General features: G+C 37.5%; 1 long non-coding RNA gene across 1 annotated transcript; it reads left to right on the top strand.

Annotated features, from left to right (window-relative positions):
- Positions 1–58,264: 58,264 nt before the first annotated feature.
- On the top strand, positions 58,265–383,839 carry LOC106998921 (uncharacterized). The gene is made up of 6 exons (XR_001445501.3): positions 58,265–58,298; positions 63,281–63,372; positions 174,487–174,656; positions 185,466–185,554; positions 342,463–342,558; positions 383,707–383,839. It is a non-coding gene; the product is annotated as an uncharacterized LOC106998921 (long non-coding RNA).
- Positions 383,840–576,716: the final 192,877 nt, after the last annotated feature.

Here is a 576,716-nt window from a genome sequence, read left to right on the forward strand (position 1 = left end):
AGGAGAGAAGAGAAGAGACAGCTGGACGTTGGCGACTATAGTCAGAGAGGAGTTTGGCTGTCTCCAGCTGAACTCCAGGGTAAGACTATCTTCCCACTCCATTCCCTTTCCAGCTCCCCATCCTGCTAAGAGCCACTTCCACTGTTCAATAAAATCTCCACATTCATTATCCTTCAAGTCTGTGTGACCTGGTTCTTCCTGGATACTGGACAAGAACCCAGGTACCAAGAGGGTGGGGTGTAAAAGCCTATCACCCTGACCCTCCACTGACCTGTTTTAACACTTAGCCATCTGTGGATGGCAAATGCTAAAATATCATTGTAAGACATGCCTTCTGGGGCTCTAGAGGTCACTAGCAACCCCTAGATGCTGCCATGGGCCAGTACCAGTTTTGTTCCTTGCTCCTGCACCTGCCAACCTGCATGCTCCCCCTCCCATAAGGGGTTTGAGCCCAGCAGCCGAGCAGAGGAGACACCCCTGTTGCAAGTCCCGTGAGGGGGTCAAGGGAACTCTCCCATCTCAATATTCCTCACTGATAATGAGAGCAAAGAACCCCATAGAATGAGACTTCATGAATCGCCATCAAGTTTTGCACACAGTTACTTTCATCCCAAATTAAAGTCTCTATTTTTAGCTTTTCCAACAGTTGTCATGTCAGACCACTCAGCTGCTGCTCTCGCTTCTCTCTTCTCCTTCCCCTGCAGAGCTGGCCATACTCCGTGCTTTTTCTTTTTCTTTTTTTGTCACTCTTTTTTTTGTTAACATTTTTGCTTTCTTGTCATCTCCTTTAAAATTCATCAACAAAATTAGTTTATTAAACTTTGATATCCATCCCAGTACTCATATATAATTTGATAGTGACAATCCTTCCACTTGCTGTGAGTTTAGAATAACTTTGTTCTATAATATCGATTAGGTTCAGGGCACACTAACCCAAAATATGGCACTTTGGCATATTGAATATTTTAAGCTGAAAGAATGTGAGAAATGCTGTATGCTGGAAGGACATTCTGACTTTCCCTGAAGCAGGTCATGTGAGAGGTGCCCTCCTTATACCTGGAGGAAAGGAGCATCCATATCTCCAAATACACAGGGATGCTGAGAGGAATCTGAATGGACAGGCCTTGTCGTTTCCCCTAGTTTATTATAATTAGCACATGCCCATTTTATGCTGTCATATTTCACCCTGACTGTGTACTCTTCATCAAACCTAGCATAAAACAACCCACTTTTAACCACTTCTTTGGGTCTTCATTTCCTATTGAAGGCTCCAGTGTCACGCAAAACATACACATTTCTATGGTTCTCTCTTTCTGTCTTTTGTTCCAGGGGCCCCAGCCAATGAACCTAAAATGGGTAAAAGACAAAGATGTTTTTCTCCTCCCCTACAATTTTTATTAATGCTTTTTCAGGTTTCAGACTTTTAGTTAACATTCTGTGTTGTGAGATTACTTTTAAAAATTGAGATTCAATCTGATTTCTTAAAGAATTTTGTAGGCCGGGCGCGGTGGCTCAAGCCTGTAATCCCAGCACTTTGGGAGGCCGAGACGGGCAGATCACAAGGTCAGGAGATCGAGACCATCCTGGCTAACCCGGTGAAACCCCGTCTCTACTAAAAAATACAAAAAACTAGCCGGGCGAGGTGGCGGGCGCCTGTAGTCCCAGCTACTCGGGAGGCTGAGGCAGGAGAATGGTGTGAACCCGGGAGGTGGAGCTTGCAGTGAGCTGAGATCCGGCCACTGCACTCCAGCCTGGGCGGCAGAGCGAGACTCTGTCTCAAAAAAAAAAAAAAAAAAAAAAAAAAAAAACAAAAGAATTTTGTGTATACCTGTTTAATTGTTCATTTTGGTTTTTTATTCCATTAAGAACAATAATAGACTTTTGACATTCACTGGATGCCCATTCTATGGGCCTTCATACATCTCAATAATTTTTTTTCATTTTAAAAAATCATGATAAAACACATACGACACAAATTTTACCATTGTAAGTATACAATTCAGTGGCATTAAGAACATTCACAATGTTGTATGATGTGGTTCAGAACACACTGCCCCACAATATGGCACTTTGGCATATTGAGTATTTTAAACTGAAGGAATTTGAGAAATAGCAGGTGCTGGAAGGACTCTCTGACCTCCCACTTCTCCCTTGAAGCAGATCCCAAGACCCTCATGTAAGAGGTGCCCTTGTATACTCAGGGGAAAAGAGCCTCCCTACCTCTGTAGATGGAGGGATGTGGAGAGGAATCTGAATGAACAGGGCTTGTTGTTTTCCCCGGATTACTACCCTTAGCTCATAGCCTTTGTCCTATTATATTTTTCCATGACTTTTTACTCTTCATCAAATCTGGTAGAAAAATGCACAGGCTTAACTGTTGCTTTGTCTTCATTTCCTTATGAAGGTTCCTTGGTCACATAAAACTTACATTAAATAAATTTTTATATATTTTTTCTTGTTAATCTGTCTTTCGTTAATCTAATTTACAGGATCCCAGTCAGAGAACCTAAAAGGATAGAGACAAAGGATATTTTTTTTTCTCTCCTACATGTGCAACTATCACTGTTATTTCCAGAGCTTTTTTAAAATCTCAAATCATAACACTACCCATTAAACAATACCTCCCCGTTCTTTCCTCCCAGCCTCTGGTAATCACGATTCCACTTTTTGTCTCTGTTATCTGGACTATTCTAGATATATAAGTGGAATCGTACAATGTTGATTCTTTGTGACTGGCTTATTTACTTAGCATAACAATAATGTTTTCAGGCTGTGTCAGAATTTCATTCCTTTTTAAGGCTGAATAATATTCCATTATATGTATATACTGCATTTTGTTTATCCATTCATCTGTTGATGGACATTTGGTTTGCTCCCATCATTTGGCTATTATAATAGTGCTGCTAGGAACATGGGTGTACAAGTATCTGTTTGGGTTCTTGTTTTCAGTTCTTTTGGATACTGAGTCTCAAGATTTGATGACACAAATGCAGCATGTGATTTTTCCCATGAAACTTATATTTTCCTTATTCTACCCTTCCTTATCTTCTTTCCAGTCATAACCCTTACAGTTCATTTCCTCTGTGTGGCCATTTTCTGCCAAGAAATCCAGCTTTATATCCATTTGCGGGCAAAGGTAAGTCAAAACCAGCAAGGTGATAATTATTGTTCCCTTCCCACCACTGTGTACCTGTGCAACTAGTCTGCAAAGAGGAACATTGCCAAATCCTAGGTCTGCGATCAATTGCCCAATTTAAACCAAACTGTATCCTGCAGGACATAAATTTCATACCTCAGACTCATACTCAAAAGTGTTTTTCTGCTTCTTATATTGCTAGGGAAGGGAGGGAAAGTGACACAGGAAGCCAGATGTGAGAGGACTAGATTGACACCTGGGTCATTAAAAGGCTTTTTTCCCTAAACCCCGGTTAAATAGTGTTGAACTATCACTCAGTACTAGCAGAAACAGTTTCCTTTTGCTTTTTTCTAAAACCAACTACTAAATAATGTTAGGGTATCTTTGAAGCAATAATGTGTAATCACTTACAGTTGTTTTGAAGGGAATGTATTTAAGATTAAAAAAAAAAAAGAAAGCCCAAAGGCAGAGAGCTTTAAATAGTAGCCATTTGGTAATAAATACCATTACTTCCCTTCTCCAGCCTGCCCTACTCCCTCCCCCATAACCCTTAACACAAAGCTTCAGATTTAGTTTTGGAGAGAGTGAGTCTACATTCACTTGAAGAAAAGTCTTCTTGTTTTTCATTTGTTCTGTTGACTTCACTATATTTTAAAATATAAGTGTGTTGTGGAGAACATACTGAATTCTGAATTACTAAGTTGCATATCCATTTGCTGTAGAAGAGGATTTCAGTCCAACAGTAAAAGATTTCAGCTTGTCTCTATAGCAGGGGTTCTTGAACCCTAAGACAGGTAAAGATGAGATGAGAGGTAGAGAAGAAACACACACAGAGAGGCTTGTGATTCCTTGAGGGGCAATACTACTCACATCTCCTTTGTTTTTCTTGCAGACATAGAGAAGGGATGGTGATGGTGATGGAGGGTCTCCAGGGGATTCACACGAGTTGTAGTGGCATCTCACTAGGCATTGGCAAGGGAAAACATCCCACACACATGCTTGGCAGGCCTGGGCGAAGCCAGCAAGGACAGTCTCTAAAGTACCCTCAGATGGAAGTGTCCATGGAGCAGTTGTGATATGGTTTGGATGTGTCCCCACCCAAATCTCATCTTGAATTGTAGTTCCCATAATCCCTGTGTGTCATGGGAGGGACTTGGTGGGAGGTGATTGGATCATGGGGGTGGTTACCCCCATGCTGTTCTCATGATAGTGAGTGAATTCTCACGAGATCTGATGGTCTTATGAGGAGCTTTTCCCCTTTTGCTCGCACTTCTGTCTCACCTGCCACTATGTCAAGAAGCATGTGCCTACTTTCCCTTCCACTATGATTGTAAGTTTCCTGAGGTCTCTCCAGTTATGTGAAACTGTGAGTCAATTAAATCTCTTTCCCTTATAAATTACCCAGTCTCAGGCTGCTCTTTATAGCAGCATGAGAACAGACTAATACAAGTTGTCATCTAGACTAGTCTGCTCAAAGTTTTTCTTCAGTCAACTAGGTATAGCCCTGATTCCAGGTAGAAATAGCCAGGAGGTTGACTTAAGGGGCAAGGTATAGGGGCTATCTTTTCTGCCCAGGTGGGAGTTCTACCTCTCTCTGGTACCTCATGGGGCAGCTCTCCCAGCTCCTCTGAACCCCAAGGCCCCCAAATTGGCAGATTGTTTTTTCTTAGTTCTCAGCATCACATTTCTTTATTTCATTTCCCAAGATATACTCCAAATATAGACATTTAGAAAAGCGAATGCTTCTCTGTGCATCTTAAGGGATTTTCAGAGGTGTGCTCATACCCTTACGTCACTCACGCGCGTACACACACACACACTCACGCACACACAGAGAGTTCTATCTATCTCTATCTATCTATCTATCTATCTATCTATCTATCTATCTACCTACCTACCTACCTACCTGCCTGCCTATTGATCTACCTACCATCTATCATCTCTCTATTGTCTACTTTTATATAGGGAGAACCCTGGCAGTGGTTAGTCAAAAATACTGCCAAGGTAGTAAAACGTGAAAAATGATATATATACATTACACATCCATCCATCAGTCTTTTTATGAAGGGATAAGAGCTATTCTACCTATTGAGAAATACAGCATAGTTTTTCTTGCACATACTTATAAATTAATGGTCTATAGTTTGCAGTTTTTGTTTCTTTCAAGTGAGGTGAGAGCGTATAGACAATGTGCAAGTAGAATCTTTCCAGATAAGTGATTCTCAAATGTTGGCATCTGGATTTCTTAGCTTTATTCCCGGAGTTTTAGGTTCAATAGATCTGGAATGGACCTGAGAATTTGCATTTCTTGCAAGTTTTCAGGTGATGCTGATACTGCTGGCTCAGGGATCACTCTTTGAAAACCACCATGGTAGATTTTCATTATACTTTACACAAAGCAAATATGTAGCATTTTATAGGGAGAAGAGAGAATGTTGATTAATAAGAGAGTTAGGAGAAAGTAGGTTGAGAATGAATATAACTCTATCCCTATTTTATACACTTAATATACAGCAATCTTTGTTCACATACATTTTTTCCAGAACACTCTTAAATCTCACATAGGATATTGGTAATGTGTTATAAATAGTTGAGTTTGCAGGGGGTAAAATGATCTTCCGGGAAATGAGAATATTCTTTAAAATTTTTTCTCTCCACAATGATGGAAGTTAACTTCTCAGTGCTTCTTTACTTACCTGTAAATTGGCCTGAACACAGTTACATCACAGAGCTCTCCAGAAGACAAAAGGAGATAATATATAGTAGTTTTTCTCAGATATTTTCACCATGATCTTTCATGATAGGTAGGCGAAGAATTGGGAGAAACCCAAAGAACACATTAGAGAACAATTTTATTGAGGTCTTCTCTTTTGTGTCTTAAAAATGAATCTATAGCAGCCAAAAAAAGGAGAATACATATTTTGCCTTTTTTATCCATCAAAGATCCATTTGTTTTCATATAAAAATATTTCACACAACTTGACACTTAACCATGTTTATGTTTTGATTTCTGCTATGAAGAACAAGTACCTTAGTTTGAGAAACTTAGGAAAATGCTTTTTAAACAGTAATGCATTACATGAAGTTTTTCTATTATTAGATTTTGTTTTATTTTGGCAAACATGTGAGATACTCACAAGCAGATATACAGGCTTTGACATCTCATGAACAGATTCCTTATGCTGATGTTTGGATTTTAAATGATCAGACATATGATAAAGTCTTCTTCCCCCCAGATGTTGTCTACAGTCTTAAAAATTTGCTTCTAAATTTTATTTCAGAGCTACAACAAAATCAAAGCCATTTAAAGGGTGCAATTGGCCCATGGATTTATTTGTCTCTTAATAAAGTAATAGATGGTGGGGGCATGGGACTGTAAATTTGTGAAACAGGTAGCTAATGATTTCTGTGTTACATCATTATTATAATCACTAGCATATTCAAAAATTTTAAATGTATATCTTATATTTACACATATGTACTGTTTTAATGCCATTTCTAACTAAAGCAAGCTGAAAAAATATATTCCCATTTATGGATGACCCATTTAACCATTATTTCTTGAACACTTACAGTATTAACATTTAGCAAGTTTCCATAAGGGATGCAGAGATATCTAAGACCCAGTCCTCAATTTCTGTCCAATAATGGTGGCTCACGCCTGTAATCCCAGCCTTTTGGGAGGTCAAAGAGGGAGGATTGCTTGAGCCTAGGAGTTCCAGACCAGCTAGGGCAATAGAGCAAGACCTCCATCTCAAAAACAAAACAAAACAAATCCTCAATTTTGGGGAATTTCAGGAATTTTCCATTTTGTCAATTGACCAGAGAGGTGCTGCAGTTTTCCCACTTACAGGTAGTAGTCTACTTACAGTTAATAATCTTTGGCAGCATGGACAAAATAATTAGCTGGGCAGCTGTGGAGTCAGACAGTGAATCCCTGCTCAGCCACTCCTTAGGTAGATGATATTGGGAAGATTATCTAATTCCTTCTGCTTGTCAGTGTTTCAATCATAAAACAGCATGGGGTCTTGTGAGAAGTGAAAATAATATATTTAAAGTATGAAACTCAGTGATCAACACTTAGGTCTTCCATCTCTGCTTCTTCCTACTTTCTTATCTACTAGCTTGAGTGCGTGTGCTGGTCTGATCCCAAGACTGCTGGGCATGTGAAGATGTCTGCCTTGGTTCAGGCCCGGATCACCATTCAGGGGGCTGTGACCATGAGGGCAGGGGTTGCATAAATTGTCAAGGAAGAATTGACCGTGGTGGTTCTTGTGAGAAGAGAGCAATGGACTTATCTCCCATTTATGGTGCCACACCCTGCCCTGCTCACGGGTGAAAACTGAAAAGGGAAGATGGTCCACTTGTAGTAGAACTGTAGGTTAACTTTATGATTTACCTAGGGACATACAATAGTTTTACACTAGAGTTGGAAATCCACAGTAAGACTTTTTCCCTTATGAAATTTCTACTTTGGATATTAGAAATGTTTCTCTATAAGAGAAAGCAAAGCATTAAACTAAATTTCTTTTAATTTTTGAAAGACTCCAAAAGGCAGATGGGTAATTGACATATGCTTAGGAAGAGTTTATATATACAATTGTTTTGGGAAAAAAATGTCAATCTGAAGTGCTAATACTACACTTAAAGACATATAAATTATGCATTAATCCATAAAGATTATATTCTCAATGGCAGCTCCTCAGAATTGCATGGCCAAACCAAAGGCTCATACATATTTCAACCTATATAAATTAGATAATGTTTACAAAAAGATTAGCACATACCATATACTTTGATTGTAGTCATATTTCTTTCGTACTCTTCAGAGACAAATGAGAAACATTAGGTTTGCCTGTGTATGTTTTTGTGTGATATGTACATATAGATATACATACATAGATGCACACCAAATAGATATATGTATGGATCTAACAATATACATACTAATTCAATAATTTCTCTTTTGTATTATTGGTGCCCAAAATGCCAGGAAACATTTATAAATTTACTAACATCTAAAAGTAGAATGAGTGTTTTGAAATACATTTTTTATGTATCATTTTTAGTTTATTTTCTTTACATTTGAAAACCAATATGAATAATAGCAATAGATTTTGACTTGCAGCTATTCACACCCAAAGCTCTTTGCCTAGAGCATCCCATTGCTAGGATTTGGATGTGATTCATCTCTGCCAAAACTCATGTTGAAATGTAATTGTCAGTGTAATGCTATTTAGGGGTGGTGGGGCCTTTAAGAGGTGTTTGGGTCATGGCGGATCTGCCCACATGAAGGGATTAATGCATTTCTTGCAGTATTGGGTTAATTCTTATGGGAATGTATTGGTTCCCACCAGAGTGGTTGTTATGAAGTGAGTTTGCCTTTTGTGCTTTGCCCTCTCTTTGCACACACCTTCCCCTCTTTTGCTTTTCTGCTATGTTGTGATGCAGCATGAGGCCCTCACCAGAAGCTATGCAGATGCCAGTGCTGTGCTTTCTGGTCTTAGCCTTCAGAAGGCTATTAACCTATTTTCTTTATAAATTACCCAGTTTCAGATATTCTGTTGTAGCAACACAAAATGGACTAAGACACCCGTGTAATTATGGAACTGAAAGCAGGAAGGTCACAAATTACATTTCTCAGTTGGTTTCCCTCTTGTGTGGGGCATTATAATACTCTTCCTCCCTCTTCTCCCTTTTCTCTAGCTTCCTGGCCTAAATCTTGCTGGAATTTTGACTGATAGATTCAGATATAATTCCTGTTCTAATATCTCTTTTAAATAAAATATTAAGATTGGCTAGTCTATGAACCTGATTATATGGTACAGAATATAAACAAATTGTTTATCATTATTTAAACATAAAACTTTTGATCCTTTGTTTTTCTAAACAATTTGTCATTGATATCTTTTTAAAACATTTATTTTTTAAATTGACAAGTAAAAATTGTGTATATTTATGATGTACAACATGATTTGATACCCATTGTGGAAGCTATTTAACCTACGCATTACCTCACACACTTTTCATTTTATCATTTTTTTTGTGTGTGTGGTGAGAACACTTAAAATCTACTGTCTTAGCAATTTTCAAGTATATAATATATTGCTACTAACTATATTCACCATGAGGTACAGTAGATCTCTTGAACTTACTCTTTTGGTCTAACTGAAATTTTGTGTTCTTTGACTGACAGCTCCCCATTGCCCCCACCCCCTAGCCTCTGGCGATCCATTTTACTCTGTTTCTACAAGTTCAATTTTTTTCTTAGATTCAATATGTAAGTGAGATCATATGGTATTTGGCTTTCTGAGGCTGGCTTATTTCCCTTAACATAATGTTTTCTCCAGGTTCATCCGTGTGTTGTTGCGAAAGACAGGATTATCCTCTTTTTTTTTTTTTTTTTTTTGAGACGGAGTCTTGCTCTGTTGCCCAGGCTGGAGTGCAGTGGCGCTATCTCGGCTCACTGCAAGCTCCGCCTCCCGGGTTCACGCCATTCTCCTGCGTCAGTGTCGCGAGTAGCTGGGACTACAGGCGCCCGCCACCTCGCCCAGCTAATTTTTTGTATATTTAGTAGAGACGGGGTTTCACCATGTTAACCAGGATGGTCTCGATCTCCTGACCTCGTGATGCGCCCGCCGCGGCCTCCCAAAGTGCTGGGATTACAGGCGTGAGCCACCGCGCCCGGCCTATCTTCTTTTTCTTTTAAGGCTGAATAGTATTCCATTATGTTTGTATAACACATTTGCTTTACTCATTCATCCATTGTTGGACGCTTAGGTTGATTCCCTATATTGGCTATTGTAACTAGTGCTGAGATAAACATGAGAGTGTAGATACTTCTTCAAAACACTGATTTCATACTTTCTGGATATATACCCAGCAGTGGGATTGCTGGATCATGTGGTAGTTTTGTTTTTAATATTTTGAGCAACCTTCATATTCTTTTTCATAATAGCTGTGCTAATTTACATTCTCAGCAAGTGTATAAGGGTTCCCTTTTCTCCACATCCTCACCAACACTTGCTATATTTTTTCCTTTTTGGTGATAGTCATTTTAACAGGTATGAGGTCAAATTTATTGTTGTTTTAGTTTGCATTTGCTGAATGATTAGTGATGTCGAGCATTTTTTTCATATCCCTGTTGGTCATTTCTTTGTCCTCTTTTGAGAAGTGTCTATTCAGGTTCTTTGCCCATTTAAAAAAAATATATTTTTTAAAGAATAGAGGTCTCCCTGTGTTGCACAGTTTGAAGTGCAGTGGCTGTTCACAGGTAAGATGCCACTACTGATTAGTATGGAAGTTTTAATCTGCTCTGTTTCCAACTTGAGCCTATTCATCCCTCCTTAGGCAACCTGGTGGTCCCTTCCTCCCACAAGGTCAACATATTAATGCAGAACTTCATGTGAACACCCCACTGACATATTGCACTAAAGTCCAGAACTTCTGTACTCAAGTGATTCTTCTGTCTCAACCTCCCAAGTAGCTAGGACTATAGATGTGTGCCATGGCACCTGACCCTTTGCCCTTTTTTTTTTTTTTTTTTTTTTTTGAGACAGAGTCTTACACTGTTGCCCAGGCTGGAGTGCAGTGGCATAATCTCGGCTCACTGCAACCTCCACCCCTCCCAGGTTCAAGCAATCCTCCCTCCTCAGCCTCCCAAGTAGCTGGGAGTATAGGCATACGCCACCATGCCTGGCTAATTTTTGTATTTTTAGTAGAAAGGGAGTTTTGCCATCATGGCCAGGCTGGTCTCGAACTCCTGACTCAGGTGATCTGCCTGCCTTGGCCTCCCAAAGTGCTGGGATTACAGGCTTGACACACTGTGCCTGGCCTTGCCCCCCCCCCCGCCCTGCTTTTTTTTTTCCTGAGATGGAGTCTTGCTCTGTCACCCAGACTAGAGTGCAATGGCGCAATCTTGGCTCGCTAGAACCTCTGCCTCCCAGGTTCAAGTGATTCTCCCGCCCAAGTCTCCTGAGTAGCTGAGATTACAGGCGGGCACTACCATGCCTGGCTAATTTTTGTATTTTTAGTAGAGACAGCGTTTCACTATGTTGGCCAGGCTGGTCTTGAAGTGCTGACCTCAGGTGATCCACCTGCCTCAGCCTCCCAAAGTGCTGGGATTACAGGCGTGAGTCACTGCACCCAGCTTTGCCCATTTTTTAATTGGCTTGTTTTCTTGCTATTGAGTCCTCATATATTGGACAGTAACCCCTTATCATTTGTATGACTTGCAAATATTTTCTCCTATCCCATAGGTTGCCTTTAATCTGTTTTGAGTTGATTTTTGTATATGATGTGAGATAATTGTCTAATTTTATTTTATTTTTTGCAGTGGATATCCACTTTTCCCAGCACCATTTATTGAAGGAGCTGTCTTTTCTCCATTGTGTGTGCCTGACATCTTTATTGAAAAGCAATTGACCATAAACATGTGAATTTGTTTTTGGGCTCTGTACTCTGTTTCATTGATCTGTATGTTTGCTTTTATGCCAGAACCATGCTGTTTCGATTATTATGATTTTATAGTAGATTTTTAAATTAGATGCCTTTAGTTTGTTCTCTTTGTTCAAGATTGCTTTACCTATTTGGCATCTTTCATGGTTCCGTATGAATTTAGAGGGTTTTATTTTTTATTTTTGTGAAAAATGTCATTGGAATTTTCAGACATTGCACTGAATGTGTAGATTGCTTTGGGTGGTATGGACATTTTAACATTATTAATTCTTCCAATCCATGAATATGGGGTATCTTTCCACTTACTTGTGTCTTCAATTTCTTTCATTCATGTTATATTTTCAGATAACCTGTCTTTGAGTTTACAGATTCTTTATCAGTTCTACTGCTGATGCTTTCTATGGCATTTTCCATTTCATTTAGCATATTTTTCAGCTCCAGAATTTCTGTCATATTCTTTGTAATTGTAATCTCTCTGTTAAATTTTTCATTTTGGTCATTCATTGTTTCCCTAATTTCATTGACTGGATCTCTAAAGTTTCTAAAATTTCATTGATTGTTTCTCTAAAGTTTCTTAAAGTTCACTGAGCTTCCTTAAAACAATTATTTTGAATCTTTATCAGGTAGTTTCCATACCTGCATTTTGAGGGGTCAGCTATTGGGCAAAGATTATGTTCTTTTAAGTGGTTTTATGAATCCTCGGTTTTTCATGTTTCTTGTGCCTTACGTTGATGTGTGTGTATTTGTGGATTACTTATCTCTTCCAGATTTTATGGGCTAGTTTTGCTGTGGAAAAACTTTCCCTATAAGTGGGCAGCTACAAAGGGGCTTTCTGGGTAGGGTGCAGTGGTTCTGGCACCAGTGAGGGTACAGCTGTGTAGAGTCCCTGCAGCTTTGTCAGCTGAGTTGGTGTTAACAAAGATTGCAGCGATCCCCAGAGGCTAATGCTGTGGATGTCCACAGTGGTGACAAGAGTTGTTGCGTCTTTGGCAGCAAGCTCTTTCCTTCCACTAGAGAAGGTTTTTTCAAGCTCTTTCCCTTCCACTAGAGAAGTTGTGGCTGAGGGAATCCCTCTTGGCATTGTGGGCCTACTTGCAGTCATGATGGCACCAATATTTGATGAGTGGTGCCTGTGAAGCTGCCACAGAGCTGAGGCCTGAAGCTTGGGCACACATGGAGGTACTGTGGCTCTAGAGCCTAGGGTGGTAATAGCATTGGTGACCAGGCCATAGGCACCCCCACTGGTACATTGCTTGCTACAATATGCAGGACATATTTGCTGGTGAAGCAAAGAACAGGGTCACAGTGTAAGCAGAGTTAAAGTGGCTCTGGAATTGGAATGGAGCCTAGCTCTTTATGGTGTCTGAGCTGCTGCTGGAGTTGAGGCATGTGCAGTTAAGAGTGTGGCTCTGGGGCATGTACAAAGAACTTAAACAATTTTACAAGAAAAAATCAAACAACCCCATCAAAAACTGGGCAATGGACATGAACAGACACTTCTGAAAAGAAGACATTTATGCAGCCAACAGACACATTAAAAAATGCTCATCATCACTGGCCATCAGAGAAATGCAAATCAAAACCACAATGAGATACCATCTCACACCAGTTAGAATGGTGATCATTAAAAAGTCAGGAAACAACAGGTGCTGGAGAAGATGTGTAGACATAGGAACACTTTTACACTGTTGGTGGGACTGTAAACTAGTTCAACCATTGTGGAAGACAGTGTGGTGATTCCTCAAGGATCTAGAACTAGAAATACCATTTGACCCAGCCATCCCATTACTGGGTATATGCCCAAAGGATTATAAATCATGCTGCTATAAAGACACATGCACATGTATGTTCATTGTGGCACTATTCACAATAGCAAAGACCTGGAACCAACTCCAATGTCCGTCAATGATAGACTGGATTAAGAAAATGTTGCACATATACACCGTGGAGTACTATGCAGCCATAAAAAAGAATGAGTTTGTGTCCTTTTTAGGAACATGGATGAAGCTGGAAACCATCATTCTGAGCAAACTATCACAAGGACAGAAAACCAAACACTGCATGTTCTCATAGGTGGGAATTGAACAATGAGAACACTTAGACACAGGGTAGGGAACATCACACACCCAGGCCTGTTGTGTGGTGGAGGGAGGGGGGAGGGATAGCATTAAGAGCTATACCTAATGTAAATGATGAGTTAATGGGTGCAGCACACCAACATGGCACATGTATACATATGTAACAAACCTGCACGTTGTGCACATGCATCTTAGAACTTTAGTAATAAAAAAAAGTGTGGCTCTGGGGCCTTCAGTGTGAACCAGCTTGCTATGGCAATGGCTTTGGTGCTTGAGACATGGGTGGGCACAGTACAGGCACAGAGCCTGGGTGTAGAGCATGGACACTTGAAGGATGGCTGTGGCTTCAGGGTCAGGGCATTTGTGGGGTTGAGAGAGGCGACAGCTCTGTTCCTGAAGTGGCTCAACAGTGGCTGCTTCTTGGGAGAGAGAAGAATATGCATCCGGTTCTCCCTCCCTGAGGTTCCCCAGCAGGAATGGTTGGTTGATACCTCAGTGGCAAAAGATGCTGGTGTCCTCTCTGGAGCGGGCTGCTGGGGACCAGAGCAGTTCCTGTTCCATACTGGAATCGATAGCCTCCACCTCTTTGTTCCTAGCTGACTCCTGGTGTCTCAAGTATGGTAATATCACCAGCAATCATTTCTTTTTTTTTTTTCTTTTTTTGAGACGGATTCTCGCACTGTCACCCAGGCTGGAGTGCAGTGGCGTGATCTCCGCTCACTGCAAGCTCCGCCTCCTGGGTTCAGGCCATTTTCCCGCCTCAGACTCCCAAGTAGCTGGGACTACAGGCGCCTGCCACCATGCCTGGCTAATTTTTTGTATTTTTAGTAGAGACGGGGTTTCACCGTGTTAACCAAGATGGTCTTGATCTCCTGACCTTGTGGTGCGCCCGCCTCGGCCTCCCAAAGTGCTGGGATAACAGGCGTGAGCAACCGCGCCTGGCCTACTGGCAATCATTTCTATGTGAATATTCTCTTTTTTTTTCACTCTACTGTGTTGCTGCAGATTCTTTAGTAGGCCTTTGAGCCCTCTCAGTGCTATTTAGGCTTGTGGATGGCTATCTGCATTTGTGTTTTTGTGGGAGGATGAAGGCTGGTATCTCCTCCTTTACCATCCTGGTGGCATCTCCTGTCATCAAGGTCTTGATGGGAATATAACATTACATTATCTCTATGGGAAAATCAGATTTGATTTTAGATTTTTTTCCTTTATGGACATAATATACCAATCTGCCTTTAGTTAAGAATTGTTTTGTTGGCTGATAATCAAGGGATTTGTGTTATCCACCAACAATTAGTCTTCAGATGTAGACCTAAAAACATCTAAATATTCTTTTCACGATAATCTGAAATCTGGTAGGCAATGTACTAAAGCTAATTATTTACAAATAAGGTGAAGTTACTTGCCAAATTTACTATGTATGAAATTTATATATATGCCAAAACGGTTTTCCGTATTGATTCTGGCATAAAAGTTGCTGGCACAGCATTGGAATGCATGCATGAATATAGGAAAAAATTGATCATTAAAATCTAAGTTAAAAACAAAAATCTTGTGCACTCATTCTATTAAAGAACTTTCTTCTTCTTTTTTTTTTTTTTGGCAAGAAAAGTGTTTCTGAGAAGCTTTCTAAAAGCAGTAAGTTACTCTCATTAGATAAAACAAGGTGCTGTGGTCTGGGGTAGTAATTTTGAATTTTTATCAAATGCAAGACTTATTTAATCTTTCCACAAAATGAACCACCAGGATAGTTGGTTTAAAAGGTGATTCTTTTGCCTTTCTTATGCAGACAAAAAAAATAGAATGAACACTCAAAACAAAAATAAATACTTGGCTGGGTGTGGTGGCTCACACCCAATATTTTGAAGGCCGAGGTGGGAGGATCACTTGAGTCCTGGAGTTTGAGACCAGACTGGGCAACAAAACAAGACCCTGTCTCTACCAAAAAACAATTAGCTGTGCTCAGTGGCATGTTCCTGTAGTCCCAGCTACTGGGGAGGCTGAGGCAGGAGGATCCCTTAAGCCTAAAAGTTCCAGATTGCTGTGAGTTACAACTGGGACAATGCATTTCAGCCTGGGTGACAGAGCGAGACCCTGTCTCAAAACAAAAACAAAACCAAAAAAATGCTTGCCATGGATTTTATGAGAAGGAAAGACTGAATCCCAGAAGCTATTTGTAAGGTTTTGAGTATGTAGAACCCCCGCAAATAATAGTGGTCAAATTTGTCAAGTAGAATATGTATTCTTAATTATTGTGTCGGCTTAGATTCAGTTTAAATTGTTACCACATCATTAGAAAATGCCATGTTTACACAACAATGGAAGTTTAATTTATTTTTTTCCACATTGAACTGAAATTATTCACAGGTCACAGTTAGGAGAAAGAAAGAAGCATCCAGACGGACTATCCTTTATTTTCTCAGCTGGACATTGTGTATGTCTATGGAATGTATCTGTGCAAATAGCATACTTCTACATTCAGGAAGTGATATTTCAGAATAAGCTTTTGTAAAACAGTACTTTAGTTTTTGTAGTTTGGGGTGAAGCCTAGGCAAAATTTAAATTTCTTCTATTTCACAGATGAACTCTATAATAAACAAAATGAAGTCTATAAAGTCGATTTACAATATGGTTATTGTATGAGATTTGACATCACTGTAAAATATTACATTGGACAAAAATAATGCTGCTGAAAATAGTTGCTGCCAGCAGCTCTTACAATTATAAGAAAAGGCAATTGGTAATGAATTCTTTCAACTTGGAATTCAAATCTCGGTACTGAATGTTGCCCATTATTTGAGTTCAAAGGCAACTATCTCTAGAATTGTTCTTTTAATGCTTGTTGGATGGTTTTAGTTGTTCTTTTCTTGTAGGCACACAATTGTTGTCTTGATCTTTGTGATAAAAAGCGTTCTCTGGGTCTTTGTAGTGAACCCAGTTGGCTTGGTAACATGCCTGTAGTCAGAATTCCAAAGTGGGGAAACAAAGGCTTAGAAATTATTGGCTGAGAACTGTTTGTTCAGAACTGTGGGAATCTTACCCTGGCCTGTGGAACCAATGGTCTCTCTTCATTAGATCCACATTCATCCAGAAACTCCCCAGTTCCTTGCCCTTTTGTCTTTTCCCAAACTAGAGCTTTAACCACAATAAAAACAAATGTGGCAACTTCTTTTGTAAATCAGTTCCTACCAAAATTCCCAGTGTGCTGTAATTCTTCCCCTTCGTGTCGTAATTCCAAAAGCATGGCATTAGCTTATTCAATGTTACATTTATTTCCATAATAAGGATGTGTCAAGGGGCAAGACATTTAAAGGCAAAGCAAAAAAAAAAAAAAGCTTGCCTTTAGGCCTAATTGAATGGTGATAAGTTTGCTTCCCCTTGTCCATTGGCATTCATTTTTCCAGGGTTAATTAAACAAACAAATATAGTCCAGCATGACTATTTTAGACTACGTAGTTTAAAACATTACAAGTTGAAGTATAAACCAGTAAAGTAAATTTCACCAACAAACGCCATATAATTGAAAGAGAAAACATACCAATTTTACATGTTTTTTTTTTTTCTTGAATGTAAAGGTATTAAACCAGCTGACACTATGTCATCTGATTACACAATTGTGACTTGGAAATGCCAAGAATTTTCCTTTGTGTGTCTACATAATGCAAGTTGAATTCCGCAGTGTTCATATAAATACTTTAATTACGCTGAAGCTTTATCAGCAGGGAGCCATGGGAAGTATGTAGAGCCCTGGATAAACATTTTTAAAAGCAAGAACTATTCAAGTTACACAAAAGACAGGACAGTCATAACAACAGCAGCAACGACAACCACAACAAACTGGGGAAGCTGTACTTTTTAGGAGAGGAGGATTGAATGGTTTTTCTTTTCTTTTTATTTCCCACTGTTGTTTTGGGGAAAATACCTAAAAAAATGGGAAAGATGAAGCCTGAGCAACCGAAGGTACTGAAGAATTCTAAGTAGTGTCTTAGGAGAAAGTTGAAAAGAAACCTGATTAATAGTGGTTCAGAGACATTGAAACTCAGTATATTCAGGCTTGGCTATTAGATCTAAAAACTAGAACAAGGGTAAGCATAATTCCCTTTAGGACAACTGTAATCATCTTTGTTCAACTGTAATGGAATGCCTTACCAATGTGATAGTACATACTCACAGCCATAGGTCATTTTGTTTTCTCCATAATCCTAGTTACCGTCTACATTTCCTGCTGAAATTTGCAGGTCCTGAGTAATATGGAATAAAAGTTTAATGTGGTTTGGCTCCAGGATTACAGGTCATAGCTATTAATTATTGACTGAGTAGTACATGGCTTACTACAAGAAGGAAAATAATGAGAAAGAAATCATGCCACATACTTTCACTGAAGCTTATAGTCTGGTTGTCTCTTTTTGCTCTGTCAAGGGCTTAACACCATTTTCAACTTCATCGCTGCAAAGTTGATGAATTCTCATTGCCATATTTACCTTCCCTTTTCTTTGGCCTTTCTTTCTTTCTTTCTTTCTTTCTTTCTTTCTTTCTTTCTTTCTTTCTTTCTTTCTTTCTTTCTTTCCTTCTTCCTTCCTTCCTTCCTCCCTCCCTCCCTCCCTCCCTCCCTCTCTCTCTCTCTCTCTCTCTCTCTCTCTGTCTTTCTTTCTTTCTTTCTTTCTTTCTTTCTTTCTTTCTTTCTTTCTTTCTTTCTTTCTTTCTTTCTTTCTTTCTTTCTTTCTCTCTTTCTTTCCCTTTCTTTCTTTCTCTTTCTTTTTTCTCTTTCTTTCATGTGTATTTGCTGTATATGTATATGTATTTGTTGTATATGTATCTGTAGATGCTGTTTTGATTACATTTTGAAAATAGGTAGAAATTGGATAAACAGAAATACACATCAACATAGTAAGGAAAACACATTACATGTGGAAAATATTTAAACACATTCTTCAAGTAATGTCCAGATGGAATACAGGCAGTATGGTGAGGAAAGTGTAGGAGAATTGGGCTTTCTGGGGATAATGGGCACTTTCTGGGCCTTGGTTGTTTCATCTGTTTATTTTCTTTTTGACCAGATAATATTTGAGCACTAACATTCTATCATTCAATAAAATGAGTAGCACTGTGTATTCCAAATAAGCAAACAAAACTTCATTTTCAGATTCTGTCTTTGAGTAGGTGAATTCTGAAAATTTTTCAGGTGCAGATTGTGGCTTAACTTACAGGTCCCCGTAGTGGATGATCATCAAAATCCTTACAAAATTGTAAAGTACAGATGTCCAGATATCAACCCAAATGTGTTGAATGAAAACATCTTGCAGTGGGGTCTGGAAATTTATGTTTTCAACAAAAATTTTAGCAAAAATCCTCCAGAGAATTATGATGAATTTCCAAAACTATGCTCCATCCAGCTAGATTCCTTTGGTTTGGGGTTTTATTGTCATTGCAACAAGGAAATGTTCTTTTGGCAAACACTAAACTCTAAGTTGGTGACACAGAGCTTCCATTTTCTTTTCTTTTCTTTCTTTCTTTTTTCTTTTTTTTTTTTTTTTTGTAGTTTTAAGGAGCAGGGAGTTTAATAGGCAAGAAAGAAGGGGGAAGAAAGATAGAAGAAGCTCTTGTGTACAGAGACAGAGGGAGATGGCACCAAAGCCAAGAGACAGAACCCCCAGAGCTTCCATTTTATATAACTGCATACTGAATACTGATCTCAGTTCCTTGATAAAATTGTGTGACTTCTGTGATAAGCGTAATTCTTACTTGGTACACAACTGCTTAAGCAAACTTTTTTTTTTTTTTTTTTTGAAATTGGATCTTGCTCTGTCACCACCCAGGCTGGATGGCAGTGGCACAGTCATATCTTACTGCAGCCTCGACTTCCTGGGCTCAAGTGATCTTCCCACCTCAGCTTCCCAAGTAGCTGGGACTACAGGTGCATGCCACTACACCCGGCTAATTTTGTTTTTATTTTTATTTTTTGAGATGGAGTGTTGCTCTTGTCACCCAGGCTGGAGTGCAATGGTCTGATCTTGGCTCACTGCAACCAGTGCCTCTCTGGTTCAAGCAATTCTCCTGCCTCAGCCTCCCGAGTAGCTGGGATTACACGTGCCTGCCACCAAGCCTGGCTAATTTTTGTGTTTTTAGTAGAGGTGGGATTTCACCTTGTTGGTCAGGCTGTTCTCAAACTCCTGACCTCAGGTGATCCACCCGCCTTGCCCTCCCAAAGTGCTGGGGTTACAAGCATGAGCCACTGCACCTAGCCTGTTTTTGTTTTTCATAGAAATGAGTTCTCCTGGCTATGTTGCTCAGGCTGGTCTTGAACTCCTGGGCTCAAGTCATGCTCCCACCTTGGCCTCCTAAAGTGCTAGGATTGGAGGCCTGAGCCACCGCACCCAGCTCACAAGCATACATTTTATTTTTGTATCTTATATTCATTCATTTAATTAATTAAATTGATTTTCATTTTAAGATTTTTATTCTTTTATATAAAACACTTATTTTCTTATTTTTTTTTTTTTTTTGAGACGGAGTCTCGCTCTGTCGCCCAGGCTGGAGTGCAGTGGCACGATCTCGGCTCACTGCAAGCTCCGCCTCCGGGTTCACGCCGTTCTCCTGCCTCAGCCTCCCGAGTAGCTGGGACTACAGGCGCCCACAACCGCGCCCGGCTAATTTTTTGTATTTTTAGTAGAGACGGGGTTTCACCGTGGTCTCGATCTCCTGACCTTGTGATCCACCCGCCTCGGCCTCCCAAAGTGCTGGGATTACAGACGTGAGCCACCGCGCCCGGCAAAAACACTTATTTTCATATTCATCTCTGAAAGTTATCAGGGTTTGCCACCCCAAAATATGCTACATTGGTATAAGAATTGTTTTTGAGCCAAAGGCATTTGAGTTTCTGAAATAAATATCTCATCTATCTAAATGCAGAGCGTCCCAAAAGGAACTCAAAAGAATGAAATTGTCAGAAATCCCCTTAGTGGGAGCATCTCTAATCTTTTCTTCCTGGAGAGGAGAAGTCAGCACTACACCCAAACGGGACATTGTCACAAGACCATGATGATATCTCCCATCTAGTCACCTGTGGCTTCTTTGGCTTTTCAAAATGTCATTTGCTTTTCTGTAAGTGCTCTTTCTCTCTTCCCTTTTAAGTAAGTTAGGTGTATAGACCTCAAATTCTAACTAACTCTTTGACACATATGAGAGGTGAACTTGTCAATACAATTCTGTTTTCGATTATTAGTTTGTCATTTGTCAGTACAATTTGTAGGGCTCCAGGGAGAGACCCAAGAAGGGCAGAGGAAAAAATATTTTCTTCTTCTACCTCTCCCATGGAAAAATCTAGGAAACGTATTTTCCTACCAATTTAAAAAGCTTGATCCCATTTTCCCTAGATTCCATAACTGAATGATATTCTTTCAATCACCCTGCTTTTTTATGTGTAACACAAAATAAGGCTCTCTGGTTTGCAAATGAGCACCTGTGTTACGGACTTAGTAAAAACAAAACAAAACAAAACAAAAAAGGCACAGACAGGTTAATTTTCTACACGCTTCATGAGAGATGATAAAAATAATCTTCTGGGGCTGGGTGCAGTGGCTCATGCCTATAATCCTAGCACTTTGGCAGGCTGAGGTGGGCGGATCACCTGGGGTCAGCAGTTCTAGACCAGCCTGGCTAACATGGCATACCCCATCTCTACTAAAAATACAAAAATTAGCCTGGCATGGTGGTGGGCGCCTGTAATCCCAGCTACTTGGGAGGCTGAGGCAGGAGAATCTCTTGAACCCAGGAGGCAGAGGTTGCAGTGAGCCACGATCGAGCCATTGCACTCCAGCCTGGGCAACAAGAGCGAGGCTCCGTCTCAAGAAAAAAAAAAAAAATCGTCTGGGAATATTTTGCCATTTCAAAAATTTTGTTTCTTTCAAGTAGGAAATAATTTTGAAGAGTGAAAAATGGGCTCTGTGTGTGTGTGTGTGTGTGTATGTGTGTGTGTGTGTTGCAAAGTTATTTCCTATTCTTGCTGGTTGGAGCAGAAATTTCTCTGCTGGCCTCACCTTTAAAATATTCAGCTAAACGTCTGGGCCCAGTGACTCATGCCTGTAATCCCAGCACTTGGGGAGGCTGAAGCAGACAGATCACCTGAGCCCAAGACTTGGGACCAGTCTGGCCAACATGGTGAAACCCTGTCTCTACAAAAAGAGAAGACAAAAAACAACAACAAACAAAACAAAACAAAAAAATTAGCCAGGCATGCACCTGTAGTCCCAGCTATGGGGAGGCTGAGGTAGGAGGCTCACTTGAACCCAGAAGGTTGAGGCTGCAGTGAGCTGTGATCACACCACTGCACTCCAGCCTGGGCAACAGAGCAGTACTTTACCTCAAACAAACAAACCTAAACACACACAAACACACACACACACAAAATAGCTAAAAAGAGAGCACTTCTCATATTTCCACAGCTACATTCTACTCCAAGCCACTGTAATCTCTCAGAAGATTGTGAGAGCCTTCCTAACTGATCTTCAATAAATCTTGGCCCCATTTCCCACAGCAGCCAGTAAAAAGCATCATCCCTTCTCCTCCCCTCTCCTGCCCTCCCCTCCTCTCCGCTATCCCCACTCTCAGGACCCAAACCTTCCATTTGCCTCCCATAACACTTAGAAACACTGAGTCTTTATCATGGCCTGCAAGGACTTCCATCATTCTATCTCTGCCTGCTACTCTTGCCCTGTCCCTTCTGACCACAGTCTCACTCTGCGCCATCATGCCGGCCTCCTTGCTGGCCCTACATACTGGAGTCTGCTACTGTCTCAGGCTTGGCACTTGCTCTTCTCTCTGCCTAGAAAGCTCGTATTCCAGCAGTTTGTACAACTCTGACCCTCACTTCCTTCATGTCTCTGCTCAAATAGCTCCACACCAGTGTAATTTTCCTAAACATCTTCTTTAAAACAGTACCTTTCCCTATCTTATTCACTTGTTTTGCTTTATCTACCTAGTTTTGCTTTATTTTCCTCCATAGCAATAAGACCATTTAATATATATTTATAAGTTATTTATTTACTCATGTTCTATTTTTCCCCATTAGAATATAAAACAAAAATATTTCTGTTTTATTAACTGTACTATCTCCCCTACCCAGAACATGGACTGGTATAGTAGGTAAGAAACAATATGTGTTGAATGAATGAATAATTAATCCTAAATACAATAATCAAGGGTGTTTATTCATTCATTTGTTGAATCAAAGAGAATCAAACAAATCTTGTTTCTGTCTCCAACAAATGCTGGAACCTTCAGGATTACTTGGTCCTGTATAGGAAATGTGTCATTTTACAGCTGTGTAAAGTAGAAAGTAATTTGTAGAAAACTGGTAGTAATGCAAATGATGTTTTTCTTCAACATGCAAATCAATTCTATCTTGTGAAGCTTCAACTTGTCTTCCCCATTGTCGAAGAAACCAGTTTTTTTATACATTTGTGAATTTATTTCACTATTCTTCATCTATATATGTGTCTGTTCTGTGGATTTTCCTTTGAACTAGCATTCGCTTATCAGTTCTCTCAATTAATGAGCTAAATACAATCTTTGACATGTTTTTATTTTATATTTGTATGAGAGTCATGATTTTATCTTTTTGGAAATTTACTCTTTAACAAATTTGTAAATATACCTTATGCTTGAATGTGACCTATTTTATCAAAGTGTATCTTTGGTGAAGTCATTTTAAAGCTAGGTACTTGATGTTTTTGAGTTGGTTTGCTCATCTGTGATGACTGAGTGAACTAATACCTGGCAAATATAAAGGCATGTTGGTAAAGGAGACGTAGAAGAAATAGATTAGAAGGCCAGGATGAGTAAAAATGTGGGAGGATACTAGATGTTAAACTCAAAAAAACTGGGAGGAGATGTTGCCTTTGAAGAGGTATGTATTTGTTGATTAGAAATCAGTTACTTCTTTAAGATCCTTTCAGGTTTCACAAGCAGAGGCCAGTTAGGTCTGATGCTGAATCAAGACTCTCAGAGCATGAAAATCTTTAGATTTAGGGCACTTTTTATGATTGTAAGAGCTGATTTAAACATTGGAATTAAAGAAAGATAAAAATCATATCTAAAAGAAAATGAAATATAAAGTGGGCAAGAAAAATAAAATATAAAAAGTGGACAAGAAAAAATATTTAGAAGGGCAAACAATTTTCGAAGATCCAGAGAGTGATGAGAAGCAGATACATAATGTTTATGCTGTATGCATTAAAGCTAATGGGAGGGAGTGTGGGTATGCCTATTCATAAGAATAATGTAGAAATAGTCCAATGAAACTTCTGCTTTCTCTGATACCACAGATCTGAGATCTGAGATCTGATACCACAAATGCCTTAATGTGGCTGGCATTCATGAGAAGGTATGCAACTATTGAGGAAATACGAAGAACTCAGAATGTCAAGAGAGAAGAGGGTAAGTAGAAAATCTGAGTCATCAACCAAATTTCTTGACACTGACTGCCGCAGCCATTGGTGCTAAATAGATTTGAACCACTACCACCAGCCATAAAGGACAGATACAACAAGTAGTTCCTAGCAAAGAACACAACCTTAAGGACCAGTGGCCACAGCAGGGAATTATACTCACAATAGATCCATAATAGCGCTTTGCTCTCTTATTCATTGCCTCTGTAGATATTTTTTGTTCCTCTCTGGTAAGAAGGAATTGGCTAATATGAGACTCTGGGGTGGGAATAGATTCTTTCCGTGTTGCTTTGAAAAAGTGCTGCTCATGCAGCTGTTATTTCTATGAAGACATCCAGTTGATAAAAGAATCAAGGGGCCAAACATAATAATTTAACTATAATTGGCAACCAGATTGTCATAGCCTAAAAAAAGGAAAAATGTTTTGTTAATGAGGGTATAGATCAAAGTCTTTTGTAGGAACATATGCTACATTTCCTTAGTATGTTTCTTGACAGAGCCCATTAGTCTGTCAATTTCTGAAGCCCAAATTGCAAATTTGAAATTGATATAGACCCAAGCTTGGCATCAAAAATATTCTAGTTGAGTAACAAATCAGTTTTCACATTACTGTTATGTTTTATTTGCTTGATAGAGGCCATATAAGCAATAGGACTGGGATATGTGTGCATTTGAAGTGCCTGGAGTGGAGAAGATGGGGAAGAGAAGGGATACAGATGGAGTTCGAATGGATCTGGGTATATTAGTTTATAGCATATAATTGCTGTATATCTGGAAATCTAGAAATACATATTCAGGAACAAACCCTATATATAATTGTGTACATTCACATCAGTTTGTATTTGGCATTTACTTACATTACACACACACATGCACATGCACACACACACAAACACACACTGCATAGTTTATTTATTACATAATTCATTGGACAGACTTTATTAAATCACACCAGGGCTTAGCCTTGTATGGTCTATTGATTTCTAGTTTAGTCCTAGATTATAACTTGACCTACTCTTCTGCTAGATGGTTTACAAAAACTGGGAACAAAATTTCACAATGCTAAAGACATAAAAAGCAAATAAAAATCCACCATGCTAAATGCTCTCAAGAAGGTCACCTTTCTAATCCAGCTACTGTTACCAGAGAATACCTACATCAAAGACAAGTTTGTTTATGACTATGGTCTGCTGCTTCTTATCTGTACAATTTATTGGGCACATAAAATATTTTGTAATTTCGTACTACAGTGGGTTTGATAGAAATGTCCACATATCTTACATAATACTTTGCCTGGTTCTGTCTATTTAAATTTAAATCTAAATATATTATTTGTAAAGTTTCTAGGTTGAGTGTACACATTGCACTGTATGCATAAATGGTTAAACCTAACCTAAATGTAACCATCACTTTCTAAGAAATGTATTTTCTTTCTATATTTTCTTTGAGTGAGCAGAAAAAAAACCCATCAGTACTTATATTTAGGCGCATATCAAGCTCCATTGTTTACTTTAAGAATTAGAGTATAAATGAACTTCTTTCTTTTATATAAATGCACATATTTTTACACTGAAATCTCTCAGCTAACTCATGACACTTGACATTAATCACATACATAGATCAACAAAGGCTTTGCTTTCATATAGAAAGTAATTTCAAACATATTTCTAAATTATGACTTGTTATTGCAGTCAATTTAATTATCTAACTAATGACAATATCTGTTCATAATCAAAGTAGTCAAAAATACCAAGTTTAGTAATTAGACCATATAATTCCTTAACAACTCAATTTATAATGGAAAAGTACAATGCTTTTAGTCAATGTTCTTCAAATACTCCTCTATATTCAGAATTAGGAATTCCACAGTGTATTCTTTTGACATTTAAAGCTTGAGATGGAGTGTTTAGGTTAGAAGCGTAGCTCCCTCCTGTATTCTACCTGAAATTGCTTGTAAGTCACATTACATTCTAAATCCATTTCCCCTCAAACCATGCTGAGGGTATAACATTTACTCTCTGTCATTAATGTTCTTTTCTGTAAGACATACCAATATGAATTGTAACACAGTGAAACAATTAATCTTTGTTGGGCAATTTTAATGATTCTATAATTATAGAAAACTATAGAAAATCATGTTTTCCCTTTTATCAACTCAGATACTCAGCGACATTTCAATGCCAAAGACAAAAAAAAAAAAAAAAAAAAAAAAAGGGAAGGGGAGAATCTCCTGTATTTTCATTTTAAGAATATCATACTAACGGAAATCTATAAACCAAACATAGATAGTGTCACAAATGCAAACTGACACATGGCATAACCGGTGGCTGTGCAAAAATCCGCCAGAAAAGTACTAAAATAGGCTAATTTCATTTCTCCCAGCTGCCTGCCTTTCCATTCTTTATCTCAGCTATTAGGTTTGAATAAATTTCATCTCCCACACTACAAGTAATGAGCAGGCAATGACTTATGAAGCACCGAGACCAAGTTAAGACAGAATTAGAATACAATTTTAATGAGACGGAGCTGAGAAAGTGGAAGTGTTACTCCTTTGACAGACTTGGCAAAATACCCAATATTATTTCAAATGCTCTTTCCTTTTTACAAAGAAACTGTCAAATATTAAAATAAAAATTACAAAAAATAAAACTCTGAAGAATTCTTTAGGGGCAGATTGTTAATGTAATTATAAGCTAAAAAATAGTTATTAGGAAGTCATTTAAGGAATAGAGCAAATGTGACTTACAATGTAAACATGTTAAACATAAATACTCCTATGAAAACAAACAACATGCTTTGGTTTCTCTAGAAAAAAAAAAGCAATTAACATTCAGGTAACATCCATCTCTTTGAAATGAGGTCCAGAAATTGTTGAGGGAATGGAGAGTAGACAAATATTTTCTTTGTTAGCACTTAGTTGGAAGTCTATAAAATAATGTTATTATATGGCTTTGAAATACACTGAAAATAAACTGGTGTAAAAACAAGAGAAACTCAAACATGATTTTTTTTTTAACATCCAACGTTCAGTACACCAGGTGGTGGGGGCAGTCCCCTGGAAGTGTAAAGGGAAGTGGTCTTTGGCTAATAAGAAAGGTTTGCACCACAATAAAAGCATTTATTTTCACACTTTAAAAAAAAAAATCATGGGGAAGGTGTTCAGTGGAAAAACCCAAATGCCACAAAATAACAAGAACAACTAAAATTGTTAAGGACTTCAAACTACCAAAAATAATGAAAGGGATTCTCCAGCCCGATGCCCTCACTCATATTAGGTAACGACGTCCCATCCTCCTTAGATGCCCTGTGCCTTCTCAGCTAAGCTGAGCTGAGGTCTGGGCCAAACTAAGCAGCACAGCAAGGCTACTTATACTCTATACTTTAAATTCATTCCTCCAAACATCCCCGAAACAGTTACTGGAGACTTTTTTTTCTCCCCCACGCCCCACATACCCCTTACTGTTTCTTTCTTTCGTTTAGTGATTACTTCCTGTCGGTTTTTCTAGTGCCTAAAACATCTGTGATTTGCTGCAGGCAGTCAGTATTTATAAGGAGAGCCTCACAGCAGGTGCCACTTACAAAAAAGGCCCCTGTGAGCATGAGTGCACAAGTGCTATCCCATGACCCAAGGCTCACGCTGCTGTTTCTGCACAATGTTTAGCAAAGGAAGGTTCCTTCCATCAACAACTGATGGACAGTGTTCATCTGATCGGCCAGATTTTTTATGAAATGATAAAGCGAATGAATATATCTATGTGTCTTTAAAAAGATACATGCATGCTTTCGAAATTATATGTAGCTCTTCTGACTCTGCAGTGAACAAATGACCAGAAAAAAAAATCTAGTAATTGTTTAATGTTGATGGGTAATTTCGCTTGGTGCCCCCAGGCTTCCATGCCCCAAATTCACTTCCTTCACTTTGAAGTCTGGGTCCCTTAAAGCTGTGAAATATCCTGGATAACAAACAATGCTAAGAAAACTTGGTTTTCAGAAAATAAATTTGATAGCCATGGCACCTGTAAATGTAGTTTGCTTTTAATATCCAATAACAGTGACCAAAAAGGGGTGTGCTACATTTTCCCATAAATGTTTCCATTCTTTAAACAACATGTTAGAAATTCAGCTAAAGGGATTTAATGGTGCTAATTATAGTTGGTGAACCTGTCCAGCCTTCTCCTTCTTTTTCCCCCTGAGAGTTGTTCGGCATCACACACTGCAATGCGAGCTTTCCTTAGCCTGGATCTGTCCAGGGATGCTCCCTGTTCCACGGGCCCCCATTAGCTTATCTATTGTAACTTATTGTGAAAATCAGACCCAAGAAATCCAAAGAAAGCCCAAGGCAGTATGGGGAGTTTTAAAACTGTTTTCCCAAGTATGATCAACAAATCACATTTTGGTGTGTTTAAGGTAATCCTTTTGGGAGGCCTAATTAAGTTGGTAGGAAAATTATGTGATATATATTTTATATTATAATCTATAAAATATAGGTTATATATTATAAGGTTATATATTATGTAGGTTATCTATTACAACATTCATCATGTTTTATATATGAAACAAGATATAAAATTGCAAGATTATTTCCAATTCATGAAAGAATAATGAAAGAAGACAAAAGAATGAAACTTCAGTTGTCTATCATGTTATACATTTACAGTATGCATAGGGGAAAGGTCACACTGTCAGTTTATATCCAATAAAGGTTACTTAAGAAATTTGGATTTTCACATATAATAGAGTCTTATGCTCCCATCTCCCTCTTACCAGCCACCACCTCCCCACCCCGATTTCTAAGTAAGAACCCTATTTAGTCCTCAGTAATAGAATAAGAAATATTCTTGGTCTGTCATTTGGTCAGTTTCAGATACTAATAAGGCAAAAATTAAAATGCTAAGTACTGCTTAATTTCCCTAAAATTTTAGGAATCTTGCTCACGAAAGTGAGAGGTGGACCTCGGATAAGGCCTTGGACTCAGAAGATGGAGAACACACTTGTAATTCTCACGGCCCCTGGTTGTAGCTACTATGTCCCATCTATTCCTTCTCCTTTAACTCCTTCCTCCATTTTGGTGTTTTAATTTTTCCCACATGGAACCTTGGGTATACTCCCATTGTGACAGGTACCTTTGTATACAGGCAGCTTTCTCACTAGACTGTTAGATTCTTTTCTGTGCCTAAGAATTAGGATATTGATGATCGGTTGCTGAAAGGATGGACTATAAGATAATGACTAATGCAGTTCAGTGATGGGTCACTCAAGAAGGCTGGCTTGGAGTCCTGGGGACCGGGGTTCATAGAGAGTCATCATAGAGTATGAGAACCATCACAGAGTATGAGAGCTGGCAGGAGAAACTAGTTATACTTCTCTCCTTCAATTTCACTTTTGACTTTCCAGAATGGTGTAACAAATTAAGATTAGACTGAAAATTAAGATTGAACTGAATCAGACTCTTTAAATTGGTGTTCCATTTCTAATGATGTCAATTTTCTCTTGGTGAAATAGGACAAGTTTCTTAACCTCCCAGATCCAATTTCCCCTTTTGGAAATATGGGAATTAATAGTACCTACCTCACAAGAGTAAATTAAATATCACGTGTAAAGCACTCAGTGCAAGCTCAACAAGTCATCTTTCCCTTTCTTCTGCTTTCATCCGAGCAGTCCTTGTTGCATATCTGACATTTAGAAACTTGGCCTTGTCAATGTTTAAGCAATGATGGTGTTGAGAATCAATAAGCCTTGTTAGAGAGCAGTGTTTTTCATAGATTCTCCAGCCATATTTTTCATAAAAGGTTTTTCTGAGAGGTGATTTCTGACATTCTGCACAAATCAAAATTATTCAAGGAGACAAAGGCATTGATCATCTTCTTGTTGCTTCTTGTGTTCCTTGACCCCTCTGGCAATGTTACCAGCATTTTCTATAAGTGCCCCATGTAACTTAAAACTGGCTTTTGCAAGTAGATAATTCACCCCACCTAGCCCATTTTCCTAGTTCCAGAGGAGTTTGCCCCTTGATAGTATTTTTTAAATATTGAAAAAATTTTAATTGTGGTAAAAAACGTATAACATGAAACTTAACATCTTAACCATTTAAAAAATACAGTTCAGTAGTTCTGTTATACAACAGATCTCCAGAACTTTTTTATCTTGCAAAGCTGAAATGCTATCCCCATTATACAACTACTTCCCATTTTTCCCTCCCCCAGCACCTCTGGTGATATTTTTAATTATTGATTTTGGTCAAGTTTCAGATGTGGTGATGTAAGAACATATATCTGGTAATTATTAGAGTAACTTCACAAAATAGCTATTTTTTTCATTGAAAAACACCTGTGTTCACAAATGCGGTATTTAAAATGCTCATTTTCTGCTACACATAACGTTAATAATAAGAGTAATTACCCAAGAAGTATGGGACTTTAAAACTCATTCTCACCCTGAAGACACCGAGAGATTATGTTTTCAACCTTGGACTCTGATTTGGTTGTGAATGGAAGGTGGTATAATGTGTAAAGATGGTTTTCCTAGAAGATGGTGATTATGTTGAAGACAACTAGATTACATGCTCTTTAGCCATGCAAAGTGATTCTTGAAATACTACCTGGATAATTGAGGTCAAAGCAATTTTTTGGCGTCTAATCTACTACTTCTCTGCCTCATTTGGCGTATTTAGAGTCAGCCCGTACCAGTATTTGAGGGAGGCTTAATTTCTTTGAATATGTTACAACTTAGAACATTAATTGCTAAACAGATACTATAGTAAAGCCACAAAATGTGAAAAAAAACCGTTAACAGCAAAGGAAGGATATTTTTACTTCAAATCCTTAATTCTTATTATATGTGATTGTATTTCAATTCAGTTTTCTGACTTGCCTACTAACTTTCAACGCTGATTTCAGATAATAATATAAATCCTGAAATCACACGTTTTTGGCATTGCTAGGCTTTTCTTCCTACCTGGTCACTAAATATTTTTCTTTCATCCTCATCCCCCATGTATAAATAAAACACTTTTTAAGCATTGAGAATATTATCTTAAACAGATTCCCTGAAAATGATTTAAAACAAATTCCACATTGTACATTGGGGAAGGATATCAATTCCATTATATGAGCATATTTCTTTTATAAAACCTCCACTCATTCATATCGGCACATTTAGTCATGATAACCATAATTAAAATGTCCTTAAATGTATTACTATGCCAGATTTTAAAATCACAATAGAAAACAGGATTCACTGTTGCGTTTCTTAAAGTCAAATCATCTTGACAAGCTAAGGTCACTTCAGTTCAAACCCCAAAATGTTCCTGTCCCTTAGGAGGCTGGGACATTATTAATATTTTTGTCAAGAAGGACTTGTGAAGGATGCAGTCTTTCTCAGGGATGAAATGAAAGGCGTATTCCACTGTGTGCCGTGAAAGAGATTATATATCTTCCGCAGAGTTGGTTGGGGATCAACTGCCAGCTTCTTCACGGTGTGAACTCCTGATTGAAGCACCAGCTGTGATCTAGGGTTTGAAAGAGACCTTGAAAATGGCAAAGCAAGACCCTGTGTTCAGAACTGACAAAACCAAGCTGACGAGAGAAGCAAGCGCTATTCTTTTGGAATGCTCATCTCAGGGAATGTCATTGACAAAAAGAAAAGAGTGGGAGAGAGAGGGGGAAAGGAGGCTTTTGTGTGATATGACCCGACAGACCTGAAATCAAATGATAATGCTGCAAAAATGGCAATGTTCTTGTTTATCCATTACATTGTAGATAAATAATGTCATTATAGGCAAAATACGTAGTCAGAAGAATACTTCTTTCTAAAGTTGCTTTATCAATGTAATTGGATTTTACTTGGCTTATAATATTAATTAGAAATATCTGTGCAGCATTTCTTGGCCTGATAGGAGTAAGGAGATTCCAGAGAGTTCTAAATTATACACAACTGGCATCTCATGTAGCTCCAGAGAGTCCTAAATTATACACAGACTGTCACCTCATGTAACTCCAAGTTAGAATTAAAATGCCTTTGTTAACTACCCAGGAGTGGAAGGCAGTCATTTCTTCCCTGGGAGAGTGGCTTCTCTGTTATTTTTAGCTTCTGAACACTTAAACATATCTCGCTTTTACTAACCCCAGCCATTAAGAAAAAATGTGTATAAGATAGTTTTTTGTTTTGTTTTGTTTTGCAGCACAACTGTTGGTATGCCCATTATGTCCAGTGGAAACTTTCACTCTCAGATGTGGAGGCCATCTTCATGACCACACGGTTCTGAGTTGACCTCCTTGATGGTGCCTGAGTTGATCCTTGGAAATCAGCTACATCCTAATAGCTGACCACAAGGCAGCAGTCTGCCTAGGAAGCACTAGACCAGCGTTATAAGTATTGTGCCACACAGTGTCCAGCCATGAACAGAATAGCAATGCTCCATCTTTGCTAGAGGACCACTTGGAGAGAAGCATACTATCCTTAGCCATTAAGTACAGACACAAAGAGGCGGGCCCCAGTGGACTCCAGGACAAGTTGGAAAAGCCTTTGCTGCAGACAGAACCAGCTGCATTTGAAAACCTGTCTTGCTAAATTGAGAGCACTTTGGACCTTCCTTTTAACTTCAGAGTTACCTCTCTAGATGCTGGTCAGTCCGACAAGGTTTATTTAGTGACACGAGGCTGAGAAGATGAATATCCTCACGCTCAGTTATTTACATAAAGCTAAGTAGCAAAGCCTGTGATGTTATAATCAGGTACCTATCTACAGGACAGTTTTGAATGACACAGGGTATGAAAAATGTTTACTCTAGTTTACACTATTTTTGAATATTGATTAGTCTCTACAGTGAAAATATTAATACTTTTTAATGACCTATATGATAAAACATGTATTTGATTGGCTTCTTCTGGCATTACTCTTACAAAAAGCTGGGATGTCATCATGTGCATTCTCTGCCTTTGAGCCTCTGATGATTCCAGTCATTTCAGAAAGATAGGGCTCTGCCCTCTTGCTTCTGATTTGCTGGCAATAGACCTTCAGCTAATAGTATATCTGCTCAGCTGAAGATGGAGTGCTAATCTAGGGGGACTCGAAATGGCTCTGTCATTTTCTAGATGACAGCTCCTATTTTCCACTGGCTTCTGGCACATGCGCTATCATCCATCTATGTCAAGAAGACACTTGCTTATCTGGTTGCTAGAAATGCTTTTGTTAAAAACACGTAACTGCAGTTCATCAGTCTTGTGAGGAAGTTGTTGATTTTGCTAAACTAAGTTTAAACTCCTCTGTGGTTTTCTGATATGACATCTATTTTTATTAGATATTGTCATGATTATTTATAGCGTCTTAGAAGCATACTAGAATTTTTTTTTTTTTTTAATAGCAAGTTAATCAGCTGATTGGTGCAAAACAAAAGTTTCAGGACCAGGTATGCCCATATCAAATTTCATTCTTCATTTTTAGGCAACCCTTAATTAAGAAATTACTGGCTATAAGAAGAGATAGAAGTTGAATTAGGACCATAAAAAATCAAAATTCAATGCAAATAATGTATGCCTCACAACAAACGATGGCAAGTATTTAAAAAAATAAAACCAGTCATCTGGTTATAACTTATGAAATACTATGAAAGACCAAAGAATATCATCTGTGAATATTCTTGATCAATTTGTAGAAGTAAAATTTCTATTTACACTGGAAAAGATTTCTTTTTCTGGTATTCTTTTTGTTTTGACCAGTCTGCTCTCATTCTTTCTGGTTTGATTAAGACTTGATCAGTCCAAACTTGTGCAAACCCTGACTGATCCCAACTAGCCGTAAGTATTCAGGAAGCGGCTGAAGAGTTCCCATTCAGGACAACCAGCTAATATTGGCTCAAATCCTTTTGTCAAATATTAACTCACAGCCTATAAGGTCATTAACAGTGCCCAAGGCAAGGATGCGCCTCCTAATCTTTGAAGAGTAGTACCCAAATGTCAAAACCAAGTGCTGTTTCCAGCTGTCCTTTCTCATCCTTGCCCGTCTGAAATACACCTTCGTGTTCTTTTCTCTTTCCTTCTTTTCTTCATCCAAATACAAACTCACAACTCTTTCTATAGCTGCTGGGTCTACCATGTGGCCTTTTCATGACATGGATTGGGGAGTACCAGATAGGGCACATTTTGTGGCAGCCATCTACTTTCTTTCAGCCTTTTAAAAACAGTGGCCATGACTATTACCAGAGAGATGGTTGGAAAGAGCTGTTTTGAGATTTGCTGCACCTCAGAAGCCTGTGTCTGATGGAGGAGAAATGAAGCCAGGAGCTGAAGCTAGTACCATAAAGCTTTCCTGAGAGATTTGAATTGTGGATGGGAAGTTATGGCTTCTGGGCGTGGAAACAGCCCCAGAGCTCTGTTCTTGGGTCCGTTTTCTGTACCTTTCACTTAAGCTGATGAAATGGACGTGATGAAGGATAAGTGCCTGAACGTTTTTAACATCTAAAATATGTGCATAACATTGGATGTGTAAATGAAATTTAAAAAGTGAGCATAGCAATTAAATTGAAGAAACAATGAGGCATCTCTCATAAACAGAAGCTCTGTATTTCTTGAAAGAAAAAACACATCGAAAAATAAAGACAGAGAAAACAGAAAACTGGAATTTATTTACTTTTTAGCACAAGATCAAGTTGGAAGAGATTTGTCTAAAATGGGTAATGACATCAATTTTATGATAAAGAATTATATTTCTAATAACAAAAAGTGCTTCTAATTAGTTATATTGATATTCAAGTAGTTGTAAATTGAGGGAAAATATTTGATATTAAGTTATTTACTTTTTAAAAATACTTGCAGTTAAGATGCTCATTTTTAAAAAACCAAATTTCATGTTGATTATTTTGCAACTTTATGAGTACATACACACCTAAATATTTTTAAAAACATAGCAGGTGCTTCGTTTTCTCCTCGCATCTCTGTCTGACTCTTTTAAAAATGGATGAATCCATTGCTATAAAGCAGAACAAAACCAAATAAAATGCATATGAACTTCAGCCCCACAAATTTGAGCAAAACTTTCAAACAATGGATACTTTGAATATTTTGTACTAATCCTATTTAACTATTTTTTATGTCACTTCTTCAACTATATGTATCAGTAAGAAATTAACTGCCTATAAAAATTTGACAGTTATATCCTAGATTTTCAGAGTGGTATAGGTCAATATTTTCAATATAAAAATTTATCTTACAATATATGCTTTTATAAGGGAGTGATAACAATGGTTTACTTACGCAGCTGTGACATACTGGACGAAGAAAGAGCTTTGCTATCAGGAGATGAGGGCTAATACCTAGCATATGTCAAACGTGCTAGCAGTGGTGTTCCTATTGTATTCTGACAACAGAATCAGAAGAAATAGTGTTAAGCTGAGGAAAAAAGATTTGGGGCAAGGAACAGTTTTCCAGATGAGGGGTTAAGAAACATTGCTTACTTAATAAGACATTTTAAAATTCTTTTTTAAGCACCAGCATGGGGTGACCTCCAGAGACCAGCTTTTACAGAGAGGCTTGACACTCAGTTGCATTTTTCCCTGTAAGTAAAGAAGTGAATTAGGCTACCTGTCCATCCAGGGTGCATGGAGAAAAAGACAGAGCTAGAAGAGAGAGTGCTGAGCTAGTGCTTCAGTCTATAGAGAAGGAATCCACGCCTCTCTAGCATTTATCATTAGCCAGTTGACAAGTTCAATGCAATGCTGCACTGATCCTAGGTTTCTTAGCTCTTAGTAGACCTACTGTTATTTAGAAAAACTCTTTTTTTAAAAAAAAATAAAAGAACTTATAAAGTAAAATAGTAGACTCTACAACATCTAATAGTTCATACTTAGAGTATGCAGGATTATTTGAAAAACTGAGAAATACCAAATAACAAAAAAAAGAGGAAAATATTTTGATAATGCCCTTTATCTTGTAAGCTACAAGTTAGAGCATCCTACCTAGAAATGTAAAGACCCAGGGAAATTGAATAAACAAAACCCACATAAATATGGGATGAGAGGGGGGAATAAATCCTATGCATTTTTATTATTTTAAGTTCTGTGCCAAATAAAATTCAGTACATACAGTAAACTAACAAAGTACCATCAAATGCCAGTGGTCGAAGTACAATCGAATATCAATGGTCACTTCCTAGCAATGTGTCTTTGGGCAAGTAACAAGTGCTCTAAACTCCAGCTTTCCTCTCTGTACAACTTGAGTCATGTTTACCTCCTTGGGCTATTGTGATGATGCCACACCAGGTGACCTAGTGCACCTGCAGCCAGCACCCCCACACCTCCCCAGTGCTTTGTGGCCATACCCCCATGTACTCCAGAAGGGCCATGCAGCCAGCATCCAGGAAAATAAATTACAAGGCATTTCTCACTTTAGGAAAATCCCTTGTTTATTTTATTATATTGTTGCAGAAATCAGCAAGACTGGGAATAAGTTTAATTTTAAAAAGCTGCATCAAAGGCTGGGCACAGTGGCTCATGGCTATAATCCCAGCACTTTGGAAGGCTAAGGTGGGAGGATGACTTGACGCCAGAAGTTTGAGAACAGCCTGGGCAATATGGCAAAAATACAAAAAATTAGCAGGGTGTGGTGGTGCATGCTTGTAATCTCAACTACTTGGGAGGCTGAGGCATGAGAATCCCTTGAACCTTGGATGCGGAGGTTGCAGTGAGCTGAGATCACACTACTGCACTCTAGCCTGGGGGACAGAGTGAGACTCTGTTTCCAGTGGGGGAAAAACTGCATCAAAATATACACTTTGAGCTCACTTGCTGTGAGTTTTTGTTTGCTTGAGCTCCTATTCCTTTCTCCTCAGACAGGAGGTGTGTTAGTTGGAATGTGTTGTCATTCATTTCATGTTGTATTGCCTATTTTTTCCATATTTGGTAGGCAGCAAATGCCTATCAGGGAGTTAAAAATTTACTGCCATCCTCCCAAGTAATATAAGTAGGGGACTGTTGAAAGTCACAGGAGAGGAACATGTACTCACCTGGGATTGTCTTGTGAGGCTAAGCACCACAGATTTTAAAGTTTCGAGGTTTTAAGAATATATTGTTTAGGGTAAGCCTAAGTTGATATTTTTCCTAGCCTACACTAGATACTTAGGAGCCTTTTGGTGAAAAGTAGCTAGTATTTTAATTATTACTTTTTTTCTAGCCAGGCTTTTTTTTTTTTTTTTTTTTTTTTTTTTTGAGACGGAGTCTCACGCTGTTGCCCAGGCTGGAGTGCAGTGGCGCGATCTCGGCTCACTGCAAGCTCCGCCTCCCGGGTTCCCGCCATTCTCCTGCCTCAGCCTCCTGAGTAGCTGGGACTACAGGCGCCCGCCACCGCGCCCGGCTAATTTTTTGTATTTTTAGTAGAGACGGGGTTTCACTGTGGTCTCGATCTCCTGACCTTGTGATCCGCCCGCCTCGGCCTCCCAAAGTGCTGGGATTACAGCCTTGAGCCACCGCGCCCAGCCTTTTTTTTTTTTTTTTCTCCTACTTGATTTAAGCTTGCCTAGGGAAGCTGGCCCTGACATGTCTTCCAAGGAAAATTTGGATCTGGCTAACTTAGCAAGATACTGCCAGTGTTCTGTTCCCTCCACACACACACATACAAGATTCTGCCCCTACTGGACCTGTGCCTGCCACAGTGGACCACCCATTCTTCCCTGTGTAATTCTCTGCATATAACCTCCTTTGTATAGATTTTTGTCATTTGCATATGCTGAAAATGTGTGTTCCTGGGTATGGAAAGGTTTCTCAGGCACATATTGAGCTCATATTCTCATGCGGGCTGAGCATAAAGCATCCCTCCCAAGCAGTTTGGTTATAATTCAGTCCTCTGAATCAACATCAGGCCTGATGTGAGTTGTGTACTTCATTGTTATACTCAGTTAAATGTCATCAAACGCCCAATTTGGCAAATTTGCCAAACTCACTAATTTACTAAAAGTTACTTTTATATATATTTACAAAAGTTTAGGCAATTATTATGGGAAAAAATGGTTTTAACAATTTTTGAAGATTTCTGTGAAATTATATTTGGTTATTAAGAAGTTTTAGTGTAGTTTAATTTGATTTTGGTGGCAAACATTTTACTGCGGTCAGGCAAAGTTTATTAATGTCTGGATTTTTCTGTACTTTCTGTCTCAGGCTCTTGGAAATGCCTATTTGTAGTGTGTTTTGAATTATAAGTATCATGCATATCTTAATGTCAAGGATTTTATACACAATTGAGTGGATTTTGTTAAAACGTATACAATATTCTGTTGCCTTTTTACCACTTAGAATTCACAGATTTTTTTTTTGGTCTGGCTCAGTTCAAGGGATGGTTTTCATGTATTTCAAAAATTTGAGAAGTGCTTAATGTCTGAAATGTGAACCATGCACAAAGTTGACATCTGACTTTGAGAGACTAACAAATTTATTGTTTAATTAACTGGATAAAATGGCTACAAGTGAAAGAAAAAACTTATATTAAATCTAAAACTAAGGACAAGCTAAAATAAACTGAAAATTCAAAACAAAGCCTTAAAGACTGTTGAAATTTGCCAAACAACTTTGCTATAAGCTTTAAGTAGATAACAAGTATTTGAGAAATCTGTAATTTGGCTAGTTTTTTCTTTTAGTTAATAGACTTTCAGCAAAAAGGCCTTGGATGAATTGATTTTTGGTGAACTGGTTTCTGAAAAATAAGCTTTTGGTGAATGAGTGAATTTGAAAAATTTGACAAGGTGGTCATTTAGTCAGTTGGCTTTTAGAAAATTGATTTTCAAGGAATTAGTTTCTTCCACAATTCCCCGGAAAAGATAAATGGAACAAAAATAAGATGGTATATGGGAATATCAATGAGGGGTACAATAAGACATCAAGTATATATTTTTTCTGGGGTATAAGTGTTGTATATTGACTAAAGTTGAGGACAAAAGCCTTAATTTCCACAACTTACAAAGAACTACAAGCTATTGAGCTTATTAGAGAGCATAACAAAATCAAAACTAGTCCTACCAAAAACTCCTTTCTTACCCTCCCATATGCCAAGAGTAATAGGACGCAGTCTGGGTGCTGTTTGGAGTTCAGGGTTCTTGGAGAAAGGCTGCTCCCTTCCCAAAGCCAAGGGGAGGGGACTACAAGATAATCACTCTTAAATATTGACGCTATACACTAGAAAGGAAGACTGGCATTTGCTTCCCCTTTGAAAGTCTTTTAGGTCTTTTTGGCCTTTGACCTTGCTGACTCAATCCTGTGCCATTTGGCTGAAGGAAAAAGAATTAAAGAGAGACAGTGTGAAGGACAGACATTGGAATGGGCTTAGCAGGTTCCCTGTTCCCAAAGTAAGAATGATAGCACTTGCACATGCCAGCAGGTCCTAGAGTTGGCTGTGTTGTGAAGATGAGATCAGAGGCTATCATGCTGATGGGCTCACTGGCATGCAGGGAGCAAAGATGTAGACACATTGGAGAAATGTAGTAAGTACAGCACCTGCTTGGAGTCCAGTGGAGAGGCTGGCTGAATCTCACAAAAGATCATTACTGTTTAGTGTTGGGCTCTCCATCCATTCTTATTGAACCCATAGATACCAGCACTTGCCACCAACTAAGGAGAGGACTGTACTCTTGCCCAGCTTAATAAAGAGATGTTTGTGTTTTCCCTTGTTCTCCTCCTGACCCTAGCACACTTAAAAAGCTCGTCGTTAAAGGGAAGAATGAGAGTGAGAAGTAGATGCCTCCGTATCTCCCACCCCTTCTCCAACCTTCTGGAACTACCTATTCCATGCGTCAATGATGGTGAACAGGTGATGAGCCCTGCCTGGAGTTGGAGATTTTAAAAATGAACAAAAGTGAACCTTACATAGAAAATAACATTATTTTTGTAATGAATAATGAAGAAAGTCATGGAAGTCTTATATAAAAATGGGTTTTCAATGCGGGGACGGTTATTAAAAGAAACCAAAACCTTTTAGGTTTAAACTCCAGTAAATTGAACTCTCCAATCAGATTATGGAAGTCCATGGAATCAGTCAACTCAGAATCGATAGGACCAGAATTAAAGTGTCTCAAAGGGGATGGAGAAAAGGGACTGGGCTCAAAAGAAACTTAGGGGTTAAGATTTGCAAGATTTGGCAACAGAGTGGATATGGAAAGTGAGAGAGTAGGATGACTTGTAGGTTTCTCATTTGGGTGCCTAGTGTTGAAGTTAACTGAGAGATGGGGAATACAGGTGGAGTAGAAGAGGATAAGAGACATTTAGGATTGGAGTTTGAAGTGCTTGTGGAGAATCCTGGAGGAGATGGTCAGAAGGGAGAGTGAATGGATGTTTTTTCTCCCCAGTCACAAAGGTATAGTTAGGAAAATCACACATATATGCAGGCATATAAATGTATAGTATTATATACATATATACATACACATTATGCATGTATACATATATACACATGCATGTATACATGTGTATACATATACAAAAATAAATGTATAATGCACATTTGTTATATTTATATATAATACATATACATCATTTATATGTGTGTATATGTATTATATATGTATATACAAATATGTATATAAAACAACATGAAGATATAAGAAGTATATAAGTGCTTGTAAGTCATAAGGTACAAATGGATGTGTAGGTGTTTAAAGAAGTAGTAGAGGCCAGGCGTGGTGGCTCCGCCTGTAATCACAGCACTTTGGGAGGCCAAGGTGTGTGGATCACTTGAGATCAGGAGTTTGAGACCAGCTTGGCCAACATGGTGAAACCCTGTCTCTACCAAAAATACAAAAATTAGCCAGGCGTGTTGGCGGGCGCCCATAATCCCAGCTACTCAGGAGGCTGAGGCACAAGAATCTCTTGAACCCAGGAGGTGGAAGTTGCAGTGAGCCGAGATAGCACCACTGCACTCCAGCCTGGATGACAGAGCAAGGCTCAGTCTCAAAAAAAACAAAACAAAAAAGAAAGAATTAGTAGAAAGTACTGTTAAGAGTGGGATGTTCCTAATCAGGGAAGATATTGTAAAAGATATATCCGTTTTGAATATCGTTTTCTACTTTGTTGAAAGTCCCTCTTTTACTATCACTTTCCACTTCAATTTAAAGATAAAGAATTTGTATTGTTTTATCTTTAAAAATGTTAAATTTTTCCATTTAGAAGACTAATACCTACTCATAGTAGAAAATTTGGAAAAATATAGGCAAGAATGATGATGTTACTTTGCATTAGAGAGACATTTTATTGTGTCTGCTTGAGTAAAAATGTCACTTTTTATTCAGATTATAAGATTCAAAACTGGTTGTAATGAGCTAGGGAAGTTGCTGATTTTTGCACAACATTCCAAGTATAGAGTAATATCAATTTGTGAGTATGCAGTGTGCATGTCCGTGTGCTGAAGGTGGTGTTGGCAGCAGTTACATCAAGTTAATAATGACAATTTTTGTGTTGCTAACATGAAAATAGAAAGTGTGAGTATGTCCCAGATACATGACAGCATATTATTTTTATTCAATGGAAACAGATGTTATGAAGAAATTGAATCAGAAGTAATTTTGATGGAAATATTTTTATGTTATATACTGCGTAAAGATGCAAATTCTTTTTCTTTTTAGCTGTAACCTCAACTCCTCTGGGAAATACAAATGAAATATATATATTTTAAAACAATAAATAATCTAAAAACAGGAAAATAAAATTTTGAGATGAAAATCTGGCATCCATCTACATAACTGTAGTCAACTGATCTTTGACAGAGAAAAAAAGGCAATACAATGAGGCAAAGAAAGTCTTTTCATAAAAATGATATTGGAACAATTGGATATTTGAATGCAAAAAAGAATGTAGAAATAGACCTTATACCATTCACAAAAATTAACTCAAAATGGATTATAGACCTGAATGTAAAATGCAAAATTATAAAAATCCTGGAGTAGAAAACAGGAAAAAACCTAAATAGCTTTGGGTACGGCAATGACTTTTTAGATATAACACCATTAGTGTGATATATTAAATAAAGGATTGATAAGCTGGACTTCATTAAAATGGAAACTTCTGTTCTATAAAAGAAAAAATGTCAAGAGAATGAAAAGCCAAGCTACAGAGAGAAAATATTTGCCAAAGACATATCTGATAAAGGGCTGTTATCCAAAATACACAAAGATCTCTTAAAACTAAACAACAATTTAGCAATAACCCAATTGAAAATGAGCTAATGACCTTAACAGACACCTTCTGAAGAAAGATATGCAGATAGCAAATAAAAATATGAAAGATGCTCTACATCATATGTCATCAGGGAAATGCAAATTAAAACAACAATAAAATGCTACCACATGACTGTTAGAATGGCCAAAATGCAGAACACTGGCAAAGCCAAATGACGGCAAGGATGAGGAACATCAGGAGCTCTCATTCACTGAGGGTGGAAATGCAAAATAGTAGAGCCACTTTGGAAAATAGTTTGGTAGTTTCTTACAAAAATAAATATGTGTATGTAAAACCATATGATTTGACAATCTCACTCCTTGGTATTTACCCAGAGGAGTTGGAAACTTTATGCTTATACAAAAACCTGCACATAGATGGATACAGCTGCTTTATTTGTAAAACCATTGAGGTAATTAAGATGTCCTGCAGTAGGTGAAGGGATAAACTGTGTTACTTCCAGACTATTGAATATTATTTGGCACTCAGAAGAAATGAGCTATCAAGCTATGAAAATACATGGAAGGTAATACTAAGTGAAAGAAGCCAATCTGAAAAGGATAGGTGTTGTATGATTCCAACTATATAACATTCTGGAAAAGGCAAAACTATGGAGACAGTAAAAGGATTAGTGGTTGCTAGAGGTTAGGGGCGGGAGGGAATGAATAGGTGGGGCACAAAGGATTTTTAGGGCAGTGAAAAATACTCTGAATGATAACACAATGATAGATACATGTCATTCTATATTTGTCCAAACGCATAGACTGTAGGGCAAACTATAAATTTTGGGTGCTAGTGATGTGTCAATATAGATTCATAAATTAACAAATGTACCCTCTGGTGGAGGATATTGATAATGGGGGAGGCTATGCATGTGTAGAGGGAGGGGCATATGGGAAATCTCTCTACCTTCTCAATTTTGCTGTGAATGTAAAACTTCTAGAAAAAACTAAGTCTTAAAAAAAATCTAGCATTCTGGGTACTTTCCACATAAGCCATTTTATTCCATTTAAGTTGTTTCCTTCCTCACTCAATGTCTGGAGCACAAAAATGAAGGTAGAACCAGCCAAGAGTGAACTAAAGCGACAGTAGAATCTTAGGTGATTGCGAAACTTGCTGTGCTTTTTTCTTCCTTCTAATATCTTCTGTAAAATTTCCAGGAAGACTTGCTGTTTCCACTTTTCTCATTTTGGGATATTTAGACAAATACAGACTCTACCTATAATATTTCCTTACTCATTATTTAATCATTACTTTTTCAAAGTTTTCAAGTCTTAAGCCCTCATGCTTGGCAATTCAATGTAGTTGAAATCAATTCAATAATATATCATTCATGGCTCAGTCAGAAAAGCAGAATCACTTTGATGAATGTTGTATACTATATATGAATCTCTATCTATTATCTATCGATCATCAATCTATTGATCTATTTATCTATCTGATGTTTTAGTTTTTTTGGTTTAAATCTTAAACTCATTCACAGTTCATTTTGGTCTTGGGAGTGGAGAAGGTAGGAATCCAGCTTTAAAATACTAAGTTTTTAAACATTAAGATTTCAATTCCCTCTTCCACTTATTATAAGATTCAATAGTTTACAGGGTATTCTGAAAATTATGTTCTAAATGAGAACTTTGTGGCTTTACATTAATCTGTGATAATCTCTCTCAGTTGCACCTTCAACTTCTATTTCTTTTTATACAAAAAGGTACATGTTATTCATCTTTTAATGTCTTTTCACTTTTACCTGTCTTAGATAAGCTTCCTGGAAGTAGACTCTGAGTGGAGAATTGCCTGCAGAAAGTTTATTGGGTTCTTTTATGAAATACACCTATAATGAAGTGAGTAAGCAAACATAGAGAAAGTAGTTGCAATTGAGGTCTCAGACGTTTCTTTGGGGACCCCTGGAATTGAGATATCCTTTCAGTATCATCCAGATTGAGGCAAGAAGCTTGGCCCTTTATTGGGCACATCAGCCAGTCAATGTTCCTTGAGGGGAGGTGTAATCTTGAGTAAAGCAGCACAATATCCAGTAAGGGTCTCAGCTGTGGTCCATCAGCAAACGATATTCCCAGCAGCTGAGGGATTTATGGTTGTCTCTGAAAGGTGCTCTAGGTGGGACACCACAGTATCCACTACACTGCCAGATAGAAAGCAGTCGTTCATTAATTTTATTGTCATTCTTACTCTTTGTCCTGATGTAGTCCCACTTTAGAACTCCCATTCTTGTTGGATTTTAATATTGCAATAGGAATTTATGCAACCAATGGTTATTTTTGGCTATGTTAAGGTTAGCTGTCAGTTTCAATGTTTTTTCTTCGTCTCTCTTTGTCCATGTATGAAGAAAGCAAAAATAAATTTGAATATTTTCTTTTCTCTCTATATAGATAAGTGTATCTCAAATAAATTATTCTGGAATGAAGAATAAGAGGCCAAATGAAGGTCAGTTTCTGGAAATTTGTCAGATTTCCCTGTAAGATAATTTATGCATATATTGAGTATCTTCCTTGGAGCAGTCAGGTGCTTGATGAGGTGGTATAAGGCAAGGACACTCTCCCCAAGGAGCCTGAAATTGTATTAGAATGTAAAGCAGAACTTGCTCAGCTGTATGTGACAGAAAACTAAGTGAAATTGGCTAGGCAAAATATCTATTAACTAATTTAACCAAAAAGTCTATGGCTGGCTGGATTTGGGGATTCAAATAATATCACCTGGATCTAGTATCGCTTCATCTCCCTACTTGGCTTTTATCTATGTCAGCTCTAAACCTCAGACAAGCCCTCCCATGATGACCGAGGTTTCTTCCAGGTTTGCTTCCTCAGCCGTGAAAAATTCAAGATTCAGGGCTCCTTTTCATGAACAATTTCAAAACAACATCTGGATCTGACTCTTATTGACTAAAGAATAGAACACGATGATTAATTGCCTTAAGACTCATGCTCAACCGTGAAGCATGTGACGCATGTGCATTGCCTGAGAGTCAGAAAAGAGTGATTTTATTAATGGAAACTGGGACATGATTGCCAAAAGAGAAGAAATGGATGCCAGGTAACAAAAAGAACAAATCGCTTTTAAAAAGATCCAGGCTATCTATTTACATTTTCTTTTGATTGGTATTTATTGAATATCTGTTATATCCCGGGAAGTGTGTTAGATACTGCAACACTGAGGTGAACAAGGTAAAGCGCCTGTTCTCATAGAGCTTGTATTCTGGTGTGCTAGAAACAGAAAACAGATAAAAAAAAGTGTTGCTCCAGCTATCAATTTATTGTTTCTTTGAATCCTTATTTCTTTGTCCTGCTTTAAATACCGGAGCTGGATCCTGTGAACATTTATCCTTTGTCCACTGGCAGAATGTTAAGTTTCAAAAGGAGTCATAAGGCCAAGCAATAGTGACAGGAAGATACCTCCTTTCAAAGATCTGATCTGCTGCGCTTCCTCACTAAATATTAAAGGGAGGACCAGATCCTTGAAAGGAAGTGTCCACAGGTTACATTTATTTTTTTCTATTTCTCCTTAATCCAGCTTGAGTAGGACTTTCACTTATAGTATAATAAAATTTAATAAATGCTTGTGAGTAAAGTAGAAACTCTGCTAGGCATGAGAGATGTAGAAGAGAAGACCTACGGTCTCAGTTTATATAATCTTCTAATGGGGAAGGCAGATAATAAATGCATGATTAATGTAATTTCAGATAGTAATAAATGCTTTGAAAAAATTTAGAAAGGTTATTGGAGAAAAAATATGTATGTGTGCATGTGTAAGTGTGTAGAGACAACTTTATTTAGAATGTCAAAGAAAGTCTCTAAGGAATTGACATTGAGATGAGATCTGGGTTGTCAGGGAGCCAGCCATGTGAAAATCTGGGGCATGAGTTTCCCAGTAGGAGAAAATACATTTACAAATTCTCTGAAATCCAAATGAGCTTGTGTTCAAGTCTGTGAAGAAGGTCACAGTGAACAAGATTGGTGGGCTTAGCATGGTCCATTCATGTAGGATCTCTTAGAACTTGCTAAGGAGTTTCAATTTTATTATAATGGTATTAGGAAACCATTGGTGGCTTTATAGCACAAATATAAAAGTTATTTGAGTTATATTCCAAAGCAATACTTTTATATTGACTGTTATAGCAAGAATGGACTGCTGTGGGATAAGAGGAGAAGCGGTAGGGAAACCAGGTAAAAGTGTATTAATCCACGTGAGATGCTCCTGCTTGGACTAAAGTGGTTATGATGAAGATAGGGGAAGTGGTTGGAAGCAGGATATAGTCTCAGACAGAGCAAGCAGGACCCCCTGATGGATTGGAAATTTGAGTGGAGGGTGGGAGAGATGAAGAGTGAGTATAAACAACTGGATGAATAGTAGTGCCACTAAAAGAGATGGAGAAGATCTGTCAAAGAAAAGGTTGGCAGTATGGAGGAAGGGATGAGTGGACAGATGTCTCAATTTTCATATTGGATATGCTAAGTTTGAACTGTCTCTTATTTATAAAAGAGCAGATTTTGAGTAGACATTGGGCTTGCTAATACAGAGCTTGGAAAAGTGATCTGGACTGGAGATGTGAATGTATATTCTATTTGAAGCCATGAAATATGATGGAATCTCCCAAGGGGCAGGGATAGATATAGAATGGGGATAAGGACAGAGCCCTTCAATATGCCAACATTTAGAATCAGGCATGAAAAGAGGAATCACAGGAAGGATAGAAGTCATCATTATTCAGGTGATATAAAATCTAGGCAATTGTGATATTAAGGGAGTTAAGAAAATAAAGTATTTCACAAGGAAATAATGTGCTCAGCCATGTCCACGGAGGACTAGCTACTGAGAGTCTAGCAAGATGAGGACTGAATTAAATACTGGTTTTCTAAGCTGACTTTAAAAGAGCAGTTACAATGGAGTGGTGGTAGAAACAGGAGCTTACTAGTGGTGGGCTGAAGAGAGGTGGAGAAATCAGAACTTAGAGATAGGGTGTGGACAATTCTTTCAAAGGAGCAGAGAAAACAGGGCAGTCATTAGAAGGGAATACGGAGTCAAGGAAAGGTCACTTGCCATCAAGAGTCCTGAGCAATACTGCATCGTTACCTTCATTATACAGATAAGGGACTTGGGTATCAGAGAATATAACCTGCTCAATGATAGACTGGTAACATGTGGCAGTAAGTTTTGCAATTCAAAGTCAAGGCTTTGTGTTGCTGAATTCCACACTCTTTCCTACTATATAGTAGGCTCTGCATACAGTATCTAGCACAAATGGTCGATATTATCATAAATAATATTTGTAGACACAATGGGCCATTATATTATTATTGTTGTTACCATTCTGATTTCCAGAAGTCGTGCACAATTTTGCTACAGTGACCATTATAATTGCTGTCCATATAAAGTAGAAAAATGGCAGCAAATGACATGTCTCTTCTTAGACTAGAATCTGGAGCACAATGAAGTTAATGATTTAGCTGATGATAGAAATTTTTAAAACTTAGAATTCTCTATTTTTATTATCTTTTCAAGGCACAAAGTTCAAAAGTAATCTCTGGGTTCCAGATGTATAAAGCAAGTTAATTTTTTTTCTAAGAGTCATAAAAGCTGTGTTTTTATCTACTTTCTAGAATTTTATAGTTTTTAATTGTCAACATTATTTGCTATAACTGGTATAGATATACACCAAAATAAGAATTCATGGGATAGTCCTCTTATAATTCATTGCATAGTCACTTGTCATTTGCATTTATATTTTGAATTTGCTCATTAATGACTAACCTTTAAATTCAATGCCCTCTGCGCCTGTTTTCTGAGATACATTTTCTTCCTTGATACCATTAATTTGAATATTTATGACTCTTTCTTTATACCTTTCCTTCACATTATTTGGTTGCATGTAGGTGACCTTGAATTTGTCAGGGATCCTTAACTCTTGTGCAGAATGTTGACTGAATTACTGTGGTCGAACTGCTTTTTGGTCTAAGCATAGCAGTAAGCATGAATAAAGTAGAATCTGAATGCTGTCTTGCCACTGATTTCTTTTGTGACACTAGAGAAATTGCTGGCTTGCTCAACTCCCTTCCCCTCTCATGACTGAGCTGGTAATCAACAATTTTCTCTTCCCAGACTATTAGGTTCTGGGCTTTTTGTGATGTGTCAAATGTTGCAATGGTTTATGCTATTTTTATTTCAGGGGAGGAGTAGCACTTACTAATCTTACAAAAGTGTTGTGAAAATTAATTAGTTAATGTTCACAAATACTTTGAAGATTAAACACCCAGTATAAATGCTTATTATTGTTTTATGCACACCAAGAGCCTAGCTAGGCAGGCGAATATGTTTCCCAGAGATGAAAGGATTATGCAACATAGAAAATTGTGGTTTAGTGCTTTAAGGTTGGCAGACTGGTTACTCACGATTGCATATGTGGGAATTGCTCTTACCAGAGCACAAAGGTCCCAACAAGGCCTGGAATAAAGCCATCTGTTATAACTAGTGTTGACTTCCAAAGTATTCAAGCCAAGATGAATTTATTGTATGATATTGAGTGTGATGATAAGGTTGATGAGTTTCTCAGGTACAGATGAAAGCAAAAGGAAGGGTAGTTCCAGGACTCTGAGAAGCTAATGCTATTGAAAAACCCTCACAACCCTATTCAGTGATAAGATGGAGTGCTAATTGACTGGAACCAGGCGTGGTCAATCTCAACATGTTCAGCATGACCTCAGCTGAGGTCAGAGCCATTAAGTAGAGTCTGCAAATCTGGAAATGCTATCTTAATCTTGAGTACGGCTAGCGAAGTTTAAATAGGTACAGCTTTTTTGGAGAAGTTGATAACAATGTACCTACAGCATTAAAAGGGTACAAACATTTAAGTCAGCAACTTCTCTCTTAGGAATTCATTATCATTAGGGATATTTACTTGTTTACTTTTAAACAAGTGAAAAACAGGAGCTTACTAGTGGTGGGTTGAAGAGAGGTGGAGAAATCAGGACTTAGAGACAGAGTGTGGACAATTGTTAAAAATTGTAAAAATTTTTAACAATATAAATGTCCAATAATGAAGGATTGATGAAATAAATTATGGTTCCAGCATAAAGTGAAATACTGTAAAGCCAGTAGAGATGAGATTCTAGACAGTTATTAACAAGAAGAGATACCCAAAGTACATTGTTTAAAAAACATCCAGATAAGAAAAAAATATATCATGATGAAGAGATTTTGAAGAATTTGAAGTGTATTTTAAATTTTAATTTTAATTTTTATTTGTGAGAGAGGGTCTCACTCTGTCTCCCAGGCCGGATTGCAGTGGGTCGATTTTGGCTCACTGCAACATCTGCCTCCCAGGTTCAAGCAATTCTCATGCCTCAGCCTCTCAAATAGCTGGGATTACAGGTGTGTGCCAACACGCCCTGCTAATTTTTGTATTTTTAGTAGAGACAGGGTTTCGCCATATTGGCCAGGCTTGTCTTGAACTCTTGGCCTCAAGTGATCCACCCACCGTAGCCTCCCAAAGTGCTAGGATGATAGGCATAAGCCCCGCCTGAAGTATCTTTTTCTTTTTTTTAAAGGAATACCCAGAATTGCCCAGGCTGGACTTGAATTCCTGGATGCAGGCAGCCCTCCCACCTCAGTCTCCTGAGTATCTGGGACTACAGGTGTGTGCCACCATACCCAGCTCTGAAGTATTTTTGTTGTCTTATCTGTTTATCCCTATTTTCTAATTTCTCTACACTGAATGTTTATTGCTATTATAATAAAAACAAAGTTATTTATGAAAAAAAAGATGTACATTCTCATCAGCATTCATGGAGAATGGAATATACAAAATAATAAGACCGTAAGATTTCTACAAAACCTTTGGAAAAAAACCCAGAACAAATATATGGGAGAGAAATGAATGATAAAGTAGTTCAGTTGTCTGATAATTCATCTGGCTTCTTGGCCTTAATGTTTCGTGAAAACTTGGCCCCTGGTTTTGCCCCTGCTGGCCTTCATGACCAACTCTTCCTGGGCTCAGGGTCACAACCCAGTAGGGCCTCTTCTTAGGCCAGTATCTACTCTTGTCTCCCATGCAAGTTGAGACTTCAGATACTGGGGATCTACTCTGCACCCACCAGAAGCACAAATTAGCAGTACAGGGGAGTTAGTGCCCTGTGGGAAGAACCTTTGAAGACAGGGTCAATGGATGTAGTCTCCTTCTTTCCTCTCCTGGCCTCACTGTCCTGAAATGCAGTAGCTCGTATGTCTCTCTGAAGACTCTACTGCAAGAATGAGCAGTTGGTACCATTCCACACAAGGAGGCAGCCAGCTCTCCTAAGGCACTTGGGCTCTTCCCTCCTCTGCGCCCTTTCCCTTTTATTTCACTTCTTCTTCCCTGCATTGCACTCTCCAGTAAAGTGGTAGGGCCCAAGATTTACCTCAAGCTCTGCTTTCTGGGGAGCACCAAGCTTAGGCACATTTTGTGAGACACAGGCAAAAAAGCACTGGATTTCATAGGTACCATTCATTCAATCGAATATCAAATAAAAACTAGCATTTACTGAATGGTTTCTATGTGCCAGATGGTAGATATTATATCATTAAATCTTCATAACAATATTTACATTTATAATTGAAGAAACTTTGGACTAGAGAGATTAACAAACCTACCCAAGGTCCCAGAGCGTGGGGTTTGAACTTAGGTGTGTCTAATACCAAATTTGATGTCCCTCATAGCACAGGGTGTACATGGTTTAAAAACATGATCTAAAGAAGAATCTTAAGAGAGATTTCCAGCTTCAAAAATTATATTGTTAGGGTAAGCAGCTACAACTAGGACACATAAAACTCAAGAAAGAATGAAAGAAGGTATTTAACTAAATGTTAAATTGCATGACACAGACTACAGTTGCTATCAAATTTAGAAATACGAGAGAAAGTCACAAGGCTGAAGGAATGCTTATTGTTAACGCATATAAGCATATGTATAAGAGACCACCTGAGGAGGCTTAGTGTGAGCAACAGGCTGTTTATTCACTTGGGTGCAGGTGGGCTGAGTCCGAGAAAGTAGTCGGCAAAGAGTGGTGGGATTATCATTGGTTCTTATAGGTTTGGGATAGGGGGTGGAGTCAGGAGCATTTTTTGCAGGCAGGGCATGGATGTTACAAAGTACAAAGCACATTCTCAAGGGCGGAAAGAATGTAACAAAGTACATTCACAAAGGCGGGAAGGGGTGTATTGTCACAAGGGCGGGGAGGAATGTTACAAAGTACATTCACAAGGATGGGGAATATCACAAAGTACATTATCTCAAGGGCAGGGGAATGTCACGATGGTTCGACCACCGTGCGGCCAGCTCAGAGGACCTTACACTTATCAGGAAGGATGCTGTACTAAAGCTGAATCTTAAAAGATAGAGGAGATAATCTTTTTTTAAAAGATTGAGAAGACAGAGGGAAAAGTGAGTAAAGCCAGAGGTTCATAATTGAGACTACAGAGGAGAAGGTTAGCATGACATGTTTGTGAACTAGAGAAGTCAGAATAAAAGAAACATTACCTGTGTGAGACTTAGTAGGCTCAGTTCCTGGGGAGTTGGATTATCATGGTTCTTGAACACAAGCAGAAGCATTTATGTGTGTTTTGTGGGAAGAAGGAGACATTCAAACCTTCTGAGCAGGAGAAAGATATGATAAATCAGTGGATAGAATGATTATTTAGGGAGGAAGGATGTGAAGACAGGGAGATTTTGTGTTGAAGTCATGAAATACTATAATATTTTGCCTGGTAGATGTTGTAAGGCTATTGTGTTTATAAAGTAAACACATACACAATTCTGATGCAGCAATTATAGAATGGTGTATGACGATTCTTCATTTTATGAAATTATGAGTTAGAAGTCTCTAGAGTCATCTATTCCAAAGATGTAAACTCCTGTAACAGTAACATCATATTTAATATTTCTTATGTGCTGGTCACTGTGCTAAGTTCTTAACATGTCATTGTTCTTTCAAATCCCTTTATTATCTCCTATTTACACTTGAGGAAACTCATGTTGAAAGAAGTTCAGTAAGTCATTCAAGTTTTGTGGATAATGAACAGTAAGAGTGTGAATTCCAATCTTGATCTGTCTGACTCTGGCTAGAGTTCTCTGTCTCCTGACTCTTTTGGAAGGCATCCTCCCAAAGCCCTTCCCCTAGGAAGGTGCAAGAGTGCCACTTGTTCTTTACACGCATCTACACCAATTACTTAAAATTTAAGAACTTCTCAGGTTATGAGGATCTTAAAACCCTTTGCATCACTGTAGCCGGCTGACAAATTCTCCAGTTAAGTTGATTTGGCATTGAGGGAATTTAATTCAGAGCAGTTTCCTATCACTCATAGACTACAGCAAAATTAAATACATACATTTGCCAGCATAGTTATGCTGACATACCTGTTCATGATTAAAAAAATAAAAAGCCAAAAATCCCCATGGGAAAAAAATTCTAGCAATTTGAGATAGGAAGTAGTGACATCTTTTAAGAAAACCAATATGAGTTTTTTCCACAGGGAGAGCTCGTTGGACTGACAAAAATAAGTACAAGCAAAACAAGTAAAAATTGGAAATTTTTGAAAAATAGTAAGAACTATTAAGTCCTCCAGTGAGTGCATTTCAGTAGGGTAGGTTTTGTGTTCAAGTAAGCTGGGTGGCAGCCTCCGTGCTGCAATCTGAGGGGTTCTGGAAGATATTTCTCAATCTAATAGACTTGCACATTTATAATTACAGGTGCTTGCAATTCAGCAATTAGGTATTCCTTTCTGTCTTCAAATAAAGGCTTTGGGGCTGTTCTGAGTTACTTATTAAAATGCAAATACTCCTGGGAAGCATAACACCTTGGATTCTTTTCTGGTAATGTGTGGAAGAAGATTTAATTTAATTCAGTTCATTTCAGTTCACTTGACGTCGATTTAATTCATTTGAGCTCCTACTAAGTGCAAAGCTCTTTGCTGGATCTTCACTGTGGGAGGAAAGGAGAAATTTCAATCTTTCATCAACTTCTTAAAGGGACAGATAGTAAATATGTTTGGCTTTGTGGGCTATATGATCTCTTTTGTAATACTCAACTCTATCATTGTAACCAGAAAGCAACACGTACATCAATGATCGTGGCTATGTTCCAGTAGAAACTTATTTACCAGACAGGCTGTGAGCTGGATGCTGACCCCTGCTCTAGAAGCTTATAATCAGGAAGGGATTTACTTAAGCTTATTCTCTGATGAAATAAAACCCCAAGAGGAATTTGTAGGACATTTGACTTAACTGGAAAATCACTGGAATCACTTGGAAAACCTTCTAAAATAGGCACATATGGGTCACCCGCTGAGGCCCAGAGATTCTCATGGAATTGGTCTGCCGGTATGACCTGGGCACGGGGATTTTCAAAGCTCTCCAGTATTAGGGTTGCTAATACTCAATAAGGTTTGAAAAGCATGGTTGAGGGCAATATCTGGAAATATTGTCAGATGCAATGAGGCTCCAGCAGGCAGTATAGGGCTGGGGAATGGGGATTACAAAGGCTTGCCGTGTGTTTCACTCTTTTGGGAAAAGAACAATTAGGATAGAAATTTTCCCATCACACTGAGGAACTCAAAAGAAGTTTAAGAAAGTTTATTTGCAGAGTTCAGCAACTTGTGATATGTGGTTTTAAAAAATCAGAACAGAGGCCAGGCACAGTGGCTCACGCCTGTAATCCCAGCACTTTGGGAGGCCGAGGCAGGCAGATCACGAGGTCAGGAGATCGAGACCATCCTGGCTAACACGGTGAAACCCCATCTCTACTAAAAATACAAAAAAATTAGCTGGGCGTGGTGGTGGGCGCCTGTAGTCCCAGGTACTCGGGAGGCTGAGGCAGGAGAAAGGCGTGAGCCTGGGAGGCGGAGCTTGCAGTGAGCCGAGATCGCGTCACTGCACTCTAGCCCGGGCGACAGAGCAACGGACTGTCCCACACCAAAAAAAAAAAAAAAAAAAAAAAAAAAAATCAGAACAGACTGAACATGGGAAATACAGCAGCCCCAATCCCTTCCGTTGGCCCAGCTCTGGAACACCTGTTTTCAGATGCTCCCTGTGTTAGTTTCCAAGTGCTGCTGTAACAAAGTCCCACGAACTGTAGGACTTAAAACAATATAACTTTGCTATCTTATGGTTCTGGGGGACAGCAGCCTAAAGTCAGGGTGTCAGCAGGGCCATGATCTCTCAGGTATGGAGGGGAGGATCTCTTCCATCCCTTTCTCCTAGCTTTGGTGGTTACTGGCAGTCAATCCTTAGTGTTCCTTGCCATCTAGATGCAGCGCTCTAATCTCTGCCTCCATCGTCACGTGCTGTTCTCCTCTATGTGTGTCTGTCTCTGTGTCTTCTCTCTTCTTATAAAGACACCAGTCACCTTGGGTTAAGGGCTCACCCTACTCCACAATGACCTCATTTTAACTTACGTTGAATTAGATCTGCAAAGACTCTACTTCCAAATCAGGTCACATTCACTAGTACTAGGTGTTAGGACTTCAACATACCTTCCTGGAGGACAAAATTCAACCCCAAACACTACTTCATGAGAATTTTCTTTATCCTTGTTTTTGAAGAACAGAAATAACATGTAAAAGGGAAGGAGCTTGAATCCGGAGGCAGAATTTGTGGCTTCATCTGTAAAATGGGACTAAGAATCAGGAAAATGATATTCAGGAGACATGTGAAGATGCTTTTCAAAAGAAAAAGCTCTATAAAACTTAAAGTATGAAATATAAGGGGTACCTAAGTAGATCAATTAAAAATGTGTATGTTATGTTATTAGGCAGCCTGGGTTGAATTAAGAAGGAAGCTCAAGGCCACATTCATGGTCTCTGCAGTGGTAGTGAAGTCTTGGTGTACACGGCTAGTTTTAGCCACAAACCACTAGAGCTCAGGGTGTACCCTAATCACTCCTGGAGAAGAATTGTGCTTTGGAAAGATGTTGTCCCTTTAACTTCCAGGAAGCAATAAACGTAGCTTGTTTGTTCTCATTTTGCCAGTTTGTCACAAAGAGGGGTGGCTCCTCTGGATAAATCACCTACCTCCTTATTTTCTCAATGGAAAGAACACCTCCAACCTGCCACTTCAAGCACTGAGTAGACTGAGCGCCAAGTGTGGCATCGTAGAAAATTCAGAGAACTCGTGCCTTAAGTTGGGTGAGACATTGTGCTTCAGTGTCGTCTGCTGTAAAATGAAAAAAAGAGACCAATACCAGATATGTGCTGTAAGAGTTCATTGAAACAAGAGGTAAGCTTCATGGCAAGTGGTTGGTGGTCAATGCGTTAATAAGGCATAGGGACAGAAGATTGGCATTTTAATTCTTTGCAATTCAAAGCCAGCATTAGGATAAGACTGTATTAGCAGAGTGGAAGGAACAAACGATGCCCTGTAGAATGCTAAAATGGCTACTCAAGAAGATCAGTAGTGCTCGGGATGGACAAAAAAAAGTTTTGCCAAGACAGATGAAGTGTCTCTTCGAAGCCCGTGTCCTCACGTGTGCAGGGTTGAGGGACGGGGCCACGGCCCCAGCAGGCAGCCTGAGCTGGATGGCCACAGTCCAGATGGCACTGTGTCTGCCCAGGTGAATACTCACCCAGAGGACTGCCAATAAACAGCAGCAGGCGCCAGCCACAGCCAAAGGCCAGCTTCTAGGGAAACAGGGCAGGTGGATAGAAAGCACTGCTCCATTCTCCCGCTCCTCCCATGACCTGGAGCTTAATTTTCATTTGCAGGGAGTTTCCATTTGGCATACTGACCTTCCTTTAGTGGGAAATACCAATAAAGCTGGGGCAAGCTGGGGCCTTGAGTCTTCCTCTATGGAGAATTTAAAATTACTCCAGGGATTGAGGTGGGCATCCATAGGGCAAAGAAAAGTCTGTTTATTTGTTTTTCCCCCCTTTCCTCCTTCTCCCAACTTCTTCAGAACTTTTGCCCTCTTTGTCACTTTGTCAGATTGCCAATTGACCTTCCTTTCTCCTCCCACTTGGAGATGGGCTTCCTATCTCACTTCCTATCAGGCAGTGAGGTTGAGGGAGAATGGGTCAGAGGCACAGATTTTGAATGGAAGTGAGAAATGATGATTCTGTTCAAGGCGATGATGTCTCATTTATTAGCATTTGTGTGTGCGTGTGTGTGTTTGTGTTGGGGATGGTGGTGACAGTGTTTTCAGGCCTCTTATTAGAATGAATCAAGATTAGAGACTTCCACCCAGGGACAAAAAAAGAGGGCTATCTGGACTATAAATTACCATTAAGCCAGTCTCTCTCCTCAGCCTCCTCCCATCCCACTCTTCCATGTGGGTTAAACCAGGAGTATATTAATTGTGGGGTAATTAAAATGCTGTGGGTGAAAGGGTGAGATTAAAGGTTGGAAAGCTGAATTAGCAGGTGCCTGTTTTAAAATGCAGGTGAGCTGTCAGCCCTGAAGCAATCAAGAAAAGAAAACCAAACTACTACCAACTAATGATGCATGTCAATTCTCATCTCCTTGTTTTTTCCTCACATTTGGATGCAAACCCAGCCTAGTTTATAGCAGGACACAGCATGGCAAAAGGGGGCTATTTTGGTTTTCTTTTGTTTTGGAATCCTGAATATGCAACTTTGGATTTGGTAGCCTAAGCCTGAAAAGCGAGTAGTTGTCAGTGAGAAGTAAAGTAAAGGTGCCCAGAGTTGATTCAGATCTAAAAATGATTAGGGGTGTTTGCTCTCGGCACAATTCATGACTTGGGAAGATCAGAATATATCTACCTGACTTGCTGGGTGAATCTCTTGTTAAAAGCATTACACAACCATTGTAACAATTAAAAATCACGTTTTGATTTTTCAAATTTTCATTTAACATCCTAACACAAAATTTTATTCTAAATCAAACCATGAGAAAGGTACTTGGAAAGGCACCGAGGAAAGAAGGGCCGCAGCAATACAAGAATACCAGAATAACGTGAGAAACACGACAGATGAGCAGCATCAGAAGGGGAGGGGCATGAGCAAGATGGTCCTACATTTCAGAGGTGGTGAGAATGCTGTTCACTGGAGATCGGGGAAGTCTTCTCAAGAAAGAGGCATTGGGGGTTGGGTGTCAAAGAGGAGAAGTGGAGACTGAGGGGAGCACAGTGGCTTTAAATGAGGAACAGAGATATGAAAAGAACATGGACGGACTCTGTTGTAATAGTCCCATAGTCCGTTTTGGACACAACACAGGCAAAGACAGATTTTCTGTGTCAGTGTTTCTCAGCCCTGGTTGTGCATTATAGAAACACTAGGGAGCTTCTAAAAACTCTAATGCCCAGGCCACATCCTAGATCGACTGAATCAGAAAACCAAGGAGCGGGATCTAGGCACTGGCATTTTGTAATGGTCCCCAGGTGATTCCAGTGTGCTGGCAAGGTGAGAGACAGCCTGGCTCCAGCTGATCATTACAAATGAGTTCTTGATCTTATTCTTAATTAATGTAGCCTGGAGAGAAAAGGTACATTAAAAAACAACAACAACAACAAAAAAAACCAGAAAAAAAAAACCAGCCCATTGATCTATTTTCACTAAATTATCTAGAGAACCATTATTAAATAGCTTCCTTATTCACCTAGAAATGAATATGGGAATAGCAGTAGAGGAAGATGGGACTAGAAAAAGAGAGTGTGGCTAAGTCATGGACGATCTTAATACCAGGCCGAGAGTTTTATTCGTTAGGTAATTCAGTTCATTAGGAAATAGGCAACAGGCAACACTTACAGTTTTAAGTTGTGGAGTCGTCAAAAGTCACAGCTGTGGTTAGGGATATTTCTATGTTGGGTATTAGTAGGATGGAAGTGATGAAGGGAGAGAGGCCAATGAGGCCATGATTGCTTTGAGAATTGAAAGTACGTGAATGTGAAATCCCGGGGCAATAGAACGGACAGAACGTAGTGTGGCAAAGCTTCTCTCCATAACGTTCCTCTAGCCAAGTGACAAACATGAAGATTAGAAGTGCGGTACAGCCTTCTAAAGAAGCCAGGGTGAGTTGGGGCAAATGCCACTTTAGCCTGGGTTGGAGATATGCTACAAGGGGCAGGAACAGAGATGTGGGGATGAGAGGATACAGATTCCAAATAGAGACCAGAAGGATTGGTCTTCTGAAGGGTTTCCATTTTGGGGATGTGTGGTTGTATTTGATTTCAGATTCACTGAGGGAAAGGGGAAAGAGTTACAGTTTGGGGTCACCCACCTCCCTCAGTCCCTAACCATGGGACTGCTCTCATAATCCCCTTTTCTGACACAAAAGGGAAGAAATAGTTTCATGGTATAGCATGGTATAAAAATCATGAAAGGTATAAAATTCAGAAAGGATGTGGTCACAGCATTAAAGGCTACAAAGAGGTCACAGTGGGTGAAGACCCTGAATAGTCCTGAATGACAGCAGATTTTCACGAGTGTGCAGAGATATGTTAACATGGCAGGCCTGAGACAGCTCTCTTAGAAAGGCCTGCTTGTAAGATTGGCACCAGGCTGGCATCTGAAATCTTAAATTTCAGGAAGGTTTCCACAGTCGCCTAAGTGAGGAGTGGCTCACTGTGCCTGAACTGTGCGACTGGCTTATGCCAAACACCTGCTTTTCTTCTTGGAGTACGGCATTTTGGCAAGTGCTAGGCAGAGAGTGCCTAAGTGACCAGCCTCCAGCAAAAGCCTTGGACACTGAGTCTCTAATAAGCTTCCCTCGTAGACAACATTTCACATGTGTTGTTGCAACTCATTGCTGAAGGAATTTAGTGTGTTCTGTGAGAATCCATTGAGAGCGGACCCTTAGAAGCTTGTGCCTGGTTTCCTCTGGGCCTCACCCAATGCTCCTTTTTCCCTTGTTAATTTTGCCTTGCCTCGTTTTGCTGTAATAAATTGTAGCTGTGACTATATGCTGAGTCCCGTGAACCCTAGTGAATCACTGAACACGAGAGTGGTGTTGGGAACCCTTGACAATCAGAATAAGGAAAATTTAAGAGCATCAATTTGGTCAGAAAAACTGGGAGATCTTGAATGCATAAATTTTTAATAGCTGAATTAAGTGAGCCTATGTGCTTTGGAAAGTAATAAGGGAGAAAAATTTGGCTTTCTTTTTTTTTTTTTTTTTGACGGAGTCTCGCTCCGTCACCCAGGCTGGAGTGCAATGGCGCCATCTCAGCTCACTACAATCTCTGCCTCCCAGGTTCAAGCAATTCTCCTGCCTCAGCCGGGATTACAGGCTCCTGCCACCATGCCTGGCTAATTTTTGTATTTTTAGTAGAGATGGGGTTTCACAAGTTAGCCAGGCTGATGTCGATCTCCTGACCTCACGTGATCCACCTGCCTCGGCCTCCCAAAGTGCTGGGATTATGGGCATGAACCACCATGCCCAACCTGGATTTACATGGTTTATCTAAGCTTTCTGCTTATGATTAAAGCTGAAAGCTGGTGTTTTCTCCTTCAAAGATGTAAAACGTGAACACAGTGAAAAGAGCATGTTATGAAAACAAACTTTAAGAGGAACAATTCCTGAATCTTTATAGCTGTATTGTGAAATTAAAAAATTTTTAAACTTCCTATTTGGTTTCCTGCTGCCTCTTGTTTAGCTGTGAGCACCTTCTCCAGGTGTCCAGGCACACTGATGTGATAAGGCTGGTCCCTCTCACAAGTTTCCCGTCACTGCCCTCCCTCAACCATGACTTAGTAACATTCAAATGCACCAGTGAAATCCCTTTTCTTGTGTACTCCACCCTGACCGCCAGTGAAGGCACCTGACCACAGGTCCTCACTCTCTCTCGGCTCTCCCCAGTGCTTGGCTGAGCCCACTTCTTTGGCACTCCTCCCATATAGCCCCCTCTCAGCATGCAGTAACTGGCTCTCCAGGACCTGCAAGTATCACACATCTTGTTTCCTGGAGCTTCTCCTGTGTCTTCTCTTGTGGCTGCACCTGACCGACCTTGGCCTAAAGGAACACACAACAACAATACCACTCAGTGACATGTATTTTCCCATGTCGAATTTCAACATAATAAAAAAAGTACCTGATAAATGCTTAGCAAAGTAGCGAGAAAGGCTAATGAGGTAAATGTGCATGTTTTACCTGCATTAGTCAACTTGGGCTGCCATAGCAAAATACCATAGACTGGGTAGCTTTTTTTTTTTCACAGTTCTGGAGGCTGAGGCTGGAAGTCCAAGATCAAAGTGTCAGGATGGTCCCATTCTAGTGGGAACCCTCTTCCTGGCTTGTAGATGGCCACCTTCTTGCTATGTCCTCACATGGCCTTTCCTCTGTGTACGTGACAGAGAGAAATCTCTAGTTTCTCTTTTCTTATAAGGCCACAGGTCTGTTGGATTAGGGCTCCATTCTTATACCTCATTTCACTTTAATCACCTCCTTAAAGTCGCTTTCTCCAATGCAATCACATGGAGGAGGTTTAGGGCTTCAACACATTAATTTAGAGGGAACGCAATGCAGTCCATAGCATTACACATCTTGCCAAACCTTCACTTGACCTCCAACCACCATCTTTTTTCATAACCGTCTTCCTCAAATGAGAGGGTATAGCTATGTACATTTCTTCACCAGACATCATGCTTTGAACGCTTCATAATCTGTTTTACTCTTAAAACTCCACTGAAATTTCTTTTCTTTTCTTGGTTTTCACACTCCTTAACTTCTCTGTTGTATCCATGGTGTTTTCTGTCCCTGTGTCATGTCTCACAATTCCTTGCTCTTGTGGCTTTTCAAACAGTGTATTCATCTGGTTTGTAATTTATTTGCCCTCTTTTTTTCTTCCAACTGCTTTTGGAAAACTTTTAATTTGAAAAAATACAAAATTGGAGAGAATAGTGTACTAAGCTCTCAGTGTATCCACCTCATCATACTATGACAAGTCTATTTTTATTGATATCCCCCTCCCCAGGATTATTTTGAAACAAATCCTAGATAACATATTATTCATACGAAAATATTTCAGAAAGTATTTCTTATGTATTTTACAAAATTACAACCAGAATACTATCACATCTAAAAAAATTAACAGTAATTCTTTAATATCATCAAATATCCTGAAAGTGTTCAAAGATTCCTGATTGTCTCATAAATATTTTTTCATAGTTAATTTGCTCAAATTAGAATCCAAACAAAACTCAAACACTGGCCAGGTGCGGTGGCTCACGCCTCTAATCCCAGCACTTTGGGAGGCCAAGGCAGGTGGATCACCTGAGGTCAGGAATTTGAGACCAGGCTGGCCAACATGGTGAAACCTTGTCTCTACTAAAAATACAAAAAAAAAAAATAAAAATAAAAATTAGCAGGGAATGGTGGCATGCACCTGTAATCCCAGCTATTTGGGATACTGAGGCAGGAGAACCACTTGAGCCTGGGAGGCGGTGGTTACGGTGAGCCGAGATTGCGCCACTGCACTCCAGCTTGGGTGACAGAGTGAGACTGTCTCAAAAACAAACAAAAAACAACAAAAAAAAACAAAAAACAAAAAAACCTCAAACACCACCAGGTTGATGTGCCTCTTCAGTATCTTAATCTACAGATAACACCTCCCTTTATGCTTTGTTTTGTTTTTTTTAATTCATTTTTTGAAGGCAGCAGGTTATGCATTCTCTAGAGTTTCTCAAGTTGAGATTTTGTTGATTGCATTCCACGGTGTCACCCCTGTAAATGGTGGTAAGATCTAGCAAGGCTTGATCAGATTCAAATTCAGTTTTTTCCCCAAGAATATTTTAATTTTAGGCTGTGATACCAAGGGCTGTTTCTCATCCTTGGTCTTCAGGATGGGCTCTTGCTGAGCTTCAGTCTTCAGATCTCAGTTCTTCTCGTGTTCTTTAGGAGCAATAATATGTTCCCAAGTTTTAGCTATGACTTCTAAAAAGTGATAGAATGTTGGCCCAACATGATATAGAATTTAGCTCTGAAAGAAAAGTTAGACAGCAGTCAACACAAGTCTCCCAGAATGGTGTTTTCTAATCTACTTTGTGAATAATGAGCTCATAGGCAAATAATTTTGGGAAAACCCCGAGTGGGTAAACTAACACAATTTTCTTTACAATATAAAGGTACATTGCAAATCTAAAGAGGGAAATATGGTAATTAGTGTTTCCTAAGCTTATTTCACCATACAACTACCCTTCATATGATATTTATTGAAGTTCTCTTATAAACGGTGTTTTACACTGAGAATGCTGAATAATTTGGTCACAGTGAAGGTCTAGGACCCTCAACCCTGTTTACAATCTAGTAAGCAGATGTTTTATCTGAACTGCTTTGTAAAGAATAAGACTTAATTTACATTAAAAAAAATGAATCTCCTGCCTTCACCTAAGTTTGAGCGCTTTTTCCCCTCCCCCCTGGCCAGCAAGCGTGCCTTTCCCCTTGGGAATATGCTGTCACCAAAACACAGCAATGAAATCAACATCATCACTCTTAATACCTCTTCTTCCTTTCTTCTGCAGTGAGATAATACCTGCTTTTTAACAATGGACTTCCAGACTAAAGGTTATATTTTCTAGCATAGTAGCTCTTGTTTCTCAGTGTATAGTATGATTGAGGGCAGAACAATTCAAATTGATTCTTAGGAATATGAAGGGATGCCTTATTAGCAGAATAAAAAGTATTAACACTTGATAATTCCCAGAAACATAATGGGCTCATGTTTGACTGCATTTTGAATCCCCACGGCTCTCACATCTCTTTAATTTTTTCTACTATTGTTTCCTACATTCACTGAGTTAGCATTTATCGAATATGCTTTGGGGTCTGTGTTTACTATGACAGATATGCCATGCTTCTTGTTGGGGGCTGGACATGGTGGATGACATCAGTCACACAAACTGTTCATTATAGCGAGTAGTACGTGCAGTGATGCTTTATGCAGGGTACTACGGGAGCACCGTGGCACTTTCGTTCTCATTAACCTTGTCACTAGGAAGTCATTTTAAATTCTCAAGACTTAGGACAGTGTTTCCTACTTTTGTTTCCTCCACACAGCTTGGAACAGAACAGTTCTGGGAACACAGTCAGCACTGATAAAACTCTTACTGATGAATTTACCTATACCTGTGTTTAAGCCTTGTGATCTGGTGAGTATTCAGCGAATTCTCTCGTCTTCTTTTCCTCCCTTTGTTAGGCAAAAATTATACAAATGTAAACCAGGTGAGTTTTACAGTGTGGTTTGATGGCAGCAAGTTTGAGAGGAACAAAATACCACTGTGACCACCTGCCAAAGTTTCCATTTGCTACCTTGAAAACCAGACCCTGGCATGCAAGGCCTCTTGGACATCTGGAATGAATTCCTTTTTGTTATGTGTATGTGGGTGTTTTCCAAGCAAGGGGCGTTCCAGATTTAAGAAAGGAGTGAGAAACTTTTATCAGGAAACTTTATTCACAATTAAGAGGTACTTTGCTCTAGCTGTGGGTCACAGGAAAAGTTTACAAATGGCCAGTGAATCTGCTTCTTGACTTCTCTGAGTTCTGCAGTCATAATGAATTGTGTTCTTCCTTAGCTCTTGACAGAAGTCACCCTCTAAAGTTGGATCTGAGCAAAAAGTCTTAACTGGCTGATAGATCCCAGGTGATTTTTGGTTCACATATGGACAGCAGTTTTGTTATGTCAAATCCCAGCAGTTTAGCTTTGGGTCTAACTCTGGGTAAAAATGTTGATGTTAAACTGGTAGCAAGTAAAAGCAATTCTAATTTTATGTTACATAAACTAAAGCTCCTTCTTTTGACAAAAACTAAAGGATTTAAAATTTCTTCTTGTTAATGTCGCTATAAAACTATAAACCTTCTAGAGGCTCCAATATATAGAATTATATATACATGTACATTCACACCTACAGAAGTCACCTATCTCCCCAAATGAATTTATGTTTGTGTAACTACTTACATACTTGTGCCCAAAGGCTTGTATTCATGACTGGAAATGGACCCTAGCTGATGGTATTGAGCAGGAAAATTTTATGTGAGAGTTTGGGTCTTTGCTGCTGAGATAGGAATCTTGCTGAATTTTAAAGGTGACTTAGTTAAAAGAAAGAAAACATAGTTCACCCTTTGAGTTGGAAGAGAACAGAGTGTTTAACAATAGGTTTCCTCTTTGAACTGGTGTTCCATGGGAAGAATGGCTGATAGTAAATGGAAATGGTGGCTCGAAGAATGTTGTAAGTTTACTTCCTGACACAAGTCATTTAAAATCTATCATTTCTGAGGCAGACATAATTTCACTGACCCTTTTGTCTCATTCTTTATATCCTGCAGATTTGGCACTAGTTACTATTTCCTTGTATTGAGCCTGGTCAGATGAGCTTGAGCTACCTTATTGTTTCTTGTTCTTCTCTTCTTTTTCCGATGACTCACATTTTCACTAGATTAACAATAATACTAACCTTTTTTGGTGTAAAGCATAACACTGTGACATGTAATATCTCCTTGTAACTGAGCTTCACAATACACTTGCAAGGAAAGTAGAGGTGGTAGCAATATCTCTGTTTGGCCTATGAGGAAACTGAGACTTAGACAGCCTAAGAGAATTTTCTAAGCGTTCGCTGCCAGGGCCAAAAAGAGCTCCGGCTTGATTCTCAGTCTCAGATTTCAGATGCTTTTTCCAACATACTTCATTGATTTTACTGGGCAACTGGCATTCAGACATGTGGTGTGCACAGTTGGTATGTGTGGGACATTCAAGTGAACTTACCTAAAGGCAACAGAATAATCACTCGGAAGGACTGACCCAAATAGACACAGCTCTCTAACCCGTGTGAGCAGCAGGTTAGAATGTGGGCAGGCAGCCCAGAATGTGTCTCCTCCCGGGCAGACAGACAGGAATCTCTCTGGAGACTGGCCAGGAGGCCAGAAGGTCTCCCAGAGACTCAAGAGGGCTGCCAGGAGGAATCTATAATGATTCCATTTTAGGTTTAAAGGACATTATAGTCACAGCAGGCATATCTGGTACTATACATGATGCTGACACAAATGCACATATATTGGCTTCTGATGTAGATAGATGATATCTTGCTGTGAAGGGTGAATGAACAGGCAGTTTTCTAGTTTTAACTTTCAGTCAAACCAATCAACATAAACCAGCCAGCAGCGTATGTGGGATGACAGATACTTCCAGATCTTTGCTGATTGCACTAGCCGGATAATTAATTTGGGCATAAGTCATGGTTGGACTCCTCTGCCACTGCATGTTCAGATTTTTCCCACGACTGATTGTGGCAGAGGCTGCTAATTCCCTACCCAACATCCACTTTGTTCTCCTTTTTCAGTAATAGGACTCTGTTTTTGTAGAGGACAGCCAGAGTATAATTAAAAGATCATTTTCTATGTTTCCACTTTGTAGCCATGAGTGACTGTGTGGGTATGTTTTAGTCAGTAAAAGGTTAGCAGAAATATACAGGACTTTTAGGAGATTTCCTTAAGGAGAAGGGGACTGACCTCCCTTCTTGCTGCCTGGAATATGGGTGTGGTAGCTCGTGCTCTAGAAGCTATCTTGTAAGTGTGGTGACCAGGTTGCCATTCTTAGGAATCTAAGAGTGGAGGACAGGTAGGAGCTTGAGTCATCCAAAACTCCATGAAGCTGCTGTGACAGTCCTGGCCTGCTGACCTCCAGACTTATTCTGTGTGTTGGGAAAAATGCTTCTCACTTGCTTAATGCACTATGGTTGTTTGTTATATTGCAGTGGGGAACTTACACCAAGTGATGCATAGATGGGCACGTGGTGCTAGAAGAGATCTAAAATGCGATAAAAATAGAGGTGAAAAAGATTTTAAAATATAAAGGAAGAAATAATTTGAGGTCTAATAACAAAAGAAAAGAAGCAAGTGATGTCGCTGGATGATATTTAACGCTGCTGTTTTCCATTTCTTTCTGCTCCTGCCCTTTGCCCCACTGTTTAAGCACCACTGCCGTGATGGCAGGAATGATACAGAGAGCAAGGTGTCAAATTACTGACTTCCAAAGGTTTGTGTATAGGCTCTTAATAGTCTATAGAAAAGATTATAATGTTTTTGACTTATGTGACTTTATTATGGAGAATTTACAACTCACTTGAGAGTAGGTGGAGTTGTATAGAAATCCTGTATAGTGGCCATCCAGTTTCAACAACCATTGGTCCTTGGTTAATCCTGTTCCATCTATACCTGCATCCACTTCTCCTTTCTCATTGCTTTTAAAATAAATTTTATGTTTTGGAATAGTTTTAGATTTATGGAAAAGTTGCAAAGATAGGACAATTTTCACATACTCTTTACCTGTGTCTCCCTGTCTTACAATACCGTGGTCGTTTGTCAGAATGAATACATTGGTATTGATATGAAACTATTAATTAAATCTAGACTTTATTCCTATTGCACCAGTTTTACCCCTAAAATTCTTTCTCTTTTCTAGAATTCAATCCAAGATATTACATTGCATTTAGACCCTTATTATTTTGAAGCATATCCCAGATATCAAGTAGTTTTACCTTTTAAATATGGTCGGCCCTCCATATCCATCAGTTCCACATCTGTGGATTCAACCAAACACAGATTCATGTTTTTTGTTAAAGATGGTTGCATTTATACTGAACGTGTGCAGATTTTTTTGTCATTCCCTAAACAATAAAACTATTTACAGAGCATTTACATTGTATTAGATATAAATAATCGAGAGATGACTCAATGTATGCAGGAGGATGTGAGTAAGTTATATGCAAATACTACACTATTTTATATCAGGAATTTGAGCATTTGTAGATTTTGGTATCTGTGGGTGTCTTGGAACGAATTCTCCAGGGACAACTGTATTTTAGTATACATCTCTAAAAGACAAGGACTCTTTCTCTTTAATGCAAATACAAAGTAATCATCATCACACCCCCAGTATAGCAACAACAAAAACATCAACATCAGATCAAATATTTTCTTGTAAATGTCATGTCCTTTTTACACCTTTTTTTTTTTTTTCCCAAATCCTGGATCCAAACATGACCTGAACAATAAGATTAGCAGGTATATCTTTTAAATATCTTTTATTCTATAGATGTCCCCTCCATTTCTCTTTTTTCTTTGCAATTTATTTGTTGAAGAAACAAGTTCGTTTGTCCTGTAGTTTTCCCATCCAGGTTTTTCTGATCATATCCTTGAAGAGTAGGTACATGTATTACGCTATGCTTTGCATTTTCATAAATTGACTGTAGAGATTGATCGGATTCATTCATTTACTCTTTCAGTTAGTTCTGACAATAATATAGGAAGTGGTGGGTTTTTCCAACAATAGGCACATACCATACTGTCTGGTTTTCTCTCTTTTTGGTGTTTGTGGCTGTTCATGTCCTTTGTTATGGAGGTTGCAAACCACTATAGAAATTGTAATTCTAACGTTTCTTCTTCATGTATAAGCTGGAATGTTTTTTATAACAATCATGTTTTCTCCATCCACTTATCATTTGGTTATTGTGGTTCACACCATAGAGGAAGGCAAGATCAATGCTGATTCTTTATATACCTTATTTGTCACTTCTAAAAATAATGAGTTGGTTCACTATTAGCACCCTCCAATGTTGATCAGATAATTTAGAGCTCATAGTCAGGAAAATAAAGTGTTTCGTATGTGAAAGAGCAGGTGCTTGAGACAGAGTGTTTAGGATTCCCAAACTTTGTAGCTTGAGAGAGCAGACACCAAATCCCGGAGAGCTGTGAGCATGGAGAGAGAGAAGTAAAGACAGAGACAGAGAGAGAGAAGGAAACACCTAGATACATTTGGTAGAACTTGAGAGCTGCAGACTTGGTGCCTCAGCTCTGAGCTATCCTCAAGGCCAATCTGGTACTGGAACAGCCGGTATTATGACAGTAGCAATGACTAAGGCAGGCACTTAGGGAGTCCCAAGGACAGTCTCACTGTGAACCCAGAGCAGTGCAGAGAAGGTGGGTGCAAGCTGCTGAGTCCCAGTGGAGGCTTAAAAGTGCTGAGAGGACCAACAGGCTGGAGGAGGCCTGTGGTTGTATGTGAACAACAGAGTTTAATGAATACCAGGTTGAGAGAATTTCACATCTATGTCCAAGTGGGCAACCTACACCTGCACAGAAGCTGATGGGACACAGAATGGCATGCAAACTAGACAATGGAAATTAGAGGCCCAGAGGAGAAAGGAAGATGGGCCTGGGGATAGGTCAGCCCTGAATTTGATCCGCTATTGCCCAGAAGAGATTATTTTCATTTTTTCAGAATTGAAGAAACTTAGCTCAAGGTTTCCATTTCCACACATTAAGAGAAAACTGTCTTTCCAATTCAAAGTTACATTCTAGTAAACTGATTTCACTTACATAGACATAAAGGGAGTAACATGACTGCCCATCTAGGGCTATAAATTTAGAACTCTGGATAAATATATAAGTTCTTCAATGTTTGAAAGAAAGGGAGTCAGCCAGGGTGCTTGAACTAGTCACTCTGCCCTCAGGGAAGTAGGCAGAGAATGGGCGGGTTCCCGGGTTTTGAAGTGGGGTGAGGATGGAGGGTGGAATAGTAGGGGCATCCATTTAGGGTTCTGGCTGCTTTTCTCTTCAATGGTTTGCTTCAAACACACTGAAATGTCACGAGGACTTAACTTTGTAAAGTAGTGCTCACCTAAGAAACCTCTGGAGAAAGTTCTTCACTGGCATTGTTAGACCTCACCTCAAGTCATACCTCCCTAAATCCTGTATGTATGTGTTGGGAGGAGCGTCAGTTCACCCTACAATGTGTGTAGGGGGCAATTGGATTTATTACTGTTATTTGCAAGATTCAGGTGTGTAGATTACCTTATATTTCTCTCGGCTCTATCTCCCTATCTGTAGAATGAAGGGAATTTGGCTTAAGAACTGGACAGGGTGCACCATGAGTCCATAAGTCTCAGGTAGCTGCCCCATCTACAGCTGCCATATTAAGTAACATAGCCCAGGGGTGCTCTTTCTTGCACAGATACTACAGCTACTGCCTCATTGTATTTAATGAAATTAAACTTTCCCCCCAGGGCAGTAGAGAACTATTGCCTTACCTGCTTAGCATTTACTCCTTGTTTGAAGGAATTCTTTTTGCCCCTCTCTCCAGCCATGGAAGTCTCACTGGACTGGATACTCTCAGTTCTTGGTAACATGATCCTGCCAAATGAATAAGAATTTTTTCTTGAGGCTTTTTTGTTTATTTTGTTGTCTTATTTACAACAGTGGGGAGAGAATACTTTCTCTGTTGACAGAACTGGGAAAATGTAAGATATTGGTAGGAGAGGGTACGGCCTTGAGGAAGAATTTCTCATACAGAGAACCATAGTAAAGAGAAACCTAGAAAAAGCTGTTTCATCGGAGCCCGGTTCCTGTTAACTCCAGGCCTTTACCACCACCTTTACTAAGATTGGGAGATGCCAGACAATGAAGACCTCTTTTGGTATGAACTAGATATAACTTACTTTCATTTGTAATCAAAACAGCATTAAACAAACTAGTTAATGGGATCCAAACCAAAGCCAGTCACACATGGAGTAGAAGTGGGAGGCCTGTGGAGTGGCTTAGTGTGAATTCCTGGCTCATCGCAGTGCTGCTTACTGAATGGCAGAATACGGCCCTACATTCACTTGGGAAAAAAGAATTCCAGATAAACAAAAGAAGTGGGCCAATTGAGTTCAGATTCCTTCCACAAACATTTTGAGCTATGTTCTGTTTTTTCACCAAGTACACTGTGTATCCTCGTCCTCAAAGCTCTACGACTAAGATTGCAATAGATAGAATTCCTTTTATATTATTTTATTATACACACACACACACACACACACACACACACACACACACACACACACACACACACACACACACACACACACACAAGATCTCTCTCTGTTGCCCAGGCTGGGATTCAGTGGCTCGATCAGGGCTCACTGCTGGCTCAACCTGCCAGGCTCAGATGATCCTCCCAGCCTCCTGAGTAGCTGGGACTATAGGCTCATACCACTATGCCCAGCTATTTTTTTTTGTAGAGATGGGATTTTGCCATGTTGCTCAGGCTGGTCTCAAACTCCTGGGCTCAAGAGATCCACCTGCCTTGGCCTCCCAAATTGCTGGAATTACAGGCATAAGCCGCCACGCCAATTCTGTATATTCTTTTAATAATCCTCAAAGGAGGTAATTTTTCGCATATGTCCTCTGGGCAACTACAAACCAACCAACAAATATAACCACGATCAACGATTCTCAGTGGGTACCATGGAGTCATTGTAAACCTTTGAAAAGAGAGAATTTTGATGTAAGTGGGTTTGAAAACTCCACAGGTGATGTACAAAATACATCCCGATTAAGAGTCCCCTTCCTCGATTTTCTTTCAAATTCCATGATTGTGGAAAAGTTGCTTAGATGGACATTAGGTATTGGTGGGTGGACAGTGAGCTGTATTAAGATATAACTGTTAAAATCCCAGAAAAATGATCAGGCTATAAACAGCTATCTACATCTCCAGCTTCACCAGGTGAAAAGAGCTACTGTCAACTTGGCTTCCTTCTAGAAATACAGTCATACTTTGAATTTAATGTAGTTTTAGTAATTATGAGACTTAAACATGACATTTCTTTCTATTTTCCTCTCCGCCTGCTTCTCTCACACTCTGTCATATTCTTCTGGTTGTAATTTCAGCAGCGCTACATTCCCAGCATCAAATGGAGGTTAAGTACTGTGTTATTTAAACAAGATGAATGTATTTGATAATGACTGAGTAAGGCAAGTGGAGGAGGAATAATGTGGGGAGGAACGACAACTCCCAGCAGCAGGGCGTGAGGAGAAATGTGTCAGCAACACCACATTCGTGGGTCTGCTCAGTAAAATACTGCTGACATAACATTGTAATTCATCTCCCTAAATTTTTATGTTTCCCACTTTGGAAAACAACTATGTCTGGTGTATAATTTCACCCTTTTATTATGACATTTGAGAAAGTAGCCAGGACTGGTTAAGTTTAATTACCCCCATGTAGTTATTTTAGATGTCAGTTTCTACAAGTCATTCACAAATGGACAGATTAGCAGAAACGTGTTATTCCAGAATGGTCGGGATTGGGGAGAGCCAGAGAAAAACACTGACTTTATTCTTTGATGTTTGTGGTGGTGTGAATATATGTCTATATTTGCTTTGGTGATCTCACTGTATGATTTTAGAAGAACTATCAGCCGATCTGTTTTCTATTTCTTTGAATAATCTTAAAAATGTGACCCAACTGAGTGTTTTCAGTCAGAGAGAATACAATAATGGATGTTACTGTTTTGAAATAATCATTTACTGTTCTTACTTTCTTTATGGTGTTCTTGAACTTAGGTTTGAAATAATTTATTCTGATTCCATGATCTCATCTGAATGTGGCAGACGGAGAAATGGAATTTGTACTCTGAAAATCTGTGTTCTGCAGTGTTCTTAGCTTAGGTAAGGATATGTCCTTGGACTATGGATATGTTCAAAATGTGCCACATTTCGACATCTCTGGTCACTAGCATCAACCTTTAGTTATTGCTTAAATATAGATAAGTGTTTTTATTTTTTGAAAAGACATATTGTGTGTAAATAATAAAATCAGTATATATATTGAATGGCCTGAGAGCAAAACAAAACACTGGAAAACTTATAAAAGTAGAAAAATGAGTATTCTTATGACTATATTAAATTATATTTCATAAGATGAAATACTTTGACTACATATTGGGAATAGTATACACTGCTTGGGTGATGGGTGCACCTAAATCTCAGAAATCACCACTAAAGAACTTATCCATGTAACCAAAAACCACTTCTTGCCCCAAAACCATTGAAATAAAATAAAATGGGATATATAAATAAATACTTTGGCTTATTTAGTTTATGGGTAATATACTAAATAAGGTGTGAAAGTTCTGAGAATTTTACCCTCTTTGCAAGCTAACAAGTTATCCTGCCACAGTGTCATGGATATTGGCAGAAAATATGAGACTCTTGGGTCAGAGACAAAGAACCGTTTATTAGTCACAGCAATAGCAGTAGCCAGAGTATCAGTGATTGTCCCAGCTGCCTAAGCCCTGATTCCTACAGGGCTATACAACTGATGCCTGAACTCACAGTGGGTTGTGTTACAGGAGAGAAACCTTGAGTTCAGGGAACCTGAACCTATTATAATAGGTAGCCTGCCTGGGTTTGCCCTGAAGAGAGATGTTACCTTCATTTTACTGGACAAAACCAAACATGCCCTGTTTTCTTTGGAGGGAAACACTATCTCTATCTATCTTCCAGGGCCTTTTACTGTATAGACATCCTTGAAAATATAGTCTGGACAAAAGGCAGGCAGTGGCTCTACTCCCAAGATGTGTATAAACAGGGGGAAGCCAAGAAGAATTGTCTCCCAATTGATGCATTATATAGAAATGTAAGGTTGTTTCTCTGTAATTAAACTGAACTTAGCTTTGAAATCTGTCTTTTATTTTTTAATGGTGAAAAAGTTATGCTCGTCAAGGCAAATTCAGTAACCTTAAGCTTGAAATGTATTTTCATTTGTTGTAAATTTAAATTAATTTGGGATTCTCATATTGTTTTTTTTTTTTTTTTTTGCATTCCTCTTAGGAGTAACAATATAGTAGAAAACACTTAAAATAGTACTTGTAACTACCATGTAATATTCTAAACCCTTTGTATCAGTTATTCAATCTTATATGTAGACTATATTTTTATCTCTACTTTGTATATAAAGAAATTGAGGCATAGAGAGGTCACTTTGCCCCAAATTACCAAAGCAGCAGAACTGAGATTCTAACCGAGGAGCCTCTAGAGTAGGTGCTCCTTGCCTAACTGCAACTTCTCTGCTTTCTAAGCGCTCTGGGGTCTGGGGTCTCTGTGATCTTGGGGACTTCTAGATAATCTTTTTTGTTTGTTTGTTTGGGTTTTCTTTTTTTCTTTTTTTTTTTTTTGAGACGGAGTCTCGCTCTGTCACCCAGGCTGGAGTACAGTAGCATGATCTCTGCTCACTGCAACCTCCGCCTCCTGGGTTCAAGCGATTCTCCTGCCTCAGCCTCCTGAGTGGCTAGGACTACAGGCGCCTGCCACCACGCCTGGGTAATTTTTTTGTATTTTTAGTAGAGACAGGGTTTCGCCCTGTTAGCCGGGATGGTCTCGATCTCCTGACCTCGTGTTCCACCTGCTTTGGCCTCCCAAAGTGCTGGGATTATAGGTGTGAGCCACGGCGCCCAGCCTCTATATGCATCAAATCCAGATTTAGTCTAGTTCTCTCTTGCTTCCACTGTGGTATCTTGTCCCATAGCATAGCCTCTGTCAGTTCAACTGCTTGGCTCTTGTGAGACTGCCTACTCCCATCTACTTAAAAGCTTCTCTCCAGCGATTCAGAACTCCACACTGGCATGGGGGAGACAGCTCTGTGAGGTCTCCCTTGAGCCCTTCCACCAACCCCACCCCTCAGTGATAGCTTTTCCATTACTTAGGGGCCCTGCCAAAAACATGGTTTGAATCTCAGCTCTGCCGCTTGCTAACCTGACATCTCTCTAGCAATTTCTACACCTCTGGAGTAGAGACAATAATACTGTATTGCTCAGAGGATTGATGTAAAGGTTAAATGAGTTAATTTATACTTGTGAAGTAAAAGTGCTATGTTAAGTGTCTGTTAATACATTATTACAACTGAGGGAAATGGGAGGAAAAGAGTTTGAGTGCAGAATTGACAGAAATGTATAACAACTAAAACATGTTTTAGGTTAGATGTGGCTGAGTTTACCTTGACAAGTTTAACTTTTCCACCATAAAAATGGAGGCTCCAAAGTTTGAATCAATTTAGTTACAGAGAAATAAAGGAAGTTTCATTTCTGCACACAGAGGTCTGTGAGCTGTTGTTACTGTGAAGTTTGTTTGGTGGTGTAAAATCTCTCAATTCAGGAAAAGGGTATATTATAAAACAATCTCTTTGCTTCTGGTGTTCTAGTGCAACCTTAGTATATCTACTCTTGTGCAAGGCTTTGATCCATTAAGGGGTCAGGCACAAGACCCTTTCTCATGTACTTGTTGATGTCTGCACTTTAATCACATTTCCTAAAATTCTTCTTTTTACCCTCTACTAGTTAAATTCTTATTTAATTTCAGGTGGGAAAATGTTAAGTCCTTATGGCATCCTACATTCTCCCCATTGTGTCGGTTAAGGTATAAACACTATGAAGTGTTTAAGGTTTTGGTTCTTAATCTTATTTTAAAAACTTTGAGGAAATCTCTTCCCCTCTCATCACTTGGCTCTTGGAATTGAATGCTATAGCTTTTCAGACTTTCTCTGCTACATATTTACACAATATATCCAGCTACTTAATTCACTTCTTTCTTCTGGGCATATACCCTCTCCGTGAGGCAATGAATATCACAGACTAAACAGGTGGAGTGCTACCAGCAACAAGTAAGAGGTAGGAAAGAGAAATCTCTAGATATCATCTCAAAATACAGTCACACGTCACTTGCTTGATGGCGGATACATTCTGAGAAATGCATCATTAGGTAATTTCATGGTGTGTACCCAGAGCGTACTTACACAAACCTAGATGGTACACCGTACTACACACTTAGGCTATACGGTATAGTCTCTTGCTCCTAGCCTACAAACCTATACAGCATGTTTCTGTGCTGAACACTCTAGGCAGTTGTAATGGAATGACATTTGTGTATCTAAACACATGTAAACATAAACAAGGTAAAGTAAAAATATGGTCTAAAAGATAAAAAATTGTTCAGCTGTATAGAGTACTTATGAACAGATATTGCAAGAAGTTGATCTGGATGAGTCAGTGAGTGAGTAATGAGTGAGTGTGAAGGCCTAGTACAGGGGTCCACAGTCCCTGGGTCCATGGCTTGTTAGGAACCAGGCTGTACAGCAGGAAATGATGGGCCAGTGAGTGAGTGAAGCTTCATCTGTATTTCTAGCCGCTCCCCATTGCTTACATTACTGCCTGAGCCCCGCCTTCCGTCAGGTCAGTGGCAGTGTTAGATTCTCCTAGAAGCGCAAACCCTATTGTGAACTGCGCATGCAAGAGATCCAGGCTGTGCGCTCCTTATGAGAATCGAATGCCTGATGATCTGTCAGTGTCTCCCATCACCGCCAGGTGGGACCCTCTAGTTGTAGGAAAACAAGCTCAGGGCTCCCACTGATTCTACGTTATAATGAGTTATATAATTATTTCATTATAAATTGCAATGTAATAATAATAGCAATAAAGTACACAGTATATGTAATGCGCTTGAATCATCCTGAAACCACCCCTCCACCACAACCTCTACCCCATTCTGTGGAAAAATTGGAAATTGGTCCCTGGTGCCAAAAATGTTGGGAACTGCTGGCCTAGGACATGACTGTACACTAGTGTGGATTTTATAAACACAGTACAATTAGGCTACACTAAATTTATAAAAAATTTTTTTCAAGAATACATTCACCTTAGCTTACTGTGATTTTTTAACTTTATGGACGCTTAAATTTTTAAAAACTTGTTGAGCTTTTTGTAATAATGCTTAGCTCAAAACACACATTGTACAGCTGTACAAAAGTATTTTCTTTATATTCTTCTGTAAGCTTTTTCTACTTTTGAATTTTTTTGTTTTTTACTTTTTATTTTTTAAACTCTTTTGTTAAAAATGGGGACACCAATGCACGTATCAGCCTAGGCCTACACAGAGTCGGGATCATCAATATGACTGTGCTCCACGTCCACATCTTGTCCCACAGGTCTCCACGTGCAGTAACACTCATGGAGTTATTTGTGTTATCACGAATAACTATGCTAACAAGGCCTTCTTTTGGAATACCTCCTGAAGAACTAGCCTGAGGCTGTTTTCTGGTTGACTTTATTTTTTATAAATAGTATGAAAAAAACAATACAAAGTATAGTGTAGTAAATACATAAAGCAGTGACAGTAAACCATGCACTGTGCATAATTGTATGTGCTATACTTTTATACAACTGGCAGCACAATGGGTTTGTTTATACCAGCATCATCACAAACATGTGAGTAATGTATTGCACTACAGTGTTAAAATGGCTACCACATCACTAGGCCATAGGAATTTTTCAGCTTTGTTATAATCCTAAGGGGCACCATCATCTTATATGCAGTCCTCCTTGTTGACTGAAACATTATGTGCCCATGACTGTAAGTCACCTAATTGACATAAGATATTCCAGTTTTTAAGAACTTTGGCATGTGTTTTAGAAAATAAGTGTTGGTGATTCCAACAATTAAAAACTAGTCTTCAGTTTTTATATCCATTTGAACTTGCTAAGTTTAAGAAAATCATGTGATGTTAGTGCTTCCATTTTCTGTTTTATTTTTCCTTGACAGCAGGGCAGAGCCTAGGTTGAAGGAAGAGAAGCTGGTTAGGCATTTGCCTTGGGTGCAAAATTTAGAGGGTGTCGAAAATTCAGTGATCAAGGTAAATCATATTTTAATGCAAGATTTAAGAAAACCCAAAAGCAATGCAAAAAACCCATAATGAACAGAATGTCAAAATTTTAAATAAAATCACATCAGTATTCCTGATTTTTCCTTTTGCCTCAGGCTCCAATGTGGCTGGTCTTAGTGTTATTACTGACCTTGGGACTCTTTTTTTTTTTTTTTTTTTCTCCTTTTGTCAGGCCACTGAGAGAGTTCTTAATGCATGTGGTGGCAGCAAGAGCAGTGAGAAGCCTCCTAATGTTGATACTTGAGTGAATCTAATCCTTTTCCTTCTAGGTATTTCTATGGCTTGATTAGTTAATATTCTTTGTAACTACTTGAGAAACAAATGTTTTCATGGTGTTTTTTCTTTTGCTAAAATTGTGTATCTGCTTTGTTCATTCTCTTTGTCTTATGAACATTAAGCAGTTAAAGATGTTTTCTTATAAGCATTTCTCTCTTTCTTCTCACTATTACATAATATGTGTTGGTTTTTGTTTTCTCCTTCTCTCTGGTAACAGAAAAAAAAAAAAGGCCTACCTTTGAAGAGAGAGTAACATTTTCATGATTTTCTTGCCATGCTAGAAAAAACAAAACGAACAATTCATTACATTTTAATATTGAGAGCCAGTGGTGTAGATAACATATTGGGGACAATCATGTTGACATTACACTATTACTTCAAAACTGAAACTAACCTCAGTGTAAGCTGTAAAAATGGTTTTAAAACTTGAAAATGGTTTACCATTTCTTTCCTGAGCTTAGATTACCCAAGAGTATTGAGGATGATGTTTGGGGTTGGGTCAGATTAAGACCAATGATGCCAGAAATCTTGAGACCAGAAGAAAGACAAGACTGTCATGATCAACAGGAAATGACATTTCCCCTTCTGTGGCTTTGACTCCAAGGGCCAAGCCTGAGAGCATCTGAAGTTGGATTGGGGGAAGGGTAGAGAAAGAGAACCTCTTCACTGGGAGTCACGTTCTTGGTGCGACCCTATTAATCGAAAGGGTCTCTAACGCCCAGTCTGACAGACAGCTGGGAGCAAAGAGGCTCCTCCCACCTCACAGTTGTCATTACAGCCTTTTTCTTCCAGCATCATCAGAGACTGCTTTTAACAGCATTTTGATAGATGGCATTTTCTGCAGTGTTAGTAGTGGGAGGAGGGGGAGGAGAATCTATTTGCTTCACAGGCAGTTTTTGTGATTTTTAACAAGACTCCTCCACCCCCTTCAAACCTGTACAACACAGTACACACACTGGCTTGTTACCACTCGCCTTCCCTGGCCTCTGGGATTCCTTTCTCTTTGGCTGCATTTCTCTATCCCTTGCATCTCTCCAAGGCAGAAGTAGCAAAATCAGTGGGCAAATGGCAAAGGAATACAAGCCTGTGCTGTTTCTGGAACACACTAAGCTGGTGTCTGCTCTTTGGAAGTAGAAATTCCGCCTTAAGAAAAATATTTCACTACAGGGCTCTTTGTCTGTTTTCCAAAGCATACAGAAATGGATTAACTTACAATGTAGGCACCCAAATGCCTGACATGTAGATGACCCTGACAAAAATGACTACCCACAGAGTCAGAATATAGAGATGGTCCTCATGATGCCAAGAACAGTGGTTTTTCCACCGCCTCCACTAAGACATACAAAACACATGATTATATTCCCTATGTTTATATAAAAATTTCTTCATCTTCTAGGTATAACTCCTCCCTCTTTTCTCCCACTCATCAAAGCATTTCAGAGTGTAAATAATAGAGATTGGTACTTTTTATGAGTATATACTTGATCTGGTCAAATTTGTTTTAAAAAAGTAAATCAGTTGCAAAGTTCAGTATTTTCACTATTTGCACACACAAATCTCTTTAGCACATGTCACAGCTAATTAACTTTATTATGTTGAGATATCTTGTCTTAGATCTTCCAGAAATAGGAATACCTATCTAATAAAGACGGAGGGATGGGTGGTGCATAATAGTTGCTGAGAATGAATGAAGCTTTCTATTGGGCTACTTGGAATTCTTTTGATTTGCAGATGGAACCAAGTGAGTTTTAGTCAAGCTACTAGTGGATTTTCTCTAAGATGCAAAGCACAACGAACGATTACAAATTATCCAAATGAAAATTTGTATGGCCCTTAGCAAATGTATTACAAAGGATTTCCAAGAAAATTACAGGAAATTCACTGAGAATGACTAGCCTAATCATGTGATCATCATCTGCTCAGTATTTTTTTTTTTTTTTCCAGGAAGAGATTGATATTCGTAGTATGATGCTTGCTAGAGCAATAGGTTGGAAAGGAAATCGTTTCCCTTCCTATATTTTAAGAATGTTATCTTTTGGCAGTACATATCTTAAAAATGATCTTGCTTTCAGATAGCTACAAATATATCATTTAGTGCTTTTTGTATGAATGTGGGGCTGATAGATTTAGATACCGGGGATGGATTGCAGGTTTTTCATTACCATAAATCCCATGTCACATCAGCAGCATGATGGAAGCATTTTGATAGATAATATAAACTCATTAATCACCACTCTCTTAAACTAAGTACCATACCATAGAATTTTAAATGTTCCACATTCCAACATTTGTGAATACCTTCCCTTTTAAAAATGTCATCCTTTATTAGTTCATGCTGTTTAAGAGAGCTTGAGTTAACTCCATGAAAAGAGACTGTGTATTAAGGAAAGAAAGGACTGGAAAGGGGGAGGAGGGGAAGGAAAGGAGGCAAGAAGATTAAATTCTGTCTTAAATCCAAACACGGCTAGATTGCATGCTAGCATTAATGTCCTCGTCCTCTTCCCAGATAATGTTGGCAGACTTCCAGTTTATTAAAACAACAATCCAACGCTGATCTTGTCTCTGCATACACGATCCAAGGATGGATCATTTACTCAAACAGAGCTGTTCACTGGGGTAGAAAAGCAAAAATGCATTTTAGGAGAGGTTGTTTATGACTATCATGTAAAGCACTGTAGTATGTGTTTTATACAAGTAGTCCTGATCATTATTAAGTGAAAAGAGAAAGCCAGATTGTTATCCTAAAAGCAGTGAGCACAAGTTTTGTCTAGGTATTTAATAATGCTGCTTAGACTTGTAAAACTATGCTTGTGTGTTCTTCTTAAAAAATATTCTTACCTCCCAAACAATGCATTCTGGAATAAATATTGTCTTACAAAATGTTTTTTCCTCTGAAACAAAATAATGCTTCACAGGATTTATTTCACTGATGTATTTTCCTTCTGCATTTAACACTTAGAGTATCTATGAATATTCAACTTTCTTGGCACATATTTAATGATTAAAATGAAGTTTATCTGTTCACACATTAATTGCCAATATATGGATGTTTGTAGAAGAAAAGTCTAGACTTACATCTTAGAGTAAGAATGCTGTTACATTTCTTAAGGCACATAAAATTAAATAATTCAACCAGCAATTTTCAGGGTTAAAAGTTCTGCTGAGTATCCAAAGGTCAGTGACAAATGTCAGACAAACAGACTTCACACTAGAAGACTCGTCTCAGGCGGCAGAGCCAGCCTTGGGGAGAACAGCCTGTTAAATGTGCTTTGTTTCCAGGTAGCATTTTGTAAATCCAAATCTTTGATAATGACACAGTATATTGAATGGTGACTGTGACTGAATGGTTGTTGAACTTTGAAGATATGATTCAGCACACCACTGTGAGAACAGAGCACAATAACATTAAACACCAGATGGTATTTCAAAGCCTATCAGATACACAGATTCCTTTTTCTTCTTAACAAAGGATTGGCAAGGCTTCATGTTAAAAAAGAGAAAGAAAGAAAGAAAAGAGAAAAGAAAAAGAAAGAAAGAGAAAAAAAAAGCCCATTAAGATAAATGGGGTGATTTGGTTTTGTCTTGCTTGACTATAATAGGGAAGCCATCTGAATGGGTCAAATTACAAACTAGACTCCAGATCAAAGGATAATGACTGCAGTGGTGGGTCAAACTGATCTGAACTGTGTCGACCAGATCAGCATGAAATCCTAAACTGTGAGCCAAGAAAACATGTCTCTCTCAAACTGAGACTTGACCACACCAATTAACCAAAGCATTTGCCTCTTTGCTTCAGAGGAGATCTGAGAGTTTCATTGGTCAGGCCAATGTGGACACAAGAGAGAATGGGATTCCTGTAGCATAGACAGTTGAGTTCACAAGTAAAATTTAACTGTCCACCAAAAAAATCACCCAAAAGCTGCTGCTCCACTAGTAGCTTCTGGGTAAATAAAGAGGTGAATGAAACATAGTTTGTGCACATGTGATGCTAAAGAATACCAATTTCACATAAGGGAAATCAGAGTTCCAGTGACTCTGAATGTGGATATGTGGATGATGGTATAGAAAGGCAGTGTGATAGTTAATTTTATATGTCAAACCGGCTGCACCGTGGTGCTCAGATATTTGGTCAAATATTATTCTAGATGTTTCTGTGAAGGCATTTTTTTGGATGAGATTAAAATTTTAGTCTATGTACTTTGAATGAAAAAGATACCCTAAATAATGTGGGTGGATCTCATCCAATCAACTGAAGGCTTTAAATGAAGACTGACCTGAGCAAGAAGGAATTCTGCCAGCAGATTGTTTATGGACTTGAACTGCAATTTTTCCCTGAGTCTCCAGCCTGCTTGCCACTTACTCTATTTTGGACCCACCAAGCCTCTGTAATTATGTGAGCCAATTCCTTAAATCTCTCTCTCTCTCTGTCTCCCCATATATATATGTGTGTGTGTGTGTGTATATATGTGTGTGTGTGTATATATATATACATACATACATATATGCACATATTGTTGGTTCTATTTCTCTAGAGAACCCTAATACTGAGAGGTACCTAAAAAACATAAGTGTTCACAACACTTTTGCATTTGAGAAATGAACCAGTTGGGCCTCGTGGTCTCAGTGGTCTGCTCTAGCGTTAGGGTTCTGGAATAGTTGATTGATTGGAGTAGTGTGGTGTAGTGATTAAGGGTTCAAGCTCTGAAAGGACACAGATCTGGGTTGGAATTTTGGCTCTGCTACTTACTAGCTAAAGCACTTTGCACAAGTTCCTTAAGACTTTTAGGTCTCAGTTTCTTTAGTTGTAACATGGAGCTGTAATACCCTCTGGAGTTTCTAAAAGGAGGTAGATGAAAAAAAGAACAAAGTTTTAAAAATTATAAAAATTGTCAAAAATGTGCAATCATAAATGTTACCCCAAAATTTATTTGTGAGAGGAGGGTTTTTATAAATCTTAGGTCATCCAAACCCAATAGAGGTTATCCTAAATTGATAATCATCTGAGAGATACAAAGTCCTTTCAATGCAATGGCCCCTCTGGACCTGTCTTACTGTAAACTCCCACCACCAAAACTAGGGATGTTGTGAGAATCTCTACAAAGTAACTGGGGATTTCTTAGAGGACCCAGGCTTAGAAGGGAAGAAAGTGTCGTGGCTTAAGGACACTGATCCAAGAAACACAGAGAAAACTAGTCTACTCATGAAGAGTCCTTTTGTTCTGAAGAATACATTACTGACATTCCATAAATTGGCCATTAATTTGGGTTGCCAAATCTGGCATTTTTGCAATGGTGATATCTCTTTTAAGCTTAAGGACTTTGGAATTCACTTATCTGAGGGCTCTGAGGAATTGGAACTTTTGACTGGGAGATATGGTATCTTCAGAGGATAGAGCACTTTGCAGGACTGGAGAGTTGGCTTTGAGTGGAGAATGGAAAAGGAGGGTGGGTTCTGAGGGGAGAACAGAAAAGGAGGGAGCCTGTGATAGCTCCAGGGTGTGGTAGGCATAAAGGTGCAAGGAGAAAAGGGCCCTGGATGTCAGGAAAGGTGTATGGAAAAGGATATGGGGAATGCCAAAGATGTGCTTTATTTGAAAATTCTGCCCAGGGCCAGCCTTATACTCTCTTCTTCCTCCTGGCTTCAGATGCTCCCTGTTCCTGAGATCCAGGATGAGGATGATGCCTATAGTTCTATATCTCAGTCTATCACAGGTTATGGAGGCTTTGTGGGCCCATGTGGGACTCTAACTGCTACATTTAGATAATGTCAATGGAAACATATTCTGAGTTAAAAACACAACTTGGAAAAAACATAGCCTGATGTAAACTCTACATGAAAATTAAGATTTACTTAACAGAAAACCCGGAAGGTTAATTACAAAAGGGTACTTCTATGCAGGATTGGATTAATCATAAAATCCTTTTAAAAAGCAAATTTCTTATAGATTTAAAAAGTAAATGATTTTCATGGAAGTTTCCATGGGGCCATCTTTATTGTGTAGAAAAGAGCAAAAATTGTTTTGTAGAGTGGCTCCTAGGGGGTCTCAAGTTTTATGTTAATTTGATCCTCACAACAATTATGATATTGGCATTGTTAGTTCCATTTAACAGACAAGAAAGTTGAGGTTGAGAGGGTAAGTCACTTATTTAATGTCACATTACCAGAAAGTAAGGAGCACCCTGCTCTGTCTCCAAAGCCTACACTTTCCTCATTTTGCCATCAAATTTATATCAGAGCTGTCTTCTATTACAGGAAACTTGATATTCCTCATCACCACAGGTTCTGATTACTTTTTGGTTTTATTCCTCAGGGCAGGTAGATGTGGTTATCCATAGCCACTCAGCCACCTAAAATCTGATGACATACCACTCAACAACAAAAGACAAACAACCTAATTTAAAATGGGGACAAATAACTTTAGTACATATATATATATCTCTCCAGATGACATATGCAAATGGTCAACAAACATATGAGAAGATGCTCAGCATCATTACTCATTAGGGAAATGCAAATCAAATCCATAATGAGGTACCACTTCATACCCACTAAGATCACTATAAAAAAAAAAGGAATGAGAAATAACAAGTATTGGTGAGGATGTGGAGAAATCAAAACTCTTGTACATTGCTAATGGGAATATAAAATGGTTCAACTGCTATGGAAAACATTGCTATATGACCCAGCAATTTCTCTCCTAGGTATATACCCCAAATAATTGAAAACAGGTACTCAAACAAGTGCATGCATATGCATATTCATAGTGATACGGCCTTGTTGTCTGGTGACACCTGAGGTTCGTTATTTCATGGCCACGAAAATCAAGGATGTGGACACGAAGAGTGAGGTTAAGAGTGGAGCTTTAATAGGTGAAAGAAAGAGAATAGCTCTCTACTACAGAGAGGGGTCCTGGAAAAATGGGTTGCCAATCCACTGGTGAGATGCAGGGGATTTTATCGATGAGCTTATGGGGGAGGTGGTGTCTGATTTACATAGGGCACAAAAAATTGATTAGGACCAGGTGAACCATCTGCATAGGGTGCAAGTCTCTGGCAGCCCTCATCCCAATCTTTTATTATGCAGCTGGATCCTCTGCCAAGCTTTTCCATGTTGCCCAGTTCTTTCTTACTGTACATGTGCTAACAAAAAAGGAAGGCTTCCATGGTGGACATGCCTGCTCCCCAGGTAGCCCTTTTCTATTGGTGCAGCTCCTGGCATTCCCCTGTGCAAGCTTCCGGCTTTTTAAATCTATATTTGTAGTTTGATCTTTCAGGCTTTCAGTCATTTCTTAGAAAAAAAAAAAGCGGTTTCTAGGGCTGTTTTTTTGTTAGAAGAGAAATTCTGCTGAGGACTCTCTTGCTCTTGCTATCTGCCTAAATAATTTCTTTCTAGCTCCTGTATCAATAGCAGCACTATTCACAATAGCCAAAAGGTGGAAACAACCCAAATACCAATTAATGGATGAATTGATAGACAACTTGTATCTATCCATATAATGGGATATTATTCAGCTGTAAAAAGGAATGATGTAGTGATACATGCTACAACATGGATGAAACTTGAAAACATGCTAAGTGAAAGAAGCCAGACATATGATTCCATTTATATGAAATACTCAGAATAGGTAAATCCATAGAGACAGAATGCAGACTGGTGGTTACCAGAGCTTGGAGGGAGGGGGAATGAAGAGTAACTGCTTAACGGGTATGGAAGTTTTTGAGGTGATGAAAATATTTTCGTGCTAGGTAGTAGTGGCAGTTACACAACATTTCTGAATATAGTAAATGCCATTGAATTGTTCACTTTAAAATCATTCATTTTATGTTACATGAATTTGACTTCAATTAAAAAAAACTATTGAATGTCCTGGTTATACCAGGCACCGAATTTGGAAAAGATATACTCAATCATGTGTCCAGACAGATGACCATGGATGTGAGCCACAGCAAATCTGATAAATTCCCCAGTCATGTGAACAAAAGAGTGTCTCCATCTACCCCACCAGAAACCCTGTTCCCACATGATTCATTGTGGATACTCCTAAGTAACACCCTGGGATAAAGCAGCTATGAATCATGAAGTCCCCACCTAACAACGGCCGCTGCATGTTTCTCCCCAGCACAGCTTATCATGCGAAAACTGGACCAGCCTTCTTTGCTGACCACTCCCTTCATTCATTAACATTCTCTCATCACTAAGCTGCTTAATTTGGTTACACTGAGAGCCTGGGTAGAATGCAAGACATGCCTGCTTTTATGTTTGATTTCAGCAGGGCTTGCAGGCACTGAAGGTTTTCTGTGGGAGCCAATGGCCTAGTTTGAGGTGAATAATCAGCTTTTTACTTAATGCTGTATCTCTTTTCAGCTGCAAACACTCTCTGTCCTTTTTGCTTCCCAGGGATTGGCACAGTGAAATGCTACTTTCAGAAAGATGAGTATGTCAAAACCCCTGGTGATTTCTAACGCTTATGGAACACATCACACAGGAGCAATTTAGATGACAAAAAAGAGCACTCTTCAGTCTGGATTTACACTGTGTTCCTATTCACCGACACATCAGCAAACATTATAAATGCCTTGCCTGAGTAATGAATGGTTTCTGAGTGAGTTCCTGGGCTGGCAGCAGGTTTGAAATTCTATAGAGTCAGGCAAGGGAGAAGGTGACTAGGGTAGAATTACGGGAAAGGATTAATGAAGGGGTGCTGACTGCACATACTGCTCCACTGTTTTCTCAGTCACTAGACTGAGAAGTCACTGATTTTTACCTCTAGGACTGGACTTTTATAACTTAAAACAAGCCTCTTTAAACAAATCTGCATCAGGCAATGTGTCAACACTTCATTGGTTTCAATAGAATTAGTTTTCTAAATGCTCTTTTCTGAAGCAATTTTTGTACTTGAAAATGCATTACAAGGAACATTTACTATAACTACAGTACAACGATATAGAATATGACAAGTAGGGTTTTAATCAGTGCAAGCTGCAACACTGAACACAGTCTACATTGATTCTTCCCCTTCTCCTTCAGCATCAATGTTAATAAACCAAGGAACTTAAGGTTAATTTTATTAGTATTTGCTGTAAATAATAGCCAAGACTTTAATTGTATTTGCCCAGAATGAACCAGGCTAACAGTCTTTCAAAGATGCCTAGACAAGTTTTGATTTAATAGCCTTACATAACTCAGGCCCTTTATGTACCATGCCAAATAAACCATAAGATCATTCTGCCAGCTGAGAGATAACACCAAAGCATGAACAAAGTGGAAGAAACCACATGTCAGCACTCTGTATTAGACTTGCCTGGGTCAAACTCAAAGCACAGCTAGAAGCAGCCAAGAGTGGCTGAAAATTCATCGTCTCTAATTCTGACATGTTCTGCAGGACATCCTCTCTGGTAAGATGTATCATAAATACAAGCAGTGTGAGGGTTTGCTAAATGGAAAAATATTTCCTTTATACATTCTTCTTATTAACTTCAGTGTGTGCTTTGCTTGCTGTTTTGGGAGGCTTTAAAAAAGTTTTTCTAAAAGGGAAATAAAGAATAGAGTCATTCAAGTGCTCTAAAATGAAGAGAACGTGTGTCCTTTTATAAGAAGCCATTTAACCCCATTCTACTTCAATTTCACCTCTTTCTAAATGTGTCTGGAATAGGGGTGAAAGGGTAATGGCCCCTGTGCTTGTGATGCGTTAAAGTTTGGAAAGGGAGAGAGAACTGCGGTGGTAGATGAATCCTATATTAACGTGTGTTAGAATGTCCCAAGTATGTTCTCTTAGTCTTTCTGAAAGCAGCAGGTAGAAGCAAATGGCCTACCTCCTCCTTTTGGCACTTCTCACATATTTTTCTTTAAGAGATTCAGAGTGTGTAATGCAAAGTAGCAGCATGGTTTTGGGTCGCACATGCCCTGGGTGGGATTCTAGCCCTTCAGTTTGTTGGTTATATGCAGTTAGCCAAATGACACAATTCCTCTCAACTTCAGTTTTCTTATTGGTAAAATGTACAAAGGACCTAACTTTTCCAGTTGCTACAAGGATTACAGGAAGTGATGCCAGTTGCCTAGAATAGTAGGTGCTGAACAAATACTAACTGATGTTATTGTTCTTGTGATGAGTTCAAATGGGAAACATACTATGAAATCAATATTTATTAAGGAACAAGTAGTTGGGAGGGGGGGTGTTGTGCAAAGGCCAAGATCTGATTCCTGTCTAAAAGGATCTTACAGGCTGGGCATGGTGGATCATGCCTGTAATCCCAGCATTTTGGGATGCCAAGGCGGGTGGATCTCCTGAGGTCAGGAGTTCAAGACCAGCCTGGCCAACATGGTGAAACCCGTCTCTACTAAAAATACAAAAATTAGCCAGGTGTGGTGGTGATCACCTGTAGTCCCAGCTACTCCGGAGGCTGAGGCAGGAGAATCGCTTGAACCCGGGAGGCAGAGGTTGCAGGGAGCCGAGATCATGCCACTGCACTCCAGCCTGGGGGACAGAGCAAGACTCCATCTGCAAAATAAATAAAATAAAATAAAATAGAAGGATCTCACAGCCTTGTTGGGAAAGTAGGCAAGTGTGCATGTGATTTCTGTCCAAAATGATGAGTGCCATAATCAAGATATATACACACCATATCCTAGTGGAGTCAGGGAATCTGCCCATGTTCAACATCAAAGACGCCTACAATGGAAAACAGGTGTTTCAACTTGAGGTAGGTAAACTTGCAGGGCTTCTTCAAATCAATAGTCTTAAAAAGGACCTTTCTCCCAAATTAGATTTCAGCAAACTCAGGGCATTGAGTGGATCTTTTCTCCTACCGTTTTATTTTTATAGTAGCTTTCTGGTCAAATAATTTATTGTACAAGTATATAACATGATATGCTTTGTCACATTTCTGGTAATATACGAGAGAAAAACCCTGTCTCAACCACATAATACAACATCTGACATGCCTGGATCAATTTTTGATTATTTTATCAAATGTTTCAGATCACTGCATGTTTGATCCACTAGATTTCTATAAAATTATTTTTGCAAAAATAAAAATGTCAGTCAATTTTGGTGGGGAGGTATTATGATCAAAGACTGAACAGAGAAGTCACAAGCCTTTAATATCTTCTTCCCTTTGTCATTCCATGACACCATGGACAGAATGTGGTCAGTGAAGCCAGACTTCATTTTATGTTGCTTGTTGTTTTCTATGTTTGAAGCCTGATCCCAGCTGTGTTTGAAACAGAGCGATCTCAAAGTGTTTCTAATCACATATTTTGGGAGATCATTTGCATATTTGGGAGATCATTTCCTTTAAGAGGAAAACAAAAATACATAAATGCTCCTGTGCCAAGAACAAACAAGCTCAGCATGAGCAAGCAATTTCTCCTTTTTCTCTAACATTCACTATTCAAACCAGATTTAAAAGAAAAGTTTTAGATCACTATTTCCTTCCTAATTATAGAAGTAATAGATATTTGTTGCAAAATATATAAAAATTGTAAAATAAAAATCACTGTATTTAAAAATCACTAACCAGACATAACTACTGTTGGCATTTTCATTTTAGTGGAATAAAAATGTACTTTCCAGAAGTATCGGCCTAAATTGTGGGTACTCTTCATGACTAAAGTGTGAAAAGGTACACTAAAAAGAAACCTGGAGGGTATGCATATGTGGGGGCAGCGGGTATATGGGAAATTTCTGTTACTTCTCTTCAATTTTGCTGTGAACCTAAAACTGTTCTAAAAAATAGTCTATTAGAAAGAATCCAATGACTTTGGCTTTTTTTTTTTTTAATATCCACATACATAGCTTTTTTTCCATGACATTGTGTGAAAGAAAGTATATGTGCATGTGTGTCTCTGTGTATGTGTAAAAAATGTATTTTTATGTTTACTTATCTGAAAATTGAGCTGTTAGTGTGCCTGGTAAGAAGGCAAAGAGGCTAGTTGCTATGGAGAAAGCACTAGTAATGAAAGACAGAAGATCTTCACGGAAGTACATGTGGTTACCAAAACACTGAAGCTTCCACTCTCTCATACAAAAATCTCACTTGATTTGATACCCCAAGTACCAAAGGGCCTGAGAGGGGTCAGCTGTCTCTTGGACAGTTTTGTCTCCTGTACAGTTTTGTGATCTGATTTTGATTACCCACTTAAGAACCCTTGCTCATTAAACATCCCTGACCCTTGTTGAAAAGACATCTTTAAATTGGATCCAAATAATTAAGGTAGATATTTAGAAGCCAGAAATGTGAAGTTGAATGATCTAATTGGATACCCTATCCTCCTTCACTCTGTGGTCTCTTTCTCACTGAAGCCTTCCTTGACCCCTCTAATAAAAATTGCAGTCCCCTTCCACTGTCTTTCCTGCTATATTTTTTTTCTGTAGCATCTTACATATTTATCTTACATACTCTCTTTTTTCACAATTTCAACTTTTATTTTAGATTCAGGGGGGGTGTGTGTAGATTTGTTATATGGGTATCTTTTATGATGCTGAGGTTTGAGGTATAGTTGATCCCATCACCCAGACAGTGAGCATAGTACCAAAAAGTTAGTTTTTCAATCCTTGCCCTTCCTTCTCTCTTCCTCCTTTGTTACTCCCTAGTGTCTAATGTCATTTCTATGTCCATGAGTATGCAATGTTTATCTCCCACTTACAAGTGGGACCATGCGGTATTTGGTTTGCTGTTCCTGCGTTAATTTGCTTAGGATAAAGGCCTCTAGCTGCATCCCTGTTGCTGCAAAGAACAGGATTTTATTCTTTTTAATGGCTGCATAGTATTCCAATATTTTACATATCTTCTATTTCTCTCACTGGAATGCAAGCGCTATGAGGGTAAACACTTTTGTCTGTTCTTTTCTGCTGAATCTCTAGCTCCTGGAACAGGAGCACTTGGGCACATTGAACACTTGAGTGTCAAGGTTTGTTGGGTGTCTGAGTAAATTAGAGATTTATGTTATGTTTATAAAAGACAAGTCTCAAAGAATGGTCCTGAATGGGGAGGTTGAAGTAAATTGCTCTGCACATTTAAGCAATGGAGATTTTTTAGTTTTCCTTTGGCAGTTCAAGAGGGTAAGAGAAGAATGAAGAGATTGGATTCATGGAAGAGCAATATGGGAAAAACAGTCTGTAAGGTCTGTCTTTACCTCCAGTCTCTTGCTAACCTGAGAAAATGTGGGGGTTCCCTATCCTTAGTGTTCCTGTCCTATAGCATGTGACCCCATCATGCAGTCTCTGTCCTTTCTTATTAGACCCACCTGACCTGGGACAGTAAGAGATTTCCTGGGGTGGCAAATAGCCAGCGAAGACTATTTTCAGTTTGAAGTTGGTTTTCAATTTGAAGTTGTATCTTGTGCTGTGATGTAATTAGCTTGTTATCTTTATACCTCATTAAATCTAGTGACACAGTATAGCACATTAAAGTTTGAGAAAATTAAAAACTGTACACTTAGAGATAATAGAATATAAATTTGAAGGAAAAGAATAAACGGCAAAATTAAAATAAACAGAAAATATGAAAGAAAAGTTGAGACCTAGAAAATAAACTCAGAAGCTTCAATAGTTGGTTATTAGATAATATGAAAAAGGGCAAGAGAGAATTGTCATATAATGATGAAAGAAAATTTGTTATTGTTGAGAAAATACAAGTTTTTATTTTAGATAAAGTGTGACCAAACAGTCTAGACATTGACTTACAAAATATCAATAAAGCAAAGGTAGTAAGACTCTGATAGCTCTCAGAGAGAAAAAAAAGTTAGGTAAAGTTGAATAGCAAACAGATTGATATAAGATTTCTCTATGGCAACAATGGGTATATAACACAATACCTTCAAAATTCTGAGGGAAATTTTTTTTGAAGCTAGAATTATATATCTAACAACCATTTTAGTCCAGTATGAAGGTATAAATGAAGAGATTTTAGGGAAGGTCACATAATGTTTCCCTTTTACACAGCCAATCTGAAGAAAATATTTGACAACATGGCTTACAGAAATGTAATGTAAAGCAAAAAACAAGTAATAGGAAGGCAAGAAATAAAAGAAATGATGGAATTAACCCAAAGATATGAAGACTGGAATACCAGAATGCTAGCTTGGTAGTATGGAAAACAAGTCAAAACTAGCAGAAAATGTAAAGTACTCCAAGAATGACATCAGAAAGAGTGGAATGGATTAACTCAATTGCTACGAAAAGCCAGAGGATGTTATTGGCAAAATGAAGAAGACATGCAAATACTGACAAAGGGAAAAAATGTCTGTAAGGAAAGATTTGGCCAAGTATGAAGGAAACTGGGATATGGCATAATTTTGAGATATTAATGGACTCTAAGAAAACGTATGTTCCTTCAGTTCCCCGAGGATTCATCATATTGGATTGATAGGTGTGGAAATATAGTCTTACCATACAATGTGGCTTTTCCTAAGGAAATAGTTTTCTGACCTTGTCACAATGTTTTTTACGCTTTCAAATATCAGAATCGGCCTATAAATAAAGCACCAATGAATTATGTACAATTATGAAACAGAGCATAAGTGTAATCAGATAATATTGTCTTAAAAGGGCAGGGGAAAATACCTGTAGCTGACAGAAGAAAGCAGGTTGTCATGAGGTAAGAATGTGGAGAGTAGGATGGAGTAAACATAACTTTCATATTACATATTGAGATTAAGACATGCAATAAAAGTTTATGGAAAGAGATATCGAGGTTTTGGTATGTAATTTAAACTCTTTAGTAAGTAGGTAGAATCTCTCTCAAATGAAGGAATAATCACAAGTTGTGAAAATGAGAAGGGGCAGATTGCAAATGGGGTATGTGAAAGTGAGTGAATTCTCATTTTTCATAGCAAAGCATATATAATGTTCAAGATTAATAAGACATATAAATATTTATTTACAACTTAACAAATCACTCCAAAGCTTTGTATTTTATTGTATCGTATTTATTATTTTTGAGATGGAGTTTCACTCTTGTTGCCCAGGCTGGAGTGCAATGGCACGATCTCGGCTCACTGCAACCTCTGCCTCCCGGGTTGAGGCAATCCTTCTGCTTCAGTCTCTCGAGTAGCTGGGATTACAGGCATGAGCCACCACGCCTGGCTAATTTTGTATTTTTGGTGGAGACAGGGTTTCTCCATGTTGGTCAGCCTGGTCTTGAACTCCTGACCTCAGGTGATCCGCCCACCTCGACCTCCCAAAGTAAGCTTTGTATTTTAAAACAACAATAAGCAAGGAGTTTGCTGTGGCTTGGTTGGGGAGTTCTGGCTCAGTTTCTCAAGAAATTGCAGTCTTCTAAAGGCTTGACTAGGATTATAAAATTTACTACCAAGATTGCTCACCATCCAACTTGATAACAGAAGACCTCAGCTGCTTTCTCCCAAGTGAGTAATCTAAGAATCCTGTTATTACCTAGCCCCAGAAGCCATACACTGTCACTTCTTTAATATTCTATTGCTCACATAGGTCAACTCTCTTCATTCTAGAAAGCAGACTTCACAAGGGTGTGAATAACAGGAAGTGGGAATCATAGGGGGTCATCTTAGGATCTTGGTGCCATAAGAGGTATGCCTCTATTGTTTAGAGTTATGGAGTAATATTAGAGGTCTGAAAAACAAAAATATAAATGCCAAGAAGAAGATTTTTTGGTACAATTTGATTTTTTTCTGTAGGCACCTATTAGTTTGATTAAACGTAATCATTTTAAAGAAGCTCAGTGAGCTATAGGAGAACACAGACAACAAAATGCAATCAGGGAAATAATACACAAATCAAAGGAGATGTTTAGCACAGAAATAGAAACCATATAAAAGAACCAAAAAGGAAATTCTAAAGCTAAAATGCACAATAACTGAACTAAAAAGGTAAATCCAGAGCTACCACAGAAGACTTTATCAAGCAGAAGAAAGAATTAATGAGCTCAAAGACAGGGCATTTGAGTTAATTCAAGTTAGAGGAGTAACAACAAAAAAGAATGAAAAAAGTGAAAAAAGTCTCTAAAACTTATAGGACACTATCATTAAGCCAATATATACATTATAGAAATCTCAGAAAAAACATATAAAGAGAAAGAGGCCAAAAGCTTATTTAAGGAAATAATGATAGAAAGTTTTCCAACTCTGGAGAGGGAAATGAACACCCAGATACATGAAGTCCAAAGAACCCCAAATAGATTAAATGTAAAAAGATCTTTGCCAAGACACATTATACTCAGTTTCTCAAAACTCAAGACAGAATTGTAAAAGCAAGAGAAAAGAAACTCATCACATACAAGAGATTCCTTATAAGACTGTCAGTAGGTTTTTCAGCAGAAACCTTCTAGGCTGAAAGACAGATAATTATATACAAAGTGCTAGAACGAACCCCTGTCAACCAAGAATATCTGACAAGACTGTGCTCCAGAAATAAAAGAGGGATAAGGACTTTCAAAGACAAACAAAAGCAATGGAAGCTCATCACCACTAGGCTTGTCTTATAGGAAATGCTAAAGGAAGTTCTCCAAGTTGAAATAAAGGAACACTAACAGAGTGAAAACAGAATAAAACTACAAAACTCACTGTAAGAATAAGAATATATTCAAATTCACAGTATTCTAATACAGTAATGGTAGATTTTAAGTCACTTCTAACTTTATAAAAGTTAAATGACTAAACTATTAAAAATAACCAGCTACAATAATTTGTTAATGAATATATGATCCATAAAAGATGAAAATTGTGACATCAATAACATAAAATGTGGGAAGAGAAGTGAAAATGTAGAGTTTTTGTATGCAGCTAAAGTTAAGTTATCAGCCTAAAATAGACTGTTATATGACCTTTTATGTAAGCCTCATGGTAACCACAAAGAAAAATCCCGGGTTAAAACCACAAGAAATAAAGAGAAAGGAATCAAAGCATCCAGTGACAAAAATCATCAAATCGTGAAGAAAGACAACACGAGAAGAATGAAAGAAAGAGACTACAGGCAGTCAGAAAATGATCAGCAAAAAACACAGTAATTACTTTCCTATCAATAATTTATATATAAGTGGATTAAATTCTCTAATCAAAAGACATAGACTGGGTGAGTGTATTAAAAGAAATCTAATAATGTGCTACCTACAAGAGACTCATTTTAGCTTTAAGGACAAACCTAGGCTGAAAGTAAAGAGATGGAAGAGTCCATGTAAAAGAGAGTGGGGTGGTTATACTTAACATCAGACAAAATGATTTTAAGTCAAAAACTTCCATAAGAGACAAAGAAGGTCATTATATAATGATAAAAGGGTTGTCAATTGTTACAAATTGATACGGTTACAAATATTGTTATGTCATACGTTATAAACGTTGTAACAAAAATTATTATAAATCAATTATCTTTTAGGTCACAAAAAGTCTTGACAAATTCAAGAAAATTGAAATCATACCAAGTTTTTTTTTTTTTTTTTTTTTCTGAAAACAACAGTATGAAACTAGAAATCAATAACAAGAGGAAATGTTTGAAAAATTCAAAAACATATGGAAGTTAAATAACATATTCCTGAATAACCAGCGGGTCAAAGAGGAAATCAAAAGAAAACTTATAAAACATTTTGAAGCAAGTTACAATGGAAACAAAACACACCAAAACTTCTGGGATATAGCAAAAGCTGTCCTAAGAGAACTTTATAGGAATAAATGCCTACATTAAGAAAGAAGAGATGCCTGTAATGGCTGCTTCCTGGAAGGTAGTGTCATGTGGAACCTCTTAATCTCAGCATCTGGAGCTCCAGGAATGGAAAATTTCAAGTCAGATAGAATTCTATATATGCCATTTCTTTGGAACCTTCAGCCCTCAAGATTCCAACATCATTACCTCAGTTTCAACACGGTTGTCCTTAGTCCTCATATCACTGCTTTTGGTGCTGCCTGTTGTCAAAGCAGAAGCAGTGATGCAATTGTCCTCTTGTTAGGTGTGGTTCTCAGCATTACAGGCATTTGTAGCCTGCTTGGGGGTATAGGCACGAAGAAGGAAATGGACAGATGTGACTTTGAAAGGCCAACTGAATCAAACCTCACCCTGAAATCCTTTGTGCTATAGAGGCTAAACCTGAGCTTTGGTGTCTGAAAGTTTCCAAGAATCAGTAAATAAGGGAGTTTTACATTTTTCATTGTTTCCATGAAATGGTAACAAACATGTATAAATAAATTGAAAAAAAAGTTTTCTTTACAACAAATAATGCACAGAAAAATACAACCTGTAATTTGTATTTGCTAGTTAGAAAGCAGGTCAAAGAAGTAAGATGGCTGAAATTTACCTAAGTAATATTTCATAGTTTTAGAATTCTCAAAGCATGTGAAATAAGAAGGAAGTACTTGCCCAGAATCTTAGGAAATCTCCAATGTTCAGTTATAATCACTGCCTCCTGAATCGTTGAGGAGTCTTTTCTCCATCTTTTTATTAGGTTTCTATTTTGTTGTCTCCCAAGTTAATATTGTATTTAGATATCAGAGAATCAGCCAAAAAGGGAAACTTTTATCTCTGGGGAAAAAACGTTTAGAAAAATGTATTCAATGTATCTGATACTGAAATGCAGAAAATAATGTTAAAAAGAAACTATAGACATTGTCATGGAAAAGAGATTTAATGTTAAGAAACTTTATATTAACTGAGTAACATCTTCCTAATGAGAAGTACCATATTAAATATAAACCCATTATGTTGTTAAAAAAAAAAAAAAAAAAAAAAAAAAAACTCAAGTAGAAACCTGACTTTATACCCCAAGGAACTAGAAAATAAAGAACAAATTAAGGGCAATGTCAGCAGAAGGAAGGAGATAATAAAATCAGAGCGGAAATAAATGAAATAGACTAGAAAAACAATAGAAAAGAATAATGAAACTAAATTGGTTTTTCAAAAAGAACAAATTTATCAATATTTGGCTAGATTAATTAAGGAAAAAAGAGAGAAGACAAATAAGAGACATTACAACTGATGCTCCAGAAATCCAAAGGATCATAAAAGACTATGAACAATTATACACTGACAATCTAGAAGTAATGAATGAATTCCTAGAAACATACAACCACCGTGATGGAATCATGAATAAAGAGAAAATGTGAACAGACTAATAACAAGTAAGGATATTAAAAGAGTGTTCACAAACTCCTGTCAAAGAAGACCCCAAGACCTCATGGCTTCACTGGTAACATCTAATAAACATTTAAAGAAAAATTAATGCTAATCCTTTTCAAACTCTACCTAAAAATTGAAGAAGAGGAAGCACTATCAGGTTCATTTTATAAGGCAAATGTTACTCTGATACCAAAGCCAAACAAGGGCACTGTAAAAAAGAAAATTACAGTCCAGTATCCTTGATGATTATAGATGCAAAAGTCCTCAGCAAAATACTAGCAAGCCAAATTAAATAGCACATACAAGGATCACACACTCTGAGAAATAGGCTTTATCCTTGGGTGCAAGAGTGGTGTGACAGATGCAAATCAATAAATATGATACATCATGTTAACAGAATGAAGAAAAAAGCCACATGATCATCTCAATAGATGCAGAAAAAGCAACTGACAAAATTCAACATATTTTCATGATAAATAATCTCAACAAATTAAGGGTAGAAGAAATTTATCACAACATAATAAATACCATATATGACAAGTCCACAGCAAACATTATACTCAGTGTTGAACAGCAGAAAGCTTTTCCTTTAAAACCAGGAACAAGGCAAAAATGCCCACTCTACTTCTATTCAGTATAGTACTGGAGTCCTAGCCAGGTCAAGTAAGCAAGAAAAAGAAATGAAAGATATTCACATCAGAAAGGAAGAAGTAAAATTGCCTTTGTTTACAAATGACATGAGTTTATACATACCAGCAAGGAGCTATTCAAGAAACGAAGAAAACAATCCCATTTACAGCAGCATTAAAAAAAACTTAGAAATAAATTTAACCAAAAAGTGAAATATATATACTCTGAAAATGATAAAATATTGATGAAAGAAATGAAAGACAAATAAATGAGAAGATATTCTGTGTTCACGGATGGAAACAATTAATATTATTAAAATGCCCATACTATCCAAAATAATCCACAGACTGAATGCAATCCCTATCAAAATTCCAGTGACATTTTTCACAAACATAGAAATCCTGAAATACATATAGAACCAAAGAAAATCCCGAGTAGCCAAACCAATTTTGAGAAAAAGGGACAAAGTTGGAGGCATCACACTATCCGATTTCAAAATATACTACAAACCTATACAAATCAAAACAACATGGTACTGGCGTGAAAACAGACACATAGACCATTGGAACAGGATAGAGAGCCCCAAAATAAATCCATACATTTACAGTTCATTGACCTTCAACAAAGATGGCAAGGACACAAAATGGAGAAAGAACAGAGCCTTCAGTTAAGTGTATGGGAAAAACTGAATATCCATGTTGAAATGAATGAAATTGAACTCTTATCTCGCACCTTATAAAAAAATAAACTCAAAATGGATTAAAGAGTTAAACATAAGACCTAACCCTCTGAAACTGAGTCTGTAAGACTACCAGAAGAAAACAGGAAAAAAAGCTACTTGGTATTGATCTGAGCAATGATTTTTTGGCCTCTAAAAGCACAGAAAATAAAAGCAAAAATAGAGAAATGGGATTGCCTTAAAATAGAAAACCTTAATGCAGCAAAGGAAACAGTTAACAGAGTGAAGGGACAACCTACTGAATGGGAGGAAATATTTTCAAACTACGCATCTCATAACAGATTAGTATCCAAAATAGGCACACAATAAAAGAAATAAGATATTAAAAACGGGCAAAGGGTCTGAGTAGACATTTTTTTAAAAAACATACAAATGGCCAACAGGCATATAGAAAAAATGCTCAACATCACTAGTCAGCAAGAAATGTATCTGGGACTGTGGGCACGGACCACCACACCTGGTTAATTTTTGTAATTTTTTTTCTTTCTTTCTTTTTTTTTTTTTGTAGAGATGGGGTTTTATTATGTTGCTCAGCCTGGTCTCAACCTTCTGGGCTCAAGTGATCTGCCTGCCTTGGCCTCCCAAAGTGCTATGTTTATAGTCCTGAGCCACTGTGACTGGCCTCATAGTCTTAGTCCATATATACATACACACACATATATACACACACATATACATATATACACACATATATATATACACACATACATATATGCATACATATATATACATACATATATATAGTCATGTACTTCATAATGGCATTTCAGTGAACAAGGGATAGTGATCCCATAAAATTATAGTACCATATTTTTACTGTAACTTTTCTATGTTTATATGTATTTAAACATACAAATACCATTTTGTTATAATTGCATAGCAAGTATAGCTTTATTGCATAGCAATTATAACAAAATAATTGGTATCTTGATTGTCAAAATAATTGACAATCTTGACATAAGGGACAAGAATATGTTTTAAGAATTGTTCCATACAGCAATTGGCTATACCATATATTTTACGTGTGTAGTGGGGTATACCATCTAGGTGTATGATTATACAAAAACAAAATTGCTAATGATGCTTTTCTCAGAACATATCCCCATGATGCATGACTAACTTGTTTAAAAGATGGGGGCATCCTGGAAAACCTGATTGTAATTGTTGCATTTTATTCCATTATAAAGGCATATTATCATTTACCTGTCCTTCTGTTATGGGACATTGTTTTCAATTGTTATCACAACAAGTCCTTAGAGAAATCATTAGCACATCCCTTGTTTTTTTGTAGGTAAATTCTTAAAGGTGGAAACACCGGGGCAAAATTTATGAGTCTTTTCAAGACCCTTGAAAAAACAGAGGAAACTTTCCTCCTGTCAGTTTCCAGCTAGAACTGACATCTGTATGGCAGCATATGAGAATACTTGTCTTTCTGAGCTTTTGCTGTCCTGCATGCTGCTATCAGTGTGTATTGATTGGGAAAATTGATAATTCTCTAGGGAGGACTTGGACCAAAAGAAAGGAATTAGTTTCCAGCTCTGAGGTTTAGTTTAAAGAGGAAAAAACCAAGCAAACTAATAAAGAACAAAACTCTTATTCTCTTAGGTCAACCAAAGGAATTGACCAGAAGTGCATACATCTGGGCATTATTTGAAGTTTTCTGTGTCATTATTTCAGAAATCCTGTTTTGCACAGTGGATGTTTTTCTTTTTCCCTAGTCCCATGCTCACAGACTCTTAAATTTTGTTTTCCTTTACTGGGTTATAAAGGTCATATTTAATTTACCTAATAGAACCAGTTGATGGAAAGCTATACAGTAGAAGAGGTATTAGGCTTGAGAAGCTAAGAACGTTTTGTTCCTGCTTCTGTGCTGCTCGCAGCATGTTTTCAATACAACCCAACATTTGTTAACAGATACCACATGTCACCATCTTTAAATGACCTTATCCATCTTATCACCACAATTCCAAACTAAGAAAGAAAGAAAGAAAAAAATAAAACCCACCACCAATTGATTCTGAATGAAGCTGCCTGTTATGTCCATATGATCTTGAAGTTGCCTGTTAACTGTCAGCAACCTTGACAGTCAGTAATTCTCAGCAATATTTTATCATTTACCAGACTATATGGAAAATTAAAATTCTTGAAAAACATCTCTTTAAAATTTTGTCTTTTTGGCTGTCTAATGATAGTGAAAGGAAAAAAACTATTTGGTTAATTTGATCCTTCTAGATAAGCAAACCCAGTAATTCAAGTCTAGGAATGAATCAAGAGGGCTGCATTCGCCCCCCCAGCCCTACCATTCATGCCTTTGCCACTCCAGAGGGACTCACAGCTCCTCCTTCCTGCTCTCAATTCAGTCCTTTATCAAACGGGGCAGATAACATCTTTCTTAGGTAGTTTTTGGAGTTTCTTTAAGGATAAAATATATTTTAAAAATCTCAATAAGTGCTGTGTCAGTGTTCGGAGTCAGAACCACAATTTAGGCTTTATAGTGTTTTTAAATTTTCTATATATTTTTTAAAAAGCTTGGATTAGCTCAATTGCCTTTAATTATGAGTAACAGGTCAATAGGATTAGTCAACTGGTTTATAATAATTGACCTTTGTAGTTTGATATGTTTTCTTTTTCTATTTTAATAATTTTTATACCAATTTGACTAAGTGCTAAAATGCTTAAATTTATAGTATTTTATGAATGCTAATTTTTTTTTTTTCGGTTTCATAAATGGTTGTCTCACAGCCTTTCTCCATAGTGTATTTTATCTACATTTGAACAACTAAGAACTTTTTAATCAGTGTGACAAGGTGACATTAACAATTTTTTGTCTCTAATAATTGGTGTTTATTATATCTCAGCACTACATCCAGAAGAGGTAATTTTTCCAGCTAACTTACAGAGCAATACTAATGAAACCCCAGATTATATACCAATATTAGCATTGTTCGTAAACAATACTATAATGTGACCTCCTAGAATTTTGTCACTCCCTTTCTTTCAAGGATAAATTCCACCAATCTAAGCATATGGTTGTCAGAAGAAAATATCACTGATTTCATTGTGTGACAACACTGATACTGTCTTCAGCACCTCTTTGAATGTCATTAAGAAAGCCAAAAGGCTCCAAAAAACATTGGTTACCTGCGTGTAATCTATTGGAGATTCTGTAGGGTAGATCCCATGAAGTAAAATCATGTGCCCTGCAGGTAACAAAACCAGCCTCCTTAATGGATAATTTTGGCTATCTTCTGTTTCTAGAGGTGACCTTTGTTGGTCTTACCTGCCTTTTCAGGGGCCTTATATTCTTCCTTCCAAAATCATACGGTGCTTTCTCTGAAAAGGGTCCTTCTTTTAGGTTTATTTAGCACCTGAGTAGTGGGGAAAGTGAGGTCATGCTAGTTCTTGTGTGCCAAGGACATTCCAGAGCTTCTAATTTTAAGGCCTTCCCCCTCTGTGTCTTTCTGACCCAGCTTTGACATCAAAACTGAGCAGTGACTCTTTCTCTTTACAGTTCTGCCATAGTTATCTGAATCCTCTCCCTGGTTATAAATGCTTCTTTTCAATAAGTAATTACACTAGATAGAAAAAAGAAGAGACAAGAATATATTTTAAGAACTATTACCAAGTCGGATATAGTGGCTCATGCCTGTAATCCTAGCACTTTGGGAGGCCGAGGCATGTGGATTGCTTGAGCCCAGGAGTTTGATACCAGCCTGGGCAACATAGCAAAACCGTCCCTACTAAAAATTAAAAAAATTAGCTGGGTATTGCGGCATACTCCTGTAGTTCCAGCTACTCTGAGTAGTAGTTCCAGCTAGGCTGAGGTGAGAGGATCACCCGAGATTGGGAAGTCAAGGCTGCAGTGAGCTGAGATCACACCAGTGCACTCCAGCCTGGCAACAAGAAAGAATATGAGAGTGAGACCTTGAATTAAAAAAAAAAAAAAAAAAAGAGCCATTATCATCATGCCAAGATTTGAATATGAGTACTTTCATTTTGGAAGTGGTTAAGGTGCTTATCCAGACATATGAGAAATAAGGATCAGGCCACATTTCAAGATTTGTCTTTCAGCTTTAGGCATTGGTGCTCAGTTCCATCTGTCATCTGAATTTCATGGCGGACAGACATTGAGTCTTCTTGAGCACAGTTTACGAAGATTAGTTTTGCCAACCAGGAGGATTTATTGGCAAAGCGGTATGAATTGGAACGTGGAGAGCAGATAGAGTGGTTAGGAAAAGCTTGCGGCGGTCTGGGATACAGGCAGCGTGCAGTCAGCATGCAGTCAGCAAGGAGAGAGGTAATACTCTGTGAAAAGGGAGCCAGAAACAATATAGGGATAGAAATTAACAGGCTTCAACAAATGACTAGATGTAGGAAAGGGGCTTAAAAAGGAAGAAAGAGTCAATACTGTGAAAAGGGAGCCAGAAACAATATAGGGATAGAAATTAACAGGCTTCAACAAATGACTAGATGTAGGAAAGGGGCTTAAAAAGGAAGAAAGTGTCAAAAATGATTCCTAAGTTTTGAACCTGGCTACTGGTGAGAGCAGCAATGAAGACTGGCAAATCACATGGAACAGGATTGTGGGAAAGATAATGTTTTGAGTTCAGGCAAATTGAGTTTGATGTGTCAGTAGGTCATCAAATATCTGTAGACTATAGATCAAAACCACATAATTAGTATTTAGATCTAACTTTTTGCATTAAGATATTCCACCATTGCATGCTAGAGATATTCTGATTTTTTATTTCCTCTTGTGTTTTTTCCTGTGCTTATTAGGTTTTCTTGCCAAAATGAGGCATCTGTAGCTTAAGGATACAAGTTACTCATCCAAAATAATGTCAGACTTAGGAATGTATGATTTCCAGAACTGGAGTACTAACATTGCCCAGATGTTTTTAAGCTGTGGTGGTAAATCCACCCAGATGTCTCTGATTGCATCTAGTTTGTCTTGAGTTCTTTGCTCATCTTGTGTGGTTCTCTTCATTTAATCTGCTATAAATCAGTATAGCTTTGAATTTTTTTATAGGCAGTTTGTGGAGCTCCAATGATATGAACATGGAGAAAGCAGGCTTTATAAAGCTATTCTTAGATCTCATAATAAATCAGTGAATATTAGAGAATACAGAACTTTGGGACTGAGCGGATACTTAAGGATAATTTAGTTCAGTTCTTTCATTTTATATTTTTGAGGATTTGGGAGACTTTATGAAGACACAGAACAAGATAGTGGCAGAGCTAGGATTAGACACCAGCAATATTTGGTTTAATATTACATAAGAGGATTTTGAAAGGCATGCTGCTTTTTTGGCATTTTAATGAAAACGAAATGTATGGCAAATAGAGTAATTCTTTATCTCTCTTCATTTTTCTGCATTATCCATTTTTTCCCCTTGTATGGGGACATTTCCATCAACTTACAAGCACTCTTATTTCCTCCATTAAAAAGTAAAATAAAACCCCCTCACTTGACCCCACATCCCTCTAGCTTACTTTTTGTTTTCCCTTACACTAAATCTCTTATAAGGAGCCTGTCTGTACTCACTCTTTCCTGCTTCTCTCCATTCATTCTCTTTCTTATTTTTATTGAAGTGAAATTCACTTAATATAAATTAACTATTTTAAAGTGAACAATTTTGTAGCATTTACTGCATTCAGAATATTATGCAACCACCACCTCGATCTAGTTCCAAAAACATTTTTATCAGCCCCAAAGAAAATTCTAAGTCCTTAATGAAGTGGCTCCCCATTTCCCTCTTTTTCCTAGACCCTGGAAACCACCAATCTGTATTCTCTCTTTATTTATTTACCAATTCTGTATATTTCATATAAATGGAGCCGTATAGTATGTGACCTTTTTGTGTCTGATATCTTTCACTTAGCATAATATTTTCAATTTTCAGCTGTGTTATAGCATGCATTAATATTTCATTTCTTTTTTAATGGCTAAATAATAATGAATTGTTTAATCATTCTCTTAAACCTATTCCAAATTTTTTTTTTTTTAGACAGAGTCTCACTCTGTTGCCCAGGCTGGAGTGCAGTGGCATGATCTTGGCTTACTGCAACCTCCGCCTCTTGGGTTCAAGCAATTCTCCTGCCTCAGCCTCCCAAGTAGCTGGGACTACAGGTGTGTGCCACCATGCCAGGCTAATTTTGTGGTATTTTTTAGTAGAGATGTGGTTTCACCACATTGGCCAGGCTGGTCTCGAACTCCTGACTTCAAGTGATCTGCCTGCCTCGGCTTCCCAAAGTGCTGGGATTACAGGTGTGAGCCACTGCACCCAGCCCAAATGTTCCTTACCTCCACATTTTCAAAAGTGTTCTTGTCATGATCACCAGTGACCATTAAGTTGCCAAATCCAGTGAGGATGTTTCACTCTTCATTTAACTAGATTTATCAGCAGCATTCAACATAGCTGATCATTCATTTCTATGAACTACATTCTTTGCTTGGGTTCCAGCTATGCACATTCTCTTGGTTTTCTTCCTAGGTCATTAGGCATTCCTATGACTTCTTTGCTGATTGCTTCTTATCTCTTAAATCTTAATTTGGGGTGCTGAAGGGTCATTCCTTGGACCATCTCTCTTCTTGATTTACTCTGTTGGTTATCTCATTTAATACTACTGTTAATGTTTAATTTTCAAAAAGTCATGAGTTTATGCAAATGTATAATGAATACATCTTCAATATTTATCACTTTTATTAATGAGGGAACCAGTAAGATGTTAAAGCTAGTTCAATAAACATTTGAAGAGCTATATATTTTAGCAATTTCGTACAGGAATGTGTTGCATAATAAAGAATTCATCTGAAATTTTCCCCGGTTCCCGAGAGAGCTTATAATCCCTGGAATCTCCTGAATAACAAGAGAGTCTTTGTTATTCACAGTGAGCCTCTAGGACCACACCTGAATTTATGCAAATGAAGTGACTCATGGTGGACCCCTAGACATTTTTGGGACAAGGACTGGTCATTCTGTACAGACACACCACAAAATTAGAAGGTTGGGGCTTTGAGCCAGATGAATCAACCTGACCTCTGAAGAGTGGAAGGAAGCTAGAGACTGAGTTCATGGTTAATGATTCAATCAACCATGCCTGTGTAATGAAATCCCAATAAAAACTCTGAACAGCAAAACTTGGGTGGGCTTCCCGGATTGATGATACATGGTTATGTGCCAGGAGGGTGATGTATCCTGAGGACAAAGAAGTTTTGTGTTGGTGTTTGCCTATGTGTCTCTTTATTTAGATGGTCCTGACCTGTATCCATTATAGTGAACTGTAATTGTAAATCTAGTGCTTTTCTGAGTTTTGTGAGTCATTGTGGCAATGATAAAATCTGATGAGATAGTGGGAACCTCCACACTTGTAGCCAGCTGGTCATAAGTGAGGGTGGCCTGGCAACCTTGGAGAATGCAGCAAGTGTCTGAAGTAAAAAGAGTCTAATGGAGGACTGTGCCCTCAACCTGTGACGTCTACACTAGCTCCAGATTTAGCATCAGATTTGCATTGCAGAATAAGTTTCAGGGTTAGAAACAAAACAGGTTAATATTTTGCAGGCTAATAGACCATGGTTTTCTATTGAACAGAAATTGTTTATATCACTATTAGACTAAATTCTGTAAGTTAGTTGATAACTTCATTAAGTCTGAGACATAAAATCAAAATCTTAATATTTTATAGAACCATGGCTCCCAAAATTTTTAGCTTGTAGCTCAGTCCTGATTTTTAGACTAGTACTACTTGATTGTCTACGAAGCATGAAAACTTAATGTATCCAGAATTTAAAGCCCAATCTTCTTGCCCCAGATATGCTTGACGTGGACTCTTTCTCATCTGTAAATGGATTATTGATCCTTTCCAGCCACTTGGCCTTCTTGCTGCCCAAAATGTAACACATGTCCACTCTTACTGATCTCTTTCTAAAACACTCTTCATGGTTTTTATTCCTCATCTCTTTTATCTCTTTGTTCAGATGTCACTGTGATGAGACATCCTCTATTTAGACCTTCGTCACCTGTCTGCACTCCTCCAACCTTGCTCCTTGCTCTGAATCGTTTTTCTCCATAACACTTGTCAACATGCAACATGATACATGATTTGATTATTTTGTTTTTTGTTGTTGTCATTCATGAAAATGTAAGCTCCATGAGGGCAAGCATTTTTTGTTTGTTTGTTTGCTTGTTTTATTCATCAAAGTCTCCCTAGTGCCTGGAATAGTTTCTGGCACATAGGAATTCAACAAACATTTGTTGAATAATGAATAAAATGTGACCTTATGCAACTATTGAAAAGAAAAGGAACACAAGCATATCACCTGCAATTTTATATGCAAATAAAAGCTATTGATTGTAGTAGTTTTAGGTAGCTATATAATTAATTCCATGGTTCGAAATTGATTTAAGAGGCAGCTTGCAAGCCATTATTAATGTCAATTTAATTACTTTAGAGTTACAGCTCATTTTGGACCGCAAACAGAATTACCCATCTTGAACACCACTTTACTCATCAGACTTGACTCTGTTAATGACGCGGTGAAAACTGCCATTAGTTATTTTCAATAATCTTTTCCCTTAGTCAATAATTTTTCATTTGCAAGTAACAGATATATACTTAAACTATCAAAGTTATATAGTTTGTTGATAGTAATTCACATTGCTTTCGTTCTGTTTTTCCCTTGCCAATCCTGAAAATAGTTGCATTTTGCCTTCCCTGCCTTAGTGCGGTTGAGTTGCAGGGTCAAAGCAGAAACAGCCTGAGGTCAATTCTCTTCCTTGTTTTTTTTTTTTTTTTTTTTTTTTTTTTTCAGTTTAGAAAGCTTAAGCACTTGAGAGTTTCATGGTAGGGTGACCTAGCATGGGAAGAGAGAAGTTGGTATTATTGAGGAGACAGTGATGACAGAAGAAATGAGAAAGGGAAAAAATATTTTTTTCTGGAGACTAAGAAATGACCACACTTGAAATTCCCTGAGCACATAATTATGGCTGCTGTGTTGTCTTCCAAGAACGTGACAGAGCTTGGAAGAAAATGGCTGTATGTTGCTTCTAGGGCTGGTCTTTACAGAAGAAGGGTACTACAAGGTGTCTCATTGAATCCAGTGGAAGTAAACAAAGTTGAGCCTCATAGGGGACTAAGATTGGAAAGCATAAAATCTGTCAGGAGCCAAGGAAAATGGCAATACCATCTCTCTTAGTTCATTTTATGCTGCTACAACAGAATCCGGTAGCACCTCCTTATTCATGGTTTCAGTTATCCATGATAAACCACAGTCTGGAAATATTAAATTGACAATTCCAGAAATAAACAATTCATAAACTTTAAGTTGCATGCCATTCTGAGTAGTGTGATGAAATCTCACGCCATTTTGTTTCATCCCACTCTGAAAGTGAAGCATCCCTTTCTGCAGCACATCCACGCTGTCTATGCTGCCTGCCTGTTAGTTACTTAGTAGCCATCTTCTTATCAGATCACCTGTCACAGTATCCCAGTGCTTGTGTTTAAGTAATACTTATTTTACTTAATAATGGCCCCAAAGTGCAAAAGTAGTAATGCTGGAAATTTGTCTAAAGAGAAGCCATTTAAAGCTTCCTTTAAGTGAAAAGATGAAAGTTCTTAATATGCTGAGCTTGCTAAGGTCTACGGTAAGACTGAATCTTCTACTGGTGAAATTATATTCCTATAATTTTTCTACTTTTTTATTGTTGTTAATCTCTTACTGTGCCTAATTTATGAATTAAACTTTAACATACGTATGTAATGAGAGGAAAAAACATAGTATATAAAGTTCAGTACTATTTGTTGTTTCAAGCATCCACTGGGGGTCTTGGAATGTATCTCCAGTGGATAAGGAAGGAACTACTGTACTATTGAGTGGGTAATTTATAAAGAGCAGACATTTATTTCTCACAGTTTTGGGGCCTGAAAATCCAAGACCAAGGCACTACCGTTTGGTGTCTGGTGAAAGCTGCATCCTCTGGAGGAGAGGAATGCTGTATCCTCACATGGCAGAAATGGGGAAGAGCAAAGTAGGTGAACACTGTGCTGCATGAAGCCTCTTTTAAAAGAAACTTAATTCCATTAATGAAGGAGCAGCCCTCATGGCCAGATTACTTCTTAAAGGCCAGATTTCTTGATACTACCACATTGGCAACACCAGAATTTTGGAGGGATTAAGTTTCAACTGAATTTTTGAGTGAACAAACCATTTAATCCATAGCACCATCTCTCTCTGAGCTGAGTCTTCTTTCCCCCTTTGAAGGCTAGCTTTGCCTGCTTCAAAAATGGCTTCCCCCCGACTGGATTTATCTCACTTTTGATTCCAAGAAGGACGCTGGAAGAGTCAGTCAGGTTTTGTCTAGCATCAGGGCATTGGAAGTTGCTGTTACCAATTCTCCAGGAGCATTGTGAGTGGGAGCTGAGAAGAAAGATGGGAAAGTTAGTGAATTTATTAGTCACTATACTTTGAAAGTCTAGTACCCAGAACGTTGTTATGGCTATTTCTGGTTTCTGGGACAGAAACAGTTTGGTATTCAAGATAAAACTCCTGTCCAAGAAAGCCTGTTTGGATGGGAGAGCAAAAAAAGCTTCTGGACTGAATTGAAAGATGGGGTTGGTTCTTCTTCACCAAAAGAAAAATATAATCATCTACTGATGAGATACTTAAAAAAAAAAAAAAAGAGTCAATTCACTTGTAGATCATGAATGGATAGATGTGGGGCCAATTTACTGTTATGTGTGAAAGGCTAAATGGAGCAGTCGGGGCAATAGCAACCTCAGCATTAGATCTTTATGTAGTTAAAACCAAGCTACTGTTCCAGGACCCTAAATACTCTTATAGGTTGGTAAGAAAAGAAAGGGAAGAATAGACTGCTTCTTTTCTCCTTATTTCTAAAAACCTGGTTCTCAGTTATATTAAAATGTTAATCTGTCTCCATGGCCATAGTAAATACTTTGATTCCATAAAAATGAATTGCAAATGAGCAAAGAGCATATGCTAGAACTATGAGAAATGAGTAGTACATATTTTCAAATAATGTAGTAGGTTGGAATTTTATAGATGACTGGTAAATTGTTAAATACAATGAATAAAACAATGTGTACAGTTTTCTGATTGCAGGAAATATTTTAGTAAACGTACAGAAATGTACTCTGAAAGTTCATACTTGAGTATGAACTCTAGAACACCTTATGTAACAGAAGATAAAATACTTACCTTAGGAATCTAAAGCCAAAAACACTTAAGAATAGAATGTAAGAAAGTTTATCACAGATCGTTAAGAAAATAAAGAGCTGCAGTGAACATATGCATGCATATATCTGTATAATAGAATGATTTATAATCCTTTGGGTATGTACCCGGTAATGGAATTGCTAGGTCAAATGGTATTTCTGCCTCTAGGTCTTTGGGGAATACCACACTGTCTTCCACAAGGGTTAAACTAATTTACACTCCCACCAACAGTATAAAGCATTCCTTTTTCTCCTTATCCTCACCAGAATCTGTTGTTTTCTGACTTTTTAATGATTACCGTTCTGCCTGGAGTGAGATGGTACCTAATTATGGTTTTTATTTGCATTTCTCTAATGATCAGTGATGTTGAACCTTTTTTCATGTGTTTTTTGGCCACATGAATATCTTCTTTTGAGAAATGTCTGTTCATATCCTTTGCCTACTTTTTAATGGGGTTGTTTTTATGTGTGTGTAAATTTGTTTAAGTTTCTCGTAGACTCTGAATATTAGATCTTTGTCAGATGGATAGATTGCAGAAATTTTCTCCCGTTCTGTAGGATGTCTGTTCACTCTGATGATAGTTTCTTTTGCTGAGCAGAAGCTCTTTAGTTTAATAACAAACACTTGGAATCAACTAACCCAATTGTTCATCAAGATAGACTGAATAAAGAAATGTGGTACATATATACCATGGAATATTATGCTGCCACAAAAAGGAATGAGATCATGTCCTTTGCAGGGATGTGGATGGAGCTGGAAGCTGTTTTCCTTAGCAAACTAACCCAGGAACAGAAAACCAAACCCAATATGTCCCCACTTCTAAGTGGGAGCTGAATGATGAGAACACCTAGACACACCGGAGGAAACAAAACACACTGGGGCCTGTCAGTGGGGGGTGGGGGAGGGAGAGCGAATGGATGCTGGGCTTAATTCGTGGGTGATGGGTTGATCTGTGTAGCAAACTACCATGACACACATTTACCTATGTAACCAACCTGCATATCATGTACATGTACCCTGTAATTTAAAGTAAAAGTTGAGGAAAAAAAAAAAAGAGCTCAAGGGAGGCAAACATACCAATTGTTCAGGCAATACTTAATAGGGAAACATAGTAATGTTTTCTAAAATCTTCAGACTCTTAAAATTAATGTCTATTTTATTAATAGCCTGGCATCTTTTATGTGTATGTGAATGAAAAAAATAATAAATTGAACGATACTCTCTAGTTTGCAGATCAGGCTTTTGTTCTATTGTTGTTTAGACCTGTTATTCATTTATAAAACTCTCATTTTGGAAGTATGGAGTTATGTTCATATGGAAGTAAGTTGTTTTTAAATGATATGATTTTTTTTTTTTTTCTTCCATTAGCATTTCGATGTCCGGAAGCGGGAAACCTGATTTAGCTATCTGTTGCCATCTTGGTCTTTATTTTATCTAAGAAGACTAAAGGGCTGCATGTTAACCTCTCCTTGAACTCAGGGATTAATCTAGTTGCTTATTTTAAGTTTAATAAGTAGTATCCATGAGCACAATGATTCCTTTAAGTGACTTTATTAATTAAACAGCTTAAGACAATTGCTTGAGACATGGCTATGGCGAGAAGCCTTGGGAGTACTGAGGTACTTCTGAGAAAAGGAGTAGGGCACTCTGTCAAAGGCTCTGGAAGGTTCAATTGTGTCTTTTGTTTTATACTTGAAATGCTGGACCCGCTCAATGAATTAGCAGGAAGTGACACATATTGAGTCGTGGACACGCATTTACATGCCAGAAGACATTATTAATGCCTCAGGAATGGTGGAACATTGTTTCTTCTACTTATTTTTATAAATTATTATTTCTCCCTCCATTGTACCTAGAGCTAGAGGGAATTGTCATAATAATGTTAGAAGAGGATGATTTCGTATGACATTTGTGAATCCACATTATGCCTATTTGAGATTAAGTGCCCTCAGTGTTCATGGTACTCAATGCACTGTGGAAGTGAAATAATACCTGCTTGCTCTTCCAGAGTTTGCAGTTTAGCACAGAAAAGAGGGAGACAACGATTGAAAACCAGAAGTAGCTGAAAAATGAGAAAAAAGATCTCTAAACACTAGGCCGGGAGGTTTACCATAGCAAAAAGCTCATGTACACCTGAGAAAATGTTCACCTAAGCTTGGCAATGATTTTGAAGAAGCACAAGTTATGGTACATTTTAAAGGAAGAGTAGTACCAATCTTAATGTCTTAACTAGACTAAGATCTGTGACCCTTAATTGACAAAAACCATCTACAACTGAATTACAAAATATTTCTGAAAGTCAATGAATGAATCTGTATTAGTCAAAAAATATGTTAACCTGTGGATAACGTGATTACAGTAGTATCCATTCGAAAGGAAACAACGTTTATCAGTTGACTTACTTATTTTGCAGTTTCATCTATTTCCCAAAATTATATTAGTGATTTAGAACAAAGCAAGCATCCTAAGAATGTAGTACATGGGCTTTGCATAAATACAGCCACATGTACTATAAAATAGATTTTAAACATCAAACTCACTCTCCCTCCAATCATATGGCTTAAATAGCCAAAGATGTACTATATACTTGTGTAATATTTTCTCTCTTTCTTTCTTTTATCCTTAAAAATGCATTAATTATCATGCTGTATAAATGAAAAAAGATGTGTGATTCCATTTAAAAAATAAATACCAGATTAGGAGGAGCCAGATTGTAAAAGTTTGGATCTATGACTGCTATTTGCTTTGCCACCTGAATGACACAAAGAACATTGTTTGTGCAGTGTTGTTTGTGCCTCTTTATAGAAATTGCATATTTTCTAATTTGTATACATACATACTTTGTTTCATTGTGCTTTATTGCACTTCTCAGATTTTTACAAATTGAAGGTTTGTAGCAACCCTGCATTCCAACATTCCAACAACATTTTTTCATTTTATGTTACATATTGATAATTGTTGCAGTATTTCAAACTTTTTCATCATTATTGTATCTATTATGATGATTCATAATCAATAATCTTTGATATTACTATTGTAATTGTTATGGGGGCCACAAACCACACCCATATGAGATGGCAAACTTAATAAATGTGGATGTTCTGACTGCTCCACTCACCAGCTGGTCCTCATCTCTCTCCTACTTTGGCCTCCCTATTCCCTGAGACACAATAATATTGAAATGAGGTCAGTGAATAACCTGAAAATGACCTCTAAGTGTCCAAGTGAAAGGAAGAGTTGCATGTCTCCCACTTTAAATCAAAAGTTAAAAATAATAAAGCTTAGTGACCAAGGCATGTCAAAAGCTGAGATAGGCTAAGATCATTGATGAAGGTGGATACACTAGTCAGATTTTCAATGTAGATGAAACAGCCTACTATTGGAAGAAGATGCTGTCTGGGACTTTCACAGCTAGAGAAAAGACATATGCCTGCCTTCAAAGCCTCAAAGGACAGGTGACTCTCTTGTCAGGGGTTACACAGCTGCTGACTTTAAGTTGAAGCCGATACTCATTTACCATTCTGAAAATCCTAAGGCCCTTAAGAATTATGCTAAATCTACTCTGCCTGTGCTCTATAAATGAAGCCAGAGAGCCTAGATGACATCATATCTGTTTATACATGGTTTACTGAATATTTCAAGCTCACTGTTGAGACCTACTACTTAGACAAAAATATTTCTTTCAAAATATTGCTGCTCGTTGACAACATACCTCATTTCCCAAGAGTCCTGATGGAGTTGTATAAGGAGATTAACAATTAATGTTGTTTTCATGCCTACTAACACAACAAGGAGTGCTTGGATCAAGGAGTGCTTTCAACTTTCAAGACTTATTTAAGAAATACATTTTTTAAAGGCTATAGCTGCTGTAGACAGTGATTCCTCTGATGGATCTGGGCAAAGTAAATGCGAAACTTCTGGAAAGTATTCACTATTCTAAATGTCATTAAGAACATTTGTGATTCATGAGGGGAGGTGAAAATATCAGCATTAATGGGGGTTTGGAAGATGTTGATTCCAATTCACATGTATGACTTTGAGGGATTCAAGGCTTCAGTAGAGGAAGTAACTGCAGATGTGGTGGAAATAGCAAGAGGTCAGAAAGAAGTGGAACCTGAAGATGTGACTGAATTACTGAAATCTCATAATCAAACCTGAAAGATGAAAAATTTGCTCCTAATGAATGGGTAAAGAAAGTGGTGTTCTGAGTTGGAGTCTACTCCGGGTGAAGATGCTATGAACATCATTAATATGACAACAAAGGATTTAGAATATCGTATAAACTTAATTGATAAAACAGCTGCAGGATTTGAAACTTATGACTACCATCTTGAAAGAAGTTCTATGGGTAAAATGCTAGAAACATTGCATGCTACAGAGAAATCTTTTGGGAAAGAGTCAATTGATGTGGCCAACTTCATTGCCATCTTATTTTAAGAAATTGCCACAGCTAATCCACCTTTCAGCAACCACCACCTTGATCAGGTAGCAGCCATCAACATGGAGGCAAGACCCTCTACCAGCAAAAAGTTTGTCTTGCAGAAGACTCAGATGATCATTGTTTTTTTTTTTTTAGCAATATATTATTTTTAAATTAAGGTATGCATATATATTTTAAGACATAATGCACAGTGCACTTGTATAAACATAACTTTCATATACATTGGGAACCCAAAACAATTTGGGTGACTCACTTTATTGCTATATTCATTTTATTGTCATTGTCTGGAACCAAACCTGCAGTATCTCTGAGGTATACTTGTATATGCCAAGGTTTTTTTTTTTTTTTCTCCCCAGACTTTAAATTTCCTAATAATAGTCTCTGTCTTTTGTTCACTTTTGAATTTCTTGAAAACACAGCCAAACAAATGTGGTCATAAAGGGAATTAAATTAAGAGCAAATATCCATGGTACATGATAAAAGGAACAAGACCCTTCTTGTTCAGAAAGTTTTTTTTCTTAATCTGAAGATATTGAAATAAAGGTATAGCAGGCTTTTGAAGTAAAGTTCCTAGTTTTTGCTTTGAACTTAGACAAGCTTTCCACTAAAAGCTGTCAAAGAGTGCTTCAGGCTCTCAAGTAATGCATGTAAGGAGGTGGGCAGTATTAGAGCCCTCGGAATGGACAAATGTGGAAGGTGGGGAGGAGATGAGAGTGCTACCCTGCACAGTGAAATATTAAAGTCAGGCTTAATATCCTTCCATCCTTGCTCAAAACTGGATCTGTTTTAGTGAAACAATGAGATATTTAATTTATTGGATAGTTTCACATTTTGTGGCTGATTCTATTTTCTACTCTCTTACTCACCTTCCCTCTGAGTAATCCCACCTATTGCCATAAATTTCTTTAAAAGTTTTTTAGTCACTTAACTTCAGTTTTTGTCAGCTCATTTCTAGTATTTTTAGGGTCAAACCTAAGGTTTACAGCTAACGAAGCCATTTTCTTTAACAGTATCAAAATAGATCTTTTCAAATGTGTAAGAAATGTCACCTGAAAGGCACTTGAAAAAATTTTAACTGTCCAAAAGAAATATTAGACGTTAATAATATTTTATGTCCTAATTAAGATGTACATGTGACTTTGTAGTGAAAAATTCTGGCCAAAGGTTAATTAGAAATGATAAAGATAGCTGTCATATTCTCTTTTTAAAAATTCATCATTCTTAACCATTCCTTGTCCAGCAATTCTGAGTCCTAAAGAATAAAACATATAGTTATTCCACTAAGAATGATCCAAGCAACTCCTAATGCCACATGTCACCATTCTATGTGCTTGAAATAAATAAATAAAATATGGTCTTTACTTTGAGAAATGAAAGCAAAAAGCTTTGGGAAGCTTAACTGCTTATCCCCTTCAATTCAGCTGAGTTACATGTCTTCTGAAAAAATCTTGTTTGAAATAGAAAAAGGCATTTGACTGGGTTAAATGATGTTATTTGGGAATTTTGTAAGTGCTGCAGGGTGAGAACACATATTGTTGATTTTAAATATAAAGAGCCTTTTCCAAACCACAACCTAGTTCTGGCCCCTACCCCCGCCCCTTTCTGCGTCAATCAATTGCCCCCAGGCTTCTTATAGTAAAAATCATGTGTTAACAGTAGGTGAATTTCAATGGCTCTCATAATTACGTTTATGTTTCTTCAAAATATCTGATGGACTGAAACTTTACCCTCCCTCTGCAAAGAGATTATGTATTTGCATGCTCCATCTTAACACCATTTGAGTGCACGGTCATCATCAATACATAGCTTAGCTTATTTGAGGGAAACAATGCCATCCCTCAGGCTTTTGTTCTCCTGTGTGCTTGGATCTATAAGAAATAAAATGGTGCAGCAGTCAGGAGGAGGAACCCCTTATTAGACGGCTGTTGCTCTGCTCAGGAGAACCCATTGGAAACTCGACTGGGTGATCTCACAGGAAGCTCTCTGTGTGCCAGGGCTTCTCAGCTACATTTTCTCTAACAGCTTTGTGGAATATTAGAATTCTTTTCATTTTTGGTAAGAGAAAACTGGCTCAGAATATACACTATTGGGCCACATGTGGGCTTGTATTATACAACCTGATCTAAAGTCTTAAAACCAATACTAAAAGATGAGGGTAGAATAAAACATTTTGCACTTATTTTAGGTAAATGAGACTCAAGACATTTTTCTCCCCAGGCATATATTTGCTGTATATCCAGGTATAAAAATCTAAGGTTATTTTTAATATTTAAACTTTGCTTCAGAAGATATAAGAAAATATACCTATATTTAAAAACAAACCAATCACTACATCTATGCATTTTAACCGTTTTTATTGAGAAAGTTTTCTGTGCATAATAGCTTATCATGATGTTGGTGCTTTGCTGAGGCTTCAGAAATTGTTAGTGCCAGTTCCAATTTGCTTAGTTCATTTACTTTGCACCTAAGTTGTAAATTAATCATTGCTGGTAACATCAATTTAGTTGTAATTAATCATAGAGGGAGGAGTAAAGCAGTCGGATTGGTGCCAGCCATATTAACTGCTTTATCTGATTGCTCTTGTGTAATTTTCCAGCACTTTGATGAATATACAGGCAAGAAATACTTTGGGAGCTTGCAAGAATATTCATATTATGTTTGGAAATATACTTGAAAGCACTATAAATAGTTGATTGCTGCTTTACCTGAAGATTTTTTTTGTGGCTATGAGATAAATAACTTTTACACATCGTGTGCGCGCGTGCACACACACACACACACACACACACACACTCTCTATACCCTTGCTTTGGATAAATGATATGTTGATGCTTTCAGAGCTGGTGAAGCTAAAAATGGAGATTTATTTGAAGTCTTGGCTGGACGTTCAAGGTTAGAGAAGAGAGGATACCAACAAATACAAGTATTGATGTATCCTATGCAGTTTCCTCTTGTCAAATAAATATTTAGGGGGAAATACCATTCTCATTTGCAAATATGTAATACTTTCTATTCATTGACCAAATACATTGATTTTTACACTATTATAATAAGAGTATACACGTAACTTTATTGATAACTAATAGAATTTTAGGTGATTTACAACAGACAAATGACACACTGATATAAAAGGAATAATATACTAAAAATAACATATTTTACAGTTTCCGTGAATTATGTCTTATAACTGCCCATCCATTGTATGAAGCCATTCATTGCTTTAAATTGAGGACAAATTCCACCTACAACATAGATGTCATTGCTTAGCATGGAGTTTCAAGCTGTATTTTTCAGGCCACAGCAAAACGATAGTTCTGAAAGCTGGCCTTTGCATGCATTCTTGTGAAAGCAGGGGAAAGTCTATGAAATTCTGCCTTCTGGCTCCTCATTGGTCTCCATGGCAGGGTGGCTGAAATGGTCTCATGCTGGGTGTTCTGGTCTCGTGCTCCCTGCAGGTGACTAGTCCTGCTGGGTCCCTTTGGGCATAGCACTGGCATATACTTCTGAAGTTCAAGGTTCCCGTCTTGACTCTGGTCATAAGATCCCTGTACTTTATAGCCTCCTTAGCACTACCTCAGTCTTTTCCAGGTCCACAAGTTTTCTCTGTACTTTTCTGTCCTCCTATTGGAACATGTAGGAATATCTGGATCCCCAGCATACAATAAACAGGCTGGAAGATATGGTGCTATCTTAAGTCCACTGCTGAGACAGATTCCTATTGTTGTGGCACTATGATGAACGTGGGAATTCTCTTAGAGATGTAAATGTTCTCAGGCTACGCCCAAAGAAACGAACCAAGCGAGAACATCTGCCCTGGAATTTCCTTTGAGTTCTGACCTCCCAGAGCCAGAGGGGAAACTCACCTCTAAAATCTCACTCTTCTCTTTATTTTCTTTCTTCCCTTGGCTCTTCCCAGTCCCAGGCTCTTCCCAGATAGTGTCCTTCTCCTTTGACTTCCTGTTTTATAGGAATTTCCCCTTGGTCACATTCTCCCATTGTCTCTAGGCTATGGATGGTAGTAAAACTTTATGGGCCGAGTTTCCCCAGTTTGGCATTTACTATGTAGACCAATATTTTAGTATTTAGAAAAGCTTTCTGTCTCTTACTTCTCTGCATCCAGTCAATAACTGGAGGAGTAGGAGTGGGAGGGAGTACCCTTGAATAGGAGCAAAATCCCTTCTAGGAATACTTCCCTAGGGAAAGGATACACTTCAAAATATGACAGAGGTATGTAGTAAAAGACAAGCCTTTATCTACCCGTGTCTCTCAGGCAGTCAGCTACTCTTGACAGAAATAATTCCTTCTTGTGTCTTATATCTTCACTTCCCAGAGGTGCTCTATGCCTTTACATGTTCATATATGTACTTTTTATTTTTAAGACAGTTTGTAACATACTGTGCACACTCTTCTGTATCTTCCATTTTTTTACTTAATATTTATTTATCAATATGTATCACTATCCATAGAGCAGTCTCATCCTTTGTAATGGCTGCATAGTATTCAAATATAATGAAGTAAGATGATTTACCTAACCAGACCCCAACTGGTTTTTTCTAGTTTTTTTTTTTTTTTCTTACAAACAATGCTGTAATGAATATCCTTCAATATATATTATTTTGAATATGTTCAGGTTAATCTGTAGAATAAATTTTTAGAAGTAAAATTGCTGGGTCAAATTTATTTTTTATTTTGATAGATATGGCCAAATTCTTTGCAACAGAATTGTTCTGACTTACAGTCTTATCAACATAAACAGGAATGTCTGTTTCCCTTTGCCTTTACTAAGAGATTGTAACTTTATTTTTGAGAGTGAGAGGTAAAAAATGGTGTCTCACAGCTTTCATTTGCATCTATCTTGTTATGAGTGAAGTTGAATGTTGTATAAGTTTTTAAGAGCCTTTTGAATTTTCATTTGTTCTTATTCTCTTTTTATCTGTTGATTTAGTAATATTTTCTTTTTTTCTCGAGACAGTGTCTTGCTCTATCGCTCAGGTTAGAATGCAGTAGCAAGATCTCGGCTCACTGCAACCTCCACCTCCCAGGTTCAAGCGATTCTCATGCCTCAGCCTCCAGAGTAACTGGAACTACAGGCACCCACCACCATGCCCTGCTAATTTTTGTATTTTTGATAGAGTCAAGGTTGGGCAGGATGATCTCGAACTCCTGACCTCAAGTGATCTGCCCACCTCGGCCTCCCAAAGTGCTGGGATTACAGGCCTGAGCCACTGTGTCCGGATGATTTAGTAATTTTTTAGGAACTCTTTATGAATTAATAATATTGGCTCTTAATTTTGGGTATGCCATTTTACTTTTAAAAATTAGTTTGTCATTTGTCTTTTAGCTTGTTTATAATGTATTTTTATATGCAGAAAATTTTTGTTATGTAGTCTGATTAATCAGTTATCTATTCTTTCTTAGTTTTGTGGCATATTAGAAAAGACTGTACAACTCTGAGACTATAAAAATAATTCTCCCAAGCTATTCACACTTCTATAGTATCATTTTTTATGTTTAAATATTTAATTCATCTGGGATTTACTTTGGTGGAAGGGGCAAGATAGGGATTGAATTTTTTTCTAGATGGTTACCGAGTTGTATCACACCATTCATTGAATAATCCATCCAATCCATTTACCTTATTTGAAATATAAATTTTATTATAGTATATATACTATGATATAACATAGTAACATGTCATGTATTATATGGTATAATAATATATAGTGTTTATTTTTGATTTTCTAGTCATTTTTCGATCAGTCTCTATAGTCGTTTACCAGTATGACATAACTTTAAATATTCGTGTAATTTGTTGAAGAAAGTATAAAATTGTTTTTTTTTTTTTTTTTTTTTTTTGGTTTATGATATTGCGTTCTGAACTTAAGTGATTAAAACAAGTAACTAGAGGAAGTCATACTTCACCTGGAAAGAAATTACAAATGACAATAATATTCTCAAAGAAGAAAATTATAACACAGAACCAACTTAGAAATTAGTCTCATACGTACATATCATTGCTACACAGTGAGCACATAGCTCATGTCAGAAGTTGTCAGAGAGGTCTGACAAATATCAGTGTCTACTGTGGCATTTAAGAGAACAGCAACTTGGCAACTGAAATGCTGTTTTAACAGGTACAATCTTTCCTCTTGGAAGTGTACTCCTGATGTTGATTTTCTTACCTGAGTAATGTGACTTACACTAGTGACTCTTAATTAGATCGAGTCAGAGACTAAGTAGCCAGAAGAATTTAGCACAGACATTAATCCTCTCTGGAGAATATTAGCCTGAGGCTGACAGATTTAGAAACAAGGTCAAATTCAGTGAAACATATTAGTAATACCAAGGTGAAACAGAGAGATTTCGCTTTCTGGAGAAAACAGTATTACCACTGTATACCATACTATAATCAGCTCTTTTTTGCAATCAATCAAAGTTTTTATATCACATTTAGGTACAAAATAGTATACACCTACAAATGTGCACAGTACAACTCTGTGTTTGAAGTGAAATGTGAAGTCCTCCCTTCCAGAGAGGGCACCCAGAAAGAGCACCGTGAGCACATTTTCTTGACCACTGTTTCAGAATTCATCTATGAGAGATTTTTTATTTTTTGTTTCATTCGTTTTGTTTCGCATCTTGATTATATTACTTAGTTTGTGGTGGATTTCTTCCCATGTCAACACATGGCTTTTTCATTTGTGTTAAATTTTGCATTAACAATTTTCTCTTTATAAAATTCATTATCAGTATTATAATTCTAAATTATAGAAATAAATTCTTATCACTAATTCAGCAAAACAAAGCTACAGTTAATGAAATAGAAAATAACTCTGAAAATTTTATTTTCATTCATCAAATGTGCAAAAATATGGAGAAATGGACATACGAATACATTTCTGCATTTCTTTTTGGGTAGTAATATAGTTATACCTTTTATAAAATAGAGAGCTCCCTGTTATTTGGCTGAGCCATCCCATTTTTGAGCATTAGTACTACATAGATTAAAGCCCCAGAATTCAAGGGCATATGTTGCAAGGCTTTGTATAGCAAAACTCTTCAGTGTAGAAAAAAACTGGAAATGATCTGAGGGTCCATCCATTATGTAATGATTGAATATATCACAGTCAACAACGATACAAAATAGTAAACTGAGATTTGAAAAGATAGGTTTGTGCTATAACTATTGAACTAGGTAGATTTTTAGGGTGGACTTTTGAGAATAGTAACAAAAAATGTAGTATGGTATGAAATTATTTTTCATTTCCTGTGAAAAAAATCAAGAAACATACACACACACACACACATGCACAAATGATGTATTAGCCTAGTAAAATTGCCTATATCAATAGTGATATGACTATTATTAGTGATATGATTTGGTGATGTGATTACATTTTCCTTTACAATAATTTGCATACCATGATAAACAATTATGTATTACTGTTGTTATTTTTAAAAGTGAACAAAGTCTGTAATGCCAGCACTTTGGGAGGCTGAGGTGGGTGGATCACAAGATCAGCAGTTCAAGACCAGCCTGGCCAAGATGGTGAAACCCTGTCTGTACTAAAAATACAAAAATTAGCTGGGCGTGGTGGTGGCTGCCTGTAATCCTAGCTACTCGGGAGGCTGAGGCAGAGAATTGCTTGAACCTGGGAGGCAGAGGTTGCAGTGAGCTGAGATCACGCCACTGCACTCCAGCCTGGGCAACAGAGCGAGACTCCATCTCAAAAAAAAAAAAAAAAAGTGAACAAAGAACACTTAGTATGGAAAAATATGTGATTGGGATAACCAAGTTTTATAGAAAATACCTTTCTCTCTATTGTCATTTAAAGTTTAATAATTTTTGGCTGGGCACTGAGATCCGGCCACTGCACTCCAGCCTGGGCGACAGAGCAAGACTCTGTCTCACAAAAACTAAAAATAAAAAAAAAAAGTTTAATAATTTTTAAAAGGAGAAATTTTGAATGTTGGTAATCATATTCTGAGTATCAGAAATAATAATGGGGTACTATATAATGCTCACTAATATATTGCTTTTTGTTTGTTTAGGGATCTGGAATCTTACATTGGTTTCTTTTTTTAAATTATTTTTTATTTCTATTTTGTTTATTTTTTTATTATTATACTTTAAGTTCTAGGTTACATGTGCACAACGTGTAGGTTTGTTACATATGTATACATATGTGCCATGTTGGTGTGCTGCAACCATTAGGAGATATACCTAATGTAAATGATGAGTTAATCGGTGCAGCACATTGGTTTATCACTTCTTTCCATAAAATCCCTGAAAGAGAGAGGACTTCAAAGAAGGCTAAGGAAAATAGCACCTGAGTTCACCTTACCACCCAGAGCCTTCCTTTTGCCTGATCCGATGGAAGTCTAGAGAGCAGAGCCAAAGCAGCCTTAACACAGGCCATTATAACTTTTCTTTTTTTTCTTTTTAATTTCTTTTTGAGAGATAGGATCTCATTTTGTCACCCAGGCTGCAGTACAATGGCAATCATAGCTCATTGTAACCTTGAATTCCTGGGCTTAAGGGATTCTCCTGCCTTAGCCTCCTGAGGAGCTGGGATTACAGGCTTACACCACCATGCTCAGCTAATTAATACTTTTTTTGTAAGAGATGGGGTCTCACTATGTTGCGCAGGCTGACCTTGAATGCCTGGGCTGAAGCAGTGCTCCCATCTCGACCTTCCAAAGTGTTGGGATTACAGGCATGAGCCACCTATTATGACATTTCTAAGTCTATAGGAGAGCATCAAGACTTAGCACTGTAATAGTACAAAAATGTGTCTTTGCCAGAATAAAGGAAACAGGACTAGAGGAGGGCACCATATAGGTTTATTTATACTTCTAGTGTTTCATCCACTGGAAAGCATGGCTGAACAGTGTCTCGATATTTATTTTATCAGATCAGTACTCTCACCTTTTGGAAGATGAGTTTCTTGCCCTTGATGCCCACCCATGCTCGAGCAAGAAAGAGGAAAAGAAAGATAGGACTTCTATTGCTTAGATGATTCAGGTTAAAAACTAAACATAAAAGGATATCATCTATTAAAAATTGAAAGCAATAATTGATAAGAGATGGAAATTAATCTTCAACTACTTTTTGAAACTTTGGGAGTTCATGAAAATAAGAGCCATATTTTTTTCCAGGCACTTTTTGGTTTCTCAAACCATCTGTGCTTCAAGGAGAATTTAGTTCATATGTCTTTAATTAATTTACACTTAACTCATCAAAATGTTGACTTGTTATTCCAGCTATTTGATGTCTCAGAAATCATACACACATTTTAATATATGTTCAAAAGTCTTTCCCTCTTTTGGATAAGGCAGTCATCATTAGCTAGCAGTAAACAGAACCTGGAAGAGCTTAAGTCTGATTCCAAATGAAAAACTAAGGAAATTCCAAGGGGTTTGAAACTTGGCAAACTACTTTTTACACACATGGTTACAAAATCATTAAAGTGATAAACACGAGAAATGACCAAAAGACATCAAAATCACCACAAGCATAAACAGAGTCTCTAGAAAGCAAAGACATTACTCAGGAGATTGAAATACATATCATATTAAGTCTATGTGCCTTAAAGGAAAGAACGCCAAGGTCAGCACAAACAGCCCCACAACAGCCAACCTGTATTAAATATTGTGCAGAAACCAGTAGGCTAATGTTTCCATGAAAAAGGGCAAATGATATTCTGCAGAAGTTTTGATGACCTCATGACCTTCTTTCCTTTTAGGTAAAACATACTAAACACACATATCCCTTAAAAAGCTCCTACATGTTTATATACATAGGCTGGAGGTAACGTTTCTTTTCCCCTGGATTGGATATGTTTTTAGACCAGAATATTTGAATAAAATCTATCATGGATTAATGTTTGATTGTCTAGTTTTACACCTAGCTTAGAGCTTAAAGCATGAATTAAATCTGAACCAATTCTCATGATACATAAGCACAGACTTTTATAGCCGTTTGATCCAGGAACCAGGTGTTTCCTTATTGAAGACAGGAAGGAGTTCAGAAACTGCAAACTACATAAGGTGTTCTGGGGTCAAATCCCATGCTAGGACCAAAGGAACCAATTCATGTCCAAGAATGGAGTGTAGAGCAAAGCAGAGGATTCAAGATTCAGATAAATGGATCAATAAAAACACTGAATAGAAATGAGTCAACAGGCACAGTGGATCAGTGGGAACATGAAGCTGGAGGAATTGGAGCAAGCAAGAGTTAGGAAAATGGTCTGTGGTCCTGTGGGGAGTGGAGAGGGCCAGAGACCTAACTAGAGGTAGAAGAAAGGCCACTTTGGGGTAATTCTCACGATTGCAAAACTCCTTGAATAGTTTGATTTGCTTTAAGTCCAGGGATAAACCCAGAAAGTAACAGAATTATCAGGGACAGAAGGAAACATAGTAGTCATCTCAAATCTCAACCATGTTTGTAAATTCTGATCCTTCTCATTTTTATGAATATGAATGTTTGTGTACCCACCTGGATGGGTAAATTTTTTTTTTTCTTTTTTTTTTCTTTTTTTTTCTGAGACGGAGTCTTGCTCTGCCGCCTAGGCTGGAGTGCAGTGGCGTGATCTAGGCTCACTGCAAGCTCCGCCTCCCGGGTTCACGCCATTCTCCTGCCTCAGCCTCCCGAGTAGCTGGGACTACAGGCGTCCGCCACCTCGCCCGGCTATTTTTTTGTATTTTTTAGTAGAGACGAGGTTTCACCGTGTTAGCCAGAATGGTCTCGATCTCCTGATCTCGTGATCCGCCCGTCTCGGCCTCCCAAAGTGCTGGGATTACAGGCTTGAGCCACCGCGCCCGGCGATGGGTAACATTTTTACCTAGCTATACCCTAGCTAGTGTCTGAGCTAGGATGAGCAGCCAGAGGGTCTCTCCTTATTTCTGGTCCACCATTCTTTTTACTTTACCACATCCCAAGCTAGCTAATCATTTCCTTTTGCTTTTCTTTCTGTTCCTACCCCTCCTCCTTCTATTTTCTTTTCTCTTCCTTTTTTTTTTTTTTTTTTTTTTTTGGCTTTCATTGCCTCATTCACTCCCACTCTAACTCAAGATTGAAGAGTAGAAGTGACAAAATATCATGCTCAAAGATCAACTGGAATTATTTTCAGAGGGGTCACAGCGAAGCATGTTTTTTTTGTGAAGTTCAAGCTTATTTTCAGCATATGGGTTCAAAGCTGTAAACCAACCTTGAACCTTGGGAGCTGTGAGTTGACAAGATGGGACAGTATGTCAAAGAAAATAGGTTCAGAAGACTTGCAGAATGTCAGTTCTCTTTTAAAAAGAACATTTTGGTGAATTAAGTGTAAATGAGTCAGGAAACACACGGATTTTATTTCCCTTGCCATATGCGTGGGTTTAAAAATTAATGGAAAAATGTTCTTGGCACAACATGTTTTGAATTTTATTTGCCTTTTTTCTCTTATAATCACTGGAAGATGGAAGCTGAGGAATGACGAAGACAACGGAATCAACGGCAATTGTGAGTTTTACATGTTTATATAACACATGACACTTAGACTGAGCGGTAAGAACATCCAGTCTGAGAGCTTCCATTCTGAAAGCATTATATTTTTAGTGTTTGACCTCATTACATTACTGAAAGAAATATCCTAACAGGTATTTATCTGAATTAATTGTGTGGAAATCAGGGGCTGGGCTGTGAGGAATCTTCTACTGTAGGGAGTGTGAGGCTTGACTAAAGGTATGTAATTGGGCAATTAGAATAAAAGAGATAGTGAACTGCTTTAAATTTTTAAAGCTTTCAAAAAAATAAAATAAAACAACCCACCGGGTGATCTTTCATATATAACATTTTATCTGTCTCAGACATATTACCTTGCAAAGTGTAACTAGGATCTTTGTAGCATATTGATTATTTCTATCAAGAAAAACAAACAAACACAAAAGTCAGGATTCTCTAAGTCTTTTTAATTTTTTTCTTTTTGGCCAACTCGATGGGCGGGGGACATTTGACAGTTATTCCATTGGCATTTTGGAGTACTTAGTCAAATTATCCTGTTTGTTGTAGAAATACTTGTAATTAGCTAAATAAATCTCAAATGTTTTCTATAGGCAGTTTCTAAAACATCCTTCTTCAAACTTGTATTTGTTCCCTGATTTGCCCAGGAACTTCCAAAAGAATATACAAGTTTAAGTAAACTGTCTCTGCTTAGTTTGTGGTTTGGCTTTTAAAAACCCTAAAATGATTTAAATCAAACCATTTCAGACACTAGAATTGGAAGAAATCACAACAAAGCTATGCTTGTAATTTTATTAAAATGGTAGGTTGGTCAGGACAAAAATACTCAACTCTATTGAGTGCCAAGTTGGAGTGTACTTAGAATAGCCTGCCTATTGATGGGGCCAGGCCATGTCACACAGCAAGAGCGCTTTACATGGCATCAGCATAGCTGTCCTTCAATATGTGACTTTTTTTGCATGTTGTTCCATGTATTCTAAGTAGAAGGAAAACTGGGCTACATTTCAAAATTTAAATATGGTACATGAAAGGCTTTGTTCACATTTAATTAAATTACTGTTTATGTGCCATATGTTTAATCAGACACTGCTTCTATCCTAGATGGAGGTAATGGGTAGGAATGAGGCATAAAGGTTTTTTTCCCCCTCTCCTTAAAGTAAAAGGTACAAATTGAGATGATTTTCTAAGAAATGCCATCACAATGACAAACTCATATGGCCACTGCTGTGACACAAGCCCTTAAATGATCACTTCATGGCTCATTAACTCTCAGAACTGTAAAGATAGGTAGGACCCTCAGCTCCAGAAGACAATACTTCAATTATTTTCAAGTGCAATTTTCCTCGGGTATACTGCCACACTGCCTTGCCAACACTGTTTTGTTTAGAATTTCAGATCAGGTTTATCTTTAAAGTTATTAATAAAAAAATAAAGAGACACTCACTCTTAATTTAAACATGCAAACTTAAATCATGAAAATGTAGATTTGATAATGTTTAATGCAACTTGAACTACAGACAAGTAGACACCTTTTAGGATCTCTCTGTTCAGGGGAAATAAAATTCACTTTGCACATATGCCAAGTGTATGTGCGTTTGGAAGAGGAAGGAAGAACCATTTTTACCATATGAAGTGAGCATGTGTTTTTCTTCCTTTTGCTGCTCTGCTGTTTTTGCCATATTTTCTGAGTTCAAGTCTCTAATCAGTTGGTGGAAGTGTAGATTTAAAGACATTTATTTTGGAAAACATGTTCTGCTAAAAGTTTGTAGTAATGTAAGCCATTTAATTCGAAAATTGGCAGCTGAAACTAACACTACGCTCACATAAGCAACTACTCAAGTGTTTTAGTCTTAAGCATTTTGGAACACCAAAGGCCAGGACATTATTTTTGGGTCTGCACACGTCTGAAAGTGAAAGCATCACAGTCAGGGGCTTATCTCCAGTGCCACAAAATTGGAGCCTGAGGAAAACTCTTATGTGCCTCTCCTATTTGCAGTATATCCCACGTATACGAAAAGAGAGCTCCTCTCCTTTCACTTTGAAGGAAAATAAGAGGAAATATAAGAGTGCAATTCTTGGCCTCAGCAGTTGTCTTGGTGTGGCACTTGTGTGTGGGGAGGTGGGGTCAGGGGCTGATGTATTTTGTAGTGGGGACAGGCCAAGCAGTAGGGGAGGGAGGTAGAGAGGCCTCCTTTGAATGGGATACACATAGTGGGCTCAGATTAGGATGGGATCCCCCTTCAATTCTCCCCAAAGGGTGGGGCAAAGGAGTCACATGTAGTATCCTGGTTTGCTCAGTGAAAAGATGTCAGGATAGTGGTTAAAAAAAGCCTCTGAAACTATAGGGAATTAGCCATTTTTTAAAAAACATCTACCATAAACTAGGTACTGTTCCAGGCCTGTTACATAGATTTCTCATTTCACAAAATTCCTCAAGTAGATATTTTGTTGGGTGAATAATATAATGGATGAAAAAGCATGACGAGAATTTGGCCAACTTGTCAGTCATGCAACAAGGTGGTAGCACCTGGATTTGTGCAGCAGAGTCTGACCCCATTCACCATCTCTCTCTCTCTCATGATCCAGATAAAATGATGACATAAATTGTGGAGAAGCAAATCTGAGAGAGGAGAGAGGTAGGCCACGGGAAGGGAGAATAGATGAACAAAGTTATACTCTAGTTGAGTGGTGAATATTGCCATACTACTAATTAGATTATATTTCTCCTAAATCCTTGACATATGGTAGAGTAATGAATGCACACCATTTTAAAAACAATATTGTCATATTTCACAATGGCTGAAAATCTACCCTCCCCCAACAGGCATAGGCACATATTCATAGAGTCTTTTCTGCCAGCTAAGTACGACAGTTGTCCAGATCAGACAATTTTGAGTCATGCTCAGTGTCACCCTTTCCTTGACTTGTTGTGGCTCATTTTGCCACGATCCTTTCCTGTTTCCCCCCATTTCAGTGTAGGGTTCCGCAACCATTCTGTGCACAAGCCAGGAACCTAGAATTTATCAGATTCTTCCTTTCCTTTTATGCTCAATCCTTTACCCATTTCTGTCCATTTTCTCTCCAGAATATCTCTTGAATCTGTCTGCTTTTTGCCATCTTTACCATACCACCATTATCTGGATTTCTATGATAACTCTGTACCTCTGACTTCTAATCCATTTTCCTCAAAGCGGGCATAAAATTCTGTTAGTAATGCAAATCTTATCTCATCAGTTTCTGCTTGAAATCCTTCAGAGACAGTTAGGATCAAGACAAAAATCCTTATTCACACTGTCTGGGAGGCTCTGCATAGGCTGGCCTCATTTCTCTTTCCATTCTAATTTCATAGGACTTTCTCTTCCTCTCTTTGGTTCAGCCATCTTGACCTTGGAGTCACTCAGACAAGCCGTGCTCTTTTCTTGCCTCATGGCCTTTGGAAATGCTTTCCAGGCTGGTTTAAATGGTCTCTTCCAAATCCATCTCTTCTCCCATGTCACTTTGAGCTTACCCTTTAGCTAGCTCAGCTGCCTCTTCCCAATCAATGAGCTATCTTTCCATATATCCTCCTATAGAACCTGTTCTTCCCCTTTAACACATCTAACAATGTGATGAAATTCTTGCTTTATCCCTTAAGGTAAGTAAACTCTATGAGAGCAAAGGCCAAATCTGCCTTGTTTAGTACTCTATATACAGCACATAGCAAAAGTGCCTTTAATTTATTAGGTAGCTAATATATTCTGTTGAATGACAGAATGAATGAATACCTCCTCTATTACCTTCAATTAAAGCAGAGCATGGGTCATCTTAGAACTCTGACAGTGGGTTCATTGAAGGCAGCCACTATGTCCTTTTTCTTATTATCCTTAGTGGCTAGCATGATTTCTGGTAGATTCTCAACAGTAAGCTTACTGAATACACAAACTACATATATGCTGGGGAGGCAGAATGTTGTTTCACCATGTGAGACCTAACTGTTTTATCTTCTAGGCAAATTAGGAAGCTCCATGACATAGCTTTAGATTAAGCAGATTCCTCTTGTATGAGTCAGGGTTCTTAAGAGAAACAGAATCAATAGAAGATGTGTGTGTGTGTGTGTGTGTGTATCCTAAGGAATTGGCTCACGTGGTTATAGAGGCTAAGTCCCATGATATGCCATCTGCAAGCTGAAGATTCAGGGAAGCTTGTGGTGTACTTCAAAGGCCTGAGAGCTAAAGAGTCAATGATATAGATTTCACTCTGAATCTGAAGGCCTGAGAACCAAGAGTGTCAAGAGCAGAATAACGATATCTCAGTTCAAGCAGTCAGGCAGAGAGTAAATTCAACCTTCCTCTGCCTTTAGGTCCTTCACAGATTGAAGGATGTCCAGCCACACTGGGGAGAGTGACCTCGTTTACTCAGTTTAACAATTCAAATGCTAACCTCTTCTGGAAACATCCTCAGAGACACATCCAAAAGTAATGTTTAACCAGATATCTGGGCATCCTGTGGCTCAGTCAAGTTGGCACATAAAATTATTCATTGTATCTCTGTAGCCAAATATGCGTCTCATAGTATTGAATCTGAATATTTGACTTTCACTGTATCTCAGAAACCTTTCAGGATTCTAGCAATTGAGATTCTTGTCTGCTCCAAATCTTATAGATCATTTGTGATCTTAGAGTTGTGGGAAAGCTCATGGAGACAGTTCAGTGACTCCAATAAATATTACCCATAAATTCTCCATGACATAGTTCACATTGTCCAACTTAAAATTACTCCAGAGATGCTTAGAGGCATATAAAACCCAAAGATGCATAGATAGAAAGATATGGCAGGCTTTGTAAAATGTAATGACATAACCCAAAGACTTTAAAAAAAACACTTATGGTTAAATTTAATAAGCTTGATATATTTCTTTTTACCTAGCTATGAACTATTTATATATTTATGTAATTATTTTTTGCCTTGAACTTTTAAAGTGAAAGCTGTGCTCAATTAGTTTAGTTATGTGTACATTCTAATTCTTCAATATCACATCCAAAGCCAGTGTGTATTTCAGAGATAGCAAATACACTTAGCAATTAGCTTGATCAATGGAAGTACTCCAGTTAAAAATGTTCCATAATAAAAGACAAATTACACACAAAGATAAATGATTGGTATGAAGTGAGAGTTACGTCTTAAAGTCATGTGCCTGTTCTGTAAATTACTTGCCAAGTTGTTGGTGTTTAGAAAGTTAAAGCATGGTACTAGATTCTGGTGGTTTGCTATGTCATCCCAAAGTTTTAGCATGTTCCTAAATAAGATACACTGAGTCACTTTGTTAAGTGTCCTTAAGTTTCTGTACCTCAGTTTGCTCTTTTATGTGGTACTGATTAAAAAACTCTTTGTACATATTTCATTGACCAGGTATGCACAGCATTCTATCACATACTGTAGTCTAGCACAATGACTATTCAAGAGAAATAGTGCAATACAAAAAATATGAGTATCTCCTCATGTAGCATTATGCATACAATCTTATTACTATTATTTAAAGTGGGAGTAAGAAAAAAGAAAATAGACACTTCAACTTTATCAAATCTATTAGTTAATTACAGTGGAAAAAAAGGAAGGAATCAGTGCAAGAAAGAAAGACATTATTTCAGTGGAGTCAATGTAATGAATTGAAGGTACTAGCTACATTTAAAATGCCATAGAGCCAGTCCTGAAATAAAAGCCAAAAGATTTGCTTAACAGAATTAAAACTGTTGAATAACAGTGCTTCCATTTTTGTTCTTGAATGACAGAGTATTGTTTGAGACCTACATAAGTTGTCATTGACACTCATCATTTGTACAGTTTAAAAATCTGAGGGCTCTAGCAGCAGATACCATGGTAAACAATAAAATTTTCTTTTTTTCATGATATATTTTTATATTCAAAACAATTTCTATGTTATCTGTTTTATCAAGAATTATATTTCTTTATTCAGCCTTCAAATTTAATTATTAACTACTTACTGGATTATAAAGATTCTAAGGTTAAAAAGCTAGCAAACTTTACAGATTCTATATATTGTATTTCTTGTTTGTAAAACTCAGGACACTGGTTGACCTGACTTACTGCAATTTGGCATCAATTCATCTTTGTGCCATTACTTGAGTTGTGGTTTTGAATGATTGCTTAACTGTTGTTGTTGTTGTTTTTTTTTTTTTTTTTTGGAGATTGTGGGAGTCTCACTCTGTCACCAGGGCTGGAATGGTGTAATCTCGGCTCACTGCAACCCCCACCTCCTGGGTTCAAGTGATTCTCCTGCCTCAGCCTCCTGAGTAGCTTGGATTACAGGCACCTGCTACCACACCCGGCTAATTTTTGTATTTTTAGTAGAGACGGGGGTTTCACCATGTTGACCAGGCTGATCTTGAACTCCTGACCTCAGGTGATTCGTCTGCCTGGTCTCCCAAAGTGCTGGGATTACAGGCATGAGCCACCATGCCCGACCATTAATGGTTAACTTTCTATGTATATCTTGTATCCCCAGAAAAATCAAGCTCTAAAGTTTCCAGCATGTGAAAAACACAGAAAAATTTGAAGGAATTTATTTAGTGAGTTCTATTACTGCCATTATATCCTTTGAGATTTTTGATTCTGATCTTTTTTATCTGAAAAATAAGTATATAAAAAATCATTATCATTGCTTTAGACAGGTCTTGCATATTTGCTGCTAATATAAACTCTCTGTGCACATTTTATGGGCTGGTGATGCCCAGTGCTCTACCATTTATTCTAGTACCATGACAATTCAAGAGACATGACCCAATATGAATAAATATTTGTAAGTTCTACGTGAGTTCAAAGATTGAGAAGTATTTTCTCCTGAGTCAAGTTCAAGGGCAATCACTTTGTTTGCATTCTTAAGATCAGGACCAGGTTTTGCAGCTGACTCTTCAGTCAGAGTATCATTAAACAAAAGATTCCTCATGGTGGAACTTTGCAGTTCAAATATATGACTGGTTTCATGCGTTCGTGTTCCAGAGGTGAACCTTGTTCATGGCAGATGCAGACTGGCTTCCATGTGCCTGTTTCCCTCAGCCGCTGTTTTCTGATCTGTGGCTGTGCTTCTCTTCTGTCATCATTTTCCTGGCTCTGACAAAATGACAACCACTCTTTTGGATTCCTCCACATGCTCAACCACCGTGTCCAAATTCTGCTGCTTCAACACCGCTGCCTGATACGCCGTGTCCGGAACTGCGTGCAGGCTAATGTCATTTTGCATTTGGAGTCTTTGGGAAATTTCAAAGTCACTGATCTCTTCTGCAAACATGTCTCTAATTATTTCTTTGTGGCTTGCTCTAAAATTACATTTCACAGCCAGTGGATGATCATGATTCGGAAAAGTTTCCATTGTCTCTTCCCAGCCTGGCTTCGTTGAAGAAATCTGGCCTTTTTGAATGCCTTTGGCAATGAAATGTTTTTTAGATTTCCCATAGTCATCAGGTTCCTTTTCTCTTCTGAAGGTGAAAGAATTTATGCTGGCCCTAGGCTTGTTAACATAAAGTAGATACAGCATGATCTTTCAGAGGTCTTTGTGATTGTTCTGCATGAAATTCTTGCACCACTGGACACCAGTGGAAACTGGGAGAAGTGCAGATGGGCAAGGGGATAGGAGGGAATTATTAGCCCATGAAGAAATGTTCAGGAGACATGGGCTCTTTCCCTGTCTTCTCACAACAAGGTACTCTCTGTCCTTTATCTGTCTTTTCTCCCCCTTTTCTTCCCTCCTTTCCTCAAAGTTTATTTTTCTTTTGATTTTTTTTTTCTTTTCACAAATCTGGGTATGGACATCTTCCTCTGATGAAAGAGGGCTCCTCTCACGAGACTGAGTTGCGGTCACCCAGGTTGAGGTCTCCACAGGAATTAGAAATGGCATCCTCACAAGAAGATATAATTTTCCTTGAATTAGGACAGGTGGATTGATCCTGAGTTTCAAAGTTAAAATGGTATGTGACAACAAACTTTTTTTAGACACACAATGTGGTTTTCATAGGACAAATAGGGGCTTTTTTAGTTAGCAAACTGTTTTATTAAAAAGAACTAAACCCCCAAACTCTGGTAATTCACCAAACATGGGTTAAAGACGTTGTATCCAAACTTTTTCTTTTTCCTGGGAAAAATATCTTGTTTTGTGTAATTAAAATCCAAGTCATATACCTTGTTTCCATTTTTAGATGAATGCCCACTTATGCTACATGTCCATGTGTGTAGAGTCACCACATTTTAAAAGATTACAAATAGAACTCAGGTCTAAAAGTAATTACAGCAATAAACATAGCAGGAATTCAAGACTCCCTGTTCACCAAAATAATTCTTATAATCTCAAATTTGTGTTTCTGTATGTGTACCAGTTCCTGCTGGCAATCTCTTATATAGTTGTTTGCTTCTGGCTTTTGTACCTGAAGATCTCAAATCATATTCACAACTAAACCTTATTTGACTTCCTATTATATTCTGAAAAAATAATTATATATCAACTTCTATACATTTTTGTAAAATATTTCTATGCTATTAAAAAAATAAAAATATATTTACCTGCATTTGCTTAATGAAGTAATTATATCCAGAAAAAATTAGCGGTGAAGATATTCATATATTTCATAAGACATGTTCGTAACTCTTTTACAGAATTAAATGGTCATATTTATGGAGTAAACATATTGTGATTGACAGATACATATATAGTCTAATATGTGTATAGCTCAGTAAATGCTATATATATAAGTGCTATAATACATGTATAGTTCAGTTGCTACAAATGTAGTTTATTACATTTTCTCCAATACTTTTCCACATTTAAATATTAGGCAATCTGTCAAGAGAGATCAGTAATACTGTCTGGTATATAAAATTTGCCATCAGTATCTTATTTCAACCAGAAAAATTCATCCACTATTACTGACTCATCACAATTACTTAGAGGGTGGTCTTTTATCAAAAGATTAAATGCATATTTCCTTAAGTACTTAGCATAGCGCCTTGTACTTAGTACATTCTCTAATTGTGTCAGTTTTTACTATTTTTATTTAAGTCAGTTGGTCTCTATTGACAGTAAATGACAAATGAAATCAAACTCGCTTAAGGATTACAAGGCTTTTATTGGGTTATGAAAAGTTGTGGGCACTGGCTTCAGGCACAGCCAAATTCAGGTAGTCAATAATGGCAGTCTGTCTTTTTCCATGTCTCTACCCTTCTTTCCTCTGGGCTGACATGTTTCTGAGGCAGGCTTTCTCTGCTAAGATGTCTGCCAGTGCTTCCAGGTAAATATCCAATGATCTTCAAGAACAGTAGGTAGAGAGTTTATTTTTTCTTATAGTTCTGGTAAGGGCTTCAAATGTGAGTCTCATTAGTACTACTTGGACCGGTTTATACCACTTAATCATCCATGAGTGCTGAGTGATCATGGATGACCAGGGCAGCCAGAATTCCAGTTAGCCAGGCCTGGGCCACATTTCCCAGCAGCACCAGAACCATAAGGAGAGAGAGCATGGGAATCAGAAGGCGGATGCATGCCAGCCTGGCAAAAAGAAAACAACAGATGTCCCCAGTCTTACTTCACGCATCCCCCAAACATTTCCTGAGTCTCTGCTGCATTCCCTGTGCTGACTGTGAATGAGCAAGAGAGGTTGTGTGTGACTGGGAGGGGGGAACAGGCACAGCAGGATGGGAGAGATCCAAAAGTAAAAGACCTCATTTCTCTCCTCAATGGAGAGACATCTATAGACTCTAAAAACAATCAGCAAAAAGGACTCTGTGATGAACTTATTGATATAGGTGGTCAAAATCCAGAGCAGGAGGAAACACTATGATTGGAGAACTAAGAGAAAGTGCTTCAAGCAGGGGTCTTGGTTGATGACCAAATGTAAATGGATGGAGGAGAGGGCAGGGTCCTCCAAAAAGTTGGTGGAATGTTTGCAAAGACTCATGGCTTTGATGGATGGAGTGTGTTGGTGAAGCAGAAGAGAGCTAGTCTAGTAGCCTGGATATGTTGTGCTGGGGAGGAAAGGCAGGTCATGGTGGATGAGAGAAGGAAGCAGTTCATGAGGTGCCTGAGTGGCAGATGGAGCAGTGCAGGCAGGAACCAGTAAAGAGAGGCAAAATTGTGACAGTAGATTTCACATATATTAGGAAGCTGAATCTGGTAACAAGTTGCAGGATGTCTTAGAAGGAAGGAAGACAGCAGCTCACTAGAGTGGTGTGGAGGATACTGCAGAAAGTGTGCAATAAAGTGACAAACTGAGAGGGGCATGAGGCTGTGGGGAAAGAGAAGAAATGATACTGTTGAGAGAAATTTCAAAGGGAGCATCAGGAGGCATTTAAAGAGCTAGGGGGAAATAGAGGAGACAAGAGAAAATGACTCTAAATTGTCAAGCCCAGGCTCCAGGAAGTGGAGGAGTCATAACAATGTAGTGATAAGAGCAATCATTTCATAGTATTTATGGTGCTTTTCTCAGTGGCATTCCCCATCACTGTACTATAGCTGTTTACATGCATGACTTTCTTTAAGAATGATGTCTAATTCATCTTTGTCTCTTTAACCACATGAAGTTTAGTGTTTTACACATGAGTGAGTCAATGCATATCTAAAAAAGGAGAAACTGATTCCTTAGGAGGTAAAAACTTGTTCATCAGGTAACTTAGTGGTAGCACAGCAACGAGGGTCATCTTGTCAATAACGGTCCGGTATTCCGTTCTCTGTAATCATATACTGCTGTGGTTCCTCTTCTTTGGGGAGAAGCGTATTTCTCCAATATGAACAGCCTGGCAAAAAGTTGAAGCGGGCATCCATGTTCTGTCAAACATAAGCTTACTGTGTATTTCCAGATTACACAGTTTTGCCCAGGATCTCTTTCAAAGTTAGAGCATCAGAAGCAAGTCTCCTTTCTTACCCCTTGACATTTTTTATGTTTTCTGCTGAGTTCGGTAATTTTTTAAAATTTCTGAGACCGTGAAATTTTTCAAACCCAACAAAACCTAACAGGTGACCTAGGGTAGTGCTACGACAGATGGCAAGGAAGTAAATGGTGAAACTTGCCTGCAGTGTTTCTCAAGGTGTGGTGCTGAGACCAGCAGCAGCAGTATCACTTGGGAGCTTAGTGATGCAAATTCTTGGGTCATATCCCAGATCTCCTGACTTAGAAATGGGAAGATGGGGCCCAGCAATCGGCATCTTAATAAGTCCTCCAGGTGATTCTGATGCATTGAAGTTTGAGAATCGTTGGTCTATGGCAGCATCCCCTCAATGATGTCTTCGAACCTTTGATTTTTATACTCGACCTCGTATCAGAATCACTGGGAGGGTTTGTTAAAGCACTGATTGCTGGGCTTACTTTTCAACCTTCTGATTCAGGAGGTCTGAGAATTTGCATTTTTAACAAGTTCCCAAGTGATGTTTATGCCGCTCACCTGGGAATCATGCTTTGGGAACCACTGTATTGGTGTCAGACCACAATAGGAAACCTCTTGTGAAGCTCATGTTTTTTAAACAAAGACGCCTCCTAAATGCCCTTGAAATTGGCTTTTAAAAGAGTTGTAAATTTCTGGTTGAATATATGTATATGTAGAACACAATGACTCCACCTGATCAAATGCGTAGTGCTGTGAAATATCAAAGCCGTTTGCTGGGTAGTGCCAGTGAAATTAACGGAGAAGGCACAACGTTGAAGATTCATACTTCTTCCCTATAAGCACTGATGTGTGGTAAGTTGCAAAATTAAGGTTGAAGCATTACTGAAAAAACCCAGGGCTGAAAACTCCCTTCTGATTTCAGATTCAGTTTAATAAAATGCTGCCTCTGCACAAAGAGATAATCTGTTTCCGAACACCCATTTGTGTATAGCAGGAGATCACATCAGTGAAGAAGCACCGTGACTCCTTATCAGGAGAGACTAATTGAAAGCTCCAATTAGCTAGGTAGTAAATGCCAGAAATTCTGAATCACAATCACAAGTTAGTTGCATTTGGCACCCTAATGTATGGGGGCAGTGATGGTCACTGAGGGAAAGAGATGAGATTCTCTGCCTGCAGGAATTGAGGCTCTTGAAAGTAAATGGGTAAGTGCTGCAGATTTTCTTTTCCTGTACTCACACACCCCCATACTCAAATTTAAATCCAAGATTGCTGAGATGGAAGATGGGGAAGGAAAATTGGCAATATAGGAATGACCAGGATGTTTGATGAGTGTGAAACTCTGGATTCGGTTTTGCTTCTTTCATCATTGGGATGCAGGCTCAGTGTATGATTAGTACATCTCCAGAGTAATTTGAATTTCCTGGAATGATTTTGTTAACCAGTGTCCTCTCCTGACCTCTAATCCTAAACTGCCTTTGAAAGCTTTATTTCTTTGGGGAAAGGCATTAGCTCTTCAGGAATTTTATGAATATTCTCATACATGACTTTTTTACATCATTAGAATGCTATTCACTTGTGTATTCGTTTGTTTATTCATTTGCCCACTCATTTATTCAGTAAATATTTATGAAGCATTCATTACATTTCTGGCATCATTCTGGGAATATAAGGAATGGTTTCCACCTCTGGGCCTCACTATCTCATCACCATATATGGCTTTAAAAAAAAACTACTTTCTTCATTGTGTATTCCTGGTCAACAATCTATAATATTAAACATATTAATATAATATACCTGAAGAGATGAAATTTTACCTTTAAAAGTTGGAGAGAAATCGTTTGAAAATTGCTATTAGTTTTCTGTTTCTAAAGATGAAAACATGTACTTCCTTTTATAATAGGTTGTCTTTTATTTTTTAGCAAAAGTATTCCAGAATCTGGTTTTTTTTCATTCATTGATTAAAAAAAAAATATTTATTGAGCAACTACTCTCTTGAGCATTGTTTTAGATCCTTGGGATTTATTAGTGAACGAAACAGACAAGATCTCTGCCCTTGTGGAGGTCACATTTAGATGGGGGAGAGAGACAATGCTGTAATAAATAAGTTATGTGATGTCTTAGACAGTGATATGTGCCCAGGGAAGGATGTTCAGGTAAGGGAGGGGCCAGGGTGTACGGTAGATGTGAATACGTAGCATATATGCCCACACTGTTCTTGAACAAAATATGTATTTATTCTTATTTTAGGTTTGGGGGTACATGAGAAGGTTTGTTATAGGTAAACTTGTTTCTTGGGGATTTGTTGTACAGATTATTTCATCACCCAGGTATTAAGCCCAGTACCCAATAGTTATATTTTCTGCTTCTCTCCCTCCTCCCAACCTCTACCCTCAAGTAGACCCCAGTGTCTGTTGTCCCCTCTTTCTGTTGAACAAAATCTTTAAAGTCATCACCACCCGAAAGCAGCTAGTTACCTCGAAATGTTATTTGTAGTATTGCAAAGTGGATGTTTCTTTAAATTTAGAGACCATTTTCTTTTAAAATATGTATTTAGACTGGACTCACCTTAAACTTATTTGTTTTGGGGAGATGTGTGTGAGGCCTCAGCACTCCAGCAGGAAATGTAACCTGTATTATTTCATTTATAGACAAGATTGTGAGAAGGATCCAAGGTGGACTTGATAGAGAGTCCTGTCTGGATGGGGCACCAGGCCTGGTGAAATTCAGCATGGATGATTCTAGAGCTTGGGAATGTGGTACTGTGGAGACCTATCTCATCCTTTTGATATAAGTAGGGATGAGTTTTCCCTCTGAAAACTGAAAATTCTTACCTTGGTCAGGAAATGGGAGGGCCTTTTCTGGAGAGGTAGGAAGAACCACTTTTCTTCCGGGGCAGCACGTATCAGGGGCCTGCATTGTGAGGTTCAAGGATACCTTGTTTTACATGGTGGTGATGTCCAAGCACAAATGTAGGTGATAGAATGGTAGAATTTTTCTTTTACATGAGAATCTATTTCTAACCAATAGTCATTATGATATCTAAATATTAAACACTTGAGGCATTTCCTCAAACTGGAGTAAAATAAGGCTGTTCATTTTTGTCAGTATTCCTTGTTACAATTCTAGAAGTTTTGACCTACACAATAAGACATGAAACAAAGATAAAAAGTATAACTAATACAAAAGAGGATTATTACCTAGAAATGTCAAAAATAATTAGCTGAAACACCTTTGTGATTTGTAAGGCTCAGCTAAGTGCCTAAATACAAGGTAAATATCTAAATACCTAGAGAATTCTATTACACAAATATTATGCAGTTAGAAAATATAGTGAGAAAAAAGAAATTTCATTGATAATAAAATGAAAACCACAAATCTGGGAATTGCATTTCTAAGAAATATGTGAAACTTCTATCCAGAAAGTCATTAAAAAAAGAAACGATTCTAAGTAATACAAAATAACTGAATAGATAGAAAGCCAAACAGTAGTTCAGGATTAGGGGAAGCAGAGTTGCTAAATGATTCAGATTCGTTAGTTTATCTCACATTAATGTATAGGTTTAATGCATTATATTCAAGAGATTGCAGTAGAAACCTTTTGTTATTTCTATAGCACCCAGAACAGTGCAGGATGCAGTATAATAACTTAATTCAACACAAATTAATTATATTTTCATGAGGCAGGAAATAGACAATGAAGTTAATGCATAGTCTATATTTCTACACTTGTGCCTCTGCTCCCATTTTTCCTCCATTTGGAATGTCATCCACCATCCACCTTGGCCATCTCAAACTCGCTTCCACTAAAGGCCCAGCACAACACATATTCCTTGAACTACTAAGCCTATAACACTTTGGAGCTTCTTAGTACAATGGTACTGAACTAAGTGGTACTGTGAGTACCATACTTTTGATACCTCTAAAAATTGGGTGCCCTGTCTTGTATTACTTATTATCATGGTATTTGTAAAAGCATCATGTAGTATATAAGAAATATTAAAGCTATTAAAGCATGCATGATGATGGTATAACCAGCTTCAGGATAGTGTTTACAAATGGGGAGGGAGAAAAGCGATTTGAATTAACTATGGCAAGACACCAATCTGGATGTGGGCACATGGATGAGTGTAAATATTAAATACATAGCTGCTGATTATTAAACTATCATTGGAAAGAGCAGTGTTATACATCATTTGTAGGTGGACAATCATTAGCTTTAAATATGAAAAACTCTCTTCAAATATAACCAAAGCAAAAACAGAATTGATCATCAAATGGTTTTAAAAATCTATTGAAAATAAAGGCTGGCATAAAATACATGTTAAGAAGCACTCATAGCCAATAGATTAATCTCTTTCAAATGTCGGCTAATATTGAGAGGACTGAAAAAAACATTCAAAATTTTCTGGATAAATCAGACTTTGATGTGGCAAGTATATTATATGGGTTAAATAATTTTTTCTTCAGGAGTGTATTATTTTCTCTCCATCTGACAGTACATATGGAAAGTAAGATTCTTTACTTTTGTTGCAGAAGATGAAAAACTTGTAGGCAATTTAACATTCAAATTTGATCTTCTGAGTACTACAAGGCATGAGCTTCCAGCAGGGAAGACATTAGAAAACTTCCATTTATTCAGGAGACAATGATAATAATCTAGGAAGGAGTAAAGCCATTAAACAGAAAAGAGACCACTTGTTACAGTGAAATGGAATCCTAAAGTTAATGTGTCATCCATTCAAAACAGCAGTGACTGACATTTACTGGGCACTTTCTGTATACTGGGTCCTGGTTAGGCCCTTTCTTCATATTAGCACATATGCCTTTAATAAGAACTCTGTGAGATATTAGAATCCCCATTTGGCAGAAAAGGAGACTGTGGTCTAGAGAAGTTGAGTACAGCCGGTTGGGTATGTGTGGCTCACACCTGTAATTCCAGCACTTTGGGAGGCCAAGGCGGGCATATCACTTGAGGTCAGGAGTTTGAGACCAGCCTGGCCAACATGGTGATACTCCATCTCTACTAAAAATACAAAAATTAGCCGGCCTTGGTGGTGCATGCCTGTAATTCCAGCTACTCAGGAGGCTGAGGCACAATAACCGCTTGAACCCAGGAGGCGGAGGTTGCAGTTGTTATTGTACCACTGCACTCCAGCCTGGGCAACAGAGGCAGACCCTGTTTCAAAAACAAAAGAAAAAAAGAAGTTGAGTACACTTTTAAACTCAGACCCACCAGATTTCAGAAGTGTTTATAAGGGTTCTTTTTCTTTTTTTCTCACAGTAGGGGCAAGTATATCTTTAATCGTGTAGATTTATTACCTATTTCAGAGTGAACGCAACAGTTTTCTGAATGAGAGCTTTCCTTGATCCTGGAAGAATTCCATGCCAATCGAACACTGGTTGCATTCCATAAAATGATAGGAGCAAGTCAGGAGGAAAGACAGCTGTAATATTCAATTGTCTGTAACCAATGTGTTAGGAGTCACCGTCTTTCATCTAGACGGTACAGTTGCATTTTTAAAATGACATCTATTACCACATTAGAGGGAACCCATAACAATCCCTTATAGAATGTTTGTCTCGATTTTGGTTATTTAATGTCATTATACCCAATTTCAAAGAGCTTTTATGATAAACAGGCATAGTGAAATACCAGATGAATAAGAGCTCATTTTCCGATTCTCAGAAGTCACTACTTCATTTTCTATTTTTAAAATTTATTTTTTAAAGTCTCCAATTTCCTGGTCTTATGAGTTAGTTTCCTCTTTAAAGGAAAGGCTTTCTTAAATTATATTATTAATGTAGTTTTAAATGTCAAACAACTTCACAGCAGATTCTCCAAAATTTTTTGACATTGCTCTGAAACAATGAAGTTGTCATGCACATATATATTGTTGGTGAACTTATTGTAAAGAGGAAAAAATATATAAGTATGACGGTCACAGACATGTAAAGTCATGCTGTGTTTCTTAGGTTAAAACTCTGTGTCAGATTCTCGCTCAGGGCAAATTTAAGCAGCTGAGTTATAAACCCATGAATAAAGAGGTCAGACTGGGGATGCTGACAGGCTCTCAATTCCAGCAGTACCAGCAGGCACAACTCTCAAAGTGGAGCAAACCACAGGAGGCGGCAACATGGGTCCTGGACCAGGTCCTAAGGAGTTAGGAAGAGCTGGGGATTATTTTATTCCAAACTGTGGTTACATTTGTGGCTTCTAACTATTAGCTCCTTTTCTGTAGGCACAAGGCACAGTTACATACAAACAAAATACAAAATAATTGGCAATATCTTTTATTGCCCTAATTTAACATTATTAAAACAACACAATACTGCTTTGGAAGAAAGTGGTAGAAGGCAAATGCTCTTAAACAGAAATTAAGTCCCAATATGCTGGCATATTATCTACACAACATGGCTAGATTACTTTGTTTTCCTTGCCACGAGTAAGCCATGTACAAGGAGATAAAGGAATCCAGAAAGATGTTTGACATTCCCAGAACGAGTTTGACACTTTTAAGAACCGAAGGCAGAAGAATTTCAAGCACATCGAGCTTTTCACAAAGGAGGCATTCAACGTTTGTTGCAAGTGGTTCAAAGTAGGTGAACAAATAAAAAACACTAAAGTGCTTTCTTAAAAGACACATTCAGAAAAACAACTAATTCTAAATATTGACACATATTGACTCTACTTTTAGTCTCAAAAACATGTCACCAACTTCTACAAAAAGAAAAAAGGATAGATACAATAAGTGCAGCAAAATCTTGAATAATTGTTGGATCTGGGTGCTGGGACCATGGAGGTTTATTGTATTATTATTTCTATATGTGTATTTTTGAAATTTTTAATAGATGTTTATTTTAAAAAGTCACCTAAAGAATGCATTATTTGATGATCTGTTCACTTCCTGTTTGTTTGGTGGTATGTATTATACCCAGTTCAAATAGAGTTACAAATACTTTCAACAAAATGTCCAAAATTTTTCATTGCACTTGAGTTTTACTGCATGAAATATTGTTTGAAGTGAGTGCTTTTGGGATTCTTTTTATAACTGTAGTATTTGTGTAGTACTGGGATTTGCCAAGTTTTGATTATGGCTTATGCAAGGAAAACTACTTTCTAGAATTGCCATCCATAAATGACCAATTGGGTCCTTTCTGAGAGTGGCAAACCCTTAAAGCTGTCAACACACTTTGAGAGCAGTCTTGGAGTACTGCAAACATTGAGTTACCTCAGATGTGACCTAAGCGGAATAGTTAACACAATGGACAGATATAAAGAAACTGGGGGAGAGATGAAGTTTTGAAGATGTCTTTGTAAAAGCTGTTGAGCCCGCAATTCTACCTGGCATGACCTCGTTTCTAATCTTCTTAACTCAAGAAATCGTCTTCAAAGTCTGTAGTCATCTTTTTTTTTTTTTTTTTTTTTTTTTCCTGTGCTTGGCAGACCCTATCTGATCCAAGTCTAGCTCATAGAAATCAAATTTAAGGGCTTAGCGAGTCTCTTTGCTCCACACCTAGACCAGGGAGAAGGCAGTTGACCCTATACCCAGAGCGCTTTTTCTTCAGTTGTTCTTCTGCCCCTCTGCACTTGACAGAGGCTGCCTCCTGCCTCTTCTAGATGCCGGTTTCTCTCATTTCTATTCCTTCCATGCTCTGTCTCACTGGATCTCTCCAGTAGCCACCTGATTTCCTGGCACTAGCAGCCCACTTTGTTCTGGTCAAACCCTGCCCTGGATGTTCTTTTTCTATTGGAATAGATTACCTGGAATAACCATGCACCTCCCCATCTCCACTCTGTGTATCTGAAACCACAATCTAGTTTTGCTCCTCTAGATTGGAACCCCCCTTTTATCCTCCCAAACAGGCCTGGTCCTCGGCGGGTTTTGCCACACTTATGACACCACTTTCTCCTCCCTGGGTTTGGTCCTTTTTCATTCCCAGCCTGCCCTTAGGGGTAATTTAACATTCTGCCAGTGAGTGAGCTCAAATAGAAGCCATCTAGCTATAGTGTGTCCTAAATGGAAAAAGCCAGTTTAAAAAATGGGAGTTATGATGTCTATAAATCACTAAAGAGTTGTAAGTGCTTTCACTCTTCTCAGAACCAATGTACACCAGGAACTTAGCTAATTAGCATAATGAAAGTTAGAAATTGGTTATCAATGATAAAAATTAGTGGATTGTTACTAGGTTGCGGCAAAAGTAATTAAAGATTTGCCGTTACTTTTAATGGCAAAAACTGCAATTATTTTTGCACCAACCTAATAATTAGCAAACTAGGTATCTGAAATGATTTCTCATTGGTGAATTTAGCAGTATTCAAGATAATGTAGAAACACTTATCCTCATTACGCCCACCCTTGCCCCAGGCATAATTTTGTCATGCAAATCAATTGGTCACCTTGATTTTCAAATAATCCTGTGTCCCACCAGTGATTTGGAGGGTTTTTGGTCTCCTAACTCTAATAGATGATCATTTGTATCCTGCAGCTGTAAAATTATCACATTTCCTTCAGGTGAAGTCTTCAGAATATTTCTCTTTTTATTGAGTGCCAAAATGACATAGACGTTGGATTTTATCAAGGTTGCATGTGCCTACTAGCTAATAAATCTAACTGTGCCAGAATTTAGTAAGAGATTTGCTTTTGTTATAGTCTTAATTGAGAGCAGTGGGGTAAACGTCACCGCATGCCCCCCACCCCATAACCATATGCAGCTACTCACATCCATCAGGGTGGCTCAGGTCACAAGGTGTAATAAATACATCTTGTATATTTACATAATTATATGTCTACCTACCTATCTGTTGAACCAAGGTTTTTGGTTTCTAAAGTCTTCTTGCTCAGGAGTTGGCAAACCATGACCCATAGGCCAAATCTGGAACACTAATTTTGTAAATGAAATTTTATTGGAACAAAGTCATGTCTCTTTACTGACATATTGTCTGTGGCTGCTTTCATGCTACAGACAGAACTGTATGGCCTGCAAAGATAAAAATATACTTATTGTCTGGCCCTTTGCAGAAAAAGTTTTTTGATCCCTATTGTAGCCTATCAGGGTTTCTCACCCTTCTGGATGAATATTTAAATGCAATTAAGAAAAAATTCTTGCCAATTTTATCCAGAACAAAAGTTCTCAACACATTAGGAAGTGATTAACGGAGATGGCATGATCATGTGTTAAAGACTTGCCCAATGGGAATGGAAGGTAGAGGCAGGGTCCTTAAGTAGATGTCTGTTTACCCAGACATACAGATGAGAATGAAGAAAATAAAGGTCTCACGCCTTTGAAACTGAGAACTGTCATGGGTCTCTCTCATTCTTTTGACTCTATTTTGATTTAGTTTTCAAGTCAGGCCTCTAAAGACACTCTTGGCTTTGCTTTGTGAAGGTTCAGAAAAAGTTAAGACAGTTTTTGCTGGTCAGTGACAAAGCGGGGACAGAAAGGATCCAAACTCTTGAAGTTGGAGTTGAAACTGAAGGCAGAACTGCTTTGATCCCCTTCAGGAGGCCACCAGTTGTTGGTCAAAGAGTATACCTATGGAAGGTTCCTTCCTCTGAGCTTGTGATATATAGACCATCCTCCCCCTGCACATTACTCTGATATATTAAGTAACATTTTTAATATATTTGCTGCATTTTCACCAATAAACTTATCAGAAGAAATAAGCAACCCTATGTTCATATTAAAGTTTCAGAATATAAAGTATTTGGTGGATTTGATAGCTTTTAAATATTGAATTAAAAGTGATTATGGCTAGGCTTTTCTTTCACTGTTAATAATATTTTGATTTATTTTTATATGTATTTGCTACATTAACTGAACATTCACAAATTTCGGAAACTTTTCACGAACTCACTTGCCATATTCTAGAAATCATTATACAATCTTCCATATCTAATAACTGGTGTTGGCATAAAAACAAATTGGTAGTAATGTGTCTTACTTCATTGGTGCTTCTGTAACAAAATATGCTAAGCTGGGCAATTTATAAACAACAGAAATTAATATTCTCATGGATTTGAAGGCAGGGAAGCCTAGGATCAAGGTGCTAGCAGTTTCAGTGTCTGGTGAGGGCCCTGTCTCTCTGCTTCATCCAACAAGTTGGCGCTTCATTGCTGCATTTTCTAGAGGAGAGAAAGGCTGTGTCCTCACATGGTGGAACATGGAAGGGCAAGAGAGGCCCTAAACTAGCCCTTTTAAGGCAGTAATCCATTCATGAGGGTGGAACCCTTATGACTCAATCCCTTCCTCAAAGGGCCCACCTCTTTCTACTACCACAATGGGGATTAAATTTCAACATGAATTCTGGAAGGGACACATTCAGACTCTAGCACAATATTAACTTTTATTCATTCAGTCCTAAAATAGTGTTAAATGGTTCCTGTGTGCCAAGCTCTGTGATGGGACAGATCTGGAGAATTTAGCATGTGAAGCATATAATAAACCAACAATGACTGGAATGAGTCTTATCAGGGAGAAACCAAGGAGAACAAGGAAATTCCATTCATAGTAATGGGGATGGCTGATAGAATCTGAGATTGAATTCCTGACACAGGGAGTAATCAATATACAATGATGTGAAGTGGAATGTGCATCAAGTAAGAAAGAATGGGTGAAGTGTCTCAAATAAAAAATTCAATGTGTGACTTGTTTGAATTCTGTAGGTAATAGGTGGAAGATATTCTAATTGATTTCAACCAACCATGATAGACCATGAAATAGGAAAAAATATTTAAGCCAACAAGGTTAAACAGATCCCCTGTGCCCTACCTTCAGGCAGGTACTTTATTTTTAGAATTAAGAAAAATCTTGGTACATTTTGTAGCATTGCTTAGGCAATTTGCTACTGAAGGAAACTGTACAATTCTGTGAAAAGAGGATTTTCAGAAAAAGAAAATCATGACTGTCATACAGATACAAAAATAAACATGTCAATTAATTGAGGCAAATATTATAATTAACTCAACAGAGAAACTTTATATATATATATACTTATATATACTTATTTATGTATACTTATATATTTAGAAATACTTATATATTTATATATTTTTATGTATATTTATATATACACTTATATATATAAATATATATAATTATATGTATAAATATATATAAATATATAAGTAATATATATTTATATATAGAGAGAGAGAGATGGAGAGGGAAGTCATTTATCTCCAGTACGACAGAATTTGCATGTCTATCGATTAGATTTTTTTTTTTTTTTTTGCTCTAGGTTTCTTACAATTTATAGAGTTGTAAAATCATGTCCATGGAATCTCAATCAGATAGCCCTATCGCGTATCCTTTAGGGTCTAGACAATGTAGTTTTTCACTGAATCACAAATTCCTTTCTACAATTCTAAATATGGAAGCAGAACATTATTTTTTTCTTTACCACATTTAAGGATCATTAAAAACAAAGTGAATGGTTCATTCTTGTAGTGAAAAAATATTACAGAGATTTAAGATAATATTGTGTACTAGATATTTAGAGTGAATGAGTAATATCCATTTAGAGTATGTAGTACAGAATGAGGAATGTAATAGGTACCTGAAAAATGTTTGTTGAATATGTATTTCCATAGAAATACTGTCATTAGATAAACCATCAGTTAAAAATAGTAGGTACAACAATGGAATTCTATACCATAATAGAAAGAAATCAACTGCAACCTCACACAGCAACTAGATAAACTCACAAACAAAATATCGAGCAAAAAAAAAAAGTGAGGTATGTAAGAATACACAGTGCATGATTCCAAGTGCACAAAAGTCTGAAACACACAACGGAAATTCATGATGTTACATATTTGGTTGAGGACTACTCTTGGGGGAGGGTAGTAATGGAGAGTAGGCCTGCCAGGGCTTCATGGATACTGGCAGTGTTCTGTTTCTTGAAATATACGTGGGTATGTTTACTTCGAAAATTGTACACTTTTTTTGTATGTATGTCAATATTCAATAAAAAGTTCACAAAAAAGGCATTGATAAACCTCTAAAACCAGCATCTATGTAAGATTCTGTTTCCATTAAAGATGTATATGTATCGGTGTTAATATAAAAACAACATGTTAATAAATGTCACCTCCAGACACTGGGATTGTGGGTTTTTATTTTCTGCTTTTTGTGCTAAGAAAAAAAAGTACTTTTTTTGTATTAGGAAAAATGAATGCATTAATTAAAATGAAAATCAACTACTTATTAGTTAACTATGAAGTTAAAAGTTAGAACAATAAGACAGTAAGTAGCCCTTATTATAAGAAACTGGCTCACATAACTATGGAGACTGAAAAGTCCCAAAATCTGCTGTCTGCAAGATGTGGACCCAGGAAAACCTGGGAACCAGGAGTGCTGATGGTGTAAACCCTCTGCAAATCCAAAGGTCTGAGAACCAGGAGTGCTGATGGTATAAGCTCTGTCCAAATCTGAAGGCCTGGGAACCAGGAGTGCCGAGGGTATAAACGCTGTCCAAATCTGAAGGCCTGGGAACCAGGAGTGCTGATGGTGTAAACCGTGTCCAAATCCGAAGGCCTGGGAACCAGGAGTGCTGATGGTGTAAACTGTGTCCAAATCCGAAGGCCCAGGAACCAGGAGTGCTGATGGTGTAAACCGTGTCCAAATCCGAAGGCCCGGGAACCAGGAGTGCTGATGGTGTAAACCGTGTCCAAATGTGAAGGCCCGGGAACCAGGAGTGCTGATGGTGTAAACCGTGTCCAAATGTGAAGGCCTGGGAACAAGGAGTGCTGATGGTGTAAACCGTGTCCAAATCCGAAGACCTGGGAACCAGGAGTGCTGATGGTATAAACCCAGTCCAAGGGCAGGAAAAGACTGATGTCCCAGCTCAAACAGTCAGGTAGTGAAAACAAATTGTGTCTTTCTCGGTCTTTTTGTTCTATTCATTCCCACCAGCATTAGGGAGAGCAGTCTGCTGTACTCACCGACTCAAATGCTAATCTCATCTAGAAACACACTCACAAACAGACCCAGAAATAATGTTTAACCAAATATCTGTGTGCCCCATGGCTGGTCAAGTTGACCCAGAAATTAACCATCACACCAATCTTGTTGAATTTATTTGATTCATTCTGATGAGTTCCAGTGAATGTCTAGAGAAGTTTTTAAAGAACTGAAGCTTAAATATCACAGTTAATTTCATGGCATTCTTTATTTTAAGTAAAGGTGGTTAATGTTCATCATTGTCCTGTGATATACTTCACAAAATCATTTCAGCCTAAAACGAATCCTTGGCACATTGGTTGAGAACCCACAGTTACCACGGTTAAGTATTTATAATACCCCTCATGTAATCCTGAGAAAATAAAACAACCTGGTTTTGTTTTTAAAATGTCCTGCCCTTAAATGCACAGTGTAAAACTCCCGAGTGATTGAAAAAGTACAAACTCTTGGAGCCAGCATTTTGGCTGTGACCACGGAGCTTTTCAAACCCTCCCACCTCATTCATTGCCAAGGTGACATTTTAGACTAAATGAGTTTGCCAATCTCAGGGGAGAGAAGTAATTAGGGATGTAAAGTAGAACCTACAGTCTCAGCCTAATTCTAAACAACCAGCTGTCTAGGTCTAGGCACACAAGGCATATCTAGAGGTAGCCAGTATGCTGGTTAAAAATGCACTTGTCAATGCCATCTTTGGAGTGTTTTCCATTTCAGGTCTTCATAAAATAAAACATGTTGCAAAATGCTACAATTTTAAAAAGCAGGCTGGGCATGGTGGCTCACGCCTGTAATCCCAGCATTTTCGGAGGCTGAGGCGGGCAGATCACGAGGTCAGGAGATCAAGACCATCCTGGCCAACATGGTGAAACCCCATCTCTACTAAAATAAAAAAAAAATTAGCTGGGCGTGGTGGTGCACAACTGTAGTCCCAGCTACTTGGGAGGCTGAGGCAGGGGAATCACTTGAACCTGGGAGGCAGAGGTTGCAGTGAGCCAAGATCATGCTACTGCACTCCAGCCTGGCGACAGAGCGAGATTCTATCTCAAAAAAAAAAAAAAAAAAAAACAATATACCTTGCTTAGAAAACATTTGGCAAGCTGGGCATGGTGGCGCGTGCCTGTAATCCCAGCGCTTCGGGAGACTGAGGCAGGCAGATCATCTGAGGTCAAGAGTCTGGCCAACATGGTGAAAACCCATGTCTACTTAAAATAGAATATTAGCTGGGTGTGGTGGCCCATGCCTGTAATCCCAGCTACTCGAGAGGCGGAGGCAGGAGAATCTCTTGAGCCTGGGAGGCGGAGGTTGCAGAGATCTGAGATCATGCAATTGCACTCCAGCCTGGGCGACAAGAGTGAAACTCTGTCTCAGAAAAAAAAAAAGGGAAACATTTGGCAAAAAAGTATCTAGATCTACAACTATAAAGAAAATCTGTGATTCTACATTTAAGACATAAAGGAGTATTCTAGTACAGTTCCTCAAAAGCAAGTAATTTCAGATAAGTTAATTGTTCATTTTTTAACATTATATACTCATTCCTGAGTATATGGTAATTAATATACAACTTTTGCTCTGACACTTAACATTTTTGTTAAAAGTCAAAGACTTTTCTAAAAATTTTATAAAAGTGACAAAACTTCTCAGAGAATATTTGTCCAAAAACTTTTTAAAATGCATGCCAACTGTATATTTTTCAAATTATTTTTACCATGACAATGAGCAATGAGAAAATAACAAAAACCATAATACATACACATCGGTTACTGTCTATGAGTCAGTTACTGGGTTAAGTGGGGGCTTAGAGGCATTTTGTAGTTTACTCAGTCACGTGTGAATGTGGAGCTACCATGTCCAGAGTGTTGCTAATCTCACTGAATAGACATCAGTTTGGTTTTGAGATAAGTAGATCATGTGCAATTAAATAAAACCTAAATGATTACTTATGTATACACCTAAACTCTCAATTTGCTGTTGTTCTATGTAATATTAAGTATCAAAAATAGAGTGTTCACTTCTCATAATTTCAGTGTGAAAATGGAAAGGATGAAAAAGAGAAGAGTGCAACTTTAGCCAAAATAATTATATAGCTCACAGAGGAGACATCTGCAAAGTATAAAGAAAATAGACTGCAGGGTCCTGATTACATGAAATGGGACCCAAACTCTGTCCTTTCTTAGTTTATGATGTCATGCAATCCCTTGACTCATTTCTCCGGAATTCAGTTACCCATCATTTGTAGAGTAGTCACATAATTTCCCTCAAGCTATCCAGAGGAGCTACAGAAAATAAAACAATGACTTTATGTCGTTGCTTTCCTAATGCCCTGGGAGCTATTCAGCCCACCCACATTCTATCAAGATGCCATTATGGGAAGAATAAGCTCTTTGTAACACAAGGCAATATAATTTCAAGAATGTGGTGTTGTGTGTGCCTGTAATCATTATAAAAATATCTGTTCAAGTAACCCACAGCTGTCTCATGATTGATTACTTTCATCTAATTCTGCATCAGATCATTTGAATATAAAATTATCAAAAGAAGTTCTTCCTTAAATTGAAGGGTCTAGTTTGCTTAAGAATTCTACCCTCCACACTTCTCAACTGGACATTCTAAAGTAAGGCCAGAGCAATCAGGTCATAGGGTGGCCAAGGTGGTTACTACTGTTTACCCCTTTCTTAATAATTAACATGGATCATGTTTATGATGGCAACAGAAAGGATCAATAATGAAATATGGATACAGAATATGGTACTGTTCTACTTTAGTCTGATTTTCTACCCAGTCCATTATTTTTCTTTTTTATGATGGAGAGAAATATAATACATTCTCTCATAATTTGTTGTGTTTAGGCATCTCTGTGTTTACTGGGAGGCAGTTTAGCAAACTGATTAAATGAACAGGCTGTGGAAATGAGACAACCTGTATTCAAATCCAATTGCTATTTGTTTGGGGCAGTGGTTCTTCAACTTGTTAGTGTATTAGAATCACCTGGAAGGCTTGCTGAAGCATGGATAACAAGTCCTCATTCTCAAAGATTGTGATTAAGTGGGTCTGAGATAGAGCCCCAAATTTGCATTTTTAATGTTTCCAGATGGTGTTAATACTGTTGATCCAGAGACCATACTTTGAGAATCACAAATGTCAATTTATCTGAGCCTAAATTTTCTCATCTGTGAAGCAGAGTGTTAATAGTTTCTAATTAATAAGGTTGTTAATTACCAAGGGATAATTTAGGGGAAAAATTCCCAAAGTTTGTTATTTAGACATAGATTGTAACCAACTGAATAAATTGTGCTTTTTCAGTTGTGCTATTTAAATAAATCTTAAATATGATGATCTGGGTTTTCATGAAGGACACATGATTAATGAAATAGTTCTTTGCTTTATCAAGGATTTTCAGTTTGATCATAGGAATACTCATCTTCTCTGTACTGTTGAGAGCCAAGTTTGATTTACACCCAGGAACATGTTCCAGTTGTGACAGACACTACTGGTTGCTTTCCAATTATTTCTTTTTCTTTCCCTTTCATCCTTGACTCAATTCCTGCAGGTATCCACATTTCTAAGAGTGGCCACATACTTTAGGGGAAGCTGGATATATTTCTCTCTCTAATGTCCTGATTAATCTAAGCCCCTTATGGGTGTCCTGTTCCATGAGCACTGGATGTAGCTCTGGTCAACAAGAAACTCAGGTGAGTCTTTTGGATGTCCTTCCAGGAAATGGCCTTTGTTCTCATAAAGCAACACTTAGACTTGCCTTATTTTTGTGCTAGCTCTTGAGGTTCCTGTACGTACTGCTGCAGTTGTCTCATGACCATAAGGGGAGTCAGCCTAAGGACAGCCTGAGGATGAGAGAACAGAAAGATGGAAAGAAATCCAGGCCTTTGATGATGTGATTGAACCATAGAGTTAACTAACCCTGGAATTATTATACCTTCATGTTCCCTGTTATTCAAGATAATACATTTTCCTTATCGTTTAACCATTTTCAATTGTATTTTTAGTTATTTGCTGCTTAAAGTGTCTTAACTGATATACGAATTTATGAAGCATATTAACCTTGAAGTTAATTAAAGTTATCAGAGTAGTGCTATTCCAGGGGTCTCATTTTAGCTGCAGCATTAATGGAGATAACGTGACTATGTAGATTATTTAACTTTTCTTGGCTTCAGCTCAATCATTTGTATAAGGATATTGTTGAGCTGGATCTTTTCTAGAGTTGTTCCAACTTTTAAATGCTGGGACTATTTGATTCCATGCATCTGAAACATATTGATGCTATATATATTACACAATGGTATTACACATGTATAACCTAGTAACTACATAATGCAAGGACAGATCTGTAATAAGATAACCACATATATACTTTTATAATAATTTAGTATCACACTGATCATATGCTCTGATTTACCCAGCATGAGTATCCAGTCACTACTATGGTAGAGTTGGAAATTATAACTTTTTAAATGGTACTGTAGCAAGAAATAATATTCTTCATAATATTTCTAATTTGGAGGAGGAATAAAAAGAATACTTTTCAAATGTTTTCACATGGCATGTCTGAATATGTAAATATGGACATGGGTGATCATTTTAAGTTAAAAGTTTTCTGTTAAAATGGTTAGAAATGAGAGCACCATTTTTTTCTCTTGAAATATACACACTCGGTATATCCTTTATCTTTATGTATCTGCAAGAGTGTAACCACATGGGGTGGAAACACATAAATTCCACCTGTGTCCAACCAAAGTATTGCTATTATGGTAGGGACATATTTCATAAATTGTGTGACTCAGTCATGTAAAAATATGGTAGAAAAGTTTCTCTATAGATGCACTGAAGTTGGCTTTTGGCCCCATACCCTCTCATGGCCAAAAAAAAAAAAAAAAGTTAGATGAAGCATGTCACTTTCTGTTTTTTGTTAGTTCCTTTTGGGAAAATATTTATTCAAGATACCCTCATGGATGCCTTCTGCCTCCCTTCACTTTGGTTCCAGGATGGTTATATGACACTAGGGAAGGGACGTGTGGTTCTGGTCATTGGCATCCAATCCCAATGGTTTCTACTGATACACAAACATTTCTTTGCTCTTAGATCATGTATCCCTGTTATATCTACAGCTGATCTGTCCATGGTTACCATTCTTCCTTAGTCACTGGACCATGACATTCCTTTCATGTACTACTTGTCTTGACTATGAATGTGTTTATGTCAGGTCCACCAACTGCTCAGCTAATTCCTTGTTCTTCCTGGAGACAGAGGAAAACAATAGACGCTCTCTTACTGCCCACTAGGTGGGTGAGCAATTCAGGGTGAGTAGCTGCTTTAGGCCCTCTCTTTTTTTTTCCTTTCGATTCAAATATCTCTATATCTTTGTATGTGTATATGTGTCTAAATAAGCTGTCTGCTCTATAACTGTCATATCTTTGTGTTGTTGGAAGTATTTATGAGCTATGCCTAATTAGGTTGCCACTTTGTCTCCTCTCTGAAGACCAGCACGATGTTGAAATGGGGGCTTTTGAGTGGGTGTCACCACCATCTTAAATCTCACCCAAGAAGCAAGATACAAGTTTCTTCTCTGGTAGCCACCCCCAAGCCTGTTTTGGTTCTTTATGGAACCATCTGTTCTGGGGCTCAACTTTGTGGGGGAAGCAGCAGAGATCTAGGCTCCCCAGCTTCTGATCCCCAGGCGTGCGCTCTGAGTATTCTCTTCACAGTTGGCTGAATGTTTACATCTCTTCAGGTTAGAACACCGTACTCGTGTCATCTTACATTCTCTCATTTATGGCCTGAATCTTGCTCTGTGAATCCCTTAGGTGCCTGATCTTGATGTGCAAAGGCACATGTTTGGACAAAATGATATCTTAATAAGCTTGATCTTTGATACTCAAGGCACTGCCTCTGCTGTGAGTTCAGAAAGCAAAAAACCAGAAAGGAAACAAATGCCTGAAGGAAACGCTGTTGAAATTACTTCAGAATTTCATCTTGCCACACTCCAAAAACCAAGCAACAAGATTTTCCCTTTTTCTTGAAATTATGTATGTGTGCATGCCTATTATTATTATTATTAATATTATTTGAGATGGAGTCTAGCCGCTCTGTCGCCCAGGCTGGAGTGCAGTGGCGCGATCTTGGCTCACTACAAGCTCACTGTAACAGCGTTACACCATCCATGAGGACAGAAGCCTCATGGCCTAATCACTGCTAAAGCCTCCCAGGTTCACGCCATTCTCCTGCCTCAGCGACCCAAGTAGCTGGGACTACAGGTGCCCGCCACCACTCCCAGCTAAATTTTTTTTTTTTTTTTTTTGTATTTTTAGTAGCGACAGGGTTTCACCTTGTTAGCCAGGATGGTCTCAATCTCCTGACCTCGTGATCCACCTGCCTTGGCCTCGCCTATTTGCTTTTAAAATATATCTGCAATGAACCATCTTCTCTGGCTCTCCTTTTCTCTCTCTCCAGTCTCTGTAACTTCCAGCCTTCATCATGTCTGCCATGACCACAGCTTGCTTCTCTTCTCACTGCCATCCCATCATTTATTGCAGGCTTTTATTGCTTTTCTCTTTCATTACTGCAAAAATCTACTGATTAGTTTCTATGTTTCCCTTATTATAACCCCACCCCACATGGAGATTGTCCATTCAATCATTCATTCATTCAAAAAATATTTACTCAGTGTCAAAAGGTACCTGGTCCTGGGCTAGATGCTTTCAATTTAACATTGAGAGAGGGAACAGACAATCTCTCCTTGAAAGTCTTGGAATCTTTTAAGAGTGAGACTGAAAACTAAAGGATTAAAGAAGTATGGCAAGAGTTACGATGGCAGAAGTACAGGGAGCAATGGATGAACATAGCAGGGTCACCTCATCTTATCGGGGAGGACAGGGAACACTTGCTCCAGGTGGTGATTTTTAAATATAAGCACTAAAGGATGAAGAGGATTTAGGCAGAAAGAATATTCTTGGCAGGAAAATTTTTTTGTGAAAAGGATCAGAAATGAGAGAGCATGTGTAAGAGAAATTCCAGTTGGCCAGAGCCTAGAGCTTGAGTGTCTGGGAGTGGGACAGGGCAGAATAGGTCTGGAGAGAGATCAAAGAAGAGATTATCAAGGGCCATGCTAAAGAAATCTGGTTGTCATCCTGAGGGCAATGGAAAGTGATTGGTGGGCTTTCAATAGGAAAATAATTGAATCATTTTGGGGGTGTAGACATATTTAGGTAGGTAGTAGATTAGAAAAAGCCGAATGCAAGAAAAAGCTGAGGTCATCAAAATGAGAAATAATAACTAACTGGATTAGAGTATGGCAGTGGAAGGGAGAGATGTGGAAAGATTTGAGGCACTACTAGGTGAATAGGCAAGGGGAGTTGCCTTATAATCTCACCATAATAGATTATAAACTTTTTGAGGACTGTTGATTTGTTTGACTTGTATTTATTTATTCATCCAGCAATTATTATTCATGACACTGTTAGATGGGGAGCTTATAAGGCATTGATCTCCTAGTAGTGGGGACAGAAAAGGATCTAGGAAAGTGTGAAGCAGAGTAAGAGTTCTTATAGGGAGGTAAAGCAGAATCTGATGAGCTCCAGAGACAGCCTGAGTCCAGTGGTGATGAGAACTTTACAGAACAAAACCAGTGTTTTTCAGAAATTATGGTACATATTTACTAAATTGTTCTACTTTTACAGTTCGGAACTCTCGTTCTTTTCTCAGATATTAGAAAACTTCATAAAAGAAAAAAAATGTTTTTTCTTTTATTCTTAAAACCCATATTCTTGGTTTTTCCCCTTATTTTTTCTCACTGCTGGCAGATTAAGAGTTTGTATATATTGGGCAAGATGATGTGCTGAAGAAAGTATGTGGTTTAACTACGAAGGACTGAGTGATTTCTGTAAATTACATAACAAAAATGGCAGCTTGCTGCAGTGTCCTCACATGACTGAAGGGCAAGGGAAAGTGAAGGGCATCAAACCTTCTCTTTCATAATAAACACGTTCCCATGATAACAGCATTACACCATCCATGAGGACAGAGGCCTCATGGCCTAATCACCACTGAAAGATCTCACCTCTTAATTCTGTTACAATCGCAATTAAATTTCAACATGAATTTTGGAATGCACAAGCATTTAGACCATAGCACCAGCATAACCCTGGATTAAATTCATTCAGTCCACATGTCTAGGAAAAGTAGATTATTGCTGCAAAAACCGGAGAGAAAAAACGTTGCTGGGGAAAGTATCTGCCAGTGTTCACCATGTTCTGGAAGAATGTTGCACTTTTAAAGTGTTTTATTCAATTATCTTATATAGTGCTCTGAAAATCAATTTAGAGATTTATAGTCAAAACCAAAGTAAGATTTTAGAGAATTGGCTTTCTCCATTGTGCACCCTTCCTTTTGAACCTCTCCTAAGCTTGAGCGAATTGAGTGAACTTTGAAACCGATTTGTATTGACACAATAATCCCCCGTGAGGTAATTGGCTTTCCAGACCCTGCAAGTTGGAGTCAGAGATGCTGCTTAGGAACTTCTGGGCACTGACTCTGTGTTTTTTCCACAGGAAATGATGCTATCGTATGACCATGTCACTGTTGAATGGGCTTAATATTTGTAAACATCTCCTTAAGTGGAAGCATTCATTGCAGAAGATGCATAAAAGCCTTCTGAATAGTAATGCTGGCTCCATTTAGAAAAGTTTCTCAAATCTCTTATGACCCTACCTAGTTTAGCCAACATTACTGGCAGATGCACACACTCCATAAAGATTTTAAGGAACCAAGGAGCACTGCATGGACATACGTTGCATTTACTTCTTTTTGTAGTGGTTGCTTTTCCCCAAGTTTCTGTATTCATAACTCTGTCTCTGATGGAGTCTAGATTCAGCTATACAGAAGGCCCTGTTGTGTGGAATCCCTTGATAGATTTGGATATGCAGCTCTGTGGATACAAGCTGGGGCACTGAATTGCTTTGCATAATGGAGGAAAAAGTATGTGGACCAGGGGATCCAACAGGAAGGGAGTGGAGCCTGGGTAATGGTAAACCATGTTCTCCATAATGTTTTTCTCTTAGTGGCCCACCAATATTCAGCAACATTGATTAAAACTCATGAAATTACTGGTGAGAGTGGATTGCTTTTGGAACCCAGAAGATAGGTTGCATTTCCCCTCTAGTTTTGCCCAGTACAGTAGAGAAAAAAGCATCCAATGAATAAAATGCTTAGAAAGCAGAGCTGTGGAATTTGCAGCAAATCTCGGGAATGAACTTGTTGAACTTGGACAGACCTAGGAGTCCCGAGGACTGTACAAATGGTGCCAGGCTATCTAGGGGGCAGTGGTCTCACCCAGGCTGTATATGTATATAAATGAAGTTCAAGTATTTCCATTTATTTTTGTAAGAAGGTGAAGCATTTTCTCCACAATATTGTAGAGACTATGAATTTATTTAACAAACCATTTATACAAAGGTGAACTCCACTAATTCTGGAGTTAAACCTGATCAAAACACTGGAAACACTGTGATAAGTTTAACCTCAGAGAAGTTTTTTGGGGACTTCAGTAGATGTTAGCTAATCACTCTGAGAGTTTAAGTTTCAAAGCTGCCCTAATACAACCACTACAGAAAATTGGTTGCAAAGCAAAATATATACATATTCTACAATTTAACAATTTCACTCTTGGGTGCATACTCAACAGAAATGTTTGTATACATTTACCAAAAGACATGTTAAAATATTATTCTATAATTATTCTAGAAGATCATTCTATAGATCATAATTATTCTAGAATGATCTTCTTGAATATTCTAGAATGATCTTTTAGAATAATATAATTATTCTAGAAATATTATTTATAGAAGCATTGTTCTTAATTGCCAAAACTAGAAACAATACTAATGTGCATTTTCAGTAGATGGACAAATGAATTGTGGTATTGTTATACAATGAAGTGCCACATAGCAATGACAAAGAATGATCTATATCTACATGAATCACAATGATGAATGTCTCACAATGTGATCTCACAATGACTTCATTTATATAAATTTCTGAAACTGGCAAAACTAATAGTTATCCTGGAAGTGGTAACTGTAATAAGAAGAGGCATATGGGGACTTCAGGGCTGCTGCTAATTTCTTGATTTAGGGGATGGCTATTTCACTTTAGGAAAATGCACTGAACTGTATACTTACGATACATACAATATAGTGAATTGAATGTTGGCCCCTATAAATATATATGTCCATGTCATATCTTGGAATCTGTGAACATTACCCGATTTGGAAAAAGAATCTTTGCAGATGTAATCATATATACATATTCTACAATTCAACAATTTGTAGAAGCGATCATTTTGTATTATTTGGGTGGGCCCTAAATTCAATGATAATTGTCCTTATAAAAGACACAAAGAGGAGAGACACACAGATAGAATAGGAGGCAGAGTGGAGGGTCCACAGGCTAAATACCCAGAGAAGTCAGCAATGTGAAGATGGAGGCAGAGATTGGAGTGATGTGCCCATAAAGGAAGGAATGCTTGGAACCAACAGAAGCCAGGAGAGAGGCGTGACATGAATTCTCACTGGGAAAGCATCTTGAGGGAGTGTGGATGCCAGGTCCTTGATTTAGAACTTCTGGCCTCCAGCAGTGTGAGGGAATACATTTCTGCTGCTTTAAGTCACCAAGTTTGTGGTAACTTGTTTCGGCAGCCCTAGGAAACTAAGACATACATATTTCTTTATATGTTCTATATTTCAGTAGAGTTTACGTGAGAGGGCTTCCCTGCCTTTAGCAAGTGGTTGACAATGATGTAAAGATCATTTTAACTTGATCTATTCTAGATATTTTACTTACTTACAATAAAGAAGCATATGAGCTTAAACTTGTGTACATGCATAGGCATTTTCTGTCCTTTTGGGAAGAAGAATCCAGTCTTAGAGCCTACCGAAGGCCTGTTGGCAAGTGCCACACTGGAATCTGCCTTCCATGGGGAACCGGCTTGCCCTAGCCTCTCTTGGTCTCCACTTATTATGTGTAATATTCTTAACAAAACTACATATAACTTTTTGTATGCCACCTACAGTCTCTTTCATTATTCATTCCTGTATTAAGGGCAAGTTTAATTTTTAGGAACTTCTGAAAAAAGCTTAGGACACTAGGAGACCCAGCTTTTGCATGGTATTGCACATAAAGATGCAGAGATCAGCATCCCCAAATGACTAAACATACCTGCAATCTTGACTTAAATTTGTTGGAGAACATTTAAAGATATCAAATTTGTAACTCATTGCAATCGCTTTTTAAAAATCTTTCCTCTTTTTCTCTCTAACTTATCTTTCACACTTCTTAGGCACCCAGAAGCCTCTCTCTAGGCAACATTCCCCGTCAAATCTCACCCCAACACTCTTTCCGAAATTTAGCTCAAAAGAGTTACTTTCCTTCCTCTTTGCTTTTGCCTATGATTTCTCTATTCTCCCCTGAACTAACCTTGATTTTTTCCTTTGTAAATTTCCTTCTTTGCTTCTCCAGGTCTTGTTTTCTCTCTTGTCTTCACCATCAAGCTTCAAGACTTGAATTCACAAATTCAGCTTCTGTCTTGGGAGGCAAAAATGAGGGCAAGTGGAAAAAGGAAGCTTTTATTTAGGTGGTGAGGGTGGGGAGACAGTTGGGGAGAAGTAAGGAAAGAGATTGCAAAGACTTAAAATCTTCTAACAATTCACATCATATTAATATCACTTAAGATGACAAAGACTTGTGGTGGCTAAGGCTTAAAATGGCCCAGGACAATTCTTTCACTGATTTTTAGCATCTTTTTTTTTTCCTCTAGAGTACATGCAAAATGAACCTCAGCTTCTATCTTGATAGAAGTGAACAGGCACATAAATACTATTTTTCAAGAACGAGGCACTGCCGTGGATATTTTACCTATTTAATATTCACAGCAACCTGGTGGTTATGAAATTCTTAATTTCAGTTTTACAAATAAGGATCCAAAGTAACAGAAAATTCAAGGTCACATGGCTAAAATTTATCAGGCCAAGACTCACACACAAGATTGTCTGCCGTCGAAGCCCAAGGCTGCTCAGGGGTTTAATCATGATTCAGTAATATCTTTGAGCACCCACTGGGTCATCAGGCACAGTGTTGGATGTAGAAACATAGAGATAGAAGATATAGTTTCTGGCTTGAAGGAACTGCAGTGCTCATATTTCCACTACAGCTCCCAGATTCTGTTACATGTTTCTACTTCTGTTTCAAAGGATCACATTTGGAATTGTAGCTTAAGGTTTTGCATGTTTCCTTTCATGACTTGTAATAAACCACAGGAATAGAAATTTCTTCTATAGGTGCTCTGTTTAACACACAGCATTTAAAAATCAATTGGATATTTCATAGACAATAATTTTGAAGAACTTGTTATTGGCTCATTACTGAGCTAGATGTTGTGCCATGGTTAATCCAGGGGAGAATGAGACACACTCTGACCCTCAAGCCGTTTGCTGTCTAGGGAGGAAGATAGCTGTGACCGCGTTCTGATAGCTAAAAGTAGTTGGAAGCTTAGAGCAGATGTAAACATCTTGCTCCAAGGAACCGGGTGTGATGAACAGGGAAACTATTGAATAATTTCATATTTGTTCTGTTGGTAGCATTTATAGACAGTATGTAGCTTATATTGTAGTTATATAGACTAATTTGGAGAGAAAACAGAGTATTCATTGAGATTTGGGTGCTAAGTATCTGTTTCTCATGTTGGAAAAAACCATGAATTTTGATCTATTTTTATTTGCAATTTTCACCTGGAAAAGTGAGTTTGCCTTAAATGTGGAAACTGGCCTTTCATGAAGCCATCCTTTCATATCCAATTTTCCAGTTGAACTGATGGTTTATGTTTCAGACCTTTTACATGAGTTTGGGGGGAAGCAATGATCGTAAAAAGGATACCAAGACAGAAACCATAAGAAGGTCATGCTAAAAACTAAAAGCAGACAGCAGAGATAGATGGGTTTATTTCTCCTCATTTTTTCAAACACCTGGTCCACTATTGCTTAGAGTTTCAGGCAAACAAGGCTTGATTTTCTGAGAATGTGATTGCAACAAGGGTGATATTGTGTGTTCTTATGAAATGGTTTTGTGCACTAGGTACTTGATCGAGAATAGTTCAATGAATAGAAAACATTCTCATTTTTTTACACAAGTAATACATGAATAAGTTCTTGATGAAAAAGTTTGTAATTTTCTTTTTAACAACGTCTTCTCTACCTGTATATTCTCTTCCCTGTATTCATATAAATATAAAGATAGTCATTCTTCTGAACTTTTTAATATAGATCTATTTATTTATAGATACATACCTACATAGTGTATAGTTTTAAATTATTTTTGTATACATAGGATTAAGCTGTTTTCTACTTGCTTTTTTTTCTGTTAACAGTATGACCTGGAAAAGTTTTCATGACTCTGTTTATATAGATTTTCCATGCTCCTTTAAAATACTGGGCAATATTCTCCACTATGCATATAACGTAATTATTTTTAACCATGCCTTTATGGATGAACAACTGAGTTTCTAATTTTTTGATATTATACACTGTTTGATAATGGGTTTTCTCATATGTGCCTCTTTAGGAACAAGTGGAAGTATGTCTGTAACATAACACTTCATTGCAGAATTGTAATAAATACCAGCAAATTTCCTTCTTGAATGCTGAACTAATTTCACACCTCTTAATAGTGTATTAGTGTCTCTATTACCTAGATCTTTTCCAACACTGTGTATTATTATTTAAAATTTTGCCAAGGTGATAAGTGAAAAATAATCTCTTATGTTTTAATTTGAATTTCTCTGCTTACTAGAAAGTTTGAGGGAAATTCTCATGTGTATATTAGCCATTTTGCCTTTTATTCAGGAATTACCAGTGTCTGGCTTGGGGGAAAGCCCTGCTCAGATTTCTATATAAAATTCTTGAGAAGACTATATCCAAATTGTGAGAAGACTGAATGCTAATGTGATTAAATTTCAGCTTTACTTGGTAATTTCTAAATTTTGAAATAAGTTATTTGTTAATAGCTAAAGCTGTTTATCAGAATCACCACTTTTTCTTTGACTTTGCTTCTTTGGGGACCATTCTCACATATTCACATTCAAATTTGAACCTTTTTTTTTGTGTGTGCCTAGCATCTGATTCATTTGCAGTAGAAGACACTCATCGATAACTACCAGCTGTCCTAGTTTGTAACCCGTGTCTGTCACAGGCTGTCCTTGATACAAATTTAAGATTGATCCTCTCCTTTATTCCCTAGACATCTAGGGTGACAAGGAGCTAGGCCAAACTGCTTCCCTGCTTCTCCCTGCTTCTTCCTGCCACCTGGCTCCTCATCTCACCTCTGAGAGGCTCCACCTGGGATCTCTACTGTTTCCTGGGTGTCCAGCAGTCAGAACTCCAGGCCCAGCAGGGCATGGTGGTGTGTGCCCGTAGCCCCAGCTACTCGGCTGGCTAAGCTGGAAGATTGCTTGAGCCTAGGAGTTGAAGGCTGCAGTGAGCTCAGGCACTGCACTCTAGCCTGGGAGACAGAGTGAGATTCTGTTTCTAAAACATAAAAAAAAAAATTTTAAAGGAAAAAAAAAGAACTCCAGGCCTAAGTTCTCCCAATGGGATGATGTTGCCAACACAAAAGTGGTTTCCTGGAGGCATATTAACGGGAATTATCAACCTAAAACTGGACCTTGAATAAGACTTTGAAGGTTCTAAGGGGAAAAAGAAAGAAAATTTAAACTTTTCATCCAAAGATACCTAAGTTCCCAGTATTTCCTCTCTCGTGCTCCTCCCGTCCTCCCTGGCCACAGGGAAAAGGCATCTCTCCAGCCATGAAGTGGCGTCGTGGAGTGGTGAAGAGCAGGAACTGTGGAGTCAGATGTCTGGGGTGGCATAGAGCCTCTGTCACTTTTTAGCTGTGGGCGTAGCAGCTCCAACATAGCACCCACTGATCCTCAAGCCCCAGTTAAGTGTTCCAGTGGGTACAGCTCTAGGTGATATCTGACATCTTATGAAAGATTCTGACTCAGGATCCCCTAGCCACGCTGCGCTTGAATACCTAACCCACAGAAACCATGAAATATATAAATAAATTATTATTATTGATTTAAGCCACTATGTTTTGAGGGATTTGTTATGTAACATTCAGTAATCACTACCAGCTGTGTGACCTTGGGCAGTATTCACATGGGCAAGATGATGATAATAGCACTTTCTTTATAGGATTGTTGAGAGGATTAAATAAGTCATATATGTCATGTGCATATGTTAGTATTGACACATAGAAAGGCTATGTATTTGCTAACTATTAACTCTTTTTTGGCATGTCAGTCTGCACCATATCTGACCTTTTTAAGGAAATCTAATTCCCAGGTCGGGCCCAGGAACCCAATCCTTCCATCTCCCTTGACCAGGACACTATAGACCACAGCAGCTCATTCTCTGGAGTTTGAGTCAAGTGGACTAGAAAAGGACCATGCTTATTTGTCTGAAAAAAATATATATAATGTATCCCTAAAGATATTATAGTATAAATCCCCATTTTCCAAAAGACAGTTTATCTACAGTGAATTCTAATACTTCACAGCACTCGATAGGTCCTCATTTCTCATCTGTTTACTTTGTTCAAGTGCTTTCCCAAACAGAAGAGCTTCCTATTCCTAATCCTCACCTGCGAAATGTGCATCCTGAGCTTTCAAGGTTTAGATGTGGAAAAAAGAAGATGACAAGCTCTAAATTGGCAGGAGAATGTTACGGAGAGGTGGTTGGTTCTTTTTTGTTCTCAATATCCATTTATCTCACTTTTAGAGATATCGGGCCCCTACCTGTTTGACAGTGGATGAGATTGTAAAGGTCATTTAGCCCAACTTCTTATTTTGGAGATGCAGCTCTCAAGTTGTCTGTCCTCTGTAGTAGTTACTGAATATCAAGTCTGAAAAAGTCCCTTGGGCCTGAGTTCCTTTCAGCACACACTAAACCTTTCCTTTTGTACTGTGCAGTGAGTGGACAAGAAGAGTTTCCATTGATAATTGTACCTTGGATATCTTCTCCATCCGTTGCACAACAGCTTTCTTGTCCATTCCACCATAGACTGAGGAAAGAGTTAGTAAAAAGGCTGGCGTCTCCATCTCTCCTATTTCCTAGAAGTATTGTTGACTCATAGGATGCTTTCCAATTTTATGTCCAGTGTATTTTGAAATACTTCAAAGAGGCCTTTGTTGCTAACTTATTTCTGGAATAGCCTTTCGTGGTTATGGAATGTTCCTTGGACTTGAAATATTGCCTTCCCCAGAGACTTTTTTTCTTCCATCTGTAAACACTGGTGGGAAAGGTGATTTGTCACATAACCCTACAATTTCCAGGTGTTTTGTTTTCCAATTTATGGGTAGGCTCTCAAAGTGGCTAATTAGTGGATCCTCCATCCTGTGGCTCTGCTTGCTGTGTAAACACATAAGGCATAGTTACTAGGCTCCAAATGGGATTTCCACAATTATTAGGGGGACTGTAAGGAAACATCTCTCTGAGAAAACTAGCAGAAACTAGTCTTTCCTGGAAACAATAGTCTTCATCTGGCCCCAAAGTTTTCAGCCAAAGAAAAAAGATGGGAGTTTGATATGCTGGGGTGGAAGGGGAGAAGCATTTAGACAGTCCATTAACAATCATGAGCCACAGTACAAACACGGGAGGTTTGCCTGAGTGTAGGAAAGCAGCAAATGTAAGAAGTAACGAAACAAATTAGCAACAGAAGCACCAGCTCTGCCTCTCCTTTGTGGCATTATTATTTAAAGTTCAAATGTCTTTGATACGATTAAATTAATCTTTTTTAAGGATCCTGCCACATTTGAAGAACCACAAAAGGAGGCTGAGTGAGCCGAAAGAAATACACAAGTGGATCAGCAACATGACAGCTGCTGCAGTGAAATCTGGATTGTAATATGTCAGTTTCCAACCCATCACATATAATCCAGACAGAGACATAGCTTTTCGTCTGCCTCGTTATGATTTCCCTGTCTGGTGCGGTTTGGGTCACATCTGTTGGCTGCATTCTCATCTTCATGAGATCTGCATTGACTGATAGCTTAAACCCTGTGTTTATCTATGTCTGTGGCTCTTATTTCTCTCCCAGGGAAGTCTCCAGAAAAGCCCAGTATCCCCTGATGTGAGAGTCTTGCTTGGTTTTGTTAATCAACAGCCAGTGCCCACATTCAGGCATTCTGTATGTTTCATGCTAGGACATTGGGTGTGTTTATTACATATATCTTTTAACATTTATTATATAAGAAAAAAATTGATAAAACAAAAACATAAACCTACTTCCTGAATATATCAAACTGATTTAAAACAGAACTTCACACAATGAACAACCCAAGCTCACAGTTTCTTTGACTTTTGCATATTTTCTACTCATGCATTATTCTGTCATTTCGTGATAAAATGATTGAAAAACACTGCTTTAAGGCTCCAAACTTGGCTAAGGGCTATATAAGGATTTAAACTTTAGCACGCCTGTCTATGCTCAAGCCTTGGAAATCCTTTTGTATTTCATCCATTGCTAATGTTTCATATCTGCACGTTGAATCTAACCCTTGATTTCTTTTGTAGACATGTAATCTGAAGGCATGCAACATTCTGCAAATGTTGGCCCATAGTTTTATTTCATAAGGTCTTATTTGGTCTGTCGACCAAGTTTTGATTACTTCCATATTGCTCTTAATTGCCTTAATATCCCCAAAGACTTTCTTATTCTGTGCATCCCTTTATCTTTGCTTCTTTTATCTCTTGCTGTGAGAGTACAAAATTGCTGACATATTCAATGTATTTAAATCCTGAGTGTTTTTGCAGAAGAGTTTTCAAATCTGTTTTAATTTTCTGATACTCAGCTGAGGACCATTACACATTCTGTTCAGTTAATCTGTTTTTAATCATATCTGTAAATGCTAAAGTTGTACATGAGAGAAATGATGCATAAAGTAAAACCAGACCAAGTGTACTTTCGCATATGTAAAATTAAATTCTTACTTTGTTCCACTTACAAGTTTTATTTTCCTATAGTTGTGTAGTCCTGACTTACACCAGAAGTAATCCGCAAAGAGTTTATGGTACTCTAGTGAAAAAACTCCAACTTTTTCATGTTTAAAATATTTATCGATTATTACTTATCCCCTTGCTATCATAATAAAAATTGATGAATGTAAATGTACTTTTAATTCTATTTCATAATGTATCAGCTAAGATATATTCAGTCGTAAATAACTAATAATTGCATTAATAGTGGTATTGGCCATAAAGACAGTTGCTAACTTAACATAAATTCCAGAAGATCCAGGCTCCTTCCATTCATTTGCTCTTCCATCCTTGGGTAGTAGTCTATGACATCTTTTTTACAGTCATACCTATAGGCTTCCCTACTCGGTATGAATCTCACCTTTTTTGGGGAGAATCTTGGAAAACCTCACAGTCTTCTGTCTTATCTAGGCTGGAGTTGGACCACAGGATCACCCTTAGACTAATTATTGGCAAAAAGGCAAGAACTCATCATGACTGGCTTATGTGAACCACAATTATCCTGGCTTTCTGCTTAATAGTGTGTGTACAAAGAGTTTTGTTAGGAATAATGAGGCTGGATGGGGGATGGGAGTGTCGGAGAAAGGGATAGCTGTTTGCCACACTTAATAACTGTTCAAAGCTTAAGTCATGTTTACAGAGGTCATTACTGCTGTGTTTAGACCTATGAAGTCAGCTGAAATGTTCTCAAGTGTTTATACATTATTCCTTGTATTTTAAAATAGCACATTTTGTTGCAATATTTTCTTCCTGAGTACAGTGAGCACTATGAAATATACTGTTCTACACATGCAAAAGGGAAAACAGCAAAAGCTTAGCAGCAAGGAGAAGAAATTAAAAAGAGGGAAGGAAAAGGACAAAGACCAAATTGTAATGCATTTCACTTGCAAAATCTCTTTTCTTGTATAACAAATGCACTGCTTTGTGTTTTGACCTACTGATGGTGAATTATTTCCTCAGAATAAAACTCCGGAGCTCAGTGGGTGAAGGGTTACAGTCAGCAGAGTATAATTCTGAAGAATCTAGCCAGTTATCTAAATGAGTAAATATAGGAATGTGGAAAGCCAGTGTCTTTAGCCATTAATCTTCTCACTCCTCTTACTCTTTGTGTGAGTTTGATCCTCTATTTGTTCTGAGGTAGAACAAAAGTAAGCAGAAAAAGGTAATATAGAGAAGTAACACTTTTATTCCTAGGGCAGCCTCTGAGTTGACAATTAACTCTTAGCTCCCAGTTGAAGACTGGAGAAAATAATTACCCAAGACACTTCCTAGTTTACTTTGAAATGTAAAGGAAACATAACTACCTGTTTTATGGTTCTCTTGGGTACGAGTGACAGAAATTCATTTCAAACTGATTTAAGCAAAACAGGATTTGTGGGAGGGGAAGAATATTGGAGCAACACAGAGACTCACAGGGAGAACTCAGTAACCCAGACTTGACCTGAGCCAGGGACTGTGAGTGGCCTTGTAAATCTAAAATCTACTCATGTTTCTGCCTCTTTATGAGTTTTCACTTCTTCTTCTTCTTTTTTTTTTTTTTTTTTTTGAGACAGAGTCTCCCTGTGTTGCCCAGGCTGGAGTGCAGTGGTGCAATCTCAGCTCACTGCGACCTCTGCCTCCCGGGTACAAGCCATTCTCCTGCATCAGCTTCCCGAGTAGCTGAGACTACAGGCATACGCCACCATGCCTGGCTAATTTTTGTATTTTTAATAGAGATGGGATTTCACCATATTGGCCCGTTTGGTCTCAACCTCCCGACCGCAAGGTACCTGCCTGCCTCGGCCTCCCAAAGTGCTGGGATTACAGGCGTGAGCCGCTGCGCCTGGCCTCTTAACTCAGTGTTCTTTACATGGTGGGAGCCAGGGCCATGGGCAGCCTCTGAATCACATCCTTATTGCAATGTGATCAGAGAGGAAAGCACTATTTTCTCCAGGAAACACTTGAAACATTCTGAGAAAGGACTCTGATTTTTCTGGCTTGGGTCATATTAGCATGTGTAGAGCAGCTACCATCACCCTCTGGAAGGATTTAGAGGGGTGACAAGACAGTAGGGTGAGGCGTCCTGGGGTTAGTCCATCTCGGATTATGTTCTGCCATCATGGTTAGGAGTACCAGGATGGCACACACACTCCCCTACCAACCCCCGCCAGGACTGTGGCTGTGAAGAAATATTTCCGGGAGAAGGGAGTTGTGAGTGGTAAATGTCCACAGTGACACAGGCGTCCCTCTCAGCATTCCTGAGGTAATTGTGTGGTTCTGACACGGAAAATGAGTGAACAATGCTCTCCTATTTTGTAATGAGCTGATGTGGACTCCACACGGTAAGAAAAAAAAACTCCATGGTGTGCATGATGCAAGCCAGCTTTGAGAACCAGTTTAGGATCTCTCTTAGGCCCTGTACTGAAAGTGTTCTCCTAGAAGTTACTAGGTCCTCCTAAATGCCACTGCTCCTCTGTAGCCACACTCCCCCAGCTCATTCTGTTTAGACTCGCTGCAGCACTCTTATTTTCATTTATTCTGTCATTCAACAATATTATTTGATGCATCCTCGTGATTTGTTCAAAAGACAAGGCCCCTCTTCTCAGCAATACTTTCTAAGAGAAACAGGAAATGAAGTAAAGCAGAGATGGATCACTTAATTGCCACTTACAATAAGTACTATGAAGGAAATAAACAGGATACCATGACAGAGAGTCAGTGTTTATGAAAGTTCTGCCTACGTAGGATTTATTTGTTCATAATTCTTCTTAAGGAAAAGAAAGAAAAAAAACAACAATAACAAAAAACAAACTCTCCTCAAGAATGGCTTTGGTAGCAGTCTCTCTCCTGGTCTGCCTTCAAGTTCTTTGATCTGTCTTTCTCTGGACTGACTTTCTCCTGTCTCTTTCTTTGTGACATAGGCAAACCCTGAGACCAAATAACGAATGAAGTGACTTCAATTCTCTCAGTCCCTCTTTCTTACTCTGGGGGCCTTTCCTCATTTATCTTCTACTTCCTGTTATTTCTCTTACTATGCGTGAAAAGTAAATTACTAATCTTCTTTAAACCTCCTCTTCTAAGAGAAATGCCTAAGAGAAAGCAAAGATTCTTGTTGGAATAAACTGGTTAGGGAGAGGGAGGATCGTTTGGGGAGAGGTCTTTCCTACACTTTTCATGTTGCCAAAGCAACACCTTAGTCCAACTTTTCTGAGTAGACATGCAACATATCAGGGTGAGACAGTCTTTATTTTTCCAGTTGTATCCACTTTTACATTTTTCCATCTGTAATAGTTTTTCTTGGTTCTGAACATACTGATATAAACGAATATTGTCATTACATTTCATCAATATATAACAGCAGGTAAGTAATGGTGTTAAAGAAATCTCAGTGCTGTTTGGACTTGAGACGCTTTTCTCCATCATTGGACGTTATAAATATCCTTTCTAACTTTCCTCAGCTTTCCGTGCAGCTGAATGCCAGGTTACATATGCTCACCAGGCAACCAAAGTCCAGGATAAGGGCCAAGCTCGTCATGTCTCAGCTGTCATGTTTTCTCTCGGGATGAGTTGGTCTTCACCTCATTTTCAGGCTGGCCCCATTGTTTTGTAGTGATGGAAATCTGTCACCAAAATCTTGGTGGGGCTTCCCAGAATCCAGGCTGTGCTGATGTAAGTTATGGGGCCAAAAGGAGTTGTGGCTTGGCAAAGTGACATTTTATTTAAAATATTCTGGTAATGTTTATAAGGCACATTAAGCACTTTTATAATATTTTAAAAATCAAGGAAAGTTACTTCGTATTATCATCACATGTCTTCCAAGGAAACTGTTTTGAAAGTTGTGGTCCAACATTCCTAAAAACAAATAATTAGATTCCTAGCCTTATAGCGACGGTGTGATCAGTCTCTCAGAGAGTGAACCTTTATTGGTCCCTCCCTCCCCTTTCTTACTCAGGCTACTCTCTAATCATACTTTGTTTTCTTTTCTAGTCTTCTCTCTGTTGCCACAATATATATATATATTTTTTTTCTTTGCTAGCAGGCTCAGTTTTTCCAGCTGTTAGCTACTGGAGCTTTTTTATTATGATACATTTTTCTGAAATCCCTAGACTCCTTTATTTCTTAGGTCTGTCTTATAAGATAGTCAGCTCATGAAACAGACAATGGAGAGAATTTATTGAATGCTCACTGTGTGAACAGGAAAGGCTAAGGTAAGATGCAGAAATACTTATGGTCCAGTTGGGAGACACAATATAAATGCATGAAAATGACAGAAAAGCTGAGATGAAGCAAACAGTGCCGGTAAGTAGGTCCAGATGGATAATTGAGGCATATCCAGTTGGATCAGGTTCATTAGGAGAGACATTCTGGAAGAGAAAAATTGAGAGTGGAGGACAAAAGGAAGGACTGGAGCAAGACTACTGGGAAGAGGAGAGAGTGCTCTTGTTATTGCTCCACAGAGAGTTATATGGCAATTCACCTGTGGAGGTTTGCTTCTAACAGTCACCTTAACAATAGCCTGTATAGCACTTGGACTCCTGAGAGCTGGACTGGTTTCCTAGCTCTGTGGGTGTATTAGTCTGTTCTTACACTGCTAATGAAGACATACCCGAGACTGGGTAATTATAAAGGAAAGAGGTTTAATTGACTTACAGTTCCACGTGGCTGGGGAGGCCTCACAATCATGGTGGAAGGCAAGGAGGAGCAAGTCACATCTTACATGGCAGCAGGCAGGAGAAGAATGAGAGTGAAGCGAAAAGGGAAACCCCTTATAGAACCATCAGACCTCGTGAGACTTATTCACTACCATGAGAACAGTATGGGTGAAACTGTCCCCATGATTCAATTATCTCTCACCAGACCCCCCCCATAAACGTGGGAATTATGGGAGCTGCAATTCAAGATATTTGGGTGGGGACACAGGCAAAGCCTACCAATGGGTGAGTGAGAACCAGTGTTGTTAACTGGTTATTCCCACAACTGTTAAGTCCTTTCAACTGGACATTTCTAAGGAAACTACGAGGTTAAGAGGTGGGTGTATATATTCATTTGCCTAGGGAGTTTGGTGAAATGGTAACTTTGAAAATGTTTTCTTTGCTAAAAAGATTTTGTTCCTGAAACCTGTTCTTTGTGAAAAATATATCTCCCCATTTGGAAAATCATGTTGAATACAGAAAGCGGCAGCTTGTGAAAACACACACTCAATGTGTTTCTTACTTTCTCAAGGCGATAAACTGTAGCTGATGAACTGCAAACCTCTCTGAATTATAGAACCTCTCTGTTAACCCAGGGGGGATTTTAACAGATTTTTAAACTTCTGTCTCTTAATTTTGTTTTTCTTCCCTCTGGTAAGTGAATAAGTAGAGTTAACCTTACAGTCAGGTCAAACACTTCATTCTGATCCCACGAAGCTTGGGCCCTTACCACCTGGATTTTTAGCAGTTTATAGAATGTGCCAGGGGTTTACGTGCATTCTTGCTTTTGCCTATGCTGCAAACTTGGCCTTGAATTTTGTTATCCTCTCTGCATTATCTCATGGGCAAACATCTCCTGCTTATACTCCAAAAGTCACCTAATCTCTCACAGCAGTCTCTTTCTTCTTTTAGGATTAAGCACTCTTTCCATTGTATTCTGGAAAACACATTGATCAGATCTCCTCTGTGGCCTTGGGGAACCATATTATCATGTGATGAGGGCATGCCTTTACATCTCACCCAATTTGAAATCCTCAGAGATAGGAGTGTGTTTTATTATTTTAATATTTCCTATCGTTTGCATCAGAAAAGGCAGATAGTGTTATGTCACGCTTACTAAACGTGAACCAATAACCTGCTTTTTGTGAATCCTATGTTTCTTTAAGACGCCATTTCACCTTTTGTAGATTCTTGACAATAAGGGAGATTTCACCTAAATGTGTGTAGCAATGCATAGAATTTCAAAATTTCCAATGAACTTGAGGTTATTGTTGCTGTCAGATTCTCTGGACACTTCTTTACCAAATTTGCCTTGGCTTTTAAAGGCAATGTTAACAGACAAAAGTCTGTGTTAACATTGCCTCAATGCTCAAATCAGACTTTATTATTTCTTTTGCGTGTTCATCAAAATCTCTAAAAATATGGGGGTTTTGGTAGATATTTAAAATACAAAAATAGTGAATGAGTTTGATATTGCAAAGTAATATATGGGAAAGTTATTTTGTGTAGTGCTTTCTAGTAAAAATCTATTTTACTGTTTTACTTTCTCAAGGATACATACAATCAGTATTATGCATTCTTTATTTTCACTTCTCTTGGGTATTTTATTTGCATTTTATATTTATTTCCTAAAAGTCATAAGTATCAGCATTCTTGCAGATTGTTGATGAACCAATGGGAAGGATTGAAATGTAGATAATGTTTGTGCACATGTGTATATTTATGTACCTATTTAGCATTTATATAGAATCAAATTCATTGTAATTAAAAGGTTTTAGAGCTAAATACTTTGAGCTCTGCTTTCAAAGGTTTAGTAATCTAGTGGTGAAAATAAGAATTGTTCAGAGAAAAAAATGATGTGGGAGTTCAGAGGGTGATATTTCTCTCTCTGGGAAACAGTGGGACATTGAGAGACTTGACTTCCTTCCTTGTACTTGAAGAAGAAAGGGACAGGATATTTTAAGTGCAGGAGAGTGTGCAAAGGCAAGGAGATGACTAATCTTGGGAACTGTCAGTCATTCAGCTTAGCTGGGGCTCAGAGTACACTGGATTTTTCTCTAGCCAGGATGTTACCTGCTCAGCCATTTTAATTCATAAAACTGAATCTAAATTAAATTGAGAAAAGTAGTCAGCTATTCTCCATTTTAAAGTGTTGACTTTGGTTGTTCACTGCTTGCTTTTGAAAAACAAACACCACATATGAATCAATACATAGAGCATATACCAAATGCAAACCTGGCTTTAGTACAACTATAGAGGCACATCCCCTCCTTATTAATAACACATTCCTAAGGTAGCCAGTTTATAGGGATGCAATCCACAGCAAAGAAACATAGGCTGTAGAAGGGCTGATTTCAGTGTTTATCCTAAAACAGTCAGGTATACACTCAGAACATTGAAATAGGGCAAGTTCTCCCTGGTTCTGCACCTTTGAATAATCAGAGTTGGCAGGGATGGGGGTAAGGAAGTCATTATACAGCAATGAATGTTGAGTAGCAATGGGAATTGAGGCGCTGCCCTCATGTGCTTATAGCAGTATAGGTCTGAGGATTGGGTTGTGGTAGGAAGCACAAAAAACTAGATCAGAGAAAGAAGGGACACAAAAAATGGTAGCAGCAGGGTTAGCTCCAGGACAGACCACAGAGTTGGCAAAGTCAAGCTTTGATAACCTTACCTTTCTTCCCCTATCCCATATCACAATGGGTCAATGCTAAAGTCTCTTTCTGCAGGTTCTTATTTAAAGTTGGCTATTTAATAAGACCCAGGAGACAGCTGGGAACCCAAGAATGAGCACTAGAATGAAAGACCTGTTTATTCCTCACTTTGCCACCAGCTGGTCTTATGATCAGAACTTTATTGTTAATTTTACCTTCATCCTAAATGGCCCTCCTCTGTGCTCCCACAGCAGGCTCACGAGCATACTTCTTTCATTATATCCCAAAGACTATACTGACTATGCCATAGAGTCCTTCCAGAAGCACTTTTACTGTAAGATAAGTTTTTCTTTTTAAGGGTGAAAAAGCCCTTGAGGTCACACGGGATTCGTTGATAAAGGTGTATTGATAGATGGTGTGAATGATGTTTTAGCATCTTACCTTGTGACACAACAAACTAATATTTGTGGGTAATTGCCTTCTTCACTCATGTACCCTCGACCAGTCCGTCCGTCCGTCCGTCCTTCCTTCCTTCCTTCCTTCCTTCCTTCCTTCCTTCCTTCCTTCCTTCCTTCCTTTTCTTTAATTCTTGTCAGAAAAATAGTTGCAATGTGAATCTAAGAAAATAAAGATGTGGAGTACACACAGCTTTGCCTCAGATTCTCTGGACTAAAGACTAACACTCATCTAGATGCCCAAGATCCCATCAATCACCACATTTTTTAGACTTCTAACTGCTAAGAAATATTTTGGATCTTCAGAATAGGTGTCCTTTGGGGGAAAGAAAGGGATAGATACTTTTTTGTTGACCTGTGCTACTTAAGTCTAGAAAGTATGAAAGGGAAAAATTTGAAAACTGTTACTATAGTAGGACAGTATGTCTATTCCTTTCGTCTTCTGTACATCTTCCCTCTGTTAAAATAAGATTTGGCATAACAAATAATCAAAGTCATGCTCTTAGAGACAGTTAGTAATGTTAAGAAAAATATTTCTGGCCGGGCGTGGTGGCTCACACCTGTAATTCCAGCACTTTGGGAGGCAGAGGCAGGCAGATCACCTGAGGTCGGGAGTTCAAGACCAGCTTGGCCAACATGGTGAAACCCCGTCTCTGCTAAAAATACAGCCAAGTATGGTGATGGGCACCTATAATACCAGCTACTAGGGAGGCTGAAGCAGGAGAATTGCTTGACTCTGGGATGTGGAGGTTGCAGTGAGACAAGATCATGCCATTGCACTCTAGTCTGGGCAATAAAAGTGAAGTTCCATCTCAAAAAGAGAAAAAACAAAACAAAACAAAACAAAAAACAAGAAAAATGTTTCTGTCTTTTAGAAGCTGCACTCTCAATACCAAGTACACTTGCAGAAAAGAGGCCTGGAGAAATCTGAGTTCATCATCCCAGGACCCTGGAAATAGTGTAGGGTTAGGGTAAGTGCAGAGTTGTAGGAGAAATCTTAACAAAGATATGGAACAAGAAGAGGAAAGAGAGTAAGAGAGCAAAGAAAACCATCATTGTTTCTCACAGGATGGCTGTGTTTGGATTACAGACTGCTGGGCTGGACAAAGCCAGTAAACGTACTACAGTGTTTTCTAGTCTACATGTATGTTTGTGAATGGCTAATAGCAAGATGACTATTATTAGACTGTTCCTATATACTCTTGCAAACTTTGTGGTGCACAATGGACAATGTATAATAAGAAATAATCCATTAAGTGAGAAGAATGGAAAATGTATTTGTAGCCGTTTAACCTAATGAAAGGATAGCATATTAAAATCCATTAATTATCATTGGAAAAAAGCATAGCATGGGCTAAAATCAATGAATTTAAAAACAGAAAGTCGATAGAGAAAATCAACAAAACCAAAAGCTGGTTTTTTGAAAAGACCAATGAAATCAATAAATCTCTAGTCTGGCCAAGAAAAAAGAGGGAAGACCCAAATTACTAATATCAGAAATAAAAGAGGGGACACCACTCCAGATCCTGTGGACATTAGAGGAATTATAAAGGAATACCATAAATAACCATGTCTATAAACTTCATCACCTAAGTGAAATGTACAAATTCCTTGAAAGACACAATCTGCCAAAACTCACACAAGAAAGAATAGGCAGTCTGAGTAGGCCTGTGCCTATTAAAGAAATTGAATCAATAATTAATAACCTTTCAAAGAAAGCACCAGGTCCAGATGGATTTAGTGGTATATTCTATGAAACCTTTAAGGAAGAAATTATCCTAATTATCTATAATGTCTTCCAGAAGATACAAGAAGAGGGACTATATCCTAACTCTTTCTAAGATCCAGATTAATACCAAAACCAGACAAAGACACTGTAAGAAAATAACCCAGGGGAAGGGCCAAGATGGTTGAATAGAAACAGCTCTGGTCTGCAGCTCCCAGCAAGACCAATGCAGAAGGTGGATGATTTCTGCATTTCCAACTGAGGTACCCAGTTCATCTCAATGCAACTGGTTAGGCAGTGTGTGCAACCCACAGAGAGTGAACAGAAGCAGGGTGGGGCATTGTTTCACCTGGGAAGTGCACAGAGCTGGGGGACTTCCCCTTCCCCAAGCCTAGGGAAGCAGTGAGGGACTGTGCTACCTGCCCTGGGGTACTACGCTTTTTCCATGGATTTTTGCAATCCGTGGCTCAGGAAATTCCCTCATGAGCCTATACCACCAGGCCCCTGGGTTTCAAGTGTAAAACTGAGTGGCTGTTAGGCAGGCACTGAGCTGTAGGGTTTTTTTTTCCATACTCGAGTTCAGCACCCAGAACTCCAGTGAGACAGGAGAATCATCCACTCCCTTGGAAAGGGGGCTGAAGCCAGGGAGCCAAGAGGTCTTACTCAACATGTCTCACTCCCATGGAGTCTAACAAGCTAAGAACCACTGGTTTGAAATTCTCATTGCCAGCATAGCAGTCTGGAGTTGGCCTGAGTTTGGTGTGGGAAGGGGGGTGACCACCATTACTGTGGCTTTAGTAGGTGGTTTTCCCCTGACAGTGCTAAGGAGACTGGGAGGTTGGGACTGGGTGGAGCTCAGCACAGTGCAGCAAAGTAGCTGTGCCAGACTGCCTCTCTAGATTCCTCCTCACTGGGCAGGGCATCTCTGAAGGAAACCCAGCAGCTCCAGTCAGGGGCTTACAGACAACACTCTCATCTCCCTGGGACAGAGCACCTAGCGGCAGGGGCATCTGTGGTCACAGCTTCAGTCAGACTTAATCTTTCCTGCCTGCTGGCTCTGAAGAGAGTGGCTTATCCTGACAAGGGAGATTCTCTCTGCACTGCACACCAGCTCTACTAAGGGACAGACTGCTTCCTCAAGCGGGTTCCTGACACCCCCATGCCTCCTGACTGGGAGAGACGCCCCAACAGGTATTGACAGACACCTCACACAGGAGAACTCTGGCTGGCATCAGGCCAGTGCCCCTCTGGGATGAAGCCTTAAAGATAAAAAAGTAGATAAATCCATGAAGATGAGGAAAAAAACAGCACAAAAAAGCTGAAAATTCCAAAAGCCAGAATGCCTTTTCTCCTCCAAATGATCACAACTCCTCTCCAGCAAGGGCATGAAACTGGAGGGAGAGTAAGATTGATGAATTGATAGAAGTAGGTTTCAGGAGGTGGGTAATAACTCCTCTGAGCTAAAGGAGCATGTTCTAACCCAATGCAAAGAAGGTAAAAACGTTGATAAAAGGCTACAGGAGTTGTTAACCAGAATAACCAGTTTAGAAAGGAACATAAATGACCCGATAGAGCTGGAAAACACGGTACAAAAACTTCGTGAAGCATACACAAATATCGATAGCCAAATCGATCAAGCAGTAGAAAGGACATCAGAGTTTGAAGACCATCCTGCTGAAATAAGGCATGCAGACAAGATTAGAGGAAAAAAGAATGAAAAGGAAGAAACAAAGCCTCCAAGAAATATGGTACTATGTGAAAAGACTGAACCTACGATTGATTGGAGTACCTGAAAAAGATGAGAATGGAACCAAACTGGAAAACACACTTCAGGATATTATCCAGGAGAACTTCCCAACCTAGCAAGACAGGCCAAATTCAAATTCAGGAAATACAGAGAACACCACTAAGATACTCCACGAGAAGATCAACCCCAAGACACGTAATCAGATTCTCCATGGTCAAAATGAAGGAAAAAATGCTAAGGGCAGCCAGAGAGTAAGGCCAGGTCATCTACAAAGGGAAGCCCATCAGACTAACAGTGGATCTCTCAGCAGAAAACCTACAAGCCAGAAGAGAGAGGGGGCCAATATTCGACATTGTTAAAGCAGAGAATTTTCAACCCAGAATTTCATATCCAGCCAAATTAGGCTTCATGAGCAAAGCAGAAATACAATCATTTATATATAAGCAAATGCTGAGGGATTTCATCACCACCAGGGCTGCCTTGCAAGAGCTCCTGAGGGAAATACTAAATATGGAAAGGAAAAATAGGTACCAGACACTGTAAAAACACACCAAAATATAAAGACCAGTGACACTATGAAGGAACTGCATCAACTAGTGTGCAAAATAACCAGATAGCATCATTATGACAGGATCAAATTCACACATAACAATATTAACCTTAAATGTAAATGGGCTAAATGCCCAAATTAAGAGACTGGGAAATTGGATAAAGAGCCAAGACCCATTGGTATGCTGTATTCAGGAGTCCTATCTCACATGCAAAGCCATACATAGGCTCAAAATAAAAGGATGGAGAAAATTTACCAAGCAAATGGAAGCAAAAAAAGTAGGGTTTGCAATCCTAGTCTCTGATAAAACAGACTTTAAGCCAACACAGATTTAAAAAGGGACAAAGAAGGACATTACATAACAGTAAAGGAATCAATGAAACAAGAAGAGCTAACTCTGCTAAATATATATGCACCCAATAGAGGAGCACCCAGATTCATAAAACAAGTTCTTAGAGACCCATTAAGAGACTTAGACTCCCACACAATAATAGTGGGAGACTCTAGCACCACTGTAAATATTAGACAGATCAACAAGACAGAAAATTAACAAGGATATTCAGGACTTAAACTCAACTCTTGATCAAGTGTACCTAATAGACATCTACAGAACTCTCCAACCCAAATCAACAGAATATACATTCTTCTCAGTGTTACATGGCACTTAGTCTAAAATCAACCACACAATTGGAAGTAAAACACTCCTCAGCAAATGCAAAAGAACAGAATCATAATAAACAGTCTCTCAGACCACAGTGCAATCAAATTAGAACTCAGGGTTAAGAAACTCACTTAAAACCACACAACTACATGGAAATTGAACAACCTGCTCATGAATGAATCCTGGGTAAATAAAGAAATTAAGGCAGAAATCAAGATACTCTTTGAAACTAATGAGAATAAAGAAAAAATGTACCAGAATCTCTAGGACACAGCTAAAGCAGTGTTAAGAGGGAAATTTGTAGCACTGAATGCCCACATCAGAAAGCTGGAAAGATTTCAAATTGACACCATCACATCACAATTAAAAGAACCAGAGAAGCAAGAGCATACTAACCTAAAAGCTACCAGAAGACAAGAAGTAACTAAACTCAGAGCAGAACTGAAGGAGATAGAGACACCAAAAACCCTTCAAAAAAATCAGTGAATCCAGGAGCTGGTTTTTCGAAGAAATTAACAAAATAGATAGACTGCTAGCTAGACTAATAAAGAAGAAAGGAGAGAAGAATCAAATAGATAATAAAAATGATAAAGGAGATATCACCACTGACCCCACAGAAATACAAACTACCAAAGCAGAATACTATAAACACCCTTACAAAAATAAACTAGAAAATCTAGAAGAAATGGGTAAATTCCTGGACACATACATCCTCCCAAGACTAAACCAGGAAAACGTTGAATCCCTGAATTGACAAATAACAAGTTCTAAAATTAAGGCAGTAATTAATAGCCTACCAACCAAAAGAAACCTCAGAACCAGATGGATTCATAGCTGAATTCTACCAGAGATACAAAGAGGAGCTGGTACCTTCCTTCTGAAACTATTACCAATAATTGAAAAGGAGGGACTCCTCCCTAACTCATTTTATGAGGCCTGCATAATTCTGATACCAAAACCTGTTAGAGACACAACAAAAAAAAGAAAACTTCAGGCCAATATCCTCGATGAACACTGATGCAAAAATCCTCAATAAAATACTGCCAAACCAAATCCAGCAGCACATCAAAAAGGTTATCCAACACGATCAAGTTGGCTTCATCCCTGGGATGCAAGGCTGGTTCAGCATACACAAATCAATAAACATAACCCAACACATAACATCAGTCATAACAGTACTGATGATAAAAACCATATGATTATCTCCACAGATGCAGAAAAAGCCTTTGATAAAATTCAACATCTCTTTATGTTAAATACTCTCAGTAAATTAGGTATTGATGGAACATATCTCAACATAGTAGGAGCTATTTATGACGAACCCATAGCCAATATCATACTGAATGAGCAAAAACTGGAAGCATTCCCTTTGAAAACCAGCTCAAGACATGCCCTCCCTCACCACTCGTATTCAACATAGTATTGAAAGTTCTCACCAGGGCAATCAGGCAAGAGAAAGAAAGAAAGTAAGTGTATTCAAATAGGAATAGAAGAAGTCAAATTGTCTCTGTTTGCAGATGACATGATTGTATATATAGATATCCCCATCATGTCACTGCCAAAACTCCTTAAGCTGATAAGCAACTTCAGCATAGTCTCAGGATACAAAATCAATGTGCAAAAATCACAAGCATTCCTGTACACCAGTAAGACAAGCAGACAGCCAAATCATGAATGAACTCCCATTCACAATTGTTACAAAGAGGATAAAATACCCAGGCATACAGCTGACAAGAGATGTGAAGGACCACTTCAAGGAGAACTACAAACCACTGCTCAAGGAAATAAGAGAGGACACAAACAAATGGGAAAACATTCCATCCTCTTGGACAGGAAGAATCAATATCGTGAAAATGGCCATACTGCCCGAAGTAATTTACAGATACAATGCTATTTCCATCAAGCTACCACTGACATTCTTCACAGAATTAGAAAAAACTACTTTAAATTTCATATGGAACCAAAAAAAGAGCCCATATAGCCAAGACAATGCTAAGCAAAATGAACAAAGCTGGAAGCATCACGCTACCTAACTTCAAACTATATTACAAGGCTACAGTAACCAAAACTGCATGGTACTGGTACCAAAACTGACATAATAGACCAATGGAACAGAACAGGCACCTCCAAAATACCACCACACATCTACAACCATCTGATATTCAACAAACCCGACAAAAACAAGCAATGGGGAAAGGATTCCCTATTTAATAATTGGTGCTGGGAAAAGTGGCTAGCCATATGCAGAAATCTGAAACTGGACCCCTTCCTTACGCTTTATACCAAAATGCCTCAAGATGGATTAAAGACTTAAATGTAAAACCCAAAACCATAAAAACCCTGGGAGAAAACCTAGGCAATACCATTCAGGACATAGGCATGGGCAAAGACTTCATGACTAAAACACCAAAAGCAATTGCAACAAAAGCCAAAATTGACAAATGGGTTCTAATTAAACTAAAGAGCTTCTGCACAGTAAAAGAAACTATCATCAGAGTGAACAGGCAACCTACAGAATGGGAGAAAAGTTTTGCAATCTACTCATCTGACAAAGGTCTAATATCCAGAATTTACAGGGAGCTTAAACAAATTTACAAGAAAACAACCATCAAAAAGTGGGCAAAGGATATGAACAAAAGAAGACATTTATGTGGCCAACAAACATATGAAAAAAAGCTCATCATCACTGGTCATTAGAGAAATGCAAATCAAAACCACTATGAGACACCATCTCATGCCAGTCAGAATGACGATTATTAAAAAGTTAAGAAACAATAGATGCTGGTGAGGCTGTGGAGAAATAGGAATGCTTTTACACTGTTGGTGAGAATGTAAATTAGTTCAACCATTGTGGAAGACAGCGTGGTGACTCCTCAAGGATCTCGAACCAGAAATACCTTGACCAAGCAATCCCATTACTGAGTGTATACCCAAAGAAATATAGATCATTCTAAGGACACATGCACATGTATGTTTATTGCAGCACTATTTACAATAGCAAAGATATGGAACCAAACCAAATGCCCATCAATGATAGAGGGATAAAGAAAATGTGGTACATATATATCTTATGATACTATACAGCCATAAAAAAGGATGAGTTCATGTCCTTTGCAGGGACATGGATGAAGCTGGAAGCCATCATGCTCAGCATACTAACGCAGGAACAGAAAACCAAACACTGCATGTTCTCACTCATAATTGGGAGTTGAACGATAAGAACACATGGACTCAGGGAGGGGAACAACACATACTAGGTCCTGTCGGGGAGTTGGAGGGAAGTCTGGGAGAGCATTAGAACAAATACCCAATGCATGCAGGGCTTAAAACCTAGATGATGGTTTGGTAGGTGCAGCAAACCACCATGGCACATGTATACCTATGTAACAAACCTGCATGTTCTGCACATATATCCCAGAATGTAAAGTAAAATAAAAATAAAAATAAAAACAAACTTTTAATTAAAAAAAAGAAAATAACCCTACAGACCAATATCTTTCGTGTACATAGATGCAAAATTCTCAACAAAATATTAGCAAATTGAACCCACCAAGGTGAAAAAATAATAATAATTATACATCCCAATCAAGTGCAATTTATTCCAAGTATGCAAGGCTGATTCAACATTCAAAAATCAATTAACATAGATTAATCACATCAAGAGGTCAAAGAAGAAACATATGAACATATCAACAGATGCAGAAAAATTATTTGACAAAGTTCAATAACCTTCATGATATAATCTCTTACCAAATTAGGAATAGAGAGAATTTCCTCAACTGAATAACACCTACAAAAAACCACCTACAGCTAACATGCTTAATGGTGAGAAACTCAATGCTTTCCCTCTAATATCACGAACAAGTTGAGAAGGCCCCCTCTCACCACTGCTTTTCAACATTGTACTGAGAATTCCTAGCTAATGCAATAAGACAAGAAAGTAAAATAAAGACATATAGATTGGAATGGAATAAGTAAATCTGTCTTTGTTTACAGATAACATTTGTCTATGGAGATAATCCAAAAGATACGACAACGACAACCCCCAAATTCAAAACAAAAACAAAAATCTCTTCTAGAATGAATAAGTAATTCTAACAAGATTGCAGGATATAGGGTTAATATACAAGAGACAATTGCTTTTCTATATACCAGCAATACACTAAAGGAAATTCATAATTAAAAATACATTACCATTTACAACACCCCCCCAAAATAACATACTTTGGTATAACCCAATATGTACAAATTCTATTTGAAGGAAACAATAAAACTCTCTGAAAGTTATCAAGGAACTAACTAAATGGAGAGCTATTTCATGTTCATGGAGAGAAAGATTTAATATTGTCAGGATGCCAGTCTTCCCAACTTGATCTACAGATTCAGTGTAATCACAATAAAAATCACAACGAATTATTTTTTAGAAATAATCAAACTCGGCCGGGCGCGGTGGCTCAAGCCTGTAATCCCAGCACTTTGGGAGGCCGAGACGGGTGGATCACGAGGTCAGGAGATCGAGACCATCCTGGCTAACACGGTGAAACCCCGTCTCTACTAAAAAATACAAAAAACTAGCCGGGCGAGGTGGCGGGCGCCTGTAGTCCCAGCTATTCCGGAGGCTGAGGCAGGAGAATGGCGTGAACCCGGGAGGCGGAGCTTGCAGTGAGCTGAGATCCGGCCACTGTACTCCAGCCTGGGCGACAGAGCGAGACTCCGTCTCAAAAAAAAAAAAAAAAAAAAAAAAAAAAAAAATAATCAAACTCATTCTAAACTTCATATGGAGAGGCAAAAGACCCAAAATAACCAAATCGATAATGAAGGAGAGGAACAAAGTCAGAGGACTAACACTAATTGACTTCTAGTCTTACTAGAAAGCTACAATAATCAAGTTGGTGTTGTATTGCCAAAAGAATAGATACTGGGGGAATTGAGATACCAGTGGAAATAAAGAAATTGAGATATCACTGGAATTTTTTTTTGAAAAAACATTTTTATATGGGTTTGACTTTTGAATCACATAAGTGTGAAGTATTCAAATATTAAATTTATGAAAAATGGTGAAAAACGTAAACTCTTCGATTACAATTACTAAGAAATGGACCTAATTGTATATCAAGTTTTTCTGTAAACATACAGGGAAAATGATGCATTTAAGTTACTTTTCCTATAATATTACATAAATCCTTAGTGAAGTATGACCATAGGACAAGAACCACACAATCAAATCTTGCATCTTACTTTGTAGTTTAGCCATTATTAATGGTGTTTATATTGCACTGGTGCAATGTGTAAATACATTAATGTTGCTGGAAACCAGAGTGTCTACTGTGGAAGCAGAGAGAAACAAATATAAAACAGGGAACGTGAAGCAGAATCTGTGGTGGTAGACTTGAATTAGAGGCATCTATATAAGTACTTATAAACTTCTGATTTAAACATTTTATAGTAATTTTAAAGTTTTATGCCATTTGCTTCTTTGCTTGAAATTTAGGAACATATTCCCCTACCTCCTAGCTTCCCACCCTGATGCAGTTCTGTCTACTAAAATACCTGGAGTCAGTTACACCCAGGTAGCCATGAGCACACTTAGAACCCAGATCTTGGGCCAGGAGCAGTGGCTCATGCCTGTAATCCCAGCACTTTGAGAGGCCAAGGTGGGCGGATGGCCTGAACTCAGGAGTTTGCGACCAGCCTGGGCAACTCGGTGAAACCCCGTCTTTACTAAAATACAAAAAATTAGCCGGGTGTGGCAGTGCGTGCCTGTAGTCCCAGCTGCTTGGGAGGCTGAGGTAGGAGAATTGCTTGAACCCGGGAGGCGGAGGTTGCAGTGAGCCAAGATCGTGCCACTGCATTCCAGCCTGGGCAACAGAGCAAGACTCCATCTCAAAACAAAACAAAACAACAAAACCCCCAGATCTTCATTACTGAATAGCACTGTCTACTAAAGGAACCAGGATTTTTGGGGAAAGGCGGATTCTTCCAGGGGCAGGGAATGTACATGGTAAGCTTCAGACACCATGTGCAAGAAATCAAGGAAGTGATCAAATCCAAATGGGGCTGAGTCAAAAGAATAAAAAGGCTAGCTTGAAGGCTTCCACTAGGAAAATGATATACAATTTGGCATTTAAATAATAATATTAACAACAATGGATTAAAATCCCAAGAAATCATAGTGAAAGAGAGAGAGAGAGAGAGAGAGAAGGGAAAAGATGTTTCTATACAGATGCATGCCAGAAAATAAATCTAAAATAAATGATAGAATTAGAAAGTCACCATTTTACATGACCCCAGGGTAATAAGTAATTCAGGCAAAGACTATCAATAGATAATAATACTATTGGATGAATATTACTAAGGAATGAGATAGTCATGCAATCTCAAGTATCATTTGTCAATTACTTATTAACTACAAAGAGAAAATTTTACCTTGTTATAGAGACATCTGGCAGTCACCAGCTGAACAAAATGGTCAAACTTTGCACTACCATCATGGGACAGCCTGACATATGTGCCTCTTGAGATAATGTAATAGAAAGAACACAATCTAATTCTGTAATGATCCAGGCAAAAATTTTTAACCTGAGTCTCATCATGAGGAATACATGAAACTAATCCAAAGTGTGTGATATATTCTTTATGATAACTACCTGGAATCTTCAAAAACTGTTCTAAAATCACAGAAGGTAAAGGCAATGTTATAGATCAAAAGTCAGTAAACCTTTTCTGTAAAGGGCAGATAGCAAATGTTTCATGCTTTGTGGGTCACATAGAAGTCTCTCTTGTATATTCTCCTTTCTTCCTTTCTTTTCTTTCTTTTCTTTCTTCTTTGTTTTTGTCCTTGTAGTTTGGCTTTACAACTCTTAAGAAATGTAAAGATCCTTCTTAGCTTGAGATATAAGAACAGGCCATGCAGGATTGGTCTGTGGGCCACAGTTTACTTACTAACTGTTGTCCTAAAGTAAAAGAAAATGACAAGACATAACAACCAAATGTAATTTGTGAACCTTGATTGGGTCCTAGATTAAAAAACAAAACACCTATGAAAGTCATTTTTGAACTAGCAGGAGAAATTCAAATGTGTTCTGTATATTAGAAGGTATTTTTGAATTATTGCTTCTTTTTTCTATGATCATAGTATTGTGATTATACTGGAAGATGTCCTTCTTAAGCAATGCCTGCCAAAATATTCTGAAGGGAAGCATCATAATGGCCACAATTTACTTTGAAATGTTTCAGGGAAGAAAATAGAAATAAAAGATACTAGGAGTCAGTAAGTGTTCTTAAATGATTGAATGGATGTACATCCAATTTACCCATTCTTTTGCAAATATACTTGGAGAGCTAAAAGATCATAAAAAATCAATTGCCAGATTCTATGTAGAAATGGATGAAATCAAACCTTTGGAATTGAGTTTAGATTTGATTTATTAGTATGTGAAGATTTGGGTCATACTTGAATGGTCAGAGAGGAAGAAAAAATTGATTAGCTTTAGAGTAAAAAGGAGGTATTAAGAGAAATCATAATGACAAATTATTTTTTGAGTTTCAAATCAGAATGCTGGATCTATAAATTCCACAGAGACTATTACTCAAACGTGTTCATTCTGCAGATAAGGAAATCACTGCCTAGACAGCGTTTGTTGTGTGTCAAAATTTATCAAACAGTTAGTGTAAGAACAGGGACTATAATGTACAGTATATCTGTCTTTTCCCTATACTATAGCTACTTAATATAGCTCAAAGTTATATATGTGATAAAGCCCTCATTCACTTTAATTTATAAGATTAGCTTTCCTAGCAGTCCCTTCAAATACAGCAAAATGTTCAATTGGTTATTGTTGTTGTTTTTTCTATTTGTGACTATCACTAGATAAAGACAGAATAAATAAGTTGAATAATTTACTAATTTGCTGGAACTTATCCAGTAAATTCAGGCTATGTGTGCAAACGTTAGGGCAAAAGTGTTATTAAATATACAGCCTTCTGCCTCTTAAGTAAACAAAACAAAGCAAACTCAGAGGGCACTCAACATTGTGAGGTTAGAGAAAAGAACTCTGGTATTGTTTGTGATTTACATTGTAAAGCACAGAAGTACTTAGAGAGGAGATCTATTTGCAAAAATCTGGTTATCTTATAGAGGCTCCTCCCTAGGTCAGAACAGCTTTTCCTTGCTGTCACAATGAAAGTGGAACTTGATGGCATCTGATGAACGATTTAAAGATATCACATTCAAAGCTAAGGGGAATAAGAGGTAGGATCCTGGGAGAGGGAGGAATTAGAGGGATGTGAGGTACAGAAAATCCATAGTAGAAAGAAACTCAGCAGAGAAGATGTGAAGTGGAGGAGTTTTCCTCCCTTCCAGAGACAAGAGGGATGATTTTATGATTTGCTTTGAGAGATAGAGTGAAGAATCCAGGTGCTTTGAAGATTCACTTCATTTGATGGATGTGAATTCCCTCCAGTTTTATATTCAAAATTACGTCTTAATTTTTTTAAAAAAGTAATTGTGGGGATTTGTGTGTTGATAGTACCCTTAAATCTCTAGTAGTTAGAATTAGTAAAGTTCTAATTATCTTATATTGGAGTTTTACATCCAAGGACATCTCTATTAAAAGGAGGTTTCTGTGTGGTCTGTTGTGGAGATGGCTTTGATGTCTTTACCAAAAGGTGTCTTTTTACTGTAAAAAGAATGGAGCAGTGGCTGCCCGTGGCTGCCTTCAGTGTGAGAATGTGCTGGAATATTTTATTGTTGGGTTGGCATTGAAGTTCTGCTGTGAAATGATTTTTATGAATGCTATTCCCTGGGAGGCTCACAGAACTGAGAATTTCATGTCATGAGGCCATGATCCCAGGGAGCAGAAATCAAATAAATAAAGGTCTTGGGGAATTATGGTCTATGGGATATATTTTCTTCTCAAAATGAGTCCATAGTTCACTTTGATGGTAAGTTTAAATGGATCATACGAGAGCAGAAAAATACATCTATCTTTAAGTGGTAACAAACTTCCATTTAAGAATTTCCCCCATAAAAATAATGTCTGAGGTCTAAAATTCAAGAAAAAACATAAGACAAGAAAAGAGAATAGTTATTATCATAGAGGAAGAGGGTTTAGTATACAGCTTTAAAGCTTTTGATTTAATGATATTTATATTTACAAAATGGAAAGTGGCAATTTGGAGCATCGTGTTCTATAAGGTTATATACTTGAGGGTTCTTTTCTAACAGCCATATTAAAAGCGTTTCTCCTTAAGGAGAAGTAGGTTAATTTCAAGAAAGAAGAGCCAAAAATAGGTTGCCTACAGCTGAAGACCAAAGAACCAACTTTAACTTGAAGCAGAATGGAGAGAACTGCTGGTTATGTTCTGGATCAATGCAATCATCTGTATAGCAGAATAATTTGAAAAGATTTTTTAAAATATGAATTATTACATCCTGACCCCACAAAAAAATCTGAGCAAATGTTTAGTAGGTCCAGCTCAAGGAAACCGTATCATTATCTTCTAGGAAGTGTTAGGGAGGATGTTTTAGAACACCATGGGAGAACAATAATTAACAAAAGCTTCATATTCAAATATGAGACACAGACCTCCTTCAAACATTCCTATTCTGAAAGACTATTAGGCTGACTTATCCATTGATAATAAAAATGATTTGGACACCTTTTGTAATATGGATTAAAACTCTAAGAAATTGAGACCATTTATAGTCATTAGCAGAACCCAAGTCACTGAAATATAAGAGTAATACATACCAGATTTTTCAATCTGTAGTAAAAGGAAAAGAAAGTTTTGGAGTAAGTTTTTCCTGCCAGAGTGTTATGAGAGTCAAATGATGTATTTGGTAGGAGAACACTGAAAAACTCTATTCTATATACATATTAGAAAAAAATAATGCCAAGCACTAGTGAATGCCCAATGTATGTGTTTTTAATGGATTTTAAGCATTTAAAATTGTCTGCTTGTATTTTTTCCATCCTATTGTATAGATAGTCTACAAATCCACCATTAAAATGAGGTAAATAATAGCAAACACAAACACTGCGGGTCATGATGTTGAATGCCATTATTCAAGTGAATCAGGAATATTATGATAGAGCTAATAAACTAGGATAATGATAAAATATATGCATTGATACAATTCTATATGTCTCTTTTAAGAAATGACTCTTTATAATACATTTTAAATTAGATTGCAGGTTCCTATCTAGCATGTAAGGGCATAATTTTGGAGCCTTCAGTATCAAAAATAGGAAGACCAGAACAATGACTACCCTAAGAATAATAATGACTATATGAAGTCAATACAAAATGGTTTACCTGCTTTAGCTCCTTTCTTTCCCACAGTTTTGTGGGTAAATTTTTTTTTTTTCGTTAAAAGCAAGGCTAAGTAACTTGCCCAAGGTCATGCAGATAATAGCTAACAGAGTTAATGCTAATTCCACTCAGTAATCTTAATCAGCACTCTAGCATTGTAGCTCAAATTAGAGAAAACACTCTCCTCTTTTCTATGTCGCCATGGGGTGGTCACTAAATTTGACATGTCAACTACCTCTGGTTCAGTGCTGCTTTGAGGGGACAGTGAGTCTTTGGGGTCCCTTTGCATTCTGTTGACTGTGAGAGCAGGGACTAGGATTTCAGGGGACTTTGGTTTTACCACCCTCTTCCAGTAGGTAAATATTGGAGGTGGATAGGGAAAAGGAAAAGTTCAGATCCTTGCACAAGACAGATACGTAGGTATGTCAGTCAGTTTGGCAACATGAGCTTCCAGAAAGACCTTCAAAGTGGCTGCAGTGATTGGCTCCCTGTTCTATGTCCAACTTGCTGAATTGTGTGAATCCAGAGAATACATATGTGGACAAAAGAAATTGATTTCCTGATTCAAAGGAAGATGAACAAGACAGATGCTAAGGAATGTTCTCCCCATTTTTTCTGTAATTGAGTATTTTAGTAAACTATCCAGAAGTATTTTTAAAAGTCTTCAGAATCAAAGACCCCACAAAAATATTTAAAGGAGTTCCAAGTAATTATATCAGTAATCTTCCTGTCCCTCACTGCTTACATATCTTGAATTTATGTCTTAAATTGTTGCCCCAGTTATTTTTCCAAAATCACATATCTAATCATTATAGTTTCCTAGTTACAACACTTTAATGTACTCCCATGATCTAGAGGATAGTCTTAACTTTTAAGCAAGGTATTTAGGCTTCTTTACACTCTGTCAGTCTATAGACCTCATCTTCTGTGGCCCTCTTCAACTACTTGTCCCCAAAAGCCTACTCCTTAGATAGCAGCTGTGTTGGGCTGTGCATCTTTCTTGAAATTGGTGACTCTCAAAGTTAAGGGTGCATCAGAATGATGAAGAGAGCTGCTAAAACACATCCCCAGAACATCTGATTCAAGTGGCCTGAATTGGCCTGAGTCTGCATCTCTAACAAGTTTCCGTGCAGTACTGAAGATGTTGGCCGGGGTACCACATTTTATGAATCACTTCTCTAAAGCAAGCCAGATTTTCTCTCAGGTGACACCATTTGATTCAGCTCAAAAATCAGAGCTGAGTGTGGTGGCACAGCCTATAAAATCCCAGTACTTTGGGAGGCCGAGGCTGGTGAATCTTTTAAGCTCAAGAGTTTGAGACCAGCCTGGACAGTGTGGGGAAACTCCTCCTTTTGTACTTTTGGCACAAAAGTACAAAAAAATTAGCCAGGTGTGGTGGCACGTACCTGTGGTCCCAGCTACTCAGGAGGCTGAGGTAGGAGGATCACTTGAGCTTGGGAGGTGGAGGTTGCAGTGAGCTGAGATCTCTCCACTGTACGCCACCTCGGGTGACAGAGTGAGACCCCGTCTCACACACACACACACAATGGTGGTTTTTTTTTTTTTTTTTTTTTTTTTTGGTGGATCCTGTCTTGACCACTCCCTAAGTGAACATAGACCTTATTCTTAAATCTTCAAGTATTATTTATAATACACAAAGTTATGGTTTGTTAATCTGGCTGTCTTCTTCCTCTGAACTCCTTAAGGATAGAGAGTGTATTATATTCATTTTAATATCCCCAGACTTAGCACAGTAGAGAGGAAGTAAATTTCCTTTGCTGAATGAATGAATATTGGCAGTATTATATCTGCATTCCTGACTGGGCCATTTTCCAGATGTAGAATTGGCCATGCTGTCTGTTAATTTTGAAAGCTACTGGTACATGTACTTCAGTGACCTTTTGATAACATTTCACATCGCATAACAATTCACCAAAGGGAATTTCAAAGTAATTCTAATCTTACATTCTAATGAACAAAGGAAACATACATGACAGGTAGTCAGAAATCAGTCTGATTCAATACAACATGAAACAAAAGACTTTAAAATTATGCTGGAAGTTTTATGGGCCCCTGTCTAACATCATTTATTTGCTAAAGGTGTGGCTACCCGATGAAAACATAACTGGGATATTGTGTCAGTTAAGTGAAAAGCATCAGGTGAATGAAAAAGCAGTCAGAACAGTGGCTTGGCAATGTGTTGACTGTAGCTGATTTATTGTTTCACCTTCCACTGGTTTTTCTTTCATTGTGTCAACACAGTTTACAGGGCACATATGGATTTATATGATCCACAGAGATAAGGAAAGAATTCTTAGGGAAGGCTGAACTCTTTTCTTGCTTTTAACTCACAAAAGTCACTGATTAGGCAACTGAGTGCCAAGTAAGGAGTCGGGGCCAAAAATCTTCTATTTGATTGTGTATGTAATAACTGGAACTCTTGCTCACATTTTCAGAATAACATTTCACAACACACACAGCACAACCCCGAGGTATGAAAGAGTGGGACAGTTCCTGGAATGCTGACTGGAATGGACTAGGGGTGGGAGATGGAACTGGGTAGGAAAGCTGGTTCCAAATTGTGAGTGGCCTTGCGTGTCATGCCAAGGAGTCTGAATTTGATTCTGCAGGCATTTGGGATCCACTGACTTAATTCCAGTTTGAGAATTAGAGAAGCTAGGAGCAGAAAGACTAATTATAAGGCTACTGCAAAAGATTGGGACTTGAGCCAATGCAGGGAATTGAGGATGGTCAGAGAAAGAATTTGTAAAACTTAATGAACAAATAGAATGTGTGTGTGTGTGTGCGCGCGCGCATGTGGTTGTGCGTGTGCGCATGCATGTGAATTGGTTTACTTGATTATGGAGGATGGCAAGTCCAAAATTAGCAGGGTAGGCTAACAAACTGGACACCCAGGGAAGAGTTGCTGTTGCAATTCAAACCTGAACTCAGTCAGCTGGCAGAATTTCTACTTTCCCCTCGGGAGTTCAGTCTGTTGTTCTATTAAGTCTTTTAACTGATTAAATGAGGCCCACCCATATTAGAAAAAGTAATCTGCTTTACTAAAAGCCCACCAATTTAAATGTCAGTCTCATCCAAAAAACACCCTCATAGAAACATCCAGAATAGTATTTGACCAAATATCTAGGGACTGTGACCCATCCCAACTGACACATAAAATTAAGCATCACAGTGACCAACTGGATGAAGGGGCTTAAGAGTGAGGAAAATAAATAATAGATGACTCTGCAGTTTTTAGCCTGGATAAATCGAGTGAATGGTGATGCTTTTAACTAAGACAGGATTCCTGGGAAGAGGGCCAAATTTTGGTTAGAGAAGACTTTTTCTTATTCAAGAAGCATTTATTGATCATCAACCTTGCACCAAGCACTAAGTTAAATATTTCTTCTTTTGGCGTATGAGAAGAAATAAATACATAGAAAATACTGTATGAAGAGAAGCCATTGCATAATGATTCAGCTGTGCTTTAGAGGCAGAGACACTAAAGCTCTGTAACTTGGACCAGCTGCTTAACCTGTCCTAGTTTCATCTACATATATAGTACCTGGCACATAGCAGTTTATCAAGAAATATCTCCAGAATGCTTAACTGTGTTTTTACTGTATTGGTTGTTGAAATTAATGTAGAATGCTAAACAAATATGAGACAGATTTTTCCCTGGTGCCATGACAGTCTCAGGGGACATGGTTGCTGGGAGGGTACTAAGTGACTCTGTCTTCTGTTATAGTATGCTTTAGCTCCAGAGTGGCTTGAAGCAGATAGCTCCCAAAGGAACTCTGTTAGTCCCAGAGAATAACTCAGGCACTGGTCTTATTAGGGTTTATTATTCACTTGTGTAAACAACATTTAAAATACCTAGTAGTGGATATATAATATTTTATTAAAGTTCATAAAAGTAATAAATGAATTTAAAATCTAGAAAACAAATTCAGCCTTCTTTAAAATTATTTAATTATAACTGCTAAAATTACATACTGATATCCACATTTATATATATATATATGAACTCAGTTAATTAGTATGAAAGTAGATTTTACCAGTTGGTGTAATAATTTAGTAGACTCTGACTACTCCTTATATGAATAGACACTATAGACTGGATAGATGATGGATGTTTCAAAATCAGAGGTAATGCTCTAAAATAAGGGTCAGAAAACTGTGGCCATGAGCCAAATATGTTTTACTGCCTGTTTTTATCAATAAAGTTTTATTGGAAAACTGCCACACTCATTTGTTTAGTCTTGTTATCTGTGGTTGTATTTGCTCTACAATGGTAGAATTGAGTAGTAAACACCACATGGACTGCAAGGCTTTACAGAAAATGTTGCTGACCCCTGCTCTGAAAGATTTTGGAAACTTGGCTTTACACTAGAGTTCAAAAAGTACAGGTGCTATAAAGGCCAAGCATAAGGAGCAACTGTACACGTTTTATGCTGGTAAGATGGAAAGGAGGATTGGAGGAGTGGTGAGACCAGGCAATATAGTTTGGATGTTTGTCCCTTTGAAATCTCATGTTGAAATATGATTTCCAGTGTTGGAGGTGGGGCCTGGTGGGAGATAATTAGATCGTGGAGGTTGATCTCTCAGGAATGATTTTGCACCATCCCCTTGGTGATAAGTGAGTTCAGTTCATGCAAGATCCAGTTATTTAAAAGGGTCTTGGACCTCCTACTTCATTCTCTTTGCTTCCTGTCTCATCATGTGATGTGCTGCCTTCCCCTTTGCCTTCCACCATGATTGTAAGCTTCCTGAGGCCTCACCAGAAGCACATGCCAGCACCCTACTTCCTGTACAGCTTGCAGAAGTGTGAGTCAATTAAACCTCTTTTCTTTATAAATTACCCAGCCCCAGGTATTTCTTTATAGCAATGCAAGAATAGCCTAATACACTGAGGAAAACTAGAATGTATGAATGGCATCAAAGGACTGTAACTGATAATCCATTCTTGCTTGTTTATGCCAAAGAGAAACACAAAGGGAAATACAAGCCCCAGTGTACCACTTCTTCCAAATTGAGAAAGGAAGCCAGGTTTCCATTGCTTTAATAAAACTTTCAGGTTCTGAGTCATTTTCGGAATAAACCAAAGGGTCTGGCCGTCACCATTTTGCCACCTTTGGCTGTGGATCACCTGAGGTCAGGAGTTCGAGACCAACCTGGCCAACATGGTGAAACCCCGTCTCTACTAAAAGTACAAAAAATAGCCAGGCATGGTGACAGGCACCTGTAATCCCAGCTACTCTGGAGGCTGAGGCCGGAGAATCACTTGAACCCAGGAGGCGGAGGTTGCACTGATCAGAGATCGCACCATTGCACTCCAACCTGGGCTATGAGAATGAAACTCCATCTCCAAAAAGAAAAAAAAAAAAAAAAAGAAACTTGGGGAAATAGTATTGTGAAACAATAGATAGTAGGTGGAATGGGGAAAAAAAAAGATACAGCTGATTCTGATCTTACAGATTTTTTCTTCTTTATGCACAGGCCTCAGTGGCCAGATTGAAACTAGGCAATGTAAAGAATGACAGACAGCGTGGAAGGAAAAAAGCACCAGGCACATCCATCAGTTTAAACATAAACCCTATCACTTCCAAGGAGATGATGTCTGAAAAGAGGGAAGACAGACATGGCAATGCCTGCAGGAGGCTGAGCAACTGAAAGAAGTAGAAAAAGTACATTTACCTGAGCTGCCAAATCACAGCAGATGGTGAGATCTGAAGGGAGATAAACATTAAGGCCTGGAAAGCAAGCAATTCATCCTGTCAGCTTTCAAGGGCTGGTACAGCTGAAAGATCAGCCCAAGAACTAGATGGAAACTGTACAACAGTGATGTTTGACAACAGTGAAACCTGTCTATCAGATGGATGATGGAGAGGTAACCTGCTGAGGGGAGTGGAATCCCTTAAGCAATGGGAAGCACCCCTAAAACTGCTTGGGGTTAAAGAGCAGAAATTAACCAGGTGTGAGAAATTGAAAGAAAATAGGGCATGCTGTATAGCAAAAAGAAATTGGCAGACAAATGAAGTGATAACTCTCTTCAGGTAGAGTACAGAGGAGTGAGATAGCCTTGGGCTAAGAGAGAACCTGTAGGTTCTGGTTTGGTTTTTCTGGTTTCTAGCTCCCAAGGTGACATGGAAGATCTTTAGTTGCTGCCTGAAGCGGCAGGATGATGGAGCTGGGATGGCTGCTTCTGCAGTATAATTTTTGAGAGGCTGCCTCAGTTCTGTCCTATATGCATTTCCCAGTCATTCATTTATTTATTGGTGTGATGCTTCTTGCATTTGTTTCATAAATATCTACTTAGATGAGTGCCTTATTGTGTGTCAGACACTGTCCTTGGTGCTGGAGATAGCACACTGAACAAGAAGTTCCTTCCTCCTGGAGCATATATTCTATTAGGGAAGACACCACTTAATAGCTACGTGTTCATTTCTTCATTTTTCTCTTTTATAAAAAGGACATCATATTTATATTTACTTATAGGGGACTGTGAGAATTATTGAGAAATTTCTATAAGGCATAGCAGAGAGTCTGTCTGAATTACTATAATTAACATTTTTATATCTGTTTCCCAGGCTCTGTTGATATTATCTTACTAATAAACACATTTGATGATGCCACTCCCTTCTTTGAAGTCTTTTTATTATCTAGAGCAGGAGTCAGCAAACATTTTCTGTAAAGGTTTAGATAGTAAATATGTCAGGTTTTGTGGGCCAGGCAGTCTCTGTCACAAGTCTTTAACTCTGCCACTGTAGTGCAAAAGCAGCTATAGTCATATGTAAATGAATGTCAGTGACTGCGTTCTAATAAAGCTTAATTACAAAAACAGGTGGTGGGCCAGGATCAGCCCACTGCTGTAGTCGGTCATCCTGATCTAGCCCAGAGCATGAGATTCCAAGTCTTTAGGACTGTATAGCATAAAATCTGATTCCCAATTATAATTCCATCTCATGATCCTCTATCCCTGTGATTAAAATAAATAGCTTGATATTTTCTGATTTCATAACATACTTTCTTATCTTTTAATAGTTAATAATGTGCTTATCATGCATTACTTAAATAATGCAGAGGTACTTAAAACTGAATGAGAGCCTCCTATGCATACTATTGTGTCACTCTAATTTTTCATTCATAAAGATGTCATCTAATACATCATTTCTATCTCATTCTTTTAAACGGTTGCTTATTAACCCCTGTACAGATGAATCAGAATTTATTTCACCAGTCACTCTGCCCTTCACGCTTCCTCACCCTGCACATGTTGCATCTTCTGCCTTAAGAAACTTAATTTGCTTATTTGGCAATCTTCTTGGGCTCAAGAACGAGGTTAAATGTAAGTTTCTCTGTGAAATCTGCCCTTCACTCTCTGGGTAAAATTTACTCTGCTCTCATTTACTTTATAACTCCACTGTGGCCCTTTAAGAGTTTGGGGTGGAGGGCCATGTGCTAGCTAATTGTAACACATAAAATGTAAATAGTGTTTACTAGATGCCAGATGCTTTTTTTTCAGTTGGGGGTCTCACTGTGTCACCCAGGCTGGAGTGCAGTAGTGCCATCAAAGCTCACTGCAGCCTCAAACTTCTCGGCTCAAGAGATCCTCCTTCCTCAGCCTCTTAAGGAGCTGGGACTATAGTCATGTGGTATCACATCTGGCTAAGTTTTAAATCTTTTTGTAGAGATGAGATCTCACTCTCTTGCCCAGGCTGGTCTTGAACTGCTGGGCTCATGGAATCCTCTTACCTCAGCCTCCCAGAGTATGGGGATTACTGGTGTGAATCATCATGCTTAGCTGCCGGGTACTGTTAAAAGCACTTTATTTGCCTTAACTACTCCTAAGGAATCTGGTTGCTTGATGCCATGATTGAAGTACCGGTTATGATGTGTTTTACTTCAGTATTCTAAATTTTAAAGAAAGTAAGCTTTTTTTTTTTTTTTTTTTTTTTTTTTTTTCCTGTTACTTGAAAGCAAAGGAATCCTACCTTACACAGTATTCAGGATCACCCAGCACTGTGCATTGACCCTGGCAGGTGCAATGTAAAAGCTGCCTTGTCGCTCCTTCAGAGAACGAAGCTTCCTGACTGTGGTTATCAGGCCTTAATACTTTTGTATCACCAGGGGCCAGGATAATAATTTGCTCAGGGTGGAATCTCAGTAACTATCTTCCTTGTGAATTAATGACTTAGCTATATAGATGAGATAATTTACCAAATGGAAAGGGAGTTGGACAACTCAATACCTTTTCTGAGTTCAGTTTCTTCATCTTTTAAGGGTTTGTTGTTTTAACTGCTTTGGTGATGTAAAAGATTAGGGGTAAAGGACATGATGACGTTATAGACTTGAGCACTAATAATTCAAGTTCTAGTCTAAGTTGCAATTTTTCAGAACGCAAGTGCTTAGGAGAGCCTTAATTTAGAATGCAATTATATTCTACATTATATGAAATTTTAAAAATCTACGGTAATTTTTAAAGATTTTTTTTTAAAAAGACACCTGGATTAGGATCTATCCAAGATATTCATAGCTGATAAAGCTCTGTAGAGACCTGGTTTCTTGGCAGCTCATCAGTGCCTATTGGCATCCTCCTTTGAACTCCATTATTCAGATGAACAAAGGTGGTGTCCACCACCAAAGAAGTGAAGTCAAATTGAGTATCCCACAACACCACACATTTCCATGTTGGCGAGCGTGCAGAGTAGTCATTGACTTCTGATTTATTGATAGCTATAACAGTGGATCTCAGGACAGGCAGTAAGTTAAGGGCAATCCTGCACTCACAACATTGTATTTTATGGCCTCCTTGGTATGACAGGATACGCTGATAATAACAACTATTATTCATAGAGCCAGGTACTATGCAAAATGCATTACAAATTTTATCATTTAATCCTGATAACAACACTAGGATATAGGTATTTTTATCCCCATGTTACAGATGAGTAAACTGAGACCTAGGTTAAGTCTCTTAATTTACTAACAGTCATACTAATAGTGATAGAGTTGCATTTGAGTTTCTCTGACTCCAGGCCCATGTTGTTTCACTGAAGCCATCATGACATGGGAATTCAAATAGAAAAGTTGGTTATGACTCTTTCTGTTTTCTTAAGAGAATATGGATTCAGTTTCAACTTATATGTCATTTAGGAAGGGAATCAAAAAGTCCAAGTTGTTATTCTTCAACCCTGTAACCCAAAGCATTCGATTAGTAGAACTAGTGAACATTTTGAGCTATTTATAATAGCTCTCTCTTCAAGAGCCTGAGGATATGGGAGATTATTGACTCATTAAGAAATTCCAGGAATGGGAGCAAATAGAGGAAAAGGCAGAAAAAGGAGAACTGCTGAGATTTATATGCATTGTCCTCAATACGAAGGCAATTCACATAATGACTCAGTTATATAATTGATTCTGCTTTTGTATGACTTGAGATCAAATGAATGGTATCCCTAACAATTACCTGTGTCCCTAGAGCCAAGAGGATGCTCCCAGATGCCCGGATCTACATGTCTCAAGAGCATAGTGGAACTTGTATGGACACATTATGTTTACTGGCTGCCACCCTGGAGTTGCCCCAGTGGGTGGAAGAGAGCACGACTTATACTGTCAGTAGCCTGTTAGTATAAGGCTTTCAGGAGACAATTCTCCATAGGTGTCTCATGCTTCGGCATACCTTGCCAGCAGAGGCACTATCTTTTCAGGGACACTTGCATAACAAACAGCCTTGGAAGACAGAGATGGCATCTCCCTTGAGCTGATGACTGGTTTGCTTATTGTCCAGTATAATATAATGTTTCCCTTGGGGGCAAGGTGCACACAGGTTTGCTTGTAGCACATCATAAATAATATATGAGTTCCCTACACTTACTGTCCCTCAGCTGGGATGCAAACCACCTGTATTCTTATCATCCCCCCTGAAGCAATGTGTCACCTCATGGGTCTTGGAGGGCAAGGGAAATGGCTATGAACAAGAAACTCATGTGGTTTGCTGTGCTGTGAGTAATGAAATCCTTTGTTTCTGCCCCAGGAGTCTCATGTCTTCTGCCAGGTTAACTTGTTAGCTTTCAAGAAGGGTAAACTCTCAGGTCCTTCACAGTTCTCAACAAAAGCCAACCAATCTAAAACTCCATAGAGTTCAAGACTGCCTTAGTATTATATTTAGATAAACATAGCCCAATAAAGCGACTTCTTATTTATTATATATCTTGAACAAACTTTAAAAAAATGGTGGTAGTAGGGGTACATAGCTCATAGCAACTTTTACTAAAACTCTCCTACCTTTTGAAGTTCCTGAAGCTTCTCATTTTCCTGGCCTCAAACAAAATCTTTCTTATTCATGTGCCATGTGAGAAGGTAGAGCAAGATGGCAGAATAGGAAGCCCATGGATGTCTGCCCTCTACCGCCGACCTGCAAGGACACCAAGTTAACAACTAGCTACACAGAAGAAACACATGTATAAGAATGAAAAATCAGTACTCCTAGTACCTAGCTTTAACTTCATATCATTGAAAGGGGCACTGACGAGATAAAAAAAACAGTCCTGAATCACTGATGCCATCCCTCTCCCATCCTGGCACCCCCTGCGTGGTGCAGAGAGCACCCTGTGTGTCTAAGTAAACTTGAAAGGCAGGCTAGGCCATAAGGACTGCAACCCTTAGGTGAGTCTTAGGGCTGAATTAGGCCCAATGACAGTGGACTAGGGTGGCACACAGCATACTGAGACACCAACTGAAGCAGCCAAGGCTGGCATCGCCCCTCTCCTAACCCCGGGCTGTACAGCTCAAGGCTCCAAAAGAGACTCCTTCCTTCTACTTGAGGGAAAGAGCAGGAAAAGTGGGGAGGACTTTGTCTTGCATGTTGAATACTAGCTCAGCCACAGCAGGATAGGGCACTGGTCAGAGCTGGGAGTCCCATGTTCCAGGCCCTAACTCCCAGACGAGATTTCTAGACACATCCTGAGCCAGAAGGAAATCTGCTGCCTTGAAGGAGAGGACCCAGTCCTGGCAGCATTCATCAACTGCTAACTGAAGAGCCCTGGGTCTGGAATAACCAGCAGCGATATGTCAGGGTACTATGTCAAGGGCCTTGGGTGAGCCTCTGAGAGATGCTGGTTTCAGGTGAGACTTAGCATATTACCAGCTGTGGTGTCTATGGGGCAAAACCTCTTCCGCTTGAGAAAAGCAGAGTGAAAAGTAAAGGAGACTTTGTGTTGTACCTTACATGCCTGCACAGCCACAGGGGAGTAGGGCACCAAGCAAGTGGGCTCTTGGGTCCATAATTCCAGGACTTGACTCTTGGATGGCATTTCTAGACCTGCCCTGGACAGAGGGGAACCCACTCCCTGGTGGACTCACCCTAGGGTGAGTCCTAGGCCAGGCAGCATTCATGACAAGCTGACTTAAGAGCCCTCGGACTTTGAGGGAACATTGGCAGTCTGGCAGTACTCCTCGTGGCCTGGGGTGGTGGTGGCTATGGGGTGAGGCTCTTCTAGCTTTGGAAAGGAGAGGGAAGAATGGCATGGACTGAATCGTGTAGTTTGAGTGCCAGCTCAGCTGCAGTACAATAAAACACCAGATAAACTTCTAAGGTTTTTGACTCTAGTCCCTGACTCCTGGATGGCACTCTGAACCCATTAGGGGCCTGTGGGACCTTGCTGCCCTGAAGGGAAGGACACAGGCCTGAGTGGCTTTGCTACCTGCTGATTGCAGAGCCCCAGGACCTTGAGTGAATATAGGCAGTAGTCAGGGATTGGTTACAGCAGGCCTTGGGTGAGACAGAGCACTGTGCTGGCTTCTGGCCTGACCCAGTGCACTCATAATGGTGGTGGCCACAAGAATGCTTGTATCACTCCACCCCTGATGTTAGGTGGCTCAGAACAGAGAGAGAGAGGGAGACTCTGTATGTTTAGGAGAATGTAAGGGAAGGGAACAAGAGTCTTTATCCAATAATCCAGAGAATTCTCCTAGATGTTATCCAAGGCCATCAAAGTGGTACCCCTGCAACTCTGCAAGAACCACAGTGTAACTGGGCTTGGGGTGCCCCTTAAGGCACATACAGCCTAGATCACAGCAAATACCTTCCAAATACCTGAAAAGCCTTCCCAAGAAGGATGGCTACAAATAAGCCCAGTGAAGACAACAATAAATACCTAACGCTTCAGTCCCCAGGCAATGAAGAACATCTACTAGCATCAACACCATCCAGGAAAACGTGACTTCATCAAGCAAACTAAATAAGGTACCAGGAACCAACCCTGGAGAAAGAGATATGTGACCTTTCAGATAGAGAATTCAAAATAGCTGCTTTGAGGAACTCAAAAAAATTCAAGATAACACAGAAAAGGAATTCAAAATTCTATCAGATGAATTTAACAAAGAGAATAAAATAATGAGAAAGAATAATGTGTCATGTTACATACATCCTTTCAGGCATTTGACCCTAATTGTCTATCCTGCATGACACCTACCATTTCATCATATTCCCAGAACAACCCTCCCCACTCTTGCCCCATCCCATACACATCTCAAGTAGTCCCTTAGAGATTGTAGTCTTTCTTGTGTTGCACTGGTTTTTCCCTAGAGAATGTGCCTTTGGATTTTGAGTACTTTCTCTCTTGGATTGTGAGAACTTTCTCTCTTCTGAGATGCTAAGTTAGCTATTACCAAAAGCTTTGTTGTAAACGGAAGAAATGGCCTTGAACCCTTTACATGTGATTAATTTTTCTTCTGTCATACCAGCCTGGTATGCAACTCTGCTAACTCTCTAACATCTTGTAACTGATGATGTTATCACCTGATGGTTAAGGGCAACTGTTCTGTGTTTTGATTCTATATTTGGGTTTGTTCCCTAGTTCCACTGGATAGAATTTCTTTCTAATAGCTCATATTCCCATGGAGTTTCTACAAGCTTTCTCAGCTGGTTCGGCAGGACAGTTAATTAGCACAGCCACCTCAGCTGTGCTGACATTGGTCGATGATACCAGTGTAAAACCAGAAATGTTTTGGAATGATAGGCTGTACGAATGGATGCCAAAAAAGCCCTGCTGCCTTTTTCTCTTCTGTTCAAAATATGTTTAATTGTAGCTCTTCTTCCAAAGTACAGATAACACTAGTGATTAAAAAGAAAAAAAACAAAACTGGTATTATAGCAAGGCAGATAGGAGATAATCACTGGTCATTAAACAAAATTTATTTCCAAAGAGACAATATAAAGTTGTATGGGTTTGAAAGCACAAAATAATGTTATTTTTATCTTGCATCCAGTTCCGCATATGGCAATCCTGCTGAGCACTGTGACCAGGCAAAGTTGAGGGACTTGTTACAGTGAGTTTATTAGCTGCAATGGGAACTTGTTTTATTTAATCTGTGCCAGGAGGCTATTATATGCAAATCACTAACATGGTGCAGAGTTGGTTACAAAGAAAATATCAGGACAGAATGGGGAGATGTCCCCATATTCTACTAGAAGTATCTCAGTGGTATCATTTCACCCTATTAATTTTTGAAGACATGTTAAAAATTAGCTTTCATAATCTCTCGCTAAAATTTTTTTTGATGGTTTAGATGAAATTGAAGTCATAATGTTTAACTTCCTGGGGAATGTATGCAAGATGTCATTCTGAGGGGTCTCAACATGGGGCTTTATCCTTAACTAAGCAGTGGGTGGTCCCTTGCCCTCAGTCTGGTTTGTTTTGCATTCCTTGGCTTCAGTATATTGGACAAGAGATTGGCACCTTTCCTAAGGGCACCTGACATATGGGCTTGGGCATAGCACAAGGACAGTAATCAATAGGGGTACTTTTTGGTGAAAGATGACTGGCCAAATCAGGCACATGTTCTCTTTGGACTTTTGAATGTAATACATCTTGAAAGAATCAGCAGATAGCAGAGTAATCTAGAAGATGAGTGACACACAGAAAAAAAAGATAAAGCAGTAAAAGCTTTAAATGAAAGAAAAAGTCATGTGTGAGAGAAGAAAGTAGAGGGAACTTGACTGATGGTATTAGCAACAGTGGGTGCCTAATTGTAGACACCTGTCTTCCCATGATGATGAAGCTCTGGACTAGTAAGCTGTGCACTGACTGGACTGAGAGATTATCAGGAGACCCGGTCACTGTCAGTGTACTTTACTCAGGGGTTTACTTTTGTGACTTTTAGTCCCTACCTATTTCATGAGGCTTCCTGAGATGTTTTGCCCTGTTCCTTTCTTTCTCTCAGTGTTCACAGACTAAACTCCTATGAACTCTGGGTGGCTGAGAATGTCTTTTCTTAGTAACTCAAGAATGCCTGATGAACACAGACCCAGGTCTTTGAAACCACTAATTTGAATCTTAGATCTACCTTAACTAACAATTATTTTTTGGGTAATTTAGGTAATCACAGAAGCAAGGCAGTCAGCTAAAAATGGATTAGTTTCTACATCTGAGACTGAAGATCAGGCAGAGCGCTATGTGCAATTAAATAGTTAAAATAGGACCTATATTTCTCTTGACTTCCAGTGTCAGTTTGGAATTCATGATCATATTTACATGTTTCTAGACAGACGTGTCATGGAATAATTGAAATATTCCTAAGAGACATTACTAAACTTTAGTTAGGAAGACCATGCCTTCAACCTGACATGTGCAAGTACAAATAGTCCATTCAAAGTTGTCATTACAGGGTCTTGCTCTGCTGGTCACATTCAGGTACCACCCATGTCTTGGAGGAAACATGGCTCATTTGTTCTGGGGGAAAATGTTATTGCCATTCTCATCAAATTCTCTGTATTCCAAAAAGAAATGAAAGCAGTGTTCTGAGTTGAGAAAGCTTTAATGATTTATGATTTAAAGAGATCAACTAAGAAGACACGTGTGTGTGGAGGTGGGGGAAGTAAAGGAGGTGGGATGAGGCCTGGTAAAGATGTGTGTATATAAGGTCAAGTCACATTTTCCAGGCCAAGTAGAAATTTTGCAAAACCAGTGAGCTTTGAAAACTGTGAAGATATTTTTTAACAGTTCCCCACGTTCTGCAAACTTTTAAATATCTCAATTACTCAGTCAACTCCAACTGAGTACATAGAATCCAAATTTTTAATAATTTATCTCCCAAAGTGTGACATTCATTTTCACCTCATTGATTAATGCCCAATAAATTACCTAAAATTAGAAACCAAACAATATGTAGACATGGCCTGAAAATTGTACTCCTGCCTTGCTTTTACAAAATTGTCCAGAAAGTACCCATTAAATGCCTACTGTATACCAGGTACTGTGCTCCATGCCTTGTCAAGCAAAGCTATAGGAGAAAATCAGGTACCTGCACAGATACAGCAAAGTTTTATTTTATCTGCATATTCGTTGTTAATTGTTTGATGAAGAAAGAATCTTTCCAAGTCACTGTGACACACTACTTTCTGTAACAGCATGGTAGGAGGTCCAGTGGAAAATGACTCAGACACAATCTCTGACCTCATGGATCTTTTATTCTATTTTCCCTATAACAATAATAACATAACACTGGTGATATTGATGATTCAGAGCTTGCCAAAAAATGGCCTTATTGACTGAGCAGATGAGGAAAATAATGCAACACAGAATGTAGAAGAGTTCTTTGATATGTCTCCCTTTGTTTGGCAAAGGGAGCTATGGAAACTCTGCTTCTGTTCCTGGCATCTACATGTCATTGTGAGTGAGGGTTTTAAAGACCTCTTGCTTCAAAACAACATGCTGACGGCTCAAAGATGCCATGCATATTACCATGTCAAAGACCATTTCATGTTTTCAGTGTCTGCTTAAAGACAAACTTTGGCTGCCTTCTTATTGAAGTTTACTTTTGATCAAAACTTAGATGGATACAATTTTGCATATTTTGGACTGATTTAAATTAACTTTAGAAAGTTGCCATAAATATTTACATGCAAAAAGCCCAGCAACATACACATTTTTAGAAATATTGTTTTCCTATTTTGACATGGTGAAGGAAAAGTCAGTACTAATGTACAATTAGTCTTATGTTCATTTATCATGGAAGAGGATACATATTTTTAAAAAATCACTTTCCCAGAGGAATCCATGTCTCAATGAAAGGTTAAGCTCTACTGTATGAAACTGGCGACTTTGGAAGACTATTTTGTTTAAAGAAACATGTATTCTCCTATAGTTTTCTATGAGAACTGGCTGTTCCACAAATGTTGACTGAGTGAAAACCCTCTCAGAGTAATTACCTAAGGCTTTGCACTTAGAGAATGCATTTCCTGTCATGGACCCAAACTGTTCTACAATGTGACAGGTAATTTGGCTTCGAAACAAAGTGGCAGACCTGTATAAGGCTAGAATGAGGAGAGAGGACTAACTAGTTTATTACAAAACCAGTAAATAAAACTCACTCCATCTGCGAACATTGTAGACATGTGTCTCCTAGTATTGCAAAGTCCTGCTTCAAGAGTATTTATTTATGTGTTGCTTGTTTATTTACTTACCTTTTATGAGATGAGGCATAGCATGCAAGGATGATACTGTTGTGTAAAACTGCCACTTGTGAAAGGATGCAAGGCATACATTTGAGGAAGGTGGGGGATACAGCTCCCCTTACTGGTTTATGCCCTCCTGGGTCTCCTGTTGTTGTCTCAGCCACTCTCTTTTCCATTCTCTTTCTTTCCTTGTGTCCACTGTCTGTTCCTCCTGCATCTCCCTCCCTCCCTGACTGAGCCCTGTCTATTTTTCATGTGTTACCACTCTGCCTTCACCTCAGATTACAAGAAAGCCATAGCTCTGGAAATGGCCTGAGGGAGGCACAGGGCTCACATTTCATTCTCCTGGAAATTTAGAATTACAAATTAATCTACAGGAAACAATTGCTTGAGCAATTGAAAACTGATGTGGGCAAGAGTCCACGCTGTCCCCTTCCAGCAGAGTGATGGAAGGGCTGAGGACTGCAGTGTGCTTCGTGCACGACCTCGCGGAGAACATTCTCCAGTTAGCTTTTCAAACGGGTTAAGGGAGGTAATTGAAAATGTTTACAGCATTATGCTTCTAATATAGCTACATTCATTTTGGATTTGATGAAATTATCAGCTATTTAACAGCCTTTGGGTTGTTTTGACTGCAACATTTTCATTTATACCTTAATGCAAAAATGCCAACTATAGAATTCCTTTTTGCTAGTGAGGGTGGGGTGGTAAAAAGAAGCTTAGACAACATAATTTATACAAGGCCTGCTCTCGTAAGACACATGCTACTTCTGAGGCTTTAGAAATTACTACTGCATTTAAATTAATTTATTCCTCCCTCCTCTCACTCCGCTTCCTCTTTCTCTTTCTTCCTTTCATGTCTGCTAAAAATATTTGGTCACTTAAAAAAAATCTCAAATCCTATGTATCTTACATCAAAAGAAATAGTCGTCAATGCAGGCTAATGAGCATTTTTACACCCTTTTGGTTTATTCTGTTTTATTATGTATGCCATATCAGCAATATTTCAAAAAGTGATGTAAAACTAGTAATTTTATACCAAAAATAGTTTTCCTCATTTTGAGAACATTGAAACTAGGAGTCACAGTTTTCTCTCATAGTATCCTCAGTGTCCCATTGGAGGGTAGGGCCAGCTCTAGATATGGTGAATTCTAAATTTTGTGTCATTAGACTTGATTATGCATTTCATATTTTAGGTAACTTTCATATTAATTTTTTAGTAGCAGCATGTTATTGCTGTTATTACTCTGGGTGATAATTAGCTTCATTTTCACTCTTAATTCAATGCATGGTTAAAAACTGTCTACCATGCTATAGAAGGTGCTGTGCTAGATATTAGAGTTGTTGGTGGATGAAGAAGACCCAGTCCTGGCCTTGGGAGGGTCATTAGACATAATGTCGAATGTGTACAATATTCACTCATCCATTTGCGCAATCAAAATTTACCGAGGGTCCGTATGTGAATGACACTGCGCTCCACGCCATATATGGAGCACAGACGGTTGAGAAACAACGCTTGCCTTTACAGAGAAAGTGTAAAAGAAAAAAGAAAAGCAAATGATTAAATATTTAAAAGAGTAAACAGACTCTTGTAAATCGAGTCTGAGTGAAGTGGAGTACTGAGGGAGGAGAGATTGTTTACAACAGAAAGATCGGGGATGTTTCTGTCGTCACCCTGGGAGCGGGGCAACCAGCAGGAGACCAGTGGGTATGGAAGACCACTCTGCTCTCCCTTTAGCATCATGGTGCCATGAGCATGGCCAAACTTGTGTGGAATCCAGTTTCAATATTCTGAGACCTGAAGATGCTCTTGTTTGGCTAGAAGTGAGACAATGTAACTTAGCCCAAGTTCATTATCACCAAACAACTATTTTTTTTTTTTTTTTGCATAGTTCAGTAGCTCTGTGGTTCTAATCTTCTCATTCTCCCTGATAATTCGGACCCCCCTCATCCCCCCCACCCCCAGTTTAAGGAGCACTGATCTGAACAGATGCAACACTGACTCTTTCTAGTAACCTATATTATTACATGTTTATGATAGGACATTAATAGCTCTAATCTTATTTTCTAATGAAACTGACAGCTTATGGGACTCATTAGTTAACAAGCCCCTTTAATGACTGAAAACTTACCAAAGAGTACAGGAATTTTAGTTTTAAGTTCAAAGTTGTGTTTCAAAACAGCAGGAAGATGTTTGCTGAATTGGCTAGCTTATCTTCAGCCATCTGTAAATCTCTAATTCAAAAATATTCTTGCTTTCCTTTCATTGTTATTTGTCCACTGATGAATTCCCTGCTACACACTTTCCTTCCATGGGCAACTAACCAATATACTTAGTCTCTTCTTCCTGGAAAGAACATAAAACATAACATGACTTTTATACAGAATTTTTATTTATAAAATTGACCTTTTGCTTGAATGGACAGTTTTCCTCTTTATATTTGATGCATACACCTGAGAATACAATCAGAAGATTCCTATTGATTGTTCTGAAGCAATTTAGTTCTGGTCATGGTTGTACTGGATTTGCAATTATACTGAGGAGAGGTATTATTGACTGGGCCTGGTAATTACCACGCTGACATCAGATTCAGCTGGAGGTGAAACCTACCTACATCTCCATGTTGGTGTTCCCGTTATAAAAGATTTGCACTGATCTTTCCAATCTAGGGATGAACAACACATGACGTTATGTTTTAGTTACAACAATTTATTTCACTATGCAGTTCATTTTTTTTTGAGTATAAGCAGCTTAAGGTACTGACTAAGGAAAGGTATACATTGAGGAAGTTAATTATCGACCCATGCCACGTATACTTTTGTCTAGCAAAACAAATAGGTCATCTTTTGTATTGAAACAATGGCTTTTGGACAGGTCTTATAAGTAGATGGATTACTCGTGCATGTGTTTAATCAGATCAAAGGTAGCCTTATAAACAGTGAATCTACTTTTAATATAAATTTGAATTTCTTAGATTATATGAAATAAATATTTATGTATAGTCTCAAAGCAACAGCAGTATAATTATCCTTAGAGAATAGAACTCTTTTATGAATGCCAAACTCAGTTTACTCCCTTGGGTAAATTCAATGGAACACATATGTAAATAAAGGTTATATAGAACTAGCATTGTCTAATACGTAATACCAAGCCTGAATATACAGAAAAAGTGTGCTAGTGTAACAACCCATCGGGTCATGTACAGAGAAGCTTGGCTTAACCTATAGACAGCAATGTATGCTCTTAAATGTTAGGAAATGAAAAATATATTGATTATACTTGGTATACGATGAAAAAAACTACAAGTAATTTGTTCAAAGTAATTTTCAAATGTGTGTATTGCTTTTGCATTTTTCATAATATACTTTAAATTTCTAATTGATACTAACATAATAAAAAATTCTTATGAGTATAAGAATTTTTAAAATGGGACTCTTCATGTGGGAGAGTGGTTAATTCTCTATTAACCATTGATGCAATAGGCATTCAGGCTCTATTTGTGTAAAAAAGCCAATCATTATGATTATAATGTGAAAGTTCAATAAGAAAGTATCATTCGCTACTTCTGCCTATAGAAAACAAATGTCATTTAATTTGCAAAATCCAAACTTTTAATTTACAAAATCCATTTTTTTTTTGGTGAAACTCACTTTTGGCTAACATATTTAGACCAAAATTCAAACTTTTAATATATAATATCCACTTTTTTTTGGTTCAGCTCACTTTTGGCTAACATATATTTAGACCCATTGTACTTGCATCAGAAAATTATTTATTTCAACAAAGATTCAGTTTATATTATGAAAGACTGTAGCTTTTTATTGTTTTATGAAGTACAGTAATTCTAGGATCAATAAAATACCCTTAAAGGGGTTTTATTCATATTTTTCTGGACTGACTGTTATTTATTGCAGAGTTTAGATAGGATATTTCTACAATGGGAGATCCACCCAACAACTGACAAATTCCTTATGGAACTGGCAGATCTTGATCATGTGACATTTCTGATTTCCTCTAGACCACTAGAGAGGCACAAGTTTAGGAATAGGCCTGTTATAGAAGATGTAGCCTGTGTCCAATCCCTCACACTCTCAGTTGAACTAGACTATTGAGAAGGGTGCATTTGCTACCGTCTGACAATATAGTATTTTAGAATATTAGCTTTGAGGAGATGGATGAATTAGTCAGAGGTAAAGCTGATTACTATGATTTCAGTGTGGTCCTATTAACACAGGGAAGAGAAATATTCAAGTTTGTGGTCATAGAATGCACACAGATCTCTCCATGGTCATCTTACCAAGCTGCCTCAGTCTCCCAGGGTACGTTATAACAGAGTACAGATGTTTTAGTACAAATCCATCACCACCACTCAGAAAAACCATGTTAATCAGAAGAAACATCAAAAGCATCAGCTTGGAATCCCGAAGGAGAGGTGGCCGGTGCGGGCAGTGTCACTGCCTCTGACGTGCTGGGGCTGCATTCAGAAGGGCTGCTGTCTCTACTGGCAGGCAGAAAGCACTGAGGACCTGAATCACTTGAGTGAGCAAAAGTTTTATCTAAAATATTCGGATAACTTGGGCAAAAACAAATATTTGGTTTAAATAGAGTAGATAAGAGACTTAATTTTTCATTTTGCTTTTGTAGATAGGGCTGGGTTGATCAGCTCAGGAAGAAAGGGAACAAGTATATCCTATTTAAGACTCTAAAATATTTGCTGAGATTTACTATTATTTCCAAAGAGTCACATAAAGACATGTTGGATATAAAATATTTTATATCTTTAATTGGACTCTAAATTCCTACCATGTGGGAATTATCATTTTTTAAAATTCATTCTATACCTAGCATATTATGGATCACATAGGGACCAACCCGGAATAGTCTGTGAAACAGAATTATTGAATAATCGCATTTACTAATGTTGTCTTCTTTTGGAAGAATATTTCAACCCCTCCATGTCTGCAGATAAAATGCTGATGTTCTTGTTTCTCCTGACCTCCAAAACTACAAGTTAAACAAAACAAAACAAAATGGAAGTTTGAATGGAGTCAAAGCATCCATGTGAATTTAAAAAAGAGATGATATTGAAGTCAGAACAAAAAATGTTTTGTAATTTTAAAGAAAACATAAAGCTGAAGCAAAGCAGCAATAGAAAATGAAACAAATAATCAATTTTTCCCCACTGAGTCTTGGTGCCTTTAACATGGTTGAAAATCACACCAACACTAGTGATACACACAATTTGGATATTTTTTCTTTCAATGATCTTTCAGCAAATGATATTGTCTTGAGATAACTCCATGCCTTGTGACAGTTCTGTGATCATTTAAAACATTAAGCTTCCATCAAGGTCAGAGAACAAAGAGAAATGCAAATGCACATATTTAAAACTAACAATCTCACCTCCCAGGAAAAGGATTGCACTTCTACTAGTATAATAGAAAAGTATAGAGGAAAACATGGTACAAGCTCCTCTGTTTCTCTCTCTTTCTCTCTCTCTCTCTCTCTCTCTCACACACACACACACACACACACACACACACACACACACACACGCCATACTTTATTTTAAAAATATACAGTAAATTGGCTGTTTGGAAGTAACAGGCATCTTAATCTGATTCCATCAGAGTTTTAGGGACTGATTAACTCTTACATTTGCAAAATTGAGTTAGAATGTTTAATACAATGTAATATGAAACAGATGAGACTTCATAAATTAAGTGCCTGGAAGATTTGGAAAACTTCTGAGAGAGACATCCTGTGAATTTTTCATCCGACATCCCTGCATGTCTGCCCTGCATGTGCAGAGTGGGCAGATAACACATGGAAGCCAGCGTGGCCCTATTTCCCCAGTGTTCACAGGACATGGGGCACAAAGGGCCACCATCTTTCCGCTGTTGCTGCTTGCCATATTTAGTCCCTGAGATCTGGAACAGGCCTGAGGAATGCTGAACCGAACTGTTGCTCATGTCATTAAAAACTCAACTAGGCAGAAAGCTAGGAATGGAGCAGTTGACAATGATAAAGCTGAGAGCTCTGTGGCTTATCCTTAATTAGGTGTTGGCATTGGTTCTTGTCAAACAAGGGGAAAGAGAGTGTGCTGCAGCACACGGACGCACACAGACAGCCCTAGTCACAGTTGGAGAGAACACAAAGTGCATTCAAGCTGGCATTGAAAGGGATTTAGATAAGTACTCAAGGTAACAAAAATCGAAAAAGGAGGATGATAGCAATGGAAGCTTTAGATGAATTGCAACTGAGTGCACCTTTATTACAGCTTATCAGTCTCCAGACAGCTACAAACCAACCTTCCTAGTGCATTTCTCTTCGTGCTCTCCTGGATTAAAGGTCAAAGTAACTCAGATTTATATGTTCTGTCGCGCAGTCTCAGTCTCTCCCGTTGCTCACATACATGCAGCCCATATCCCGGGGATTTGGTATCCCCGGCATGAAGCTTCTCCTCCTTGAATGAAGCAAAAGCCTTGCCTCATTGAAAAGATTCCATTTGTCTAAAATAATTGTCTCATAGGAAGAGGTTGCAAATAATGCAATATTAAAAGATCCCAAAGATGCTACTGGCATAAATACACACATGGCAACATGCCAGCTCTAATCATTCTTGTCCATAATTATCGTTATATATTTTGCATCGATTTGACATATTCAAACAGCTAATATTCTGGTTTATTAGAACACTGTCTATATGTATTCTCAACATACACAAAAGCTGTGTGTTTTCATAATATGTATAAGCACTTCAGACGGTAAGCTGTGCACATTGCAGCTAGCAGATGGTAGCTCTTATCACAGATAAAAGCACATATATATGTTTCTGTAACTACACCCTCAGAGAGAAGGGATAAGAGAAGAATTCTCTCCACATCACAGCTTACATTACCCATCTACTTAGGCAGCAAACAGCATATGTTTTACTGCTGTGGAAAGGCAGTACTTGAGAGGAAAATATGATTAAAATAAACTTAGAGATAACCTGATGAATAAATATTAAAAAAAAAAAACCCTCTGTGTTAATTGAAAGTTAGGGTGTGTGTGTGTGCATCTGTGTGTGTGAAGGAAAGGACATCTTAGTACATTCAGGAAGTAAGACAATAAGGGGTACATCTTTCAGGGTTGCCGGATAAAATGCAGGATTCCCAATTAAGTCAGCTTTCAAATGAAAAATGAATAATATTTTATATAAGTATATTTCAAATTTTGCACACCCCATATTCCATGCAATATTTGAGACATTCTTATACTAAAATATCATGAGTTGTTGATCTGAAATTCAAATTTAAATTGGAGCCCCCTACCCCCCCACACAACACCATAATTTATTCATTTTGCTGAATCTGACAAGCATAGTTTTCAGCTGCTGTTATTAAAGTTTTTAACCAATATTCCCAGTGTTCAAGGTGAAAGGACAGTTATCAACAGGCAAATCTATTTTGGAAGATATGTTTTCAAATATGTGTATGCTTTTTCTGTTCATACAAATCCAGCAAGGATTTTGAACATTTATCTGAATGATGCAGTCAATAATAAAGCTAGTATGGATAAGTTAGGAAATGGATCTCCCCGCCCCACATCCCCAGTTTTAGATCCTGGTTTGGAACTATTTGGATAATTATTTCACTTCGGCTATACAAGCTTATATTTCCCCCCCATTTATGAATTTGATGTATTATTTTAGACTAAGATCTATTTGCAGTCATAAAATAGGAGACAGGCTTTAAACACTCTACAAGTACACATTTGTATTCTTATGGTGAGATCGGCATTCAACTGGAAGGTTAAATGGAGTTCAGATAATTTCTTTTTTTATTCTTTGCTCTGGCTTTTGTCTCATGTCTTTCAGCAAAAGTGAATAAAGATGTCTCCATTTTACACCAAAAGATTCAATTACTTTTCAAATGCTGGGTAAACATCTGCAGATGAACAGTCTTAAGCAACGTATTTTGATTCTACACAAACTTATGTGACACTTTTGTTTTCTCTCCAAGAGCAGAGAATAGATTCAAGCCTGCTATTCTGAGCTGGAGCTTCCACTGCCACTAGCACTGAACTTTTGGCAGGCAGCCAGCCAATCTCTGTGGCCCAGTGAAACTCTGATTCCATCTGCTCCAGCAGTGCAATATATTCCACTTCAGGTCAAAAGCGGGGAGCCAGCAGTATTAACATTACACTAATCTGTAAAGACATTTTCACTGGGCTAGATAGGCTAATGTTACACAGGCTTTCAAAGCTTCAAGGGTAAGGAGCAACAGTAATTGTCAGGGGAAGATACAGTAGGCAGTGGATTCTTGCTGAGAATATTCCAAGATAGTCTAGATGGATGGTTCTAAAGGATGAAGAAAGAAAGAAATACCTTTTAAAAGAGACAAGTCCTTTGCTATCTTGTTAAGCAGGTATTTCAAACACAGCTTTGGATCATATGTTTAGCAATTATAAACTCTATTATCCTTTTTTTTTTTCTTGCTTACTCCTGTATCCCCAAAACTTCTTAAGCACACACGTTTACACACACACAACCTCAAAGCCTATTAAATAATTGATGAAAAGTACAATCTCTATTAAAAAAAAAAAACTAGCTGGAAATAAATTGCTTAGTATAACCTTGCTGTTACAAAATCAGAACCATTTCCAAGCTCTTAAAAGATTTGTTAAATAAAAGTGAGCATGTGGCTAACCCCTCCCCCATCTTCTCCTCCCCCCCCTACTCCACCGCCAGCTACCCCTCCCTACTTTTCTGTGGTTTGTAGAAAATTTGCTTAGTCTGGGGGATACACAGATCTGTAATCAATTGCTCTTTAAACATAACCTACCAAGAACTTTATTATAGGCCCTTTATGGAAAATATACCGAAGGAAAATACTCTGAAAGCAGATTAATGTATACGATGGAAATTTAATACCAGTAGCAGAAAGGGTCTTTTTTGTTTCCCTAGTTCTTTGGTTGGGGGGAGAAAGGTAGTTTAAGATTCATGCCTGTAAGCACATCAGAAGGCATTAACAACTACATTTCAGGAAATTGTAATGTATAAAAATTCAATTTAGACTGCTTGATTTTCTTTTAGCAGAAGAGGAAAAATGTTTGGCTGGAAATAAACCGTATGAAAATTCCCACAATTAGGAAGTATACAGCTATGTTTTTGCTATAATTTGATGTTATGCACAGTTGACGTGAAAAAGTACTTTTGTGCTAGAATGATAGATTTCCCTCTAGATGGAAATATGCTATCTCTATAATGTAGACAGCAACAAAACCCACACATTTCAGTTTTCTTTCCTTATAGAGTAAGTAAAAATCTAGGGTTATATAAAGTTTTCACTTATCTTCCTCTTTTTTCAACGTAAATATGAAAGCTGTCTGGAAATTTGTAAAACTATTGGGCTTTTCAATCTCAGAAAATAATGAAGGAAATTTGGCAAGCATTTTTATTGTACAGATTTAACATTTATTGCCTCTATTTATTCTTTGTCATAAAAATTTGGCTATAAAAGGAACTAAACTTACATGGAATTGAAGACTTTCCCTTCCTTTTTTTTTTTTCTTTTTTTTAAACAATTCTCCATCTAAATGGAAAATTCACACAGGGTACAGACTAATGAATATGCATGAGTCCATGCATTGATATACATATGATTTCTCGTCTATAAAGAACGGTTTGGAAGACTTGTTATCTGACCAGAAAAGCCTGTAGTAAGTTGAGATAAAGGATGCTGACTCCAATCCCCTCAGCCTTTGCAATTGCTTTATATTCTAATCACTGCACTAAGCATCTGTCCCCGGCAGGCAGCTTGTTCAATCTAGCAGATAACGAATGCAGCCCAATGGTGGCTGCGCTGGCCCTTCCCCACGCACGCGAGGAGCTAGTGTTCCATTCCTCTGATTACACAGGCAGCGGGAAAGCACTCTCAGAGCTGTAATTGCCTCCGTTATGAAACATCTTCACCTGTTAGCCAAAGCTAAGTTGAATCACAGCAGAAATTATTAACAGTGGCTGTTTTCAAGCCAGCTTAATTTGAGCTGATGCTGCTGTTCACTTAACCCAGATGAATAGGTGTGCAGGAGCAGAGTCTAAGCAGAGATGACACCCCAATGAATATTTGCTCGCAGCCCTGCTGCAGGGAGCTGACTTGCACAACAACAGACGATTGTTAAAAAGCTAAGGGGGACTGGGGCGTTGGACAGGACTGGCTCCTCGGCAGGTACCTCTGTGCTCATGAGAACTTCCTGACTAATGGCTCCTTTTAACAGCTAAATCATTTTTTCAATTAGTTTCCACAAATGTTGGCAAACACAAACTGTTTTTGGGGAGTGTGCACAATGATGCGAGAAACTCTACCCTGCTTCCAGAGTGGCCAGAAACACTCTCTTTCAGAGAGCTGAACAGGCATTAAAATTTAATGGTCTGCTTTCATTTTCTCCGCAGTGTGCTTCAAGATGATTATAAATTACAGCATTCTGCTTACTTTTGACGGAATAAGTCATGTATCAGCACTTGATTTAGAAGCTATGTGTGCTTGACATATGAAACACATCTTGCAGATGTGATTTATCACAGAGCTCTTTTTTTTGTTTCAGGACAAAATAGCTGAACAGGAGGCTTGCCATTGTGATGGTGACCGCCATCCCCACAGTGGGGGTATGGCTGTAGTTTCAGAAGATTGAATCTTAAGAGTCTGAAAAATCTGAACATATCTCTATTTTTCAAGTTGAGGAATTCTTTTGTTTTTCAAAGCTCAACATGATTCCAAAAGATCTCACCCTTTTTTTTTTTTAAATAAACTTTGCTGGAAAAGATGAGCAAGGCATGACTAAATATGGAAATTTTCTCCCAATGTTGGATGGGGTGTCACAGAGCAAGACATCCTCCTGTAATGCCAGGGCAATTCGGGAAGCTGCTGGCTTGTAGGGCCTCGGATGCAATACGACTGGCCCAGGAGGCAGGTTGAGAGCAGATGGGGGATTTGTCATTTGGATGGGTATGAGACTAGAGGGATGGTCTATAAAGGCAATGCCTGATTCTGCTGTCAGCTGGTATATTTCTTTGCCTCTGAGGTTATATCTGCTGGTGATCGGAGCTGCAACATGGCCAACCCATTCATTTCAACATCTCTTTAGCAACAGCTCTGATGGCTGCCGCCAAAATAGTTGTGTGAGGACCCACACTGATCATGAAATGATTTAACCAAGCAATCAGCTGGGCCATGCTTTATTTACCAAGTCTGACTAATAACTGTAACAAAGCTGCAGAAATCCTAAATATTATTTCAAAATCACATTTCCCATAGAAAGTGTAAATTGGAAGTACATTCCCCTTGTCTCCTACTGCATCCTTATAAAACCAAATTCATATTTCGCCTTACCTCTTGTGTGTAGCTTTATCAGCATCTCCTGTTAGTTATTCATGGCCTCTTCTCTTTGGACAGTCTATTCCAGTACTTGTGACAATGTACTGTAATTATCTGTGATCTTTCTTCCTCCCACTATATTATTCTGTAAGACCTAACTCTTAATCAACTTCCTCTCCTCAGTCCCTGGTATACAGCCTGACTCAAAATAGGCTCTCAATAACATTTTTAGGTGAATTAATGTTGAATGAATACATAAATGAATGATTATTTCAGTCAAAGAAATATGTGAGAGTATATAGCAGACCTGGCAATAGTCCCTTAACATCTCTTTCTCCTTTTCATATGGGAAAAGAAATCTCAGTTTTTAGCTGGGCACATGGTTTCCTGGAATTAAGACTTTCTCAGCCTCACCTGCAGCTAGGCATGATTGTTTTCTAGAATGGGTCAATGGGATGTAGGTGGAAGTGGTATGGTAATTTAGGCAATGTTCTTGAGCACAGTTGTACAGAGGCTGTAATGGCTGCAGCTCTAGCAGTCAGTTTATACTCCAGGGTGTTCTTGGGATTGAAAGCCCTGTACCACAGAACGACAGGATAGAAGGAATTGGGGGTTCTGATACCACGGAGAGCACACTAACCCTGGCCTGAGTACTTACAGATTTCTGGAATGTGAGAGGAGAAAAATAAAAACAAAAACAAAAACAAAAAAAGTCACCCTCATACAATGTGTAAACTGAAATCCTTGCTATGATTTACCAGTAGGACCAGCTACATAATTTGTAGAGTTTGGTGCAAAATAAAAATGAGATATCCTTTGTTCAAACATGATTAACAATCCCAAGACAGCAACAGCAGAGATTAAAGCAAGTGCATAGAACCCTGTGTGATGAAGCTGACCTTGCTTACAAGGCCTGATATTACTTGATTCCTACCAAAACTTCTTGAAACTCACTTTGTATCAATGCCATCATCAATTACTAAATTTTAGCCACAGAGGCCTTGTTTCCTGGAAAAATTAAACTCTTTCCTGCCACAGGACATCTGGACTTGGCTTTTCTAAGTTAAGAATACTCTGTGACAGGTAATTGCAATGCTCATGATTCTTGTGCTGGCTTCTTCTCCATCTTTATGAAACAAGCCAACGTAACCTCTATAGGAGAGTCTTTTTTAGCACCTCTTCACTTGAGGTACTGTAGTGCCGCCTTGTTTCTTCTGAGGTACACCTCTACTGATTTCTTATTATATTGCTTTCTTTTAGAAATTACTAGAATGTAAGCTTCTGAAGGGCAGATGCTGTTTGTGTTTTATTCATTGATATATTACTCATACAGTACACTGCTTACTTAGAACATAGTAGGAGCTCACTGAATATTTGACATGTGGTAAATGAGGACAACTTCAAGAATTTGGGCATTTAACCTGAATCATTTGGGTTTAAGGGTAGATTTCTCTTTTCCTTCTTTCTTTTTTTTTTTTTTTTTTTTTTTTTTTTTGAGATGGAGTCTTACTCTGTCACCCAGGCTGGGGTGCAGTGGCACGATCATGGCTCACTGCAACCTCCACCTCCACCTCCTGGGTTCAAGTGATTCTCCTGCCTCAGCCTCCCAAGTAGCTGGGACTACAGGCACGCACCACCATGCCTGGCTAATTTTTGTATTTTTAATAGAGACAAGGTTTCACCATATTGGCCAGGCTGGTCTTGAACTCCTAACCTCATGATCCACCCGCCTCGGCCTCTCAAAGTGCTGAGATTACAGGCATGAGCCACTATGCCCAGCCAGATTTCTTGAGCTTTCTCAAAAACACTTTGCCTGATTTTACCAATTTATTCTATAAACACTTGATTCTCTATATTTGGTTATGTGGAAGTAGCCATGCAAAGGTAAAACTCACTTGTGTAAATATTTCCCAGAGTTGTTAGATGTGTGAAAAAGGAGGAATCTTCTCTCTGCTGGACATCTGTTTATATTGTAATTCATACACACATGCCACCCTTAGAATCAAAACTACTAACTTCCTTCTCCTACAGCTTACTGTCTACATCAACATGTCTACATTTAGTACTCCTTATTTTCATTAGCATGACTTTACTACTCCAGGAGCTTCTTGCCCAGGCAAGTAACTTGATTGTTCATTACTGGAACTCCCTGAAATACCCATCAACCCTTCATTAGAAAACATCAACAGGGAGTTGTTTCCATAGATTCTTTGAATCCTTTGCCTCACTTCCGTTCCACCAATCCTAAACTGATAGAAATTACAATCCTTACCCAATCCTAATCAAGTCCTTGTGTTGGAAGAACCACTTCACACCAAACTTTTGAGGTAGGAAAATAGGGTCTGGAGGCAGGGAACATAACACCAATTCACACTTCAGCTATGACAGGAAATATTCTCTCTATAGGGCATAGGCCAAGTAAATAACTTTGTAACTTTACTTCATCCTCTCCATTTACACAAGGCATACAGAAGTAACCATGGAATCCTCTAGAGGGTATTTAAACTCCCAAAAATTCTGTAACGGGGCTCTTGAGCCCTTATGCTCACCCCACTCCCACACTGTGGAGTGTACTTCATTTCAGCAAATCCTTCATTCCTTCCTTGCTTTGTTTATGCCTTTTGTCCAATTCTTTGTTCAAGATGCAAAGAACCTGGACACCCTCCACCGGTGACACTTTCAATGCTCAATAAATTTTGACTTTGCCTTCCCATCCCCAAGGGACTATGTAGTAAGAGGTAGATATAATCTGTATAAGGTGGTGTTCTCCATTGCTATGGTGAGTGATACACTGAGTTTCGTCTTCTCAACAGGTTGTGTTGCTGATATTTGGGGAGCTAGTGTTCAATAATTTTAATACTTAAAAAAAATAAAATGTGTGAGTGTATAAACTTGATTATTCAGAATAATCAGTTGCAATATATTAAGAGAAAAAAAATAATGAACCCTATCTCTCGGGAGAAGCACTTTTCCTTACAGGCACGTCCAGGTCAAAAGTTTACATAAATTGTGGTACGTAATGATACTCACATAAATCAGAGAGTATACAAGCATATTTCTATGCTGGCACTGCTCAGTATGGCAGACACTAGACATATGTGACTATTAAGCACTTGCTATGTAACTAGTCCAAATTGAGGTGTGCTGTAAGTGTAAGATATATCCCAGATTCAATGACTTAGCATAAGACAATAATGTAAAATATCTAATTAAAAATCTTTATATTGATTATATGTTTAAATGTATTATTTTGCTTAGATTATAATATTTTAGACATGGATTTTGAATATAATATATATGGATTAAACATACTATATTATATATAACATATCATTAAAGTTAACTTTACCCATCTCTGCATTTTAAAAAAACAAAGGTTGTAATTAATGACATACATGGCTTGCATTATATTTCTATTGAGGAACATTGTTCTCTCTACTTAAATAAGATTAAAAAAACAAAAATAAAACCCCCAAACCTTGGCAAATTGCACTGTCAATAGGGAGGACATGATACATACATTTCTTCCTTGTGATGTCTTTCTTCACTAACATTTTTTAAAAGATCCAAACTAACATAACCATACACAATATTTTTAAGATGTAAAATATCATTGGTAAGTGGGCACTCTTAATGTACTTGAAAGCATTAAAGATAATTACCCTTAAAAGTTGAGAAACATCTAGAAGTCGTTTTGCTTATGACTAAACTTTTAGAAAAAATGTTTCCACATTTGGCTTAGCAAGAGACATTTCAACAAACAGGAAAAGCAAGGAGGCCCAAGTGTTACTCTGTGTTCGTGGTAAATGGCGTGATAGATCTGAGACTGCAAAGTGTAATTCAATGGTAGTAAGAGGTAGATATAATCTGTAATTTTTTTCTACAACTGGTCCTTTCTTTTTTTCCTGAAGAATGATGACAGCTATCGTGCTTAATACGACAGAAGAGGGGTATGCGTATTTTCACCTCCCTTCTGTCGTATTGTTTGCTTAGAGATACTCTAAACTTGTAGTGTTAGAATATAAGGGGTGGTATACCATTTCTCCTTGAAAGACACTTTTGATGAGAACAAGACAGAGATGAGATAATCTCAGGCCACTGACTCAAGCTAAAAACAGGAACAAGGCAGGGACTGGGACAAAGGTTCCTGACCTGAGGTGAAAGAAGAGAGAGAAGCTTGTTAGGATAAGGGGTGAATAAATAAAATGTCCCAGTGCCCTGGGAGGAGGCAACTTTATTCTTCACCATCGAGGACAAGAAAACTCCATTTCATTATCATTCAGTCTTCTGAAACACAAGACCCAAGCATAAATGCAGAGGGCCTCCTTTCTGATCAGGCGATTGAGATGTTTGTTTTCACTGCAATGTGAGTTGTGTCCTCCTTTGAGTCCCTTGTCCTTTGAAGTTGTTTACATGTTTGACAAGTTTGACAGAAGTTTCTAATGTTTAAGTTCTCATACATTGATAATGGAATGTTAACAAACTGCAATTTCAAAAATACGTCTTTATTTTTGAGCTTCCCTCACATACAATTTTCCTGATGTTTTAAGCAGAGAAATAGAAAATGTTTTGACAACTGTCTGATCTTTGACAAACCTGACAAAAACAAGCAATGGGGAAAGGATTCCCTATTGAATAAATGGTGTTGGGAAAACTGCCTAGCCATATGCAGAAAACTGAAACTGGACTCCTTCCTTACACCTTGTACAAAAATTAACTCATGATGGATTAAAGACTTAAACGTAAGACCTAAAACCATAAAAATCCTAGAAGAAAACCTAGGCAATACTATTCAGGACACAGGCATGGGCAAAGATTTCAGGACTAAAATACCAAAAGCAATGTCAACAAAAGCCAGACTTGGAAAATGGAATCTAATTAAACTAAAGAGCTTCTGCATGGCAAAAGAAACTATCATCAGAGTGAACAGGCAACCTAAAGAATGGGAGAAAATTTTTGCAATCTATCCATCTGACAAAAGGCTAATATCCAGAATCTACAAGGAACTTAAACAAATTTACAAGAAAAAGTCAACCCCATCAAAATGTGGACCAAGGATATGAACAGACACTTCTCAAAGGAAGACATTTGTGTGGCCAACAAACATATGCAAAAAAGCTCATCATCACTGGTCATTAGAAAAATGCAAATCAAAACCACAAAAAGATACCATCTCATGCCAGTTACAAAGGCAATCATTAAAAAGTTAGGAAACAACAGATGCTGGAGAGGATGTGGAGAAATACAAACGCTTTTACACTGTTGGTGGGAGGGTAAATTAGTTCCACCATTGTGGAAGACAGTGTGGTGATTCCTCAAGGATCTAGAACCAGAAATAGCATTTGACCCAGCAATCCCATTACTGGGTATATACTCAAAGGATTACAAATCATTCTATTCTAAAGACACATGCACACGTATGTTTACTGCAGCACTCTTCACAATAGCAAAGATGTGAAACCAACCCAAATGCCCATCAATGATAGACTGGATAAAGAAACTGTGGCACATATACACCATGGAATACTATGCAGCCATAAAAAAGGATGAGTTCATGTCCTTTGCAGGGACATAGATGAAACTGGAAACCATCATTCTCAGCAAACTAACACAGGAACAGAAAACAAAACACTGCATGTTTTCACTCATAAATGGGAGTTGAATGATGAGAACACACGGACACAGGGAGGGGAACATCACACACCGGGTCCTGTTGGGGGGTGGGGAGCTAAGGGAAGGATAGCATTAGGAGAAATACCTAATGTAGATGAACGGGTTGATGGGTGCAGCAAACCACCATGGCACGTGAATACCTATGTAACAAACCTGCACATTCTGCACATGTATCCCAGAACTTAAAGTATAATTTTTTTTAAAAAAGGAAATGTTTTCAGACAAGATGATATTGTAACTTTGAACTTTGACTCTTCAGCTCTGCTGTTTTGGCAGCATAATAACTCTTTCCTTGAGGAAACTTCCAGCACTGTTTTCCTGGCATACGGAATCAATAAAAGAATGCTTTAGTATTTTATAAGAACATGATTTTCCCAATTTCTTTCAAGGAAGAAGAAACACTGGAAATCATTCAGAAAATCTTGTTCTTTTGAGTTTTCTTGGCAACTTAAGTATGTAGCATAGAAAGCTAGGAGAAAATTGAAATACAAATAAACCCTGAAGTAATGATTACTTAAATACCATGACATGAATCTCTAGAGTTGGCCCTTGTTATAAAAGATAAATAGCTGTTACTTCCTAATTCTGATTGTTTTGCTGAGAAGATCTATTATATATAGTCACCACGGACCCATGCTTTCGATATGCATCTCTCTCTTCAGTGATTTTCTCAGACATACGAATTGTGTGTACAGCCAAGGAAGTGTTTGGGCTTATTTCAAAGGAGGGAAGACTAAGACTAGGGTTATGTGCCAAAACCAAACAGCTACTTTCATGGAAACATAAATTTAAAAACTATTACTGTAACTGGTGGTGGAAATTAGAAATTTTTGTTCTCAATTGCGTGGTTAATCCCTTGTCTAGATGACTATTTTGGTGCTTTCTTTAGAAGAAATAAAAAATGTATTTCCCCTTGTGCTACATTTATGTTTTATCTCTGTGTCCTATTGCTATCTAGGGATCTTGACTCATCTGAGATTACAAAGGAGAGAGACCTCAGTTGGTGGTACAGGGAAAAATGGTATTTAGACTTTAAATATAAATCCTCTATATTATTAATATTTTAAATCAGTGAACTCACTTTAGGCTTTAACTATTTAAAAAAAAATTACAAGTGATTAAAAAAAAAAAAAAAACTAGACCAAAATGGGTGTAAGTACAAGAGGAATTTATTGATCTGAGTAACTGAAAAGCTCTGTTTGTCTCAGCAGGTGAGTTTTGATACAGCAGCTCAGAAGTTGTCACTGAAGACCTTCCATGGTCCTTCCAGGTCAGGGAATTGCTGCTGACATTCTCACACCAAAATTTCCATCTTAGAATAGAGATGCATTCTAAGGAAAGACCTTTTAGGATGGTTCCCCAGGAAAATTGGTCTTTGTCCCAGTGTTATGGGCTGAGATATGTGCCCCCAAGTTCATATGTTGAAGTCCTATCCCCCAGCAACTTAGAATGTGACTGTATTTGGAAACAGAGTCTTTAAAAAGGTCATCAAGTTTAAATGAAGTCATTGGGGAGGACCCTAACCCAGTAGGATTGGTATTCTTTGAACAAGAGGATTTTGGGACACACAGCCGCACAGAGGGAAGACCATGTGGAGACAGGAAGACACTCATCTACAAGCCAAGAAAAGAGGCCTCAATAAAAAAGAAAAAGAAGAAAAAACCCTATTCCTCTCTGGGGATCTCGACTTGCCAACACCGTGTTCTCAGACTTCTAGCCTCTAGAACTGTAAGAAAACACATTTCTGTATATGCTACCTAGTTTGTGGCACTTTGTTATGGCAGCCTAGCAAATGAGTACACCCAGCATTCATAGCAAAAGCTTCAAGGGTCACTTCTACAGGACCTGCTTAGGTCATGCACTACCCTGAGTACTGTGACCAACAGCTCAGAATAGCTGAATAACTGGCTTCAGTCACTCTGGGCTTGCCCCTGAATCTGGGGAGGAGGGGGATTTTGTCCCTACCTAAACAACAGGGCTGAAACTCAGGGAAGGGGTTCTCTTAAAGCAAGCTATGGAAATAGAGGCACCCTACAAGTATCTACAGCATATACACACACTGAGAATGCAGCTCCCCATATGGTGTTCTACCGAAGCTCATGCCGATGTGCCTGTTATGGAGAATTCTCCTGTGGTCCCTGGAGGTTTCTGTGCAGTCCGTTGGTTAACTCCCCTGAATGGAAGTTCTGCTCTTAAAACTGGGAGATATTTTCAAGTATAACTTGTCCTCCAATATATGTCTTCCATTAATCATAGTTTACTTTAATCCAGGTGTTTGGGGCCTTCCTTCAATAGCCTGGGGTTACAGCCTAAGACCAATTGTGAAACAGGACTCAGCAATTTACTGCTGGCAAGAGCCAGCTGTGAGGATTTTATTGAAGGGTTGTGTGAGAAAATGGAGATCAGATATTGCTTACTGATAGTAAACAATTTAATAAGACTCTTTATTGAGGATAACTGGGCCTCTGTTCCTTTCCGACCTCCCCGTTCACTTGGCTGGCACACTTCTGCTTTAGGGCCCTGCCCTTCTTGCTCCTGTTTAGAGGCTCTTCCTGGGATATCCATACGATGAGCTCCCTCCTTCCTTCAGGTCCCCATTCCAATGCCATCTTATCTGTGAGGCCTTCTTTGACCACTGCACTCTGCCTCTCTCTTCCCTACTTAATTTTCCTGCATTGTACTTGTTGCCTCTGATACCCTATTTATGTACTTGGTTATAGGTTTGTCATCTACCTCTTGACTCCCAGTAAGGGTGGAAGTGAGAAGTGTTGTCATATTTCCTGCCATATCCTTTGTCATTTAAAATGGTAAACAGAAGCCACATAATAAATGTTTGTTAAAAGAATGCCTTTCTTTTTTCACCTAAGTTTCTTTTCAGCAGTCATTAGATCTCCTTCTATTGACCCCCCTCATGTTAAAAGATACACACATATATGTGTGTATTCACCTATGCATATATAAACAGACATGCCTATGTGCATGTTTGTGTATGTTCAGACACACACACGTTTCCTGGGACAATATTAAAGCCATCTCTTCAGTCTGTCTTGACTCCTCATCCCACTTGCCTTTTGTTAGGTAGCAAAGCCATGTGATCTTTCCAGGCCCACTCCAGAACTGCCACGTGGGACTCAGCGGGGCTCTGGCTCCCCGAGTGAATGGCATCTACATAGGAATCCAATGTTTTCCTCGTGCCTTCTTCAGTTACTGATCAAAGAGAAGTCATAGCAATCTAATTACCATATTGAGGTCTTTTTTTTTTTTTTCTGGCAGAATATGTGTCATTTGAGATTCCTTTTACACTTTGCATGCATTTTCTTTTTGAACCTTTCAAAAAGATACAGTACATTTTCTGTTGTCTTTTGTAGGACCCAGTTTTTCTTTACATGGCCTGAGTGTCTTATGCAATCTGATCCCTGTCCATCCCAGCAGGGATCAGTGGTGTTATAGCTGATCTCTGAACACTGAGCTGAACACTCAGTGAGCAGATATAACATCACTAGCTCCTGCCACATTCCCCTTCATGCTCTTATTTTCACCATCCCTATTGACTTCTTTCTTCTTCAAATGCACTGTGTGCCTTCCATCTTCTCAGAGTAGGTCAGAAGGTTTGAAGGTGCAGCTGGACATTTATTTTTGCATTTGTGCCTAAAGTCTAAATCCTTGAGCTGCCCCTCACAGTACCAATGTTCCTCTACCTCTAAGATATGACAAGGGAATGATGCAGAATTAACTCCTTGAAACTCATTTGGAGTTCATTTGCTAAAGAAAGAAGAAGCAAAACCCATAAATTTTATGACATTCTTTTGGTATTCAGGCCAGATTCTCTGTCAGTATATATCCTGTTTATGTAAGCCAGGAAATTGGAATAAGCATGAGGAGTGTGTAGCATGGTTTTCCTAATTGAGTTTTTTGAGAACTGGACAGTCTTGATTCTACCTGTTACTATACCACCATAAATAGCCACCGTCATGTAAGAATAAAGCCAGCATTAGAATTACTAGTATCTACAAGGGTCCTGTTTCACATTTCTTGGATTTCAAAGGCGGCTCAGTACTTTTGCTGTATCAACTTACTCAGTAGCCCAGGCTGCAGCTGTGCCTTTTGTGCTAGCAGGGGAACCAGGGTCAATAGCAGAGGAGACTCCTCCAGGCACACAGGCCTTCTTCTCATGTGCAGTTCACTTTGACTGGAACACTCACCTTCTCCTGTTAACCCTTGCAGAGTCTTCTGAACTTATAAAGGCAGCAATCCTGTTTATCTTATTTACAACTTTTCTCTCCAGTGGCCAGCATAACACCTTGTACATTGTAGGGATATCATAATTATTCCCTAAATTAATGAATGAATTAAATGTAAAGCTAAATTTATCCCATGAATAAAATTGGTACTACAGAGAAAATTTGACACATGGCTTCACAGGGTTTATGTACCTGTGAAACAACTAACCACTGAAGTCAGAAAATCTTGGCACAAGTCAGAGAAGATATGCAAATATTTCCCCTTGGAATAAACCACTGTTATAACAAGTAATAACATTAGAAATGATAAATACTAAAACAACAACTATTTCTGTAACCTGTATCATTTGCTAGTACTTTAATCAAAAATTTCCAATTTATCATAGGCCAGATATTATTCTATCTAGGTATCATTATATCTGATTTTTCTGCCGAAGACCCAGGGATCATTAAGGTTAAGAACCTTGCTGAAGTTCACATGGCTGACTGGGTGCCTAAGTTGGGATTTAAGCAAACTGTACTCTTCCTAGTTTACAGGCAAGAGCTAGTGTTGATATTTCTGACAGGCCAAGGTAATTGATTTGGCCACTCCAGTGTCTGTGCTGGGATCTATAAAACCCTGAAGAGCAAGCCGACATGATAAAACAGATGGCCCTGTGACCCGAAATCTCAGAAGTGCTGATGTGGCCAGAGCAGAGGCTGCTTTGGGCTACAGTTACAAGAGGGAAGAGAAAGACCTAAGAGAAGCTGGGACAAGGTTTGTGGGGACAGTTTTTCTCACCAAGAATGTCTGTTTTCTGGGAATGGCTGGATAATACACAACGGCTTTGGAAGCCTTTGGCATGACCTGGGATAGAGAAGATAATGAGAGAGTTTTCTACTGACATGACAGATGACATGCTGGCTTTCTAAATTAATGAATCAATTTTGTAAATTTCCTCTCACCTTTTTTTTTTTCTTCTTTTACCTTGATTAGGTTTTATTTCTGATCTCATTTGTGGTGGCTCTGGGGTCAACTGTTCAAAGAAGCCTGTAGGGAAAACCCGTGCTTTGGTTTAGGTACCTAGAACTTGGGTTATAGAAGAGGAAGATTGTTTTCAGAGTTGCTAGGCAGCTTTCTGCTCATCTTGCCCCGCTACCTCCCCAAATTCCAATATGACTCAAAAGCAGGATCAAAGCTACAGAGTAAGGACCAATCTTCACTTCTGGTAAACAAAAGAGGCTACAGTGAATTAAGAGGTTAGGAGCCATGGAGACCTGGAGCTGCCTAGGAAACAAACTGAGATAAGTTAAGGCAGCTGGACCTGGTGACTCAACTCCACAAGCTTAGCCTTTGAAGTTATATTTGTTCATTCATTCATTTATGTGTCAAATGTATAGTAGAGGAGGAAAAAATGAACACTCAATGAGAAGAGATAGGGAATAGAGATCATAATAGGTTTAGGGTGAAAGAGAAAAATAGAGCAGTAGCTTATGGGGCACATGGGGTAACAGGAAACGTTTTCCCTTTATTTGGTATAGTTAGCCTGAGGACAATAAGTAAGTGGAGAGACTGAGGAGTCAGGAGTGACTGACAGAATAATGCCCAGAAAGTGTGTTAGGATTCCATCCTTGCATGGAGGTGTTGGATTTGACAAACCGTAGCATGTTTTTTTCTTTGAGATGGAGAGAGGAGATGCTGTTATCTGTTTACCTCATTTAGGAATTCCTTCTCCAGAAGACCCAAAGTATGTTTCTTATTAAATCATGGACAACATGATCGATTAATTAATCATTAATAAATAAATAAATAATTGACCTCAGATAAAGTCATGGATTACTTGTAGAATGTTTGTCATGTAATAGGTAAGTTATAAATTATTTACTCTTTCAACAGGTTTACTTTGTATTAAGATTTTGGAGTACAAAGCAGAGTAAGACCTAACCTTTTTCCTCAGTGGACTAGCATTATAGTAAGAGTAACAAGGATATAAACAGATCTTTATAAATATTTTTAATGCAATGATCAAGGTACTTGGAGGCAGTGTCACCCAGTAGTGGCATATGTATTCATGTATGTATTGGGGTATGCATGTTAATAGCAGAAAAGGGGCCCTGGAAGCAATGCATGAGGTGAACGTATTTTAAATTTTATAACATGCTTTAAAAATTAACGTGTATATTTATTAGAGAAAATATTTTTAAAAGAAATTAAAATGAGTACATTTTCACCATAATATAGCATCACCGAAGGAAAGACTACTACTGGATTTAAGCCAAACTTTTATTCTTGTGTGTGTGTGTGACTTTGACACTGGACAAATTTTATCACATCTCTGGGTATCAGTTTCCTCATCTGAAAAATGAAGTGGTTGGCCTCCAAGGCTGCTTCTAGGTATGATAGTCTGAGTCTTTGATCTAAGAACAAATTAATATAGCACTGAGAGCATAAGTGATTTCTAATTGCTAAAGTGTGACAATTTAAAATAAAAAGCCAAAATGGTCTCCGTAATTAGCTCTGACACATGCCCCCTCTATGACAAAGGTTAGCCATTTTAATTTCCTGTCTTGCTTGCTCTATCCCCCAAAAGGGGGATAACATTTCTGATACCTGCCTTTTCTTCATGAATCTCTTGTCCAGATTAATAAGGACCTTACTTCTCTGAAGGAAATAGCTCACATATTGAAGGTATATTAATTCCTTTAGGCCATTAGGGCATCATTTGCTTAATTTGATTCCAAGTGACAGCCATGAACCCCATTTTCTTTGGTAAGCTTGTGACTTCAGCTTATAAAACAGAAAAGCTATTTAGAAGGAAGAGGATCAATGTTCATAGAGTCTCCTTAATATCTGCTGATTATTTTTTTTTCCAGGTAGTATTTTCTTTAAAATGTTATCATGCTGTTACTTAAATAAGCATTTATAGGGTGTTTATTTTTTCCTTATCTACCAGTGACAGCTATATCACAGGTTGAAAAAGCTATGGATTTTTACAAAAGTTAAGTCTCATAAGGATTGATTCACACTCATTTGAGTATGCAGGATGCTACTTTCAACCTTAGGGTTTTTGCCTTAGGAGATACACATGACTCAAAAACCTTCATTAGCAACCTCTTCTTTACTAGCAAAAGTCAGAAATTGGGCCCTGGAGTTTAGTTATGTTACTTGGAATTGTGTTATTTGCTGAATGGGTTCAAGTCGAAGAGCAACAATTTATTGCAAATGACCTGCAAGGCCTTGTGTTAGGGCATGTAAAGATTCTCTAAAAAGGTCTACAATTTAGCAGGATAGAAATCTGCAGCATCCTTCTAACTCTGATAAGTGTCTTGATAGCAGTACAAAGAGCTGTGGGAATTCAGAGCAGAGGCAGAAATAATGGAGAAATACCAGCCTTTAGTGGGCTGTCACCCAGCCAAAATAAAGCATTCCCATTAGAGTATGAAGGGGGAAAAAGCCTCATGGCCTTTTCTTCCACTGGTTGAAAGAAGGAGACCTTAGCCATTGGCAGAATGATGTGCCTGTAGCTAACTTCCCAAATAATGTCCTAGAGACAAACTGTATTATTACTGGAGTTAACTGCAGACTGAGGCACTGACACATCTGCACTCTCTTCCTTTCAATAGTTTCTCCATTTTGTGCCCAGTTCAGGATTGCAAGAGGAGAAGTATAATTTCCAGGCACTTTCACATTAGATAGTAGAGCCTTGCATAGAAAATAGCAATTTCCTTTTCCTTCCCTTTTCTCTTCCTTCATATGTCAGTCTCTTGATGAGGAACTGAAGGCTGGTAGGAGAATGGATAATTGAAGAATTGAACCATTTGAAGTCTTAGAAGGCTTTTAGGATGATTTTCATTTGTTCTTCGTGCTTTTTCAAATGATTGAAAAAACAAAAATAAAAATAGTTGAAAAATTGTTGAGAAATAGGGCAAGTATGCTATATGTCAGATAACATCAAATGATTTTCCAAAGAAATTCTACCTATTTGCAAGCCCAGTTGTATAGTATGATTCCTAGTCTATATCCTTGCCAATATTTGATAATATCTGACTTTTAAATTTTTGCTAATCTGGTGTGTGTAAAATGATTTCTTTGTATAAATTTAATTTGTGTTTTTCTTATTATAAGTGAAATTGAACATCTTTAATGTGTCTTTTTCTCTCCTATTAAGTGCCTATTTATGATTTCTTCTACTAAGTGTGTTTCTTTTTTAATTGTTTTCTTTTTTTACTGAAGAGTAGGAGTTATTTCTGTATTGTTGATTTTAATTTTTTTGTGTGTTATTTGTGCTGTTAACTTTCTTCTCTAAATTTGTGGTTTGCCTTTTCATTTTCTTTATAATATATTTTGATAAACTAGAATTTTTAATCTTAAAATTAAATTAATCAATCTTGTTCTTTATGTGTTGGGCTTATTGTATCTTGTTTAAAAGAACTTTCTTATCTGGCGATCATAAAAATATTCTATATTGTCTTCTAATATTTTTATAGTTTTACTTTTTGCACATAAGTCTTTAATATCCTTTGAAATTGATTATCGCAAATGGTAGACACAGGGCCCAATTTTTTAGTTTTCTATAATGATGAAATTAAGTATTGAAAGTCAATAATTTAGTTCCTCACTGGTCTGCTGCGCCAGTTCTGACATAAATTAAGTTTCTGTATAAATGTGGATATTGTTTAAATTGGCCTTCTCAGATATCACCAAAAGAGGAGACAAAGTTGAGTTTATTGCGTAGTGTGTTAAAAGAGAACATAACTTCACAAAACACTGGCACCATCCTAGAGTGGGGAAAGTAAGGTCAAAATCTATTGAGAATTGGAAGTGCGGTTAAGACTTGCCTTTTACTGTGAGGACTTGCTTAGTATTAGGTAAGAATCATGACACTTGAGGACTGGTGGGAAAAGTAAAGAGGGGATTTTGAGGTCAGGAATTCAAAGCATCTCAGCATGTAAACTGCTGATGTTTTCCATGGAAGAGTTGAGTCTTTTGGAACGTTCCTGTGATAAACAATAAAACCATTTGCTTTGACAGGACAGTCATGGAACAGTAAAGAAATGCTAGGAAAATAGTGAAATAGCACAGTCATATTCATATTGGCAATAAGGTGTGGTTTCAATTCTCAGTGTCCAGGCACAGCGTGAAAGTAAAAGGTTTTAGTTCTCAACATATTTCTGGACTGTCTGTTCTGTTGGATTGGTCTTTTTTTTTTTTTCTTCAATTCCTGCTCTGATATAATCCTTTCTTAATTAATAGCATTCTAGTAAGTCAGAATATCTTGTAAGATAAGGGCCTCCCATCTCATTTCCTTTGATGAGTTTCTTGGCTATTCTTGGCTCTTTCCATATCAATTTTAAATTAGCTTCCCAAGTTCCTTACACATGGACACGTGCACATACACAAAACTTGTCAGAATTTGATTATGATTTTAATGAGTTATCAGTAAATTGTGCCAGAAATGACTTATAATATTTAGTCTTCTAATCAATGAACATGGTATATCTCTCCATTTATATAAGTTTTTCTTAATTTCCTTCACTAAAATCATAGAAATTACCACAAAGGACTTATATGTTTTTTGTTATGTTTGTCTTAGCCACTTTATTGATGTTTTAGATGCTATTTTTAATGTTACTCATTAAAATTATCTATTTTAAACATTTATTTCTGGTATATAAAAATGCAATTAATTTCAATTACTGATTTTTGGACCTAGCAATTTAATTTACTTCACCAATTAATTCGAATGATTTCCTTGTATATTCTTTCCTATTTTTTCATGTGAACACTCATATTGTCTATGACTAATGCCAGTTTTTTTTTCTTCCATCCCTGATTTTATGCCTTTTATTTATTATTCTTGCTTTGCAATGCTGGATAGGATCCATATTGAATAGAAATGTATTTCTTTTTGTTTGTTTGTTTGAAAGTAAGGTGAGTGCTTGCAGTGTTTTGTCATTAAGTAAGATATAGATTTTTCTATAGATGCTTTTTAATAAATTAGGAAAGTTTTCCATTATTCTTGGTTTGCTTAGAGGTTTTTTTTTCAATCATGATTGCAAGTAAAATTGTATCAAATATTTTTCCTTTTTCTCACAGGGTAATTATGATTTATAATGTAATCAATTATTTTTCTAATATTAAATTAATATGTACTTCTGGCTAAATCCAATGCAGCTGTGTTGTATTGTATTTTCATTTTTGCTGAATTTTGATAGCTAGTATTTTGTGATTTTCTTTTTTCTTTCTTTTTTTTTTTTTTTTTTTTTGAGACAGTCTTGCTTTGTCACTTAGGCTGGAGTGTAGTGTCGCAGTCTCGGCTCACTGCAACTTCCACCTCTTGGATTGAAGCAATTCTCATGCCTCGGCCTCCTGATTAATTGAGACTATAGGTGCATGCCACCATTCCTGGCTAATTTTTGTATTTTTAGTAGAGAGGGGCTTTCGCTGTCTTGTCCAGGCTGGTCTTGAACTCCTGAGTTCAAGCGATTTGTCCACCACCACAGCCTCCCAAAGTGCTGGAGTTACAGGCATGAGCCTGTAACCTGGCCTTTGTATTTAGATATTTACTCTCATCTAGTATCCCTCATGTTCCCTGGCTCACTGTAGCATACCCTGCTTTTTCCAACAAGCCAGGCTTATAGGGCATACTATTGAAATTTATTCGTTAGCACAATTGCCAGTTACTTCATGTCACAGAATTTAGGGCTGGTTTCAAAAGTTAACAGTACAAATATTTGTAGTGTTTAAGATATAACCCTCATTTTTCACTAAGATTTTATAAAAATTGCATAAGTCAATAAGTGGAAATAATAAATGCAAATGGTATTATGATCATTGTAAAGAAAAACTTTACATCTCTCTATGGATTGCTTGGAATTCTATTTGACTGCTAATTGGGTATTGTTAACTATATATATTCAGTATAGAAGTGACTATTACTTAGAGGCAAATACTATAAATTATCTTATTCCTCCTTCTAGAAAATGAACACTAAAAATTATATGTCTCATATTCTTTAATTTAAAAATAGAAAATCATAAGCTCACAAGCTCTGAGTAAACTCTAGCTCTCAAAAATCGTGCTGTAGCCGGAGACCATAGGTCTTTAGTTAGTGGGTAGCAAATAATCTGGACAGGATAAGAAACTGTTGATTCAGAGGTGATGATGAGACTAGGATCTGAACCATGGAGCCACTTAGAGCCAGACAGACAAAGATGAAGCAGGGATTGTTTCTTTTAGGTATATTACAAATATCTAGGAGAAAGTTCCTTCATAAAGATTTACAGCTTTTATCGTAAAATTCTAGGGCTAGGTATATTAAATTTACTTGTCTATAAGGTGCCTGAATTTTCACATTACTTGGGTAGTATCAAAACTCTTTGTATCTGTTTTTTCTTTTGGGCATGCTCTAGTAATTATCTCTAACAGAACTATTTCTGTAACAAAAAATTACGTGAAATGGAAATTAAACATCTAACTTGTCAAAGAAGAATTCTTAAGGGAAATTAGGAATATCTTGAGGACAAATGAAAATGAAAACACAACACACCAAAATTTATGGGATGCAACAAAAGTAGTACCAAAAGTGAGGTTTATAGTGATAAATGCGTATGTTGAAAAAAGAAAAGATCTCAGATCAGCCACCTAACTTTATGCCTCAAAAGATAGAAAAATATCAACAAATTAAACCCAAAATTAACAGAAGAAAGGAAATAAAAAAGATTAAAGTAGAAAAAAACAAAGTAGAGAATGGAAAAACGTTAGATAACATTAAAAAAAAACCTAAGACTTTTTTTTTTTTTTAAGATTGACCAAATTGACAAATCCTTGGCTAGATTAAGAAAAAAGAGAAAAGATTCATATAACAAAAATTAGAAAGGGAAGAGGAGACGTTATAACTGAAGCCATAAAAATAAAATGGATCACAAGAAACTACTATGAACAGATATATACTAACAAATTGGATAAGCTAAAAAAAAAAGATTAATTTATAGAAACATACAATTTACAAAGTCTGAATCATGAAGAAATAAAAATCTAAACAGACCTATAACTAATAAGGAGATTGGATCAGTAATCGGAAACCTCCTAACAAAGAAAGACTCAGCATCAGAGGACTTCGCTACAGAATTCCACCAAACATTTAAAAAAGAATTAACACCAATCCTTCCCAAACCCTTCCAAGAAATAGAACACTTCTAAATTCATTTTAGGCCAGTATTCCTCCAATACCAAAATCAGACAAAGATACTACAAGAAAGGAAAACTACAGACTAGTATCTCTGTGATTGATATTAATGCAAAAATCCTCAACAAAATACTGGCAAACTGAATTCAACAACACATTAAAAGGATTATACACCATGGCCTAATGGAATTTATTACTGAAATACAAGGGTGGTTTCACACATGAAAACAAATCAATGTAATGCACCACGTTAACAGAATGAAAGACAAAATTATGTGATTATCTCAATTGATGCAGAAAAAGCATTTGACAAAATTAACATCCACTCATGATGAAAACAGTTAACAAACTAGGAATGAAAGGAAATTACCTAAAGATAATAAAGGCCGTATGTGAAAATCCCACAGCTAACGTCATGCTCAATGGTAAAAAAAAAAAAAAAAAAAAAAAAAAAACAAACTTAGAGGTACACTTACCTCTAAGTTCAGGAACAAGACAAAAATGCCTACTCTCACTGCTTCTATTCAATATAGTATTGGAAGCCTTCACCAGAGCAACTGGGCAGGAAAAAGAAATGGAAGAAATCCAAACTAGAAAGGAAGAAGTAAAATGATCTCTGTTCATAGAAGACATGATTTTACATGTAGAGAACCCTAAAGATTTCCCTAAGAAACCTGTTAGAATAAACTAGTTCTGTAAAGTTGCAGAATACAAAATCAATATGCAAAATCAGTTGTGTTTCTACATATCCACAATGAACAAAATGAAAAGCAAACTAAGTAAACAACCCCATTTACAAACACCAAAAAGAATGAAATACTTAGGAATATACTTAGCCAAGGGGGAAGAAAGCATGTACACTGAAAAGTATAAAACGTTGCAGAAATAAATTAAATAATACCCAAATAAATGAAAATTATATCTTGTTTCCATGAATTGGAAGACTTAATATTGCTTAAATGTCCATACTACCCAAAGTGATTTTCAGACTTAATGCAATCCCTATCAAAATCCTAATTACTTTTTTTTTTTGTAGGAATAAAGAAAACTATCCTAAAATTTTAATGGAATTGCAAAGGACCACAAATAGATGAAACAATATTATGAAAGACAAACGAAGGGGGAAGCCTCAAACTTTCTGATTTCAAAACATATTATAAGGCCACAGTAATTAAAACAGTATGGTGCTGGTATAAAGACAGAGGTACAGACCAAGGGAACGTAATAGATAGCCTAGATATAAACCCTCACATTTATCATCAAATTATCTTCAAAAGGGTACACAGTGAGAAAACTATAATTGGGAAAACTGGATATCTACCTACAAGAAATAAAGTCAGGTCCTTAACTATACACTATATGCAAACATTACCTAAAATGAATTAGATAACTAAACATGAGACATGAAACTACAAAACTCCTGGAAAAAAATACAGATGAAATGCTTCTAATGTTGGATTTGGCAATGGTTTTTTTCATATCATACCAAAAGCACAGGCAACGAAAGTAAAAATAGACAAATGGGACTACATCAAACTTAAAAACTTCTGTACAGCAAAGGAAACAGTAAACGGAGTGAAAAAAAGCAACAGAATGAGAGAAAATATTTGCAAACTGCACATCTGATATGATATGAAGTTAATATTCAGAATATGTAAAGAATTCCTACAACTCAACCACAACAACCAAAAACAATCCAATTAAAAATGGGCAAAGGACTTCAATAGACATTTCTCCAAAGAAGGTCTACAAATGGACAACAGCATGTGAAAAGATACTCATCACTAATCATCAGGGAAACACAAATTAAAACCACAATGAAATATCACCTCATATTCATTAGGGTAGCCACTATTAAAAAAAAAAAAAAAGAGAGAAGGCTGGGCATGGTGGCTCATGTCTGTAATCTCAGCACTTTGGGAGGCCGAGGTGGGTGGATCACGAGGTCAGGAGTTCAAGAGCAGCCTGGCCAAGATGGTGAAACCCCGTCTCTACTAAAAATACCAAAAAATTAGCTGGGCATGGTGGCGGGTGCCTGTAATACCAGCCACTAAACCTGAAAATTGTTGGTGAGGATATGGAGAAATTGAAAACCTTATACACTGTTAGTGGGCATGTAAAATGGTGCAGCCACTATGGAAAATATTATTGAGGTCCTTCAAAATATTAAAAATAGAATTATCATATAATCTAGAAATCCTTCTGGGTATTTATCCAAAAGAATTGAAAACAGTATATTAAAGAGATGTTTGCACATTCATGCAGCATTATTCATAAGAGACAGGTGGCATAAGCAAGCCAGATGTATACTGACAGATGAATGGATAAAGAAAATGTGGTATACACATACAATGAAATATTATTCAACCTTAATAAAGGACATCCTGTCATATGTTATAACATAAATGAACCTTAAAGATATTATGTTACACAAAATAAGCTGGTCACAAAATGACAAATACTGTATGATTCTACTTACATGAGGTATCTATAGTTGTCAAACTCTCAGAAACAGAAAGTTGAATGGTGGTTGCCAGTGGTTGGGGGAGGCAGAAAATGGGAGTTGTTCAATACAGTTTCAGTTTTGCAAGATGGAAAAAAGAATACATGAATGTGCATTTAATTTGGCAATTATAAACCTTTGTGGGAACTGCCCAGAGTGTCTAGCACAGTGGCTTGCACAAATTTGTTTAAGTAATGTCTAGCCAAATTATATTTATTGATCAAGGTGGAAGAAGTTATTTATGAATTTATAGACTATGGCAGTGTTTCTCAGAATTTTCAAATGCATTGCCTTCTTTCATCAAGCACAAAAGCTCTCATCTTTTTTTGTGTGTTATTTGTAATTTCAAAATAAATTATACAGCATGATTAAAAATGTATACAATAGCAATTTTTGAATATATCTTGTCACACTGAACATATGTCCATCCGTCACTGATTTCTGCAGTGCTTCCCTAGTTAGTATGTTTCCAAGCTTGGAATTGCTGCTGGAATCTAAAACAGAGATGGCAAATAAAGGCACATATGCTTGTCACTGTCCCCTTTTTTTTATATATGGCAGAAATGAATCATATTACTTTCTTTTCCACTGCACCCAGACATAGCATCTGAACTCTTCTCAATACAACCCACGTGGCAGCCACAGCGATGGATTGTTGTTAGTATGCAAGATGAGGTCATCTTTCCATCCTTGGCTTTGGGTGTAATTTTCAGGTGATTGAATTTATGTATAAGGGTCTGTGGATCAAAATAATGTACACGCTGATGCTGCACATGGAACAACTGGAAAGAACTCTGAATGCAGGAGCAGCTCATCTAGCTGTGCCCATTCCAAGTACTCAAAAGTCTACCTAGTTCGAACATCTACATATAATAATAACATGAATATCTGTCCCTTCAAAACATCTTTAAAAGATGATGAAATTATATTTGGAGAATAACTGAATATATACTTTACAATGCAAACTCTATTATTTACCATAAATATAATATATTTATGTGAACTCAATAATTTACCATAGATAATATATGGTATATATGGTATGTATGGTATTATGATATATATGGTATCATATATAATATATGGTATATATGGTATTATGGTATATATGGTATTATGGTATATATGGTATCATATATAATATATGGTATATATGTTATTATGGTATATATGATATATATGGTAATATATATAATATACCATATTTAATATATGGAATATTATTCAACTTTAGTAAAGGACATTCTGTCATATGTTATAATGTGATGTTATAACATGGATGAATATAATATATGTAATATACCATATGTAATATATGGTATACATAGGGTAAATTATATATATATAATAAAATGTGAAGACTATGCAATAGATTATGCTATCTGCCTCTGTTCTCTTCCAATGTGGGACTAGAGTTACTGAATCTGCTGAAATGCTCGTGGGGCACATTCCATGTTCATGTTCTCCACAATGCTAGTATGTTACAAGACAAGTATACTAGGCATCTTATTGGGGAGCTCAAGAGTTTATTGTTTTTGTTTATTTTTGCTATGTAGAAATCCTTCCATCTTTTGCATCAGCATTTCTCATATCTGTGGTCTGTCTGGCAATACAAACTCATTGAGGTGGATACGTATGTGTGCATGAATGTGTGTCTTTGTGTGTGGTGAGGGAGTTAAGAATATGCCACCCCAAAATATGCTGCCCTGGCATATTAGCTACTTCGAGTTAAAGGCACATGGAAAACAGCAGCTACAAGAAGATTACTCTGACCTTCCTTCTGTTTCTTAAAAGCAGGGGATGAAATTCCCATGTGAAGGATGTCCTCCATGTACCGTAAGGAAAGTATCATTACCATCATCAAGGATGGGAAACAGGGACCAAGGGAAATCTACACAAACAAACCTTGTTAAACTAACCCTCATCCCCCTCGTCACTTCTCTCCTCAATTAACTACCTTAGCCCAACCCCTTCTGCCTTGTCACGTTTTTGTAATTCACTGCTCTTTGTCCAACTCAGTATGTAAGTATTCAATTCTAACCGCATCTTTGGGTCTTCATTTCCTCGTGAAGGCTCCTATGCTACATAAAACTTATACTAAATAAATCCATCTTTTTCTCCTGTTGATTGATCTGTCTTATTTCAATTTAATTCTCAGGCCCAGCCAAAAGACCCTAGGAGGGTAGAGGTAAAATATTGCCTCCGCTACATTGTGTATGTGTTTCCCTTTCTTGGAGTTTTAGTTGAAAACTAGTTCTTCCACTTGTGCAGTTTCAGGTTACTTTTTGCATATTATCTTCAAACATTCTACCAGAAGCAGGAGTTCTGTTGGTTTCATTTTTATAACGATCATGCCCAATGCCAAGTTGGATACATAGAGTGCCTTATTATGAAGGTGGATAGTTTTCAGGTATTGAGTGCAGACTTTCCCCTTCACATACATGTACAGGTCATCGGCTGTCATCTCTAAGGTGGAGAACCTCAGGAAGGAACGATGAGTTGTGTATCTTAGAGGGTGAGATACTGGGCTTCAGGGCTCCAGGCATGCCAAACATTCCCATGACCCAAGTATTGCATGATGTCACAAAGCTGCCAGGCTTTGTGGGACAATTTGGGCTTGAACACTGTTCATTCAGCAGTAACCAGTATGAATGAAAGATTGAAAGAGACTCTGAACTATTTCACATGACCGTAGGGGTCAAAGAGTCAAAAATACAGAAAATCAACTCAATTTGATAGTGCATTAAGTTGTCCTTCCGAATTCTGCACCTAGCATGTTTATACTTCCCTAGAAAGAAAAAAAAAATGACTCCCACCTTCAGGATCTAAGGTCTGAGGAGGAAACATATACCTCTCCTAAGGGACTATTCACTTATCCCTCTACCCACCCCCACCTCCCAACCCTGGCAAGATTATTCTGAAAGTAGACTACGGGGAGACCCTTTTAATGTGATTGGAACTCTCACCTTGGCAGCCAGCTCTCAGACAGCCTGCTGAATGGCTTCTCATAAACCCAACAAAGTGTTAAATATGGCGATAAAACCTTCCATCTTCCCTATCCAGCCGGGGTTGAGCTGGTGCTACTAAAGTGGACCCATCTGTGTCTGTGTCTGTTTGATGAGGAAGGTGCAGTTGATTCATCCTCAGTGCCTTCTGTCATCAGCTCCTCTTAATGGGAGAAGTTGTGAGTAGTTTGGAGGCAAGTCAGACTAAGCTTGGAACAGAGCAGGCCATTCAGCCTTGACCTTGTCATGCCAGCAGCTCTTTAAATGGGTTATATTTGTGTGTGCTTTTTGAGTCTGAATATCTTGGGTCAGTGCCCTCTGTGCCAATTTCTAACCTCAGAATAAATGCAGACCTATTTTCTGGGGACTATTTAAGAACTTAGCTTGCCATATGAACTTGATTTTAGTAAGCTCAAAAGCCTGGATATTCAGTCCTAGTGACTAAAGCCCTGATGTTTGACAGTGTCAACACTCTCAAAAGCTGGACTCCTCAGGTGTTCTGAAATTCATGACCTTTTATTGGCCTCAGGTATCTGACACTGATGTGTCACATTTCAGAAGTGTGTCATAACCAGGATTCACATGCATATTTTCTAGGGACTGAAAATGTTGCTGTTCTTTATTTTCTTCAAGTCAACTTAAGTCAGATTCAGCAAAGAACCCCAACCCCCATTCCCTACCCATTCCTGGCAGACCATGAAGGTCAGGCAATTTGATGTCAGTCACAATTGGGACTCTAAGTCACTTCTGTGAGTTAAATTAATCTGTTCCAATTTTATGAGTTAAATTAGTCTGCAGCAGAATTTTTTCAACCTTGACACATTAGGCTGAATAATTCTTTATTGTGAGAGCATCTTGTGCATCGTAGAATGCTTAGTAGCATCTTTGGCCTCTACCTGCTAAATGCCAGTAGAGATTCCCTCATTAGCCATGATAATTAAAGTATCTTCTTTGCTGAATGGCTGGCTACGTAATTTGTGGGTAGCAGGAAAAAATGAAAAGATGGAGCTTTTTAAAATAACTTTTGCTTATAAAACATAACGGGGAAATAGAATATATGAGTAAACAACATAAAGTTATAAATTACAAAAAAACACTTTGGGATTGCAATTTTATATAACAGAATAAAGATGTGTGATTAACATGATGTCTCATAAGATTTTTCTGATTTACTTTTCTGCCAATTTATTCATTAGATCTCTAAATTTATACTTTAGCTACTGTATTTTCAATTGATATAATTGAAAGCAATGTCAGTTGCTCTTGGAAAGTGTGAGATTGCAAGTAATTTTTAATTTTGAGAAATATCTTTCTGCTGATGCAACCATTACTAAAGCTGTTAAGAGTATTTTATAGGCTATGATGACACTGGGATGAGTTTCTGGTAAATTATTTCAAAATATACATTTTAGTATGTTTAGAGCATTGACAATTCTTATGTACCCATTTTTTTTTAAGTAAAAATATTTAACTCTTCATATAAATCAGTTTCCAGTTGTCTGAATTTAATTTTAAATGTAAGTTTATATAATGGCATTTTGATATTTTCTCTGACATTTCCTGTGACTTGAGGAGGTCATATAACAAACCTAAAGCGGTTTTGTGATTTGTATCTAATTCAAAGAGTCTGTTTATGTATTCTATCATTGTCTCTTCAATTACAAGAAAAACTTAATTTTAAAATTGTCTCCCTCGTTAATAATTGATTCCTCCAATGCTTCATATGAAAAGAGTGTACTCTTCTGTCAAATGTGACAATGGTTAATTTCAATCTCTATTTCTAATTCTGTGGATGTTTGCTCTTTAATGTTGCAACAATCTTCGAAACCAGAGATTCCAGCTCTTTGAAGAATTCTAATAACTCCCTGATATGCTTTATTGCCATGTCCATGAGTACACTTGTATTGTGTAAGAATTTACTGACAAGGTTTACTGTCTGAGCACTGTACTTCTGCCCCGATTTTCAGACCATCGATTTAATATTCATGCAGATGCTATAGAGGTGGGCTCTGGGAATTGACAGACACCCCAGATCTCATCACTGGCACAGGCAGAGCCCCCCCTCTCTCATGGGTCAATGGATGCTACCACCATTCTTGCAGCTTCTGCCATTGCTGCCACTACTGTCACCAGCAATCTGGGCCCAGGGCCTGGCTCTGGCCATCTACTTGGAGCTCATGCTGCCTGCTGTACCTGCAGGCTCGAGCACCAGCATGGACACCAAGAGTGTTTCCCCCTGCTCATCTGGGGCTCCATGGTCTAGTCAGACTTACTCACAAAACACAACTTCACAGGTAAAATAAAACATTTCAAGAGGGTGATACCAGAGCATTAAACCAAGTGTAGCTGAGAAGGGCCCTGTGTGACCTTACAGTCTGCAGGCCCATGAAGCTGGTCAACCCAGCCAAGGATTCTCAGCTAGTCTGGAAGGGCTGCCTGCACAGGGGTGGATGTGCAACTGCAGTCTTGGTGTTCAGTAATGTCACATTTCTTTATTGACTTTAAACCAACCCACATCCAGTCAGGGTCCCTTTAAACCTAACATCAAAAAGTATCCTTACCCTTTTGGAGGCCTCCTCCCATGAATAACAGTCCTGTGGATGTTACACAGAACAAACATCAAGGGGTGCTGCTGCATTTCAGTTTACCATCTTGGGGGTGGATACTCTGCATTTTCCCTGTCCTAGAGGGTCTTTGGCTGCCTAAGGTTCAACCGTCTCCCCAGATGCTCCCATGGTCAATGTACTGTGAGGTTCTGCTCCTCTGCCAGTGACTGCTGAGACTGTGGGTCCTGAGTCTGAAGATCTGGAAATCTACAGAACAGTCTCCTTTTCCCACCTATGGGAGTATGGATTCTTCTCTCTCCCCTCCCCTTCATCTCAAGTCCTCAAGAAGCTCAGGCTTCCAGAAAGCAAAATCCAGAAAGTGGGGTGCTTCTGTTTTCTGCCTGGTAACACAGTTGTCTCTCAGGCAAGGAATCTTCTGGGCTGTCGTTTTGGAATGTGAGGGTGTATGTGTGTTTGGTGTGTGTGTGTGTGTGTGTGTGTGGTGGGAGATTGGAAGAAGGGGGAAATAGGGTAACAAGGGGAAAATGCAGAGAGATAACACACATCGAGACTCATTCTCTTAGTTGAATGAGTGTCACTGAGCACCCAGTCTGTGTCAGGTACTTTCAGGTTTCTAGGAATAAAGCAGTCAACAAAACAAACTCCCAGCCCTCATGCGATTGCCATTTTTATTAGAAGAGATAAGAATGGGCAAATAAGTACATAAAATATGCTGTGCATTCAGGGGGAATGTTATTTAGAAAAACAAAGCAGTACAGGGGATAAGCTATGTCTAGTGGGGGTTGTTATCTGCTAGAGGGAGGTCCCTAGTGTCAGCAATGACATGCGAGCTGCGACCTGAAGGGATTTCGGGAAGAAGCTGTGTGGGTGAACATTTGAGGGCAGAGCATTGCAAGTAGAGGTTGTGGACTGGAGCAAGCTCAGCACATATGACGAAGGGCAAGGGGCCAGTGGGATTGTGTGGAGGTGACAACAGAGGTCGAACAGTTTGGAGCAGCAGAACTGTTCACCTGTAGGTCACTCTAGAACCTTGCTTTTCTCAGAGTTGAGAAGGTGGGTTGGAGAAGAGGAGGGGCATGGCAAGAGTTCTGTGTTAAAAGGATCCCTCTGGCTGTTATATCAATGAAGCATCCTGCCATGGAAGACCCTTATATGCCATTAAACTCCACTGTGCTAGCACAAGTTGCCCTTTGGAAGCTTCTCTGGGTTTATTTTTGGGGTACAGAGGGATAATGGGAATGAGGTCCCGCTGCTGCAAGGTGATGGTTACTCCTTGGAGAGATATTTGTACTCCTGAGGGATCTTCCTAGATGCTTCAGGTTTCCCAGGGGTAGCAAATGTGGCTGCTTGAAGCCATCCCCGAATTATTCCAACGCTTTCAAAAATCAAGTTGTTGAAAGTGTGAACAGCAATTCCAGAGCACTCCCTTTCCATTTCTGGCCACAAGGGGCCTCCTTCCGAAGTGGTCTAGCTGTCAGGGCAGTTCCTCTGCCTGGAGGTTGGTGTTGGTTGGCACTGTGCATGGCTGAATGACCACCACCATATAAACAATAACAAGGCCTGTTGGCTTTGAAATTGGTTATGGATGCATGAGAGGCTCTGCCCTGCTCAGCTCTCATCAAGATGAAATCCGCCAGGTCAATTTGGAAAAGACATTTCCTCCTTCTCCAGGCTGGTTTTACTGTAAGAAATAGTCTCTGACTTTGAAGATGGTCATGAATGGTCCACTTTTTGGGAGAGGTCAATGTTTCTTTTATTTTATTTTTTCCATTGAAACTTAGGTCAGCAAGCAACAAAAAAACCAGATCCCTGTTTTTCAGCTGACTTCATCACCCATCTACACAGTCATGCTTAATGAGTCACATCACTATTCATATCGCTTGTTAAAATGTACAGAATTTTCTATGGCCTGTCTCTTTCATTTTAAGTGTAGGCTTAAGGGCTTAGATTCAGAAAAATCTGGGGAAATCTGACAGGCTTTAATTCCAAAAATGAGAATCTCTGATATTCCTGTTCTTCCTTCTAAGTAGCTCACTGAAACATTATACATTTGACAGATTGAGAAGTGTGGATTTTAGTGTTAACTGTGTTCTCTTTCCCCATGAATACATCTTTACACCACCTTTTCAATGTAACTGAAGATAGAAGAGCGAGACAGAGAGATTAGAACTGTCAGAACTTTAACATGGGAAGCACCCTGACAGACTAGAAGGAAAAAATAAAAAATAAAACAAGACTTGTTACTGCTATAATTTCACTAAGGGTAGGTATCTTGTGTGTGTTTTTTTTTTTTTTTTTTTTTTTTTCCATTTGGTTGTTTTGCAAGCTTGGCATTATGGAAGAAAAATAGAATGTCAATAAATTCAACATCGAACATCTATTCAATGAGTTATTTCCTAGTAGGAGGAAAAAAAATTGAACCAGGCTAGGCAGTCTAGAGGAAAACCGTGTAAATGACTTGTAACTAAGAGGATATGACCCTCTGCATAATTCATAATCATTAGTCTAAGTGACACTTCTGCAGTCACTCTGCCAGGGCACTCTAATATGGTGGGGCTGGAACCCAAACAGTCCACTCAGCAGCAGTCCCTATGTGATCAGGTTTCTCTGAAAGACAACTCCCTGAAAGGCTATATTTGGGCTGCAGGATATATATATATATTTTTTTTAACAGAAGATGCTGGCTCAGCTTCATCATGTGTGCAATTTAAGGGTTGCTCAAGTGATTCTTTAAAACTGCATAAAAGCAATTCTGCTGTGCCTGGGAGACAGTGTTGCTATAATGTTCTGTGCATACATCTGCATGATTTCTCAGAGCTAATTCAAATTTAATGCATTGGTAATTCCTTTTTTGCTGAAGCCACCCAGCAGTAATCTGAAGGTTACAGAATGATCTTCCAGCTCAAATAACACTTTTAGACTAGCATAAATGGAGAGGCAGAAATATAATAGGCAGAATTAGGCTTGCAATGATACATTCACCCTCATTACTACTCTGAGTGAGGCTGACCAGAGTTTAGAGTGTTTTTAGTAGGATAATCATAACAGAGTGTTAATAAAACGGAGAGTCAAGCTATAGCAGTCTTTTATCAGAAATGGTGTAATAACCAAAATGAAAGCTTGTGAACAACTTAGAAAATATTTTCCTAACAATTGAAAAGACCATTCTCAGGGTAAAATTAAGGCTTTGATTAAAGCACTTAGAAGAACCACCTCAATCTCTGGAGCACCAGAGACTAACAATTTAGGTTGGTTGTCATAAAAATATTGACATCCACTTAAAGTCTAGATGAATAATAAAGAGAGTAAACTGGGGAGTATTTTAAGCAAATTTTAATAAGCTTTTACAATTTTAGAATAAAATTAGATTTTTTTAAAAAAATTGTGAAGATAGTACAAAGAATTCCTATAGGTCCCACATGCAATTTTCCTAATTATTAACATTTTATATTACTATGGTAGATTTGCCATAATGGGAGAACCAATGCTGATACATGGTTATTAAATAAAGTCCTCACTTTACTCAGATTTCCTTAGTTTTTACCTACTGTCCTTTTTTCTGTCCCAGGATTTTTTGAAGATATCTCATGATACGTAGTTAGTTATCATGTCTCCTTAGGCACTTCTTCCCTGTGACAGTTTCTCAAACTTTCCTTGTTTTGATGACCTTGACAGTTTTGAGGAGAACTAATCACGTGTCTTCTTGACTGTCCCTCAATTTGGGATTTGTCTAATGGTTTTCTCATAATTAGACTTGGGTTGTGGTTTTTGGAAGACCGCAGGGGAGAATGCCATTTGTATCACGTTATATCAAGGGTTCATGCTATCACCATGACGTCTCACTGTTGATGTTAACCTTGACCACCTGGCTGACATAGTGTTTGTTGGGTTACATTTTTACCCCTTTCCATACCACATCCATTGGAAGGAGGTCACTGTGCAGCCCACTCTGAGAGTGCAGAGTCTTGCGCTACCTCCTTGAAGATGGGATATCTACCCGAATTATACAGAATCTTCTACATGGGAGATTTGTCTAGTCTTCCCCATTTAGTTTTCAACCATATATTTGTATCAATATAAACCCATAGATGTTTATTTTATGCTTTGGGTATAATATGCTATGCTATTTTATTGCTTAAATTGTTTCAACTTTGGCCATTTGAAATTTTTTGATTGATCTGAAAGTGTCCCCATCGCTGTGGGGCTTTTTGGAAAAAAAAAAAAAAAAAGAAAGAAACACTTTTTTACTTTCTGGGACTACAAGATGATTAAGCCTCATATTTTTTTTTTTTAAACTTTTATTTTAGATTCAGAGAGTACATGTGCAGGCTTGTTATGAGGATATATTGTGTGATGCTGAGGTTTAGGGTGCAACTGGACTCTTCACCTAAGTAGTGATCACAGTGCCCAACAGGTAGTTTTTCAATCCTTTCCCAGTCCCTCCCTCCCACCTCTTATGGTTCTCAGTGTCTGTTGTTCCCATCTTTATGCCCATGTGTACCCTATATTTAGCTCCCACTTATAAGTGAGAGTGTGTAGTATTTGATTTTCCATTTCTGCATTAATTTGCTTAGGATGATGGCCTCTGGCTACATGCATGTTGCTGCAAAGGAAATGATTTGGTCCTTTCTATGGCTACATAGTATCCCATGGTGTATATGTACCACACTAATGTTAATGGCACCTGGGTTGAGTTCATGCCTTTGCTATTGTGAATAGTGCTGCGATGAACATACAAGTGCATATGTCTTTTTGGTAAAATGATTTATTTTCGTTTGAATATATACCCAACAATGGGATTGCTCTGTCAAATGGCTGTTTTAAGTTCTTTGAGAAATCTCCAAACTGCTTTCCACAGTGGCTAAACTAATTTACTTTCCCACCAACATTGTATAAATGTTCCTTTTTCTCCACACAGCCTCACCAATATGTTTTTTAAAAAAATTTTTTAAGAATAGCCATTCTGAGTGGTGTGAGATGGTATCGTACTGTAGTTTGATTTGCATTTCTCTGATGATTAGTGATGTTGAGCATTTTTGCTTTTTTTTTTTTTTTTTTGGCTGCTTCTGTGTTTGCTTTTGAGAAGTGTCTGTTCATGTCCTTTGCTGATTTTTTAATGGGGTTATTTGGTTTTTGCTTGTTGATTTGTTTAAGTTCGTTATAGATTCTGGCTATTAGACTTTTGTTGGATGTATAATTTGTGAATATTTTCTCCCATTCTGTAGGTTGTCTGTCTACTCTCTTGATAGTTTATTTTGCCATGCAGAAACTATTTAGTTTAATTAGGTCCCATTTGTCATTTTGTTGTTGTTGTTGCAATTGTGTTTGAGAACTTGGTCATAGATTCTTTGCAAAGGCTGATGTCCAGAAGGGTATTTCCTAGGGTTTCTTCTAGGAGTTTGATAGTTTTCGGTCTTGCATTCCAGTCTTTTGCCCATCTTGAGTTAATTTTTGTATGTGGTGATAGGTAGGGGTCCACTTTCTTTCTTCAGCATGTGGCTAGCCAATTTTCCCAGCACCATTTATTGAATAGAGTGCTCTTTCCCCATTTTTGTTGTCAACTTTGTCAAAAATCAGTTTATTGTAGGTATGTGGCTTTTCTCTGGGTTCTCTCTTCTGTTCCGTTGGTCTATGTGTCTATTTTTCTGGCAGTATCATGCTGTTCTGGTTACTGTAGCCTTGTAGTATGGTGTAAAGTCAGGTAATGTGATGGCTCCAGCTTTGTTCTTTTTGCTTAGTATTACTTTGGCTGTTTGGTGAGCCTCATTTTGTATGTTTACCACCCCAGTTTTAGGATCAGCCATTTCTCCAAGGAGCCCTGGTTTCTTTTATTGGAGAATGGATTTGGAGAACAAGATCTGGTGCAAGGTATGTTGGTTGTTACTGAAGTATCATTGCTTCTATATCCTCTCAGCTGACAGAGTAAGGAAATATATGTATGTATAACCCAGGTATTAAGATATTCACATATCTATAAATATTAACCTATGTAGCAATATGTATTTATAGTAAGCTAAACAGGAGTTTATACCAGGGTCTCCAAATCAAATCTTCATAGATCATACTAGACTCTTCTTTGCTTATCTGTAACTTTCAACTCCAACGGTGAGAAGCTTGGCTAATTTGGGAACCTTTTCTACATTTCTTTTGACATCTAGCTAGCATAGTTAGTAACTCAGTCATTTCTATCTGACCATGGTTGTAGAACAGAATGTATTTCCACTTCCTACTCAACAGATTGATATTACCTAAAACTATACAGGCAATTAATTAATTCAATGATAATTTCTGAACTGAGTCCTTGCCAAGGACTGAATAGGATTCTTCTTATCCTTAAACATGATTCCCTCGGGCTTAAAAAAACTGTGAAAGAGATTGCATGGCCATTTCTTGTTCTATGGTGGTTAAACAAAAGCATTTGACTTCAAGTTTTGGCAACCTAGTGAACATCATAGGAATAAAATCACTAAAAGCTGTTCTTTCCTGAAACCAAGTATTACTCATTGGCAGATGTTATCTGTTAGTAAAAGGATTGCAACCAGTAAATGCTAGGGATCAAGGTCCTACTTAATACAAAAACCTGACATCATCTGTGTCACTTACAAATCTGGTATTAATTATTTGATAAGCTTGGGGCTGATTTTGTAACACAGACATTTTGTTGTATGAATGGTGAATGTCAAGGATGACTTATTACCCTGAACACATTTAAAAGGAAGGCTAATATAATTTCTTGTAAGAAATACCCAATGGCAGCTGCACCAGAGAGTCAATTACACTGTTGTATGTGCTACACAGACTTATTTTTCACAGTCAGAGAGAAGGAAGAATAAGGCACATGAAAATCTCCATAGTGATGATGCTCTTGCATCACTGATTTTTGGATTACAAATCTAGGGAAAGAAAAAGCAAAAGGAAAGGGAGGGATATTGCTCAGCAATATGAAAGTGGGCTCTTTCTGTCTCCATAATGAATTTATGAGGAGGTTTAAAAGGACCATAAAATAACCTTTTAGTAGAATATCAGGTTGAGGGGTCATGGAAAGGGATATCAACGTTATTGTAATTTAACGCAGTGGGATTTTCTATACTAACAGTTTTATTTAAAAAATATTAAAATAGAAGTTGTTCGATTTATTTATTTTTGTAAATACAAAACATGTTGAATGTGTGGCTCACTATGGAAAAAAAAAAAAACAAACAAAAAACTAAAGCTAAAAAAGAAATAATTCCTTAAAGCTCAGTTTAAGTTAAGGATATTTATCCCAAAAGGAGAAGTTTAATTTGGTTTAATATTTGGATTAAACAATAGGGAGGTCCCTGCCTCCCTATAAAAGCAGCAATTTATAGAAGGACTTGGTGACTCTCACAGAAACCATTCCTTTCTGCTCCTGATTGATTTGTCCTCTAAAAACCTGCCCATATCTTATGTTGACAATTTGCTGACAACATTTCTGAGGATGGAGTTTAGTTTCTAGTGGAGTCACATATCACATAGGCAAACTGGGCACCTGGTTTTCGAACATAAATACATGTTTTCATGGTGGTATGGAGGTCAACAAGGCAGAGTGTTAAAAGCATATACCCAAGTACTTCATAAAATATGCTGAAGTTCAGTCTGCCTCTGAGACTTGGTGTTAGAAATACAGATGAAGTCATGTGCATAATAATAAACGTGGCATACAAAGGCCAGAGACTGCTATGGATTCTATTATATGTGGTGTAGCAAGGCTGACCTCTCCAGATACATGCAATGAAGATTCTAGTATCCCTTTGAAAATATTGCTTAGTCTTTCTGGGTTTCTATTACCACTCAATGCAGTGATAACAAAGTAAAAGCCCGTATCATTTCTGTTGAATCAGAATGTGATAAGTATTTGAATAAATGACTTAAAAGTTAATCAGTGTTCTTGATCTGACCTTTTTAAAATCTGTTCATGCAATGAGATTGATTTAATCAGAATAAAAAAGAATATTTGTTGAGAAGTCAATGACAAATACATCGATTTCAGTGAGTTTATAGCATTAAATACACATGGTAGTGCCTTTCCCACTGCCGTTACTCCATGCATGAGAGCTTCCATTCCTATTCCTCTTGCTTCTCTTCAGTAGATTAATACTAAAGCTTGAAGGAATGGCTCCTCCCTAGTTACTTTTTATTCCGCATGCCTCAAGAGTAAACTTGACATTTTCATATTTATAATGTAGTAATTAAGAATACTTAAAATAAAATGACAAGAATCATAAAGTAGAATTTAGTTACTTCCCTTTCCATTTTATCAGTCAGATTTCATCAAGTTAACTTTTAAAGACACAAAAATTTTCAAAGCTATAACATCCAAATCTATTAGAGTGGAATAAAAATTTCTTCAAAATCTGTGTCCAAAAATAGCTAACTAAATTATGGAAAGATTCTCAGTGATGCTTTTTAAAAAAGAAATACAGGTAAAATGATCAAGATATGAAATTTCCACCTATTACATAATTAAATTTAGGAGGTTTGATGATACTGATGGCTGGCAGGTCTGTAGATAGTAGAGCATGTTGGATAAACTGTTGATGGAAGGATAAAATGGAGTCTATAGAGCCATTTGGCCAAGACATTTATTTACCGAGGTATTTATGTAAAATAGTAATTACGAAAAACTCAGAAAACTATCTAAATCGTCATCAATCAAATCAGTTAAATTGTTTTAATGGTACAATAAGATATGGTGTTAATAATATTGAGTTAGGACTTTGTATATTACCAGGAGAGGATCCTACCAATATATCACAATTCCCCCCAAAAACTAGCAAGATGCAGAACAGCTCATGTAACATGACTTCTCTTATATGAAAATTTGTATTGTTCAAAATACTTTCTTTAAGAAAACTTGAGAAACAATTAATAGAAATTTCCTTGGGGAGAGACATCAGAGAAAAGGGCTTTTACCTTCTTCCTGTATTTTTATGGATAATTTTAATAACCCATATATATTTATGGTTTTGTTTAGAAAGTTACCAACAAGGTTAATTAGGTATTGAGATTATGATTTTTTTTCTTATTCTTAATTTACTAAAGAATTTGAAATACTTGCTATTTAAAATTAACAACCAATAAGGCCTAAGCTGCCTTTTTAGCTCCGTTTCTTCCTATGTTTTTCTTTTTCCCATTCCTTAACTGGCTTCTTTCAGAATGGGTCATATATTTTCATTTCTCTGGGTTTTCTGCTGGGAATGTCTTCCTCCTCCTTTGTCAATCTGGTAAACTCCCCTTTTACTATTTCACACCAACTCAAATATTCTCAGTGCATTGTGCTGTTTGTATTTTTAGTGTTTAGCCTTGTGCTTGGAAAATGTTGCTTGGTATTAAGATTTTTCCTAAAATGTTCTAAGTATTATGACACTTTTGAAAAATATGCTTAATATTAGAGGAGATGAAGGGAGTTGTTTTTTTACATGCTTCTATATTGAAGTTTAGAGTAGGAACTTTAGCTTACATAGTAAGTCTGTGATATTCAGAATTTTGAAGACACATAATAGCAATAGTGTAACAATACTCATGTCCCTATTCAGACACACCTTGCAGAGCAATGTGGCTACACACCAACCCTTCATGCCCCACCTCTCCTCTGTGAAATCTCTCTCCCTACTTTTAGTGGACATTGAACGTGCCAGTGAGAGGATAGGAATTTTTTTTTTTTTTTTTTTAATCCTGCAGGGGAGAGGAGCATAGCAGCAGAGCTGAGGGAGAAGTAATCAAGTGCACTGCATGAGAAATTTGCATTATTATCCAGTAGTAGATTGCTTTGCTTGCCTTGTTTTCACCAGCCCTGTCCCTTGACAATCACCTTCACACTCAGCTGCACTTCATAGCTTGTTTACCATGTTGCAATGATGTTTACTCCCTAAGTTTATTTGATGTTGGCCATTTGAAAAAATTATCATTTAAATTGGTTCCTGTAACTAATGAGCATATGTTTCACATGTGTTTCACAGGAATGAGCCGGTGGAAGTATGAGTGTGTGAGGACTCTTTTTGTAGTTATTTTAGCCACAGTAGAATGTCAGATTTTAAACTATTTAGGTGCCAAGGGGGAGATCTCCCCTGGCATGACATAATAAAAATAATTTTGTGGGGATGACAAGAAAACTGAAACCAAAGCTGAGATAATTATAAGCTAACTTAAAAAAAATTAAGTATGAAGTGTTTCGAACTTGCTTTGGGACATTTTGAATCTATTGAATGAAGTAATTATTCCCTTCAGACTTGCTAGAGGGAGACTGCAGGAATGTCAGATTCCTCTCTACCCCCACAAATTGCTGTAGTGAGTTACACTGAATGAAAGTGTGCAGAATATATTATACTTCTCTATAATGATACTGTGGAGGATGATGCTTGGTACCCAAATCAATCTGATTTGCATATCCCACTCAACTTGGAGAACATGAAATAACTCTACTGAAAGCAAAGCAGAAAGAGAAGGGTAATTAGGAATGAGTTACAGAATATGAAATGAAATTCTGCAGAAACAGAGGGAAAAAAACCTTGAAGTGAAAATCAGCCACTTAGCATCTTTTCAACACTCTTCTGTGGCTCAGCTGAGTGTTTTGGATAAAGATGACTTGTTCTCTCACCAGAGGTGGGCAAATGAGGAGGGCCTGGCTAATCAGAACCTTGCATTCTCTTGGCTACACTGACTGACTCCTGGATGGGCATGTGACCTGGTAAGACAGCAAATGAAATGCTGGATACTTGGCAGGAATTGCTGAGAGAAATGCATGCTTATTATTCTCTCCAGCCCTAAATTTGCAATTGTGTAGCTCTGACAGCCAACAGCAATAAGTGAAGCCAAGATCAGAAGAAGGACCAGGTCCTCAGGCATTAAGACAATGAGTCAAGCCAAAGCTAGAGCTAGAGCTATCCAAGACTTCTTAATAACATGACCTAATAAATTGCCCTTTTGCTTAGAGATTTAGGTTGGGCTTTCTGTCACTTGCAATGGAAAGAGTTCTGATATATGATCATTAGATTGTTTTATTTGAAAATGAACATGTCTTAAAAACATTGAACAAGACAATCACTAAAGTTCTTTCCTCTCCTAAAGATACTGAATTTAGAACCCATAGTATCAATGAACTATAAAGGAAGAGATTAGACTGTGGCTGTAAACAATATACCTGATATCACCCCTGGTTTCTTATCAACTTTTCCAGCTTTGAATGATATTTTCATTACCTGTTCATATGTATGTTTTAAATATCACTTGTACTTCTTTCGCTAGAATGAGTATGGCAATAGACTCATTAAGCAAGCATGTGTTTAACACTTTTAATAGCCCTTTAAACAAACAAAATGTTTTAGCCTTCTTATTCGGTCAGAAAGACTACAAAAGCTCAAATGATATTATGGACATTTTTCAGCTCTGTTATTTCATTATAAATGTATTTTATTTAAATAATTTCTTGGCAAATATTCATGACTAAAAAGTACCTGCTTCCTGGTTTTATATATACTCACAGTAAACAGAATACACATTTAATGACAAAATATCATTTTCATTATACAAGGCAATTTTGCAAGCATGTGCTATAATAAGAAAACAACACTCATCAGTGTATTAGTCCGTTCTCATGCTGCTATGAAGAAGTACTCAGGACTGGGCAATTTATAAGGAAAGAGGTTTAATTGACTCAGTTCTGCAGGGCTGGGGAGGCCTCAGGAAACTTACAACCATGGTGGAAAGGGAAGCAGTCACATCCTTCTCCACATGGTAGGAGGAAAGAGAAGTGCCAAGTAAAGGGTGAAAAGCCCTTGATAAAACCACTGGATCTCATGAGAACTCACTCACTATCACAAGAACAGCATGGGGGTAACCAACCCCATGATTCAATAACCTTCCACTGGGTCCCTCCCATGACATGTGGGGATTATGGGAAGTACAATGCAAGATGAGATTTGGGTGGGGATGCAGCCAAACCATATCAATAAGTCTTAGCTTGAGAACTGGATTTTTAGAAAGAGCTTCCAAATGTTTATGAGGGCAAAAACAGAAAATAACTTTAATACCTATTGCCAAGAGAATTGCTAAAAAGTGATATATTGATAAAAGGGAATATTGGTACAAAACAAATGAAGCACAGTTATACAATAATAACAACTTTGTGGAACAGTGAATGAATAAACAAGTCCATATAGACTATCTATGTACACATTGTGATACCATTCTAGAAAGCTAAAAAATTTGTAAAACAATCAGTATATTGTTTAGAAATGTATACCCATGTGATATAATTGTTTTGAAAAGTCAAGGGAGTTCATGCTTGTAACCTCAACAGTGTGTGAGGCAGAGGCTGGAGGACAGCTTGAGGCCAGGAGTATAAGACCAGCCTGGGCAACACAGTGAGACCTCATCTCTACAATTTTTTTTTTTAAATTTAAAAAAGCTATAAGAAGCAAGAGAATGATAAAACCAAATTCAGGATGGCAGTTACCTCCTTTTGGGCAAGAGGTTGGAAAAGGCATTAGTTAAGGGCCATGTAGCTAGCTACCTATGGTATTAGTTTGCTGGTGACATCACTGATGTTTATTTAAATTTTAAGCATCATAGTTTATATACAAGAGAACTTCAAAAAGTTTATGGAATTAAAGATAAAAACAAAAAAATGTAAACTCTGTTTCTCAATATAAGCTTCATCAAGTTCAAGACACATTTGCAAGTGAGGATAGGAGCCATTTAGTCCATCCTTAAAGAACCAAGGGTCTGGGGAATTTAACCTTGTCAATGCAGTCTCTTTCACATTATTAACTGAAGAAAAATGGGTGCCCTTTAAAGATTTTTTAGGATTAGGAAACCAAAAGAAGTCAGAAGGAGCCAAATCAGGACTCTAAGGTAGATGTCCAGTGATTTCTCATGAAAGCTCTCACAAAAATTGCCCTTGTGTGATGACAGGAATGAGAAGCAGCATTGTCATGGTGGAGAAGCACTCTCTGGTTAAGCTTTCCTGGGTGTTTTTCTGATAAATCTTTGGCTGGCCTTCTCAGAACTCTCTTATAATAAGCAGATGTTATTGTTCTTTGGCGCTCCAGAGAGCCAAGGGGTAATATGCTTTAAGCACCCTAAAAATCTGTTGCCATGACCTTTCTTCTTGACCAGTCTGATTTTCCTTGGACTAGACCACTTCCCCCTCTTGGTAGCCATTGCTATGGTTATTTTGTAAAGCTTCAGGATCATACTGGTAAAGCCATGTTCCATCTCCTGTTACAATTCTTCAAAGAAATGCTTCAGGATCTTGATCCCACTTGTCTAAAATTGCCATTGAAAGCTCTGATCTTACCTGCGGCTGATCTGGGTGTCATGGTTTTGGGACTCAGTACCAAAATTTTCCACTGAGTTGAAAGTTTGCTCAACTTTAATTTTGCAGTCGGAATTGTATAAGCTGAACCAGTTGAGATGTCTGTAGTGTTGACTGTATTTTTGCTGTTAATCACTGATACTCTTCAATTAGGGCGCAAACAAGATTATTATTCTTTTCTCTTAAGTTGATATAGATGGTCTGCCAATGTGGGCTTCATCTACAACGTCGTCTCACCCCTTCTTAAAATGTATCCATTTGTAAACTGCTGATTCTTTGGGGGTGTTGTCCCTCTGAACTTTTTGTAAAGCATCAACAATCTCACTATTCTTCCACCCAAGCTTCACCATAAATTTCATGTTTGTTCTTACTTCAATTTTAGCAGAATTCATGTTGCTCTGAAAAAGACTTTTTTCAAACTGATGTCTGATCTTTTCTATTGCCTCAAACTAGGTCCTGGTCAGGCATGTTATAATAAGTTAATATAAGTTTCTTTGGGTACAGAAACATTTTGAATTAATGCATATTTTTTCATAGTACACATTTTTCATGAACTTTTTAAAGACCACTTATATTTGTGACGTATATTCTTTTGTATCAAATATTACATAATAAAAAATTTAAAGATGCTTAATTAACAATGTATATCTGCAAACAGCTTTAACTATGTATATCTAATAGTTAAGGTATTATTTGCTGACATACATGCAATTGTGTACTTTGAATTTGAAAATTTATAGGGAAAATCTCTTCCTACCTTTCAAAACATCAAAAATGCAGGATTTAATTTGGATAAAAATGGATAGTTCTCAAAATCTGGAGTGTCCTCAACATCTCTAGTGCTTTTTTTCACATTTTTCAACATATATCTAACTAGTGGTGAAAGAGTATTGGAAAAGTATGTGAGAAAACTTACTAGCCATTTTTTTTTTCTTTCTACAGTTTGCTTAAACTGAACCTGATGAACGTGAAATTGTCAAAGTTAAATTCTCCTTTTTTCTTTGTAAAGAATTATTTTCTTCTTTTTGTTAGTACATGTAAATTTATTTCATTTATTTATTTAATGGCTACACATCATTATATCACATCTGATTTCTTTTTGAACATTTAATCCATTTCCATTTTATTTTATAATTACAAAAGTGTCACAATCAACATTCTTTTTATTTTTAACTTTGATTTTAGCTTCAGTGGTACACATGCGGATTGTTATATAGGTAAATTGTGTGTTGTGGGTGTTTGTTATACTAATTGTCTTGTCAACCAGGTAATTAGTACAGTACCAGATAGGTAACTTTTATTTTCTTTTTCTTCTTTTTTTTTTTTTGAGACAGGGTCTCCCTCTGTCACATAGGCTGGAGTGCAGTGGCACAATCATGGCTCACTGCGGCCTCAACCTCCAAGGCTCAGGTGATCCTCCCACCTCAGCCTCCCAAGTAGCTGGGACTATAGGCATATGCCATCATATCCAGCTAATGTTTGAATTTTTTGTAGAGATGGGTTTTGCCATGTTGCCCAGGCTGGTCTCAAACTCCTGGGCTCAAGCCATCCACCCACCTTGGCTTCCCAAAGTGCTGGGATTATAGGTGTGAGCCACCACACCCAGTGATAGTTTTTTGATCCTCACCCTCCTTCCACCCCTCACCCTCAAGTAGGCCCTGGTGTTTGTTGTTCCTTTCTCTGTGTCTCTATGAACTCAGTGTTTAGCAACCACTTATGAGTGAGAACATGCAGTATTTGGTTTTCTGTTCCTGTGTTAGTTTGCGCAGGATAATGGCCTCCAGCTGCATCCATGTTACTGTAAAGAACATGATTTCATTCTTTTTTATGGCCCCATAGTATTTCATGGTGTATATGTACCACATTTTCTTTAACAAGTCCACTGTTGATGGACTTTTAGGTTGATTCCATGTCTTTGTTATTGTGAATAGTGCTGCAATAAACACATGCGTGCATGTGTCTTTATTGTAGAATGGTTTCTATATTTTCTGGTATAAACCCAACTATGGGATTGCTAGGTCGAATGGTAACTCTGTTTCACATTCTTTCAGAAATCACCAAACTGCTTTCTACAATGGCTGAACTGATTTACGTTCCCACCAGCAGTGTATATAAGTGTTTCCTTTTCTAGATAACCTCACTATCATATGTTATTTTTTTTACTTTTCAGTAATAGCCATTCTGACTGGTGTCAGATGGTATTTCACTGTAGTTTTGACTTGCATTTCTCTAACGATTAGTGATGTTCAGCATTTTCTCATAGCCTACGGCTGCATGCATGTCTACTTTTGAATAGTGTCTGTTGATGTTCTTTGAATACTTTTTAACGGGGTTGTATTTTGCTTGTAAATTTGTTTAAGTTCCTTACAGATGTTAAGGATTTTTGTCTTGTAATTCTCATTGTAGAGATCTTTCACCTGCCTGGTTAGCTGTGTTTCTAGGTATTTTATTCCTTTGGTAGTTATTGTGAATAGGATTGCCTTCCTGATTTGGCTCTCAGCTTGGATGTTGTTGGTATATAGGAATACTATGGATTTTTGTACCTTGATTTGTATCCTGAAACTTTGCTAAAGTTTAGACCTTTGTTGGATGCATAGTTTGCGAAAATTTTCTCCTATTCTTTAGGTTGTTTGTTTACTCTGGTGATAGTTTCTTTTGCTGTGCAGAAGTTCTTTAGGTTAATTAGGTCCAATTTGTCAATTTTTGTTTTTGTTTCAATTGCTTTTGGCATCTGCATCATGAAATCTTTGCCAGTTCCCAATTCCTATGTTCAGAAGGGTATTTCCTAGGTTATACTTCCTAGGTTTTTATAGCATCACAATTAATAGTATTAGCATTTACATTTAAGTCTTTAGTTTATCTTGAGTTTAATTTTTTTATATGGTGTAAGGAAAGGGTCCAGTTTAAATCTTTGGCAAATGGCTAGCCAGGTGACCCAGCAGCATTTATTGAATAGGAAATCCTTTCCCCATTGCCTGTTTTTGTTCAAGATCAGATGGTTGTAGGTGTGTGGCATTATTTCTGGGCTCTCTATTCTCTTGCATTGGTCTGTGTGCCTGTTTTTGTGCTAGTACCATGCTGTTTTATTTACTGTAGCCTTTTAGTATAGCTTGAAGTCAGGTAATATGGTGTCTCCAGCTTTGTTCTTTTTGCTTAAAATTGCTTTGGCTATTCAGGATCTTTTTTGATTCCATATGAATTTTCCGATAGTTTTTTTTCTTTTTTAATTCTATTAAGAATGTTATTGGGAGTTTGATAGGAATAGCACTGAATCTGTAAATTGCTTTGGGCAGTATGGCCATTTTAACAACATTGATTCCTCTTATGCATGAGCATGAAATATTTTTTCCTTTGTTTGTGTCATATCTGAATTCTTTGAGAAGTGTCTTGTAATTCTCATTGTAGAGATCTTTCACCTGCCTGGTTAGCTGTGTTTCTAGGTATTTTATTCCTTTGGTAGTTATTGTGAATAGGATTGCCTTCCTGATTTGGCTCTCAGCTTGGATGTTGTTGGTATATAGGAATACTATGGATTTTTGTACCTTGATTTGTATCCTGAAACTTTGCTAAAGTTTGTTTATCAGGTCAACGACCCTTTGGGCAGATACTATGGGGTTTTCTAGGTATAGAATCATGTTATCTGTATACAGAGGTAGTTGACTTCCTCTCTTCCTGTTTGGATGCCTTTTATTTCTTTCTCTTGTCTGATTACTCTGGCTGGGACTTCCAGGGCTATGTTGAATAGAAGTGATGAAAGAGGGCATCCTTGTCTTGTGCCAGTTTTCAAGGGAGATGCTTCCAGCTTTTGCCCATTCACTATGATGTTGGCTATGGATTTTTCCATAGATCACTCTTACTATTTTGAGATACGTTCCTTCAATGCCTAGTTGAGGGTTTTTAATACGAAGGGATATTGAATTTTATCGAAAGCCTTTTCCACGTCTATTGAGATGGTCATGTGATTTTTGTTTTTAGGTCTTTTTTTTTTTTTGAGACGGAGTCTTGCTCTGTCGCCCAGGCGATCTTGGCTCACTGCAAGCTCCACCTCCCGGGTTCACACCATTCTCCTGCCTCAGCCTCCCGAGTAGCTGGGACTACAGGCGCCCACCGCCACGCCCGGCTAATTTTTTGCATTTTTAGTAGAGACGAGGTTTCACCGTGTTAGCCAGGATGGTCTCGATCTCCTGACCTCGTGATCCGCCCGTCTCGGCCTCCCAAAGTGCTGGGATTGTGGTGAATCACATTTATTGATTTGTGTATGTTGAACCAATCTTGCATCCCAGGAATAAAGCCTACTTGATCATGATGGATTAGGTTTTTGATGTGATGCTGAATTTGGTTTGATAGTATTTTGTTTAGTATTTTTGCATCTATCTTCATCAAGGATATCAACCTGAAGTTTTCTTTTTTTGTCATGCCTCTGCCAGGTTTTGGCATCAGGATGATGCTGGCCTCATAGAATGAGTTAGGGAGGAGTCCCTTTTCTTCAGTTTTTTGGTGTAACTTCAGTAGAAATGGAACCAGCTTGTCCTTATCCATCTGGTAGAAACTGGCTATGAATCTATCTGATTCTGGGCTTTTACTGGTTGGTACGCTTTTTATTACCAACTCAATTTTGGAACTCATTATTGCTCTGTTCAGGAGTGTAATGTCTTTCTGGTTCAGTCTTTCTGGTTCAGTTTTACGAGACTGTATGTTTCCAGGGCTCCACATATTTCTTCTGGGTTTTCTAGCTTGTATGCATAGAGATGTTCATGATAGTCTCTCAGAGTCTTTTTTATTGGCGGTGTAGTGGGGGGTGAGTGTCAGTGGTAATGCCCTCTGTGTCATTTCTGATCATGTTTTTTATGAAACTTCTCTTTTTCTTTATTAGTCTAGGTAGTGCTCTATTGATCTTACTAATTCTTTCAAAGACCAGGCTCCTTGACTAATTGATCTTTTGTATGGTTTTACACTTCTCAATTTCCTTCAGTTCAGCTCTGATTTTGGTTATTTCTTTGGGATTGGTTTGCTCTTGTTTCCTTAGTTCCTCTAGGTGTGATGTTGGTTTGTTAATTTGAGGCATTTCTAACTTTTTGATGTGGGCATTTGGTGCTATAAAGTTCCTTCTTAACACTACTTTGGCTGTGTCGCAGAGATTGTGGTATGGTGTATCGTTTTTCTCATTATTTTCAAAAAATCTTTGATTTATGCCTTAACTTTATTATTTACCCAGAAGTCATTCAGGAGGAGGTTGTTTAATTTCCATGTAATCATATGGTTTTGAGCAATTTTCTTAACACTGATTTTTTTTTTCTCTGTGGTCTGAGAGTACAGTTGTTATAATTTCATTTTGTGTGTGTGTGTGTGTGTGTGTGTTTGTTTTAAATTGCTGAGGATTGTTTTAAGACTGATTGTGTGGTCTATTTTTAGAGTATGTACCATGTGCAGATGAGAAACATGTATATTCTCTTGTTTTTAGCTGAAGAGTTCTGTAGATGTCTATTAGGTCCATTTGGTCAAGTGTTGAGGTCCCGAATATCTTTTATTTTCTGCTCGAATTATCTGTGTAATAAAGTTAGTGGGATGTTAAAGTCTCCCACTATTATTGTGTAGTTATCTAAGTCTCTTGGTAGATCTCTAAGGACTTGTTTTATGAATCTGGGTCCTCCTCTGTTGGATATTTATATAGTTAGGATACTAAGATCTTCTTGTTTAATTGAACCCTTTACCATTATTTCATACCCTTCTTTGCCTTCTTTGATTTTTATTGGTTTAAGTCTGTTTCCAGGGCAACAATAGGCTACACCCCTTGGCAAATTCAGGCAAAAGTAGGACCACTGGACTGGAAGCATGAGCAGGTGTGGCTCACCTGGGGATACCCGCTCCGCTGTCCAGTGTATCTCAGGACAAAAGAAGGCTACACCCTTCAGCTGAGTTCACACAGAAGCAAGACTGCTGGGCCGGAAGCTCTAGCAGGTGTTGCCCTTCTGCCTGTCAGTGGCAGGGGTGGGTGGGGTCACATGCCTTGCCTTCAGGGTGCCTCCCGGGACAACAGGAAGCTATGCTAGCTGGCTGAGTTCACACAAAGGTAGGACTGCTGGGCTGGAAGTTCTAGCAAGCATTGTCCATCTGCTACCAGTGGTGGCAGTGGGTGGAGCAGCCCGGCTGAGTTCAGGCCTAAGTGAGACTGCTGGGCTGGAAGCTGTTGCCAACTCCTGACCTGCAAGGGGGCATGGAGCAATCTAACTGTTCCCAGGCACTGCAACTGCAATGTCTATTGGGTTTGTTGCACTGGTACTGGTCGGCTCCAGGGCCCAAGGCTTGTAGAGGGTCCCTGGACTCGAGAGTTGCCCCCATAAAATATTTAGGTGGCTCTTCACCTGTCTAGAAATGTTTGGGTGTCTCTTCTCTGGTCAGTGGGGCATTCAGGAGGGCCAGTGGGATTCTTTCATTCCCAGTCTTGCACACGTCCCTGTGGAAAGTGTGAATCCCCCTGGAGGTTCTCAGTCACTCACCATCTTCTATATTGGAGAGGTTCTCCAGGCTCCATGCTGAGTCCAGACAGACTAGTGCCCAGCTCCACTCCCCTGCTGCCTTGATGGATCCTGACAAGGTTTGTCCAGGAATAATTTTCTCAAGCAGGATATTATGGGGGTTAGGAACAAAATCTTCAAATCAGCCTGCCAAGGTTCCAATAAATGCTGTGATGTTTATTGGCTGTATGATTTTGGGGCAAGTTACTTAACCTCTTTAAACTTCACTTTCTTCATCTGTAAAATGAGTGTAATAATAGTACCTACTTTGCTCAGTTTGAAGATTAAATGAAACAAATGACTATAATAAAAACAAATGTCTATAGTAAACCTGGTCACAGGCCTGGCAGCTAGTAAACATTCAATACATGTTAATTATTATAATTATCATGTCAGCAAGCATACTAGTAAAAGGTGGTGAAAAAGTATTCTTAAATATTAGAGAGAAAAAAAATCACTCGCTGTCTCTAGGTTAAGACCTTGGATGTGTACTTACATTTGAGTGGTAGAAAGTGCAAAAAGAGAGCCAAACACCCCTGTGGCAGGGTTTTCTGTCTTGACTTGCAGTACTTGAAGTTAATGTGTGTTCTATGAAGGAAGAGAAAGGTGTTTGATAAATCTGTCTACGCTCATTGTTCATAATGCAGGACATGTGACAGCTTAAACAAAAAACTGATAACCAAACTCTGTTGTACTTTGAAATTCTATACTGGTCCTTAAAATCGACTCTATGATAATATTAATGAGGAAAGCCCTCAACTCAACTTCATAAGCCTAGCATACATGTATATACAATCATGTTTTTCTTTTAACATTGTATACATCCCCTTATCTGCTTCAGCAAACAGCTTATAGAGTGAATTCAAATAACTCAATAGTCAGAAAACAACAAAAATACCAATGTAATAATGGCCTTGGTCACACACATAAAAGATAAATTTTGAAAACTTAATATCCTGTGCTTAACAAAATTCATACTTCATGTTTTTTTATTTTTAATTGGTATATAATAATTGCACATATAAATGGGGTAGATGTGATATTTTGATAATTTAAGCATGCAATGTGGAATGACTAAATCAGGTTAATTGGCATATCTATCACATCAGTCATTTATCATTTCTTTGTGTTAGGAATATTCAAAATCCTCTCTTCCAGCTATTTTGAAATATATAATAAACTAGTATTAATTATAGTCACCCTATTGTGCTATAGAATACTAGAATTTATACCTCCTATCTGATGGTAACTTTGTACCCATTAACTAACCTCCTTCTGTCCCCCACTTACCACTATCCTTCCCTACTTCTAGTAACCACCTTTCTGTCTACTTCTATAGGATCAACTTTTTCAGCTCCTATATATGAGTGATAACATGTTTTTTGTCTTTCTGTGCCTAGCTCATTTCACCTAACATCATGTCACCCAGGCTTATCCATGTTGCCACAAATAACAGGATTTCATTATTGTTGTGGCTGAGTAATATTCTATTGTGCATATATAACACATTTTCTTTATCCATTCTTCCATTGATGGGCACTTATGTTGATTCTATCTCTTAATTATTGTGAATAGTGCTGCAATAAACACGGGCATACAGATATATCTCTTCAACATACTGATTTCTTCACATATATACTTAGTAGTGGGATTACTAGATCATATGATATTTCTTTTTTTAGATTTTTGAGGAAATGCCATACTGTTTTCCATAATGTCTGTACTAATTTACATGCTTACCTATAGTATATAAGAGTTCTCTTTTCTCTGCATCTTCACCAGCACTTGCTATTTTTTGTCTTTTTGGTCATAATCATTTTAATTGGGGTGAGATAATGTCTCATTGTGGTTTTGATTTGCATTTCTCTGATGATTAATGATCTTGAGCATTTTGTTATAAATCAGTTAGCCATTTGTATATCATCTTTTCAGAAAAACCTCTTAGGATCATTTTCCCCATTTTAATCAGATTATTATTATTATTGCTGGTGAGGTTTACTTGTTTGCGTTCTTTATATGTTTTGGATATTAATTTCTTGTCAGACGGATAGTTTGAAAATATTTTCTTCCATTCTGCAGATTGTCTCCTCACTCCATTGATTGTTTCCTTTGCTGTACAGAAGCTGTTTAGTTTTGTGTAATCTCATTTGTCTATTTTTGCTCTTGTTGCCTGTGCTTCAGAAGTCTTATCCAAAAAATCTTTGTCTAGACCAATTTCTTGAAGTGTTTTCCCTGTGTTTTCTTCCAGTAATTTTATTGTTTTTGGTCTTTCATTTAAGTCTTTAATCTATTTTGAGCTGATTTTCATATGTGGTGAGAGATAGGGGTCTCATTTGCTTCTTCTGCTTATAGATATCTGGCTTTCCCAGCACCATTTGTTAAGGAGGCTGTCCTTTCCTTAGTGTATGTTTACATGTACCCCATTTATATGTGGAAATAAATCCACAAACATTGGCACCTTTGTGGATTTCTCTGTTCTCTGTTCTGTTCCATTGGTCTATGTGTCTGCTTTTATGCCAGTGCCATGCTGTTTTGGTTACTATAGCTTTGAAGATATTTTGAAGTCAGGTGGTGTGATGCCTCCAACTTTGTTCTTTTTACTCAAGATTGCTTTGGCTATTTGAGCATTTGTGTGTGTTATTAAGTACAAATTTTAGGACTGTTTTTTCTATTTCTATGAAGAGTGTCATGGTACATTGTTAAGGATTGCACTGAATCTGTAGATTGCTTTGGATAGTAAGAAATTCATTCTGACTGTGGGCATCACATAAAATAGACACAAAATACAATTTGGACATTATATTCTATCATTGTAAATATTCAAATACAAATTTAATTCATTAACATTTTTAAACATTTGCCACTGCTACTATCAAATATAGACATTTTCTCTGTGCTTTAAACACATAATTTTGTAATGAGCAGCTGTGAGTTATCTGAAATTTGCCTCTGGGAAAAGTGTAACCACTGAACACAAAAATATTTAGTTGTAGTTGCAACTAAATCATTCTTCTTCCAAAGAAGTGATTCTTCTATTTACATGAAAGCCAAGATTAAAAAAAAGAAAAGCTTTAAAAATATCCAATGCATAGTTCTTCACAGTGCCTTTTATTGCAGTAGCATATTTGTTTCTTATATTCACCAGATAATGTGTTTGGAATTTTTCTACTATGTTACCATTAAATTGTTGTATCAAGTTGTCTACAAAAAAAGAGATTGAGCCAGATTTTTCAGGTGTTTCATCAGTGAATATCCTGCAGAGAAGTCACATTTGTGTGAAGTGTCCTACCAAAGCTTTAAAAGGATCAGCCTCACTTCTATAATTTAGCACTTGAAAGCAAACTTTGTGAGCTCTTCTGATGGTTGGTGCATTTCTTGAGGTTGGAAACTCATCTTATGTATAATTTATCTCCAACATACAGCATAATGCCTGCCACTAGTCCTCAAATATTTGCTGCCTTATAAATCAGAAGAGAACAAATAAAAAAACAAGAGTAAAGCAGTGTTAGGGTTTTTTTTTTTTTTTTTTTTTTTTTTTTTTTTTTTTTTTACATTGGAACTAGTTCTCTGCAGTTACTTAAAGGCAGAAAACAGACCTAGAACTGTGGGTTATCTGGATAAAAGTTACACTCCATTCAAATACCTTTGTTGCATGGCTGCTGCAGTCCAGGCACATAGCTGGCCACCCACACAAGTACATCATTTCTGAATCATATGTACTTGGGCCTTGCTTTGTGCTGTGAAGACCTATTTGTGGTCTTGATGAAGAAGCAAATAAAAACTTATTTGATCCTGTTTCTCAAGGGTAATTATGAACCAACTTGAAATACCTCTGAAGTTCAGAAAAGTTCACCCAAGCTTTACTTTGTTTGCTGTACTTCCCGTTTCTTTCTAACCTTCCTGAGTTCACAAAAGGTTTGTTCCAAGTAAACTCAATGATGTAACAAAAAGTCTTTAATCTAATTTCAAGCTGGATAAGTTAGTGAGTATGGTGCAGTTTGGGAGGATAGGTTTTGGTGTGATTTACAGTGTGAAATCTATCTCAAACATCATAAAAGTGAATTTGTCCCATGATTGATTCAGAATTAAATTACAGTTGCATATTTTAACTTTTGGGCTTCTAGTAAAAGAATTAATTTCTCTTTCCCATTTTCACAAATGGCATGGAAGTTTTTATTTCTCTGTGGCTTCCTGAATAGTACAATTGGAATAGATATTCATTTGCTTGGCTTTCTCTACTTATTTTTGACATTTTGAGCTTTACCTATTGGTTATTTCATTGACTTGAGAAGCAATCTCAAGCAGTATCAGTGTGTTTTTATGTGTCTTTGTGCATGTACCTGTATATGTGTGCGCACACGTGTGTAAACTGATGGACATTCTGAGCAGGTAGGGTCTATACTGTTTGGTATTCTGCTTCACTATTGTGTTTTGAAACTCCAATTCAAGACAATAGGGAAAACCTCACCAATATGAAAGCATGGATCATCACTATCTGTACCAGTTTGAGTTATCTGATGTACCAGTTTGAGTTATCTGACGTTTTAATAAGGCAGTATCTATTTGGCTGAGGAATCACAGCTATTTAGAATTGTGGGACATTTTTACTAGACCCATATTGACTTAATGAGGTTTATCTGTGTGTTTCCCCAAAGAATAAAATTGAGTGAAAAAGCATTGTTTACATCCAGCATAGCTCGTCTCTTACCACCTCCATCACCCCCAATTCCAATTCCAAGTCCAATTTCTAGTTCCATCTCCTATAATGAGGTCCAAGAAGATCTATCAACTGAGCCCAACTTAACCATTTCTTCATTACTGTGTGAACAGTGTTTTTACACTCTAATGTCTAATTTGGAATCCCAATGAGATTCATAAATTTGAGTCTAAGTAAAATGATAGGATTTCAAACAAGTATTTATTTTTTGAGCCACATCATCACAGGCTTATACACAAAAAGTGTTTATGTGTATAAGTGTGTATACAGGTAATCATAGGTAGATTATACAAGGACCTTATTTAAGATCTTAGAGAAGTTTCTGCTTGCGTTTACATAAGTAGGGCTACCCTATGAATGCTCATCTTCTCAAGAAGAAGACTTGATCCACTCATGAGATCCTCTCAGGTGCTGCCAAGGATATCAACACAGGCTTTGCCAAGCTACCAATGCAAATTTGGATTTTAGAAAACTTGAGGTTATGGGGCAAAATAATGTCTTTCTTGGCTAAGAATGCATTAATATAATTTCTTGGTTTGAAGTAATCTGTGGGGTTCCTTTTTTTTTTTTTTTTTTTTTGAGTCCCAAGGCCAGAAGCCAAGGCAAGGGATCTTTCTTGAATGTCAACCACAGGCATTTTGCACTTGCTCTCTCTTCAAGTCCCCCAAACAGTTCTGGAGGGCAAGAAGCCTTCTCACTGATGAAGTTGCTGAAGATCTGGAGATAAGGCACCTATCTGAATACACCCAGGTATTAAATGAAGGTGTGGAATATGAACCCGAATCTAAATTTTTTTTTTTTTTTCCCCACTGCACTGTCCGAAGGTCTCTGCTGGGATTTGGGTGATGTGATCTCAGTATGAAGAGGTAGTATGTGAAAAAGAGATTATTTGAAGATGATGGTTGGCCACAATTTGTAAGGTGGTGAGAAAAGATGCTTTTCTGACTTAAAAATGAATCCATGCTGATGCTAAGCAGAATCTTTGATAGGAAATTTTGTGCCTTCTATTCCGAGGGTTGGTTTTGTAATCAATCTATAAAGAAGTAAATAAGTAGGCATAGATGATGTGTTGTAAACCATAAATCAAACTGCAAATGACCATGTGATTTTCTTTTTGCTTCTTCTTCCTATCAGAGTCCTTTTGGTTTTGAAGGGTGTGCTCTTCACTGCAATGTAGTTATTCTCCTCTTCTTTGTTCTTGTGTAATCTCTATCTCTCTCTATCTTTCTCACATTTTTGGACTTCACTTTTAAAAGACATGCTTGGATGTGCTAGGAGAGCAAAGCAGCAGAAGCATCAGGCTGATTGAGGATGATGAGAAAGGACAGAATCAGGTCAGTAAGCTCAGGATCAGAAACATGATAGGCATAATTGTTAAACACTTGATAGGTTTTTATAATTATTATAGTAGGGTATGGAAAATTCATATAAAAGTAGAATGAAATTTTTCTAATGGATCTTTAAATAACCTATAGTTGTTCTGATCAGAAAGTAATATATATTTATTTGGAAAAATATTTGCAAGAAGAAAACAAAAATCACATAATCCTACCACTCTGAGATGATACTGTTAACATTGTTGTACATTTTGGAATTTCACACCATCATTGAGAGGTTAAAATAAAAAAGACTAAGAACTCACATATTCCTCCCATATGCTCTGTCCTTTGAATGCTTGTTCTTTCCTTTGTTTACCTTTATCTGTTCTTGATGTGAGTAAAAACACTCTTTATAGGGAGGCATGAAAGCAGGTAAGATGCTCTCCTCATTTGACTCCAAACTCATTGAGTACAATCCCAGTGCCTCACATGGCCTGTTCATGTAGAAAACCAAGGTGATAATAAATGCTGCACCCTATAATTTGTAACAGATAACACTACTGAAGTTGGCAGTTTGGGCAGTGTATTAGTCCATTATCACACTGCTGATAAAGACATACTCAAGATATAAAGAAGTTTATTGGACTTATAATTCCACATGGCTAAGTAGGGCCACAATCATGGCAGAAGGAAAGGAGGAGCAAGTTGCATCTTACATGGATGGCGTCAGGCAAAGAAAAAGCTTGTGCAGAGAAACTCCCATTTTTAAAGCTATCAGATCTCATGAGACCCATTCACTATCATGAGAACAGCATGGGAAAGACCCACCCCCATGAATCAATCATCTCCCACCAGGTCCCTCCCATAACACATGGGAATTATGGGAGCTACAAGATCAGATTTGTGTGGGGACACAGAGCCAAACCAAATCATTTCTCCCCTGGTCCCTCCCCTGGTCCTTTTGAAATATGTCCTCATATTTCAAAACCAATCATGCCTTTCCAAGAGTCCCCCAAAGTCTTAACTCATTTCAGCATTAACTCAAAAGTCCATAGTCCAAAGTCTTATTTGAGACAAGGCAAGTCCCTTCTGCCTATGAGCCTGTAAAATTAAAAGCAAATTAGTTACTTCCTAGATACAACGTGGGTACAGGCATTGGATCAATACAGCTATTCCAAATGGGAGAAATTTGCCAAAACAAAGGGGCTACAAGCCCCATGCAAGTCTGAAATACATCAAGGCAGTCACATTTTAAAGCTCCAAAATGATCTCCTTTGACTCCATGTCTCATATCCAGGTCATGCTGATGCAAGAGGTGGGTTCTCATGGTCTTGGGCAGCTCTGTCCCTGTGGCTTTGCAGGGTACGGCCTCCTCCCGGCTGCTTTCATGGGCTGGCATTGAGTGTGTATGCCTTTTCCAGGCACATGGTATAAACTGTCAGTGTCTAACATTGTGGGGTCTGGAGGACAGTGGCCCTCCTCTCACAGCTCCACTAGGCAGTGCCCCAGTAGGGACTCTGTGTGAGGGCTACAACCCCACCTTTCCCTTCTGCACTGCCCTAGCAGAAGTTTTCCATGAGAGCCCCGGTCCTGCAGCAAACTTCTGCCTGGACATCCAGGCATTTTCATACATCTTCTGAATTCTAGACGGAGGTTCCTAAACCTCAGTGCTTGACTTCTGTGTACTCGCAGGTTCAACACAATGAGGAAGTTGCCAAGGCTTGAGGCTTGCCCCCTCTGAAGTCATAGCCTGAGCCCTACATTGGCCCCTTTCAGCAATGGCTGGAGCAACTGGGACACAGGGCACCAAGTCCCTAGGCTGCACACAGCACAGGGACCCTGGACCTGGCCCATGAAACCACTGTTTTCCTCCTATGCCTCTGGGACTGTGATGGGAGGGGCTGCCGTGAAGACCTCTGACATACCCTGTGACATTTTCCCCATTGTCTTGGAGATTAACATTAGGCTCCTTGTTACTTATGCAAATTTCTGTAGACAGCTTGAGTTTCTCCTCAGAAAATAGGACTTTCTTTCCTATCACATTGTCAGGCTGCAAATCTTCCAAACTTTTATGTTCTGCTTATCTTATAAAACTGAATATCTTTAACAGCACCCAAGTCACATCTTGAATGCTTTACTGCTTAGAAATTTCTTCTGCCAGATAGCCTAAATAATCCCTCTTAAGTTCAAGTTCCATAAATCTCTAGGGCAGGAGCAAAATGCTGCCAATCCCTTTGCTAAAACATAACAAGAGTCACCTTTGCTTCAGTTCCCAACAAGCTCCTCATCTCCATCCGAGACTACCTCAGCCTGGACCATATTGTCCATGTCGCTCTCAGGCTTTTGGTCACAGCCATTCATGAAGTCTCTAGGAAGTTCCAAACTTTCACATTTTCCTGTCTTCTTCTGAGCTCTGCAAACTGCTCCAACTTCTGCCTGTTACCCAATTCCAAAGTCACTGCCACATTTTTAAGTATCTTTTCAGCATCACCCCACTCTTGGTACCAATTTACTGTATTAGTCTGTTTTCTCACTGCTGTTAAATACCTACTTGAGACTGCACAATTTACAGAAGAAAGAGGTTAGTGGGATTTACAGTTCCACATGGCTGGGAGGCCTCAATCATGATGGAAGGCCAGGAGGACCAAGTCATGTCTTACATGGATGGGAGCAGGCAAAGAGAGAGCTTATGCTCTCTCCCAGCTTTAAAACCATCCGATCTCATGAGACCCATTCACCATCACCAGAACAGCATGGAAAAGACCCACCCCCATGATTCGGTCATCTCCCACCAGGTCCCTCCCACAACACATGGAAATTATGGGAACTGCAAGATGAGATTTGGGTGCAGACACAGAGACAAACCATATTGGGCAGTTTGTAATTTACCCTGGTTCATTTCTGAGGTTAGACACTGGCAAAACAGAAGATATTTATTGGACCGACCCCAGTATTGGCTCTGGGTACCAAGCCACGGTTCTTCAGTTCACCTTCTTTTCTTATACTCTGTGGAGACTAGAAAGCTCATGCTAGGCTGAAAAGTTAAATTTGTAATTAATGACATTTAACCTCTTACTCAAATGGAATTCATAGTAACTGAAAAGCACAGGGAATGTTAGAAAAGGAGAAAAACTCAATGGACATTCAAACACATTTACTGTGCAAATATATTTGATTTTTAACTCACATTATTCCCAATGCTACAAAAAAGTCATATTGCTGATTATTTTACTTTTGATCATTTTTTCCTAACTATAATATAAAACAACCTCCCATGTCAACAAATAGGCCTGCCCTCCATTAACTTACCCAAGATGCTGTTTAATTCATAAAGGAAGTATAAACCTACTCTGGTGCAGAACCACATCCATTCCCCCAATTCCAGTGGCTTTCTTGAAAGTTGGTTCTTTACTTATTGGGTTTTTAATTTAATGTCATATTTCAGTATAAGCAATTCAATCACAGTAACAAATGTCAAAATATTAGAGTGGTTTATTGAGAAATCATGTTCCCACCCTTGACATGGTCTAGCTTTTCATGACTACTTATTCCTTATAGGTAATCACACTTTAATTAGATTATTATATTATGCACTTTTGTTTGTTAACAAACAGATATAAATACAGCCTCTCGCTACATAATATATGTATATAGAGAGACTGTATATGTGTATATAAATTTGTATATGGACTGTATTATATTTATTATGGATAGACAACTATACATACAGTATATAGTGAATATTGAAGATTTAGGTTAGGCAATTTTTTACAAGGCTGTCAATATTAAGTTCATTAACTGAAAGTAGCATACTAAATACATATATACTTTTATATAAATTTGCTTTTTCTAGAGATCTTTCTATAACAATACAAAGCTTATTCATTCTATTTTAGGTCTGCATTAAGAGGATATACCATAGTTTAGTCAGTGCCTAACTGGTAGATATTTGGGATTTTTCTATTCTTTTGTATGACAAGCTGTACTACAAAGAATAAGTTAGTACATAGGCCATTTTGTTTGTGCAAAGCTATATATGTAGAATAAATTTCCAAAAGTGAGATTACTGAGTTAAGGATAAATGTATTAGGTTCGTGCAAAGTAATTCCACCAGTTTAATATTTGTAATAAGGTAGACACTGACAGATTGCTGTCTGTGGTAGACAGAATAACATCACCTCAAAGATGCCCAGAACCTAATCCTTGGAACCTGTGAATATATTACCTTCCATGGCAAAGGATGCTTTAAACATGTGATTAAACTTCAGGATCTTGAAATGAGGAAGTCGTCTTGGATTATCTGGGCCCAATCTAATTACATGAGTGCTTTAAAGTGTAAGAAGCCAGAAGAGTTGTTGAGAGATATGTTTTGAGAAGCATTCGATCTGCCTTTGCTATCTTTGAAGATGGAAGAAGTAGGTTATGAGCCAAAGAATTCAGACAGCCTTGGGAGACTAGGAATGGCTCTCAGCTGATAGCTACAGCACACAGAATTCTGCCAACAACCTGGATGAGTGAGAAAACAAGGGCATTGTCCTGTAACTTTGAAGAAATGAATTCTCCCCTGGAGTCTCCAGTGAAGAAAGCAGCCCTGCCCAGCAAGACCTGTGTTGGACTTTTGATACTACAAGATTATAAGTTGGTCTTGTTTCAAGCCTCTGAAGTTGTGGTCATTTATTACAGCGGCAACAGAAAACAAGCACATCCTTTCTAGGGACCATTCTGCACTCTCATCAAATCAGCAATTGATGAGATTGTTCCCCCACATCTTCATAAACAGAATGTGTTGCCAGTCTTTGAGATTTTTGCCAATCTGATGATTGGTGAGAAAGAGTATCTCAGTGCAACTTTAATTTGCACTATTCTTTTTATGAATGAGATTGAAGATCTTAACATTTATATTTATTTGTATTAATGGAATGTTTGTTCATGTTTGTTGCCCATATTTCTACTGGATTTTTGATATTTTTAAAATCAAGTTCTAAGAGTTTATTCATAAGATGAAGACTTTATATATGATAGCAATTGCAACTATTTTTCCCAAATCATTTACTTTCTATATGAATTTAAGGGTGGGTATTGACCTATTCTTCATTATTTTCTCTAGTTTGTATAAATTTTTATCAGATTGTTGTAGGTCTCTGGATAATACAAACTAAAATATCACCAAGAGAACACATTTTTGAGGGAAGAAATAAAAAAGAGGAAAAAAAAAAAAGAACTGTTAAATAAACTCTTGTTTTCTTTACCTTCTCACCTTTAGTCTGGATCATTCTTCTCATGGCTCCTTTCTAAAATCCTGGCCTTAAGTACAAGAGTAGCTTCCAGTTCTAGAGAGAGGCAAAAAATATAACAACAACAAACAACAAAAAACAAAACAAAAAAAACCCTGTACCTTATAATAGCATCGCTGCAGCAAGTAGAGCATTTTGTAGCACATTCTTCAATTAAAACTTTCATTCTGAGACTTAAAGCTGTCTGAGAACCAAAGCACTAACACTTGGCATTTCATGTCAGCAGAGGCATGGGTGTGATTATTCACAGTGAAATGCTGACAGGCCCTTCTTTTCAATGACACCAGCTAGCTCAGGTTATAATTACCCTTGTTACATCATCCCTTTCCCTGCTATACACGCAGCAAGTGAGCTCTTGCTTGGGAGACAGATTTGTGTTTATAGCCAAAGAGTTGTTCCTTTCTAATTTAAAGCAGGTTTGCTGAGAGCTGGGAGGGGGTAAGGAAGAAAAACAGTTATAATGAGAGTATCACGAGGAGAAACAATAAACACTTAAATGATGAGGAAGTGATCATCATCCAGTCTGAAACAGAAGATCAGGGTTTCAGCCAGGCATTTCCAACAAGGATAGCAGGACTAGGTTCATTAACTGCCCTCACTGCTTTCAGAGTATCTCAAATGTGGCAATTTACATTAAAATGGATTTAGTGACACCATCTTCTCATTACTGTCAGTTTACATTTGGGTTTATAAACTATAATTGTAAATAAAATATGCTTTTCATTACAATGTCTATTTAGTAGAATATGGTAGGAAATTAGAGGCGTAATCATGACTTAAATTATTAATTCAGTGATATTTTTCAGGTGCCATATGCAGATACTCCACTGTGCATAATGAATATGCATGTAGTAGTTGAATTAGGTCTAGATCTCAATGCTCTGCCTCCCCTCTGTCCCCTCATCTTATTTTGCTTTTGCTGCTTCTTTACATTGATACATGGTAAAAGGAGGTTTCTCAAGTAGTCAGCTGCTATTATCTATGCCATTATTTTCATTTCATTTCCCCTATTCAGTTTCAAGGGGGCCGCCAATATATAACATCCCTTTTCCCTGTTCATATTCTGAATATGCTGACAAATAAGGATTAACAGATTGATAAATCAAAATATCAGCTTTATCATGGACATAGTTTAAGTTGGGGGATGTAACTTGGTCTGTGGGCCAAATAGAGCAGCATTTGGGAGATGCCTGGTCTGTCATAATTATACAGACAGGGCAGACTACACCCTCTAATGGCAAGATATTAGATCCTGATTCTTGTAACTTGTGGATGTGATTAAATAAAGCTTCTTGGCTGGGCGCAGTGGCCCACGCCTGCAATCCCAGCACTTTGGGAGGCCGAGGCAGGCGGATCATGAGGTCAGGAGATCGCGACCGTCCTGGCAAACGCGATGAAACCCTGGCTCTATTAAAACTACAAAATAAATAAATAAATAAATAAATAAATAAATAAATAAATAAATAAAATAAAATAAAATAAAATAGCCAGGCGTGGTGGCAGGCGCCTGTAGTCCCAGCTGCTTGGGAGGCTGAGGCAGGAGAGTGGCGTGAACCCAGGAGGTGGAGCTTGCAGGGAGCCCAGATCGCGCCACTGCACTCCAGCCTGGGAAATGGAGCGAGACTCTGTCTCAAAAAAGAAACAAACGAACAAACAAACAAAAAACAAAAAAAAAAACAAAGCTGCTTCTTGAAGTGAGGAGATTTTCCTGGTTTATCAAGGTGGACCTTAAATACTTGCAGAAATGTCCTTATGAGAGAGGCAGGTGGAGATTAGACAGATAAGAAGGTGAAGGCAATACGAATGCAGAGGCAGAGATTGAAATGATGCAGCCCCACAAACCAAGGGAAGCAGGCAGCCACCAGAAGCTGGAAGAAGCAAGGAACGAACTTCTCTCTTTTCCTGAGGGAGGGCAGCCGGTGGACACCTTGATCTCCACCCAGTGAAACTGAATGCAGACTTTGGACCTCTGGAACAGTGAGAGAATGAATTCCTGTTATTTTAAGCACTAAATGTGATGCAATTTGTTAAAACAGCCTTAGGAAACTAACACGCTCCCCAGCCATCCTCCCTGGTAGATAGCCTCAGGAGGTGCTAAGGGTGCAGGCTCTCAAGAGGCAGAAGGGCTGAGAGAGCTGCGCATGCCCAGATTTGGCTTTCAGACACCCTTCGGGCAAATCACTCCACTTTTTGTGGGATAGAGCGATTAAAGAGCAGGGAGAGCCAAGGATATGTTCAGAGTAAATTCCTCTTCATAGAGACTTCTTTTTAAAAAATTATTATTCATGAGCATCCCTAAATTCTAGCTGTTTCAATGTTGAAATAATGTTTAATATTTAAATATTATGGTCATTGTTAATGCTGGACAAAGGCTGAAGTTGACATTAACTTTTACATCAGAGAGCTTTGAAGGCCAAGATCGAGATTTTATGTTTTTTTTTTTGTTGTTCAATAACAAAGGTTATCCATAAAGTTGAAATTTACTTGTCTCTCTGCCTCACAACCACCTTCTATGTTGCATGTTGACAGCAAAGAAGGCAGGGGCAGGGGTTGTTATCTTTTATCCTGTTTAAAGAAAGAAGTGAGTTAACTGTTGTAAACATTATCAAAATCCTTGCTCGTCTTCATCCAATAAAATGGTACTATCTACTTGTAAATGTCCAAGTGTGTTATGTTTTAAAATATTTTCCCTCAATATTGAATAATCGTGAGGAGAAATTACTATATTTATAGATTTGAAATCTCTTCTTATAAAATATTATACCCTTGTCAAAAAACTAACAAACTAGGGAAAGATATATCAAAAATCCAAGAACACATATAGCAAAACAGTAATATCACTTACAGGCCTTGCTTGAAAGGAGCATGAGTCACACAGCCTAACCAGGTGTTCACTATTACAGCCTACTCTTATATGTGGCCTTCCTACTATTATGTGCCAAATATTATTTACTGTGACAGGTCTAAATAAACTACTGTTTATTCAACAAGTATTTATTGAGTACCCACTATGTGCAAAACACTATGTAATGAGCAAACAGGAACTGTTACCATGCTGAACTTGACTTTGCAGAGTTTGGTTTAACCAAATGGGAGCAACACTTTGCCCAACATGGGCACGTTTAAGCAGTGAACAATGGTACTCCAGGAGCTTAGACATGATGCAGTAATCACACAAGCAATGGAGAATGGTCATTTTTCTTTTTGCAAATGCAAACTAAGTGTCGGACAAAATAATTGAGTAGGCCATTCCCTATTACTGAAGGGAGAATAAAAAGAAGCAATAATGTCCTACTGAATCCTTCATATTAACTCTTTAGCTTTCTATGCAGGTTCTCTCGGCCTAAAATAAACTGGCATGGACAGTCAGAGAAGTTAGACACCAGACTTTAGGAAAATAGAAATATCCTTTCTATTTCCTTTTAGTTTATATTTCATAGAATTCCTTTGGAAAATCTAAGTTTTTCTTTCTTTTTTGTTTTGTTTTCCAGCAGACAGGTGCTTGATCTGTTGTCTATGTTATACATATTTGTTTACTAATTAGTCCATATTGACATTTCTTACCTTCACAAAAATATTTTAAGTTTCTTTTTGGGGTTTGATAATTATCTTATTCCTATATATCCTTTAAGTTTAGGATAGTGCTATTGGGTATTCATTTAATAAAGTTGTCATGGTTATGAGCATTAAGAAAAAATGAAAATGGCTAAAAGAGAGAGACTGTATATAATAAAGCGAGCATGGTCAGTAGAATTTTAGGGGGAAAATAATTTGTGTTGTTTAATTATTGTATTCGTTTTCTAAACCCACATTTCTTCTAAGACCCTCTCCTTTCACTGTTCACTGTAATATCATTAGTAAATTTGAAATGTGAACATCTTTACAAAGAAATGAGTTGGGATAATTGTTCCTGATTTTTGAGTGCTACTGAGAAGGAGATAATTTTCTTTAATCAACAGATTATATCATGTGATTCTAAAAGTTAAAAACTCAACTAGCAAAAAGATTCTTAATGTATTACTTCCTTGAACCATGATCATTACTCTTATACAGACTTTTAATAGCATATTACTATTTGAATAATTTAATTATCTTTCCTTTCAAATGTATATTTTTGACCCCTTTTCAACTGGATACTATCAGTTTACTCTTTCAAAGTTTGTTTACTTGTAATAAGGAGGAAACTTCCCTTCTGTGGATCACTAAGACATTCTTGGAAGTAAGATTGATCAGGAGAGGTATACGCAGATATAAAGAGAAAGGCTGTTATTTTTATGTGTTAAGACTCTGGCTGGTAAGCTCTTTCTTTCTTTCTTCTCAGAATTCAGTTCTTATTAATTTTGAGTGTGTGGTATTTGTTGCTACAACTCTACCCAAAAGTTGGTTAACGTTTTTTACATAAGAAAAAGGTAGTTAGAAAACAAAAGTCTTCTGTAACTAAAAATAATTCTTAAAAAGGCTATTTTGCAAGTTACATAAAAATTATACCATATTATTGAAGAAAATTATAGAAAACCAAAATAAATGAATTGCTATACCATGTTCATGGAGGAGAATATTCAATTTTGAAAAGATGTTAATTCTCCACAAATATAATTACAACTTCCTATTCCTATTTACAAGTTTTCTTTCGTGGAACAGAAAAAATAGATTTTTTCTGAGACTTTATGAAAGGGTAAAGACCCCTAAATAGTTAGAAAACTCTGAAGAAGACTGTCATGGGGAAACTTTGCTTATCGTATATCAAAACTTATTATAAAGCAATGGTAATTAAGATATTGTGACATTTATTCAGGGATAGACAACTAAACCAGTGGAACAGAGAGCCCAGTAATAACTAAGTTCATAGAAGAATTTACCGCATAGCGGCTGTAGTGTTGCTAATCAATGGGACATAGAGGGACTTTTAAGCAAACGGTATTCAAACAATTGACTATCCATCTGAAAGAGGGCTAATAATAGTACCCCCAAGTCATGCAGTTGTCATAAGAATTATTTTAGTTTGTGACTTATGTATGTAGGGAAGAATCTTTATATTTATTTTAATAACAAATATTTCTTATGCTATGAAGCCTCTGCTCGTATTTCTTGCCTTTCTTTTTTGGTACTTTAAGTTCTAGGCTACATGAGCACAAAGTGCAGGTTTGCTACATATGTATACATGTGCCATGTTGGTGTGCTGCACCCATTAACTCATCATTTACATTAGGTATATCTCCTAATGCTGTCCCTCCCCACTCCCCCAACTCCATGACAGGTATGTGATGTTCCCCTTCCTGTGTCAAAGTGTTCTCATTGTTCAATTCCTACCTATGAGTGAGGACATGGGTTATTTAGTTTTCTGTCCTTGAGATAGTTTGCTGAGAATGATGGTTTCCAGCTTCATCCATGTCCCTACAAAGAACATGAACTCATCCTTTTTTATGACTGCATAGTATTCCATGGTGTGTATGTGCCACATTTTCTTAATCTAAGTCTATCATTGATGGCCATTTGGGTTGGCTCCAAGTCTTTGCTATTGTGAATAGTGCCGCAATAAACATACGTGTGCATGTGTCTTTATAGCAGCATGATTTATAATCCTTTGGGCATATACCCAGTAATGGGATGGCTGGGTCAAATGGTATTTCTAGTTCTAGATCCTTGAGGAATCACCACACTGTCTTCTACAATAGTTGAACTAGTTTACAGTCCCAACAACTGTGTAAAAGTGTTCCTATTTCACCACATCCTCTCCAGCACCTGTTGTTTCCTGATTTTTTAATGATTGCCATTCTAACTGGTATGAGATGGTATCTTATTGTGATTTTGATTTGCATTTCTCTGATGAGCAGTGATGATGAGCATTTTTTCATGTGTCTATTGGCTGCATAAATGTCTTCTTTTGAGAAGTGTCTGTTCATATCCTTCACCCACTTTTTGATGGGGTTGTTTTTTTCTTGTAAATTTGTTTGAGTTCTTTGTAGGTTCTGGATATTAGCCCTTTGTCAGATGAATAGATTGCAAAAATGTTCTCCCATTCTGTAGGTTACCTGTTCACTCTGATGGTAGTTTCTTTTGCTGTGCAGAAGTTCTTTAGTTTAATTAGGTCCCATTTGTCAATTTTGGTTTTGGTTGCCATTGCTTTTGGTGTTTTAGACATGAAGTCCTTGCCCATGCCTATGTCCTGAATGGTATTGCCTAGGTTTTCTTCTAGGGTTTTTATGGTTTTAGGTCTAACATGTAAGTCTTTAATCCATCTTGAATTAATTTTTGTATAAGGTGTAAGGAAGGGATCCAGCTTCAGCTATCTACCGATGGCTAGCCAGTTTTCTCAGCACCATTTATTAAATAGGGAATCCTTTCCCTATTTCTTGTTTTTGTCAGGTTTGTCAAAGATCAGATGGTTGTAGATGTGTGGTATTATTTCTGAGGGCTCTGTTCTGTTCCATTGGTCTATATCTCTGTTTTGGTACCAGTACCATGCTGTTTTGGTTACTGTAGCCTTGTAGTATAGCTTGAAGTCAGGCAGCGTGATGCCTCCAGCTTTGTTCTTTTGGCTTAGGATTATCTTGGCAATGCAGGCTCTTTTTTGGTTCCATATGAACTTTAAAGTAGTTTTTTCCAATTCTTTGAAGGAAGTCATTGGTAGCTTGATGGGAATGGCATTGAATCTGTAAATTACCTTGGGCAGTATGGACATTTTCACGATATTGGTTCTTCCTATCCATGAGCATGGCATGTTCTTCCATTTGTTTGTGTCCTCTTTTATTTTGTTCAGCAGTGGTTTGTAGTTCTCCTTGAAGAGGTCCTTCACATCCCTTGTAAGTTGGATTCCTAGGTATTTTATTCTCTTTGAAGCAATTGTGAATGGGAATTCACTCATGATTTGGCTCCCTGTTTGTCTGTTATTGGTGGATAAGAATGCTTGTTATTTTTGCACATTGATTTTGTATCCTGAGACTTTGCTGAAGTTGCTTATCAGCTTAAGGAGATTTTGGGCTGAGATGATGGGGTTTTCTAAATATACAATCATGTCATCTGCAAACAGGGACAATTTGACTTGTCTTTTCCTAATTGAATACCCTTGATTTCTTTCTCCTGCCTGATTGCCTTGCTTGCCATTTTTTAATTGGTTTATTTCGCTTTTTCTTAACGTATTGTGTGAACTCTTTGGAAATTAAGAAAATTAACTCCTTATGATAACCATTCCAAGTACTTCTTTTGTATTTGTCACTCAACTTCAGTAATTGTTTTATTATACAATGTTTTAAATTTTTATCAAGTCAGACACTTTATCAATTCTGGGTTTTGTGTGCTGTTTGAAACAAAGTATTACCTATTTTATGATTATAAATAAATTTCTGTCTTTCTTCTTGACTGTGTGGTTCTATTGTTTCTCTTTGTATTCTCGGTCCATCTGAAATTCATTTAGTATGAGGAAGAAATGTACTTTCATTTTCTTTATAAAATTTTGTGATAGTTTTCGTATTTTTTTTCAGGTTAATTATCAATGTAGTATCATTTTGCTGAATATACTGCATACTCCAAAAATATTTGGAGTTTTGATTGGTTTCATGTTAAAATCATGGAAAAATCCAAAAAGATGAAAAAATTTTAATGTATTCTTGGAGAGACTCAATTGTCTTGATAACTAAAGACTATACCTCCAAAAATGAATACCTTATTTTGCTAGTGGGAAATGATGTTTAGGTTTTCTGAGTTTAGAATAAGGCATTTTGACACCCCAGCTAGTTTTTAAGGGTTTAACAAAGAGTGGCAGTATGAATTTTCAACTAATTTCCCTGACCTGAGTGCTGTTTTTAGTTTGTGGACAAAAGAGCAGGAGGAAACGAGTCAGGAAGGGAGGAAATGGGTGTGAATCATATATTTGTATATTTGAGTTGGTCTTGAATTCCTTTCTACCTCTATTTTTTATATGATTAAAAAAGTGTCACAACAACTTTGCAGAATCTTAATCTTATAATTTGCATGCTTGATTGTTGTGCATTTATTAATTCACCTTTGTTCTTCATTTTGCTAACCTTCAAATACCCTGAATTTTTTTTTTTCTTCTGGAAACAAAAGAATTGTTATTGTCATATGTTAGTTTTTTGGACCATTTTGCAAATAATTCTATTTTTGTTCTTCCTGGTTCCAGGGACTTGAAAGTATTTTAGTTCTTTCAAAATCTATAATTTTGTTTGTTAGAGTTCAAAATTAAATTTTCCCTTCTTGGTAGAAATGTAGTATCACTGAGGTTATACAACTCAAAGGTAAGTGGCAGAGAGAGGCCATACGGGGTTTTGTTCCTTTCTCTACTTTATGAACATGTAGAAAGGGTAAATCACAATTCCTGTTTCCACTTTTTCATCTCCCACTAATTCTGAGGAATTCTGAGTAATGTTTGCACATTTTCTGAAAGCAGGGATTTTTGTTTGTCTTATTCTCTGCTACATCCCTGTGCCTAACACAAAGAAGGCCATCTAAAAATATTGCTGTAGGAATGAATTGTGACTACACCTTTTTGAAATCCTGCTCTTAGGCTTTACTGAAAAAGCTCTTGGCTTTCTTTCTTTTTATTTTGCTGAGAGTCTTCTGTCACCTGTCTCTTAGATGTCAAGTTTTCCCAAGGTTACGTTCTAAGCCTCTCCCTCTCCTTCCTCTATGTACTATCTCCACATAATTGCATCCATGTCCCTGGTTTTAATGCTATATATCATGAATGACTTCTAAATATCTCCAGTCCTGATCTGGATGAGTATTTCTTCAGATGAGATTGACAAGCCACCATGATCTGAATCATGATCTGTATTTGTATTGAAATGCAGATTTCTTCCTTCACCCTACTGAGTAAAGATACTGAGTAAGAACTACGGCCGGGCGGGCTGACTCATGCCTGTAATCCCAGCACTTTGGGAGGCCGAGGCAGGCGAATCACCTGAGGCCAGGAGTTTGAGAGCAGTCTGGCCAAAATGGTGAAACCCTGTCTCTACTGAAAATACAAAAAGTAGTCAGGCATGGTGGTGGGTGCCTGTAGTCCCAGCTACTCAGGAGGCTGAGGCTGGAGAATCACTTGAACCCAGGAGGCAGAGGTTGCAGTAAGTGGAGATCGCATATTGCACCCCACCCTGGGCTAGAAGAGTGAAACTCTTCCTCAAAAAACAAACAAAAAGCATTAAATCTGAGCATCAGCATTTCAACAATGCTTACAAATGCTTTCTTTTTCTGAATGAGTTTTAGACACAGAATTGGCTAGAAGACTCAAGAAGATAGTGTCCATAATAGCCAAATGACTGGTACTGTAGGTATATTGAGGAAGAAGTGATGGTTGTAGGGGAAATGTCACAGAGGATTTGGGACAATCTGGGCATCAAAAGATGAGTAGGAACCATAAACCATTTTCCAAATTCATTCACTTTTCTTCATCTCCAGCAATAACCTCCTAGTTTAAGCCCATTATCACCTCACAGGTTAAGTATGAAAGTTCTAGTAATGATAATTAGGATTATCTTTATCATCATCAAGAGAACCAGAAAGAAAATGAAAAGAAGGAAGAAGACAAATTACACTGATGCCTAGCATTCATTAAATACTGAAAATATGTAAGTCTCCTCTATGTGCCTCCTAATTATCCCATAAGGAAGAGGCTGTTGCCTCCCATGTCTTTCTTCTACTATTGCTCCTTGCAATCTGATTTCCATGAAGTAACCAGTTTTGAAAATATAAGTCAGGCAATACTTCTCAGGGCTCTCTACTACACGTAGACGAGTCCTTCACAGCTCACTGGGGCACTTAGAATAATATCCAACCTTTTCGCTGTGGTTTACACTTCCCTCTCTGATCTCTTTCTCTTTTCTCCATCTTGCCCATACAACTGGCCTTTTGTTCTTCAAGAACACCATGTTTGTGGCTGCCTTGGGGCCTCAGCCCTTGGATTCTCTTTCTTCATGTCACCTGCTGGTTTTCCTTTTCCCATTAAGGTTCAACTTAAATTGCTGCCTCCTCAGCACAGCTTTTCTTCACTTCTCAATCTAAAGTAATCCTCCGGGCATCTGTCTCCCACTCTCAGAGCCACTGCTGTCCATTGAGCTCCATAGAGATAGCACTCAGGCAAGTAAGAGGCACTGTGCCTCTCTGAAGCAAAATAACCAAACACAGGAGAAAGAGATCCTAAAAAGCCAAGAGGCAAAATGTCATCATACATATTCTTTGTACAAACTTGTCAGGAGCAGCACAAGAGGAGAACTCAGATGGTTTAATCAGCTTCTCAGAATTTTCTAAGTGCTGAGATGAATGGAAGACCATGTCTGCCAAAGAGAAAGGAAAAATGTGAAGACATGGCCATGACATATGAGGCCTATTACAAAAGAGAAATGAAAACCTATATCCCTCCTAAAGGGGAAACAAAAAAGTTCAAGAATCGCTCAAAAATCAAAGGAGAACATCCTGGCCTATCCACTGGTGATGTAGCAACAAAACTGGGAGAGATGTACAATAGCACTGCTGCAGATGACAAGCAGCCTTATGGAAAGAAGGCTGCAAAGCTGTTGGGAAAATATGAAAAGCATACTACTGCCTACCTGATGCAGTAAAAAAGGGAGTTGTCAAGGCTGAATAAAAAGCAAGAGAAAGAAGGAAGATGAGGAGCACGAAGATGATGATGATGAAAAAGTCAGTTCTAGCACAAAGTGTTTTTTTCTGTTCTAAAAAGCACTTACCCTGCCCCATACACAATGCATTCCTTTGAGTTAAAACAAAAATGGAAACATAAGGCTGTGGATGATTTGTTTTTAAACTATAGTGTCTTTTTTATGTAGTTAACATACTACCACATGTGTCTTTAAATAGCCCATGCTGGTGGCATTTTCCAAAGCCACTAACCTTGCCTGGTACAGTACGGAGGTTGTAAATTGGCATGGAAATATAAAGGAGGTTGTTTTTGGTACACAGCACAAATTAGTTACATATAAGGATAGTGGTTTTTTCATCTTTAGTTGTCTCTGATGCAGCTTATATGAAATCATGGTTGTTCTGTTAACTGAATATCACTCTGTAATTGAAAAAAAAAGTTGCAACTGTTTTTGCTGACAGTCTGAATGCTACTAAGTAAATATAGTTTTTTATTAGTAAACAAGGAAAATAATTCTCTAGCTTATATCTATCACATTGCCCTTCTTTTTCTTTCTTAGCATTTAATACTCTCCAAAATATGTCTTTTTTATTCATTTATTTACTTATTTTTATTGGTCTTCTTTGAGCCATAGGGATGGTGTCTCCTTGCACACTGCTCACTGTAGAGTACCAGTTACTGCCGTGTGGAGTACTTATCCATAGTAGAAACTCACAGGATGGTTTTGTTGAATGCATGGATGAAGAGTGGGTCAATGTTTGGACACATGGGGAGGATGTATGATAATCTGGGCTATTGACTCATGTGAAGCACAGAGAACTGCCACTTTGGGGTACAAATAAAGACTAGATATTATTCCTTTCCTCAATGGCTTACTATCCTCAGGAAATGAGCGTGATATAGAAAACAGATTTTCTTCCTTCTTTACAAGAAAGCCACTTGGAAGGTTTCTAAAAACTAAAGTAGGTGGCCTATATTTAAACTGGCAAAGGGCTGTTAGGGCTACTAAAATCTACCCATCTAAGCCTTACTCATTTCCATATTCAAGAAATTGTAGGCATTTCTAAATTAAAAGTGATAATTCAACTTACTTACTTCATGCCACAGATGCACAAATAAGCAACTCTTACTGTGAATCACGTATTTGCATATTAGTACACACAGTACGATGTGTTAGTATTTAACTAGTGTTGTTGATATGTGTAGAGAGTATTTTTAACAGAAATTGTTTTAGTGGAAAAATTATTTATAGCCCAAATGTCCAGATGCAAACAATGGAGACAAACTAAGTCAGCGGTAGTTTAAGCATGATTTGGCAAAGAAAAAAAAAAAGTGTACTTCTCTTTGTGTAATCTCTGTGGATGGCTATAAAATCACATATAAAAGACAGGCATTATCAAGTGTGGTATGGATCAGTCAATGGAGTGGAAATTTTGCATGACTGCAAAGGTGCTTAAAAATCACTGGTCTATATCTACCAAGAAGTGCCCAATTGTGATTTCACCATGGGAGGAGACACTAAAGCATATTTGTAGATTAGGAACATATGGGTCTCATTTGAGGGCTAGTGAGACTAAAGAGTTAATTGTGTATACATGTCAGTCATCATCAGTCAGTTAATCAGGCAACTAATACCTTTAGGGGTCATGAATCTAACAGGACTGAAGTTGACGGGTGAGCTGACAGTCCAAGGCCTGCTACCTAGACAGCGGGTTGTGTGAACTAAGCCATTACTTGCTGGAGCAGATGGCACAGAGGAAGCTTAGCTCCTGGGTATTCCTGACTTGATAGCTACAGCAGCCCTCTGGAAAGCAGCAAAGGCAACCTCTCCTGCACTCGTTATTTCTGTTAGCAACTGCCAGTCCATTTCACACAGGATCAGAGTGTAAATGGGATCACATATGCTGTATCTGAACAGGATCTCAGGCCACACCTAAATCAAACCCACATTTAACCAATGCAGATACTGACCTCTAAGTTAGTGGCGTGGTTGTGTTTAGAACCCACATTTCTGACTCATACTCCAATCTTTTGTTTACTCTACAGCATGTCATTTTAAAGTTAAGCATTTGACAACAGGAATTTATATATCTGTTCCCTAATTGATGAGATTGAGAAATCTAATTTTGTCAACTAAAATGAATACAGCAATCAGGATCTTAGCATGTAACTTAATGGAGTGGATGTTGAGAAAATTTTACCATGGAAATACAGATACCATGTATAAGACATTTAAACAGTATCCAGGAGATTCTTTTTAAAGTGGATAGTAGAGTCCCATGAGCTGGCTCCAGCCTGTAATCCCAGCACTTTGAAGGCTGAGCCAGGTGGATTGCTTAAGTCCAGGAGTAGGAGACTGGCCTGTGCAACATGACAAAATCCTTCCTCTACAAAAAATATAAAAAATTAGCAGGATGTGGTGGTGCACACCTGTAGTCCCAGCTACTTAGTAGGCTGAGGTGGGAGAATATTTTGAGCCCAAGAAGCAGGGGTTGAAGTGAGCCGAGATCCCGTCCCTACACTCCAGCCTGGGCAACAGAATGAGACCTCGTCCTAAAAATAACAACAACACAAAAAACAAACAAAAAATAAAATATATAGTGGAGATGTAGCTTAAAATTTTTTAAATGTCATTTTTAAAAAGTATAAAAAATAAATCTTTACACCATTGGTTTTCAGTTAGTGGTCTAGTTGAGAAGCACCTAGAAAGTTTTAAAAAGCACACATGCTTCATCCCCATCACAGACAACTAAATTAGAAGCTCTAGGCTTGGATACTGCATATGTATGTCTTGAAACAACATCTCCATATGATTTTAATATATAAATTATGTCAACAATGTGGAAAATTCTACTCTTCTATAAACACTGGATAGAAAAGTAAGAATTACAACATCTATAGTTTAGACAAGTGTCAAAACCCCTGTGTCCTACCAGATGTTCCACTACTCCAAACATCATATTACTTCAATGGATTGTGCTGTGTTCAAATGCTGATACATAAAACAGTTATATTTCAATTATGTTTCGATTGGAAATGTTGAGACCAAAGAAAACCAAAAAATCCGTGGAAAACTCTAAAACTTTATTTTAGCTCGGAATTCCCAGTACTTCCTCACCCATGATATTCTTTGCCAAACTTGTTTCCAAGGAGCCATGCTGGCTGGTGTGAGTCCTATATCCTTGAGTTCCCTTTGACACAGGGTGAATAGTCATGTCATGATAATGCAGCAGAAGAGAGAAAGAAAAGGAACAAAAGGTCCAGAAAATTCACAAAGTGAATAATTAATCTTTAAAGATACCAGAGTTGCCTAATATGAGGGAAAAAATTCACCCTCAGAAAATTGAAATGGCTGCTTGAAAAGGTGGTGAATGGTACCTGCCCATATCATCCATAACGTCAATAGTTCAAAGTTTCTTTTATACTGAACTTAAGAATAGCATACACTTAAGAAAAGTTATTATTTCAGAATAAAGCAGATCATAAAGAAGTCTCTGATTTTTTTTTTTAATGGAGGCTTATACATCTCTAAACAGAGAAACTGCTTTTATTTTATGTTAAAGTAAGAGTAAGCCAAGTAACTACCAACTTAAAGTCTGAGCTAGGAGTTGTGGGTTAGAAGGGTCACCAAATTTCACTACAAATGTAAAAAGTCTCCAACACCATCTTTTCTCAGTTTGGCCTTCTACCTTTGAGTTTTATCTATAGGGATAAAGTTCTCTTCCTTGTGCAACAGAACAAAAAGAGGAAACACACCTACGAAACCATGACATAATTGTTTTTGTATCACAGTTTGGGTTTCTGGCAGCTATCAATGCCTTTTGTTCTGGCGTGCCATTGGCACTTTCGGAGCAATCCAACCCAGCCATGACAGTTGTTCTCGGATGGAATGTCTTCTTATTGGAGAGAATGCAGTGGGAGTCCAGTGTTTTGTGTTTGGTTTTCCTTCTAACAGCCTTGCCTTTCAATGACATCACTCACAGCCCTGAGATATGACTGCACTTCCCCAGCTGCCTGATAGTGAAGCAAAGATTACCTTCTATCTTGAGGCAGTGTTGTCATCAAAGAGCTCTATTTCACAGGTGTGACATTGCAATGAATAAAATTTTCTCCAAGTGTGCGGAAAGGCCAGAGCAACCTTTATAACAAGGAAACCAATGAGGCCGCGGGATTCAAATAGCCTCGCTAACAGATAACCAGTTTGGCTGCCTCTGATATCATTCCACTCTTCAGCAAAGAGTGACTGCTTTGTGTTCAACTTTATCTTTGTCTTGTTCTTTGGGACTCAAAACAAAACAAAGGAAAAGGCCCATAGATACTGAATGAATGGACAGAATATTGATGTCCACTAGCCATTTATAAATAGTGTCTGTCTTCATAATGACTTGGATTTCACAGAGACTGAGAAAGGTAGTTTGATAGAATCTTTAAGAGAATTATTGTGAGAGTTTTAAAAATTAAAAAGAAACAGGCTGGGAAACACTCATAAACCCTCATGAAAATGTTCTTCTGTGTGTCGTTGCATTTTTAGTAGTTTGGCAAAATGTTAATTACTGAGTAGAGTAAATGATTAGAATCAAGTTTTTCATTTGCTGAGAAGATATTTTGTCCCTTAAGGAACAACAATGATTTCATAATGGAAAATAGAGTTCTGTATGAAATTGCTTAACTAGAAGCGAGGTGTCTAAGTGGCTCAAACGAAATAAGCTGAGAAGTGTTGCAGTGGGCAGAAAATATTCACTTCTGCTTCCTTGGTCCGTGTCAGCAAATGTTTATTTCACAGAGAAAGAACAACACGATTCCTCAGCACTCTCAAAATCCCTTTGCAAACCGAAAAGAAAAGAAAAACATCCCAAAGCTCTTTTTTTCCATATCACCATAAATGAACAAGCTCCTACATAAAATAAACATACAAGAAGGCAGGAAGTGTTCTTGAATATGATACAAAGGAAAAGTGGGAAAAGTGACATTTGAAAGTAGGTCTCTGTGAAATGCTCTTCTGGGATAGGTGAGGAGGAAGAAAAGAGTCTCTCATCTCACAAGGCAAGTCATCGGCAATTGGTGCTATGAGTCCCAGGTGGCTCTCTCTTCTTCCATCCCTCATTTTGCTGACTCTCTTGTCCATGCCATATTCTTAGGCTGGGGTCCCGCAACATTCCACGTTAAATTCCTACCTGGAATTGTTCCTGTCTCTGTGCCAGAAAGGAGGGAGCAGAGATACTACATCAGGGATTCCAGGCAGAAATTTGTCCCCCTTCAACTTCTTAATTTTGGCATTTGTCTCTCTTCAGCTTCTTAATTTTGTACATTTTTCAGTATGTACCTGATTTCCAATGTGCCTAGTTTCTTCATTCCTTTTGCCCCACCTTATCTTGGCTGATTGAAGCATAGCATAATGAAGAACATGGGTTTTAGAGCTCTGAACCCTTCTCTGTGGCTTTCTAGATGTGGGATCTTCATAAAAGTACTTAATACTTGAATCCTCAGTTTAAACAACTGTGAAATAGAAATGATGCTAACAATGGATTGTTTTTATGATAAATGGGATAATTTGGGGAATGTCCCTTGCAATGCTTGATACATAGGAGGAAAGCAGTGTGTGCCATTGCCTCTCCTCTTCTGAATTCTCCAACACCAGCTCTGCTCTTTTGTATCATTTCCTGACTAATGTTTAGTTTTTGGGAGATGAAGGTGTTTGAGCCAAATGGTTGGAAGGCAAGAGAGAACTTCCCTTTTGATATTTATTTGAGTATGTGTTTCCTTTCAAGATTTGAGTATCTGAATGGCAGTTAAGTCTTTTGGAAAGAGATCTCACATTATTCCACTTTAGATTTGTATTTTAAATTGCGTAAGTGTGAAGTAGAGCCAGTTGCTTTTAAATAGTCACTTCTAGATATCTAGTATTTGAGACAGCTTACATTTCTTTTTGGAGATAGCTTAGATCTAGACTTAGCTAAGTCTCTGAGTTCTGGAAATACTTCCTTTTTTTGCTATTTGGTCTCTGTATTGCAAATTAACTTTCTACCTGCATCATTCATGGCAAAAAAAAAAAAAAAAAAAAAAAAAAAAAAGTAGTACTGCTCTTCCTCATTTCAGAAGGGTGGGAAGGTCTTGCTGCTATTGCTCCGTATATCATTTTTCCTTTCTTCCTGGCTAAATACCCATGCATTTAGAAGCATAATTTCAACTATGGTTATCCACTAAAATTATTTGGGTAGATTTAAAAAAAAAAACTCCAGTATTACAGTTCTGCCATAGACCAGTGAAATCAGAAACTCTTGGAACTGAACCTAGGCACAGGTATTTTTAAAAGTCCTTCAGGTGACACCAACATGCCTCCGGGACTTAGAACCGATTTAGAAAAGGGATCTTTAGCCCCGCAAGGTGTTAAAAGAAAAATTTCAGTCACATTAAATTGAAGAGTTTAATTGAGCAATGAACAGTTCACAAATTGGGCAGCCTTTCAAGCCAGAGTAGGCTCAGAGACTCCAGGGTAGCCACATAGTGGAAGATTTATGGACAAAAAAAGGAAGTGACGTACAGAAAACTAAAGTGAGGTACAGAAACAGCTGGATTGGCTATAGTTTGATGTTTGTCTTATTTGGACACGGTCTGAATATTTGGCCACATTTGATTGGTCAAAATTTGGTGATTGGCACAAGCGTAGACTACAGTCTGTTTACACTCTCATTTAGGCTATAGTTAATGCTGTACAGAGAAACTTTAGGCCAAACTTAAAATATGTAAGGAGGCAGCTTTAAACTAAACTTGATTTAACAAAGGCTAATAACCCTGGTATGAAATCTAATCTCAAACTCAGCATTTAATCTGGCATGTACCAGGATTATTTTTTGTCCTGGTGCTCTTGCTCTGTTTTTGATGCCTTGTGTTCCTTAAATTATCTTCTGATTTATTCTAGTATAGACACCATAATATGATATGTTGTTAATAAATCAAAGAAAACCAAACACAAGCTTTCGGAGATGGAAGTTGGGTCTTGGACTGGTAAGTGGTGGTTAAGTCAGGAAGTCTGGGCTGAGGTGCAGGGATAAGATTTTAAAATAACACAAAGGAGAAGCCCCATCTTGGGGAGTGTGCACTCAGATTTGGGGAGAGAGGCATCCAGCCTTGTAAAAACTGGTCTCTTGCATGTACTTTTGTTTCCTTACAATCTAATTTTCATATGAAAGCCCGCATGATCTTTTAAAAATGCAAATCACTCCACTGCTTAAAACATTGCAATAGCTTCTCATTGCCCAAACAATAATATCTAACTTCCATTTCATGGACAACTAGGGCCCCTGCTTACCTCTTTGTCCCCAACTCATATCCTTCCCTGTGTTTCTCACGCTGCTCCAAGTAACATGGGCTGTCGTCTGTCCTTAGTAACACACGCTCCCTTTTCACTCTGGGCACTGGCTCTTGTTCTCTCTGTTTGGCGTGCACTTTACGCAGACCACAGAGACCAGTGCTGAACTCCTGCCTCAAAGCGGCACCCCTCCCACCACCTCCATCTTTCTCTCACATCTTCTTGGTGGTTTTTCTTCAAGGTGCTGTCACATTCTGAAATTATCATGTTCATTTTCTTCCAGCTCTGGAAGGTGAGCTCTGCAGCCAGGACTTTGTCTGGCTTGCACACTCCTGTGCCTTTAGCATATGCACAGCATTTAGGGCCCACTGTTGGCCCAGAATGTCCCTTTAAGTAAATAAGAAAAAGCACCCCTCTTGACAGACACCAAGCTATAGACTGCATCCTACAAGCCCATAGTTCTGTGGATCTCTTTGAGAGATTTGGAACAATGTGTTTTCACAATTTTAAGACTGCTTTGAGGTGTGCAGGCAGATAGTGGACTGAATTTCAGTCCTTACTTGTTCTGCACAATGGTAGGAGGTGGCCAAAGTATCTGAAATAAGGTAGGCATTCAGTAAATATTTGTTTAGTAAATGGACTTCAGGGGGTTGGTTGTGGCCATGTTCATCGGTGGAGCACACTCTCCCTGGTCTGGATGTAGCAAAGAGACTCAGCAGTGAACCAGTGGTGTACTGGTAATTGGGTAACAACTGGATCTTCAGAAGAAACAACAATAGTAACCACGACAACAACCACCTTGATTTGTGGTTTTTGCCCATTTGTAGTGTTTGTGATATAAATAGTCCATTGAATACTACTAACATGATGTTAATTGATCACAAAATTCCTGAAACTTTAACAATTTTCTCTTAAGAGCTGGCACAAGCCAGTTACAACCAGTGAAACCCTACCCCAGTGTTGAACCCCTCGTATCTCAGATTCTGGGTCAGAGGAAATGACAAATGCTGCAACTCCTTGCAGCAGAGGCAGAGATTGTTTATATGCTGTCTGTTGGCATCTTATGGGTCTGAGGATCAGGAAACGTCTTATCTTCCAAGTGGAGGAGGGAGCTCCAACATGTTTTAGAAAACAGAGAGGAGGAAAACAAAATTAAGACTGATACCAGTAAGCTAATTCCTTGAGTCTCATTTTTGTCATCTACAAAATAAACAATTTGGACAGAATTCTCTCTATTTCCATTAAATAGGCTAGTATTCTCTATGCTGTATGAAGATTAAAGTGAGGATTGGGGAAAAGTAAAAACTCTGTGGTTTCCATGTGCGAATGAGTTTGTGGTATGCATATAAGTATTATATTAATCTTTCTAAGCTAGTTAATAGTTAGTATGTGTCCTTTTTTTCCTAGTTGGAATAAAACGATTTAGGTTAAATTTGCCCTGAAACTAAATTGAGGCTTAAGAACTTTTCCAAATGCTAAGAACACTGTTTCAATTAATACGTGTCATACTTTTTCTTTCTACCCGAGCCTGTAGACTGATTCTCCTCTTCACTTCTCCACATATCCCATTCTACATCCTTTGTTTAATTTTGGACTTCAGGCAAAAGTTAAACACATGCTCAGCATCTCAGACAAACAGAAACCCGGAGTGTCAAGTTGGAGGAGCATAAACCACTGTCATCAGGGGCTCAGTAACAGCTTTAAGAGTTACAATTTCTGATGTTGAGCTATCACTTTGCTGAGCAAATACTAGTGTTGAAATATATTATTACTAGCCCTCTCCCCACTCTGACCACCAGAACAAACATCCAGCTTCCCAGAGAAATTCAAGGGTGCATGGATAAGACAGCAACCCTTTGCAGCAGCCTTTAGACAGGGGACACCAAGCTCTAATAGAGGCTGTCATCCTCACATGAGCCACTGAATCATGTTTATATATAACTTGCATATTAAAAAGCAACAACCAATGTCAATGGTGCTGATATAAAAATATCTTAATAGCCAGTAACTGACTAATGAATACTACTGTAATAACAGTTTAATTTGAAGAATTCTGACAGCTGGTTGCTTTGATGAGAGTGGTTTCCAAGGAGTCCTAGTCCCATGCTGAGCACATCTCTAGCCTGCTGATTTATAGCAGCAGTGCAGAACTGTTTAATGTCACCACCTCTCAGCTAAAGTAATAATAAACAGGAATGTTATGGTTTATTTTTCTGTATGAATTGTTCAGGCTCTGTGTGGTAAGTACCAACTCAATAGGAAATAATAGCTGCCATTCTCCTGGGAGTTGTAACTGGAGGTGAGCCTTTCTTCTTTTTATTCCCTTTATTATTTTATCAGCAAGGTTTATATATCAGAATGAATGTAGAAGTTCTTGGTTTTGTGGTGGATTTATTTTATTCTTTTACATAGCTCTTGCTCATCCCATTCTGCTTAGCAAATGTAATTACTCTGGTTAAGATGTAGCTTCCCTATTATTTCTGAACTTCCCAAGATAGTTTAAAGCAGACAGCTAGGGCATGAAATATATGGTTCTACAACTATCTTAATTATACTGCGTGACTCTGTGTTTGATATGAAATAGCAATGTCTGGGAAGTGAACTTAATCTCTACAGATTTAGGACGATTGCCAAAAAGATTCATTGATTTTTTTTTCTTTTGCAGAGCACAATCTTTTATTGTATAAATGTCAGAAGCTTCAAATTATTAGGAAATGTGTCAAGAAGCTCAAGGTATAATAACATTCTTTAGAGAGCTTGATTCTGAAGACAGTGCAATGAAATGTTCAAAAAGAAAACATGTCTTATGTTCTTAGAGAATAAAGCTCTGGGATTCATTTTAATTTGTCATTTTGAACAGGATGAGGCCTCCGCTGGGTCCTTTGATGTGAAAACCCTGGGGATGATATACAGCTATTCCTCGGTCACCCCAGTGTCTTTATAAGCTCCAGATTGCAGAGACGTCAGCAGTCCTGGGAAAGATGATACTGACTTGGTATTTGAGGCTTCAGGGCTGAACTATGAAAAATCACTGGGATTTGTCCAGGTGATGTCCTGAAGAGCGGGTCATGAAAAGAAGGAGACAATATTATGAGCTGTGTCACCCAGCTCAGAGAGAGCTTCTAGTTGTCCCCAAATCAAGGTGAAATCCTTAGCGTGAAGCAATATATTACTTACCATTTTATTGTAGTAATAGATAACCTACTCAAACCTGCTTAAATAACAAAGAGAATATAGTGGTTCACCTCTCTGAAGAGTTCAGAAGTTGGGTGGGCTTCAGGCATGTGGGATTGATCGGTCAATGATATCATGAGAGTCTGAGCTCCATTTCTCATTGTTGTGCTCTACCCTGTGAGTCGGGTTTATTCCTGGTCTAGCTCCTCTGGCCTCATAGTCCTACTCTCAACCCCATCCTTTGTCTAAACACCTCAAGGAAAAGTCTGAAGGTAATGCAGAATTGAGTGTCTCTTTTGTCAGAGAGCCCAAAGTCTCTGATTAGCTTAGCCTCATTCACCCTCTCCAGTCATGGAGCCTGATGGATGCCCACATGGAAATCAGGGCTGTTAGGAAGAGGACAAGGGATGGTGGTGAGGCAGCCAAAGCAGAGTGTTCAGAGATGGGCATGCTCTTCTTTCTGGAAAAATAATTGTTGCCTCAAAGACCAGAAGGCACAGATTCTATTGCATACCTCTGCACGTCACTGTATTAACGTATTTAAACTTGGCTGAACTCTCAGTAATCAGTCTCTACTGGTTATTCAGTTTATCTTTCAAGGCTTCATAGTATCAGTTCATCTGAACTTTCCAGATCAGACTTCTGCTGTTGCTCAGCTGTAATCCTACTGATACGGTTTGGATGTGTATCCCCATCCAAATCTCATGTTCCATTGTAATCCCCAATGTTGGAGATGGGGCCTGGTGGGAGGTGGTTGGATCACAGGGGCAGATTTCTCATGAATGGTTTAGCACCATCCTCTTGGTACTATCATCCCAAAAGTGAGTGAGTTCTCATGAGATCTGGTTGTTGAAATGTGTATAGGTCCGACCCCCTTCCTGCTCTAGCCATGTGATGTGCCTGCTTCCCCTTCACCTTCTACCCTTATTGTCATTTCCTGAGGCCTCCCCAGAAGCTGAGCAGATGCCAGCATCATGCTTCCTGTACAAACTGTAGAACCAAGAGCCAATTAAACCTCCTTTCTTTATAAATTACCCGGTCTTTGGTATTTCTTTATAGCAGTGCAGGAATGGCCTAACACACCTACATTCTAACTGGGCTATTCTTATCCTATCTCCATGCCTTTGTTCTTACTCACCTTCCCCCATTCTTATTTATTTTCTCTTACTAATCACATCTGACTCAGCCCTGAAGGTTTATTGGAGGGGGCATATTATGGTAATTTAGAGTGTAGGTGCTGGAGTAAGACTGCGTAGGTTCTGATTCAGCTCTATTGCTATGGAAATTTGCAAGTTACTAAGCCACATTCTGCTATAATTTCCTTGAATTTAAAATAAGAATATAATGGTACCTAAGTGAAGTGTTGTTGTGAGCATTAAATGAGTTAATATGTATAAAAGAGTTAGGCCAGTGCCTGGCACTTGGCAAGCAGTCAATAAACATTAGCTATTATTTTAATGCACCATGAAATCATTTCCTGACTAGCCCGTATCTTTCCTTCCTTTAAACTACTGTACTGCTTTGGCCTGAACTCCTCATTGCACACTTGAACACTCGTTGATTTGTATGGCCAGATAACTATATGGATAGGAGACTCCTATTAAATACTTCTTGTTTCTCTGCACAGAACATAGTTAAATGCCATAAATCTATATTGTAGATATCTAACAACTGTGCATTGAATAAATGGAATATGGCTAAGAATACTCCTATGCATGTTCAAAAAGGATCACAGCTGGCCAAAAGTACCATGTAAGAAAATCCACTGGAAATTAATCTCTTCAACCAAATATTGCTTTGTGTACAATTAAAATAGTATGTCTTCAGAGCTAGTAAAATGTTGACCCATTATATAATTCAGGTTTAAAATCTTCATTCTTTAGTCAGACTAAATTTACTGAGAACTATGTTGGTTCCTCCCCTTCATCATATTCCCAGGCAGTTTACTAGGTGCAGGGAATATGGTAGTGAATAATACAATCTCAGACCTAACAGAGAAAGTGAACATTAACTATTACAGGTGTGAAGAAATATAAAGGAAATGTACAGAACCTATGTACTGAACAGGCATGGAGTTTATCATTGTGGGAAACAGTGTATGCTCCCTTCATTCCCTTGGCATATAGATGGATATGTGCATTATTTTTGCACAGACAGAGCTGTTATATATACCCTATATATAGATAGTAATAGCTTATATCTGTAGAATGCTGTACACTTTCTATATTACTTCCTTATTTCTCATTTGTTATTCTCCATTATGTTGTCAAGAAGTAAAGATATTGTTCTGTCCCAATGAAAAGTTGAGCGGACTGAAGTGCAGAGGGGTTCAGTGCTATTTTCAAGATCAGAGATGGGGAGAAGGTTGGAGCTGTGGGTGGACTCTAGACTGCTGACTTAATGCTCAGTCATCTCTCCATTGTACTCCCCTTTGTGTCCTTCCCCCATCTCTTCCACTATCAGCTGCCAATTATGTATGTTTGGTGAGGAAAAAGTGGTGAATAGAGCAAGGGTGACAAATAATAATACCTTTTGGAATTACCTAATTGGACATAAAAAGGGAGCAGGCTTAGAACTCTGTAGCTGGATTCTTTAGTACAGAGGACATCATTGCAATTTCCTTACTTTGTTTTGGGAGTTGAAAAATATTGCCTAAAATTTATAAATTTTTGTTCATTGAAGTTCCAAGAACAGGAAGGACATTTATTGTCATAACATCAGTTTGTTACAAATGATATTCACCTACCTAGATTTCTCTTATGTCTTTTACATGCTAATCCCTATTCATCCTTAGAGGCAGTTTAGCTGTGACCTCCTTCAGGAATCATTCCTGATAATTTTTAAAGTCCCCTTTCTCCTCTGCTGAGTGATATGCTCCACTGCTGAGCTCACACATCACCTTGGCTTACTTCTCTGTCATCCACCTTTGGATCATTAATGTCTAGTACAGTACCTGGCACAGAGTAGTTCCTTGAATAGATAATGAATGGATGATGTTCTATCTGCAAAACTCTGAAAGATGCACAGTTTGGCATTTCACTAGATCCTGAAACACATCATCTTTTGTCTCAGCTCCCCAAGACTGGCTAATAACACCTTCTTGAAAAAATATGTGAATTAGCAAGGGAAAACTGAATGCGTCTTGCCAGAGTGGTAGCACACTTCCAGTACTTCCATCTCGCCACATCTTTCAGAAAACAACACATGATTCTATTGCTGTCACCAGAGTACAAACTGCTGCTTAGTAGGGGGTTCACATAAATGATGAAGCAATACAATTCAAAAGTCGTAAGTATAATGGCTCATTACAATCAGCTGTGAACTAAAACAGGACCAAAACTTGCTGCACTAAGTTTTGCGATCAAATTCTAGAAGTTTTTCCAAAGAGATGTGGGGGAAATGGGGACAGGGAAAGACAAAAGGGGAGTAGAGAAAGATGAGAGGAGGCAAGGGAGCAAAGTAAGGGGGAAGGGACAGAAAGAGCAGAGAAAGAGAGACAGAATGAGACAGTGCCATTCAAATAACTTTGAAAAGTTTAGCTTCCAAGCTATATTCTTGGACTCCAGGAGAAAAATTAATTCCAAGGAAATTCTTCAAAATTTGAGTGTACATAACACTTTTATCTATAGAAAATTAATAGCTGCCTTACCCATGGACTAAAACCGGAAGTCAAGGAATAAGAATAGTTTGAGATTATACACAGGCCTACAAAAAGAGATGGGAAGTCAGGATATGTGGGTTTCAGGTATGACTTCATGGCTCCAGTACTCTCTTTGTAATTAGAAAAAAGAATTTTGGGTTTTGGTCTAGGTGCCTCAAAGGCCTTTTCTAGTTTTAAAATGTCATGTTAGAGAAAAAATATTTTTATATGAGTATAAAATTTACAAAAAAATATAGCATGGACAAAGAGAATTCAGATTATGATGAAACAGAGAAAACTGAAGTCCCTAATATACCAAATATTACAGAAAAGAAAGACTCTTTACTCCAGATGGCTAATTAAATAGAAGATTTGTGTGAATGCACATGAAAATGACAAGCATAGACATAAACTTGGTGTGAAATAAATCAGAACAATCGTGCATTTTTTTTTTACAGTGTAGAAACTTGTATTTAGAAACTAGGAAACAAGAAAAGTAAAGGACAGAATAAGATAAAGGAGCACATGTAACCCTTATATACTCAAAGTTCATGACATTAGTGAAAATGACAGATAAAAATAACTTTTTTTTCCTTCTTGGATCCATTAAAAGGTGTTTGTAGAGACTGAATACTATTTCAGCTAATGTGTATAGAAGCTCTGGCTTTTCCTACTAAAAACAGCATTTTTTTTTTTTTCACAGTCTGACCTTTAACAATCAGAGATTAAATGGAGCATGTGTTGAGACTCTCCATCTTTGGCATTCCAACTGTTTTTACATAAAAATGAAAAATAAAAAACACAAAATGCAAAAAACACTGTATCACATAAATAACACATTAGTTGCTATTTCTTCTGCTTGATGAGACTTTTTCTTGATTCAGTCAGCCCTATGTCTCTGGCACAGAAAATTTGGGGGAAAGGGGATGAAAGGATAGCAAACATGAAATCAATTCTTGTTCTCATTAAGCGAATTCTTTCACATTAAGTAAAAGGAAAAGATAACAGATTAGTAATCCACCACCAAAGTGCCTGGGTGGTAATGGACAGAAAAAAATTGAAATGGCATAAATTGATATGATTATCAGTAGATTTGCATCCAATTTCTGAGCTCTTGATGAGTGTGTAGCTAACTTAGCATCAAGAAGTGATGGCAAAGCAACTGCACATATTTACATCAACAACACACCAGCACAAACTGAGGGCACAGATTCGAGTTGCTGCTAAAATTGCTCCATCCTTGACTTGCAGGGCAGAGTTGCAGCTATGGAACAGCCAAGGAGGCTTTAAGGTCAGAGACAACATTGCAGAAACATTTTATATCCTATAACACAATATGGAAAGATCCTGTGTTCAGCAACAGATAAATCTAGATCAAAAGAAACATTTAGAATGAGCAGTATATGTTGACTTCAACTCACAATGAACAATGTCTTGAGAGAGTTGTCATTCTTGTCACAAACTTTGCAAATACGTGACTCTGCTATCCGTCATCCCAAAGCCCACATACTGGCCTTCATTTTCTAAAAGCAATGAAAATTGCAGATGCCAACAACCTGCAGGAAACTAAATAGCAACTTAGTGATGAGATGTTTGAAGGAATCATGTTGAGACAAACCAGACTCTAGATAAATCAGCCTAAGTATTTTTCACTTATTGTAGAGGATCCCCATGACCACAGTTTTTGACATAGAAAGAACTTGTTAGAATTCTGGATGATTGTTTCCAAAGAGTAACTAAAAAGTTGTTGTTCGTTTCTTCCCCCCAGAAAGTCAGACACCACTTTGAGCTAAAAACCAAACAACAACCATATTAGTAACCATTAGGGGATTTCTAGAACTAAGAATGTTTTCATTTCTTTTGGTTTCTAATTTTAAAAAATAAGATCATCAGTTAGTAGGGTGTACTTTAAAATAAAAAGTAAAAATGGAAGGACATGTTTGTGTTGTGTAGAAAAATGACTTCCTGGAATTGTATTTAGCTCAGTAGGGTTCACAATGAAGACGTGCATGATAAGAAACTCAGTGTTCCTCAGATGAATATTGACACTTGAATGCTGTTTTGTGATGTCTTCATATATTTAAATATATAAAATGGCACATCAGCAGACTAAGATTTCTTGACAAAATCACCATTAGATTATAGATATCTTTCGAGGTTGACCCTTCTCTCCTATTTAAAAAAAATTTGATTGTGAAAAATTTCAAACATGCCACAAAGTTAAAATAGTATTGTAGTGAACATCTGTATACTCATCACCTAGATTCTACCATTAACATTTTACTATATTGCTTTATTCTCTATTCATCTGTCTGTCCATCCCCCTAGATATCGATCAATCCATCTTATTTCTTGATGCATTTCAAAGTACATTGCAGACTTCAATATATTTTCCCCAATTCTTCATTAGGTGTATTAGCTAGAATTCAACATTTCTTTATAGTTTTATTCTTATGATTAAAATTGATAATCAATAAAAGACACACATCTTAAATGTGAATTCTGTGCTTTGAAAAAAGCATGCATCAATGTTACCAGAACTATCACAATATTAAATATTACCATCACTCCAGAAAGTTTCCTACAGCCCTTCCCAGTCAGTACCCACTTTCTGCCCCTCAGAAGCAACCATTGTTGTTCTTATTTTTGTTCCCACCATAGATTAGTTTTATTTAGCACATCTTTTGAATGGAATTATACATATTACCTTAGCTCTGCCTAGTGCCCAAGCCAACCCACATTCTGAATCTTATCTGAGTTTACGTAGAAAGCATGCAATTCATTAATTCTAATTCTACTCTTGCTGTATTCTACTATATACTAATTCTACTATAACTCTTCTTTCAATTGGCATGATGTTTGCTGATCAGTAGTTTGATATTTTTTATTGCAGAGGGATATTCTGTTATGATTATACCAAAATTTGTTTATTCATTCTACTTATGAACACCAGTGCTGCTTCCAATTTTTGACTATTATGGATAATGTTGCTGTGGACATTTCTATATAGATCTTTAGATCCTGCATCTTATCTTCAGGTTCCCAGTCTCTCCCCACAAAACTGAGAGTCCATTGGGTTTATGTAGACAACCGTGTATTTCAGACTACCAGATAAGTTTCCATTTCAGGCCCTGCTTGGGCTTGATAAATTCAGTGTAGCACTCTTTTTCTTTTTTTTCATTGAGCATTTGAGCACAGATGGAAAGAATAAAAAAAAGAGGAAGTAATGACCTTAGGCATATTCTTGAAGTGTGAATGCCCTGTTTTTGTCAAATAACTTTTATATGAAATATAAGTTTGCAATTCTAGAAGGAAAAAAAATAAGAGAATTGTTGTATAATCTCTGTACTTCTTCCATAAAGATTGACTGTGACTTAAAATAGCCTGGAGTTATTAATGCTGTAAATCTTTCTGAAAGAGATTTCAGTGCTTGTTCTTCTTGCTTTCAAAAAAAAAAAAAAAAAGTATAGCTCTCATATAAGTGATACAATTTCAAATTTTATCAAAATTAGTCTGTTTCTAATGCCCAGGGCTAAAATAAATTGTGAAATTCTTAAATATTTATTTAAATAACTAAAACCGTTGTAACAAAGTTTGCTGGTTTAGATAGACCATTTCAATGGGCCACCTGAATATTTGAAGCTTTGACTTCTACAAGACTATATAAGGATGATGACTATATTATTGAATCAAATTCTTCAAAGAATTAGAAACAACTATTTAAGTGTAATTATAAGTTGCAAAGGGGTAGTTGGGTAGGAGTAAACAGAAGGGTTTCTCCTAATTTATGCAGTTTTATGCCAAAGGTTATTATAATGTCATCTAAATTCTTTTTTTTCTAGAAACCTATGACTATATGAAAACACAATTGAAAATCCTGCATAAATGTCATAGAATGAGTCTTTTTAAATATGGAATAGTTTTTAAATTATAAAATGTCTAGAGAGAGTACATATTTATTCCATATATTTAAAACATAAATGTAGTTATCTATTTTGTCTCTGTCAATTCACCTACAATATTTCACTTCTAAGACTTCTGTTTTTCAGGAAGAAAAATGGACACTAGGAGCTTTTACAAGCAAAAAGAGATTAAGTTGTTTCATTAGATTAGTATCAAGAAAGTGAAGTGCATGCACAATGCATGAGATCTATAGAATGATACAAATTATTACTAATCTTACTGAAATGAATATTATATCAGCATTTGAAGTGATAGTAATAGCAGATCCTTTAAAATTTTTGTTTTTATTTATTTTTTTAATAGATGAGAACAGAAAACAGGGTATGGGTCAGGTGAGCCATCTGGCACTAATTTTAACCACCATGGAGGAACCAATAAGCTCTGTACTAATATTCCATTCTCTTCACTAATGGTGATAATCAGAACATCTGGTTAGGGTTTCCCTTTACTAGGGTCTCCTGCAAAGATTGTATTAGGTAGAGAAGTTCCTGTTGAGCTGTGTTGACTATCAACAACAGCTTCCTCCACCCTGTCTCTGTCTAAATCTAGCCAGGCATATTACCTTACCCCTGCCTACAGCCCAAACCAACCTACATTCTGAATCTCATCTGAGCTTACACAGAAAGCATGCAATTCATTAATTCTAAGAGCCAAACACAGTTTCGACTAATTTTGTACCTGTTCCTAAACTTTTTGCCTAAACTCTGATTTCTTGTTTTCTAGACTCTATCCTGGGTTTCTGCTACCATGTTGTTCAGAATCTACTTGCGTAGCTGACCCTTGGTTCTTCACCCTCCTCAATATTTCTTCTCTCTGTTCTCAGACCTTCTAGATTTAGCTTTTGTTTCTCTAGAGACCCTTGATTGCTTCTTTTTCTCTACACCTCTTAACTTGCCTGGAGTGCATCCAAGAGTTTAAAATAGATGATAGATGGATGGATAGATAGGTAGGTACAAAGATAGATAGATAGATAGATAGATAGATAGATAGATAGATAGATAGATAGATAGATATCTCCCCTTTGGTCAATCCAAATTATAAGTCTAATTAAGTATAGCAGAATTCTCAAAGCAGAATTATGAGGTATGTGGATTCTACTTTGGTCTTACCATAATTAGCATTCTGATCTGGGATTTCTGTTAATCTATACAATGGAAAAGCCATATAGCCAATTTTGTTTCCAATTATGGCATTCTATAATAGTATATACATCTTTATGGTAATAATAGTTATAACCCACTATGTGCTAATAAGTAGGTTCAAATATATTCAAAGTTGTCCAGTTACAATAACTATCCCCAAATAAGTAAGAACATCTAGTCAATAGACATTTGCAGTAATCTTAACTTGGCTGCACATAAGAAATATATGGGAAACTTTTACAGAATGTATTGCCTGGGTTCCATTCAAACCAATTAAATTTAGACCCTGGAAGCAGGGCATATATATTCTGTAAAATCTCCCACATGTGATTCTAATGTACAGCAAAGATTGTGAACTACTGCAATAGTCAACATGAGTCAGCTTATTGGACACAGATATTTTTTAAATGACCATTTAAGGAGGAAATCAGACCATATTTCCTGGAACAATATGGAATATTAATAAATGCATGAATTCATGAAGTAAAATGGCCTGTCAGTGCAGACAAAGCTTACCTTTTAGAAAATATAAATATAGTGATTTTTGACCCTAAACTTTATTTGACTCCTAAATACATATTGGTTGATCTAAAAGATAATAACTTATCAATCTTTGAAATATGATAGAGATGCTAGTCTTTGGGAAATTGTTCCAGTTCTCCTAATAACTTAGTTATATACATTATTTTTAGTCAATAAGTCAGTAGGGTTGTGAATGTGGTGCTAATATCACAGACCTGCAAATAGCATTGATCAGGAAAGTCACCTGGATTTACTTGATTGATAATGAATTGATCTCATTACCTTTCCACACTCTTGCTCTTAATAATAAAATTTCACACATATTCACACAAGTATAAAATAGTAAGAGCAGAGGACAAAGCCCATGAGTAAGATAAAATGGATAACAGAAGTAATCACTGTGTATTAGTACTGCAAAAATCAATAAAGCAAATATGTTATTCTTTTTAAGTGTCATATTACAATAATGTTTTTCCGAAGACTGTTGTCTGCATCCAGTTTAAAAAGGCATCTGCTTGTGTTTGCTTAAAACAAAAGGGTAGTTGACTTAATGAATTATTTACAGGCATGCAATATGGCAACAGTGTCATTATGAACTCTCTTCTAAGATCTCCTCTGGCTACTCCTGGCAGGGTGTCAATTTGCTTGTTTTTATGGTAGGTGCACGAAATTGTAAAGCTATTCAGAGAAATGAGATTTTACCATTGGACTTACTAATGCACACAAACCCAGTAAGAAAGCCCTGGTGACAAGAATGGCAAAACATTTATTTGGCATTAACAATGTGTAATGTGGAGTTCTAGTAAAGAAAGAACCATTAGAATTACATAAAGCTGAAAGCAGTGTTGAAAATAGGCCTAAAAGAAATCAGGACAGCCCTATAAGAGGAGCTGAAGAGGAAAAAAAAGTACACTCTGTGGCCTCTTTCTTCCTCCTGCCGTATATACTACCTATCAGTATCTACTTGATAAGGAGTTATTGGGAGTATTTATGTATTTGCACCCAGTCATGAAGTACAAGAAATTAAATGAACTTTGCTGTTTATAAAAAAATGAAACAAAGTGCTTACGAAGATAAGTCATAAATACAGAGTAATTTGACGGATTTAAAATCTAATTATTTTATTTGGCATCATCCTACCAATCCCAAATTTTCTAAAACCGCCCTCTATTAAGCCAGTGTATCTAGAGTCTAAACAGATGATGTGTGAAGGCAAGTGGCTGTTAGTCGGAAGCATGTCAGAATCCAATGGAGGCCAAATAAACCAAAATCCCATAGAGATTTTAAACTACTTTCACATAAAAACCACATGTAATCTGGCACAATTTCTTTAATCACTGATCAATGATATTGCCTGACAGAGTAATGTGATTGAACTAAATTTTCATTTTTATAAAAAAATGAAGAGAAGATGTTTGTAAACTAAAACCAGATACTGTTGGTAATTTCTTCTGCATGATCCTACAATGCGAGTCCTAGAATAGAGGGAAGGAGCTCTGAAGAGAGCGAGTAGGAGTTGTAGCTCTGTATTCATTCTTCCGAAACTATTTGGTGATCATCTCTGCTAGACCTGGGAAATGCAGTGGTGAAAGATGTCAATGTTTTCCTTGTTCAAGAACATTATAATATGATGGGGAATTTTTATGAATGTTTGATGGGCTTTCTGTGTTAGAGGTTCCGGTAGAGAACCAGTATTTTTAGGTTAAAATGTTTATTATACTCTGAGGGTCATAATAGTTTAAAGCTATCATTTCATATTTGAATGAAAGACACCAAAAGATAATTATAGTAGATTTTCTTATTAACTCTTTCAAGGACAACTCTTAAATGCTAACAAGAAGTGAACAAAGTGTAAAAGAGTATAATTTACGCTTAATGCTTGATCTACATACCCTCTCTTGATGGTCTGAATCACAGTGGTATGATTTTATTGTGAAAATCATAGCCAAGGAAAAGGAACCTCTGGTGAATTCACAGGGCCAGCATATAAATGCAAATTGTGGCTGCAGCATTTTGCATTTTGAAGATGGAAGAATATCAGGAAAATCATCCCCTTTCCCACAAGGAGTAATGCCGTCTCTGACTGACATACCTTTGAGATTCTGATCAAAGAAAGTAAGAAACTAGCAACCATCAGACCATTGGGTAGGATTGATTAATTTTCTCTAGCTCTAGTCACAGATCAAATTCACCAGAATATTGCCAAAATAGATTTGCCCTTTGTTAGTCCTAGATAAAAATTTAACACTGGGGTTGCCAAATCTAGTGGACTTATTTTTTTATGGTTCCTTTAGTCATGTTACTTTTATACTCTGAGAGCAGCAGGGTAGAAAGGGCTAAGAGGATGGGCTCCGACTTCCCTAAGTCCGGGGTGTGAGTCTTGACCCTTGCCGTGTATGAAATATACAGCTTTGGACAAGCCATTTAATATTTCTGAGCTCCTGTGTTTTCATTAGGAAATTTGGAAAATAGCAATTGCTATTATAATCATACCTAAATAATAGATTGATATTAAGGTTAACTAAGATAATTAATTTAACAGCTCTCAGTCTAAAAAGTATAATACAAGTTCACAAATATTAGACTTTTATTTTTATTTTAAATGTTTTAGTTTCCCTACCAATATCCAACCCCTGGCAATCCTTTAATACTGAGTCACCATAGCAATTTGTAAATAAGCCATATGAGACCCCAGGTCTACCAGTTGCATGCCTGGGAACCATCACACAAGAGAAAGGCAGAAGAATGGCATTTGAAAATTAAATCGGAAATTTTCATGTGCTGACTATAAACTCTAACTTCTATGAAGAACTCAAGGATTTATGCTTCCTACTTGCATTCATTCCACCCCCAACCAGTGAGAACTCTGATATGTGCATCAAGGGCAAGGGCAACAGGGCCACCCCACTCCCGGGCACCTCGTGAAGAAAGAGGTCGAGGGCTCTTCCTGCTGGAAGACTACTCTTTAGACTAGTTTCCTTCAGGATTTATTTTCTCTTTGGAATATGTGCATTTTCTTCTTCAAATTTCTTCATGTTAGTTTGTCCCTCCTCCTTCTCTCCCAAGCTACAAGTAAGGGACTTAACATTGTATCTTGTTTGGAAAGAGTTTCTGAAATGGGAAAGCTTCACAACTCAGATGGGATCCATGGGAAAGAAACAAGGGGGAAGGACTTTTCCTTGTATAGGATTTTCACTTTACTGTGTGGTTATGGCTCAAGGACAAAAACCAAGGAAGAGAGGCCAATGGGATCTGTCTTCCTTTAGCCAGCAAGGGAGGAGACCACAAAGGGTCCAGAGGTTCTAGAATTAATTAAGGTTTCACTCACTGAGAGGATCTCTCCCGCAGTAGCTATTCCTCAAAAATATCTGGGTGTGGTTTTCAGTGATAAAGGATTCCAGGATTCTAATTCTTTTAATATACTCTGGAGTATGAGAGAACAGAATTGATGTTTATCAGCATTTTAAGTAAGAAATGCCATTTAATTAAACACTTTTTGGAAAATCAAATTTGACTGATATCTTGCTCATTTAACTTCACTGTTTTTACTGGCTTGACAAAGCAATGCTATTAATAATAGCTGTCATATAAGACCTATAATCAGCAAAAAAAAAACAAGAAGTGAGGACTCAACTACACATTTTTTCTTACACGCTTATAGTTAATTTCACATTTATCTTATATTTTTAAAAGAAATAAATTTCAAAACAACCTATTCAAAATATTTTATAAACTATTGTAATGCTTTTTATTTATATAGGTTATACATTATTATTTTTAAAGTATTTTAAAGTATAAAGTAAAAGCAAATATATTATTGTATACAATTAAAACAACAATTCCAAGTTATTATTATTTCAATGTAACAGATAAATGAGCTGATACTCGGAGAAGTTTAGCGTGTGTAAGTTCCCAAAGTTAATAAGTGATAGAATTAGGAAATGAACCCAGGTGCTTTGAGACAAAGTTTTCAATATTTTTTGATTACACTGCAGTTGACTTTTTGTTATAGGATCAAGGTAGTGAGGAATATTGTATCCCAAAATAAAAAAAATAAGTTTCTGTCAACTAATTTTTAGCAGCAGAATGCAGTCCTCATGTGAAGTATCATGCACGAAATGAATAAAATTGTGTGGGCGAGCATCGACTTGATCCCCTCATCTTGCAGAGATCCCCTCATCTCATCTTCACTCTGAGAAACTTCGATTAAATCCAAAGGGCTTCCTAGAATGTGGTTTGAAGACATATAGTGTCTAGCTCTATCTCGTCACCTTTGGGCATACTCATGTGTGGGCAGGACTGCCTATATAGTTTGTGAGGTCCACTGTGAAGTGGAAAAGTGGGTCCCCATGTTCGAAATTATTAAGAATTTCAAGATGATGACAACAGAACCAGGCACGGGTCCTTGTGAATGCAGGGCTCTGTGCAATTGGATAGGTCACATGCCTGTGAAGCTGGCCCTGTGTGTGGACCAGGATTTCGCTTCAAACCCCTTTGCTAAATAGTCTCTAGACCAGGATCTTCATCTTTTCTCAGTGATCCTTGCCTGTCTCTAATTCATTCTCCTATTCATATGTATATTGGGGAAAAGTTATTGAAAAAGTTTATATTATATTGTGATAGAGGGGGCAGAAAGGAGAGTTATGTGTTCATATGCATGTCTTCTGAGTTTTCTTCTCTGGGGGTCATTTTGGAGAAGAGGAGTAACTTTAAATACCTTGAAAGGACTGTGGCAGGTAGTCATTTTTTCCCTTTATTTGCATTTGTGACTCTGGGAGGAGACTTTCTTATTTCATTAAAGGATAGATCACATCAACCCGGTGCTGCACCAAGTCCAGGCAGGGGGTAATCCTTAACATTTGGTTTTCTCCTGCTTCTCCTGGTTTCTAAGTTGTGTAGACAGACCATGTAGTAGCAGAGAGAGGGAGAGTTTGATTGAAGAAGGGGCTAGAGGGATTGCTAGTGTGGGTAAGAAGGCTCTCTGGCAAGGGCAACTGAGGGAATAACCAAGATAGGGCTGAATAGAACTCATAGCCATGCCTTACAGAAGTCTGTGGAAAAAGCACAAACCCAAATGAGATCAAAACCAGAAGAGAGTGCTAATAGGCCCCGACTGAACTAAGTCAAGGAGGTAAGTTACCCCAGCCACAGAATTCAGCTGTGAACACCTTCAGGACCAGCAGTACATGGATGCACGAGTGACACATTGCTTGGGGACAAGGGCTCTGCTTCTTTCCCACTCCTGAAGCTCTCAGAGGCCATACCTGTCAGCCAAGGTCGGGGTGGGAACAATCTCTGAGCAAAACATGCTTACTCCAAAGACTGTGTGCAAATGGGCTGTTTAAATGATCAGAATAGATTGTACTTTAGACAGGATTCAACATTCAGCAAGGTTTTCCTGTTGAACATGAGCTGGAGTTAGGAAGTTGGTGAGTAGAGTGTGCATAGTGACAGGATTGAAAGCTTAAACAGTTTAAGACAAAATGAAGTATTTATGTTTTCTTAGCATATCTGAGTTTCGCTATGAGTTCAATTTGGTGGGTCGGCTACATATGATTAAAAGAAAAATAAAGCAAACAATTTCAAACTGTCTGCTAAAATTCCATGCACCCCAGGACTCTCTCATGTGGGAAAATCTGGCAAGGAAAGATTTTTCAAGATTTGATATTACTCCCTTTATTTATCCAGTGGCACCCTGTTTTTTCAAAGTATAATTTTCCAACCTCTCTTCTTTCAAAATATAACACATAAGACAGCAAAGTGCATAAAACAGTGCCAGGTTTTTCATGTTTTCTTCCTAGCAGTGCCCTGGAAAACTGAGCCTGCCAAGAACAATGTCAGAAACATCAATTGACTACAGTGATAACAACATACCCAGAAGGCAGGTTGTCTGACAATAAAGTTGCCAAAAAAGAAATTGCTGTACCTGTGGAGACCTTTAGTAGTTCCACGGAGGTGGTCCATAACCAGTAATAAAGGCAGCACAGAGCAGCCAGACGTTCTTTTTTAACCCGTTGGGAGCTTCCTGAGGATTCTCAGCCATTCGGCTTTGCTGGGTCATCAGGAAAGATACAAGTCTTATCTATAGAACAATGAACACTTTAGTGAGAAAGCAACGACAGCCATGAAGCACTTCCTTCCTCAGCCCATCTTTAAATTTCATGTTGGTCAATGGTTGCAACTCAATCTTATCTTCTGGTTAATTAGCTGCCAGATATAATTGCATAAGTAGAAAACAGCTAAGCATAATTAGGAGAGCAGTTGGGGGCTCTCCCTTCGTGTAGTAGTTTTGCATTTATGCTAGGTCGCTTTTCTCCATCTTTTCTAACCAGCGCTTGAGTGCAGCAAAATGGCCAACCACATAAGCAGTAGGAGAGTCTAAGCTTGAATATTTCAGAGCTTAACTGTAAAATGAGTGTATAATTTCTGCATGGGCTAGAACATTTCAAATCATAGATTACATCTGTGTCCAGGGGACTTGCCAAAGTATTCTCATCAGGCTGGCTGGAGAAAGGCTGAAAGCATGGAAGGCAAGAATAGAGATGAGATGTAAAGGCCCTGAGATAGATGATAAATGTGAGATAGATGTGAGACCCTGTCCAGCTCTTCAGAGTGATGCTGACTTGTAGATTTTTTTTTTCTTGTCCTTTATCTTTGAAGTCTACTTGTATAAGAGAGGGAATGCGGAGAAAATGGCATAGACTTCATGATCTTATCACCTGGTGAAGTATCAAGATCTGTGTGTGTTCAAGTGTGCTATGCATTTGCAAATAACCCAGGGCTTGATCTGTTATTGTACTGATGATGCAGTAGTTTTTCCTACCAGACAGCCTATATAAGCTCATTTTAGGCAGAAATGTGATGTCAGTTAGGGCATTAACAGGATGGCACATGCAAACTAGGATTGTTCAAGGAGGGTCAAATAAAGGAAATGTTCAGAAAAAGGCGGGCAAGGTAAAAGAAGAATGGAGGGGGTGGTGCAGCATCCTGGGATAAATAGAGGAGCTTGTACCACCCTAAGCTCAAAGAAAGCCTGAGGAGGACAGTCCTGCAGAGGGGCTTAGTGAGCCCTCACAGACACCAGACAGAGGAGGGTGGGCCAAAGGGGGAGACACAGTGCTCTTTTCCCTTCTTTGGCTCTTCTGCCAGGTGTCCCCATGGGCAGAGTTCAATAGGAAACCAGAGGGCTCAGGAGTCCCGAGTGCCTCACTGAGCTAAGAGCAGGGTCGAGAAGGGCTGAGAGTGGATCTAGGAGTAGCAAACTGAGGATTCCTAGGATAGATATGTCACACTTTTTCTTTTAAATCCATAGCACCTGGCTTGATGGGTGTCAGCAACCAGCTGTCTGATTAGGAGAATGCTCTTGGCAGCTCGGTGTCCCTTCTTCCTTATCTGTATAGTAGTGATGCACTGGCCTGCTTCCAGTCCCCACAGGAAAGGAGTGGTTTATATCTGTTTGAGGTGCCCTAAAAGAACCTGACTGCAGGAATGATTTTAAAACTAATTTAAATCAAAGCAATAATAGATCCCTAAAAGCTCTGATCAAGAGTCCTAAATAAATTCACCTTCTGTAATTGCCAGTACATGTCTATGTCCTAAACTTTATGGACCAACTCCAGCATCCCGGAGTTTACATCCTTCCTTGATCAATCTTCAGTAAGGAATTTACTTCTCTAATATACTTCCCAACATCAGGCAAGTCCCAGAATGACCATCAAACAGAGGCAATGTGAACAGCTGGGAGTATCTGATGGTAGTAAACACAGATGTGTCTGCCAGGACATTAACTGCTTAGCAGGTTGATGTAACTGACTTCCTCACGTTCAACGAAGCTTTGTAGTCCCTGAGATGCTACTGCCCGGGTATAATGATTGCCGTGTTCCCCATCCACTCTTTGGCGAAGGTGTTTCTACAGCATTTGATGCAGTACTTCAGCTCAGTGTTAATTATGAGATCAGCTCAAGGCCTGTGATTTAGAGGCTGGGCTCCGAATCCTTTCAGTAATTCAGTTCCCGTAAGTCTGTGTTATTGGCTCCTGAATGCACTTGCTTAAACTAATTAAAAAATAAGCTAAAGAAATTCATTTCTTATGCAAAATTAAATCTGGTATACATGCTGAATATTGCACCTTGTCATGTTCATTTCTAGCTCAATTCTGCCTTTTACTGCACACTTTGCAGCTTGAGAATTCCCATTTAAAGCAAATGTTTGGATTTTGAAGAAACAGATTTGGCCCTTTTGAAAATGTCTGGCTATGAAACAACTTTGATATAAAGTATCAAAGTAAAAAAATATTCTTAATGTTTCTTTTGTGGCATTATCAGTCAACTGACATCATTATGTGGCTGATATATTGATAGTCTAATGGTGAAACGGGAATCATCCTTCAAATAACGTGTCCTTTGCCTTAGAAAATGGCACTGGTGGACCTGATAGGCATGAGATATCAGCATTGATAACTTGATGAATGAGGACTGTGATCTCTACCCTGTCTGCCTAATACCAATGTCATGGATATATCTGCAGTGCAGGTTGATAAAATTAAGAGCAGGCTTTTGCAAGAAACAAAGCTTCATTAGCTTTCTAATACAATCAAATACATGAAACAAACAAAAAAGCCATCCAGTTTCAGACTAATATGCCTTGCATCTGTTTATATGTAGGATTCCAGATCTGATGAAGAAAAATCTTAGGGCATGGTCTATCCCTAACATCTGTAATCTGAACCAACTGTCTTGTGAATGCATTCTTCAAACGGGGGGTATGCTGATCAGTGAAATACATCACTGCTCCAGAAAATTTTCTGAATAGCTTCAAGTGACTGTTGGTGGGTGAAGAGTGCCACTGCCATATAAAGCACTTGGCAAAGACCTTGAACAACTTGAGCACTATTTTCTACTGGAGAATTGCTACAGTCGGGAAGGCAAGTTGGTTTTATCTCTTGGCCATTCTGATTATTCAAAGCAGTTATCTGGAGCAATGTTCTGACAAGGATTCTCAGATAAGCCCCAGGTTCATGGAAAGAGGGAGGGTTGGCTTGGTGGTGCTGAAGGTTGGAATATTACATCATCCTTTCATCTGTCAGCCTTTACTCTGCTTTCCAGGCACTGAGGTGAGCCAGTGTGTCTTAAAATGTAACTGTGTGCTTCACAGATTGCATACGTGATGATTTTATTACAATGATTGTTTATGTATAATGTATGTGTCTATGCAATTGATTTATACAGAGTTAAATTTAACAAGCACATAAAAATCTGAAGGAATTCACAGGATTTGGCTAAGTACAATAAACGATTTAACTTAATGTCTATTTAAAGAAAAGTATCTAAGTTCATAGGAGAGGTGATAAATAACTGTGGCAAAAATCCTACAGTTGGAAAGTAGGTTGGTGCAAAAGCAATTGCGGTTTTTGCTGTTACTTTCGATAGCAAAACCACAATTAATTTTGCACCAACCTAATAAGTTACTCTAGTTTAGGAAAATTATGTTAAATTATAGGCATGCAGAGATAAATATACACTGGTCTCTACCCTTGAAAAATCTGCATTCTTTTTCTTGTTCTTCTTGGATTTCATCCAAGTTTCATTCTCACATTAGTGTCAGCTATGGTTTTGAGATGAGTCAGCTTAATCAACGACTGGTTTTCTTTGGATGTGAATGATATGCTCGCTCTTTAAATCCTGAATGTTGTGAGTACCTTGGAAGAGAAGCAAGATAACTTCTGCACCTCATCCAAGAATCAGTTTACTTGGGAGATTTGTCATCAGTCCCCAGAGAAGTGAGTCACAGCAGTTACCATCTTAGGGCACTTTAAGCAGGCCACAGTAATAAGTTACTAATATACACTGGACATTTTAGCTATTTACCTATTTACTAGTTTTGGAATACTTAGGTTAACCCATCAAGGTACTCCTCCCATTGGGGAAAGTAAATTAAGATCAGAAGTTTGGGACGAAGTGGTGGCTTATGCCTGTAATCCTAGCACTATGGGATGCTGAGGCAGGAGAATCACTTGAGTTCAGGAATTCAAGGCCAGCCTAGGCAACAGAGCAAGACCCTGTCTCTAAAAAATAAAAATAAAAAAATTAGCCGGCCATGGTGGTATATATGCTTGTAGTCCCAGCTTCTCAGCAGGCTGAGGTGGGAGGTGGAACCTGGGAGGTGGAGGTTGCAGTGAGCCGTGATAGCACTGCTACACTTCAGCCTGAGTGATAGAGTGAGATCCTATCTCTGAAAAAAGGAAAAAAAAAAAAAAAAAAAAGATAGGTGGCTGCTTGGTGATTAATGTGTCAAAACCAAAGGAACTGAATGATTTTCAAGTTTGGTTCCAAAACCTCTTTTATTTTATTTTATTTTATTATTATTATTATTGTACTTTAAGTTCTAGGGTACATGTGCATAACGTGCAGGTTTGTTACGTATGTATACTTGTGCCATGTTGGTGTGCTGCACCCATCAACTCGTCAGCACCCATCAACTCGTCATTTACATCAGGTATAACTCCCAGTGCAATCCCTCCCCTCTCCCCCCTCCCCATGATAGGCCCCGGTGTGTGATGTTCCCCTTCCCGAGTCCAAGTGGTCTCATTGTTCAGTTCCCACCTATGAGTGAGAACATGTGGTGTTTGGTTTTCTGTTCTTGTGATAGTTTGCTAAGAATGATGGTTTCCAGCTGCATCCATGTCCCTACAAAGGACACAAACTCATCCTTTTTTATGGCTGCATAGTATTCCATGGTGTATATGTGCTGCATTTTCTTAATCCAGTCTGTCACTGATGGACATTTGGGTTGATTCCAAGTCTTTGCTATTGTGAATAGTGCCGCAATAAACATACGTGTGCATGTGTCTTTATAGCAGCATGATTTATAATCCTTTGGGTATATACCCAGTAATGGGATGGCTGGGTCATATGGTACTTCTAGTTCTAGATCCTTGAGGAAACACCATACTGTTTTCCGCAATGGTTGAACTAGTTTACAGTCCCACCAACAGTGTAAAAGTGTTCCTATTTCTCCACGTCCTCTCCAGCACCTGTTGTTTCCTGACTTTTTAATGATTGCCATTCTAACTGGTGTGAGATGGTATCTCATTGTGGTCCAAAACCTCTTTTAGAAGTCATTCAGTTGTTTAATTTGAAATTTGCATTCTCTCTCTTTATATATAAGTAATTTTTTCTCTCTTACAAACTGGAGTTTATGATATACTTATTTACTCAGGTTAAACTAAAAAATAATTCCTTCTTTTTTGGGAAGGAAATATAGTTGTACATAGAGATTCTAACCTCTATTGTTTACTCTATCAAAGTAATTCTTTAAAATTAATAGTAGTTAGCAATGGTGATGTGCTTAAATGATAAGATTTAACTCAATTTCAGCTGCTCCTCCAGACCTTGGCTATTGTGGGTGTTCTGGTACAAAAGGGAAGGTATGTGGTCCATAGGTAGAGGTTAGTGAAAAGATGGGCTGGGATGCTACTAATTAGACTAGTGTGGGGGAGGGGATGGAGGGACAGTTTTAGTGCAGTGACAGTGCTGAAGGTCCAAGCCCTAACCCTTCTTTGATCTCTTAGAAGCCAGCAATTGGGTGGGAGATAAGGATGCAAAGGATGCCGACCTAGGCATTAAGAGGTCATCTTGAAAGGAAAAACAAAGAGGCAGGATATCCTAGTGAAGGAAATCTGGGCCAAGACATCAGTTCCTGGGGCTAAAGATATTCTCAGTGTTTAAACACAAAAGTAAGTACTTTCCCCTTCACTCCAAAATGTACGATGTGTTCTTCAACATAAGGGCAAGAGTAATGTGTATAACACATTATTTAGGTTGGTACAAAAGTAATTGTGGTCTTTGCCATTAAAAGTAATGGCAAAAAATACAATTACTTTTGCACCAACCCAATACATATTACAGTTCCCAAAAAGTTGTTTTCTTTTTTATTATTACACATCAATTAAAAAATATATATATATATAAAATATATAAATGATTTTCCAAAAATGTATATGCTTAGTTTGACTTTTAGGTATTCCATGATGCTAATCTGTAAGTATTTGGGATAGTTGTGAGCATTCAGAATTCAGGTGATACAGCTCTGTGAGGATAAGGTCTGCCCACTGGTCATCACGGCGTGCCAACCTGGCACGGTGTTCTCAGCGTTGATGGAAATAATAAACATGTGTAGTTGGACAGATTGACAGATGAAATAGATCTTACATAGAGAACTTTTGCTGACTCATATCTGTTGGGTTCAGAGTGGAGTTGGAAGGGTATATGCTGTCCAATTCACTGCTAGGGCCAGAAGGTCAGTAATGCGTCCTATTTTCCATAGCTTTTGGTATTTTTAGGTTTCCCACTTTAGGAATATCTGTATTATTTTCTGATATCAGTCTCTAATTGCCAGGTGGTTATCTTTTCTTAAATTAATTATAATTGGGCTGTGTCTGGTATTTACTTTCTCTTTTGCCTACTTCTCTTCCCAGTTACTTGGCTGGCTCTGTGAGGAGGGCAGATATGGCTAATTTACAGCTGTGTCACCAGAGCCTGATCCAGAGTAGATGGCCAATATATATTTGTTGCATAAATGGATAGTTGCTGTCTCCTTCTTTTCTCTTTTTTTCTTGATCAGAGCTCTCTAAATAAGGTAACCATAAAGTTTGTCATTGAAACCAGGACTTGACTTTACTGTGAAAGGAGGTGCTGTTGACTGTTATGCCAGGACAAGGGCATAATCTGGGATTCTTCCACCCAAACTGAGGGATATCATCATTTATCACTAAAAGGTTTTTTCTTTTTTTCTTTTCTTTTTCTTTTCTTTTCTTTTTCTTTTTTTTTTTTTTTAACCCTGGGGCTTTCTTAAAGATTGATGGAAATGGACAAACCAATTTTAGATAATAGGTATTAGGGATCTTGCAAATTTTCTTCTTGCCTTTATAGCAAATAGCTAATGAGTTGTTAATGATGCTAGCCTGTCTCCTCAGACCTCTGTAACACGTTCTCTCTCTGGTAATTTATTCCTGGTTTTGCTAGTTTGTTTTCATTGCTCTTAAGGATTCCTTGTTATTAGAACTGGCTTTCTGGATGACTTATAATTTCCTGATTCTAACAATTTTGCTACCTGGTTCTCATTTCCTCATCATCCTGCTTACTTATTGTTGACTTTCTGTCCCAGGCTCTAGTCTGAGTTTATTATTTGGCTTCTGCCATTCCCTCCAGCCCCTCTTTGGAGCTTCTGCTGGTAACTTCAGCCTGCTCTTAACAAGCACCAGACATCATCAATGTAGATGAGTCAGCCTGCATTTTGGCTGTCACTCTCACCCTTCAGAAGTGACATGAAGGCCTCCTAGCTGCCCTTCCTGCCTTATGCCTGCACTTAATCTGGACTTGAACTTAGAGATCCTCACCCTAGTCTTCAAAAGGAATGCAGCCCACTACTTATGAGGTAAAGTGGCTTTCTTTATCTTTGATACATACTGTGTAGCGGAAACAGGAAAAAAAAATTCCACTGTATTCCACAGTATGGATTATTGGGGAAATTTGTAAGTAAGGATCATGAAGAAGAGAAAAGCCCTGAAGTCTCCTCCCTCTCAGCTGTTTATCAAGTGCTTTAGACAGCCCGGGCAATCTGCTGGGTGCACAGTGACTTACTCCAGTTGTTATCCATCCTTACAGGATAGGCATGAGAGTATCATTATCAGTGTGGGTACAAAATGAGTATGAATGTGCCAGGCAGTTGAGTTTACATCAGAGCTATTTACAGGAGTTGTCTGGGAGAGCTAGCTTCTAGACCTAGGGATCTCTGTGGCCGTGAGAAGTTGCCATCAATCCTGTTGGGAGGTGGAGTCCCTTGGGTCTGTGCGATGTTGAGTTGTGAGCACTGCTTAAAACAAAACAAAACAAACAAACCAAAACAAAACAGCTGTAGATGCTGTGTTATTCACATTCTACTTCCATCATGCTATTCATAGAATCAGTCAGCATGACTATAACTCATCAGTGTCAAATAAAAATGCAAGTAAACCTAACTGATTTCAATCCGAAAAACACATTCAGGAGATAGGCCTTCTTATTGTTTTATTGAAAGGAAACTCCATTGCTTTCTTGATTCTCTTTTAATGGAGGTGGTGATAAAAGTAAAATGGAAATGAAAGATGCTAAACGGCTTAGAGGTACCTTACTCAATGACTAAAAACAAGACATATAAATCGAAATATTAATGCTCTCAGCTTAGTTCAGGTACTAAGCTGTGTAATACATCCCACAGCTTAATTATTATTTTTATGGACATAGTGGCCCAGTGTACCCCAGGCAATTGCATCAATAAAATCTACTGCTTGAGTGGGTTCAGAACAGGGCTGTGCTACTTTTCTGCCAGGAGAACAGCTTTGGATTTATGTGTGATTCATGCTAACAGTTTGAGCAGTGGGTCTTGGATCTTCTTTGTTTTAAACACACAGTTGAAGATACCTGCATTCAGTCTCAAGTAGGACCTTAGTTTTGTGCTGGAGATGTACCTGTTCACAACGACAAAAAAAAAAAAAAAAAAAAAAACAAACAAACAAAAAAAAGAGGAGTCAATTGAACTGAGCCATGTGATGCTACATAAAATCAAACTTGCAGCAAAAATAAATTGCCTGAAACAAATGCTTTCATCAGAAATGTCACTACTGAACAAGAAATAAAAAGAGATTTTTTTTTCTCTTGGCAGAGAATAGCAGATTACAAAGATATTTTTGTATCCTGATATTAAATTTTAAATACATCTTTTTTACAGAGAATTAGCATTTATTTAGGACACATAAAGAAAGCAGATTAAGATCTCTCTCTTCTGGCAATGGATCTTTATAAAAATAACTTACTTTAATGTAGCCATACTTTGGAGGAAAAAAAAATTATGGGGCAATCATGCTAGAGAGTTTCTTTTCTCCTCTGGGTTGTCATATTATAATATTACTAATTATATTGTAGTCTCCTACTTGGTGAGGTTGGCTACTTCAGGTTCCAAACATGATAAAGTAAATGTTCATAGGTCTTCAAGAACTCAAGAAGACTAGAGAAACCCAAGGAACTCTGACCTCAACCTTCTGTCAAACATTCTTTCTATGTACACCGCAGACATAATCATATTTATTTCCCTGAAACAGAATTCTGGCTGTAATTTCCAGGTTCAAAACACCAACTCCACTAGGGAAACAAGTTTGAAGCAAAATTTTATCCCTACATTCAGTATTGTTTTACCATTTCCTTTCTATAAATGTTTAATCAAATTTATTCTGAGAGACAGAAGATTTTGATTTTCATCCCTCTGGCTTTTCTCTGATACGTGTTTCTACACTGTGTGGTTTTAGCAGATGCGATTTTAAAAATATAATATCAAGTGAACTATACATGAAAAAATTTTACAAAGAAATGCAGTAGTAATCTTGTGCCAGAGCCATATCTGTGAAAAATGTTCAACCATACAAATGTTAACTCTGAAAAAATTTTAAATATTGGGATGTTTTGTCTATACTGTGCTAACCAGCCCCATGTTTTGAGTATATGGCTGTTCACCCTGTGTAGACAAAGCAGATGGATAATTGGCAGCATCATACATTTTTCTTTAATCCAGATATTCTGCCATCCTGTTGGCAACACTTTTCACCAGCATTTAATAGTTGATACTGGATATAAACTTTAGAGCAATATAGTTACATTTGGTAGTTTTCCCTGAAAAACTCCTGATTTTTTGTTTGTTTGTTTGTTTTTGTTTGTTTGTTTGTTTTTTGGACACAGGGTCTCACTCTGTGGCTCAGGCTGGAGTGCAGTGGCATGATCATGGCTCACTACAGCCTCAACCTCCTGGGCTCAAGTGATTCTCCTACTTCAGCCTCCCAAGTAGCTGGGGTTACAGGTGCACACCACTACACTGAGCTAATTTTGTACTTTTTGTAGAAATGGGGTTTTGCCATGTTGCCCAGGCTGCTCTTGAACTCCTGAGCACAAGCAATCCACCCACCTTGGCCTCCCAAAGTCCTGGGATTACAGGCATGAGCCACCACACCTGGTTCTGATTTTTAAACTTCCTGAATATTTACCCATTATTATTCTGAATAAGTAACTATTCTGACATTGTTGAGTAGCTTACTATGTACTGCTAATATGCTGTTAATAGAGAAAGCAAGCTGTAATGCACATACATACATACGTGGGCCTACACAGAACATTGTGGGTTTTTTCATTTCATATATAAATCTTATTCCATTAATTGGCTTAGGTATTGATAACTGATGAGTCTTTGACATGTAAATAAATAAATAGGAAAATACATACATACATCACCTAAAATTTCACTCAGATACAATTTAATTTCGAGTGTTCTTTTTGGAGTATACAAAAAATATCCCATACCTCAGGCTTATTTGAAATGTATTATTTGTTAGGTGACAGTATCTTCATATAATTTTCAAATTCTGAAGAATTATAGCTTGAGAGATTCTTTTCTTCTTCCACAGTAATGACATGCATCACTTACAGCAGGAATTTTAAACTAAGTGTATTTCTTTGCATCTCTTCAGAAGCTCCAACTTAAAATATTATTGTGACAGTAAATATCTTTGCTTCAAGAATCCTGCATGAAATGTAAGAGCTTTTAACATGGAATAAATAAATGCATTGTTCTCTGAGATTAGGTCAGTGTCTTTGAAATATACTGTGTTAGAATGTTAATTGAGTTTGACATAAGCATGGATATAAAATGCATCGTGCCACTCAACTTACCAGCAGTGAAACTGATTACCAATTCTAATCATTGTCTGCATGGTGACAGCATACTGAGATGGAGATGTTGAATATTTTAGTTTGTGATATTATCATGGTTGTTTAAAGTACTGACTACGTGTTTTGAAATCAATAGAAGTAATTGGTATGCATGTAGGAACTAGCAGACTGAGCACATCATTTATTTATAGAGTCTTTTGATGTAACTCTATGGGGGAAAAGTTAATAAAACATGGCTCAAAGATAAATTTACACTCACCACTATAATGTGACATACAGCACAAATTATTGTACCAAAAAAACCTGTTTTCTGGTGAGGCATGTTCTTTATCCCTTTTTAAGTCATTTTGCCAAGGCAACAAGGAAAGGACTGGAGGAAATAAGAGGTATACAGGTATTATTAATTATTTTAAATTTTTCTGAAGCAACTTGTACAATTAAAATCCATGCGCCAACAGAGAGAAATCACGGGTATGATATAGCCTTCGTATTTTCTCACATAAAACAGGTTATGTTCTCAAAGGGTGGGTGGCTTGTTCACCAACAAGTAGGTATTAGAAGCTGAGAAGGACTAGCAACATATTTGGGAACCAACATGGTGGCCTCCTTTGAAAGGCCAGATGTACAGGAAGATCCTTCTGTACACACCCCTCTGCAGGGAGGACACTGACAAGCTCAGTCTGTTTTCAAAAAGGAGAATGGTGTATTTTACAACAATATTGACTCAATGTCTAATTGTGGTCAGAGAACTGCTAACTCCCAACTTGATTTGCCCCGGGCAGAATCAAATCTTAAAACAATAAGCTGGAGAAATATTAAACTGCTGACAAGATGAAAAATGTGTTGAGAGTGGTGATGTGGGCAGAGGTGGAAAGAGCATGAAGGAGCAAGGATGCTATACACACACAATTATCTACATCATGTGACTGCCTGTCTCTAGTGTGTGTACACTTGCTCATAATCATTGGAGGCCAAATAAAGCAATGGTTAGGGAACTGGCCCAAAAATCAAAAGAGCTGGGTTTTGACTTTTTTTTAACTGACGACTGTGCAATTGTGCAATCTTAGGTAGGGATTTTAATCGTTCCAGGCCTTCTTTTCTTTATCTTGAACTGGATAGTTTCTCACTCTCCTTTTAAGTCCATGGTTTCACAATGTCTTCTCTTAGGAATCTTTTTGGAAGGGGAAATTTTAGGTCTGAAAAGTAGAAAAAAAATCATTAGAACTTTTATGAAGGAGCTATTTTTATGAGCAAGTACAGTTTTTCATCAAATTTTGCCATTAATATTTTGTTATCAATATTTATTAACCACAACTACCTTTCTTCATATGGGGACCTGTATTCTAGTTGGTGGATTTTCATAGGTGTAAAAATATCTTTTATTTATTTATTTTCCCTAGAGGGCACTTTGAAAATTTATTTTGGACCGGGCGCAGTGGCTCATGCCTGTAATACTAGCACTTTGGGAGGCCAAGGCGGGTGGATCACCTGAGGTCAGGAGTTAGAGACCAGCCTAGCCAACATGGCAAAATCCTGTCTCTACTAAAAGTACAAAAATTAGCCGGGTGTGGTAGTACATGCCTGTAATCCCAGCTACTTGGGAGGCTGAGGAAGGAAAATCACTTGAACCTGGGAGGTGGAGGTTGCAGTGAGGCGAGATCGCGCCACTGCACTCCAGCCTATGCGACGGGAGCGACACTCCATCTCAAAAATAATAATAATAAAAAGGAAAAGAAAATTTATTTTGAACAATAAGCACTGTTTGTGGATGGTTGATAAGACATGACGAGACTGGCTTAGACCCAATGACGATGAAGGAAATAGGACACAGAAATATGTAACTAAGTACATCAAGAACTTCTTTTTATGGTATTACGTCGTCCTCTAGAGCAGTAAACCCACAGCTCAAGACTCCTAAGATTGGTTATTTATTCACTCCTTCTGGGCTCCATTGACCAAAGAACTGTTGAGTATGTTTTTCTGTGAGTAATGAAGAAAGTAATGGGCAGCTGAGTCTACTCATTTGTATTCACTTTTGGTATAAATTCTTTCTACTGCTCATTGCTGTTGGTTGTATTACGGAAGAGCAACAGTGAACAAAATCTGAGTCTTGGTTCTTGCATTATTTATCTAAAGCTATGTAGAAAAATACTGTGTCTAAATAATAATTTGCACAGAGCCTACCTGGGATGACGTGTCTCTGGTTGAAGAGGGGTTGGCTAGGCTTATACATACATTTGCAGTCCTACCAGCTACATTAGCTGGTAACTGACTGGTCCCAGATGGCCTCACTTGTATGTTTGGCAGTTGTTAAAGCTGTTTTCCAGAATGAATCCACTCTTTTCTACATGGCTTCTCTAGAAGGTTAGCATGGACTTCCTCACATGGCCACTAGATTTTAAGGAGATGAGAGCAGAAATTATTAAGACATTCTAAGACCCAAGCATAAATTGCACAATGTCACTTCTGTCACATACTGTTAATGAATGTAAATCACAAAGATAGCCCAGGTCCAACTGGTGGGAAAGGAGGCTCTATCTCTCAGTGGGATGAGCCGTATAGTCTCTTTACCTTGTGTGGACTTTACCTACCCAGCTCCAGTGTTAATGCTATATACTTCAGGTATTTATTGTGGCAACACTCGACTTCTGATTACAATTTCTGTGTAAGGAGTCTATTGTGATATAAAGAAATACCCAAAGACTTAGTGGAAAAATGTAATATTCACTAATTTTGGTTATAATTTATTGACCATTGAGAAGGCCTATACACACACACACACCCATATATGTATAATATACACACATGCGTATAATTGGCTGAGCTTACATATGCAGTTATGGTCAGTTGCCAGGTAAATGGGAGGGGGATGTCCTGGATGGTCTTCCTCATATCTAGCTAGTGACTGGACTGTTAAACAGGGTACCTTGATTTTCTCCTTGTAGGTTAGCTCAGCTTCTTCATATAGTAACTAATTTTTATTTTATAAATTTAATTTAATTTTAGACTCTGTGGGTACATGTGCAGGTTTGTTACATGAACATATTGTGTAATGGTGGAGTTTGGGCTTCTAGTGTGCACATAATCCAAACAGTGACTTTTGTACCTAATAGGTAATTTTTCAACCCTCAGCTCCCTCTCAACCTCCCCCTTTTCGGAGTCCCTAGTGTCTGTTGTTTCCATCTTTATGTCCAGATGTTTCCGTTGTTTAGCTCCCACTTTATAAATAAGAAGATGTAGTATTTGATTTTCTGTTTCTGAATTAATTCACTTAGGATAATAGCCTCCAGCTCTATCCATGTTGCTGCAAAGGACATGATTTTGTTCTTTTTTTATGGCTGCATTTTATTCCTTGGTGTGTATATACCATATTTATTTTATCTAATCAACTGTTGATGGACGCTTGGGTTGATTCAGTGTCTTTGCTATTGTGACCAGTGGGTGTATTTTTAATGATTTCTGTTTTTTTTTTTTTTTTCAGACGGAGTCTCACTCTGTCACGCAAGCTTGAGTGCAGTGGCGCGATCTCAGCTCACTGCAACCTCCACCTCCTGGGTTCATGCCATATTCCTGCTTCAGCCTCCGAGTAGCTGGGACTATAGGCGCCCACCACCATGCCTGGCTAATTGTTTTGTATTTTCACTAGAGACGCGGTTTCACCGTGTTAGCCAGGATGATCTTGATCTCCTGACCTTGTGATCCACCTGCCTCAGCCTCCCAAAGTGCTGAGATTTCAGGCGTGAGCCACCGTGCCCGGCCGATTTCTGTTCCTTTTAGTAGATAGCCAGCAATGGGATTGTTGGGTGTAATGGTAGTTTTATTTTTACTTCTTTGAGAAATCTCCTTACTGTTTTCCGTAGAGGTATTACTAATTAACATTCCTACCAACAGTGTATAAGCATACCCTTTTCTCAGTATCCACACCAACATCTGTTGTGTTTTGACTTTTTGATAATAGTCATTCTGACTGGTGTAAGATGATATCTAATTTCTCTGATGATTAGTGATGTTAAGCCTTTTAAATATTTGTTGGCTACTTGTATGTTGTCTGAGAAATGTCTTTCTCAGTCTTCCTCTCAGAAATTCTGTCCATGCTCTCTGCCCACTTTTTAAGAGGGTTTTTTTTTCTTGTTGAGTTGTTTGAGTTTGTTGTAGATTCTGGCTGTTAACCCTTTGTTGGAGCATAATTTGCAAATATTTTCTCCCATGCTGTAGATTATCCATTTATTCTGTTACTTCTGTAGCTGGGCAGAACTTTTAAAAATTTAATTATGTCCTATTTGTCTATTGTTGTTTTTTGTTGCATTTGCTTTTGGGGTCTTAGTCATAAATTATTTGCCTAGGCCAGAAGAGTTCTTCTTAGGACTTTTATAGTCTCGGGTTTTAAAATTTAAATCTTTAATCCATCTTGAGTTAATTTTTGTATATGGTGGGAAATAGAGGTCCAGTTTCATTCTTCTGCATGTGGCTAGCCAATTTTCCCCACTGTTTATTTTTGTTGACTTTGTCAAAGATCAGTTCATTGGAAGTATATGGCTTTACTTCTAGGTTCTCTATTCTGTTCCATTCACCTATGTATTTTTGTATTAGTACCATGCTGTTTTAGTTATTATAGCCTTGTAGTATAATTTGAGATTGGGTACTGTGATGCCTCTGGATTCATTCTTTTTGCTTAGAATTGCTTTGGCTATTGGGCTTTGTTTTTTTTTTTTTTTGTTTTTGTTTTTTTTTAATCCATATGAACTCTAGGATTGTTTTTTCTAATTCTGTGGAGAATAACATTGGTAGTTTGATAGGAATTGCATTGAATCTGTAGATTTCTTTGGGCAGTATGATCATTTAAGAAATATTGATTCTTCTGATTCATGAGCATGGGATGTTTCTCCATCTCTTTGTGTCATCTATAATTTATTTCATCAGTGTTTTGTAGCTCTCCTTGTAGAGATCACTTACCTCTCTTGTTGAATTTATTCCTAGACATTTTATTTTTATCTTGGCTATTGTAAATGTAATTGAGTTCCTGATTTGATTCTCAGCTTGAAAATTATTTGTGTATAGAAATGAGTAGTTAGATTTCAAGAGCACAACAATTAAAAAAAAAGTTTTCAAGTTTTCATATCTAGCTTACAGACATGTATAGAGAGTAAATTAATGACTAGACCCTAGAAAAGAAATTGTGTGATGGTAGGGAGAGAATAAATAATATAAAAGGACAACAGGGCGAATGTCTCAGAAATTATGTGCATCACATGAATGTTATTTTGACAACTCAAACCTAAACACCCAATTGATGAAATGATACATACTTTATTGTTAGAATTGCATTTAAAATATTGGTGGATATTTTTATGTTGTAGTTAAATTAAGATCAGAAAGTTTGACCACAAAACCTAAATATAAATAATATTTATCAAAATGTTTTTCTCCAACTCCCTAAATAAGTCTACAATTTTCTCCAGTATCCAAATAATCTTTTGGTAAAATATTAAACATCCTTGAAGGGGTTGTAACTCTTTCAGACCATGGTTGTATTATGTAGTGTATTTATGACTGCTCAAGTTATTTATTCTGACTAAATTAGATCCTACTACCAAGAGTTGACTTAGTGACTGGAGCTAGTGTGAATACCACCCATTTTACATATAAAAGCTTTCTAAACCCTTCATATCAACAAGCTTCCCAAACACTTCAGGAATCAACCATATCCATCTTTCTCCAACTTCAATGATGGAAGACTCATATGAGGTATTTGCTAAACAAACAAATTCTCAAGCCTCAACTTGGACCTACTGAATAATAATCTCATGTGTAATTCGATGATCTGCATGTTTAATGATCACCTCTGAGAATTCTTTTTTTTTTTTTTTGGAGATGGAGTCTCACTCTGTCACCCAGGCTGGAGTGCCGTGGCGTGATCTTGGCTCACTGCAACCTCCACCTTCTGGGTTCAAGCCATTCTCCTGCCTCAGCCTCCCAAGTAGCTGGGACTACAGGCACGTACCACCAAGTCTGGCTAATTTTTGTATTTTTAGTAGAGACAGGGTTTCACCATGCTGGCCAGGCTGGTCTTGAACTCCTGACCTCAGGTGATCCACCCATCTCAGCCTCCCAAAATGCTGGGAATAGAGGCATGAGCCACTGCACCCAGCTGGAATTCTTATGATTAGGGGAGTATGGGAAGTCCTAACCTCGGTAATACATTTGAGATTCATGGAGTACATATCTTTATATTCTCCCATCACATATAAGAAAGAGTCTTGCCAATATTTTAGGAATGCTTGAGATTATTAAAAACAACCTAATTCATACTTGTGAGTGAGTAGTAAACACTCATAAATACACATCTCTATAAGTCACGATTATGTTGCTCTTCAGGGAAATATATCAGAAATTTAAACCAGTGCAAGGTTCTAATGGCAGTTTGCCCAATTTAGAAAGAAAAAAGGCTATTTGGAATAAAAATAGGTTTTACAAAAGAATTTCAAAAATCTGGTGCTATATCCTCTCAAAGTCATTGTAACTATATTAAACATATAAGGAGATACATTGTGTATATAACATTTCCCCCATTTTTACCATGACTTATACTTCCATGAAGATTAATTTGAAATGTGAATTTTGATTACTTGCTTTGCACTGAAATTCACTTTGCAAAACTTGAGCAGGTTGAAGCACAAGTAAATATAATGAACTACAACACAAGAATAGTCTTATGATTTTAATAAAAATTACACAAATATATTATTTGAATAATACCAAGTAGTCAGTAAAAATATTTACCTATATCAAAAAATACATTAGAGTATTAATTTGCTGAACAATTCTGTTGACAGGTGTACTGTTTGCAGATTTAAGAAAAAATGCACACACACACACACATACACACCCCCTCGCACACAGATGCTCCTTGACTTACAATGAAGTTAAATCCTGATAAAGCCATTGTAAGCTGACAATATCAAGTTGAAATGCATTTATTTAATATACCCAAACTACCAAACAGTATAGCTTAACCTGGCCTAACTGCAGTAGGCTCAGAGCAGCTACATTAGAGTATAGTTGAACAGAATCATCTAACAGAAGCCTACTTTATAATAGAATCTGAATAACTCGTTTAATTTATCGAATATTGTACTGAAAGTGAAAAAAAGAATGGTTGTATGGGTACTTGAGGTATGGCTTCTACTGAGCATGTATCACCTACTTACATTGTAAAGTTGAAAAATTGTAAGTCAAACCATCGTTAAGTCAGTGACTCTCTCTCTCTCTCTGTGTGTGTGTGTGTGTGTGTGTGTGTGTGTGCGCGCGCGTATGTGTATGTGTGTGTGTGTGTATTACCTGCTTGCAAGAACTAGCTAATAGTCTAACTCAGGGGTTGGCAAACTTCTGAAAATAGCCATATAATAAATATTTTAGGTTTTGCTGGCCACAAAGTCTGTCACAACCACTCTACTCTGCCATTGTAGCCTGAAAGCTGCTACAGTCAATACGTAAACAAACAAATGTGTATTCCAATAAAATTTTATTTATAAAACAGGCATTCAGCTGGATTTGGCTTACAGGCCATAGTTTGCCAATCTCTGATCTAATGGGGTAAAAAATTATAAAGAAAGTACCAGATAAAGCTTACATAATATCTGTCTGGTAAGTTTACTCTCCTCCCTGTCTGTACATGCCATTTCTCAGATCAAAAGGTAGAAGTCACTTTCCTTCTCTTTGAATTCTGACTTATAACTGAATATGAACAAGAGAATAGCAATTTCAGAAGAAGAAATGATATTCTGAGACCTTGAAGTCCAGGCTTTAAGAAGACTGGAAGTTTCTACTTTTGGCCTTTTGGAATGCAGTCATCATGCTGTGAGGATCCCAGATCATATGGAAAGACCATGTAGAGGAGAGCAGAGGTGCTCCAGTTGGCAGCCCTAGCTAAGCTCCTGGTGGACAGCCAGAACCAACTGTAAGCCATTTTGGACATTTTGGATGTCCAGGTTGAACGCCCCCAGTGACTGCAGCCCCAGGGAGTATCACATGGAGCAGAAGAACTGACTGATCCTAGCCAACTTGCAGTGTCATGAGAAATAATATAGTCATTGTTTTAAGTAACTACATTTTGGGATGGCTTGTAATACAGTAGTAGATACTTAAAACATCTCACTATTAGTAATTATTTGTGTCCAGTTATTCATGCCTACCAGTGACTTGGAATCATAACTACAAGAACAAACTAGCAGTGTTAGTGAATCACTAAACAGCTCATGAATTTTTGTCCTCAAATTTCCTAGTCTGAGCCATATTCAAAATTCCATTCTGGATATCTTGTATAACACATTCCAGGAATATGTGTAATATATTCCAATATTATCTGAATGTATAACTGGAGGATTGTTTAAGAAACTAAGATTACACATTTTTTAAAAGTTGGAAATTCAAAGAATCTATGATCTGATATGTCTGCATCTCTCCCCATCTGCAGAAGACACAAATGAAAGCTAGAGAATCTGAAATTATCCTCCTCTCTCTTACATCAAGAAGCCTAGAAAGTATAATAAAAATACACTAATAATTAAAAATGTTGGTTGTGATAAAAAAGATACAACATATTTATTACAGGCTTACTATGTCCTGGGTGTGATTCAAGGATTTACCTGGAATATCTCATTTAATTCTCCCAACAATCTTGAGAGATATTATATGCCCATTTTTCTGACGAGGAAGTCAAAACTTGGTCATTGTATACAACTATAATGAACACAGCCCAAGATTCAAACCTAGACTGTTTTGTTTGTTTTTTTTTTTCCAGAATACAGATATGTATTAGCCCATTTTCACACTGCTATAAAGATACTACCTGAGACTGGGAAATTTATTTTTTTTAAAGAGATTTAATTGACTCAAAGTTTCACATGGCTGGGGAGGCCTCAGGAAACTTACAATCATGGCAGAAGGTGAAGGGGTTACAATTATGGCAGAAGAGGAAGGGGAAGAAAGGCACATCTTACATGGCATCAGTAGAGAGAGAGAGTGTGCAGGGGAAATTCAACATGATCTTCTGAGAACTCCCATGGGGGAAACTGCCCCCGTGATCCAGTCACCAGTTCCCTTCCTTGATATGTGGGGATTACAGTTCGAGATGAGATTTGAGTGGGGACACAGAGCCAAACCACATCATTCTGCCCCTGGTCCCTCCCAAATCTCATGTCCTTTTCACATTTCAAAACCAATCTCACTCTTTCCCAACAGTCCCCCAGTCTTAACTCATTCCAACATTAACTCAAATGTTGAAGTCCAAAGTCTCGTCTGAGACAAAGCAAGTCCCTTCTGCCTATGAGCCTCTAAAATCAGAAACAAGTTAGTTACTTCCAAGATATAATGGGGGTACAGGCTTTGCCTATGAGCCTCTAAATAAGAAAGTTAGTTACTTCCAAGATCAAATGGGGGTACATTTATGTGGTATATATTCCTATTCCAAATGGGAGCAATTGGCCAAAACAAAGGGCCTGAAGGCCCCATGCAAGTGTGAAACCCAGCCAGGGTTCTTAAAACTCCAAAATCTCTTTTGACTCCATGTCTCACATCCAGGGCATGCTGATGCAAGGGGTGGACTTCCAAGGCCTTGAGCAGCTCTACCCCTGTGACTCTGCAGGGTGCAGCCCCTCTGGCTGCTTTCAGGGGCTGGTATTGAGTGCTTGCAGCTTTTCCAGGTGCATGGTGCAAGCTGTTGATGGATCTACTATTCTGGGGTCTGGGGGATGGTGGCCCTCTTCTCACAGCTCCCCTAGGCAGTGCCCCAGTGGGGACTCTGTGTGGGGGGCCCAATCCCACATTTTCCTTCTGCAGTGCCCTAGCAGAAGTTCTCCATAAGTACTCTGCCCTTGCTGCAGACTTCTGCCTGGACATCCAATCCATTTATCCTCTGAAATCTAGGCAGAAGCTCCCAAAGCTCAACTCTTGTCTTCTGTGTACCCACAGGCCAAACACCACATGGAAGCTGCCAAGGTTTGGGGCTTGCACCTTTTGAAGCAACGGCCTGAGCTGTGTGTTGGCCCCTTTTAGTCAGGCTGGAGCTGGAGCAGCTGGGACATAGAGCACCGCATCCCAAGGCTGCACAGAGCAGTGGGATCCTGGGCCCAGATCATTAAACCATTTTTCTCTCTTAGGCCTCCAGGCCTGTGATGGGAGGGGCTGCCATGAAGGTCTTTGACATACCCTGGAAACATTTTTCCCCATTGTCTTGGCTACTAACATTCGGCTCTTTTTAACTTATGCAAATTTCTGCAGCTGTCTTAAATTTTTTCCCCAGAAAATGGGTTTTTCTTTTCTACCACATGGTTAGGCTGCAAATTTTCCAAAACTTTTACACTCTGCTTCCCCTTTAATCATAAGTTTCAATTTCCAACCATCTCTTTATGAGTGTATATAACTGTATGCTTTCAGGAGAAACCAGGTCACCTCTTGAATGCTTTGCTGCTTAGAAATTTCTTCTGCCAGGTACTCTAAATCATCTCTCTCAAGTTCAAAGTTCCACACATCTCTAGGGCAGGGGCAAAATGCCACCAGTCTCTTTGCTAAAGTATAGCAAGAGTCACTTTTATTCCAGTTCCCAGGAAGTTCCTCATCTCCATCTGAGACCACCTCAGCCTAGACTTCATTATCCATATCACTATCAGCATTTTGGTAAAAACCTTTCAACGAGTATCTAGGAAGTTCCAAACTTTCCCACATCTTTCTGTCTTTTTCTGAGCACTCCAAACTGTTCCAACCTCTGCCTGTTACCCAGTTCAAAAGTTGCTTCCACATTTTCAGGTTATTTTTATAGCAGTATGCCACTATTCTGGTACCAATTCTCTATATTAGTCCATTTTCACACTGCTATAAAGAACTACCTGAGATTGGGTAATTTATGAAGAAAAGAGGTTTAACTGATTCACAGTTCCACATGGCTGGGGAGGTCTCAGGAAACTTACAATCATGGCAGAAGGCAAAGGGGAAGCAAGGCACATCTTACATGGCAGCAGGTGAGAAAGAGCACAGGGAGAATTGCTAGACACTTATCAAACAACCAGATCTTATGAGAATTCCCTCACTATCACGAGAGCAGCATGGGGGAAACCACCTCCATGATCCAATCACCTCCTACCAGGTCCCTCCCTCAATATGTGGGGATTACAATTTGAGATGAGATTTGGGTGGGGACACAGAGCCAAACCATATCAAGGTGCCTAATATCAGACCAATCATACTACAGTGTATATCTGTGCTTAGCCCAAACTTTTTTACTGAATGTGACCCCTGCATTTTGTGGCCAAATGACTAGCCATGGGGGTTGGTTAGCACAGTGAAATGGCTAGAATCAGCCTAAGAAGAGCTCACTTTCATCCATACACTCAGTTTCTATCTTGGAACCCTAATTTACAGGAGAGTTACAATGAGAATTCCTATATTCAGGTAAACTGATTGGGGAAGGATATGAGGTGCTTTTCTGGCTGCCTCTTCTTCTGACTATTTCATTTGTGTACTTGGGCTTCAGTATTCAAGCTGACTGCGTGGACAGCCATTCATTCAATCGACCTCAACACTCATCAAGTAGTGTATTATAAACCCCAGTTTACGTTGAAACTCCTATTCATGTGAATTTTTGAAAATGGAACCTTGGGGTTTCAGAATGGCCACTTTTGGCAAAAATAGGGCTACATAATGAAAGCAAATAATGAGAAAAATGTTTGACATTTTCCCTTCATACCTGAATTTATGTGCTCCTACTGATGCTGCATTCCTGCGTGTGAACTCACACTCCTCCATTACACACAGCATGCTTCTGCTGGGCCCCATCATCTTTTCAGGCCCATTCATAAGTTCTGTTATTGCTTTCTTGCCATTACAAAGGTTAGTGCAAAGTACACATCTCACAGGTCTATGGCTATAGCAAAGCTAAACAAGTAATGTTCAACTTTCATTGACTACTGAATATTAAGGGGCACAATGAAAAATTCTCATCTTTTCATCCTCTGAATGGAGACCATATCAGTGTGTACAGAAAAGAAAGCAATCTTTTCTTGCCTTTCCTATTTGACTTTTATTACCTTTTCTTGATGTTTGGTCATTATTTCTCTACAAGTACATTTTGCATGGTTCCCAGGTCCCTCCCTCAGTCTGTGGCTAATACAGATTAATATTGTCTCAGTCTAGCTTCAAATTGTATGTTGATGTGATTTTCAGATTCTCGCTCTTAACTAAAAGAACAAGTTTCAGAAAATTTCTTAAACAACATGTTTATATATATCTTGATTTGTGGTTAGTTTGTCACAGGAGAGGTGTAAAATTTAGTATTTAAGAAAGGATAATTTCACTAAACCACAAAAAAATTAAACATGCATAAAACTTACACTTCCGTAAGGTAGAAATACAGGTTTACAATAAATATATATTTATTGATTGAATAAGTTAAGTGTGAAAATACTTCAGTTAGCTAAAGGATTTCAAAAGTCTCCTTCTAAGCTTATGGAAAGTAAATGAATGACATGATACATAGAAGTTGGAAAAGTCCTCAGTTTGCCCCCTTTCTTTTCTTTCTTCTTTGTGGTCACAGTTTATTGACTCTCTAATTCTTTAAAATGATGGGATTTTACAGAATTTATACTTTTACCTTTTTGCCTACATTGTATAATATAGACAAAAGCTAACTAGTAAGTGAAGCGAAAGGCTGAGGATAGAAAGGAAACCTCATTTTTTCACTGATATTTTTTCCTCATGTTTGTGTTTTTCCTGTCTTCCAGTGTAGGTCCATAATGTAAAATCAATAGTTGGTCAGTTTTTTAGAACTGGGTGGTTGAATCAAGGCTAGAATAATATGAGTAGAAAAAAAAATTTAGAGATGTTACCTTTATAGACAGAGCATTTCCTAGTTGTTTTAAACTGTGGTAAGTTGCAAAATCTGTTCAAGACATTTCTCATAAAAACTGCTGTAAATGGGGAATGTTTACTATGTGCCAGATATTACACTAAGCACTCACATATTTCATTTAAAACACAGAAGGACCTCCTGAATCTATTTCTCAAACAGAAAGTCCAGACCTATTTGTTAAAACAGTTTAGTGGATTATGACTAGCATTACAAAAAAATTAGATTGGAAAAGAACATTGTGCATCATATATAATAATTGCAAATACTGCTTCTTAAAATGTTTGTTTCAGTGTATGTGCGTATACATGTATGTACATGTGTATGCACGTGTGCACATGTACTGAGTCCTAATGTAAAAGGTTCTTTTTACAGATAGACACAATTGAAAAACTTCAAAAGTCCTGCCCAATAATGTCATAGTATTATATTAGTTTTTAGAGGAAAAATAAGAACAAAATAAAAAAATCCAGCTTTATAACTCTAACTTCCAAAGTTCCCAAATGAATTAGTTTTCACAAGATTTTAATGGTGACTAAGATAATGTTATTGTTGCACGTTGCTTCCTGTCTCTCTCAGGGTTTGCATTTATTTAGCGTCAAGGCAGGCCTAACACGGGATGATTAAATCTCCTCAGATCAGGCCATCTGTGCCATTGAGTAAGTGAGATACTTCAAATAAGTGAATGATGAATTCTGTTCCGGACTGTCCCATAAAATTATAATAAAAATAATAATGAAGTGCTCTATAATAAAAAGAAAGTCGTTACAAATACCGTGCTATTGATTTCAAAGGGCAGTAATTTTAGAGGAGCTCTTTCATCTGTGTTATAAATCTCGGCAACCAGCGGAGAAAATGTCAGGATTTTAAAAGCAAACAAATAGAAAAAAAAAAATGCCTTCCTGCTCATCTTTCATGATGTTTTGAGTAAAACTAAGGTAGCACAAATATTTAAACAGATGGCTCAATGATATGCTTTTTTCTTTACTAATCATAGTTATTAAAGCACTCACTTTATTTTTATTGTGTTTTAAACGGGCAGAGAAAATCTGAGTCTGATAATGACCTTTGTACATCATGCTGCAAATTGATTTTGATGACCTTTCACTCTCCCATAATTAGTCTGGCTTCAGGCACATTCATCTCCCTCCCTCCACTCTCCAAATGCACGGTGCGGTGTTTCTCCTGCCTGCCCCTCCAAACCCTATTCCCCTCCCCCTAGCTTTGTCTCTCCCATTGCTGGCTTGGGTTTCTTTCTCCTCCCTGAAAGCCACAGATTCTTGAATAACAAATGAATAGAGGTATTTAGAGGCTGACAAAAAAGAAGAATAGTTATTTTACTGATGTTTTGCATGATCAAATATCTGAATTGTCATGTAATTATGACCATTACAATGATGTCATTGCCATAGTCATTTGGTGATTGTGTACATTGTGTTGAAGACTTATTACCACATTGAATTATAACTCAGTAGTTTAATGAATTTTATAAGGGTGTTTCTTTGTGACTAATGTGAACAGATGGTAGAAGTGGAAAAGAAATAAACTATGCCTCATTTTCCTTTACATTTTCTTTGTTATTATGCTCTGAAATTAAGAACACTAGACTAACACACATTTACACACATATTTTTAAATTATAACCTTTAAAAATGCACTTCATCAGATACCTCTAAACCCCATATTTACTTTCTTTAGTCTTTTTTATTTTTGCTTTTTTGTTGTGGTAAAAATATATCATAATATTATTTATCATTTAAGCCATTTTTAAATGCACAATTCAGTGGCATTAAGTACATTCACAATATTATACAGCCATCACCACTATCCTTTTCCAGAACTCTTTCATCATTCCAAACCTTTAGACATATTTTTAAACAACCACACGTTTTTAGTCCATTAGGAAACGTTTCTGTCTTTCTTATGTGAGGCTCATTAAATCATATTCTTAACATAATTGTTTATGTATGAATCCCTAAGCCTGAGGTTCATTATGAATGTATTTTCCTCAGGATTCAAGATTTCAGAGGACAGTTTATTGAGGAATAGTAATACAAGAAACTTGATAAGTGATAATAGTATCTAACATTTATTTGTTCTGAGAGAAGCACTAAGCTAATTACTGCACATGTTAAGGGGAAAAATTGGATAATAAAAGGTCTCTTAAAACATTCTGTAAGGCAAAGTTGCTGTTATTATTAAGTTGATGTTTCCTACAAATATATATTGTGAATGTGCAAACACAATAATAAAATCATAACCAGACCTAGTCTTAAGAGTTTGCCATTCCCAGTGTTACTCTGTTTTTTCCCCCTGACTATTAGGGTTGAACCCAGGAAACTGAAATCGTACTCTGATTTTTAAATGGAGGGAAGCCAGTGCAGGAAGTTGGGCACACAAGTGATAGAAATCCTGAAAAGCTGCCAGGAGACCCTGGGGCAACCCAAGTATTAGCAAGAACAGGAAGCCCCTACCAGGCTGAAGGACCAAAGTGGTGGTGCCATGTTCCGGGAGCCCAGGAGTGGAAATCACTTCATGCAAACTGAGGCCCTGAAGGAGGCATAACCATGACGAGAAATGCTTCCACACACAGAGAGAGAGGAAGAGAAATAATCTTGACTTCTCTCTCTGCCTCACATGTTTTAAGCTTCCTATAATTTTTTCCATTGGCCAGACCTAACCAGAAGCCACATAATGAGGTAGCCTGGGACACACAGTCTAGAGGGAGGAGCAACTCTTTCCTTCCCAGTGTCACAAAGAGCAGAGCCGGGGAAGGGCAAAGAAGAGATACTGGGTCAAAGACCAGCACTAACTTTCCAAGTCAGGAAATACCCTCCTTTAACAAATACGAAAAGAGGAAAATGCAGAATGATTAGTGGAGGAGATGATGAGCCGTGTTTTGAGAAGGCTTCTCAGGGAAGATGACACCTGTCACCTTTCTTATCTGTGAATCTTTTCTTTTCCTCATTCCTGACAGCCAATCCGTAGACAAGTCTTATCTGTACGCTGCAAAACATGTCTCACAGCCAACTACTTTACCACCTCCATTGCTGCCACGATCCTCTTACTTGGATTTCTGCAATCATCTCCTAAATGTTTATATTGCTATTTTTCTCTTTTTAAAATTGAAGTAAAATTTACGTACAATGATACGCACAGATTTTAAGTGACTTTTGACTAACCTATCTGCCCATGTAACCAACACCTTGATCTCCTTATGTCCATTCAATTCAGTCAAATTCCTCCCCTCATGGGCAACCACCATTCCAATTTCTAACACTACAGATTTATTGTGTCTGTTACTAAATTTCACATAAATAGAATCATACAGTATGTATCTTTGCACATCTGACTTTTTTACTCATTATAGTGTTTCTGAGATCCATCCAAGTTATTATATGCATTATTAGTCATGTTTTTGTCAATTTCTGATTAGAATTCCATTTTATGAATATATTGTAATATGTTTATCCATTCTCCTGTTGATAGACATTTGGATTGTTTCCTACTTTTTGCTATGAGTAAAGCTATTACAAACTTTCAAGTACAAGTGTTTTGGGGCAATTAGATAAATCCCTCAGAGTGAAATTCACTGATTATATGTTAAATGTAGCATACAATAAAATGCTAAACTGTATTCTGAAATGCTTATATCATTTTACACTCTCACCATCATCAATATTTGAGCATTCAGGTTGCTCCACTATCTTGACAACATGGTATTGCCAGTATTTTAAATGTAGCTATTTTAGAGGGTGTGAAGTGGTGTCTTATTGAAGGTTTAATTTGCATTTATCTGACATGTTACATTTCAAAAAACGTTTTATTTGGAATACTTTGTACTATTTATTTGTATTTTCTCACATTAGAGTGTGAGCAGTAGAAGGCTGGAAGCCTTATCTTGTTTACTTCTCTATTCACTTTACCTGGAATTGTGACTGCCATTCAGTATTGGCCAATTTGTTGGAAGAAAAGAAAGAAGGAAGAAAAAGAAAAAAAGAATGGAAAAATGAAAGATGGAGAGAGGAGGGAAGAAAAGAAGGAAGAAAGGACAGAAGAAGGAAAGAAGGAAGAAAGAAAGGAAAAGAGAAAGCAAGAAAATTAATTGGCATTGCTATTTATGGCCTCTGTGAAAATGTTTGTGTTTGGCAGTTTCTTGAAACATCAGTTGTATTCATCTGGTGTTTGAGTGCCACAAATTAGTTTGCTTAAAATAGCAATAAAAAATATCTGGCAATGGCTGGGCACCGTGGCTTAAGTCTATGTGATCACATTGGGAGGCTGAGGCTGGAGGATCCCTTGAGCCCAGGAGCTCAAGACTAGCATGGGCCACATGGCAAAACCCCATCTCTACAAAAAATACAAAAATTAGCTGGGCATGGTGGTGCATACCTGTAGTTCCAGCTACTAGGGAGGCTGAGGTGGGAGAATCACTTGAGCTCAGGAGGGGGAGGTTGCAGTGAGCTGAGATGGTGCACTACACTCCAGCTTGGGTACAGAGCAAGCCCTGTCTTAAAATATATATATATATATATATGGCAAAAAGAAGGTAAAGGAAAATGCCAAATACATATAAGCCTTTAAAATTTATAAAACATTTTAAACTACAAAATGACAATTTATGTCAACTGATCTGTGACAAAGGTGCCAAGGTCACATGATGGAGAAAGCAATTTCAATTAAGTGGTGCCAGGAAAATGGAATATCCACGTGCAGAAAAATGAAATTGGGCCTTATCTCACTCCATATACAAAAATCAGCTTAAAAATGGGTTAAAGACTTAAACACAAGACCTGTAAACTATAAAACATGACTGGAAGAAAACACAGGGGAAATGCTTCTTGATATTGGTCTTGGCAAAATATTTTTTAAAATACGACCTGAAAAGTGCAGACAACAAAAGCAAAAATAGGCAAGTAAGATAACATCAAACTTAAAAGGTTGCTGGAAACAATCAACAGTGAAGAGACAACCTACAAAATGGGATAAGATATTTGCAAATCATACATCTGATTTGGGGTTAAGATCCAAAATATATATGGAACTTAAGGAACTTAAGATTAAAAAAAATTAAGAAATGGTCAAAGAACCTTCTCAGACATTTCTCAAAAGAAGACACAAATGGCTAGCAGGTAATGAAAAAAAATGCTTAACATCACTAATCAAAAGAGAAACACAAGTTAAAACCACAATGAAATATTAGCTCACACCTGTAAGAATGGCTTTTGTGGCTTTTGTAAAAGCTTGAAATACAATTTCCTTCTTTTCTCTCCAATTTTCTTTAAAATCTCTTTACGCTCTAAGAGTCACCATTTTTGAATGTTTATAGCTAGAAATAATCTACCAGTAGCACCTTTTCGCTTTACTTTATGGTTCCTAACACTCTTTTTTTTTTTTTTTTTTTTTTTTTTTTTTTGAGATGGAGTCTCGCTGTGTCGCCCAGGCTGGAGTGCAGTGGCCAGATCTCAGCTCACTGCAAGCTCCGCCTCCCGGGTTTGCGCCATTCTCCTGCCTCAGCCTCCCGACTAACACTCTTTAAAATGATTTAAATATTTGATTAAGTGATAAAATGTTTCATATTACTCGGATCTACTCTAATTTTGTAATTGGTTGGGCTGTACATTATTAGAGTATTTAGATAAACCGTGACTTAACAAATCTGAGTGATACCTAAGCTAGTCCCCGTTTTAAAATGATCATGTTTTAATATAATTATATATCATCATGTTTTTACATAATTTGTATTTGTTTTTAATTTGTATGTGTTTCAGGGTCAGGAAAGTTAAGACTTTTTCATATGCTGACTAGTTATTTGTTTCTTTTCTTACAAAGTTCTTTTGTTCATCGATGTTTCTTGTTGTTTGTTTTTTGTGAGTTTGTTCTCTGTTTTAAAAACTAATTTGTAAAGCTTTTTCCCTACATTTAGGTAATTAGCTGTGGGTCCTGTGTTTCTTGTTTGTTAAATGCTTTTTCCTTTTGTAATGTTTTAAGCTTTGCTCAAAGAGTGTTTTTTATTTTTTAAGTGTTGTCTAAATTATCAAATTTATGGTTTCTGAATTTTGTGTCTGCTTAGAAAGACCATCTCCACCCTAAGTTATAAATAAATTCAGTCACGTTTTCATCCAGTTCTTTAATGGCTTCATTGTTTACTTTAAATCTTTGATCCATCTGGAGTTTATTTTTATCTAAGTGTAGTGATTTGGAGATGTGGCTTTACTTTTTCCAAATGACTATACAGTTATCACAGATTTATTGAAAATTTTATCTTTATCCACACTGGTTTGAGATGCTCTCTTTATGGAAATTTCCATATGTAGTTGGGTGTGTTTCTGGACTTTCTTTTCCATTGATGCTTTTGTGTATTCCTGGCCTGTTATTGAAGTGATATGAACTGCAGCTTTACCATATGTTTTATTATCTGGTACAACTCCTTATTCTTCCTCTTTATAATCCAGCTAGTTTTATGTTTACTTTTCAGGCTACTGTAGTAACAGTTTTATTTTGTAGATTTTAGAGTGTTCTTTTTTTTTTTTCAAAAGAAATGATGATTTAACATTGAGCTCTTATTTCTAAGAACAAGATGAATTGCAATTTATTGAAGGCATATAATGTCTTTCCATAGATTGTGAAAAATTTTCACCTTGTAATGTCCTACACATTCTGTATAAAGTTTGTGTTTGCAAAGATCTTTCTGTTTGGGACTATGATTAAGATCTTTTCTTCCATTATATTTTTAAATTGGTTATTATTTATATATGAGAGTTTACATTTATTAACAATATAAATATCATAATGTCTTCATTTGTAACAAATTTCTAGTTCATTCTCTTTTTTCATACATGCAATTATATTATCTGTAAACAACACTTTGCCTTTTTTATTTTATTTTATTTTTTTTGAGATGGAGTCTCGCTCTGTCGCCTAGGCTGGAGTGCAGTGGCGTGATCTGGGCTCACCACAAGCTCCGCCTCCCTGATTCACGCCATTCTCCCACCTCAGCCTCCCGAGTAGCTGGGACTACAGGTGCCCACCACCAGACCAGCTAATTTTTTTGGTATTTTTAGTAGAGACAGGGTTTCACCATGTTAGCCAGGATGGTCTCGATCTCCTGGCCTTGTGATCCGCCCATCTTGGCCACTTTGCCTTTTATTTTTAAATATTTATCATCTGTTTCAGATTAGTATAATTGTTGGTAGTACTGCTCATCTGGGTCCAAATCAGACATTGCCAAGTTAGTGAAATGTTGTGACCCTCAGTTTCCTCATCTGTAAAATGCTGAGAAGGGCAGTGCTTACCTAAAAGGGACAATATAATGATCCAGTTAGTAATGTGTATAAAGCAATTAGCAAAATGCCTAGAACATAATAAGCATTTACAAATGTTAATCATTGTTTTATTTTTTCTCAAAGTTAATTGCAGAGTCTAGTCTTTTATTATCATCATTAAATAATATTAATAGCAATTTTAAATGACTTTCAGTGTTGATATGTGGAATGGCCTAATGGTCTCTGTGCAGAGTACTGATTATAGTATAGTGAACATATAGTCTAGATTTTCCAGAGCTACCATAGCATGCAATTTTATTATTTTAAATAAAAACAATAAATTATTATAAATCTAAATGACACTTAATTTTATGTTTCTGTGAGATATAAATATAAGTGAATTCACAAATTGGAAAAAGAATGGTGATAGTAGGAAGCTTTGATTAATATTTCATTCTTTTATGGAAATATTTATTACTTTTTATTTATATCATAAGTATTTACGCTTTATCTTTCCTGATTTTAAAAAAGTAGACATCATATTCAGTTGACTGATCTGCAACGTCAGTTGGGAAAATTGACAGAACCTTATATGGTGTGTTGCCCGAAATAGACATTCAATAAATATCCTTTGAGTAAAGGTACAAATAAATAAACGGACTCAGAGAGTATATATTTTTTCCAGATTCCACAGGATGCGAGCATATGCAGTGGAAACATTGTGTTATTCCATCCTCAGAAGAAAAGAGACAGTATTATACTTCATCTCTTACTAGTACATGTAACATTCTTTATTAAGAAAAATGTATTTAATCAGGAGTCACTGTGTGCAAAAACATTAACGTAGAGGCTTAAAATGTTAAACACTCTTTCATCAAGGAAGGTTTTATTTTTTTTTTTTCTCCTTATTGCACATGTGCTAAATCTTACTCTAATCAGCTAGTTTTTTTCTTTCACTCATGGTGGAAATTGCAGACAACTTGTTTTTACTGTAAAACCTGATTTATATGCTTCAGCTAAATGCAGAGATTTCATTTATGAATGCTAGTCAGTGATTTATTTCATTGTTTTCTTTTTTGGACAAGTCACTGCAAAATATTTTTTTTCCAAGCAGGATGGCATTAACCTTTTCTGATTGCAAAGCCACTCTCCTGGCAATATCAATAATACTTTGTCATTTCTGTCAGTTACTTTACCACATTTGATAAACAAATAAATACAGCCCTACCTATCAAAAAACCAAAATGACCAGTTTGAGAATCAGTCCTTTGATAATCATCTACAACAGATTTTGGAGCCTCTGTCATATTTCATAGAATTGGCCTTTTTCCAGTTGCTGCTGATATTGGGATTTGAGTTAATTGCCGATGCATCTCAAACAACAGAGCAGGTGCTAGTAGAAAGAACATTCCTTGTGTTTTCTTTGTTATTTATAGTCAGAGCTCTTCACCACTAAACCCTTGAGCTGGCTTTTTAGAGCCCACTGTATAACAATTTCATTCACTTTCATGTCAACAAGCTTTGGCTTGATAAATTAAAATGGAAAAATGCTGGCTAAAGCACCACAGCCCTACATGATTCATTTTGCTGCAAGTTTCTGGCAGCTGCCCAAGAATGACCTACTATCTTTCTAGTGTCCTTATCATTTTCCCATCTGGAAAGGGCTAAACCTTACTGTACACTGGGGAGTTAAGGGCCTGTGCAGGCTGCATTTGAAGGCCATTAACAATCATAACTCTAAAAATCATCACCCTCTTCCAGGCAAGGTTAAGAGTAGTCTATAGGATACTTAGGAAGGTCACTATTTTACTTTTCTTTAAATAAATACAAAAAAGGGCACAATTTCTTTAATTACCTAGGACTGCATGCTAACTCGATCCATTATATTTTTAAACATTTTGATCAGTCTTACAATTAAACAAAGGTCATTTAGAGGAGCTCATCCTAAATTATGTAACTTCTGATACTAGCTGTGAATTTACTATTAAACAAAATTATTTATTCATTCACTTAATCTTCCTTTATACAAATGGATTTTCTTGAAGGAGTCATAGGTAGGATGGCTGTTTTAGTGATTATTTTAACAATTAACTATCACGTTGTAAAAGTTATTAGGGAAAAATACCTTATTTTTGAAAACAGAGGCTAAATGATGGAAGAATCATTATAAACTCTAGTTACAAGCTTGTCCAAGCCATGACCCACAGACTGCATGCAGCCCAGAATGGCTTCAAATGCAGCCCAACACAAATTCGTAAACTTTCTTAAAACATTATGTGATATTTTATTTGTGCCTTTTTTTTTTTTGCTCATCAGCTATCATTAGTGTTAGTATATTGTATGTGTGGCCCAAGGCAATTCTTCTTCCTTCCACACTCTTGCTAATTATGGCAAGGTTTTATTATTTATAAGTAGGCTTTCTTAACTAGCACTATTTGTAGATTATAAGTAAATTAAATTTAAAACCTGATACTAACTGAGCATTTATCACCCAAGAAATTGTCGAAGCATAAATATAAGGCTGTGAATTCTAAACAATTATAACTTTTAGGAAATGAAAGCGCCCTTGGTACTGGATATTTAAACTAGCAATTTAAGGCTTTCAGCAGTGAACTTATAATGCACATTGGTAATTGTTAGTCTTGTCTCTAAAGTGGAAAAAGATGTAGAGATGGCCAGGATCTCTGACCAGCCATCATTGGTAGGGTAATGAGGAAGATCTAAACACAGAGGGCAAAGCCAAGCAAAATGCTCACTCTTTAATAAGGAGAAACATAGAATCAAATTATCTCTCTGCCTTCCACCCCAAACTGGACATTTGTTTAGGAAATGTAACCACTTGCAGGGGCTGCTGGGTGGTTAGAAAAGTCCAGAAACTTGAACCTTGAATCCCGTCTGGCAGTTGAAACACTGGAAGGCTGCAGAGAAAAGGAAGGGAAGAAAATGCAGTTTCAAAATTAGTGTTGCTGGTTATTGAATTCTGCCTAGAAAGATGCTTATTTGGGGGTGGGGTGGAGGAGGTGGCAAAAACTTCCAATGGGATTTTGTTTTTATAAAGGTAAACCCAAGATCTAATCCTGGAATGGAAACTGAGGGTTAAATGTCTGTGAATAATAATGAAAGAGGTAAACTTCACGGTGAATAGAATTGAGCCAGGAGGCTAATTCTATACCTGTGTGGCAGATCTGAGAATGGCCTATCAGCACCTCTGTGAGACTTGAGACTCAGGGTGGGGGCAGTAACTCCAGGCTAAGAAGAATATAGTCAAAGACTCTCCCACTGCAAGGGAATTTTCAACTTTTCATTCAGTCATTTGACTAATATTCATTCATTGGGCACCTACCTTATGCTGACATTGTCTAATTGGGCAATGGTCATAAAGAATCCTTGGGATTGGGTATGGCCCTGAGACTAAGAGCAGGAATGCTTACCTAATTTATTTCTGTTTGTTTCTTTTCCTTTTCTTTTTTTCATGTCCCTTCTGTACTCTTAAGCTGTTATTAAAGTTTTATTAAACCCCACAGCCTTGTTGTAGATTGTGGTTAAGAATTTAAGAGAGGAATGTTTTTCAGCTTAAAAGCAAAGTGACATGACCATATAAAATTGCCGATATTAAGAGAAAAAATAGAATCATTTTATGTGATAGCAATAGACGGCCAGAAAGAATGGTGCAAGACACCAGCTTGCTAGTGACCAACAACCACAGAATAAAATTGTGGCCCATATTAACCGTCCTCAAAAGAGTCTCAGAAGTGCTGCTAAGGAGTGCTGAAATGGCTACTACTGCCCTCAGATTCAAGCAAGTAGGGTCTCTTTAATGCCTGGGACTGGTTAGGCCAACCATTCCTTTGGGACAAGGTGACCTAAATCTGCACCAGGGACGCATGAGCTCTGGTCCATGTTTTTTTCTTTCAGAGTATTCTCCCACCATTATACCCCACCCCACCTTTAAGAAGGGTTGATCAGATGCTTCTAAGGAGCATCATGACCCTCATCTATGGGACATCCCAGGGGCCTGTGTCCAGGACCCAGTTTCCGGATGGTGGAGCTATGCAGAGTGCTTTGTTTACTGGCCAGCCTGCTTTTTCCATTGCAGGATCATGCAGAGTTGGGCCTAGAGAATGGTGCTGACAAGCTGACACATCCTCATTCACATGAGGCACAGAACGATTTCAGCATTCTGTCTTACCTACCATCTACCGTTGACTTTTACATTAAAAATACATATGAAGGCCATGTGTTGGCTCTTTGAGTTTTCACCACAGCATTACCTCAAGTCCACAGCACACAAAGGTGGTGAAGGGCTGCCATGGTGTTATTTACTCTGTGTGCACCCCCACCAGTGGTATCTAGGATTGTCAGTCCACCCCCTCACCAGGCAGTCTTGGGGGAGCACACTTATCTCTGCAGAGGACAGGCAAGTGCTATGCAAAGCCAATGGGCCCTTCAATTGATAATCTCTTTTGCTTCTTATTGATGCGGTGATGTTTTACTCACCCTGCCCTGTCTTAGGTGTACCACATGAGGAACAGACATTTCTGGTGAGAATGAGACTGTTCTGTCTACCCTACCTAAGGACTTTTTGCCTATTGTCCCTGCTGGTTGTGGCATATGGAAGTCGAGGGAGCAGTCAACATTGAAACCAATCAAATTATAGGAAGGCTATGATTATGGCCTACTCAGTTGGGAGATGTGTAGTTCTATGTTTTTACAATGTAAATTTTTGTATGGTAAATTTAACATGCCCAGAAAACAAAATGTGATTCACATTTTTTTCTGCATACCCTGGATATTCTTTTGCTGTGGTCATCATCAACAAAGCTCAGTAACAATTGTTGAAAGGGTCATTGGAAGCCATTATCCACAGACAGCAGGATGGATAATGCAATGGTATGACTAATGATGGAACCAGCAGTAAATGAATGATATTAGATAATTACAGAGGCAATAAGGTCTATATTGTTTCAATACAAACAGTTTCTGAAGAGCATGGCATTATTGGTAATGTTGTTGCTACCTCTTTTCTCCCAGTGGGAGATATGAAATTAGACAGGGATGGCACACTTGACAATAAAGGGACACAAGAGATGGTTCTTGTGTCCTACCTCATCTTGGACAGCTATTATGGCTGAGGATTCTTTTGGTTTGAGCAAGTGGACCTAAAATCTTTGAATTCAAATCAGTCTCATGTGCACCTTTTCCTCAGGTCCAATTCTTGACCATGATGCTTGAGGCTATCCAGTGGTCAGAATAAATGAAGAAGGAGGAAAAGAAAGAAGAAGGAAGAAGAAGGGAAAAAATTAAAAGAAGGAGGAAGAACAGATAAAGAAGGATATACCAAGGGGGAAAAAATGGTTCTTCCTAAGACAAAGGTCAAACATTTGAGAACCTCTAGGGGCCTCTGCAGGCTGCATCAATGAGTGTGCAGCAGACGGGCTGAGATAATAAGGAGTGGTAGGAATTCTGGCTTATTTCACAAACAGTTATTACTGTGAAAGATGCTGGGCCCAATTTTGCTAAATCTTTCAAATATTCAAGAGAAGCTAAAATAAAATCGTTAGGTGAAATACTACTAGTTTTAAATACTGGTAACTAATTAAGATGCTAAAAGTTCTGTGCGAACTTTAGGAGGTGTCTGGCTTACCTACAATCAGTTTGCCAGCTCAGCCCCAAGACCTGGAGAACCATACAGGTTGGCAAGCCAATGACACCCAAGCCTTCCAAGAACAGGGAAATCCCTGTCAAGCAGGAGATACAGCAACTTTTGGGAAAGGAGATCGGAAATGATACCAAGAAATACAATCCAAAGAGAGTTGAAAATCAAGCATTCTTGATTAGTTCTCTAATCCCTTCTAAATCCCTGCCTGCCAGTACTACAACCCTGGATAGCTTTTTGCTTCTTCCTGGATGTAAAGTGGGAGAAGGGTATGCTGGGGTTTGGTCCCTTTCTGGGATACGGAAAGTCTGCCTGTGACCTTCAGGATGTTGTGTTAGAGACAGGGATTGAATCTAATTGCAAAGACCTAATTTTTGAGGTTTTGGATGAAGAAGGAGTTGGGGGAAAGTCCCCAAGGCCTGATGTAGACAGAAAGCATTTAAAAAGCACCTCTCTTCAAGCACATGCACTCAGTGAGGCCCTGGAGAAGGGTGAGGGATTAGGTTACATTGCCTGGACTAAACCAGCCATCTTAACTACACGTCAGTGGTTGGAGATAGATATATATATATATAAACATTAAACAAAATATAGTTTTTCAGAAAAACTGTTTATTGGGCAACTTTATTGGCCAATCTCTGCACTGGCTTTGCAGGTATACTGTGAATCCTCATGTGTTATTATTATTCATTTTACTGAGGAGGAAGATGAGACTAAATTTAAATGACTTGCTTAAGACCATAGCTAATAAGGAGCTGAGCCAGAATTTGCAACTGTTTATTGCTACAAAACCTGTACTATTTTCATTGAGTTAATTTGATTCACTCCATCCTTATTTATATGAAATACATCGAGCAGAGGATGTGCTCCAAAACTATTCTCTAGTTTCCTCTTCTTATGTCTCTAGCTACTTAGCCCATGCACTTTTGTTATAACCCTGAATTTTCTAAGTGATAAGGATGGTTTCCCAGCAAAATAACAGTTTTTTTTTTTTTTAATTGGGAATGAGTTTACAATTATCAGACCTTCACTAGACTAATTATCTTCTACTTAACAGGCTGTATCACAGTTTTTGTAGTGGGAAATGATAGTAGATTTTAAAAGATTATCTTAAAATTGCAGTTCCTCTTTTTCTCTCTATAGAGCATGGCAACTGGCAACTAATCAGCTCACTAAACATGTGGCGCTCAGATTCTGCCTTCTTTAGACATTGGCCACCATCCAAAGCAATAAGTAGGAAGATTTTTTCTTACAAGTGACAGAATGCATATTTTAAAAGTATCCATAAAAACTTTATCCAGAAAAGTAACTTGCTGAATTAATAATTTTGTTATAGTCATGTAGTGAAGTGTAAGAAAGATAGAGCATTTGTACCTTTTGATGATAAGATTGTTCTATACCACGTCTTTTTAATCATTCTTCCAAGTGCATCAGTCTGGTTGCAAAGCTAATGGGTTGAGGCTGTCTGTGAAGAACTGGTCCAAACCCCTGGAGAAATTCTCTGACAGCATGTAGTTGAAATCCTATTATGGCTGCTCCATAGCCAAATATTTGAGGCACCGATCAATGCTGGAAGTATAAGACAGAAAGAGGTGCAGAATGAGATTGAGGGCTCTTCACACTGCCTGTTGCTCTTTCACTTTTATTTGGTCGTATAAGCATTAAATAAAATTTTAAAAAGAGGAAAAGAAAACCTTGAGTCTCAAATTGAAAAAAAAAAAAAGAAAGAAAAAGAAAAAAAGCATTTCCTCATAGGACTACTTCATCTGTCAGCATCTCTTTTATTTCCCCTTAGTAAACCAAAACATTAGCACAGCCTTATAGATACAAGCTACAGATTCCTCGGGGCAAATTGCACACCTTTAACTCTTTAAGGAAAAAGTGTTCTGTCCTGTAATTATTACTGTGTGTCAAGTTTGTTATGAAGGAACATGAACTATGTAGCTTCTCATGAGGCACTTGAAGATTAAGGCCCTCAGTCAAAAGGAACTTGAGTAGAAGAGAAGGAAGAATCAGAGTTTGCAAACTTTAAACAAAATAGAGACATCAGTATTTATTATCTGTGCATCAGTGAGATTCACATTTCTTAAAATATGCAAACTAAACATTTGTGAAGCAGATAAAAAAGACTACAAAACATCCAAAGAAATCGCTCATATTTACATATAAAAGAAATATCCCACTGATGCATGTTAACACTAATGATTTAAAATACTGAGCACATATTTTCTCAAAACTAAGAACAATCATTAGAAATCTGTAAAGCCCTTTAAAATATGCAGTGTCAAGGGTTATGGAAACAGCACTATAAAAGTTAATGTCTTGCATATATTCAAGGATTAAATTAAAAATATTTGGTATTTGGAATGAGGCTAATATAACATGAAGCTTAGGAAAAGTATGTTTGAATACATGAAAAATGAATGTAGAAATGAAGCCAGTGGAGGTGGAGAAAAGCCAGGGCACAGGAAAAAGAAAACGAAATAGGAGAAGTGTGTCACATAAAAAAATTAAATGCTCCTGTATTATTTGGCAGCTATGTAATTCACATTCATTTTATTTTTTGCAAGCCCAAATATGAATACTTTGATTTTATACTGAAGGAGATGCTGGTAGAGCAGTTATAAATAAGAAAACCATTTAGAGACTTTATAGTCCATGTAAAACCTTACTGAACTTTTAAATAGCATTATTAAAGGACTCAGTCAACCTCAGATTCTTCTTGTGCCAATTTTACCCAATCATGTAACCAGTGGCTTTGGGAGAAACTCCTTTAGAGATGTATATTTTGCAGATCAGTGACAGAAAACAAACTTTGCTTTTCTTTCTTGTGGTCTGCTCTTCTTCCTCATGTTGTATTAGTCAGGGTTCTCTAGAGGCATAGAACTAATGGAATATATATATATATATTAAGTATTAAGTCACACGATCGCAAGGTCCCACAACAGACTGTCTGCGGGCTGAGGAGCAAGGAGAGCTAGTCCAAGTTCCAAAACTGAGGAACTTGTAGTCCGATGTTCAAGGGTAGGAAGCACCCAGCACAGGAGAAAGATGTAGGCTGGGAGGCTAGGGCAGTCTCTCTTTTCACATTTTTCTGCCTGCTTTACATTCTAGGAGTGCTGGCAGCTGATTAGATGGTGGCCACCCAGATTAAGGGTGGGTCTGCCTTTCCCAGCTCACTGACTCAAATGTTAATCTTCTTTGGCAACACCCTCACAGACACACCCAGGATCAATAATTTGTATCCTTCAATCCAATCCGGTTGACACAGTATGTAACCATCACACATGTGTTAGAGGACTCTGCAGTTATCCAAAACACAAATGAGAAACAAAGCAGTGTTGCAGATGGCGGCATACAGAGGGGGCAGCATATAAGAGCAATGAATATAGACTGTACTTATTACAGGTTCGCTTTCAGGGCTGAATTTCCAAGAAAGATGTGGAGATTATTCTCTACTTTGGGGACCGTTATTTTCCCACTTTTTTCAGAGGTTCTTCGTTGTTGTACAGATTCAGGTTATCAAGGTCAGGACTCTTCTCCTTGACTGTGAACACCACTTTGCAGCCAAGAAAGGTTTGAGGAAGACATTGGCAGGCATTGTTTGTAGGGAGAAACTGTCATTTCTTAGGAGCCAGGCATGCCAGGGACTTGACATGTTGTGGCAGTCAGGATCCTAGAAGGAAACAGATGGCACGCTCAAACAGGGGTAACTGAGGAGAATTTAATAAAGAGATGCTTTACAAAGGTGTGTGCAGGGTTTATTTAGGGAAACTGGCAAAGGATGTTGCAGTGCAGAACTAGCAAAGGTTGGGAAGCCTTGAGCACCAAAGCACCAGGAGATGGAGCAGCTGTAGTAATCCAGAGAGAGAAGAGGCTTCTTAACAAAAGCTATGACCTTCAATAGGTTGGCACAGTTTGCCCACAGAAGACCCAGCAAGAGAACGGGGGAAATCAATATCCTGACTACACTTTCCTGTCTTTTCAAAATCCTTTTGGTCTCTTCTATCTGCCACTCCAAGCTAGAAGCCAGAGGGCAAGGTTGCCCATTGATTTAGTTGATAAATGTCAGCTATCTAGAGTACAGAAGAGTAGAAGATGGGCAAGTAGAATTGGAGAAGGAAATGAAGAATATCTAGAATAAATGTTGCACAAGGGGCATAACATCTCACTCACCTTTTACCATAGCCTAATAAGAAATACATTACTAATATCTGCAGTTTATGCTTAGGAAAACTTAGATCCAGAAGGTCAAGGAACTTTTTACAAGAACACACAGTTAATAGGTGACAGCATCAATATTGAAATCTAGGTCTTTTCAATCTAAACCTTTTTTTGTTCTTTTTTTAAAAAAAATTATATGAAGTTTCTCATAGGAAAGTGAGAGGGTTGGTGGGGGTCGGAAATGAAAGCACAAGAAATGGTAGAAAAACAAGTCTAGGGGACAAATGTAACTATACTTATTAAGCACTGGCTATGCCCCAGGCACTGGTTTAAGCTTTTCATGTTCAGCATCCCATGGATCTTGTCAACTATACGAAATAGGTACTGGCATCCCTGTTTAGGGAGGAGGAAGCAGACCCTTAGAAGACTCAGTAAGTCATCAGGGTCACTCAGGCAGAAAGTAGTAGACTCAGAACTGGAACCCATGTAGATTCCAGAATTCATACTCCTAACAATTAAATTATAGAGAATGTGGAGGGGAAAAAAGAAAAAAAAATGTCTGAGTGTCTGGCAAAATTGTCCCAAACTCTCAGGCATCCTAAATGCTTTTTCTTAATATAGTAAGATCACTCTTTTCTTTCTGTTTCTATTCTGTTCATTTTGCTATTTATGTGTTACAACGTCGAAGTTGATGATGGTGGCAGAAAGAAGGACATAAATGCAACTTGGGCCCTTGTGTTATTTTGGGAACAACTGTGCATATCTGAAAGGCATATTCAAATCTGAATTCACTATATTCCCTCTTAAATATACTCCTCTTTATATATGCTCCCTCAATTAATGGCACAATCTACATTTTATTCTTACCAAGAACCTGGCACCTTCTCATATTTTAAATTGCTATTATTATTTACCAGATTCCTCTGGATGATTCTCTAAAATCACTTTCTATTATTCTGAAAGCACTGCATCCCTTTTTAAAATATTTATTGCACTCCTTTGAAATCGTGTAGTTATATATGTCTATTATCAGGCACTGTGTCTTTTGCAGTTACTTTTCAGTCCCCAATATGATGCTTGGTACATAGTGCCTCAATAAATGGTCTTTGAATGACCAAATGGAAATTGGGCCTCTGTAACTTCTCTTTGTAATGGAAAGTATCTGACTTGTGGTGAACATATTGAGAAAAGGATGTCTCAGATTTTCCAGCCTTTCTCTCCTAGCAAAGGCCAGATAAGGTTGTGATTGCCTAACTTCCTTTTTGTTGCTTTTGATGTCTCACCTGATGTAAGCCCTGCTGTTTTTCAAATGTCAGACTGACTTGGAGTCAACCCTTTGATTTGCTGTTTCGTGGGGTTTGCAGATCCTGAGTTAGGTGCATTTTGATTCTCTGTGTTTTTATTTCCATGAACTCTTCCAGAGGACGTGGGTCAGGAAGACTTCAAGGTTAACCGATGACTAACTGGCATTTTCAACCAACAAGACTATATTTTTAAACTTGCAAATACATTGGACAGCTAGTGAAATGTTTTGGCACTTGTCACTATTATTAGTAATGATTTAAAACCAGAGGTGTTGGCAAATAATTCTTGAATTAAAGGTATCAAAGTAGAGTTTCTTTAAGGTCAATGAACATAAAGCAAAAGCCTTTTGCTTCCAGTGGAGGTGTGCACAGCTTGCACTGAAGAAAGAAGCATATGAGGCTACACTCTTCAGGCTTTGAATGCTACTTAAAATGTCTTTTCTGCCACAAAGGTAGATGCATTCCAAATCTCTCTGTGTCTCTCTCTGTCTCCTACAATGGTAATTTTCATTGGTGCTCAACTTATCTTTCTGCTAGCCAACTTGCTGAGAAAAGAGCCCAGCCCCTCAGCACTGCCTGGGCACTGTAGCTTTGTTTCTAGTGGATTGTTTTCTCTGATGGCAACCTCTTGTCTTGAACTGACATTCCACTCTGCTCACTGCTCCCAGTGTCATCTGTTATATTAGCATCTGTAGCAGCTGCTGCTTCTTCTGGCTCAAAAGTCTTAATGTTTGCCTTGAAAATGTCATTCCTTCACCTCTCTCAGTACTCAGACTTACTCATCAGTTTGTTTCCAGTTGTCCTCAAATGTGTTCAGAATAAATGATGCACAGAGGACAATTTAAGCATAGCAAAGCAGCTGTAGGCAAGGCATCTGCAGCTCACCGGGCTATTCTTTCATAATAAAATGTGTCACATTGTCATTTGAATGTGTCTCTGGCACAGGAGACACTGGCTGTGTATCTGCTGTGGCAATAACAACATGTTTAGTGGTTGCCAAGCAAAGAGGGAAAAAAGATTAAATGAAGAAGGTGTAGAAAGATCAGTTAATATGAGTTGCCTTCCTTTGCTTTTTCCTAAATGTAACTTTTAAAAATGTTGTTTATAACTGACACGTGATAATTTATTTTATTTTATTTTATTATTTTATTTTTATTTTGCTTTAAGTTCTGGGATACATGTGCAGAATGTGCAGGTTTTTTACATAGGTATATATGTGCCATGGTGGTTTGCTGCACCTATCAACCTGTCATCTAGGTCTTAAACCACGCATGCATTAGATATTTGTCCTAATGCTCCCCCTCCCCTTGTCTCCCACCCACTGACTGGCCCTGGTGTGTGATGTTCCCGTCCCTGTGTTCAGACACAGGATAATTTTACATGTTTATGGGGTACAATGTGATGTTTTAATACCCCTGTTTATTGTATAATGATTGAATTTGGGTAGATAGCATATCTATCACTTCAAACATTTATAATTTCTTTGTGGTGATGACATTCAAGATCCTCATTTTTAGCCACCTTGAAAAATATAATACATTTTTATTAACTGTAGTCACCCTAGTATGTCATAGAACACTGGAATATATTCTTCCTATCCAACTGTAACTTTGTACTCGTCTACTCTTACCTCCACTCCTCCCAAGCCTCTGGTAATCACTCTTCTATAATCTCTACTTCTGAGGTCAACTTTTAAAGATTCCGTCTATTAGTGAGATCATGGGGTATTTGTTTTTCTGTGCCTGGCTTATTTCACTTAACATAATGTCCTCCAGGTTCATCCATGTTGCCACAGATGGAAGGCTTTCATTCTTTTTTATGGTTAAACGTATCCCATTGTGTATATAGACCATATTTGCTTTACCCTTTCTTCTGTTGAAGAATATTTAGGTCAATTCCATCTCTTGGCTATTGTGACTAGTGCTGCAATAAACAGATCTCTCTTTGACATGCTGACTTTATTTCCTTTGCATATATGCCCAGAAATGGGATTGCTGCATCATATGGTAGTTCTATTTTTAATGTTTTCAGGAAGCCTTATACTGTTTTCCATAATAGCTATACTAATTTACACTCCAAACAAAAATGTGTAACAGTTCTCCTTTCTCTGCATCTGCATCCTTGCCAGCATTTTTATTTATTTATTTATTTTTATTAGACTTCTAGTTCTAGGGTACATGTGCACAATGTACAGGTTTGTTACATATGTATACATGTGCCATGTTGATGTGCTGCACTCATTAACTTGTCATTTACATTAGGTATATCTCCTAATGCTATCCCTCCCCCCTCCCCCCACCCCTTGGAAGGTCCTGGTGTGTGATGTTCCCCACCCTGTGTCCATGTGTTCTCATTGTTCAATTCCCACCTATGAGTGAGAACATGTGGTGTTTGGTTTTCTGTACTTGCGATAGTTTGCTCAGAATGATGGTTTCCAGCTTTATCCACGTACCTAAGAGGACATGAACTCATCCTTTTTTATGACTTCATAGTATTCCATGGTGTATATGTGCCATGTTTTCTTAATCCAATCTATCATTGATGGACATTTGGGTTGGTTGCAAGTCTTTGCTATTGTGAATAGTGCCTCAGTAAACACATGTGTGCATGTGCCTTTATAGCAGCATGATTTATAATCCTTTGGGTATATGCACAGTAATGGGATGGCTGGGTCAAATGGTATTTCTAGTTCTAGATCCTTGAGGAATCGCCACACAGTCTTCCACAATGGTTGAACTAGTTTATAGTCCCACCAACAGTGTAAAAGCTTTCCTATTTCTCCACATCCTCTCCAGCACCTGCTGTTTCCCGACTTTTTAATGATCACCATTCTAACTGGTGTGAGATGGTATCTCATTGTGGTTTTGATTTGCATTTCTCTGATGGCCAGTGATGATGAGCATTTTTTCATGTGTCTGTTGGTTGTATATATGTCTTCTTTTGAGAAGTGTCTGTCATATCCTTTGCCCACTTTTTAATGGGTTTGTTTGATTTTTTCTTGTAAATTTGTTTAAGTTCTTTGTAGATTCTGGATAATAGCCCTTTGTCAGATGAGTAGATTGCAAAAATGTTCTCCCATTCTGTAAGTTGCCTGTTCACACTGATGGTAGTTTCTTTTGCTGTACAGAAGCTCTTTAGTTTAATTATATCCCATTTGTCTATTTTGGCTTTTGTTGCCATTGTTTTTGGTGTTTTAGTCATGAAGTCCTTGACCATGCCTGTGTCCTGAATGGTATTGCCTACGTTTGCTTCTGTGGTTTTTAAGGTTTTAGGTCTAACATTTAAGTCTTTAATCCATCTCTAATTGATTTCTGTATAAGGTGTAAGGAAGGGATCCATTTTCAGCTTTCTACTTATGGCTAGCCAGTTTTCCCAGCAGCATTTATTAAATAGAGAATCCTTTCCTCATTTCTTGTTTTTGTCAGGTTTGTCAAAGATCAGATGGTTATAGATGTGTGGTATTATTTCTGAGGGCTCTGTTCTGTCCATTGGTCTATATATCTGTTTTGGTACCAGTACCATGCTGTTTTGGTTTCTGTAGCCTTGTAGTATAGTTTGAAGTCAGGTAGCATGATACCTCCAGCCTTGTTCTTTTGGCTTCGGATTGACCTGGCAATGTGGGCTCTCTTTTGGTTCCATATGAACTTTAAAGCAGTTTTTTCCAATTTTGTGAAGAAAGTTGTTGGTAGTTTGATGGGAATGGCATTGAATCTATAAATTACCTTGGGCAGTATGGCCATTTTCACGATATTGGTTCTTCCTATCCATGAACATGGAATGTTCTCCCATTTGTTTGTGTCCTCTTTTATTTCGTTGAGCAGTGGTTTGTTGTTCTCCCTGAAGAGGTCCTTCACATCCCTTGTAAGATGGATTCCTAGGTATGTATTCTTTTTGAAGCAGTTATGAATGGGAGTTCACTCATGATTTGGCTTTCTGTTTGTCTGTTATTGGTGTGTAAGAAGGCTTGTGATTTTTGCATATTGATTTTGTATCCTGAGACTTTGCTGAAGTTGCTTATCAGCTTAAGGAGATTTTGGGCTGAGATGATGGGGTTTTCTAAATATACAATCATGTCATGTGCAAACAGGGACAATTTGACTTCGTCTTTTCCTAATTGAATACCCTTTATTTCTTTCTCCTGCCTGATTGCCCTGGCCAGAACTTGCAACACTATGTTGAATAGGAGTGGTGAGAGAGGGCATCCCTGTCTTGTGCCACTTTTCAAAGGGAATGCTTCCAGTTTTTGCCCATTCAGTATAATATTGGCTGTGGGTTTGTCATAAATAGTTCTTATTATTTTGAGATATGTCCCATCAGTACTGAATTCATTGAGAGTTTTTAGCATGAAGAGCTGTTGAATTTTGTCAAATGCCTTTTCTGCATCTATTGAGATAATCATGTGGTTTTTGTCTTTGGTTTGTTTATATGATGGATTACATTTATTGATTTGCTTATGTTGAACCAGCCTTGCATCCCAGGGATGAAGCCCACTTGGTCATGGTGGATAAGCTTTTTGATGTGCTGCTGAATTCGGTTTGCCAGTATTTTATTGAGGATTTTTGCATTGATGTTCATCAGGGATATTGGTCTAAAATTATCTTTTTTAGTTGTGTCTCTGCCAGGCTTTGGTATCAGGATGATGCTGGCCTCATAAAATGAGTTAGGGAGGACTCCCTCTTTTTCTATTGATTGGAATAGTTACAGAAGGAATGGTACCAGCTCCTCTTTGTACCTCTGGTAGAATTTGGCTGTGAATCCATCTGGTACTGGACTTTTTTTTTGGTTGGTAGGCTATTAATTATTGCCTCAATTTCAGAGCCTGTTATTGGTCTATTCAGGGATTCAACTTCTTCCTGGTTTAGTCTTGGGAGAATGTATGTGTCCAGGAATTTATCCATTTCTTCTAGATTTTCTGGTTTATTTGCATAGAGGTGTTTATAGTATTCTCTGATTGTAGTTTGTATTTCTGTGGGATCGGTGGTGATATCCCTTTTATCATTTTTTATTGTGTCTATTTGATTCTTCTCTCTTTTCTTCTTTATTAGTCTTGCTAGCAGTCTGTCAATTTCTTTGATCTTTTCCAAAAACCAGCTCCTGGATTCATTGATTTTTTGAAGTTTTTTTTGTGTGTGTCTCTATCTCCTTCAGTTCTGCTCTGATTCTTAGTTATTTCTTGCCTTCTGCTAGCTTGTGAAGGTGTTTGTTCTTGCTTCTCTAGTTCTTTTAATTGTGATGTTAGGGTGTCAATTTTAGATCTTTCCTGCTTTCTCTTGTGGGTATTTAGGGCTATAAATTTCCCTCTACACACTGCTTTAAATGTGCCCCAGAGATTCTGGTATGTTGTGTCTTTGTTCTCCTTGGTTTCAAAGAACATCTTCATTTCTGCCTTCATTTCGTTATGTACCCAGTAGTCATTTAGGAGAAGGTTGTTCACATTCCATGTAGTTGAGTGGTTTTGAGTGAGTTTCTTAATCCTGATTTCTAGTTTGATTGCCCTGTGGTCTGAGAGACAGTTTGTTATAATTTCTGTTCTTTTACATTTGCTGAGGAGTGCTTTACTTCCAACTATGTGGTCAATTTTGGAATAAGTATGATGTGGTGCTGAGAAGAGTGTATATTCTGTTGATTTGGGGTGGAGAGTTCTATTAGGTCTGCTTGGTGCAGAGTTGAGTTCAATTCCTGTGTATCTTTGTTAACTTTCTGTCTCGTTGATCTGTCTACTGTTGACGGTGGGGTGTTAAAGTCTCCCATTATTATTGTGTGGGAGTGTAAGTCTCTTTGTAGGTCTCTAAGGACTTGCTTTATGAATCTGGGTGCTCCTGTATTGGGTGCGTATGTATTTAGGATAGTTAGCTCTTCTTGTTGAATTGATCCCATTGCCATTATGTGATGGCCTTCTTTGTCTCTTTTGATCTTTGTTGGTGTAAAGTCTGTTTTATCAGAGACTAGGATTGCAACCCCTGCTTTTTTTTTGCTTTCCATTTGCTTAGTAGATCTTCCTCCATCCCTTTATTTTGAGCCTGTATGTGTCTCTGCATGTGAGATGAGTCTCCTGAATACAGCACACTGATGGCTCTTGACTCTTTATCCAATTTGCCAGTCTGTGTCTTTTAATTGGAGCATTTAGCCCATTTACATTGAAGGTTAATATTGTTATGTGTGAACTTGATCCTGTCATTATGATGTTAGCTGGTTATTTTGCTCATTAGTTGATGCAGTTTATTCCTAGCATTGACGGTCTTTACATTTTGGTATGTTTTTGCAGTGGCTGGTACCAGTTCTTCCTTTCCATGTTTAGTGCTTCCTTCAGGAGCTCTTGTAGGGCAGGCCTGGTGGTGACAAGATCTCTAAGCATTTGCTTGTCTGTAAAGGATTTTATTTCTCCTTCACTTATGAAACTTAGTTTGGCTGTATATGAAATTCTGTGTTGAAAATTCTTTTCTTTAAGAATGTTGAATATTGGCCCCCACTCTCTTCTGGCTTGTAGAGTTTCTGCTAAGAGATCCGATATTAGTCTGATGGGCTTCCCTTTGTGGGTAACCCAACTTTTCTCTCTGGCTGCCCTTAACATTTTTTCCTTCATTTCAACTTTGGTGAATCTGACAATTATGTGTCTTGGAGTTGTTCCTCTCGAGGAGTATCTTTGTGATGTTCTCTGTATTTCCTGAATTTGAATGTTGGCCTGCCTTGCTAGGTTGGGGAAGTTCTCCTGGATAATATCCTGCAGAGTGTTTTACAACTTGGTTCCATTCTCCCTGTCACTTTCAGGTATAACAATGAGACGTAGATTTGGTCTTTTCACATAGTCCCACGTTTCTTGGTGGCTTTGTTCATTTCTTTTTACTCTTTTTTCTCTAAACTTCTCTTCTCACTTCATTTCATTCATTTGATCTTCTATCACTGATACCCTTCTTCCAGTTGTTCGAATCGGCTACTGAAGCTTGTGCATGCATCACGTAGTTCTCATGCCATGGTTTTCAGCTCCATCAGGTCATTTAAGGACTTCTCTACACTGGTTATTCTGGTTAGCCATTTGCCTAATCTTTTTTCAAGGTTTTTAGCTTCTTTGCAATGGGTTCCAACTGCCTCCTTTAGCTCTGAGAAGTTTGATCATCTGAAGCCTTCTTCCCTCAACTCGTCAAACTCATTCTCCATCCAGCTTTGTTTCATTGCTGATGAGCAGCTGCGTTACTTTGGAGGGGGAGAGGCATTCTGATTTTTAGAATTTTCAGTTTTTCTGCTGTGTTTTGTCCCCATCTTTGTGGTTTTATCTACCTTTGGTTTTTGATTATGGTGACGTACAGATGGGGTTTTGGTGTGGATGTCCTTTCTGTTTGTTAGTTTTCCTTCTGTCAGGACCCTCAGGTGCAGGTCTGTTGGAGTTTGCTGGAGGTCCACTCCAGATCCTGTTTGCCTGGGTATCCTTAGTGGAGGCTGCAGAACAGCAAATATTGCTGCCTAATCCTTTTTCTGGATGCTTCGTCTCAGAGGGGCACACTACCTTTTGAGGTGTCAGTCACCCCCCTACTGGGAGATGCCTCCCAGTTAGGCTACTCAGGGATCAGGGACCCACTTGAGGAGGCAGTCTGTCCATTCTCAGATCTCAAACTCTGTGCTGGGAGAACCACTACTCTCTTCAAAGCTATGAGAGACATTTAAATCTGCAGAGGTTTCTGCTGCCTTTTGTTTGGCTATGCCCTGCCCCTAGAGGTAGAGTCTACAGAGGCAGGCAGGCCTCCTTGAGCTGCCGTGGGTTCCACCCAGTTGGAGCTTCCAGGCCGCTTTGTTTACCTACTAAAGCCTCAGCAATGGCGGACGCCCCTCCCCCAGTCTTGCTGCTGCTTTGAGGTTGGATCTCAGACTGCTGTGCTAGCAGTGAGTCAGGCTCCGTGGGCGTGGGACCCTCCGAGCCAGGCGTGGGATATAATCTCCTGGTGTGCCGTTTGCTAAGACCATTGGAAAAGTGCAGTATTACGGTGAGAGTGTCCCAGTTTTCCAGGTGCTGTCTGTCACGGCTTTCCTTTGCTAGGAAAGGGAATTCACCGCCCTCCTGTGCTTCCCGGGTGAGGCGATGCCCTGCCCTGCTCCGTGGGCTGCACCCACTTGTCTGGCAAGCCCCAGTGAGATGAACCTGGTACCTCAGTTGGAAATGCAGAAATCACGCGTCTTCTGCGTCATTCACACTGGGAGCTGCAGACTGGAGCTGTTCCTACTCAGCCATCTTGGTGCCACCCCTTTTTTTCCTTTTTTATGTCTTATCATAGTAGCCCTTCTAACTTGGAGAACTTCAAGTCCGATGTCAAGGATATGTAGCATTCAGCACAGGAGTAAGACGTAGGCTGGGAGGCTAGGCCAGTCTCTCTTCTCACATAGTAAAATGATATTACTATTTCACTGTAATTTTGATTTGCATTTGCCTGATGATTAATGACGTTGAGCATTTTTTTATTTGTGCTGGCCTTTTTATCCCTCTGAGAAATTTCTATTCAGATCACTTACCCATTTTTAAATTAGATTATTAGTTGTTTCAGTTCCTTATATATTTTGGATATTAACCCCTGATTAGATGTATGGGTTGGAAGTATTTTTTCCCGTTCTGTAGGTTGTCTGTTCACTCTGTTGGTTGCTATTTTTGCTGTGCAGACGCCTTTTAGTTTTATGTAATCCCATTTGTCTATATTTGCTTTTGTTGCCTGTGCTTTTGAAGTTGTATCTAAGAAATCCTTTCCCAGTCCAATATCATGAAGTGTTTCCTCTGTGTTTTCTTCTAGTAGTTTCTAGTAGTTGTAGTTTTGGTTCTTTCTCACTCTCCTCATTATCAAGTTGGCCTTAACCATGGAAAAAGCTAGTAATTTATCTCTTGCTTGCCAACACCTTCACCATTTCTCTCCAGGGCATCCTCGCCCCTTAACCACATTGAAGCCTTGCTCAAACTTCTCAAGTTCAGTGTTTTACCATCTTGGAAATTAGAATATGGTAAGGCCAGTGGAAACGTTTTTTAGTGAAGTATCAATTACCATACAAATATGAGGTATAATCACACAGAAAGCGTGCTGAAACCTCACTCAGAATTCAAACATGGTCTCTTCCCCAGGCATAAGAACAATGTAGCTCAATTTATATTTTTTAAAGCATTAAAATAACTTATTAAAATGACATTGCTGCCTCACTGCCACTAGGGCATGATTCTGAATTATTTTTCTAGTGGCTAATTGATGAGTAATAAAGATAGTTTTCCACTGTGTGGTCTGCCTTTTTCATGATCTGCTTGCCTCATGGTTAGCTAGGGCTAAGAGTTCAATCTGTGGCCAAGGGTAGGGTGAAGCTATATGACCCGTTTAGGTTTTAAACCTATCACTTCCATGTCATCCAAAATAACTAACCACAAACACAGGCATTCAAAAGTAAAATTCCCATCCTGGTATGTTCAGTCTTAACTTTTGAGATCAGAGAGTTGCAAAATAATCATTTTTTTTAAAGTCTAAATTACTCTGCAAAAGTTGTCTTGTGCTCTTTGTTAATATGCTTCAAATAAGACATCATCAGCCTGCCTTCTATTGCTATAGAGCAAACATTGTGTACTTCTTGCTATGTACTAAAAGCTTCACTTAAATGCACTGTATTAAATTAGTTATTCCTTACTAATTTAAGCTCTACAAAATAGCTATTATTCCAGCATTATAGATGGATAAACGGAGGCATATAGAGACTAAGTAACATGATAAGTGGTAGAACTGGTATTGCATGCAGCTGAAGCTGTAGCTGCAAAGACTATGACCACTCCGCAGTCCTGCTCTCCACCCCCAGTGATCTTGAGCTACTGCCATCTGCAACAACAAGCACAGACTTGCTTTCTCCTTTTGTTTTCCTTTTTTGTCATGATTCTATCCAGTCATGGTCCAATTCAAATGTCAGCTCTCTCAATCGCTTTGCCTGAGACCCTCACCCAAATAGTAATTATAATAGTTTATCAGTATTCCCATAGTACTTTATTCTTTCTTTTATCTTGACACCATATACTAATGCAGATAATTCATCTATGTCTGTTTCTTTCCTAGCAGGCTGGGAACCACAGAGTTGTTACATCCTGTATTTCCAGAATCTGTATAACATCTGGCCTATAGTAAGAACTCAATAATGATTTATTACATTAAATTGAAATAAAATAGTTGACACTGGGCCTTAGTATGAATCTGAAAATGAAAAAAATAAAATAAAAGTATTTATATAGCTGGGTATTTCTGGATTGAAATACATAAAATATTCACTGGGTTTATTTAATATATATTTAGTACCAAAACTTGGGCAGGTGTGCAATTTAAAGTGGGCTGGGGAGGGAGTCATATCTTCAACTCTTGATCTGAAGGGGTCTTGGGGAAAAATAAAGTTTACCTTCTGGTAAAGGTGTATTTGTAACATATCTGAAAACTTCATTAAATTTTATTTCATTTCACTTTGCCACATGCCAGTCTGGTAACAAGCTGACACACTTATACCATAGAGTTTAAAGTTGAAAGCAAAATGATTTTCTGTCTTCCTTGATTATGGCTGCCTCAGTGTACTGTTATGAAAAAAGTCGATTGTATGTTTCCTGCTAGCCTTTTTCCTTCAGTGCAGCTCCCCACGTGCATGGAGTGGGTCACACATGTCTTCTTCTCCATGTTGCTGGTGTGCTTTGGACATGGATTTCATCATGGGTAGTATCTGTCTCTAGCTATCCATCATCATCTCACTTTAGACATTAGTAAGTCCTCCCAAAGGAGGTCGAAAAGAAAAAAAAAACAAAGCAATCCAATCTCCTTGAAGAGAGGATTTCATTTGTGCTTGAAGATGTAATTAGTTACCCTATACTGGTCAATGACCGGCATTCAACTTCCTCTCTTTTAATCATTTTCCACATCCATTTCGTCACCAAGATATGTCAGCAAAACCTTCATGATATATCTTAAACCTGACCAATTTTGTGCTACTACCACCCTAGTCCCTCTCTTGTCTGAACTTATATTTATTATAAAATAACTTTTCTAACTTGCCTTCTGGCTTTCATTCTTGATATCTATTCTCCACCTGCAACCACAGTGAGAACTTGAAATTGTAAATCAAAGCATGTCACTCCTCTGTTTTCAAACCTCCATTGGCTCTTGCTCTCTCTCGCGCGCTCTCTCTCTCTGTCTCCCCCCCCTCCCCTCCCTCCCTCCCTCCCTCCTTTCCTTGTTCTTTCTTTCTTCTTTCTTTCCTTTTTTTGAGATGGAGTCTTGCTTTGTCACCCAGGCTGGAGTGCAATGGCACAGTCTCAGCTCACTGCAACCTCCGCCTCCTGGGTTCAAGCAGTTCCCCAGCGTAGCCTCCTGAATAGCTGGAATTACAGGCAGGTGCCACCATGCCCGGCTAATTTTGTATTTTTAGTAGAGATGGGGTTTCACCATATTGGCCAGGGTGGTCTTGAATTCCTAACCTCAGGTGATCCACCTGCCTTGGCCTCCCAAAATGTTGGGATTAGAGGCATGAGCCACCGTACCTGGCCTCAACCTCCAATGGCTTTCATCACACTTAGAATAATGTCCAAAGTCATTACCATAGCTCTACATGACTTGACCCTGGCTGTCCCTTCAAACTCACTTTCTACCACTCTACCACTTGCTCACACCATGAAACATAAACTGGCTTCTCTGATGTTCTAGAACTCGTCAAAGACATTCTTAAGCCCAGGCCTTTGTACCTGCCATTCAGACCCTCTGCCTGGAATACTCTTGCTCCACACATTCACAGTATTCACTTCTGTTTAATTTGTCTCTGTGCCAGAAAGTAGCTTGTCTAAAAATATTTCTTTCAGACATACTCTATTCCCTTACTGAACTTTCTTTCTTCACAGTATTTTGATTTGTCTATTGTGCATTTTCTACTAGAATGTAAACACTCTGAGATCAAGGACTGCCTTGTTCATCATTTTATTCCTAGCAGATACATATGGTACATAATAGATAGTCAATAAATATATGTTGAATAAGTGCAATTTAATTTAGTTCTAGATCTAACATATGGGTTCTTAACAGCATCTTTGCTTAAGTGTTGGAAAATTTGAGTTGCTCAATTTCAACAACTGCTAGTGACCTTTTAGGAAAATTGTTGCAAATACTTAGTTCTTTAGTTTTTGAAGAATGTTACTGATATAGAAATAAAACAAAAGATGATTTACAGACAGAGCAGTGGAGAGAGGGTAATTGGAAAAGAGAAAGATGGAGTTTTTATTGTTTTCAACAATTTAGTGTGAATACTGTGTTGAACCACTTTGCATATAAAGATCCCCTGAAATCTTGTTAATATGACTGATAAAAATGATAGGAATAGATATTTATATCTTTTTAAGTCTCAGTTAGTAGTCAGTACATTTGAGGTAATGCTTTAGACTTTAAACTTTGCCAAGATTTGCCAAATTTGCAATCCTTTTGGAAAATATTATCTGAGCCTGACTGGGTACCTGGGAAAGATTTATGGAAGTTGTTGAACGTTACAAATAGGAGGAGGAATTCATTCCATTCTTTGTGGGTTGAAGTTGAAACATACTGGAAGTTACAGGCCTCTTTGTCTTTCACTTTGGATGCTTGGCTGCATTTAAACTCCATAAGCAAAGATTAGTGTAAAAGTAGCCTCAGCTGATAAAGCCTAGACTCACATAGCTCAAACCTTTAATTTGAATGACTCAATTGCACTCTTACTCGGTGACTTTCTAAAGGAAACTATTTAGTATGCTTAGTATATCATAATACTCCCCATGTCATCTATTTTAAAACACAGCTCATATATAAGTTGACAGCATCCCACAGCTCTGACCCCAGTGGTGGTGCTGACAATAGCTGGGCAATTCACTGGAAACCACAAGATACATTTTGCACTGTGGATTTGATAATGGGTTGTAGCGTTTCACTACTGGAGAAACAGAGTTACATAATTTTGGAGAAGTAAGAGACTTTACATGGCATCTACTCAGACTCTTGCTCTTTACAGTTACCAGAAACCAGTCCCCAAGCAGGGAAGTGGCAACTCATTTTCATCAAAAAATGAGCAGGCAGTAGAGCTGAAACTGGAATATGGTCTTCTGATTGCTAGTCCAGAAATCTTTTATTTTGATGGGGTTGGGGAGCATACTTTATTGTAAGTTTCACCAGTGTGGCAGGCATAATTTTGGCCCCCATGACCTTCATCTCTTGATGTTATATCTATAAATATGTTTTCTCACATGCCTAATGGGACTTTCAGATGTTAGTAAGGTTACTAATCAGCTGACATTAGCATAGGGAAATTATCCTGGATTATCTGGTTGTAACCAATGTAATCACATAAACTCTTAAAAGGAGATAAGAGATCAGCAAGATAGGAAGTAAGGAAGGATCAGACATGCCACTGATAGCTTAGAAATGGAGAGTTCAGGAGCCAAGGAATGCGGGAAGCCATGGGAAACTTCAACCAACAGCCAACAAGGAAATGGAAACCTTAGTCCCACAGTCACATGGAACTAAACCTGCCAACAACTCGAATGAGCCTAGAAGTGGATCTTTCCCGGAGCCTCCAGAAGAGACTGTAGTGTCAATAATACCTTGATTTCAATTTCAGAATCCAGCTGAGTCATGAAAACTGAAAGAACCAATAGGTGTTGTTTTAAGCCACTAAGTTTTTGGTAATTATTTTTTTAGAGCAGCAATAGAAAAAGGATGTAACCAATTCGTTAAAATGCTTCTCTCATCTTTTCTTAACTGTTGACAAGTGTCCTTACAAGAGTGGCAACATTTCCTTCCCTACATAGGGAAATGTTTATGAAAATATCAAATTGCATTATAACCTTCACCCACACACTAACAGGGCTTCACCCATCTGGGGAAAGTGTCCTTCAGATCTTTCCGGAGGTTTCCAGTGGGATGGATTACTTATGTCTTCTCACCAGTTGCCCCTTTCTCTCCTTCTCTGGCCCCTCTTGCCCATTTCCAGTGCTTTGTCAACGTCTCAGTACATCATGAGGTGAATGACATCCCAGATAAGGGAGATGCTGCAGGATGCTCCCCAAGCTTTGAATTCCAAGGAGCAGAAGCTTGGTTGGTTCTGCACAGAGGCAGGGAGAACAGCCGTCCCTGTCTCAGAGCCACTCATAGTCACCGGGCTCCAAAGTAGCTCTCCTGGTGCTTGGAGGCCTCATGAGGTCTTTTCTGCTTTCTGTGCAGAAGAACCTCACGGGATCCCTTGATTGCTTTCCACTTTGTAGCATCTCTTTCTAGAAGGAGAATGAAAACCACTTTATAAGACATGATATGGGAATACTGCCCTCCTCTTTCCCTTGGCTCCTCACTCACTGAAACATCTCTTCTCTCAGTTATAAAACAAAAACTCTCACCTACTCTACTGAAGACAAGCCAGAGAGTAGGCAGGAGTGTATGTGTGTTTGTGTGTGTGTAATTGTTAGTGGTAACCAGCACAAATGTTCCCTCTACATCTATGAATATGAGTCATTGGCACCTGATTAAAATAAATCAGATAAGCTTTACAATCTCTCCCAGTATATATTGATAATAGGCATTGTAGTGGGCTGAAGGGTGTTCTTCAAAAAGATATGTCCACTTGCCAATCACCAGAACCTGTGAACATTGCTTGATAAGGCAAAAAGACATAATTAAGTTAAATGTTTTGTGAGGAGGAGTTTGTCCTGGATTATTTGGTGGGGCCTAGATCCAATGGCAAGTTTTTATAAGAGTGAGGTAGAGTGGGGATTTTGACAGACACACCAGGTGGAAGTCAGACAGAAGAGGAGGCAATGTGGCCTTGGAGGCAGAGATTGAAGTGATACACCCTCAAGCCAAAAAAAAAAAAAAAGGGCCTGAAGACAGCAGAAACTGGAAGAGAGAAGTACATGATTCTCCCCAAGTGTCTCTGACTGGAGGGAGTGCAGTCCTCCTGAGACCTTGATTTCAGACTCCTGGCCTCCAGTACGATGAGAAAATAAATTTCTCTTCTCTTAAGCCAAGGTTACAGTAATTTGTTATGGCAGCTGCAGAATACCAATACAGACAACACACCGTTAGGTTTTAAAATTGTGTAAAACACATAAAACTCTATCTATTTTAGACACTTGTTTGTAAACAGACATGTAAATTAGTGTTAACACTATCAGAAGTTGAACTTAGAATATTAGGTGTAAGTATTTGTCAATGAGATCGCTCCCCTTAAAAGCCTGTAACATTGTTGTACTGGCTGTTGCTAATCAATTTATATTATTGAAAGCTTACTCTGAGTAGATTAAATCAATATGCCAGAAACCAAGAGGGAGGGGGAAACAGCGAATACAATGAAATAGTAAGAGTAATAATAGTAATAATATCTGGCACTATGCTAAGTGCTTTGCATATAATACACTTCACCTTTACAACATCCCTGTGAGGCTGGAACTTTTATTATCCTACTGTACAGAACACCAAATCACTGAGAGGTTAGGCAACTTGCCCAGGGTCTTAGAGATGGTAAGTGGCAGAGCTGAGATTGAGTTTGTATTCATTTGACTGCCACTGACTTTGGGTGATGGAGAGAAGTATACCTCAGAGGATAGAGAAACTTTCAATTGCTGTCATGCCCAGCTACAAATAAACTTCAAAAAAATCACCACCATCTGATACTGTACTTCCTATGGAGGATAATTTCTGCAGAGTGAGTCCAGATTCTTAGCAGACCTGTGATAATATTAATACCTTGTTCTAAGTATTCAGTTTTCTCCTTAGGGCTGGGTTCACTCGTGGAGGACTCATGAGAGAGTGGGAGAATGTTGCACCTAAGCTCTGTTTTTTCTTTCCTCTAATTTAGATATATACAGATCTCAAAGTCTCTGACAATCAAGGCTCTGTTTCTACATAGGGCTTATGGGAAATAATCACGCCCCCAGAACAAGATCGTTTTTACTGGAAGGATCACTCGTCAGGGAGGCGAAGGGGGAAAGGTATGGTAAGGCCTGTTTGTTTGACTTCTCCCAGCCCCTTCTTTGGAGCAGTTTTGAATTTCCTGGCTTGGCTGCCCCATCACAGGCAGATGTTTGAAGCTCTTGTGCTCCGTGAAGGTGAAAGAAGCAGACAACCGCCTATTTTGTTTCTCTTTTTTTAGGTTTTTTTGTTTTTGTTTTTGTTTTTTTTTTCTGACAGTCTCACTCTGTTGACCAGGCTAGAGTGCACTGGTAAGATCTTGGCTCACTGCAACCTCCGCCTCCCAGGTTCAAGGGATTTTCCTGCCTCAGTCTCCCAAATAGCTGGGATTACAGGCGCGTGCCAGTATGCCAGCTAATTTTTGTATTTTTAGTAGAGATGGGGTTTCGCCATGTTAGCCAGGCTGGTCTGAAACTCCTGGCCTTAGGTGATCCTCCTGCCTTGGCCTCCCAAAGTGCTGGGATTACAGGTGTGAGCCACTGCGCCCAGCCTGTTACTTCTCTTTGTCTCCAAGTTGATGGATAAGAGGCTGTGAACTTTGATATACCAAAGAATCATGGGGCTTGTGAGGTTGAAACTGCAGCAAACAGATGCCTCCTTCATAGCTGGAGAGGCCAAGAGAGGAGACTGCCTTGTGGGCAAGAACTCAGGATGTGTGAGACAGTGTGCCAAAACAGTTAACAGAAATTATGAAGCAATTTCGATTTATGTTGCAGCAAAAAGAAGGAACAGAGGAAATTGAACTTCCAGTGAGGTCTGATAATTAAACTCAGGCGTACTGACAGGGTAGCTGAACACAACAGATAAATAACTACTCTCCGGTAATTATAAGGCAGGATGGTAACATACTAGACAAGCTGGCTTGCTCGGTATTTTCAAGGCTGACATTTCGATTCTAGGGGATATTTGGATCTGTGCTAACAGATTTCTTTCTTTTTCCACACTTGCTTTTCCTTTTCCACTCCCCATTGCTTGCTGAAAATAAAATGTGATTTTAAAGTGCCACTGTTCAGCATGTTTCATGCATTCGCTTCGCCTCACATAGCAGACCTCAAAGCCCACTGCTGCCGGACACGGTTGCTGAAGTGGCGTCTGCTTTTCTAAACACTGTAATTATTTTAAAGATTTTAATCAGACGTCCCCTATTAGAAGAATATGGTGCAAATCACATAGTCCATTTACAATCCTTCCTTAGCCATAGACTGCTAGAGTTTTTAACTAATCATTTCCTAGCACAAGCACTTCTTTTCACAAAAAGGAAACGGAGGCAATGGGTTCTTGTCTAAGATGCACTATTTTCAATAGAAAGAAAGCAGACGCTTAAGTCAAGGAGACAAAACCATTCTCTTTTGTGAATAGGGATCACGCCCAGACACCCAATTTTCCTTCTGTCTTTGAGAATAATGTTAAAATACTTTTAAGAGGGGAATTTACATAATAGAATACAGATGTTGCCATTTTCTATGTGATGTGTAGACTGTAGACTGCATGGTATATAGACTTGATTTTCAGGCAGAAACGTTAAAATGAGTGTTTTTTTCAGTGTCTGTCCCATAATCAGACCATCCCATGAAGAATGAAGATCTGTCCCTGTAGGTCTCTAGCCTCAAGGATCTGCTGTGTCGTGACTCACATTCCAGATGGTATAGATTTACTTTGTTGACCCAAACCCCGTGTTTTCTTTCTTTTTTTTTCGTTTAATTTAAAAAAGCAGTATCATAATTTATTAATTGTTCTCGGGGAATGAACTTCCAATGCCCATCTTGTGGCCTGGCAGGGAGAAATTTCCCAGTTCTGTTTGAGCGAGCTGTCCACTCCACTTGGCACTTGAACAGGCTAAAACGGAATGTCTTTTGTTGTAAACACCTAATTTGTTCATTTTGAACTGTCTGAGTAACTAGATCAAAGACCAGTGTCAAATGCCCAAAGCAGTGTTTGTCAGCAGTGGACTTTTTATTCTTCTTGTTCTATAGCAACTGAAAGGGAAAAAAACTCGTACTGTATTTCCACAAAAGCGTAGGGAAGCTCGCGTTGGCAGCCTCTTGCAACAGAATGAATACATGCTACTGAGTACAGACCATTTGTCTCCTGATTACAACAGACCCCAGGGGAACTGGTGTTGGCTTTGAATTCCACCTCTCTTTTACTGAGCGCCTCCTCGCCGTGATAGTTCCACCCCCAATCCTCACGGCACAGAGCGCCAGGGACTCAGATCTCCTCTCTGCTGTGGGTTTTAGTCGCTTTCTAAATTCAAGCAGGGCTCTCTTGTTTGAAATGTGTTGACTTGTCTTGAACAGTAACATATATTTTTAAACTCTTCTCATTTGGAATTCAGCAGTGGCCATAATGAATGCCTTTAGTGCTCCTGTGTGTTTGATATGCATGATAACAAGGGCTACGGTGTAGAGGAAGGAAACAGAGAATGGCAACCTAAAAAGTCACCCAGTTCCTAATATTAAAAATGCTACAAAAATGGTGGAGCATACAATGGTCTTACTAGTTATGTGTGAGCCCACCAGACCATTTTCCCCATTGATTTATAAGGGCTCATGTTGTGTTTTTCTCCCTGCAGTATTTTTTGGAAATGGATGAGAATGTGTCTTTATTATGCTAAGAGTACAGCTTTATTATTAGGCAGTCTTGAGGGCTGCTGGGATGTATTCTCCTTAATTACACCTATTTTCACTGATATTCCCTAAGAACTGCTCATATTTCCATTGGAAGGCCAAGTTTGGCCTGAAAGGTTCACTTCCTACTTAACAGCAGTTGCAGTCATTAACATTTTTTTTCTTGTTTAGTTTTGCTTTATTGTTCATTTCCTTTAAAGGAAAGTAGATTGTAAAACATTCGTGAAAGTTTCCTCTATTTCAGATTATCTGAATTTTTACACATTCGTCTCTGTTTTTTTCTTATATTCTTACTTTATTTTCCACCTTTGCAGTTATTTTTTCTTATATTAAGAAAGAGAAAAGCGAGCTGTCATTTGACAGTCTCTTTTCCATTATGTTTGCACTGCTGGGAAACGCTGGAACAAAGGCATTCAAAGTGTTACTGAATGGGGATCAGCATTCAGCCCTGCTGGTGAGGCTGCAATCAGCCTGACTAGGATGAAAATGCGTGCTTTTCAACACTGGTTGGAGATGTTTGTGTTTATCTTTGGAATGCATGCCTGGTCCATGCAGTCACGTGATGTGTTTTTGCCATGTCCTTATGTGTCCCAGCTTTTTCTGTGGTAGAATGGAAGAAATGGAATGTGACCCGTTAACCCTTAGTCGGTATGAAGTAATCCAACAGATACTTCTCAAACACAAAGAGTCCCTGCTCATGTCAAAGTCAAGTTCTAAAACATGTTTAGTTCCTGTCCTGTTCTAGCCAGATGTGCGTGTGGAGAAGCTATGCCACTTCTGCTGACACGTTGGTAGCGAACAGTTCTGGGGTCATAAATAGCAAGAGTGGGGTGAACCAAACAGGCAGTAGGTGTCCTCAGGCCTGGAAAAGGCATAGGAGGGTTGGGGTGGTTAAGTCACAGTGTTTATGTCTCCCATGTGCCAATTAAGATATAGAGCATTTCTACCACCCCCAAAATTTTATTGTGCCATTTCACAGTCAGTTTCGTCCCTAGCCTACAAGTATCCCTGTAGATTAATTTTTCTGTGAACACATTTTCTTTTGAATTGCCAAACCATGTCATATAATGTATATGGCACATCAGAAAGACAGATAGTACTGCTTTTGGACTTGAGATCTTAGGTCCAATTGATACTAACACTTGAATTCATCTGACAATATCAAATGTAATCTCTGTGTATTGAAGATTTGTTGCAAACTGTTCTTTTATTTTCCCCCCGAACTATTTAGTACTGATGACACTTCCTGAAAAATAAAGAGACTCAGTGGATGTTTATAAGTATTTGGTTTATAAACTACTAAGCAAAGGTCTTTCAAGTTAAAGTTTGAAATGGGCCCAAAGGCTCCAAGGGTCCTTAGAATAAAAGTTTCATAGCACAGTTGCAACTCTTTTAAAAACCTCTTTGAAGCTGAATGCATTGGCTCACGCCTGTAATCCCAGCAATTTGGGAGGCTAAGACAGGTGGATCATTTGAGGTCAGGAGCTCAAGACCAGCATGGCCAACGTGGTGAAACCCTGTCTCTACTAAAAATCCAAAAAATATTAGCTGGGCGTGGTGGTGTACACCTGTAATCCCAGCTACTCAGGAGGTTGAGGCAAGAGAATCGCTTGAAGCCAGGAGACAGAGGATGCAGTGAGCCAAGATCACGCCACTGCACTCCAGCCTGGGTGACAGAGTGAGATGGCATCTCAAAAGAAAAATAAAACAACAAAACAACAATAAAAAAATTAAAAAAAAAAATCCACCTATTTGAGAGCTTGTTTGAATTTTCTAGCAGGGGATCGTAGCTATTCGTATACCCTTGGTGGAAGACTGGCCCTCCTTTATCAGGGATGGTTATCCCCTTTGACTGAGCATGCATCTTCGGGAGGGATGCACAAAGAGCGGTGAGGGAGGAAGGCGACACCCACCTAGCCAGCCAGATCAGCCAAATCAACCCTGGCGCTCAATGGGGTGATGTGTCGCAGCTAGATCACCCTCACATCCAGTAACTTCTTTAAAAACCTCTTTGGATTCGCTAAAACTCTCCTTCTCTTTGTAGAACACAGTGACTAATGTCCATCATTCTCTCTCTGCAATCATCCAGCTAGTGGGCTGTTCTCTGGGGGCGGGGGGGGGTTTGTACATTTGCCTCACCTGTTGAATTGGTGCCTACCAAGCATTTATTATGTTTATACTACACAAATTTTACTTCCTGTTGTTATTTAATTTAATAACTATTATACCAAGTGGCAAAATATGAATGTCAGGGAAAGAGTTTTGGGTTTCTCTGGGGAGAAATTTAATGTCAAGGAACGACAAAGTTGATTTTTGTTGTTGTTGTTGTTGTTGTTTTTTAAAGAAACCCCCAAAACTTGCTATCAAATTAGGTGGATAAGACAACTATAAAAAAATAAATAAATAAAAAAGGAAAGAATGTGTCTTTAAATTCTAAGACATCTAAAGAAACAGTCAGAATTCAAAGCTGATGCATCTTGGAAGTCCCCTCCCCTCCCCTCTTTCCTTTCCTTTCCTTTTCCTTTTCCTTTTCCTTTTCCTTTTCCTTTTCCTTTCCTTTCCTTTCCTTTCCTTTCCTTGCCCCTGCCTCTGCCCCTGCCCCTGCCCCTGCCCCTGCCCCTGCCCCTGCCCCTTCTTTTCCTTTCCTTTCCTTTCCTTTTTTTTCTTTGTTTGACAGGATGTCCCATCAGCCAGGCTGGAGTGCAGTGTCGCAATCATGGGTCACTGCAACTTCCACCTCCCAGACTCAGATGATTCTTCCACCTCAGCCTCCCAAGTAGCTAGGACTACAGACACGCAGAACCACAGCTGGCTAATTTTTGTGTTTTTGGTAGAGATGGGGTTTCAACATGTTGCTCAGGCTGGTCTTGAACTCCTGGCCTTAAGCAATTCGCCCACCTTGGCCTCCCAAAGTGCTGGGACTACAGGTGTGAGTCACCATGCCTGACCTGTTTATTTCTATTTAATAAACTACTATCTGGCACTTTCAATGAGTCAGGTGCTGTTCTAAGGATTTTTCATCCTCATAACTACTGTGCATGGTAAGTAATGTCCCATTTGACATATAAGGAAACTGAGGCACAGAGAAGCTATGCAACTTCCTAAAAGTCACACAGCTAGCAAGTGGCAGAACTGAGATTGAGAACACAGTAGCTTTGTCCAGAGCCTCTTCTCTTCCCACTGTGCTATCCTGCCTCTCTTTATCCACCACAATTTATGCAACTGTCCAACTAGTATACCCACTTGCCAGGTGGGGAAGGCTGTGGTCCTTCGTCAAAAGACTAAAAATAAATGAATATCTAAACCAAATTTACACTTTAGTTAAACTAAAATGCTTACCACTCTTCGTTTTTAAAAATTATTTTAATAGTTTTTTGGGGGAACAGGTGGTGGTTGGTTACATGAATAAATTCTTTAGTGGTGATTTCTGAGATTTTGGCGCACCCATCACCTAAGTAGTGTACACTGTACCCAATGTGTAGTCCGTCATCTGTCACCCTATCCCCACCCTTTTCCCCAAAGTCCCCAAAGTCTATTATATTATTCTTATGCCTTTGTGTCCTCACAGCCTAGCTCCCACTTAGAAGTGAAGACCATATGTTTGGTTTTTCATTTCTGAATTACTTCACTTAGAATAATGGTCTCCAACTCCATCCAGGTTGCTATGAATGCCATTATTTCGTTCCTTCTTGAGGCTGAGCAATACTACTTTCTCATGGGATTTTTTTTTTTCTTGCTGGTTTGTCAGAATTCCTTGTAGATTCTGGGTATTAGTCCTTTGTGGATGCATAGTTTGAGAAGATTTTCTTCCATGCTGTGGGTTGTCTGTTTACTTTGCTGATTTTCTTTTGCTGTGCAGAAACTTTTTAGTTGATTAAGTCCAACCTATTTATCTTTGTTTTTGTTGTATTTGCTTTTGGGTTCTTGGTCGTGAACACCTGAGCCGGTGTCTAGAGGAGTTTTTGGATCTGTTTCCATTTGTTTGTGTTACCTATGACTTCTTTCAGCAGTGTTTTGTAGTTTTCCTCATAGAGATCTTTTGTCTTCTTGGTAAGGTATATTCCTAAGTATTTTATTTTTCTTGGAGCTGTGGTAAAAGGGGTTGAGTTATGAATTTGATTCTCACCTTGGTCATTGGTGATGTATAGCAGTGCTACTGATTTGTATGCATTGATTTTGTAAAGCGAGCATCCTTGTCTTGTTCCAGTTCTCAGTGGAAATGTTTTCAACGTTTCCCCATTCAGTATAATGCTGGCTGTGGGTTTGTCATAGATGGCTTTTATTACTTTAAGGTATGTCACTTTTATGCTGATTTTGCTGAGGGTTTTAATCATAAAGTGATGCTGGATTTTGTCAAATGCTTTTTCTGCATCTGTTGAGATGATCATATGATTTTTCTTTTTTACTTCTGTTTATATGGTGTATCACATTTATTAACTTGCATATGTTAAACTATCCCTGTATCCCTGGTATGAAACCCGCTTGGTTATGGTGTATTTTTTTATTTTTTTTGATATGCTATTAGATTCTGTTACCTAGTATTTTGTTGAGGATTTTTGCATCTATATTCATCAGGGATATTGGTCCGTAGTTTTCTTTTTTGTTATGTCCTTTCCTGACTTTGGTATTAAGGTGATACTGGCTTCATAGAATGATTTAGGGAAGATTTTCTCTTCCTCTATCTTTTGAAATAGTTTCAGTAGAAATTAGTACCAATTCCTCTTTGAACGTCTAATAGAATTCAGCTGTGAATCCATCTGGTCCTGGACCTATTTGTTGGCAATGTTTTTATTACTGTTCCAATCTCACCACTTGTTATTGGTCTGTTCAGAGTTTCTGTTTCTTCCTGGTTTAATCTAGGAGGGTTGTATATTTCCAGTAGTTTATTCACCTCTTCGAGGTTTTCTAATTTGTGTGCAGAAAGGTGTTCACAGTCTTGAATGATTTTTTGTTTCTGTGGTATCAGTTTTAATATCTCCTGTTTTATTTCTAATTGAGCTTATTTGTATCCTCTCTCTTCTTGTTTAATTATTGACTTTCAAAAACCTTTTCAAAGAACCAGATTTTGTTTCATTTATCTTTTATTTTTTTTTTTTTGCCTCAGTTTCATTTAGTTCTGCTCTGATCTTTGTTATTTCTTTTCTTTTGCTGGGTTTGTGTTTGAGTTGTTCTTGTTTCTTTACTTCCTTAAGATGTGAGTTTAGGTTGTCTATTTGTGCCTTTTCAGGCTTTTGATGTAGGCATTTAATACTATGAACTTTCCTCTTAGCGCTGCTTTTGCTATATCCCAGAGGTTTTGATAGGTTATGTCACCATTATCATTCAGTTCAAAGAATTTTTAAATTTTCATCTTGATTTCATTGTTGTCCCAAAGATCATTCAGGAGCCAATTATTTAATTTCCATGTATTTGTATAGTTTTGAGGATTCTTTTTGGAGTTTCAATTTTTATTCCACTGTGGTCTGAGAGAGTGCTTGATATAACTTCAGTTTTCTTAAATTTATTGAGAGTTTTTTATGGCCTATCATATGGTCTATCTTGGAGAATGTTCTAGGTGTTGATGAATAGTATGTATATTCTACAGTTGTTGGATAGAATGCTCTGTAAATATATGTTAAGTCCATTTGTCTGTGTTATAGTTTAAGTCCATTGTTTCTTTGTTGACTTTTTGTCTTGATGACCTGTCTAGTGTTGTCAGTGGAGTATTGAAATCCCCCACTATTATTGTGTTGCCGTCTAACTGATTTCTTAGGTCTAGTAGTAATTGTTTTATAAATTTGGGAGCTTCACTCTTAGGTGCATATATATTTGGGATTGTGATATTTTCCTGTTGGACTAATCTTTTTATAATTATATAATTTTTTTGTCTTTTTTCACTGTTGTTGCTTTAAAGCCTATTTTATCTCATATAAGAATAGCTACTCCTCCTCACTTTTGGTTTCCATTTACAAGAAATATCTTTCTCCATCCCTTTACCTTAAGTCTTTGCGAGTCCTTATGCATTAGGTGAGTCCCTTGAAGATAGCAGATACTTGGTTGGTGGAATTTATCCACTCTGCCATTCTGTATCTTTTAAGTGGGGCATTTAAATCATTTACATTCAATGTTAGTACTGAGATGTGAGGTACTGTTCTATTCATCATGCTAGTTGTTGCCTGAATACATTGTGTGTGTGTGTGTTTCATTGTGTTACTGTTTTATAGGCTCTGTGAAATTTTTGCTTTGAGGAGGTTCCATTTTTGTGTATTTCCAGGTTTTGTTTCAAGATTTAGGACTCCTTTTAGCATTGCTTGTAGTTCTGGCTTGGTAGTGGCAAAGTCTCTCAGCATTTGTCTGAAAAAGACTTTATCTCTCCATTTATGAAGTGTAAGTTTCTGGATATAAAATTCTTGGCTGGCAATTATTTTGTTTGAGGAGGCTAAAGATTGGACTCCAATCCCTTTGGCTTGAGGGTTTCTACTGAGAAATCTGCTGTTAATCAGATAAGTTTTCCTTTATAAGTTACCTTTTGCCTCACAGATCTTAAGATTCTTTCCTTTGTCTTGACTTTAGATAACCTGATGGCTATGTGCCCAGGTGATGATCTTTTTGTGATTAATTTCCTGGGTGTTCTTTGAGATTCTGGTATTTGAATGTCTAGATCTCTAGTAAGCCCAGGGAAGTTTTCCTTGATTATTTCCTCAAATAAGTTTACCAAACATGTACATTTTTTTTCTTCCTCATGAACACCAGCTATTGTTATGTTTGGTCATTTAACATAATCTCAAATTTCTTAGAGGCTTTGTTCATTTTTAAAAAATTCATTTTTCTTTGTGTTGGATTGGGTTAAATCAAAAGGCTTGTCTTTGAGCTCTGAAGTTCCTTCTTCCACTTGATTCTATTGTGGAAAATTTCCAGTGTATTTTGTATTTCTCTAAGGGTACCTTTCATTTCTAGAAGTTGTGATTATCTTTTCTTTATATCTATTTCTCTAAAGACTTTTTCAATCATATCTTATATTGTTTTTTAATGTTCTTTAAGTTGATTTTCACCTTTCTCTAGTACCTCCTTGAGTAGCTTATTAATCAACCTGCTGAATTCTTCATCTGGCAATTCAGAGAGTTCTTGGTTTAGCTAGTGTGATTTTTTGGAGTGTTATAGAATCTTTTTTTTTCATATTACCAGAATTACTTTTCTGGTTCCTTCTCATTTGGGTAGACTGTTTCAATGGAAAGATTTGGAACTCAAGGACTGCGGTTTGATTTTTATCTCCCAAGTGGTGATCGCTTAATGTGGTGCTCTCTCCCTTCCCCTAGGAATGATTCTTCCTGAGAGCTAGACTGCAGTAATTGTTATTGCCCTTCTGAGTCTACCCACCCAGTGGAGCTACTGGGCTCTGAACTGTTGCTGGGGAATGTCTGCAAAGAATCCTGTTATATGATTCATGTTTGGGTCTTCCAGCCATGGATACCAGCATCTACTCCAGTGGAGGTGGCAGGGAGTGGAGTTGACTTTTTGGAATTCCTTGGTTGTAGTTTTGTTGAGTGTGCTGGTTTTATTCAAATGCTGGTTATGCTAGCAGTCAAGTTGTCACATGGATGGACTCAGGACCTCTGATTAGCCAGGATGTTGCAGGCAGTGAAATTAGCTGTTGTCTTCTCCTTTCTTGGGGCAGGGTTGTTCTTTTATGAGTTGCTGTAATGGCTTGAGTTGGTTGGCCTCCAGCCAGGAGGTGGTGCTTTCAAGAGAGCACCAGCTGCGGTAGTAGAAAGGAAATACAAGCTTGCCCTGTGTTGGCTAGAATAAGTGCTTGGGTTTCTCAGGTGATGGGCGGGGCCATAGAGCTCCCAAGAGTTTTTATGTCTTTTGTCTTTGTCTACCAGGGCAGTAAACCATCAGGTTGGGGCAGGGATAGGTGGGTCTGAACAAAACCTCACCTGGGGCAGGGCTTGCTGCGGATACTGTGGGGGATGGGGGGTGCTTCTCAGGCCAGTGAAGTTATGTTCCAAGGGGGTTATAGCTGCCTCTTCTACATCATACCGGTCACCAGGGAAGTGTGGGAAAGCCAGCAGCGACAGGCCTCACACTGCTCCCACACAGTCAGCAAGGCCACTCTCCCTCCTGCTGTGCCCCACCAGGAAGCTGTGCAGGGCTGAAACCTTGCCCCAGGCTACAAGCTTCCCCGCTGAGAAAGCAAGTAGAGCTCTCAGGCCTCTCACCTCCTAACTTCCCACACTGTCAGCAGTGGCTTCTGCACTCCTATCTGCACTTCCCATTCACTTCCCTGGATTCTGCTCAGAAAATTTGTGCTCAGTCAAAAATTATTAAAGCTCTGCTAGAAGCTTCCTTCAACTGTGGCCTCTCCCCCGTTCTGCTGGCTTCCTCCCTAAGGGCTGCTGTGAGATAAAGCCAGGGATGGCTTCCCTGGGCTCGAGCGCGGGACCAGGAGTGCCTACAGGGCTCTTCCCGCTGCTTCTTCTACTTTCATATTTTGTTTGGTTCTCTGAATCTGTTTCTGCTCTAGGTAAGGTTACATCTTTCTCTCATGATCTGGATTTTTAGGTTCCCCAGTGGGGATGTGTGTTCAGAGGCAGACATTTCCCCCTCTTCACACTTTGAAAACTCACAGTTTTTCAGCTGTCTCGAAGTTTGCAGCAGCAAGCCTCTTCTTTCAAAGGGTCTGTGAATTCTTTCAGTTTTCCTGTTATGTTCCTGCTGTAGTTCCTGGAGCAAAGGTTCATGATGTGCGTCTCCAGGTGCTGTTCTGTTTGTCCAAGTGGGAGCTTCACATTAGTCCTGTCTCCTATCTGCCATTTTCCTCTCTTCCTTGTGAATACCAGCTTTAACTCATTCTTATGTACTGATCTAATTCTGCTGGATAAGTGAGCTTCTACTCTACAAATAATGGCTCAACATCTTCATTTACCATCAAGTTTTTTAAAAGTACCACTGTTTATTAAATTTGTTAGCAAGGCCAATGTTATCTACAAAATAAAAAAAAAAATGGATTAGATAATTTATCAGACCCTTTTTAACTCATATGTTTTGTGGTCACATATGTTTAGCTTCTGAGTGGCTTTGTTAGCTTTACTTTGTTTTCTGACCACAGATGTACATAACACTGACTTTGTCCATCCATTTCATAATTGGAAAACAGAGAAAGTGGTAAGTTAAACAGACTCAAACCATCTACACTATTGGCAAACCAACTGTTGATAAGTTATTTTCTCTTGTGAAGGAGAAAAGTCTCTTTTTAATTCTTATTTTTTTTAAAATTAAGGACTAATTTATATACAGTGAAATGCTCAGATCTTGAGAAAACAGTTCCATGAGTTTTGTAAATATATACACCCATGTAACCTATACTTCAATTAAAATATATGTGTCATTTTCATCACCTTAGAAAGTACTTTTGTGCCCATCTAGTCAATTTCCATTCCACCCTACAGGCAACCAATCTTCTGATGTTTTTTCCAATTGATGAGTTTTTTTCTAAACACATTTGTTTTTAAATTGCCATGCAATATTGTACAGAACATCAGAAAAACAAATAGTATTGCCTTTGGAGTTGAAGATTTAGGTCTAATTTTATAAAGCTTGGATTCATCTAACAATATAAAATTTAATTACTAGTTAAATAATACTATGCCAATTTCATTCATCTGTTGAATACTGATTTTTAAAACATCTTCTGAGAGAGGAAAACATGAATCCAAAGGCCTTGGGTTTTCACGGTTTTTCACAAGGTTTGCATGAATTTCCGTAAATAATGGAATTTCTCATTCTCTCTCTCTCTCTCATTCCTCATATGCAAATTGAGAGAATCAGACTAATGGCTTCTAAGAAAGACATCTTCTAGATTTAACACTCTTTGATGCTGTATTGTTTTCTCAGAGCACTACATCTAAAACACATTATGCATCCAAAATGAAAGTCATTACTTTTTAAAATATCCTTTGAATTATGTGGACGTTTATGTGGTTGTTGTAGAATGTGATACCTATGAAAGAAAAAAAAATTAATTTCAAAGTCCTTTGCTCAGTTAGTATCCATTTATTTATGTTTTTAATGCTATTGCATGCCTTTAAAAAATAATGGGTGTTCTGGGTATCTATTGCTGTGTAAGAAACTTCCCCAAAACTTGATGGCATCAAACAATATATTTATTACTATCTCAGTTCTGTGGGTTGACCGGATTCAGTAGGGCAGTTTTCACTAGGGATTTCTTATGTGGTTGCCATGACATGCAGCTAGAGGTGGCCGAATCTAAAGTAATCTGAAGGCGTCTTCACTCACATGTCTTGGGTTGGGGCTTGGCATGGCTGGAGTAGCTGGTAAAAGTTGGATATTTGTCCTCATGCAGCTTCCCCACATGGTTCACTGATCTTCCTCATGGCATAGGGGTTTCAAAATGCTTAGACTTTTCTTTTTTCTTTCTTTCTTTTTTTTTTTTTTCTAACATAATGGCTGGCTTTTCCCCAGAGTGAGTGATGTTAGCTAGAGAGACAGAATCCTGCTGCTAGGCTTCTGTGGGTATAGCCTACGAAGGAGCCTAGTCATGAAGTATATCTTATCATCATCTCAACATTTCATTTGTAATTTGTAACTACACCTACCCAGATACAAAAGGATGGGAATTAGACTTCACTCCTGGAAGTGCCCTTCACTCCAGGCCGGGCACCATGGCTCATGCCTGTAATCCCAGCACTTTGGGAGGCCGAGGCAGGCAGATCATGAGGTCAGGAGCTCAATATCAGCCTGGCCAGCATGGTGAAACCGTGTCTCTACTAAAAATACAAAAATTATCTGGGCGTGGTGGCGGGCGCCTGTAATGCCAGCTACTTGGGAGGCTGAGGCAGGAGGATCCCTTGAACCTGTGAGGTAGAGGTTGCAGTGAGATGAGATTGTACCGATGCACTCTAGCCTGGGTGACAGAGCAAGACTCTGTCTCAAAAAAAAAAAAAAAAAAAAAGAAAAGAAAAGAAAAAAAAATTGCAGCCATCTTTACTCTAACATAAGGAAGTTTATATTTTTAGATCTGTAGCCTGAGTCTCTCTCTTTTGTAAGCTTAACAAACTTTATTGTATAATTAATCATTTAATAGTTAACTCATCTATAAATCAAAACATCTCATAATTTTTAGATATGAAATCTTGACCAAGTTACCCCACCTGTTTTAAACTTGGACTTTTTATCTGTAAAAGTTGTCCTCTCTCCCTTTCAAAAGGATTATATGAGTCAGATGTGATAACATATGTAAAAGTATAAAACTATGAAAATCATGGAAATGTAAGTTATCATCTTGGTTATTATTAAAATAATTTTGACTCTATTTTTTTTTTTCTGCAAAACAGTGAAACAAAATAAATGTTTTCTTAAAGTAGTTGAATTTCCCAGGTCAGTTCTAGATATATCACCTTTTTCCTTTGCCATGAAAGGCCATGCTCACAGAGCCGTTTCCTGACCTCTGTACTTAAAATGGCCTCTGAGTCCAGGTTCACTGGCTCACGCCTGTAATCCAAGCACTTTGGGAGGCTGAGGCAGAAGGATCAATTGAAGCCAGAAGTTCAAGATCAGCCTGAGCAACATAGTGAGACCCCATCTCTGAAACAAATTTTTTTAAAAAAGTAGCCAGGTGTGGTGGCATGAGTCTGTAGTTTCAGCTACTTGGGAGGCTGAGGTGGGAGGATGGCTTGAGCCCAGGAGGTTGAGGCTTCAGTGAGCCATGATCATGCCACTGCACTCCAGCCTCGTGATAGTACAAGAGCCAGTCTCAGAAAAAGAAAAAAAAAAATTGGCCGGGCGCGGTGGCTCAAGCCTGTAATCCCAGCACTTTGGGAGGCCGAGATGGGCGGATCACGAGGTCGGGAGATCGAGACCATCCTGGTTAACACGGTGAAACCCCATCTCTACTAAAAAAAAATACAAAAAAAAACTAGCCGGGCGAGGTGGCGGGCGCCTGTAGTCCCAGCTACTCAGGAGGCTGAGGCAGGAGAATGGCGTAAACCCGGGAGGCGGAGCTTGCAGTGAGCTGAGATCCGGCCACTGCACTCCAGCCTGGACGACAGAGCGAGACTCCGTCTCAAAAAAAAAAAAAATTAAAATAGCTTCTATTGAGCTTACCATACTTAAAAAATAAAAAAATAAAAAATAAAAAACAAAACAAAAAAAACACTAACTCTAATCTCCACCTGGAGAAATACTGCATATTCATTCATCTACCTATTTGTTTTCCATCTCTTCTAGAACATGAAATCCTGTGGACAGAGACTCAGTTTCCTCAGTGCTGATAAGAAACTGGCAATTACCAGGCAATTAACAAACATTTTTGAATAAATGAATGACTGAATAAATGACTGGTGTTATTACCGTTGACCCATCTGGCATCCTAGTTTTGAAGTGTCTTTCCCTTTATAGCTCTTACAGCTTTCACTTACTTTTGCCTTCAGCAATATATTATAGTTCATCTTGAAACTAGTCACTTCCTAGAGTGAGTCCTTTTCTCAGTCTTCCCTCTCTAATATGGCCTCTTACAGTTATGATAAAATCTTGGCAATCCTTTTTGTGGCATGTGTCTGAAATATGTCTCATTCTTTCCATTTTTACTACCATTGTCTCAGGCCAGGGATTTATCATAATCTCTTATCTAAATTGTTACAAAAATACCCTAGGTAGTTTTCTTCTTCACTATTTTCTAAAAGCATTCGCATCCTAAAATGTTGATTTTTGTAATATTATTCTGCTCTTCACAAAACTTTGGGTGGTTTACCCATGGCAATGGGATGAACTTCAGGCTTCTAACTATTGTAGTCTTGTTGTGTCCCTATCTAGTTTCTGTCCACCTTTTCCAGCTGCATGGACTTCCAACACTCCAACAACGAAAGCCCTCTAAACTGGTGTGTTTTCATCTCAAGTGGGCATACAAATCACCTAGAAATAGTGTTAAAATGGAGATTCTGATTCAGAAGTTCAAGGATGGGGCTTGAGATTCTGCATTTCTAACAAGCTCCCAGGTGATGCCAATGCCTCCACTTAAGCCTCTGTTGGAGTAGCAAGGCTCCATCATTGAGCGTAGATGCCACGTGCTTCTACCTGTCTGCCTTATGCTGTTTCCAGGCTTGGATGTTCTTCACTCACCTCACTGTTGGGTGAATTCCTATATTCTGAAGATCTAAATCAAACACCATTTTTCTTAAAGCCTTTTTTTTTTTTTAAACCTTTTTCAGGAAGAATTAATCATGTGTTTTCTTTTTTCTTTTAATATTTTTAATTTTTGTGGATACATAGTAGGTGCATATATTTATAGGGTACATGAGATGTTTTGATACAAGCATGCAATGTGAACTAACCACATCATGGACAATGGGGTATCCATCCCCTCAAGCATTTATCCTTTGTATTACAAACATCCAATTATAGTCTTTTAGTTATTTTAAAATGTAAAATTGAGTTATTATTGACTATAGTCACCCAGTGGAATCATCTGTCTTCTTATAGTACTTTGTTGATATTTAGTTGTATATGTGCTTTTCTTCTTAAATTGTGCATTCCTTAGAGGCAGTGATGTTGCCATCACAGTTTAGTTGGGAATAAAAACCTCATACCCAAATAAATTATTATATCATGCATAGAGTATATATTATATAAAGTATAAAGTATATCCACAAAATCCCTTGGAAATACAGGAGTACCTGAAACAATTGCCATATGTCTATTAATGTGCTAGTTTACCACACTATATTTAGTGCATAGCTGGTGTGCAGTACAGATTTGTTGAAACTGTTTTGAAGAATTAAGTCCAAAAATTGACTACAAAAAATGCTAGTCTGGTTGTCCGACATTGTGATTTTCTGTTGGAAAATTTGTTAGGCCATAAATTATTTTCCTGAAAAATGTTTAATATTTACTCTCTTATTTAATGATCCAAAAATCTGTACTGAATCAGAAGTAGAAATGTTAAAGTAATTACATTGAGAAGTCAATTTAATGAATGCCTGATATGTGAAAGCATTATTTCTATAATCTTCTTTACTGCCCAATTTATCACTTTTATTGTTCATTTACTTATGTTACATAGTTTCAGAGTGAATTATAATATCTATTCCCCTCCCCCATTTTTTCCAATATGAGCCCTTACAAAGCCACAGAAAGCTTTTATTTGAACAGAGTTTTTGTATTTGTTAAAGTGAATCTATTTGATTCTTATGTGCTTTGGATAATTTCCCTACAGTATAATTATATAATACATGTGTTAAACCAGCATTTACTTTCTTGCAGTCCAACTTCTTCCAACTTGATCATCCAGAGTGGCCACAGGACTCAAATTGTGCTGTTTACTATCACTTAATGTCTGTGGTCTTCTAAGCACAGAATTCTGAATAGAAAAGCAAAGCCGTCGTATGATATATATATTTGTATCTCACAAAAAGCAGGAGAAATGTACAATATGGCTGGCACAGGTCATGACATGACTTTGGCCACCCCTACCCGCTCTTCAGATGCAAAACAGGAAATAACAAATATCATTTGTTACTATCACAATGAAGTAATTTTTCCTGTCAGAATATACAGAGAAAACTCTGTAAGAATGGAGTGTATGATTAAAACAAGAAATCTGATTTAGCTTTAGCTTCATACCCTATTAAGAACTTCCTGCACGGCCGGGCGCGGTGGCTCAAGCCTGTAATCCCAGCACTTTGGGAGGCCGAGATGGGCGGATCACTAGGTCAGGAGATCGAGACCATCCTGGCGAACACGGTGAAACCCCGTCTCTACTAAAAAATACAAAAAACTAGCCGGGCGAGGCGGCGGGCGCCTGTAGTCCCAGCTACTCGGGAGGCTGAGGCAGGAGAATGGCGTAAACCCGGGGGGCGGAGCTTGCAGTGAGCTGAGATCCGGCCACTGCACTCCAGCCCAGGCGACAGAGCCAGACTCCGTCTCAAAAAAAAAAAAAAAAAAAAAAAAAAAAAGAACTTCCTGCACAAATTTTGGCCTAAATTTTAGTACATTATATACTTGTTATGAAAACCTTTAACTGAAGCTTTGCAAAATGCTTCCAAAATAGGCTTAGATTATCTAACAAATCATACATGCCAACAGAATAATGCTACTTCCTAGTTCCAAGTTTATTGTGTTATAGAACTTTAAGGATCAAATGAATATAAATTTACAAAGATGCTACCAATTTTCTACTTGGAGCATGAACTGAATAATTTAAAAAGAAATATAATAGTAATCCAAATATTGCCCAAGGTGTTCTTAAACCTATTAAACAGAGATGAATAAGAAAGATTGATAACGTTGAAGAGAAAGGGAGGCTTTTAAAGTAAACTCCAGCAAAGAGTGAAACATTAATGTATTGGTTTGGTTGGAAGAGATCTGGAATATCAAACAAACTCTACTTTGTAAGCTTATATTATGCTATGATGGCAACTGCAAATTATAAATCAGACAGGTTTGTATTTCCATAGGCAAATGGAAATTTTCCTTCATGAATTTGGACAGTGTGAACCAGAGTCAATTCAACCCTGTCTGTGAATAAGTAGCTCAGTTTATTTAAGCATGATTCTTTAGTTTAACCATAGAGATGGCTACTATCTATGCTGTGTGGGTAGCTAGCTAGCTTTGGTGTTTTTCGTGGTACTGGGACACCCCATTCATGAACAACCATCCTAAAATTGTCCACAGTTGTTCTTTGCAAGGAACCAACAAAGAGGACTGTGATCTGATTAGCATAACACATCTAGGCTTCTGTCTCTTGAGAATAAAAGCATGTGCCCCTATTAGATGGTGAATCTGAGGCTTTATCTTTGCATCCAAGGGATGGTAATAGTAAATATTATTATTATTCATGGAAATCATTGGATTTTGTTTCTCTTGCTTAGATTTTTATTTGGATAATACGTTGAGGGTAAAGTACCCTGAAGCAAAGAAGAATGTCTGTTCCTGCTCCCCAGCCAAAGGGTGGTAAAGAGAAGGGCTTCCAGATCTGCAATAGAAATAACTAGAAAATTGCAGTTTCCCTTGGGACTGGGGGTGGTGATTAGCCCGTGAGACTAGTAACAAGAGGAAGGCAGAAGAGAAAAATGCCCTGCTTGGGAGTGGTTTTGTTTTTTGTTTGTTTTATTAATTAATTTACTAATGTAACTGCAGTATAGGAAATAAAGAGCTATTTCCTTTGCTAAGATTAAAAGTTTTAAATGAAAACTCTACAGCCATCTAAGAAAGGAAAAGGAGGGGAGTAAGAAATGACCACCACATGGCCATCTAAGCACCAGGAGAGTTTTCTATGTCAGCAGTTAGAAGAAAGTGTCACATGGCAGAGGCATCACTAATGTAGGGAGAAGAATGTTCTGTCACCTCTAGTCATTTAGAGACCCAAGAGATTGAGGCATTGTGAGATATTTACACAGCATATTTGGACTGTATGGTTAACACTTGTTGCTTTCAGTTAAATTTCTTCCTAAAGTACTGTATTGTGTTCTTTTCAGTAGGAAGCTTTGACCTATCCCATAGAAATTATTTTGCACTTTCTGAGTGGGGGCTTCAAGTGAAAATAAAAGCCCCTTAAAAAAATTGCACAGTCCTTTGGGCCAAGGTCATCTTAATACTAGAATTAAATTATTTTAATATTAATTGAAATTCAAGGCGTTTGCCCTATATAATCCACTCATCTCTCTACTTCACTTGCCTGCAGAAACAGACAGTAATTTTTATTAAAGCACAAATGCAAATGTTGGGTTCACTATAAAATAATTCAATGAAATTACAGAAGATATCTTATGACTAATAGAAACAAGTTGGTCTTTGAACTTGTTTGATTATGAATAGAACTGCTGACTTCAAATTCCCTTGAGATGAAATTTTGCTAGATTGATCTGTTTTCTTTCTTTCTCTTGTCTTCACTTCCTTTCCCTTTCAGTTCCTTCTTTCCTTCCTTTCTCTCCCTGCTTTTTTTTTTTTTTTTTTTTTTTTTTGAGATGGAGTCTGACTCTGTCGCCAGGCTGGAGGGCAGTGGCACAATCTCGGCTCACTGCAACCTCCACCTCCCAGGTTCAAGTGATTCTTCTGCCTCAGCCTCCTGAGTAGCTGGGACTACAGGTATCCACCACCATGCCTGGCTAATTTTTTGTATTTGTAGTAGATACAGGGTTTCACCACGTTGGCCAGGATGGGCTGGATCTCTTGACCTTGTGATCCACCCGCCTTGGCCTCCCAAAGTGCTGGGATTACAGGTGTAAGCCACCGTGTCCAGTCCTTTCTCTCCCTTTTTATTTTTCATTTTCATTCTCTTTCTTCTAATGTCAAGGTAAACTCCAGTTCTTAGTGACTTTTTAAAAATAAATATATATATATATATATATATATTTTGCCTAAATAAGACATAAGTAACCTGATCCCTCACACTTAATACATCCAGTTCTAACTTGTATTGGAAAGCTAGTTCCAAGGCTGGTGTTTTGTGTATATGGTGAGCCTAATACCACAGATAGCCTCTATGTAGATGCAGGGACCCTACATTGTATTTTATTCTGAAAGTTCTACTTTAGCCAGTATAATAACTGAACACTAAATTATGGTAGATTCTTGATTAGCTTATTTTGTGGAGTGGGGGGAGTGGAACAAGGACAAAATGATTTCTTTTTATGCCTACCCAGAGTATGTCATAACCGTATGTAATAACTGCAAGGCATTGCTTAAAGCTATTTAATTAAAATGACCAAAAAACACATGAAATGCCAGCAATGTTATGAGTCAGCAGTAGAAATGTTCCTTGTCAGTCACGGCAAGAATGCTGAGCTTCAACCATCTCAAGCGCACATAACCCCATTGGTTTTTCTTTTTGTCAGTCTTGGTCCAAAAAAAAAAAAAACCAAAAAACCAAAACCACCAAAAATCCCTCAAAACATTGATCATGCCAGGTTAGATTTTACCAGGGATTTAAAGTCACTACCACCGTCCACAGCACTTATTCATGCTCAGCTGGGACAAATAATGGCCTAGCATGAATTGGTTTACAATCCTGGTGGACTCCTACAGAGCTAATAAATCCAGAAATACTACTTGGATGGAAACATATGATAATCACATGATGATTTTTTAATACATTCCATAGTCTCATGTATAAAAATAAAAAACGTGCAGGGCTTAGCTATCCCTTTATTGTATGAAATTAAATTGGATTTAATGCCTGGTGGTGTGTCATCCAGCTCAGACCCATTTGCACAAGGCTATGGAGTGCAGAGCTGGTTCAGATGAATGAATAGCTTTCTCATGACTTCACCCCCACTCTGCTGTCTCTTTTCCTGTCCTTTGTATTGTAATGGAGGACAGCTGTGGCAGTGAAGTGAATATTAACTAACCCCAGTGCCTCAGCAGATTGTGACTTTAATCCCGGCAAATACCACTAAAATCAAAATTTAATTACACTCAGAGTAGCTCTGTTAATGCCTAAAAAATATTTAACAATTAGTGGTTGGCTTAATTAAGCAAACTGCCTTTCACAAAGCAACGTGAAAAGTCTTCCCAAGCCCTTCCCCCACCCCCCTTTTTTTATCCCTTAGACTAATTAGTCTGATGTAAACTCACAGCACTTCATTTACTGTTACTGAGTCTGCTGTTTAGCTGATCTAGGCTCTGAGCTTAACAGCTTGTAATAGAAGGGAAGTTGTAAAAAGAAAGAAATTAAGTTCACTGCACACAGCTACTTATTTAAAAAAATCCTTTTAATAAACTACTAATCATTGTTAGTCATTTCCTCATTTATATATATATATGTGTGTGTGTGTGTATATATATCAGAATGGCTTATTTCAGTTACAATATTAGTTATGGGAGATTCAGGAAAGCCAAATAACAAATATATTAGTGAAGAATCACTTCTATAAAAATAATTATTCTGTGTTCATATAGATTGAAAAATATTATTTACATATAAATTTGGAAGAGACAGATACTTTTTTGTAAACTAAACAACCAAAGGAAAAAAAATTGAAGAATGATGGAAAAGTCATTAAAATTTAAATTCCATTCTCTAATTGATGCATGATACTACCTGACCTAGTCTGTTACATGTTCATTCACTCATCCAAACATCAAACATTTATTAATGATATAATGTGACTCGATGGGATGATACAAATCCATTATTGTAAATCTTTACATTGACACCTATAGAATGTTTTAAAATGCCACAACAGGATAGTTTATATGACCTATCTGCTGAGTATCATTTTCTACTTGAATTCTTAGAAAATACCTTGCCATTAATAATTGTGAGAATGAAACACAGTAACACTTCAAAAGGTCTCTTATTCAACAAACTAAGAAAAGAAACAAGAATCATAAAATAACAACAAAAATATTGCCATTGAGAACCAAAACAAGTCCCAGAGCTATTAAGGAGCTTAAAGACCACTGAATCCAGCTCCATATTTTACAGAAGAAAAAAACTGAAATTCAGAGAGTTTAAGTGATTTTCCAGGGCTATATGAAGAACTATTATCAAGTTCATCAGAAGGTCACCTGAGGCCCCTCTAGGCCCCCATTCCAGACATGTTCCCTTTTATCTGATATTGGATACAATTATAGCAAGATGCATTATTTGATTTCCCAAACTGCAGCAGATTAGAAGCCACAAATTAGAGGCTGAAAGAGAATTTCTAGAGGCTTAGTGTTCAGATGCTGTGAAACATGAGAACACATGATAAAAATTGGAACCTGCTAAGCAAAAATTAATCTGGACAAGATGGTCTCTTGGTAACACTCAAATCCAGGGGACAAATAAATGTCACAAAAAAATTCTTAATTTTACAATGCAGAACTGTGCTGCCTTTGATCATCCTATTTTATTGTATGTGTGTAGTATTTGTGTGTGTGTGTGAGAGAGAGAGAGAGAGAGGAGGGAGAGGGAGAGATTCCCTCCTTCAGGGCTTTTAAGATAATACTAAATAGATTGAGATAATAAGCTAATTTAGTGATTTTCTTTTTGAGATTATCAAAAGAAAAACATTTTTCTCTGCTCCTAGAAAGTGCCTACTGAGAGTTTTAATGTAAGTGATATGTTCATTTTTCAATCTAGGAAATAAAAACCTGTAATCTCACCCATATGAGATGGTTTCACTCGTATGGATTTCTTTAGGCCTTCCTTTTAGTTCATATTTAAAACTAGTTTTTGAGAATTTTGGTTGTTGCTTTAATTCAACAATTAGGAGACAGAAATGAAGACAGTAAGTCTCATTCGTGTGTATGTGTCTAAAAGGATGTCAGGTACACTCACACCTAACTGCCAGCACTCTGCAACCCAGTACAATTCTGTACATTTCCATTTAATTGGCAGGCTATGTTTCAAGTCTCATGGTTGGTTGAGGATGAAGATGAAATTGCGGTTCATAGTACAGAAGAGGAAGTACATATGGTTTGTGATTGAGATACTTATATTTTGACTGAAGAATTGTGCAGCATCTGGCAGGTGTATAAATTCTTCAGAGGCAGCAATTTCACTTTTTAATACTAGAGGAAACAGCATATTATATTTCAAAATTGATAGCTTTGAAAAATGGATATTAACATGATGATATAAGTGGATACAAAATCTTCTTATGGGGTTTCCAGGAATAATTGTACCTTAATGGTATATGCAACTTATGTTTCAAATTCTTTTGTCTATTAGTCACATACATATATCTTTATTTCTTCTTGAATGTATGCTGCATAACTATTAACCAAATGTTCATTCACCATCAAATTCTGTTTCTTCAGTGTGTTTTCTCATTCAAAAGCACATAACAATTCTCCTTAATGATACAAATAACCCACTTCTAGTGGACTATTATGCCTCTTTTCCATTCTTGAAAAGCATTATTGCTTTCAGGGTTTTAGTTAAATGCTATACAATTTCAAAATAGTATAATACACTTAAATGATCTTTAAGTTTCTCTTTAAAAGAGCAGTAAGTATTAAAAGCCAAACAGAAAAATTGCCAGTCAATTCACCTCAATTCAACTGTCAAAACTTCTCATGTGAAAAATAAATGGAAATGTTCTTCTATTTCAAGTAAGCAAATTTGTGGGTACAGCATTCTCTTTTGACTCTGAAAATCATTTGAAAACAGAAAAGCTTGTCCATGCTGGTTTTCGATTTGCAAAAAGTCAGCTGCATCCGTGAAATAGGCACTGAGCCTCATTATCTTGGCTAATAGAGAAAGAACTGCCCTCTCTTGGAAGGTGCAATAAATCTTTCATGTTCTTAAGTACTGCTTCACGTTCATCAGCAAGAATTTATGTAACAGTGTGGGACTGACATAAACATGTAACATCACCTCTTCCCTACTTCATACATTGCCTACCCACGCAAACACACACACACTTTCAAACTAATGTGTTCACACACACTATCCCTCCCTCAAGGCTCTACCACTAATGCCCTAAGAATGAGAAGAGAGGCCGGACACAGGTGGCTCACGCCTGTAATCCCAGCACTGTGGGAGGCCAGGACAGATGAATCACTTGAGTTCAGGAGTTCCAGACCAGCCTGGTTAACATGGTGAAACCCCATCTCTACCAAACATATAAAAAATTAGCCAGGTGTGGTGGCATGCGCCTGTAATCCCAGCTACTTGGGAGGCTGAGGCAAGAGAATTGCTTGAACCCGGGAGGCAGAGGTTGCAGTGAGCCGAGATCGTGCCATTGCACTCCAGCCTGGGCAACAAGTAAGACTCCATCTCACACAAACACAAAAAAAGTATGAGAAGAGAAATATACCCAACTAAATTAAATATTTGTTTTGATTTAGATTGCAAGATGATCTGTGTTTAACTGTATGGATTTATTTCATATTGGATTGTGGCATAGGGAAAAGATCCTAATAGATGCTTGTAGTGGCCTAAAGTAAATAAAACCTTAACTTCTGCTTAAGATCTATAGAATAATAACTTTGGAAGGACATAAAGATCTCAACTTTTCTACTTCAGACAAATTTTACCATTCAGAAGGAGTAATTTTCAACCTTTCTTAAACAGTTAACATCATAATGATACTTAGTTGTTTCTTGAACAACTGTTCTATTTCCTTCTATGAGATTGTCCATGGTAGTCAAGAACAGCTTGACACTCCCTATACAATAGTGATTGAATTACCCCTTCTCTCTTGTAGGGTGAATGGCCAGTGTTCATATAATTCTTCCTTTTGGGACTTAAATGCTTTCCAAATAAGATGTCCCCAACTGTTCTTTTAGGAGTCATCCTTCCCCATAATGACCAAATAGTATTTTCAGCACCGATTCCATAGAATACAGGATGTCTGGTCGTTTACAAAGTCTCCTTCCCCTCTGAGTTTCTGGATATCTCTGAGGAATAGTTCCATTAACTGAGTCTGAGTGATTACTTGTAATGTCTAAAAGCTTCCTAGTTCAGGCCACTGCCTTCTGGAGCACAGCAGCCTACCTCTTCCAGGCTGCTAGTCTTCGTCCAACAACTTTTCACTCTAAGTAGAATTTAGGTAGTATTTCCAAATTCCTGATATCATAATCTTCAGGATTCTGGAACTAGAAATAGAAATTCCTGGAAATTCTCAGATAGTCCTGAAATAATACTTTTTTTTTCCATTTTTCATAATACTTTTCCTGTGTTCATGAGTGGTAACAATAAACTGAACAATTTTTATATAAAAATTTAATAGCTTTTATGTAAAATATCATAATAAAAGCATGGTTTTCACAGCATTGTATCTTTCAGTAATATATAAAAATGATCTCTACCTGGCATGGAAATTGGATAATAGAAACATTAAAGAAAACGTTTATATGAAATAAGTGATAAAAGCCAGTTAAATAATTGAAATGCCACATATATTTAATAATTAGAAGTTATCTTTCTTAAGATGAAGTTTTAAAACTTACAAAGCACTAATTGCCTATTTAGAGTCTTGGTCTTTTTTTCATTTTTTCATTGTCAATTTTCACAAATATTCCAGTCCAGAAAAGTTTCACGTATTTTTCAAAAATGCTGATCAAATTGGTTAAGAATATGTCCACAAGCTTCTTAACATTATGCATTAGGATATATGTTGCTTCATGAATCTCACTTTTTTAATAATGCAAACATTTTGTTTGCTTGACATTGATTTGGATGTTGTCACTTAAATTAACACTGCTTTTGTTAATAGAGATTTTAGATCAATTTCTGAATTCCTGTTGTAACATTCCACAATAACATCTTTTTCTATTTGCATTTTTTTATGTTTAAGTATTTACAAGAAACTCTATCATAGCATTTACCCCATTTCCGGGGAAAGCCAGAGAATATGATTAAGTAGTATTCAAATAGCATAACATTTAAATATTCTAGCAAGGATAATAGCAACACATAGAATGGTATATCAAAATTATGAATTTGAGGACTTATTTTGATTCTAAAGCTTATTTCTTGGACTACCATTGATAGAATCTGTATAAAGTATATTATGTGAATAAGCTCATTAATATTTATATTATTTGTGAAAATGACTCACTGTTTGCAGCAGTCAGAGCCAGGAACTCTCTCCAACTACAAGTAAGAGTGACCAGATGAGAACTACTTCTCTCTTATGTGCTTTTCTCCTATTCATGAAAATGTCAACCTTAACCCTTGACTCCCATGTTAGCATTCCCAGCTCTTGCTTTCAACTTGACATCAGTAATTTCTTCTAATCATATTGTCCTTATGTTGATTGTCAAGCTCCAGATCTTATAGGAGCATTGAAATGCTTATCTCCTGTTTTCCTGATTTTTTTCACTATTCGTTTTTCACAATTTAGGAGTAGAAAAACATATACATATTCTGAGATATACTGGGAAAGCATTTCTACATGGGAAAAGTAAACCCAAGTCATTTATATACTTATTCCAAAGCTGTAAAATAGTGCTGTTGTACCTGATTGTTCATTTTTTTATTTTTTATTTTTATATATTTAAAGTGTCAAATATATAAAAATTAGAACAGTGTAACAAACCTCTATGCATATATCATCCAGTTTCAACAATTACTAACACATGGCCAACTTTTTAAACTTACATATTTACTCACTCCTCCACCCCCATTATTTATAACCCATTATGGGTTATTTTAAAGTAAATCCTGTACTTTGTATCATAGGTGCTAGATATATGAAAATCCACATGCAAAAGATTGAAGTTGGACCCCTACCACATACCATATGTAAAACATTAGTCACAATGTATCAAAGACCTAAGCATAAGAGCAAAACTCTAAAATGCTTAGAGGAAAATTTTGACTTGCCTTAGGTAACGGTTTTTTCAGATGAGACATCTGAAATACAAGCAACAAAAGAAATAATAGATAAATTGGACTTGATCACAATTAAAAATTTTTGTTCTTTAAGGGACACCATCAAGATAGTGAAAAAACACACAGAATGGGAAAATATTTGCAACACATATATCTGATCAGGGAACAGTAACCAGACTATATAAAGAACTCTTCCACTTTGACAATAAAAAGATGAATATCGCAATTAAAAGTGGAGAAAGGATTTGAATAGGCATATCTCCAAAAAAGACATATAAGTGACCAATGAGCTCATGAAAAGATGCTGAAAGTTATTAGTTATTAGATAGATACAAATCAAAACCACAGTAAGATAGCATTTCATAGCCACTAGGATGACTATAATGAAAAAGATGAACAAGTATTGACAAGGATATGGAGAAATCAAAACTCTCATACATTTCAGGTAAAGATGTAAAATAGTTCCACTGCTTTGGAAAACATTTTGTCAGTTCCTCAAAAGATAAACATAGTGTTAACGGGAGGCCGAGACGGGTGGATCACGAGGTCAGGAGATTGAGACCATCCTGGCTAACATGGTGAAACCCCATCTCTACTAAAAAACACAAAAAATTAGCCGGGCGAGGTGGCGGGCGCCTGTAGTCCCAGCTACTTGGGAGGCTGAGGCAGGAGAATGGCGTGAACCCGGGAGGTGGAGCTTGCAGTGAGCCGAGATCTGGCCACTGCACTCCAGCCTGGGTGACAGAGCAAGACTCCGTCTCAAAAAAAAAAAAAAAAAAAAAAAAAAAACCCCAAAAAAACATAGTGTTACCATACAAGCCAGAAATTCCACTCCTAGGTATATGGTCAAGAAAATGGAAAACATATGTTCACACATAAACTTGTACATGAATGTTCATAGAAGCATTATTCATAATAGCCAAAAAGTGGAAACAAACCAGATGTCAATCAACTGATAAATGAACCAACAAAATGTGGTACGACCATGCAACATTATTCATCCATAAAAAGAAATGAAGTATCGTTATGTGCTACAACATGGCCAACATTTCCAAATATTATAATAAGTGAAAGAAGGCAGAATAAAAGGCCGTGTGTTGTGTGGTTCCATTTACATGAAATACCCAGAATATGTAAATCTCCATAGAGATAGGAAGTAGATTAATGGTCACCAGAGCCTATGAGAAGAAGGAATGAAGAGTGACAGCTATTGGATAAAGGGTGGGTTTTTTTGGTGGAGTGATGGCAATATTCTGGATTATATCTTGTACAATGTTACAAACTATACGTTAATACTATATATACAGGGTTGAGATTACATACGTGCACACACACACTCTTACACATATATGGTTAACCCTTGAACAACATGGGGGTTGAGAATGCTGACCCTCCGCATAGTCAAAAATATATGTATAATTATGACTTTCCAGAAACTTAACTAATAGCCTACTGGTGATCAGAAGCCTTACTGATAACCTAAACAATTGATTAACTCATACTTTGTATGTTGTATGTATTATATGCTGTATTCTTATAATAATCTAGACAAAAGAAAATGTTATGAAGAAAGTCATAAGGAAGATAAAATACATTTACTATTCATTAAGCAGAAGTGAATCATCATAAAGACCTTCAGGCCAGGCACCGTGGCTCACGTCTGTAATCCCAGCACTTTGAGAAGCTGAGGTGGGAGAATTGTCTGAGGCCAAGAGTTCAGGACCAGCCTGGACAACAGTGAGAATCCTTCTCTACAATTTTTTTTTAATTAAAGAAAAAGATCTTTATCTTCATTATCTTCACATTGAGTAGGTTGAGGAGATGGAGGAAGAAGAGGGGTTGGTCTTGCTATCTCAAGTGTGGCAGAGGTAGAAGAAAATCCATGTATAAGTGGACCTGTGCAGTTCAAACCTATGTTGTTCAGGGGTCAACTATATATTTATAAAGAATTTATGTTACATATGCATATATATTCTAGTTTTTCATCTCTGTTCACTTATTCATACAAATTAATGAATTATATAAATATGTACTCGGTGCTTATCCTGTGTGACATGTGTCCATCAATATGGAAATCTGATATATATCACTCTTCATAAAATACCCAGATTGTCAGAACAGAAGAAATTGACTCAGAGAGAAATTGATACTAGAAAAATGATGCTGTTGCTAATAACAAATACCTGAAAATGTGAATGTAGCTTTGGAACTTGGTAATGGGTAGAGGCTGAAACAGCTTTGAAGTGAATGGTGGAAAAAGCCTGCATTGCCATTAACAGAGCATTAAGTGTGATTCTGGTGAGGGCTCAGAAGGAGAGGAGAACTGCAGAAAAAGCCTCAGTCTTAGAGATACATAAGTGATTGTGAACAGAATGTTAGCAGAAGTATGGACAGTAAAGATCATTCACATAGTGTTTTAAATGAAAATGAGGGATATTTTGCTGGAAACTGGAGGAAAGGCCATCCTTGTTACAAAGTGGCAAAGAAGATGGCTGAATTGTGCCCATGTCCTAATGTTTTGTGGAATGCCGAATTGAAGGGCAATCAGCTAGGATATTTAGCAGAAGAAATCTCTAAGCAAAGTATTCAGGGTGCTGCATGGCTCCTCTCAACTGCTTATTGTAAAATGCAAGAGAGAAGTAAGTTAAAGACAGAATTTGAAACAAAAAGGAAAGCAGAATGTAAAGATTTGGAAAACTCTCAGCCTGGCCATGTAAAGCCTAAAAGAACATGTTAAGGAAAGTAAACCAAGGCTGTGTCCAAGCAATCCACTGATAAGATTAGTATGGATAGAGGGAAGCCCTGGAAGACCTTTTGGAGATCTTTGAGGCTGCCAGTCTCATCACAGGTCCAGAGTGCTAGGACTTTTAGGGCAGAATTGTTATAAGAGAGGGGCTCAGGGAGTTTGTAGAACCTCAGAGCTCAATGCCCAGGACTGTCTTAAGTCTGCTTCCTGCAGTCTGGTACAGGGCTCCTTGGCTGCCCAAGTTGTGGCTCAAGTGGGCCCAGGGGTATAGAGGTCATAAACTATGGTGGTGTTCACCTAGTGCTGACTCTGTATGCTCACAGAGTGCAAAAGCTGTGCAGGCATGGCTACCTTCACCTAGATTCCAAAGATGCCACAGAGAGCCGTTAGTAGGGCAATGCTTAGTGAAGCTGTGGGGGAAGAGCCTCTCCCAAGACTTCAGAACTGTAGAGCCACCAATCAGCAACTCCAGCCTGGGAGAGCTGAAGGTGCAAGACTCCAACCAGTATGAGCTGTGGCATGTGCTGTTCCCAGCAAAGTCCCGGGGATGGGACCCCCTAGGGATGTGGATGTCCAATCCCGAAGATGGGACATGAAGTTAAAAAAGGTTATCCTCAGACTTTGAGATTTAATGTTTGTCCTGTTGAGTTTTGAACTTTATAGGGATCTATTATTGCTTTCTTTTTCCAATTTCTCCTTTTTGGAATGGGAATGGCTATCCTGTGCCTGTCCCTCTATTGTATTTTGGAAGCACACAACTTGCTTGATTTAACAGGCCCTCAGCTAGATAGCAATTTGCCTTATGGTAAATGACACAAAGCTTTGAGTCTCACCCATAACTGACCTAGATGGTGTACAGATGAGACTTTGGACTCATTAATTAATTTTGGATTAATTCATCCAATTAATTAATTTAACTAATTTGGGGATCCAGGGGAAGAGTGCTATGGTTGGAATGTTTTTATCCCCTTTAAAATTCATGTTTGAGCTTAATCCCCAGTGGAACAGTACCAGGAGGTGTGGCCTTTAGGAGGTGATTGGGTCATGTAGGTTTTGCTCTCATGAACGGGATTAGATGGTCTTCTAAATGGGTTTGATGGAAGGAGTTTGCCATTTCTTTAAATCCCTTCTGCTATGTGAGGACACCTACTTGGCACCATCTGTAAAGAACAGAACTTCACCAGACACTGAACCCGCTGACACCTTTATCTTGCACCTCTCTGCCTCTAGATCTGTGAGAAACAAACTTCTATTTTTTAAAAAATAGATTACCCAGTCTCGAGTCTCTTGTTGTAGTAGCACAAACAGATGAAGACAATAGTTAAAGATGGGACTGTAATCTTTTTGTATGGGAGTATAAGTTCATGCAAGGAACTCACCACAAAGGTTTGTACTTTACAGGATCAGTAAGTCACTGTTGAAGAATTTAAGGCAGTATCTGAGTAGCCAATTTCCTGTGTCATCACAAAGATAGGTTTAGCTGTCACCATGGCATCTTACACTTGCCCATATTATGGAGACTATTGAACAAACTGTGCTATTGGTAAAGTCCATTTATAGCAGGCAAGTACTCTTTCATTTGTGAATTTATTCACTCCTTATTTACCTCCTCCAACTTTGGCTTCTATTTGTTCAAAATTGGTAGACAAAAGTTGATATGACTTACTCCATCACCTTTTCTGGAGATATTATTTATAGTTCATTAGGAGATTTGTAGATGACACAAGTTTGATATACTAAGATATAAATTCTCAGTAGTAGTATTATAGACATTTGGTTGAGTAGTGTTTAGGTTATCACTGATATTTTCTCAAAATGACACATCAAAGAGGAATGATTTACTTCTGGGGCAACACTGCAGGTAGTTCTGCCTTAACAATAACTACAAAAAAGAAACAACAGACTCAAAAATTACTGATATTGCGTCATAAGTAAAAGTCGCTGTTTGTGGAGTTAAACTGCCTTTGTTAAATTCTAGCTTCTACAAAAATGGAAAAATTATCCAGGTGTGGTGATGTGTGCCTGTGGTCTCAGCTACTTGGGAGGCTGAGGTGTGAGAATTGCTTGAGCCAGGGAGACTGAGGCTGCAGTGAACCACGATCATGCCATACACTCCAGCCTGAGTGATAGAGTGATACCCCCATCTCAAAAAAAAAAAAAAATTCTGGCCTCCACTACCTTCTTGCTTATGCCTCCTTCAAGTTACTTAACTTCTTCATGCCACAGGTTCCTCATCTATAAAGTGAAAATAATAGTAACATCCATTTCATAGTGTTGGGAGGATTTAACAAGTTAATAAAGTTAATATACCAAGCATTCAGAAATGTCTAACCTATACATACAAAGTACACAATAAATATTGGTTTTGTTATAGTTCTTTCTTTATTTTCATTTAGCAATTAATATCTTTCTCATAAAAAAGTTCATTTCACTCTGCTCACATATTTAGGACACTTTGAAATTCTTACTTCTCTGAAAATGACTCCAATCTTTGCTTCTGTGCAGTGACCAGCATTTTGAGTGAGAGTCCATTCTGTATTTAATAAAATAAAGTATTTTTATGAAATAGTCAGAAATCAGAATACTTTGTATATTTATTTCCAGAAATTATTTTTTAAATCACAAAGTGTAAAGTCACAGAGACAATTCAATATAACTATGGTGTTAGGGTTAACAATATGATGTTTGATTTCGAGTTGATCAAAATATAAAGATGAAATTCTACTACACATGTAAAAAGAGTGCCTTCTTGGATTAGTCCCCAAATAGTATATGCAAAATAAGTTTAAGAAATCTAAAAGAAAATGAAACATAATAACTTTTATAGCAATTTATCTTCAAAATTAATTTTAGTAGCTCAATAGGAAAATGGAAGTTGTTTAGTTATCGCTAATTGCTTACCATGTATCAGGCAATGTGCTAAGCACTTCACATGGATTATTTTATTTAATCATCAGAATGAGCCTTTGAAGTAGATGCTATTAAAGCCCTATTATATGTGGAAAGGGAGCCTCAAAGGGATAAAGTCTCAGCCAAGATTCTAAGCAGAGTCACTGACTCCTGCTTCTGGCTTCTAAAGCAGTTTGCTATAGTGTCCTGACAATTTTTTTTTTTTTTTTTGCTTATTGCAATGTAGTCAAATGTATCCATTTTTTCTTTTATACTTAGATTTTATTTCTTGTTTAATAAGACCTTTTTGATCCAAAGATTATATGTGTATTCACTTTTGCTTACTTTAAAAAATTCTTATTTTATATTTAGGTCAGAAATCCATCAAGAATTTTGTATGTGTGTTTGCAGTGTGTTGTAAGGATCTATTTTTTTTTTCCTTCAGTGAAGAACCAATTGTCCCAAAAAGATTTTTTGAATTGTTAACCCATTTGTCAAATTCATTTAAAATGCCATTTTAATCTTAAGCTAAATCTGTATATCTGTGTGTGTGTGTGTGTGTGTGTGTGTGTGTGTTTCTGGACTTATTCCATGACTAGTGGTCTGTCAGTATGCTTTTATTGTACTATTTTAACTGTAGTTTTTAAATATAATTTGCTATCAAGTAGCAGAAATCCTTAGTGTTGTTCTTTTCACGTTTGTCTGGACTGTTCCCACACATGTTACAACCTGATATATTTTGAGAATCTACTCCTTGAAGGCAAGAGACCAGTCAGATTCCTCTTTGGATTTACCCAAAGTGCTTGTTATTTATCTATTGTTTCTCTGCTAAAGCCCATCATTTTATATTTTGTCCTGTGATGTAAAATACATTTTTTAGACTCTATATGAGTTTAGTCGACTCCCTGTTTGCGGCCATGAGGAATTGGAAGGTCATTTTCCACCTGGGTTTCCAGAAGCAAAAGACAGTGAAGGCTCTCATTTCCTATTTCACCTGGTGCTCCCATCATGATCTGGTCCATGCCTTTCAGCGATCTGAGCACCAGCTATGCTATGCCTGCTCAGTGGCTGATGTACCATTTGCTCCTCCAACCATCCCACTCTCTGCCTTCTGAACACCAGCTGTGCCCTAATATGTTGCAGACTGAGCATCCATGGGGAGGTATCTCTTAGAGATCCCCATCCCCGCTGCTGGCATTTTCCTCAGAAGTAGCCATGAGTCCACTCTCAGAGTGTCAAGCACCAATCCTATAGGGGCTTCCCCTTTAATCTTCTGCTTTCTGATAACATTACAACTTCCATTTCATTTCCCCAGCCTAAAAGTTGCTGACAGCTTCCTATACGTTCGATCTCTTGTCACCTTTCCCTGTTTGCTTTTTCAGAATTCCAATACTCATATTACTAATTATCCCTATTAAACATCCTCTATCAGTAATACCTAGTGTGGTTTTTGCTTTTCTGCCTTGTCTTTGACCTATTTAACTACAGTTCCTATTTCAATGCGTATTAGTAGTAAATCTGATATGTTTAAATTGAATCCTAAATCTAATTATCTATTGTAATTTTTCCTTGGTTCAGTATTTTGGGTAACATTTTGAATACTCAAACACTTTTATTTCATTTTTTTTAATGTAAAAACAATTCAAATAATTACAAAAACCTTTTTTTTCTTCCCTCCCTAAATTTTAATGATTCCAGATAGCCTTTTATTTTCTTCTGCACTATAACCAGGCCAAAAGTTAAAATGGAAAATATTTGTTATTCAAAAGTATTTTTTATGAATGTCTTAGTTAAATTTTTATGAACGTCCAAGTTAAATCTTAGAATAAGACAACATAAAAAATGCTTGTTCCTTTTTAAGATAATGGTTCAAAAAAATCCTTTTGGTAGTACCTACCAGCCAGACCAATTAAACTTTGGCTTATGTATATTTATGAGGCAAGCACTTTAAAAATAAGAAAATAAGATACCTGTATGACTTAATGGAGTCTAAATACCATTAAGGAAAACTGCTTTTAAATTTAAAAGAGAACAGATGGGAAAATTCACATGGCATTTTGGACATAATTCCAGCACAAAGCAGAAATGTAAAAACAGAAAACAGCCCAAAAGTTGGACTGAAATGTTAAAAAACAATTCTGTATACTGCACAAATTCCAGTAGTTTTACAAAAGTAAATAGTGTGGTATTAAAGGTTGCATACTATCATAGAATCTATATTTGTGTGTTTTATCTATATCTTCAAAAGATATATTTGCATATATACATAGCCAATCACCCACTCGACAGATGTATTAGCAGGTTTTGATGACTTGTGCAAAACATTAAGAAGTAATTAGGAAAACATCCAAAGCTAGTCAGCACATTAATAGGTCCAGAAAGTTCATATTGGATTTCCTTGTATTTGCTAGGTACTCTCATTTTCTGAGAATGGGCCAATTGTTTCAACAGTTACAAATCAGTTTAATGTGTAAAATAATCACACCTTGTCACGGATTCATGCAAAAAAGCTCTTCCTTCACTCTTTTGCTTCTTATTTGTAGACCGTTTTGGGTGTGGTGATTCCATGCCATTTAGTATTTTTCATAAATTTGCACATTCAAAAAAGCAGGTGATTAACCTCCTTTTAACTGATTTTCTGTTTGAGTCCCAAAGTGTCCAAAATGATGCATTAATACCCTGACACTAAATGTAATAACAGCTTGCGGCATAAGCCAAGTGATTGACTTTTTTTGGTTTGAATGAAAAACATTATTTTTACCTATGAAAATGTAGTTATTAATAGAATAATAGTAGATTCTTCATTACATAATCATTTGTACTTGCTCACAGCACAAAACATGATCTTATGATACCAGGATATTGTGAAGAAACAGAAGAAACAAGAGACACAGCGAGACTTCTTGCAGATGGTTACTATTTCAAAACCCTTAAGAATGGAATGGAGCAATTTCTGGTTACTGTTATAGCTGTAAAATCAGGTCAACATTTTACATTGATTTACCATTTATTTCTTTAAATTTCTACTAAAATTTTAAGGTAAAGTTTTAAAATGGATAAAAGAGATGTTTCCAAAAATTAACATGTAAATCTCTGCATTTGGAAATGCTAAAGTCAAAATTGTATGTGATAATAAACATGACCTAAAACATTCATATTACTTGGCATATTCTTATAGTCAAAGTAAAATTGTTTATTAATTAGCTACAATTCAGTTAAAGCACACATTTTTTTGAAATTGCTTTACTTCTCCACTGATCACTAGTGGTAGAGAAAGGGTCACAATTTGAGAAAACCTGTCATGTCTACCAATGGCTCATCACACTGAGGAGTAAACCATGGAGCACAAGTAGCAATGAGATGTGGTGATTGTCTGGCTAATTGTATCAATGTAGTCTGCAGACAGTAATTCAGAAGAGGAAAAATCCTTTAGGATTTAACATACTGAGTTTGCCTCTCTATTGATCAAATTAATTGGATGATTTCCAAATCTCCACTTTACTGAGTATTTTATTGACACAACCTTTGACCGAGAAGCATATAGATTTCAAAATGCCTGTTCTTATAGACAGGAAATCAATTTGGTTATTTTAATAAATATAATTGAGCAAAATAGTTGGCTGAACAATTAAAGGATAGCTGCTATCATTACTTGGTTTGTATAGGACAGGAAAGTGGAATTGAACATGGTGGAAACAGATTTTCAACACTGATGGTGCCATGAGAGAATGGTATTAAAGCAAAAGAAGCAATATAATAATTTTGCATTTATGCAGGAATATTACTTTATAAAAACAGAGTAGACTTCAGATGTTTATTATACATTTTTATGTAATTCAGTAACAGATAAGACAAAATATGAATTTTGTATTATTCAAAGAAATATTTTCTTGAGAAGACAATGATTAAGTTGTCATTAGAAGACTGTACCAAGGCTATGCTGACTTTTTCAAGATGGCATGGGTTAGTCATTGAGAGCCAGACTTCTTATGCTGGAACCTCAACTTTACCTCTTACTAGTCATTTAGCTTCTCTGTGTCTCAGTTTTCTCTTTTGCAAACTTAGAAAAATAATGGCACTTCTCTTATAAAGTGACTGTGATGATGTAAGTTAACAAAGAAGTAAGTTTACTCATTGAAATGAATACTTAGAGAGGAAAATGCCCAATAAATTTTAGTGATTATTATGTTCTCATCTTGAAAGAACAAATATATACAGTATTCATTTCCTAGTGAATTATCATAATGTCCTAAAACCAACTTTCTAGGATATAATTTTAAGTTAAAAATGTTCATTTGAGAGTTTTGATCATTTTAGCATTCATTTCTTTTAATTGATTAGAAAAATATTATTACAATACCTCATTGGCATGATTTGAAGTGAGAAAAATGTACATAAACATCTCCACATTAGGACAAAGGAGTAAATGCAAAAAAAGTAAGTTTAACTTACATTAGTATAATCCCTGAAACTACGCTGTACATAGATGACAACCATTAAGTATGAACTTATCCAAAGATCTAACTTTAATTTAAATCTTTTAAAAGCACTCTAAAATGATTAAATGAATTTTCTGACTACTACTTTTGTGGTAGATGTGATTTAACTACATTCAAGTGCAATTAAAAAAAACATATTTCAAAAGTAACCTTTTGAGCAATATCTGGAAATACTTGCTTTTGAGTATAATCTGAGCATTCCTAAAATCCACAATCTAAACCGTCATAGAAATGTGAACATTTATTTGAAAGCTTGGTTGATTAAGAACAATAACATTAGAAGTAAGCCAATGCTTTTAAATTCCATGTCTCCTCAAAAACAAGCATATTCATTCCAATGATATTTGTTCTGGGCACTGGTAATTCATATCATCATGTAATTTCTTTTGGAATGCCCATATGCAGATATAATATAAACTGTTTGCTATTTAGTAATGCTATTTTACATAATTAAGTCATCATGGCTTCATATTTTCAACAGAAGAATGAAAGCCTATCTATACTCTATAACAGATGACCAAACTGTATCAAATTGTGTCTCCAAATGGGGACAGAAGCATTGGTATGTGTACATTTTTATTAGAGCAGAAGTGAATCCAAAATACAATCTCTTGAGTTCAATTATAAAACCCATATGCTTGAGTGAATGCATGGTAAAAATGTGCAACTTCATTACACATTAGAGGCACTACAAATTTCGGCTTTGATTCAAAAACACTCAGACTGCTAATGTGGCATATACTACTAAAGGCTAATATCATTGCTGTGTGGAGTGATGTAAATGGGCAAGTGGAAACATCTGTATTTTCTCTGCTTTAAGAACATGGTCTTTTAATCCAAGGGCATATCTGTGTAGAGGATAAAGCCTATAATAACAAAGAATGCTTATATTTTGATTCCTAGTGAAGAATAATAGCGAAGAAAAAAATACACAGGGCCATTGGAATTAGCAAAGTTATAGCTTAACCACTAGTGCCAATATAAACTTACTCTTATGGTCATGAAGTATTCTTGCTCCTTTTCTCAGATGAATTAAAGATGAACATCTTTAGATGGGTCTTTAGAAAACTGAGATGAGTACTAAGTGAGAATAGCAGCCTCAAGTACCTGTAAAAGAAAAATGGAACAAATTCCACATAATCTTTGGGTTTATAAATCTGAAGACTCAGTGAGACATCAAGAAATGTCAAGATGAAAATGTATTTTAATGGTATACAAGTGGTAACTAGAGGACTAGTTAATTCTCAATAATTAGCTTATGCTTAAAAGATATGTATTCAGTAGTTCCTGTACTTAAAAACTATCTCCAGGAACAAAAGTTTCAACGTTTGTTCTTTTGTATTTCTAGAGGAACCTAATATGAAGCAATAAACTGGAAGAATAAGTTTGAGAAATCCAAGTTCTAGCTCAATTAGCTGGCTTGGGAATCTGAAAAAGTTGATATTCTCATTTGCCTGTGTAGAAAGCAGACATACACTACCTCATGGAACCACTGAAACTTACTGATACATGCGAATCATTTTGAACTCATTAAAATGATTTTTTTTAATATGACATGTATCGCTTTATATTTTTTCTATATTTATTCTTTAAGAGACGGTGGTGGACAGACTTGAAAGTAGCCCCATGATCATTACCTCCTGGTGTTCATGCCTTTGTGTAATTCCCTCCCCTTCATATGGGCAGGACATGTGACTTGCTTCTAACCAATAGATTGCAAAAAAGTGCAATGAAATGAAAGTGATTCCATGTATGTGATTCCTCAAGAATGTAACATTTATCTTGCTAGAGTCCTTACATGACTGTCTTTGAAGAGGCAGGCAGGCTGCCATGAATCTTACTGCAAGGAAATAAATTCTGCCCACAATCTGAGGGTTCTTGGAAGTAGGCTTTTCCCCCAGGTGAGCCTCTGATGAGAACCCCACCCTGGATGACATTTTGAGTGCAGCCTTTTGAGATTCTAAGCAGAGGAGGACCCAGCTAAGTTGTGCCCAGTTTCCTGACCCATGGAAACCTTGAGATTATAATTGTATGCCAATTTAACCTGCTAAGTTTGTGGTCATTTGTTAGACAGCAATAAAAACCTTATATGCAGATATTGTATGCATGTGTTTATTGGAATATAGCACATTTGTGTATTAATTTATACATTTAGTTGGATAAGTTTATGTAGCTCACACCCCTTTTCCTATATAATTGAGTTATTGCTGCCATCCCAGCATAGGAATGGCCTCCAGGAATGTCCTGGTGCCTGCTGTACCAACTCACTCAGCAGCTGGACTACAGTGGGAAGAATTGGAGTGGAGGAGAAATAAAGTGTGAAATATATGGAGCCAATGTTAGTCAGTGGAAAATTCATCAAAACCTTTTATCTCATATATGAAATAAATCTGAAAAAATGTCCCCAAATTTGACAATTCTAACAAGTTGTGAAGCTGAGAGTAAATTTCCTAATGTAAAAATAAAAAGGATTTTGGTCAACCATTTCAGGGGAGAAGTTGGATATCTTTCTACTGTCATTATAGAAAACAGTATATCAAGATCATTGTTATATTAAGAGGCAATAAAAATTATGTAGTCAAAACTGTAAGAGAACAAAATTCTGTAGGAGTTGTATTCTGTCCTTTTTTGATATTGGTGGTATTTTTGAGCTTTCAATATTGGCAATATTTTATAATTTATTTTTCATCCTAAATAAATATTTACTTTCATTTCTAATTATAATTAGACTCCTTTTTAAATGAGGATTCAAAACTGTGTAAGCTTCAAGTTCCATAAAACCTAAATTCCTCTCTGTATACAAAAAAAGAGAATATTTTTGAGTGATACTAGCAGCTATAGTAAGATGAAGGCAGATAATGGTCTACTAGAATAGGCAACATAAAATCACTACTGATAGACAAGAATGATTTTAGAGGGGTGTTATGGCCAGAAAACAGAGGAAGAGAATGGAAAATGATGATAAGTGCTATAGCATGGTGATGGTGGGTATTCACAAGTTCTGTGAACAGTTTGGCACTGAGATTTGGCAAATAGAGTAGGTGGCAGATGGAGGTGAATGTGAGGCCATTGGAGTTTTCTTTTCTGTTAGGAGTCTAACTTTGTACACTGCTAGGAATGCTCCAATAGAAAGGGAGAAATTTATAATTTAGGTTACACAGAGGTAGCTGCATGTGGTAGCCATCCTCCAAGATGACTCACCCCCAAGGATCCCATCTCTTGGCATTCACAACCTTGTGTGGACCTCTTCCAGTTCCATCAGGGTTAGTTTGTGTGACTAAGACTATACAACAGAAGTGATGGGGTAAGATCTTCCAAAATTGGGTTATAATAGAATACAGCTCCCACTTGGTCTCTCTCTCTCTCATTATTTGTTCTGGGGAAAGCAAGCTGCTATCTTGTGAGCAACCCTATGGAGAGGCTTAAGTGGTGGAGAATTGAGAACGGAGACCTCCAGTGAGAAACTGACCAATGGTCACGTGCATGAGCTTGGAAGTGGATCCTCAGTCCCAGCCCATCAGTGCTACGATGGAAGTCCTAGCTGATAGCTTGGCTGCAAACTTGTGAGAGATCTCACCCAGATTCATTCCAATTAAGCCACTCTTGGATTCTTTACCCTTAGATACTGGAGATAGTAAATGTTTGTTGTTTTGAGCTGTGGTATTGCAGAATAATCTGTTATGCAGCAATAGATAACTAATGGATCACAAGAGTAAAGTCCTTGAGAAGACAAACTAGGAAGTGATATACAGCATAATTGGATACATTGGGTGTTAACAGAGACAGGGATCTGTCTATCTGTTTAACAGGAGAGAAGATAGAGCATATGGTTATGGATACACCTAAGTTGGTAGATATGTCTGCTACATTATTAGAAAATTTTATTTTTATCCATTTCCTTTTCTCAAGTATGAGGCAAGATTGTAAATTGTAAGTAATTTGAAGGGGAGGTGGAAGGGATTATATGCTTAAGAACTGTAGAGGAAAAAACAAGAAATAGTCACCATGGAGAATGAGAAAGAATACTAAGTATAAAAATATAATAGGACAAGGTTAGTGTTGAATTCTGTTTTGAGGTTTGTGTGTTGTATTTAAAGCAATTTCAGTCAACCAATTCTGTGATTTTTTCCCCCCAGCAATATTTAGTTGCTTGGAGAAAGCATAGAGAATGCCTGGGTTTAACTTAAGTCACTGCTTGCTAAATGAATGCAATGAAAGACGAGAGGACAGGGGATTAAGGGTATTTTGCAAAGAAAGAATTTCAATGTTGAATCTTAGAATCTCACCCAGGAAAGAGAAGGAAGAACAATAGCACGAGCAACAGTGAAAGAGTGGTGGTGTAGATGATGAATTGGAGCTCTTGCTAAGTGTGGTTGAACAAGGTAGTACCTGAGAGAAGGAGGCAAAATGAGCTAAGCTAATGAAGGGGTGACTCATTTGAAGACAAGAATTCAGGATGTGGTAATGGAATGTGTGGCTAAGGTGGAGTAGGGCAGGGTGGGGAAATGTATTGAGGTTTTGCTAGGAGAGACTGATTAGTGGAGTTAAATTAATAAGTTCAAGAGGAAAAAAAAGCAACAGTGAATTCTTGAGCAGAGAATACCTGCAGAAATGTGGGATGATAGACATTAGTTAACCACAAGAGCAAGAGGGTCAAGGCTAGTGTAGTGGTCTGAGGAAATGGAATTCAGAGTCTCAGTGGATGCCAAACCATCTAGAAAATGGTTCCTGTTACCTTGGCAGTGGAAATCAAACCTTAACGAAAGATCTTTTACTGACAAAACTCACAAGCAAATGAAGTGAAGAGTAATTAAAGTCAGGCCATACATTGCTTCTTTAGTTTCACCTTGCGTGACAGCTTGGAAAGCAGTTTGGATATAAAAAATGGTTATCTCAAGCTTCCATGCTTGAGAGTTCTCGGGGCTGCTGACCAGAGGTTTTCTTTGTTATTATTATTTTGGATTTTTTTTCTTGTTTATTTTTTATTTATTATTATTTTTTGAGATGTACTCTCACTCTGTTGCCTAGGTTGGAGTGTAGTTGTGTGACCTCGGCTCACTGCAACCTCTGCCTCCTGGGTTCAAGCAGTTCTCCTGTCTCAGCCTCCAGAGTAACTGGGACTACAGGTGCATGCCACCATGCCCAGCTAATTTTTGTATTTTTAGTAGAGGTGGGGTTTCACCATATTGGTCAGACTGGTCTCGAACTCCTGACCTCAGGTGATTCACCCGCCTCAGCCTCCCAAAGTGCTGGGATTACAGGCATGAGCCACCGTGTCCGGCTATTATTTTGAGTAAGCCAGTGTCATTGCATTCAGTAGCAGCCCTGAGCATAGCATAAATTTGTTGAGGTTTGTAAAATCTAGCCAGAAGCTAATTAAAATGCTGCCTCTCCTAGCCTTCACTATTTCTCAACAAGTTTGGGCTCTCCTAGAGGTGGGAGTGAACACAGTGGTCAACAACATAATTCAGCACTTGTTTAAGCCCATAGTTGGCACTTAAAATGCTGTTGGATAATTAAGTCAATAGTAAGTGTGGATTGACAAGGTGGATTTTCATTCTCACTGGGGACATATCATTAGAGTCTAGGGATAAAAATATGTATAATTTGAAAAAACATTGAATCTCATAATTTTACATTTAAAAAATAGAAGTATATCTATTTTTATTATAAAATAAACTGATGCAAAAAGTACAAAAATAATATAACAAATAACCATGTATATATTGCCCACTTAAGAATTAAGGAAAACAGACATAATTGAAACCCTCTGTGCATGAATCCAATCACTTCTTTCAAAGAGGTAGTTTTCTCAGTCTTATTTATTATCCTCCAAGCCCTTTTTATAAGTTTTTAAATTATATATCTAAAAACAAAATATTCTCAGGCTTTATGTGTTTCTAAACTATGCAAATGGCTTCATACAGTATGCACCACCCTGCAGCTTGTTTTCATTGCCCTCATTATTATGTTTTAGATTTATTCATGCTGCTGCATATAGCTCTGGCTCATTCATATTGATTGATGAATAGCTGCTATGATTTGAATGTGTCCCCCAAAATTCATGTGTTGAAAATTTGATCCCCAATGTGGAGGTGTTAGGTGAGGCCTTTAAGAGGTGTTTAAGTCAAGAGGTCTCTACCCTCACAAATGGATTAATGCTGTTGTCAAGGAAATGTGTTTGTTGTAAAAAGATGAATTCAGCCTCTGCTTTCTCTTTTGCCCTCTTTTTGCCCTTCTGACTTCCACCAGTGATGATGCAACAGGAGGGCTTTCACAAATGCAACTGTTTGCTCTTGGACTTCCCAGCCTCCAGAACTGTGAAAATAAATTTCTGTTCATTATAAATTCTCCAGTCTGTGATATTTTGATATGGCAGCACGAAATGGACTAAAATAATAGAATTCTACCCTCTGCATCTATCATAATGTATATATCTGCTCTCCTGTTGATGAATATTTACTTATAGTTTTTCAGTACTAATGGGATGCTGCAATGAGCACTTTTAGAATGTATCTGAATGCACATGACTGATGGTGAAATTGCTGAGTCCTAGGTCATGCATATCTTAAACTTTTTGATATTTTGGTAAACTGTTCACTAAAGTGGTTGTATCACTTTACACTCCCCTCCTTAACAGTCTTTGTTTCTAGATATCCTCTCCAGTATTTTACAAATTTTAGTCTGATGGTTCTGAGATGGAACTTCATAATTTTAATTTAAAGTGCCTGACAACATGTAATTTTAGTAAAAACAAATTCTGGAGTACCAAGCTCAACAGATTTTTTTTTAATTTTAATTTTTTTTTTTTAGCTGGTAAGGTAACTCAATAGGCTGTCTCTGAGGTTCTTACTGTATGAGTGAAGTTGACCTGCTCCCCTTGGGAGATGTATGGAATCTCCTAAGGTGAAACATGAGGTGTTTTGATAGCTAAAGATTATCTTGGTTTTAAAAGGTAGAGAAATGCTGGGTAGGAAAAGCAAGGCCAAATGGAATCACATTACTTCTATTAGTACAGGATAAAATAAAAGCAAAATTGGGGCAATTAAAAAGTAAGAAGTGATTTAAGGTGAAAGGGAGAGAATGAGAATAAAACGAGCTTCTTGAAATTATGGGTGTTACCTTGGTTTCTTTTGAGTCTGCCTATTTACATCTTATTCTTAGTTTGCCCTTTGAAGTCACTGGGTTATGCAATTATATCTTACTTAGGACAAATTGCTGCTGATAATAATCACAGAATCATAGAATTGTAGAATGGGTAGAAATCTTAGGCATTGTTTCTTTTTACAAATGAGAAACTGAAGTACAAAGAACAGTTGCACAGTCATAATAAACAGGTTTTAAATAAAACTATTGGAGGAAGAGACAACTAGGGCTCTCTATTTATTGGTCCATGTTTATTGTGGAATTAGCCTGATTACCAATACTGATGAAATAAACCCCTTCTACAACTATAAGATGATGGTTGAAAGCACAGGCTTAAGCCACAGATGCCTGAGCTTGACTCCCAGCTCAGCAAATATGAAATGTATAATCTTGATCAAGTAACTTGACTTCCCCAGCCTCAGTCTTCTCATTTGTAAAACAGGGAAAGTTTTCATTCCTACTTTTTCTGGTGTCATGAAGAGTAGATGAGATAATATCTCACCTTCTGGTACATAGTAAGCAATGAACAAAGGGTAAATATTATGTTTTTATTTTAACACCTGAGTGTTTGAGACATAATTTAGTCATTTAATGTCCTGACATGAACTTCCAAGGGCAGAAGCGGGAAGGTTTCACTAGAGTTAAACAGGTTAGGAATGTCTGGTCTCCATCATAAAATAGCCTGGGATGTCTTTAACTGTATTTTTAACCTGAATTTAGTAAGTTTTTAAATGCAATCCTCTGAAATGTTCTCTATTTGCTTAGTTATGTGTTTCTCTTCTAATGAAACTATGTCTTATACAATACTTGGGAGTCTTTGGAGGAAATGGAAGCAGAGTAGTTTTTCTCCCTGTGTCTCTAGTGTATTTCTTTATGGCTGGATTTAGATGGTCAAATTTATCTATTTCCTTTTTACTCAACCTTTTATTTCTAAACTCTAAAATATGCCTACCTTAAATTGTTCCATTATGTTTGAAAATGGAATTATAGCCACTTAAAAAATAATGCTGAATCTTTTTACATATGCCATATCTTTTATGTACCCCAATATGCCTTACATTTTAATAATTAGTCTTACCATTATTTTATCTTGCTTTTATGTCTATTCCCGGCTTCTGTTTCAAGATAGCTGACTGAGCACATGTATACGCGGAAGTTAACTTTTTTTCTCTCTCAAAATCCTACTGAAACAAAAACGTGAAAAATAATAATAAGTCTATAATCAGTGCAGAGAAAAATGAAATATTTCATCAGTGGACAACTAGACTGAGAAAGTTGTAAAAGCTCTAAAGCTGACAGATGAGATTTTTCCCTTGACCCAACAAAGCTAAAGAACTACGCATATGGTACAAACATAATGTAGTACTGCTCAAATGGTAGGTTTTCTCAGGAGGAGAAATGGTAGGTTTTCTCAGGAGCCAGAGCCAGGACTGGGGTGAGCTGAATGTTGAATATAAAATTTGAGAGCGTACCCCCAAAAAACTTGAAAATATTTTGAAAAATCAAAAGTAAGAATTTGTTTTGCTTCATGCTCTGCTGTGGCTTGGCACAGTACTATTAGCAATTTTATCTTTATTTAAGGTTTTGACATTTTGTCTATTACAGAATTTTGCATTACTTTTGGATCTTTTAAAGAATTGCAGCAGAATATTATTTATGGTGATTATTGTGTGTTTTAGCTTAAGTTTTGTGCCTGAGGCAAGAACCTCACTCACCTCATGAATCTCCCCTTGCTCTGGGCTATATCAGGAGTCCCCTTAAGATCAGAGGCAGCAGAAGTGTGCTCTGAGGCCATCTTTGGATATTTATTTAAAGGTTTGTAAGTCTCTTTGCCAGGGCCCACTCTTAATGTGACTGGCTCTGATGTTTGACTTCAGGATAAAGCTTGGAGATAAGTTATTTAAATAACGTGACAACTTGTCCATGGGGAACTTACAGAATGGGCTTTCGAGTTTAGGGAGAGAAACAGAGAAGGGGCCTAAACACCTTTTGTAATATATGAGAATCACTTGTATGCCAAAGACAATATCCCAAGTACCTTAAAAGAAAATCAACTGAAAATATGCTCCATCCACCAGACCCTTTCCTGGTTATTTGCTACTGATTATTTGCTGCAATCAGATGACCTCTGAACAGAATCCATACACCTTGCCTGGGGAACAGTGATATTTACTTGAACTGGTGAAGCCTTCTTTAGTCCTTGGTATAGATCAATCACTGTGAACATGAGAAAAGTCAACATATCATAAAGATATACGTAACTATATAAAATGATACTCTCTCACCTTACAAAGTAAAGTTGATACCAGACATAGAAGAAAATTTTAAAATAGATGTTCATATCCCCAGAGATTTGAGAGGATACCAAATTCATAAAATAAGAATAGGCTGCTGCATGCAAATGAGTTAGTCAACGTTTGGAAAAACTTAGTGCAAATTCTGGATAATTTCAATACAAAGCTAGAAGAGTAGTGCAATAGGTATATCACAACCTGAGTTTAAGTTTCATAAAAAAGGATAGCTTTATTCCTTATAGTATCTCTAACACTTAGATGAGATCAGTACATGTTGATCTTATCTTGTCAGAGCAACAGGGTAGAGTTACTATAGTACATGGTGCCATCATTTTCAGTTATTCTCTACCCTCCCTGTTGCCATGTGACATAAAGCACCATCTTATAGGGGGAGCTTACATCCCAACCTCTTTGATATTAGGCTTGGCCATGTGACTTGCTTTGGCTAATGGGCAGTGAGTAAACATGAAATATACCACATTCAATCAGAAGTATTGAGAATCTTGAGTGCCTTAGCCTGGTATTTTTCTGTTGCAAAAGAATGGCATGTCCTTTTCAGATTTGCTCCTGCAGCTTAGATTCTGGAATGAGTATATATATAGAGAGAGAGAGAGAGAGAGAGAGTATATGTGTGTATATATATATATAGAGAGAGAGAGCCACAGTCAACCTGTTAAAATTGACATAAAACCTAAGAGAGAAATGAGCTTTTTATGGCAACCCACTGAGGTCTGGAGGTTATTTGTCATGAAGCAAAGCTGATTAATAAAGTGACTGATTGATTTTGATGTTGTTAGGAAAATTTATCCAGAGCTTTTAAAATTAATAATATATGATAGTAACTAGAAAAAAATATAGTTAGAATTATCTATTTCAAAAAAACAAGAATCAAATAAAATGTGACCAAACAATAATTAGGAAAGGAAAAACTAAAGAAGCAAAATAATAAGAAACGGAAAACGGACTAAGAGAAAAATAAGGGAAGCTAGTAGAAATAAGAACGAGCATTTTAGAAATAATATAAATCCATTAAAATTCCTTATTTAGGTTATTGAGAAATAAAAATTAAAATCTGGTAATGTAAGCACTGAATTTGTTGGTTTCAGATTGTAACTCTCAGCATTCTAAAATTAAGTTTTAATGAAAATTTGAAAATATTTATGCAACATTTGAATGCTTTAAAAAGTGCTCAACAGTAGTCATTTTCATTATCCCAATCTATTTGCTCGAGAGAAAAAAAAAAGCCAGGTGTGGTAGCTCATGCCTGTAATCTCAGTACTTTGGGAGGCTGGGGGAGGAGGATTTCTTGAGGACAGGAGTTTGAGGCCAGCATGGGCCAAAAGCAAGACCCCATCTGTACAAAAAATAAATTTACGAGGTGTGGTGGCACACACCTGTAGTCTTAGCTACTTGGGAGGCTGAGATGGGAGATTCACTTGAGTCCCAGAGTTCATGGCTGCAGTGAACTATGATCATGCTACTGCACTCCAGCCTGATTGTAGAGTCAGAAGTCACCTCAAAAAAAAAAAAAAAAAAAAGGACAAAAAAAATGTGTATAAATACACATACATAAATTTATATCCTGGAAAATCTCTGAAGACGGAATGTTTTCTCTATGATTATATTTCATATTATTTGATTGAATGTGGCTGATTAACCAGAATAATGCTTTCAGCGATATTGAGAAGTAAAGAGGAAACAACTGCCTTGTCTTAGTTAAGAGTGAAATTATGTTCCTCAAACACCTCTTACTCTGGCAAAAACAAAACACAAGCAAAATTCACATATGCGTAAGAAAAGGAATCTCACTCTTCTGGGAAAACAAAACAGAAAGAAATATACACAATTTTTTTTTTGGTCAACAGTTTATTTAGAGTCACTACAAAGTTATATTTAGAGTCACTCCATAAAGTCCTGATATAATCATTAGTAGCGTCCCCGTTCACTCTCAAAACTGACCTGGTTAGGTTGATAAATTCTTACAATTCATGTGCCAGCCATACAATGATTTATTAATCCATATGTAATACATGGCAATATAACCACAGAGATTTTAGCCAGAGATCTTTACTCTTATTCATAATAGTGTGCTATAGAATCCTGGAGGATTTGGAGAGGAAAATGGTAGGTACACAAAATGAGTCATTCATTGACCTATAATCTAAATCTATTACTGTCATTAAGTTTCTGTTTTAGTTTAGTCATCTATAAAATAGAGATAATACATAATTTTAGTAACTTCCTAATGTTCCACTAAAAGTTGGATAATATAGAAAAGAGACCATTTTGAGTTACATAGTGCTTTAAACATGTTGAGTACATTATAATTGTCTGATAATCATTTTTTATGCAGCCCTAAGGTTCCATTACATTCCCTGATAATCTAAACATTATTTAGAGCATTTGGAGTACTTAGCATTGTCTTTTTTCTCTTTATTAACCATGTATATAGATTCATCAAGATCATAATGTCTTGAGGCAATAATGTAATCTACCATTTACATAGGGTAATATTATCTTTAAAACTAACTTTTGAGCTTAATTTCTATAAAAGGAGAAATCATGTGACATTATTTCATTCCTATGATTTCCTTAGAACATCTTTCTTCAGATATAACCTGCAAAAAAGTCAGTCAGACCATTTTACTCCCTTTAAAGTCTGTTTCTCCCAACATAGAGATAGCCTACAAACAGCCCAAAGTTTAGCTGCCAACAAAAGACATCATGAGAAAATTTCTCTATTTTCCTAGAAATGAATTGTTTATGCTATTCGATAAATTCTTATAATGATGAAATATACTCCATCTTTATTAATGGCTTTTAAATAAGAAATATGCAATAAAAGTCACAATGAGAATCAGATTTTAATTTTAATTTGCCTACCACGCCTAATCTTCAAAGTCTTAAACTTTTACAGTCTAACTTTCCACCTACCCACATAGCATGGCTCTATAAACTAAATTAACAGCCTGTTTTAACATGAGTTTTAAATTATTTACATTTTAAACCCAGAATTTTAGCATGTCAGATGAGAGTTGATTTCACCAGACTCTGTCTTTCGTAAGGCCATTTCTTCTCTTATTTGAAGAATATAGTTCTTTCAGTTTTGTCTCATCCTGAATACTTTCGGAAGAAAGTAAACAGGGCATAAATATGCAGAGATAAGTCATGTTTACCTTGTTCTTGACCCTGCACAGATCACTGGTTTTACTAGTTACAAAAAACTATTCGTATTATATGAATAAGGATACTACTTTTTCAACATAATTTTTGAGACTGCTATACAACAGGGCACTTTAAAGAATACCATTGTGTGCAATGATTGCTATTGGCATTGATAAGACTCTCCAGAAAGTCTGAATTAACCATCTTAATTGTTGATGTATAAAGAGAAAGAGAAGCGTCTTTCCATGTGGCATCTTTTCAAAGGAGTACAGAGCTAGATGGAAATATTATTATCATAAGATAGGCATTTCACCATTTAGGAAGGTCAAAGAAAAGGCAACAAATCAACCACCAACAGCAAGACAATTTTTCAATAGTAGTTAGTCTTCAAGAATAATAATATTGAGCAAATTGTCTACAAAACTCGAGCTCTTCTCTGGTAACTCTATGGCTGAGAACAGTGTCTATGAACTGTGTCTGGGGCACTAGAGACTGCTTTAAAGTATGGCAACCTTAACAGTAAAGGGTGTTATTACATCATTATTGCTGCAGTGCAGCTAATGAGAGGAAGGTAAATGTTGCTCCTGAAAGTGTTAATTCTGCATCTCTCCTTGCACCTAATTAACACCAGGAAGGCCTTAGGCAAAAGGGAAAATAGGACCCTTGGGATTAAGTAATCTCATCTCTGACTCCAAGTCTACCTGTCAACCAGATAGAGGAAAGTAGCAGTTAGGATTTGCAATCTCATTTTTAAGCCCTTCTGTGGGGAAATAGATGTAAAAGTAGAATAACAGGAATTTGCTTCAGTTAAGCTTCATATTTCTAGAGAACTGCTAAATCAAATTCACAACCTCTAAGACATCTAACAAGTATTTGCTTTTGCATTTAGTAAAATTTCACATTTTGGACTAAGAAAAAATAACATAAATTTTGAATTAAACAATATCTTCAAAAAAAAAAAAAAGAAAAAAGAAAAAAGCAGTGAAGACTTGAAACCAGATAAATAGAATGTAGCCTCAGAGGATTTAAATAATAATGGCTTATAGTTAGAATCTCAATTTATGGTTAATTTATTACTTGTTTATAAAGGCAAGAAATGACAGCTTATCTTCAGCTTTGAGAAGGGCTATCATGCAGAAAAGAGAGCCAACCTGTTTTACACTGCTCCAGAAGGCACCATTAAAATCCTTGAGTTGAGGTTTCAGCGAGCTGATGATTTTGGCTCTCTACTGAATATGAATTTACTGTTTCCCACGAAGAAAGGAGCCTCCTGTCATGAAAAGTAGTCCAACTACCCATTGACCATCTGTAAGGGATGCTGTGTAGAGAATTCTTTCATTTGGTAAGATTTTGAATTAAATCGGTACTTTTAACTTTTTCTGGCAACACAAATTTTGAAAAATTGATATCTTTCTCAGATGAAAAAGATGAAATGATTCCTTGGCAAGTAAGAATTTTCACTGTTTAGGAAGAATATATTTCCACTCCAGCACCTATTGGGGCCCTTATGCTTCACTCAGAGCAAAGTGAAAGCTTACTCTCTGATTGAAAACAATGGTTTCAAAGTACTAGGGAAGATTATTTAGTTGAAAACAAACAAAAAACACAAAAGCCTAAGACTTATTGAAAATTTGCTTCATAAACTTATAGATTCATTCTTCAAAGTAAAAAAGCTGTCAACAACTTCAGGATATTATGAAACTAAATGAGCGTTTTGAACTGATGATTATGTCACAAACTGGATTCCTGGATGTAGAGATTTTCTGAACAAAGGCTTGGTCATTGTGGCAGTCAGCTCCAAGGTGGCCCCCAGTGATTTTCACCATCTGATATCTATGCCCTAGCTTAGTCTCCAACATTGAATCAAAGCTTATCACGTAGAATACTATGGATGGGTTCCTGTGTTTTTTTCTGAGGCTAGGTCATAAAAGGAGCCACAGCTTCCAACTTGGCCTGTTGGATCATTTGCTCTGGGGGAAACCAGTGCCATGCCATGAGGCCACTTACGCAGCTGTGTGGAGAAGTGCACCAGCAAGGAGCTGAGGCCTCCCACAAACAGTCTTGTGTCTGCATGGCCTTGGAAGCAGATCTTCTAGTGTAGCCTAATCTTCAAAAGATTACAGTCAGCCAAAATTTGACTAAAACTTCATGAGAGCCCCCCAGCCAAAATAGCCCAGCTAAGCTGCTTTGAAATTCCTGACCCACAGAAACTGTGAGATAATAAGTAATTATTATTTTAAGACACTATGTTTTGTGATGATTTGTTATGCAGAAGTAAAAACTAAAACACTAATATATCAGTTTTCACATAGAAATTTTCTTCTAGACACGTTCACTATGTTCATGATGATTGAGGAGAGATGGCCTCAAAGATTTATAAGCTCCATGACAGCATGGAGTTACATTTGTCTTTTCACCCTTATATTCACAGTAGCTACCATAGTTCTTAGGAAAAGTTTATGTAGATTCAATAAAATTTTGTTGGATAGACGAACAAATAAGATACATATTTTGAAGAATTTAAAGTTAATGAGGTAACATTGAGACATTTATTAATTGTTTTATTATAAATATCAAATTTCCATTTGTAAAAAGCAAATACTTTTTTGAGGAAAGAGGTAGAGAATTTTCCTAAATTATTAATTGTTTCTATAAAATATAAATAACATTTGTATTATAGTCAAGGAAGGCCTTTTTAACATGATGTGATTTAAACCCAAAGCTGTACAGCAACATATGTTCTTCCCTCTGCCTGAAATGAACCTTGCTTCCTTTCTCCAGGCTAAATTCCCTTATCCTTCAAGACTTAGTGTGGTTATAACATCCATCTGCAGACTTTCCTGATTCCTTTTTGACTATATTTGCTATCATACTGCATTTGAAAGAATGGCATACTCAACTTTCTTTTTCAAAATAGCTTTATTATTTTTATAAAAATAATATATGCTTAAGAAAAGTGAAATAATATGTTATATGACAATGACTATTGTATTAGTCCATTCTCCCACTGCTATAAAGGACTGCCTGATACTGGATAATTTATAAAGGAAAGAGGTTTAATTGACTCACAGTGCAGCATGACTGGGGAGGCCTCAGGAAACTTACAACCATTGCAGAATGGGAAGTAAACACATCCTTCTTCACATGATGGCAGGAAGGAGAAATATAAGCAGGGGAAATGCCAGATGCTTATAAAACTGTCAGATCTCGTGAGAACTCACTCAGTATCACGAGAACACCATGGGGTAAACTGCTCCCATTATTCCATTATCTCCACCTGGTCCATCCAATGACAGATGGGGATTATGGGAACAACAATTCAAGATGAGATCTGGGTGGGACACGGCCAAACCATATCAACTATTAAATTATTTCTTTCTGTTACTAAAGTACTTAAATAAGTGATTGCCAAATTTAAGTCTCATTCCAACAGGTCTAAAAGCAGAAGAAGGTGCAGCTACAGGTTCTTGCAAACATTTATGCAAAAAACACATTATAAATACATAATAATAGAAGACTTTTTAAGATGAGGACTCACCTGAATGCAAAGGTTTGTTTCTTTCCTTGTGCCTTGTAATCTTCCCTTCTACTGCTGGTATATTGATTTAATTCTAATAAGTGTATTAGTTTAATCATGTTTTAGGGAAATCTTCATTTTTGCAATATGAATGACATTTCTGCCTCTGAAACTGTGTCTAGCCTTAGGTGAATTCACAAACTGGACATTAAGTAGGAATGACCATTTTCCTATACATGTAAGTTGTACACATTGATTACATGACTCATCTCTCTACTACCATGGAGTAAAGAATGAATATTCAGGATGCCATCATTATTTAGGTCAACAAACATTTATTGGACATTTGTTAAATGTGAGGCATTGGGCTAGGTAGTCAGATTGGAAAGATGAAGAAGATAAATTCCTTACTCCCAAAGAACTTAGAATTTAAGTAACTGAAGAGGAACATATCAGCCAAGGCTGCTTGGCCTTTATTTTAAAGATTCTTTAGACACCTGTACATTCTCTAAGATATAAGTCCAGGACAGGAATTCTGTCTGCTCAGGAAAATGCTCAGAATATTTTCCAGCTAGATTATGTGGACTCATTGACCACAGCAGAAGAGTTTCGACTCGGGCATAGTAGACTATTTGAATGCTTTGAACTCATTCCACATACTGATGTAAAATCTTACTTGAACTCTTACTCTTTCAGGTACTTAAGTGACCATTTATTTATTGTAATAAACATGAAAGTTTGAATTTGATAGCAAAAACCAGTCAGACGAAGTCTGTCCTTCTATAATATAAATAGCCAAGACCTTAATAAAGACCAGAAACACTTGTACATCGTTAATGTGTTTCTAAGAAGGTCATTGTGAGCTGCCTTGCACACATTTCAATTCTGAATGGACTTTATCAATATTCCACACATTTGGCCTGAATAAGTGGCTCCTTCTTTTAACTGGGGCATTCCTAGACATGGTGTTATAAAATGGAGAGTTGAAAGGTAAAGTCATGATAGCATGGTTGTCAGTCTGGACAAGGTCAGAAGTCAGAAATAGGCAAAGAAAATGTTAGAGCTGTGAGCAGTGTGAAATGTGTATTTCCCTTGGAAGCACTGGATGAAAGGGCAGATAGGGAAGCACGTAAAATGAGCGCTGCTAATACTTCAATTTGGTGTAACATCTACATTTTAAAATAAACCAACTACCAGGACTCAGGACTATTGCAAACTACAGTTAAAAAAATTCCAAGTGTGCTTCTAACTAAAACATATGTAATTTAAAAATATTTCCGTTTGTTCTGTGGAACTGCATATCGAACACATATATATAGGTAAGAGAAATGCTGCAGGAGCCTGCCTGTTTCTTATTTAGAAAACTGTGTTTAGCAGGGGAAAAGAAATCAATAATGCCTGTATTTTCCATTATGACAAAGCTCATAATTGTCCTGAAATGGACTTTTTGTACTCAAGGCTTATGGTTCCAATTTGTCATTAGTGATAACTTGTGTCAGTATCTAGAAAAGAGAAAGTTTTAGAGAAGACAAAAAAAAGTCTTCTATCTTAATTTTCACAGCCATATATTGATGTGAACATTACTTTCATTCTTTCAACCTAAATTGAATGTAATATGTAAAATAGAATATCTGAATAAGTAGCTTGTCAGGAAGAAAAAGGTAGCATGAGTCCTGATGACTATGAGGGAAAGTATATTAAACAAATTATAAATAATATAATTACAAACCATTGTAGATCTACAAAATATTTCTTGTGCGATTTACCTAAAGATAGTATAGTCATTTAAGTTGCAAAGAATAGCCACAGAAGGAAGCGTACCTATTCTACCTGAATTCTACAGAATTCTCAGTAACAAAAAAAACTACAGATTCCCTTTCTAATGTTCAATATGGAAGTAAAAGCCTTGTCCTTTTAGCTATTAAATACCATATCTTTTGATCACTGAGTCTTCCTCTTTTATTTATTTATAGATATGAAAGAGCAGGTAGAATTATGCACCACAGGTATCTGAGAATTTCAGTTTCAGAAGGAACTAAGGATGGTGCCATCCAACCCGGCTATGCCACAGGCAAGACTCACAGAGGTAAAATGAGTGTCCAAAGACAGGAGCAAATCTGGGGCTGGAATCTGGAGCTTCTTCCATTATCCTAGGCTTGATCTAAGGTCAGCAGTGTCTAAGTCAATGCACATACAGTTTTGCAGTTCTAGCAAAAGAGCTAGATAAAACTACACATGTTCTGGTGCACACCAATGAGACCATCCGAGGTCATTATTTCTGTCTTCCAAGCTCTGCAGATCGGCACACTACTGAAACCCAATTAAACCACAAGGGGTGGGGAAACTTTAAAAATGAATCATTGACTCTTTAGGGAGAAATGGAAAGACAAGGCTTTCTGAGTCAGCTGAAACTTTCATCAGCCACTGGGCGTACCCTGTGAGGAAAGGAAGTCACAGGGGCCCAGTGAGATACCTCTGTCATAGTTTTTCTCCAGATTGTGCTTTCTTGAAGAGATACTGAATTTAAAATTGCCCAGTCTTAACGTGGAGCTGTTTGGCAATGACAGGAGTTTAAAGGAGAGGGTTGGGAATTAGACCTTGCACGAAATAATCTACACCCCCGCAACTGGGTGCGCCGTAAATTCTGGTTGGCTGAGCAAGGCCCTGCATTTTTGTTAACTCCCTTTAATTAATCTTGTCATAAGTCCTATAGTGAGGTGGATGAACTTTCAAACATTAAACAGTGGAATTACTCACCGGGTGGCTTTTCCCAAACACTCCAACCCCAATTAAAGAGCTGTATTTGGTTTGGGTTTCCTCAAATGGTGCTCCTGTTAACACTCATCAAACACAGGAAAAATAAAACAGCAATTTAACTGTGCCCGCAGTGTGAAAGGCTTGTGCAAATAATCAGCACATTTCTAACCGGTTAGTAATAGGCAGAGTGCAAAAAACAAATGACCAGATTTATACCACTGGGCAGGTCTGAAAGCAACGTTACAGCTGAAATATATTCATTTACAATTTAAAGCAAGCTTTTCAGTGAATAATTGTTTACATAATAGTGAAGAGTGCTTGTGCTGCACAACTGGGATCCATTTACAATGTGTTAACCAAATAATGCATGTTTACAAAAGATTTAGAGTTTGTTTTTGGAGAAAAGAATTGTGGTACCCATGCCAACAAAAGCAGAGCAGTATGTACAGTTAGTAAATCTTTTCTTAGCTGCAAAATTAGCGTCAAGTTGCTTGAGCCCGTAAACTACGTCAGCATAAGTCACTCTGATTAAATTGATGTGTGAAGGTAGTATTCTTAAACAGCAGGTTGCTCCATTCTGATTTTTTTTTTTAAATCAGTCAAATAATGAGGTAGGGGTAGAGTTGCTTAACCAGGCCAAGGGAAAAAGAAAGCGGAATCATCTTAAAACGGCCATCCTGGATTTAATAGTCTACAACAAAACCCTAAGCAGGTCAACTTCATGGTTCAGCAATTCCTAAAAGCCTTGTCTACTTCTCCAAAGCTTATCGGTGATGGCTGGTGTATAAGAGCTCCCAATGAGGACTGATTTACAGCACTGAAGGGCTTTGCAGTGACAAAGGAGGGCCAGGGTCCTCAAGTGCTTTCTGTATTTTTAAGATCCCAGAAGATGATGTGGTTCTGTGATAGGAATCTCTTACACTTTACCATTGACATAAACAGGTCACAGTGCCTGCAAAAGCTTATGCAGGAGTCAGGAGCAGTCTCTCTCTCTCCTTTTTTTCTGGGTCAGAGTCAGATTTTATTGAGTCAAGCTATCTAATTGAACACAAACCATGTGATAGGACCCAAACAGAGTGCATTAAAAATGAAACAGAAGGGGCCAGGTTTGTCTCAGGCTAGTGCTGTTACACACGTAAGTTTCAGACATCCCCTGCATACAAAACGATTGTTTTCCCCCTGCAGTGACAAAAGTTGGTCTTGCAGGGGGAAAAAATAGTAGAGAATAAAACAAATACACACAAACACACAAATCTAGTTTCATGCTAGATATATCTGTTGTGAAGCAATATGTTGGCTGAATAGGGAAAGTCAGGTGAGTTAAAGTCTTGTGGCAGCCTGATTTAAACCATGGCTACACAAACCAGAGCCCTGTCCAGATCTCAGGAAAGTGAATTATATATAATAACACTTACAGTTTCCTACTACTATTAGATTTGCCTTCTTACATAAATGCTTAAGTTATGATAAAAAACAGGGCCATGTCAGTTCCTTTCAGTCTCAGCACATTTGCTATTAGCATAAGAAATGCTGCTTATGGCAGAGCTAGTCGGGCTTGAAATTTCTGAATTAATGGATTTGATTTCCTCTTGAGACAAACCATCAGCCTTGCAGTAATGGAAATAGATATAGTTGGTAAAACAAATAAAAAGCTGGCATGCAGATAAAATGGGTTTCGGTTTAAAATAGTAATGTTGTAATTGAAGTGAACAATTACAGGGTTGCTCCTAGGCACAAAAGAAATACCATGAAAATGAAGTCATGTTTTTGTTAAGTATAGTCATTTCATGAAAATGTAGAGCTGCAGATGTCATTGTCTGCCAAAGGGAAAACTATACTTATTCTTCTATACAAAGATCATTTAATAACATTTGGCTAATTTTAATAATAATTGCTAATATTAACCCTATATTTCACTGGGAGTTTGAGGACAAAGGCTCCCTCCCCCGCCTTGTTCTCTCCCTGTCTTGGTAGTGAGCCAGGGAGAGCAAGTTCCTGTAAAAAGCCATTGGCAATGAGCTATCAAATCCCCACCCCCAGCAGCAACCTACTCTTTTTTAATGTCTTATTTCTCTTTCTTTGTCAAGCATCTGTTATCACGAATGGAGCCTGTTAGCCGGCAACTGGAGGTGCAGGAGGGACTGGAATAAAGAGGGATAGAGAGTGGGAACGCCAGGCAGGACAGGAAAGTGGGCTCTGGAATGTTCACATTTGATCCCCTGCACATTCTTTTTTTTTTCCTTTGGTCTGTTGCAACTTGTCTGTGAACCATATGAAATTCAGAATAGAAACTTCCATTTTTAGAACTTGAAATCTTCTCATGTTCATACACACACAAACGGAGGCAGCCAAGGCCACAGGATATCACAAGAAACATAAGTGTCTCATTGACTCTGAAAAGACAGTGACACAAATACACTTTCACAAAATGCTCAGCTGGGTCCCAGCCCGCCACTTGGCCCTTTCTCCCACTCCTCCGTTTTATTGCATTGCAGGAAGAGACATGCACTGTGTTTCCTCCTCAGGTTTTAGTAATTAAAACAATATTGTAGCTCTTTGAAGTTTTATTTGGAAATATACTGCGCTTTGTTCCCTCCAATCCTGCCTGGCTCACACAGCCTATTTGGCGCATTTGGCATCTCTTTATCCAAGGAAAGCGCTTTTCCCCGGGTTGGTTTTTTTTTTTTTTTTTTTTTTCTTGGCATCATAGCATTGAAGAAGGCACAGAGGAGTGAGAAAATGAAAGTCCCCCTTAACAAAGGATTGAGCTGTGACTTCTTAAGAGAAAAGGTTAAATCGACCGGCTGTGTGTCTTGGAGTGAAACAGGAGAAGGGCTGCTTCCCTTTTTACTCACCGCCAGTTAGAATAATTCATTTCCTAAGGCAGCCTACCTGTGACAGTCACAGGTGACCTCCCAGCCTGCTAAGCTCGGATGATTTCCCCTTCCCATTGCCTGAGTGCAACTCCTGCCAGAAGACAAATGTACTGCAAGCCGAAGACATATCTGTAGTGCGGAGGAAAAGCAGCCTGTCTACATATGTCATTTTAAAGCCTCGCATGGAGATTTTACTGCTTTCTTCACACTCTCACACTTACATAAATACACCCACACAGTACAGGCAAGTTCCCCAGACTCCCAAGCATTTCTCCCATTAGGAGACATTTTAAAACAAATTAGCACCCTCCCCAAAAGCCTATTGGCCTAAATGTGTTTATTACTTTGTTTGCTGTTTTAAAAACTCTTCCTAAAGCCATCAAACAAGGCTGGGGGAGTTCCTACAGAATTAAGCACACCCTTCGTCTGTTGAGGAATATACACATCTGACAAAGACTGAAAACTCTTTTTTTTTTCCTCTTGACACAGCGGCTGGTGACACATAAATGTACTTTTTTCCTTTGACAGAGTAATAAAAATCTCATTATCTCTGAATAGGCAGCAATTTCGTTATCTAATCTTTTTACCAAAAGGTTAGTTAATTAATCAGAAACAAATCCTGATGATTATTTCAATAGAATTAGAAAGACAAATCACCAGAGTACAGCTAAATAGGGCAGGCCTGCGGTTTCACCTGCTCATTGCCATGCAGGCCCCGTGACTGTCAGGGCTCCTCCAGGCAGACAGCCTTCGGAACAGCAGCCAGCAGATGGCTGCGCCGAGCGGCCAGCCTGCCTTCGCTCCAATGCCTGTGATCCCATTACCTCACTGAATCCGTTACCAGGGTAACTGTTAAATTGCTGTGAAAGGCATGGTAATAAAGTAACCTGTCACATTGGCAATAAAAGGAGCAGAATTTTCCTGTTCACTGAACTTTGCAGCTCATCAATACTCACTTGATGGAGAAATTCACCACTACTCCCGGGTCAGCCACAGGAATCTTTCCATAAGGCTTCTGAAATGCAAACGAAAGTTTATGTAAACACAAGAAAAGATAGAATTAAAAGCTGGATTCTTAGCTGCACAGAGTGAATGCTTCTTTTTCTGTGGAAGGGCTCTGGGAGCTTGAAGAACATCAGATTGCTCCCTTTGTTGTTGTTGTTTTTTAATTTAAAGCATGCTAGATAAAAATAACCTTTGCTGGGGAAAGACAGCTGTGATTAATTCAAGACTGGGAAAACAAAGCACAAGGAAAAAAATCCTTTGTTCCTAAAATCTGTCTTTCTTTTTTCAGATGCTATCTTACTGGCTCTTTTCATTAAAGGGTCAGGGTGCTTTAAAAAATGATTCGGATTTGAGAGTATTTTTTTCTTTTTTAAAGAATGGGGAGCCTTGGTTTTCATAAGCATAAGGAGTTGAAAACAGCAAGGCCCCCTCCTCCAGCCCACCCCAACAGTTAGGGCTCATCGGTTCTAACTGCGAAGAGATGAATGTGTTCTGAATGTATGGTGTGGTTCTGTCTCCCCCTCCTTCTATAAATGCCCTTCAAAGATTTCTATGTCATGGATTCTAGTGGTGATACTACCAGGTATAAGATTTACTAGAGTTAATTGAGTGCGGTTCTTTGAAGTAAGAAAGGAGAATAGCCACATACTTTCTCAGTATTAAAGAATAAGCAATAAGTAGAAAACCCTATTTACCTCAATTACATTTTGCAGCCAGACTTACAAACATACATGGACAGTGGGAGTGGGGTTTATCTATCCAGCCCTCATTACTAGGCATTTGCAGACTTCACACTTTTGGCTCCATTTGGTGCTGTCAGTAATTAGTCAGTATTAACCTTAGAATACTTTAGAGCTTGCCTATTGAAATAACTTTGGGCACACTCCTTTTTCTCCCTCCCTCCCCTTCACCTGTAAGTGCTTACAGCTTGTTATTAAAAAACTGACAGTATTTCTTGACCAACCAGCAGCAGACGTAAACTGTACTTCTAGTTGTAGCTGCAACCCATGAAAAAAATGCCTCCAAGCAGGAATTGTTCTCATTACAGGGTGCTCAGCATGGAATTACTGCAGAGCCTTACTGGTTGGCCACATCAGATAGAGTCTTCGATTGGCACCTTAGACAGGATGGAGCTTTTAGGAATGAGGTGGCAATGTGCTGCACATTAAAAAGTGGTTGAGCTTTCAGTTAGAATCAGGAAAATGAAGGCTATGGCTTCATGGTATCCAAATTTGTTTAAAAATGGAAAATGTTTTCTATCCTGTTGAAAGCAATTCTTAAATATAAAGTCACAACACACATATATACATACACAAACACACAACATGAATTGAATTGTAAAATGTGTATTCTACTACTGATATTTAAAGTGTTCCGTGTAATTATAGTTCTCACCCTTCTGCATTTTCATAAGGTTCCCGAGAAGGAAAGAATGAAGTAGAATTACAGAGGTAATTACTTGCGAACAATCCCCCCTCCCCTCCCCCAAGTCATATGCTGCCATCACTATGAAGGTTTTCCACGGGTGTCATGGCAGGAGGCTGTCTTTTTCTACACCAGAGATTGTCCAGCTAAATTTGGAAGAATAAGAACTAGTTTATATAAAATAGCCAAAAATGAGCTAGATCTTTAGATCAGCTGCTATAAATACCAGTGGTGCCATGAGAGTTACATAAATGTGTGAAGTGGGTTGGATGTGAGAAAATGGAAGATGGTGGCCTTGTCATCCACTGGATAATCTATTCCTTCTTTAAAGGGGACAGTATTATTTAACTGCCATATACTCTTTCCATGTCTGTCATCACATCTCTTGACTTTTCAAGAGAGCCAGCCCCAGACAAAAACTTGAATCGAATTATATTAGTTTGCTGGAGCAGCCATAACAAAGTATTACAACTGAGTAGCTTAAACCAGTGGTCCCCAACCTTTTTAGCACCAAGGACTGGTTCTGAGGAAGACAATATTTTCATGGCCAAGGTGGGGGCTGGCAGGTGGTTTTGGAATGAAAGTGTTCCACCTCAGATCATCAGGTGTCAGATTCCCATGAGGAGCACACAACTTAAATCCCTTAATGCACAGTTCACAGTGAGAATTTAATGCCCCTGCTGATCTGACAGGAGATGGAGCTCCGGTGGTAATGCTTGCTCCCCCTGCCGCTCACCTCTTGCTGTGCAGCCAGTTCCTAAGAGGCTATGGGGACTGGTTCAGGTCCACGGCCCAGGGTTGGGGACCCCCAGCTTAAACAACAGAAATGTATTTTCTCACAATTCTGGACTCTGGAAGTTCGAGATCAAGGTGTCAGCTGGGTTGGTTTCTTCTGAGGCCTCCCTCCCTGGCGTACAGATGTCTTCTCTCTGTGTTTTCACATGTGTTTCCTTCTGTGTCTTTTCCCTGATCTCCTCTTTTAAAAACACCAGGCACTTGGGATTAGAGCATACTCTAATGACCTCATTTTAACTTAATTTATTCTTTAAAGACCCTATCTCCAAATACAATAATGTTCTGAGGTACTGAAGGTTAGAACTTCCTGTAAATTTTAGAAGGACACACAATTCATCCCATAACATCAGTGCAGGCAAAACTTTGTTCCAAGGTAAATCTTGGCAATGATAATAATTACACAATGCTTACAGTATGAAAGGCATGGTTGTGGGCCTTTTAAATGTATTAACTTACTGAATTCTCACAGCATCCTTACGAGGTGGGAAATATTATTATTCCTATTTTATGGTGATACATTAAGGCACAGGGAGATTAAATAGCTCACGCATGCAGCATCTGGTGATGCTGGGATTGAAGTCCAACCAGTATCTAGTTTGCAGTTTCTGTTTTAGCTGGGTCAGAGCTTTCATGGTGACAAATGACCTACTATGACCTTGAGGCTGTAGAGTAGAGGCACTTAAAAGCTAAAAGTTAGAGTTTTGTCATTGCCAGAAATGCAAATCATCCTTATCAAACAGGTTTACATAAAGGTTCTGTGGATGCACACCTATTCTCACACAATGGGTGTGGCCATTCTGTTGAATCAACTGGATTTCTGCTGAACCAATTGGATTTGAAGTAACAAAGTACTCTTTATCATCTAGAGAAGGTTCAGAGACTGAAAGAAAGCAAAGTTCCTTAAATTAATGCTTTGGAGCCAAAGATATCAACAAGAGTCTCTGAGTATCTGAGATAATTACGAGGACAAAGTTTGGAAATTTCTGGAAATGCTGTTAATTTGTGTTTGTTGTGGTAAGCGTTGTTGCTACTTATCTTTTCAGCCACCATTAGCATAAAAATTAAAACTGAAAAAAAGAAGTTTTCATCTGTTTTCCAGATGTATAAACTAAGAATAATCTGGAGAGGTCAATTCCTAATTAGAATCTAGTTTGGGAGACCAGGATCCTAAAACCGGTGGTAACTCCAAAGAGTAAAGATCTACCCCGAGCTATACATACAAGATTGGAATTTTACAAGGAGGTTTGCATTTTAAAACTGGTAGCTGAGATTTAACCAGGTGAGGACACCTCTGTGCATCTTTCCAACATCTATTCATTTTTACTCTTTCTGCCTCTCTTTCTCCTTTTTTTTTTCTCTCTCTCTCTCATAGCTATGTGGAAGGGTAAAGCAATACGAAAAAAATGGGTTTATTCACAGTGTCTCTTCCTCTTCCAATGAAATGAAGTAATTTCTCCACAGGGCCGATTATGCCTAGTTAATTGATTTTCTTAATCAGATATTTTGGAAAAACAATTGAGTTTTATGAACTTCTGAATGTTTTTCTCACTGGAAATTTGAGAGGCACACACCCACTGTTCTTTGTACTTCTAGACTACATAATTGGAGCTTGTATCAAGGCAATTTTTTCATACCTTCTATTTGCATGTAATTTTCCTCGAATGATTTTTTTCTTCTCACTTCTTGTGTGCTTACACTAAGGCATTACAGAGAATGACAATTCTGTTTGGAGCCTGTGAAATGTAGCAATTTGAGGCTGTAATGCCTAAAACTGTTATCGCAGGTCCAAATGGGACTATATTATACAATTGTGATGTGTACCAACTTAGAGCAAACTCTCTTTTTCTTAATGTAAAAAAAGACATTTGATTTGCTAACCAATTATGCGATCATCATAATCAGCATTTATTTTAACTTGGCTGAAATCATGTCCAAAACCCAAGAGAAGCAAGTATGAAGAGAGTGGGGATAAAGAAGGGAATAAAGAAAACAATTTTGATATGATGTATTAACCTACGAAATACAGAGATATTTTTGAATTACATTTTTTCCTTCAAATTCTCTTTGAATCAAGATATGATATTAAAAAACTATTTACTAGCACTTAATACATTTAAATTTCCAAGAGTATTCTCCTACTCTATTCTTTTTCCTCCTAGTTACTATTACTACAATTTGGTGGCAATTATAAGGTGGCGAATTAACTCTAGTGCTTGGAAACAATGGTGATGCTGAAACATCTCAGCTTCCCTCTTACCAGTTTTCAAAATAAAATAGTTATGCTATGCGAGGAAGTGGCTGAAAGAACACATTCTTGTATGTATTTGTGTATGGTAAAAAGATTGGGGCATGTGTTATGTTATTCGATTAGTTCTGGGTAGCAGGATCCTGGGTAATTTTTAAAAACTCTGTTTATTTGTTATTTACAATCACTAGATATAGACATAAATGTAGATGACTACTCCATCTCTATCTCTAGCTTCAACATCTTGAAGCCATTAACTCTTACCATCTCTCATCTAGATATTCTTACATGGGAGTTTAGGTAAACTAAAAGATTCCAAGCTGAATTGATTATAATATCCCCAGATTCCTCTAGTTCCTGTATTTCTACTCACATAATTATTTTCCTTTCAGCTCCCCAACTCTAAGGCCTGGCAAATCTAACTCTGCGTTTCTGGTCTCTTGTTTCTCACAAGTAATCAGTCAAGTCTAATGGGTACCATCACCTCACAGTCTATAGATCACAGACTTCCCCTCTGTTATCTGTAGGACTAATACCCAGTTCTCTGTTATTTCTTATGCTAACTGTCACAATCAGCAATCAATTAATTAGTCAGCTAGCTCTTAAAACATATTTTCCCTCTCAAGTTAAGACATTTGTAAAGTTTTAGACACAGTTCTGTTACAACCTCAATTGAGGGTAAACATGTTATCAGATAGAGGATTTTTCTTAGATGTCGTAACTAATGGTAAATACTTCTCCGATCTGTAAATTATTTTTGTGGGAACTATAGGCATTTTGAGCCATAATCTTCATTCAGGATGATTAAGCCTGCATAAAAACTCCAAGTAGTGCCAATTTGCCATACCCGGTATTCTAAACAAGCTTTTATTTTTTTGGCGGGGGGGGGGGGGTGGTTTCACACCGTTCATGAAAATGTAAGCTAATTGAATGAAAGATTAAAAATTATTTTATGGCCGGGCGCGGTGGCTCACGCCTGTAATCCCAGCACTTTGGGAGGCCGAGGCGGGCGGATCACAAGGTCAGGAGATCGAGACCACAGTGAAACCCCGTCTCTACTAAAAATACAAAAAATTAGCCGGGGGCGGTTGTGGGCGCCTGTAGTCCCAGCTACTCGGGAGGCTGAGGCAGGAGAATGGCGTGAACCCGGGAGGCGGAGCTTGCAGTGAGCCGAGATCGCACCACTGCACTCCAGCCTGGGCGACAGAGCGAGACTCCCTCTCAAAAAAAAAAAAAAAAAAAAAAAAAAAAATATATATATATATATATATATATATATATATTTTATAAAGCTTATCAACACAGCCATATCTAGTAAGCATTGTAACTGAAATCATTTTGATGTTCAATGGGCTTGATAAAGGAAGATGAATTTGTTGAAACTCAACCATGGATGAAAAATGAATTGTGACATGGCAAACATTGCCCACGTGAATTTCTAGGGTCAGCTTTGTAGCTGAGTACCTGATCAATGAAACTTTTACTGTAAAGAGCCAAATGGATCAAGTCATGGATAGCTTTCTTCACCTCTAAGCAGTTCATGACAAGGTATTTTTTAAAATTTATTTTATATGAATGACACTTAATCTTTCTATTAAGAAGCAAATTAGGTCATTGAATTATTCAGAAACTGAATGGTTATATAATAATCAAATGTAGATATTCTGGTCATTTCCTGTGTCTCTAGTGGCTATTAAGAAGGCAAGGAGAAACTTATTCTTCCTATGGGATGCACTTCCAACTTTCTTAAGAAAAATGTCAAAGAAACATATACCTATTTTCCTGCTTCAGAATCCAGCAACATCATCTGAACTCAGCAAAGCCACAAAGCGTAGGAGATCTTCCACACTGATTAAAACTTAGCCAAGGAGGCTATTACTACTGAATTCCATTCTACCTGAAATTCTCTATATTTTGCATTCAAATGTAAACATAATCAGTCAAGTCTAATGGGTACCATCACCTCACAGTCTATAGATCACAGACTTCCCCTCTGTTATCTGTAGGACTAATACCCAGTTCTCTGTTATTTCTTATGCTAACTGTCACAATCAGCAATCAATTAATTAGTCAGAAGGTATGAAAAAATTGCCTTGATACATGCTCCAATTATGTAGTCTAGAAGTACAAAGAACAGTGGGTGTGTGCCTCTCAAATTTCCAGTGAGAAAAACATTCAGAAGTTCATAAAACTCAATTGTTTTTCCAAAATATCTGATTAAGAAAATCAATTAACTAGGCATAATCGGCCCTGTGGAGAAATTACTTCATTTCATTGGAAGAGGAAGAGACAATGTGAATAAACTCATTTACAAAGCCATTAAAATATTCAAATGCTATTTATGTTCTCTTTTTCTCCTAACATAGAAACAAAAATATTTAATTTTTTTGAAATTCAATCCAGTGATTATTGAATTAAAACCATATTTAGAACTTTTTAAAAATTTAGTAACATTTTCTATTTCTGTTTTACAATCAAGAAGTCCAGAATGGGAAAATAAGGTTTTTTTTTCTTAAAGAAAAAAACAACAAAACATATGGGCCTTCTGAGAAAACAGCCTTAGTATCCTTATTTATGAAGAATTTTTTTGGAAGAAAACGGTAGGAAACCCTAAATGATAATATGATAATTTGATCTTCAGGCTGTCAACTAACTCTGCCTAGACTGTCTTTCATATATATATATGTGTGTGTGTGTGTGTGTGTGTGTGTGTATGTATACACTCAACCTCCAGAGTAGCTGGGACAACAGGCATGTGCCACCATGCCCAGCTAATTTTCGAATTTTCGGTAGAGATGGGGTTTCACCATGTTGGCCAGGATGGTCTCAATCTCTTGACCTCATGATCCACCTACCTCAGCCTCCCAAAATGTTGGGATTACAGGCATGAGCCACCACACCTTGCCTCCAAATACATATATTTTTAATTTTACATTGTAAGGATGCTGACAACAAAGCTTTTGATCTTGAAATATAATGTTCTCTCATAGAAACCTAACTTGAACATTTATGGAGACTTTGGCTGTGTTCAAGTAGTTCTTTCTCTGTGTTAGCTTTGGAAAATATTGGTTGGCAGCTATATTTTTACAGTCTTATTTATATGTAATAGAGCAAGTAGAAAGTCATAGAAATCTAAGCTTGGAGCCATCTCTACCTGTGTGGAGGTATCTCATATATCCCTTGAATTACAGTAAGTATTATATATTCTATATGTGTTATTAAAGCAATTAAAAGCATCATTTTTCTACTTTTGACTTTTTATTTAAAAAGATGGTTAAGGAAATAATCAATAGCAAGATCACAGAAGGAAAAAAGTCAATAAAGCCTCTAATGATTTTCAATAAGTGGTATAATTTTGAGTGTAAATACAAAATACATTTTAAAATCACATACATGGAAAAGTGTCCATATTTCATATTTACTATACTGTGTTAATTTAGATTTGTGTTTTCATTCTAGAAACGAAAGTACATACAAAGCTGCAGGCTGAAAAGTTCTGATTATTAACAATGATAGTAAGGGTTGTTCCTAATATTCAATACTGAACAGAGAAAAAAATCTTAGACTTTTGTTGGCTCTGCTGTTTTGCAATACAAATGCAAACTCCCTAAAGAAATGAGATGTGTCAAGTACTGCTTTAAACACGGCCTCTTACAAACATAGGGAATGATTATTTCTGCAAGTTTCAGTTTGCAGCAGCACCATATGCAGTGGCAGCTGAGCACTGGAGCTTGGAGACCAGGGATCTTTTGGAACCCAATAAAGAAATTGTGACTTGCATGCAAAGTGCTAAAGAATCACTTTCCCCTGGTTCTAAATTATGCTGAGACTTCAAGAGGATAAAAAAGACAAAGAAACATATTGCATTTCCAACCTGATGATCTTTAACAGAGAGCTAAGCAAATTAAGATGAAATTAATTATATGTAAAAGATCCCCCCACCCTCAATTTTTCAAATAATATTGAAAAATCCTTCTTTTCTGCAGCAGGCAGTGTAGTGTCAGCTACATGTCTTTGCTCATTAAAAAAATACCATTTTTATTGTGTCTTCTCAACATTATCAAAAGATTCAAGACCATGGTGAAAGATCAAGGAGAAAATTTATTCCTCAGGTGTTGACTGTTGACTGTGTTCCCAAGTCACTCAAGCATTGCTCCATTGCTCTGTGGCAGCCTCAGAACACTCAATTCAATTATAAGCTGCAGCCATGAGGGATCATGTTTTAATCTGTGTATAAACAAAGGAATAAAATAAAAACATCACATTTACAAATTCTAAAGATGCTGGTTTTTATAATCTGAAACCAGGAATTATTGCAATCATATTACTTGATTCCCATAATGGGAAGAAATAGGGCACATCTGCATGTAAAGCCAGGCATCCCTACTACAAATGAGGTACAATTAATGTGAAAATCACCACCCACTAGAAGCAAAAGGAAGACATCTAAGAATGCCATACAGTCGTGTATTTAACAATAGCTGTCATGTATTAAAAGACGCACATTTTCCCGTTATTGCTTTTCTAAAGAACCTGATTCATTTAGTTTCCCCAAAATAGGAAAAGAATCAGAAAAAGTGAGCTGAGTTTTCTAGCCATGGTCTAGCCCCTTTTAGGTAGGTTTCTGGGATCTAAATGCAGGACCATAATTCTGCTGGATTGTTGTTGTTGTTGTTGTTTTTGAAAATAAAAATTGCTTTGGGAAAGAATGGTTGCCAGTCAGTGTGCTAGTATCTAGATGTAAACAAGAACCCATAAAATCCTCTCACAATCTAATGACTTGTTGTAACCCACCTGCCAGCTCTAGCTGAATCATTTAGTATACCTCAATAAAAACTGTATTAGTTTAACACTAAATGTGATCAAGGCTTTATGCTGGCACTTAATTATAGCTCTCTGTACTTTGTTGTTGCATTTCCTTTGAGCATCAGTTTTGCATATTTTGAAAAACAACAGGCTAACATCCAGGAAGAGATAATAGAAATAGTATAACATAGCCCAGGGGTCCCCACTCCCAGTGAGCTGGTAGGAACCGGGCCGCACAGCAGGAGGTGAGCAGCGGGTGAGCATTACTGCCTAAGCAATGCCTCCTGTCAGATCAGCAGTGGCATGAGATTCTCATAGGAGTACCAAACCTATCGTGAGCTGTGCACGCAAGAGTTGCCTGCTCCTTGTGAGAATCTAAACTAATGCTTGATGATCTGAGGATCTGAGGTGAAACTGTTTCATCTCTAAAGTATCCAACCCCCAGCCCCCACCTCACACTCCCACCTCCCTCTGCCTTCCGTGGAAAAAATGTCTTCTACGAAACCATTCTCTCATGCCAAAATGCTTGGGGACCACTGACATAGTCCATAAATAATGAGGATATATTTTGCAAATTGTGGGACAAACACAAAACTCTGACTGGCTTCTATTTCCCTGCGACATTCCAAGTGAAGGAGAATTCTTCTATCAGAAAAAGATCAGTCTGCAGTGTTGGCATACTGGTATTTGACCATAGAGGACTGAGGAGTCTCATTTTTACATGACCTTTATTTCCAGGAGGGGTATATTTATTTAATTTCTCATCAAGAAAAGTCTATATAACCAGATGGCTGCATAGCCAGATGACCTTTGGCTGCTCCTTCAAATAGGTCAAAATGAGCGGTGATTCCTGTTATTGGGAAATAATCAATCAGTGTTTTTCTTTTTTCTTTTATTTTAGAATAGGATTAATGTTATTGTGAACTTTTGTCTGTAACAGAGAAGTGATAATTCGTTCATGTTTGAAAGATATTCCCTCAATGTTTAAATCAATAATCAGCCAAATAGGAAGATTGCAGTCATGCTTGGTGCAGACTTCCTACCATTAGTGCCTATCATTTTGGACCAGAAGAACTTAACTGTGTCGGTCATGGATCTTACTTAGGGTTGGTCAGACCAGTTAGCTGGACTGTATTTACTAAAGTTTGATAGGCAATAGAATGAGACCAATACATGTCAAAAATTCACATTTGAAGTGAATCTCAACCATGGCTGAGGCTTACATTTGGTTTCTTCCCAACTGTGAAGAAATGGAACAACATCTGGGGAGTTTATCCAGATACACATTTTGATATTCCACTGCAACGTACGGTATTAAAGGAATGCACTTTAAACAACTGTGTTTAAAAGGGGGGACAATTCAGTTCTCTTCACTGTGTAGAAATGGAAAATGTTTCACCTCAGTATCTATTTCTCTTATATGTGTATGAGATAATGCTAATATTTATACTCAATAAATAATATGAGTGACATAATATAGGCATAAATGAATACTAATGCCGAGAGAAAATGAGTGATTTGCCTTGCTTTATTGATTGGTTTACAAATTATGTTTACTGTCATATAGATATTGTGGCTGCCTTGAACACGGCTAGTTAATTTGCTACATTAATCTGATGGTAACAGAGCTTAATTTCTCTGAGTCTTATCCAAAATAAACACGCCTGAATTTTCCACCACGGTGGTAGTTCTGAAATGTTCCCACTTCAGCAAAACTATTAATATCTACTGCCCAAAAATATAATTATAGCAATAACTCTCCACTAAGAAATTTAATTGGTACTTCTAGGTAGAGGAGAGTACAACCTGAAGCATAACTTAAACTTTCAACATGGCTGAAAAATGTCAAAAATCACTGCTTAAAGAAAACCATATAACTCAAAAGCACCTATTCAAGATCTTGCTATAAATAAGTGCTGTATGTCTGCCTTATCACCGGTTAGGATAGAGGTGTGTAGTTGGTGAAGTGTGGTGTCAGATTGACTCCAGTATTTGAAAGGCAACTTGGATTGAAAATTGGAGATAACCTCTGAAAATCTTGAGTTATAAACAATCTGGGACCTCTGCCCTTTTTTGAAAACTTGTGTAATATATGCACCACAAGAGATATATTGACATCAAAAATGGAAACCCTTGAGCCTTGCTCAGTTAGTACAGAAAATGCAATGCAACTTCCTTTGGTTGATGTTTTATTAATAAAAATTGAAAAGAAACCTTCCATGAACTTGTAATTAGTTTACCATGCAAAGTGTTGACAAAAGCTCGAGTTCAACACTCTGGATTTCCCCCATGCTTGGCTGAATGAGAACAGTTCCTGGTGGCAATCATGCTGGGTCATGAAACTAATTGTGCTTTGTGAGGGTGAAAATTCTCAATTTCCAAGCAGGGGACACTGCTGCATGACGGATGAATGTTAGAAATGTGGGATGCTGTGCTCTTTCATCTCTGTCACTGGATATTTATTCTGACTCGGCTTCTAAATTATTCATTTTCTTTAAGCAATCAATATTAATAATCTGATTTGCTCCCTGGCATTTTTAGTCACACTTCTGTTTAACTGACTGTAAATAAAGGTCACTTGGAGGCTTCCTGCTGCTGTTCAGAAGGTCCTTGCCTAATTAATTCCCGACACTTTTTTCCCTATGACTGTGATTAGCAGTTGCAATCAGGTTGAGCAATTAGCTGCCTCCTTGCACTGTGATTTGCTCAGTGCGGCCCCCAAGATGAGGCTCCATTCGGTCATTCAGTCTTTACTCCAAAAAGAAGCTTGAGTAGGGAGGATTTATTTTTCACTTCAAGGTTTACAAATTTGCAGATAATTATAGAGGAGATTATGAAGCCCATCTGCCAGCTGCTTTAGTCATCTCCCTGTTTAGGGTCCTCAAATCCGGAGCACCTTGGGAAGAGCGCAGCTTGCCGGTGTTCTGGAACCAGAAAGGTTGGGGTTGCAATCCAGGCCTCCCCACTTACAAGCTCTTTGACCTTGGGCAAGTTATTTACTATCTCTGTCAATTAAAAGAAGTCCTCCCTCAGGGTTTGTAATGAATATTAAATGATGCTAAATTCACAAATGGATTCAACACATGTTTATTAAGAACCAGAAGGTTCTGGGTATAGGCTGTTTTGAAGAAACACGGTATGATGGTGGTGGAGAAAGAGAATGACTACGTAAGCAAACCAGTAAATCTGTAAATTGTGACTGACCTTGTGAAGGAAAAGAATTGAATGCTATGAGAGAGTGAATGTAACTGGGTGGTTCAGGAAAGCCTTGCTGAGGAAGAACATTAAGTTGTGTGCGTTCCAGGAGCAGAAAGACTGTGTATGTCTGCAGTGTAGTGAACTCTAGCTCAGGAGGTGGAGGGCACAGTAGGAGACAGAATTGAGGTGGTATCTTTGGCCAGCTCACTCATTCAGGGGGCAGAATGGCAGAGTCATTGTGAATGGATTCAAATCTCAGCTCTGCCGTTTATTAAATTCATGACACTGAGCAAATCATTTAACCTCTTTGTGTCTGCTTTTCCTACCTCATAGGATTGTTGAAGGCACTAAACAGAATTATATGAAATATTCAAACAAGCTTTGAAAACAGTAAGCACCTAGTAATGCTGAATATTATCAATGGATACTGATAAAAAGTTTTTATTGTGTTGAGTATGATGAGAGGGCTCTAGCGTGTCTTTAAATTTTTTTAAAATTCAGAGTGACTACAGCATGAAAAATAATATTGAAAGAACAAGGTGAAAATGAAGATTCTGATTAGAAGGCTATATTCTTGCTCTAAGTTGACAAAGTGGAAATGGAAAGATGCAAAAAGAGACAACACAGTCGATGTGTCCAATATACAGTAAGAGCTCAATAAATATCAGTTATCATCACTCTGATAATTTACTCCCCCACTAATTGCCCTTTATGTTCTTGTACCAGGTGATGATAGATACTTAGCTTTTACTTAGATTTTACATTGCTTAATATATGAGAAGTGTAATCATTCATCTAAATTATTCGTTTTTATTGATGCTAGTAGTGTCAGATATATGTGAGCAAATGGGTTATATGAGCATTCATTTTGGGCATGTTTCTAAAAATATGAAGAAGCTGGGAGGCAGCCTAAAAGGACTATTCCATGTGTTATGCCAACTTGTGGCTGGCAATGAAGTAGCTCAAAACTGGCAGAACGGGAAGTGGGTGATAAATAGGGGTGAGAAGCATGAGGTCTGAAGCAGTGAAGGACAGTGATCCAGATTAGGATGGAGGCAGGACACACTATGGTTGGGAGTGGTAAGATTCAGGAATCAGGAGGATGCAAATGAGGACCCAGGTCAAAGCAGTCAAGAAGTAGGATTCACCTATTAATATATTCATTCATTTAATAGTTATTTGTTAAATGCTTGCTCTATGTCTATTTAGTTTTCTGGGACCTGGGGATTCAGACAGAAAGGACAAAAATCTGTGGCCTCATGAAGCTTACATTCCTGAAAGTGAAAGCAGATAACAGGTGGTAAATTAGTAAATTGCTATGTCAAAAAATGATAAGAAAAATCTAGTAGAAATAGACTACTATTTGATGGTTTTCACATATGCTGATGAGATAGAAGCTAATGGAGGGTCCTGAGAGGAGGAGTGACATGATTTATGTTTTAAAATGATCCCTTTGCCTCAGAATAGACTGTAGGGTCAAAGATCAGTTAGGATGTTATTCTAAAACTCTGATGAGAGAAGATAGTGACTTAAACATGAATGGTAGTAGCAGAGGGGCTGAGAAGTGGCAGGATTCTGGATATAGTTTGAAGATAGAGCCAATTGAATTTACTCCTGAATGGGATGTAGGATATGAGAGAAAGATGCAAGTCTTCAGCAATGCACTAGAACCAGCTCACACTGGCTAAAAAGAGCTGATTGTGCCAGCTCTTCTCAATTCTACTCACAGTGAAGTCACAGCTTAAAAACATAAAATGAGAGAACATTTACACTATGGAAATCAGCAAGTACTCTCTCTCTCTCTTTTCATATGTATGTGTATATATATAAGTACACATAGTTGACCCTTCAATAACATGGATTTGAATTATGCAAGTCCACTTATATGTGGATTTTTTTTCAGTAAATATATTGGAACATTTTTTGGAGATTTGCAACAATTTGAAAAAACTTACAAATGAATTGTGTAGCCTAGAAATATCAAAAAATTAAGAAGGTAGGTATATCATGAGTGCATAAAATATATGTAGGCATTTTTCTATTTTATCTTTTACTATCATAAAATACACACAAATCTATTTTAAAAAGTTGCATTTTATCAAGAGTTACCCTCACAAAGACTTTACATGGTGCCATTTAGTCAAGAGAAATGTAAACAAAGATAAAGAGGCAGTACTGAAATATAACTGCATAAAATTAACTGTAGTACATACTGTACTACTGTAATAATTTTGTAGCCATCTCCTGATGCTATTGTGGAGAACTCAAATGTTACAATATCTACTTAAAATACCCTGTAATGCTAATGATCTCCGCATGAGAAGTTTGTCTCTCCAGTAAATTGCTTATTGCAATAAAAAGTGATTCTTGTGGTTCTCACATATTTTTCACTGTATTTAGTGTAATACTGTAAACCTTAAATAACACCATAGTACCCATATGGAGTGCCACTAGTGTTGCGGAAAGTGCTCCTAAGTAGCAGAGAAAAGTCATGACATTACAAGAAAAAAGTTGAATTACTTGATATGCACCACAGATTGAGATCTGTAGCTGTGATTGCTCACTATTTCAAGATAAATGCAACCAGCATATCGGCCACTGTAAAAACAGAAAAGGAAATTCATGAAGTTGCCATTGCATCCATACCACCATACAGGAAAACTTTGTACCTTTTGTGAAATATCATTTTATCTCATAGCGAAAATGCAGCTTTTATGTGGGTACAGGAATCCTATAAGAAAGGCATATATATAGACTCTAATATGTGAAAAAAGCAAAGTCATTATATGACAACTTAAAGCAAAAGGAAGGAGAAGAATCTAAAGCTAGAGAATTTAATGCCAGCAAAGGATAGTTTGATAATTTTAGAAAGAGGTTTGTCTTAAGCAATGTCAAGATAACAAGAAAAGAAGCTTCTGCCAACCGAGAGGCTACAGACAAATTTTTAGACACCATTAGGAAAATCATTAAGGAGAAAGGATATCTTCCCGAACAGGTTTTTAACACAGACAGAGTGTTCTATTTTGAAAAAAAAAAAGTGCCACAAAATACATTCCTTATTAAGAAAAAAATCAAGCATCAGGATTTAAGGCAGGAAGGGTTAGGCTAATTATACTCTTTGGTGTAAATACAGTTGGCTTTATTATCAGAAGTGCCCTATGTACAAAGTGGCTAACTCCTGAGTTTTGAAGGGAAAGGTGAACATCAGATGCCAGTTTTGATTGTACAACAAGAAGGCTGAACAATGAGAATACTTTTTCTGGACTGGTTGTGTTGATGTTTTGTCCCTAATGTCAGGAAGCACCTTGCCAGAAAGGGTCTATTTTTTAAAGTTCTTCTGATATTGAACGATGCCCCTTGCCATCCAGAACACCACGAGTTCAAGACTAAAGGTGCTGAAGTGCTCTATTTACCCCCAAAGACAATATCTCAAATATAGCCTCTAGACCAGGGGTCACGGATTTTTAAGCCTCATTACACAGGGTATCTATGTAAGGAATTGTCAGTGCTATGGAAAAGAGCCCTGATAGAAAAAAAATCATGAAACTCTGGAAGGATTACATGATTGAAGAGGCCATCATTGTTATAGAAAAACCATGAAAGCCATCAAGGCTGAAACAATAAATTCCTGCTGGAGAAAACTGTATCCAGATGTAGCGCATGACTTCACAGGATTTATGACAGAGTCAATGAAGAAAATCACGAAAGAGATATGGCAAAACAGGTGAGAGATGAATGGTTTCAAGCTATGGATCTTGGAGAAATTTAAGATCAAATAGACACCATACCCAGGGGAATGAACGGAAAGTGGCTTGAGTGACTTGAGAAAATTGTACTTTTCTAAGAAAATCTTATTAAATGGCTGAAGAAGGTACCCATTTTTACTTATGGCATTGGAGGTTCCTCTTTTCCTGACAGCTGCAAGCCAAAGCATGTGTGCCTCTGCAAGAGCAGATTTTCTTTTGCCTTTCTGTTCTTTTGAGCTGTTCATTTAATCTTGCAGGGGATCTGACAGCTTTCTCTAGCTCCACAGCACTCACTGAGAAGCACAGAAAGAGAGAAGAAAGAATGCTGATGGCAGCTCCCATGAAGAGATCTGTTATGGGCTATGTGAGCAAAGTCTGCCTGTTTCCCAAGTGTCCAACGCTCAGAATTTAGGAATAGAAGTAGCAATTCCAACACTCTGTCTTTATGACAGTTTAGCTAATGAATGTAAGTGTTCAGCATAACCCATTTACTGGACAGTGGATGATTCATATCATTGAGATGTGTTATAGAAAATGTCAAGCGCTTTTAATTTATGGACTGCATATACAGTTCATGTGGCTAAATTCTCTTCTTCTTGACACAGAGAACAGGTGATCAGTGTTCTCAATATACCCTATGTGAACAAGAAAAACATTTTGACAATCTACACAATATTGCCCTCAAATGAACTCATTTTTGTGCTCATTACATAAAAGATTCTATTCACCCAATTGGACTTATTCTCTAGTGACAACACAAGACAGAAGACCTGCTAGAGAAGTTGCTTCCACAGGGGACCCTGTCACTAATGGAATTTGTCACCACTTCCTCACAAACACTGTTGCTAGAGCTCATTTGCAGCGGGCCCTCCTCTTCTGTTCCAAATTCTCAGACATTGACCACTCAATTCTTTCCATTTCAGGTCTCTCCCACTGGCAGACATCTGCTTGACCTCTCTAATGATACCCGCAAATATCCAATAATCACAGGAAAATAAGAGGCTAATGTAGATTCTGGATTCAAGGACTAATAGGAGTTCTTTGTCCTGTAGTATTTTCTGTGAGGATGAACATCTGTATTTGCACCGTCCAAGGCCATCGCTAGGCACATGTGGCTATTGCACAATTGAAATGTGGGTAGTTTGAGGATATGAATTTTTGTTTTATTTTATTATAATTAATTTAAATTTTTAATGACCAAATAGGCCTTTTAATTATCATATTGGATTGCCAATAGAGGTAAGGCCTCCTGGGCCTTTTTCCTGAGCCTGAAAAATCTATTTCAGTTCTTAATGGAAACTCCCAACATTGAGATATCCTCTAGGAGTTACAGTAGACTTGTCCTGGCAGTTGGACTTTGAGGACCTTATATCAACTCCATCTCCAAGGTACCAGCCCATTCATACATCTTAATTGTCCTGATATTAGGCTTGGAGTTTAGGACTTGAAGTTGTTTGACTCCAGGGAGCCTCATTTTTGTTCTATTTTAGGCCAATTAATCCCTGGGGCATTATCTCTAAATATGAATGAATGACACCCGCTGAAGTTGTGCGACACTGGTGTGTATACAAGACATTTGGCAATTATCTAGACTCAAGATAATTTGCTCTCCTGCTTTTTGGGCTCCCCTGCTTTCTCATATAGTCATGAGTCAGGGAAGGGGAAACAGTGCTAGAGGCAGAGTGAGGGTGTGGGATCCCACCTGAATTGTGACTGCATCTCATCTTGGATAAGTTGCTTTCTAGCCTCCCTGTGTGTTTACATCCTGTCTAATTGCCTCATCCCACATGTTTCTCAAGATCGCAGAATATCTGAAAGCCAGGAGTGATTACTGTGTAGTCCAAGGCCAGTCACTCAGGTTTCTTAAGCCATCACGTCTCTTGTTGAGATTTCCTTTGTCTATGGATTTATGATAAAGAACACTGACTTGAGAGTCTTGTGTTCTGAATTCCGTAGTCCTGGATTTTCCATCTCTTTGATAACTCAGCTTCTCTGAACTTCAAGTTGGAAGAATCAAATAAAATGATGAATGTGCAATATTATTAAATATGTTATTAAGAGCAGAAACAAATATTTCATGGCTATTGGCTTTGATTACTCTCTTTAGGAATAAAAGTTTGCTTCTGGAGGTGCGTGATATGAGATATAGAGTAGGGTCCAGAGACTGGAATGGAGCCAGGATGAACTATACTGCTTCCTCTCTCCACCACTTTGGAGAGACCAGTGGTGGCTCACAAGTGGCTTTAGTATCTACTCTCACTACAACTGCGAAACAGGTTCACTGTGAACTGGTTACTAACTTATCTGAGGCCAATGAGGCAGAACACCACCATACACAACAAGTTAATGAAGTAGATTTATTAGTTATAGAAAGGCAGCCAGAGACAACAGAAGCCTAGGACTCATTGTGAGCTGGTCCTCAAGGCTCAGGAAAGCTACCCCAGGGTGGTTGAAGATTTGACTCCAAGTGTACTACTTGCACAACAGCTGACTGACTCTTAAAGGTAGGCTATTCTGGGTTTTATATCTTGGTGGTCACACCAACTTGGCTAAAACATTGAAAGGCATACTGTGATAGAGTGTTGGGGGGGGGGGACCAAGACAGAGCCCAGGTGTATTAGTCCAGGTGTATTAGTCCGTACTCATGCTGCTAATAAAGACATACCCAAGAGTGGGTAATTTATACAGAAAATAAATTTAATTGATTCATGGTTTTGCAAAGCTCAGAAGGCCTCAGGAAACTTACGATCATGGTGGAAGGGGAAGAAAACGCATCCTCCTTCACATAGCAGCAGTAAGGAGAAGTGCAGAGCAAAGTGGGGGAGGGGGAAGCCCCCTATAAAACCATCAGATCTTGTGAGAACTCTCTCATTATCATGGGAACAGCATAAAGGTAACCACCCCAATGACTCAGTTACCTCCCACCATGCCTAAAGACAGCCATGCAGATGTTGTTTTTATGCTCGAAGAAAAGCCCATAAACACTTCTGCCATGATGGCACCAGTGTGCTCTGTAGTCATGATATGATTTGGCTGTGTCCCTACCCATATCTTATCTTGAATTATAGCTCCTATAATCTACACGTGTCCTGGGAGGGACCCTGTGGGAGGTAATTTAATCATGGGGCGGTTACCCTCATGCTGTTCTAATGATAGGCAGTGAGTTCTCACAAGATCTGATGGTTTTATAAGAGGCATTTTCCCCTTTTGCTCAGCTCTTCTCCTTTCTGCCATCATGTGAAGAGGGACGTGTTTGCTTCCCCTTCCATCATGATTGTAAGTTTCCTGAATCCTCCCCAGCCATGCAGAACTGTGAGTCAATTAAACCCCTTTCCTTTATAAATTACCTAGTCTCAGGCAACTCTTTACAGCAGTGTGAGAACAGACTAATCAGTAAATTGGTACTGAGACTAATGGAGGGCTTCATTAAGATACCAAAAAATATGGAAGTGACTTTGGAACTGGGTAACAGCAGAGGTTGGAACAGTATGGAGGGCTCAGGAGAAGACAGGAAGATGTTGGAAAGTTTGGAACTTCCCAGAGACTTGAGCAGCTTTGGCCAAAATGCTGATAGTGATATGAACAATGTTTTCCAGACTGAGGTGGTCTCAGATGGAGATGAGGAACTTGCTGGAAACAGGAATAAAGGTGATTCTTGCCATGAGTTGGCAAAGAGACTGGTAGCATTTTGCCTCTGTCCTAAAGATCTGTGGAACTTTGAACTTGAGAGAGAAAATTTAGGGCAAGGATCTGGCAGAAGAAATTTCTAAGGAGCAAAGCATTCAAGATATGACTTGGATGCTGTTAAAAGCATTCAGTTTTCTGTATTCACAAAGATATGGTTTGGAATTGGAACTTATGTTTGAAAAAGAAGCAGATCGTAGCAGTTTGAAAAATTTGTAGCCTTACAATTCAGTAGAAAAGAAAAACCCATCTTCTGAGGAGAAATTCAAGTTGACTGCTTTCTTGGGCTGGGCCCAGGGACCCCCCTGCTCTATGCAGCCTTGAGACATGGTGCCCTGCATCCCAGCTGCTTCAGCTCCAGCCATGGCTAAAAGGGGTCAGTGTAGCTCAGGCCTTTGTTTCAGAGGATGCAAGCCCCAAGCTTTGGTGGCTTCCACATGGTTTTGAGCCTGTGAGTACACAGAAGTCAGGATTTGAGGTATGGGAACCTCCACCTAGATTTCAGAGGATGTACGGAAATGTGTGGATGTCCAGGCAGAAGTTTGGGGCAGGGGTGGAACCCTCATGGAGAACCTCTGCTAAGGCAGTGCAAAGGAAAATGTGGGGTCAGAGCCCCCACACAGAGTTCCCACTGGGGCACTGCCTGGTGGAGCTGTGAGAAGAGGACCACTGTCCTCCTAACCCCAGAATGGTAGATTCACTGATGGCTTCCACTGTGCAACTGGAAAAGTTGCAGACACTCAATGCCAGCCCATGAAAACAGCTGGGAAGGCGACTATACTCTGCAAGGCCATGGGGATGGAGCTGCCCAAGGCCTTGGGAGCCCACCACTTCCATCAGTGTGCCCTGGATGTGAAACATGGAGTCAAAGGAGATAATTTTAGAACTTTAAGGTTGAGTGACTGCCCTATTCGATTTTGGACTTGCATGGGGCTTGTACCCCTTTGCTTTGACCAATTTCTCCCCTTTGGAACAGGTGTATTTACCTAATGCCTGTACCCCCATTGTATCTAGGAAGTAACTAACTTGCTTTTGATTTTATAGGCTTGTAGGTGGAAGAGAATTTCCTTGTCTCAGATGAGACTTTGGAGTTGGACTTTTGAGTTAATGAACTAAGACTCTGGAGGACTGTTGCAAGGGCATGATTGTGTTTTGACTTGTGAAGACATGAGATTTGAGAGGGGCTAGGGGCAGAATGATATGGTTTGGCTGTGTCCCCACCCAAATCTCATCTTGAACTGTAGTTCCCATAATCCCCACTTGTGAAAGGGACCTGATTGGAGTTAATTTAATCATGAGGGCAGCTACCCTCATGCTGTTCTTGTGATAGTGAGTGAGTTCTCATGAGATCTGATGGCTTTATAATGGGCTTTCTTCCCACTTCACTTGGCCTTTATCCTTTCCATCATGTGAAGAAGGATGTGTTTGCTTCCTCTTCCACCATGATTGTAAGTTTCCTGAGTCCTCCCCAGCCATATGAGTCAATTAAACCTCTTTTCTTATAAACGACTCAGTCTCAAGGAGTTCTTTATAGCAGCATGAGAGCAAACTAATACAATTGACTTGATAAGACACAAGAAGACAAGACCTGAATCAGGGTTTGTATATGTCTGAGGGGCAAGAACGGTGAATGATAACATTTCTATTCTTTCCTACAATCTGGGCCATTCTTTCCTCTTTTTACTGTTTTGCCTGTTTTCCAATTAGTCCACATCCAGCCTCTTCTTGCCCTATGCCCTATCTTTCCCCAGGTACTGTGTGTCTTCACAATAAACATTCTCACTTTTCATGGTTGAGAGAACCTTGTGCTCTGCAATGATGTCATCGAGTCAGGCTCCAGGAGGAAACTCTGTGGAAAGGTTTTCCACTTCAAGGTACCCACCCAGTGGGGAGAAATCATTGTCTTTTACAGTTTCCTCCCAGACGGATTAACATGAGACATCTCTAAGCAGCATCTGCCCTGTTCCTAGGCTCTGTCCTCACTGGTTCAGTGTCCATCACAGCAATATCCTCCATATTCCCAACACATACACACCCCCAACCAATGCCTGCCCTGTTCTGTGTTCTCTGTGTCTACTGGCCACCAGCTACTAGTATAAATATAAAAATCACTGTTTTCAGGAGAATGTTCCTGTCCCTAATTCCTTTCAGGGCTGCACTGTCATGGGATGAGAGAGTGGGCCTTGGCCACGAATCAATGAACATGGTTCTAGTTTTGAATCCAGTTTTAATCTAGTAGCAAAAGAATTAATTATCTACATCCTATTTGAGGATATATGGTTTTTGTTTGTTTGTTTGTTTGTTTGTTTTTCACCCAAGCCTATAAAGAGTGAGTTCTCCTTTCCCTCCTGTCTTTGCCAGGATCTTTCTTCTGCTCTTTTTATTAGGACTTCTGTGCTCTGGGCAAGAAAGAACAGAAAAGGGACATTGCTCATCGCCACTCCCACCCTGGGTTCCTAATGGCCAGCAATTGGCTAGCCCAGGTTATCACACACATATTCATACATATGTTCCTCTCATGCAGAGTCTGTATCATTGCTGGTGTGGAGATGGAATGAGAAGGGAAGTAAACCTGTGACCAAGGTCATCGAGCATGAACCACTTTAATTTGGGTCTGGGAGGCAAACAGGCCCACAGAAGCTTACTTGAGAGTGTCCCGGCTACACACACACAGAACTGCAGCTTTTGTGTTCTCCACTTCTCTAGGGCATATATAAGGGAGGGAGACAGGTGAGCGGTTGGCTGCAGCACATTTTCCTTAAGGCAAAACTAAGAGGTGGGGAGCAGGTCCACCTCCCAACTTCACCAAGAATGAAGGGACTCTGGAAAGAGTCAGCTATTTCTTACCACAAGATGTAAGGCCATGGAGTTCTCCCCATAGTCATGAACTTAAGCCTAATCATCCCCAAACTCTCAGTTTCCACACATGTGATATGTAAAGCTACTTGGTCTCCTGCCCTTTCTAGAGTCTTAGTGAAGAATTGTTGGCCCTGTTCTATCTATGTAACTCCACCTTCCTCCTATAGCTGTATGAGGAGTAAGAGAAATTCTGGTTTAGCTAGGTCTTGTGACTGGGTCTTTATTTAATTTTCTCCCTTCAATAAGCCCCTACATGCTTTTATCATAGACTTTAAAAATAATTCTTTTGGGAAGAGATGACAGTATTATAAAAAAAATAAAGTAGTTAAAATATGTGATGTATGATCAGGTGTAAATAAAATAAGCAAGAATGGAGGATGTATGTACGTTGCTGCCATTAACCTATCTCCATGACCTCGGTAACCTTTTAGAAGCCAAAGCAGGCTTTGCTTTGCTTTGGCTTCTAAACAGAAACTAAAGCTGATCCCTTGCTTTCCCAAAGCACAAGCTCTTAGATATCCCGAAGCTAGACCCCGAACACAGCACAGACAGAAGACACCACTCACCTACAGGAGAAACCAATCTATTTGGAAAGAATGTTTCTCATCCTTGGTTATGAGAAAGAAGGGAGGTGCTAGTCTGTGAACTCATGTATTTTCTGTAGCTGAACTGAAATTTATTTTGGAAATTTCCCTCTTAGGAGTGAATAAGATTTTTCTGGCTGAGGAGAAGAGACTCATCCCCAAAGATAGACCCCAGGGTAGTTGTGAGGGCAGCCTGAGATTCTCAGCATTCTTGTCTCTGGCTGGCAGAGCTTGGCTGGAAATATAGGCTCCCTGGAGGGCATGGAAAGAGATGGCTCAGGCAAAGTTGGTGATCCTTGGATTTTATTACTTTTCTGGGATATCTGTCCTGGTCTTTGCCCACTTGTCTCTGCTATGGCAACTATGGTATCAGAACCTCCTTGATGGCTGCCAGACTGTGGTATCGATCACTTTCCCCTGCTCAGGATAGGCAGAAGCCTGTAATCACAGGAAGGCCCCTCTGTGAGTTCTTACCTGAGCATAGAGTTTTTCCTTGTGCTCACTTTCTTCCCTTATATGAAGTCCATCCCTCAGTTCAGTTTGGTCTCTAGAGTCAAGCATGCCCAGGCCAGAACTCTGCGCAGAGACTGACAATGACATGAGTTTTTCACAAGACACTTTCTTGTTTTTTTTTCCTAAGGTAAAGCCACTGAAACAAGGACCTCATGCTTTTTCTGAGTTTACTATTTAGAGATGCCTGTTCCTTCTGCAGCAAGTGCTGGGGTATCTTCTGATAAGAGTCTTTGTTAATTCCCTCCCCTGGGCATAATGACTCTTCCCTCTGGTGTGAGTGGCTTCCAACCCTGCATCCCCTGCTCAATCTTCTGCTTTGAGTGTTCTGGGATTCTTTTTCTTCCATTGTGGCTAAATACTTATCCTAGCTCTTCCCTGGCACCTGAGGCTTAAAGATCCAGGGCTCATGCTTCCCAGGATGCTTCTGTTCTCCATGTGATCCTGAAACATCTAGGAAGCTGCCATATTTACACTGGAATACAACTCTGAGAACTTAGAAGCCAAATTATCTAAGGTCAGGGTCACTTCAAGGGGACACTTCCAAGTGCCACTGAGGCTGGTGCTGCTGCTCTACTTTGAACTGACACACTAACTCACTGACAAATCGTCTATAAGGTATTGCTCTCTGGGATCTTCAACAACTAATCTCTTTGTGGAATGAAGCATCCCCTGGTCACTAGAACTAGTTCACTCAGATATTCATTTAGCTCTTGAGGCTTTCCCAGATAACTGACTCTCCAGATGTTGCTTGATTGCAGTTGAAGAGATGAAGGGGTCCTTGGCTTTCACTCTTTGCCTAAACAGTTATCTTCTCTCACATTCTTATCCTCTGGGGCATTGCTAGTCTATGGCTGGAATCTCTTGGATCAAAACTCCCAGTCTCATCTCTCAGATCATTTCCAACCAGTGCTCAACTTGTTGTCAGCTTTGGGCTGCTCCTATGGATTAAGAATTCTGCCAGGTTTTGTCCATTATGCTGGGTGTGAGCAGCTGAAAAATTTGTTTGCAATCTTGTTCGGTTTGAGATTATTTTATGAACAAATGACCAATATCATGTCAAGGTCATCTAGCCTTCCTATCCCACAGGAGGGGTAGCCGGGGAAGTGTGAAGACTGGGTCTCTGTCTCCATGACTTGCTTTGGTATTTTCCCCAAGGAGCTTGGCAGTCTTATCTCTAGAGTCAGTCTCATCTCTAGTCAGTCTCTGAAACATGGGTGGTTAAAGAGAGAATGGCAGACTAGAGAAGAGGTCAGGATTGTGTCTCTCTCATCTAAAATAGTTTTATGGATTCAAGGACCTTAAAGGGCAAAACCTGCCTCTGCTGCCCCCAAAATCATGGAATATGAGATTCTAACATCAGCTGAATCCTTGGATTGAGGAAGGAATCCTCCCATAAGGAAATCATATGACGTTCCTGACCACTGAGTGTAATATTTCTGGTTTCCATGTGAGTATGAGACTTTCCAGGAGTGGAGAGTGGATAGTAGGCAGCAAGCTGAAGACAACCCACATATAGGCTTTCTACCCAAAATGGTCTGCCCCAGTGACTCCCCAAGTTTACTTGGCAGGTATATTTTTTTTGTTTGTTTCTGGTCCAGGTTTTTCTATGAGCTTTTTGATCAGCCATTCCCTGAGTGACTTACTTTTTTTTCTCAGAGTTTTCCTTCAGAACCTTCTGTGTTTAGCTTCTGAATCCTGCGGTAGGTTATTTTTTGGCACCTCCTCAAGATATGCCTCATACATCTCCCCATGTCTTTCCCTACCTGGATCCTCACTAGCTGGGACCCTTACATGGCAGCCTCCTGGGTACTTCTATTAGCATACGATCTTGGTCTTTTAGTATTTAAATACAGAGGGCTGTGAAAGCTTTCCTTGGTGATTTCCACTAAGGCTGCATCAGTGTCAGAGGTGCTTGGATGATGTAGGGCTGGCCTCCCTGGTGTTGAATACATGATTATTGAAAGTGGTTCTCCAGTTGCTTCTGGATCTGTTTACTGATTGTACATTCTCCACGAGGGGTGCAGCCTGCTACATAAGCCTAAAGAAAGACAGGGCTGTATAGGGGAAAGTTGTGTACTGAAGAAACAAGGACTTCCTGAGGTCCATGGACCGGAGAAGGTAACACCATGAACTTCCTAGGTTCTTTTGCAACACGTGCCATTTAAGATGTTGAATTTTTATTGAGATGAGAGACTGTCTCTTTCTTAGCACTAGAGAAGGATGTGCCACACCCCAATCCATACTGATCTGGAGAGTGGGCAAGGCCTTCCCTTTAGCTAGATCCAATCTCTTAAGAGAGCAGTTGGATTTATTTTAAACAATATTGATTGTTTTGAATCACTCATTTGATGACTTCTTCTATGACAGGCCTCCTGATTTTTGGCACTTACTTTCTAACTTTCACTAAAATTCCTCATAGCCTCTCAAATACATTAAAAAATTAATAATGAGGCCATATTTTTGTCTTATCTACCTATGATAACCAGGAATTTAAGAAAGTTGTAATATAGCTTCATTAAGATTATTAACTGCTTTAATTAAGCGTTGTGTAATTTCTTTATGTCCTCAATTCTTTCTTTTCTCAATTCCCACTTCTTTATTTCCTTCCTCAATTCTCCTTTATTTTCAGTTCAATTCTCATGAATCTGCCTTGGCTCAGGACACCCAGACCTTTTCCATCCATATATGCAACTTTACCAGAGTTGACAGCTCCTTTCTTTGTTCGTTTTCTTCTGTAGCAACAGCTTCTCAATCGTCCTCTACTTCCAAAGGGCCTATCCCTCAAGTCTAACCTCCCATCTTCTTTGTCTTTACCACTGGAGGCCTTTCAGTTTCAAAAACCCCTTCCAAACACCCTAGCATTATTTGTATGGCCATTTATGTCTTGATTCTAGCACTGACTGATCCTAAAGGCCGTTTGCAAAGCACTCTTCAAAATCTGAATAAAGACAAGGTAAAATATTTTAAAAAGGCATTCGGTGAGAAAAAGAGACTATAAAAATGCCTCATTGCTTTAATCTTCAAAAATGTCAATATTGTAAAAGAGACACAAAGCTGGCCAACTGCTCCAAATTAATGGAAACTAAAGAGATATGATAACTTAATACAGTGCATGATCCTAGACTGCACCCTGAGCTGGAGGAAAATAAATTTTATAAAGTATATTACTGGGGAGGTACTTTTATAAAATTGAAGGAGTCGACACATTAAAGTTTCATGTTAACATTGAATTTAATGAATTGTGTATTGTAAGGATCACTGAAACTTATGCTATTTTCATATGATATTCAAATAAACATTATAATATTACAATCCACCATAGGAAAAAAATTATTCAAACCGAATCAATCCATTAACACCAACTAGATATGCCTAAATCTTACTTGATTGATGATGCATTTATGTGTAATACCAGAAAGGAGGGACAAGTCCAACATGCATACTAAAATCCAACAATACTATCTTACAGGAAGCAAATGTTGAAGTGAAATATGTCTTGAAATTAATGAAGTTTCATTTAATTGAAAATATATTTTACACTAGTTCAATGTTTACATTTAAACTTAAATTAGTAAATTAAAGAATTTAAAACTCCATTCCTCAGACACGCTCTCCACATTTCAAGTGCTTGGTGCCACACGTGGCTAGTGCTGCCATATTGAACAGCTCAGGCCTAGAAGAAAGCATGAAGACTATTGCCTCATCTGTCCCTCTTCTCATTCTCCTATGGTGATTGTAGTCATGTTAGAGAGATGGAAAAGAAAAGATTGTGGAGTTGTTTCCTATGCTTTAATTCATAATTTCTGATAAAGAAAAAGAAGCATCTATTTTGGCACAAGAAGGAATGGATGAGTTAGTATGTTGTCCATTGCATCTCTTTCCTATAGGCACTTTCTCATGCCTGATGTATTTCTGAACCTTTCTTGATGAGAGGAGTGCTGTTATCATCATCATTTGGTAAGGCAAAAAAACTCACAAAAAACTGGCTTTTCAACATCTAATAGTTGCACTAGGTTGCTTAACCCCTCACAGCCTCATTTTGCTTATACATAAAATTATTAAACCCTTGTCTTATTCATGTCTCAGGTCTGTGTATGTATGAGGTAATAATATTTTGAAAACAATCAAACACTCTAAATGTTGGATATAGCAATAACATTACACCAATATACAATGTATAGTTTTTATTTTCATGGTTACCTCTCTTAGCTTACACAAGGCCCATTTCTTGTTCTTTTTACAATTTTTTTTCAATTCATTGCATATTTTAGACATAGAAAAATTAGAAAAAATTAATGAAAGACACCTGAGAGGAAGCAAATTTTAATATTGTATTGCATATGCTAGAGATCTGTTGTTTTCTTTTTTCTTTAAAAAAAATAACATGCTAGACATAATAGTAAAAGCCCTTCCATTTATGCCATTTTTCTTCCTCCTCCTTGGAGGTAACTGTCATTATGAAGTTGGTGAATATCCTGTCCATCAAAAGTCTCAGGCTTTCATGAGGCAGTATAGCATGGCATTGAAGATCACAGATGCTGGGGCCAGTGCTGCCACTTTTTAATCGTGTGACTTTGAGCAAATTACATAACAACTTCTCAGTTCCTTTGTCTGAAAAATGGAAATAATAGAGTCTAACTCATATGGTTATTGTGAGCATAAAATTTATTTGCATTTTTGAAGGTTCATATTAAGCTCTGTGTGAATGTTAGCTATCAATCATTATTGTTATTATTACAAATATTTGTCCATGTGTATGGTCTGTGTTTATATAAAATTTAGCAATGTAGTTTTTTTCAGTCAACATTACATCTTTGTGATGTACCCATGTTGATATATTCAAACAGAATGAATTTTTACTTATTTATAGCATTCTACTGAATGTTTATATCATAGTTTATTCTTTCCTCACTGACTGATAATTTTACTGTGTCTAGTGTTTTCATTATTATATCTGGAGAACCCTTGTATATAGTTCCTAGGATACATACACATCCTATTCATCTTTATATTGCAGAAATTAGTGTCTTTCCAGACATAGTAGATGTGAATGAGTCATTGTTAAAGTGAATTGACTTTTTATGTATTTACATCTTGACTAAGTCCATGGTGAGTTCTCTGAGGTAGGAATGATGGGCACAAACTGGATGCTCAATAAACAGCTGAGATCTGGAACACGTGAGGTCAGGCATGTGGCTAGCACAGCCAATCTTCCATATGTGAGAAGTTAACATGCTGAGTGAAGGACGTATGTCAATTACTTAAGGAGCATACAACACTGAAAGTCCACCTGAGCAAAAGAGGGTTGTTTTTAAAAGAGAACCTGTAGGTGACACTCATATTGACATGTCATTGTTCTTGGCCTCCTTTGAAGTAGATTTTGATTCTTCAGCTTGGAAAAACAGGGATATTACTCTAATTTTCATGACGACATGGAATCGGCAAGCCTCAAAGTTCTAATGAAAGAGGGATGCAGAAAGAGATAACTCTTTGCGGTTTCCCAGTGATATCATGCCATTGCATCCCTCCAAGGCTTTGCCTGATTCCTTCTGCTAAAATGCCCTTCCTCCCTAGTGAGCCTCTAAACATCTGTAAGAAGCCTTCCAGCCGGGCCTCAGGTTTCTTCATATCATACTGTACTTTTCATATTAATAGTTAAATATTGAAGGTAATTCTGCCTCTAGAATTGATAGACTAGCTTATATTGAGCCAATGGTTCATGAAGAATAACAGGAAGAGTTAGATTAAAAAAAAATCTTTTGTTCTAACACACTGTGGAGCGAGGCAGCAAGGACTGGCAGGGTAAAGGGACTCTGGAGAAGGAAAACCCATTGAGGTGAACATGACATTTTGCACTGCTTTGCTTTTCCCTTTGGAACATTTGCCAACTTATAGGTAATAAAGCTCTACAAAAAGTAAGGAGATTATAAATACAAAATTAATGCTGTTGGTTACCCTGGAGGAAAAGGCAGGGTGTCTTGAGATAGGGCATAAAGGAGGTTTTTAAAGAACAGACTGTTTTATTTTTTAAAGTGGATTGTTATTAGATTGCTAATCGGTTCATTATTTTTCTTTAAATTCTCATATTTATGTAATATATATGTGTATATATACAAGTATATAATATATTCTGCATCTGCATTTAGCAAAAAGAAAAAAAAAGAAAGTAAAAGAAAAGAGGCCCTCATCTAATAGCTGTTATCCACAGAGGACATATGCCAGACCCCAGCACAGTTGTGTATGTCGGCAATTGCCTTGAGAGCTGCTAGAAAGCCTGCTTCTCACACCCATCTTTAGTAACTTCTGTATTCCCCAGTGGTAATAGAAATCTCTAGGGCTGGAAGCTGCAAGTTGCTAATTTGTAAGGTTCTCATCCTTAAAAAACTGTTAATCAGAAGCACAAGTATTAAAGTTGCATGTGTGGGCTCATTTAGGGGAGATTACGATATAATATGAAGAAGGTAATGATTAGGTATGGAAATAGAAGAAAGCATGAAGAGTCCAATTGCTCAGTCACCAGCATATAAAAATTCTTACACCCATATAGCTTTCAACATATACACAGATAATGATGTGTACATACATAAGGGATTGTGAGTGTGAAAGTTTTGATGAGAAAAGGGTGTGGAGATGCTCATTAAGTTTATGACGAGATATAGTTTGTGAGGTTAAAGACAACACAAAGAAGTAAACAACAATGAGTAGGGAATAAAATGTAGAGAAGTAAGGAATCAAATAATCAATAAAGCTAACATTGCTTTAGGGAAAAGCTCTACATGAAACATTTCTTTTGGAAATGAAAATAGAAGAGGTTGTGGTTTTATACTACAAATTTCATCTTGCTTCCAGATTTCCAAGAGTTTTTCCTTTATGCCCTGTGATATGGTTTGGCTGTGTCCCCACCCAAATCTCATATTGAATTGTAGTTCCTCATGTGTTGTAGGAGGGACTCAGTGGGAGGTAATTGAATCATGGGGGCAGTTATCCTCATGCTGTTCTCATGATAGTGTGTGAGTTCTCATGAGATCGGATGGTTTTATAAGGGGCTTTTCTTCCTTTGCTTGGCACTTCTCTCTCCTACTGTCATGTGAAGAAGGACGTGTTTCCTTCTCCTTCTGCTATGATTATGTTTCCTGAGGCCTCCCCAGCCATGTGGAACTGTGAGTCAACTTAACCTTTTTCCTTTAAAAATTACCCAGTCTCGGGCATACTTTATAGCAGCATGAGAATGGATTAATACATCCTGCCTTATGAAATTGGTAAAGAATGGCCTTGTGAGAAAACTGTTACCACCAGGCAATTGCCTTTTGACTGGGCACACACCTTTGTTGTCTCTATGGTTCCTTAATGTCAATATTACTTAATATATAATGCTACAACTCAGAGAATGAGTAACTCCAAGTGTAACCACATGGCAGAGTTATGGATATTACCTTCAACAATTGTTAAGAAGGAAGAATGCTTGATCTTAAATCCCTAGAAAAAAACACAATATCTAATATTTCAGATATTTGCCAGTAACCCCTAGTTAATTCAATATTTAACTTTGATGAAATAAATATTATTCTTAGAATAATATTGGAATAAATATTTTTACTGAATCAGAAATACAATCAAAATCACCCAAACTAAATGTCTTTTTTTCTTTAAAAAAATGGAGGGGTCTCCTACATGAAAATGATGTACTAAGGATTACACAAAATACAACATAAACATTTTATAAGGGGTAGACAGGAAAGCAATGAGCCGTTTGGGTCAGCAGTAAAAATACAAGCACCCATTATGCATACGAAGAATCTATCCACATAATAAATAAATATATAAAAATGTACATGTGCATGCAAAAGAGGAGCTTTGACAAGTAATTTCTAAACAGAGAGATTCACATCAGAAAATCATTCTTATGTTTTTCTTGTCAGACCTTTGTTGACATTTTCTAGCTGAAGGATTTATTTTTACACATCATCATGTATGTTCTCTCCTTGTTTTCTTAGAGACCTTAGGCAAGTTCAAATAATTAGCATTATCCATTAAAATTTGGTAATTCCTTACTGTGTGAATGATTTCAAGAGGTGTTGCAAATTTTGTAGCAATTTGAAACAAAATTAATTAGCATTTACTTTAATTTTTACAAGCACTTAAAATATTTGCCATATAATTTTTTAGGCAGAAAATAAGTTGTGCTATTAATTTTAAAGGTAAAAAGAGCCTGTTGCAACCCATTAAACCACCCTCCCATCTCCATTTAACAGCAACTTCAAAAGCTAGTGCTAACATAAATATCCTGTGTCCATCTGATATTTCCACTTCCCTAAAACATAGTGGCTTAACAAAATATTTATTATCTCACAGTCTCTGTTGATCAGAAATTTGTGGGTGATTGATTGTTAGGGTGGGTCTGGCTTGGAATCTCTCATGGTGTTGCAATTAAGATGCTCACTGAGATTCCAGTGGCCTTTTGAGCCTGTTAAGATCCACTTCCAAGATTGTACACTTCTATAGCTATTGATAGCCGGCCTTTCAGTTCCTCCCTGATTGTTGATAGAAGGCTTATGTTCCTTGCCACATTGCCTTCCTCATAAGGCTTCTTGAGTAGTCTCATGTAATGGCAGCTGACTTCTTCAGGGGCAGGTCATCCAAGAGAACAAGACAAAAACTACAATGGCTTTTATAATCTAGCTTCAGTACTCATGCAATATCATTTCCACAATATCCTATTGACTACTGTATTAGTCTGTTCTTGCACTGCTATAAAGATAAAGAATTACCTGAGACAGGGTAATTAATAAAGAAAAGAGATTTAATTGGCTCATGGTTCTGCAGGCTGTACCGGAAGCAGAGGTTTCTGCTTTTGGGGAGGCCTCAGGCAGCTTCCAGTCATGATAGAATGCAAATGGGGAATAAGGCATCTCACATGGTAGAAGCATGAGCAAGAGAAAGCAGGGGGCAGGTGCTACACACTTTCAAACAAACAACCAGATCTCATGAGAATAGCACCAAGGGGATGGTGCTAAACCATTTATGAGAAATCTCCCCCATGATTTAATCACCTCCCTCCAGGTCCCAACTCCAACACTGGGGATGACAATTTGACATGAGATTTGGGTGGGGACATAGATCCAAATCACATCAACTACAAAATCAGCTTTACTCAATGTGGGAAGGTACTACCCTTTTTGGATAAATTAGAGGTCATTTTGGAGGCTGCCTTGCACAGTGTGCCCTCTGTCTCACAGTGATATTTCCTACATCCAGTATACACTGAAAGCCCCTGAAAGCCCCATTTTATTATACCACAAGCTCAAATTCCAGAATTTGTCATCTAAATAAAGGCCTCATAACTAATGATACTTCTCAGATATAATTCCTTGAATATAGCTCCTCTCGTATGACCTCTTTTGATCATAAGATCTGTGAACTATAGAAATAAGTTATCTGTCTCCCTGTACACCCAGCACATAATGATCATGGGATAGTCCTAGGATAACAATTAAATATACTTTCATTCAAAAAGGAGAAAAATGAGAGGCTTACAGGTATCATTAAAATCCCAACAAACCAATATTGGAAGTTCCTTCATTAGGACTCAGCTGTATTCCTGACTGGGAATAACTATATGGCCCTTTGCTCTGCTCTCTGGGCTCTTGGTTCCGTCCTCGCAATTATCCTTCTTCTTCCATGAAAAATAGTCTATATTTACAGCTACAATGCTTTCTCGGCCTTCTAGTCAATAGAATCTTGAGAGTCTAGAGGCCTTTTTAAAAATTGTATATTATCTCTATTCCTTCCCGTCCAAGCTGGCAGTGTTTCTGCCAATCTAATAATTAAAAAACAAAACAAAACTCTGTGGGCCCTTTGTGAATCATTTGGAATTTAATCTTTTATATAAAAGCCACACCCATACCCCTATTTAAGATCACTCTTTCTCTGTCTTAGCCTTTTCTTGAGACTGTGGAGGGGCAACACTTTCAAACTTCTTAGAAGTCTTACTGTTTGATTGAAGGTTCTCCGAGGTGCCACCTTAATTCTTCTAAAGGTGTTAACAATGATTTTTACTGCTGCCCTCTTGGCTTTATCCTTAGATCATGTCTGCCTGGCAGGACATTGGGTTTCATCTGTGCCTGGAAATCATTTCTTAATTTTAGTATTTTTGCCATCTGGAGAAATTTTCAGGACCGTCAAGTCTTGTCTCTTTTTCAACAATTTTTTAGGTTATCTCTTACCTCTTTCATTTTGCTATAATCATGAAGAAGTTTGGGAAAACTCCTTAGCAGATCATTTTCAATTCATTAACCACATTTTTCCTTTCCACACAACTGCAGGTAATAGTGTTGGTAAACTTTCTACCAATTCATAACAAGAATTCCTTTTCCTTCATTCTCCTTTAAGATCTCATTATCAACCTCCTCAAAAGCCATCAGGCTTCTCCCTACAGTCTGTTCAAGGAATGTTAGGTTTTCACTCTCGTCTCTTCAAAGTTCTTCCACATTCTTCCCACTGCCTGGATTCAGAGCCACTTCCACATAGTTAGGTATTTGTTACAGCATTAGGTAGCTATTGTTGCTTAACAAATTACCACAAACTTATGGGCTTAAAAATAACAACAAAAAATAATAACAAAAATAATTTTCTGTCATTCATGAATTTAGAAGTGACTTAGCTGGTAAGGTCTGGCTTGATGTCTGTCATATAGTTGCTGTCAGGGTGTTGGTGTGGGCTACAGTCATCTGGTGCTAGAGGGTTCATTTCCAAGATGGTTGACTCACATGATGACTGGCAGGAGGATTCTGTTTCTTCTTGACTCTTTTCAGGAGGTTTTAATTCCTCACCATATGGCCCTACCCATAGGATTTCTTGAGTTTCCAGCAATATGGAAAATATCTTTGCTAAGAAAGAATGGTCAAGGAGAGTAAGATACATGCCTCAATATCTTTTATGACATAGCTTCATAAATTACACATCATCATTTCTTCATTGGCCTATTGGTTACACAAGTTAGCGATATTCAATATGGTAGGATACCACACAAAGGCTTAAGTCTCAAGATGAAGGAATCATTGCAAGCACAAGGATATTGTTAGCACAAGGATATTTGCATTTGCTTTTGCCTCAACTGGGGCCACCTTTTCATCAGACCTTTGGAAAAGTGACACCTCACCATTTAGGTCTCTCATCAAATGTCAACTCTCAAAACATTCTTTCTTTCTCACCATATCTTATATTTTCTCAATACTTCTTTTATATTATACTATTTTACTGTCTTCATAGCTTTTATTATTAATTGAGATAATGATTCATATGTTTTTGATTACTTATTTATTTTTCTTTTTTTTGGTTTGTTGTCTGCCAATAGGACTGTAAGCTTCTGGAGTGAAGGAATTTGTCTATCTTCCTCACTGTTCTATCATCAGTGCTTAGAATAAGGTTAAGAGTTAATAAATATGTGTTCAATGAATGAAGAAATGCACTCCACATGAATTATAAATTACATCTCTCTTTATAATAGTCTATTTCAAGAAATAATTTAAGCCAGTGCAGAAAGACTATGGCATTATCCAATATGGAACAATATACAATTAACAAGGAGAAAGTTCTGAGCTGCTTGGGCAGCTCAATGGAATGTTTTATAATTATTTAGATTCTTTTAATGTTTTCAAAGTGGAACCACATAAGAATGAATTTTTTAAACTAAGCAAGATTTGAAAGGCCCTGCCTATTTCTGCAAGAACCTGAGACTCATGCTAGAATACTAAGACACAGACTACACAGGTTACAAATTAATGTAGAATACCATGGGCATAGGGATGTGGACATGGTAGAGAGCCAATATTTTTCAGAAAATATTAAGAGACCATCTGGCAGAGTCTCATGGAATGTCTAGCAATTGGGAATGTAAAGGAAAGCAAAACACTGCAAACCGCTGAATAGCTATGTAATAACATCAAGAATCTACGGATGAGAATCAACAAAATTGAGCAATATGAGGATAGCAGAATTTAAAATTGTCTACTTGTTATTGCCTCACCCTGCATTCTGTCAGATAGTTTTATCAACATAGATGTTGAGTTTTACATATTAGTCAGGATGTGTTAAATGGAAACCACAGATACACAACTAAAACTAGATTAAACACATACAATTGTTTTTTGTATGCAGCACATCAATCTTCATAATAAAAACAACTGGGAAAAACTGGAGAAAACACAGTAAACATCTGTTGGAAATATTGTTAAGCCAACAAAACAGTCAGCCCTTGATGGGCCAACATCTTAGTGAGAAGAGGAATTCACTGAAGTGAACATGACATTCTATGCTGGGTTTTTTTTTTTTTTTTTTGCTTCAATCTATTTGCTGATTCATAACCAGCATTGCTGACAACTAATAAATCAAGCAGAAAGAGTCTATTAAGAAGTATAGAAGCTGAACATAGCTTTCAGCAGTCTCATGGGCTTAGGGAGAAAAATTTTGTCATGCAGGGCTAGCAAGGCAGCTCAAGGTTGGGGGTCACAATTTTGAAGAGCAGAGAAACTCAGAGAAGTAAACCTGACAGTCTGAGATGCTTTTCCCTTAAAGAATTTGCCATTTATCATAAGTGAACCAGACTGAACATCTGGGGAACCGAACAGATAACAGTTGCTAAGTGGTTAAAGATCTAAGTATACTTATCACTAGTCCAACTGTGATGAGAGATAAAAATTGGAACTAAAAGCCTACCCAAATTAAAAGACCCTAGTAAATAGTCCAGGCTTCCATTGAGACATCTGAACTATAGATAAATCAATACTTTAACAGTTAATTGTAATATGCTGTGGGTCTCTTTGGATTCATCCTATTAGGTGTCCATTGAGCTTCCTGGATCTGAATTTCTATTTCCTTCCTCAGACGTGGACAGTTTTCTGCCATTGTGTCTCCAAATGTATTTTCTGTTCCTTTCTCTCTCTCTTCTCTTTTTACTAGTCCAAAAATATATACATTATTTAGCTTGATGGTGTCCCATAAGTCCCTCAAGCTATCTTCACTCTTTTATATATTTTTTCTTTTTACTCTTCAGATTGAATTATTTCCATTGATCTGTCTTCAAGTTTTCCTGTATTTTATTCTGCTTGATCTAGTTTGCTATAGAATCCCTCTATGGAATTTTTGAGTTCAGCTATTATATTTTTCAGCTTTATGATTTCTATTTAGTACTTTTAAATATTTTCTTTTTGTTGAAATTCTGTTTTTTTAAGCATTGCTCTTTATATCTCAGTGGCCATCTATATGACTGATTTTTGAATTCCCTGGTAGGTAAATCACATGTCTCCATTTCACTACAGTTGACTTCTAGAGATTTATTTTGTTCTTTTATTTGGAACATATTGCCTTGTTTCTTAATTTATTTTTTTGATTTTCAGGGTTGGTGTCTGCACATTAGATAAGACAACCACCTCTCCCAGAATGAGATATGATCCCAAATCAACTTAGGGTAAGCCTGGATAAAGTTGATTTATTCTAACATCCTGGGTGAAGCTAAAAAGAATCTTCTCTTGGAGGAAAGCCATATTTCCCAAGAATTTTAATTTTTCTTTAAAAAAAAAAAACTCACATTCATTAAAAATTCACAAGGCATACCAAGAGATAGAAACAAGAGGAAAAGCAGACAATAGAAACAGTCATATAGCTGATCCAGGCATTAAAATTAAATTATATTGACTGTACTTTGAAATAACTGTGACTACTATGTTCAATAAAGAGATAAAGAGTCAGAAAGAAAAAAAGATTAACTTGCAACTCCTACTCGGACAGGCAGAGCAGCATGTGGAGACTCAAATTATGAACTTTTGCTCCCAGAACTACCACAGAAGCATACTAGAAAAGCTGAGAGAATACACAGATCCTTTGAAGGAAGTGGCTTGCTGCTGCAGGCTACTTGAGATAGCCAAAAACGGTGGGTACTCAAAGTGTGAGAGGGCGAATGTCTACCCCAAACACACATTCTCACTGGGGAACCTGAAGGTCCATATCATGGGAGAAGCATTTGACCTTACCTGGAGCTGAGATGAATTTAGAGAGCTGAGCAAAATATAGGGGTACAAAAAGCAGCAGGAAGAGCCCTGTAGGCACTATTGGTCCCCAGGGAAACAATTCCTGACTTTCAGGGGTCCTTGGGGAGGGCTGCCAGTGGAACTGTGGAAAAACCACGGGGAGAAAGTTTTTGATTTCCAGATAACTTTGTAACAATTTTGACCAAATACATGGTGTCCGGGACAGAATCTGGCGGGGGCAGGAAGGCGTGAATGGGGAGTGCAGATACAAGCAGAGAAACTGTTGTGGGTGGGAGGTGTGAAATCTGAAAGCCCTGCTTACTTTCTCAGTCTGGAGCTTGTAGCCTGGGGCAAGTTCTCAGCCCTGCTCACCAGTTGCCTGGAAATGAACTCGGTGCTGTTGAGTGGGGACAGTGGGAGTGAGACTGGCCTTTTGGGCTATGTGGGAGCTGGATGAGGCCTGTCACTTCTCACTTCCCCCCGTTTCCCTGGCGATCGCTATGATGCAGCAGAGGCAGCCATAACCTCCCTGGGCACGTAACTCCATTGGCCTAAGAACCACACCCACTTCCCCCATAGCAGCTACAGCAAGCCCCACTCAAGGGGAGTCTGAGCTCTGACACACCTAACCCTGCTCCAACCTGATGGTCTTTCTCCACCCACCCTTGTAGCTGAAGACAAAGGAAATAATTTCTTGGGAGGTCTATGGTCCCACCTACTACCTGAGAAACCCAAATACCTATCCAGGCAACCCTAGGACAAACTTGCATCTTCCCTATACTACTGCCACTGATTCTCTATTGAAAGTACCACCTCCTGGCCGGAGACAAACCAACACAAAACCAGCACACTAAACAAAACTACAACCAAGGAACTTCACAGAGTCTAGTTCACTCTCCTGCTACCTCCACCAGGGCAGGTGCTGGTATCCATAGCTCAGAGACCTGAAGATAGATCACATCACAGGACCCTTTGCAGATACTTCCCAGTACCAACCTGGAGCCTGGTAGCCCCACTGGGTGGCTAGACCCAGAAGAGAAATCACAATCACTGAAGTTAGACTCTCAGGAAGCCCCATCACTAGGGGAAGGAAGAGAGTATCACATCAAGGGAGCACCCCATGGGAAAAAGGAATCTGAACAAAGCCCTTGAGCCCTGGATCTTCTCTCTGACGTAGTGTATCCAAGTAAGAAAGACCCAGGAAAACAATCCTGGTAATATGAGAAAACAAGGGTATGAAACACCCCCAAAAGATCACACTATCTCACCAGCAATGGAGGCAAAACAGGAATAAATCTCTGAATTGCCAAAAAGAGAATTCAGAAGGTTGATTATTAAGCCACTTATGGAGGCACCAGAGAAAGGTGAATACAAACTTAAATAAATTTTTTAAAAGATACAGAATATGGATAGAAAATTATCCAGAGAAATAGATAGAATAAATAAAACACAATCACAACTCCTAGAAATAAAGGACACACTTAAAGAAATGCAAAATACACTGGAAATTCTCAGCAATAGAACTGAACAAATAGAAGAAAGAACTTTAGAGCTTGAAGACAAGGCTTTTGAATTAACCCAAGTAGGCAGAGACAAAGAAAAAAGAATTTAAAAGAAATGACCAAAGCCTCCAAGAAGTTTGGGATTAGGTTAAATAACCAAACTTAAGAATAATTGGTGTTCTCCAGGAAGAAATCTAAAAGTCTGGAAAACATATTTGAGCGAACAACTGAAGAAAACATCCCTGGCCTTGCTACTGATCTAGACATCCAAATATAGGAAGCTCAAAGAACACTCAGAAAATTCATTGCAAAATAATCACTGCCTAGTCACATAGTCAGTCATCAGGTTATCTAACTGTAAGACGAAGGAAAGAAACTTAAGAGCTGTGAGGCAAATGCATCAGGTAACCTGTAAAGAAAAACCTTTCAGATTAACAGCAGATTTCTCAGCAGAAATGCTACAAGCTAGAAGGGACTGGAGTCCTATCTGTAGCCTTCTTAAAACAAATGTCGACCAAGAATTTTGTATCCAGAAAAACTAAGCTTCATAAAGGAAAGATACAGTCTTTTGCAGACAAACAAATGCTGAGAGAATTTGCCACAACCAAGCCAGCACTACAAGAACTGCTAAAAAGGAGCACTAAATCTTGAAACAAATTCTCAGGATACATCAAGATAGAACATCCTTAAAGCATAAATCTCACAGGACCTATAAAACAAACAATAACACATAACATACACACAAAAAAGCCAAGGTATTTAAGCAATAGCTAGCACAATGAATATAATAATACTTCACATATCAATACTAACATTGAATATAAATGGCCTAAATACTCCACATAAAAGATACAGAGTGGCAGAATGGATAAACATTTACCAACCAGGTATCTGCTGTCAGAGACTCACCTAACACATAAGGGACTCACATAAAGTTAAGGTAAAGGGGTAGAAAAAGATATTCCATGCAAATGAACAAAAAAGCAAGCAGGGGTGGCTATTCTTCTTTAAAGAGAAAAAAAAGTTTAAAAAGACAAAGAGGGACATTATATAGTGATAAAAGGATTAGTACCACAGAAAAATACGACAATCCTAAATATATATGTCCTTAACACTGGAGCTCCAAAATTTATAGAATAATAACTACTAGACCTAAGAAAGGACATAGACAGCAACACAAAATTAGTGGGGGATTTCATTACTCCACTCACAGCACTAGACAGATCATCAAGACAGAAAGTAAACAAAGAAACAATGGACTTAAACTATACCCTAGAACAAATGGACTTAAGAGATATTAATAGAACCTTCTACCCAACAACTGTAGAATATACATTCTATTCATCAACACATGGAACATTCTCCAAGATAGAACATATGATAGGCCACAAAACAAATTTTAATAAATTAAAAAAAATTATATCAAGCACTCTATCAGACCACAATGGCATAAAATTGAAAATCAAATTCAAGAGGAACCCTTAAAACTATGCAAATACATGGAAATTAAATAACCTGTTTCAGAATGCCTATTGGGTAAACAATGAAATCAAGATAGAAATTTAAAAATCCTTTGAACCGAATGATAATAGTGACACAACCTATCAAAACCTCTACGATACAGCAAAAGCACTGCTAATATGAGAATTCACAGCACTGAAGGCCTACATTGAAAAGTCTAAAAGAGCACAAATAGACAATCTAAGCTCACACTTCAAGGGACTAGAGAAACGAAAACAAGCTAAACCCAGATCCAGCAGAAGCAAAATAACAACAATCAGAGCAGGACTAAATGAAATTGAAACAAACAAACAAAAATACAAAAGATAAGTGAAACAAAAAGCTGGCTCTTTGAAAAGTTAAAATTGATAGACCACCGGCAAGATTAACTATAAAAAGGAGAGAAGACCCAAATAAGCTCAATTAGAAACAAAATTGGAGACATTATAACTGATATCACAGAATATGAAAGATCATTCAAGGCTACTATGAACACCTTTAAGCACACAAACTAGAAAACCTAGAGGAGAAGGATAAATTCCTGGAAATATACAACACTCCCATATTAAACCGGGAAGAAATAGAAACTCTGAACAGACAAATAACAAGCAGCAAGATTGAAATGGTAATAAAAAAAAAATTGCCACCAAAAACGTCCAGAACCAGATTCACAGTTGAATTATATCAGACATTTAAAGAAGAATTGGTACCAATCCTATTGACACTATTCCAAAAGATAGAGAAAGAGGGAATTATCCCTAAATCATTCTATGAAGCCAATGTCACCATAATACCAAAACTAGGAAAATACATAACAAAAAAAGAAAACTATAGACTAACATCCCTGATAAATATAGATGCAAAAATCCTTAACAAAATACTAATCTAATCAAATCCAACAGCATATTGAAAAGATAATCCACCATGATCAAGTGGGTTTCATACCAGGGATTCAGGGATGGTTTAACATATGTAAGTCAATAAATGTGATATACCACATAAACAGAATTAAAAATCACATGATCATCTCAATAGACACAGAAAAAGCATTTCACAAAATCCAGCGTTTCTCTATGATTAAAAACCTCAGCAAAACTGGCACAGAAGGGACATACCTTAAGGTAATAAAAGCTATCTATGGCAAATCCACAGCCAACATTTTACTGAACAAGGAAAAGTTGAAAGAATTCCCTCTAAGAACTGGAACAAGACAGGTATGTTCACTTTCACCACTTCTATCCAACATAGTACTGTAAGACCTAATCAGAGCAATCAAATAAGAGAAAGAGATAAAGGGCATCCAAATCAGTAAAGAGGAAGTCATACTGTCGCTGTTCACTGATAGTAAGATCGTATACCTAGAAAACCCTAAAGACTCATCCAAAATGCTCCTAGAACTCGTAAATGAATTCAGCAATCTTTCAGGATATAAAATCAATGTATACAAATCAGTAGCACTGCTATACACTAATAGCAACCAAACCAAGCTGAGATTCAAATGAAGAACTCAAATCCTTTTACAATAGCTGCGGAAAATAATAATAATAATAAAAAAAACCCCAGAACTTAGGGATATATCTAACAAATGAGATGAAAGACCTCTGCAAGAAAAACTATTATTAAAAAAACACTGCTGAAAGAAATCATAGACAACAAACTGTTTGGCTCTGTGTCCCTACCCAAATCTTATCTTGAATTGTAATCCCCGTAATCTCCACATGTCAAGGGTAGGACCAGGTTGAAGTAATTGAATCATGGTGGTGGTTTCCCCCATGCTGTTCTTGTGATAATGAGTGAGTCTCATGAGATCTGATGGTTTTATAAGTGTCTGGCATTTCCCCTGCTTGCACTTCTCCTTCCTGTCACCTTGCTTCCTCTTTGCCTCCATCATAACTGTAAATTTTGTGAGGCCTCCCCAGCCATGTAGAACAGTGAGTCAATTGAACCTCTTTTCTTTAGAAATTACCCAGTCACAGGCAGTTCTTTACAGCAGCATAAAAATGAACAAATGCAATGACACCAGAAAATGGAAACACATCCCATGCTCATGGATTGGTAGAGTAAATATTGTGTAAATGACCATATTGCCAAAAGCAATCTACAAATTCAATGCAATTTCCATACAGAACTAACAAAAACAATCATAAAATTCATATGGAACAACAAAAACTCGCACAGTCAAAGCAAGACTGAGCAAAAAGAACAAATCATATTACTCAACTTCAAACTATATTATAAGGGTACAGTCAACAAAACAGCATGGTACTGGTATAAAAATAGGCACATACCTGGCATTGCGGATGGCACCTGTAATCCCAGCTACTCAGGAGGCTGAGGCAGGAGAATCTCTTGAACCTGAGAGGGGGAGGTTGCAGTAAGCCGAGGTCGTGCTACTGCGCTCCAGCCCGGGCAGTGCGAGACTCCATCTCAAAAAAAAAAAAAAAAGGCACATAGGCCAATGAAACAGAATAGGGAACCCAGAAATAAATCCGGATAATTACAGCCAAATGATCTTTGACAAAGCAAACAAAAATATTAAGTGGGAAAAGGACACCCTATTCAATGAACGGTGCTGGTATAATTGGCAAGCCACATGTAGAAGAATGAAACTAGATCCTCTTCTCTCATCTTATACAAAAATCAACTCAAAATGGTCAAAGCGTTAAGACCTGAAACCTTAAAAATCGTAGAAGATAACATCAGAAAAATTCTTCCAAACATTGGCTTAGGCAAAGATTTCATAAACAAGAACCCAAAAGCAAATGCAACAAAAACAAAAATGTATAGATGGGACCTAATTAAACTAAAAAGCTTCTGCACAGCAAAATAAATAATTACGGAGTAAACTGACAATCCACAGAGTGGGAGAAAATCTTCGCAAACTGTGCATCTGTCAAAAAACTAATATCCAGAATCTATTAGAAACTTAAACAAATCAGCAAAGAAAAACCAATCCCATCAAGAAATGGGCTAAAGACATGAATAGACAGTTCTCAGAAGAAGACATACAAATGGCCAACAAACATATTTTTAAAAGCTCAACATCCCTAATTATCAGGGAAATGCAAACCAAAACCACAATGTGATACCACCTTACTCCTCTCCTCAGTTCTGCTCTGTAAGAATGATCATAATAAAAAAAAAAATAGATGTTGGTGTGGATGTGGTAAAAAGGGAACACTTTTACACTGCTGGTGAGAATGTAAACTAGTACAATCACTATGGATAAAAGTGTAGAGATTTCTTAAATAAATAAAAGTAAATCCACTCTTTGATTCAACAGTCTCACTTTTGGTTATCTACCCAGAGGAAAAGATGTCATTATACAAAAATGATACTTGCACATGCATGTTTATATCAGCACAATTCCACGTTTGCAAAAATATGGAACTAGCCAAAATACCCATTTATCAATGAGTGGATAAATAAAATGTGGTATATACCATGGAATACTACTCAGCCATAAAAAGGAACAAAATTATGACATTCACAGCATCCTGGATGGAACTGGAGATCATTATTTTAAGTAAAGTAACTCAGGAATGGAAAACCAAACATCATATGTTCTCACTTACAATTATAAGTGGGAGCTAAGCTATGAGGATGCAAAGGCATAAGAATAATATAATGGACTTTGGAGATTGTGCGAAGGGTAGGAGTGGGGTGAGGGATAAAAGACTACACATTGTGTACAGTATACACTGCTAGGGTGATAGGTGCACCAAAATCTCAGAAATCAGCACTAAAGAACTTATTCATATAACCAAATATCACCTGTTCCCCAAGAATCTGTTGAAGTAAAAAATTAAAAAAGATAACAAGATGAAGTCTTTCTGCAAACACAGATCTATTTTTAAATGAAAATTCCAGATTTAAAAAATGCTATAATTAATGCATTTTAAATTTCATCCATTATTAATCTTATTCTGGATATATACTACTATAATGTAATATGATTTCCTATTATAGTAATAACTTGTGGGTTTAATTTTCATTTACCTCACTGCATTGTGAGACTATGGAACAGTTGGAGAAGCCATACATTGTTGGTATATCCACTTTGGAAATCTCTGAGGTATTTTGTATATTTTATTTTTTTAATTTTTAATTAAAATTTTTGTTATAGATACATAGTGGCTGTGTATATTTATAGGGTACATGAGAGGCTTTGATACAGGCGTGCAATGTGAAGTAATCACATCATGGATAATGTATCCATCCCTCAAGCATTTATCCTTTGTACTACAAACAACCCAATTACATTTTTAAAGTTATATTAAAATATACAATTAAGTTATCATTGATTATAGTCATGCTTTGGAAATTTGTCTAGCAGTGTCTATTAAACACTTATGTACATAACCTATGATCAAAGATTTCTGCTCCCAGGTGTTCATCCAACAGAAATGCACAAACACACACACCAGAGGGAGGCTCAAGAATGTGCATAGATATACTTTTTTATTGCCAAAATGAAAAACAAGCTAGATTCTCAACCACAGCAGAATGGATAAATTGTGGTATATTTACACAAAGGAATACTATGTATGAAAACAAATAAAACTACATGTATCTTTATGGATAAATCTCACATAAACAATATTGGGTGACAGAGGCAAGCCATAAATGACTATGCATTATATAATTTCATTTAAATGTATTTCCAAAACGGGCAGAACTAACTTATGATAGAAGAAGTCTACCTGTAAGGAGGAGAGGGCCAATGACTGGGAAAAGCCATAGTGGGGCTTCTGCCTGTGGGTACTGCTCTATTTATCAATCTGGGTAATGATTTCACTGGTAAATTCATTTTGTGAAAACGTATTGAACTGTGCACTTATGACTTTTATCTATAATATATGGAAAACTATTTAGAGAGAAAAAAGGATGAATGGAGTGTGACAAGAGAAGCAAAGATTCAAACCCAAGCAAGTCCAGATAAGATCTAGATGTGATCCTTCGCTCCTACTGGCTCTCTTGTCTTTGCTTTGGCTTCTTTGGAGCCTAGTTGTTTCTCTTGCCTTTGGTTTTGTGAGATATTTTCCAATAATTCCTCCAACCCCCTGCATTTCTGTTGTGGTGGTGGTGGTTATACTATCTAAACAAATCTGGAAGGTGTTTCCTTAACTTTGGGTTTTTTGAAAGAAAAAAAAAATAAACACGAATTTGCTAAGAATAATCTGAACCCACACACTGAAAGAGAGTTATACATTTTTTATTCTACCTACTAGTTACCAGAAGTGACAAACTCTCTCATCAAATGCTGACACATAATCCCTGAACAACACAATTTATGAGAAACTTTAATGGAAACATAGCACCAAAACGAAATTTTCATAGATACTTTTAAGAGCAATTTAATTACTTTTTAAGGGCAGATTAACTAAAGTATATTTAACTAAAATTACTATATTAGCTGAGCTCTTTTCATTCAGAGAATCAACTCAGAGTAAGCAAATGTTCCATTGTCCAACCCTTAGAAAGAACCTCTGGAGATTTCGTTTTAAAATAAAACAATGAGGCTCATGAGAAAACTGATAAATTAGGTATATATTAAAGTGGCTAGATGTATGTGTTTATGATGCAAGGCTGTTAACAGTGACATTTGAACAGTTCATGGTTTGGGAGGATTTTCAGAGTCAAATGATCAGCTACATTCAACTACCTTTGGCATCATATGTATTTAAAATTAATTTCAAAGAAGCTTTCAATGGATTAAAGTTTATCTGAGAGAGTCTTAACTTATGATGCTTTAATACAGGTGACTTTGTTAGCAAACCTCAGTTGTTTTGTCTGTAATAGATAATTTATAGCAAGGCACTAACCCCAGTAAAAAACAAAGATATGCGAAAGCATTGCTACCTTGAAATTCTTGAATACTAGGTCTTTTACTTTGTAAAGGGATTAGTCTGCTGAGTTGTAAGAGGCTTATTTTGGCTTGTTATTAATTTAACATTTCAAAGCATCTATTCACAAGATTATATTTAATTAAATATTAACGTGCAAAAGTTTAAGACACCTCCACATATAATATCTCTATCAATCCTCAAAAATTGCTACATGAAAGGAAGAATGGATGTTATGCTTACTTTTTCAGAAAGAAAAGTGAACACTTGAAAAAATTTGGGTACTTGGTTTATGGACATGTTTTTTGTAATGGGCAGAACCAGGGCTCAACTACAGGTTTCTTCCCTTCTAATAAAGTGCTCTTGTCAGTAGTTTTGCTATATATTAGATAGATAAATATTGTACAAATTGATTTAGATCCAGTCTCTTTATAAGAATGGACTTTTCTCTATGTAACCCACATGTTATTAAAAAACATTTTAATACAAATTCATGTACAAATTTTATTCATATTCATTCTTTTATTATTAGAATTTATAACCTCATGTCAACAAGTAACATATCATTTATCTTTCCACCCAGAAATAAGGCAACTTAATATTTTCTATATAAATGGTGTACAAATTTTCTATTTGTCTGCTTTATTGGTCCCAAAGAAGCCCACTAAACTGTGAAACTTCCATTGTGTGCAGAATGAAAGGACTGTAGGATGTCCCTACTACTATGATTCACGGAGTGAAGAATATTAGAATGTGAGATGTTGGTTATTTCCTTCACATATTTTATTTATTTACTTTTATTTTTATTTATTTTTTATTATTATTATACTTTAAGTTCTAGGGTACATGTGCATAACGTGCAGGTTTGTTACATATGTATACTTGTGCCATGTTGGTGTGCTGCAACCATCAACTCATCAGCACCCATCAACTCGTCATTTACATCAGGTGTAACTCCCAATGCAATCCCTCCCCCCTTCCCCCTCCCCATGATAGGCCCCGGTGTGTGATGTTCCCCTTCCCGAGTCCAAGTAATCTCATTGTTCAGTTCCCACCTATGAGTGAGAACATGCGGTGTTTGGTTTTCTGTTCTTGTGATAGTTTGCTGAGAATGATGGTTTCCAGCTGCATCCATGTCCCTACAAAGGACACAAACTCATCCTTTTTTATGGCTGCATAGTATTCCATGGTGTATATGTGCCACATTTTCTTAATCCAGTCTGTCACTGATGGACATTTGGGTTGATTCCAAGTCTTTGCTATTGTGAATAGTGCTGCAATAAACATACGTGTGCATGTGTCTTTATAGCAGCATGATTTATAATCCTTTGGGTATATACCCAGTAATGGGATGACTGGGTCATATGGTACTTCTAGTTCTAGATCCTTGAGGAATCACCATACTGTTTTCCATAATGGTTGAACTAGTTTACAATCCCACCAACAGTGGAAAAGTGTTCCTATTTCTCCACATCCTCTCCAGCACTTGTTGTTTCCTGACTTTTTAATGATTGCCATTCTAACTGGTGTGAGATGGTATCTCATTGTGGTTTTGATTTGCATTTCTCTGATGGCCAGTGATGATGAGCAATTTTTCATGTGTCTGTTGGCTGTATGAATGTCTTCTTTTGAGAAATGTCTGTTCATATCCTTGGCCCACTTTTTGATGGGGTTGTTTTTTTCTTGTAAATCTGTTTGAGTTCTTTGTAGGTTCTGGATATTAGTCCTTTGTCAGATGAGTAGATTGCAAAAATGTTCTCCCATTCTGTAGGTTGCCTGTTCACTCTGATGGTAGTTTCTTTTGCTGTGCAGAAGCTCTTTAGTTTAATTAGATCCCATTTGTCAATTTTGGCTTTTGTTGCCATTGCTTTTGGTGTTTTAGACATGAAGTCCTTGCCCATGCCTATGTCCTGAATGGTATTACCTAGGTTTTCTTCTAGGGTTTTTATGGTATTAGGTCTAACATTTAAGTCTTTTATCCATCTTGAATTAATTTTCGTATAAGGTGTAAGGAAAGGATCCAGTTTCAGCTTTCTACTTATGGCTAGCCAATTTTCCCAGCACCATTTATTAAATAGGGAATCCTTTCCCCATTTCCTGTTTTTGTCAGGCTTGTCAAAGATCAGATGGCTGTAGATGTGTGGTATTATTTCTGAGGACTCTGTTCTGTTCCATTGGTCTATGTCTCTGTGTTGGTACCATGCTGTTTTGGTTACTGTAGCCTTGTAGTGTAGTTTGAAGTCAGGTAGCGTGATGCCTCCAGCTTTGTTCTTTTGACTTAGGATTGTCTTGGCAATGCAGGCTCTTTTTTGGTTCCATATGAACTTTAAAGCAGTTTTTTCCAATTCTGTGAAGAAACTCATTGGTAGCTTGATGGGGATGGCATTGAATATATAAATTACCTTGGGCAGTATGGCCATTTTCACGATATTGATTCTTCCTATCCATGAGCATGGTATGTTCTTCCATTTGTTTGCGTCCTCTTTTATTTCACTGAGCAGTGGTTCGTAGTTCTCTTTGAAGAGGTCCTTTACATCCCTTGTAAGTTGGATTCCTAGGTATTTTATTCTCTTTGAAGCAATTGTCCTTCACATATTTTCTCCTTCCTCTTTATTCTTTTTCTTTTTTTTTTCTTTTCAACCCACTGGATCCCTTTGAAGCTTCTATTTTCAACTGTTAATTTGTAATTGATTTTATTGGGTACCTGAGTTTCACCTTTCCCTACTTTCTACTGAACGCTTTCTTCCTTCCCTAGTCTATGTTGCACCCAGTACATAAGGACAGGGGAAACTCTCTTTTTAATGCAAACAGCCCAATTTTGAAATAGTTGTCTTGCTAACCCTTTCTTCCAATTTCCCACCCCTGTGAAGAAGCTTTCCCAACATTAATAGTGTGACACTCTCGTTTAGTTTTGATCTACCTTATATTTCACTTACTTGTATTTCTCATCTCATTCTGTTGGTGGTTCACCACCTGAAGGCAGAGTTCTTTTCTTGCTCTACATCTAGCAGAGTACCTAAGAGAGAAACTTGAACAAAAGCTTCTTCTTTAAACCTAATTGTTCAAGTCCTGATGAGCCTGTTTTTGCCTTCTTCACATATTTGTATCATTGCTCACTTTCTCTCAACTCCTTTTCAAGTATCTGGCTCAGCATTTCTTTTTGGTCAATGAGAGTGGCTTGAACTCTTACTATATAATTCTTCTCCACCAAAGACTTTTATTCTGGCATTTGGAGGTGGGGTGGGGAAGAAGAAAGATTAGACAGAAATCATGCACCCAAAAATGTTTAAAGGCTTGTTGCTAAGAGAAAATTGTAACTATGTCATGTTCAAGTGTATTTTTAACCTCCTAAAATGTGTTTCTCCTTTTTCTAATCACAAAAGTCAGTGTAAACTATTTAATTCCACAATCACAGGATGAAGAACTAAAAACAGCGTAGCCTGAGGCAAGAAGTGAGCATCCTCACACTCCATCCTCATTAGTGAGGATAAATGTGTCATCACTGGGCAGTCCATTATGTATCCCTCATTTGTGTATTAATTAAAAAGAAAGCTTGGTGGTAGCATGAATCTATATGACAGAAAACCATACAGTTGTCTAACTTCAAAAAATAGTGGTAAAAAAGCAGTTTTATGTTCTAATTAAAAAGGCTTATATTTTAGTATTACACGCCATTGCACATATGTTCATGGCTCTCCATCTCCCATGCTACCTCTGAACCACGTTACTACTGTTAGAACACTGCCTTTTGGATAGGAATTGAAGAGCAGAGGGAGGAAGGGAAGTTTTTCAAGAAAAGGGATTTCCATTGTTTCCAGGAAACTGCTAAAATATGTATATGTGTATGTGTTTTCTGAGCATTTCTCACACGTTTTCAAGGCTCAGTTTCCCACCTCTGATTTTTTTTCTCCATTTTCTGCCTAGCCTGCTCATTGCTAGCATCAACAGATGGGATCCCCCAAATGTGAGAAAGTGTGATTAGACAGTGACTCCATGGGACAAATGGAGGACTTCTTTGCAAATGGGAGAGGAAAGTGTTCCTATATCTGTTTTGGAATGCGAAAGCAGAGTTTTTGCTCAGATTTTTTCTCCAAAATTATGGGAACTGATTCAAATGTAAAACTTGGCCAACATCTTGTTCTTAAGATGATTCATAAACACTGATTGCCTTAAATGCTTAAAGGAGACTTTAGGACTTTTTCTTTCTTAGGACAATTAGAAGTTAACCAAAAGGCAATGTGTTGGAAATGTACATGTTAAATTTCCATTGTACCAGAAAGGAAAACATATAGAATATTGGCTACTGTCCAGTGGCTCTCTTTCACATGCTTTCTGCTCCTTGTTGTGAATTTAGAAAAGTTTTTCGTTTTTGTGTGGTGTATAGTTGGACTCTGCCATACATATGATTTGAGACATGAAGGACAAAGGGGGTTCTCCCTTTACATAAGATACATTTTAAAATAAGAGAAAGTATGAAGTATTGTTCTCTTCTTCTTCCTGGACCATTACTTACTTCCATCAGCACAGCAATTTTGATTGTGTCAGGATATGAACTGTTTTGGCAAATGGGAGCTAAGTGCTTTTTAGGTTTAAATATTTAAATAAATAAATGGAAATCTGGAAAAAGTCATAGTTTCCAAGTGAATAAGATAATTTCTTTTAAAAAAAATGTAGAGCTCTTTAGAACTACAGCTGTAAGATTCAGGCATTTTCATATTTATGGCATCTTTTGAGTCAAATATTTTTGTTTTACTGTGAAATTTGTATAGATAAGTAAAACTTCATGAAGAAACAGTGATTTCTATCCAAGTTCTCATATTTAGAAATAGAATTGTCCCCTCACCTCCATTCTTATTCCATTCACTCTAGAGTGGAAGTGAAACTAGTACTGCCAGCCATCTTTGAAGTCCAGAATTTCTGGACATCAGCTTAGCTTTCAGTCTACACATGACTGAAGATCTTAGCCAATAAAATTACATTTATAATTGTGCATTGTGACTTGTGAAAGTCATTCTTTATGGTCGTTAAACTATATTCATGATATCCCTAGAACAATACTTCTTTCAGACAAGTTATACATGAATCAGCAAATGTAGATAATGTAGGATATTAAGTTTAAAAATAAATGTAAGACTAGAGGGAAAAATATTTCTCCTCCCACAGAATTATACCCATTAGTGACCTTTGCAGTCATCATCTCCATCTTTTGCGCTCATCCTTCACCCCACTTTTGCCTAAAGTGTTTTAATTTGATCTTTGTTGTACATGCTACTCAAAGCCCTCGGATGATGACAATAATCAAGGCAAACGAGAGAAAATCTGAAGCCATAGTGGGCTCTTATTGTCCCTCCACCTGTGTGAAGAAAAGAAATACGATTGAAAATATTCTATTAGTCTTTCATATTTTCTTTCCTTTAAAACCCACCCCATTCCATTCCTGGGAATTCATTTGTCAGAAAAATACTGTATCTTCTAAGGTATTGTTTTTAGATAAACTGTTTTTTTTTTTTTAATTCCAGCTATTAAAAAGAAATTCCACTCCCCTTCTGTCCTAGAGAAATGATTGTTGAATTTGAATAGTCACACTAGGTACATTTAAATGAAGGCTTCCAATTCAAAATATTGTTTTTCTTCAAAACATATTAAAATTACTTGCTACAGACTATACATTATAAAATAAAAGTTAATCAATAAAAATGACCCCTTTCATTTCAAAGCAAAGCTTGCTATTCTGGAAAAATAACCTCTCAGTGAGAAGTAAAACACTGCCAAATGGAAAGCGTCAAATGAGAACTGCCAAATGGAAAATGCCAAATGAGAATCATTATTTTCATTTTACCATTTCTCTTCACTCTTAAAGATTCTCTGAAGCAACAAGAAAACCTGATTTACTTTTGTATCTATTACCATAGAACTATGGGGAAGAACTAAACTCAACTACAGTCTGTTCTTTGCCTTATGTAAGCTGTTTTACTCCCATCATAATCACCGATAGTGACCCTCTTTCCCATCTGTTGATTTTTTTTTTCCTTTGCTGAAACAGTGCTTTGGTTTCAAAAATACAGATCTCAAAATCATTAACCTAGAAAGAACCTGGCCTTCATTCAGTTCGTTTATGGGATGTTAAAGCAGTCTCAAGGGTTTGCTAAAATAAACTAACGGGCTGTAGAGGAGAGTAACACACCATCTGGCCAAGGCAATGAGGCTGAGAATGGATAGCCTAGGTAATTACTTTAGGTGAATCTATTACAATACATGGAAATGACAGAAAGGTTGGATATTTTCTTTCTTTGCCCTGGGTGTCTTCCTACGGTCTGAACGATGGAACAGTCAGCTGGAAAAAAGAGGAATCCAGGGATAATGTAGAGAAATGATGGCATGAGTGATGGGACCAGTAGTAAGAGACATCAATGACTTACGATTCCACCAGACCTCTGCTGTTCAATGAAGATGGAAATTCTGTTTATGGAAAAGACTCACGGAAAGGATTCTGTGTAAATATGCCTACATACATTGAATTACTCAGCTCACTAAGTAATCCAGTTAATGTAAAAGGAAAACTGTATCGGAATAGATTTATGCCCCATTAATTTATATTTTATAAACATGGATACCTTAACTGTCTCTCAGATCTCTTCAGAAAGAACTTTCCTTGACTCAGACCTACATTTTATCAATTAAGAAATACCTCTTGAGGCAAACCTGCTTATAAATGGGTGACCTGACCTCTATCTTTCAGAATTAGGACATATCTCTATCCATACTACCTCCATCTTCTCATCTCTCCCCACCTATCAGCCCACTCTGACAGAGCTTGTGCCCCAGTCATTCTATGGAAATAGTTGCTTCCTGTTTGCCAAATACACAGTCAGGCAATGTGACTTCATACTACTTGACTTCTCAGGATCTTCCAATGCAATCATCTCCTTCTTCTCAGGATATTCTCTTATGTTTGCTTTCAGGGTGCTGTACCCTTCTGTAACAGCTTTTCCAGGCATTTCACCCCTTTCCATCCCCTAAATATCGATTTTCACAGGACTCAGTTTATAGGCCCACTCTGCACTCTCACTAGGTAATCATCTTTTCTGATGACATTAGAAACCATCATTATACAACATTGAAGAGGTTAAGTAAATACCCTGGGGTCCTGAACTGAAAAGGGAAATAGCAGTATGAAGGTGTGATGCATCCTCTAGCTGTGTCCACTGACAAGACCTAGCACCAGTGATCAACCCAAGATCAATGAATAGCCAGATTGTGTTCTTTAAATACCATTTTCTACTAAAAAAACTGGGGTTCCCAAGAGAAATGTTTGACTCTAGGTGTAAGGCAGGAAATGTGTCAAAATTGTCCAGAAACTAAATTAAGAGGCTTTTTGAAACACCAAATGAAACAATAGACCTAAGCAATGATCCTCAATGGCTGCTAATGTCAGAAAAAGCAAGAAAACTAAACATTTTGTGCCAATATGAATATTTGTGACCAAAAATAATTAAATCTGAGCCTCCTAAAAATCTGTAGATGTAAGTACAGTGGTTCCGCCTTATCTGTAGTTTTCCTTTCTGAAGTTTCAGTTACCTGTGGATCAACTGAGTTCTGAAAATATGGAATAGGAAATTCCAGAAATAAACAATTCATAGGTTTTAAGTGGCACATCATCCTGAGTACCATAATGAAATCTCACACCATCCTGCTCCATCTCCACCCAGGACACAAACTACTCCTTTGTCCAACGGATCCACCCTGTAGATGCTACCTGCCTATTAGTTACTGAGTAGCCTTCTCGATTCTCAGATTGTCACAGAATCACAGTGCTTGTGTTCAAGTAAACCTTATTTTACTTTATGATGGCCCCCAAAGCATGAGAACACTGTAGCTAATTTGTAAATGAAACCTTATCATACGTATGCATGTGTAGGAAAAAAACACAGTGTCTACAGGGTTCTGTACTGTCTGTCATTTCAGGTATCTACTGGGGGTCTTGGAATGTATTCCCCACAGATAAGAAGGAACTACTATACTAATTTACGGAAAGAAATGGAGAAAGACAAAATAATGGGAAAAATGACTCTATGGTGATGCAATCAGAAAAAATCCAGTTTTTAAGACTCTCTACCAGACACCAAGAATTTAGTTTATCCACAAATAAATTGCGAGAGAGAGAGGGAAGGAAAAACCTACAGATTAAAAGAAATGTAAGAAAAAATAAACTAATTATAATGTGTGTACTTTATCCCAACCCTGATTCAAAAACAATCTGGAACTAATAATTTATGAACAGTTAAGGGAATTGTGACACTGACAGAATATATAATATTAAATAATTGTTACTTTAGTTGTTATAATGATATTGTGACTATATTTTTATGGAGTGCTCAACTTGTAGAAATCCATACAGAGTTATGATGCAAATTATATATCCAGGAGTTTATTCAAAATAATCTAGTAGTGTTAACAGCAGTGATGGGGAGGAGGGGATAGGGAATGGAGGGTGTAGTTAAAACAAGACAGGCCATAAGTCAATGATTGTTTAAACTGGGTGAAGGGCATATTGTATTGGTGTCTTTTGTGTGCCTTTTAATCTATAATAAAAAGGTTTTTTTAAAAACCATATGCTCATGTTGACTGAACTTATATAATTAGTCCTGCTCTCCTCTGACCACAGAAGTTATATATGCTTATGCCTTGATATCTCAGGATCACTGGTTTATAGAAATCTCAAACTTACTATATGCAAAACACAACCCAAATTCTCCAAGGTCCACTAAAATAACAAGAGCAATAAAACCTGTGTTTGTGTGTGTGTATGCAGAACATGCAGGTTTATGACATAGATATATGTGTGCCATGGTGGTTTGCTGCACCTATGAACCCATCCTCTAAGTTCCCTTGCATCACTCTCCAGCCCCCAACAGATGCTGGTGTACGTTGTTCTCCTCTCTGTGTCCATGTGTTCTCATTGTTCAACTCCCACGTATGATTGAGAACATCCAGTATTTGGTTTCCATTTCCTGTGTTAGTTTGCTGAGGATGATGACTTCCAGTTTCATTCATGTTCCTGCAAAGGACATTATTGCATTCCTTTTTATGGCTGCATAGTATTCCATGGTGTATATGTACCACATTTTCTTTATCCATTCTATCATTGATGGGCATTTGGGTTGGTTCCATGTCTGCTATTGTAAATAGTGCTGCATTAAACATATGTGTACATGTGTCTTTATAGTAGAATGATTTATATTCCTTTGGGTATATACTCAGTAATGTGATTGTTGAGTCAAATGTTATTTCTGGTTCTAGATCCTTGAGGAATCTCCATACTGTCTTCCACAATGGTTGGACTAATTTACATTCCCACCAGCAGTGTAAAAGCATTCCTATTTCTCCACAGCCTCACCAGCCTCTGTTGTTTCTTGACTTTTTAATAATTGCCATTCTGATTGGCGTGAGATGGTATCTCATTGTGGTTTTTATTTGCATTTCTCTGATGATCAGTGAGGTTTAGCCTTTTAAAATATGTTTGTTGGCTGCATAAATGTCTTCTTTTGAGGAGTGTTTTTTCATATCCTTTGCCCATTTTTTGATGGGGTTGTTTTTTTTCTTGTAAATTTATTTAAGTTCCTTTTAAATTCTGGATATTAGACCTTTGTCAGATGGGGGGTGATATGGTTTGGCTGTGTCCCCACTGAAATCTCAACTTGAATTGTATCTCCCAGAATTCCCACATGTTGTAGGAGGGACCCAGGGTGAGGTAACTGAATCACGGGGGCGCCAGTCTTTCTTGTGTTATTCTTGTGATAGTGAATAAGTCTCACGAGATCTGATAGGTTTATTAGGGATTTCTGCTGTTGCTTCTTCCTCGTTTTCTCTCACCACTGCCATGTAAGAAGTGCCTTTCACCTACTGCCATGATTCTGAGGCCTACACAGCCATATGGAGCTGTAAGTCCAATTAAACCTCTTTTTCCTCCAAGTCTTGGGTATGTCTTGAATATGGACTTATAGAGTATATTTGTACCAGGAGAGAGGGGTGCTGCTGAAAATATTCCTGAAAATGTGGAAGCAACTTTGGAACTGAATAACACATTCGGAGCAGAATAAGGGGTTGGAACCGTTTGGAGGGTTCAGAAGAAGACAGGAAACTGTGGGAAAGTTTGGAACTTCCTAGAAACTTGTTGGATGGATTTGAACAAAATGCTGATGGTGATATGGACAATGAAATCCAGTCTGAGTTGGTCTCAGATGGAGATGAGGAACTTATTGGGAATTGGAGCAAAAATGACTCATGTTGTTTTAGCAAAGACACTAGTGGCATTTTTCCTCTGCTCTAGTGATTTGTGGAACTTTGAACTTGAGGGAGATGATTTAGGGTATCTGGTGGAAGAAATTTCTAAGCAGGAAAGCACTCAAGAGGTGACTTGGATGCTGTTAAAGGATAAAGGAAGGAGGGAATAAAAGTTTGAAAAATTTGCAGCCTGACTATGTGATAGAAAAGAAAAACCCATTTTCTGGGGAGAAAATCAAGCTAGATGCAAAAATTTGCACAGGTAGCAAAGGGCCTACTGTTCATCCCCAAGACAATGGGGAAAATGTCTCCAGGCCATGTCAGAGACCTTCATGGCAAGCCTGCCCATCACAGGCCCAGAGGCCCAGGAGGAAAAAGTGGTTTTGTAGGCTGGGCCCATGGTCCCTGTGCTGTGTGCAGCCTAGGGACTTGGTGCCCTGTGTACCAGCTGCTCTAGCTTTGGCTGAAAGTGGCCAAAGTACAGCTCAAGCTGTGGCTTTAGAGGGTGGAAGGCATAAGCCTTGGCAGCTTCCACATGGTATTGAGCCTGTACACAGAAGTCAAGAATTGAGGTTTGGTAACCTCTGCCTAGATTTCAGAAGATATATGGAACCACCTGGATGCCCCGGCAAAAGTGTGCTGCAGGGGTGGGGCCCTCATGGAGATTTTCTGCTAGGGCAGTGTGGAAGGGACATGAAGGGTTGGAGCCCCCACAAAGAGTCCCTTCTGGGGCACTACCTAGTGGAACTGTGAGAAGGTCACTATCCTCCAAACCCCAGAATGCTAGATCCACCGACAGCTTGGACCGTGCACCTGGAAAAGCCACACACACTCAAAATCCAGCCTGTGCAAGTAACCAGGAGGGAGGCTATACCCAGCAAAGCCACAGGGCAGAGCTGCCCAAGACCATAGGAACCCACATCTTGCATCAGCATGACCTGGATGTGAGACCTGGAGTCAAAGGAGATTATTTTGGAGCTTTAAAATTTGATTGCTTCATGGGATTTCAGACTTGCATGGGGCCTGTAGCCCCCTTTTTTTGGCCAAATTCTCCCATTTGGAATGGCTATATTTACCAAATACCTATTATCCCATTGTATCTAGCTTGCTTTTGATTTTACAGGCTCATAATTGAAAAGGACTTGCCTTGTCTCAGATGAGAATTTAGACTGTAGACTTTTGGGTTAATGCTGAAATGAGTTAAATCTTTGGGGGACTGTTGGGAAGGCATGATTGGTTTTGAAATGTGAGGACTTGAGATTTGGAGGGGCCAGGGGTGGAATGATATGGTTTGGCTGTGTCCCCACCGAAATCTCAAATTGTATCTCCCAGAATTCCCACCTATTATGGAAGGGACCCAGGGGGAGGTAATTGAATCATGGGTGCTGGTCTTTCCTGTGCTATTCTTGTGGTAGTGAATAAGTCTTATGAGATCTGATAGGCTTATCAGGGGGTTTCTGCTTTTGCTTCTTCCTCATTTTCTCTTGCTGCCACCAAGTAAGAAGACCTTTTACCTCTTGCCATGATTCTGAGGCCTCCCTAGCCATGTAGAACTGTAAGTCCAATTAAACCTCTTTTTCTTCCCAGTCTCAGGTATGTCTTAAAATGTACTAATACAGGTAGATTACAAAAATGTTCTCCCATTTGGTAAGTTGCCTACTCACTCTGATGATAGTTTCTTTTGCTGTGCAGAAGCTCTTTAATTAGATCCCATTTGTCAGGTTTGGCTTTTGTTGCTTTTGGTGTTTTTGTCAGGAAGTCTTTGTCCATGCCTATGTCCTGAATGGTATTGCTTAAGTTTTCTTCTAGGGTTTTTATGGTTTTGGGTTTTACATTTAAGTCTTTAATACATCTTGAGTTAATTTTTGTATAAGATGTAAGGAAGGGGTCCAGTTTCAGTTTTCTGCATATGGCTAGCCAGTTTTCCCAGCACCATTTACTGAGTTGAAGATCCTTTCCCCATTGCTTGTTTTTTTCAGAATAAAACCTGTTTTCTCCTAGTCTCTCCCCACTCAGTACTTTTTGCAGCATACACCCAGTGGCTGGGTGTTATCCTTAATTCTTCCCTCTTCCAAGCCTCTCCACCCAATCCAACATCATGATTGTTAGCTCCACCATCAGCAATCATTAAAATAAGTCCAAACTTATCTCTTCTGCCCCTTCATAATCTAGGCTACCATCATCTCTCACATAGACTACTGCCATAGCCTATTAATTCATCTCTATTTTCTATACTGGTCTTAAATACAATCATTTTCCACATAACAGACATAATGATACTTTACAAATGTGAATTGGATCATGTTTAAAATCTCTTAATTGCTTCCCATTACATTTAGAATAACATCTAAATGTACCCTATCCTCCAACGCCATACTTACCTCTTACACCTCACTCACTGGCAGCTCAATGAGCTCCAGCCATGTGAACTTGAATACTCCAAGTTCTCTCACATATGGAAGATTGCAGCACTTGCTATTTCCACTGCTAAGAATGCCACTTCTATGATCTGTTCACCCTGGGATTTTTAATTCAGAAGACCCTAAAATCCTTCCTCTTCACCCTTTATTTGCCATCAGAGCACATGCTCCATTTTCATTGTGCTTGTCTTGATTTATAATTACGCATTTATTTGCCTATATTTTAATTACATGTGTCCCACTGAACCATGAATTCCACAAGAGAATCCAATTTCAGTTTAGTGCATCAATATTGAATGTTGTCTAGCATGTAGTAGGAACTCAATAAATATTTGTTAAATAAAAGCAGGAAGATGGATAAGTCCTATTACAAATTGAATATGATGCTTGTATTCCAAGTTTTAGAAAGTAGACCATTTGGAAATGTAAATATTTAAGTATTAATGTTCATTTTAAATGTGGTGAGAATTTTAAAGAACAATCTAATTGGTACATGAAGTTAAGTCTAACACTCACAGTAACTCACAATTTAATAATTCCATTCAGGTATGCTCAGGTTGAAATTGAAATCTTATTTCCCATGTTCACTTTTAAAATCTCACCTGCACCTCAAGGAAATAGTTATAAGAGAAAAGAAGCTAAATGCTATTTGAAGCTTAACAATTTGCTTTTTTTCAAATTTTGTGTAAAAGTGCCTCAGAGTAAATGGAAAATGTTTGTTTCCTCATCTTAAGTCATATAGCTCTACATTATTTAAATATGTGTTTGAAGTGTAATTTCACCTGTATTTCGAAATAAGCTTTGTACATATTTACCATAAGCAGCAGCACAGTTCTGAGAATGTGAGTTCAGTAGAAAGCAGTATGTGTGGTCATAGAATCACCATCTTAAGGACCCTTATTTCAATTCTTTCTGTGACATAAAGGAAGGAGACTCTCATAGATATCTGAAGTTCCTGGCACAGGCCACGTGAAGTAGGACTGTACATCCTAAGAACAGAGGTGCAACTCCATGGAGATAGTGATCCAGAATTGGGGAGCAGAGGGTAGAATCTAGTAAAGGTCTTGAGCAGCTCTATCTCAGAGACTTGTACTGGAAGAGGATGGAAAAACAAGCAAAAAGTAGAGTTCACTGGAAGAGCTTAAGCTCCAAATGCAATTCAGATATTTATAGCACATTTAATAAGGAAAGATAATATATTTTTCTGTCTCCTTTTGAGTCAGACCATTTTGTTCTAGGCCAGTAGTTCTTAACCTTGAACACACAATAGAGTTACCTAGACAGTTTTAAAATGCCCACTGCACAGACCATATTCTAGACCTATCAAATCAGATTCTGTGGAAGTGGTCAGAAATTTTTTAAACTACCCAACTGATTCCAACGCGTAGTCAAGATACACTGTTCCAGGGTTTTCTCAGAGAAGGGGATGATGCAGATGGTTATAAAATTCACACACATACAGACATTTGCTCACACATTTATATATTGAGAATATATTTGTTATTGTGTGTGCAAAGCCAGACGCACATTAGCTTTTGTTATCATGTACCAAAATCCTAAAGAATTTTAAATCTTTATCTCCCACAACATACCTCCCTAAGTAAATGAGAGAAAAGTAGAACAAGTTGTATTAAAATGTTTTAAATATGTATGAGTATTTATCTTCCCAAATTTAACCATCCAAGTACATAGATACATTGATACATAAGTCCAGTGTACCTCTCCCGGCAATAGGGAAATCTCCCCACTTTGAAATGTCTTCATCTCCCCCTTTCCCTTGTGGCCTCTGAAGTTCTTTGACCCAGCTCACCATCTGATGTGGGAGTAGGCGAAGCGGGCTAGGTTTGGATTCCACTGTGTAGCAACAGAGGTTAAAGAAGGCCCACTCTGTGGTTTTGCCTCAATATGGTATGATTTCAAGACAATAAAAATCCTACACACTGGCAAGATTCATTGCCTTTGGCTTCTGTATATGTTCTGGGTTTTGTTTGTGCCAGATTTGAGGACAGAGAGAGTGTGAAAAAGGTAAAAGAATCATAGGTCACCACACTCAGAGGTGTAATTGTGTATTTAATTTCTGCCCTTTCACTTGTTTGTGAGTTCATGAAAGGAAATATCATATCTGTTTGATTCACCATTGTACCCTGCAGTTGTGTGACAGACTGGCAGATAGCAGGTCCTTGATGAATAATTGCTGACTGAATAAATGGAGGAATAATTGAGACCAAAAGAATTGCAATTTAAAAAAGGAAGTGCCATATTGAATACTACCAGTACATTATGTAATAATTCAAACACAATTCATGTTGTTCAGTGTATGAATTGATACATAACTGCATTTCTACCTTTCTGGTAACATGTCATCGCTTTGATGATCTTTTTATACAAATCTAATTTGTATTATAGTTTCAGTACATACTTAAAACTTTGGTTCATTTTTGTTCCTAGTAAATATGCATAACTCAGTTTCTCTATTTTTTCTTTTAGTATTTATGAAAAAAATAAGTTTTCTGACTCATTTGTGTGGTCATTTTTTGCTACATTCTTTAATCCAAATTTGTATTATATATTCCTTTGCTCTTCCAGTGACACATTATACTTTTAAACATTGTTGTGTAGTTGAATTAGATTAAGAAACTACAGGTTAAATACATTATGGCACATTAAGTGAGCAAATATGCAATAGTCATTAATTTTGTTAATTTATGGGCATGTAATGACATAGAAAAATGTTCATTACCTAAAATTAAAAGAAAAAAGCAAAATGAAAGAACAGCATCTAGGGTATAATAGCATTTCTATAAATAAATATATTCTTATGGAAAATTAAATGACTCTAAAAATATACACCAAAATTCTAAAAGCAATAGTTTTTAATTTTCATCATTTTCTCAATCTTAAGTCATCTGTATCACTTTTCAATAATAAAGAGAAAAATCAAACTATTATTTTAAAATGAGTCCAGGCACAGTAGCTCACACCTGTAATCCTAGCACTTGGGAGGCAGAGGAAAGTGGATCACCTGAGGTCAGGAGTTTAAGACCAGCCTGGCCAATGTAGTGAAACCCCCATCTCTACTAAAAATACAAATTTTATCCAGGTGTGGTGGCACTTGCCTGTTATCCCAGCTACTCAAGAGGCTGAAGCATAAGAATTTCTTCAACTTGGGAGGCGGAGGTTGCAGTGAGCTGAGATTGCACCACTGCACTCCAGCCTGGTGACAGAGTGAGACCCTGTCTCAATAAATAAATAAATAACAATAAATAAAATGTATTGCAGGTATTATAGTTCATTGCACCATGCTAAAGGAAATAAAACCCCATAATTAGTCATTTAAAATAAATGACATACCTGTATGAAATAAGGCAGTTTAAAAAGTTGACTAAAAGGAGATTATCAAAATCACCATATTGAAAATGGAGAATGCTCTGTGATCCATTGCCAATATTGGATAATTTGTCCACTGACAATGAAGATAAAAGGATAATAAAAATATATTGCCAAAATATGGGCAGATTTCTCTCTATAGTTATTCCTGGATGCAAAGAATTAGGTGGCTTCTCTTAGATTAAGTATATTGAAGAACTGTTGTCATCTAAGGAGATACATAACAAAGTAGGTTACTTCTGAAAATGTCTGCACACACACACATACACGCACAGACACACACGCACGCACCCGCACACAATTGATTTAAAAAGAAAAAGCCCTATGGGAGAAGTGGGCAGAATGACAAGGGAACCAGGCTTTCTGCCAGCATCTCCTAGACAGGAAAAATATCTCTTGAAATATTCATGAAATACTTTTTATCCAAGCAATTGGAAAAGATTATAATACATGTTTTAGAACAAGAGTCTTTCACAATGAACCTTTACTCCACAGAATGAGGATCGGCAACTTGCAAAACATTCCAAAGATAACACATGCTTTGATTTTCTTGGGTTGTCTGCTGCTACCGTGTTTTCTCACTTAAGCAGACCCCAAGACACCTACCACGGCTGTCATCCAGTACAACCACTGTCTTGCAGTCATTCCTCTTATCCCCAAGCTCCCAGAAATCATTCATCAATATTTTGTCAGCACTTCTGTGCCTGATCCACAAGGATGAATAAAGCCCTTGACACACCTCCCTGAAAAAGTCTCACCCCTAGACCATGGCACCTTTCCTTTGTAGTACTGAATACAATTACAACTTTACATAAAGGTGTCTAATTATTGATGTAATGTTTATCTTTCCCTCTAGACTGTAAACTCCATGTGGGTCGGTGTTGTGCCCAATTTTATTTGTCATTATATAATGATATCCTTCATAGGACTCAACCTACAGGAGTCACTCCATAAGCGTTTGTTGAATAGTTAAATAAATAAATAAATCATTCTGAATGAAGTGGAAAAATGTGGCCCCCCAACGAATGGTGCCAGAGTAAATTATATTCATGATACTTGTAACTGTCAAGAATGAGGGACTACCAAAAGAAATTATCACATTTTTAAATAAAATTATCTGAGCAGTGAATAATTTTTATCATACAAGACAAATTATGAGAATATATAGCAAGGTTATGAGAGCTTTGAAGTGAGCAAGGATGAAGAAATGCGTCTGGGGGAAAAATTCTAAATTTTATAAATAATGGACTGCAAATTAATGATTAAGCCCAGGAAAGAAACTATGTGTTAAGAACTGCTTTATAAAGATGAGAGGGCAATAGTATATGACCACTAATCAGGTCAAAGGAGTCTGGACTAATAGATGAATTATACTTCCTTAAAATTAAGAGCTATCAACAAATGTTAAACTATCAAAGATACCCTCAACAAATGAAATGCAATACATAAAATGGGAAAATATATTTGTAGTACATGTAATTGACAACAGACTCATATCCAAGAGTACATAAATAGTTCCTATAAATCGATAAAGAAAATTTAGAAAATACAATTTAAATTTGAGATAAGACCCAAACAGGTAGTTCACAAACACACACAAAGCTCTCCCTATAATAAATATGCATCAGCTATCTGGGCAGGGGTATCTATCTTTTAGAATGGATAAAGTTAAAAAGATTGACAATGCCAAATGTTGACAAGTATGCAGAGCAACTGGCATTCTTATACCTTTTTTTGGAAACGTATCTGAACCTAGTCATACCCCATGACTCAGCAATTCTACTTCAAGGTATACACCCAACAAAAATGAGTACATGTGTACAACCAAATGCAGGTACAATAAACTTTATGGTAGCATTATTTGTATTAGCCCTCAACTAAAAATAACCCAAAAGTCTATAAACAGAATGGATATATAAACCATGTTAGAGTCATACAATGAAATACTATGCAGCCATGTAAAGGAAGTTTCTGCTACATGTAATAATATGGCGGAATTTCAAAAGCATAACATAGATCAAAGAAGCTAGACACAAAAGAGTACATGCTACATTAGTCCATTCATACCAAGCTAAGAAACAGTTGGAAATAATCTCTGTCTTCTGTGTTAGAAATTAGAATAGTTGTTCCCCGTATGGGGTCGTGTCTGGAGAAAGGGATAATTAGAAGCTTATGATGTGTTATTGGTATTTTTTCCTTGATCTGGATGGTGGTTACACAAGGATGTTCACTTTATGAAAATCAATTGAGCTGTACACTCATGATGCTACAGCTTTCTGTGGATTTATTATAGTTCATTAAAATGTTTATATTAACAAATAATATGCTGGACTGTATCACAGATGACATGAGGTAGTGCTTCTCCAGCTATGCTTCAAAGATAAGCTGCAAGACAGAAAAGAACAAACAATTTGGGAAAATTGTCTTACTAAAAATCCTGCGGCTTATTCAAATCAGCTTTTTTCACACTCACTTTATCACAGATCCTTAATAACAACTATTTACATTTTTCAGAGTTATTGTTCTCTGAAATACACTTAGGAAATTGTGACTATAAATACACCAGAATTTGCAAGGTTCCTACAAGAACGGACAGGCTAGAAACTAGGACCAAAGCCTTCAGCGAAACTAGCAGTCAGGAGTGAGCAGCCAGGTGAGAAATTTAAATGCCAAAATTCAAAATATAACAGGGACAGTGCAGCTTTTCAGGTGTGATTGCAAGCAGCTCACGTAGCAGAGAATTAAGTGGAGCAAAAAAAAAATTACTTTGTTTGAAAATTCCTCTGAATCATTAGGCAAGACTAAAGGCTATGGCCAATATTTTCACCAACAAGAAACTTAAACATTGAAGCAGTGCCCCCTACTCCATGCCAGTTTGTCTTTTAATTCTTTGACGAACTATAATAAATCCATGGTCTACTAGAACCCTAATAGAGATGGTAAACCAAGACCTGCAAATAAAAATCACAAAACCCTATGATGAATCCGGGCCTGTAAAGAAAAGTCAGAATGCCAGTTATTCTTTTATTTTTCAATTGACAAGTAGTCATTGAATGAATGCCTACTCTGTGCCAGACATGGAGTGTGCAGTATAAGCCAGAAAACTTGGTTCCTTGTCTTTATAGAGTTTTGCAGCAGTAATGCATATTAACAGAATAATTGCAAATATATATTAGCAAAAAGACATACTAGATGCTATGGGAGCCTTGAGTAGTTACTGATACCTAATTTGTTGTCAGGATAAAAGTTGGACAAATAATTGTATTACGCTACGCATTGCAGAAGTTTCAGAGAATAACAAATTATACAATGAAATAAAAGCTAAGCTTTTAGGACCTTGGGAATACATTTCTATATGATTAGTGATTGTTCTGTGATTAGTGATTTTTACAGCTATGTTACTCTGCACGGAAGGATTTGATTTTTGGTATGCTAATACATATTTTTACCTCGGGGTCAAAAGCAAGAAAAATATGCATTAAATGATTGAAAAAGTGAGGAGTGTGTATGGGTACTCTTAATCCCAGATAACGACGTCTGTGCTGGCCTCTTTCAGATCAGAAGCAGCACCAATGAGGACAGCGGTTTTGTAGATGACATGGGATACACCCTGAAGTAAGAAGGGACAGAAAATGGCTTAACTGGTGCACAACAGGTTTGGGGGAGCCTTGGAACATGAGTTAGAATACTCTAGCTCCCGAGTCCCAATAAGAGTCAAATAGATGTTCTTCTGAAACAGCTTCTCTGGTCTGTGTCTCTTGGCTTTTTCTATCCTGCTCCTACCGTGTTAGTTGCTATGACTTTCATTCTCCACCTCGTGGCATTTACTCCCTCATTGCTATTTTCTCATGTCTTCTACTTACTACTTTCTATCTGCTTCTCATTTTCCATTCTGCTCTACCCTATTATCAGTTCCCTTCTTCTTTGAGTTTCATATTCAAACATACGAAGAAAGAATTGTATTGGGACAGTTCTTCATTCTCCAAGAAAATTTACCTGTTGACCAAGTTCTCCAGCCAGATTACCCCTTTGGTGTTAGTTCAGCCCAAATAAATAGGAGGAGGGGAACCGTTGCCCAAGGACAAAGCATGTGGTGTCTGCTGGAAGAAGTACCAGTGTTAGCCTTTGCCTTCAGAAGGGAATGGCAGTGTGGCATACAGTCAGAGCATTCAGACTTGCCCAGGAAAATGCCATTGTTCACCAATTAGGTAAATAAACCTGATTTCTGTTACCATGGCCATTGGTCTGGAGAGACCTGAGTCAAGACTCAACAGGGATGAACTGCAAATAAACATGGCGATAAGCCTGTGTGACCCCTTTAGTGTGACTTTATCTTTCACCTTGGGGAAAATGAGGCTGCTTAGCAAAAATCATAACTGACAATCTCTGGATTCTGTGGATAAATGTGTTAAACCTATTAGGTAAATCTATTTACTATAACTTCTATGATAAAAGATATAATCCATAAGAAAATCACAAAAGGTGATAAAATGAGTAGAGGCAAAGTATGCTTAGAAATAACTTGGATGTAGCAGTTTTAGGAAAATATGAAGGCCTCCCACACCGCAATGAATAGTACAGAAGTATGGAATTCTTGGAAGTAGCAACATTTGTACATATAGGTAAATTCAATAAATTTCCAAGTTAGCTTGAGGAATTAGGATAAAAGCTAGAACTATCCTAACGTGTTCATGAAATTTTATTTATTTTTTGAAAAGATGACTTATAAGTTAGTTGTAATAAACAGAGAAGTAGATGGATGAAAATGATAAAAACTGGCTCATTCTCCATCCCTGGTCCTAAAACAGGATAAACTCCTTCCCTGGCATTCTTCATGGTGGAGGTGGCTGACATTAGAGTCTGTGTTTATAATCTTTGTTAGCTCCTAATTTCTGCAGTCTGGTCCACATCACTAATTGGTTCTTTTAATAAGAGAAGACAAGGATGCTGGGTCAGGGCTCAAATATACTCTGAACAAATACTTCTGTGGTACCATAATTTGACCAGGGTTCAGGGTTTTACAATACTCAGTTCCTACTCTTTTCTATCAGAGTAGATCTTCACCAGTCCTTCCTCTAGAGTTTTATATTCTCAGAAACAGAAATCCTAATCTTATTGTTTCTGCTGCTTTATCTTGCTTAAGCAAAATTTTGCTTAACTAATGTTGAATGCCAAAAATACTCATGGCCAGATTATAAACCAGTAAAAAAGCTTATCTAAGTCCTTTGCTCAAAACGGCATTTAAAAAACCCTAACCTATTCAGTATCTTGACATGCACAAATTTAATATGATAGTAGCTTGCCTTTCTTCACAAGAAATGATCACATTCTTCATTAGGGAACTGCTTACACAAAGAATCAGAATTATGAGCCACAAATCCTTAAATGGTCATCATGGGATATTGAGAAGTCTAATATTATAATCCTTAGGACGTGAGATCCTACTCCAGCTCTACCAATTATTTAGACAAGCTATATAAATACTCTTGGCCTCTCTTTTCCCATTCATAAAGTGAAAATAATAATAAAGCTAATTCACAGGTGTATAGCAAGTATTAATTAACAAAGGTAGAATGCTCACACCAGTGCCTATCATCTAGTAAGCACCCAATAAGTGTTTTATTAGTTGGAGTACAACCTTAAAAGTATTCATGAATTTTATTAGAGAACAAACTTGACAGTTCATGAACCATCTGTGTTATCAGAGACAAAATAATTGATGGGACCCAAGGCCTGATATGGTACAGTGACTCATGCACTATTGAGTTTCCAGACCAGAGGCTTAACATAATTTGAGATGTCTATGCATTCTTGTCAAAGAACCAGCTAGCACTGTCCACCTATCTCAGCAGCAGATACAAAGGACTCCCTACAGGGAAGACACGATTTGGTGTTTTCAGAGGTGAATAAAGATAGCATTGCTTATATCTTCACAGAAACATGAATTCTCCTTTTGGGCCACCCCAAAGATGAAATGATATGTACAAAGCACGTTGCATAGCTTCTGATGTAGAGTAGGTGCAGAATACAATGAGGGAACCATCCTTTCCCCATTCACTTACATTTTCTGAAGTAAACGCATGAGGAGACTAAATACACATCTCGCAGCATTTCTCAAAATATGTCCTAAGAAACATTTTCCTCTAACCCCTCAACCTCCACCTCAACCCTTACCCTCACTGGCAAAGATTTCAAAGTTTACTTAGTTTGGGAAAAGTTATGTTTTCATGTGTAGGATGGAGTTTACAATGCTCAGCAGCATCTTAAAAGAAGGCCTGGAGAGAGCAAGCTATTTTAATCTTGTTTAGATTATCTGTTTATCTGTTGGCTCCCAGCAGCATTCACTGCATTGCTGGGAACTGCATTTACAAGGCTTTCTTGCCAAAGGAAGGAACTGTCAAAAACTGGAAGGTACAAAGAGAGAAGAATCCAGTATGTTCTTATTTCACTTTCAGCGGTGTCTCTTTTGTGGGCTGTATCTCCACCGTGGTTCCGAGACCATTGGAAAACTCTTCCCTCCATGGTCCTGGCTCCCAAAAGACAGCCTCAGAAGGGTTCTACTATCTCCTTCTGAAAGCCTGTGGCTCTGGAAATACCATGTGGTGGTGGAGGAGGCAGTTTTTGCTTTTGCCCGTCTGTGGGACACTCCACAGGTGTGTGTGTCTCTTCAGCTCTTCTCAACACTGTGTTAACAAGTTCCTAAGTTAAAATCCCTCCAGTTTTTCCTGTGATAATATTAGAACTCTGATAATACCATGAGTATTGTTCAACATATGTAACAATGCAGAAGGTTTTGTAACGAAAAACTATTGTCATCCTTACTGGGGATATTTTGAGCTGTTGGGACATGTCTAAGTCACTCAGCAGACAAAGCAGATTTGGATGGGCCAATTTGAAAAAATACATATTTCATATTTACATGATTTTTTTTTTGGTTGACTATTTCCCTTGATGAAATTAAGTAGTTGCTAAATAGATGCCATCCCACTTTGGCCTATGTAGTCAGAGCCTTCATCTTATTTCAAATAATGGCTTTTCCCAAAGGAAGTGTCTCCTTTCAGGATATCATAATAAGCTAATGGACATAGTGATCAATGTTGTGTGCGGTGGAACATTAGAAATGTGCCATAAAATATGGAAAACAATTTAGGCACTCTCTAATGCAGGCAATTCTTGTAAAAACTATACATGAAAAACATGTACCCAACCATTTTTTTCATGCCTTACGACAAGATTAGATGCAATAAAAACCTTGTCTTAGCAAATCAGCATGTTAGAGGATGCTGTCAGCAATAACTTTGCAAAGACATGTCCATTACCAAAGAGGGGCATTATCCTAAATTTACTCTCATTGAAGATTGATGTCTGCTATAAGCCACCATCTGTCTCTAGATTCCATGGGATCATAATGCCTCCACTCTGAACAGTGGGGGTGGTTTGTGGCTTCTTTTCTTTCTGCTTTTGCTTTTCAAATTTGAAGATGGACAGGCAATTGTCAGAACAAAATGACAAAGTATGCGTGACCATGTGAAGTGTGAGGATCAAGCACAGAAAAACATTTTTTCCCCTTAATTAAGATGCAGAATGCATCAAATGAGTTTTTGAATGTGACTACCTCACAGTGATTTATCCTAGTGAATGATCAGCTATTTTGTAACGAGAAGGTATATTTCAGCACATCTGGTCAATTTCACAGACTCCCAAACTAAATAGCTTAGTGACATTTTTACCAAGCAAATAAAGATTTTCTTGTTTTGTCTATCTTGCTGCTGTTGTTGTTAAAGGAATAAAACTTGTTAAAGCTTTATCTCAAAGTTACTTATCTATTGAATAGGAGTTTCCAACTTTCTCAATTACTCTTCTTTATCAGTAGCATTTAACTATTCAGTTCCAATAAATGTTTATTAATAAATTATATATAAACTATATACATATATGCTACAATACCTATATGTTATATACATTATAAAATATATGCAGCAATAAAATGTAGAACAATGAAATACAAATAAATGTACATAGAAGATTGAATATTTTTGCCCATAACCCATGAGCCATCTCTACCAGACTGCTGGGTTAGAGCTCACAGCAGGCAGGCCATGTTGAGAAATCAGTTTTGATGCAGAGGTCCATTTAACTTGTGTCTTTTGGGGTTGGGGTTACCAGATAAAAATACAGAACACCCAGTTATATGTGACATACTTAGACTACAATTTTATTTATTTTTCACCTGAAATTCAAACCTAATTGAGCATCCTGAGTTGTTTATTTATTTATTGGCACCAACTCTAGTTGCTGTCCAAATGCCTGAATTTCTTTCTAATCCTTTTCCTACTTCTTCCTGCCTATTCCTCTCCCCAGTTCCCTCACCAGGTCTGCAATTGTTGTCTCTTGGCACACGGCTGACAGGTATAAGCCATGTGCTTTACTATAATTTCTTTAAATGCTATTGTCTGCAATGGGTTCTGTTTTGAGGTTTATCTCACCTGGTACCTGCCTAAACAGGACATTGCAAAGCCAGTCTTCGTATATCATTTACGTTGATTGTGTGCATGCACATGTAGTGCTGCCTGAATTGATTCATTTATCAATTATTTATTCAAAGCCTAATATGTTTTAGGCAATGAGCCCAGTACTTGTGGCATGAAGAAGCATAGGGCATGATTCTATCTCCCTTAGAATAAAATCCAACATCCTAAAAATGATCTATGTGGCCCTACATGTCTGGCCTTGTGACTGCCATGAAAATGCACCTCCTCAACTCTCAGGCCATATCTGCATGGCCCATCTCCTCATCTCCTTCAGATCTTATTCTTAAATCCCAGTTTTTAAAAACGGGACTTCAATTGGTTACCTTTCTAAAATGATACATTTCTCTTTATTACTTTATTTTCTCATCAGCATTTACCATTAACCATCTCTATATTCACCTATTTACTGTCTTTCTACCCTACTGGAATATAGATCCCATGAGGGCAGAGAGTTTCCGTTTTATTCATGGCTGTAGAATAACGCCTGAAAACAGTTTACGTAGAACAGTGCCTGGGGCAGAGTAAATGCTCAATAAATACTTGTCAAATAAACGAATCTCTGTCCTCAAAGAGTTAGAAGTCTTATGGAGGAGACACACAGCCCATGAGATATTAATACCTTACTCCAGCATTTTAAGGATGGGAGGGCAGAAATACAAAGCAAGGGTGATACTTATGCTGAGTCATAAAAGTTCAGTCAGGCAGAACTTGGGAGCATGCCATTCAGCAAACAGGTCACAACAAGGAGGCCAAAGACAGAGGTAGGGAGTGTCAAGAATGGGAAAAGAATGAAAGTGAGAAGGAGGAAAACAAGAGTTTTTCAAAAGAGGAGATAGGAAAGCCTCCAAGAACAAATTGCCTACTGAATAAATGAATCTAGAACCAATCTGGTTCTCATGGCTTCTGAAGGTGATAACACATAATAATAATAAAAATATATATTATTTATTTAATGTTTATTATATATCAGATTACTCTATTTTAAAAAATTTCTCCCCCATATAGAGTAGGTAGTTCCATATTTAGAGGTGAGAAAATTGAGATTTGACAAACTTCAGTAGAATAACTTTCAAATAAATATTAATGAGTGACATAGTAGGATTCAGAACCTGAGAACTTCGAGTGTTTTCCTTTATACTACATATTTTCCCCCCTGGATTCCCAAAGCACCCTATCTGTACCTCGCTAAGCACAGTGTGTAACCTCTTCCTTATTTGTCCTCTTTTCATACAAAGATGAATTGCATAAATTCTGATTTTGATGTAAAAGGATTAGTATACTTCAACACAGGTCACCAAAATGGGATGAATAAAGCATGCTTTTGGATCCCAACTTTCTGGCTTAATTCTAAAAACAAATTTTGGTTGAGTCTCCAGCACTTGTATTCAGACATTGTTTGATTAACCTCCCTAAGGTCCTGACTATGAACCTTGGTCCAAAGCAGTGTTTTTCCACCTTTTCTTCATTATCACCCTTAGGGAGCTTTTCTAGACATTCTCTTTCTAATCCTGCCTTCTCCTGTCATCCTGGTCCTGCCTCAGAAACTTTGATGCCACAGATATACCATATAACTGATTATATACTGTGGTCCTTCGGAAGCCCAAGCCGTTGTAATATCTAATATTTAAGATCATTTTGGTCCCCAGAAACTAATGTTTACCCCTTTGGGGCTGGTATAGCTCCTGTTAACTTTCCACAGTGTAATTGACCTTTCATACCTAAAAACATCTTAAGAGTATAAAATAATAAAAAAAAGTAAAAAATTATTTTAGCAACTGACTATTGCTATAGCAGACAGACTGAAGTCAGGAGTCCTGAGCTCTTGTTCTGGCTTTGTTTCTAACAATTTGTGTAATCCCAAGTAATTTCAAATTTCTGGTTTCCAGTCACTTTAATTGTAACATATGGGGCTACACTGAATTAACTCCAAAATCTCTTGAGTTGAGAAACTTTATACACTTACATAATGATGTAATGAATCCTGTTTGAGGGCTACTTTTCCAGTTCGATTTTGGAAACTACATAGTTCATGGAGTTAAAGACAAACATTAATGGCTTCATCATGAGAAATACATGGTACTTTTTTGTGTTCTGCGTTTGCATTATAGGACAGCAATATTGTGTTTTCATAGATGTCTTGATGAAGATTATGAGCTTTTATTTCCTTGAGGGCCTATGCAATCTCATAGATGGAGGCCTGCATAATCTGGCATCATCAGAGAGATGGATTTCCTTCACAGTTCTGGGTCAGAGGTACAGGCATTCATGAGATCTTAGCTGTGTCACTACATGAATTAAAATGGAGTAATGAATTTGTGCTGTGTTCCATGGCTTTAAGTTAGACTTGACCTTTGAATCACATTTAACAGAGTACAATCATAGGTCACAAATCAGAAAGGTTTAAGTAATGTTCTCTTCTATCAAGGAAAACTGATTTAATCCAATATGATTTTATACAGTGCTCAGAATGTAAGGAACTCTAAAATATTGCTGGGACTTACTGAAATCCATTAAAATATGAGAATGTTAGAATTTGGAGCATTTAATAAAATTTTAGCATGCACATATACAAATGAATTTTATTTGTATACATTATATAATGCATTCCTATTTTGACAGATGTAGCTCATTTTAGTAATTGGAAATAGCAGAATTAAATAATCAGAGAATTAATTGGAATGCATCAGGGAGCTTCTTTATTCAAGAGCACTGTACTAGAAATTCTGTATAATAAAGAATTATTTTATATTATAAATAATTTACTTTATTCATTGTTTCACAAATTTGTGTTCTGTGGGACTTGTATTTCGAGAGTGGGGTTCCTGCTTGAATTTATCCAGGTCTTTTCTAACTCCTCTGCTCTCTTCTTCATTTATTGTTTTATCAGGAAGGGGGAAGTTGCTTTTAACAATATTCCTTGGAGTGATTTAGGTTTTTAAGATTATTATTTAAGTGATTTAGATTTTTAAGATTTAGATTTTTAACATATACACATGTGAAAAAACGTTTTTTAACCAATATTGATAATTAAATATTTTAGTAGAAAATTTTGATGCTTTGATTACAGAGTCTCTGTCTTTTTACTGGGCTGTACTAAAGAACATTCCATCAAATGTGAGAACAACAAAATAAGTGCATGAAGAAAATATGATACTTCACTCTTCCACATGTGTATTGAGATATGCTTATAATAAGTCGATAGTATTTGAGATTTTCTTTTAACTTATAGTACATCAATATATTCTACTCATCACAAAAATATATTAATTTACCAACCCATTTTGCATAGTTGAATTTGGGAATGTGTTATTTATGTGTGGCATTATTATTATGTGTTATTTAAATGTCAAGTGAAGACAAAAATCTTCCAAGAAGATTATTCTTAAATGCAAAAGATTAGATTAGTTAAATGTGTTCATCCATTAGACAGTATTAACTTTTTTGGTTTTAATCTGATGAACTAGTTCCTATCAAACTTAACCATTGCTTATTTTTGGAAAACTGTCAACTGTAAAGTTTATTTCAAATTCATAACACAGTGTAATAAATAGCATCTTTGCATATTATAAAAATTAATGTAAAACATAGATCAATCATACAAATCTAGTAAAGTAGTTTGACACAAAAAGGATAGCACAAAACTGAGTGGTTATTTGGAGGTGGCAAGGCTAAGGGGAGACTTTATTTCATTTTATGTGGTGCAAGGTAGCCCTGAACAAATTCATAAAGAGGTATGGTAAGTAGAAAGAAGGCAATTAGGGATTTAAGTGAGAAAACAATAGTTGGATCAAGTTCCCTTACTGACTGGGATAAAGATGAGATCAAGGATCAAGGAGGAGGGTTAGATCAAGGATCTAAAGATGAGATCATCTTTAGATTTTAGGAAACTAGATAAAGTGAAGAGAGGGATTTGAAGTGGAAAGGAAGTCTGGCTTTAGCACGAGTCTTCTCAATAATGGGCTGATGACTGAGTTTGAAAGCTTGTGTTCTGTATGATCCTCAGAGCATAGCAGTAGGATCTGTTGACAGAAGATACAGGGCACAGATTATACTGCATCCCAAGGAAAAACTTCCTAGCAATCCTACCTGTCTATAAATAGAGAGTGATCTCAGGGTTCTAATTTTTGCCACATGTCAGGGAAACCTACTTGGCAGATTGCTATAGGGAAGATTCAAACATAAAGCAAGAAATGTACATGTCAGGCTGAAAGAATAAAATATTTCAACCAGCAGTAAAGACACTCAGAAGGCCAGTTAAGGAGCACCTAGTCTTCTAATGATAAATAACTTTCTTCAACAGACTAGGAAAAGAAGCAGAAAGTAAGTAGAATAGTGAATTTTTAGAAGAATTATTAGAATAATGGCAGTTGAATACAGTAACAACTAGAAGGGAAAACAATAAAACTAGAAATGAAATAATGACCTGGAAGAATGTGGTTGGAAGGATTGAAAAACCAAATACTTCCAGGATGAAAAAGTTGATAAAAATTACCTCTCTGAAAGGACTTTTCTCTTCCTGGCATCTTGTAATTTCTATTCTCAAGCAGTTATTGTCTAACCTGCCTGATCAAATGTTGTCCAAGAACTTACATAATAAAGTTATCTAAAACCAAACTGGAATAACTCTAGTTATGAACAAGTCAGTTAAATTCTGTTGAGGAACAAGCCTTTAGGAGCAGCAGTCTCATTATACTATCATGGGCAGTGTCAGTGGGTTGAAAAGATATCCCCACCCCCCAAAAAATTTTGACATATTTCTTGACAAGTTTTTAAATTAAGGTTTATTATCCTTTGCAAGTTAAATGAAACACTTAAGGAAAAAAAAAAACCTGAAATAAAGTGACAGTTGTATAATAATTAAATTGTAAATATAATTGAACCATGTCTAAGTTTAAATTCCTTCTCAATTGCCCTGATACTTATTTCTCCCTTTAATTTAAAACAAGATCATTACATTGGAATGTGCTAAAAATGAATAAAATACATTTGTATCAGTTATTTCTTCCATTATTGATGCACCAATCAAAAGTATTTTGGATTTCAGCTGAAGACAGAAAACTGGAACAATAAAGTAAAAATATTTGCCTGCTGAACCTGAGACGACATGTGAAAACAAAACTCAAGATAAGACAGGCTCTTGCCCCCTTACATCACTAGTAAGAGTTTAGGCAGGTACTCCACCTAAGAGAGCCATACTTTTACTCCCATGAGGATAAAATTTGAGATTGTACAGACCTCATCAGTCAGATTTTGCAAATAAAATATCATGGTCCACAAGACCAAAAACTGTAGATAAATCATGCCCCCTACAGTATATGACCCTTACATCTGCAGCTCTATAGATATCATTTGTCATTTTTAAAACAAATGTTTTAGTGTTTGGATAAGATAGGAGGAAAACCACTTTCTGTGATAGTAATGTACTAGGATATCAGCACATAACCAACGAATGACTAATAAAGAGAGTTGGGGGGGGATGTGCTGCTAATTTGTCTTGACTAGCTGTAGAAATAAGCATGCATTTAAATCATAAGGTGATGGAATTTTATCAAGACTGCAAAAACATAGTCTTTTCCTTAGAAAATGTATATACCTGAGTAAAAAGATGAGCATTTTTTAGGAAAAATTGAGAATTGTTTCCGGGGCATTCAGTTGTCAACCTCACTGAGCTTCTTTGTTTCTTCTTTTCTTCTGAAAAGCCATTATTAAACCAGTACAAATAAGGGTGTTGGTACTTATCTGATCAACTCAATAGTGAAAAACTTTGTCTCCCTCCAGGCAATGGAGGATTTCGGTGGGAGGTGAAGAAGAAAGGAAAGAGGTAGTTGAGCTGGGTAGCATTTTTTCTTAACACACTTATCAGACATCACCAAGTGTCCATCTTATTAAATACTGTTTGTATACAATTACTACCACAGGCTTTTTAAAAGGAAAGAACTGCCTAAGAATTGACTCTCATAACTTGTTCAAGGAAGCACACTTTTCTTCTTCAGCTGGATTGTCAGCCCTTCAACATAAACATCTAATTACACATTTCTCTTTATGGTCCAATACAGTCTTGTGCATACAAAGAAAAATGCTTGAAAATCTCTTGTAAACTAGATTACAGAGTCTGCCAAACCAAACTCCTTCTCCCGATCACTGCTATGTCTTTGGTGTCATTTTTTTTTTTTTTTTTTTTTTTTTTTTTGAGGCGACGTCTCGCTCTTGTCCCCCAGGCTGGAGTGCAACGGCACGATCTTGGCTCACTGCAACCTCCACCTCCCGTGTTCAAGTAATTCTCTTGCCTCAGCCTTCTGAGTACTGGGGTTACAGGTGTCTGCCACCATGTCCTGCTAATTTTTGTATTTTTAGTAGACACGAGGTTTCACCATGTTGGCCAGGCAGGTCTCGAACTCCTGACCTCAGGTGATCCACCTGCCTCGGCCTCCCAAAGTGTTGGGATTACAGGCATGAGCCACTGTGCCTGGCCCCAGCTTCTCTTTATGCTATACTTTGAAGGCCAGCTCTTTGCAGTCTATTAGGACAGCAGTCCCCAATCTTTTTGGCACCAGGGACCAATTTCATGAAAGACACTTTTATTTTTCCCCCATGGACTAGACTGGGGTATGGTTTCCAGAAGAAACTGTTGCATCTCAGATCACCAGGCATTAGATTCCCATAAAGAGCGCACAACCTGGATCCTTCGCATGCACAGCTCACAACAGGGTTCATGCTCCTATGAGAATCTAATGCCACCACTGGTCTGACAGGAGTCATAGTTTAGGTGGTAATGCTTACTCGCACACCACTCACAGGGTTGGGGAAATGCAGCTCCAGAAATCTTGGTGTTTACCATACAGGTGCAGGAGTTGGCAGCCTATAGCAGAGTTAAACCAGATTGATGACATTCTATAATGAGGAAGTGTTCATCATCTAAACTTGGCACAGAAGCCACAGTTCTGTTTAATATATGACATACTTTTACTCACACATAGATTTATTCTACTTTAGAATGAGTTATTTTCAAAGTGGTTTCAAAATAATTTTCTGTATGAAGGGTATGTTGCATTGCAGAGTCTGACCTCCCTGGGATCCCCAGGGGGATCAGGTCAATCAGGTCATCTAAATTGGCCACCCATGCGAGCATTTCAATATGCAATTCTTAAACATAAAACATTCTTTATACTTTTTCTCTAAATTATACACAGAATATATTATATGATTACCCTAATTGAAGGTAATTCACCATCTAAAACCATAACTAATGATCTCTTTGAGACCAGGCTATTCTGGGAGTAAGAAAATGTTTTGAACTTGGACTCTGGTAAGATTTGCACAATTCTGTAAAAATGTACTAAAAAGCCATTGAGTTGTGTACTTAAAATGATTGGATTTAATGGTATGTAAGTTATACCTCAGTAAAGCTGTTTTTAAAAATGTAATTTGGTATGATTCCCTACTTAAGTTCAATATGAATGAGGTTTTCCAAGCAGATTTTATGCTCAGCTAAATTTCATGTCTATGTTAAATACAGGTAGGTGTTCAGTAAGTGCCTTTTATGATTAAGCTTCCTTTCACATATCCTGTCTCACCCAGTTTGGAGGATTCCATTTAACAGACACCCCAAAATCAAATAAGCTCATAGTTTTCCAAAGCAACTTGAGTACCACAGAGAATAAAGTTTTAAAATTAACCCTAAATAGTTATGTAGCATGGTGATGAGAAATCATTCCCTATTTAATTTGATAACTCCACAAAAGGAAATGAGGATAAAATGGTTGTTTCAAAGAAAAGAATGTTGATATTTCTGTTTATTAGGATGCATAAACACTTACATAGCAGAGTAAGCCTAGTTTAATGGGGCAGACTACATTGGATGGTAGACCAACCTGTAATGCATAGACACACATCTGCACAGGAGGTGGTCATCAATGGAGTATGACCACAGGTAATAGGCAGATACCCAGATAGACAAGTAGTTGTGTTAGGTATGTCCCAAACTTGAGTTCAAAGCAGTACTGTTGGTATTTAGGAAAGAAATCTAGGACTAACAAGATAGTTTACTGAGATAGAGAAATGGCTGCAATAATAAAAAGTAGGAAGTCATTTTTAGTGGATTAAATACCACTAAGTAGAGGCTGACTACCAAGAACAATGGCAAAATATAAATTCGAATACTAAGGCAGAAGGTCAAAGTGAGCTAAACCACAGGCTGATCTGAAGTTGATTTGCCTAAGATATTTACCTAGCCATTCTTAAATTCATTCTGAGTTAGTCCAGAACGCTGGCTGGGGATTCAGGTAGGGGCTAGGTGACCCCAGTTGTAGGAAATAGAAAGCCATGAAGCTGGGAGCCCGATTAGTTATCACAGCATCTATAACTGGGATGGACAACCACTCAGTCATAGATTAACAAGACATGTAGGCTGATTGCGACCTGCTTGCTTCTCTGCCCTTCCAGTATGGCAGAAATTGCAGCTTAATTCTTCCCTTTTCTCCCTTTTTACACGTTTTGTGGAGTCTGAAGTGGAAACTTTCTAAAATTTACTTGACTGCTATAAAATTTGGACTGGGCAATATTTGTCTATAATGTCCAGCTGAATATGCTCACCATTTTCACATACTTGGAAACAAACTTTCTATGACATGGTGTTCATATGTATATCCAAGGCCCAAACTTAAAAAGTTTAGAAAATCATAACATGGAGCAAATAGTTTGGCAATTCATAAAGCACGTTAAAAAACTGTCAATCTCTCTCACTGTGTCTCACCATGAACTTAGGTCAGATAATGCTAATCAACTCCAATCCTGTACTACTGTTCAAGCAGACCTGTTCATGCACACAAACCCACAGAGACTCTACAAAATGAATTCAACAGTTCACCATCCTACCAATATAAGAGAAACAAAAAGAGACAAACGGAAAACTAAAATCATAGTTGAACGAAAATGCTACATACTTATAGGCTATGAGTCCCCCAAACCAGAATGAAAATATGTAGGGTGAGTGTCCAAAAACAATTCTGTGAGTTAATAATGCAATAAATCAGCCCAGATGTCATAAACACAATAAATCAATTGAAACTGCCAAAACGCTTCTCTCAACCTACTGGATTTAATTAAAACCACCACTCGGTTCATGAGAGGCCTTCTAACAGAGCAGGTAATATCACTCCGGCTCAACCATCCACCTAACCTGATGTGGGAGACACAACATGTTAAATTTTAATCTACAGGCCTGTTAAACATGGCAGGGTTTAGTACACACTGGCAGTGATGGACTGTCATTCCTCCAAGCCCTCCTCTCATCCTCCTGAAGTACTTATTTAGAATGCTATCCATCTGCTTTGCCCTTATAATATGGTAAGTGCCAGATAAACACTAAAGGAATATTGACTTTTTGGTCCTTGTTTTTGTGTTGAAAATACAGCACTGTCATTGAAAACAGACTAGTATATTTGATCAAATATATAAAACAAAGGGTGGCACTATGTTGGTGGTTTTACATTTTTTAGCCTAACTCTAGCTTCATGTGTATAAAGATCTGTTCCCAAAGAGCCCATAAATGCCACTCAGGAGAAGGACAGAAAGAATAAGAGAAAACAACAACAATGAAACACTCACAAACTATTATGAATTCATGAAGCCGACAAAGGGCACAGGCTTGAAGGCATCTTCTAGGACTGGAGGTTAGAAATCTCATTGGCCCCTAAATAGAAAAGATCCCTTGAGTTTACTGCAGAAAAGACACAGAGATACCCACTCACAAGGTTGTTTTAACTTGAAGGATCACATTATTCATCATGAACAATCTCAAAACGCAGTCAGCAGAAGCCTTCCTGGCAGTTTCCTTGTGTATACTTGGCTCCATTTTATAAAGACAGAACAGACTATGTTTGGCATTTTTGCCTTGAATTATTGACATGTTTTAAATTATGCTGTTTTATGTCCATTCTTAATAGAACAGAAATCTGCTACAAACGATCTTTATTAACAGACTGCCTCAGGTGCTGAGCAGACTCTCGATTTAACAACATCTCCAAACAGACAGGCAGAGAGCTTGCTAATAGGCTTTTCCAACCCTTTGGCTTCTGTGAGATGTAAGTGGATTATGGAGGTTTGTTTGTCAGGCTATCTTTTTACATCACTGTCTGAGTAATTGCCACAAAGGCCTATTGCTTTGCCCTAATTAACAAAATGTACAAAATCCTAAGCATAGAACTTTTATTGATTAGCCATCTTCATGGGAAGCTTATGAACCCCCATGACTCCTGGCCCGAGACAGATGCTCTTCATCATGTCACACACTTGACTCCAGTCTGTTAATATACCAAGGACTTGTCTTAGCATTTTGAGCTACTCAGAAAGTGCCAGAGAAAAACACATGTATTGGTTGTGGTTTAAAAACTAGTAGCCTTGGCATGAGACAACTTGTTAAGCAAATTTCACCATTTGTTTACTATAAAACTGTTTTAATGCTATCAGTTCTACTTTTTTCTATGAAAATTGATCCTTGAGAAGGTAATTTCAGTAATAAAAAAATACATGGTTAATAAGCAGAGGAAAAAATAAGAAAACGTGACTTGAAGGAAGTGAAAAACACAAGGAAGAAATAAGAGTTAATTTATTGTTCAACCACTTTTTGTTAACTCATTAATTATTTTGGCCGGGTGCAGTGGCTCACGCCTGTAATCCTAGCACTTTGGGAAGCTGAGGCGGGCAGATCACGAGATTAGGAGTTCGAGACCAGCCTGGTCAATATGGTGAAACCCTGTCTCTACTAAAAATACAAAAATAAGCTGGACATGGTGGCACACGCCTGTAGTCCCAGCTTCTCAGGAGGCTGAGGCACGAGAATCACTTGAACCTGGGAGGCAGAGGTTGCACTGAGCCAAGATCATGCCACTGCATTCCAGCCTGGGTGAGAGAGGGAGACTTTGTCTCAAAAAAATAAATAAAACAATTATTTCAACAAATATTTCAAGACGTGTGTACCAAAGGACTATTTTCGGCATGGGGATGAACCAGGGAGGAAGAACTAAGGAGACAGAGTCCTTGCTCTTGTGGAGCTTTTAATATTGAAGATGAGACATTCTTTAAAAGCTCAGGTATTAAGACCCAACAACTATTTCCACATTAGTTTATACTTAATTTTTCTTAGTAACTCAGTAAAAAATCCATAGGATAAGAAATTCTGTTTGAGACTTAGAAGGTAAAATTGACCATGGGAAATTAAGCCACATATATCATTTGTATGTAACATTCAGTAGGTATGTGTTGTAAAAGGTGCTATTTGTATGTAACATTCAGTAGGTACGTGCTGTAAAAGGTGCTATAGACACTTTTTTGGAGTTTGAGAAGATACAGGACCTGGTCTTAAGGAACTCTAATTTAAAATGGGAAGCAGAACAAAAACGTATTTTAATGTGCTTTAGATGGATTAAAAAGTTTTGACTAAATTTGCGTGTTTTTTTTTTTTTAACATTTAAATCAACCAAGTAACCAGGTAATGATTGCATAGCAACAGATACATTAAATCCAAACACTTAAATGTGTTTTAGTTGGGAACTCAGCTGGAGCAACATACGTAGGATTGAACTAATTCAGAAAACTTAAAGACCCCGGGGCTAGACTGTATTTATTTTCCTTTTTGTTTTTCCAGCATTAAAGGGGACACAACAATTTTTTTTTCTAAATCTGAAAAAGATGTCATTTATCTAATCTTAGGAAATTGTGCTGAATTTGGGGGAAGTTTTATCCCAAAGTCTAAACATAGAGCTTTAAGCACATACATAGGCATTCATTAACAGAAAATTGAATTCAGGAGAAATGTGATGAGAACCTGACATGTGTCAAGTCTTTCTGCTCTATGCTAAATATTTATGATAAATGTCACAGCAGCTGTCTTCAAACATCAAAAGCAAACATCAGAGCGGAGTAAGCCTAAAGGGTTAGGCAGGTCAAGGTCAACGGGCTGCACAGAATATGGTGAGTGCCTCTTAGGTATTCTTCCATCTACAAGGAGAGATTATGCCAGGAAAAGGCAACCTCTACTGTACCAGCAGCTCCTTCCACTAGCCCATGGGGAATTAAAATAAAAGGTAAAGATGGCCTTCTTTTGGATCCACAGAAGTAATAAGAGCAACACCAATAATTAACGCAAGCTATTGTTTGTTGAGGGCTAACCTTGTTCCTCATTCCCTTTGTTAATGGTTTATATTCATGAACTTCTTTAATCTTAAAAAGATCCCTGCAAAAGTAGACATTACCACTGTCTCCATTTCATATGTAAGGACACAGACAGAGAGTAGCAATTTGCTCAAGATTGCCAAGCCAATAAGGGTATTAAATGAGTATTAAAACCTAGAAGTAAGTCTGAAGCTTAGCCCTTATTCATGGCACTAAATTTCCAGGGACTTGATTGATGCACTGGCATTTTTGGTGGTTTGAAGGGAGGGAGGGAAGCAGTGATTCATCACTCTTTACCCAGCCCGTTGTTTTCCCTAGGTTTTGAAAGAGATCATGTTTAAGGTAAACTGGTTATCACCTGCCTAGATGCTAGTGATTTACAATTATTTCTTTATTAAGAAAATGCTTAGTGTGTGAGTGGTCTCTCTCTGAAAAAATGCCAACAGAGAGGCCTTGTCAGATTTTTGGCAGAGACACATTTAAACACATAAAAACAAGTTTAAACACTATCATTTATGCATAATTCTTTCTTGGCATCATCTCTCACTTGCCACAATTTGCAGCCAGAAAACACTTATTTCTACTTTTCTTACTCTAGAAATAATCCAGCCTTAAGTGGATCTAATTCCTTCCCAGAAGAGAAACAGCCTTGTCAGGACTTGGTTGTGTGTGCTGTGTTTGAGGCATCAAGGTTTCCATTTACGGCACAGCTGCACGGACTCCGAAAGCTGGTGCTAAGCCGGAGCTCTGTACCCACTGAGATCTGTAGTCTGGAATGATACACACACAGCTGCCTGTGGCTAGGGCCACAGGCATAATAGATGGCCACATCTCAACCAGAGTCAAGTGAAGCCTACACAAATCATTAATCCAACTGCTTATATGTTAAATATCACAAAATGTGTACGAAATAGTGAGCTATCTCAATGGAAGGAGGGGAAAATGGCAGAGGCAATTTAAGGAAACAGGAGAGTAAGTGGCTGTAAGTCCTCTGCAAAGTCCTGCTGGAGAGCTGATTTACTGCCACGAAGCCCTCTTCCTGCAAATAGTTCATAAAGCCTGTGACCTGAGTACTTGCCCACGGGACCACAATAACATTTATCTAGCATAAATTAATGTGTTTCAACCACTAATTCAATTTGGCTGTCTCATTCTTCTGGTTTTGGCAAAGCCTAGCCTTGCTATAAAGTCACTCCGTGACTCACACGAATGGCTGTGTTTGTTAAGGAGTCACACACCACTAGGAACAAAGAGTGCTATTAGTTGAGTAGTCATAAAATATACCTCCCGAGCACATTTGGAGCTGTGCTAATTGAAACTTCCTCTTTAGAGGAGCCTGATCAAAACCAGCTGTAGGAGTCAAGCAGGAACAGATTTCAACATTACATTAAAAGCCCAACAAATTCAGTAAGAGCAGCCTCTGAGAGAAGAGAGCATTCCAGCCTGAACAAATGCTCTAATTGCCTCCTGACATGCTGCAAAGAAAGCTTGTGACCTGAGCCTGGAGAGCTGTGGAGAGAAACTTCTCTGTAAGATTTGTAAAAAAGCAACCTCTAGTGCAGTTCTCCTCATAAAATTCCAGATCTGCCAACATTCTGAAGTAACACATGTGAAAACCCACAAAAGCTGAGTGAATTTGGGAAAATGAAGTGATATATTGTTCTGAAAGGGGAAAAACAGAGCTTAAGTATTTTCAATAGCAATATGACCTTTTATGGACATCCCTTTAGTATGAAAAACAAAAACAAAACCTCCAACTCACAGAGGAACCAACAAACAAAATACAAATAAAAAACAAAAGCCTGGACAAATCACAAAGAAAAGACACAGAGTGTATTTAAAGACAAAAAATGAGAACTGTCTCTTCCTCTTTGGCGGCTTGTGAATTTCCTATTCCAAGACATAAGGGCTGCATTCTGCCAATGTGTATAAAATAATATGTATCCATAGGTTTGCTGAAAATGTGGAATAATCATGCATTTTCTGTGTTTGCTTTACTTGAGGGTGGTTTAGCCATTTGTAAAGGAAGCAGTCATTGATATATAAATATAAATAGCAAATCTATCCATCAAATATGTGAATTGTATTTAATTTAGACGAGTGGAATGCCTGGAAATGATACAAGCAAGTTTTGCATTATAACACCTTTAAGTAGCATATAAATTAGAAAGGATTGCTGATCTTTATAATTTATTTACTCATCAATTTAATGGAGGATCTAGTTTGGGAGCTATGTCACACTGATTCTTAAAGATACAGGGTGGGGGAGGTTTATTTACATAGATATAGAAAGGACCATTATGTTTTATGTCATAAAAGAGTGAGTAACTTATATGTAGTATATGAATTATAATGATTATTATGGAGGATTTAATTATAGTCCCACAAACAATAACCATGAAAGATGCTCCATTTTGTCCTTTTTTGGGGACTGTGTTAAAAGGGTAACCTGTCCTTTCTCCTTTTTGTTTCTTTTATCCCAACAGAAGGTATTAAACTAGTAATAACTCACTGAGTGAAAGGCAAAACAAAAACAAAAGCACCCACACAAAAGAAGAAATTATATGGTTACATAATCATGTAACTCCCTGTTTCATTTTTATGTTAAAAGCTTGCATTTAGAGTGTAACAGACTGGCAAAAAAGTGGCCTTCGGTGCATGTGATGTGGTCTTCTGAATCTGTGAAGATACCAGTGGAAAGTATTTCTGTTGCTGTTTTATTATTCATCTGATTTGTCAGATCCTGAATCATTCTCAATGCATAATGCAATTCACATTCCAATGCTATGCCCTTGATTTTATTTATCTTGTTTATCCAAGTGCTATCGACATTAGGGCGTCTTAAATTTAGTGATCTTAAACTGGATAGAGAAGGTTGAAGAGTTAGAAAAAAATTTCAAAAGATAATTCAAAATTAAGTGATGAAAAAAAAATATGTAAAATATGGCCAAACATAAAAATATTCTGATTTAAAACACAGTGAAGAAAATAGTCATTATCCCAGCTTATCCCAATTTTCCCACTAAAATATTATTTAAAAACTCAGAAAAGTTGAATTCTCGTGTTGCCACCAATACTAGACTTGAAGTTAACTAATACTACAATGAAGGAGCTTTCAATTATCTTAGAATCAAACAACAAAAACTAAAAATGATTTCCAGGTTCCATATAATTAGAAACAGGGGAGATCTGTCCACTCCAAAATGGTTTAAAGACCTTTACTTCTTCCCTACTGCTTTACCCCGGTTCAGAAAATTGTCCTCACTAAAACCAGCCAGGCAGCTGTTCTCAGGACTGAGGGAGTTTCATTCTGAAGCAGCACAATACTGTCTCCTCCTTCCTTTCACAACGTCTGTGATTTCTGACTGTGAACAGAGATTGTCCACTAAAACTTGCAGAAATCCAAGCAGAGAGTCAGTGGGTTGCTTTGGGAGGTGGTGGTGAACATTCAAGAATTAAAATGCAAAGCAAATGCAGGGTCAGGACCAAGCAAAGAATTCACCTCAGGCCAGCAGGACAGCAGTAGACAAAATTTGATAAACCCTGGGAATTAGATTAGGAGTTAAAACATGATCTTCTCTGTAGGAGAAGGAATAGGCCAGAAGCCATGAAGATGTCCAAAGGGTAAGCCCAGACAGATATTTCTTTATTATAAGACAAATTCTTAAAATTAATCATGAAGTAGTCATGAAAAAATACTGTAAAACAAGAAAAAAATATTTGTCATCTTAAGGATTCAGATGAAGAGCGACCTCTGAGACCAAGAACTATAAGAACTGAAATATTAATTGAGCATATTGTTTGGGAGCTTCATGTGACAAAAGCAGTTGGTTTCTCATTCTTCTTGGGCTGGGCATCTGTAACTGCATTACTCAGACTCCCTTACAGATACATGGTCAAGACTAAGCTTTCTTCAGTGGAAGGTAAATGAATGGCTGTTACTGGATTAAAAATTACAACAAACAAACAAACAAAACTCCCCAAAAACTCTTGCCCTGGACATCCGCTTTTCTATTGATTAGAAATGGTGATGACTAAAGTACCCTTAGAAAATAAACATTGGAAAGGCAGAGCTCTCCTGCATGATGACAGAATAGGTAAATTATCTCTCACAAGGAGACTGACTGTTGGAGTAGAGATGAGGGTAGAAAAAAGCAGAAAAATAAAATAGAAGAGAATGACTGTACAATCTGGACATTTTAAAATGATAATTACCTTTGCTTGAAGATACCTAATAGCTAACAAAACAGTGAAGAATTTTAGGAATAAGATCAATGAAAAAACAAGAAACCCAGATAAGAGCCCAGTGCTTGGAGACAGTTTCTCCCAATAGCAGCTGCAGATTCTAAAAGGCAAGTGAAAAGCTAAGAAGCTAAGCAGAACTGTGACTGACTTACAAAATGATAGGGACAAAAATTGAAGTCCAGGGATCATGAAGGGTTAGGATATCCACGCACTTCGTGCTAGAACTCTGAAGGCCTTCCTCCATCCCCTAGGGTAGTAAGGCTGATATAGTTGGAGCCCAGCTGTTGCAGGGACTTACACTAGCCTCCAGTCACTTTGATCCAATTTTAGTGACTGCAGTGATTCCAGATTGCTAGTGCCACTAGTTGTGTGCTAAAAACAAATGTAAAAATTATATTTGTCCTTAAATGATTGATTTTTTCAAATGAAGCTTTATTGAGATACAATTTACATTCAGTTAAATTCCCCCTTTTTAGTGGACAGTCCTATAAATTTTGACGAACGCATACACTAATTTAACTGCCACTATGATAAAGATATGAAACACTTCTGTCATCTCCCAAAGTTCCCTCATGTTCCTTTGTGATAAATCTGCTTCCTCCACACCTTGTCATGGCAATTACTGATTTGATTTTTGTCACGATGGTTTTGTCCTTTCTAGGATGTCATATTAATGGACTCCTGCAGCTGTTGCCTTTTGAATCTGTATATTTTCACTTAATATTGTACATTTGAAATTCATGTCTGTGTTTGCATAAAGCAATCATTTATTCTACTTTGTCACTAAGTAGTACTCCATTGTATGCATGTACAACAGTTTATTATTCATTAGCTTGTGGATATTTAAATGCTTGTCAGTTTTTGGTATTTTTAAACAAAGCTGATAAATTTGTTTTTGTACAAGTTTTTGTGTGAACACATACTTTTATTTCTCCTGGGTAAATTCTTAGGAGTGGGATTATTGAAGCATATTATATGTTTAACTTTAAACTGTTTACTGTTTTTTCCAAAGTGGTAGCATATCATTTTGCCTTCCTACTAATAATATATGAGAGTACTGGTGGTTTTATATACTGGCTAGCAGTTGGTGTGGTTAGATTTCTTTTACTTCACAAAAACAGAAAAACAGCTATTCTAAATATGTAGTGGTATCTCTTTGAGTTTTAATTTTCAATTCTCTCATGACTAATGATGTTGAATTTCTTTTCATGTACTTATTTTCTGTCAGTTTATCTTCTTAGGTGTTCAACTTTTTTTGCCTGTAATTTTAATGTTTTGCTTGTTTTCCTATTTGGTTGTGAGAGTTCTTTACATATTCTGAATACAAGTTTTTTTTTCTTGTTATCAGATATGTGCTCTGAAAATATTTTATCTTAATCTATGGCTTGTCATTTCATTGCCTTTTCAAAGCCTTTCAAAGAGTAAAAAAAATTAATCTTGATGAAGTCCTATTTATCACTTTTCCATGGTTTCTGCTTTTTATTGCTCTAAGAAATCTTCACGTAACCCAAGGCCACTAAGATTTTTTCTTACGCTTTCTCCCTCAAAATGTTACAGTTTTAAGTCTGTGATCCTTCAAGTTAATTTTCATTCATGATGTGATATATGGGTTGAGGCTTTATTTGCATACGGCTGTCCAATTATTCCAATAACACTATTGAAAATACTAATTTCTTTATTGAATTGCCTGAAACCTTTGTTGCAAGTCCATTGACGGTATATGTGTGGGTCTATTTCTGGAATGTTTGTTTAGTCTGTTCCATTGATCTTTTTGTTTGTCTTTTCACTTTGTCTCACTGTCTTAATTGCTGTAGAGTTTCAGTCGGTTGGGTACTATTAGTTCACCAACTTTGATTTTTTCCATTTTTTGATGGGGAGTGTTATTCTTTCTTTGGTTTTTCCATTCAAGCTTTATAATCAGCTTTTTGATGGATTTTCTCATGAAAAAGTGTGTTGGTATTTTAATTGGGATTACATCAAATCTATAGAACATTTTTGGAGAGAATTAGCTACTTAACAATATTGATTTTTCCAATCTATGAAAATTGTTGTATAGTTTGTAACAGTCAAATCTGATATATATTTTGTTAGATTTCTCACAAAGTATTTCATATTTTAATGTTGTTTAAAAGGCACTGTTTTGTTTCTAATTTTTCATTGCCAGTATATTGAAAATAATTTATTTTTATATATTAACTTTGTCCCCAGTGATCTTTTGAAACTTACCCATCAGTTCTAGGAGCTGTTTTATACATTCCTTAGATTTTTAACGCAGACTGTCATGTTACTTGTGAATGGAGGCTGTTATATTTCTTCCTTTCCAATCCAGATGCCTTTTATTTCTTTTTCTTACTTAATGCAGTAGCTAGTACCTGTACTGAACAGAAGTGAAAACAGTAGACATTTTTGCCTGGTACTAATCTTAAGGGGAAAAAATTCAGTATTTCACCGTTAAGTATAATGTTAGCTGCATGTTTTTAAAGTCAATGTTTTTTATTTCATTGAAGAAGTTTTCTTCAATTCATATTTGATTGAGAAAATTTTTAAAAAATATTAACATATTCAATTTTGTCAAATGCTTTTTATGCCTCTATTGAGATTATATAATTTTTTTTAGCCTGTTGATATAGTAAAATATATTGATTATTGTAAAACATTGAACCTACTTGTCAATGTATGGGATACATTCCACTTGGTCGTGATATATTATTTTTTCCTATGTTTCCAGGTTTGATTTGCCAGTTTTTTTGTTGAGAAATCAATTAAAAAATAATTGTTCATATACAATGTCTGGTATTTAATGAAAATAATCATACTCATAAAGCAATAATTCAGCTTGAATGAAAACTAAGAAAAATTACAATGAAAATGCGCTCAAAAGGACTCTTAATTAAAGCATTAACAGAGACATAATTTTAAAAATCTACACATAATATCTTCAAAGTGAATGAAAGACAGCATTTGAAATTTTGGTAGAGAATTGAAGGGTTGTGAGTCTGTACCATTTCTCTTAGCTCTTTACCCAATAGCTTGTTTGTGCTAGCCTGCTAACATTTCTCGAACACAGGCGAGGTGAGCCTGATTTATGTGAAGATGAGGCAAGGAAAGACTATTCCCAGGCAATGCGGGAGACAACGGCAGAACTTAAAACTTTGCTTCTCTGACAAATCCCCTCCTATCTCCTGACTTCCACCTCCACTTACTCTATAACATCCTGCCACTATACACATACTCAACACAACTAGATGTTAGTGTCCCTAAAAGACTCTGAAGATTTTAATATTTGGGATATATTTCAGTTTCTGCTTTATTTCCCTTCAGAATTGGTCTTGGCGGAAGCAAAAAAAGATAAGAAGTGTACATTTTGTAGTTCCTGCATTTTCTGCACATATGGGCAGGAATACTTTTTGTGCTTTCACTAAAAGACAATGGGAGATATGGATGTTTTATTATCACAATGATTCCTTTTCTCTTTATTATTATCTTTCATACTTGCAAATTGTTTGCTGAGAACTTTTTTATTTCATGAAATTCAGGTTGAATATACCCAATTGTAAGAACTCTGCTATTTGAATGTTGGTTCGATTTTTATTTTTGCATCCTTGAAAATGGGAAAAAAAAATCTAACATTTACTGATGAAGAAGTGTACTGTGTTTATAAAATTCCAGGAAACTGAGATTGAATACAGCACAGTAAACTAAAAACAGATAAAACAGAATTGAAGAAGAAACAGTAAGAAATATAACATGCATAATGATCAAATAATTCACTAAGTAATCTAGATAATCAATAATCAAACAGATAATTAGTTGTGGTGTTAATAGCAGTTTTGATATCAAGTATATCAGATATAGCATTTGTAATATAGCATGTATTATACACTACTTATATATAGATGTTCTACTGCTACTATCAGACAAAAGGGAATTCAGGCTTTGTGACAGTCAGGAAGTTATGCCTTCCACATTTTCCTTCAAAAGAACTTGCTTGCAGGGGAGGAGGTGAGATAATTGACTGCCACTCTACAACTGTTGCATCTTCAGATCCCTCATGGGATTCATGCCAAGGCCATTCATTCTGAACTGCACCCAGCTAATACCTGAGCATGGTGAAGGTATTAGGGCAAGACTATTTCTGCCCAGTATGAAACTCCTCTAATGGATGCCCTGGAGAATGTCACATGAGGCCATTTCATCGATAATATCATGCTGATCAGGTAGGATGAGCACGAAGTGGCTGGTGCGCTGAAGGCCAACTGCAGAAAATGATATTCTAGTTCTGCTGTGGCTCTGAATTTCTCAGGTCTCTTTATAATTCTATTTCTACTTCATACTTTGAAAATCTATGGGTTTGTTACTGAGTGTTTTCTAAGTAGATCATTTCTATCTGAGTAGCTTACATCCTTGAGCACCACGGTCCACCCATTGGGCCATGCAGATCTACTTCTCCACGAGAGTTTGGAGAGCAGTAACTCTGTATTTAACTTGAGCCCCTTTTCCTGAGAAGGAAACAAACTGCATATCGAAAGCCAAAGGATTTACAGAAAATTGTTAACAAACTAAGTAATAGATCATTCTTACTTTAAATCCATCATTTCAGTGACTAAAATAAAAGGAATACAAATGCTACCAGTATTAATAAGCATTAGATTCAGCTGTATATGCCTAAAAACCTTAAAGACACGGCAGCTTAAACAAGATAGAGGTTCATTACGCACAAATACACATACACTTTTCATGGCTGACATGCCAGGCTGACCTCACAGCGTCTTCAGCCAGCCAGGTTCTAATCTTTTTCCACCACCATCTTTAGTATATGGACTTCCATTTTCAAGATCATATTATGGTTCAATATGGCTGGCAGAGGTCTAACAATCATATCCAATGTGCCACACACAGAAGGAAAGGAGAAGACTTAAAGTCCACACCTTCTCTTTCAAGAGACCTTCCTAGAGATCTCTTGTAGCACTTCTGTTTATACCTCTTTGACTAGACCCAAAGCCACTGTATCAGGCTTCAGTTTTGTGCATGCATAACATCATGAGAAGCATTTCACATGAGAGCACAAGAACCCTCACAGAACTTATGGCATGGTCACACCTAGGTAAGAGTGAGCAGAAAATATGCCAGAATATCATCAGAGATCTCCTATCAACAAAGAAAGAGAAAATAGAGATTGAGAGAGATATTGTGAAGTAAGCAGATGTCTCCGCTGTACTAATCGAATTATTTTCTGAAACTAGTAAAACTTTGACACAAAGTTGATATGACTCAGTTGTTAACAAAATCAAAACTGAACAGGACATACAAGAAAAGAAAATTGTAGATACATTATGCTAATGAAAATGCATGCAAATAAAATATGAGAAAAACAAATCTATCTCAAAATAAATAATAATAAATAATATGGCTTTACCAGTGAAGGTTTGTCCTAGGAATTCAAGCACCGGTAATAAAATTCACCTCATTAAGTGATTAAATGATATGAACCGCTGAATAATTTTGATATAAACAGAATTTTGGGGTTAAAATAAAAGCGATTAATCTTTAAAAATATTTGCAAACTGTGATTAGGAAAGTGTTAAAGGGTATCTATTAAAAACCTATAACAAACATTATACTTAATGGTTAAACTTGAAAGCATCCTCATTAAAAGACAGAAAAAATTATCAGTTGACACACTTCAACATTTTTACAAAAGCTCTAGCAAATGTACAAATATGAAAAAGAGGAATAAGAATTTAAAAGAGAAAATGGTCAATAATTTGTGTTTGATATGATTATATGCATATGAAATAGAATCCTAAGTGAACAAACTCAGAAATGGAAAACCAAACACTGCCTGTTCCTACTTATAAATGAGGACTAAGCTATGGGTATACGAAGGCATGCAGAGTGGTAAAACAGACATTAGAGACTCAGAAGGGGAAGGGGGGACAGATGAGAAATTACTTATTGGGTACAACGTACACTATTTACACTAAAAGCCCAGACTTCCCCACTCTACCATTCATCTATGTAACCAAAAACCACTGTACCCCTAAAGCTATTGAAATAAAAGAAGGAAGGAAGGAAGGAAGGAAGGCAGGCAGGCAGGCAAGCAAGTGAAAGATAGAAGCACTAGAGATGAGTTGTGAGAAGTAAAATGAAAAGTTAGTAACTGTGCTGGAATCTAAGACCAACATTCAAAAATCAAGAGTACCTCCTTAGTAACCCATTAACACCCAAAATAATAATTTATCAAAGAAAACATACCACTGATAAGAGCAACAGACATTTTAAGATAAATATACATAAATATAACTAAAGATAAAATATAAAATATACATAAATATAACTAAAGATAAAATATAAAATATTATAATTTATTCATGTATAATGCATAATACATGAATAAATTATAATATTTTATTTTAAAACCGTAACTTTTTAAAAGCCAGAATTAATAAGATATAAGATGCTCATGATGGGAAGACTTAATATTTAAGGATTACTTTTTTCCCCAAATTAAACTGTAAAATTAATGTACTTCAAGGAAATGCCCATGTATTTCTCCTTATCATTAACATGACAAGCTAATTTGAAAATTCAGATGGAGGAGTAAGGGCCAAGGCAATTTTGAAGAACAATAAGGAGAGATAATTTCCCTAGGAGACATTAAGACATCAAAAAGTTATAGCAGTTATGACATTCCAGATGATAGCATAGACATGTAGACAAATGGGTCAAAATAGAGGAATCAGAAGTAGAATCATACTTAATTAGGAAATTATTATTTGAGAAAGATAGGAAAATTATTATATATTCACTAATTGATGATGGGACCATTGTCTATTCCTATTGAAAAAATAAATAAATTCCTACCTTGCATAATAACAAAAATAAAATTAGGTAAAGACCTGAATTTGAAAGGCAAAATTTTGAATTTTTTAGAAAGAAATAGAGGAGAATATTTTTATGACCTTGGCATGGAGAACACTTCCTTAGGTATAGTTCAAACACCACTTACACAAGGAAAATTACTGATAAATTTTACTACATTGAACTATTCTTCAGTATGACACCAGAAGCAAAGTTAAAGGTAAGTTACATGCTGGGAGAAGGTATGTGAAAAATGTAGAAGCAACAAAAGGACAGTATCTAGAATATAAAGAATAAATATAAAATTAAAAATGGGTAAATGTTATAAAAAAGTAGTTCACAGAGCAGATAACTAGAATGATTCCTGTATATATTTATATGCATAGATATATCTAACTTCATTTGGAATCAAATAAATGAAAACTGAAACAATGATGTGATACCCATGATGTCAGCATATATTTTAAAAGTGTGAGAACACACCAGTTGTTTGCAAGGATGGAGGAAATTTGAGTTTCTAGATGCTGCTTTTGGGAATTTAAATTGGTACAATTATTTGAAGAGTATTTTGATAGTATCTAATAAAGTTGAACAACAGATGAATGTTTCCAACCCACGAATTCTACTTGCTGGTTTACCTCCTAAAGGAGTGTCCTACTGACACTCTAGGGTGCAGGACCATGCCTTTGTTCGGTGCAGGATATTCAAGTTTCTTGGCCCTTGGCCCCTGCCACTTTATCCAGAAGCAACCTGTGTTGTGGGGTCAATTGTATCCCTATCCCCTAACTCATATGGTGAAGTTGTAACCCCCAGTACCTCAGAATATGACTGTATTTGGAGAATAGGGTCTCAAAGCGGTATTAAGTTAAACTAAGGTCATTAGGGTAAGGTCTGATCCAACATGACTGGTGTCCTTATAAGAGGAGGAGACAGGCATAGACATATTACAGAGGGACGACCATGTGAAGACACAGAGAAGACAGCCTCTACAGCCATGGAGAGAGGCCTCGAAAGAAACCAATCCTGGCTGGGCGCAGTGGCTCAAGCCTGTAATCCCAGCACTTTGGGAGGCCGAGACGGGCGGATCATGAGGTCAGGAGATCGAAATCATCCTGGCTAACACGGTGAAAAACTAGCCGGGCGAGGTGGCGGGCGCCTGTAGTCCCAGCTACTCGGGAGGCTGAGGCAGGAGAATGGCGCGAACCCGGGAGGCAGAGCTTGCAGTGAGCCGAGATCGCGCCACTGCACTCCAGCCTGGGCGACAGAGCAAGACTCCGTCTCAAAAAAAAAAAAAAAAAAAAAGAAACCAATCCTGTCAACACCTTGATCTCAAACTTCTAGCCTCTAGAATTAGGAGAAAATAAATTTCTATTCTTTAAGCTACCCCAATCGTAGCACTTTGTTATGGCAGCCCTAGAAAACTAATACTTCGTCATCAAAAGAATGCTTCTTGGCTTTCCAAATGCTCCTGGGGTGGCACTGCTGTGCTTGACAAACTTTGCTATGATTCCTATCACCGCACATGTACACTAAAAAGACATGATTTTTATTACAGCAGTTAAAATAAACTCAATTGTATACGTTTCATAACTGAGAAATCATCCAAACGTAAGACTGGATAAAAAATAAGCTGCCGTAGTATAATATAAATAGCATATTATCATTTATGTAAGGTGTAAACATGAGGAAAACGTGTACATGTTATACTATAAACATCTGGCAAAACACAAACACCTAGGTGGGGAGTACTTGCACCAACTCTAGATTTCTGGTTACCTCTGGGATGAGGGAGAAGAGAATGGGGTGAAGAGTAGGCTTAGGAAGACACCAAAGGGGCCTAACTGCTTCTGCAAAATTGTATTGCTTTTAGAAAAATGTAAAGCAAATATGGCAACATTTTGACATTTGTTAAATCTTGATAGTAGGTGAGTGAGTCTGTGTTAAGTTATTCTCTTTAGTTTTCTAAATGTCTTAATCTTTCAAAAAAAAAAGACAAGAAAGAGGTAATTCTATATTTTGTTATTATAAAACAATCCAGATTTAGAAACACAGCTTCCTTCTCATCGAGAAATTTACTTTTAAATTATAGGTAATAGCTGGGAAATTTTGGAAGTTATTTGAAGGATATGGTTTGTTGCATCTCCCCTCATTTACTCCTTCCCCTTTGTTTGAACTCCAGCTAATCCAGCAATTCATGTGCTTGCATTCTCTGCAGCTGTGCACTAATTCTAGCCTAAACCCCTCAAATTAGCAATGGATAATAATACACTAATTAAAACTGGAACACAAAGCAGTTTTTCCAGAAGCTATGTGAAAAAACTCACTGATTATTATCTGTGTATACTATAACAATTTTAGAGGCTCATTACTGAAGCTTAGAAGGAAATACACTGAGATAAACATGTTCAGAGTTGCTTCTTGAGTAATATTGATTTTTCTTCTCAGCTTTGGAATGTGCACAAATGTGACTATTTCTGTATCTCCTGCCTCTCCCCACCAAAAAAAAAAAAGCCCCGAACAAATACCTCAAAACTACATAACAACCACAACAAAGTAAAATAGATAATACATTTAGAAAAAACTTAGTATGTGCAGTACAAAATGATCTCAAGGCTATTTACTTATGGATTGTAAACCAATTTGTTATTTGCCTGGTCCCAGGTAGATGAAATAATATGAGTTTCCTTTTAAAAATTAAGTAATTCTAAGTTGCATTAGTTCTTAAATTATTGAGCAATAAAGATAACTGAAAGCATGTATTTCTCTGTCTTAAGATAGATCAACTCTGAAAGCTCTTAAATATTTAGGATTATGTAGTGCTTGTATCTTCACTAAACCAAAATAAAATGACATATGACTTAGCCATATAATATTATAATTAGCTATCTGATTATAATACAACAGACTTAAAAATACTTAGAATTAACAAAATTTATGCATGTTATTATGTTATATAGAAGAGTTTCCAGGTTCACTGAACTGCACTTCAAGAAACCTATTGCTGCATTCTCTAACTCCGTATTTATATCACTGTGTGTACAAGACACTTTTTATTCTCTGAGCTTTAATAGCTATCTGTAAGATAAAAATGTTAATATGCCTTTTCTACCATTATTTTTTCTATTCAAAACAGTTTAGGAGGCTGGCTTCATTGATTATAAAATGATGTACAGGAGCTCTCTGTTCTTGAAAGAAAGGAAAGAGAGGAAAGAGAAGCAAGGGGAGAGAAGAGAGAGGAAGGGAGGAACTGGACAATGGCTATTTGAAGGAGACCAGGTAAAAGAAGACTGTAGCTGATACTGCATTGTTAGTAGTGGAGGTAAGAAAAGCAGACTGAGGGTTAGGATGGAGAAAGAACCAACAGGTCTGTGTGTTGCTGATATGTTTTTGTGGGTGTTAGAAAGTCGTGAAGAAAGAAAACAGAGAAGCCTAGAATTCTTCTGAGACTTGCTTCAAACAAGTGGGTGGATGATAAGTTATTTATCAATTCAGGAAGATGAGTAAAGAGACGTTTTGGTAACATGTAAATAAAGAGTTGTGTTTTGACTCACTTGACACTCATTCGAGATGTAGTTTAAGCTTTCGTGTGGCAAAATCAACTAAGCAGTTGGATATTTGGATTTGGAGTTATAGGAACAGGTACGGCTAGAACTCTAGATTTGGGAGTCATCAGTACAAGATTATATTTTAAAAATGGTGCTACTCATTAGGTAGCACATTAGGTAACACAGAAAACCTGTAGATAGTGAAAAGAAAGTTCAACATGTCCGAGAACTATAATGTGACTCATGCAGTGCCTAGATGAGAGTGGCTAAATTGGTAAGGAGTAAGATTGAATGGATCGTATAGTGTGGCTTGCCCGTTTAGCCAGAGAGTCAGTGTCTAAACATACTGACTTATTGAAGCAATTAGAAAAGCATGACTTTTCCATAAAATGATATTTATAGCCTCTCAATACAGAGGGGCACTTTTTCCTAGTGGACTTTTAATTTCCCTGAATTACATAACACCAGAGATCAGGGGTCCTGATTTTGAATTAATTTTGGCAATCATTTAGATGGATCTTGTACTATCCGATTTCTGGCTTGCAGGAGACTTTGTGCCTTTTGAAGTAATATGGCTATTATTTCTCTCTTGTCAAGTGTGCAATAGGTATTGCCACACATTAGTGAACCACTGAACCTAACCCATTGTATCTTTCTGTCATGTTAGCATTAATGGCAAGTGTGAGCAAGACCCCTGGGGAGGACAGGCTTTGAGGACAATTTGGATTAATATGCTAAATTATCTAAAATAAATAGGGACTCCATGTGTAATTTTCATTTCCTAAGCCCGGCAACAATTATAGTTATTCCACTGAAATGTCTGTAGCAATGAGATCAGTGACAAAAATAGTGCTTGAAAAACAAGAGCAGAAATGGCAAACATGTTATTTATTTGCTTAAATCTATTATAATGGGACAGGCAGTGTTAGTCTCATTAACAGAGGGACCTTTCTTTCCACATGCCAGCTGGAATAATAAAGGCAGCTATGTGACATTTAAAATGCAATTGCTCTGCTATCTGTAGACGATTCTGTTTCTGATACTTACTGATCACAGAGGAAAGAGATCTGAGTAGAATATAAACCATCTTGTTCATCATTTGCATTCTCAACAAAGATAGCATTAGGGTTAAATGCTATAATATGGCAACAAGGATATGCTGAAAAAGTATTGATGTCGAAATGCTTGAACATTTATTTGAAGCAATTCATGCAATTGTTCTTTTGCCATGTGACCATCCAAGAGTTGGTAGAAATACATCTGTTGTGTTTTTCTTGAATAGGCAAAAATAAATTATAATTAGGGGGATACTGCTTTGTGCATATAAATATACTGCATCTTTTGAAATTAGTTGTTCCAAACAAGTGAAAAGCATGCAGATTTCCCTCTTTGAATATTTAGTGAATGCCGGCTCATTTTGATGCCCTTGTTTTAATGATGAGGTGATGATCTTGAATGGAAACATACCTGTAGATGTTAGGCATCATATGACAAAGTGAGTTTTGGGATAAATTTACGAATCTGATTTATTCAAAATTCTTTGCATTAAGGATTTGTTTTAAACCTCAAGTAGGCAAATATTACTCAGTGATTTTCAATCCCTTCTTAAGTGTTCCAACACGGATTCCAAAATGAGGGGTTTTAGGGGAGGATTTTTGAGCCTTCCATTTTCTCGGTACATGAAAAAATTAGGAAACTCAGAGGCAAATAATGGTCATATAATATATCACTTGGGTGGCCAAGCTTCTCCAGACGCCAAGGTTCAGGCTAGAATTTTAATGGGTTCCAATCTTACTTGACCCAATTCGTCTGTTTCCACTAGATATCTTTATCCTTTACACACTAAAACCATGGAATGAACTGTAAATCATCAGATTATAAATTTTTATTCTGACGTTTTTAGGAACTACATTTATTCCACTTTTCTATGTATATAATGAGGTCTTGCTGGTTTTTTATTTTAGAGGTGAACAGCTATGCAATTTTGACTCATATGCATAGTACCAAAGCAGGAATAAAAGTCCAGTTTTCTATGTAAAAAGCTATATTGTAACATTATTAGGATTATGAGTATATAGTTTTTTAATGCCTCTCTCCCCCCTCTTATATATATACATACACACACAAACACACACCACTTACACTCAGTATTGCTGAAATTAAAAGTTAGATAGAATGCCTCAAAAGTAAGATAAAAAAGAAAAGCAAATAGCATTATTAAGAAAGGAGCAGAGACTACCTAAAAGAAGACAGTGTGTCTCATTCTCCAAAGGCTGTCTCTCTCATCCTATCTCCATACTAACATTAAGAGATCATTAGGGGTTCATTTCATCACCTTTGATGGATCAAGTTCATTGGTCCAACAAATCACACGCAGCTGACTCTGGATTGAAAAGCATCTGCTGGAGCCAAATTCCTGAGGCTTATTTTCCCAGAAACCGGTTGGAGAGGATGCTTCCTACCATAGAAAATCACAATAAACTATGTTCCCCTTGTGAATATTCACAACACATAGCTTACTAAAAGCTCTAAGAAGCTCTGCTGTAAACCCTTTTAACTACTTCTAACATAGAGTTTCTTAAATATATCTCACCCATAGAGCCTTTAAAAAATTACTCCTTATTAACATCTACCAAGCTAAATGTTGGACTGGAATCATGATTCTCAAACTTTAAATTAGTATAAGAATCAACACGGTACGTGTGGAGTACTTGTTAGAATTTTAAATTCCTGGGGCCTACTTTTGCAAAGTCAAAACGCCTCATTTCCACCAAGCATTCAGGTGGATTCTGATGAAAGATATCCATGGACCACAATTTAAGACATACCATCCTGAAAACTAAGCTGAGGTATTCATAATAAAAGTCAATGCTGAGGTAGGCTCTGACCATGAAACCACACTGGTCTTTACTGGGAAGTATGGGAGTCATTCTTATTCTACTCAGAATTACACTTTGTGTTACAGAGGGAATTGTCATTCCTGATGCCAAGAATGTACCTTCAAGAAATGGTGGCCTCCCTTAAGCTGTTTCATCCTGCCCCCCAGTTATGCTTTCAACAAACATTTTTCATTTACCTTCTACGTGTTTTACAGTTTACATATTCAATCAAATTCTACTCGAATGGCATTGTACATGATCAGTGATATGCAGGAGATGCACAATGCCAGAGAAAAGCAGAAATGGCATGCCACTTCTGGATATGGTGTGATAAAGGAAGTCTTTACAAAGGAGGTAAAATAGAAACAATGTTGATTTTAGCAGACTGAGCTAAAAGGAAATGTCTTCAGGACTAGGGACTATGGGAGCGTATAGTGTGAACTAGGGAAAAGATGGTTCAGGGCTCATTTAGAGTAACAGTAGATGTGAGAGAAGCCTGGAAAAGCAGTTTGATAGCAGATTGTAGAGAGGCAATAATTTTCTCTAGAATATTTGCTAGACAGTGAGAATTTGATAGAAGTTGGGATTTTAGGTCTCTATTGAGATTGATTTGAATATTGAATTTAAATACAGAGATTTATGAGAATTGTGCAGAGCATTCCGAAGATAGAGGGGATAGTTACTCTGTATGTTACCAAATGATACTGTACTTGGTGATTTAAAAGAACAGGAGAAGGAAAAGTTAGGCCACTAGTATTTTTCTACTCAAGTTTAAATTGTAAAACTATGGATTAGGTAACTCCTTGAGAACGTTTCCTGTTTCTCTGGCATATAAATAGCTATCTTTATGATGTGGTTCTTCTTGAGGATATGAAATGTCTCTGATATAGCAGATTAAATGCCCTCTGAATATTTATCTATTAAAAACCTTGTGTGTATAAAGATTGGGACTTGACACAGAAGTAGCACTGCAAAAAATGATCTACTAAAATTAAAGATTTTTAATTTTAGCCACAATGAAGTGTTATATTCTGCCTACTGTGTTTTAATTTTAGGATTTTTTTTAATGCAGTGAATTATTCTACTATTTGAAGACCTAAATATAAAATTCAGACATATTCATTAAAATCTAAGTCTAAGGCAATGAATATAGTGGAAATGCAAAGTATAACAAAACTTGGTAGGAAAACAGAAACACAGCCATTCTTATGAGAGAAGATATGGAATAATAGTTGACCATATTTAAAGTACAACCACTAACACAGCTTAGTGTACTAAAATCGACAGTTGATTAGAATGAATAATTAGGAAATACACTGACTTTTATTTTGCAAATAAGACTTGGAAATTATTAAATCACAGATTCATTTTTTGGATACTAGAACATATATATTTTATGATAGCTACAAAAAAGCACAGTTTACATCCTGAGAAATGAGCTAGTGATGTGTAATTAAAATAATACCTATCAATATAGCTCTAAGTGGCTGATAGTTTTTAGCTATTATGCAGTCTACTGCTGAGAAATTGATTAGATAATTGCAGAATGGATCTAATTCAATTGCTGATTGAAATAATAAAATGAACTGTTTCCTGAGCTGGTCATACTGATGATCTTTTAACCAGATTAATTGGGTTATGCATTAATTACCAACTGTTTTACACTCCAACCCTCTACCTCCATCACATACACACAATAGATCTAGTTGGTTTTCTAGATTCAATCTTGGTTCTTAGAAAATATGCTTTATCTTGAAAGAAGATATGGCATAATATTTGGAAATATAGGTGGGCCTTGGAGCCCTGCACAATCAACATGGATATGATTGTAAAGCACTGAGCTTAGCACCTGTTACAGATTAAGAACAATCATTATTAGCTATTGCTATTAATATTTTCCTTAAAGAAAAAGTTACGTGACGAAACAAAACAGTTTAGTTAAATATAGAAAATTGGATTTTAAGAGCCACCTACTCTAGGAAACCTGTTCAGCTTGTTCACATCTACCTTCCTTCCAGCTCCTTTATACAACACAAATAAGAAAAACCAACATAGGTTAAGATCCAAGAATCCCGCTAACACATCCAATCAGTGCAAGTATACACTCAGCAAATATTTCCTCTCCCTGTGTATGTGATACTTTGGCTGCTCATTCACAGTGAGACAGTAGAGGGTAATGGTATAAATATGGGCTCTGGAATCAGACTGTCTGAATTTGAACCCTGGCTTCTCTGTTTACCAGAAAATTACCTAATTCTTCTGAACTTTTGTTTTTGAAAAATAGAGATAAAATAGTACCTTGCATGATGGTTCTGAAGACTAAATTTAAATTGGCCTTGGACATAATAATTACTCATAAAATGTTAACTTATTATGTTTATTATTATAATGCTTTTTCTTCAGAAGATGTATGTTTGTTTGGAATATGATGTCATTAATCCATAGTATTCATGAATTTTCTCTTCGACCAAATATAAACATTCCTTACTCTTCAAATTAGATTTTTATCAAGGAAAAGTGAAGCTGAGGAATAAGCAAATTCTGAATGATTTTTATTCCTGTAATTATTTAACATTGCTAATTCAAAGAAAAATTTCAAAACTGGAGCATGAAATAAAAGTATTTTGAGAGGTCTTTATATGAAATATTTATGAAAGTCTCAGGAAAGGTAGAAACAAACAAAAGGTGTGAAATCAACATCGAATACCCACAACTTAGAAAAAAAAAACTTTCCATGACTAAATTTTAAAAGTTGGCTTTTATTCATAGTTTAAATGTTATTAATAGAAATGCATACTTTACAATAGATTTTTCTAATTTTCCTTTGACCAATGTGACATTTTGAGCAGTTACCTTGATATGTAGTAGATATCTCTGCATATAAGGATGATGGCAATGAGTCACCTACAATAGGATTTGATTATTTAAAATAAAATTTCAACATGTATGCATTTATCCTTTAGATTATTTCAATGAAAATATGAGAAAGAAGTATGTAATTTGTCTAAAGAACCAGAAAAAAATCCACCTCAGCTTGCTTTAAAAATCTCTCTTCAAGTTATTTTCTTATTTGACAACTAAATCAAACAACCAGTGCTCTTGCTTTCTTTGATCTAAACAATTTTACAGAGGCTACCTTGCAAATGTCCCAAGACATGAGCCTGCTCACAGTGAAAAATGTACTCAGAAAGAAATTCACTTAATGATAATGATTATTCTTCTACGTAATGGACATTTCATTGTCAGTAAAGTGTAACATTATTCTGTTGAAAGCTTTACATATGCAGCCAGCTCCAGACACACTAGTTTAACCTGCGTATCTCATTTTCTGGTTCTATCATTTGTCTTTTTGCATATTCAGTGAAAACCTTTCATGCTTGATACACGGATTGCTTTATGCTAACGTTGTTGCTTTTATTAAAAAATATCCATCGTTTGTATGGATACATGGATTCATGAATACATTTCACATGATATCTGGTGCTAGAAGGTGGCATCTATTGTTTTGCCATGTATGAGTGTATAGCTAGAGATTACTACTTTTAATTAAGCAGTGAGTTACCGCATTTCTACTTTTTACAATTGCAAATTGCAAAGTGTTAATATGGGCAAGTTGTCCAGTCAGTAGTGGTTGAAGACACCAGTACAGGGTTTGGTTGGCTGACTAAAAGGTCTCTCTTAGACACACACACAAAATCTCCGTATAGGTTTTACAGGATCTGCAATGCCACCAAACGTCTTTGTGTGTTTAGCATTAATGGCTTGCTTTCTCTTCAGAATATACATATTCTGGAACACAAAATTGTGTCACCACCACTTTCAGAAGTTGTTCCCCCAAAGCAAGGAGAACCCAAGCTAGATGACTGTCCACTTCATCAGTCAGAGGCACTGAAATAAGGCAAAAGGTTAAAGAAGAATATGTGAGAATCCCTGAACCCCAAAAGCAAACCTAGAATTCTTCCCAATGAAAACATTAAGCAGAGGGGTACACCTAGGACCTGATTAGGAAGTGGATAATGTATTCCTATGTACAGTAGCACCCCCTGCCCCCCTCCATCCACTTACTCCTAGTTTCATTTTCTGTGGTTTCAATTTCTGCAGTCAACCATAGTCCAAAGTTCTTAAATGGAAAATTTCAGAAATAAATAATTCATAAGTTTTAAATTGTGCACCATTCTGGGTGGAGCTAAAATTTCATGCCATGCCCTGCTCCAGCCTGCCTACAACATGAATCTTCCCTTGACCAGTGTATCCACATTTAGATGATCCCCACCCATTAGTCACAGTTATCAGATTTAAAAAACATAATATGTATAGGGTTTGATACCATATGCAGTTTCAGGAATCCACTGGGAGTCTTGGAATGTATGCCCTGCAGACAAGGGAGGGACTATTGTATAAAGATAGACAAGGTAAATATAGGCAATTTATTTGTGTGTAAATATGCTACTCAAGTCAGTATTTCTATTTCAGTAACATATAACCTCATGGGGAAATACTTACATACAAAGCACATATATGTGTAATGTTCTCACTAAAGCACATATTTCATTATAACTTAGATACACCTATATCCCATATTTGTGTAATTGTATTTTAAGTCTCTTTAGTGCTTATACATAATGGAGTCATATATGTATATATGTGCCTGAACATGTATTTTATGTATACTACTGTTCAACACACACTATTGATTTTTTTTCTTTTTTTAAAATTTTACTTTAAGTTCTGGGATACATGTGCTGAATGTGCTGGTTTGTTACATAGGTATACACATGCCATGGTGGTTTGCTGCACCTATCAACCTGTCATCTAGGTTTTAAGCACCTCATGCATTAGGCATTTGTGCTAATACTCTCCCTCCCCTTTCCCTCTACCCCCAGACAGGTCCTGGTGTGTGATGTTCCCCTCCCTGTGTCCATGTGTTGTCATTGTTCAGCTCCCACTTACGAGTGAGAACATGTGTTGTTTGGTTTTCTATTCCTGTGTTAGTTTGCTGAGAATGATGGTTTCCAGCTTCATCCATGTCCCTCCAAAGGACATGAACTCATGCTTTTTTATGGCTGCATAGTATTCCATGGTGTAAAACACACACTATTGATTCTGTGATCTCATTTTCAAGGGACCATTGTTTAGTTAACACTTATAACTTCTTATAGATATCTTAGCATTATCATTCTCATTTTTCAAAGTGAAAAAATCATTGTAAAATAATTTAAAAACAAAGTAGTCCCATTCAAGTTTTTTAAAAAAAATTTCACGTGTTAAAAAAAGATAACAAGCTGTATTAGTTTGTTTTCATGCTGCTAATAAGGGCATGCCTGGGACTGGGCAATTTACAAAATAAAGAGGTTTAATGGACTTACAGTTCCATGTGGCTGGGGAGTCCTCACAGTCATGGAGGAAGGTGAAAAGCACATCTCACATGGCAGCAGACAAGAGAAGAGAGCTTGTGAAGGGAAACTCCCTTTTTAAAACCATCAGATCTCATGAGATATATTTACTATTATGAGAGTAGCATGGAAAAGACCTGTATCCATGATTCAGTTACCTCCCACTGGCTTCCTCTGACAACACGTGGGAATTCAAGATGAGATTTGGGTTGGGACACAGCCAAACCATATCACAAGCTATCTTAGAAAATAGTCTCTGTTTTTTTATGACAAGATCTAAATCTATAAAGCTCTTAAATGGAGGAATTGGTGGAAGATTAAAGAAATAAATGAATAAAATGCTATGGTTAATAACAAAGTTTGATCAAAATGAGTAACTGACGGGAGACAGAAAACATAATTTTGAAAAGCCATTAAAGAAACTTAGACTTGCACAATGGATAATATTTCCCACTAGAGATACTGAATACATCATTTGATTGCAAGTGGAATATGAGTGAGATAATGGAAATGTGTATAAGTGTGTGTATGTGTGTGTGTGTGTGTGTGTGTGTGTGTGTGAGAGAGAGAGAGAGAGAGAGAGAGAATACCTTAATAAACGTGATAACCTTTGGACGAACTTTTAATATCTGTTATATCACAGGATCTAAGAGGGTAGATTTCAAGTGTGGCTACTCCCAATTTTTATAGGCTACTATTTGGAAAATTGAGTAACACTGAAAGGTTTTACACTAGTGATATTGTATATTTTAGGACATGGTTCTACTTTCTAAAACAGAGCTACCCAAATGCATTTCACCATGGAATCTCTTTAAAAACACAATACAAAGGCCGGGCGCGGTGGCTCAAGCCTGTAATCCCAGCACTTTGGGAGGCCGAGACGGGCGGATCACGAGGTCAGGAGATCGAGACCATCCTGGCTAACACGGTGAAACCCCGCTTCTACTAAAAAATACAAAAAACTAGCTGGGCGAGGTGGCGAGCACCTGTAGTCCCAGCTATACGGGAGGCTGAGGCAGGAGAATGGCGAAAACCTGGGAGGCGGAGCTTGCAGTGAGCTGAGATCTGGCCACTGCACTCCAGCCCGGGCGACAGAGCAAGACTCTGTCTCAAAAAAAAAAAAAAAAAAAACACAATACATTGCTGAAATACTAAAGGAGATGATGAGATATGATCTACTTTTGGATTAAAGTTGAAAGTAAAATAATGCTATCAGAGATAAATTTATTCTGTGAGTAATGCTCGAAAGCATTTCTATTTTGATAACATCAGATAATGTTACCAATATATGTTGAAATAAAATAATTCATGTAACAGTGACCAGATCTTACCAAAAAGATTAGAAAGTAAATTCTTCCTAATTCACTAACGCCTAGATTGAGTATCATGTATCATATGCTCCCTTGTCTGATTTTCTGGCATTTGAGGGTCAAATACAAAATTTTTGAAGGTATATTTTAGCACAATATATATAAATATAATTAGCAATTTTTTACATTTGTTCCGAAAGAGTATTTTTTTATGAAAAGATGTATTAGGAAGAATTCAAATAATGCAGCAAAACATATACAGTTAAAAAAAAAATAAGTCCTCAAACTATGCTATCCAGAAATGACTATTAACCCTGCATATACTTTATTCAGACATCTCTCCCAGCACATAAACTTGAAATATTAGATAGGTAGGTACATAGGAATATGTACATGATTATATAAAAACAGGATTATGCTATTTTTATAATTCTAAGGTATTATTTATATACAATAAAATTCACCAACTTTGTACATTTTTATGTGCTTTGACAAATATTTAGGGTCATGGATCTCCTACCACAGTCATGATATTGATCACTTTTGTCACCCTAAAAAAGTTCCCTCATGCCCCTTTGCTGTCAGTTCTATCCACTGTCCACTCTGTTCTGTTTTCTACCACTATCGTTTTGCCTTTTATGGATGTTCACAAAAAGTAAATCATAGAGCATGCTGGTTTTGTGTCTGGGTATTCTACTTAGCAGAATGCATTTAATAATCATCCATGTTGTCACATGGATTCCTAGTTCATTCCTTTTCACTGCTGAGCATTGTTTTATTGTATAGATATCTCATACATCCGTACATTCATACAGCAGTTATGGAAAGTTTGCAGGTTTTCCAGTTGTTGCCGTTGTTTTCAGTTTTGGCTTTTTATAAGTAAAGCTGCATCTGAGAGGATTTTGAATGGATATATATATATATATATACACACACACACACACATATATATAATTATTTTAGGTAAATACAAAAAAAAGTGGTATTTCTGGGATATATGTTATAGGTCTAGTTAACTTATAGGACACCGTCACATTGTTTTACAAGAGGCTGTAAAATCTGGCATTCTAACCAACAATATACAGGAATTCTATTAGCACCACATCTTTAATAACACACTTAAATTTTCATTATTCTGGTGAACATATGGTAGTTTCTCACTATGGTTTTAATTTGCATTTCTATAATGACTACTAATTTTGAGCCTCTTTCTATGTGCTTATTTGGCATTTGTATCATTCTTTGGATGTGGTCATTTTGTTGTTGGCTTGTATATTAGTTTTCTAGGGCTACCCTAAAATTATCACACATGGCTGGGCGCGGTGGCTCATGCCTATAATCCCAGCGCTTTGAGAGACCACCCTGGGCAACAGAGAGATAATCTGTCACTAAAAACAAAGTTATTAACTAGATGTAGGTTTTAGAAATATTTTCATCCAGTTTGTGGCCTGCATGTTGATCTGCCTTAAAATTATATTTTGAAGAGCATATGATTTTAATTTTGATGAAGTTTTATCAATTAATTTATCATTTCTGAATTTTGAGTCCTACCTAAGAAATATTAACATTTGCTAAAACAAGACCACAGAGGTTTTTTCTACATGGTTTTCTAGAGGTTTTATATTTTCAACTCTCACATTTATAAACGTGTAATTCATTTAGATATGTATAGTGACTTTTCTGGACCAATTCTGTGAAGTCTAATTTTCAAAATTGTGTGTGTCATCATGGAAAAGCCTCCAGGAGAGAGACCCTGTTCCCACAGGGCATATACATGTAGAGGGGTATTTTGGGGGAATGCAGTACAGAGTGCACCTACATAACAGTAAGAGTGGTTTCCTGTGTGAGTAACGTGGCCTTATTAGGAGAGCACATGTCCCTAGTTCAATGTTTGTTAGGTTATCATTCTCTTCTCTTAACCTAACTCAAACTGCTAAGAGACCCTCTTGCTTAGCTACTGAAAGAATATGGCAATTTACAGCAATTAACAGGACTGACCTAGTCTCTACTCTTTTTTTGGTAATGTTCCACACATAGAGGTCATTATTTCATTTTCACAGTAAAAGGAATAGAGTAAGCAAGGCCAACATCTCGTGGAGTTAATTAGACTTCTGCTGTTTATTATTTGACAAATTTCCTCTATTATCCTCACTTCCTTAATTTTATCTCTTATAGTTTCTTTTCACATGAAACACTCCTTTCAAATGAAATTATCTCAGAGAAGTGATAAGCAGGTGGGAAATGGAATTCAATTTCAGTGGCTGCAGAGGCCAGCTCTCTGAGTTTGCAGTCACTTTAAGAGCACAAGTTCATACAGACAAATAGAACATTTCTGTTTAGGAGATCCCAACAAAGCAAGCAAATTGTTGCAAGAAAAAATTTTCTAGCTCTGCATTCCCTGAAAGCTTCCAGTAAGTGGAAAAATTGTTTCTCAACAGATGGCACTCAAAAATTTTTCCTATGAAATCTGTGTGATCAAGGATTAGGGAAATGTTGCAAGGTTCTGTTTCTCTATATTTGGATCCTAAATACTGAATAATGGTTTTGTTTGTTTGTTATTGCTCTACTTGTTTTAATTAGTCTGTGTTTTTGACTGAAGTATTTGAAAGCAAATTTCATTCATCATGTCATTTCTACCCTTTGTTCTTTAGCATGCATCTCTAAATTTAGGGACATTTTCTCATATAACTGTAGTTCATGTTACATCTTTCAAGACAAACTAAGAAATGTTTCATTTTAAAATTTCACTAATTGTGTTAAAATATCTTAAACTGGTTGTTCTGAGATTCAAACAAGGTTCTTATGACTCTTGGATCTCTATAATCTGTAATGGGATTTTCTCTTATTGTTTTTATATTAGGTTTTGAAGACATCAGGTCAATAATTTTGTAGCTTTCTATTCTAGGCATTTAATATTCACTGGATATTAGTACTAAAGGCTTGATTGAATTCAGGTTCATGTTGGACAAGAATATTATATTTCATTGGTGGTTCTCTGTTCTTCGTAACATATAGTATTAGGAGGACAGTATGTCTGGTTATTATATTCATCGGACATACTGACAATACAACTATACAGACTATTTGTGTATTTGTATTCTCCCCACTTTCTGCCTCTTGTTCTTGTCACTTAATGATATATTCTGGAGAGCAATTACATAGAAACCATCCATATTTCCTTGTATGATTACATAGTATCCCACTGTAAGGACATATCATGATTTGCTTAAACAGTATCCTCTTAAAAGATGTTGAGGTTATTTCCTGTATTTTGCTATTGCAAATAATGCTGCAATTAACTACCTCGTTCCTTAGTAGTTTTTCTGGTGTCTTTTTGAGATATGGTCATGTAAGTGAGTTTTGTATTAAAGAATAAACCCACATGCAAGATTGCTAGATTTTGCCAGATTTACAGAGGGGTGGTAATATTTTGCATTTTGACCAGAAATTCATGAGAGTTTGTGTCACTCTGTAGTCTCACTAGCCAAGTATATTGTCAAATCCTTGCATATCTGCTAATCTAATATGTAAGAAATGCTATTCCGATAAAGTTTGAATTTATTTTTGCTTATTATATGTTAGGTTGAAAACATTGTCATATTGTTTAATAGCCATTTTTATTTTTTCTCCTATGAATTGCCTGTTCATCATGTTTGCACAATTTTTTACTGGTTTCTTGGCTTTCCTCTTCACAATCTCTAGGAACTCATTGTGTATTAGAGACATTAGCCCTTTGTGACATATGTTGCAAATATTTTTACTGCTTGGTATTTGCTTTTTACTTTGCTGGTTTCCTTTCATCATACAAAAACTATTTTTTAAAATGGATGCAGAATGTATTAATCTTTCCTTTTGCCTCTAAATTTTATATATTCTAGTGAGAAATATATTCACTCCAGATTATAAATATATGCACTCAAATGTTGCTGTAGTTTTTATGGTTTAACCTTTTTTTATATATCTTGGTCCATTTGTAATTTAAGATGTAAGACATGAGGCACTCAGGCAGTTTCATCTCTTTCCAAACAGCTATGCAGTGTTCCACCATCACTCATTTAAAAGCCCATCTTCTTCCTGTTGACTGGAGATACAACTTTTTGTCATATGCGAAATTTTTAAAAATAAGTAAGTCCTTCCTTCCTTCTCTCTCTTTCCATTTCTTGCCTTTCTTCTTCCTTCCCTTCCTTCCTTCCCTCCCTCCCTTTTCTTTCTCTCCTTTCCCTTCCCTCTCCTTCCCTCCCTTTTTCTTTCTTTCTTTCTCTCTCTCCCTTTCCTTCCTTCCTTCCTTCCAAAACTGAGTACCTCTTTTGATGTTAAGGATGTTTTTATTGTTCTAGCATTGCCTTTTTGCTATCACACTTATATAGTACCTTACTTAGTTGGCTCTATTATTTCTAGCTAATGCTGACAGGTGTACATTAAAGATTACCAAAGTATCAGCCATAGAGCAATTTTTTTAAGCTGTGACAATTTTTAAGCAATCAAAAGATTTTCCAAACAGAAGCCTGTATTGGAAATGTTTATTAACAGTTTTAGAAGGTAATCACTGAGGAGTTATAATTTTTACCTTTTGCTTTTATAATGAATTTTTATAAGATGTTTGTAAGTTGTAATTAATCACATTAAAAATTATATTATTCACTTTTTAAAATTTAACTACATAAAAAGCTTTCTTAGAAAAAGGATAACAATCTAATTTCACATATCCCTTCACATGTCAAAAACATTTCTGTCTTTGCATGTGATTGTGTGCAGAGCATGTAATCAGATTTATTCCTTTATACAGAATGTCATACTTTCCTAACAGATTTTTATACAACAAATTTTTGTATGTGGAAAAGCATTGCTTTCTGTTGACTGTCTGGAACCTTCACTGTAAAACAAAATTGTGTCATCTTAATGTAATTAAATTATAATTGAGGGCACAATAACTCTAATTTCACAATCCTTTTATGACAAATCTAATTAATAGCATTTAAAGGTCCTTAGGCTTGTATTATGTTTTTATTATCACAATATCCCACAGAGCAATAGTAAGCCCCAAAGCCTTTGAAATATGATGGAGATTTTCACTGACCTCAAACTGGCTTAACACTTGTAATTTTGTATCCCAGGTAATTGCTTTAATGCTCTCTGCTAGTACTTTTGATACCATTTCCACACTGTGGCCTCTTCCACATATGTTTGTCCAGTGACACTCACTAAATCATACAGTCACAATGCCTTGAGAAAAAGAGAAGACAGTAAAGCTAAGGATTAAAATGAAAGCCAACTTAAGACTGATGAGAGAAGGCACAGCTTTGTGTCCTGGGCATGAAGATTTTGACTGAAGAGTTATTCGGTGGTAGTGGCAGAGGTCTGGAGAAGAAAGCCTTGGTACAACAAAGTCAGAAGGTTTCAAAAGTTACATTTCTTTTCTCCTCTGCCATACCATACAATGGTAGGCCTCATGAGAACAGCTCTGGAAGACCAGCCTTATTTTGCCTGTTAGTTGCAGTCCTGACCAGACATCAGGAGAGATCCAAGAGTAGCTGCATTTAAAATTAAAAGTAGTTTATTTGCAGCAACATGGATGGAACTAGAGGTCATTGTTTAGTAAATAAGCCAGGCAAAGGAAGACAAACATTGCACATTCTCACTCGTATGTGGAAACTAAGAAAGTTGAACTCATGAGAGTAGAGAGTAGAATGATAGTTACTTGAGACTGAGAAGTTACCACCACTGGGAAGTTGTGGGGAGAGAATGAAGAGAGGCTGGCTAATGGGTACAGATATACAGTTAGATAGAAGAAGTAAGTTCTAGTGTTTGATAGCACAATAAGGTGACTATAGTTAATAATTTATTGCATATTTCAAGATCGCTAGAAAAGAAAATTTGAAACGTTCCCAACACAAACATATGATAAACCTTTGAGGTGATGGATATTCTAAATACCTTGATTTGATCATTACACATTGTATGCATGTATCAAAATATCACATGTACCTCATAAAGATGTATAATTATTGGCTGGGTGCAGTGGCTCTCAACTATAATCCCAGCACTTTGGGAGGCCAAGGAAGGTAGATCACCTGAGGTCAGGATTTTGGGATCAGTTGGGACAACATGGTGAAATCCCATCTCTACTAAAAATACAAAATTAGCCAGGCATGGTGGCACATTCCTGTAATCCTGTAATCCCATCCTGTAAATCCCATCGGGAGGCTAAGGCAGGATAATCGCTTGAACTCCTTCACTGATCATTAGAGAAATGCAAATCAAAACCACAATGAGATACCATCTCACACCAGTCAGAATGACTATTAAAAAGTAAAAAAAAAAAAAAAAAAAAAATCGATGTTCGTCAGGTTGTAAAGACAAGGGAACACTTATACACTGTTGGTGGGAGTGTAAGTTAGTTCAGTCATTGTGGAAAGCAGTATAGTGATTCCTCCAAGAACTAAAAGCAGAACTACCATTCATCCCAGCAATACCATTACTGGGTGGTATATACCCAGAGGAATATAAATCATTCTACTATAAAGTCACATGCATGCAAATGTTCATTGCAGCACTATTCACTGATAGCAAAGACATGGAATCAACCTAAATGCCCATCAATGACAGGTTGGATAAAGTAAATGTGGTACATATACACCATGGAATACTATACAGCCATAAAAATGAATGAGATAATGTCTTCTGAGGGAACGTGGATGGAGTTGGAGACTATTATTCTTAGCAAAATAATGCAGGAACAGAAATCAAAATACCATATGTTCTCACATATAATTGGGAGCTAAGTAATGAGAACTTATGAACACAAAGAAGGGAACAACAGACACTGGGGTCTACTTCAGGGTAGAGGGTGAGAGCAGGGAGAGGAGCAGAAATGATAACTATTGGATACTGAACTAAATACTTGGGTGATGAAATAATCTGTACAATAAACCCAAGTGACATGAGTTTACTTATGTAACAAAGCTTCACATGTCCCCCTGAGCCTTAAATAAAAGTTAAAAAATAATAATAAAAAGTTGTTTTCAGTGACCAACTATATATGAGAAACATAACATGTCCTGTACCCATCATAGAGTCACAATGTACATTTCATTATGAAGACCTATGTTAAAGAAATCAGGGTAGCCAATTAAACCTATGGACTAATTTTAATTATAAAATTTAAAAGATATTTCTTTTTTCTCCTTTATTATACTTTTTATCCTCCTGTGGAGTTAATATTGCACAGAGCATATTCTAAAAAATGCTGGTTGGAAGATTTTCCAAATTTATAATGTACTCATGTTTGCAGCTGCCATCACATCCCTTTGGAGGCGTAGGTGGGTGTAAATCAAATCTATAAACCTTTGCAGTCTTTTGAGTGCCTCGAAAAGTGTTTCTGCAAATATCAACTTAATAAACAAACAGCAACATCTGAGTTTTCATTACGATGAAGTCCATAAAGTAGGTCTGTAGCCACTAACTAAGCTGCACATATGGTTAATTAGAAGTATCATAAAGCTTTATTGAAAAGCATAATATTTACATCAAAGTTAACATTTGAGTTATGCTGGATTTGGGCTACTGTGAAGGCTAAGATTTAATGGTAAGAATTAGCAGGTAGTGGGGATTATTACAAGATTTTCACTAAAATTATTAATATCCAGAAAATCCTTGCAACAACCAGAAAAGGGAATAAGATGATGGCATTACTCTAACTTTTAAAAATTGATATGCTATTTTTTGACACTGGGAACCCTATGCATTACTTACATTTGTGCATGTATATGCATGTGTATACGTGTGTGTGAGTGTGTGTGAAGTCACTCAGTACTTCAAGTCCCAGTGTCTTCATTGGGCATGCTCCTAACTTGTCATAACTGTTGTGGATAATAAACGCTGGTTGGAAGATTTAACTACTGAGTACTTTGAGGTTATTTTCTAAAATGTAAAGTTGAAATCACGATGGCTATTGTTATTTGCTCCTTGGGAAGTACATATAATCTCATTTAAATATGTGATTTCCTTTTGCTGCCTTTTTGGACACTATTAACAATTGTTAAAGATACTTGAGTCAGTTTTTGTCTTTCAAAAAATCTGTTACTATCTTGGGAATAAAGTTTGTCTTTTTTTTGAAAGACAAAAAAACTTAAGTCAGTTTTGTCTTCCAATAAAATTTGTTAACTATCTTTGGAATAAAGTTGGTCTTGTTTTGTTTTGTTTTGCTTTAAAATTTTCTCCCCCAGTGCAGCATTGAGTACAAAGAAGGAATTTCATAAGTTCTTTGACTTCTTGAAGGTCCCGGGGCCCATGGGTCTCTCCTAAACATAATAGAATTTGCAGAAATATACAGGATAGCTAGAAGATTGAACATTTTACTTTTCATTCAGTCAATAGATACTCTAAGATTTTTATTGAAATGTAACATAGATAAGTACATGAATACAACAATAAAACTTGCCTAATTTTCTTTCTTTTTTTAATTTTATTTTTTATTATTATACTTTAAGTTCTAGGGTACATGTGCATAATGTGCAGGTTTGTTACATATGTATACTTGTGCCATGTTGCTGTGCTGCACCCATCAACTCGTCATTTACATCAGGTATAACTCCCAATGCAATCCCTCCCCCCTCCCCCCTTCCCATGATAGGCCCCGGTGTGTGATGTTCCCCGTTCTGAGTCCAAGTGATCTCATTGTTCAGTTCCCACCTATGAGTGAGAACATGCGGTGTTTGGTTTTCTGTTCTTGTGATAGATTGCTAAGAATGATGGTTTCCAGCTGCATCCATGTCCCTACAAAGGACACAAACTCATCCTTTTTTATGGCTGCATAGTATTCCATGGTGTATATGGGCCACATTTTCTTAATCCAGTCTGTCACTGATAGACATTTGGGTTGATTCCAAGTCTTTGCTATTGTGAATAGTGCCGCAATAAACATACGTGTGCATGTGTCTTTATAGCAGCATGATTTATAATCCTTTGGGTATATACCCAGTAATGGGATGGCTGGGTCATATGGTACATCTAGTTCTAGATCCTTGAGGAATCGCCATACTGTTTTCCATAATGGTTGAACTAGTTTACAGTCCCACCAACAGTGTAAAAGTGTTCCTATTTCTCCACATCCTCTCCAGCACCTGTTGTTTCCTGACTTTTTAATGATCGCCATTCTAACTGGTGTGAGATGGTATCTCACTGTGGTTTTGATTTGCGTTTCTCTGATGGCCAGTGATGAAGAGCATTTTTTCATGTGTCTGAAAACTTGCCTAATTTTCACAAAGTGAACATACTAGGTGACCAAGACCCCAAAACCTGAATATTATCAGCACAAATCCCTCCACGTCACTATCAGTCACTATCTCCACCAAGTAAACCATTATCATGACTTCCAACAGCATATAGTTGCATGACAGAATTATATAGTATATTCTCTTCTGGGGGGATTTGACTTCTTCAACTAAATACTGATTTTTTTTTTTTTAGGTGTGTCTACAGTATGTGTACCGATGGCTTATTTTCAATGCTGTATAACACCATTCCATTGTAATTTGTTTATCCATTCTTCTATACATGAACATTTGGATTGTTTACACTTTTTTGGCTTTTACAAACAGTCCTGCTATAAACATTCTTGTGCACTTTGGGGGGCATTCACTTTGAAGTAGAACTACTGGGTCTTAGGGTATGAAAAAGATTGGGTAAAGTAGATACTATCAAATTCTTTTCTGGAGTGATTTTATCAATTTAATCAACAGCTTTGTAGGATAATTCAAACTGCCTCACCTGGTCACCAACACTTGATAATGTCACTTGGACAATTTTTAGCCAGTATTTTTTGTCAGTTCAATTATTGTAATTTTTGAAATGTAATTCTCAATCAATTTTAATGAAGTACAATTTAGATACAATAAAATGCACACATTTAAAGCAATGTTGATAACAAATTTAAACATCTGTGTGATTATCATATCAATACAAACAGGGAACATATCTATCACTCTCGAAAATTCCTTTGTGCCCTTTTTCAGTCAATGCCCTCAACACCCACTGCAGGAAACCATGACCTGATTTAGGTCAATGTAGAATAGTGTTGCTTAATGTTAGACTTTACATAAATTTAATCATACAGTATGTACTCTTTCGTATCTACTTCTTTTATTAGAATTAAAGTTTTTAGTTAATCTATGTTTTTACGCATATCAGTAATTCATTTCTTCATATAGCTGAGTAGTATTCCATTATATAGATACATACCACAAGTTGTTTATCATTCACTCACCTATTGATGAACTTTAAAGTTGTTTCCATTTTTTGTGTGTTAAGAATAATGCTGTTATGAACATTCACATGCAAGTCTTTTTGTGGTTATCTTCATTAAGCATATCATATGACAAGGGTATATTTAATTTTACAAGAAAATTCTAGCCTCTTTTCCAAAGTGATTTTAACATTTTAGACACTCAACAGCAATATATGAGTCATAAGTACTCCACACTCCTGCCAACATTTGGTATTGACAATTTTTTAATATTAGTCATTCCAATTGTGCAAATTTGTGTTTTGTTGTGGTTTTAATTTGCATTTCTTCATAAGTAATTATGCTGAACATTTTCAAAGTTATTTTAAACTCTAAAAATCTACTGGTGATTTTTTTAAATCTTCTCTTGTGAGACGTTCTTTTCAATTTTTGGCCCTCTTTTTGTTGGGTTGTTTACCTTCATATTGTTGAGTTTTAAGAACTCTTCATATTATCTGCATAGAAGTCCTTGTTAGATACACGCACATGTAGAGTAAATATATTTTCCCAGGTGGTAAACAGCCTTTGGGTTTTCTTTAGTGACTTTTGAAGAAACAGAGGATTTTAATTTTGAGGAAGTTCAATTTATGTTTTCTTTTTTGCTTAGTGCTTTGCTTTTCTTACCCACCCCCCAAAAATCTTTGCATACTCCAATGTATGAAGATTTTCCCCTGCATTTTCTTCTGGAATGTTACGGTTTTACCTGTTATTTTTAGGTAATAAAAATAATCTATTCACCAATGACCTATTTCAAATTAATATTTACGTAGAATGTGAGATGGGGTACGTGTTTTATTTTTTTCATATGGCTATACAGACATTCCAGCATCATTTATGGAAAAGACTCATTTTATCTCTAACTTATTGGTGCTTGGTTAAAATTTAATGAACCATACATGGTTTTACTTCTGGACTCTGTGTTGCTCCACTGACACTGTGTCTTTCTGCCAATAACATATATCAAGATTACTTTAACTTTAGCTTTATAGAGATCTTCAAATGAGAAAATGTGATTGCTTTAACTTTATTCTCTTTCAAAACATTGTTGACTCTTCTATGTCTATGCTTTTACAAATTCTACAAATATGTCAGCTTACATTTTGATTGGGACTGTGTTAAATCTACATAGACTTTTTGTGGGAGAATGAATTAGTTAACAATGTTGAATCTTCTAATAAACTCGAACAAAGTAAATCTCGGCATTTATTTATGTTTCACATATGTTCTCTGAGAAATGTTTTCAGTTTTCAGTATAAAAACTCTGCATATTTTTGTTAAATTTGTTCCAAAATATTTTGGACTTTGATGCCACTAGACATGACATTTCTTTTTGAGTTTCAATTTTATTTCATAATTTTGTCCCCATTATTTCTTGCTAGTGAATATAAATACTATTTATTGTACATTAGTGTTTATTCTGTGATTTTTACTAAATTTACTTATTAATTCTAGTAGGGTTTTTTGGTAATTTTAAAGGATTTTCTCTGAACATTATATCATCTCTGAATAGAGACGGCTTTATTTCTTCTTTTCAAAGTTTCTAACTTTTATTATTTTTTTCTTTGTTTTACTACACTTTCTAGGACCTTTAGTACAATTTAGAAGACAAGTGGCAAGGATGAACATCCTTTTTTTTTTTTCCCTCAAATGTAAGATAACCAAAACAGCATGGTACCAGTACAAAACAGACACATAAACCAATGGAACAGAATAGAGAACCCAGAAATAAGAACTGATACCTACAACTATCTGATCTTCTACAAACGTGACAAAAACAAGCAATTGGGAAAGGATTTGCCATTCAATAAATGGTGCTGGAATAACTGGCTACACCTATACAGAAGATTGTACATGTACAAAATTTAACTTATACCATGTACAAAAATTAACTCAAGGTGAATAAAGACTTAAATTTAAAACCCCAAACCATAAAAACCCTGGAAGACAACCTAGGAGATACCATTCAGAATATAGGCACAGGCAAAGATTTCATGATGAAGATGCCAAAAGTAGTTGCAACAAAAGCAAAAATTGACAAATTGGATCTAATTAAACTAAAGAGCTTCTGCGCAGCAAAAGAAACTATCAACGGAGTAAACAGACAACCTACAGAATGGGAAAAAATTTTCCAAACTATGCATCCAATGAAGGTCTAATATCCAGCATCTATAAGGAACTTAAACATATTTATAAGAAACAAAAACAACCCATTAAAAAGTGGGCAAACGACATGAATGGACACTTTTCAAAAGAAGACATAGGTGCAGCCAACAATCATATGAAAAAAGCTCAGCGTCACTTATTATTAGAGAAATACAAATCAAAACCACAATGAGATACTATCTCACAGCAGTCAGAATGGCTATTACTAAAAAGTTTAAAAAATAACAGATGCAGGTAAGGTTGTGGACAAAAAGGAATGCTATACTGTTAGTGGGAGTTTAAATTAGTTCAGCCATTGTGGAAAGTGCTACGGCAATTCCTCCAAGAACTAAAGACAGAAATACCATTTGACACAGAAATCCCACTACTGGGTATATATCCAAAGAAATATAAATCCTCTATTATAAAGACACATGCATGTGTATGTTCATTGCGGCACTATTCACAATAGCGAAGACATAGAATCAACCTAAATGCCCATCAACGATAGACTGGATAAAGAAAATGTGGTACATATACAGCATTTAATACTATGCAGCCATAAACAAGAACAAAATTATGTCCTTTTCCAGAACATGGATGGAGCTGGATGCCTAGCAAACTAACACAGGAACAGAAAACTAAATATCACATGGTCTCACTTATGAGTGGAAGCTACATGATGAAAACACATGGACATAGAGGGGAACAACACCCAGTGGGGCCTATTGAAGGGTAGAGGGCAGGAGGAAGGAGAGAATCAGGAAAAATAACTAATGGGTACTAGGCTTAATACCTGAGTGATGAAATACTCTGTACAACAAACCCCCATGACACATATTTACTTATGTAACAAACCTGCACATGTACCCCTGAACTTAAAATAGAAGTTAAAAATAATCAGTCTTTTATTCTTAAGTATGTTAACTGTAGAATATTTTATAGAGTCACTTTATCAGGTTGAGGAAGTTTCATTTCATAACTTTTTGAGAATTTTTATCAAATAGGATATCAAATTGTATCACCCTTTTCCTGCAAGATTGAAATGATTATATGATTAGTTTGCTGAATTTTGAGTTAGGCTGATTTATTTTCAGAGCTTGAACTAAGCTTGCATTTTTTAGATGAATCCCTTTTGGTCATGATTTCTTAACTGTTTATATATTGCTTGATTTTATTTTCTAAAATTTTAAATGATTTTTGCACCTTCATGCAGAATATTGGCCTGTAATTTTATTGTCTTGTGAAATTTTTGTCAAGATTTTATTTCATGGTTACACTTCCTCACAAAATTAGTTTGGAAGTAATCTTTTCTTCTCTGTTTTTAAATATATTTTGAGTAAAATTAGTCTTCTTCCCTAAGTGTTGGTTAACACAGTAGTAAGAATATATGGGGCTAAATTGTTTTATTGGGAAATATTTTGATTATGAATTCAAATTTATATTTTTTTGCTCAGTTTGGATTAGTTGTATTTTTCAAGGAATGTGACCATTTCATCTCAGTTATCATTTTTATTCACATGAAATTGTTTATAATGTTTTCTATTAACATTTTAATACCTGTGAAATTTGTAGTTATGTTACCTCTTATTTCTGACATTGAAATATTATTTCCCCCCTCTTTTTTGCTTGATTAATCTTGCTAGAAGTGTATGAATTTTTAAACTTTTCAAAGAACATCTCTTAGCTTTAATTTCTCTATTATCTATTTTATTAACATCGGTTTCTATTTTATTATTTCACTGCTTCAAATGGATACTCAGGTCATTTGTTTTAACCTCTAATACATTGCTATGGTTTGAATGTTTTTGTTCTCTCCAAAACTCATGTTGAAACTTACTGCCTGATGCAATGAATGAATTAATGCCATTATAAAGAGCTTGATGCCAGGAGTTTGCTTATTCTTCATTTGCCATTCCACCTCCCACCATGTGATGACATGGTAAGAAGGCCCTTGCCAGATGCTGGCACATTGATACCAAACATCCCAACCTCCAGAACTGTGAACCAATATATTTCTAGTCATTATAAATTACCTGGTCTGCAGTTTTTTTATAGCAGCACAGAACAAACTAAGAAATACAGATCCTCCCTGACTTAATGTTGAGGTTATGTTCTGATAAACTCATTGTAACTTGAAAATATTTTAAGTTGATAATGCATTTAATAGATCTAAACAACAGAACATCATAGTTTAGCTTAGCCTATCTTAAATGTGCTCAGAACACTTATATTAGCCTACAGTTGGGCAAAATCATCTAACATCAAGCCTATTTTATAATAAATCTTAAATAGTTTTTAAATATTTCATGTGATTTATTGAATACTGTACTGAAAGTGAAAAACAGAATGGTTGTATAGGTGCTCACCATTAATTTAGAGTTCAAAGTCCACTGGACTTAAAGAAAGTTTGAGACATTAAACTAAAATGTATTGCTGGATGATAAGGATGCTACAACGACTGGGTTATCAATTTCTTTCTCTTCTGATAAAACTTCAGAACAGTTGGTAGAAGGCACTGAGACACTGACATATTGATTTAGCAGGCATAGTGTTCTTCAGAAAGACATCGAGTATTGGTTATTTATCCTCATGATTGCTTAGCTGACTGGAAACTATTCACTGCCCAGCATCAGGAGATAGTATTATACCACATATTACTAGCCTAGGAAAAGATCAAAATTCAAAATTTCAAGTACAGTTTCTACTGAATGTATAACACATTTGCACCATCATAAAGTAAAAAATTGTAAGTTGAATCATAAGTTGGGGACTATCTGTACATTAATTCAAAGCGATAAATTTCCCCTTAAGCACTGCTTTGGCTATATTCCACAAATATTCATATAATTATTACTCAGTTCAAAATATTATAAGTCCCCTTATGATTCTTCTTTGACCCATGGATTATGCAGGAGTGTATTAATTTTATTCCCAATACTTGGGTCTTTTCTGTATATAGTTAACTCTTGAACAGTCTGGGTCTGAACTTTGTGGGTCCACTTATACATGGATTTTCTTCCACCTCTGCCATCCCAGAGACACAGGACTAACCTCTCCTCTTCTTCCTCCTCCTTAGCCTACTCAGCATGAAAATGAAAAAGATGCAGACCTCAATAATAATCCACTTCCACTTAATGAATAGTAAATATTTTTCCTTCCTTGTTATTTTCTTAATAACATTTTCTTTTCTCTAGCTTATTATAAGAATATAGTATATGTTTTTATGTTTTCCATTGGCACGTTATATATTTTTCCAATCGCTTGGTTTCAGCTTGCTTTTGTATTTATGTTTAAAGTGCATCTTTTGCAGGAGAGATATAACTGGGCGCTTCTTTTTTAAAAAATGCTTTCTGACACTATCTTTTATGTGTAGTGTTTAAGTTATTTATATTTAATGTATTTTTATGAGGTTAGGATTCAGTTCCACATCTTACTATTCATTTTCCATTGTCCTTTATGGGTTTTCTTTGTTCTTCTATTTTTCCTTCATTCTTTTGAATAAAATAATTTTTAAAGTTTATTGCATTTTCTCTATTGACTTCCCTTCCTTTTTATTTTCTTAGTGGTTGCTCTTGGGCTAAGCTATACATCCTTATTTTATCAATGCACATCTTGGTAAATATTTCAGCACTTCACACTTTTACCACTCTATACTTCATATCTAACATTTCATACTATACCTTTTGTATTTCTCACTTAATATTTCACAAATATAACACTGAAATAGCGTAATTTTATTCACCCTCCCCTTTGCGCTATTTGTCATGTCTTTTGTTTCTACTTACCACATGAACTGTTATAATATTATTTTTTGAACCATTAGCTGTTTTTTTAAGTAAATTACAAAAAGAAAAAAATCAGATTTTAAAATTTCCACAGTTATTTAGCATTTTTTTTTTTTTTTTTTTGTATGGATCACTCTTTCCTGTTAGATATGAGTGAGTTTCCATCCGGTATCATGTTCATTCACACTAAAAAGTATCCTTTGTGTTTCTTATATTGCATGTCTGCTAAAGATAAATTATCTCATCTTTTTATTTTAAATGTCTTTACATCTTTTATGTTTTTGAAGAATTTTCATTCTAGTCTCTATTGCTTATGGCAAGGGAGCAATGATACCTTATTTATATTATAATTGCCCTCTTTATAATGTGCCTTTCCTTCTTCTGGTTACTTTCCATGTTTTCTCTTTAATTCCTATTTCCAGCAGGCTGAATATGATGTGCTTAGGTATGATACACTTTGATCTCTTGCTTAGGGTGTACTGAATTTCTTGGAACTGTAAGTAGAATTTTCTTTCACCAAATTTGACAATTTTGTTTTCATTTTTTAACTTTTATTTAATTTATGAGTACATGTGCAGATTTGTTCCATAGCTAAATGTGTCATGGGGTTTTTTGTACAGATTATTTCAGCATGCAAGTATTAAACCTAGTGCCCATTAGTTATTTTTCCTAATCCTCTCCTTCCTCCCAGCCTCCACTCTTCGAGAGGCCCTAGTGTGTGTTGTTTCCTTCTAAGTGTCTATGTGTTCTCATCATTTAGCTCCAACTTGTAAGTGAGAACATGCAATATTTGGTTTAGTTTGCTAAGGATAATGGCCTCCAGATCCAACCATGTCTCTGCAAAGACATGATCTTATTATTTCTAATGGCTGTAAGTTTCATTCATTATTTCTTCAAATTTTTTTGGTCAGTCCTTCCTTTCCAATATTTCTGACTCAAATGTTACATATTTTACATCATTTGCTACTTCTCCCATATTTATGAATCTTCAATTATTTAAAAAATTTTTGTCAAAAAGAAATTATCTTCAGATTAGAGAAGATCTACCTGCCCTTAAGTTCACTAACATTTACCATCTATACTTTGTTGTTAAGATCATACTGTAAACATTTTTATTCATTTATTATACTTTTCAGTTCTAGCACTTTCATTTTTCTTTTTTTACAGTTAACATTTCTCTTTCAAAATTTCCTCTCTGTTGACTGATTATGACCATTTTTTTCCATGTTTGGCTTGTGTTTTGTTGTTGTTGTTGTTGTTGTTGCTCTGTCATTGTGGAGAAATTGTTCCCAGGAAGATAATTTTATCTATGAATAATGATATATTAGTCAATTTCCATGCTGCTGATAAAGACACACCTGAAACTGGGTAATTTATAAAGAAAAAGAGGGTTAATGGGCTCACAGTTCCACGTGGCTGGGGAGGCCTCACAGTCATGACAGAAGGCAACAGGCATGTCTTACATGGCGGCAGACAAGAAAATGAGAGCCCAGCAAAAGGGGAAACACCTCATAAAACCATCAGATCTCATGAGACTTAATCATCACCACGAGAACAGTATGGGGGAAACCACGCCCATGATTCGATTATCTCCCACCAGGTCCCTCCCACAACACATGGGAATTTTGCTGCTTGGCTAAAACTTCCACTAAAATGTGAAGAGAAGTGATAATGCCAGGCATAAAGTATAATGTTCGCTCTAAGTTTTTTTTTTTTTTTTAAAATCAGATTAAAGATGCTTCTTTTTGTTTCAAGTTTGCCAAGGAGTTTCTATCTTGAATGGATAGTAAATTTCATTAAATCATATTTTCTGCATCTTTTCTCTCATTTCATTATGTGGCAAATTACACTAATGGAATTGTGATGTTAAATCAACCTTATTTATTAGAATGACTACCTTTGACATGAGATATTTTGTTTAGATTTTTTTGCAGCCCTGAAATGTCCTATAATTTTGAGTAACATCAAGTAACTCAAAGTAATATCTCATCAGATTTTAATGTTGAGGTTATGCTGGTGATAAAGATAATCTCTGTGTCTTTTTCTATTATTTTTTCCATCTTTGCTTTTGACCTTGTTTTTGTTTTTGCATACCTGGTAAATTCTGATTGAATATAAGACATTTTGCATGAAAAATTATTGAGGATCTTGATGATTAGAGAGAGAAAGTGAGGTCAGATTACTGCAATCAAACCAGGGGCTATGTTGGAACCAGGCTAGATTATATTTTTTTGTAAAAACTGTGTCTGTCCTTGCTTCACTTTATCCCCTTGTGTATTACATAATACTCTGGATTTCAACTGAGTTTCTGGGTTGTTTACTAGGGTCCCTTCTACTTGGAAGATTCTAATCAATATTTTTTTTTGCAGCATGGTGAGACTACAGAAATCTCATTCTGCTTTTCAAAAGCTTTCTGCTTACCTTCTCAGCAATTTTCCCTGTGTGATTTACATATTTGGAAAATGTATTTTCAGGAAAACCACCAAGTATGAAGCTCAGTTCTCCACATCTTCCTTCCCTCTGGACCTAGTCCCTTAAGTCCTAACTATATTGGCAGTCCTAGACTTTAGACTCTAATTTTTGTCTCCCTAGCCCTGTGAAGTTGCCAGAGGTGTGGCTGGCTGCTCAGATTCTTATCTGTGGGCCCATTCCCAAGTCTTTAGCCTTTCCATCTTTGTCAAGTATCAATAGGTAACACTTATGAGAAAGGTGGCCTGCACAATGTGAGTTTCCCAGTCTTTGATTCCTTTAAATCTATAATCTTGGCTCTCCGATGCTTGGTTGCCTTAGCGTTTCTCTGATGCCTTCAAACAGAAGACATATATATATATGTGTGTATATACAAACACACACACACATATATATATAAAATCTAAGAAGGGGAAATCCTCTGCCGAATGGTAATTCACTAGATTTGAAATTGAAAGATGTTCAATCCAGGAATCTAATATTTTGTCAATAAGTCCAAAGAATTGACAGCTATAAATTTATTGCTGTGAATGAGATTCAAAAGTGCCTTTGAGGGAACTCCCTCATATGATACGTTCTGTCTTATAGGACATAAAATATCTGTGGAGAAAAGAAAGTTTTGGGACCCCAAAGAGCATAATTTTGCATGAATAGAATTACAGTATTTATCAGAACTTGGAAGTATTTACATGCATTTTTGTTCTCAATTGTGCAAATACTTCCCCCCCCCCAGTTAAATAGCAACACGAATATTTCAATATTCCTTCCTACATTGGGGATGAGATAGTTTATTAATAGTACTTTAATTATTACCATTAAATGAATGCATTATCTTCTCTTCCATTCCCTCTCTCATGTTTTCTCTGTAGAGATTGATTCTTAAATAGGAAACATAATCTCTGCATATTCATAATGATACATAAGTGAGTTACAAATGAGAATGAAATGTAAATGAAGATAATGAAACCTTTATGACCAAGAAATGGCACAGTATTTATGTAGTAGTTCTTGCCAAGTAAGCAAAGTAGGGTGTTCTTTTAAGCAATATATCCCAGGAATCACACATTATATCAACAAGAGGCTACCTTATTTTTGTATTAACTCATTACATAAAAGAGTATAAAACTTTTTGATATATATGGAAATATTTAAAATCCTAGCTTTAAATTATGGAAACAGTTCCTAGGTATATTAAGAAATTGTTTATTATGGTAGCTAATAATGGAGTATAAGTTATAATGCTATCCATACCAGAAGACAAACTACATAAAAAGAAGTGGCATTGTAAGAGTATATCAAGAATCACTTTAAAATTGGGTCCACAGGAATGCAGAATTTTTTATATCTTTGTAGTATGCATTATTTTTATTCATTATAATGATTTACCACTACAAGGGTAGGGAAAAATAATTTATTTCAACATTCTTACTCATTAAAGTGTTGGGAATAAAAGAATCCAATAAACATCAGCTTTTTAAAAGTAGTCATAAGAGGTTATTTTTGTGTTATAGCATCTTTATATTCACAAATTCATTTAACTGAAAATTAGAATAATTAACAAACAGCTGACCAAAATTTTGATTTTTTTTCATATTTATAATGTAAACATTTTCTAGTCTTAGAAAATGATATTTATTAGACATTAAAGGCTCCTAAACAATGTTAAAACAATGTTTTTAAATTTCCAAGCATAGCTCACATCCTTTTGTAAATATTTTTATTCTTCCTTGTACTCAAGAATACATAAATCTCTAAAGATAGCATTTTCCTAACTTTTGAGTATGCTGCCACCATAACTTGGGTCTATACAGCTTCAAATATTGTGACTGATTCTGGTTGAAGCAGTTTTCCTAAAGAAGCACTCTATTTTATGGTTTTCAAAATAGTTATCCTACATATAATTGACATTCCCAAGCATTTTATTGCTTTTGTCTTGGGTGACTACCCCTAAAACATTTCACCAACAAAAATTTTTTTCAAAAAATAAGAAAAAGAAAATCATGATACCCTTGTCTAACTGGGAATTCATAATAAATTTTTATCAGAAATTTTTCACATTAAAATTTCACATGAGCAATTTCTAAGGGGTATTTGGGAGGAGAGGGCACATCCAATATTCCCAGAAAATAATGCAATCTGCAAAAATAGAGTAAGTTGTTTTTGATTGGCACCCAAGATGCCCGAATAGGAACAGCTCCAGCCTCCAGCTCCCAGCATGAGTGACACAGAAGACGGGTGATTTCTGCATTTCCAACTGAGCCCCCGCTGCTGATAGCCAGGCAAACAGGGTCTGGAGTGGACCTCAAGCAAACTCCAACAGACCTGCAGCTGAGGGTCCTGACAGTTAGAAGGAAAACTAACAAACAGAAAGGACACCCATACCAAAACCCCATCAGTACATCACCATAATCAAAGACCAAAGGCAGATAAAACCATAAAGATGGGGGAAAAGCGGTGTAGAAAAGCTGGAAATTCAAAAAGTCAGAGCACATCTCCCTCTCCAAAGGAATGCAGCTCATCACCAGCAACGGAACAAAGCTGGACGGAGAATGACTTTGACGAGTTGAGAGAAGACAGCTTCAGTGGATCAAACTTCTCAGAGCTAAAGGAGGAACTACGTAACCAGTGCAAAGAAACTAAAACCCCTGAAAAAAAGAATGGATGAATGGATAACTAGAATAATCAATGCAGAGAAGACCTTAAAAGAACCGATAGAGATGAAAACCATAACATGAGAACTACGTGACAAATGCACAAGCTTCAGTAACCGACTCGATCAACTGGAAGAGAGTATCAGCGATTGAAGATAAAAGGAATGATGAAACGAGAAGAGAAGTGTGGAGAAAAAAAGAGTAGAAAGAAATGAACAAAGCCTCCAATAAGTATGGGATTATGTGAAAAGACCAAACGTCTGATTGGTGTGCCTGAAAGTGATGGGGAAAATGGAACCAAGTTGGAAAACACTCTGCAGGATACCATCCAGGAGAATTTCCCCAACCTAGTAAGGCAGGCCAGCATTCAAGTTCAGGAAATACAGAGAATGCCACAAAGATACTCCTCGAGAAGAGCAACTCCAAGACACATAATTGTCAGATTCACCAAAGTTGAAATGAAGGAAAAAATGTTAAGGGCAGCCAGAGAGAAAGGTCGGGTTACACACAAAGGGAAGCCCATCAGACCAACAGCAGATCTCTCGGCAGAAACTCTCCAAGCCAGAAGAGAGTGGGGGCCAATATTCAACACTCTTGAAGAAAAGAATTTTCAACCCAGAATTTCATATCCAGCCAAACTAAGTTTCAAAAGTGAAGGAGAAATAAAATCCTTTACAGACAAGCAAATGCTTAGAGATTTTGTCACCACCAGGCCTGCCCTACAAGAGCTCCTGAAGGAAGCACTAAACGTGGAAAGGAACAACAGGTAACACCCATTGCAAAAACATGTCAAAATGTAAAGTTCATTGATGCTAGGAAGAAACTGCATCAACTAGCAAGCAAAATAAACAGCTAATATCATAATGACAGGATCAAGTTCACACATAACAATATTAACCTTAAATGTAAATGGACTAAATGGTCCAATTAAAAGACACAGACTGGCAAATTGAATAAAGACTCAAGACCCATCAATTTGCTGTATTCAGGAGATTCATCTCACATGTGGAGACACACATAGGCTCAAAATAAAGGGATGGAAGAAGATCTACCAAGCAAATGGAAAACAAAAAAAAGCAGGGGTTGCAATACTAGTCTCTGATAAAACAGACTTTAAACCATCAAAGATCAAAAGAGACAAAGAAGGCCATTACCTAACGGTAAAGGGATCAATTCATCAGGAAGAGCTAACTATCCTAAATATATATGCACCCAATACAGAAGCACCCAGATTCATAAAGCAAGTCCTTAGAGACTTACAAAGAGACTTAGACTCCCATACAATAATAATGGGACACTTTAACACACCACTGTCAACATTAGACAGATCAACGAGACAGAAAGTTAACAAGGATATCCAGGAATTGAACTCAACTCTGCACTAAGCAGACCTAATAGACATCTACAGAACGCTCCACCCCAAATCAACAGAATATACATTCTTCTCAGCACCACATCACACTTATTCCAAAATTGACCACATAGCTGGAAGTAAAGCACTCCTCAGCAAATGTAAAAGAACAGAAATTATAACAAACTGTCTCTCAGACCACAGTGTAATTAAACTAGAACTCAGGACTAAGAAACTCAATCAAAACCGCTCAACTACATGGAAACTGAACAACCTGCTCCTGAATGACTACTGGGTACATAACAAAATGAAGGCAGAAATAAAGATGTTCTTTGAAATCAATGAGAACAAAGATACAACATACCAGAATCTCTGGGACACATTTAAAGCAGTGTGTAGAGGGAAATTTATATCACTAAATGCCCACAAGAGAAAGCAGGAAAGATCTAAAATTGACAACCTAACATCACAATTAAAGAACTAGAGAAGCAAGAGCAAACACATTCAAAAGCTAGCAGAAGGCAAGAAATAACTAAGATCAGAGCAGAACTGAAGGAGATAGAGACACAAAATACCCTCCAAAAAATCAATGAATCCAGGAGCTGGTTTTTTGAAAAGATCAACAAAATTGATAGACTGCTAGCAAGACTAATAAAGAAGAAAAGAGAGAAGAATCAAATAGATGCAATAAAAAATGATAAAGGGGACATCACCACTGACCCCACAGAAATACAAACTACCATCAAAGAATACTATAAACACCTCTACGCAAATAAACTAGAAAACCTAGAAGAAATGGATAATTTCCTGGACACATACACTCTCCCAAGACTAAACCAGGAAGAAGTTGAATCCCTGAATAGACCAATAGCAGGCTCTGAAATTGAGGCAATAATTAATAGCCTACCAACCAAAAAAAGTCCAGAACCAGACGGATTCACAGCCGAATTCTACCAGAGGTTCAAGGAGGAGTTGGTACCATTCCTTCTGAAACTATTCCAATCAATAGAAAAAGAGGGAATCCTCCCTAACTCATTTTAAGAGGCCAACATCATCCTGATACCAAAGCCTGGCAGAGATACAACCAAAAAGGAGAATTTTAAACCAATATTCCTCCTGATGAACATCGATGCAAAAATCCTCAATAAAATACTGGCAAACCGAATCCAGCAACACATCAAAAAGCTTATCCACCATGATCAAGTGGGCTTCATCCCTGGGATGCAAGGCTGGTTCAACATACACAAATCAATAAATGTAATCCATTATATAAACAGAACCAAAGACAAAAACCACATGATTATCTCAATACATGCAGAAAAGGCCTTTGAGAAAATTCAACAGCCCTTCATGTTAAAAACTCTCATTAATTCGGTATTGATGGAACGTATCTCAAAATAATAAGAGCTATTTATGACAAACGCACAGCCAATATCATACTGAATGGGCAAAAACTGGAAGCATTGCCTTTGTAAACTGGCACAAGACAGAGATGCCCTCTCTCATCACTCCTATTCAACATAGTGTTGGAAGTTCTGGCTAGGGCAATCAGGCAAGAGAAAGAAATCAAGGGTATTCAGTTAGGAAAAGAAGAAGTCAAATTGTCCCTGTTTGCAGATGACTTGATTGTATATTTAGAAAACCCCATTGTCTCAGCCCAAAATCTCCTTAAGCTGATAAGCAACTTCAGCAAAATCTCAGGATACAAAATTAATGTGAAAAAATCACAAGCATTCTTATACACCAGTAACAGACAAACAGAGAGCCAAATCATGAATGAACTCCCATTCACAATAGCTTCAAAGAGAATAAAATACCTAGGAATCCAACTTACAAGGGATGTGAAGGACCTCTTCAAGAAGAACTACAAACCACGGCTCAGTGAAATAAAAGAGGACACAAACAAATGGAAGAACATACCATGCTCATGGATAGGAAGAATCAATATTGTGAAAATAGCCATAATGCCCAAGGTAATTTATAGATTCAATGCCATCCCCATTAAGCTACCAATGAGTTTCTTCACAGAATTAGAAAAACTGCTTTAAAGTTCATATGGAACCAAAAAAGACCCCGCATTGACAAGACAATCCTAAGCCAAAAGAACAAAGCTGGAGGCATCAAGCTACCTGACTTCTAACTATACTACAAGGCTACAGTAACCAAAACAGCATGGTACTGGTACCAAAACAGAGACACAGACCAATGGAACAGAACAGAGTCCTCAGAAATAATACCACACATCTACAGCCATCTGATCTTTGACAAACCTGACAAAGCAAGAAATGGGGAAAGGATTCCCTATTTAATAAATGGTGCTGGGAAAATTGGCTAGCCATAAGTAGAAAGCTGAAACTGGATCCTATCCTTACTCCTTATAAGAAAATTAATTCAAGATGGATTAGAGTCTTAACTGTTAGACCTAAAACCATAAAAACCCTAGAAGGAAACCTAGATAATACCATTTAGGACACAGGCATGGGAAGGACTTCATGTCTAAAACACCAAAAGCAATGGCAACAAAAGCCAAAATTGACAAATGGGATCTAATTAAACTAAAGAGCTTCTGCACAGCAAAAGAAACTACCATCAGAGTGAACAGGTAACCTACAGAATGGGAGAACATTTTTGCAATCTACTCATCTGACAAAGGGCTAATATCCAGAACCTACAAAGAACTCAAACAAATTTACAAGAAAAAAAAACAAACAACCCCATCAAAAAGTGGGCCAAGGATATGAACAAACACTTCTCAAAAGAAGACATTTATACAGCCAACAGACACATGAAAAAATGCTCATCATCACTGGCCATCAGAGAAATGCAAATCAAAACCACAATGAGATACCATCTCACACCAGTTAGAATGGCGATCATTAAAAAGTCAGGAAACAACAGGTGATGGAGAGGATGTGGAGAAATAGGAACACTTTTACACTGTTGGTGGGATTGTAAACTAGTTCAACCATTGTGGAAAACAGTATGGTGATTCCTCAAGGATCTATAACTAGAAATACCATTTGACCCAGCCATCCCATTACTGGGGATATACCCAAAGGATTATAAATCATGCTGCTATAAAGACACATGCACACGTATGTTCATTGCGGCACTATTCACAATAGCAAAGACTTGGAATCAACGCAAATGTCCATCAGTGACAGACTGGATTAAGAAAATGTGGGACATATACACCATGGAATACTATACAGCCATCAAAAAGGATGAGTTCGTGTTCTTTGTAGGGACATGGATGCAGCTGGAAACCATCATTCTCAGCAAACTATCACAAGAACAGAAAACCAAACACCGCATGTTCTCACTCATAGGTGGCAACTGAACATTGAGATCACTTGGACACAGGAAGGGGAGTATCACACACCGGGTCCTATTGTGGGGAGGGGTTAGCGGGGAGGGATAGCATTAGGAGATATATCTAATGTAAATGATGAGTTAATGGGTGCAGCACACCAACATGGCACAAGTATACATATGTAACAAACCTGCACATTGTGCACATGTACCCTAGAACTTAAAGTATAATAATAAAAAAAATAGAATAAGTTAACTTGGCATGAAAGAATAAATGAAAGCAAATTCTTGGTAGCTGATTTTGAGGAATTGAGAGAAGTATTTTATAATTATGATTCTGGTTTATTTAAAAGTCAACTTTTTTAGTGGAAGAAATAATGGATGTTGTATTTACAAAGGGCTTTGCTGTACACCTTTATTAGCGTAAGTCTTGTATCCAAATTGAAAGGATACTCCTAAGAATGTCAAATCACTAAGTTTAAATAAATTTCAGTGATTTTTTTCTGCACAGCTGAAAACTGTAGTAGTTTTATGTCAGAACAGAAATTAAATTCAGGAGCAGAGAGTGAGATCAATTACACATGATTCTAAAAATATTTAAGGGTATAAAAACAAACTGGAATTTCTAGTTTAAAAAGACAGAAGAACATTTTTCCTCCCTTTGCTTCCTCAACTCTTACCACAACAAAAAACAACTAAATAAAGGAGAAAATATTCCATCACAAGGGAAAGAAATTTTTAAGCAAAAAATTAAGATCACTTGCCAAATATTTTTAAATGATAATCAAAATGAGGGATCACAGACAGTATATAGACTTCCTCAAAGTTAAGATGACACAGAACATCATCAGGATTTATTAGATTTATTATTAGATGAGATCTAGGGTTGTCTCTAAAAATGAAAAATCATCCCAGTAGAGATCCAGTTTGATATCTCAGAATAGTGAGGAAGCTAGAAATAAAGGACCAAAAAAAAAAAAGTGTACCAAAAAATCCCCACATCAAAATAGAGGCTGCAGACTTCTTCAGATTTTCAAATTCTTCCTGATCCCTAGACCACTCCATGCCCACTTTGACCACACATGTTTTTCCATTAGCAGCTATTAACATTCAAAGATGTAGTGTCATGCAAGAAGGTCTCATAGGCACAACCAAGTGCCACACAGTCCTAATGAAACATGGCATTTATTAAGGAAAATTTTACAACTGGAAAAATAGCAGGGTGATTGCAGTCCCCAAAGTCTGATTTTTCTCTACCTTAGGATGTGCACAGATATTCCATACCAAGGTTCTAGGAGAGAGGGTGTGACCGGATCAGCACACTGGACACGCAACTGAGCACTCCGAGGCTGAGTATCTAACACTATGGTATGTGTTTATGGATGTGCATAACGTGGAGACTACAGAACACTTTGTTTCTCTAAGTCAGGAAAGGACACATTTTTAGGTCAAGGGTCAGATAGCATATGTTTTATCTGGAGATAGCTTTCACTGGCCATATGGCCTCTGCTGTTTTGCAACTACTCAACTCTGCTGTGGTAGCACAAAAGCAGTCATAGACAATACATGCAAAGTTGTGCATGGCTGTATTGCAAAGAAACTTTACTTATGGATACTAAAATTTGAATTTCATATAACTTTCATGTTTCATGAATTATCATTCTTCTTTGGATTTTTAAAAACCATATATAAACAGAAAAACTATTCTTAGCTCAGGTACCATGTAAAAACAGGCAGCAGGCTGGGTGTGATTCATGGGCTGTGGTTGTAGTGTTTCCTGATCCCTTTACTAAACAATAAGACATATATCAAATTAGCTCTAGGTCCTGAAACTTCACTAGGAAATATGCATACTAAAGTCCAAGTCATGCAAACCAAGAGCCCTGGAAACGGTCTTACATGCCAGGAATACTGACATGAGCCTAAGGCCTTGGCTCTCTGAAGCCCAGTTCAGTCTACTGAACTAGCTCTCAGCTAAGACACCAAAACATAGAAGGAAATGAGCCTCTAGAGCCATCCAGACATGTCTCTCATCAGGTAATAATCACAAAAGCTCTAGCATAAAAACCACTCATTAAAACAAGTTTGTCATAGAGGATAAGAAGCATTTTAAAAGGAAAATTAAGAAGCACTTAAAAAGAAAAATGAAGGAGCAATATCAAAAAAAGAATTATTTAAAGAAACACAGGTAAAGTCAGAAAAATAGGAAAAAATTATAGATGAGATAATACTTTAAACAGTGGGAAAAGAATTATACATGTTCAAAGAATGGAATATAATAGACAGAAGTGGTTGAAAAATGACCCTATAGATCTTAGGAAAGAAAGGCAAGTGAATACAAAATATAATGGTTCAAAAAGTCGCTTTAAAAGTAACGCATAAAAATAAGCATCACTGAAAACAAAATCAAAAGTGTAGTAGATGGGGTGTAACAAATTACATACATAAAACAGTAAAAAACAAAACACGAACATGACTATGGAGAAAATTATGGATACAGCAAAGGATACTGAACTACATATAACTCATGTTTCTAAGAACAGAAAAAACATTCCAACATTCAAGTATGCGGTTAAGGTAAACTTCTCTGAAATATGGCAGGCTTAACGCCACAGATTGAGTCTCATGATTGCAGGAAAAATGGATACAGAGGGATTGATATAAGTGCATGCATTTTGGCAAATCCCCTGGTCTTTAAGGATAAAGGAGGAATCATATAGACATTCATTAATGAATGAACAAGCAAGTCATATACAAAGAAGAATATCAAGTGGTCTTTAGAGGTCTCCAAAGAAATATTCAGTTGCATAAATAGTGTAGAGATGTCTACACATTTCTTTAAAAAGTTAACTATGACCACAAATTTGTATCTGGGGAAGTTGTCCTTCATATTTAAGGTAAAAGGTATAACTTCTCACTCTCATATAATAAAAAATGTCAAACAGGAAATGACAGAAAATTTTTAAAATGTAGAAAAATAGAAACTGTTGAAAACAAGGCTCAGGGAGAGTTGAATCCATTTATGCTAACATTGAAGATTAGAGAACTAAAGTATTCACAGTTATGTAATCTAATGTGCACGTTACACTTTTGGAAATGTTAAGATGACAATATAATTAAAAGTGGAGACTAAAAGAGCAGTGTGGGTGGAAGTATGAGTGATATTTTCCTCACATTTCTAGTAGGGAGTCAAATATTTTTCAAATTTGAAATATATAGTTAAAAATAACTCTTTTTAGACATACAAGTGCTCAAAATTTTACCTCTCATGTACACTTTCTCAGTAACTATTATTGGATATGCTCCACAAAAAGGAAGAAGTAAAACATGAAAAAGAGAGTTATCAGGAAACAAGAGACATGGAATGGAGAATTTCATATATGACAGCCCAATCCTTCACATTCCAATGATAGCATAAGTTCCCACATTCTGAATCCTATCTTCCTGGAGGTGGAATGCAGAAGGCTTGCTTTTCTAGCCACCTGGCAGCGAGAGTGCAGGCACGTGGCCCAGGACTTACTAAACAGAAGCTTTCCTGTGAGGAATGTATCACACCCAGCTGTATTTAGCTGTGTTATTGTCACTGTTATTGTTGGGTTGGTTTGATTTGTCTTAGAATGATGGCCGGAGATATGTCCAGCTTTTACTTATAAGGTTATCAGGTAGTATTTCTGACATTCACATGTGAATGACAGCAGTGCTGGTACTCACTTCTTAATCACATTGGAACTTGATATGGTTCTGGTTCTGTGTATTTTTCACTGGCTACTAGCCATAAACCTGGTCCTAAAGCTCTCTCAATTATTCTGTATTATCTTTTAGTATACAGAAAAAGCTTGTTAAAATAAAAACAACCCAAATGTTATTACTCCCAATTAAAAAGCTGGCTTTACAAGCTACATTTTGCATACATATATGGGTATGCAGCACGCACATGCACACGCACATGCACACACGAGCTTCAGTAATTCTTAGGTCTCAGCTCAGTTTCCTTTTCTTCAAAGTCAAGTAAAATGAAGCTTAAGTTCACAATACTTTACACGATACTATTTCATTGTCTAACCTATTTTTTTAGGCTGTTTCTTGAGTGATGGTTGATGAGATTTATGGTAATTTTTGTCATCTTTTCTGTAACTTTCCATTTTACTTTTTGTTTTTCCGGCTTTTTAAACATATGAGTGGATATTTTTTATAGAGGGCATAAAATACTTATACTACATATTATGTAAATGAACAGTTTCATTCAAAATATTTATTGCACATTTAAGAAATATCTTCCCCTGTCCGAGTATAAGTGTGTTTGTGTTTATATGAGTGTGCTTTCCGTTTGTATGTGTTAGTTAAGGATCATTGGAAACTAGTCCACTATTAGACTAGTTTTTTTCTATTCTTGATTATGTATTCATAGCTCATTTATGTACCTGAACAGAATTTGAGAAATGTAGAGGTCATAATTTCATATGCCTATTTCTCATCACAACAAAAATTTAAACCTGTATATACACATGTATTTTTATATGACACATATGGCATTTCAGAAAGAAAATAAGACAATTTTATATTCACTATTCTAATATGCCAAAGTTTTTCTCTTCATAAATAAACTAGAAAAAAAGAGAAGAACACACACATTTATTTTCTTTTCAGCTCCAAAAAGTCATGAATATCTACAGAGGCTTATCTCCCATAGTAATATGCAATGCTAAGTACTCCATAACCAAGAACAACCTGAAAGAGAGATTGCACTCTACATAATTATGCAAATCAATCTTTTTTTAAAAGTAAAAAGCAGAAATGACAATATGCTAATATGGCAGCAGCATTGAATACGATGAGGATTATTAAAAACGAAGTGTTTGTTCATGCCCAGAGTCTTTTTTACTTAATTTTTTTTATAGCACACAAACCTCCAAAGGAAATATTCAAAAAAGAAAAGCTCCCAAATCATAATTACCATAATTATACTTTTTCATCTTAAAATCCTTTACACACCCCTGGAATAAATATTATATGTCATATACAGCATCATAATTAACGTAAATGTTCGAAGAAACGATGCTTTGATTGCTATTTGCTACATATTTTAGCTAATGAGCCAGAACTACACAGTGTATATGTGTGGTATGTGTCTATTTATTATTATTAGCATAGTGGCTTTGACTAGCCTTAATTAAAAATCTGCATAAAATGATTCTATTCCATTGTATACAATACACCACAGGAATGCCTAACAAAAGTTAATATTGGAAGCAGTGAATAATTTAGACTACTTACCAACGAAATTTTTTTTTTTTTTTAAAGGCTTTCAAAGGAAAGAAGCCTTGTAAAAGTACATCTGAGATGAGCGATAGCTGCAAGGTCTTTGCTCAGCCATGTGAATGTGTTGTTTAATTATGGATCAAGTTCAGTCTTTAGCTCCTTGACCACTATGGATTACTCTTTCCATTTTCTTCTATGAGATCATGCTGAGCTGGGGTGATACATGGAAAAATTTACTATCATTCACTTGCCTATATTCTCTAGAGAACCTCAAAAATGAGAAAGAGGCAAGGAGGAGGAGGATATCTTTGGAACACTTTGAATTTGAGTAAAAAGATAAATTCAATTTGCATTCCAAAACAAAATACATTTCACTCTGAGCAAAAGATTTTAGAATCACAGATACTGTTTTGTGAGTTTAGGTCCATGAAAAACAGAGTGACCAAAATACAAAAATGAATCTGTACTTTTGCTGCTAACATGCATAGTTCAAAGAATAGCTCAAGACAGTATCTGTATAATGGTGGCTGATGGGCAAATCAACTGACATTTCTCTGAAAAATAGAGTGGTAATGGAAAAGGGAATTTGGAAATGCTAAGATAATACTATATAATGTCTGGCGTCTTCTTCAACAAGGGGAAATATTTTATTTCAAATAGTCAGAATTTCTGGTTTTTAACCAATAATAAATAAAAGTAGTTAACTCTTTTTCCCTGAAGGAGGCAATCCTGTATGAATGAAGGATTTTTAAACGGTGAGTAAATGTGTCAGAGTTCCCTTTTTCCCACAAACTAGCCACTGTTTTCTAGTCAATATGTTAGGGTTTTTTATTACATACCTATAAAATAAGAGACTAAGACACTGTGGAGACCAAAAATATTATGATTCTAAGACTGTCTGAATTTGTCTGTAATTCTTCTTCCATCCTCTCTCTCAAATCAGGTTTTTGCTTTTCCTGCTTTGAATCTGCTCTTGCTAAGATACATGATAATTTCTACTTGGCTAAATCCAATGATCCATTCTCAGTTTTCTTATTACTTAATATAACTCTACTTTCTTTCCACCTTTATAACTGCAAAAATTCTACACTCATTATAGCAGTCAAGATGATCTTTCTCCTCCACCTCCATCCCTCTCGTTCTTTTCTTTCTCTCCCTCCTCCTATTTCTCTTCTTCAACGCATCCAGTTTAATCAAGTTTTCTAAATTTTTTATTATGAAAAAGTAAGTACAATAATGCAAACATATGCAAAATAAGCAGAATAATATAATGAATTACAGTTGAATACCCATGTACTCATCACCCAGTTTCTACAATAATCATCATGCTGCCATTCTTATATCATTTTTAGGTTTATGCACTTCAAAACCTGACTCTCAGTTATTTTATAATACTTTTATAATACTTTTAGAAGTGAAATTTATTTACTTTGAAATACACAAATGTTAGCTGCACAATATTAAAAAATAGATAGGCCTTAGTAACCTCACTCCTCTATCATCATGTAGAACATTGTGTCTCACTACAAAGACCCTAAGTGTTCTCTGGTCAATCCTCACCTCCCAAGACAACCACTTGTTGATTTTTTTAAACAATGGAATTATTTTGCCTCTTCTAGAATTTCATATAAAAAGAGTTATAGAATATGTACTCTGTTGTACCAGGCTTCTTTCACCCATCATGTCTGTGAGATTCATCCATGTTGTGTGCATCAGTAGTTCATTCTGTTTATTGCTGAGGAGTTAATTTATCACATTTTCCATTGTGTTAATTTATCACATTTTCCTACTATGAATATTTGAGTTTTTATATTCTTGGCATTTCCCTTGAATATATAGCCAAGAGTATAAGTGATTGGTTAAAGAATAAATGTATGTTCAACTTGAAGATAAACTGTCAAAACTTGTCTTCAAAGGGTTATAACATTTTACATTCCTAACAGCAATACATGAGAGTTCTATATCTCCAACATTTGATGTTGTCAGTTGGGTCTTATCTATTGAATATAATTTACGTACAATAAACTTTAATCTCTGAGTTTGATAAATGCATAGAATTATGTAACCACTACCATAATTAAGATATGGGACATCTCAATCACTCAATATAAGTGTCTTGAGCTCCTCTGTAGTAAACCTTTCCTTAGACTCTGAAGATTACTGAGAAGTCTTCAGTCCTCATATTTTTGTCTTTGCAGAATGTTATGTAAATGGAATCACACCGTATGTATCCTTCTGTGTCTGACTTCTTTCATTTAGAAAAATGCAGTTGCAATTCACCCATATCAGCACATATATCAGTAATTTGTCCTTTATTTTTGCTGAGCAGTTTTCCATGTAATAGTTATCCATTCACCTGTTGAAGGACATTTGCACTGTGTTTAGTTTTTGTTAATTATGAACAAAACCACTATAAACATGTGCATACAGGACTTTATGTGAACATAAGTTTTTATTTCTCTTGGATAAATGCCTAGGACTTGATTATAGGTTGTGTAGTAAGCATATGTTTAACTATATGAGAAACTGCCAAACTGTTTCCCAAAGTGACTAAAGCATTTTGCATTCCCACCAACAATGTTTAAGGATTCCAGTGGCTCTGCAACTACATCACCACTTGGTACAGTCAGTTTAATTATTTTTTAAAATTTTTAGTTATTTAAATAGGTATATAGAGTTATCTCATTATAGTTTTAATATCATTTTTCTAATTGACCAATGTTGAACATCTTTTTATGCTTTAATTGCTATCTACATGTCCTCTTTGGTGAAATATCTGTTCAAATTGGTTCTCAAGTTTTATTGCATTTTTGTTTTCTTTATATTTTCTAGATACAAAGCCTTAAAACATTTCAACCCCATCTATGTTTTAAATTTTCAGTGTCTTAATAGTGTTTTTCCTAAAGCAGACATTTTAAATTCTGTTAAAGTCTGATTATCAAAGTCCAGCTATCAATGTTTCCTTTTACAGATTGTGGTTTTTGTTTGTTTGTTTGTTTTGTTCTTATCACGTCTGAGAAATTTTCATTTAAGTAAAGGGCACTGAGATTTCTTCTTTTATTTTCTCCTAAGAATTGTATGGTTTTAAGTTTTAGATTTGTATTTTTTTATCCATTTTTAGTTTTTTATGCCATGAGACGTGAGGCACAGGCCAGTGTTCTATTTGTTGCATGTAGTTATGTTGAATCACTCCATTTGTTGAAAATAGAGCCTTTCTCCATGCATTGCCTTTGTACATTTGTAAAAATTCAATTGACCATGTATGTGGGCATTTACTTCCACACTATTCTGTTTATTTTATCTATTTGTATCTATTCCCACTGATAACACATTGTCTTGGTTATTGTAGCTTTTTAGTAAGTTTTGAGATTAGAGAATGTGAATCCTCTTTGTTTTAACTTTTTCAGCATTGATTTGGCTATGCTATTTCCTTGGCATTTTCTTATACAGTACATTTTAGAATAAGCTTATCAATTTCTACAAGAACATTCTTAAGAGATTTGTTTAGAATTATGTCACATCTTATACAAATTTGGAAATAAGTGACACCTTAAAAATATTGAGTATTGCATAAAATACTGGCAAACAGAATCCAGCAGCACATCAAAATGCTTATCCACCATGATCAAGTTGGCTTCATTGCTGGGATGCAAGGCTGGTTCAACATATGCAAATCAATAAACATAATCCATCACATAAACAGAACCAATGACAAAAACCATATGATTATCTCAATAGATACAGAAAAGGCCTTTGATAAAATTCAACACCCTTTCATGCTAAAACCTCTCAATAAACTAGGTATTGATCCAACACATCTCAAAATAATAACTATTTATGACAAACCCATAGCCAATATCATACTGAATGTCCAAAAGCTGGAAGCATTCCCTTTGAAAACCGGCACAAGACAAGGATGCCCTTTTTCACCACTTCTATTCAAAATAATATTCAAAGTTCTGGCCACAGAAAGAAATAGGCAATCAGGCAACAGAAAGAAAGAAAGGGTATTCAAATAGGAAGACAGGAAGTCAAATTGTCTTTGTTTGCAGATGACATTGTTATATATTTAGAAAACCCCATTGTCTCAGCTCAAAAACTCCTTAAACGGATAGGCAACTTAAGCAAAGTCTCAGGGTGCAAAATCAATGTGCAAAAATCACAAGAATTCCTATACAACAATAATAGACCGGCAGACAGTCAAATCATGAGTGAACTCCCATTCGCAATTGCTACAAAGAGAATAAAATACTTAGGAATACAACTAACAAGGGACAAGAAGGATGTCCTCAAAGAGACTACAAACCACTGCTCCAGGAAATAAGAGAGGATACAAACAAATGGAAAAGCATTCCATGCTCGTGGATAGGAAGAATCAGTATCATGAAAATGGCCATACTGCCCAAAGGAATTTATAGATTCAATGCTATTCCCATCAAACTACCATTGACTTTCTTCATAGGACTAGAAAAAACTACTTTAAATTTTATGTGGAAGCAAACAAGAGCCCGTATACCCAAGACAATCCTAATCAAAAAGAACAAAGCTGGAGGTATCACAATACCTGACTTCAAGCTATGCTACAAGACTACAGTAACCAAAACAACATGGTACTGGTACCAAAACAGATATATAGACCAATGGAACAGAACAGAGACCACAGAAATAACACCACACGTCTACAACCATCTGATCTTTGACAAAAACAAGCAATGGGGAAAGGATTCCCTATTTTATAAATGGTGCTGGGAAAACTGGCTAGCCTTATGCAGAAAAGAGAAACTGGACTCCTTCCTTATATCTTATAGAAAAATTAACTCAAGATAAATTAAAGACTTAAATATAAAACCCAAAACCATAAAAACCCTAGAAGAAAACCTAAGCAACACCATTCAGCACATAGACATGGGCAAAGACTTCATGATGAAAACACCAAAAGCAATTGCAACAGAAGCCAAAATTGACAAATGGGATCTAATTAAACTAAACACTGCACGGCAAAAGAAACTATCATCACAGTGAACAGGCAACCTACAGAATGGGAGAAAATGTTTGCAATCTATCCATTTGACAAAGGTCTAATATCCAGAATCTACAAGGAACTTAAACAAATTTACAAGAAAAAACAACCCCATCAAAAAGTGGGTAAATGATATGAACAGACACATCTCAAAAGAAGATGTTTATGTGGCCAAGAAACATATGAAGAAAAGCTCATCATCACTGATCATTAGAGAAATGAAAAATCAAAACCACGAGATACCATCTCACGCCAGTTAGAATGGTGATTATTAAAAAGCCAGGAAACAACAGATGCTGGTGAGGATGCAGAAAAATAGGAATGCTTTTACACTGTTGGCGGGAGTGTAAATTAGTTAAACAATTGTGGAAGATAGTGTGGCAATTCCTCCAGGATCTAGAACCAGAAATACCATCTGACCCAGCAAACCCGTTACTGGGTATATACCCAAAGGATTATATATCATTCTACCATAAAGACGCATGCACATGTATGTTTATTGCAGCACTATTTACAATAGCAAAGACTTGGAACCAACCCAAATGCCCATCAATGATAGAATGGATAAAGAAATGTGGCACATATATACCATGGAATACTATGCAGCCACATAAAAGGATGAGTTCTTGTCCTTTGCAGGGACATGGATGAAGCTGGAAGCCATCATTCTCAGCAAACTAACACAGAACAGAAAACCAACCACCACATGTTCTCACTCATAAGTGGGAGTTGAACAATGAGAACACATGGACACAGAGAGGGGAACATCCCATACCAGGGCCTGTCAGGACAGGGAGGGGCAAGGCAAGGAAGACCATTAGGACAAACACCTAACGCATGTGGGGCTTCAAACCTAGACGACAGGTTGATAGGTGCAGCAAACAACCATGATACAGGTATACCCACGTAACAAACCTGCATGTTCTGGACATGTATCCCAGAACTTAAAGTAAAATTAAAAATAAATAAATAAAATAGAAAAATATATTAAAAAATTTAAGTATTTCAATCTCTGAACACTTTTAATCTCTCCAGTTGTTTAGATCTTATTGGAAATCTGTCATCACTGTTTTGAAGTTTTAAGCATATACATTTTGCACATATTTTTGAATATATGTTAAGTATTCTTATTTGTGATATTTTAAATGATGTTTTTAAAATTTCAATTTTCAATTGTTTGTTGTAGTGTATATAAGTATAATTTATTTTTGAATATTAAACTTGTATCCTTGGGCTTGCTAACCTCATTTATTAGTTCTAGGAGCCTTTTGTAGATTTGCTGGATTACTTATGTGTACAATTATGATATTGGCAAAAGAGATCATTTTCTTTATTCCTTTCCCATTTGCCTTTCATTTGTTTTTTGTGCTTTGTTTTGTTTTGTTTTTTGCCTGTTACACTGGCCAAACTCTCCAGTGTCGTGCTAAGTAAGAGTGGTGAGAATGGACTTTCTTGCCTTCTTCCAAAATTTTGGCAGAAAGCATTCAGTCATTCAGCAGAAAGTATCAAGTTAGATGTATGTTCTTTGTCAATGTTCTGTATTAAGGTCAGGATGTTACTTTCAATTCAAGTTTGCTGAGAGATTTTCTTTTAAAATTATAAATGGATATTAAACTTTTTTAGGCCAGGTGCCCTGGCTCATGCCTGTAATCCCAGTACTCTGGGAGGCTGAGATGGGTGGATCACTTGAGGTCAGGAGTTTGAGACCAGACTGGCCAACATGGTGAAACCCCATCTTTACTAAAAATACTCAAATTAGCCAGGCATGGTGGCGGGTGCCTGTAATCCCAGCTACTTGGGAGGCTGAGGCAGGAGAATCGCTTGAACCCGAGAGGCAGATATTGCAGTGAGCCGAGGTCATGCCACTGCACTCCATCTGTCTCAAAAACAACAACAACAACAACAACAACAACAACAACCACCACCACCACCATTTCAGATGCTGCTTCTGCATTTATTTTGAAGAGTATTTGGTTTTACTTCTTTAGTATGCCGACATGGTGAATTACATTAATTTTCAAAAGTCAAACAAAGCTTTTCATTTTTCAAAAAGACCCCCTTGGTTCATTCATTCATTCATTCATTTAATTGTATAAATTTAAGATGTCAACATAATGTTTTATTATACGCAGTGAAATTATTATGGCAGTCAGGCAAATTAATATATTATTAACCTCATATAGTTGCTTTTTTGTGTCAAGAACATCTGAAGTCTACTTTCTTTGCAAATTTTCTGTGTACCATATAATACTAAGTATAGTCCTCATGCTCTACATTAGATCTCCAGACTTATTCACCTTATATAACTGCAAGTTTATACTCTTTGACCTATATCCCTCCATTTCCTCCTCTGCCCTCACACTGCTAACCACTGTTCTACTTTCTGTTTCAATGTATTTGACTTATTTTAGATACCACATACAAGTGAGATCCTACAATATATTTACCTCTAAAAGGTCTTTACATAATGACTGAAGGGTCAATTAACAAAAAGATATAATAACTGTAAGTATATATGCACCCAGTGACCGACTGACTAGCTATATAAAGCAAATATGGACTGATTGGGAAGGAGAAATTGACAAATACAATAGCAGTAGGAGACTTCGATGCTTTACTCTCAGTAATGATAGAACAGTGAAACAGAAAATCAATAAAGAGTTGACATGAACAACATTGTAGATTAAATGGATTTAATAGACATATACAAAACTTTTCACCCAGAAGCAGAATAACATGTATTCCTCTTAAGTGCGCACAGAACATTCTCCAGGATAGATCATATATTAGGTCACAAAACAAGTCTTAACACATTTAATAGGTTTGAAATCATACCAAGTATCTTTTCCAACCACAATGGAATGAAACCAGAAATCAACAGCAGGAGAATAGGAAAACTCCCAAATATGTGGAAACTAAATGACACATTCCTGCAAAACCACTGGGTCAAAAAGAAAATGAAAAGAGAATTTTTAAAACCTCAAGATTAAAACAAAAACACAGCTTACCAATACTTATGGGGTGCAGCAACAACAGTACTCAGAGGAAAGTTTATGGTAAAAAAAAAAAATCTGCACTAAAAAGAGAAGAAAGATCTTAATTAAACAATATAATACATAAAAGAACTAGAAAAAACTAAATTCCAAGGTAGCAGAAGGAGGAAAGAAATAGTAACAACCGGAACAAAAGCAAATCAAATAGAGAATTGAAAAACTACTTAAAAATCAACAAAACTGAGTTGACTTTTTGAATAAACAGAATTGACAAACCCTTAGCAAGACTAAGAAAGAGAAGACTCTAATAAGTAGCCAGAAATTTTAAAAGGTGATATTGCAATGGAAGCTTCAGAAATAAATATAATCATAAAAGACTATTATAAACAATTACATGCCAACAAATGGCATGTAACAGAAGAAATGAATAATTTCTTAAAACATAAAACCTACAGAGCGAGTAGAAAAACAAATGAACTCAAATCATTTTTTCCGTCTTCTCTTACAATACAACAAGCAGCAACACAGAAGCTTTCTGTGACCAAAGGTGTGGGGATTTCTTCCCATACACCAAGCAAGAAAGCAGTTCTGCAGTGGGCACCAGCTGGGTGTCCTCCAGTTCAGTTCTGACACTTTCTATCTGGAGAGAGTCAGATCCCACAGGAAGAGGGCTTCGTCCCGCAAGAACCACCATCCTCCCAACCCCACACCTTCCCATCAGCTGCAAATCTGGGCCTCTGGGACTTCTGATGACTCATTTCAATCTCTTTTTTCAATTCAATTAATTTGCTAGAGCAGCTAGCAGAAATTAAACATGTACTTTTGTTTACCAGTTTATTATAAAGGATATTACAAATAAATAGCCAGATGATGAGATACATAGGGTGAGGTCTGGAAGGGTCCTGAGCACAGAAATTTCTGTCCCTGTGGAGTTGTGGTGCACCACCCTCCCGGCATGTGGATGAGTTTTTGTTCACGTTCCTGAAAACCTGTGTGTGTGCGCAGCTATCCGGAAGCCCTCCCACCCCAACCCTGTCCTTTTTTGGGGGGGTTTTATGG

Source organism: Macaca mulatta, chromosome 6, assembly GCF_049350105.2.
Source record: "Macaca mulatta isolate MMU2019108-1 chromosome 6, T2T-MMU8v2.0, whole genome shotgun sequence".
NCBI lineage: Eukaryota > Metazoa > Chordata > Mammalia > Primates > Cercopithecidae > Macaca > Macaca mulatta.